The sequence below is a fragment of the Ischnura elegans genome, chromosome 10 (assembly GCF_921293095.1).
Source record: "Ischnura elegans chromosome 10, ioIscEleg1.1, whole genome shotgun sequence".
Classification (NCBI taxonomy): domain Eukaryota; kingdom Metazoa; phylum Arthropoda; class Insecta; order Odonata; family Coenagrionidae; genus Ischnura; species Ischnura elegans.
This window is the reverse complement of record NC_060255.1, coordinates 90199247-90775962: the sequence shown is the minus strand read 5'-3', so window position 1 is coordinate 90775962 and position 576716 is coordinate 90199247. Positions and strand designations below refer to the sequence as shown.

General features: G+C 39.6%; 9 protein-coding genes across 16 annotated transcripts; 5 read left to right on the top strand and 4 right to left on the bottom strand.

The window, feature by feature from the left end:
• Positions 1 to 451: 451 nt before the first annotated feature.
• LOC124166731 lies at positions 452 to 5361 on the bottom strand. Its single transcript, XM_046544395.1, has 2 exons — positions 4667 to 5361; positions 452 to 802 (listed from the first exon to the last, which is right to left on the bottom strand). The coding sequence occupies exons 1-2, from the start codon at positions 5111 to 5113 to the stop codon at positions 605 to 607; spliced, it is 645 nt and encodes a 214-aa protein (XP_046400351.1). The 5' UTR covers positions 5114 to 5361; the 3' UTR covers positions 452 to 604.
• Positions 5362 to 41218: 35857 nt separating this feature from the next.
• LOC124167221 (mucin-21-like) lies at positions 41219 to 54917 on the top strand. The gene is made up of 3 exons (XM_046545094.1): positions 41219 to 41944; positions 44424 to 44940; positions 54042 to 54917. The coding sequence occupies exons 1-3, from the start codon at positions 41498 to 41500 to the stop codon at positions 54284 to 54286; spliced, it is 1209 nt and encodes a 402-aa protein (XP_046401050.1). The 5' UTR covers positions 41219 to 41497; the 3' UTR covers positions 54287 to 54917.
• A 10934-nt stretch (positions 54918 to 65851) lies between these two features.
• LOC124166754 lies at positions 65852 to 70785 on the bottom strand. Its single transcript, XM_046544427.1, has 2 exons — positions 70158 to 70785; positions 65852 to 66202 (listed from the first exon to the last, which is right to left on the bottom strand). Exons 1-2 carry the CDS (start codon positions 70602 to 70604, stop codon positions 66005 to 66007), a joined length of 645 nt encoding a protein of 214 aa, XP_046400383.1. The 5' UTR covers positions 70605 to 70785; the 3' UTR covers positions 65852 to 66004.
• Positions 70786 to 96425: 25640 nt separating this feature from the next.
• LOC124167209 (mitochondrial inner membrane protease subunit 2) lies at positions 96426 to 115750 on the top strand. 2 transcript variants are annotated; one of them, XM_046545058.1, is made up of 4 exons: positions 96426 to 97129; positions 103436 to 103946; positions 111438 to 114769; positions 114864 to 115517. In XM_046545058.1, exons 1-3 carry the CDS (start codon positions 96683 to 96685, stop codon positions 111968 to 111970), a joined length of 1491 nt encoding a protein of 496 aa, XP_046401014.1. In that variant the 5' UTR covers positions 96426 to 96682; the 3' UTR covers positions 111971 to 114769; positions 114864 to 115517. The 2 variants fall into 2 exon arrangements, with proteins under 2 accessions (XP_046401014.1, XP_046401015.1); XM_046545059.1 differs by lacking the exons at positions 96426 to 97129; positions 103436 to 103946 and having other exon boundaries at positions 114600 to 114769; positions 114864 to 115750.
• Positions 115751 to 123130: 7380 nt separating this feature from the next.
• LOC124167203 (cilia- and flagella-associated protein 91-like) lies at positions 123131 to 159812 on the top strand. 3 transcript variants are annotated; one of them, XM_046545046.1, is made up of 18 exons: positions 123131 to 123584; positions 123664 to 123740; positions 124758 to 124942; positions 126834 to 127081; positions 130156 to 130319; positions 131911 to 132079; positions 134898 to 135111; positions 138892 to 139010; positions 141067 to 141251; positions 141431 to 141577; positions 144595 to 144816; positions 146193 to 146341; positions 146949 to 147168; positions 152468 to 152674; positions 154084 to 154347; positions 157228 to 157398; positions 158401 to 158571; positions 159668 to 159812. In XM_046545046.1, the coding sequence occupies exons 1-18, from the start codon at positions 123536 to 123538 to the stop codon at positions 159725 to 159727; spliced, it is 3021 nt and encodes a 1006-aa protein (XP_046401002.1). In that variant the 5' UTR covers positions 123131 to 123535; the 3' UTR covers positions 159728 to 159812. The 3 variants fall into 3 exon arrangements, with proteins under 3 accessions (XP_046401002.1, XP_046401003.1, XP_046401004.1); XM_046545048.1 differs by lacking the exons at positions 123131 to 123584; positions 123664 to 123740 and adding exons at positions 124286 to 124355; positions 124488 to 124642; XM_046545047.1 differs by lacking the exons at positions 123131 to 123584; positions 123664 to 123740 and adding an exon at positions 124284 to 124642.
• A 116-nt stretch (positions 159813 to 159928) lies between these two features.
• LOC124167208 (F-box only protein 28) lies at positions 159929 to 165069 on the bottom strand. 2 transcript variants are annotated; one of them, XM_046545056.1, is made up of 5 exons: positions 164926 to 165069; positions 164597 to 164845; positions 164315 to 164522; positions 162505 to 162662; positions 159929 to 160584 (listed from the first exon to the last, which is right to left on the bottom strand). In XM_046545056.1, exons 1-5 carry the CDS (start codon positions 165010 to 165012, stop codon positions 160156 to 160158), a joined length of 1131 nt encoding a protein of 376 aa, XP_046401012.1. In that variant the 5' UTR covers positions 165013 to 165069; the 3' UTR covers positions 159929 to 160155. The 2 variants fall into 2 exon arrangements, with proteins under 2 accessions (XP_046401012.1, XP_046401013.1); XM_046545057.1 differs by having other exon boundaries at positions 162505 to 162659.
• Positions 165070 to 165114: 45 nt separating this feature from the next.
• LOC124167206 (heterogeneous nuclear ribonucleoprotein L) lies at positions 165115 to 479054 on the top strand. 3 transcript variants are annotated; one of them, XM_046545051.1, is made up of 16 exons: positions 165115 to 165215; positions 188226 to 188275; positions 200863 to 200928; positions 368134 to 368203; positions 414158 to 414243; positions 416357 to 416453; positions 428464 to 428527; positions 468796 to 468873; positions 471518 to 471692; positions 473143 to 473172; positions 474571 to 474826; positions 475760 to 475881; positions 476004 to 476154; positions 476572 to 476683; positions 476857 to 476952; positions 477400 to 479054. In XM_046545051.1, exons 1-16 carry the CDS (start codon positions 165147 to 165149, stop codon positions 477531 to 477533), a joined length of 1656 nt encoding a protein of 551 aa, XP_046401007.1. In that variant the 5' UTR covers positions 165115 to 165146; the 3' UTR covers positions 477534 to 479054. The 3 variants fall into 3 exon arrangements, with proteins under 3 accessions (XP_046401007.1, XP_046401009.1, XP_046401010.1); XM_046545053.1 differs by lacking the exon at positions 200863 to 200928; XM_046545054.1 differs by lacking the exon at positions 468796 to 468873.
• Positions 373852 to 378800, top strand: LOC124167205. Of its 2 annotated transcripts, XM_046545050.1 has the most exons (3): positions 373852 to 376117; positions 376233 to 376544; positions 376616 to 378800. In XM_046545050.1, the coding sequence occupies exons 2-3, from the start codon at positions 376239 to 376241 to the stop codon at positions 378752 to 378754; spliced, it is 2445 nt and encodes an 814-aa protein (XP_046401006.1). In that variant the 5' UTR covers positions 373852 to 376117; positions 376233 to 376238; the 3' UTR covers positions 378755 to 378800. The 2 variants fall into 2 exon arrangements, with proteins under 2 accessions (XP_046401006.1, XP_046401005.1); XM_046545049.1 differs by having other exon boundaries at positions 373852 to 376544.
• Positions 478069 to 566608, bottom strand: LOC124167207. The gene is made up of 6 exons (XM_046545055.1): positions 566027 to 566608; positions 562392 to 562669; positions 551332 to 551650; positions 521866 to 521989; positions 510207 to 510401; positions 478069 to 483950 (listed from the first exon to the last, which is right to left on the bottom strand). Exons 1-6 carry the CDS (start codon positions 566261 to 566263, stop codon positions 483865 to 483867), a joined length of 1239 nt encoding a protein of 412 aa, XP_046401011.1. The 5' UTR covers positions 566264 to 566608; the 3' UTR covers positions 478069 to 483864.
• Positions 566609 to 576716: the final 10108 nt, after the last annotated feature.

The window sequence follows — 576716 nt, the reverse complement described above, 5'->3', positions numbered from 1 at the left end:
GAAATCCAAACTTTAATACCCAAATAGAATTTTCGGCGGTTTTCCTCTTTTTTTCTTAGCTATTTTTTAGGTTTATTATTCATTAAATGTTAAGTGTAAGCCATTTTTATCGAAATATTTCATGGCCGAAGTTCAAGTGTCAGATTTTTGATTTATTATTTTGTTCAATATACCTTATTAAATGTCATATTTACGTTTTCATGCTTCGATCAAATTCAACTTGATAACCGAAACTGAATTATGTTCTGTAATATGCTATTTATTTATGTTTATATGTAATTCACTTATAATGAACATGTTATCAACTATATTATGTATGTAATTTGCTCACCAGTTATGTACAATTTGTGCTCTTAGAGGTATTGTTCCCGGAGCAAATAAATATTATTATTATTATTACTTCGTCTGTAGCCATACAGTTGTAGGGGAACTAAGCATATCAACAATAAGATTCAGTCAAATAACATTTATTTCACATTTTCAAATTGAGAATTAGTTTTGTAATACACTACTACCGCTATGACATTGCTATTTTGAAGTTAAACGTATCCATGGATTTAATTATCAACTCTATAATTTTTTGGAACATTGAAAGAAAGTAAAATCAAAATAATTCTTCGTTGTAGTCGCCCCAGTATTCGCTGTCGTACTTCCAATCTTCGTTGCCTTCACTGCTTACATCGTCATTATCTTCGTAGGCGTCTCCGATGGTGCGGGACCATGCTTTAGTTCCGGCGTCACTGCTTATTTCTATTTCATCCAAAATCAGAATTTCATTGCCCGCGAGTCCCTGTATTTCTATCTGAAAAAGATTAAAAATTCAATATCAATTATTACTTTCCTCTCAGTTATAATTTTCAAATCGCAAATCTCGGGTGTAAGCCATTTTTATCGAAATATTTCATGGCCGAAGTTCGAGAAATGGTCTCAGATTTATCAGGCCGTCGAGAATCGAGGATACTACGGTAGTATGTGTCATCCAACGGTCAGATTTGACCTGGAAAGCCAACACTAGCAGCAAACCAAACTGATCCTTGTGAGTAAGGGGACTGCGTAGAAGAGTCCCAATTCCATCCGATGGTATTTTGATTTCAGTTGCCACTTCGTTCGTATTTTTATCGGCTCACTCTAATGTCAGCGGCGCGGTGATGAGTTCATTGCGATCCCTTATTTTTCCTACATGTCATGTTTGTAATTGCGAGGAATAGCATTGAAAAGCAATGACAGTGATAGATCTTATCATCATGTGTCCAAATTTTTGGTCAAAACCCCTAATGATGCCTCATTTCCCCCGCGAAACTCGGGTGAATTTGTCCGTCAGCGACGCGAGTGTCGACTTTTGTAAACCCATTTAAATCCGCGGTGGGTGAAAACGCATTTAAAAGCCAACTTGTGGATTCTCTTTTGTAATATTCGTGCTTGTGAGTCTCTGTATGGGCGGGACCCGCCCGGTATTGTGCCAGTCCTATTTCCGCATGCACATGTGGAAAGGACTATTGAAGTTCAAGGGAGTGCCGACATATGTGACAAGTTACATGCTCCCAATCCATTTGCTCTCCTAGCGTGAAGCTCGAGAAAACCCTCCAAAATCGTTTATAACCGTCTTAAGTTGATATGAGGTGGAAGAAGTGCAAAAAGAGTCCAATATCGTTATTCAGAATTTAAAATTGGTTATGGAGGTTAGTTTTAAAAAATGAACACCAAAACCCGATGGAGGCGATGCTATGATTTAAAGGGACGAGTATGATAGAGAGTCCATTGTTCACTGTAAAATTGATTGAACATAAATTATCCAGCAAACGAAGAAGAAGCTAAAACAAAAAGAGACAGATGAGGTATGAAATTTGCAATGTAATTTTTGTCAAAAGAAATTCTTAATGGCTTCTGAACAATTCCTCGAAGAGGAATTTGTGGTTGTAAACACTTTAAACTCGATATTTCCTTTTGTTTCGCAATTATTACTTACTGAAACTCTACTCGCGTATACATTTCGCTGACTTCTAACCAAATTAAGCAGCTTGATGGATATTTTATGTGTATTTCTCCAGATATTTACAATTCTAATGCGCTTCTAGCCCTACCGTAATTAGAAAAGCAAAATTCATTGCTTCCTCACTATGACTCATCTAGAAATTTCTGCTTTAATTATCATTAGGCTACTGCATTGTGCACAGTGGTTCCTAGTATAAAAAATGATCGTTTATAAGATTTTATCTAATTTTGTATTGTTATTTAATATTAGGGTAATAATTTTTATATTACGAAATTTTAACAACGAAAAAACTACTTTCTTACTTGGTATTTAACAGCATTCAGTTGAAAGTTTACAATATTGATCGTTTCATTTTCATTACCATAGTGAAGTATTTGATATTTTAATTGGCTTTTATTAAAAACACCATGGCTACACGTTGAATAATAACGATTGCCATATTAGTTTTACCGAATCGTTGAGTAAGGAGCAAATTGAATTTTTATTGAGCCAAAAATATTTTGAATAATTCAATGCCAGAAATCATTCATCTGTAAGTTTTAGCACGCCATCGACATGATATAAAGTAAAGACCCGAGTGATGAATCACGGTATGTGGGACTGGAAATGGCTCCATTAGTGGAATTGCTTCGATAGCCCTCTCCACATGTGCATGCGGGAATAGGGCTGACACAATACCGGGCGGGTCCCGCCCATGCAGAGACTCACAAGCACGAATATTAAAAAAGAGAATCCAAAAGTTGGCCTTTAAATGCGTTATCACCCACCGCGGATTCAAATGGGTTTACAAAAGTCGCCACTCGCGTCGCTGACGGACAAATTCATTCGAGTTTCGCGGGGGAAATGAGGCATAATTAGGGGTTTAAAAAAAAAATTTGTATAAGAACAGAAGGATCAACAACTTTGCTGTTTCCACATATATTCTGTTCATTTTATCTCTGCGGGTGAGCTGGTGTGGCTAAAGCAAGTGGGGTGAGACGGGTGGGGAAAGTTTCTCGACATGTGACTTTGCTTTTGCCAACCAGCAAACAGTAGGCGTTGCCTCAGTCAGTCGCCCTCATACCGCCGCCGAGTGAACATCGTGAATCTACTCGTGGAGCAGTGTTGCCAAGCCTCACGCGACCTCCTTGTATGTGAAGTATGCCTACCACCATCGGTGCCTCATTCAGCGTGGTAGCTGACAATGTCATGAGCCTCTCTGAAAGAATTATCCCCAATGACTTCCAAATGAGTAGGTATATTTTCTCGGCGACAGAGCCAAATACCTGGGGTCACCTATGACTTACACGCTTTTAGTGAAGAAGTAGGGCGGCTATGTACATTTGGCCACGTTTTGTTCGCACCTCCTACACCTCCCCTATCAGCGAAGCGATCCGAGTGAGTCCGGGCTCTCACGAAAGCTCACCCGCAGACATAAAGTGAACAGACTATAGTAATTTATTACTATGTGGAAACAGCAAAGTTGTTGATCCTTCTATTCCTGCGATTATGGATTTCCACCAAGTTACGCCCGCTACGATTAATTATAAAATTTGTATACATGATGATAAGATCTATCACTTGCGAGTTAAAACTGAATCTCATATACCGGAGAAGGAGTTTGAAATGGGTATCTGCTAAAGAGAATGGACTGCAGCACGGTTTTAAAGGTCTCCATTATCAATCAGATCTAGTTGGCGGTCCAGGAGGTAAGGCAACACCAATATCAGGTAAGTGTTCAAAGTGAACGTGAACTCAAATGACTCCGTGGGAACCTTACGATAAAGTATAGAAAATAGTGCATCCAGCTATACGGTAACACGCAGACAGTTTTCATTCACTATCCATTGTGATAGAATTTTAAAAAATGAATATGATTGGAACCGTTTTTTTTCGTTTTCCGATCCGTCGCATACTTCTCGACCTATTCGAGGCGAAGAATCGATGGCGATAACCCTTCCAAAGTTAAGTCGATGATGTCACTAGCTCATGCCTGATCTCTGTGCCTCTTACGCACAGGTTTCGCGTGGTTCATTGTTGTTTACCGTACAGTGAGCCATTTCTACCATAATTGAAAAATATTCCTTGAAAGAGTAAACGAACTAGAACTCAGATTATATAAACAACATATGGAAAAGCGGGGGCAAATTTCAATTTCGATAGTTTTTAATAAATAATTAGAAACGCTTTATCCGTTTTCCGATCTGAGTCCTACTTCACGAGCTATTCGCGGTGAAAAATGAGATGGCCTTAACCCTTTCGAAGACATATTGATGACGTCACGAGCACATGCAGATCGTTTCCTCGCTTCTGTACCACTAACGCATGGACCTCGCGTGATTCATGGTTGTTTACAATCTTGTGAGCTATTTCTTCCATCAATGAAAGATCGTCCTCGTACGATTCAACGAACTAGAACTCAGATGATATCACCAAAATATGGAAAATCGGGGGCAAGTTACAATTTCTCTTATTGAAGACATTGGATAGAATGGCTGAATGAGGAAGATTTTTTCGCCGTAACTGATCTTTCCTTTCCATCCAGAGAATTATTGGAATTTATTGCGATTCGGGATGGATAGAAATCCTATTTCAGGAACCCTTTCCCCCTTCAGGGTAGAGCCCCTATTTCAGGATCGTTCTTTCATTTTGTCCCCCACTCACAACATCTTATTTTTCTCTAAAATGACTCACCTGGTATTGTCCCTCAGGTACAGACTCAGTTGATTTGTTCACAGTACTCCATTCTCCATTTGTCAACTGAGTAAAATAAACTGGAACTGTGTTCACCTTTACAATTACGTAGACCGCTGCCGCACCTTTATAGCTTGCCCACAACCTTATCTTTACATTGACTATTCCAGCCAATGTAACCTTATCCGTTACTCCACACACGAAAATTACTGCTCCTTGCTGCGGCACTATATAGCCCGTCGAATTTTCAAATGGCTTCACTCCTTTGCTGACTAGGTAATCATTATCCACTCGAACCCATTCTCCAAAACCATTGTAACATTTTTGTAAACCATTAGACTCAAAATCTATGATCACGGAAGGAGAAACCATAGTAACCGAGCAAAATATCAGAATCAATCTACTGAGGGAAGCGTGGAAACGTAGAGTACTTGGAATGGAAACCATTTTCCCGCAATAACCAAATTTTCTCTTCCGTGACTTCCCAATTTAGTAGATTGACAGTTGGCACAACTCAAGGCAACAAGAAATCTTAACGTTTCTTTCTTCGCGGGGTACGTGCAGCGGTCTTAGTGAAAGCCACAAGAGTAAACGGAGAGAGGGTTTACCGGAGTCAGTGACAATTTAAAGCACGTTCTACTTGCGGCACGAAGCGAGGAATACTGACTCTTGGTGCATCATGTGACGCGGAGGTGTGGATGACAGTGAAATGCTGCATAAGGAAGTTGTTGAGGGTAGATAAGAAAACTCATCGTCATAATCACTGATCATCCTGATAGGTTTAATGCACCTCTCCATTCCATTTTCCTATCAGGTAACTTTTCACTCCTACGTATTTCTTCTCTTTAACGTCCTTCTTTTCCTGTTCCATACATGTATTTCATTCGAGGTCTTCCTTTTCCGTTCTTGCCTTCAATTTGTCCCTCCACGATTTTCTTCATCAGGCCATCATGTCTCAAAATATGACCGATTAGGTTGTACCGTCTTGGGTTTTCATGAGGATTCTCTTCTCTCCTACTCATCTCAGGACTCGGTCCATCCATTTTATCCTCATCATTCCTCTGTAGCTCCAGATTTCGAAAGCCTATACCCTAGATCAGTGTTTCCCAAACTTTTTCGAGCCACCGCCCCCTTGGATCCATAAACCTATACTCAACGCCACCCTAATCGCTATCTTTCAAATAATAATCAGAATCATATACTAACTAACCAAAGGAGGAACATCGTAATAAATAAATTAAAAACGATGGCTAATTAAATGACTAATAAATAATTAAGTTCTCTGTGTCGTGAAGTTGTACCAACGATAGACCAAATGAAACTAAACCCCTTCAAACGTTTCCCTCGTGCAAGATAGGCTTGGAAATATTTTTCAACAGTTCTTACTTTAAAATGTAAAGAAACACATGGTTTAAATTACTTCCATATGCGGGAAACAAAGTAAGCTTAAGAAGCGAAGCTTGAAAATGAAGAAAACAGGAAGGTTACGGAACCTTCGCATTGTCAGGACCCTTGGCACTTTTCGCCCCCATAGACTACAGCAGCGCCCCCCAGGGGGCGGTAGCGGCCACTTTGGGAACCACTGCCCTATATCTCTTCGTGGCTGTCATTGTAAGTTGTATGTACGAGTAAGTTCTGATAAACTGTTTCCTTATTTCTATGTTTAATTCTGGCACTGTATTTATATCTTTATTTTTGTGGAATGCTCTCTTCGCTTGGAGTATTCTGCTGATAAAATCTTTATTGCTTCTCCCATCGCTAGTTATCCTGCTCCCCAAATAACAAAACTAATTCACCTCTTCCCATTTTTGTTACCCTATTTTGAATTCAACAATACGCAATGATACCGAATTTGTAATTTTAAATTGACTTCCTTATGCACGAAACTGTAAACGAGGTCTCAGTTATGGGTTCTCTCGGTGAAGGTTAAGAATCACGCCGTGGATGAAATCACCTTCCTCTAGAATTGATAGTGTATCTCCCGAAAAATTGCAAATAAATAAGATACATGTCAAACGGTGTTGATGGATGTGTTAGGAACACCTGTATATAGTCATTGCTGGCGTCACCCACTACATCCACGTAGGATCATCATAAGTCACCTTGGGCAAGGAAAAGAACCTCATTGGTCTATTCTGCTGATAATAATTTCTTTCTTTCGTTTCCTATCGGTAGTTATCCTGCTTTCCATATAACAAGATTCATCCACCTTTCCTGGTACGTCCACAACAAATATATCCATGAAAACCTTCACATTAAAATAATACCACAATTCCTACACGACATCGCAAAAGCCTTTGAAGACTCCCAAAAAAACACAAAATACAGTATTAACACCAATCTGGAATTACCAAAAAAACCCACATTTCAAATATCACAGATTAAAAAGAGCAATTACTCACCCTACACAATAATACACAAATAGCCATTTAACTCATTATCGCCAAATTACACAATATACCAAAAGCCGATTACCAGCAACAGCTGAATATCAGGTACTACATAACTGCTAACCACAGTTACCACACATGCGATGCAATGCGTTCCAGTTTTTGTTTCCCTATTTTTGTGTTAGTCTTGACTTCTCGTCTGCATGATTATCTAATCCCACGTTTATGCGAGTGGATGATGAGTATTCGTGGTTGGTACTTGGGAGTGAAGGCCCAATAGCTCAGGTTATGCGTTTCAATTGTTGAATACTTATTGACTGCTCGGGGGTCATGTCATGTATTGAATTAATATCTATCGTAATTAGAGCTAGTGAAATGAAGGAAAATTTCAAGAGTCAAAGACATTAGCTTGAACGCTCAACAGATTTCGATGTAAGTTATCTCGCAAGCACAAAGCTTGCGATAATGCGTGGTGAAGTACTAAGTACCATTATTAAAATACCATGTAATCAATTAAAAAGTTAAGTAATAAAGCCAAAAACACGAGTTGTAAGTAATGAATCGGAAAGCAATAGACGGTAAATGTATATGAAATCCAGTTTTATTTTCCCGTTCTCTTCTCCACGTCTTCTCAATTTTTATCCTTTTCCCCTCATGATTTATTCTCTTTTAACTTCTTGATCTCTCCATTCATCCAGCTTACTTTTCTCGGTAAAAATTCCCTGAATTTCATTTTACTAAAGGAAGTTAAAAAGGGTGACATTCGTAGTTGAAACGAGTGAACGTGATATTTACGTAATTGTCGGGACGGAATAAGAACGGTTTCTATATTGTATACAGTCACTCATGCACTCTTTGAGTTTAATGATGAGTTCATAGAAATAAATGTATTGTAGAAACGGCATTTATTACATTACCCCTGAACCATCTGCCTTCTCATTTTTCTGGCTCTTCCTCTCTCCAAGTTCTCATCTTTTTAATTTTTTTCATCCATCGTCTACATTTTACTATGCATCCGCATAGAGGACACCAAAAGTACATTTTTAACCTCTACCATTCTCCGCCATGCAAATCTAACTTCCATAAGCGGCTCGTCTTTTCTTTATGCTATTTCACGAGTCCCCTGTTTTCAAAACTTTTCCCCCCTGGTTTTGGACCCCCCCACCGAACGAAATTCCTGGTTACGCCACTGGCACATACACTCCCTTTACTGCTTTACATAGACACACAAACTATTGAAATATAAATAAAAATTTGGGATAAAATTTTTCGGGGGTGTGCTATAACCCCTGGGATCCCCCCTTAAAATCCACCCCAGCGGTGAGTCAAACATGCGAGAAACCATTTCGATAATATAAGTGAAATTGGGTCGAAAGCTTCACTGGGGTATGAGTGAGAAGCAGTGGACAGGATGGAAGGGTGATATAGCGTGGACTTACTTGAGTGACAGAATATATCCTTTCCACGAAATGAGGGTAGGATCGGTATTAACTGTGAATATCAGAAAGTGCTACGCAGTAAGATGATTCCCGGTTCGAAAAAAATGGGAAAACCTTTGGTCAGTGGTGATAGGAAAGACCTTTTTATCAGAAAAAGATTTAAAGCATGGATGGTGTAGTGAAATAATTTATCTGAAGAGCTGGATGATCTCATTCCGTGAATTTGTGTGGAATTGATACTAAATCAGTTGAATGAGACTGATTCACAGTCAAGTTTATCTTAGTAAGGGTACTGTATATTTTCGTAACGCATTGGTGACTCATACATACGATTAGGTGGCCATAGATGCTATATAATAAAAAGTCATTTAAAAAAAAAAACAGAAAAATTTCATGCCTTAGTCGGTCGTTGAAAATAATCAATGTTTAAACTAATAACGAGTTGGCTCTAATCTTGAAGTCTGGAATTGTAATCAATGGCTTCAAATATTGAAAAAAAAACAATGTGTACGTATTTTAAAAGAAAGAATGCACGCGATTGCAAAGGCCTTGTAATTACTGGTATTTTCGCACCACATTATATTTAGGCAAAGAGATTCAGCATAGTTCATTATGCGTGACGAATTAATGAATTTTTACGAAACATCGATGAGAAATCCTGTTTTATGATGATAAAACACTATTCACAGTGGAATTGATTGAGCTGGTAATTAACTTTACTTTTCTGGCCCTTTTCTGGAATCAGATTTAACAACCCAACCAAGAAGTATTGATTTGTATCTACGCGATGAGGTTTTTTCCTTTCCTAGAGTGACTTATGATGGTTCTACGTGGATGTAGTGGCTGATGCCAATGATAACTATGTAAAGATGTTTTCAAACACTCACCAACACCTTATGATATGTACTCGTTTTAGGTTGTGAAATTTTCAATTTTCCGCGAAATGCACATCAATTCTAGAGGAAGGTGATATCATCCACTGCGTGATTCATAACCTTCACCGAGAACCGGTAACTGAGACCTCGCTTACGGTTTCGTGCATAAGGAAGTTGAGCTAAAATGACAAATTCGGTGTAATTGCGTATTGTTTGAAGTCAAGACTAACATTAAAATAGGGAAATAAAACTGGTAGAGGTGGATGAATTCCGTTATTTGAGAAGTAGGATAACTAGCGATGGGGGAAGCAAGAGAGAAATTATCAGCAGAATAGCCAAGTCGAAGAATTCCACCATAAGAAAGATGTACTTACTTAGGGATATTTAAACATATGAAGCAAGGAAAAAAATTATCAGAAGATAAATTTGGAGAATGCTCCTCTACGGAAGTGAGGCATGGAAAATCGCTAGGCGGATCGGAATAATCTATTTTTTCTAATCCATCTGGCCCAATGAAAAAAGTTGGACTGATCAAAAATAAGGACTAAAATATTTGACACTCCTTGATGAATTCTTGAATCACGCTCAAATTCCATTCAAGGGCGGTGTAACGTCGCGTCCATGATGTTCGGTGTGACTGATTGTGCCGTGGTCCTTGGATTATGCATTGATGTTTGAATTGTATTTTTATTTGCATGCATGTTTATGTTTATATTGCTGTTTTGGAGTTGAGGGCCCTATGGTGATGGGGGAGTAAACTACGGATTGTTAATAAGAGAGCCATTTTTGGATGCAGGAGAGAAAATAAAGCTCTAAACATTATAAATGATAATTATTGTTTAAGAAGAAAAAAAAGTTGCGACATCACAGGCGGGAGTGTAAAAAAAATAATATTTATTGATTGTCGTCATGGCCATTCCTTGCACATTTTGTCAAGTTACTGATCTCTATGGCCAAAATTTCGTGAATTTTGACGCATCTGCCACCGTTAAGCCACAAAATGCCAAATTTGAGTGTGCGTCCGCGATGAAATTATTCCAACGTCCACACTGCGTGGTGGATAGGAGAGCGGCAGGCCGCTCGCATCCCTTCCCCGCTCGCCTCTCCCCCTTCCGCCCCCGAACGCACCGAAATTCATCCTACGTGTGCTCCTAGGAGGACGCTCATCTGGGATAATATAAATCGGCAGAAGGTAAAAAAGAATGCGTGGAAAGGCGAATTGCCTTTTGTTTGGCGTCTCGTCGACGTGAAAAAATCGGCGTTGAAAATCGACCAACCAAATTTTAGAGGAGTGATAAAATATTTTTTTATTGTTCGCGATATTTTTAGATCCGAGAACGCAGGCAAGTGGCCAACGGCCCATGAAGTTGCCACTCGAGTGACTAGAAAGGTGTTCGAATATTGGAGATGCGCCTTTCTTCCTTAATGCCGGAGAGAGCTACGATTAAATGGATTTCACAGTCCCATAGGAAGAGCTACTACTTACGCAAACATGTGAATAGGCCAAAGAAATGGTTACATTGACGCACAAAACCGTGAAATTATTTTAGGAACTTTGGAAATAATGCGATATTTGTGTGTGTAAGTGCAAGAAGGAGCATATATTCTCCCTAATGAAGAAGTGAAGACATAGGCTAAATATTTGATTCAAGTCAAATAACAAAAAAATGGTTTCTCCTATGAATGATGAATAAATGATGAAATTTGTCATGAAATAAATCATTTGCCTAGGGTGGGATCCGTACACGGATATCTCGATTGGCTGTCAGGTATGCTACCCGTTACAACACCATCATTCTTGGCGAATATAACATTGCTCCTGTGCACATGACTGCATAGAAAATAACTTGCCCTATCCAGTGCTTTGGAAAACGCCCTTAGCGTTATAGGGCAGAGAGGGCTTTATCCTCCGAAAGTGGATTAGTAAACATAACCTCCGTCTCCTGTGCCACTGTGTATACTTCAGACGTCAATACCTTGTTCAGTTTACCCAGTCTGAGATTTACCTTGAGAAAAAATTGCTCAGTGGTGTAACTGGTAGCATACCTGACAGACAATCGGGAGATTCGGGTTCTTTTCCCGGCGAAGCCAAATGAATTTATCATGGCAAATTGCATCCTCGGTGCCTATTACTTTGCACCTGTGCGTGTTACTGAGACTAAGTAAGTCGCTTTTTCTGTGCAGCGCTTCGGTTTCTCCCATTAAAATTCGAAGTCCATTACATCCTTCCCAGAACAATTAGTAAAAAATTATGCGTTGTTAGTATTATCATAGAGTGGTATTATCATAATCAAACTACCGAAAAACTATTAATCGGGGAGTGAACGATGAACCACCGGTAATTTCAGTGTAATTCACTCTCCATGGTATCGAGAGCGACGGACACGATTATTTTGCGATGATGGACTGATGCGAAAGCAAAGGGCATTTATCAGGTGTAAATCGCGAACGTTCTGCTACTATATAGAGTGACTGAGTGACTTGCGATGGACGAACCAAGAAGGGAGTAGTCAGTTGAATAACTCAAGTGAAGACAGCAATTTTCTACAGAGGAGTCTCTTTAAAGTTTACAATATAAATGGCGTGTGTTCGCTAGGGAAGAATGATGAAGATTGAATGAACATATCGTGTGAGCTCTGTGGAATTTCGAAGATGAGTAGAAAATTTAGAAGATGAGTAGAAAACTTAGGGTATAGGACGAATAAATTTCATGGGTTCCACAGACGCGGTGGTCGGATGAACACCATCGTTGAAAGGCAGATGACAGGAAAGAAAGGCATAGAAGTATCTAACTTCCTCATTTTATTTCATCAAACTTTCCCTTCTCTTCCTTTTCCATCCTATATTTTGAAAGAAATGTCCGAATATCGGGCGGTAGAGGAGACATGGCAGACCTTTCCGTCAGGATGAGATACGTAGAAGAAGTGATATAAAGCAAAACTGTATTTAATCGTGAAGAGCTTTGCTGATAGGAGAACAGGTTGGAGAGTTGGGTCAAAACCAATCTGCGGATTAATGATGACATACTCACAAATACTGATGAATTATAACAGATAACGCAATGGAAATGTTTTATTGTGAGAAATACCTCGCGCACACTGTTGAAATCTCCATTGATAAGGGATTTTATTGCTGGGACGTTGCTCGACTATTATCAGGAGCAGGAGATAATCACGGGTAGTAGGTACATGCGTGAAATCCCATCGTCGTTAAAATGTTAGTGAGGAACATGAAAAATATGTATCCCCAATAACCGACCCTAATTGTGATGCATTCACAAGTGGTATTTAGGGGAGGGAAAGTTTTACGACACATGACTTTCCCTTTGCCAATCAGCAGACAGCAGGCGTGGCCTAGCGCTTCGGAAATCCAGTCGCTCTCAGACCTCCATTGTGTGAACATCGTTAATGTGCTCGTGGAGCAGTGTTGCCAAACCTCACGCGTTCTCCTTGTATGTCTCTGAGCAGCCCCCTCCAACTCCCGGCCGCTAGGTGGCCCCAAAAGCTCCGTGCGAGGGAATCGCCGATAGATGGTGCTAGTGGGTGTTTGCGCGTCCAGCATTACGAAATTGCATTGAACCAAATACAATACTTGATCGCTGGAACAACGAATTTAAAATGCCTTTAACTGTATTGAACACTAAGAAGCAATTTAATAGCCTTTTAATTTCATTGACAGCCAGTTAGAAAGTCCATGTACAAAAAACATTGCCTTTAGAAGAAATTGAAAATGAGATGTTGTCGTCTGCTAGCAGTCGTATTTTATTAGCTCTACTTCGTAAAAAAGAAGTTATTTGCGTCCTGATCATCATATCTTTATCCCTAACGGCATACTGCCTGACATATAATTATCAAGGTATCGGTCCCCAAAAATAAATTGGCGATACAGACAGTCGAGTCGGCGTTTCCTCCTCCAAGGAACTCCAGCGCAATTATGCTGAATGGGGAAATAAGTTTTGGCTGCAGAAATCTCCTTAAAACTCTCATTAGGTCACCTTAAACAGGCAATCCTAAACTGGTAGCTACGAGGATACGGTTATCTCCGATTCAGAAATTACAAGATCCGCAATGAGAAAAACTGGCCCAAAATTAATTACTGAAAGCTTCACATAACGACTCATATTAAGATTAGATTAAGACTTAATGGTTATTCTGAAATGGAAAATGTACGTTTGGGAACCCTAATTAAGACTTTAGGCACAACAAAAACACCTTGCTAAATTCTTAACCCAAGAAAGTCACAGAAATACACATCACAAGATCAACCGAAACAGCAACCAATGTAAAGGAAAAGGGGACGTCTGGGAACGGTAGTTGAAGGAAGTGATTGTAGTTAAATTTAAAATGCATTTATTCATGAAAGCACAAGCACTATCATTAACAATGTACAGGCGAGCTTAAAGGATAAGGGTAAAGGTTGGAAGTGTGAAAAATGTAAATAAATCTCGAAGTTAATGAAGATTTGAGGGTTTTCCACGGTTGTGGCAGTATCACTTCCACCAAAAGATCTGGAGATGAATGACCGCCTAGAAATAGAATTTTTTCAAAATTAGGCAAAATTTAAAAAAATATATTTAAAAAATGAGTTGCAATCCTAGGTCGTATCAGTTATAAATGTGGAATGACAGTACTTTTACCACGAAAAATCTCCACAGTTAGCTAATAATGGTGTTACAAGAGGTTATGTCACACAAAAAATGTGAGGCTTTGAGGCACGAGAAAAATATCATAATGAAAGGGTGGGGCCAAATTTTCGATTGCAAATATCAAGAGCTAAATTCATCCTTTCAATTCTTAATATTACCACCATTTACTCTATTCTCATGACTTCCTTTTTTATTACAGATAGTAATCCCTGCCCCTTTTCAGCAAAAAATATCCTGACCACATTACTGTTGTTGCACTTTGTTTACAACTACAACAATTTCTAAACTGCAATGGCAGCAAATCCACAGAAGTAAAAAAAATATGAAATTAATTATATTTCAACATCCGCAGGCGGATCACCGTTAGTCCGTGTATATTATTGTCCGCTAAACTACATCAATACCTACTTGCATAAAATGAGCATGGATGCAAGCATAACTATCGCTAGGGCGCCATAAATCTTATCCCACCAAATAACAGAAGCTACCATTATAATTTCACTGTCATTAAGTCCTAAAACTAGAGTACGATGCACATTAACACTTTCACCATGATCATAAAAACATAAATTCACTGCACAACTGTATCTAATAGAAATGAAATAATACAAGTTTTCAATTCGTGGTGGAGCGATATTTTTCCTCCTCTCTCTGTACTGACACAAAATTCTTCACTAAATATCTAAAGCCATCAATTAATTGCAAAGCGAGCTACGAAACCACCGAGGTTATACAATTGTAATTAAGTACAATAACACAATTAGTAAAAACTGATGGAACTATGCCTCCACGGCAACATGGCATGATATTATTTCGGTATTATGTGAAAAACATGAACCATTGATTTCCCGCGAAGATAAAAATAAAAATTTCCGTAAATAAATATCGGATGCTTTGCCATATCCTCTTTAAAAACAAGAGAAATGGCATGCATAGAAGAGTAAACAAAGCCGCCATTGCAGGTACTGCAGTATTTCCGCTATCTATTTGCACCGCTAATTTATTCTTAACGAATAACACATATTTTCAACTAAAAAACGAGGTCACTGAGATCTAAAACCACGAAAAAATTACCAAATTAACGATAACAGAGCCATAAAACTAACATCGGTAACCCACCGCATCTTGAGTACTTACCACTGCTTTGAAAAAACTTTTATTTTCAGCTCAGCATTCCTTCCTGGTTTTCCTGTATCTTGTAGAATTATTAGACACATATCAAATGCGCGATGCACGAACTATCTTCAAATTTAATAGCTTTTTAGCAATATAACACATCTTCCAAGTGATGAGCTTCGCTGGTTCACCATTGAAATGAATGTAACAGCAACGCGATACTGGGCGCGCGACAGGCTCGCAGCGCCACTCTGTAACGAACTAAAAAAATTGAATAACGTGGGAGGATTTTGGGGCCAGCCAACCAGCGGCGTAACAGCCGAGTTGGAGGGGGCTGTCTCTGAGTATGACTTTCACCAACGGTGCCGCATTCAGCATGGTAGCCGACAATATAACGGACATCTGTGAAGAGACCCTCGATACCTTTCAAATCAAGGAGGTTGAACATATCTGGAGGCGCTGTTTCCGAGTTTTTGGCGTTTTCAGAGTTCAGCCATCTTGGTTTCACAATTTTTGGACTTAGCCGTGTCCCTATAGGCCATTTGGTTATGCCAATCCCAGGATTTGGGCTTTGGATTTGGGCATGACGCCATCTGGGAAGGATGTCCCAACTGGTTAGCCAGCATAAGGGAGGGAATTTGGGCAGCTAACTTGGCCACCAGATTTGGCATCGACGGATGCATTCTTCTCTCCCTTCTCCCATGTTTCAAAGCGTGGAAAGCGTCTTCAGGAGGAAATCAGAGGGGCAACAAGGGGAAAAGCATGCGTTTGCAAGTAGTGTAGATCTTTAGAGACTTATTCGAGTACTTGGTAATTTAAGTCCTGTTTATAATAATTAAATAGCGTTAAAAGGAGCGTAGAAATTAGCGAAAACTAGAAAAGAGAAGGCGGCGTTGTTGGACAGAGGCCGAAATTGGAATCAGAAAAAGTCACAAAAATTAAAATCTATAGTGATAATAAGAATGTAACTACGAAATGCCGAAACCTGATTTGTGTAGGTAAAATATAATATGTTGAAATAAATTGGCTAAAAATCTAGGTGTACCTAAAACTTTATAGCGATTTAGAAAATAATTGAGAAGTTAAACGCTAATCCTTTGGATAGACTAAATAAACCTGGCCTTAAAAATACAAAACTAGAAAGTAAATTCTAAAATATTAGAAAATTAAAAAAGTACTTGGTTTGATTGAAATATTATAAACTAATGGGTATGGGTCAAACTTTCCAGCTTCAAGCACATTTCTGCAATTAATATTGCCGGCCTCGGTGGCGGCGGGGTAACGTTCTCGCCTGCCAAACAAGAGGTCGCGGGTTCGAGCCCCGCCTGGCTAGGTTTCCCCGGTCCAGGGCATGGTCGTTTGTGTACGTTTACTTCTTGCATTTGTTGAACACCCCGGTGTAAAATGGCCAACAAGAGCTGTATCCGGTGGTTTGAGAATAAAATAAAAATAAAAAATAAATAAAAACATGCCCCATTCCTTGGCATATTTCCGTGATTCACAGAGAATAAGGCAATGGTGGAGGGAAAATAACTTCCTAACTATAAAATTCCTGGGGCGAATGCATTTTCAGTGGAAACCAAGCAATGGACTTATTGTTGTCCAACCAACCCGCATATCAGTGAAATCCTTTATATCGGAGAGTAGCAGTGGAATGGAATACCTTGAAAATTCAGCTATTTTTCTATGTATCGACGACTTTCCGCATCCGTGAGACGAACTTTCGCACTCCCTCCTCGAACCAGCATCCCGTAGGTAGGCAAGGACCGCTTCTAGAACGTCGTCGTCGTTCGTGAATTGTCGCCCTCCCAAATCTTTTTTTAGGGCCGGAAAGAGATTATATTCACAGGTGAAATATCTGGACTCTAAGGTGGGTGATCAATCACCTTCCATCCAAATTACTCCGTGAATGACTTTGTTTTCTTGGGCTCCATCCTTGTCCTTGGTGGGCATCATGCCTTGTCGTGGTACAATCGATCAACCTGCCGCGTCTTTTGTTTTGTATAGCCCTTAGAAGATTTCTTAGGGTCTCATAGTTCCTCACGTGGTTGATTTTTGTATCTTTGGACATAAAATCGACCGTAAGAACATATTTTCTGCCCCAGAAGACGTTATCCATAATGTTGCCCGCAGATTTTGAGAATTCCACTGCTCGTTATGAACGAAGAGGCTGCAAGCAGTTTATGTTTTTGCACTACTTCCATTTCATTTCATGTATTTTCCAACGGCAGCAGCCAATTTACAATAGTAATACAATAATTTACGATAAACAATACAATAATTTACGATCAATAATACAATAATATACAGTAATAATATAAAGTGGTAAATGAAACAGAAGATGGTATAAAGTTTGTAAAATATCAGAGGGGAGTGTAACAACGAAGAAGGCTAAGAACATATCGACTGTTATATGGCCATGACCGTTTTGGCATTTTTACCAGTAAGATGAGATTTTTCACCGCCCTCTTAATGTTAACCTTGAGAAGGCAAAATCAATTGTAAAAGCATGTTGCCTTCTACATAATTTTGTTAGATAGAGAAATGGATTTTCTTTCGAAGAGACACTGTTTTTAAGATGACCAGAATCATGCAATGTCGGATAGATCAGCTAACGCATTGGAGATAAGTTTGTCAATTACTTTATAGACACTATCCTGGCAAGATTCTAAAATTTAATTTTAATCGTTCAAAAGAAGTAAAAACTATTAAATGTTGATAGTCAAGGCCTCCGCTTTTACTCTGAATTTGTCCTCAAGGCTACGGTGTTACCTCAGAGTTATAAACCAGCAGGTATAGGTAGCCAAGTCGGGCTGAAAATTTGGAGATGTACCGAGTCCATCCAAAATTTCCCTCCATTCTGTACTTCTCGCAACCAACCCAGAGCCGCACGATCATTTTTTTCCGTCTTATAGTAAGGGTGTCTTATTCCCTATCCCAACTGAGCATCAAAGACGGTTGCCTCGGCCGCCCTCTAGAGGCGTAAATCCTTCCCCTAGGACTCTTTTAACACTCCCACAGAACTGGGCCCCTCTTATTGTGAAAGCAAGTTATTTTATGGCAAATCCAGCTTAATCTGCTGAAAGCATCCTTTCACCATTCTGATCTGATGGAATCGTCCCATCATCTTTCATCCTTACCTGCGCCACCCCCATCCAACTCCGCCCTACCTCGCTGAAGGTCGCGTAAAGAGGAGACAGCAGTAGTCCATTCTCTCATTGGGTAATAGTGGGTTATCCCACTGAAACGTCTGGCAAAAAATCTTGTTATTTATTTATTTATAATTTCAATTACGTGTCATCATTAGAATCGTTTTCTTCATGTTTGCAACTCTCCGTAACGTGCCAAGGCAGGTTATATTTTTTAAAGATCGCTTAGTTTTCATACATTCATATGTATTTTTTATTTTAAAATGTATTTACAGCAATATTTTGTTATTAGTTTTTCAAATACCCAAGTCAAAGGTATTTTGTATTTTGATTTCAAATATATTTGGAACGGTATTTTGTACTTCAAATCCATTTGAAGCGGAATTTAATATATTCCTCGGCCTGTATTTTGCCCAGCCTTGATAATGAGAACAACAGAATATGACCCCAGCAAGTTGAATGATATTATGTAGGAAAAAATATGTAAAGTATTTTATATTTGAGGATGAAAAGTAAATCAGTGTGATAAAAATGCGAACAGCGATTATGTAACCAACTTCTATTAGTGATAATAAAACATACTCATCGGATTTCTTCTCATCATTTTGTTCCGTACCGTGATGGGGAGGGTGGAAGGTTTGGGTAACGCCCTCTCACGTCTTTACACATTTTTACTGTTCAAAGTTAAATTTAACTCTCATTTTCCACCCTATACCGCAGTAATTTCGTGACTTGGTGTATGCTTACACGTACTATTCTAATATTAAAAAGATAGTATCTTAATTACTCATAACATTTTTTACAATGGATGTTATACCTACATGGACGGCTATGAGTCCAATAGATCCATACTCGTCCTCCCCGGTTACCTCTTATTGAGACCCAGTTTCCTCTCTCTTTCCATCTACATACCCAGAGTTTTTCTTTACGAGTTATATTGCATGTTAAAATACATTTTTAAAAATATTTGGAACGCTAAAAAAATCACTAACTCATGATTAACTTTGTGGTATTCATCATAAGTTTTCTTGAATATTACACAATTTCTTATACCACTTCTTTTTTACAGAGCGCGACCCGGGTTTCGATGAATTATCATCATCTTAAGGCGCAAATTGTGATCGGTTTATCTCATTGTTGTTACCCAGTTACCTGAAGAATTTTAATTATTGAAATTCAGGACATTACTCTTATAAATGAATATCTTTACCCATCCTTTACCCTTTCATAGGGGGACCCTTTTAAATATTTCTCTGATATTTTTACTGATATTAATTGTGATTCGTGGGACACTTTTGTGATGAAGTGAAAAGGGCGCTAAATAATAGTACCGTAATTATCACTTACCTTAACCCATTTATGCCCAGTGGGTCGTTTTCGACCCACTTCGTAGAAAAATATTTTCTGGGTGTCATGAAAAAATATATTACTACAATGTTTTTGTCCGTGTTTTGTGAGCTTAGAGCAACATTGTTGAGGAGCTGTGGTGTTCCACACCCCCGTCTTCTCAATAAAATTGGCAGTTACATCCAAGATGGCGCAGAGGCACGCGGACGCTCCTGGACGAAGGCGAGTATTTTATACGTTCTAATGAAAATCAATTATTAGTTCGTACAACATAGTGTGCGAAGTATGCCTGCATATTTTTCTTAACTTTTTTCTACAATAATAGCATTATCATGTGAGTGGCATGCGACTCTATGTAAGGTGGGTCGAAAACGACCCACTGGGCACGGAGCTGCAAATGAGCATATGCCTGGCACACTTTTTTGCATCCATCGTTTTTTAATTTTATTTAATTTACCATCCGTATTATTTATAATTTAGATTATAAATTATAATTATGACCTATATTTAATCAATTTTATCAAATTTATACCTATATAGGTAAGCAAATTAAGCATTAGTCGATGATTTTCCTAATTTTTTTGTCAGTTGCAGGCGATTTACACTGTCCTTGGCTTAGATGCTCTTGAGTGTGATGACGGCCAGTATCTGGACTGCGGTCACGGTCTGGTATCTGGACTGCAGTCATATCACTCTACCAAGTGACGAAGGAGATGAAACCGATGGGGATTCTGGAAATTAATCGTGTGCGAATCCTGATCGGCTCTCGAGGCGCCAGCTGCAAGCTGAAGCAGAGCTGTTCATTCCAAATGGTAAAGATGAAGATTGTAAACGAGAGGCTACATCATTTGGAGAGGCTAATGACATCGTGGAGTAAGTCAAGGGTTCCATCGCAACAATTAATATGAGAGAGATACGCAGTATTCGTTCGAGAAAAACAGCAGCATGCCATGCGGGGAGTAGGAAATCCCTCCGCACATATTGGCACAGACAAGGACAGCATGAACCTCCGGATGATGAGAGCAGAGTAGTAAGCAACAGCCGAGATACCCCATTCGCGATCCCTACCATGACTGCTATCATAGAAGAGAGAAATGCATTAGAAAAGAGGTGTACTTGCGATGAATGAGGAGACATAGCTCCTCCCCCGGAGAGCCACTGTTATCTGAGGCATTCTTCCACAGCATCTGCAAGTGAAGACACGTATTCTCTAGATTTTTTCAATTCATTTCTAACGGCAGATATTGAAGACTGATAACTGAGCAAACTAATCTATACGCTATTCGTGCAAACAAGCCAAACATCAAAGTCAGTATTGATGAAATGTATACCATTATTGGTATCTTGTCTTTGAGCGGGTATATTCCCTTGCCTAGGTGACGGATGTTTTGGGAATTAAGTGATTATGTTCACAATAGTTTAGCCAGTAACTCGATACGTCGCAACAGAAAAGAAATTCTATCGATGCTCCATGTGATAACGATACGATAAACCCAGCCGACAGAATGGCAAAGGTTAGGCCTTTGATCGATTCCTTAAATTCCATATGCATTGCAAATATTATTCTCAACGGGAACAAAATTTCTATCGATGAGACAATGGTGGGGTACTTTGGGAAGCACGGTTGCAAATAGTTTTTAAAAGGAAAGTCGATTAGATTTGGGCACAAAGCTTGGGTGATTGCTCAAAGAAAAGGGTATGGTATGTATTTCGATCTGTATCAAGGTAAAAATGGTCTCAAATCCAGAGCACAAGATTTAGGTCTCGGTGAATCAGTAGTCATTGTTTTTTGCAATATATTGCTCACAAAATTCCCCAATGGCAAATTTTACGTGTTTTTGATAATTTCTGTACCTCAGCTGAGCTAATACTGGCTCAAACTCTCACCAACAAAGGAATACAGTAAAACTTTGATTTTACGCAGTTGGAGGGACCGAAATATGGGCACTGTGTAAAATCAAAGTGTGTAAAATCAAGAGTTGGTATTGAGGAGAAGTATAGTTTTCAGGATAACTCTTGCTCATTATTTTTAGAACCCCTTTTAGAAATGTTTAGAACACTTTTGTATAGTTCTGATTTGAGCCAGAACCGGATCCAGAAAAAGTCTCATTATGTGTGGCTTTATGGTAAAAGAGCATGAATTCCTTTTCAGTCGTATCAGATATATGTTTCCTGGATTAAATTATACTCATTTGGAGGCAAGAAAATGAAGCCTAATAATCTTATTTACTCACAAGCAACACCACAGATGACGTGTTACCTTGAGAAAAACAACGTTGCATTCCTGAACAATGTTTCCCATGGTTGAATAACATGGTAGAATTGCTAGAATTTCTGGCGCTAAGATTACATCTGTTACCCAGGAGAAATGTCGCAATGGTGATACTAAATGCTCGCAGAGAAGCTAATTTTCGAAAATATTCTCATTAAAAGCAGTTTTCAGGAAATCCATTTAACCACCTGCAGACAAACAAAGATTGGAGATTGAAGAAATGAGATATCTGAGGATAGTCATCCAAATTAACCCCAGTAACAGAGAGCAAAATTGTGCTAATACATCACAAAGGCTTTACACCCTGTGGGCCTGGGTTCAAGTCCTGGCAGTAGCAGAAACTTATCAGAGATGGCCCTATCCCTACTTGAGAGTAATGTGGAGGGCACTTCCAGTGCACCACTCTGTCCAGCAGATGAGACGTTAAGCCCTCGTCCCTTTAAGGCCTATCATTACAACCTGGCTAATGCCAATATAGGGTTCCTATCCCCACAGCCCTTACTTCATGGCTCTAATGACCCCAGCTATCAGTTACCTCCTTCCAAATAGCATACCAAAGATAATACGTAGCACATAGGACCCGGGATATTAGGAAAATCAGATTTTTCCGGTGTTTAGATCACTTTTTTTAAGTGAGCTATTTAAATAACCGCGCAACTACCGTCATGCCGCCAGTGATGAATAAAAAAATTATTAATAGTCCGGAACAATCTTCCTTCTTTATAGTGATGGGTCGATTCCAAAATTTTATCGATTCAGATCCCGATTCCGATTCTGACATTTCGATTCCGATTCTACCGATACCGATTCCATCGATTCTGATGCCATAGGCTCCAAGAAAAATATGACTTAATTCCAGGCAACAAGAAAACCACTTTTAGAAATATCACTCTATAAAAGAGTCAGTTGACAAAAGCATTTTCCATATCATCACTATGTAATTAAAATATAATAGCTAAATTTCAAAACAGAAAATACCTGAAAAGTGGTGTTACATGATAGGTATTACTTTAGAAAATTGGCACTCATAATATGTTGACCATATATATATGTATCCAAACTACAAGGAGAGCCCTGAGTACAGAAATTTTCATAGCTGTAATAAAGATTACATACTACATATATGAATCATGTAATATTTGGTCCTTTCAAATTCTCAAGCAGAAAAACTTATTATTCTACATACTCAGCCAGCAGGTTTTGACGTCTCCACGTTTCAGTATAACTGCCTGCAGAAAATTGCCTTTTGCTACACACTTGTGTGATTGGGCAAGTACTTTCCTGCCAAAATATCAAGACTTTGGAATTTTTATTAAAAATTATATCAACGATTTTTTTGGATCTTGAATCTTCTTGGAATTCAAGTGGACGAAGCGAACGAACTAAAGAACTAAACTTCAGTTTTGTAGATCTAAAAAAATTCTATACTTCTCACGTCATTTAATCAACCTTAAAATCTCTTGCTTTTTTTTAAGTTCAACAAAAAAACTAAACGCTACAAATTAATATCACATCGGACGGACGCAGTAATAAAAAAGGCTAAAAGAGCCTTGTGGTGTGAAAACTCCCCCTTCCGCGCGACTCACCTCGGCGAAGTTGGAAAGGGAAAAAGGGTATCGGTTGTTGCCTTTCACGGAAACAGTTCATTTTTCTCTCTCTTAAACATGCTGAAATAATCTCTTCACTTTACTTCAATACCCAGGGCATATTTCTTATGCGTGGGATAGCTCCGAAAAATATCCAATCTTTAGTATTTTCACTTGAGTAATGCGCTAATTGTTCAAGTCAATCTATACATAATCCTTTTTAACATCCTCAGTTTAGTGTTTTAAGTCAATGAAGACGATTATACATGCTTTAAATCACGATTTTCAAGACTAATGTTTTAAAAAACTTGAGAAATCGGCCTCAGTTACCGAGCCTAGGACTTCCGCGGCGTGTAGCTGAGCTTTGACGCGCGATTGAAAAATCGCTCTTGTTTCCTTCGTCGCAGACGTTTTTTTCCAAGATTTCTAATTAGTACTCTTTAGAAATCTCTACTTTATATTGTGGTTCAAATTTTCCGAGTTATGTTTTTCGTAAACGAAAGATAATGTCTACTTTATGTCAAATTTCATGCGAAAAACGGGTCGGCCATTTTGCGTCGTAAAACCAGACAGATGAGAGCCAAAATCTTCAAAAGCCATTGAAAGTATAGGCAAAGCACCAGATCAAAGGAATGTTTCGTTTTTTATTCCATAAAACTCATACCAACGCAAAACCACTTGGATAAATTCAAAGATTTTTTTAGGAAAAACGATATCTCGCGTGGCATTGAAAAATTGGTCATGTTTGGGCCGTTGTATCTCACTAAAGGTTCGTAATTATGTAAAATGGCATATAAATCTATATCTGGTTATGATTTATGATTATTTACGCTACGTTTCAAGCCTCTATCCCCAAAAAGGTCATTTTGGACTTTATTCCAGCTTTTTCCGATTTCGGACCAGTGTGCGCCGGGTAGGAAGACCGCGGAAGGCCGCCGCGGCTGGCGTAAAGATATTCGGCGCCCACGTCGACAACTATAGTGTATTCGGCAAGCTGAAACTACCAGGTCAAGGCATTAGAATGACTTATCGGCTTTAAAAACTGCATTATTACATGAGTTTCATGATAGCGCTTCCTTTCGGCAGATTGCTGGACCTACTAGCCTCGAAAGCTCTGTAACCTTAATTACTCGACTCGACATTCGTAATGCTACTCGAAACGCTCGAGTCGAGTACCAACTACTCGATCGACTTGAATTTTCGAGTACTCGAACATCCCTGGAAGATATGTATTTTGTCATTACGATTACGTGGCGCGAAAATTCAAATGACTGTTGTAAACGCGGTCGTATATTTTGTTGTTTGAAGTACTAATGGAATCGGAATCGATTTTTCACCTTGGCAAGTACTCGTTTTCGATTCCGGTTCTTGGTCGAGAATCGAGGAATCGAAGAATCGAGGAATCGAACCGACCCATCACTACTTCTTTATAATTTTTACGTATTAAAAAACCATTTTCCCATGAAAATTTAGTATAAGTAGATAGAATCTACCGGGTATAGCTCCTCTGTCGGCATTCTTCCGCGAATTCAGCGCCGGGACCTTCGGCTCACAAGCCGTGTGACTCATCTTAACGTAATATTTTGCTTCCCCATAGCTGATAATAACACCGGACACTTTTTGTATTTCGATTTAATGGTACTAAGCCATTCCTGAGTTTAAAGGGACTGCCTTATCACTCACGTCTTGATTTGACTTCAATGATTGCATGACGATTGTCGACGCGAGTTATTCTCCGAGGGCATAAACTCCCGTTCCGTTAAAAATAAACGCTTGCCACCTAGCGGAGTTAAGCTAATATCTATTGAAGTTCCAACAATGTTTCATTTAAACCCACTGAAAATGAGATACAAGTTGAATCAGCTCTAATAAGCACGCCGCGCAATCAACTTTCCCTCGCCTCCATTCGTCCCGCAGATGTGGGGTTAGCCCGCGGAATGAGACGTATGCTTTTACCATCGTGTTGAATCACCATCGACTTACGTCCATACTAGAAGTACGACTATCTTTTTTGGATCACCTTGGAAGCCAAAATGTTGGCACGGGAGGATTTTTAACGGCTAATTTCGCCGTTATATTTCGCTGGGGCGAAGGAAAACATCCCGGTCAAGGCAAATGATTTTTTCTCTGTGGAGTTATCGCACAATTTGTGCATTGCGGGTGACTCACGTAAAGTTATTACCGTGGCTAGTCCCGGTATACTTAAATTCGTTCTTGTATTCATTTTTGTAACTCATTTAGACGAATAAATAACCTAACTTCATATTGCTCTAGTCGGGTTTTTCAAAACAAGTCGAAAGACAACTGCGTAAAATCAAGATTAGCGGCCTCTTTGGGGCTGGGGTTATGCTGTGCAAAATCGAAAAAACTGCGTAAAATCAAGAAAAGATGTAAAATCGAAGTTTCGCCATTGGAATTCCCTATGCTTTCCGGCCGGACTTGAGTGTCGCTGCGTAAAAACGAGACTTGATGTAAAATCAAAGTGCGTAAAATCGAAGTTTTACTGTATGTACAACAGGAACAATCCGTACAGGGCAATGTCCTCTTCCAAATAAGAAATGTACGGGAGGCTAAACGTTACTCCGCTGCAGAGAAAAAAAATATCATGGTCCCACAGCCGTATGTTGTAGCACAATATAACAAAAGCGTAGGTGATGTAGATTTAATGGATAATAATATTTCAAACTATTCCATCAATATCCGCAGAAAAAGTGGTATACACCAATTATATTCTGGATTTTAGATATTGCGATGAATAATGCATGGATATTACGTAGGTACCACGGTCTTGCGTTGAAAAACCTCACCTTCCGTAGGCAGGTAGTCCAAGCCATGCTTCATAAATTGGGACAGCAGCAAAGCGAGCGGAATTCACCATGGATAATGCAAGTAAACCTCTAAGACAAGATCACGGTGGACACCTGCTAACGTCAACAGAGCACGACGCAGATGTGCTGTGTGCCGCAGTAAGATGGTAAAAGCCTGTCAAAGGTGCCATGTGAACTTGCACAATAAATGCTTTGAACTATTTCACCGAGCTTAGGAGCCACATCATATGATATTTTATGTGTTTAAGTTAAAATAGTACATTTGATGGTTCTAAGGTTCCTTCAGCTAATTCATTTCAAACTTTTATTTTCCATTGTAGGGCTCTCTTAGATCTTCCAATCATCAGGTATAGTTCAATAAATTGACTTTATTAAGTTTTATTGCATTTACTTTTGTTAATATCATATCCAATGTTTTATAATAATCTAAGCTTTCCAAATTAAATGCATTTATATTCAAGTGTATTAGCTTGATTCGTTGCGCGACACTAAAAGAACGATTATTGCTGAATGAAAAAAATGTACTTTGTAAAATACAATGTATTTTTTAATTGTTTAAACATTTACAATTGAGTATGTAGTCAAAGCAAAGTAAAAAAATTGTAAATAAATGTTTTTTGACGATTTAAATAAAATTATAAATAATCAAAATTTCTCTCTCAAATTTCACCTTATTTGCCACTTCGTGCCCAGTGGGTCGTTTTCGACCCAGGGTATTACTACGACTTAGAGTACTTAGGAATTTTTTAAGCATTTTTCTAGTGATCCTGAGACCATTTGCATCAACTCTAGTGAAAAATTCAATAGCATATGCGAAAAAAAATTTCTGGGCATAAATGGGTTAATGTGACACAATGCTGCTCATTCGGAGGAATGGAGGCTCTGACTGAGTCTTGTCTTTTTACATGTCATTCCAATGTTATTCGATAGGAGTTCGTCGAACGACCGCATGGATATGCGAAAATAATTTTTTAAATTCATGTTCTTCAGCATTTATTTCAGAAGGATTTGGTTCTTTCCCGGCGAATGCTGTTGATGAAATCTTCTCGGGAAATCAGCCGGGTGATGATGGCCATTGCTGCCAACGTTTCGATGGCCTTCTCTGCCATCGTCTTCAGGGCGAATGAAGCCCTGAAGACGATGGCAGAGAAGGCCATCGAAACGTTGGCAGCAATGGCCATCATCACCCGGCTGATTTCCCGAGAAGATTTCATCAACATTTATTTCAGTATATATGGTCACGAAATTGCCTTTTAATGTTCTTCGTGCCATAATAGAGTGCACCCAAAACCTCATTTGAATGGCATTTTCTTCCGTTTTTTCATATCCTGGTGTACAAGGATTGCTTGCACGTGGCACCATGACGTTCTTCCAGTTAGTCAAGCTGCACGCAACTGACATTGTGCCGGACACTGACGGTTTCCTATGAATTGCCGGAAAAAAAATTGCCACGTACAGACAAGGCTCTTTTCGTAGTCGATTCCATAATAGATATTCATATTTCTACGGCTATAATTAAAAAAAAACCTCGATTATCACGGGGAAAGTGAAGAATTGCACCAAAACTATTTTTTTTTCAATTTATATACATCTTTTTTCGTAATAAATGTTTTTCCGTGCAATTATGGCAAATGAAGCTCAGCAATGACCGGTGTCAACTTCGGCAAAATAAGGAAAACGAATTTAAATAGGATTTCAAGGCGTCATAATTCAGAAATTGTTGCTCAAATATGTAAAATAACTGAGTCTCATTGAAAAAAAACGTATTTATTGAGTGCCAACTTCGTGAAAATAAGAAAAAAAGAATTTGATAGAATTTCATGGTGTCATAATTCATAAGTTATGGCTAAAATATGGAAAATAACTGATTCGCGTTGTAAAAAAATGCTTGTTAAGTTTTTATAGTGATTGGGTACAATTTCATAGCTGAATTAAGTGAAGACAGACACGTATTCGGGGCCACCGTGCGCTGCCGGGCGTCCTTTTGAGGGTTTTCTGCTAAACGGTGCGTGTTAGTTGCTATGCCGGAGATATTGGGGTGTTCGTACAGTGACTGAAGGCGTGGAGGTTTTGGAAGGCGCGTGCGGTGGAGGTTGTAAACCGAGAGAGACTTCCCAATCGATTGTGCTATTTTCCGTGGGTAGCCCATACAACCCCACCGGTTCGCGGTGTGGCGTCCCAAATAGGTGGTTCCGTGTGATTGGGGAGTCCTGAGGGTGATTAGCTTTATCTTTCAAGGGCTTCCACAACGTTACCTCCACCCAAAAGATCCCGTCGAGACTAGGGTTAGGAAAATACGAAACTGAGTGAAAGCCCGACCCAAGCAGCAATCAAAGTCCCTACAACTTCCAGACAACATTACCGGCATTACATGTAACATGTTATGCACACGGATTAGTTACTTTTTCGTAAAAAAAATATATGTAACTTGTTTTATAACATGTTACGCAGTGTAAATGCACCTTTACGTTCGCCATAGAATATATTCCTCACAAAGTGTACAAAGGTCACGTATCTGTACTTGGTCAATCATATGCGGCCACATCGTCACCCGATGTGCGACCACATGTCCCGCGCTTTAGCCAGAACTAGCACGAGTACCCAGAGTGCAAAAAAATATTTCGGCAATTGCAAGGATGCCCACCCGGTGTACTCTAGTGATTGTCCCAAGATTAATGAGGAAATCAAGATAAAGATCAGAACAACATTTTTATGCTGTGGATGGTATTGACATAAAGGCAACAGACGAAGTGAAGTACCTGGGAGTTACGATAACCTCGAACCTCTCGTGGGGAACACATATAGGAATATTTGCGGTATAGTCTTGAAGAAATTAGGATTCGTCAAGCGTGTTGTGGGAAGATTTTCGGATGAGAAAGTAAAAGAGAGATGCTATTTCGCACTCGTCCGACCGCACCTTGAATATACAGCGAACGTATGGGAACCGATACAGAAAGGCTCAATTCGCGAACTGAATAAAATACAAGGTAATGCTACGCGTTTCGTCAAAAACTGCTACGGGCGTACAGACAGCGTTACGCATATGTTAAGCGAATTAGGCTGTGAGCCGCTGGAGACTCGGAGACTGCGCGCTAGGCTCTTTTTGATTGCCTGAACAATTGGGAATGGATATCTTTAAGAGCAACACGGAGATCATAATATTAGAGCCACACTACATGTCCAAGTCTGATAGATGCGATAAATTAAGATAGATTTTTTGCCGTACGGATAGATATGGGAATTCATGTAATAGAGGTTATGCTCTTATATGAGGATACTCCGGTCAGTCTCTTTCTTATTATTTCCGATGAAGCGTTCACGAGCATAAGAACCGAAACAACAATTATTCTCAGGCAATCCAACACATTTATATGCTCAGAATAACAGCACTCCCACGATAACACAATACTATTACAAGAAAAAAGCTTCGCGGTTCATTCAAATGCAAACTCACTTTTTATCCCATCTATTGAATTACGTAGAACGCCAAGACGAGTATAGCAACACTCAGGTTGTATGCCAAGCATTTGAATAACAATTAACTAATTGGGATAAAAATATAACATTTTAATGGTATATAGCTGTAATTAAATCACGAGTCGTTCTCTCATCAATTCTTTCACTGTCGTCGCTAGCGAAATCCGCTCTTGGCGATTGTTTACATTCGCTATATACCCTACTCGCTAAACAGAGCGAGAATAACTTTTTCGTCGCCAGAGGGACGAAGCGAAGCTTTTCTGACGAAATAGTTAGCGAATGAAAATGAGAATACAAATTCAGTCACCATTCGCCAATCTTTTCGACAAATCGCGTTGCCTAAAGCTAGAAAGAACCAGAATCAGGCCCCTGGACATGGTGAAATGATGGGAAATGAAAAGGCTGTATCAGCGGCGTAGTGTACTTTGAATTAGATTGACCTGTCATCCCCATTGGTTCCTGTTTACGCCTTAAGGATAGTGTTAAGAAACGAAAGAGAAAATTATAAGTCTCGCGCAGCATTATCGGAAACAAACTCCGGGTAACAAAACTTTCTTTCACAGTGTATCCCAAGAGAACCGCGCAGAAGAGGTTGCTATTACGCGGTTAAGCGAAGGGCATTGCCATCTTACACACTCATATCTCGAGCATCTCTCAGAGAATGAAATCCACCTCGTTGTGGGGATTGCGACTCTTACCACACTGTAAACACATGTTGATGGGATGCGATAAATTCAGAGAAGTACGATGAATGCTAAAGATTTCAGGGGACATCAAACAGGTATTAGGTCCGTTTGCTCTGTAAAATATTTCCTAAAAGATCTTGTATATAAGTTCTGTGACAAAGATCTTTGATGGTGTAATAGGGCATCGTTTATGATACATTTTTTAATAAAATGTTTTGAAAAAATTAATAGGTTGGCATAACCTTTTATAAAATCAGTGGATGAGGTACACCGAATTTGAGATTACTGTTGACGAAATTGCCACTCTGTACACTTAGACCGTAGAAACAACGTCGATAAAATCTCAGTGAGTACTTTTTGATCTCGAGTCTAGTTGAAAACTACTCGCGAGTCTCGAGTCGAATGGAGCATGGCAATTCCTGAACTAGGTAATACAGAAATGCAAGTTACAGCATATTCTCATTTTTTCAATCCCCTTGTGAATATTCTATTCTGAGTGCTTAGCTTGATCTAAAAAGGAAAAAAATAATGAGGAATGTTGATGGTTGTTTTGTCACGATTAGGAGATGAATGAAAGTGTCCTAACAGCTCCATTAGCACAATTGAAACGATTCTAACTCTAGAAATAGGAGGCGGTTTTTTTTCAACCTCCGATCGCTCAGCAAAAGCGTGTGCATACAGCTTGCGAAAAATCGACTGATTGACCAGCAAAATGTGCTCTTTGCGGTGGCTCTCATCCGGCAAATTACCGTGGGTGCGTTAAGCACAAGGAAGCCAAAGCATGCTGCAGCATTAATCGCTCGTCGAGCCGCAGTCCAATCGCCTTCAGCGAATCAACCCCCTCCTCCCCCTCCCCCTCTTTCTAAATCCTTTGCCACCGCTGCAAATCCTGCATATGAAACTTCATTTCCTTCCTTTTTCCGACAATCGTAATTCTCCCCCGAACCATTCCGCTCCGTCAGATGAAAACCAAGAACTTTTCTCCTGGTTCTCCGATATTTATTCCAAACAAGCATCTTTAAAGTCAATAAATGAAAAAAAATCGTTTTTACTCCAACAATTGCTATTGCTTCAATCCCCTTAATTGATTATTAGGTAGGAGTCCAGGCTGTTGGCATTTTTTTTAACACATTTAAATTCAACAAGTTACACTGACTATCAAATTTCTCGCCTATGAGTCTCTCGTATGTCTTTCATTCTTCAATTCAATTCAGTGTTTTCAATTCTTTTATGTTATTGAGGAAAATCAAAATTGAACTAATTTACTTCAATGCTTCAAAAAAGAGAATTTATCAAATGAAAAAATATATGTATGAAAAAAATATAATAAATAAACAAAACTCATGCCAAATTTGTCCAATGTGCATGGAAAAAAAATTAAATTCATCTTGAAGCATAAATAAAAAACAATAATTAACTTTAGGATTTCTAATTCCACGCAAACAACACTTTACTCTGACACCTTTGTACACATGCGCCAATTTCAAATGCATCTGTTATAAGGCTGGTTGAGGTGAGATTGACTCACCGGTACAGCCCTTGCAGTCGCGTCTTCGGCGCGGACATTTCATGTGACTGGCAAAGACAAGCCCTGATGACGATGGACGACACGACCATCGAAACGTCGGCAGAGATGGAGAACCTTATCCGGTGGGAAACCCGAAATAACTTCAACAACATCATACGCCGGGAAAACCTCAGATCTTTCTTCTTGTCTAGATGATTTCCCCATGCTTCTGGGTTTCACCGTGTGGATTTTCTTTGCGACGACAGTTTCTCCGGTATTCCAACCTTCGACCTGAAGACGCGGTTGGAATACCGGAGAAACTGTCGTCGCAAAGAAAATCCACACGTGAAACCCAGAAGCATGGAGACATCATATAGAACTTAGCTATAGTAATACCCATTTGAGGCTTAAATTTTGCTTTCATCGTCTACTTTCTCTCTTCATTTTCTCCTTTATCTCCACTTTTTCATCTCTACGCTCAAGTATCTTATCAGTAGCTAACGTTCAGGATCAATCCTAAACAGCTTATGTACGCATGCAGCGAAGGTAAGTCATACGAAATTGCATCCTCATTCCCTCCTTCCACGTAACCGGATAAATAGCGTTGAATTACATGGGAAGTGATCCACTATGATAATATTCTGGAGAATACGAGGTTACTTTAACAGCATTGCACACGTTTCTTTTTATCGTAGGAAAAAAACATTTGATGATAGACCACAACTATTACATTATCTGTTTAGGTGATTTCCGATGGACTTAGATGCTTGATTTGTTCGTCAATCCTCAACTTTCCCACGACAATGTTGCTCTTGGACTCAAACTTGGCAGGTCTAGAGATCTTGTTGAAGAATGGCGGTGATTATGCCAAGTATGTACTGATTTCCTTCCATAGATGTATTCAACGGTGTTCGGCGAGATGTTGTGGAACATAATGATACAATGATAAATGAAGAGCAAACTTAGTGCATGTCCACAGTAATTTTATTTGGTACGACGCGTTTCAGCGACCTTACTTCGCTATCATCAGGTACAAAATCATTTTGTACCTGATGATAGCGAAGTAAGGTCGCTGAAACGCGTCGTACCAAATAAAATTACTGTGAACATGCACTAAGTTTGCTCTTCATTTATCATTCCTTCCATAGCTTCATCGCATCTTCGGCAGTGAAGTTATTCGTTGGGTTATTATTTGCTATATTTCCCATTTCCTCCAATAGAAGTGGAGACTGGTGTTAGGCAGAATAAACCTGATCATTTTATATGGTATACCTACCTTCAATGAACTGCAGCGGCATACAGTATATTTCTGCTCGGGGGTGGCATTCATGTTTACGCCTTTGTCTGCATTAATTTATGACGTGCTACTGATGAAATCGTATATAAATTAAGGAAATGGCATCGTTTCCAAACCACCACGTCTTCCATCTCATCGCGATGGCTTCAATTCGTCTTCGAGATGTAAAGTTTCAAACTTACCCATTGCCCTTCGAGTTGGTGACCACTCGCGATGGACCGCTTGAGTTGGCGTTTGGCTGTGATTAGTACTAGCGTTTTAAACACAACCCCCTGGGTGTGTAATAAATGCCAAATTCTATTTATCTTGGGCGATTTGTTGAATCATAATTTTTAATTAAGATTGGTTTAGACTAATATTTAAGATTATTGAGATCGTAGTTTTACACTGTTTCTTGCAGAAAAAAATACGTGATACATTCCAGGATCTCTCCGCACCCCCTCGTGAGATTGGATGAGAATCGGCTTGAACTCCTCCCTAAACGCCTAACGTAAGTAACAGATATAAAGAAGAAAAGAAATAAAATTAAATTAAATTTTTTAAGACTAAGGAGGAGGTGTTAGTGATTTCGCCTCAGCATTCGCCTTAATTCGAAGAACTTCCATCGTAATGAAATCGTATATAAATTAAGGAAATGGCATCGTTTCCAAACCACCACTTCTTCCATCTCATCACGAAGGCTTCAAGTCGTCTTCGAGATGTAAAGATTCAAACTTACCAATTGCCCTTCGCGTTGGTGACCACTCGCGATGGACCGCTTGAGTTGGCATTTGGCTGTGATTAGTACGAGCGTTTTAAACACAACCCCATCTGGTCTGTAATAAATGCCAAAATCAAGTTCGGGTATCAGCGATGCATGTTTATCATATCCTTACCTTACACTTGAACGGAGAGGTAATGTTTCACACATGAGCTACCTGTGTTTATCTCCTGCTCCTGATAATAGTCGAGAAACGTCTCATCAATAAAATCCCTTTTCAAAGAGGATTTCAATGGTGAATGTGTGGTATTTGTCGTAATGAAATGTTTTTTGTTCCGTTATCTCTTATAATTCATCACTCTTAGTGATTTACAGCTGATAAATCATGCTCTTTACTTTCGTATCTGCTTATGATCGCAAAAAATCGTGTATGAAGCATTGCGTCGCTCTACTGTGCCCCACGGAGAATGAAATACTTGTGATTTCCGGTTGTTTAGTGTTTACTCCCAGGCGATGGGAATTGAATCGTTCAAATCCTCATCATTTTCCTTTTCTAGAATGAAAGTACAGTTTGATGTTTAACATAAGGCTTGGTGCTTTCCAGGCGCATCATGTGGATGAATACTTCACTGAATTCCCTTCAGGCGAGCTGTTCTATCAGAGCCGACGCAGAGTGGACTCATGTTGAAGAAGGATTTTACTCTAGATTCACGATGTAGAAGCTCCATAGAACGGAAATTGGAGTAAGCCACTTGGCGGATCTCGGTGGAAAATTTTACTTTTTCTCTACGTTTATGTAAAAAATTGACTGTAATAGACTTCACCATTTTGTTATATATCTATGATCAATAAGAAAAGAAAATCTTCGAAAACCCTCCAAATGGAAGAAGAAGTGGTGCTTATAAATATTATGTAACATTTTTTCAATAAATTAATCCATTAAAGACTATGAGATGATAAAGTTGTCAATTTTCAGAAATAAATTGAGATGATCGTTTTTCGCTAGCTTTGATCTCTTTTATAATGTTAACGTGAAGGCACAGCAAAGAAAAAATCGGGAATGTTATGCAGAATTTATTTGAAAATATTTATGCGAAGTTTCAACTTCCGAACTCCAAAAAAAAAATTCTGCAGGAACAAGACTTTGTACGCAGTCACGCGCACGGGTGCAAAGTTAAATACACCAAAGGAAGAAGTTCGCCATGAAAAAAATATTAAACTTAGCCGGGATTCGAACTCGGAACTCCCGATCAGGCATGATTTTGAACGAACATGATGATGGATTTCGGTAAAACCCATCCCGAAATTTGCTCGGATAAAATGGCTTGGCCGTGTAACTGGCTAACACACCTGACCAGCAATCGGGAATATCATTTCATATTATATCGGAAATATTTTTTCATGGCGAACTTCATCCTTAAGTGTATTTCTAAAAAAACAGTTTTTCATGTTTTGGCCAGCTTTTTTTATTCAGGTTTTCCCATCGGTCATTATCGATGGCCGCTGTAGCTTGACCGTAAACTTCGTAGAAGTAGCCGATTTTTAAGGAGTATGCTAATGCGGATTTCATGCGAATGTGGTAAAGTGTATATTGGAGAGACGGGGAGGACCATAGAGTGGAGACCGGGGTAAAGGAACATCGAACTCCGACTCGTTCAATTTGAAAAATCGGCCATTGCGGAACACTGTGCCCAGGAAAACCATAACATCCACTGGGAAGAAACTACCCAATTCGGTGGGACTAGAGGTTATCGGGACCAGGGGCGGAGCTAGGAATTACGGCTGGGGGGGATTTATCCCACAAAACCTCCCCCCCTCGCTGAGCCACTGATCAGGACCGCATTACTAAAGAAGCCGTAGAGATCCGTCTTCACCCAAATAACATCGATAGAGATTGAGGACTGTAACTTAAGCAGCGCTAGGAACCCAGCAATAAATAGGAAGAGAAAGGAGTAAAAATCACGAACCAATCAGAGACCACCCAAGTAAAGAAGGAGGCTTTAAATATCGGCCCACAGCGAAAAAGTAGCGATGCATCTTCTGCGTGAAGAAAAAGCAGCGATGTTCAACACATAACAGTGAACTTGTAATTCAAAGCATATAATTGTTGTTCTTGTTTACCAAATTTAAGTTTCTTATCCCACACAAACTATATATAATACTGACAACGGTACACATGCGCCATTTTTAAATTGCTTTCGTCAACTGGCTGGATGGGGTGAGATTTTGGCTCACCAGCACAGCCCAAATGTTCGCGCCTCCAGCGCGGTGAACATGTGACACATGGACATAGGTATACGTGGGGTTTTGCCGGTTTCCCTCACGTCTTGGACGAATGTTGGACCAATAGCCATCCCGGAGGAAACAAATCCAGCATTTTTTATTTTTACCATATCTACTACAAGCTCACAAACGATGTATACATAATAACAAATTATGACATGCCCCGAAGAGAAATTTTTCCTATAACGAGGACCTTACTGTAAATAGCTAAAACTCTACCTTACTGTGATAATATGTTCGTGTACACTATTAATCCCTTTCGGCCATTTTCTCGTGAGTTTTTAGTTCTAAAACACAGAAGTTGTCGCCATTTTTTTATTTGGTGACATCATGAGTTCTGTTTCTTTGATTCGGTAAGAGTGAACCTTTTATTGCGGGAAGGAATCGCTCATGTGAGTAAAAACAACAATGGGCTGTTATATGCCAATGCTGGAGATTGAGGAGTAGCTTAGAAGCGGTTACGCAGTCGGCATGAGTGCGTGACGTTATCGAATCACCTGCGAAAAGGTTAATTCCGTCAATTTTACGCCGCGAACAGCTCGAAATGTAAGCATCGTATCGCAAAACGGAAAATTGCTGGTCTCTTTCATTTTCATGCAGCACCACTAATAATAAAATATTAATGAAATCATCTCGGATTTGCCACCGCGTAAGGCTGTTTAAGGCTAATATTTCGATGAATAACTCCCTCATTCGGGCTAAGACTGACTATTATAAGTATTTTATTAACAAAATATTAATTTTTCCATTTCCATTTTTAAATGTGTTTTAGCCTCAGTAATCAGGATTTCCGAGAGGATGCTTTGTTTTAACTTGACAATTCATCATGTATCCCACACTATGCTGATTCAAAAGCTCCCTCCCGAATATGTAGCTCTAAAATACATTTAATGGCTTTGCTCGCTGTTCAGTGTTCATGGTTTGAGTTACTTAAATACATACGTTGGATTATTCCCCTTTTGAAGCTATTGATTCCAATTCTAGGGTTAAAATCCAAGAATTTAGTGTGTTATAATAGACTAATGGATGAAATATTTCTGTTTTTGAAATAAGTTAAATTTTCTGTTATCTATAGCCTCCTTTACGTCTCTGGCGAATGTTCTAGTCGTCATTACGTCACGCAGCTGTGCAGCTCCCTCATTTAGGTACGCTCGATCCATAGTCAGCCCCCACAAAGCGTTGTATCAATTCCATTCACTTCATTTCACGAATTTAAAATATCTATCCCTTCCGACGAATTCTATCATTGCATCAACCATGCTTTAACCATGATTGTTTCTTGCTGATAACGGGTCTTTCCTAACATCCGTGTCCATAGTTGATCCTTTTTTTCGAATCGAGAATTATCTGTCTTCATAGATAGAACTTTCTGATGTCCTCACTCATTACCTACCCTACCCTCATTTCGAAGAAACTATTTCTTCCGTTACTTACTAGAGAAATTCCACGCTTTTATAGCCTTCCGACTAGTCCCGGACCTTTTACTAATGCTCTTGTGACACTTGTATTTAACTTTTTCTCCATTATAGAAGTAATCTCAACTGATTCAGGCGTTGTATAGTGGAAGTTCAACAATAAATTGGAAGATAGTTGCACTTTTCCACCACAATTAAATTTGTACGACGCATTTTCTTGTACCAGATGATGGCTCTGTGAACCGAAACGCGTCGTACGAATTAAATTACGAGGGCCGTTTTTTTCAACCTCCGATGGGTCATAATCAGAGGGCAAAGTGATTGCTTAAAAATTATTTCAATGCTAAATTTTGAGCACACTTGTGGTGTCATTTCGACATAATCGCCTCGGCATTTGAGGAATTGGTCGTGCCTGTGGACATACTTTACTATACCTTCTCGATAGGATGATTCCGCCAATGACTTCTAATCAATTTTGCCTTTGTCCTGAAGCTTATCGCCCGTTTGAAAACGCTTTCCTCCTCGCCACATCTTCATTTCAGCGTAGAGATGGAAGTCACTTGGCTCTAGATCGGCATTGCACGGCGGGTGATCAAAAATGTCCCAATGATATTGTTCACAGAGCAGTTGGGCTGCATCAGCGCTGAGATGACGGGCGTTGTCATGGATCAGAACACTTCCAGAAGTAGGCACGTCTCTTCTTTTGTTTTAATAAGAATGGACGTAATGTTTCACACTGTTTCACACGTTAGCTACGGTGAATTAAAGAAAAATTCTCTTTTATCGGCACTAAGATCAAGACATGTCAATGCTGAAGCCATTCGACGAGTTTTCTGGCTGTCTCTCCGCAGGGCACACTTGGCGGGAGAACCAATTGAGGCAGTATACTTAGTTAATGTGATATCTTCTTAACTTAAACTAACAACTTACGGTCAGAAATGACTTGAGGGTATGGTGCGGAGGACGCGCAATAGGGTAGTTTCCTTCATCAAAGAAAACGAAAGCCATTGATTGCGATTCGCTACCCAACATTATAGTATTCAAAATATACAAATTATTTGGTTTTAGAAATCCCAGTCTAGACGAATGTTAATGCTCAATTTTAACCTCATTTGAAAAAGGCCAGATTGGCTGCCATGCGATGTCACTCCACGTGGACTGTAGAGTAGTCGAGAGTTTTACATCGTCTGAGATTACCAATGCATGCATGAGGCACAGAGCTAAGGGAAGCATCTCCTAATAATCACCTATTAAAATTGCCTACGGTCGGAAAGTTTCCTTCGTTTTATAGGGTATTAATAATAATCCTTATTTAAGCCAAGCGCTACCTGCTAGCAGGGTACTCTACGTTACCGCCATGCTCGGCATCAAGCAGCCTGCTTCGTAGCGGCGTTCATAGCCTCGCACCCACGCGCTCTCACACAGCAGGAGCCAGACGTCACACGGGCTTTTCCCAGCATCCATAGTTAGCCGTCGCGTTTTCGCGCGCTTGAAATTTTTTACTTCTCATTAAACCGCGAAAAATAGATATTGTCATTTAAAAATCTAAAAGCGTGAAATACATACTCCAGGAGTAATAATCTCTCGATTTAGGCAATTTAAAAAAATAGGAAACCACCCTATTGCTCTACCTGCGCAGTACCCGCCTATCGCTTGTATGGTGTTTTTGCTGAGCTATCGGAGGCTGAAAAAATATCCCTCGTATTTTGGAAAAGTGCAACTACCTTTCATTTCAATTAACGAAATAGTTTTCGAAACCGTCATGCTTCCATGAAGGGTGGGGAGAATTTAAAATACTCAATGGAAGGCCTTACCTTTAGGGGAATAAAATCCGAAGATCCAAGCGGGATGGAGTGGAATTTTTCCATATTGAAATAAAATGCACTACACACTATTTATACCTAGAAGATGATGTGGTAACGTCGAAATGTAGGTTGGAATAAATTGTATAATTGAGGAAAAATTGAGTATTTATTTCAATTTTTTAGAGGAATACTTTAATAAATATAGTGGGCGTTATGCTGATATGAAATATGATGGAAAAGGTGAGGTGGGCGAAGTGAGGTAAGTGATAATACGAGTATTAAGGATGAACTGAGCTTGCTGCGTTAAAAGGGAATCGCCATAAAAGCTATGACGGCATAGATGGTGTTGGTGCAATATCCATTAATACGATTTTACTAATTACATCCATCTTCTCCGTGAACCCTTGCATACGGCACGTAGGATCCTGGAAAGCGTGGAATTGTATTATTGACTAAACGCAAAAAAAGAACTTCTTCTCATATATTTGTTCTGTCTTTATGGCACACTGGAATTTCGAATATTTTTGACGGAGAAAAGTATTGTGCATATTGGGATGGGTCAAGACAGTGGAGTAGCGCGGGGGGAGGTCCGGGGGGTCCATACCCCCCGAAATATAAAAACACGATTACTTTCCTTCGTAAAAGAAAACAAAATATTGAAAAATCATGAATTTGCAAAAGATTTTGAAAAATGAAGTTTTTTCGATTATGAAAAGTGTTAAAATTAGTTAAAAACGCCATACTTACTACCCAGTTTTTAAAAAATGTTTCCCCTTGGTTTCGGAACCCCCTCCCCCCCAACGAAATTCCGGTCTACCTCACTGGGTTAAGAATGTAATAATAGTGAATTATAGGAATGAAATGATAAAAATCGAAAATCCCAAGGGTTACATTACTTTCCATTTTATAAATGTGTCCTAGTGTAAGTGACTCTATCAATTTTCTTCTCAAACAATTATATTAGGTACCTATGCGTTATGGCTATAACTTCACATTATACCTCACATACTTGCATTCTTCGAATTTGTATCGCATATTATTTTTTAGATTGATAAGCTTTATAGCTAGTTCTGTCGCCGTTGTTATGATACCATCCCTGTATTTGACAAGCTCTCATTACGATGCATATCGTCTATCTAAAATATAAAATTCTCGTGTCACAGTGTTTGTAAAATAACTCCCACGAAACGGCTGGCCGCTTCCTATGAAACTTTGTGGTTACATTCAGTAGGTCTGAGAATAGGGTGTGCACCATTTTTCATTATTCCGCAAGGCCCTGGAATGGGCCCTGAATCATTTCCATGAGAAATACATGTAAAGTTCGTTATTAATACCTGCAGACCTTTTTTCTTTTGCATATTTAAATTGGCGATAATGCCTACAAATAGCTGAAACTTACACCAACGGAAAGAAAAATAAATGAAAATTCTCATTATTTATTTGAATTACGATTTACGGTCATTTTTGGGAAAAAACATTGATAAATATGCTTAAATTTTAGCGTTTTTGGTAGAAGACATGATTCCTCAAATATTCTATTCAAATATTCAGTTATAGTAAAGCAGTAGTCACCTGAGCTAATCGCCATTTTCTCCAAATTACGAACCACGAATATTCACCAAGGACTCGCATTAACGTGGGATTAGATAAGCGTAATATTCTTATCTATGCCCCACCTCCTTATGGAGCCTTTTCACTGCCATCTACCCCTCCGCGACACCTGATGCACCAATAATCAGTCTTCTTCGCTTCGTGTCGCAAGTACAACGTGCTTTAAATTGTCACTAACTACGCTCATCCATTCTGCGTCTACTTTTGTGGCTTTCACTCAGACCGTTGCACGTATCCTGTAAAGAAATAAAAAGTGAAGATTTACTGTTGCCCTGAGCTGTGGCAACTGTGATATCCGTCCATAATCTCTTCAGTACAATTTCGTATTTGGCTCATCACGCCTTCGTGGAACCTCTTCCAAATTGGGAAGTCACCGTAGAGAAAATTTGGTTATTGCAAGAAAATGGTCTCCATTCCATACACTCTACGTTTCCACGCTTTCCTCAGCACATCGCTTCTGATCTCTTACTCAGTTGCAATGGTTTCTCCTTCCGTGATCATAGATTTTGAGTCTAATGGTTTACAAAAATGCCCCAATGGTATTGGAGAATGGGTTCGTGTGGATAATGATTACCTTGTCAGCAATGGAGTGAAGCCATTTGAAAATTCGACGAGCTATATAGTGCCGCCGCAAGGAGCAGTAAGTTTCGTGTGTGGAGTAACGGATAAGGTTACATTGGCAGGACTGGTCAATGTAAAGATAAGGTTGTGGGCAAGCTATAAAGGTGCGGCAGTTGTCTACGTAATTGTAAAAGTAAACACAGTTCCAGTTTATTTTACTCAGTTGACAAATGGAGAATGGAGTACTGTGAACAAATCAACTGAGTCTGTACCTGAGGGACAATACCAGGTGAGTCATTTAGGAGAAATAGAAGCTGTCGTGAGTGGGGGACAAAATAAAAGGGTTTCCTGAAATAGGGTTTCTATCAGTCCCGAATCGCAATAAATTCCGATAATTCTCTGGATGGAAAGGAATGATGAGTTACGGCGAAAACATATTCCTCGCTCAGCCATTTTATCCAATGCCTTCAATAAGAGAAATTGAAATTTGCCCCCGCTCATCCATATGTTGGTGATATCATCTGAGTTCTAGTTCGTTTAGGCCCAGCGCACACGGTGTGACTGTTTTACAACTACCGTTGCCAACCAGTTGCGCACGCAACTGTTTTGTGACCTCGACAATGTATTTGAGTGGGGAGGCGCACACGACGCGACTGGTTTTTGACGATGTCAAATCAGTCTGAAACCAGTCACATGCAACCGTGGGCCCGCGGTTGTAGTTGCGTTGCAGACTTCAGTTGCACGAGACCATGTGGTGTTTTGGTGGTATTTTGACGGCCGTATAGTGTCGATCTCAGAATGAATGATCAAGAAGTCAACATGAAGCTCGATGGAGCAGTAGAGAAGCATGAAGCCCTGAACAAATACAAAGTATCTAACGTCTTTGGTATTGGTAATAGTTCACAGCGTCTTCTTCGCCTGACTCAGTGATAGTAAGCAGGGGCGGATCCAGGATTTCTTTCTGGGGAGGGCACAAACAAGGCCGTATCCAGGATTTTGTTCTGGGGGGGGCACAAAGATACCTCGTAATACAAAACGAACGCAATGATAGCGGGACCGTATTGAAAATCTTGCATATTTTTAAGGGTCTGGGGTGGGGCACGTGCCCCCGTGCCCCCCCCCCCCCCTAGTCACACCTATCGGACAATACCGGAATTGAAGCGAATATCCAAAGTTTGCACGCCTTTATAGCCACTCAAAAGGTCTCTTCATAGACCGTAGGCTCCTTTCCTGCGTTCTCGGATCTAAAAATATTTCATCACTTCCTTAAAAGTTGGTAACATCGATTTAACGCCGACGAGCTCCAAATAAGGGACAAGTCGTCTCACTACGCATACTTTTTTTACCTTCTACCATCTTCCGATTTACATTATCAAAGATAAACGCCCTCCTAGCACCACCCGCGGGATGAATTTTGCTGTATTCGAGGCGTGGGAGGGGGAGAAGCGAGCGGGGAGGGGACGGGATCGGCCTGTCGCTCTTGTATCCGCGACGCTGCGTGGGCGTTGGAATATTTTTTTCGCAGACGCGGACTCAAATTACGAATTTTGTGGCTAAACGGTAGCAGATACGTCAAAATGCACGAAATTTTGGGCCTAATGGCCAGACCCTCGGCAAAATCTGTAGGGAATGACCATAAAGTATTACATTTTTCGAATTTTGACCCTCCCCCCCTAAATCTCATTTTAGCGAGGGTCAGGGGTTCACCTAGAGGTCTCAAAATTTTCAGGCCTTATTTTTGATCGGTCCCACAACTTTTTTTCACTGGGCTAGATGGATTTGAAAAAAATCGATTTTTCCGATCCGCCCTAGTCGACAGTCGGGAAGTGTTGAGGAAGTGTTCGGGAAGCTGCCGGGAAACGTCCACATACCGTTAAACGCTTCCTTAACACTCCCGCAACACTTCCCGGACACTTCCCCGAACGCTTCCGTTTCGGCTGGGCCACCCATAAAGAGACTCTCAAGTATCAGGATGGTTTGCTGCCATAGTTTGGTTTGCTTGATGTAATGTTCATGGAAATATATCGGGTTAACCCGTTGATAATTTTTTTTATAATACGACGTAATCACAAAATTTCGACGAAAAACAGGGTCCGCCATTTTTTAATGTATCGGCGATAATTTCACAAGACAGCAATCACAATCAACTGGCTTTGTTGTATATGTGGTATAAATATCTCGAGGTAACTCGGTGGTCCTTTTCTATAATCCTACAAAAAAAGAAAATTTTGACGAAAGACAGGGTTCGCCATTTTGTACTGTCTCAGCCACAAATACTAAAGATAAAGTCGTAACGTTAATGAGAGACAGCAATAATAAACCGCTTATTTTTTTTTAACTGCAAAAAGTGTGGCATTAGTTTTAACATGATGATTTTCGAAAAAAATTCAATCCGGGAAATTTTTGGAAATTTGTTAAACTTTGAGGCCATATAATTTGTTTGCGTGTGTATGTAACCTATGAAAAACGGTTTGAGTCAAAACATGAACTAATAAATTGTCAATAGCTATGCAAAGTTTCGAATTCCATACTCAAAGAAACCATTTAGATGTTTTGTCCAGATTTTTTCGATTTTAGCCCACTGTGCGTCGGGTGGGGTATAAGGCCGTGGTTTCCTTGGTTCTTGTTGGCCTGATAAATTTGAAACTAGTTTCCCGAACGTCGCCCAACAACTTTTGTAATAAAATGGCCTATACTTAAGATTTGCTATTCGGAAAATTATAACTAAGGGGATAAATTATTTATAATGAATTTTAAATATTTTTCAGGTAGAAATACAAGGACTCGCGGGAAATGAAATTTTGATTTTGGATGAAATAAAATTAAGCAGTGACGTCGATACTACTACTTCACCGGTGGATACTTCGTCAGAAACATCGTCTCCGTCGTTGGAAACAAGTACGTCATCGGTAGCAAGTGCGACATCGGAGTCAAGTACGGCATCAGAGTTAACTGCGTCACCGGAGACAAGTACGTCATCGGAGACAAGCACGTCATCGGAGACAAGGACGTCATCGGAGACAAGCACGTCATCAGAGACAAGTACGTCATCGGAAACAAGTACGTCATCGGAGACAAGTACACCATCGGAGACAATTACGGCATCAGAAACAAGTACGGTATCAGAGAAAAGTACGTCATTGGAAGCAAGTGCGACTATGGAGGCAAGTACGACATCGGAGAGCATAGCTTCACAAGATACGAATACAGCGAAGACAACCAAAGTGACAGTGCCAACAGGAGTGTCGAACTCAGCAGAATCTTCATCAACGGCTAAACCACCTTGTAAGTCATAATCCCTGATTAACCGTCGTAATATTGGTTAATGAAATCTCCACCCAGTTATTATCAAAGTTAAAATTCCATATTAACGTTTGTTCTCTATTACATCATCGTGATATCCCTAAAAGCTCTTTGCGTAACAGACTCACACCGATAAAATCTTAGCCGCTTTCAGCAGAGGTAGAGAGATAAAATGTTTGAAAAGCGCAAAATGGAAACTGGTCGAAGGAAGATATCGGAAAACAGCAATTTTTTCGCTTTTGCTCCCACGACTCCAATATATGTATAATTAAAAACGCCGGATATTTCCAATTCTGTCGTGAGCGCCGGAATCTACGGGCTATGTATATTTCATTTTTTCAATATTATTAATTATTCCTGTTATCAAAGGATGTGCAATAGGGTGGTTTCCTATTATTTTTTTATTGACTAAATCGAAAGATTATTACTCCTGGAGTACGTATTTCACGCTTTCAGAGTTTTAAATTACGATATCTATTTTTCGCGATTAAATGAAAAGTGAAAATTTTCAAGCGCGCGAAAACGCGACGCGTAAGTATGAATTCCGGGATATCTCTCCGTGTGACGTATTTCTGGTTCCCGCTGCCACCCTGTGAGGTGACCTTAAGGCGAGGCTTAGCGCTGATACGACGCAGGCTACTAGCGGGTAGCTGAGTACCCTGCTGGCTGGCAGCGCTTGGCTTAAATAAGGATTATTAATACTTTATCAAGTGAAGAAAACTTTCCGACCTTAGCCAGTTTTAATAAGTGATTATTGAGACATGTTTCCCTGAGCTCTGCGCCTCATGAATGCAATGGTAACCTCAGACGATGTATTACTCCTATCTTCTCGTATAGAAACTAGGTCCCTGTGACGTCACGTGGAGTGGCATCGCATGGGCGCCAATCTGGCCCTTTTCAAATAAGGATAAAAATGGACCATTGCCTTTCGTCTAAACCGGTATTTCTAAAACGAAATAATTTGTATATATTATGAATACACTAGTGGTGGGTAACGAATCGCAATCAATGCCTTTCGTTTTCTTTGATGAAGGAAACTACCCTATTGGCTCCCTCACCAATTTCTCAAATTGCCGATTTTGATCATTATCATTATTATAGTATTTTACCAATTAAGGTAGGTTTCCATGGATTACTTAAGAAGTGATGTGGGAGCCTCCCTTTCCTTCCAGCACTGCCTTCTTCAATTCACTGTAAGGCCTACTTTCTTTCAATCTATCTAAAAATCCTATTCTTTTCCTTCCCCTCCCTCGTTTCCCTAGCATTCTACCCTACCCTAACACCATTTTCAACATCCCCTCCCCTCTAAGTACTCCTCCCAACCATACCTTCTGTCTCCTCTGTATCTCATATAAAAGCTGCCTCTCCTCGCCAACCATATCCAGCACTTCGTCGTTCCTTTTTCTCTCCGTCCATTTCACCTTCTCCATTATTCTCCATACCCACATCTAGAATGCCTCCAATCTTCTCTCGTCTTTTTCCTCAGTGTCCACGTTTCCGCATCGTAGAGAGCTACACTCCAGATCAAACTCTTCACTAACCTTTTCTTTAAACTTTTACAAAGCGATCCTCTAAGACAGGGGTGCAGCTAGGAATTAAGGCCAGGGGGGGGTTTAGGCGCAACTAATATTTACAGGGTGGGTATTGCATACCCACCAGGGTAAGCAGGAGTTGTGGGGGCCGTCCTCCAGAAACATTTGAAGAATAATGGTTCAAAATGGCGAGTTTTACGGCTTTCTGAGGGATATTTGATAAATCCTGACACTATTCTACAAGTAATACTGATCCAAATAAGTAAAATGGATTAATCTTAAAAATTTCTCTCAGCTCTGGGGGGGGTTTTATCCCCCAAACCCCCCCTCGCTGCGCCACTGCTCTCAGAAGCTCCTTCCTGTTCATGAACGCCTCCTTCGCTAGTGCAATTCGCTTCCTGATTGGCCGATATTGATAAAGGTTGAAAAAATTACGTCTTTTTCCATTTTTTGACCGTCTTAAATTTTGCTAGAAATCCATTTTACTGGATCTGTGCCACTTTTATTCTAACAGCACCAATACCTTCATTTTTTCACGTAAAATTTTTACTGTATCATCCACAAATAAATTTCATTATTCAATTCATTCTACATTGCTCAAGTACTTAGTTCAGAGGAATGAAAAAATAGTAGCTTTCTTGGTTTCACTCTTTTGAAGTGCATATTAGAAGTTATATACAGGCTTTCTATTTTAAAGAATTTATAATATATGAAAAAAAAAAGCATATAGTATAAAAAATACGAAAAGAATGCAGCAGTACATACGATTACTTCTAGTCGGAATGTTGATAAGATTTTCAAAATGACTTAAGTGAATCAGCAAAAAGGGTATTTTCGTCATCGGCATAATTTAACAATCTTAAGATTGGTTTGACGCAGCCCTCCGTTCCGCTCAGTAACGGATATAGAAAAAACTCAAGGGGGAGGAGGCGCAAAAGATATTTTGAGGTACCTATACTTTTATCGTAATGAAATATAATCAAGTAACATGCAAAGTGTAGGATAGTTTTATTTAACCTGATAATACACATATGCAGACTTAATACGGGTAATAGGACAATACCATTGACTTGGTCACAGGGGCGCCGACTTATAAAAAATATTGGGGGGGCCCATATCGGAGGTCTTGCCTCGGGAAGAGGTTAAATTCCAAGTGTGTCGCAGCACCGAAACACTATCATGATTCACACCACTTGATTCAGTTAACCTGCTTAACCTTATAATTATTTGTTTTAACACATGGTTAAATTTATTTTAAAAGGTAACTATCGTCAAACATGTGAAATAAAAATTACCACTATATTTTTCGTGATTCCACAAAGCATAATATAACTAAATTATTTTCTTGAATCATTGAGGGGGCTCTGCCCCCCCAAACGAATCTTTGAGGTGGCTCGGGCCCCCTCAGGCCCCATGGAGTAGGCGCCACTGCTTGGTCACCCTTTAAAACCCATGGATCGACACCTTCATTGGTATGCTATTCTTTTCTGCCACCGTTATGACCTTGATTGTGACCTTGTTGGATCAACGGTTGAATTTCCGTAACTAAAAGTGTTGTTTTCGGGTTTCTCGTGCCTGAACACCTAAGAATTTACATCTTGGTCACTGAAATTCAGACTTTTTTCTATCTCGATTTTTTAAACATTACAACCCCAAGAGGCAAATTCAAATTTTTGGTTTGGACCCACGTTGTGAGGTCAAAATATCAAACTTGTAAAATTTTGCTTACACTCAAAAAAACTTTTCCCCACAGGTATGCCAATTTTCATAAATATTGCTCGATACAAAGTTAATAAAATTTGAATTCAGAGATGACACACGACTTGTGGGACATTCTGTACAAGACAATGCTATCTTATGATATAAAAAGTTACAATTGTGGTTCAGCAATGTTCGGCAATGCGATCAGCCCCGCAAAGGGGTGGAGGTTTTGATTAAGGTTCCAAAAACTATTTGCTTTATGTTATAAAATTTATTGATTTAAATTCATCTTCAATGAAAATCCCTAAGAAACTTCACTGTTATTTCTTGCATTAATTGCGTTGTAAATGAAAAGTGGTTCGGCCCCTTTCAGACGCAACGGCTTTACGCCGGCCGCCGTCCACGGCACCGCGCCGTGAAATTCAGGCAGCTTTCAGACGAGACGACTTTCCGCCGGTCGCCGTTCACGGCGCGGCGCGCCGTTAAATACAGATAACAGTACGGCAAGCAATCGGCACGGCCATCAGCGACATTTATTCATTAGTTCTTGAGTCGTTATCATGAATAGGAGCGAATTTTAAAATAATAATAATATAAATTATTATTTTAATTGTTTATCTATACTGCTGATATAAATTTTATCTATGCTGCTTATATATAAAATTTAGTTTAGGGAACCTCGATACAAATATGAAATCTGTAACTAGCAAATGAGTAACTCATTTGATAGGTTATTATTATTTAATTTCTTTTTAAAATTATTTATTTAAGCATTATTTTTCATAAAATTGTTTTTAGACAAAGGAAACATAAAATTTCATTACTAAAGAAAGATAATGTAATGGATCTTAACACTTTCATGTGAGCTGGGGAGTGCATCATAGTGATTTTTTCATTCAGTCCGATTTTAGAATTTTTATTGTTTACTTCTCAAAACATTATCTATCAGAAATTCTTTCCAGTACTTTCAAATAATTAAAAAAATCAAACAGGAAGAAAAAAAATACAAAGAATTTTTACAAAATACATAAAATATTGATAAAGTTGAAACCTTTCGCTGCATCCCAAATCCCAAAACACTATACCACTTCTCTCACAGAATAAGTTGACTGGTTTGACGGCGTAGAATTAAGTGATGTTGGAGAATGAATTGATCCTGCTAGAGGAGAAGAAACTGCTCGCAACTGCTGTATTATCTCCAGAATGTTCAATACCTCGATTTGGTAGTTAACTGTTTCCGCATCCTTGAGGTTATGCATACTTGGTAGAGTTCCTTTAAAAAAGTTTAAATTACTAGGCTCCTCTATTCCTCAGGCTCCACTTTTATGTCCATGTAGGAATATAAAAAAAGGATCACCGAGTTACCTCGAGATATTTACACCACATATGCAACAAAACCTATAGAGAGTGATACCAACAGGAGAAAGCGACCACCCGCGACGCCGAAATTAAGATCGATTTTTCGAACGTGCGGCACAGTTCGGAGCTTTCAGCTGTCCATGGGGAATACCGTGCTCGACGGACGTTGGAAAGTGAATTTTTTGCAAGTTAATTACGTATAAGATATAATTTATTTAGTGCCACCTTCAATTTACATTTCATATAACCTAATTTCTTCGTTATAATTATCGATATTTATCGTCGATACGATACAAATTGTAGGACTGTTTTTCGTCGAAATTTTGTGTTTATTTGGGATTATAAGAAAAGGATCACCGTGCTATCTCAAGATATTTACATTAAATTACATCGAACGTTTTAGAGTGTTCATCAAAAGAAATCAAATACGACCATTAGAATCAACGAAAAATAAAAATCGATGTTTTTGCCGCGCGCGCAGTCCGCGGCAGCTCCCCGATTGTATGGAATGTCTAGACTCGGTGTAATTTACAATTGATATGTACATACAGTCATATAGACTATTTTTGCGTACATCGTTAGTCTTATTATTTACCTAATAGAATACACATATTTTAGCCTTTTTTCTCTATTTCTCCATTTAAATAAATGATTAGCTCTAGATAGGATGATAGCTGTTGGACATATCGCACACGTAATTGCATGACTTGGATTTGGTAGAAAAGCGTAAACGTCCTCTATAAAATCTCCCATCTCGCTCAAAAACACAATTTAAAATATGGGAACGATGAAATATTATTCATGCCCACATTTCTTCGCCGATCACGCTACTCTGAATTCTATAGAACTACGCGGCGGACGGCATAAGTCGACGCGTCTGAACAGTCCAATACACCACAGTGTTTATTTCACGCCGTGGACGGCGTACGCCGGGCCGGATTGAAATGGGAGCCGTGGATACCACGGCGGCCGTCCACGGCGTCGTGTCGTCCACGGCGTGATTCGACTCGTCTGAAGACACCCATTGCTAACTATGGTTATTTAAAGGCATTGTGCCGTGCCGTGGACGGCGGCCGGCGAAAAGCCGTCACGTCTGAAAGGGGCCTAGGGAATAAAAAGGATATCAAAACGATTGAAATCCAAACTTTTGTGAGAGTAACACAACGCACTCTTGCTAATTCCAATATCTCTAATATTTCAGATAGTGAGGAACCCAATGAAAAGCAAGGAAAATCACCGACAGCATATCCCGCTGAATTTAATCTTATTTTGATTATTTTTATATAAAATAAATTCTCTAATGGGAAAGTATATTTATATCTAAAACAAAAGCCTTGTACTGACGATGCAAAAACCGGATGGTTCCATATTATTCGGTGATTAAAAGTGTTGACCCGGATATCTTTTACTCAACTTGAATTTTTTGCTCTGAAATGCCGAACAACTTAAACAACTCGTAGCGAAAAATTAATCACTAGAACTCAGGGCGGTACTTTGCATGTAATGACTTCATTCGTTCAAGTTCTTTATTAGTTATTTAATGCATTGATTCCCCGAGATATACAAGTTCGATACCATTGACAGTGGGAGTTGACTAGTGATTTTACAGACGTCATATCTCTCATTGAATGCAATGAACTCACAACAGTTATCAATATTTTATTTTTTTAATAATCCTCAGAAAAGTATTGTATCAATTTTCATTATTCAGGAATAAAATGAACATGAATAATTAAATAAAATTCCTTTCCGGGTAAAAATAAAATACAATAAAGGAAGAATGCGAAAATATCATTTTATGAAAAGAACTTGTTTTTTAACCTTTTGCGGCCATTGGGGGTGACGCGTTACCCCACGCTCAGAAAATGTGACATTAGAGGTCTAATATTTTTTGAATTGTTACAACTATCTACATCTGTCAGCAGTGGACAAGTGTGACTTGCGATCCCATTGCATAGGAATCCTAAAAAAAAAAAACGCGTTGGGTCGATTCGAGCATTCCTACAAAAACTGTATCCGCTTATAGTCTGTATAACATAGGGTGGCACGCGGGCCCGCCAGCTACCTGAGCTGCGAACGACGGAGGGAGGAAAGGACCGACTCAGGTAGCTGGCGGGCCCGTCCGCCACCCTACGGTGTACAGACTATAATGTCGCATCGGGGACATTTTGTTTAAAAACCGATTAAAATGCGCTCGAAGAGGCAAAATGAATCGAGCTTCAACTGGACGGACTGTGACCTTCTCGTTGTAATACCCCTTAAAGTTTTGAATTATATCGTAATTATAATTTATTTTGATAATTAAGAGATGGGAGATCATCATGATATGCTTATTATTTCCCATTTTGTACGATGTCTATTCAAATTATTGCCGAATTCGAATCTTTCCTCTTGCATTTCGCTAATTTTTCGGGTCAATTCCGGCACATGGCGGGCTGTAGCTCCTCGAGTATTTAAAAATACCCATATTTTTTTAATTATTTAATAGCCAATGAAAGTGATATGAAAGAAAACGTGTTTTTCGTGTCCGTACATGCAGGGGCGAATTCAGCATCAAATTTGGGGGGTGGAGTCATGACCTGGGTCCGGGGAGTACTGAATACCCCCCGGAAAAGAGGGGCGTTTTGACAGTAGGGAGTGGTACGATCTACAATAAATACAACTCAAGCGTATCTCACTTTTGGGACTTGTAGCCATACATTTGCATATAAATTCCCATTACTCCTTTACAAGGATAGAAAAACTGTTTAATTAGTAAAATTTAAAAAGTTTTCATAAAATTTGGTGGGGGTCATGACCTCCATGATCCTCTCCAATAAATCCGCTCCTACGTACAACCCATGATAACCAGTGATGTCATGGTAAAATTTGCAGTGCTGAAACGCACTTTCCTTAAATTTTCTTAGAAGTGAAATATGGCTTAGTGGTTACAAATCTGTGTATTAGAAATTTTGAGGCAGCAAAATTGATAAAAGTGTTATTTGACTCTTATGTCTTTTGTTCACCAGTGCCGGAACGCAGTGGCGCAGTGAGGGGGGTGGGATAAAACCCCCCCCAGAGCTCAGAGAAATTTTTAAGTTTAATCCATTTTACTTAATTGGATACCAGTATTACTTATAGCACAATGCTAGGATTAATCAAATATCCCTCAGAAAGCCGTAAAACTCGCAATTTTGAACCACTATTCTTAAAAATTTTCTCGCGGAGGGCCCCCGCAACTCCTGCTTACCCTGGCGGGTATGCAATACCCCCATACCCCGAAGTATTAGTTGCGCCTAAAACCCCCCTAGGCTTAATTCTTTGCTGCACCCCTGCTGGAACTGTGTTCCAGCACGTTCCGGCACTATGACACCTCTGATGATGACACTATAAAAATTTATCAAATCAGCAATTCGCTGCAGGACATTATGCTTAAGACTTCAATGAGCGATGCAGACTCACCCATGGGTATGCATTATGCAACCCAACGTACAAAAATGTTTTTGAGGTATTTAAAATATGCAAAATAACTTGCAGGCTTAAAATTGGTAGGATTTTGGGTGACCATTCCATTAGTTTTCCAAAACCAGAAGTTTCTCCAAATTTTCCTCCAAAAACAGTAAAACACTAACTTCAACACCAATGATCGAAGGACGTTAGGCATCATGGTGGCCTATTGCATTGAGTTGGCCCAAACTCAATAGCCTGGTGGGTAGAGTGCACAAAGGGTAAAAATCGGAAAAGTTTGACCAATACTCATACCTCTTTTAGTTAGATTTTTACCGCTTTAAATGTTTATCATTTCTTAAATTCGCAGTCATTTGGCCACTAACCTTCATCGGGCTGATGAGTGAAAATTACATTGAATATTTCTCTTTCAATATGTCCTGAAGAGTGTGTGAAGGATATTATTGAATATTATTGTCCATTTATTCCAAATATATGTGATATCATTAAATTTTAAGAAAAAAATATGGATATAACCTTGCACGATTTTAGTGGCGGCAGCAACTGCGTGAGTGAATTCCATCGCTATGACAACCACATGACTGCCTTTCTATAGCTAATACTAAATTTATATCCCATATTCAGTGGATGGAGGCAATGTGCACATACTACAGGTTAAGATGAATTATGCTTTCCAGGAAAGTGTGATAGTAAGTGAACTTGTGTTAAGAGAAGTGTATCATGGATGTGTGTAGGTAATTTTACTCATTCATGTTTTTATTTTTTTTACTCCCATAAATTCATGTTAGACTTTAGAGTATCTTTTCCTAAGAATTAATTACTCAAGTATATATTTCTAATTATTTTTTACCATACCTATATTTGTACCACAGTCCACTTCATATTTATTTGAAAATGAAATTATTATGACCTCATTAGACAATACATAGTCTATTACTGTTTTGGGGCTGCAATATACTTACGTAAAGTCCTGTACATTTTATGTTTAGAGTTTTGATTGGAATCCTATGAAAATTATTAATGGAAAGAATATTTCCCTTCCAGCCACCACTGCTACAACCAGCTCAGATTTTGAAGTAAGCTACTCAATGATTCATCCTCCACCTACAACTCCAAGTTCGCTTTCTGGTTTTGGCAGAACATCCCATGTCTGGGTCATAATATTGGCATGGAGCACTGGATCCATTCTTCTACTCTCCATGTTATTCTGTCTATACCAGAGATGCTGCGTGAAGTCTTCATTGATGGGCAAAACAAAAGTGGAAAATGATGACTGTGACTTACATTAGTCACAGAAACAACAGCAAGTTACCTCAGCCTTAGTTTACCCAAGGCAAGATTGAATACTTTAAATGATGGATCAAAATGGCTGGTTAGTTGGCTTAAAGGAGCTCCTCCACCTTATAATTATCATTGGAACAGTGCCGCTAGGGAATGGGTTTGTCACTGTCATGGTGATCAGAATTGTGTCCATCAGGACTCACTGGAAAATGGTTTGAGGAGCCGAAATCTCCCTCATGTCCATAGTCCAGAATTGGATTCTACGGTTGGAGTTAGATCCACCTGGGAGTACCATCCATGAAATGAGCCTCGTAGGCGAAAATAGTCTGTGATGTACAGTGGGAAAAAAGTGTGGACACATTCTGATAAAAATGGGCCTAGACTCTGGGCTAAAGAATGAATTGGGACTGTTGTAAGATTCTCATCGGTGCAACAGCAAGAGAAAATGCAGAGTATGCAACTTGTGATTACACTATGAACAAACACTTACCATGACTCTATTGTGTCCTCAGTGTGACTATATTCAATTGTTCTGCCAAAGTTACTACTCTGTTAGTACTTCCTTAATGAGCACAAACAGCTTGCTTGTCACAAGTGTAATTCCCAGTGGTTCCTGAAAGTTTAAATGCTAAAAATTTATTATGAATTGAGCCACTTATAATCGTTAGCCCTTATCTTGAAACAGACAGATCCACGTATGTCCCGAGCGAAAATATCCTGCATTTGTGATCGATTGATCCACCTGTAATTGCAAGTCCTTATCGTGGAACGTAAAAATCCACGGATTTCCCGCGGGATTATATACTGGATCTATTATGAATCGAGCCACTTCTAATAGCCCTTATCGCGAAACGGGCATATCCACGTATGTTCAGCGGCGGCAGAGTGGTTGAACATCTGTTCTTCCAACACTTAACGAACAAATGTCCTCAAAGTTCAGCTACAGGAAGATGCCCACCGCGTTAATGGCACTGCTCACGAATGCACGCCTTGCTATGTGCGTGTTTCTCCTTGTTACCTGCAGTCTGCGAAGTGTTTTTTCCCGTTCCCCCCCGTATCTGTTTGACTTCGAGAAAGGCAAGACTGGCTTGAATGATTGCGAGTGCGGTGCCTGGAAGTTGGTGGATGACAAGGTTCTTAGAGTAAAGGTTGCCTCATTCGCGACTCGGGCTCCCATTGGCTTGACGTCACTGTAGACCCAACTTCCAGCGCCATTTCAAATTCTAGCCTTTCCGCGGGCCTAACTGCTTACCGCAGCGAGTTCTTGAATTTACCCTCTATCGAACACTATAAGCCGAATTTGAAATTGTAGGCCGATTTATGAAAATAATGATGATAAGATTTAAAAAAAGATAAATTCGTGTATTCAGACGCGATAATTTCCTGATGAAGTGATGAAATGGGAAGGTGTGCGAGTTGATTCCGTGTCCATACTTCCTTCCTGTAACTCTCAAAACACTGTTTTCCTTGCTACTTCCGCAATATAATTTAAACTTAGATTAATATGGCTGGGAGGAAAATACGCAAAAACCAAATTAGTTGCTTCAAAAAATTACAGTTCTGCAACTTTTTAAATAGAAATTATGCTCGTTTTCATTCCTCGCCGGGCTTTGAAAATACAGACTGTCCCAAGGGTCGTGTGTCATTTTTGACCTGTAATTTTAGTAACTTTGCATCGAGCAATGTTCATGAAAATTGGCATATGTACTTATGGGAAAAGGTCCTAAGTTTTGTTGAGTGTAAGCAAAATTTTACAATTTTGACCTTTTGACCTCACAATGTGGGTCCAAACCAAAAATTTCAATTTGCCTTATGGGGTTTCAATGTTTAAAAAATCGAGATAGAAAAAAGTCTGAATTTCATTGACCAAGATGACTATTCTCAGGTTTTCGGACACGAGAAACCCGAAAATAATACTTTTATTCACGAAAATTCAACCGTTGACCCAGTAAGGTCACCGTCAAGGTCATAAAGGTGGCAAAAAGAATAGTATACCGACAAAGGTGTCGATCCATGGGTTTTATAGGGTACCCAAGTCATTGGTGAAGTCCAAAAACCCTTATTATTCACTAATTGACCTCCGAGGGCCATCGTCGGGCCATCATGACAACCAACGTGTCAAACCATGGGTTTTGAAGGGTACCAAAGTCGGTTAGGCAGTTCATAGATCCGTAGTGTTGATTTTTTGACCTCTGAGGGTCACAATGGGGGTCAAAGGTCATCGGGTTAAACGTCGGGAAATAATGATAACCAGCGTGTCAAACCATAGGTTTTGAAGGGTGCCAAAGTCGGTTAAGCAGTTCATAGATCCGTAGTGTTGATTTTTAGACCTCCGAGGGTCACAATGGGGGTCAAAGGTCATAGGGTTAAACCTCGGGCAATCATGACAACCAACGTGTCACACGATAGGTTTTGGAGGGTGCCAAAGTCGGTTAGGCAGTTCATAGATCCGCTCATAGACTTTTTCTGTTGAGGGTCACAATGGGGGTCAAAGGTCATAGATTTAAACCTCGGGCCAATATGACAGCAAAAGTGTGGAACCATGGGTTTTAAAGTGTGCCCAAGTCAGTTTTGCTGTTCGTAGATCCATATTGTCGATTTTTTTTTACCACCGAGGGTCATAATGGGGGTCAAAGGTCATACAGGTATGTTTTGAAGCAATAGGAAAACTAATGTCCCCAGCCAAAGGTTTAGAAGGGTGACCAAGTGAGTGGTGGTAGTACACATATCCACTGTCTTTTCCGACAAGCCTCCCCTGCCCTCTTAGTTTCGAGCCGTTGTTGATTATTTATTTCCCTAGACATCCTTTTTCCCGACTCTGTGTCCGCGCACTATTGTCCGCGCAGCGTGTACTGGAAAATTCCTGGTGTGCGTTATAACGAATTTAAAAATTCTAAACTGGAAGACCTAGAAAGTGTAATGGTGCAGGAGCTTCAAAAGAAGAAGAGCATGGCAATCGAAACCATATCTGCAATTGGATGGTTGACTAGCACAATGAAAACTCCATGTTCACATTTCAGTTTATTATCCTATTAATGTTGTCGTTTTATGATATTTCTCTTAAATCGTCAAATTTTTATCACATTGTTTGATACAATCAAAATAAAAGCTGGATTCATCCATTGCTTTTATTTTTTACCTTAAGGTATTGGACATAGCCAATATCTTTTTAAACGGAGTTTTGTCTCACACTTTGGGCGACAAATCAAAGGAATATTTAGAGAAATAAATAATCAACTGCGGCGTTAAAGTAAGAGAGCATGGGGGGCCTGTTGGAAAAGACTGCGAGGAAATGGAAAAATTTCGGAAGGAAGGAATGGTAAACTCGTTGCATACTTTCTCTATGACCTTAGACCCCATTATGACTTTCGGAGGTCAAAAAATCAACACTACGGATCTATGAACTGCCTAACCGACTTTGGCACCCTTCAAAACCTATCACTTGACACGTTGGTTGTCATGATTGCCCGAAGTTTAACCCTATGACCTTTGACCCCCATTGTGACCCTCGGAGGTCAAAAAATCAACACTACGGATCTATGAACTGCCTAACCGACTTTGGAACCCTTCAAAACCTATCGCTTGACACGTTGGTTGTCATGATTGCCCGAAGTTTAACCCGATGACCTTTGACCCCCATTGTGACCCTCGGAGGTCTAAAAATCAACACTACGGATCTATGAACTTCTTAACCGACTTTGGCACCCTTCAAAAGCCATGGTTTGACACGTTGGTTGTCATGATGGCCCGACGATGGCCCTCGGAGGTCAATTAGTGAATAATAAGGGTTTTTGGACTTCACCAATGACTTGGGTACCCTATAAAACCCATGGATCGACACCTTTGTCGGTATACTATTCTTTTTGCCACCTTTATGACCTTGACGGTGACCTTACTGGGCCAACAGTTGAATTTTCGTGAATAAAAGTATTATTTTCGGGTTTCTCGTGTCCGAAAACCTGAGAATAGTCATCTTGGTCAATGAAATTCAGACTTTTTTCTATCTCGATTTTTTAAACATTGAAACCCCATAAGGCAAATTGAAATTTTTGGTTTGGACCCACATTGTGAGGTCAAAAGGTCAAAATTGTAAAATTTTGCTTACACTCAACAAAACTTAGGACCTTTTCCCATAAGTACATATGCCAATTTAGAAAATTTCTCGATAGCTCTCAAAGGCATGCGAAAGGACTCAAATTTATAGACTTAGTACTAGAAATTTGTTTACCTGATATCTTTCCATTGGTACACGATGTTACTCATAGCATACGAGTTAAACAATGAATTTGCAAAATAGTCCCTGCATGAATGAGTGCGCAAAATATTAAGTTCAATTTGCCTTAAAAGGGAAGAATTCCAGATTTTCCAATGCAATAGGGGCATCTAAGTTCTTGATTACGAAATCTTTAGCATATCCACTTAGTTTGTCTGACCGATTCACTTTCACCACTTTCTTCACATGTGTGGGGGTCGAGACACGGTCAATGATTCGATTAGTTAATATATACAATAAAAAGATTTTTCAATTTAAGCATTCGCCTGTGATATGAGACATTCCGTCCAGCTTTCTTCGTTTTCGACAAGCTGTTGGAGCACGTTGCCACAGTACAACGGCAGCCTGGCATATCCGACGATTAATGGCGCTCTTCACCCACAAAAAGTTCGTCTTATGAGTAGTGGATTACAAAGACGATTTCCAGTGAAATTGCAGGAAATGTGTTCAGATTCGCGTTAAACACAAGGCGGCGCAAGGTCTCAGGAACTTATTCTCTCTCAATTTCTAGCGTGCAAACAATGAAATGGCTAGGATCAGCTGGGATGCAGGGTCTACAGTGACGTAACGGGACTTCTGCTGGCGCATGTGCAGTTACGAATGAGGCAACCTTACCGTCTAAGAACCTTGGGTGGATGATAGCTATCTGAAGGCGATTGGTGTCAAACCAAACGGAAATTCCAAAGGATACATCATACTGGATCCGAAACGTCATAGAGCCTGTGGTGTGGCCCATGGGGTCTTCTTAAGCGGTGATGCTGTGGTGAGGATGAAGATGTTTCTGAATGGGACACACACGGCTAACGATTCCGTTTCTGTTTCCTTTGGGGACATTTCTGCGGTGTTTAAGAAGACTTCCCTCGATTGGAGAGATCAAATAGTAAACACTGGGCAACAAGCTACATTAGGCTTGTATAATGTGAGTAAAGTGTCATTCTGGTATACATTTAGAAAAGGATTTTCGTAAAAATGCTGTGTTGGTAATTCGATTTATTGTGATCTTATACCCTCTGACCTTTTAGGTTCCTTCCATGGTTTCAACTCTCCGAATTTTGTACCTCAGAGGTAGTGAACCGCCCATGGGCATATACCATCCAAATTAGCGCGTGAAAATAAAAAATAATTCGGTTGGCCCAATTAATTTCTTAATACATATTTGTGGTGTTTTTGTATGCCAAGAAGTTTCTTTAAATAAGCATTGATTTTGTGATGAGTTTGACTTCCATCTTATCGTGCGGAATTTGATTAACCACACCGTGGTCGCAACAGGCAGGGAATCCGTGCAGGGTTGGAAAATATCTTGAGTGACAATCCTTATCGCGTAAATGGGACATTTTTATTTATAAAAAATAATTTGTTTTATAATAAAATGTAGTATTAGGAATATAAGATTATTATTTTTTCAATAATATAATGAAAATCTTCACCTCTAGGTAAATATCACCCAATATAAGGTGTGTGGTAATGTCCACGGTTCACGAAGCACTCAAAAGAAATATTACTGGAATAAGGATTGATGTCCACGTCCCTCTCGGGTTTTCGAAATTATCGACTGAATATCCTCGTGTATCGCATACCAACTCGGATAGGAATCACTATCAGACCGTAGATTGAAAACTAGGCTAAACCTTTAATGTAATTTCAAGACCAGTATATTTTGGACTAAGTTAGCCATATCTTACGAACGCCTGCATATCAGATAATAAAATAAAACAGTTATTCTGTAGAACAAATTGAGTTAGATAGTCATTTTATCGCTGCCATTGTACCATTATTTATTTTTTCTCTTTCTTTTTCTTCATGTTTAAGCCACACTCCAGCATACTTGTACGACTAACTATTCACCCCCCGCTATAGGGTTACTACCTTAGATTTCTGACCTCCAAATTCCTAAACCCCGTACCAATATATAATTCAAATCTTTTCAAGAACTTACCGAATCAAAATTCTAGAATAGGGTAGCTTCCTTCAACAAAGAATACAAAAGGCAATAATTGCGATTCGTTACCCACCATTATTGTATTCATAATATACAAATAATTTCGTTTTAGAAATGCCGGTTTAGACGAATGGCAATGGTCCATTTTTATCCTCATTTGAAAAGGGCCAGATTGGCGCCCATGCGATGCCACTCCACGTGACGTCACAGGGACCTAGTTTCTATAGGAGAAGATAGGAGTTATACATCGTCTGAGGTTACCAATGCATGCATCAGGCGCAGAGCTCAGGGAAACATGTCTTAATAATCACTTATTAAAACTGTCTAAGGTCGGAAAGTTTTCCTCGTTTGATAAGGTATTAATAATCCTTATTTAAGCCAAGCGCTACCAGCCAGCAGGGTACTCAGCTACCCGCTAGCAGCCTGCGACGTATCAGCGCTAAGCCTCGCCTCAAGGTCACCTCACCGGGCGGGAGGGGGAACCAGAAATACGACGTACGGAGAGATTTCCCGGCATTCATACTTACGCGTCGCGTTTTCGCGCGCTTGAAAATTTTCACTTTTCATTTAATCGCGAAAAATGGATATCGTCATTTAAAAATCTAAAAGCGTGAAATACGTACTCCAGGAGTTATAATCTTTCGATTTAGGCAATAAAAAAACAATAGGAAACCACCCTATTCCCTACCGCTAGGTATGTAAAAATAACTATCACTTCAATAATTTTAAGAAAAACTGTACTCATATTTGAATAAAAGGGTTTAAGTTTGTTTATCAATTCTATTTTTTGTTTTTATCAAAAACTTTCTATTTGTATATGTGCTCGTTACGATTTGTGTTAAAACTTATACATTTGTGTTATTGATATTGAATATCTTATTGTGTTTTAGTCCAAAGATTTGTGGTCATAGAAAACAGCATAAAGAATTTGTCATTTTACTTGTTAAGCCCTGTTATGTTTTCTTCAAATTCAAATATTTATTTTTTCTATCGCTGATATGGTATATTTTGTCAAAATGGCATTTTGCAGAACAGAACAAAGTATGTACTTTCTTTTTTCGCACTTACAAGCTTTTACTAGAGCATAATAAATATTCATTCATACATTAATAAACTTTCATAAATTTCTGGAAGAGCTGCTTGATATAATTAAGAGAAATTATCGTTAGATCCAAGAATTAGCTTTTGAGAAGATTCTTTTCTTAGTTTTTTTGTTGCACCAGCTTAGAGAATATTATTTCATTCATTTTAATTTAATATTTTCTTTGAAGAACTTAGTCAAAAAAAATCGTGGTGTTATCACTACGCACATAGTAAGCATTGTGTTTTCCTGAAGTTTTAATCATAAAGGTGGATGAAATTGAATGAACATGATAGTTTTATTACATTAACTTTAACTATCATATTTAAATGAAGTTTAATGGAGTGGATGAAATTAAATGATCCAAAATGGGATAACAGCTTAATTGGATATGATCGCAAATGGTCCTTAGCTTATAAGTAAAATATGCTTCCACTGCTATGTTTCGCGAGGGTATATCCAATTATCATTTTCAGCACACCTAAGGCATCAGTGAATTGTGGACGAAGTAATTTCTTGACATGAAATGTCCTCATTCAGCTTGTGGACTCCAACATTTCTCGAAATTTATATGATTAAGCTACACTCTACCATGCATACTCAAATATTTTTCATGATTTGACCGTTCAAGTTACCTCATCTTACTATCGGAATGTTTAAAATTAGTCTTCATTCCTCTGGCAATGTCTAAGCAGTCTCATAGAAAAGTGATTCTGAATATTATCGTACATTTTTATAGGTATTTAGCGTATCATCCCCAAATGGACATTTTAAAAAATTATTGCCAGAAGTACTGCGTTGTGTGACAAGACCATACGATCATGCAGCATTTTCTCTCGTCTTCCAGGTTCGGCTGCAGGGTGCCTCTGCTGATGGTAGTATTTTAATTATTGACGAGCTTGAAATAAATCCTGACATGGATTCAGAAACTTCTACCATATCGACGACATCTATCGGAACCACAGCACCATCGATAAATCAATATCAATGGAGTGAACGGCATCACTTGTGAAATCTGCGCTGCTTGAGCAGTGGCGGCTTGCCCTTATAAGGACTCTCGGACCCCTCCCAAAAATATGAAAAAGGAAAAAAAAATGAAACTCCCATTCAATTATAATTATACATCTAATTATCAGAAGTGTTTATTTTTTCAATCGCATGCATCGAAAATGCTGGAAAAACACGCAAAATTAGCGCGTGAAGTTCGTATTTGAAGCCGTGGGGCGCTGGCCAGAACGTCCCAATCCATCACCATGCAGTTATATGGAGAGTGGCAGTGCTGGGGCGAGCGACGTATCTAGTGAGTTGACGTCGCCGCGCCATCCGGCGGCCGTATAATCATGGTGTTGCAGTGTCGCAGAATACCTTGTTTTGGTGACCATTTGACATATTATGTGTAAATTGTTTTAATGGAAATAGGCCTAGTTGTAGTTGAGTTAATTGAGTTTGTGATTGTTAGTGCTTTAGTGTTAGTGATTGTTTTACATATTAGTGAGTCATAATGGTCTATATATTGTCTTAAAAACTCAATAAAATACATAAAATATTGATAAATTTTGATGCCCCGGTGGAGTGTGCCTCCTCCCCCCCCCCCAGAATTTGACTCACAAGCAGCCACTGTGCTTGAGACAACAACATTGCCAGAAACAGCGACAACGCACACTCAAACCACACTAACTGAAAACACAACCTCAAATGGTTTTAATATAATGAATAAAACATGCAATGATAAAAAATGTTGCGGTTTAAACCACAAAGTCTGCATATGCAGAATTTCTTTGAATTTTTCTATTAAACGAATTTAACTTAATATAATTTTGCTTAAACGATTAAATTTTTAACACGTTATTTTGTATCCATGAAAAAATACATGTGCCCACCTTATTTTATAAAATAGTATTAGTTCGATCTCTGTTGACACCCGAAAACTAGATATCTTCACAAATAACAGTTTGTTAGTAATGAAATCCATGGGCAGTTTCTGTTGGTTGAAAAGGAAAAATCATACATAATTTTTCATTAAAACATTAAAGAATATAAGTTCAAGTTTTTTTGTCATTACTTCAATATAAAATAGTTGTTTACTATGCAATCTAAATTTGTGCCCGACAAGGTCCGACACCCAAGGAAATATACTAAATCAGTTTTACGATTATTGACTCTTGATTTTTACATTGTTTTAAAACAACCACTGATTTGAACAGTTTCTAATTATAAATTTGGATGGGAGTAAACTTAAATTGGCGCTATTGCTGGGATAGGACAAGTTTGTGCGCTGGTCCGGAAGTATATATAACTGCTGCCTGTCAAAGAAGATAATGTGCAAATGGCGGGTAAAAATTTTAGATTTACTAGTAAATTAAACATCGACTCATATAAACTAAAAATATGAGTAGGAGTAGCAGTAATGAAAGGGAGTAGACCTTACTGTGAGTTGAAGAGGGAATTACATGACGGAAGAGAACGCTGCCAGGATGCTTCCTAAGTTCTTACCTTAATCGGTAGAATACTTTAATAATTATTGCAATAGCAGAAGTAGTTAATTTATAGTGGTGTTTATAAATAATAAATAAATGTATTCAAAGTTTAGAGCCCTGAAGATGTTTTTAAAATAAAACGAAACGTTGGCTGCTAACTTTTAATTTATTGACCTAAACTCCAGGAAACATCATTTTATATATTAAAATAAGGTCAAGAAAAAGGAGAAAAAATAATAATAGTGGTGTTTATATGTATTTATAATTCGCAATGTACATGCAGTAAATTTTATATAATTAGTGTGGGGTATGTCCTTACACCAATTATTGTAGTAGGTACTCTAAAATAAATTTGGTCCTTAGAAGAAAAAAAACACACGCCTCTGCAAGTCGAACAACATGTATATGGTGAATCATGGCTTCGCTAGTAGTGGCCAAAGTCGCCCTAATGATGAGGTGTGTACCTAGGGAGGGGAAGGACAGCGGAAGGAAAAAGTATAGGAGGTGTGAAAAAGGATAGCGCTTAGATTTCCCTAACCTTTCCCTTCCCACCCTGGAGGCGTCTTCTGGCTCTCATCGCGGCGGCACCTGCTATCCTTTTTCCTTCCACTGTCCTTCCCCTCCTGAGAAATGAAGACTTACAGACCCGGCCCTCGGGAGAGTAACCCGCGAGCCCACCCTGGGCCCTGCTTTCACTACTGAAGGCTCCAGATGAGGTATTTCAGTTTTCCCTCTTGCTTTTAATGTTTTTAAAATTTTCATCGGCAGCTCTTAATTTTGTAAAAGCGTGGGCTTTTACAAAAGTATCACAAAAGAAGTTCGTAACTTTTGAAAACAAAGTTTTAAGAAGAATATTCGGCCCAATGAAGGAAGGAGAAAAATGGGGAATTAGGAAGAACAAAGAGTTGAGAGACATTTATAAAGGACCAGAAATCGTGGGAATAATTAAAAGCTAGAGAATAAGATGGCTGGGCCACCCCCATAGAAGAAGTGAGGACACAATGCTGAAACAAGTTCTGGAAGGCAAAAAGACCGGTAGGAAGACTAAGAATGCGCTGGGGAGATGAAGTTAAGAAGGATGTGAGAAAGATGGGAGCTCAGCTGGATATGGCAGGCGACCGTAGAATGTGGAGGCGCCTAGCTGGTGAGGCCAAAAACCTTCTAGGTTTGGAATGGCCACAGGAGTAAGAGTAAGCTCTTAATTTGATTGCTCTACGATGTCTTATGGATGAGGGAAGAGAACTGGGTCACTCTACGATTTAGTTCCCTGTATTTCCCAACAACTTAAATAATATTTCAAATGTGCAGTCCTTCAAATCAAAACTATATTCCCACCTTTCCCGCAAAACATAATTCAATAATCTATGATTCACAGTCATGAAATCCAAACTTTAATGCCCAATAGAATTTTCGGCGGTTTTCCTCTTTTTTTCTTAGCTATTTTTTAGGTTTATTATTCATTAAATGTTATCAAGTGTCAGATTTTTGATTTATTATTTTGTTCAAAATAACTTATTAAATGTCATATTTACGTTTTCACGCTTCGATCAAATTCAACTTGATAACCGAAACTGAATTATGTTCTGTAATATGCTATTTATTTATGTTTATATGTAATTCACTTATAATGAACATGTTATCAACTATATTATGTATGTAATTTGCTCACCAGTTATGTACAATTTGTGCTCTTAGAGGTATTGTTCCCGGAGCAAATAAATATTATTATTATTATTATTATTATTATTATTACTTCGTCTGTAGCATACAGTTGTAGGGGAACTAAGCATATCAACAATAAGATTCAGTTAAATAACATTTATTTCACATTTTTAAATTGAGAATTAGTTTTGTAATACACTACTACCGCTATGACATTGCTATTTTGAAGTTAAACGTATCCATGGATTTAATTATCAACTCTATAATTTTTTGGAACATCGAAAGAAAGTAAAATCAAAATAATTCTTCGTTGTAGTCGCCCCAGTATTCGCTGTCGTACTTCCAATCTTCGTTGCCTTCACTGCTCACATCGTCATCATCTTCGTAGGCGTCTCCGATGGTGCGGGACCATGCTTTAGTTCCGGCGTCACTGCTTATTTCTATTTCATCCAAAATCAGAATTTCATTGCCCGCGAGTCCCTGTATTTCTATCTGAAAAAGATTAAAAATTCAATATTAATTATTACTTTCCTCTCAGTTATAATTTTCCGATCGCAAATCTCGAGTGTAAGCCATTTATATCGAAATATTTCGTGGCCGAAGCTAGAGAAAATGGTCTTGGATTTATCAGGCCATCGAGAATCAAGGATACCACGGTATTATGTGTCATCCAACGGTCAGTTTTGACCTGGAAAGCCAACACTAGCAGCAAACCAAACTGATCCTTGTGAGTAAGGGGACTGCGTAGAAGAGTCCCAATTCCATCCGATGGAATTTTGATTTCTGTTGCCACTTCGTTCGTATTTTTATCGGCTCACTCTAATGTCAGCGGCGCGGTGATGAGTTCATTGCGATCCCTTATTTTTCCTACATGTCATGTTTGTAATTGCGAGGAATAGCATTGAAAAGCAATGACAGTGATAGATCTTATCATCATGTATCCAAATTTTTGGTCAAAACCCCTAATGATGCCTCATTTCCCCCGCGAAACTCGGGTGAATTTGTCCGTCAGCGACGCGAGTGTCGACTTTTGTAAACCCATTTAAATCCGCGGTGGGTGAAAACGCATTTAAAAGCCAACTTGTGGATTCTCTTTTGTAATATTCGTGCTTGTGAGTCTCTGTATGGGCGGGACCCGCCCGGTATTGTGCCAGTCCTATTTCCGCATGCACATGTGGAAAGGACTATTGAAGTTCAAGGGAGTGCCGACATATGTGACAAGTTACATGCTCCCAATCCATTTGCTCTCCTAGCGTGAAGCTCGAGAAAACCCTCCAAAATCGTTTATAACCGTCTTAAGTTGATATGAGGTGGAAGAAGTGCAAAAAGAGTCCAATATCGTTATTCAGAATTTAAAATTGGTTATGGAGGTTAGTTTTAAAAAATGAACACCAAAACCCGATGGAGGCGATGCTATGATTTAAAGGGACGAGTATGATAGAGAGTCCATTGTTCACTGTAAAATTGATTGAAAATAAATTATCCAGCAAACGAAGAAGAAGCTAAAACAAAAAGAGACAGATGAGGTATGAAATTTGCAATGTAATTTTTGTCAAAAGAAATTCTTAATGGCTTGTGAACAATTCCTCGAAGAGGAATTTGTGGTTGTAAACACTTTAAACTCGATATTTCCTTTTGTTTCGCAATTATTACTTACTGAAACTCTACTCGCGTATACATTTCGCTGACTTCTAACCAAATTAAGCAGCTGGATGGATATTTCATGTGTATTTCTCCAGATATTTACAATTCTAATGCGCTTCTAGCCCTACCGTAATTAGAAAAGCAAAATTCATTGCTTCCTCACTATGACTCATCTAGAAATTTCTGCTTTAATTATCATTAGGCTACTGCTATGTGCACTGTGGTTCCAACTATAAAAAAGTGATCGTTTATAAGATTTTATCTAATTTTGTATTGTTATTTAATATTAGGGTAATAATTTTTATATTACGAAATTTAACAACGAAAAAACTACTTTCTTACTTGGTATTTAACAGCATTCAGTTGAAAGTTTACAATATTGATCGTTTCATTTTCATTACCATAGTGAAGTATTTGATATTTTAATTGGCTTTTCTTAAAAACACCATGGCTACACGTTGAATAATAACGATTGCCATATTATTTTTACCGCATCGTTGAGTAAGGAGCAAATTGAATTTTTATTGATCCAAAAATATTTTGAATAATTCAATGCCAGAAATCATTCATCTGTAAGTTTTAGCACGCCATCGACATGATATAAAGTAAAGACCCGAGTGATGAATCACGGTATGTGGGACTGGAAATGGCTCCATTAGTGGAATTGCTTCGATAGCCCTTTCCACATGTGCATGCGGGAATAGGACTGACACAATACTGGGCGGGTCCCGCCCAAACACACGAATCACAAGCACGAATATTACAAAAGAGAATCCAAAAGTTGGCCTTTAAATGCGTTATCACCCACCGCGGATTTAAATGGGTTTACAAAAGTCGCCACTCGCGTCGCTGACGGACAAATTCATTCGAGTTTCGCGGGGGAAATGAGGCATAATTAGGGGTTTAAAAAAAATTTGTATAAGAACAGAAGGATCAACAACTTTGCTGTTTCCACATATATTCTGCTCATTTTATCTCTGCGGGTGAGCTGGTGTGGCTAAAGCAAGTGGGGTGAGACGGGTGGGGAAAGTTTCTCGACATATGACTTTGCTTTTGCCAACCAGCAAACAGTAGGCGTTGCCTCAGTCAGTCGCCCTCATACCGCCGCCGAGTGAACATCGTGAATCTACTCGTGGAGCAGTGTTGCCAAGCCTCACGCGACCTCCTTGCATGTGAAGTATGCCTACCACCATCGGTGCCTCATTCAGCGTGGTAGCTGACAATGTCATGAGCCTCTCTGAAAGAATTATCCCCAATGACTTCCAAATGAGTAGGTATATTTTCTCGGCGACAGAGCCAAAATACCTGGGGTCACCTATGACTTACACGCTTTTAGTGAAGAAGTAGGGCGGCTATGTACATTTGGCAACGTTTTGTTCGCTCCTCCTACACCTCCCCTATCAGCGAAGCGATCCGAGTGAGTCCGGGCTCTCACGAAAGCTCACCCGCAGACATAAAGTGAACAGACTATAGTAATTTATTACCACCGAGCATGGTTTCGTTACAGAGTAACATTATCAAGGTGACACCTTGATAATGTTACTCTGTAACGAAACCATGGTCGGTGGTAATAAATTACTATGTGGAAACAGCAAAGTTGTTGATCCTTCTATTCCTGCGATTATGGATTTCCACCAAGTTACGCCCGCTACGATTAATTATAAAATTTGTATACATGATGATAAGATCTATCACTTGCGAGTTAAAACTGAATCTCATATACCGGAGAAGGAGTTTGAAATGGGTATCTGCTAAAGAGAATGGACTGCAGCACGGTTTTAAAGGTCTCCATTATCAATCAGATCTAATTGGCGGTCCAGGAGGTTAGGCAACACCAATATAAGGTAAGTGTTCAAAGTGAACGTGATCTCAAATGACTCCGAGGGAACCTTACGATAAAGTATAGAAAATAGTGCATCCAGCTATACGGTAACACGCAGACAGTTTTCTTTTACTATCGATTGTGATAGAGTTAAAAAAATGAATATGATTGGAACCGTTTTTTTTCGTTTTCCGATCCGTCGCATACTTCTCGACCTATTCGAGGCGAAGAGTCGATGGCGATAACCCTTCCAAAGTTAAGTCGATGATGTCACTAGCTCATGCCTGATCTCTGTGCCTCTTACGCACAGGTTTCGCGTGGTTCATTGTTGTTTACCGTACTGTGAGCCATTTCTACCATAATTGAAAAATATTCCTTGAACGAGTAAACGAACTAAAACTCAGATTATATAAACAACATATGGAAAAGCGGGGGCAAATTTCAATTTCGATAGTTTTTAATAAATAATTGGACATTATCCGTTTTCCGATCTGAGTCCTACTTCACGAGCTATTCGCGGTCAAAAATGAGATGGCCTTAACCCTTTCGAAGACATATTGATGACGTCACGATCTCATGCAGATCGTTTCCTCGCTTCTGTACCACTAACGCATGGACCTCGCGTGGTTCATAGTTGTTTACCGCCTTGTGAGCTATTTCTGCCATCAATGAAAGATCGTCCTCGTACGATTCAACGAACTAGAACTCAGATGATATCACCAAAATATGGAAAATCGGGGGCAAGTTACAATTTCTCTTATTGAAGACATTGGATAGAATGGCTGAATGAGGAAGATTTTTTCGCCGTAACTGATCTTTCCTTTCCATCCAGAGAATTATTGGAATTTATTGCGATTCGGGACGGATAGAAACCCTATTTCAGGAACCCTTTCCCCCTTCAGGGTAGAGCCCCTATTTCAGGATCGTTCTTTCATTTTGTCCCCCACTCACAACATCTTATTTTTCTCTAAAATGACTCACCTGGTATTGTCCCTCAGGTACAGACTCAGTTGATTTGTTCACAGTACTCCATTCTCCATTTGTCAACTGAGTAAAATAAACTGGAACTGTGTTCACCTTTACAATTACGTAGACCGCTGCCGCACCTTTATAGCTTGCCCACAACCTTATCTTTACATTGACTATTCCAGCCAATGTAACCTTATCCGTTACTCCACACACGAAACTTACTGCTCCTTGCTGCGGCACTATGTAGCCCGTCGAATTTTCAAATGGCTTTACTCCTTTGCTGACTAGGTAATCATTATCCACTCGAACCCATTCTCCAAAACCATTGTAACATTTTTGTAAACCATTAGACTCAAAATCTATGATCACGGAAGGAGAAACCATAGTAACCGAGCAAAATATCAGAATCAATGTACTGAGGGAAGCGTGGAAACGTAGAGTACTTGGAATGGAAACCATTTTCCCGCAATAACAAAATTTTCTCTTCCGTGACTTCCCAATTCAGTAGATTGACAGTTGGCACAACTCAGGGCAACAAGATATCTTAACGTTTCTTTCTTCGCGGGGTACGTGCAGCGGTCTTAGTGAAAGCCACAAGAGTAAACGGAGAGAGGGTTTACCGGAGTCAGTGACAATTTAAAGCACGAGACGAGAATTTCATTTCTCGGCATTGTCGGGGCGAGAGTCTCGTCCCGACAATGCCGAGAAATGAAATTCTCGTCTCGACCGTCGAGACTCTCGGGTGGTCGAGAGTCTCGCACAGCCCTAGACGAGACTCGCCGCGCCGAGAGTCTCGCCTGGGTCGAGTCTTGACGAGAGTCGAGAAGTCTAGCCCCTTCGAGATTTCTCGACACCCGTCGAGACTCCCGCTTCCTCGAAAAAATAACACTATTTCTATTTTAGACATTGAAAATAATTTAGGCGAGACTCTCGCCGCGCCGAGAGTCTCGTCCCGACAATGCCGAGAAATGAATTTCTCGTCTCAACCGTCGAGACGAGACTCTCGCACAGCTCTACACCCACTACATCCACGTAGGATCATCATAAGTCACCTTGGGCAAGGAAAAGAACATCATTGGTCTACTCTGCTGATAATAATTTCTTTCTTTCGTTTCCTATTGGTAGTTATTCTGCTTCCCATGTAACAAGATTGATCCACCTTTCCTGGTACGTCTGCAACAAATATATCTATGAAAACCTTCACATTAAAATAATACCACAATTCCTACACGACATTGCAAAAACCTTTGAAGACTCCCTACAAAAAACACAAAATACACTATTAACACCAATCTGGAATTACCAAAAAAACCCACATTTCAAATATCACAGATTAAAAAGAGCAATTACTCACCCTACACAATAATACACTAACAGCCATGTAACTCATTAGTTGTTATTACTTGTTATTAGAGACCTTTTGAGAATTTCGCCTCGCTTTACGGTTGCCGACTCACTTATTAACGAAAAATTCCAGATTTTAAATTATAATTTGGCCTGTGCTGCATACACGTTTTCCTATTTTATACACTGTCACTCAACTGCTGTAGTTCAAAAACAAAAAAATACAAAACAGATGCATAAAACATATAAAGGAAATATAGTGCCCAAACATGGAAATTAAGTGAATGTAAAAAGAAAAAAATGGACGTATCTATTATATCTTCATTTCAAGAGTGCATGCGTACGTGACAGGAAAACGTATTATCTATCCTGCGAATGCTTAATTACCCGTTTTTAAGTAGTGAAAATGAGTCGTAAGTGAAATAAATATTACTCTTATTATAAAAGAGGAATAATTACCCTCTATTCGAAATATGAGGAAAAGCGGAAGGAGAACATCTTGGATTTGATGAGCAGGCGGCGAATTCAGCATCAAATTTCGGGGGGGGGGGGGGTCCATGACCTGGGAGTATTAAATACTACTCGGGAAGGAGAAGTGTTTTCACAGTACCTAGGGAGTGCTACGCTCTACGATAAATATAACTCCAACTTTTCTCAAGTTTGGGGCTTGTAGCCATGCATGTGCATTGTGCATGTACCTGTGGCGTAGTCAGGGGGAATCGAGGGGGTCCGGACCCCCCCACCGAAATATAAAACTACTATTATTTTCCTTCATAAAAGAAAACAAAATATTGAAAAATCATGAATTTACAAATATTTCTTTAACAAATAAAGATTTTTCGATTATGAAAAGTGTTAAAATTAGTTTAAAAACCCATTACTTAGTACCCTGTTTTTTTTTTTAATTTCCCCCCTGGTTTTGGACCTTCCCCCCCGAACGAAAATCCTGGCTGCGCCATTGGCATATACACTCCCTTTACTGCTTTACATGATACAAAAACTATTGAAATATAAATTAAAAATTTTGGATAAAAATTTTCGGGGGTGTGCTATAACCCCTGGGATCCCCCCTTAAAATCCACCCCAGCGGTGAGTCAAACATGCGAGAAACCATTTCGATAATGAAAGTGAAATTGGGTCGAAAGCTTCACTGGGGTATGAGTGAGAAGCAGTGGACAGGATGGAAGGGTGACATAGCGTGGACTTACTTGAGTGACAGAATATATCCTTTCCACGAAATGAGTGTAGGATCGGTATTAACTGTGAATATCAGAAAGTGCTACGCAGTAAGATGATTCCCGGTTCGAAAAAAAATCGGAGAACCTTTGGTCAGTGGTGATAGGAAAGACCTTTTTATCAGAAAAAGATTTAAAGCATGGATGGTGTAGTGAAATAATTTATCTGAAGAGCTGGATGATTTCATTCCGTGAATTTGTGTGGAATTGATACTAAATCAGTTGAATGAGACTGATTCACAGTCAAGTTTATCTTAGTGAGGGTACTGTATATTTTCGTAACGCATTGGTGACTCATACATACGATTAGGTGGCCATAGATGCTATATAATAAAAAGTCATTAAAAAAACAGAAAAATTTCATGCCTTAGTCGGTCGTTGAAAATAATCAATGTTTAAACTAATAACGAGTTGGCTCTAATCTTGAAGTCTGTAATTGTAATCAATGGCTTCAAATATTGAAAAAAAAACAATGTGTACGTATTTTAAAAGAAAGAATGCACGCGATTGCAAAGGCCTTGTAATTACTGGTATTTTCGCACCACATTATATTTAGGCAAAGAGATTCAGCATAGTTCATTATGCGTGACGAATTAATGAATTTTTACGAAACATCGATGAGAAATCCTGTTTTATGATGATAAAACACTATTCACAGTGGAATTGATTGAGCTGGTAATTAACTTTACTTTTCTGGCCCTTATTGGAATCAGATTTAACCACCCAACCAAGAAGTATTGATTTGTATCTACGCGATGAGGTTTTTTCCTTTCCTAGAGTGACTTATGATGGTTCTACGTGGATGTAGTGGCTGATGCCAATGATAACTATGTAAAGATGTTTTCAAACACTCACCAACACCTTATGATATGTACTCGTTTTAGGTTGTGAAATTTTCAATTTTCCGCGAAATGCACATCAATTCTAGAGGAAGGTGATGTCATCCACTGCGTGATTCATAACCTTCACCGAGAACCGGTAACTGAGACCTCGCTTACGGTTTCGTGCATAAGGAAGTCGAGCTAAAATGACAAATTCGGTGTAATTGCGTATTGTTTGAAGTCAAGACTAACATTAAAATAGGGAAATAAAACTGGTAGAGGTGGATGAATTCCGTTATTCGAGAAGTAGGATAACTAGCGATGGGGGAAGCAAGAGAGAAATTATCAGCAGAATAGCCAAGGCGAAGAATTCCACCATAGAAAGATGTACTTACTTAGGGATATTTAAACATATGAAGCAAGGAAAAAAATTATCAGAAGATAAATTTGGAGAATGCTCCTCTACGGAAGTGAGGCATGGAAAATCGCTAGGCGGATCGGAATAATCTATTTTTTCTAATCCATCTGGCCCAATGAAAAAAGTTGGACTGATCAAAGATAAGGACTAAAATATTTGACACTCCTTGATGAATTCTTGAATCACGCTCAAATTCCATTCAAGGGCGGTGTAACGTCGCGTCCATGATGTTCGGTGTGATTGATTGTGCCGTGGTCCTTGGATTATGCATTGATGTTTGAATTGTATTTTTATTTGCATGCATGTTTATGTTTATATTGCTGTTTTGGAGTTGAGGGCCCTATGGTGATGGGGGAGTAAACTACGGATTGTTAATAAGAGAGCCATTTTTGGATGCAGGAGAGAAAATAAAGCTCTAAACATTATAAATGATAATTATTGTTTAAGAAGAAAAAAAGTTGCGACATCACAGGCGGGAGTGTAAAAAAAATAATATTTATTGATTGTCGTCATGGCCATTCCTCGCACATTTTGCCAAGTTACTGATCTCTATGGCCAAAATTTCGTGAATTTTGACGCATCTGCCACCGTTAAGCCACAAAATGCCAAATTTGAGTGCGCGTCCGCGATGAAAATATTCCAACGTCCACACTGCGTGGTGGATAGGAGAGCGGCAGGCCGCTCGCATCCCTTCCCCGCTCGCCTCTCCCCCTGGCACCCCCGAACGCACCGAAATTCATCCTACGTGTGCTCCTAGGAGGACGCTCATCTTGGATAATATAAATCGGCAGAAGGTAAAAAAGAATGCGTGGAAAGGCGACTTGCCTTTTGTTTGGCGTCTCGTCGACGTGAAAAAATCGGCGTTCAAAATCGACCAACCAAATTTTAGAGAAGTGATAAAATATTTTTTTATTGTTCGCGATATTTTTAGATCCGAGAACGCAGGCAAGTGGCCAACGGCCCATGAAGTTGCCACTCGAGTGACTAGAAAGGTGTTCGAATATTGGAGATGCGCCTTTCTTCCTTAATGCCGGAGAGAGCTACGATTAAATGGATTTCACAGTCCCATAGCTACAACTTACGCAAACATGTGAATAGGCCAAAGAAATGGTTACATTGACGCACAAAACCGTGAAATTATTTTAGGAACTTTGGAAATAATGCGATATTTGTGTGTGTAAGTGCAAGAAGGAGCATATATTCTCCCTAATGAAGAAGTGAAGACATAGGCTAAATATTTGATTCAAGTCAAATAACAAAAAAATGGTTTCTCCTATGAATGATGAATAAATGATGAAATTTGTCATGAAATAAATCATTTGCCTAGGGTGGGATCCGTACACGGATATCTCGATTGGCTGTCAGGTATGCTACCCGTTACAACACCATCATTCTTGGCGAATATAACATTGCTCCTGTGCACATGACTGCATAGAAAATAACTTGCCCTATCCAGTGCTTTGGAAAACGCCCTTCGCGTTATAGGGCAGAGAGGGCTTTATCCTCCGAAAGTGGATTAGTAAACATAACCTCCGTCTCCTGTGCCACTGTGTATACTTCAGACGTCAATACCTTGTTCAGTTTACCCAGTCTGAGATTTACCTTGAGAAAAAATTGCTCAGTGGTGTAACTGGTAGCATACCTGACAGACAATCGGGAGATTCGGGTTCTTTTCCCGGCGAAGCCAAATGAATTTATCATGGCAAATTGCATCCTCGGTGCCTATTACTTTGCACCTGTGCGTGTTACTGCGACTAAGTAAGTCGCTTTTTCTGTGCAGCGCTTCGGTTTCTCCCATTAAAATTCGAAGTCCATTACATCCTTCCCAGAACAATTAGTAAAAAATTATGCGTTGTTAGTATTATCATAGAGTGGTATTATCATAATCAAACTACCGAAAAACTATTAATCGGGGAGTGAACGATGAACCACCGGTAATTTCAGTGTAATTCACTCTCCATGGTGTCGAGAGCGACGGACACGATTATTTTGCGATGATGGACTGATGCGAAAGCAAAGGGCATTTATCAGGTGTAAATCACGAACGTTCTGCTACTATATAGAGTGACTGAGTGACTTGCGATGGACGAACCAAGAAGGGAGTAGTCAGTTGAATAACTCAAGTGAAGACAGCAATTTTCTACAGAGGAGTCTCTTTAAAGTTTACAATATAAATGGCGTGTGTTCGCTAGGGAAGAATGATGAAGATTGAATGAACATATCGTGTGAGCTCTGTGGAATTTCGACGATGAGTAGAAAAGAGGAGAAGTCTTTCGAAAACTTTGGGTATAGGACTAAAACTTTTTCACTTTTTTAATGTATTTCTAAATATGTGAGGAACATGAAATTCCCTTGAAGTAAACTAGATTTTTTGGTTGATTTTTTGGTGTGGTTGTCATTGCGATGATTTGATATTTACTATTTTTTATGATTTTTTGAAAGTGCCCCATGCTTTTCTTATGGCACTACGTAAAGAATTTTTTTGACCAACTTGCAATCATCGCAGGACAAATTCCTTGAAACGCCTGACACGAGATTTTTTGGTTGATTTTTTGGCTATCTTGGAATTATCGTGCGTCGAAACAATTCCGAGGAATAAACGATTTCGATTTTACATTGTCGAGATGGGCGAATTTTCAAACTCGGATTTCAGCCTTGAGACATGTGCCACATGAAAATTTGGAATCTTCTGGAAAAACCGTAGAGGGTACTTCGTACCCTCACGTTTGAGCTCACTTCCTCCGTATCCCTCTTGGTTAATTAATAATTAAATTCCGAAAAATGTCCTGCACGCGAAAAATCATTGTCGCCATTTTTTTGTGGAGCATACAATCTTGAATATCTTAGCAACCATTTCAGCTAGATGAATGAAAATTTCAGGGTAATAGCATCATTAAAATAGTCAACATTTGCAATAATTGCCATTCCGCTCGATCGATTCACGTGCGAGTTATATCGATACCAATCTCCTTGGATACGCTTTAATCGCTAATAACTTTTTTGTTAATCAAGTTTTGAACATGAAAGTCATACACTATACAACTGATAATGTCATTCATCCACCAAAAGTTAAATCAAACGGATCGAATGATTAGAGTCGAAGTTATGATCGATACAAGGTTGCATTCGATGGAGCCTTTTTTTGGGCTTATTTACATAGTTACGGGGATAAAAATTTTAACAATATGTAAGGATAAGAATGAATTATGCGCACACATAAATTATTTAGATGAATTATGTTTCCTAATGAAGATACATCGCTATGAATTTATACCTTTTTGTATTAGGCCCCCGTAAGAAATACACGCATCCCGTCTATCTACGTCACCAATATAAGAACATAGGCTAAATTTTGAAAGCGGGGATAGTAGAGAAGGAAGGGATAACGCAGTGACCATAGAATGGAAGGGATATCAATAGGATTGCGGATTTTATAGAACAGATGTCACTATTGTCTAAAGTACGATTCGATTAGTATAGCAAATACGCAAATTGGCATAACTTGATTAGTGTATACATTAGACGAATGAAACTTGGTGAACGGGTACATCTTGGTATTCCTCACAATGCTCAATGGTAATATGTTTTGTATAAAGTCTCACGTTGGATATATATCGAATCTACTTTTTCTTTAAATATATCGTATTGCTATAACATGTAGGATTATACATCCAAGGACATAGTTGACTATGGATTAAATAGTAGATACCCATAGACTGGATTTTAAACCAATATTATATGCGGATTTTACGCTACAGATGTCAGTATGATCGAAAAATCGATTCGATTATTATAGCAAATACACAAATTGGTATAACTTGAAAAGTATACCCGTTGGACCAATGAAATTTGGCAAAGGTGCACATCTTGGTATTCCTCACAATGTCCAATAGAAATATGTTTTGTATGTAGTCTAACGTGCGATATATATCGAATATGCTTTTTCATCAAATATATCGAACTTCTATAACAAATAGGATTTCACATCCAAGGGCATAGTTGACCAGGTATTATATAGTAGATACCCATTGACATTACGTTAAACCAATAGTATTTCGGATTTTACAGTACAGATGTCAGTATGATCGAATAATCGATTCGATTATTATAGCAAATACGTAAATTGGCATAACTTCAATACTATATCCGCTGGACCAATGAAATGTCGTGAATGGGTAAATCCTGGTATTCTTCACAATGCCCAATGGAAATATGTTTTGTCGTTGTAGTCTCACGTTCGATATATATCGAATCTACTTTTTCTTAAAAGATATCGAATTGCTATAACATATAGGATTTTACATCCAAGGACATAGTTGACAAGGATTCATATAGAAAATACCCGCAGACTGGAAGTAAAACCAATAGTATTGCGGATTTTAAAGTACAGATGTCAGTATAATCGAAAGATCGATACGATAATTATAGCAAATACGCAAATTGGCATAACTTGATTGCTATATAAGTTGGTCCAAAGAAATTTTGGGAATGGGTATATCATGATATTTCTCACAATGCCAAATAGAAATATGTTTTGTATATGGTCTCACATGCGATATATATCGAATCTTCATTTTCCAAATTATATCGATTTGCCTTAACATTTAGGATTTTACATCCACAGGCATTGTTGACCAGGAATTATAGAGTAGATGACTATTAACTGGAATTAAAATATACAGCATTGCGGATTTTACAGTGCAGATGGCAGTTTCATCGAAAGATCGAATCGATTATTGTAGCAAATACGCAAATTGGCATAACTTGAATTGTGTATGCGTTGGACCAATGAAATTTGGTGAATGGGTACACATTGGTATTCCTCACAATGCCCAATGGGAACATGTTTTGTATGTAGTCTCTCATTCGATATATATCGAATCTGCTTTTTCTTAAAATATAAGGATTTGTTATAACACATCGGAATTTACATCAATGGGCAAAGTTGACAAGGAATTATATGGTAAATGGCCATGGACCGGAATTAAAATCAAAAGCATTGCGAATTTTACATTACAGATGCAGTATAATCGAATGATCTAATCGATTATTATAGAAAATACGCAAATTGGCATAACTTGATTCGTATATCCTTTGGACCAATGAAATTTGGTAAATGTGTACATCCTGGTATTCTTCACAAAGCCCAACGGAAATATGTTTTGCATGTAGTGTCTCATTAGATATACTTATATCGATATAGCGTTTTCTTAAAATATATCGAACTGCTATAACATGCAGGATTTTACATCCGCGGGCGTATTTGACCATGAAGTATAGGGTAGATGACCTAACGGGAAGATAAATCAATAGGATTGCGAATTTATATTTTCACATGTGAGTATACTTGACAATTCGTTATGATTATGGTAGCAAATATGCTAATTTGCGTATCTTTATTACTATTGATGTTAGACCGAAGAAATTTTATGAATATGTTTATTAAAGCATTGTTCATGCTGCACCAATGAAATATATTCGCTTTTTATGCTCCCATTCGACACATATCGAATCTACGTTTTTGTAAAATATATCGAACTGCTATTACTTACCGAATATAACATCAACGGGGACAGTTGAACATTCTTCGGTTATTTCTCCAATTCAAGTTTCATAGCCGTATTAATATATTTATTGTAATCAATGCGTTTTGTTGTTATAAACCTTCTTTAGATATAAAAAAATGACAGCATTGAGAGACATACATCGTCAGAGAAATCCGAACATTACTTTATTATTCGAGACATATTTATTCGTATAATCATTTCATTAGTCTCTGTACGTTTATTTTCTAATAATGATGTATTTAATTTCATTAAGACTGCTGTATTCAAACGTTAAAAATCAAAAATGGAGGTGATACAATCCTAGGTTAAGGGCTAAAATAATAAAAATCGGCTACATTTCATAAGTCATCTATCGTACACTATATATTTTTCTACATTGCGTAAATCATTCATATCAAAACGGTTTCCTGAAGCATTGATCACCGTGGTTACTAAGAAGGTCTTAAGTATTGTTGACAGTGAATGAGCGTATTGCCCGCATATTTCAATCATTCAAAACGATATTTTGAGTATTTCTTTCGCTTTTTGAACCACTTATGGGCACATGACTCGGAAGCATGTGACACAACTATGTTCCCACCCCCCCTAATTACCCGCTTGATGAATTCAAGCGCCCAATCGACTCGTTACTCTTATAAATGAATATCTTTACCCATCCTTTACCCTTTCATAGGGGGACCCTTTTAAATATTTCTCTGATATTTTTACTGATATTAATTGTGATTCGTGGGACACTTTTGTGATGAAGTGAAAAGGGCGCTAAATAATAGTACCGTAATTATCACTTACCTTAATGTGACACAATGCTGCTCATTCGGAGGAATGGAGGCTCTGACTGAGTCTTGTCTTTTTACATGTCATTCCAATGTTATTCGATAGGAGTTCGTCGAACGACCGCATGGATATGCGAAAATAATTTTTTAAATTCATGTTCTTCAGCACGTATTTCAGTATATATGGTCACGAAATCGCCTTTTAATGTTCTTCGTGCCATAATAGAGTGCACCCAAAACCTCATTTGAATGGCATTTTCTTCCGTTTTTTCATATCCTGGTGTACAGGGATTGCTTGCACGTGGCACCATGACGTTCTTCCACTTAGTCAAGCTGCACGCAACTGACATTGTGCCGGACACTGACGGTTTCCTATGAATTGCCGGAAAAAAAATTGCCGGGTACAGACAAGGCTCTTTTCGTAGTCGATTCCATTATAGATATTCATATTTCCACGGCTATAATTAAAAAAAAACCTCGATTATCACGGGGAAAGTGAAGAATTGCACCAAAACTATTTTTTTTTCAATTTATATACATCTTTTTTCATAATAAATGTTTTTCCTGATACTTCCGTGCAATTATGGCAAATGAAGCTCAGCAATGACCGGTGTCAACTTCGGCAAAATAAGGAAAACGAATTTAAATAGGATGTCAAGGCGTCATAATTCAGAAATTGTTGCTCAAATATGTAAAATAACTGAGTCTCATTGAAAAAAACGTATTTATTGAGTGCCAACTTCGTGAAAATAAGAAAAAAAAATTTGATAGAATTTCATGGTGTCATAATTCATAAGTTATGGCTAAAATACGGAAAATAACTGATTCGCGTTGTAAAAAAATGCTTGTTAAGTTTTTATAGTGATTGGAAACAATTTCATAGCTGAATTAAGTGAAGACAGGCACGTATTCGGGGCCACCGGGCGCTGCCGGGCGTCCTTTTGAGGGTTTTCTGCTAAACGGTGCGTGTTAGTTGCTATGCCGGAGATATTGGGGTGTTCGTACAGTGACTGAAGGCGTGGAGGTTTTGGAAGGCCCGTGCGGTGGAGGTTGTAAACCGAAAGAGACTTCCAAATCGATTGTGCTATTTTCCGTGGGTAGCCCCAACAACCCCACCGGTTCGCGGTGTGGCGTCCCAAATAGGTGGTTCCGTGTGATTGGGGAGTCCTGGGGTGATTAGCTTTATCTTTCAAGGGCTTCCACAACGTTACCTCCACCCAAAAGATCCCGTCGAGACTAGGGTTAGGAAAATACGAAACTGAGTGAAAGCCCGACCCAAGCAGCAATCAAAGTCCCTACAACATCCAGACAACATTACCGGCATTACATGTAACATGTTATGTACACGGATTAGTAAATTTTTCGTAAAAAAATATATGTAACTTGTTTTTTAACATGTTACGCAGTGTAAATGCACCTTTACGTTCGCCATAGAATATATTCCTCACAAAGTGTACAAAGGTCACGTATCTGTACTTGGTCGAACATATGCGGCCACATCGTCACCCGATGTGCGACCACATGTCCCGCGCTTTAGCCAGAACTAGAACGAGTACCCTGAGTGCAAAAAAATATTTCGGCAATTGCAAGGATGCCCACCCGGTGTACTCTAGTGATTGTCCCAAGATTAATGAGGAAATCAAGATAAAGATCAGAACAACATTTTTATGCTGTGGATGGTATTGACATAAAGGCAACAGACGAAGTGAAGTACCTGGGAGTTACGATAACCTCGAACCTCTGGTGGGGAACACATATAGGAATATTTGCGGCATAGCCTTGAAGAAATTAGGATTCGTCAAGCGTGTTGTGGGAAGATTTTCGGATGAGAAAGTAAAAGAGAGATGCTATTTCGCACTCGTCCGACCGCACCTTGAATATGCAGCGAGCGTATGGGATCCGATACATAAAGGCTTAATTCGCGAACTGAATAAAATACAAGGTAATGCTACGCGTTTCGTCAAAAACTGCTACGGGCGTACAGACAGCGTTACGCAGATGTTAAGCGAATGAGGAACTTGCATGGGTCGTAGATTGCTCTAAAAACTATTTTGAATAAGTCAAATGGATACATTAGGTCGCAAAAATACCTTCAGTTTCTCCATTCAGCATCAAAAGAAATAAAAAAATTGCATTTAAAATCGAGAAAAATATCTCTGAGCCGACCACTGCGCGAAGACACCCGAGCGTTGCCGAGGCCAGGCGTGACGTCATAGGTGCCTAAACAACCGTAGGGAGTAGGGAAATACGCTGAGCGCATGGTGTAAAATTTGTTTTGAGGGAGTATTTAGCCGCTCATCGTCACTTTATTTTGTTCTGTTATTCTTGGGCAAGTTTTCCTATTGCTATTATGCCTAGATTATTACTTGGGATATTAATAATGCGGCATCGGGATGATGAAGGACAAGCGTTTCACTTCGTGTGTTTTGGTTATCAGAAAAATGGATGATAACGTTGCCACTCGTTCGAATAGTACACCTGAAATTCATCTACGTCAACATAATACCCCGCAAGCCGCCTAAAAGGCGTGTGGCATGGGGTGTTAGGACACCAGCCTTTTTTTAGGTCACCAAAAATTGATGCTACGACCCTCATGGAATTTGTTAAGACAAATTATTGCTATACGTCGGCGGCAAATCGAGTTGTAAAAGAAACTTGTAATACTGGAGGATAACGATCGTAAGCTGTGCTGTTGAATTTGGCAACGCCGGATTAACGGAGGAGGTAGTCCTATCCGTCCTACGGTACGAATTCACAGCAAAAAAGTCTGCACACAATCCACATGTGAGATCGCGAATCGGTTCCGCTGCCAACACACACACAAGCTACAACCTATTTCAATGATATAGGTAAATCCATAAAAAAATATACTAGCATATACCATAAAAATATAGTGGGAAATAGGCAACTTTGTGCATTACAACCACTGGCACTGTGATTATTAGCAGTAGCTTAACGGGAGATGTCACGTTAAAAATAACACTATTTTGGCACAAAAATGTTCCTAGATGTCTCCAATCAGCGAGCAAAAGTTGCATTGACTTGAATTCACCCCATAATACAAGCACAGACAGTCCTAAACGACGAATTCTCCGGTACCTACGAATAAACGGATCAAGTTATTGTATATAAAAGCTAAGCGGACATTAGTAAACATCAAAATCGTTCTAATTACATACTTAATTGAATGATATGCCGTCGATAACATCAACTTACAATTGACGTATCCCCCTTCCAATGGCCGTGGCTCAGACTCCTACAACGATGTTATTTAGGTATTATCAAATTTTTGGTTTAACTGCTCCAGTTTTATATTTTATGCCCTTACTCAGATATTAATATTATAAATAATGCAAAATACGAGGGCTTCCAAGCCTCTATCGTCGGATATTTACCTTTAAATATAAAATAATCAACACGACTAACAAACGAAGCTCTCACAACTGCTGGCAACTATTACAAACAATCACAACAATAGCTTCGCGTGATGTTTAGGCACCTTTGACGTCATCGAGGCTTCGTCGGCAGTGGCTTGGGGGGTGAGGGAGTTTTTCCCGCGCTTTAAAATTCGTTATATTTATCATTAAATAACTCGCGAAGGAAAACTCAGATTTACATGCGGTTTTCTTTGTTGTATTCAGAAAATAATTTTCTGTCCGCCTATGAAATTAAAAAAAATCATGCAAGTTCCCCATTAGGCTGTGAGCCGCTGGAGACTCGGAGGCTGCGCGCTAGGCTCTTTTTGATTGCCTGAACAATTGGGAATGGATATCTTTAAGAGCAACACGGAGAACATAATATTAGAGCCACACTACATGTCCAAGTCTGATAGATGCGATAAATTAAGATAGATTTTTTACCGTACGGATAGATATGGGAATTCATGTAATAGAGGTTATGCTCTTATATGAGGATACTCCGGTCAGTCTCTTTCTTATTATTTCCGATGAAGCGTTCACGAGCATAAGAACCGAAACAACAATTATTCTCAGGTAATCCAACACATTTATATGCTCAGAATAACAGCACTCCCACGATAACACAATACTATTACAAGAAAAAAGCTTCGCGGTTCATTCAAATGCAAACTCACTTTTTATCCCATCTATTGAATTACGTAGAACGAAAAGACAGGTAAAGCAACACTCAGGGTGTATGCCAAGCATTTTAATAACAATTAACTAATTGGGATAAAAAATATAACATTTTAATGGTATATAGCTGTAGTTAAATCACGAGTCGTTCTCTCATCGATTCTTTCACTGTCGTCGCTAGCGAAATCCGCTCTTGGCGATTGTTTACATTCGCTATATACTCGCTAAACAGAACGAGAATAACTTTTTCGTCGCCAGAGGGACGAAGCGAAGCTTTTCTGACGAAATAGTTAGCGAATGAAAATGAGAATACGAATTCAGTCACCATTCGCCTATCTTTTCGACAAATCGCGTTGCCTAAAGCTAGAAAGAATCAGAATCAGGCCCCTGGACATGGTGAAATGATGGGAAATGAAAAGGCTGTATCAGCGGCATAGTGTACTTTGAATGAGATTGACCTGTCATCCCCATTGGTTCCTGTTTACGCCTTAAGGATAGTGTTAAGAAACGAAAGAGAAAATTATAAGTCTCGCGCAGCATTATCGGAAACAAACTCCGGGTAGCAAAACTTTCTTTCACAGTGTATCCCAGTTATATCAGAGAGAACCGCGCAGACGAGGTTGCTATTACGCGGTTAAGCGAAGGGCATTGCCATCTTACACACTCATATCTCGAGCATCTCTCAGAGAATGAAATCCACCTCGTTGTGGGGATTGCGACTCTTACCACACTGTAAACACATGTTGATGGGATGCGATAAATTCAGAGCAGTACGATGAATGCTAAAGATTTCAGGGGACATCAAACAGGTATTAGGTCCGTTTGCTCTGTAAAATATTTCCTAAAAGATCTTGTATATAAGTTCTGTGACAAAGATCTTTGATGGTGTAATAGGGCATCGTTTATGATACATTTTTTAATGAAATGTTTTGAAAAAATTAATAGGTTGGCATAACCTTTTATAAAATCAGTGGATGAGGTGCACCGAATTTGAGATTACTGTTGACGAAATTGCCACTCTGTACACTTAGACCGTAGAAACAACGTCGATAAAAACTCAGTGAGTACTTTTTGATATCGAGTCTAGTTGAAAACTACTCGCGAGTCTCAAGTCGAATGGAGCATGGCAATTCCTGAACTAGGCAATACAGAAATGCAAGTTCCAGCATATTCTCATTTTTTAAATCCCCTTGTGAATATTCTATTCTGAGTGCTTAGCTTGATCTAAAAAGGAAAAAAAATAATGAGGAATGTTGATGGTTGTTTTGTCACGATTACGAGATGAATGAAAGTGTCCTAACAGCTCCATTAGCACAATTGAAACGAATTTAACTCTAGAAATAGGAGGCGGTTTTTTTTTCAACCTCCGATCGCTCAGCAAAAGCGTGCATACAGCTTGCGAAAAATCGACTGATTGACCAGCAAAATGTGCTCTTTGCGGTGGCTCTCATCCGGCAAATTACCGTGGGTGCGTTAAGCACAAGGAAGCCAAAGCAGCATTAATCGCTCGTCGAGCCGCAGTTCAATCGCCTTCAGCGAATCAACCCCCTCCTCCCCCTTTTTCTAAATCCTTTGCCACCGCTGCAAATCCTGCATATGAAACTTCATTTCCTTCCATTTCCGACAATCGTAATTCTCCCCCGAACCATTCCGCACCGTCAGATGAAAACCAAGAACTTTTCTCCTGGTTCTCCGATATTTATTCCAAACAAGCATCTTTAAAGTCAATAAATGAAAAAAAATCGTTTTTACTCCAACAATTGCTATTGCTTCAATCCCCTTAATTGATTATTAGGTAGGAGTCCAGGCTGTTGGCATTTTTTTAACACATTTAAATTCAACAAGTTACACTGACTATCAAATTTCTCGCCTATGAGTCTCTCGTATGTCTTTCATTCTTCAATTCAATTCAGTGTTTTCAATTCTTTTATGTTATTGAGGAAAATCAAAATTGAACTAATTTACTTCAATGCTTCAAAAAAGAGAATTTATCAAATGAAAAAATATATGTATGAAAAAAATATAATAAATAAACAAAACTCATGCCAAATTTGTCCAATGTGCATGGAAAAAAAATTAAATTCATCTTGAAGCATAAATAAAACACAATAATTAACTTTAGGATTTCTAATTCCACGCAAACAACACTTTACTCTGACACCTTTGTACACATGCGCCAATTTCAAATGCATCTGTTATAAGGCTGGTTGAGGTGAGATTGACTCACCGGTACAGCCCTTGCAGTCGCGTCTTCGGCGCGGACATTTCATGTGACTGGCAAAGACAAGCCCTGATGACGATGGACGACACGACCATCGAAACGTCGGCAGAGATGGAGAACCTTATCCGGTGGGAAACCCGAAATAACTTCAACAACATCATACGCCGGGAAAACCTCAGATCTTTCTTCTTGTCTAGATGATGTCTCCATGCTTCTGGGTTTCACCTTCGACCTGAAGACGCGGTTGGAATACCGGAGAAACTGTCGTCGCAAAGAAAATCCACACGTGAAACCCAGAAGCATGGAGACATCATATAGAACTTAGCTATAGTAATACCCATTTGAGGCTTAAATTTTGCTTTCATCGTCTACTTTCTCTCTTCATTTTCTCCTTTATCTCCACTTTTTCATCTCTACGCTCAAGTATCTTATCAGTAGCTAACGTTCAGGATCAATCCTAAACAGCTTATGTACGCATGCAGCGAAGGTAAGTCATACGAAATTGCATCCTCATTCCCTCCTTCCACGTAACCGGATAAATAGCGTTGAATTACATGGGAAGTGATCCACTATGATAATATTCTGGAGAATACGAGGTTACTTTAACAGCATTGCACACGTTTCTTTTTATCGTAGGAAAAAAACATTTGATGATAGACCACAACTATTACATTATCTGTTTAGGTGATTTCCGATGGACTTAGATGCTTGATTTGTTCGTCAATCCTCAACTTTCCCACGACAATGTTGCTCTTGGACTCAAACTTGGCAGGTCTAGAGATCTTGTTGAAGAATGGCGGTGATTATGCCATGTATGTACTGATTTCCTTCCATAGATGTATTCAACGGTGTTCGGCGAGATGTTGTGGAACATAATGATACAATGATAAATGAAGAGCAAACTTAGTGCATGTCAACAGTAATTTTATTTGGTACGACGCGTTTCAGCGACCTTACTTCGCTATCATCAGGTACAAAATGATTTTGTACCTGATGATAGCGAAGTAAGGTCGCTGAAACGCGTCTTACCAAATAAAATTACTGTGGACATGCACTAAGTTTGCTCTTCATTTATCATTCCTTCCATAGCTTCATCGCATCTTCGGCAGTGAAGTTATTCGTTGGGTTATTATTTGCTATATTTCCATTTCCTCCAATAGAAGTGGAGACTGGTGTTAGGCAGAATAAACCTGATCATTTTATATGGTATACCTACCTTCAATGAACTGCAGCGGCATACAGTATATTTCTGCTCGGGGGTGGCATTCATGTTTACGCCTTTGTCTGCATTAATTTATGACGTGCTACTGATGAAATCGTATATAAATTAAGGAAATGGCATCGTTTCCAAACCACCACGTCTTCCATCTCATCGCGATGGCTTCAATTCGTCTTCGAGGTGTAAAGTTTCAAACTTACCAATTGCCCTTCGAGTTGGTGACCACACGCGATGGACCGCTTGAGTTGGCGTTTGGCTGTGATTAGTACTAGTAAGATTGGTTTAGACAAATATTTAAGATTATTGAGAATGTAGTTTTACACTGTTTCTTGCAGAAAAAAATACGTGATACATTCCAGGATCTCTCCGCACCCCCTCGTGAGATTGGATGAGAATCGGCTTGAACTCCTCCCTAAACGCCTAAAGTAAGTAACAGATATAAAGAAGAAAAGAAATTTAATTAAAATTAAATTAAATTTTTAAGACTAAGGAGGAGGTGTTAGTGATTTCGCCTCAGCATTCGCCTTAATTCGAAGAACTTCCATCGTAATGAAATCGTATATAAATTAAGGAAATGGCATCGTTTCCAAACCACCACTTCTTCTATCTCATCACGAAGGATTCAAGTCGTCTTCGAGATGTAAAGATTCAAACTTACCAATTGCCCTTCGCGTTGGTGACCACTCGCGATGGGCCGCTTGAGTTGGCATTTGGCTGTGATTATAACGAGCGTTTTAAACACAACCCCATCTGGTCTGTAATAAATGCCAAAATCAAGTTTGGGTATCAGCGATGCATGTTTATCATATCCTTACCTTACACTTGAACGAACAGGTAATGTTTCACACATGAGCTACCTGTGTTTATCTCCTGCTCCTGATAATAGTCGAGAGACGTTTCATCAATAAAATCCCTTTTCAAGGAGGATTTCAATGGGGAATATGTGGTATTTGTCGCCATGAAATGTTTTTTGCTCCGTTATCTCTTATAATTCATCACTCTTAGTGATTTACAGCTGATCAATCATGCTCTTTACTTTCGTATCTGCTCATGATCGCAAAAAATCGTGTATGAAGCATTGCGTCGCTCTACTGTGCCACACGGAGAATGAAATACTTGTGATTACCGGTTGTTTAGTGTTTACTCCCAGTCGATAGAAATTGAATCGTTCAAATCCTCATCATTTTCCTTTTCTAGAATGAAAGTACTGTTTGATGTTTAACATAAGGCTTGGTGCTTTCCAGGCGCACCATGTGGATGAATACTTCACTGAATTCCCTTCAGGCGAGCTGTTCTATCAGAGCCGACGCAGAGTCGACTCATGTTGAAGAAGGATTTTACTCTAGATTCACGATGTAGAAGCTTCATAGAACGGAAATTGGAGTAAGCCACTTGGCGGATCTCGGTGGAAAATTTTACTTTTTCTCTACGTTTATGTAAAAAATTGACTGTAATAGACTTCACCATTTTGTTATATATCTATGATCAATAAGAAAAGAAAATCTTCGAAAACCCTCCAAATGGAAGAATAAGTGGTGCTTATAAATATTATGTAACATTTTTTCAATAAATTAATCCATTAAAGACTATGAGATGATAAAGTTGTCAATTTTCAGAAATAAATTGAGATGATCGTTTTTCGCTAGCTTTGATCTCTTTTATAATGTTAACGTGAAGGCACAGCAAAGAAAAAATCGGGAATGTTATGCAGAATTTATTTGAAAATATTTATGCGAAGTTTCAACTTCCGAACTCCAAAAAAAAAATTCTGCAGGAACAAGACTTTGTACGCAGTCACGCGCACGGGTGCAAAGTTAAATACACCAAAGGAAGAAGTTCGCCATGAAAAAAATATTAAACTTAGCCGGGATTCGAACTCGGAACTCCCGATCAGGCATGATTTTGAACGAAGATGATGATGGATTTCGGTAAAACCCATCCCGAAATTTGCTCGGATAAAATGGCTTGGTGGTGTAACTGGCTAACACAGCTGACCAGCAATCGGGAATATCATTTCATATTATATCGGAAATATTTTTTCATGGCGAACTTCATCCTTAAGTGTATTTAAAAAAAAATAGTTTTTCATGTTTTGACCAGCTTTTTTTATGCAGGTTTTCCCATCGGTCATTATCGATGGCCGCTGTAGCTTGACCGTAAACTTCGTAGAAGTAGCCGATTTTTAAGGAGTATGCTAATGCGGATTTCATGCGAATGTGGTAAAGTGTATATTGGAGAGACGGGGAGGACCATAGAGTGGAGACCGGGGTAAAGGAACATCGAACTCCGACTCGTTCAATTTGAAAAATCGGCCATTGCGGAACACTGTGCCCAGGAAAACCATAACATCCACTGGGAAGAAACTACCCAATTCGGTGGGACTAGAGGTTATCGGGACCAGGGGCGGAGCTAGGAATTACGGCTGGGGGGGATTTATCCCACAAAACCTCCCCCCCTCGCTGAGCCACTGATCGGGACCGCATTACTAAAGAAGCCGTAGAGATCCGTCTTCACCCAAATAACATCGATAGAGATTGAGGACTGTAACTTAAGCAGCGCTTGGAACCCAGCAATAAATAGGAAGAGATAGGAGTAAAAATCACGAACCAATCAGAGACCACCCAAGTGAAAAAGGAGGCTTTAAATATCGGCCCACAGCGAAAAAGTAGCGATGCATCTTCTGCGTGAAGAAAAAGCAGCGATGTTCAACACATAACGGTGAACTTGTAATTCAAAGCATATAATTGTTGTTCTTGTTTACTAAATTTAAGTTTCTTATCCCACACAAACTATATATAATACTGACAACGGTACACATGCGCCAATATTAAATTGCTTTCTTCAACTGGCTGGATGGGGTGAGATTTTGGCTCACCAGCACAGCCCAAATGTTCGTGCCTCCAGCGCGGTGAATATGTGACAAATGAACATAGGTATACGTTGTGTTTTGCCGGTTTCCCTCACGTCTTGGACGAATGTCGGACCAATAGCCATCCCGGAGGAAAAAAATTCCAGCATTTTTTATTTTTACCATATCTGCTACAAGCTCACAAACGATGTATACATAATAACAAATTATGACATGCCCCGAAGAGGAATTGTTTTCCTATAACGGGGACCTTACTGTAAATAGATATAACTCTACCTTACTGTGATAATATGTTCGTGTACACTATTAATCCCCTTCGGCCATTTTCTCGTAAGTTTTAAGTTCTAAAACACAGAAGTTGTCGCCATTTTTTTATTTATCATGAGTTCTGTTTCTTTGATTCGGTAAGAGTGAAACTTTTATTGCGGGAAGGAATCGCTCATGTGAGTATAAACAACAATGGGCTGTCATAGACTCATAGACCAATGCTGGAGATTGAGGAGTAGCTTAGAAGCGGTTACGCAGTCGGCATGAGTGCGTGACGTCATCGAATCACCTGCGAAAGGGTTAATTCCGTCAATTTTGTGCCGCGAACACCTCTAAATGTAAGCATCGTATCGCAAAACGGAAAATTTGCAGGGCTCTCTCATTTTCATGCAGCACCATGATCAACAATAATAAAATATTAATGAAATCATCTCGGGTCTTCCACCGCGTATGGCTGTTTAAGGCTAACGTTTCGATGACAAACTCCCTCATTCGGACTAAGACAGACTATTTTAAGTATTTTATTAACAAAATATTAATTTCTCCATTTCCATTTTTAAATGTGTTTTAGCCTCAGTAATCAGGATTTCCGAGAGGATGCTTTGTTGTAACTTGACAATTCATCATGTATCCCATACTATGCTGATTCAAAAGCTCTCTCCCGAATATGTAGCTCTAAAATACATTTAATGGATTTGCTCGCTGTTCAGTGTTCATGGTTTGAGTTACTTAAATACATAGGTTTGATTATTCCCCTTTTGAAGTTATTGATTCCAATTCTAGGGTTAAAATCCAAGAATCTAGTGTGCTGTAATAGACTAATGCATGAAATATTTCTGTTTTTGAAATAAGTTTAATTTTCTGTTATCTATAGCCTCCTTTACGTCTCTGGCGAATGTTCTAGTCGTCAATACGCACACAGCTATACACTCCCTCATTTAGGTACGCTCATGGGTACGCTTGTTCTTCCAGAGTCAGCCTCCACAAAGCATTGTATCAATTCCATTCACTTCATTTCACGAATTTAAAATATCTATCCCTTCCGACGAATTCTGTCATTGCATCAACCATGCTTTAACCATGATTGTCTCTTGCTGATAACGGGTCTTTCCTAACATCCGTGTCCATAGTTGATCCTTTTTTTTCGAATCGAGAATTATCTGTCTTCATGGAACTTTCTGATGTCCTCAGTCATTACCTACCCTACCCTCATTTCGAAGAAACTATTTCTTCCGTTACTTACTAGAGAAATCCCACGCTTTTACAGCTTTCCGACTTGTCACGCACCTATGCTCTTGTGACACTTGTATGTCATTTTTTCTCCATTATAGAAGTAACAAGTAAGCTTAACTGATTCAGGCGTAATATAGTGGAAGTTCAACGTATTAAAATGGAAGATAGTTGCACTTTTCCACCACGATTAAATTTGTACGACGCATTTTCTTGTACCAGATGATGGCTCTGTGAACCGAAACGCGTCGTACGAATTAAATTACGAGGGCCGTTTTTTTCAACCTCCGATGGGTCATAATCAGAGGACAGAGTGATTGATTAAAAATTATTTCATTGCTAAATGTGGATCACACCTGTGGTTTCCTTTAGACATAATCACCTCGTCAATTGAGGTGTTGGTCGTGTCTGTGGACAAGCATTACTATACCTTCTTCATAGGATGTTGCCGCGAATGACTTCCAATGAATTTTGCCTTTGTCCTGAAGCCCATCGCCCACTTCAAAACGCTTTCCTCCTCGCCACATCTTCATTTCAGCGTAAAGATGGAAGTCACTTGGCACTAGATAGACATTGCACGGCGGGTGATCAAAAATGTCCCAATGATATTGTTCACAGAGCAGTTGGGCTGCATCAGCGCTGAGATGACGGGCGTTGTCGTGGATCAGAACACTTCCAGAAGTAGGCACGTCTCTTCTTTTGTTTGAATAAGAATGGACGTAATGTTTCACACTGTTTCACACCTTAGCTACTGTGCATTAAAGAAAAATTCTCTTTTATCGGCACTAAGATCAAGACATGTCAATGCTGAAGCCATTCGACGAGTTTTCTGGCTGTCTCTCCGCAGTGCACACTTGGCGGGAGAATCAATTGAGGCAGTATACTTAGTTAATGTGATATCTTCTTAACTTAAACTAACAACATACGGTCAGAAATGACTTGAGGGTGTGGTGCGGAGGACGCGCAATAGGGTAGTTTCCTTCATCAAAGAAAACGAAAGCCATTGATTGCGATTCGCTACCCAACATTATAGTATTCAAAATATACAAATTATTTGGTTTTAGAAATCCCAGTCTAGACGAATGTTAATGGTCAATTTTAACCTCATTTGAAAAAGGCCAGATTGGCTGCCATGCGATGTCACTCCACGTGGACTGTAGAGTAGTCGAGAGTTTTACATCGTCTGAGATTACCAATGCATGCATGAGGCACAGAGCTAAGGGAAGCATCTCCTAATAATCACCTATTAAAATTGCCTACGGTCGGAAAGTTTCCTTCGTTTTATAGGGTATTAATAATAATCCTTATTTAAGCCAAGCGCTACCTGCTAGCAGGGCACTCTACGCTACCGCTATGCTCGGCATCAAGCAGAGCCTATATCGCAGCGGCGTTCATAGCCTCGCACCCAGGTGCCCTCACACAGCAGGAGCCAGACGTCACACGGGCTTTTCCCAGCATTCATACTTAGCCGTCGCGTTTTCGCGCGCTTGTAATTTTTCACTTCCCATTAAACCGCGAAAAATAAATATTGTCATTTAAAAATCTTAAAGCGTGAAATGCATACTCCAGGAGTAATAATCTTTCGATTTAGGCAATTTAAAAAAATTGGAAACCACCCTATTGCTCTACCTGCGCAGTACCCGCCTATCGCTTGTATGGTGTTTTTGCTGAGCTATCGGAGGCTGAAAAAATATCCCTCGTATTTTGGAAAAGTGCAACTACCTTTCATTTCAATTAACGAAATAGTTTTCGAAACCGTCATGCTTCCATGAAGGGTGGGGAGAATTTAAAATACTCAATGGAAGGCCTTACCTTTAGGGGAATAAAATCCGAAGATCCAAGCGGGATGGAGTGGAATTTTTCCATATTGAAATAAAATGCACTACACACTATTTATACCTAGAAGATGATGTGGTAACGTCGAAATGTAGGTTGGAATAAATTTTATAATTGAGGAAAAATTGAGTATTTATTTCAATTTTTTAGAGGAATACTTTAATAAATATAGTGGGCGTTATGCTGATATGAAATATGATGGAAAAGGTGAGGTGGACGAAGTGAGGTAAGTAATAATACGAGTATTAAGGATGAACTGAGCTTGCTGCGTTAACACGGAATCGCCATTAAAGCTATGACGTCATAGATGGTGTTGGTGCAATAGCCATTAATACGATTTTACTAATTACATCCATTTCGTCCGTGAACCCTTGTATACGGCACGTAGGATCCTGTAAAGCGTGGAATTGCATGATTGACTGAATGCTAAAAAAGAACTTCTTCTCATATATTTGTTCTGTCTTTATGGCACACTGGAATTTCGAAGATTTTGACTGAGAAAAGTATTGTGTGTATTGGGATGGGTCGAGACAGTGGAGTAGCGAGGGGGGAGGTCCGGGGGATCCATACCCCCCGAAATATAAAAACACGATTACTTTGCTTCATAAAAGAAAACAAAATATTGAAAAATCATGAATTTACAAAATATTTCTTTGAAAAATGAAGTTTTTTCGATTATGAAAAGTGTTAAATTAGTTAAAAACGCCATACTTACTACCCAGTCTTTCAAAAATGTTTCCCTTTAGTTTCGGAACCCCCTCCCCCCAACGAAATTCCGGTCTACCCCTCTGGGTTTAGAATATAATAATAGTGAATTATAGGAATGAGAGGATAAAAATCGAAAATCCCAAAAATTACATAATTTTCCATTTTATAAATGTGTCCTTGTGTAGGTGACTTTATCAATTTTCTTCTCAAACAATAGGGTAGTTTCCCTCATCAAATAAAACAAAAGGCAATAATTGCGATTCGTTACCCACCATTAGTGTATTCATAATATACAAATTATTTCGTTTTAGAAATGCCGGTTTAGACGAATGGCAATGGTCCATTTTTATCCTCATTTGAAAAGGGCCAGATTGGCGCCCATGCGATGCCACTCCACGTGACGTCACAAGGACCTAGTTTCTATAGGAGAAGATAGGAGTTATACATCGTCTGAGGTTACCAATGCATGCATGAGGCGCAGAGCTCAGGGAAACATGTCTTAATAATCACTTATTAAAACTACCTAAGGTCGGAAAGTTTTCCTCGTTTGATAAGGTATTAATAATCCTTATTTAAGCCAAGCGCTACCAGCCAGCAGGGTACTCAGCTACCCGCTAGCAGCCTGCGACGTATCAGCGCTAAGCCTCGCCTCAAGGTCACCTCACCGGGCGGGAGGGGGAACCAGAAATACGACGTACGGAGAGATTTCCCGGCATTCATACTTACGCGTCGCGTTTTCGCGCGCTTGAAAATTTTCACTTTTCATTTAATCGCGAAAAATAGATATTGTCATTTAAAAATCTAAAAGCGTGAAATTCGTACTCCAGGAGTAATAATCTTTCGATTTAGGCAATAAAAAAATAATAGGAAACCACCCTATTACATTAGGTACCTATACGTTATGGCTATTACTTCACATTATACCTCACATACTTGCATGCTTCGAATTTGCATCGCATACTATTTTTTAGATTGATGAGAGTTATAGTTATTTTTGTCGCCGTTGTTATGATACCATCCCTGTATTTGACAAGCTCTCATTACGATGCATATCGTGTATCTAAAATATTAAATTCTCGTGTCACAGTGTTTGTAAAATAACTCCCACGAAACGGCTGGCCGCTTCCTATGAAACTTTGTGGTTACATTCAGTAGGTCTGAGAATAGGGTGTACACAATTTTTCATTATTCCGCAAGGCCCTGGAATGGGCCCTGAACATTTCCATGAGAAATACATGTAAAGTTCGTTATTAATACCTGCAGACCATTTTTTCTTTTGCATATTTAAATTGGCGATAATGATTACAAATAGCTGAAACGTACACCAATGGAAAGAAAAATAAATGAAAAATCTCATTATTGATTTGAATTACAATTTACGGTCATTTTTGGGAAAAAAAATTTAATAAATATGCTTAAATTTTAGCGTTTTTGGTAGAAGATATGATTCCTCAAATATTCTATTCAAATATTCATTTATAGTAAAGAGTCGCATGTGTTATTGGCCATTTGCTCCAAATTACGAACCACGAATATTCACCATGCACTCGCATTAACGTGGGATTAGATAAGCGTAATATTCTTATCTATGCCCCACCTCCTTATGGAGCCTTTTCACTGCCATCTACCCCTCCGCGACACCTGATGCACCAATAATCAGTCTTCTTCGCTTCGTGTCGCAAGTACAACGTGCTTTAAATTGCCGCTAACTACGCTCATCCATTCTGCGTCTACTTTTGTGGCTTTCACTCAGACCGTTGCACGTATCCTGTAAAGAAATAAAAAGTGAAGATTTACTGTTGCCCTGAGCTGTGGCAACTGTGATATCCGTCCATAATCTCTTCAGTACAATTTCGTATTTGGCTCATCACGCCTTCGTGGAACCTCTTCCAAATTGGGAAGTCACTGTAGAGAAAATTTGGTTATTGCGAGAAAATGGTCTCCATTCCATACACACTACGTTTCCACGCTTTCCTCAGCACATTGCTTCTGATCTCTTCCTCAGTTGCAATGGTTTCTCCTTCCGTGATCATAGATTTTGAGTCTAATGGTTTACAAAAATGTTCCAATGGTTTAGGAGAATGGGTTCGAGTGGATAATGATTACCTAGTCAGCAAAGGAGTGAAGCCATTTGAAAATTCGACGGGCTATATAGTGCCGCAGCAAGGAGCGGCAAGTTTTGTGTGTGGAGTAACGGATAAGGTTACATTGGCTGGAATGGTCAATGTAAAGGTAAGGTCGTGGGCAAGCTATAAAGGTGCGGGAGCTGTCTACGTAGTCGTAAAGGTTACCCCAACGCCAGTTTATTTTACTAATTTGGCAAATGGAGAATGGAGTACTGTGAACAAATCAACTGAGTCCGTACCTGAGGGACAATACCAGGTGAGTCACTTTTGGGAAAATGAGCTGTTGTAAGTGGGGGACAAAATTAAAGAACGATCCTGAAATAGGAGCACGCTCTATCAGTCCCGAAATCGCAATCAATTCCAACGAGCGTGCTGCGCCCGCTCCCAGCGGGCTTCCCCCGCTCTTTTCAATGCAGGTCCACATAGGTATAGGCGCGTTTCTAATTTTAAAATGTAGAAAAAACGGCAGGGTTTTATGTACAAATTTAGTTAGAATGTTCTTGTACAAATTGAGGTCAGAGGACCTCTTTAAACACAACATTGGAAGTAATTACACTATCCTCTGTTAAACGCACATGATGACTCATACTTACGTATCAACAGGAGACTTGAATGTGGAATCAGCCGCATTTTGATAAAAGTTATTTAAAGAATGCGAGATATTGTTGCAAATGAACGAACATATCAGTTTGTGTACCGTTAATGTCAGGAATATTTACCGGTTTTTGCTTTTTTTATTATTTTAAAACCAGTTTTAGGAAACAATAGCAATATAAAGGAAGTAAGATATGCCGTCGCATGTTCTCTGATAACTTCTGTGCATTTTGGTACCTTATTTGTAGAGTTTGGTTGCGTATAAGTTGAGAAAAAGGCATCTATACAGTAGAAATAATATAGAAGATAATTCTCTGGATGGAAGGGAAAGATCAGTTACGGCGAAAACATCTTCCTCATTCAGCCATTCTATCCAATGTCTTCAATAAGAGAAATTGTAACTTGCCCCCGATTTTCCATATGTTGGTGATATCATCTGACAATGAGCTCTAGTTCGTATACTCGTTCAAGGACGATCTTTCATTGATGGGAGAAATAGCTCACAAGGCGGTAAACAACTATGAACCACGCGAGGTCCATGCGTTAATGGTACATAAGGGAGGAAACGATCTGCATGAGCTCGTGACGTCATCAATATGTCTTCGAAAGGGTTAAGGCCATCTCATTTTTGACCGCGAATAGCTCGTGAAGTATGCGACGGATCGGAAAACGGATAAAACGTGTCCAATTTTTTTAAAACACTATCGCAACCGATATTAAAAGAAAATTGGCTTCTGGCGACCGTATTTCATTTCCGTATAATTTCCTTTCCTGTATCGTAAGTTTCCCACGGAGTCATTTGAATTAACGTTCACTCTGAACACTTACCTCATATGGGTAACGCCAGGTCTCCTAGACCGCCAATTCGATCTCATTCATGATGCAGTCGAATCTCTTCAGCAGATTTCTATTTCAAACTACCTCTCTGGTATGTGAGATTACATTTCACCTCGCGGAAGCATTTTCATTAAAGGAGCCACTTCCGGTAACACAGGCCTTGCGTCACCACTCGTGTCTTTCTTTATACCATGTGCGATGACGTGCTAAAATTTACAAATGAAATATTTATGGCATTGAAAGTTAAAAATGTTTCTTTCTCTCTATAACGTCAATCTGTTAGTTATTCGACGATTCCTTAAAACTCAATATCACAATCGTTACTTTTCACCGCGAGTCAATAAGGTTTTGAAGTTAAGTCAATTAAAATAACAGTTACTTTACCGTCCTTATGAAAATACGCTGATATATATTTGAAACTTTTAACTGAACATCTGTTTGAGAATAGTGTACTTAAGACCAAGTCAGGGAATTGTTATTGAAGTGGAAAATATCTTATACTCCATATTGTTCCAGGTGACTGAAGTCGTCACTTTACAATGCAGTCGTTTTTGTCACTACTGTAGGTTTAAGAAGGTAGGACGTGATATTTTTAAAAAATCTTACCCTTATGTTTTCAAAAAGAAGTTTTAACGTCATCGGTAACATCCATTGAGGTTTCCATCTTTTCGGTTACACTTTTCCAAGCCATTTGAGGCGACCGTAGCGCTATTGCCATGTAATTAGCTTTAATTGATTTTATATAGGTACTACATCCATTAGTTAAAACTATAAAAATATCCCTGAGACGATATCTACAACTTGTTTATCGTGACACTTAAGGTTTAATGAAAAATGCATTAATTTTGCGATTATACAACATTAACATAATCTAGGGTCACTGAGTTACTCGCACAGTCACGAAAGACTTTAGACGGTTTGAAACGATTTTTGGAGTGTTTTCCTCGAGCTTCTTTCTAGCAGGGCAAATATAACGGGAATATTTCACTTAAATCGGCAATTCCTTGAACTTCGATCGTCCTTTTCACTTGTGCTCCCCATTAAACGGGGGTAGGGCTACCACAATACTGAGCCGGTCCCACCCATACAGAGACTCTCAAGTATCAGGATGGTTTGCTGCCATAGTTTGGTTTGCTTGATGTAATGTTCATGGAAATATATCGGGTTAACCTGTTGATAATTTTTGTGTGTTTGTGGGAGTGTTCAGGAAGCGTCCGGGAAGTGTTTCTACCACGAAGTGGCGAGGAAGCGTTCGGCAAGCGAAGGGTCGACAGTAGGGCGGATCGGAAAAATCGATTTTTTTCAACTCCATCTGGCCCAATGAAAAAAAGTTGTGGGACCGATCAAAAATAAGGCCTGAAAATTTTGAGACCTCTAGGTGAACCCCTGACCCTCGCTAAAATGAGATTTAGGGGGGGAGGGTCAAAATTCGAAAAATGTAATATTTTATGGTCATTCCCTATAAATTTTGCCGAGTTACTGGCCTTTAGACCCAAAATTTCGTGCATTTTGACGTATCTGCTACTGTTTAGCCACAAAATGCGTAATTTGAGTCCGCGTCCGCGAAACAAATATTCCAACGCCCACGCAGCGTCGCGGATACAAGAGCGACAGGCCGATCCCGTCCCCTCCCCGCTCGCTTCTCCCCCTCCCACGCCTCGAATACAGCAAAATTCTTCCCGCGTGTGCTGCTAGGAGGGCGTTTATCTTTGATAATGTAAATCGGAAGATGGTAGAAGGTAAAAAAGTATGCGTAGTGAGACGACTTGTCCCTTATTTGAAGCTCGTCGGCGTTAAATCGATGTACCAACTTTTAAAGAAGTGATGAAATATTTTTAGATCCGAGAACGCAGGAAAGGAGCCTACGGTCTGTGAAGAGGCCTCTCGAGTGGTTATAAATGCGTGCGAACTATGATGACGCGCTTCTCTTCCATTATGGTTGACTAAATGGATTTAGCGGTACCACAGGTAGTACTAAAACTTACGGAAAATGCGAATCGGTCAAAAGTAGGGCTTTATTGAAGTGCAAGATTCAAACACTTTTAAAGGAACATTTGAAATTATGCGATATTTTTGCGTGTAAGTGCAAGGAGCAGAAAGTTTCCCCTAACGAAGAAGTATTTCAATAGACCAGCGGACGAAACGAAAGATGATGGCTGCTGGATTGAATCCTTAAGAAACTCGACAACTGAGGAAAAAAAGGGAATCGTCGGAGAGCGCTGAGTCGACATCGTCAATTCTTGTATGGGACAATAGCATCAAAAATTTTCTTCATGAATTCATCCGAAGAAAATTAAACAGACGAGAAATCAGCCGATTTTTATCTCTACGTTCCTCATGAAATAAACATTAAGGACTACACTCAAACTGGAACTTCTGCGGTGAAAATGCGTCTGCCGTCTGTGATAGGTATATGTAAGAACCAAGCAACAGCAATGATCGTCCCCGCAACTTTAGCTGACGCAAAAATCATAACTTCGTAAGATACATCCAAGGTAGTGTACCAGAATTATTTACGTAGACAGAAAAAGATGCTAATTACTGTGAATACGAAAAGAGAGGTATAAAAGGGTGTCATCAAATGGCTCTATTTTGATGGAATGAAAGACTGTACTTCTATCTTATGAAAAAGGCAAGAGGACTTATCAAATCCAAGTTTAGAGGGGAATGTGTGGTGTTAGTTAAAGAAACAGGGTCCCTTTTTTGGGGGTTTGCCTCCCCCGTCGGAGGATTAGCAAAAGTTATAAAATCTGCGATTCTCGATTCCTTTCCGAGTGAAAAGTAGATATACAAAATTAAAAAAGATTTGAATATGATGGTACCGAGTGAATACCGCCCAACAATAATTCCAACATCCGTTGCAGTGTGGGTAAATTCTTCTTGGGATTCCCATGGGGTTAATTTTTCCGTAATGGCCATCGTTTCAATCTCCGACTCGGGGGTCGGGGCTTATCCTCAGGGATAAATTTTGTTGAATTCCGAGAAGAGTTTACACACATCATTCGCCGGGAAAGCATCAAATCATAGGTCATCCCTTACAGTGATCTATTTGATAATTGCACTAAGTTGACTTAGATTTGCGACATAAACATTGGGAGGGCAATCTAGTAACCAAATTTACGTTGTGGCAAGGATGCGTTTGGCGACCAATCCGAGATGTTTTTAATTGATGGATTTTAATATCGACGTAAAGGACTAACCGCTGATGATGTATTGGAGAGAGACCACTGTACCTCCGATTATATCTGACCTTAGCGCTGTGAAAATTCAAAAATCTATTGACGAAAGTTCATATTTGAAGTTAAATATTCCTTTTATTATGCATACGGATGAGAGATTGCTGAAGGAATTCACCAAAACTTTATTGACAGCAGCGAAAGACGAGAAATGACACTGATGTAAGAAATACAGATTGGAAATCAGAAAATTGGGTAACTCTTTCGTGACTGTTCCTCCACAGACGATGCTGAAATATTAAATATTAGTTAGACTAACGAAGAAAGACGCACTTGGTGTAAATTTTGGTGCATTTGGGGCGTGGGAGAGGCGAGCGGGGAGGGGACGCGAGCGGCCTTAACCCAAAATCCATTTAGTCACACCTATCGGACAATACCGGAATTGAAGCCAATATCCAAAGTTTGCACGCCTTTATAGCTACTCAAAAGGCCTCTTCATAGACCGTAGGCTCCTTTCCTGCGTTCACGGATCTAAAAACATTTTATCACTTCTTTAAAAGTTGGTAACATCGATTTAACGCCGACGAGCTCCAAATAAGAGACAAGTCGTCTCACTACGCATACTTTTTTACCTTCTACCATCTTCCGATTTACATTATCAAAGATAAACGCCCTCCTAGCAGCACACGCGGGAAGAATTTTGCTGTATTCGAGGCGTGGGAGGGGGAGAAGCGAGCGGGGAGGGGACGGGATCGGCCTGTCGCTCTTGTATCCGCGACGCTGCGTGGGCGTTGGAATATTTGTTTCGCGGACGCGGACTCAAATTACGCATTTTGTGGCTAAACAGTAGCAGATACGTCAAAATGCACGAAATTTTGGGTCTAAAGGCCAGTAACTCGACAAAATTTATAGGGAATGACCATAAAATATTACATTTTTCGAATTTTGACCCTCCCCCCCTAAATCTCATTTTAGCGAGGGTCAGGGGTTCACCTAGAGGTCTCAAAATTTTCAGGCCTTATTTTTGATCGGTCCCACAACTTTTTTTCATTGGGCCTGATGGAGTTGAAAAAAAATCGATTTTTCCGATCCGCCCTAGTCGACAGACGGGTAGTGTTGAGGAAGAGTTCGGGAAGCTGCCGGGAAGCGTCCACATACCGTTAAACGCTTCCTGAACACTCCCGCAACACTTCCCGGACACTTCCCCGAACGCTTCCGTTTCGACTGGGCCACCCACACAGAGACTCTCAAGTATCAGGATGGTTTGCTGCCATAGTTTGGTTTGTTTGATGTAATGTTCATGGAAATATATCGGGTTAACCTGTTGATAATTTTTTTATAATACGACGCAATCACAAAATTTCGACGAAAAACAGGGTCCGCCATTTTTTAATGTATCGGCGTTAATTTCACAATACAGCAATCACAATCGACTGGCTTTGTTGTATATGTGGTGTAAATATCTCGAGGTAACTCGGTGGTCCTTTTCTATAATCCTACAAAAACAGAAAATTTTGACGAAAGACAGGGTTCGCCATTTTGTATTGTCTCAGCCACAAATACTAAAGCTAAAGTCGTAACGTTAATGAGAAACAACAATAATAAACCGCTTAATTTTTTTAAACTGCAAAAAGTGTGGCATTAGTTTTAACATGATGATTTTCGAAAAAAATTCAGTCCGGGAAATTTTTCGAAATTTGTTAAACTTTGAGGCCATATAATTTGTTTGTATGTGTATGTAATCTATGAAAAACGGTTTGAGTCATGGGTTTGAGTCGGATGGGGCATAAGGCCGTGGTTTTCTTGGTTCTAGTCGGCCTGATACATTTGAAACTAGTTTCCCGAACGTCGGCTAACAACTTTTGTAATAAAATGGCTTATTCATAAGATTTGCTATTCGGAAAATTGTAAATAAGGGGATAAATTATTTATAATGAATTTTAAATATTTTTCAGGTAGAAATACAAGGGCTCGCGGGAAATGAAATTTTGATTTTGGATGAAATAGAATTAAGCAGTGACGTCAATACTAATACTTCACCGGTGGATACTTCAACAGAAACATCGTCTCCGTCGTTGGAAACAAGTACGTCATCGGTAGCAAGTGCGACATCGGAGTCAAGTACGGCATCAGAGTTAACTGCGGAGACAAGTACGTCATCGGAGACAAGCACGTCATCGGAGACAAGTACGTCATCGGAGACAGGTACGTCATCAGAGACAAGTACGTCATCGGAAACAAGTACGTCATCGGAGACAAGTACACCATCGGAGACAATTACGGCATCAGAAACAAGTACGGTATCAGAGAAAAGTACGTCATTGGAAGCAAGTGCGACTATGGAGGCAAGTACGACATCGGAGAGCATAGCTTCACAAGATACGAATACAGCGAAGACAACCAAAGTGACTGTGCCAACAGGAGTGTCGAACTCAGCAGAATCTTCATCAACGGCTAAACCACCTTGTAAGTCATAATCCCTGATTAACCGTCATAATATTGGTTTATGAAATCTCCACTCAGTTATTCTCAAAGTTAAAATTCCATATTAACGTTTGTTCTCAATTAAATCATCGTGCTCTCCCTAAAAGCTCTTTGCGTAACAGACTCCCACCGATAAAATCTTAGCCGCTTTCAGTAGAGGTAGAGAGATAAAATGTTTGAAAAACGCAAAATGGAAACTGGTCGAAGGAAAATATCGGAAAACAGCAATTTTTTCGTTTTTGCTCCCACGCCCCCAATATATAATAAAAAACGCCGGATATTTCCAATTCTGTCGTGAGCGCCGGAATCTGACGGGCTATGTATATTTCATTTTTTCAATATTATTAATTATTCCTGTTATCAAAGGATGTGCAATTGGCTCCCTCACCAATTTCTCAAATTGCCGATTTTGATTATTATCATTACTATAGTATTTTACCGATTAAGGTAGGTTTCCATGGAGTACTAATGAAGTGATCTAGGAGCCTCCCTTTCTTTCCAGCACTGCCTTCTTCAATTCACTGTAAGGCCTACTCCCTTTCAATCTATCTAAAAATCCTATTCCCTTTCTTCCCCTCCCTCGTTTCCCTAGTATTCTACCCTACCCTAACACCATTGTCAACATCCCCTGCCCTCTAAGTACTACTCCCAACCATACCTTCTGTCTCCTCTGTATCTCATATAAAAGCTGCCTCTCCTCGCCAACCATATCCAGCACTTCGTCGTTCCTTTTTCTCTCCGTCCATTTCACCTTCTCCATTCTTCTCCATACCCACATCTCGAATGCCTCCAATCTTCTCTCGTCTTTTTTCCTCAGTGTCCACGTTTCCGCATCGTAGAGAGCTACACTCCAGATCAAACTCTTCACTAACCTTTTCTTTAAACTTTTACAAAGCGATCCTCTCAGACAGGGGTGCAGCTAGGAATTAAGGCCAGGGGGGGGTTTAGGCGCAACTAATATTTACAGGTGTGGGGGTATTGCATACCCACCAGGGTAAGCAGGAGTTGTGGGGGCCGTCCTCCAGAGACATTTGAAGAATAATGGTTCAAAATGGCGAGTTTTACGGCTTTCTGAGGGATATTTGATAAATCCTAACACTATTTTATAAGTAATACTGATCCAAATAAGTAAAATGGATTAATCTTAAAAATTTCTCTCAGCTCTGGGGGGGGTTTTATCCCCCAAACCCCCCCTCGCTGCGCCACTGCTCTCAGAAGCTCCTTCCTGTTCATGAACGCCTCCTTCGCTAGTGCAATTCGCTTCCTGATTGGCCGATATTGATAAAGGTTGAAAAAATTATGTCTTTTTCCATTTTTGATCGTCTTAAATTTTGCTAGAAATCCATTTTACTAGATCTGTGCCTCTTTTATTCTAACAGCACCAATACCTTCATTTTTTCACGTAAAATTTTTACTGTATCATCCACAAATAAATTTCATTATTCAATTTATTCTACATTGCTCAAGTACTTAGTTCAGAGGAATGAAAAAATGGTAGCTTCCTTGGTTTCACTCTTTTGAAGTGCATATTAGAAGTTATATACAGGCTTTCCATTTTAAAGAATTTATAATATATGAAAAAAGAGCATATAGTATAAAAAATACGAAAAGAATGCAGCAGTACATACGATTACTTCTAGTCGGAATGTTGATAAGATTTTCAAAATGACTTAAGTGAATCAGCAAAAAGGGTATTTTCGTCATCGGCATAATTTAACAATCTTAAGATTGGTTTGACGCAGCCCTCCGTTCCGCTCAGTAACGGATATAGAAAAAACTCAAGGGGGAGGAGGCGCAAAAGATATTTTGAGGTACCCATACTTTTATCTTAATGAAAAATAATCAAGTAACATGCAAAGTGTAGGATAGTTTTATTTAACCTGATAATACACATATGCAGACTTAATACGGGTAATAGGACAATACCATTGACTTGGTCACAGGGGCGCCGACTTATAAAAAATATTGGGGGGGCCCATATCGGAGGTCTTGCCTCGGGAAGAGGTTAAATTCCAAGTGTGTCGCAGCACCGAAACACTATCATGATTCACACCACTTGATTCAGTTAACCTGCTTAACCTTATAATTATTTGTTTTAACACATGGTTAAATTTATTTTAAAAGGTAACTATCGTCAAACATGTGAAATAAAAATTACCACTATATTTTTCGTGATTCCACAAAGCATAATATAACTAAATTATTTTCTTGAATCATTGAGGGGGCTCTGCCCCCCCAAACGAATCTTTGAGGGGGCTCGGGCCCCCTGAGGCCCCATGGAGTCGGCGCCACTGCTTGGTCACCCTTTAAAACCCATGGATCGACACCTTCATTGGTATGCTATTCTTTTCTGCCACCGTTATGACCTTGATTGTGACCTTGTTGGATCAACGGTTGAATTTCCGTAACTAAAAGTGTTGTTTTCGGGTTTCTCGTGCCTGAACACCTAAGAATTTACATCTTGGTCACTGAAATTCAGACTTTTTTCTATCTCGATTTTTTAAACATTAAAACCCCAAGAGGCAAATTCAAATTTTTGGTTTGGACCCACGTTGTGAGGTCAAAATATCAAACTTGTAAAATTTTGCTTACACTCAACAAAACTTTTCCCCATTGGTATGCCAATTTTCATGAGTATTGCTCGATACAAAGTTAATAAAATTTGAATTCAGAGATGACACACGACCTGTGGGACATTCTGTACAAGACAATGCTATCTTATGATATAAAAAGTTACAATTGTGGTTCAGCAATGTTCGGCAATGCGATCAGCCCCGCAAAGGGGTGGAGGTTTTGATTAAGGTTCAAAAACTATGTGCTTTATGTTATAAAATTCATTGATTTAAATTCATCTTCGTTGAAAACCCCTAAGAAACTTCGCTGTTATTTCTTGCATTAATAGCGTTGTAAATGAACAGTGTAAGGGAATAAAAAGGATATCAAAACGATTGAAATCCAAACTTATGTGGGAGTAACACAACGCACTCTTGCTAATTCCAATATCTCTAATAATTCACATAGTGAGGAACCCAATGAAAAGCAAGGAAAATCACCGACAGCATATCCCGCTGAATTTAATCTTATTTTGATTAATTTTATATAAAATAAATTCTCTAATGGGAAAGTGTATTTATATCTAAAAAAAAAAGCCTTGTACTGACGATGCAAAAACCGGATGGTTCCATATTATTCGGTGATTAAAAGTGTTGACTCGGATATCTTTTACTCAACTTGAATTTTTTGCTCTGAAATGCCGAACAACTTAAACAACTCGTAGCGAAAAATTAATCACTAGAACTCAGGGCGGTACTTTGCATGTAATGACTTCATTCGTTCAAGTTCTTTATTAGTTATTTAATGCATTGATTCCCCGAGATATACAAGTTCGATACCATTGACAGTGGGAGTTGACTAGTGATTTTATAGACCTCATATCTCTCATTGAATGCAATGAACTCACAACAGTTATCAATATTTTATTTTTTTTAATAATCCTCAGAAAAGTATTGCATCAATTTTCATTATTCAGGAATAAAATGAACATGAATAATTAAATAAAATTCCTTTCCGGGTAAAAATAAAATACAATAAAGGAAGAATGCAAAAATATCATTTTATGAAAAGAACTTGTTTTTTTAACCTTTTGCGGCCATTGGGGGTGACGCGTTACCCCACGCTCAGAAAATGTGACATTAGAGGTCTAATATTTTTTGAATTGTTACAACTATCTGCATCTGTCAGCAGTGGACAAGTGTGACTTGCGATCCCATTGCATAGGAATCCTAAAAAAAAACGCGTTGGGTCGATTCGAGCATTCCTACAAAAACTGTATCCGCTTATAGTCTGTATAACATAGGGTGGCACGCGGGCCCGCCAGCTACCTGAGCTGCGAACGACGGAGGGAGGAAAGGACCGACTCAGGTAGCTGGCGGGCCCGTCCGCCACCCTACGGTGTACAGACTATAATGTCGCATCGGGGACATTTTTTTAAACCGATTAAAATGCGCTCGAAGAGGCAAAATGAATCGAGCTTCAACGGGACGGACTGTGGCCTTCTCGTTGTAATACCCCTTAAAGTTTTGAAGTACATATATCGTAATTAATTTATTTTGATAATTCAGAGATGGGAGATCATCATGATATGCTTATCATTTCCCATTTTATACGATGTCTATGCAAATTATTGCCAAATTCGAACCTTTCCTCTTGCATTTCGCTAATTTTTCGGGTCAATTCCGGCACATGGCGGGCTGTAGCTCCTCGAGTATTTAAAAATACCCATATTTTTTTAATTATTTAATAGCCAATGAAAGTGATATGAAAGACAACGTGTTTTTCGTGTCCGTACATGCAGGGGCGAATTCAGCATCAAATTTGGGGGGTGGAGTCATGACCTGGGTCCTGGGAGTACGGAATACCCCCTGGAAGAGAGGGACGTTTTTACAGTAGGGAGTGGTACGATCTACAATAAATACAACTCAAGCGTACCTATCTCACTTTTGGGATTTGTAGCCATACATTTGCATATAATTCCCATTACTTCTTTACAAGGACAGAAAAACTGTTTAACTAGTGACATTTAAAAAGTTTTGATAAAATTTGGTGGGGGGTCATGACCTCCATGATCCTCTCCAATAAATCCGCTCCTACGTACAATCCATGATAACCAGTGATGTCATGGTAAAATTTGCAGTGCCGAAACGCACTTTCCTTAACTTTTCTTAGAAGTGAAATATGGCTCAGTGGTTACGAATGTGTGTATTAGAAATTTTGAGGCAGCAAAATTGATAAAAGTGTTATTTGACTATTATGTCTTTTGTTAACCAGTGCCGGAACGCAGTGGCGTAGCGAGGGGGGGGGTGGGATAAACCCCCCCCAGAGCTCAGAGAAATTTTTAAGTTTAATCCATTTTACTTAATTGGATCAGTATTACTTATAGCATAGCCTTAGGATTAATCAAATATCCCTCAGAAAGCCGCAAAACTCGCCATTTTGAACCATTATTCTTAAAATTTTTCTCGAGGAGGGCCCCCGCAACTCCTGCTTACCCTGGCGGGTATGCAATACCCCCATACCCCGAAGTATTAGTGGCGCCTAAAACCCCCCTAGGCTTAATTCTTTACTGCACCCCTGCTGGAACGGTGTTCCAGCACGTTCCGGCACCATGACACCTCTGATGATGGCACTGTAAAAATTTATCAAATCAGCAATTCGCTGCAGGACATTATGCTTAAGATTTGAAAGAAAATTAATTTCCCAAGACCGTACTCTTTGATGGGCGGATGGGAGAGGTAATAATGTTAACACGGGGAGTGATGGACAAAATAAGACACTTACGGAAATACAAACTTGAAACTAACACACGCACAAGCACTCACTTACTCAGGTTTGTGAAAAACACGCTACCGACAGTGACCCACCCACAACAATAGAAAAGGACAAATAAAATAAATAAAACACGCTCTCATTCACGCACCTCGCGGGTTTGCTCCAAGGAACAAAAGGCCGCGTAGGACACACGCACTCACTCACTCAGGTTTGTGAAGCTCACGCTTACGACAGTGACCCACTCACACAATAGAAAAGGACAAATAATAAACAAATAAAACACGCTCTCATTCACGCACCTCGCGGGTTTGCTCCGAGGAACAACTGGCCGCGTAGGACACACGCACTCACTCACTCAGGTTTGTGAAGCTCTCGCTTACGACAGTGACCGCCACACACACGGGAAATGGGAAGGTAAAGGGTAAAAGTGCCCAAGAAGTATCTCCTAAGGAGGCGGCCAGTTGTTCCTCGGAGCAAACCCGCGAGGTGCGTGAGTGAGAGCGTGTTTTATTTATTTTTTCATTTGTCTTTTTCTTTTGTGTGAGTGGGTCACTGTCGTAAGCGAGAGCTTCACAAACCTGAGTGAGTGAGTGCGTGTGTCCTACGCGGCCAGTTGTTCCTCGGAGCAAACCCGCGAGGTGCGTGAATGAGAGCGTGTTTTATTTGTTTATTATTTGTCCTTTTCTATTGTGTGAGTGGGTCACTGTCGTAAGCGTGAGCTTCACAAACCTGAGTGAGTGAGTGCGTGTGTCCTACGCGGCCTTTTGTTCCTTGGAGCAAACCCGCGAGGTGCGTGAATGAGAGCGTGTTTTATTTATTTTATTATTTGTCCTTTTCTATTGTTGTGGGTGGGTCACTGTCGGTAGCGTGTTTTTCACAAACCTGAGTAAGTGAGTGCTTGTGCGTGTGTTAGTTTCAAGTTTGTATTTCCGTAAGTGTCTTATTTTGTCCATCACTCCCCGTGTTAACATTATTACCTCTCCCATCCGCCCATCAAAGAGTACGGTCTTGGGAAATTAATTTTCTTTCAACTGTTTAACGGCCGTAGTTTGTTCAATCCCTTATATTATATTATGCTTAAGACTTCAATGAGCGATGCAGACTCACCCATGGGTATGCATTATGCAACCCAGCGTACAAAAATGTTTTTGAGATATTTAAAAAATGCAAAGTAACTTGCAGGCTTAAAATTGGTAGGATTTGGGGTGACCATTCCATTAGTTTTTCAAAACCAGAAGTTTCTCCAAATTTTCCTCCAAAAACAGTAAAACACTAACTTCAACACCAATGATCGAAGGACGTTGGGCATCATGGTGGCCTATTGCATTGAGTTGGCCCAAACTCAATAGCCTGGTGGGTAGAGTGCACAAAGGGTAAAAATTGGAAAAGTTTGACCAATACTCATACCTCTTTTAGTTAGATTTTTAATGTTTATCATTTCTGAAATTCGCAGTCATTTGGCCACTAACCTTCATCGGGCTGATGAGTGAAAATTACATTGAATATTTCTCTTTCAATATGTCCTGAAGAGTGTGTGAAGGATATTATTGAATATTATTGTCCATTTATTCCAAATATATGTGATATCATTAAATTTAAAGAAAAAAATATGGATATAACCTTGCACGATTTTAGTGGCGGCAGCAACTGCGTGAGTGAATTTCATCGCTATGACAACCACATGACTGCCTTTCTATAGCTAATACTAAATTTATATCCCATATTCAGTGGATGGAGGCAATGTGCACATACTACAGGTTAAGATGAATTATGCTTTCCAGGAAAGTGTGATAGTAAGTGAATTTGTGTTAAGAGAAGTGTATCATGGATGTGTGTAGGTAATTTTACTCATTCATGTTTTTATTTTTTTTACTCCCATAAATTCATGTTAGACTTTAGAGTATCTTTTCCTAAGAATTAATTACTCAAGTATGTATTTCTAATTATTTTTTTACCATACCTATATTTGTACCACAGTCCACTTCATATTTATTTGAAAATGAAATTTTTATGACCTCATTAGACAATAGTCTATTACTGTTTTGGGACTGCAATATACTTACGTAAAGTCCTGTACATTTTATGTTTAGAGTTTTGATTGGAATCCTATGAAAATTATTAATGGAAAGAAATTTTTCCTTCCAGCCACTACTGCTACAACCAGCTCAGATTTTGAAGGAAGCTACTCAATGATTCCTCCTCCACCTACAACTCCAAGTACGCTTTCTGGTTTTGGCAGAACATCCCATGTCTGGGTCATAATATTGGCATCAAGCACCGGATCCATTCTTCTACTCTCCATGTTATTCTGTCTAATCCAGAGATGCTGCGTGAAGTCTTCATTGATGGGCAAAACAAAAGTGGAAAATGATGACTGTGACTTAGTCACAGAAACAACAGCAAGTTACCTCAGCCTTAGTTTACCCAAGGCAAGATTGAATACTTTAAATGATGGATCAAAATGGCTGGTTAGTTGGCTTAAAGGAGCTCCTCCACCTTATAATTATCATTGGAACAGTGCCGCTAGGGAATGGGTTTGTCACTGTCAAGGTGATCAGAATTGTGTCCATCAGGACTCACTGGAAAATGGTTTGAGGAGCCGAAATCTCCCTCATGTCCATAGTCTAGAATTGGATTCTACGGTTGGAGTTAGCTCCACCTGGGAGTACCATCCATGAAATGAGCCTCGTAGGCAAAAATAGTCTGTGATGTACAGTGGGAAAAAAGTGTGGACACATTCTGATAAAAATGGGCCTAGACTGGCTAAAGAATGAATTGGGACTGTTGTAAGATTCTCATCGGTGCAACAGCAAGGGATAATGCAGAGTATGCAACTTGTGATTACACTATGAACAAACACTTACCATGACTCTATTGTGTCCTCAGTGTGACTATATTCAATTGTTCTGCCAAAGTTACTACTTTGTTAGTACTTCCTTAATGAGCACAAACAGCTTGCTTGTCACAAGTGTAATTCCCAGTGGTTCCTGAAAGTTTAAATGCTATAGTGAGTAGTTGGACCCTGCCTGTGTGCGTTGGTATGGAGAAAAAAAGGAGGGTAGGAGAAATAATGCAGAGAATTCCCAGCAAGAGAGTGAAGTAGAGCATTTCAAAGACATTGAATATGGATTATCCATTGTGTCACCATTTGGATGACCTGCGAGAGTTATGGTAAGGGCAGGCAAGCTGTGAGTAATTTTCTTGGGCTTGTAGAAAGGGAAGAGGGACAACATATGATGTGGTAGCATTCCCCTTGTAATGAATTTGACCTGAGAATAACCTGCCGTCAGAAAGAAAACCAATTTTATAGCAGACTGATTGTTGTGGCCCAAATTTCGTTGGGTTACTTTCTCCCCCATGGTGCATAAAACCTTTAATAATCCTCTTTGTTCAGAAAGGCATACGCCCAAATTCAGGTCGACAGAAATTTTGCAGAAGATACAAAAAATAGTGACTGGTGTTTGTTTTGATAGCAGTTGATGTTCCTCTAGCTTTCATCAACTATGGATTTGAAGGAACACCTCAATTGTCATTGCATTACCTGGTTAGGAAAAATTATTAAATCTATTTACTCTATCTGTTCCTATTGCTTTTGTGTCCCTCAGTTGCATTTCTGACATGAATGTAGTCCTCATTAAGAAAGTATCTATAAATACTTATAAGAAAATCGTGGGAAACTTTGCCTTGAATATTTAGGAAAACATGCAAACTACTGATTCACTGAGTCCAACACCTTCAGGCTCCTCAGAAGACCCCTTGCATCAGCGACCCAGATATAAATCAGTTTGAAGACAGCAGCCTTGACGCTGTGGAAGCAGCCAAGCCTTGTATCCAAAATGAGCTTAATGCAGATGAACTGCTTGCACTCTATCTGCAAAAATAAGGAATGATTTATTCGCTGATGGAAACTTTTGTTTCATTTGGAGCATTCCGTATAAATTAATTTTTAATGCAATGGTCTGACTCTGGCCATTTTTTTGCCAAGCTGTAATAAGTCATTGTTGCAAACATATGGTAAAGACATAATCTTTTTAAATCTGTCCTTATGCATGGAATTCAAAACTTCACATTGAATTGTGAACATTATCCGCAGTCTCCCAAAACATTTGGAGACACAGGAGAGCCATATAACTACTATAGTATACCATTCTGATAAATGCATGCATTTCATTGAGTGAGAATATTAGGGACTCATTTGAACAAACCTCGCAATTTGCAGTAAATCGAGCAATTGCATCAATGACATATTTGGTGAGAAAAACTTGAAGAAAATCAAGTTGGTGATCAATCACTGTTTTTGAGAGGGGCAGCATTTTTGTGACTTATACAAGAATTTGTTCTTGTATAGTGGGTTAGGTCACCAGATTCCCATTTCCTCACAGCTGGTTGTTTTTTTGTGTATTTGGTTGTTGCCTGAAGCCTACCACTAATGGTCGGTATAATCTTTATTTTTAACGATTTCATTTCACCATCATCCAAAATAACCAGCTATGTTTGTGCCGGTAGCTGGCATAAGGGTTGTGTGATATGCATACTGGACTTATATACTCTACTGATGTGTATAAATATAAATAGTATAAATATTCACACAGTTAAGTCCGAGAATGGATAAATATGAGGATGTATTGAAAAAATACTATATAATTCTTTGAAACATGTTTGAATACAAATACTTTGTTTTGGGTAAACAGCAATGAAAACAGGATATACTACACTCATTTCGCGTATTTGTGTGGAGAGGGGTCGTGACTGACCCACAGTTAATGTCAACAACAATAACTTCACTTAAATAAAACTTTTGGAGATTAATTTCATGAGCTTATATATTCATATACAAGTAATTCTTAGAGATGAAAAATATGAATTCGCTATGATAATACTTATTGTTACTTACAATTTAACATATTAGGAACAGCACTCTTTTTCCATCCTGAAAACAAACGTTCACACCTAAGACTCTCCATGGACTGAATGCAATCTATGGGCAAAAATCCTTTAAAAAATCATTTTGGAACATTTTTAATGCACTAGGAGTGTTCCATTGTGATATTTTGTCAAAGAGCAATTTTTTATTCCATTGGGTCACAAAAGGACCCGTTCGGTATATGTACAACATAAATGGATTAAGCCATTATGTGTGTTCACTTGGTGGGAATTATTCTTATGCTAAACATTATCGTCATTATTTACTTTTGAATATTCCATTTTTCATGCAAGATATATTTTATTCAATTTCCTCCAACATTTCTAGAGGTGGTCCGCCACCCGTTTCATTTGGAAAGGCCGCCTCGTTTCCAAAGGAATACGAAAAAGCGCAATCAACAATACACGATCCACGGGCGTTTACGACTGTTAATTATCGGATAACATGTAGCACAGCAGACGACGATGAAAATTCATGTCTCTTTATCCTGCGAAATCTAATTTTCAGACATGATAACCTCAAGCTTGATTTTACTATTATCTATTCTTGAAAGGTAAATAAATTCGTGGCTGCATTCGGTACAATGCAGGCTGTAGCAATCGCTACGCTGTCCCTTGTAATTGAACTGACGATTGTTTTTGTTTCAGGAGCATAGTTTCGTGACGAGGAAGTGAAATTAAGTGCCATGGGACGCATTAGAATACCTATTTTCTTAAAATCCCTAATTGTTGGAGTTCCCATCGGAGTTACCTTTTTTGATACCGTCGGTTACGTAGCTCGAGTCGATGGAATATCAATGCAACCAGCTCTTAACCCGGATTCTATGGAGCAAGATTACGTGTTCTTAAATAGGTGGGCTGTAAGATTTTACCAATTGTCCCGCGGTGAAGTGATATCCTTGACGTCACCAAAGGATCCAGATCAAATGATCATTAAACGTCTTGTTGGTATGGAAGGGGATGTCATAAGAACATTAGGTTACAAAAAGAAGTACGTTAAAGTTCCCCAGGGACATTGTTGGGTGGAAGGCGACAATACGGGCCACACTTTGGACTCGAATTCGTTTGGACCCATCGCACTAGGGCTTGTTACAGCGAAAGCATCTTGTATTGTATGGCCTCCAAGTAGGTGGCAGAAACTGAGAAGTGAATTACCAGTTACGAGGAAACCGGTTAATGTGAAACCTACTACAGACATAAGAGCAGATGGTTGAATGTATTTTAGTACATTAGGTGGATATCAAGCTGTAATATTTTCAAACTCAAAAAATATATTTTGATAATGAGATTTCTATAGTACAAGTTTTGCGTTATAAATTGCCTAATATTGTGTTCTACTCTATCTCAAAGTTTCAGAAATTTTCCGCATTGTACATTTCACCGGAAGCTGAATAGCTTTAACTTTCATCAATGACCAGTTGTGATTATTTGTTGCCTCTGTCATATACTTGCCATATTTAGTGATGATCACTTTGTTAACTCTTCTCTAGCATTAAAGTATACAGTAATTACAAAAATAAATTATTTTTAGTAGAGCTTCTATTTTATGTCGTAATTTAGAGGAAATCTTAAGTTGATAATTTTAAGAGTCGCACAATGCACTCTTCAACCGTCATGATAATCATTACTTTGGTGTCTGTGTTATGCTTTCTATGCATATGCTATAACAGAATATTGTCACCAATTAGATATAACTGAGGGAAAAATAATCTAAAACAGTTTTTTTTTTGAGATATGCAATGTGACAGGATCCTGAATTGCTCTCAAGAAGCAAGTCACTGGGTCTCATACATTACTCTCAGTATTATTTTGCAGTGGTTGCAGAGTTACCTAATAATATATGTTATGAGACATGGAGAGCTATCAAAATCTAGTGCTTCACGATTTCTCTAAAAACAGTGTCAGAAAGGTTCAGCTTCATGCTGATCTGTTATGATGGGAAGAACTTTTAATACATCCTGTCCCATTGAATATTGCAGTTGCCTGTTGGCTGGATGTGAAATTAGAGTTTGGCGGTGTCAAAAAAAGTTATATATCATGCTGAAGAGTGATCGCAGAAGTACGTCCTGGTGGTTAAGCTCTTATATCACCTCTAGCATAAACTGGCTGAGCTTAAAGCCACCGAGTGCGTCCACCGGGTTGCGGATGGTGGGTCGACCTTTAGATATAGAGGTTAGCTGCGAGAGAAGCGAGTTCTCTCATCGAATAAGCAGTCGTGGACAAAAAGCGGCGGTATTCTGAGGGGGTATTGGGCTACCCTTGGGTAAGGTAGACCATTTAAAAGATACCAAAACCTGTGAAGATACCGTGACTTGGCGACTGGGGGCCGCCAACAATTATGCCTCTCATCACCCAGGGGAGAGGGCAGCAGCTCTTCTTCACATGTGCGAAGGTGGAGACCATACTGGTCGGTACAGCGACACACATTCCACTACAGGCGTGGTAACATTTACTTTAACGGCTCTAGTACTGCGATGTGGAAGGCAAGGGGAAACCACCACATTATCTTCCTGAGGAGTCACAGCTACTCCACTCAATTTATATAATGACATGATGGAATTCTCTCGGGTAAAATATTCAGGAGGTAAACTAGTCCCCCATTCGGATCTCCGGGCGGGGACTACTCGAGAGGGTACATCGGTCAAACGTGATAGAATGTTGCGGATAGGAACATGGAACGTCAGATCACTTCGTACCTGTGGTAAGCTAGAGAACTTGAAGGTGGAGATGCGAAGAATGAACCTCGATGTATTAGGCATCAGCGAAATGAAGTGGCCCCAGGAAGGAGACTTCTGGAGTGGAAGCTACAGAATGATACACACGGGATCGTCAAATGGTAATGCTGGAGTAGGTATAATGCTTAGAAAGAGTGCCGGGATGCGTGTTAAAAGCTACCTGCAGTTTAATGAAAGGATAGTAATGGTGAAGATAGATACTAAACCCGTAGCTACTGTAGTGGTACAGGTTTACATGCCTACGTCAGATTATGAAGACGAAGAAGTAGAAGATGTATACCAAGATATAGCGGAAGTTATCAAGTAGGTAAGAGGGGAAGAAAATCTTATTATTTTAGGTGACTGGAATGCCGTCATTGGCGAAGGTCAAGACGGAATAATAACTGGGAAATATGGGTTGGGTAACCAAAATGAAAGAGGAGAAAGGCTACTTGAATTCTGCACGGAGCACAGGCTAGTGGTTGCCAACACTTTATTCAAAAATCCCCTGCGAAGAAGATACATGTGGAAGATGCCAGGAGACCATAGAAGATTCCAAATCGACTACCTTCTAGTGAAACAAAGATTCAGGAACCAGGTGAAGGACTGCAAAAGTTATCCAGGGGCAGATATCGATAGTGACCATAACTTAGTTATTATGAAAAGCCACCTTAAATTTAAAAAGTTGAAGAAAGCCGTGAAAAACATATGGCAGATTGAAAAATTGAGGGAGGTTCAGCATCAACTGGCTTTTAAAGAGGCTGTAGAAAATAAAATAGGGGAGGATACGACCAACAAACCAATGGAAGAGAGTTGGAAAACCATTAGAAGCGGTCTGCAGGCGGCAGCTGAGGAAGTTCTTGGTAAAAGAAGAGTCGTTATGAAAACATCATGGATCACGCAGGAAGTATTAGATCTCATTGAAGAAAGAAGAAAATACTAGGCTGCGAAAACAGAGGAAGGACAGAATCGTTACAAGAGAATAAGGAACGAAATATGTCGTAAAGCGCGGAAGGCTGGAGAAATGTGGATGAAAAGCATTTGCAAAGACGTGCAAAACAATCTTAAACATGGAAAAGTAGAGGCCGCTTATAGGATAGTGAGGAACCACTTTAAGGAAAGGGGCGTAAGATGTAATACCCTTAGGGACAAAAACGGAGAACTATTGATTGAAAACGAAGAAAAAGGGAAGAGATGGAAGGAATATCTGGAAGATTTGTACAAAGGAAGTCGCCTCAGAACGAATGCTATCGAAAACGAGAGGGAAGTGGATGCTGATGACATGGGAGCCCCAATTTTAAGATCGGAATTTGATGCGGCTGTAAGAGACCTCAGGATAAATAAAGCGTCTGGCATTGATGACATTCCTACAGAACTAATTAAAAATTCAGGAGAGAAGAGGTTGAACCAGCTATACAAAATCATTAGTGAAATGTATACGACAGGTGAGATACCAAAGAATTTCGAGAGGAACATTATAATCCCAATTCCTAAGAAGAAAAGAGCGGAGAAGTGCGAAGATTTTAGGACCATAGGCCTTACTACACATGCGTCAAAGATACTGACAAGGATCATCTATAGAAGAATAGAACGAAAAGCAGAAGAGTACTTGGATGAGGACCAATTTGGATTCAGAAAAAAACAAGGGCACAAGGGAAGCAAAATTGGCCCTAAGACTGCTCATAGAGAAGAGAATGGAAAAGAACATGCCAACATTCGTTGCGTTTGTGGACTTAGAGAAAGCATTTGACTACGTGGATTGGAGCACAATGCTTGGAATCCTAAAGGAAATTGGGGTTCTTTATAATGACAGAAGAATCATCCACAGTTTATACAAAAACCAAGTAGCCGTGATAAAATCTGGGCCCAGCTGTGAAGAAGCAAGAATTAAGAAAGGAGTGTGACAAGGCTGTACATTGTCACCCGTAATTTTCAACGTTTACATTGAAAAAGCCATTAATGAAATCAAAGAAAAGGAATTGGGAGTGAACATCCATGGAGAAAAAATTCGCATGCTAAGATTTACCGATGACATAGCCGTTATAGCAGAAACAGAGAAGGATTTGAAAAATATTCTGGTTAATATGGGTAGGGTAATGAGTAGATATCAACTGAAAATAAGCACGAAGAAAACCAAGATCTTAGTATGCAGCAGAAGAGAAGAAGTCAAGACCAACATTAAAATAGGGAGGCAAAAACTGATAGAGGTGGATGAATTCTGTTATTTGGGAAGCAAGATAACTAGTGACGGGAGAAGCAAGAAAGAAATTATCAGCAGAATAGCCCAGGTGAAGAGAGCATTCCACCAAAAGAGAGACCTGCTTACAGCGGGAAACTTAAACATGGAAGTAAAGAAACAATTTATAAGAACCTACATCTGGAGTATGCTCCCATACGGAAGTTAGGCATGGACAATGACCGCAGCGGAGAAAGCAAGGATAGAGGCTTTTGAAATGTAGTGCTACAGAAGAATGATGAAAATCAAATGGATCGACCGAGTTAGTAACGAGTAAGTCCTAAGAAGGGTAGGAGAGAAGAGAAGCCTCATGAAAACCTTAATAAGAAGACGGAACAACCTTATAGGCCACATCTTGAGACATGATGGCCTGATGAAGATCGTCGTCGAAGGACAAGTGGAAGGCAAGAATGGAAAAGGAAGACCCCGAACAAAATATATGGAATAAGTAAAGAGAGATGTGAAAGAGAAGAAATACGTAGGTGTGAAAAGATTAGATGATAGGAGAACTGAGTGGAGAGCTGCGTCAAACCAATCCTAGGATTGTTGACCAGTGATGATGAGCATTAACTGACATGAAAAACTTCCATCTGATATATTCTTAACATTAGCACTTCACTATAATCTGAGGATTCCAAATATATTCCCTTTTTTTGCTAAATTTGGTGTTCCATCAGAAAATCATTCTTAAATATTGACATCACATTCAGTTTTCTCTGCTGTTTTTTTGTCTTAAAAACTTCACTGGTCAGTATAGTTTACTGTGTGAATCTATTCTGTGAGATGGTTTATAAGGTGCTGTCTCCTAGCTGTTGAATTATACATGCGTGGCGAATTATTTATTTCTTCAATGTAAAATGTTATCATTGAATTCTCTCATTTCATGAGCACCCCGAAATAACAATAAATCCTTTTCTGGCACTGGCCTTTGTTGAAGAATATTTTAATAGGCATATCAATTCGCTGCAAAGAAAGAAATTGACTGAAAACAAAGGAGATTAGACAGCAAGGGTGGATCCAGGATTTTTTCTTGGGGGTGTAAGGCACAAGGGTGAAGGGACTGACTGGCAAATTCTTGTCTCATATTTGAGATTAAAAACAATGTACAACAAATACTGTAAGAAATATTAATTTTATTTTAATATGAAACTAAATGATTGAGGCTCCGTAATGTACAAAACAAAACAGACTTAATGATAACCATATTAAAAATCTTGTCTATTTTTTAAGCGTCTGCGGGTGGGGAGACCCCCCAGACGCTTACCCCCGTGCCCCCCCCACCCTAAATCTGCCTATGTTAGATAGTATAAATTTGAAAAGATGTACTCAGCAAAGTAGAAGATAGAACAATCTGGCAAAAAAAGCCAGAAAAGAAAGCAGGATTTAAAATAAGAAATTATAAACTTCGGCGAAAAACTATTGATGCAACAGAAAATTAGAAGAAAGATCAGCACCTCAAAATGGAGAAAGATACAGGTGGATTGAGAAGAGGGAGCATACAATGAAAAGGTAAAACTGCTATCAATAAAAGAAGTAGGCAAACAGAATGGACATTTTGGGACAAGAATATGAAAGAGTGATCAAATGGGAACAGACTTGGTAGATACATACATGGTTGTGAAAAAAATAAATGGTTTCTATCTCAGAAGAAATAATGTAGATCACTGTGAATAGTATGTAACCATGAGCCTGAGATATTGGACAGTAAATTGGAATAAGCAATCAGGTGAAGGAAGTTAGTAAGAGTCATCATCTCCAAGGAATTGTTTTAGACAGGATGGGTAATTTTAAAGGCACAGAAGTGAGGCTAGAAGATTTGGAGATAATATTCCTGATACACATTTTGAGATAGAAGGAAAAATGATCAATCAAGGACTGCAGAACAATAAGTATGATTTCACTTGTCGCATAAAAGGCTTTAGTTGATAGGACATGAAATCCTGAAATAAGACCAATTTGGGCTCAGGTAAGAGAAGGGAATCAGAAATATTTCATCAGGTATAAGATCTCTGATGGAAATAACTTGGTATTTTTTATATTTCTTTTGTTCTTGTCCTATTATTCTTATAATATTAATAAATATGAAATATTGAGGTTTAGGTTTTTTACATAAAAAATAAATGTGCTAATATTTCAAAACATCATTTTCCATGTTCAAAGCTTTTTCTGCAAACTAGGCAACTACAAACAGGAAAGCCTTGAAAATGGAAAATAAATTTCCAAAACATCAGCACGTTTTTATATAAAAAACCTTAACCTCAACATTTCATATTTATAATTTAAAAAATAAATCCCGTATGAAAAAAAATATAAATGGCTTCTGAAAGGTGTATAATGAATTGAGATGAACTAATGTAAATACTAATTATGATAAAAGTGTATTGTAGGGACAGGCAACTCACCTATAGTTTGAAAATACCTTAACTAGCAGGGACAGCATAAACAAGAGAATAAGGGAGGATCATGACATCAAAGATGGGGCAAAGACTAGGGACCCATTACCAATCTTGCTTTTTTTGTTTAAATGATGAAGCAAGGCTGTAGCCAGAAAAAATGTTTAGGAAGGGGGGGGGGGGGAGTAAATGAGGATTCCCTTAGGAAAACAGCACATTTCGTAGGGCTTCATTTGGTGAGGGTATACTAATGACTATATCTGCCAGCCATATCAGCAGGGTTGAACTCCAAAATCTCCCTGAACCTTGTGATGAAGGCATGCAAGTCATGATGAAAGATAGTAGCAGGAGTCGCAGTATTTAACTCAAGGCATCAAGGGAAGCTGAGGAAGAAAGGAGAAAATGAAATAAATATGAAGATAGATGAAGATGATTGAGGTATAAAGATTGAGGATTTGCTCTAACAGAGGAGCGGGAAGTTATAGCTCCTATTTACATCTTATAACACCAAATTAAAATTTTTACAGTGAGACATTTTAATTAAACCACAATAGATTCTATTCAATGATTAGTTTGCTATAATTTGTAAAAGTAACAGGGGCGCAGCTAGGAATTAAGACTGGGGTGGGGGGGGGGGTTAAGGTGCAACTAATACCGGGGTGTGTGGGAGTATGGAATACCCACCAGGATAGGCGGTAGGTGCGAGATTAATAAATTGTAGAGTTTTAAGATATATGGTTCAAAATGGTGAGTTTTACGGTTTTCTGAGGGAGATTTTATTAATCCTTACACTTTTCGATTTGTAATATCAATCAAATTAAGTAAAATGGATTAAACTTAAAATTTTCTCTGAGCTCTGAGGGGGGGGGGGTTTATCCCCCAGAACCCCCCCTTGCTGCGCCACTGAAAAGTAATACCCAGAATTGAGAACTTAATAGGTCATAAGTTAACATAAATTGAATTCCTTAGGTTCTAAGTAAGAGAAACAGCATAAAGCGATGCCAAGACTGATTAAATAACTCTAACGAATATGATTTTGGAATGTAATCAAGACATCTTGTGGATACCTGAGTGCAAAACCATCCAAATAGTGTTCCTATATTTCTATGAAGGCAATCCCATACTCCATAGAAATCAGAAATAGTAGATGGAACAGTGGTAAAAGCAACGGCATAACTATGACGGGGATAAGGGTATAGATCCCCCCAAAGCCTAAGAGAAATTAAATAAGTATTTAAAACTATTGTCTGGTTTTGACATATAATATCTGCATATATGCTTCAAGTTAAAGCAGTGGGGTAGACAGGAATTTTGTTTGGGGGGGAGGGGGAATATTTTTAATTTGAGGGTACTAAGTGGAGGGTTTTTAAGTTATTTTAACACGTCTCATAATTGAAGAAAACTTCATGCCTCAACGAAATCTAATGTAAATTCATGATTTTTCATTATTTTGTTTTCTTTTATGAATCAGAGTAATTGTGTTTTTATATTTCGGGAGGGGTGGTCCGGACCCCCTGGACCTCCCCCCTCTTTACGCCTCTGAGCTAAAGATCATTCATTCATATCATGGCCTATACCGACCGATAGATTAGAATCCCCGGAAATCCGTTGCCTGGGGGAGGGGGTCGCCCCCTAGGCCACCACATCCCCCCAGAGCATATTCCTAGGTAAGCGTACGTGAATAAAATCCTTCGAAGAACATTTCTACAAAATAAGGGTACAGTTAGGATTACCGAGAGAACTTGGTCATTCAACGGTTCTGCAAAGAAAAGCGTCTGCTGGTATGGGGTTTCACGTTGGAACGCTTAAATCACTGTCAATGATCCATTCAATCCACTCTCATCGATTCGTTGCTTTCGTAACCATAGCAACACAACGAGCAAAGTTATGCGGTTGGCTTGAGTTAAATCGGTAAGTGAAAGAGTTCCCTGTTATTACGACAGGAACATCACTAACACCACAAGGACTACAAGCGGAATGCGGAAGAGTAAACATCATGTGTCAAGACCACTTGATTATCTATACGGTATGCAATAGAAAATCATGGAAAAGACGACAATTAAGTCAACCGCATCCGTATTTGTCATTGATACCTTTGGTTTCAGACCCCAACTTCTACGTTTCTGACGCTCGCGATCATCAGAAAGCGGCGATGGAATCATTCAGCCGAGTTGCTGAATTCGTGAGTCCTTAGTTATACTCTACTCTAACTCCACGCGAGAGAACAATTGGAGATCTTGGTCTTCTGCGAATTGTAAACAAATTTGATACAAAATCAAAAAAATTTCCAACTCCAATAGGAGTTTTTCAATCGTACGCTCGATAGGAGGGGGGGGGTCTGTTGAATTTACAGCACTACTACAGATTAAGAAACATAAACGCGCACCTTAATCTTTGAATAGGCATCCTCCGACATACTGGGGCCAATCGTATTAAGTATTTTACAAGAACGACGCTGACATTATTATACATAATTACGACTATAAATGTACTACAATATAAGCTAGAGACGAAAGCCACGGACCGTAGATCACATATTGAGATGTATTACATGTATATCTATTTTCTACCGTTTCTACGGTTCAACCGTATTAACCTACGCGACCCCAGTTTACGCGCGCACACACTCCGCTCCATAGAGGATACCTCTATCCCTCTATGCTCCGCTCCACTCCCCACTCCGCTCATTAGGATGCGCGTGACGGCCATGTTATGTTTCATGTGTAATTTACGTCTGTCTATTTTTTCTCAAATTCAAATTAAAGTTTGGGAAGATTGACAGTGGCTGTAGGCGAAAGTAAAGCATTATTTATGACTTATTCTCATTCACAAACTTTAAAATAATTTTTCCTAACTTTTTTTGCTTACATTCATCAATTAATATGCTGTCTTGCGCGTTTAATTAGTTATTTCGGTTATTTCCATCTAGTTGCCTTTATTTTCTTCAATCCCGTTGATCGTTTCATCAAGTCACTTCGATATAGGCACCCTGTGGAGAAATTCTGACGCCCGCAAAAATCCGAAGTTCCTATACACGCAAGTTAATGCATATAATTGGAATATGTCGCTTAAGAATTCAGTATCGTAAGTATTACCACCATGTAGTTAATTGTGTTTGCTTTTTTGTTTGTATCCTAGGGGCGAGGCAATTCACCCTTTTTTGTTAACAATTTTTATTTTATCTTATTTATATTTTCAGCAAATATGTCCGAATTTTTCTACGATGTTCAGCGACTCGAGTAAATATCCTCCAGCATGTATCAAGGTGAAAAGCTTAGATAGAGTACCACCCTGTGTTGATAGATCATGGAAATGTGTGGAAGAGAAGTCACGGGTACGAGCGGTGGATGTCACCGGATCCCATCGCCACCTCTTCTATTGCAGGTAGAGAATTTAATGATAAGGACCATGGATGTAGCAATTGAAATATTGTATTAATGGTATTTCCATGGGTTGTTGACTGGTTGAGGTCATGGCTGAAATTTCAAGGTATCAAGTGTCTCGTCACATTGTGTACATAGTATCATGTTCCTAATTGTGGGGAATATTATTGATAGCAATGTTCATTTCTTTGCTAGTAAGTCCTTTGGACTTCATTGTCCATTCATAAGTGACATACTTACCCTTGACAAAATTAGGACTCGAAACCCGCCCCTGATTTTTCAAATTTAGAGTCCATGCATCTATCATCTTGAGGATGTTATCATTTCATTTCATTTATTTTCCAACGGCAGCAGCCAATTTACAATAGTAATACAATAATTTATGATAAGTAATTCAATAATTTACAATAATATACAGTAATAATACACAGTGATAATATGCAGTAATAATATAAAGTCGTATATGAAACATAAGATGGTATAAAGTTTGTAAAATATCAGAGGGGAGTGTGACAACGAAGAAGGTTAGACAAAGTAAAGTGAACAAGAGAAACAAGAACAAGAGAACGACATGTCAAAGAACCAGGAGCCTCCAAATTTAGTTATTCCGTTATCATTCTGTTGAGCCTCAAAAATCAGTTTCATTGGACCACTTCACTCATTGTCAGTCAGCACTGGAGCGATTGCTGGAGCTGTCCCTCAGAAGGGATGGAAAAAATGATCGTGTGATTCCAGCTTTATTTTTCCTTTCTATCCACAGAATTATTTTAATGAATTCTAAATTAATGTGAATCTGAGTTAAGGGCCCTATTTCTGTCTCCTGTGACTTGACCAATGCACCAAACTCTTCATTGCCTTATAATGCTTTGCAGTGTCCCTTTCTTCTTGAGGCGTCTGTTCAGTTTTTCCATTGGTCCATGCTTCTGATGCATTCTGTACCTATATGTACTTGCATGAACGTTTTCCATACTGTCTTTGGCTCTTTGGGTAAAGTAGTGGAGATGTTGCCATTCCCTCTAGCTTGATTTTCTACATGAACTATAAGTTACTCAATGTGTGTGTTTATAGGAATTCACTGTGGTATAACTAATGTCATCCCATTTATCCAAGATGTACCAAATATATAATGATGAGATATGGGTATTTCAAAGAGGCCTGGTATCAGCTGGGGGTTTTTAATAATTATTGGGAAGAGTTTCGTTGTTGGTTGCTTCTGTAGATCACTTTAGAAATATTTTAGATTGTGTAATGCATCTGCATACAAGAGTTATATTTAGTGATCAATCAAAGTTTTAACTGCTTCAATAGAAAAATATTTCAGATGTTTGGTAAACTGTGAATTTTCAGGAACTGATTCCTGTATTGTCACCTAAACTTGACAAATTAGTACATATTCTTTAAAATTTAGGAAAAAAATAGTTACTCTTCATATATGTGGCACAATCAATTTTTATCCTGCTCTTAAGAGTAATTACTTTCAAAATTTAAATTCTTGGCTTTAATTTGCTTTAAATTAGCTGCAAAATTATGTACTTTATATTCAGTTACTTGTGTCAGTGTTCAATTTTCACACCCTTCTTTACATTATTCAATCCATTAAAATGTTTATTTTTCCCACAGTTGCACATTGAAAGGGATAAATTAGCTTACAGTATGAAAAAATGTTGGCAAATTACACCCTTGTAGTATTGAATTGGTGAATAAGAGTGGAGGAATTCATTCCCGAGAAGTTTTGAAGTCTGGTGCCAATTACAAAGCCAATTTATTCATGTGACATTATATTAGTTACTGTAGTAGAGCGTTTGAACTGATGAAGACCAGTGACTAATATACGTGTGCAGTAAAAATACAGTAACAAACTAAGAGACAAGGCAATATTGTGTTTTTAACAGGCCAAATGTTACATCCTTGACTGCTGTGGCCGTGCAGGATGATAGTGGAGAAGGGAAAGAGTGTGAAACAACAAGTGAAGTGAATTTGGATGAAACTGATGCAGGAGCCCCTAGGAGTCGCACATTTGGCATCCAAACTGATTATCGGGAATCAGAGACTCAGACAATACCGTATTCTCCTGATGTTGTACTTGCAAGTCATGCTGAGGATACTCCAGTTGTATTGACCTTGAAGAATCTCAAATGGGGTAAGATAGTATTGGCTGGATCATGTGTAGGAAACCTCCAAAATTACAATTAGAGAAGTAAAAGCTTCTTTTCTAAGGTACAACCTATATTTAATGATAAATTCATGCTCAACATTTTGGCTATCACTCCTCTGTATCATCTGCTTTTAGATATTTATGGCTCACAAACTTGCAATAGTTAGTGAATCTACTGATTAAGCAAAAGCCAGTGAGTCAAATGCTTTATCCTCTTCCCTACGCAGGGCGTGATTTCAAGGCCTGATTTTCCGATGCTAAAGGATGAAGGCCGGGTTTTCACGGCTTGAATTTTTCGAAGCAAAAGGCCAAAGGCCGTGTTTTCACGGTTTCGTGGTCAATCATGCCAAGTGGGTCCCAACCGCCATTATGGTCCCTCGGCGCGAGAGGTCCGACCCTTTCCTATTGTCCGCGTTGGGATTATCTCGGCCCATTCCGGCACTTAGTGACCCACTCAAGGAAGGTGCTCATGGTCACTTATTTGTTTATAAGGTGGAATAACTAAAAACGTAAATGTTGCGTTTTTTGAAAATCAATGCCAAGAATTACATTCTGGATGTTTTGCTGATCGGTTCCAAATTTTAAACGGAACTCTAGCGTTCATATTAACAGAGTTTATCATCACCTAGAACAAATTTTGGAGACGCTAAGACTAGATGTTTAGTTGTTATTTTTAAAACTTACCAGCAAATTTATAGGAGCGATATTGTAATGATTCACATCTAAAGATATACGTTACTCTGTTTGCCATATTTTAAGTGTACATTTGCGGTGAAATTCGATAGAATATCCGATTTAACTACTATGTAAAAAAGCCCTCGTAATGTAATAAAATATGATTCTCTTAGTTCTTTGTCATGAGCCGAAATTACAGCGACTATTTTTAATAACCTCTCATCAACCTTTGAATACAAACGTATTATAAATTAATTTCGCAATAAATACTAATTAATGCATATCCTAAAAATTCGTAAATTTAATGTACAAATAAGGAATGTTTTACGTAGACACATGTTGTGAGAAGCATTCCATACCATTGCAGGAAAGAGCACTGCTCTACCCAGGTAATTACTCTCATACCTTGGTTCTCTGGTCAGGTTACATTTAGGTGATCTGCCCTGTACACCTCACAGGCTTACTTCGGTACACATTAGTGCATTAATTTTTTCTTGGAAAAACGTATTACCCTCCAACTGGCACACCCAAGAGTATATTGGTGCAAGTACCCTCCCACTGAAATATGTATGTGGAAGATGATAACCTCACTCTTCTCGGTATAGCTCATTTTCTTTTCAAACTTTTCTTGGCATGTATTCAAATTTAACCGTAAATATTCTGTGCGCATTCCCTTTCCTACTCCTGCAAGGATTGTCTTTCAAATGATGTTTCGGTGGAATTAAATTTTTTCTTGGAATTATACAGCCAGGATTTTTTTCTTGAAGTGCCTTTTGATGGTTCCTTAGAGCTTTCGTTAGTTTTGCATGCGTTCTCGACGTGTTCAGAGTTACTTGGACGAGTGGAGCACCAGGCAAATTTGCAGGACGGGAATTTCCTTGCTCTGGGAAAATGTCGAGGCTAATTACGGATCAATCGATCCATACTTATCAGAAGTGATAATGAAGACGAGGATAGTGACTCTAGAAACAGTGTTTTGTATTTTTTCTTATTTCGTGTGTAATATGAATTTATATTTATCTAAGTGAAATTGCTTTATAAATATAATTTAGCCATTTCAAACAACAAATTTGTAAGATTCAAGTAGTTTTTTGAGAATTTTTCGGGGAAATATTCTTCTAAAAAAATTCGAAATGTTTCATTCCCATGTTTTCAGGGAACTCGTGGAGAGCAGACGCGAATGAGGAGTGTGGATTTGGGTGAAATACCTAGAAGTATGCTAGGAACATTGAAAGATTTCATTCCCTTTAAAGTATTTTTTGGTCTATGATCTAATGCCCTTTTGCTGAAAACCCTAAAAATAACCGTAGAACTTCGTTTAAAAGTTCTATAGGCATTGCAAAATGAAAGGTATACATTGATGAACTGACATTTTATGCAATAGTAACAATTTAAAAAAATTAAAATAGAACTACCTAGTAACAATAAACTGACCGCAAAAGTACGCCGTGGTGGGCTGCCTTCGGGAAAAGGGTCGAGGATTATATTTAACCAGTTGCCGAGGAAAGGGTCCGGCACCCCACTAGAAAAGGTCATTAAGTGGAGGGAACGACTACCTGGACGATTCCTTGCCGAGAAACAACTCCGTACAGGGCGAAAAAGAAATGCTCTAAGCCTTCGTACAGCCAAAAGCAACTTCCCGTGAAGGAGCCCGGCACGAAAGGGTTAATTAATTAATTATCTGCTCTCATTTATACTTTGTTTAACCCCTTAAGTGTTGAGCTATAATTTATGGTATTATCCACATGTTAACTGATAAAATATATTTAACTATAGTTTTCATGGGTTTTGACCGCATTTTAAGTTAAGAAAGGTAAATAATTATATAAGTTTAGTGGAAAAGTACCAATATATTGGTATGAATAATGCAATAATTGAAGAACTTCTTCTAAAAATAGTGATAACTTCTTCTATACTTTAATTTCTTATCATGACATGATTTCACGGCATTGGCAATCCCCTAAAACATTGTGTTTGTTGTGCTGGGAAGCCTCTCTGCCGTATGGATTTGTTTTATTTTATTGCCAGTAGTTTGTTTTCTTATTTATGGATACAAAAAAATGCACCATGAATGCCAACTTGTTGCTTTGATATCAATCCAGGCCATTTTGCAGTAGCCTACTTTATTTTACTTGACTGTCTCATGGGGGTGTTTTCAGCAAGGTATGATAATGATAAGGAGGAATCTTTACTATGTAATTTTCAATCTTAACATATTTTTACACCTCAATTATTATGAATCATTTTCATGATATTGTTACTTTCATGTTATTGTGGTATAAACATTGCTGAATTTTATGAATATTTTAGGAAAAAAATAGTTTTTGGCTTATTGAAGTTTGTACATAACATCAAAATAAAATTTAATAAAATTATTTCCTCAGGTGAAGGACTACCTCCTGGGCTACATGAAATAGAGAATATTGAGTGGGAGATAAATCATAGAGAATTGAAAGCATTCCTATTGGATCCTAATAATTTCCCTGAAAGTAAACGCCCAGCCATTCTGGAATACATCCATAGAGAAGAGTGGCTGCACCGTGAAAAGGTACTACTTAACTGGAAAAGTAATGATACATACCAATATTATGAAAATAACTTAAAGGTAGTGCTGTAGTTGGGCCGGTACAGCGTACCCCCTAAAATCTAAACTCGTTATAAGCTTACTGGTTAACCTTTTGGAGATGGCAGAGTTTTCGTCGTAGCATGACTGCTGTACTGAGCCCCAAGAGACTCTTCTTTCTCGTGGTATGGAGCATTTTTGGAGGACATAGGTTAAGAAGTGTCTTGCGGAGCCTTTTTCGACCCCTCCCCACTGGGTCTCCGCATTATCTCGGACTCCGAGAGTAGTTGTGCTCCCTCCTTTCCGGGTTTACGGCCATACCTGCGGCATTGGTTCACGGTCAACTTATGTATCGCTTATATGTATTTAGCACATGGATAATTGTCGCTTGCACGTAAATTGCAGACTTTGAATTGAATTCCTCATTTTTTTCTGAGCATTGTCAAATTTTAAACGAAGTTCTAATGTCAATATTAACGTATTTAATGCCAGCAACAATTTCTATGTTGATGTTTATACAAAACTTGAGATACAAGTTAATATTTATTGTAGAATTTCGTTTAAAAATTGTAAGCACAGCTCAATAGACAAAGAATTCAGTTCTTAGTTTATATTTCTTGAGGAAAGAACAAATATTTATTTCGAAAATTGACTGGATAAACAATTGGGGTCCCTTACCGCTAAGAGGGGTAATAAAAGACGAGGGGTCAGGGTACCTGCTCCCGAATTCCAAGGGTAAAGCCTAAACCCCGCTGTGTTGGGTCCCGAAATAAAGACATTGTACACCTGCGACCATCGTAAAGGGGGGGAGAGGTAGAAAATGTATATTTATGGCTTTCGTTGCCTTGGTCAGGAAAATCTCAGATGCAAATATACGGCTTTCGTCTCCCGGGTCAAGAAACGTCCACACATACATTTACGTCTTTAGTAGGGAAAAGGTTAAAATACCTTCGCGGCCAGATGTATAATACATGTTCAGCTGTTGGAATTTTTGGTGAGTACTGCCTACATTTTTTTCCAACTACAGCACTGCTTAAAGGGTATGGTGTTTGTAAGCCTTCAGACTTGAGTGTCTATACTTTTGGTACGTATAGTATGCAAGAGCCACAAATAATTCTCCCCATGGGCAAATGTGGGAACAAGGGTGGCATTGCTCAGTTCCTAGTTGATTGCTCATGAAAAATTTCTCCCTGGAGGTGAATATACATATATTCTGCTGTCTGTAAATTTTCAAAATTTTAATAATTTTGTTAATATCTACTCAAGATTTGATTCAAATCACTGAAAGATTTGATTTTGTGAAAATTGTAGAGTCGACCCATCCCTAATTTATAGTAATAATAAAATGTCCTAACTATCTTTGTCTAATTATCCGGCTCTTAGATAGTGAGAAAAGTAGAAAATGAGATAAATGGTGGGAAAGGTATGCAATAATGAATTAAAAATCTTCTAAAAACTGATACCTGAAGCTACAAATTTTATATGTGATATCTTTTTGATTATGAATTGACTGTATGATGAAGTTTTTTAAGTGATGTAAAACAGGAAATAAACCTTTTTTTCCCTGTTATTTTAGGAAATACAGGGAATTCATGATTTGCGAATGGGGTTAGCAGAAAAAAAGATGCATAAACGAGGTGAATATTTATCTGATCGCTTGCAAGAAGTAATTGCGAGGAGATATAAGAAAAAGCTTGAGGAAAACAGAAAGAAAATTATGAAAATAAGAGAAAATCACCAAAGAGGTTGGTGTAGTTTACCTTAATCTTGCTTCATGCTGCTTCAATCTGGAAAGGAAGGGATGAAAATTATTTTTATTTGCTTACTGACCCTTTTAGTGTGGTGGGCGGATCTATCGGCTCTTATGTAGTCCATTATTTAATTTGCTATAAATTATTACATTGCTATAACTTATTTCAGTAAACGTAAAAATATTTTGTCTATATTACCCAGTTTAACCTCAATATTTAAAAAAAAAACCACCTATGGATATGTAATAAAATAGCTTTGTTCTGTTTTTTTCCGAGTTGCTACATTTTATTAGAATACCCTCCGCATTTCTTGCCAGTACCCCAGGAAGAAAGATAGCACTAATAGGGTTGATATTGTAGTTTCTGAAATGCATATATAGTTTAATAGTAGGTTAAGGAAAAGGCATTGGTTGATTTAGTGGATTCTCAGCCTCAACTTAACTCGATCTTAATCAACTCAACTTGATTTGATAGACTTATCGTAATGCAGTGGGATGAATTTTCATTGAAATTTTCCTTTAAGGCACAAGGAATATTGAAAGGGTTGGGGCAGTGATTATATTCTTGTACATAAATGGAACACCTGTGTTGGAGGAAAGCATGTACTAACTATGCATTAATGCCCTATTGGAAATATTCCAGTGAAAAATATTAAATTGAACCGTTCAATTGAAAAGTGACAAATTTCAATTAATTTTTTTTCAATTGAAAAAAAAATCAATTGAAAAATATTCAATTGAAATTTGTTACTTTTCAATTGAACGGTTGATTGAAAAAATTACTAATACTTAAATACATCCAATATGGTAAACTTATTATTAGGTAGGATATACTTAGCATCTAAATTTCACGAATTCCGAATTCTGAATAAATAAAATATGTGAACAGAAATTAAAGTTGAAATATTTTTAGAAGCAGCGTCATAAAAACTTTAATTGGGCTTTTCCACATCTTCCATCACTTCTCACAATCATGAATAGTTATCGAAAAGCTGTATAGTTTTGCCATGATTATCAGAACAACAACTAAACCATGAGAGCCACATCTTTTTCCAGTTCAAACAACGTTGAATAGTTGTCAAAAAGCAAACGTTTTTCCACGATTAGCGATAACAACTTCACCAAAAAATATCTCACACGTCTTTATCTAAGAAAGGCTTATTTAAAATACTAATTAATATAATTCTGGTTTTGCATTAAGCCAACATAACTTGTTTTTCACAACAAAAACATGTCACTCATGTTTATACAAGAACACGGGAATTTCACTTCATACAAACAAACCTGCGTGATACACACTATTCCGACGATGCTAGTAGTTTTTTGTCGGCGACATAACGCACGTACGCATAATTAAGTTAAATAAATATGCCTACATTTTAAACACAAACGTTAGTATAATCAGTCAAAAAACTGAAGGCAAACGACTAAATGAACACACTAAAGCACATCAAGACTTCCACTATATCACTGAAGAGACACATGAATGACCTAACACAATGCTGTGGGGATCAAGCACAGGTTAAATAACACTGATATTAAATAATCTTTTCTCCACAAGCAAAAAATTAACCACAATTGACCACAACCCAGTCAACCATGTGCACGTAAACATATGAATAACAGTATTTTTTATTTCAATTGAATATTGGAGAATTCAATTGGATATTTTAGAATTCAATGGAGTATTTGAGATTTCAATAGGATATTTGGGAATTCCATTGAAAATTTGAGAATTCAATTGAATATTTGAAAATTCAATTGTATCTTTTATTCAAATTCAATTGAATTTCCTAATATTCAATTGAATATTCGTATTTACAATTGAAAATTTGAAAATTCAATTGAATTTTTGGATATTCAATTGTATACAAGGAAATTCAATTGGAATTTTCAATTGGATCAGCTGATTTTTTCCAATGGGGTGGCCTTTATGCAATACTGGTGGGATAAGTGGTGAGATATCCTCCTGATTTTGTAGCAATAGCCCTGCTCCAGCAAGGATTGATGCACCAAATAATTCCATATTTCATATGAATTACTGGAGCATATGCAAGATATTTTTTTTCGAAATTACTAAAAGTCTTATTTGAGTTTTATGAAAATAATTGTTCTTTATTGAATATGGTATCCGTGGATCCATTCCTTTTCTTTACAAAAATGCAGTTTGTTAACTCTGCATATTTATATAATTGTGAAAGAATATTAGAAAAAATTGGTTATCTGTGAAGGTACATATTGTCTGCAGACAACATGTTGAAGGAGTGGCTTCCTTTGATTTGGGTTAGTGTTGTATCATATCTCCTGCTCCTCAACTAAGTCTCAGAATTTCCTAAGTACATATGTAGACAAGAATATTCAGGAAATTCAAAGAATGGCAATTAAATTACCATTTGTCATTGATTAAGTGATGTGTTAATTTTCCAGCAAGGCAATATTTGTAAGAAGAAGACGACCCTCAATATATGCAACCCTTATTCTACACCCAGAACAAAGAACACTAGTTTGTACTTGTAGAGGACTCCATAAAGTTCAATTTTTGACAGCCCAAGATTTCTGGAGAAAATATTTTTGACCATTTCAATTCAAATGTTAGACTAAAGAATGGATCAATCAACATTCTGCTGTGTCCACCAATTTTTTCACCTCACCATTTAAGCTTTAATTTCCATGAAGATTCTATTTCGTGGTTGAATTTCTTCAGGAAAATATTAGGTGCAATGTTATTAATTGTTGCTTCATTAGTGCACATATTATCATTCGTTGTTAGTATAAAACTTGGTATGTAAGCTGTTACCTTAACCTTCCTTCAGAACTTCGTAAATTGATCACCAAGAGGAAAGGAATTTCAACGAAGTACAAGCGTCCTGACCCAATAACAGAACAGGCTGACTATTCCTCTGAATTATATGGACCATTGATGCGGCATGGAGTGGATCCAAGACGTCGTCATGAAGTGCCTCTTAATCTGCGTTCCAAGTTCCTTCATGATTACAGGGGCCTGAGGATTTTGGAACAAGCAACTGAGTGAGTTAACCATAGTGTTTGTCTCATGATTGTATGTTTTAAATGGCAATTACATATTTGTCACTAACTTCCCAGTTGTGTACAATTTTCCTGGTTCAGCTTTTCCTAACTGCTTCCTGTCAACTCACAATGCCATCCATTTATGCTTAGAATTAGGAGTTACATGTGGGGTACAGTATGCCTGTCTAGATCAGATTGACTCTACCACATGAGCTCTGGCGAATATCACCATTTGTCATGAGAAAAAATATCCCCTGGGTAGGAAATCGAACAGACCTTTAGCTTTCCAGGGCACTACAAATACCACTTTGATGCTCAGTGGTGTAATATGAAATGCATCAGTGGTGTAACATGAACAATCTGATAGTTAACAATCAGGAAACTGTCTTCCTTCAATTCCTCCATAAAAACTCGTACAAAAATGATCTCATCCCTCACATAGACAAAATCACTCACTTCTTTGATGTGTATACTACAAAGTTCCTTGGACTCAAATCTCAAACATCCTTGATTGGGCACCTCACATGCAGGATGTACTCAATAAAATCTCCGTGGGTATATACATGATCAGAAGGTTGCTTATGATAGTATCATTGGATACTTTAAAAATGGTATACTACGCTAAAATCCATTCTCATATTTCTTATTGCTTTCTGTTTTGGGGAAACTCATCTGTGGCTAAAAGAGCTTTTTCAGCCCAAAAACAAGCTATTAGAGGTATGTACCATGTCCCTATTCACACTCCAGGTAAAATTTTCTTTGCTAAATCCAAAATCCTCACCCTCCCTTCTTTGTATATCCTTACATGTGCCTGCTTTGTTAACCCAAGCAAACCCTTCCCAATTACTTCCAAATTCTACCTACCATGATCACCTCACTCGTTCAAGAAATAACGTCCACTCCAGCCAGTATTCCAGCTCTCTCTGTCTTAAAGGTCCCAACCACTCTGTCTCGATCCTTTACAATAAAATTCCCGAAGAAATAAAAAGTAGCAACTCACTTTCCGTTTTTAAAAGAAGCTAAAACTTCTCCTAGCTGAAAAATGCTACTACAGTGTACAGTAAAACTTCGATTTTACGCACTTCGATTTTACATCAAGTCTCGTTTTTACGCAGCGGCACTCAAGTCCGGCCGGAAAGCATAGGGAATTGCAATGGTGAAACTTCGATTTTACATCTTTTCTTGATTTTACGCAGTTTTTCGATTTTGCGCAGCATAACCCCAGCCCCTTAGAGGTCGCTAATCTTGATTTTACGCAGTTGTCTTTCGGCTTGTTTTGAAAATCCGACAGGAGCAATATGAAGTTAGGTTATTTTTCGTCTCAATGAGTTGCAAAAATGAATACAGGAACGGTTGAAATGACGTCGCGCTGTTGAGCGTGAAACTAAAAACATCGCGAATCTAATTATTGCTTCCCCGTGAGCCCTCTCAGTAATATTTCAGGCTCTATTACGAACGCGAATGTCGTTCTTAGTTCAAATTCGCCGTAGAAGGATATCGAAACCTAAAACACACGGCAATCGCCGGGTATGCGTAACTACTTTTGATTAAGACATGATCGCTGGAGATATTAACATTATCACCCTTCGTTTATTATTCGACTTATTGATCGACGCTGTTTATATCCAGAATTATGAGCTACGGAATATCTATCCCCAACGCAAGGCTTTCTAGAATTTTGCCAACGCTATGTTTTCCGTCGCCCCTGCGAAATATAACGGCGAAATGAGTCGTTAAAAATACTCCCGTGCCAAAATTTTGGCTTCCAAGGTGATCCAAAAAAGATAGTCGTACTTCTAGTATGGACGTAAGTCGATGGTGATTCAACCTCAGAGTAAGGATGGGGAGAGTGCGCTTTGGCTACTGCGCGTGTAGTCATGATCCCGCACTTACATCCCACACTTCCCGCAAGAAGAGTAAGGATTCCCGCACTTCTTCCCACGATCACGTGGTAACCATGTTGACCACAGAATCTGCTACTGCGCAGCCTGATAGCGTCCTCTACCCCAATCCTTACTCTGAGGATTCAACACGATGGTAAAAGCAGCATGCATTGTCTCATTCCCAGGCTAACCCCACATCTGCGGGACAAATGGACGCGAGGGAAAATTGCTTGCGCTGCGCGCTTATCAGATCCGACTCAACTTGTATCTCATTGTCAGAGGGTTTAAATTAAACATGGTTGGAACTTGAATAGCTATTGGCTTAACTTCGCTAGGTGGCAAGCGTTTTAACGGAACGGGAGTTAATGCCCTCGGAGAATAACTCGCGTCGTCAATCGTCATGTAATCATTGAAGTCAAATTCAAGACGTGAGTGATAAGGCAGTCCGTTTAAACTCAGGAATGGCTTAGTTCCATTAAATCGAAATACAAAAAGTGTCCGGTGTTGTTATCAGATATGGGGAAGCAAAATATTACGTGAAGCTGAGTCACACGGCTTGTGAGTCGAAGGTCCCGGCGCTGAATTCGCGGAAGAATGCCGACAGAGAAGCTATTCCCGGAAGAGTCAATCTACTAATGCTAAAATTTCATGGGGAAATACTTTTTTAATGTGTATAAATTATAAAGAAGGAAAATTTTTCAGACTATTAGTCATTTTTTATTCATCACGGGCGGCATGACGGCAGTTGCGCGGGCATTTAAATAGCTCACTTAAAAAAAGTGATCAAAGCACCGGAAAAATCTGAATTTCCGAATATCCCGGGTCCTGTGTGCTCCCTATTATCTATGGTATGCTATTTGAAGGTAACCAACAACTGGGGTCATTAGCGCCATGAAGTAAGGGCTGAGGGGATAGGAACCCTATGTTGGCATTAGCCAGGTTGTAATGATAAGCTTAAAAGGGACCAGGACTTAACTTCCCATCTGATGGACAGAGTGGTGCACTGGAAGTGCCCTTCACATTAGACTCAAGTAGGGATAGGGCCAACTCTGATAAGTCTCTGCTACTGCCAGGACTTGAACCCAGGCCCACAGGGTGTAAAGCCTTTGTGATGTGTTAGCAAAATTTTGCTCCCTGTTAATGGGGTTAATTTGGATGACTATCCTCAGGTATCTCATTTCTTCAATCTCCAGTCTTTGTTTGTCTGCTGGTGGTTAAACGGATATCCTGAGAACTGCTTTTAATGAGAATATTTTCGAAAATTAGCTTCTCTGCGACCATTTAGTATCACCATTCCGAAATTTCTCCTGGGTAACAGAAGTAATCTTAGTGCAGAAAGTGCCATTTCAACCATTTTGTTCAACCATGGGAAACACTGTTCAGGAATGCAACGTTGTTTCTCTTAAGGTAACACATCATCTGTGGTGTTGCTTTTGAGTAAATATGATTATTAGGCTTCATTTTCCGAGCAATAATGAGCAAGTGTTATCCTGAAAACTATACTCCTCCTCAATACCAACTCTTGATTTTACACACTTTGATTTTACACAGTGCCCATATTTCGGTCCCTCCAACTGCGTAAAATCAAAGTTTTACTGTAAATGAATACCTGGAGGATGCATTGTAAGAATATTTCCTAGAAGGCAACTGGAATGCCTATTTTTTCCATGCTTTCTGTTTGTATTTATTAACCCTCTGGACTGTTTTTAATGATGTACATATCATAGTTAAATGATTATCTTTGGAATTCCCAAGAACCTGGCAATTTCAATCTTTAATGTATGAATGTAATTGTATGTAAATTTTATATTGACTTTAGCCTTGCAGATGTCTGTACTGCCAATTGTGAAATAAATTTATTATTATTATTATCTTTATGAATGAATTCTTCTCACAGTTTGATGAAAACTCCTGAGGTGTTTCCTGTGAAAGAAAAACCAGTTCATGACAGGCTGTGTGATCGTAGCTCCAGATGGTCTACTGAACAGCTTCAATTGCTTCGGAAATATTTTGAAGGTAAACTTGAATGCTAAACTGTATGTAACCCAAGCAACAATCAATATCCCAACACCATCCAGACAACATTGTCGGCATTGGCACATGAATTCCATGCAATATCCATGTTAATCCAATTAATGTTGTATGGATATCTGTCAAATATCCAAACAGCCATTCAGATAACGTTGTAGGGATGTCCAACAGTGGGCATGGAGGTCCATATTACTGCATTTTTTAGCTATGTAAATATCTTCACAGCATCAAATAAGTAGATAATGGGGGTGCTTATTGTGGCTTTTGGTAATCCCAACACATACAGACAAAACATTTGTGGTTTTCAATTCTATACAGATCATATCCCACCAATGGATACGGTTTGGAATAACTATTTTTTTATATCACGGATATTACAACTTGGGTATCTATGTTACATTATTTTCACAACTTGTTGTGGATGTTACAATTAGGAAATCTGTGTAACATTGTCAAAATATCCATTGTGTAATAATATGTAGTGTGTTTTGGATGTATCAACCTTATTTAGATATGTGATGGATATCGGCTGTTGTTTGGGAACGTATGAGCCTGGCATTTTGGCTGGTCTATAGTGATACTTTTATGATTTATCACTTTAATGAATATTATAAGCCAAGGCTCAAAACTTAAAGAATAGATTCTACGGCAGCACTTGATAGAAACGATAATGACCACTCATCAGTGGAAATCTCTGTGGCTATAATTAATATTTTATTTTGGCTGGTCTATAGTGATACTTTTATGATTTATCATTTTAATGAATATTATAAGCCAAGGCTCAAAACTTAAAGAATAGATTCTATGGCAGCACTTGATAGAAACGATAATGACCACTTATCAGTGGAAATCTCTGTGGCTATAATTAATATTTTGCAGTGGAATCGTACTTAGTTTTATTTTACTCTGTGAAAGGGAGCTCAAAATTTTCCAATGCAAAATTTCATTCAGAAAAATATTAAAAACTACTACATTATAAAGGAACAATGACTTAAAAAGTTATAGTGAAAATATTGATAAACTTTGTTACTTCCGCAAAATATTTATAAAAATTTCTATGGCCAGTTTCGGCTATTACACCATTATCAAATGCAGAAAATATATATTTTCTGTACATTTTTGACAATGGTGTAATAGCTGAAAATATACCTTGAAAACATTGAACATAGCGAGTAGAAATTCTGAATAAATTCAGCTTAAGAAATAATGATGATGTATAATTCAAGGGTGGAAATGTTTCTAGAATAATATCATTTTCCATGACTGATTCACTTGCTAAAACATGAATGACTCTGGTGCAGTTTGAAGATGATTGGTTAAGTATAAAATCATGCTGCCCCACTTACAGGGGCGGTCTGGAGTGATTGGGTGCCCTTGGCAGGGGCTCTTGATGGGGGCCCTCCAAACCACAGGATTTGGGGGTCCTCCCCTGGAAAATTTAGAAATTGCATGGGTTAGATTTTGATGTTATTCTGGCTCTTAACAGCAAGATAAAAATTAGTAATTTCTTTAGAAAAGAGAATTTCACTGCTTATAAAATTAAACTGTTTATTATGGTTCTGTTATTCATTTAGTGAATTTCTTCCATGGAACTGCGCTGAAATCTAAAAAACTTCTTAAATAACCTCGTTGAATAACCTCTTCAAAACAGCATCAGGTTATCTTCATTCTTCTGACACCTTTATTTAATTTTTTACACGATCTTCTTACACTCTGTATGTTGTAAATAAAGCATCTAATGAAATTGTAGAATTTTATAATCGAAAAAAAAAAACTTCGGTTCAAGTAATCCAAGTCTTCTTTATTACACCTTCATGATAGACGCAAGCGTTATAGGGGCCCTTAAGCTTGGGGCCCTCGACGATCACCGACCAGCAGGGCCTGGCCAGACCGCCCCTGACTAACAAATTCAATTGAATTAGTGTGTCTGATTCACAATGATTCTATTCTAATTGGAAGCATGTACCCTAAACTTCAGGTTTAGTATATAGGTGAACCTGTATAAATTTATGTTTAATGGAAAGATCTTTTGTTCATGAAGGGTTGAAGTCTGAATTTGATGTACACGAGGAAAGACCTTTGCCAAAGCGGTTGATACCACTACCAAAACCATCTCCAAGACCAATTACTCCAGACCTGGAAGGAGTTCCTGAAAGTGAGGAGAAACTGTATCAAGCAGCGGTGTTTATGCAGAAGATTATTCGTGGAAGAGCCATCCAAATGCTGGTATGACCTGTACCTTCTTGGAAATCCTTATCAAGTCATCATAAATGGAGATAACTTTGCCACTTTTATTTTATTATATGTGTAGTACAATTTTAATAATCCAATTACTCATGGGTTGTGCAAACTAAGTGTAATGTATTTTTTTACTATTTTTCTCACTGTTACCATTTCTTTGTTAGATGTTCAAAGGAAAGGAGAAGTCTCAAGATTTGATTGAGGAACTCCAAACAACACAGTCTGTGATCAAAAAAGAAGAAATTAAAGTTAAAGAAGAGAGGATTAGAACATTGTTGGGATATCAAAATGAGCTGGAAGAGAAGAGAAATGTGAGTTCACTGCGTTATTGAAAAGTATGGTTTTTGATCTGGATATATATTTTGAAATTCTGTTATCCAGCTAATACTAGCTAACTAATATGAGTGAGCATCTAATTCTTAGATGGTATAGCCATGTGAATGTTATATTTTCATTGTAGTCTATATAAAAGAGAATCAAAGAAAAACATGGTGGCTAATCCTACCAAAACTTAAATTCCTGAATTTACTAATACCTAATAAGTTGAATTAGCTGTTCCACATAACTAATCGACTGTTTTAATACCCGTGGTGAAAAAATTAAAATATATTTTAGCATAAAACGCACCATAAAAAATAAATGAAATTCAGGGAAAATTAAGACGACAGAAAAAAGTTTTAGGCAATGTGGTTATGTACGAAGAGGTTACCTGTCAAAATGTTGGGTCTGGTCCCTCTAGTGTTATGATGCCAATTGTGGTAGAATTTGAAAGATAACTATACCCATATTTTTCCATTTCGTCATCCGTTAACTACTTCCTGAGTTCTTCATGACAAGAAATTGTGGGCCTTAATCCTTTTGAAGTTAATTTGATGATGTCACAAGCTCATGCCTACGAGTTCAATGCTGCTCAGCTACTCCTATGAGTCGGCAACTTTTTCTGAATATTAAGGCCATTGTACACAGGGCATGGAATTGCGCAGGTTAAAACTGTATTAATTTCTAAAATGGTGTGGAATTGCACGAATGCATGAAAGAAATTAGAACAGGGGCTATATCTCATGTCCATGCTTTCTCGCATGTGTTCTAGCAATTCACCACTTTACAGGATGCATTTTTGACTGCGCCTTCGTACACACGTCAGATTGTGCAAGTATGTGCCCCGTGTAAAACGGCCTTTACAGTGGAATCCTTCACTCTAACCCAAAATTAAATATCTAGTATAAATTGCCAGATGAATGGGAAGGATAAGTTATGACAATAAAAAAGTCATCTTCATTCAGCCATTTTCTCATAGCTTTGAAATGGAAAAAATGCTTAAGTTGCCATCTCCTTTTCACGAGTTAGTTACGTTAAAGTTCTGGTTCATTAACCCTTTCCTGCCTGTGCCGACAACAGGAAAACATATTCGGTGCTATGAGTAGCATAGTAATATTTTAAACCTCCGATTTGGAACCTAACTCAATGGGGAACCCGTCCCTTACCCAACCACTGGACTAGACCCTCTAACCCTATCTTAGCATGAGTCCATGGTTAAGTTATTGCATTACCAGTGTTTTTATAAACCTAATATTGCATTTGATTCTCAATAATTTACTCTTCTAAAAGAATTACTATCATAACGTTAAGCATTGTGGAATTTTATATGGATTTATAGCATTAACAGAGGCAAAGTTAGTGAACACAAGATACTAAGACTGTAAGTCCCGAAGTCCATTATTTTTAAGGCTAAAATTTTGTTTAAAATTTTTTACGCACAGAAAAAAAAAGAATGCATTTCAAAGTATTAAAAAATTGTTGTATGCTACAAAATATATCTTTGCAAAAACCATTGACGATATAACAACTTTGCAACTGATTCCTGCCATGAGGATGATCATAAATGAGTGGGAGGGTCACATTTAATTGTTGAAGAGTGGCCTAAAGGTCTCGCTAAGCTGGATCTCAGGCCAGGCCTGAATGCATGCAAAGGGTTAAGTTATTCAGAGAGACCCTATCCTTGATGGGGAGAATAACTCTTCAGAGTGTTAATGACAACGAACCATGTGAGAAGGACGCAGGAGGTCAAGAAGTTGTGGAGAAGTGGTGAGCTGCTTGGCTAGAGTCAGTGATGTCACGAAATTGGCGAAGAGTCAAGCATGTTGAATTTTCACCAGAGTAGGCAACAGATAAAAAATCAGAAAAATGCAGTTGTCTTTATTTTTCAATCTCTATCGTAATCCATGCTCAAAAAATTATTCTGAACGAGCGTATTGACTCATAGGAAAAAAAAGCGGTAAAATGAGTCACCCATGGGCAGATTTGTTTGGTGTGGTTATAATTGATGATTGCCTTAGACAATTGAAAAACTAGTTAAGTAGATAATTCGTTGTCTCGAGTGTGACTTCATGGAATTGACTTAACATAATGAAATGTAAAAAAACTTGGTAATTTCACATGAATTTACTACTGTATGACCTAGGTTTTGACATGGAACTTCATCTTCCAGTGGTCTATCAATATGATGTGCCATGTCAAAATCTTGGTCGTACAGTATTAAATTTAAATGGAATTACAAATTTTTTTTACATTTCCATATGGTTTAGGAGATATTTTACTTCTAACTTTAACCCTTAACCGGTGACGTGCGGTCTGAGAGACCGCTGTGTGTCTAAAATTATGAATACTTTCAAAATTAAGATTTCAAAATATCTATAATTCTCGTTAGCTTCATATTTTTGCATAACAAGGACATCCCACTCTTAAAATTTAACATTCCTTTTATTAATTTCTGTAAATTTGCAATTGAACTCGATTAGCGGTCTGTGAGACCGCACGTCACTTACTAAGATGGATCAAGAAAAGGAATAAGCGGGATAAATTTCATGGCTACTTACTACTTAGCCTTCCAACTTTAACATTTAAGGCCTTTTTTGATTCTGGCGAAATATTGATACATAAATATAATAATTATAACTCAAGTGTTTTTGGCATCAGTTTTTTGATCCTGCTTCAAATCACCATTTTTTATGACAAATTTGTTCGTATTGGGAGTGTAAAAATTTTAATATAAGTTTTAAAATAGTTAAGCGTTCAAAGAAAAATTAAACAAAACAATAAAAATGGCGTAGCATTATTTTATGAATTTTTGATTTATTGCGGTCTCCCAGACTGCACGTCACTGGTAGTGTAACAAGAATTGCACGTCACTGGCTAAGGGTTAATATGCATTTGGATTTCCTGTCTTTGTACATATTCGAGTAATGCAATTAGATTTGATTATTTCAATTAATTGAATGGAAGGTAATCAAGGCTGTATACTACATATTGAGTGATTTTTTGGATACAGGAAGAAGCATATGAGAATATGCTGTCCATGTTGGTTGGGGATACAGTTGGTAGCATGCTGGACTTCCTGGCCAAAGAACTGGTGCGCTTGAAAGACGAGCGGTGCATTCATGCATTGCTGCTGTTGGCACAGAGGGAGCGCAACAGGCGGGAGGCGGAGGAGGCTGGTCGGAGACAAGTTGAGGAGAGGAGGAGACGTGAACATGACGAGTTTTTCAAGCAGGTTGGCCTGAATTGAATTAAGTACTTCCCAGCTCATAAAATGCACTTTTTTAATAGGGTGGTTTCCTATTTTTTTAAATTGCCTAAATTGAAAGATTATTACTACTGGACTATGTATTTCACGCTTCTAGATTTTTTAATGACGATATCAATTTTTCGCGATTAAATGAAAAGTGAAAATTTTCAACTGCGCGAAAATGCTACTGCTAAGTATGACTGCTAGGAAAAGCCCATGTGAACCTTCTGGTTCCAGATGCCACTGTGTGAGGCCACCTTAGTGTGAGGCTATGAGCACCGATACGATGCAGGCTGCTAGCAGGTAGCGGGGTACCTTGCTAGCAGGTAGGGTTTGGCTTAAATAAGAATTATTAATACCCTATCAAATCAAGGCAATTTCTGACCATAGGAAATTTTAATAGGTAATTAATTATTAAGAAATGTTTTTCTGAGCTCTGCGCCACATGCATGCATTGGTAATATCAGATGATGTAAAACTCCTGACTACTCGTACAGAATATAGGTCCCTGTGACATCATGTGGAGTGGCATCATATGGGTGCCAATTTTTCAAATGAGGTTACAATTGACCTTAAACATTCGTCTAAACTGGGATTTCTAAAACAAAATAATTTTTATATTATGAATACACTAATGTTGCGTAACAAATCGCAATCAATGGGTTTCGTTTTCTTTAATGATGGAAACTACCCTGTTCTCAAATGTTCCCTAAAATCACCCAGTATCATACACGCTGAGGGTATAACTTCATCCTCAACAAACGCAAGATATTTCCCCGAGTATGTGGTATTAATAATGATAATGATAATAATTCATTTGTCCCAGGACCTAACAAAAAAGGAAGATATAAGGCAGGTCAAGTAATTATGCATGCTCAAATTTTAAAAAATCCTGAGTTCCAGCCTTGTAATTTATTGCAGTCATTCCATGTGCTGTGCATCTTAGGTTGGCTTTTTTCATTTGCGTTCACATCTATCTCAGAATGATATTAGCCAATGGCCACCTGCTGCAAGTTCTTTGGCAAATTGATTGTACTAAGTGAACTTATGCTATTATTTGAAAAAATTAAAAGCACATTTTTTCTGTTAATTTCCCAGAAAATTGAGAAAAATGTTACCCTGTTGCCCATTGCTGAGAAATATAGTTTATCAGCAATTAAAAAAATTACTTCTGCAGTTTCTGTTATCTCAGAGGGATGGTATAGTCACATGTATGACTTTTGGCCTTGTTTATAAGCAAATTTTGTTTTATTTCACAACTGAGTGCTTTTTTTAGTCCTGATTTTATTAAACTGGGGGGAATCTTTTTTGTATTGATTCCTGGTTATTTTCCTTTCATTACCTTGTGAATTTCATATCAGGTTGTCAAGGTTCACCAAGAAACTGTGGATATATACCTTGAAGATATTGTCTTGAATGCAATGGAATGGGTTGCTACTGCAGAATCCAGAAGCTACATAAAGGAGTTGGCAAAAAACATCGACCAAAAGACAAAAGACATGGAGGATAGGTAATTATTTTTATCATCATTTTAACTTGCATTCCTCATCTAATCAAGGATGGCTGTTTTATGCTATGGTAGCAAAAGATTCAAGATTCACAGCTGCCAGATTTTCTAATGAATCCATCAGTGTAGTTACTCATGGTTATCTGGCTTCTCATCACTGTACCCATGAATCCTACTCTCTTCCTACCCCTCCTCCATTTTTGGAACATTATCCTTCCATCTGTTATTTACTTCACTCACCTTGACCATTAGTACGTACCATAGCCACTAACTGCCTCTTTATGACTTCCTTCACTATCCACAACAAGCAAATCTGTGCTTATCTTCCTCTCTAGCTATCATACCTTCATCATTATCACACATATCATTCTGCACTAATATTTCCAAAGTGTTGGAATGCTTTCATAAGCATTGAACTATTGGAATTTTTTTCTATAAGCCAAGGTTTGGAATTTTTTGTATTGACAATTTGCCATAGGGTTTCTGCTGAACATTGTCCTATCAATCATCAGAATAAGATCACTGTGTCCTCCGACCCTTTTTATGGTGATTTTGGTCTCTTATAAATTTTATTTTTTGGACTTATCGCTCTTTTTATTCTCTTCTCCAGAAAAAACATTTGGGAATGCAAAGAGCTTGTCACGGAACTTGTGTATGACTATGTGATCCCTGAAGGTTATAAGGAGATGGTGGACCAAGAAAGAGAAAAAGAGCAGAGAGAGTATCTGAAAACTATACAGGATGAAGTGTATAAGACACTGTCTGATCCAGAGAGGAAAGACCTCCAGCCTCCTGAAGAGGAAGGAGAAGATGCCAGTGAGAATGTTCAGGTAAGTCTTTTATCCTTCATATGCTATGGACCATGACTGCTTTTATTCACTGGCTAACTGCAATACTGCCAAAGGGTCAATAATATAAAAAAGTATGTCTGTTTCAAAATTTTGTTGCTATGATCAAGTACATCAAAATTGTGATAGATGTGATTTGTATTAAAAACACTCTCTTCCACACATTTGTGAGGCTTAAAAGTTTAAATCGATGTAGAGTATTAATAGGAGGTTTGCATTATTTTCTGCACATAATTTATTATTAGTAGTCTTGTCAGTTAAATAATTTTATATTTTGTTTTGGCTTAAATCAGGTACCTCCTGCGATAAATATACACTTTAGTGTAGCCTTTAACTTCGAAACTTTGAATGAAAATATATTTCCTTGGTATTTGAATAAGTTTATTTTAGGACTTATGTTGAAGTTTTATTTTCTTTGTTGTTTTTAGAAAAACAAATTTTTGCATCATAATGATATTTTATGAAGTGATAATGAGGCTATATATATGTATTACTTGTGACGCAATGTATGCTGATTTATGGTAAATACATAACAAAATGAAAGGAATAATACCATGATTTAGCATACAGATGAGAAAATGCATTAAACAATTATTGTAAAATTCATAAAAAGTTTAAATACTTCTCTGTGTGTTCAGTGGCGCCGACTCCATGGGGCTTGAGGGGGCCCGAGCCCCCCCAAAAATTCGTTACAGATGTAGGGAAAAAATGTGTAAGGCTTGTCGATTTTCCCCGGAGTGTCCAGATATCGAGATTCAAGTGATCAGGGTTCTAATGTAGATCATATGACCCTTCTATAATGCTTACAAACTTAAAATTCACTACTTATAAAATATACCGGGGCAAGGCCCCCGGTTTGGGCCCCCCCAATATTTTTTGTAAGTCGGCACCCTTGTGTGTGTTATTAAAACGATGTATAAATATGAATGCTTCCTTAGGGCATCCAGATAAAAAAGTTGTTACTTATTTCACTTTTCTTCTTTCTTTACCCTCTCTCCCTTCTTTCACTACTTTCTTGTGTCAACCTTATCAATGTTTTCTTACCTCCACGGCTCTCCCTTATTTTTTTCTTTGCTCATAGTGGGATCTATGTCGCTTTTTCCTCTGCTAATGCCCTTCTTTCTCATTTGTGTGTTTCCCTCCATAGTTGATATAAAATGATGAATTATGTCTTTGCAGAACTCAACTATGCCCAGTCTATTTTATGTACATTCTTTGTTTAGTGTGTAGGCATTTACCATGGATGTTGATAATTATCAAAACCACAGCCAACTTTCTGTTCCATGTTATGGTTTTTCATAGGAACAAAGAATAAGCTACCATCTAATCCAAAGGGTCCATTAGTAGTCAAATAGTACTTTTGATGTGTAACCTTATCGCAATTTCTTTTAGTAATCCCAAAAGTTTTGTGAGAATGCATTGTGGAAAGCTCTATGATGTTTTGCTTGTCCTTCCAAGTGAGTACGGTTATTCCTCTGCCATCTCACCTCTTAATTGTTTACGTAGTTTAATCGACGACTAGTCTTTTGATTGAAATGTTTGAAGTAGACGACCTGAAAATTCAGAGAGTTGCTTTTAAGGCTGTGAAAGGCAATGAGTGGTGAAAACTTTGCATTCTGAAAAATTTTATGTCCATCTCATACTCAATAATTCTGTTCTTTTATTTCTCCTACCTTTTGTAATCAGCAGCCATCCTGTAATATTGATTTTGGGGATCCTTTGTCCATCTATCGATACCTCCACAGCAAAAACTCTCAACTATCGCTCACCAAATCAAATCCGTTCATCTAGCAGCCCAACAATATGAATCCGCTCAGCTGGCAGTGTCCGGAGCATAAACCCTCACCTCCAAGCTTGGAGGATAAGAGATAAGCATTTATGCTCCAGATACTGCCAGCTGAGTGAACTCGTATTGTTGGGCTACTAGATGAGCGGATTTGATTCGGTGAGCGATTGTTGAGCGCTTTTGCAGTGGAGGTATCGCTATGTTCCCGCCACGACTTGCTTTATGTCCTCCTTATCTGTTCTTAGTAGTCTTCTGTATTTCCTCATTCATTTTCCTGCTATTAACAGCACCTTTCCCACTCTCCTTCTAAATCTCTTCTTGAATGCCTGAAACCTATTCTCATCTCACCTTTCGACTCATACTGTTGGGATAATGACCAAATGCAGTCTGGAGTGAAATAACAGAATGCACATGGAATGATTTTCAAGACAAGAAAATAAATTTAACCTCATGTAATAATAATCAGCAGAATACCTAAAATACTGTGAAAATTAAAGATGGGTTGAATAGCAGATTTCTCGAACTTGAATATCGAATTTGAATATTAAATCTTAGCTCCGTTGCTAACGGCTTCCGGGTGCAGCTGCGTGTTGCGCTTTGTCGTGCAAGCTTTCTAAATCTTAGCTCGAATATTGGAATACCTCAATTACTAGAATTGAGCTAAGCATATTAAATATACATTTCTTCTTCTATTTCACTTGAGGAATGTGTATATAAAAAGGTAAGCAGTGGAACCTCGATCTATCGTTTTTCAAGGGGATTGACGAAAAAACGATGAATGCGCGAATGTTTGACTAGGTTGCCTATGCAGCAGGAAATACAAGATTTTGGCGAGTAAGTGTGATTTCCTTTAAAGGATTCAAGCAGGAATTTAGCTGATTAATGTAATATTTTAATTTTATGGAAACAATTTGGATAAATACCGTATAAGCTTGTGTAAGAGGCGCACCCCTATTTTGAGGATCGAAGCTATAAAGAAAAAAAATTTTGCGACATTTTTTTTATCCTATCGTGCGGTGTTACAGACGTATGCCTGGAATTTCGACAGTTATCGAAATGTCCTCTTTCAGTACTCTTTGAAAGAGGAAATTTTGATAACTGCGGCGGCATAAGAGGGAGTAGAAAGAGTTCCGATCCTCTCTTTGCCTACGCCATCGCTCTACATTGCTTGTCCTACTCACGAACAATTTTTTTTAAAAGCTCTCGCAGGAGTATTGCAATAGAATTGCAGCCGTGGAAAATTTTAAGGCAAAACACGACGGGCAAATGGAATGAGCTTTCCCAAGAGATTGAACAACAATCGGGGCAATCTCAGCGCCGTAGGATAATAACCACGTCGTAGATTTAAGGCCCCTTGCACACGCACCGATTTTGGACGGCCGGTAAAATATCGGCCGTCCACATTCCAATAGTGAACAATGGGAGAGCATTGGGGCTTGCACATGTACCGACCACACGCCGGCACCGGCAAAATGCCGGTTAGCTGCCGGCTATTGTCAATGTGGATCGCCGATGCCGGCTCAAAAACTCAGCAACATATCGTTTGACCAGTAAAAATCCGGCGTGTGTGCAAGCATCGCTTCGCCGGTAAAATATCGGCCAATATTTTACCGGCCGTCCAAAATCGGTGTGTGAGCAAGGGGCCTAACGGAACTACACTCGGCTCTCCATCAGCTAATGCCTCTGCCGTTTTTTTACTTTCCGAGACTCCACAGGAAAATATCAAGTTACAGGGGAACAATGGAAACGTGTTCCATCCCTACCCCATTCCACCAACTGACCTTTTTCGGTCTACCAGGTTCAATTCCCCGAGTTTCTGGAGGTCAAATGCTACGTGAGTCACCTTCTGAGCTCGAAGATATCTCGATATCTTTCAGCAATTGTATGACACGCACGAGGTTCTAAAAAGAATTAGACCTAACGCGACGTATATCTTACAGCATTTAAGTTTTTTGAGCTCTAATTGATTGACACAAAGATTCATAGCTAAAATAAGGCTACTAATATTCAACATAGTCCTAACAGCACAATTTCGGGAGAAACAAGCGTAGCATAAGCGCATTCAAACAAGACGAGACGGACTGGAAACTCAGGCAACGCAAACTGCGTATATCACATTGCTGCGCCTTCGCCCCTTCGCTTTAAAGGCAACGACGTCACATGTAAGATCGGACGTGTTCTTCCCTTGCTCCTTCGCTCGTAGCTTTAAATACGGAGGGGAGGGAGCCCTCTTCCCCACGATCTCTCCTTCAGCGCTCTTCACTTATAAGCATTTCCGATTTCTTCTATTCACCATGAAGTCCAACAATGAGCAGACTCGTTCGAATTTTTTCAACCGCAGGTTGTGACACCAATATTACTATATGCAGTATAAATGCCGCGGGATGCCCACTCGTGGCAATAAATTTAGCGCGCGCTCCGGAGCGAATCACCCCGCGCGATCTTTTCAATGTTCACCTCTGGGGTACCGAAGTGACGGCGCGATGCTTGCAAGAAATTCAAACAGGAGCATTTAAAAAATACGTCACTAAGGGAGAAACTCCCCTGCCTGCCGCTTGATTTTGACCCAGGGTTTCAGATGACTGACTCACGCTGAAAACCAAGGCCACTCAGTTCCCCCTTGCAACCGGTGAAGGGGAGGGGGGGAAGATAAGAAGTTTGTGTAAGAGGCGCACCCCCATTTTCGGCTGCAATATCTGGGGAAAAAGGTGCGCCTCTTACACGCGCTTATACGGTAGTTGATTCAACTAACATCTCTTTCAAATATCCTTTTTTTGAATATTTGAATTTTGGATATTGGATTTTGGGAATTGTGCTATGTCGTTACTATTTAGTTACTGCTAGGTTCTCCTGGTGGGGGAAACCGGGGATTTTCAGATTTTTTCACCCAATCATTTTCGGTTCCCCACGTCAAACTCTTTTCAATGCTCTAATCCGCGAATTTGATGTAGTTCGTCAACTTGCCTAAAACGGTGCTACATGCACTAAACGACTTGAGTTTTCTGCATTTTTCTGAGTCAACCACCAACGACGTGCGTGCGACAGTGTATGGCACGAAATTCAAAGTATTCAAGGTGTTCCAAATTGTACCTTTAGCATAATTATTCGAGATCTAGAATATCAAATACTTTCTAGTACATGAGGTATTAGAGTATTCGCAGACACTATTCGCACATCTCTAGTGAAAATATATGACTGTGTTTGTCGTGTGTAACAGTCGTCTTATTATGAAATGTTCCACATGCAGCAAAGTGGTTGAGGTAAAGGCAGGTGAAGAGCTCAGTGTTGGTAATGGTAGGAAAAAGGCCCATCACATCTCTTTTTTCATCTTTTATTTTGGTGCAAAATTTTGGAACTGCCTCTTCTGACTCTTTATGGATACTATCAATAATCTCATCTTCATGATGGGAAGGTGAGAGGCATGTTAGCTTCATGCTTTCATCTCTGGAGAAGCCTTGCTTTTGTTTTCTTCATATTTTTCATCAAATGTTACAGACAATAAAAGCCTGCACCATAAAAGAGGAGATGGAGGTACTCATCAAAGCCATGAACGAGAGACTGTTTAAACTTATTGAAGTGCCAGAAGGTGATGAGACATTTCCTGAATCAGTAACTGCCGACAGAGAAGAAAATGATGGGGAAGAGGAAGGCGAAGAGCTTGGAGATGGAGTGATTGAGAATGATGAAGAAGAGAGTGCTCAGGTAAGTGCTGTTAGTCTTAGATGTTTTATGCCCAGATATGTAAGTCAGTGGTGTAGCGAGGGGGGGGGATAAAAACCCCCCCAGAGCTCAGAGAAATTTTTAAGTTTAACTCATTTTACTTAATTGGATTGATATTATAATAGAATGGTATAAGGATGAATAAAATATCCCTCAGAAAGCCGTATTCACCATTTTGAACCATTGACATATCTTTAAAATTCCGCAATTTATTAATCTCACGCCTACCGATTATCCTGGTGGTATACCATACCCTCACTTACCCTGGTGTTAGTTGCACCTAAACCCCCCCAGCCTTAATTTCTAGCTGCACCCCTGATGTAAGTTATAGTGACGGACCAACTCGATTAATTTATATAGTCTCTGCCTATAAATTGGAATTGAATAACGTAGTAGGACTCTCTGGTATCCACATTTCAAATGCCTGTGTTATCAATCTTATCCTGCTGAAGGAAGGACTTCTTGAGCCATTAGCAGTGAAAAATTGATGACAATCGAAGTGCATCACAACTTTTAAGCTACTCCATGGCATAGCGAATATCTATGCTTTGCGTGGTTCGCCGTTATTTATGCTCTTGTGAGCAATTCTCTCCCTCAATGAAAGGTTTACCCTGAACGAGTAAGTGAACTAAAACTCTCAAACCATCATCAACTCATGAAAAGTGGGTGGCTACTTTCACGTTTTCTTATTTTAAACTTACTAGAAAATGGCTGAAAGGGGAAGAATTTTTTTCCGTGCTCACTTATCTTTCCCTTCCGTCTTCTGAATTCCCTTAATGAGTTGTGATTGCTGACCTGACTGAATGGTACCATAAGCCTCCATGGCCTGTGTCAGATGAAAATGCCTTAAATGCTTGTGCATTCCGATATCAGTCTCACCTCATGATATGAGTAGTGGCGTAGCCAGGAATTTTGTTCAGGGGGTTCCAAAACGAGGGGGAAAATTTTTAAATACAGGGTACTAAGTAATGGGTGTTAAACTAATTGTAACACTTTTCATAGTAGAAAAAATTCATTTGTTAAATACATATTTTGTAAATTCATGGTTTTTAATATTTTGTTTTCTTTTATAAGGAAAATAATTGTATTTTTATATTCCGGGGGGATCAGGACTCCCCGGATCCCCCTGGCTACGCCACTGGATTTGAGGGACTTCATGAATGCTTGAATATGGGTATATACTGGGTTATTTTAAGCTCAGTAATTTTGTCAGTACTGTCCTTTTTACTGTATGCTGCTTAATGAAGAAAGTGTTTTTTTAATTCTCTAAAATTTACAATGGAGAGTTTTGAGGGGCTTAACAAGTAAAATTACTTGTTTAAAAGCGGAGATATCTGATGTGAACCTCTATGCTTTTAATTTATTTCTTCATTATTGAAATGTTTTAATAGGAAGTATCAGACTCCAAAACAGGAGATGTACCAGGTGAAAATCTCGAAACCAGACTAGAGGGGTCAGAAGATGGTGACAAAACACCTGATGAGAAAGGCCTAGAAGTTGAACCTGATTCTGTAAAAGAATCAACTGTAGAGGAGTCAGTTGTGGAGGAGCCTGTTGTGGATGAGCCAGTTGTGGATGAGCCAATTGTGGAGGAGCCAGTTGTGGAGGAGCCTGTTGTAGAAGAGCCCACAGTAGAAGAAGAAGCTCATACTAATGTAAGTAGTGGATTTCCCCAAGTCTCTGCAAACGGTACTTGATCCAGCAATAGGTCTAGTATTATAGCTCTATAGTCATCTTTATCATTTTGTGGTGTTCTGCCCGTCGGCAGGTACCCAATGCTGTCTCCATTCCCTCCTTTCTCCGGCCATCTACTTGAAGTCTCCATATCTTCCAATTGTTGTCAATAAACTTCAGCCTTCTCCTTCCCCTTCTTCTGATCCCTTCCACCGTTCCCTCCAAAGCTACTTTCATAATTCCATTCCCTCTCATCAAATGTCCCTGCCAGTTACCCTTCGTTTGATTTATTTTATCCATCAGTGTTCTTTTCTCATCTATCCTATTTAACACTTGCTCATTCCTAACTCGATCCGTCCACCGTATTCCCTCCATCTTCCCCCAAACCCACATCTCAAACGCCCCAATCCCGTCCCTGTCTCTCTTCCCCATCGTCCAAGTCTCAGATCCATGCATAAATACGCTCCACACACAGCACTTCACCAATCTCTTCCTCAATTTTAATTCCAGTCCCTTTTTACACAACACTCTTTTCTTCTTCTTGAAAACTTCTTTCGCCATTCCTATCCTCCTTTTTATTTCTCCTATACTTTTCCAGTCTTCTGTTATCAAAGTTGCCAAGTAGCTGTAGGTTGTCACATACTGTATTTCACCTTCTTTTGTCTTCACCCTCATACCATCTACATTTCTCACTTCATAACATTTATTTTCATTCCATATGTTTCCATTCCCTCCTCCAACCCTGTTACCAATATCTGCAATGACTCTGTGTCCTCGGCTAAAACCACCATATCATCAGCAAATCTAATTCATCTTATTTTAACTTCACCAATACTTATTCCCTCTTCTCTTTCATCCAGTGTCATACTTATCATGTCTTCAACATACATATTGAACAGAGTTGGTGATAAACAACATCCTTGCCTAACCCCTCTACCTAGCTCCACCCATTCAGTCATGTTTTCATTCACTTTCACTGCTGCCTTTTGTCCCAGGTACAATTCACTTATTAGTCTTCTTTCCTTCCAGTCTACTTCCTTCAGATTCATAATTTCCATCAGTTTCTTCCAATTTACCCTATCAAAAGCCTTTTCCAAGTCTATAAAACACAGACTTATTCCTTTTCCTCTTTCCATATATCTCTCACCAACCGTCCTCAGTAGTCCTATGACATCTCTTGTTCCTCTTCCTTGCCTGAAACCAAACTGCTCCTCACCAGCACTTTCTTCCATTGTACTTTTTAACCTTCGATTTAGCATTCTTAACAGGATTTTTACAGCTCTGCAGTATCAGCTGGAATAGAACCAGCATGGTGGGGAGGAAGCATGGCAGTTATTTTGTTTTGGTCATTGAGACAGTTCTAGATTACAGCTTGCTCCCAGTTGAACCTCATAGCCGTCAATATTACTTAAGCTTTCTATCACTGCCGTGGAAGCTCCACTTTTCTATTAAAATTTTATATTTTTGTTACTATGGCTTGATAGGCCCTTAATTTGAGAATTGATCTCCTATGCATTCAGTCAGCTTTCTAATATAGTTCATTAATATATACAGTAAGTCCTAGACATCTGAACAAGATGCGTTCCAAGACCTTGTTTTTAAGTTGAGTTTGTTCTTAAGTTGAAAAACCTAGGCTAGGAATTGAAAAGTGTAATTATCATAAGTTGAGGACTTACTGTGCTAGTGTCCCTCATTTATGAAATTTGTCCTCTTATGCTGTATTATCTTCTCTTTCCTTGTCTAATCTGCAGAACCTCTGACGTAAAACGGACTTCAACTTTCTAGGCAATATTTTTAACTCGAATTCTGACTGCCCTGAACTCCTCTCTCCGTTGAATTTTCGAATATTAACTCGTTCCACCTGCTTGCTAGTCCATCTACCTATTCCCAGAATCTCCCTGACCCATGGGCATACCCAGCGAGGGGCAGGGGGGGGAAAGCTGACCCCCTAGAAGCAAAAATCGCAAATGTCTTCAAGCAAAATAATATTTTTTCAAGCAAATAATTTTAAAAACTAATAAAGAGCTGTTACAGTTTCCTTAAAATGTTGGTTTCATTCACCTTTTCCATGCTTAAATCTTACCTATAACTTGAACAACCTTGGCTTGCCCCACCCCCCCTAGTTTTGATCCTGGGTATGCCCTTGCCCTGACCAAGTGCTCACCTTTATATCACCTATCCTTCTTTCTAAATTTGTTCCCTCCTTCCATCAATCCTTTTTACCTATCATGCAAGAAATTCACTGCGCAAGCTCTGTTTTATCTGTCTGCAGTGGCGCCGACTCCATGGGGCTTGAGGGGGCCCGAGCCCCCTCAAAGATTCGTTTGGGGGGGCGGAGCCCCCTCAATAATTCAAGAAAATAATTAAGTTATATTATGCTTTGTGAAATCACAAAAATATATTGTTAATTTTTATTTCCCATGTTTGACGATAGTTACCTTTTAAATAAATTCAACAATGTGTGTTGAAACAAATAATTATAAGGTTAAGCAGGTTAACTGAATCAAGTAGTGTGAATCATGGTAGTGTTTCGGTGCTGCGACACACTTTGGATTTAACCTCTTCCCGGGGAAAGACCTCCGATATGGGCCCCCCAATATTTTTTATAAGTCGGCGCCCCTGTCTGTCTGCCAATTGATTGTTTTCCTTTCTATATATGTACTGGTAAATTCTTTGTTAGTTTTTATATTGTTATTGTAATGTGTCTAATTCATGTTATTGTAAAAAAAAATTCACAGTAACTTGGCATCACAGCTGTACGTGAAAAATTACTTAAATAAATAAATAGTGAATGTATTAAATTTGAATTGAATCAATTTATTTTTTTATTGGACTACACTTATAACCATCCATATTCATAGGCAACATTGGATCAAGATATTACTCTACAATCGGAAAGTATGGAGGATGCCACACTTGAAACTATAATGAATTCAATGGAAGATGAACTCCAAACCCCTGATGTAGAAATTGGGAAGGAAGAAGGAGTTGCTGAAAAGCAACATACTGAGGAAGGCCAGAGGAGTTCTAAGGTTAGTCCTTGGTGGAAGTTCTTGGATGAGTTAGGAATATATACTCAGCATCTCTAACTATTGAGGCTACTTCAAATTGGCTATTAAAACAAAGCTTTTATTGCTGTCTTAGAATGGTGAAGTGTAAACTTGAAAACCTCATTAATGGAAACAAGCAGCTGAAGTTCATCACACACTTTTATTCTAGGTATCCTTTTAACTTCTGTACCATTTTTCAGCTATCATGAGACACTTCTTTTAATGCCATTATGGTGAAATTCAGTTTTAAGGTAGGGAATGGCCATGCATTATTTAGTAAATAGGTTTGAAATATGAATTTTAGGTACTAAAACCATGAGGGTTGGTATGGAAAATATCAAATTTTACCATAATAATAGTTGAAAATTGAAAAATATTCAGACATTAGTAGCCAGAGTTTTGAACATATTTTAAAGGATTTTTGTGCACGAGGGATAGGAGGGAATCACTTTTCCATTAAAAAATCTACTATCAATCCTGAAACCTCTAGAATGGAAATACTTCTAGCAAGCAGTCATCTAATTAAAAGTATTAAGTACATATTCATAAAAAATGAAGGATTCTGCAGCTTTCTGACTTGATAATGTGGTGGTCAAGTTGATGGATACGTGAAGTTGCTAAAATGGCTGCCGTATCTTGTTACCTTTGAAAATGAAGTGAGTCATTCTATTTAACATTGAGAAAACTATAGTGGTCTCACCTGATGGCACTGAGATCATTGTTTGATTATTTTTTCAAAATTTTAGATAATTTTGAAGTACAAATTTTTGCCTAATGTGTTATTATAGCTAGAGGAGTATTGCTATAGGTGTTATTATAGTTTTATTCAACACAAATTCAGTTAAGGTATCAATAAGTAATGTTGCTTTCATAAACACGTGCATATACTTACATATATATGTATGTTCTAATCAGCCATATTTTATTTTAATGAAAATTTATTTTTCCAAAGATTTATCAGGTGTTATTTTGTTTTACTTTCAGATTGTCTCAGCGTGCAGTATAAAAGAGGATATTGAAGTAATCATACAGACTATTGATGAGAAAGTTTTCAAAGTTCTAGGAATTTCAGAAGTTGCAGATGCGCCGTCAGTTGAAAAAAGGTCTGAAGATGGTGTGAATGAAAATTATGAAGTTATAGGAGAAAGTGGTCAGGTACTGACTATGGGTTTAAGATATGTTTAGTTACTAGTTACGATAGTTTTAAATGGATTTCAAAGCATGCATTTTCTGAAATCCACTCACCTTTTCTCCAAGAGTATATCAAGGTCGTTCTTTTATGGTGGAGGTAGAGAAACACCTTGGTGATATACAATATCTTGTAGCAGGCAGGTAGTCAGAATGTTTTAAGTTTAATGGGACTAGTCATGGTGATACCTATAACGGAGTCACCTGCAATTCAAAATTGTGGGAACATTCCTCAGAGATCATTTGCCTTGAAAACCACTGCCCGGAAATCAGGGTTTGTCAAGGAGAATGATTTTTTTGAGGAATTTTCGTAAGTAGCCAGAAATTTGCTTTGGAGATATGCAGAGTATATATTTGTTGTCAATTTGCACACATCAAAAAGTCATGTATACATTTTGTGACTATAGTGCTGAAAGTTAAATTTATCATTCATTATTTGCAGAAATTATGAAATTAACTATGTACCTATGTTGATGATTGGAATGTGAGACGCAATATTGTCTTTCACCCTCTTAAGAGTTAATCTGATGAAATTTAAACTTTCATTCAAGAGCCATCTTAAAATTATCAGCTTTTCAATTTTCACGAAATTGCGGGATCTAGTAGCCACTCCCCCTTAACCTGTCTCTTCTCTCCTCATTTATACATTGAATTTCCTCCGCCACATATGGCATATTACTCTTCATTTTCTTTTCCTCCTCTTATGCAAGCTTCATCCTCCATTAAGTCTCCTCAGTATAACCCAAATGCAGGCCTCAAAGGTGGTGGGGTAGTCCCCACCTACCAACCCCAAAGGTCTCGGGCTTGAGTGCTGCCTGAGCGGACTTTCCACCATCCTGAGCATGGATGTATGTGTTTGTCAAATAAGTAAATTGTAAGAAATAAGACTTGAGTATGACCTCAGTAGTGATGTAGTTTGATGTTTGTAATGTTAGTGATAAAGTTATGCAACCAGGGAAGGAATAAGGGGACTTTTTTCTAGTAAATGTTGATGTTTATATTTCTTGCTCGAGTGAAATGGGCTTTATGAGCTTATTATTAAGTTATTATCATTCTGTTTCAGGAAAAACCACAATCTGAGGTATCTGATTTTGACAACTCTTCATTAGGTGAAGAGGGGTAGGTTTTGCCAACTGTTTTTCTTATAACTTTTGCTTGAAATAAATTATGTACTATGTTGTTATTAAAACCATTATTATGAAATGTGAGTGATCTTTGCATAAAAGACACCAAATGGAAGATTATTTAGCAATTAACTATGACAAGGCAAAGTTTTTCAAGTCTTGTCTCTGCATCATTCATTTTCATCAAAGATCAAGGAAAATCCTACAAACATAGGTATTTTATTTAAAACTGTCAAAAAAAGAAGTATCACAACAGAGAAATAAATAAAAATCTGCCAAGTCTTGAGGTGACTTCAATAATCTAGTAACAAAGCATGTATGTAAGTAATAATAAAATACAATATAAAAAAGTATTTCATAAGACTGTCAGTAATTTATGTTTATCACAAAATTCTTCAATTAAAGGAAGTATCACGAAGGTAAAATGTTAAAGCTTTAAATGCTTCCCAGAAGGACCAGGCATATCATCCAATGCTTTCCGCTTGGATGCAAAGTTTCTTGACGACTTACTATCTTCATCTTCCATCACTTCACTATCAACGGACTCTCCCAACTCAAGAGAGGCTGGCATACATGGTTCAACTAAGTTTTTTCCAATACTCTCCGATTCAGAATTGTCCAATTTCAATGAGACTGGCAAAGCTGGATGGTCATCAACAACAGGCAGAGTCAAGTCAGCAGCAACACTTATGCCTCTTGCCTGGGCAAGCTCAGCAGACAATGCTGCAAATTTTCGATCATACTCCTCAATATGTTTTCGTAAATCAGCCAACTGTGCTGTGTGATCGCTTAGCTTTGCCTCCTGCTCTCGAATTTTGGTAATCTGTCTTATAATCTGGACATTCTGCTTCTTTATCTGGAAAGAAATAAAACATAAGGTAAAGTCACATCAAATTACTTGGAGAGCTGCACATTAACACATTCAGTACGGAGCACATTAATTGACGTGCTCTGCCGATCGGGCCAGGAGTCCTTTCTCCGCCTCCGTACGTCACTAATATCCACTTCCGAGTCTTCCGATTTTGTGTATGGCCTTCAGCAAGCTGTCCTCTTTCCAACCGTGAGTGCCGTTTGTAAAAAGAAGTACTGGAGTGGAAGTTACGGCACAGAAATCTCCATCTTTTTTTTCTTATTTCTACGGCCGATTTTGGCAACTTCAGTGAAAATCAGGCCTGCATTGAATGTGTTAAACTTGAACATGAGTAAGGAATTCTTGGAAAATGGCGCATTAAGTAATTCAATGTATCATTGTGCATTTGAATTTTTAACCAAAAATGATGAAAGGAAAGGGAAGTGGATTCAAAGTTTTAAATGTAACAGTACTAATTCATAGGCAGCAAAAAATATGGAGTCTTCTCAGGCTTAATTTCGTGGAACTCTAACCAGAATCAAAGGTGACCTGAAGTTTTGATGGAAAATGGCCAGTAAATTTTATTTAATAGATTATCAAGGAAAAAATGCAAAACCACCTAACACTTTTTGACGAGAATTAATACTATGTCTGATTTGAGCAGGTAGTGGTAGATTACCTTCCGTATGAATTTAAGCATCTTTGATGGTGGATATATGTGATCTCAATCATTTAAGAAAATAATTTGATCAATGGTAAGAGTGGATAAATCAAGGGTCCACCATGAAGTAAAGTTACAATCCTACAGCAATTACTTCTGACAGTTGCAATCATGGAGGAGGATTGACTTGGCTTAAAAAAGAGGTTAAGCAGGTCTGGTACCACAAGATTTGGCAGCATCATTTAGCGATAATTGTAAGAATTTCCATAGTCTCCTTCACCTTCTGTAGGTGTTACATAACCACCTACACCTGATTTTTGAGTAGGAGACATAAAACTTTATCAAGTATCCATAGCATCCACTAAACTAATACTACGTTTAAAACACAGTTACATCAACTAAGCATCGAAAAGTTAAAAAATCATCCCTTAGAAAATGAGTGTTAAGAAAACTAAACAATAGTCAGTGATCTGCCTACACCAGTATATATGATTTGTAAATTCAAAGATGTACACATTTTTCATATTAAAAAACTGTAACCTTACTTTCTGAACAATCTTAATATCATAGTAATAATAAGTAACAGTAATTAGACACTGGATCAATTTATCTTTCTCACTCATATATGATATTGATATTAATCTATGGAGTGGTCTTCATATATTCTCAGTGTTGGGTATGCAAACAAATTAATGTCAAAACATACCCAAAAGCAAGCTTACTGTAAATACATTCCATCTGAAGTGGAACTGGTAAAAAAAATAAAACTAGCCTTTGATCATCTGTGGCCTAGACCAATTTGCTATGTTCACTCAATTTATTTCATCAATCATATTGAAACTTATCCAACATAACTCACAGAACCCGGTTGATTAGAATTAGTCCATCATGGGATTACATAATTGTAACTCACTTTCCAAAATACCATAGCATTATGATAGGTAATATTAACCAAGGGTGTAACCAGGATCATGACAGGGGGAGAGGGGGGCAAGCCATGGTCTAGGGGGGTGCCAACCAAGTTGTGACATTAGTTTATGAGATTATTTCCTTGAAAAAATAGTTTTATTTAGTTACATATCTTATACTAATATATATCATTTTTCATGGGTTTAAAGAAACTCTGTTGAATACTTTCATTTCATTTCAGTACTGATTTTGCTTAAAGACTTTTGCTTCTAGGGGGGTGCAGCTGCCCCCCTCTGCCCCTCGCTCGGTACGCCCATGATATGAACCACTACCAATGTGAGCAAATTCATATTTACCTTGGACTTAAGGTATGTGACAGAATTCTTTAGGTTCACCACAACCGCTTGATTTTTCTTGAAGGACATAAGCATACGCTGTTGGAGCACATGTAATTTTCTTGAAGCCAAAATGCGGTGAGATGCTGTCGACACCATAAAATCAGTATGGCCTCCTGCTGATAATAAAATAAAAAAAATTATCCACAACCAAATGGAAAAAATAAATAGTAACCAGGGCTAGACTACATATTAAATTGGGGATTCAAGTAAGTATTAACAACTTAAGAGATGTCGATGGAGTAGATGGCAATACTTTATGGAACCATGTAAAACAGCAATTCCCAAACTTTTACTTTCCGCAACGCATTTTAGCCCATACGTTTTAGCCGGGACCCTCTAAAAATGGTCACCTAAGTTAAGTACATAGTTCACCATATTATTAGTATACATCTCGCGACCCCCAATTTGGGAACCGCTGACGTAAAATAATGACAACATATAAGCTGTTCTGTAACACAACGAACTTTAATTCTTAGTATGTCAGTCAAAATGGACATTCAATTAAAACAAGGGTGGTGTTGAGTAAAAGGACCGATCCAACCTCAAATTTTCTAAAGAATTGCGATATAAATTTATTCACATCATACTTAGTTCCTCCTTGAAAATGTTGTACTAACCATTTTCTGTCATTAGATTTCCTCATTAAGCATTTGCCCAAAATCTATTACCAGCTAGCGATTAATTATTTCATACACATCGAGAACTAAAACTATTGCAATAATTTTGTGTTCATTAAACTAATTTGCACCTGAGAATAGGGCCTCAGGACCCTCCTAGAGGTGAATGACCATTTGTGATAGCAAATTTTATGTATAGGTACTGAACTGATCAGCAACTCATAATGAAAATTTTTCGATAAGCACCATTGGTGACAGGCCTGTGTAACCATAATTACTTCCAGAAATAAAGAATATTTTGAAAATTTTGCATATTAATAACACCTTAATTTTAAAGAATAGCAGTACCACATGAATGTATGCATTACAAAGTATTCATGCACCAAAATTTTATAATTGAGATACAAATAAATTAGAACAAAAAACTTGTGATTGCATACAAGCAGTGAAATGAAGACATAGTTAACCCTTTCAACTGACAGTCTTCGAGTAACTTAAAAACCAATTTTCACATTTTAAACGAAGGTCGTAGAATCAGCATGAACTTTTCCACACAAAAAAGCAATTGCCACTAATAAGTCTAGGAGAAACATTCAAGGTGCAACTAAGGATCATGACTGTTTTAAGGTAAGCATAACCACAAACCCTCTTCACAGTAATTGCTGTGCCCTAGGTGTTTATTGGTTTATCTAGTGCAACGACTAAAAAAAAAAAAATTATTTGAGACCTAAATTTTCATTCTAGAAGAATTTACTTTATGCATTGCAGCACAAATTGTTATCAGCAATTAAAAATTAAGGTCTTACTTTAAAATTAATATAAATAGGGTTAGGACATAACAGTTTTAACATTTATATTGTCTACATGTGTTCAGAAACTTAATACCGAGATTAAAATTGCATTTCAAATATGTAAATGACTATTAAGTCCAAGGAATTCACGTAATAACCTACTATTAGATTGTTCTATTAATAGGGAAAAGGCAGAACACTGCAAAGCCCAGCTTTGAGTGCTTTGCACAGAGAAAACATGGACAAAAAGTTCTTAGCTTTCAGTAAGATAATTAGAGTAGATAATTCGTAACGTTGAACTTATGAATAATCATGTATCTTAAAAGGAATAGAATGAAAACGAAGAAGAAGTTGTCACACCTGCAAAACTATAATTGGAGCTTCCAGTTGTTGTATTCCTCAGTGAATTAAGCCCGAGCGACTGTTTTAGACCAGGGACAATATTTTCATCAAAATGCTCGATGGCCATCGAAGATATATCTCGCAACTCCTGTAGAATATCATGGGCTCTTGGTAAATTTTTCGATTTCTGCACAAACCACAGGACTCTGTATATCTCATCGATTACCTGCAGTTAAATACAATGTCTTATTAATCTATTCATGATTAGGACGCAAAAAACCATGGCAAATTTCGGCATACCTTTCCCGGAATGAAACAGCATAAACCTATTTCTATATATTTCATGAATGTCATGGCTAGCATCGACAATCGTGTTTCAATTGCGGTTAAGATATCACAGTGCCTTGAAAGGGCATGATTTCTTCGCTCCGATTCTCTCCTCGGAAGTTGCGCTTTGACAGTTTTCAAGCATTGCGAATGGTAATTTTCAACCGCCAGGAAGCCTTTTGTCAATAGATTTCTGCATATAGCGTCAACCCTCTTACACACCTAAAAAAATCCAAGAGCAATGCGTTATTTTAAGTCAAGCAGTGAGATTTGGTTAAGACAAGCGGGTAGGTAATTCTTACGAGGCGACAACGTGCTATTTCATCGTAGCTTAAATATAAGAAAATCTTCTCCAACGTAATGAGGGGAAGATTAACAAAATCAACCATCGTAAATGTTTCTCGTACTACGCAGCCGTGCCGCCGTTTGCACTACGCGTTTCTTTTGTTTCTTCATATATCCTGGTCCAGTCTGCCATCTAGCGGCAGTTGATTTCTCACCGGCTTCTTCAGTTAGTCTCGTCATGGCGTACAACGGGGAAGGTCCGATGATGAAGCGTCCCAAGACAGATGTTGATTCTCCTCTTCATAAAGTAAGTCTTTCGCTAGTAGTATCTAAATCTTCAATTTCTTGTGTGTACCTTTGATTTCGGATGTGTTGATCAGTCGCAATGGTCCGTGCATAATTGATTGTCAGCTTTCCTTAGCAATGGCGTCGGTGTATTTTTCACGCGCTTTAGTGACGCCATTGCTTGGAGCACATTTTTGAGTGAAGATTCTGTGTCTCAGAATTTTGAAATTGTTCTTTGGTCACAGTCATAGCATCGAATCATTATTATTTTATGCTAAATAAGATCAAGGAGGGGGGATCTTGGTTTACTTGCAGTTAATTTGATATTACATGAGATGGCGGTATTTCCTCGTGCGTTGGTCACACATTACTATTTGTTGTTATTCGTGCTGGTCAGGGCCTTGGAAGTCATGTGAATGCGTCAAAATGATAGCTTAACATTTTTTGTTTATGTTTTTTGATTAATACGGATGGGAAGTGTTTCTATAAACAATAGTTCTTCATTTTCGTCGACGATGCTTCTTGTTGTTAGGTCGATCTTTGTTTTCATTTTATCATTGGACAGAATTTTGCCGTGCAGAACATCCTTTATTTAAAAATAAGACATGTCTTCTAATTTATTAGTGAAGAAAAGTCAGCTTTTAAGCCTCTACATAAAAGTTGAGTCGAAAATAGGCAAATGAAGCCCTCCGAAGATGTTAATTTTCTTAACTACTGACTCAGACGACGTCTTACCAAACTTGGGATGCGTGTGCCTACGCATGGATGGTTGGCTTGTCCTTGGCCTTTAGCGCGCAGGTGGTGATGGCGGTATCCTTTCCCGCCGGCTCTTTTTAGAAAACATAGTTATTTTTTGCCTCTAAAGTTTTATTATTTCATAGACAGGCGTTTCATATAGTGATTCGAATTCGTCCAAAGGTCCCTTATTGCTTGTTCACTTGTAGGTGTAAGTGTCAGACTGCGAGGAGTGGGCTGTTCAGAGTAACTCATACGAGCCTGTGGTCCTGAGCGAGAAGTGGTTTCGCGTCGTCGCTTGCTGCAGGCAGCTTGTTTCATGATTTGTAGATACTTAGGTTATTTAGACCGCTTCCGTCTTTCATAACAGTCAGGAAAATACTAGCATGAGGTCGAAACTTAGAAGACGTCGTGCAGTGTAGTGATATCTTGAGAATCTCCTTTTTTCGTACTATAATTATGTAATGCATAGTTTTGGGTGCAGTTGTACCGCGGAATGAAAAGCCGACGAACGGATCGAGCATGTCAGTTGTGGCGCGTTTTCTAGCGGGTTTGAAATTAGCGGGTGTTGGGATTGTATCTCGGTTGTGTGTCACAAGATAATCTTTACGTCTGCCTTACTCGCTTTTCTGCTCTGAGGTAATCGCTTCCTACGAAATATCCCATCTTAATTATTGCGGTGTCCCTCTCGCACCGTAATTTGAGTTTTTCTGTGTAGATGTTTTTTGGTGTAGTTGTCGAGCTCTTTTAATCTGATTTGGGTGGAAAGATTTGTGTGCGTCTAGCACTTTTAGGTGGGATAAATGAAAATTAACTGAAAGGTCCGTATCATCAGTTTCATCAATCATTAGTTGTGACAATGTATTTGATGGTCTGAAGTTTCATTGATGAAGGTAAAAATTACTCTCTGACTCGGTCGAAGCCGCTTGCTGAGGTTCCAGTTTTATTGTTGATCGTTTAATTAATACCCTTCGGTAGCTATCTTTTATTTTTAGTCCATGTCGCACCTCTACATTTGCGTATTCGGCAAGTTTCTGAAAGTGCTTTTGTAAAGGGAAGTAAAAACTTAATTTCGCGTAACGTGTCATATTGAATAAGTTTTTCCAAGGAGCTGTGATGTGGAAAATGGATTGGTTTCGTATATGTAAAATTTGGTGCTTAAAATTTAGTACTACGTAACGGCGATGCTCTCAATCAGCCCTCCTTATTCGCGATTAGTTCATGTTGTTAATAGTATGGTTATCTTAGCAAGGACATAAAAAATGTGTTTATTATTATGCTTGAAATGTTGTAACGAAATCTCAAAATGCCACACGCAGGCACGAAACGCGCTGGCGGACTTGGTACCTGTCCCTGCCGAGTAGTGAAGGGGTCGTTGAGAAATTTTCGCGCATTGTCCGGAAATCGGTTACCCGTTCGATGCATGTAGTAATTAAAAGTGTAAATATAGTTGATTTATTATTTTGAAGGGCTGTTTCGGAAGTTTCTCGTGTATCATTCGCGACCGTTGGCTTCGGCACAAGTCTCGTTTATGTCGAATCCGATGGTTTAGACAATGCTTCACTATTTGAGGAATAGATGATTTTGAGGTTGAAAGATGCTGCTTGTGTTTCGTCCAACTGTGGAATTGATGGACGCATTAACACCATGAGTGTGTTAGCTGTGGACCCGGTAGAACTGTTCTTAAGCATGTAGTCAGTTTGCGAACTATGTCGTTTCTAACCGTGAGAGCTGAGTAGTATGATTTCTGTTCTGGAGAATAATATGTTCATAACTATTTGGCTGAGTATTCTGACTGCGAATAAAATTTGTCACAGTTATGTTGTTTTGCAAGGACTTTTCTTGCGCTAACCAAGGGCAGGTTTGTTTGTGAAGGCGTCGTGTGGAATGTTGTCCTGTCTTCCCGCCGACGCTCTTTTGCTTATGGCCTCTTATTGGCAATTTCTATAGCATTGCTCGTTTTAAAGACCATTTGCTTCAATTTCTTTCGTTTTCTTTTTGGTATTTCTATTTGCTCATGATAAGTTGGTCATTGTCATCCTGCTCCGTCATCATTTAATAAGCTGACGGAGAAATGAGTTCCATTTATGTACAATCATGGAACTCACGTCATAATTATTTTGTACATGTGATTTTAGACGTTTTCTTGTACTACTGGCCTGTATTTAAATTATCAGCAGGCATGCTTCAAAGATTGTAGCAGTTAGTTAATTAGCAGTTACCAGTAAAGTTACTGTTTTTAGTTCGTGCTAGTTTTGTCATATATATATTCTTCATTGGTCGTAATTCTCACTGTGGGTTAGTGTGGTGGTTGTTGAACTCTTTAGATGGCTTTTGGATTGTGCGTAGGTTCGCTCCGGGGTGGACGTCAGTAGCGAGTGATGGGTGGATGTTGCCTTCTCGTCCGACGAAAAAGATTCAGCGCTCTCCGCGTATTTTACTTGCGAGTTCAGTCGTATTACGATCTCTGTCGCTTGCGTTGAGATGAGTTATTGTTTGCTCGGATTGATCGCATAAGTCATCGTTTGCTCGAGAATTAAAATCTTTCTGAATTTACGTCTTTCGTATTAGACGTCTTCCTTATCGAACGACTTATATCTTTTTGGAAATTAATTTAAGACGTTCCGTCTGCTCGCGTAGAATTATTTTTCTTACTATGTTCAGTTTCTATTTTTGTGATGATTTTATTGAAATCGATCTAGAAGGAATTATTCCTCTGTCGATGAAAAAATTATTTTGTGGAAAGCTTTTGTTTTCGTATTGAAATATTTGTAAGTCCCTAGAAAGACAATGGTTATTTATTCCCCAGTTTTTGATTGGAATTTTTTATAGTTTCTGAAGCTGATAGTTAAGTTTATTAGAAAGTATTTCAAATGAATTTGCTTGCAATATTAGGCTTCCATTGAAGGCTACGTTTTTAGTCTTCGTCACGATCTTAAGAATTTTATGGGTACCCGTCTTCATGAGAAAAATCAAGTTTCATAATAATGCGACCTAATTTTTGAGCTTCTTGTCTATGAACGAAATTCACCGTGTTTGGGGGATAATTCAGTTTGATAAGAATTTTCTATACGAACCCGACTTCATCTGAGATGGTGATACAGTATCAGTCCTTTTAGTATTGTGGCCATGCTATCGTTTCAAATCTTGTTCTGCTACTCCTTCCCTTTTTTTTGTATTCACTACCCATAAATGATTTGGTGTTGTTTTTGTTTGTATCAATCATGTGCCAAATTTTACACACCATGACAAAGTATCTAGAATTTGTATGGGGATTCGAGATACCGTGATGTAGAATTTCACGCACAAGCTGGTGGCGATTATGGTTTCATCATAATTATGAATTTACGCCAGTCGGTTCTATTTTTTTCCGGAATATTTGGTAGCGAATGGGATTGGGATAGTTTTTGTATTTAGAGTCTCCTTTCGATGACAGTGTAATATGCTACTTCGGGTTTACTTATATGCATCCAAATATTCCCATTCTATTCGTACTAATTAGTAATTATTTATTTCCTAAGGATTTTAACGCGGGTGGTTCCAATGAAGTAGCGCGACTCGCGCTTTTTCCGACACAATGTTTTTCTTAGAAGTTTTATCTCTCCTTTTAGTTTTGTGAGAAGCAATAGTATAACTGTATAGTTTGACTTTGAGAATTAGAGTTGACTTGTTTTAATTTACCTCTTCACTACATACGACCTGCATTCGCGAGCGCGCGATATTTATCGGACAAAGCGATGTATTTCATTGGAGCTGGGAAGGACACATCCAATGAAGTGCTTGCAATTTGATTAATTAATAAATCAAGTAAAATTGTAATTTTCTTGGGTAAAATGAGAGCAATTAGTTATCTCTTGAGCATGGGTCATTTTTGAGGACTTAAATTTGTTTTTTCCGTTGTCAAAAATTTTTAATTGGCTCTTAATTTATGAAGGGTTGACACTTGGATATCCATTTCGTCCAGGTTGGTGAGAAAATATTGACATTGCGAATCAAAAAATTTATTGTTTGCGTCGGAAAGTTATTCATTGTCTTTGATGGGACGGTTTTTGGATTCAGTCCTTTTTTATCGGATGCTGCCGTTAGGTTTGATGTGGTAATTAATCGCCTCGTCGAATGCCATTTCTTCGGTCTCCGTCTCATGCGCCCATTTGTTTTGACCCCAGCAATATAATTTTTTTCCCCTTTCATTGATTTTCACACCATTGCTGTCTTGGATTTATTTCTGCCACCAATTAAAAAATATTTGATACCTATAGTTTTGTGCGATTATTATAGGTACTTAGTTTCTCTAATTTCTGACTGTTGTTGTCGGCAAAATGTTGGTTTGCAAATACAATTGTTTGTATCTTACCGGTTTTGTCTACCTCATTTAATTATTTTAAGTTTTGCGAGCGAATTACGTATGCTGTATGACCTGCTTCCGTTCTGTCCAAGCAATTGTCGCAAATAGCTTAGTGAAAGGATAATCCTTTTTTCTCTCTCAAACTCAATGATGATGGGATTAGGGTGCAAGCGAAGTATAGATCTTTATAATGTAAATGTCATTGAAATCATTCATTAGGGTATATGTGTCGATATTGTCGCTTCTGTTATGTTGTTTATCAGCAATTTTACCGACGAAAATATTTTACTTCTGATTACGTTTTTTCCTTCATTCCCGCGAGCTTACCTCGTTACAAAAAATAAGCTATATACTATTTCTTCTTCATGTAATTTTTTTTGTTTATTTTAGTCAGCCGCTTAGATAAGTGTGTTGTTGCGTGTTGCAGTATCCAGAACCTTTACTAGCATTCTTGTCTGAAATATGATGTCTTCGTATCGGTCTCATTTCTATTACCAATCGGATCTTTCATATAATTTAATCATGGGTATTTGGGTTATATATGATTATTTACATATATACACTTCGAAATGTTCCTCGACGAGGTAAATAACAAAAAAATATCCCAGGTTGGGCAGAAGCACAGGACACAAAAAGATATAAAAAAAACACTTAAGTACTGAACTAAATTTTCGGTGGTATACATCCACCTTCCTCAGAGTTAGGTAGGAGGCTTATATAACCGATCTGCTCACTAGCTGTCGTTAAATTACATTCTATTTTTTGTAGTATAGTTCGTCAATCGAATTCCTATGATGATTGTGTAATACTGCGGACCTAGTTGTAGTTTTAATAATTACAGTGCGTCATAATATCCCAGTATCCATCGCTTTTTAAGATTTCCCTGATATTGCTATTGTGATACGAATGTGAACCCCATTCCTTCCCAATTTTCAGTCATATCGGTTCAGGAGTCTCGCGTGTCGTTTTCGTTAACCTCTGCGTCGAATGCTTTTTGGTTTGCAGTTTTCTAGGAATTACTACAACTCCTTGCTTCACTTTGGTGCCATTTCCATGTTGTGTTTTTTTCTTGAGCCCTTGCTCACTAATTGTGACGTTTTCTTGAAGTCTTCCTTACAAATTTTCTCAACTAAATTAGTTTAATTTCGAGAAATGGATTGATGACCTACAGGATCTGTTACTCAGTTACGGGTCAATTGCACAGGCTTATTTATATCGTTATTGACGATAGTAATAATAATGTCTTCTTTATTTCAAAACAGAATTTAGGACTAGATAATCCTCTTACAATTAACTCGTTTGACAATCACGTACATCCATGCCCTGGATGGTGGTCAAACCACCCAGGCGGGATTCAAACCCGCCACCTCTAGGTTAGCAGTAAAGGACTTTACCCCGGCGCCACCGAGGCCGGCATGAGGAATAAAATAAACCATGTTGTATTGGTATTCTTTTTATGAGCAGTAATTGCTTCCTTATGATATGGAACTACTGTGTTCCATATAATTTCTATCAGGAAGCTTTTACCATATTTGAATGGTCGTTGATTGAAGTAATTTTAAGTGGGAAACTTAACCCAGTCCCACAAATATTGGCTCCAATATTTCTTGCATTTGACTGTTTCCATTATTATTCGTTATTAGAGCGACATTATCGCATAATTTTTCCCATAAGTTTTTGATGAAAGTGTTCACATTTCTCGGATTTGAGTATGGGTACCCTTTATCTGGATCGCATCCAAATTTTAATCCGAGGGCATTCACAGGATCAGGACCTTTAACGCAGTTTTAGTCAGTGTGTTCGGTGCAAAATATTAAAGTATCCTAACAGGAGTTGTTATCTTATGTGGAGTATGTTATTTTTTTGTCAGAAATCATTTATCGCCGTCATAGGACTGGATCAAGGAATAATATTTGGATGCATTCCTCTCTGTGCTAAAGCAGGTGATCTTGGACTCTCGCGGTCACCACCACGGACTCAATTTTTCTTGTGTTTCATCCCCCTCTGTTCCCTTCAGTTTCAAATCGCCTGATTTATTCAGAAGAATGGCATAGTTGTACCTCGTTGTTATCTTTATTGATTGTACGTGGAAATCGTTGCTTACCCGCTTTAACCCGACTTGATGAGGCATTAGATTTCTGATTGCCATTTTGGTGATTTCGTTCGCGTTATTTACGATTTCTGACGATTTTTTGTGGAAGATTGTGAAATTTTTTGCAGTGTTGAATTGTAAATGTCACGGCTGAAAAAAATCTACCCCGGGTCCCTAGTTATTGATATTAAATCATCAGCAATAGCATTGGAACGTTTTTGTTGGTGGAAATGGGTATGGGTCGAGATGGAATAAAATAATATTGATGAGCATTTCGCTCCAATGCTTCTGGTTTCTCGGTCAATATTTTCGTTGTAATTACGAATTCTCTCCAGTTTGGTAAATATCTAAACGTATATCAGCAGGAATGTATATTTTCATTGAACCGTTTTTTTTGAGACATGAAACCGTTTCATTTCGTCATGGGGCTTCCATTGATTGTTTGTTGTGAAATCCCCTCGTTTGTGTATTTGCGTGCGAATACTTTGAATCCAGTATTGTTTACGCAGTATCGGAAATTATTTTTTACGGATATCGTGGCTTGCATAATGTATTGCCGTTGAATTTTCGAAGTGATCAAATTTACATTTTTTTTTAATGAACGATATCCTCTTCAGGTCATGTTGAATGCTTGCGGAGCGTCGGCTTGGTGAAATGACGTTTAGTTTTTCAATCTGAATACGTTTGGGAGCGGAAGGAAGATTGGCATGAGAAGGTCCTTGAAAGTCGTGGTTTTGTTGAGGATACGGGGATTCTGGGAGAGAGTAAAAAGGCAATCTGTATGGATGGGTTGGCGAGCAGAGGCGTTGGGAGTAACAGGAGTGGTTGGTAGTCTTAGGAGGAAGGGTCGGGTGTGAAGCAATTCATGAATGTGGAAGGTGCGACGACGGATACAAGGGTTTCGCTTTGTGGAGGAACTTGTGGGATTGGGTAGTTTCCTTGTTCCACAACCGTTTTGAAATGGGCAATTTTGACTTTGTTCAACGGTGTTATTGTTCTGTGTGGTGGTACAGAAGATGTTTGCCTAAGGATATATTTTTGTAAAAATGTGAGTCGCATGATCCGTAAATGATTTCAATAAGATACCCTTTTTGTTGCGTGCAGTTGAGCACCCCGGTAGCATCGGGACTTGGGAGGTTCAGTATTTGGAGTTATGCCGGATTTCGGATGCTATGGTAGTAACCATTGTAATTAATTTGCCGGCGATGTTTTTTTTATGAAGACTTTAATAAATTACAACAAAATGAGATAACATTGAAAAAAAATTTAATTTACTAAATTTTATGGCCATGATACCGAGAATTACCTCTTTTTTTCTAATTTTGCATCAGTCCTGTTCAACCATTAGTATCGAATACGAATAAGTGAAGAGACGGCTCGTATAATTTGTATGTGAATTTATCGCAGCAAATCAAAATTTGAGGGCCGCTTTTATAATATCCGATGTACGCTAGCCATTATTTGATACGACCTTTAAATTTTTCTCTAGTTTAAGAGCAGGCGTCTGTAGAGACATAAGGCTGTATCATCTTATGACAGCGCTAACCAGACGTATTAATACCGGCTCTTATTATTTGCCGAAAAGAAAATTGAATTAGTTATTTTTATGGCACTTAGTCCCTTACGATCCTTGAAAAAACCGATTTTATTATTTTTCAATGAGATGTACTCCATCAAACTCAATATACTTATACTTCATAAATATAATATTAAATACACCTTAACTACTCAATCAAAGCTCGCCGCCATGAAGGCGCTTCCATCCGTGCAAATATCCTTAGATAGGTATGGAGCGACTGATGGAGGGATATACCTGCCGGTGCAAATAAGGGTTTCTTCACACGGTCCACGACAAAGCAAACATACTTTCCCCATTTCTTCTGCCCATCTTCTTGATGTGACACTCACGTCTCACCTCCGAGGTATGGGCGCAATATCTACATAATACCCTGCACGCCACCTCCTGGGTGTTTGGCAGGGGCCTAATGTGCTACTCATGGATGTTTCCGGATTCGGGGAGCTATTTTATGGTTTCTTAACCATGTATTAGGCGTAGGCTTCTGTGGGCCTTTTACCTCCCTGATAGATAATAATAGAATGTGCAACATGCGAAGGTTTTTTTTAACGGGGAGATAATTTATAAGTTTTTATTGCTGCTGATTGTGAGTTGTTATGTATTGCCATGCTTTTCCTCAAAATCCTACATTCCTGTATACGGTTAATCAGAACTGTTGAAGATGAAGATTTACACACTTATTTATTTTAGCGGTATTTATGATAAATTAATGGTTTCAATTCTCCGTTAATTTGACGAAATACCTTCAATATAGTCGTAAGGTCAATCTCATAGGGTTTTAAAATAGTAGTCCGGTGTTTACCACCTTATTTACCAACATTATTTGAAATAGTTCCTTATTATTTCACTTCTTCAGGTGAGAGTGAAAGAATGGAAGCGGATACCGTCTGCTACCGTAGGCGGATTATTGTAGGTGACACTGGCTTTACTAGGAACATAAGGGGTATAGTAGAGGCCTGGGGGAAACCCCTCCTTCCCCCAAGGCAACGGGGTCCGGGGAATTTTTGAAGAATGGCATGTTTGGAAATAGATTTTATATCATTTTGGCACGTATAATTTGGGTTTCACTCGAAATGCCGCTGTAAAGTAACAAAATATAGAAAACTTTATTATACTAGGTATAAAATTCTTTGAGGCTTTTGGGGTGACCTATCCCCCTCTCCCACTGGCAGGTGTCCTCGGCTTTATCCTTGTAATATTAGACAAATGGAATGAGAAGTGAAAAACTGTCGTGTAAAAAGTACTAGAATAGGATCATTCCTCGTATCTTTCGGGATTCTGATTCCATTAAAATTTGGAGTATATAGTAACCCTTGTAGCTAATTGAAGAATTAGGATTCGTATTGTTCGTCACAAATTAGTATATCCAAGTACGGTTGTAGGAAGAGCCAAGCGTGCCTTATCGGGACGCACATCGCCGCAAGTTTTTATCGAGGAGCCCGAGTTGGCTTGGAGGGTTGGTGCAGGTCTCCTGACGTCCGCTTCCTAGGGTCGGAGCCCGTCTTTTGGAGGGTTCCCGGTGCTCGAAGACCCCCTGGGTTACCCTCCGCCGGGGACGGTCGGCCGGGTGGGCGGAGGAGGGTTTGCACTTTGCACGTGGATAGATGGCTGGAGCGCTTTTGAGAGACGTCCCCGGGCAGCTCCAGCTAACCCCCCCCCCCCTCCCTTCCTCGTCTCTGTCTTTGCTCTGCCCCCTTGCTCCCCCCGCCACCCACCTGCGCAGATCCGCCGGCTTGCGGACGGGCAGCTATCGATCGTAGCGCCGCCGCGGCGTGGGACTCTTCTCTCTCTTCGCCAACTCTTTCCTCCCTCCTCTGTACCGCGCCGGGCCCCGGCCTTCCGCCTCGTGACTTATTGGATTTGCCGCCTTTCGTCTTGGGCCATCCCCCGTCCTCTTCTCTCGGTCCGGCTCGGCTTAATCTTACCCCTTCCTTGTGGGCCTTGATGGTGGTGCGCGGGTGATGCTGGGTCCGCGGCCGTCCGGAGTTCGTGGGCCATTTAACCATAAACGATGCGTGTCTTCTCCCTAGTTAGGTTGTCCCCTGATCCCGCTCCTCTGTCGGTTGATAGGGGTAATGAGAGTCGTTGCTGCTTGAGGGTATGGGTGTAGGGCTTGATTTTGGAGTAAGCCCACCTTGTCGTGGCTGGCTAAGTTTCGGTTGTTCACGATGTATTTTTAGCAGCTGCAAGGGATTTTGTTCAGTTGGGATTGGGGAACATACACGAAACTAAACCGCTAAGTACTTGTATATTGAATGTTCTGTAATTAAGTATAACGAATGTATTGACATGTAACATTTACGTATTGCGTAAGTACTCAGGTAATCGTGCTATCTGTGGCACGCTGTATATTACGGCTGTTAATTATTAATTTATTATTAATTTGCTGTTTTTTTAGAATCGATTCACCAGGGAGATATGGTTTGGCTGAAGTACGGCGGAGAGGTTGAATTTGGCCTATGATAGCGTTGATAGCCAATATTTATGTAGGAGGCGCATTTAAGGTTAAATCAGATTTATATAGTTTCTTACTTCCTGTTTTTTTGGCTTTGGTGACGCACATCTTATCTACGTAATACCGTTGAGATTAATGGGTAATGAGGTTGAGTGACTATTTAATACATTTCTATTGCTTTAAGTACGTTCGTCTGTCTGATATGTCGTTGGTATAAATTATTTTCTGAAGCCATTGATCTTCGTTGTCCATGGAAGTTAGCTGCACCGTTGGATTTCAGATTAGTGCTGCCGTGGCCTGCTAAGCGGGAATGCTTATTAAATCTCTTAAAAATGTTAGGCAAAGGGAGGTAAACTGAGGGGACGAAATATGGAACTAGAGGCTTGATGTTTTGGATATTTTATCTTAGCGGTTGTTGAGTCCCGGCGGTTTAATTAATTTTCATTTATTACCCGCGTAAATAAAATCTTCTATAGCCATTACTTTTTATGGTATCTCAATATTTTACTTATTTCATATATATGTGATTCTATAGCGGCCGCTATCACAATCCGAAAAGGAAAACTTGCTCTTTAGAAATCCATGTACTTGCGAGTGACCGTGGTTTAATAGTAGTAGAGAAAAGGAAGAAGTGAGAAGCAGGGGTGCGCATTCTTCCCTGTCCCCGACATCTAAATACCTTTACAGGTGATCATATACACGACTTCACATGGGTAGCATTCTTCCTGGTGCTAACTCAACGGTGACCTTGCGAAGGGTTATAGCTTCCAATGTTGCTGATGTGGGTGTGAGCTCTGAGCGCTCTCAGGGACACTCGTTGGATGCCGTCGAAATCAAAAGGCGTGAGGCCGCTAATTGTTTTCCGGCCAAGTTAGACTCAGCGAACGTGTTCTAGGCGTCTAGACGGATGTGCTATGTTCGGGCTTCGCCGTTGCTGCTCCTCGCCGCTCTTAAATTTAAGGTCCCCTTCCTGTATGGCTCCTTGTTAGCGCTAGGAGAGGGAAAGAGATCCCTCTCTGGACAAGGGGTTAGCCTTCTCCGTTTCCGGGTCCTGCGGGGATGTGGTGAATAATTCACCATTCTTTCGTGATGCCTTTGTTACAAGATTGATGCCCATTGCCGGGGTTTTCTTGATGGCCTTTGTTCTTAGTTTTTCTGTGGTCGTTTATTCCGTCTACATTCGTACGAAGGATGTCTGGGTAGCGTTCTTTCCGGTTATTCCTTTCTTTTCTATTTTTGTATTAGTAAATTTTTGTCTGTGGCGGGTTTGGGTTCTTAGAGTCTACTATCAATTAACAATGGTGTTTGTTATTTTAAGGCCAACGACTCGTACCCCTTGTCCATAAACCCTTATAGTGTTGTTCCCTGAATCTTTTCCTTTACAGGCTTCCTTTTATGGCATGTAGAGGTTATATAGTCCGTTATTGAATACTGTCTCATATTTGTTTACACTTTGTGTTTGATCTTGAGTCTCCAAATAGCTAGACAACTTTAGCTCACTCTTGAAGGGTTTTATTAGTATATATTAGGTGAATTATTTGTAGAATTCAAAACCTCGTCGCCGAAGTTACTCCGAAGGATAAAAAAATAATATACTTCTGGTCGTAACCGAGGATTGTTCCTTGAATTCTCAGTAATAAATCTATTATTCAAATTCATGAAATAAAATTGTGTTGTTAGGAGATGCAAGGCTTTTAATTATGAGGAATTTGTGGGACTTTCACGAAACGCCAAGGCTTTCTTTCCATTAACGCTAGAACCTCCCAAGTAGCTCTCGGAGAAGAGACCGAGTTTTCTCTTATCCAAGTCTGAGACTTGAATGTCAAGAGAGATTATTACTTAGTTCGTCATTCTCTCCACGCTTTGGTAAATTTCTAATTTTTCGCGCCCATTTTTTTGTCCGCAGAGTTTACTCATTCCGTCCAATGGGCCTTTCAAATGAATATAATATCAGTTATTGTCCAGGGATGACAAAAGAATTTTAAAAATCTATAGCAAGTAAGTAAACTCGTAACACCGCCAGAAGTATCCGTTGTACTGTCAAAGTAGGATAGTCATTATTATTTCGCCTGTACGTTTCATCAAGGGATTGAATTTTTGAAGATCCCATGCTCAATATTTCATACGGTTTCGTATTTTTCGTATATCGTATTTGTTTACGGTTAATAATATTTTCATTGGTGATAAGTATTGATTGGGGAAAATATTCGGGAACGTCGGTTACTCTGTTTGACATTATGTATTCGGTTATGACGAATATTCTTTAGTTGAGAGGGTGTAGTTAATGTGATTTAAGTCGTTTTCCTTACGCCACACTTCTAAGATGACGTATTTCCAATTTCCGCTAAGAGTCGTCCCCGGACGAGCGACCCTTTCTCAGCGTACCTTCCAAGGGTCTCGATGGCTTTAGGCTGCTTTGGCGGGCGTAGTTCTGGGTTTCTAGCTTCTTTCCTCCCGTGCCTCCTGGCTCCGTTTAGCTTGTTGCGGAAGTGTTCCCTAGGACGCCTGCGCCACCTTCCCGTACCCCCACCTCCGGTCCAGATAAGTGAAAATTTGTACGCGCTGCTCTAGGAATTTAACCTCGTTTTCCGAGAACCCGTGTGATACGGGTCCCCTAGTCTCCCCGGCTCTCGTAATGTTTTGATGCGGGAATGGGGATTTTGTCTTTGGTCGCAGCGAGACTTTCGTATCGTTTCTTACGACTGTGCCATCGTCATCGCCTCTTTATCTTGCGTTTTCTATACTTATTGAGTGTCCATTAATGGATGGAAGCTTCTCTGGCATCGATCGTTTTCAGTTTCCTCACTCGGGAATGGAGTGTGTAGAGTTTTTTTTTAACGATCCCTCGTTGTTCATTTGGATGCATTTTCTCATTCGGATATGTTTACTTTTCGCTAATCGTCTGGCTTTTTAGTCCCAGTTAATTATCAATCGTTTCTAGGTCATGTCATGGAACACCGTGGATGTGTTCCACAACGAGATCAAAATCACTGTGGGTTCACGCTGTGGGTTGCTTTTGTATAAATCACGAGGAATGATGAGTGCATCTATTTAAATATTTTTATAGAAGTTCCTGAATTTGGGCAGTTCCCAGTTGGGCAGTTCCCAGTTGGGCAGTTGTTGCATGTTTTCAATCTTCCTTATTCATGCGATTGATAGCAACTCTATAGTACCTTGTGGTAGATCTACCATGGGTTTGCCGTCTTAAACCCCCTATTCACTGTCTTCCGTGGCGAACTTCATTATCTTCGAGAGGTTGCGCCTGGTGTCAAAATTTTATCTCTCACCCCTCTTTTGGCTGGCTCAAATTTAAATAGGCGTACCGGTACCTTCGTCAAATTTGAAATTGGAATTATTCTCAGTTATTTTTCGGTCGTCATTTTCCTTCTTTTATTTCATGTTATTCATATTCGTAGTTGCTTATACGGATGCCATATGTACGCGAAATTCTCGTAAACTTTCTGCATACTAGGGACATGACTTCTTGGCCCTAAGGTGAGTTGGGTTGCGCATAATGCCGCTTACGCGACCGTACACTTCTGAGTTTTTTCATATCTGATGGAAGTATTCTTTGGTGGCGATAAGAATAGTGATGAAGGTACTCCTCACGGGGATTTGTTTTCGTGGACGTAAAGCACTTTATGGTTTTACTTGGTAAGTAAAAATGTGTTCGTGTTGCGGTATTATTGCGACATTAACTATTAACCAAGACTTTAGGGCTTCCATGTGTGGCGAAATGCACTTCGTGATATTGTTTCCGTTATTCTTGTTTTAGTCTTTGAATACTGCTTCTTTGGTGTGGGATGTTTTCCACCTTGGGTTTTATTTCGCTTATAAATAAATTCGTATTCGTTACGTAGCGCGGCGCTAGCATCTCGATATGGGAATTTAAGTAAATATTTGGTATGTGGGGTTACGAATTATTGTGTACATTCAATCATGGCGCAGGAATGGCCGGTACTACACTCACATCGCAATACACCCAGTAATGTCGCGAAATGTGGGCGAAAATATTTTGGCATTTCCAAATGATTTCAATTTAAAACATAAAAGGACAACATCTATTATTATTCAATCACGAAGAGATTTCCTGGATCAATTTTATCCATTTAAGTCGCGGTATTAATTGCCGTACCATTTCTAGGAAGGTCATTTTCAAACCGGAATTGAGGGCATGTCCGTAAAACTAAGTGTGGCAACCCTAGAAAATAGTGACTTGATACCATGATCCGGCCTTTTCTTGCTCCGATCCCCTTGCTTTGATTCTCCGGCGTCTCCTTCCTTCCTCACCGCCCGAGAGAGGATCGATCCGCCGAATCCCCCTCTTACTACGGCTCCCCACTACATCCTCCTTTGTGTCTACTTCTTCCCTCCCGCCACTCGGGCCGGGATATGCGGCGGCCCCTCTCGACCCGACACCCTCCACCCACTCGCCCCGTGTTGCTCCATCAAATCGACGAATCGCTCCATTTTAGCTGCTCTTGAGTATTCACTTCTTCCGACGCGGGGTGCTTCCCCGAACTCCTTTCCTCCGCGCGACATTATTTTATGGCCTCAGGTCTATTGTTTTAGGAGAGTTGTCGCTTAGTGAGGCTATGATTTCTGTTCCTTTTCCAATTATATGTGCTGTAATCTTCTCAAACCCATAAATTGCTATCCTCTTAACCTTTTTTCCGTGGAATTTGATTCTGTTTGTAATTCTTATGCTTGCACGACGGGAATACGAAGCATCCTAATTGTCACGTTGTTTAATCTCATTTTTTTTTCATGGACACTCCACCCAGATAAACCCCTTCCTCTGTAATGACGAATCTAGTTCGCAATAAACTTACGTTGCGGAATCGCGCAATGGCGAGTCTTTCTCGGTATCAGATTTTCATAATCACTTTTTATGTCACTGTTCTATGTTGATTACAAACCACAAAATATTTTCCGTTTTGTGCAAGTAAGGAAAACTTTGTTAGAAAGTCTGCCCTCTTCGGCCGATGGATGGGGCCTTTGGTTCCACGTGCTTTTATCGCTTCGTCTAAGGTATGTTGGCAGAGGCTTATGGAGGGGTGATTCGTATTCCTCTCAGGGAATTGTTTATTTCCTTGTCTGTAATGAACCATTGCTGGTGCTACTTTTTCATACCCGTTCCTTACATATTCTGTGTTCTTGTCTTGAAAATGGTTCAGGTGGTCGGCGAATGGACCGGCTCAGAATTCTGGGTTGCCCTGAGCCTCTAGGCCCAAACTCGTTTTTCCTGTAGGTGGGTGTGACATGACCGTAAGCGGACTCGCCGGTCTTATTTTGGGACCCTGATTTCTTTTTTTCTCCCAACTTGATATCAATTGTCCTTTTCTGGTCCACCGTCTTCTTTTTGGTCGATGTGCATTTTTTTTACGGTTGGCAGCCCTGCATAAGGCGTCAGTTGTTTAGTACGCAGGGTGGCGCTTGGGAGTGGGAGGTCGTTTGCTCACACGAAGGACGTTGAACCTCTTTTGTGAAGTGCTAGGTGGCTTCACCGCCTCCTCGTGGAGGTGCGAATTTTGTCACATGCGGGCATCAATCTTCCATTTTCTGCCTCTGCGACATACTCTCTTTGGCTGGCTCTTTTGTTTTCCTTTTATTATTCTATATTACAGAGTTATTCTCATGCAAATGCGTGACACCAATTGTGCAAAAGGTTAAGTAATCTCATGATACCGTTGGATCTGTGTGGCGTTTCCTTACGTTTATTTTGTTACCCATGTCAGTGTCCTTACTGAAAGGTCTATTGAACCTCCCACGTTGTCCTGGTTAGGTTGTAGTGGAAAAATTAGGGTCTTCTCGGGAAGCAGTCATTCCCAGGTATATAATAATATCAAAGTTTTAGCATCAAATACGGATGATTGTATTTGCCTCGCAAAATTATTTATAACTCACGTGACTTTTTCTCTCAGTCGCGTCTTACTTTTTTACTTCGCCGGCCCTGGTTAGCATAACTTTCTGCCTTTTATGCTTTACAATTTCCGTATACTTTGTGTTTATACACGATGAATTATTTTCTATGCTAGAAAGACTAATCCCTCTGTGCGGGTTGGCGGTAACGCGTGGGCAACTCGCGCTTGCATCAAGGGCAATTAGTTTCCAACGATGCGCGGCACCTGATAAGGTGACTCATGGAAGGGGGGAGGCACATGGCACGTAAAATAGACGTCTGGTAGTTGTGCCGGAGACTGAATAGTCTCCATCCTGGGTTCAAATTTCAGATAGCGTATTGTTTCTGAATATTTTTATGGTTTTAGTGTCACTAACATGCGTGTTGCCAAGGATTTCTAATATTTTTATTTTTGAATGCCAATTTGAGGTTTGTTTGATACTGATAAGACGATTATCTCATGTCAATGTGGTTCAGTATTTGCTCACATCTTGAGGAACTATTCCCGTTTGCTTTGAGCATTGTGTGAACCTTCTATTGGCGCAAAAAAGGTAGAACACTGAGCTTAAGCGTTTGTATGAAACTTTGCCCACGCTAGGTCGTGTAGTATATTGTGTTACTAATTGTTAATTTGACTACGACAATGAATCATTTAACAGTGTTTCAACGTTATCTTTTTACTTATAGTGTCGAAAGAGTGACAAAGAATACGCGAAAACTACGAGAACGGCGAAACGTTCGTATTCTACCTCTCGTCACGGGAAATAATATTTGATTGGTGCACTAAATTATTTTTTATGGAGAGAGTGCGACATTTTCGCATTACAGATAGCGTTTTAAATTTCAATTTTACCCAGTCTTTGATTTTTTAATGGCCAAAACGTAGATTTCAATTTCCGAGGTGTGAAAAAAGTACAAGAATATCTAAGAAATGTATGCATTACGGAAAAAAATATTTCTCAACTTTTCATGTGAGGAAATGTTTAGATTGATCCTACTTAATATAAAACACGAAGACGAAAATCGTAATTTTGTCAGTCTGCAATGCCGTGAAGCGATTTTCGTCTTTTTAACCTAAGTGAAGGAAGAAGTGGAGGATTAGAAACTCCTCTCCGTATATATCTTAATTTTTTATTGCTTCCTTGAATTTTATTCTTAGGCCCTTCCGAACCAAATAAATCCTCTCGCTGCAATGCGGCCGAGGGTGAATAGGAGGCCATTCTACGCTTTGTGAGTGAAATTCACTCTTTTAGCTTTGAGGTGAGCTCTACCCTCATCAATCTAAGCCCACCTTGGGGGGAAGCCGTATTATAGGGTTCAGGGAGTTTTCGTTATGTAGTCATGCCTTCTTTCTTAGTTCCCGTCTTATGTTCTATTGATGTGAGTGGGATTTTTTTTACTTATAATTTATATTTAGTGGGATTTACGTGTAATGCTTAGATGATGCAGTTTACGGAATGGTGCGGTGGAAAGGTATACAAATTCATCAAAGAAAATAAGGAAGTTGGGATAACGGCAAAAGAAACGCCAACTGCACATAAGTCACCAGAATTCTCCTTTGAAAATTGCATCATGTGCAGAAACTTGTGTCGGTTGAAGTGTGGAACGAGGCAATTGCTATGTTCATTCTTATATTTAGGATTACCCTTCCGATTTTTCCCCGTACATTCAATGCTTCAGTTCCACTCACCTCCCCCCCCCCTCCAGCAGCCAATAGCGTGTGGGTTTGATTATCAGGGTATTGGTTCCACGTCCTTTCAATCGGGTCAAGTTGCCGTGTCGCCATGTTTGTTTATGTTGTTTGAGGGTCGATTGTGACACGACCTCAATATTTTCATCGTAATGTGTATTTATTCTTAAATTTTCCGCAGTGTAGCGTATCTCATTTTTCATTTACGATTGGTTCAGTGCCACACCGGTGAAATATTTTCTCTCTCCTTGTTTTGGCGCGCCGTAGGATAGTTAAATCGTCAATTTTTCAAGTTTGATTTAAAGTTTAACTTTTAAAATGGTACGGTGTCTATTTTTCGATCACTCGTCTTTCCCGCAACCTCATTTAAGAGTATCCAGGAATAACGGTAATTTCTGTATTGTTCAGTTGTTTTTTTGTGTTTACGTTCCTTCCTCATTTTATTTGATTTATTTTTCATCTTTTTTATAATTGTGAGTGTTGGTAGTGTTGTATGTTTCCCCATGATTTTTTTTTCTCAAAGGGTTCGGTTCTTGTTGTCGAGTACCTTGCCCTTAGCTTGCAGGTGTGGTGTTCGGTTTGCTATTCCCCATTCCCTCCTTGGCGCAAATTAAACATCTCGAATCTTGTCGCCTCGCTGGCGCTGTCGTCTTTATCTCATTCACATTTTCATACGAAAGGTCGCGTGAGGTACCCTTCTTTCCTGAATGAGGTTAACATCCTTCGCTCGATATGTCTTTCTATCATTGGTGTCTCACCTCTTGTCGAAATGCTTGACATTATGACAATTTTTATGCTTGTTGTAGGTTAAGTTACATTCGCCAGTTTTCAAGGTGTACTCATTTTTCTCGAAATGTTGGCTTACTTTGACCTTAGCTCCTTTTCCTTCGGTTAATTACGTTTCTTTTTGCCGCTTGAGTACGCTTCCTTATTTTATGCGCCCGGCTTTCAAGTATTCTCTTCCCATCTTCACTGTGTTAAAGTTTTTTGAGCGAAATTAATTATCGTTTGTTTAATATTAAGTTAACTATTTTTGTCACCAAATAGGTTTTTTAGTACAAAGATTGTAATCTAGCCATGGATTACTATCCTTCCAGGTTATTTATTTACCTTATTACTTTTTTCATGGATGACACCTTTCTGATACTAAAGGCAGTGACTTCTGTTTCGAATCTAGATATTTCAATGCATTTTTTCATTTAACACTTCTCCAATTTTTTAGGTTGTCCGTTGCGACATTTCCATTGAAATTCACATTTACTCGGATTTACACTGAACACTTAAGTTGCATTTTCGCCTTGTTTTTTAATGTTGTGTGTGGATCGCTCATGTAAGCACTTAAATAATTTCATCGTAATGTTCGTTTATTCTTAAATTTACCACAGTGCAGTATGTACCATTTATTCTTTTATGATTGGCTAAGTGCGCTAACAGTGATTTTTTAAAAGCAGTTTCTCCTAAATCACATTTAGTTAGTTTCTCGTTGGACTTCTTTACTTTGACGCATCGCTTGGTTGATGTGTTGTTATTTATTTTGTTTCCTGTAATATTATTATTTAAGTACTTGACCAATATAGGTATATTTTATGGAGTATTTAAGGAGTATTCTGTCATATTCCCTTTCCTTCATGGACTTCCATCCTCTCCCTCATATACCCTACATTCAACCTCCTTTAAACTTTTCCATCATCCCCTCCCCGCTTATTACTTGATTCATCTATCTTTTTCCTACATAGAGGCTGTGCCAGTCCTTAACCAGCAAGTCTAGCATTTCGTCTCGTCCTCCTCTAGGTCTACTTCACCTTCTCCACTCTTCCCTAGACCCACGTCTCGAAGGCCTCTAGCCTCCTCTCGTTCTCCTCCCTGAAATTCCACGTTTCCGCACCGTAAAGCGCTGCACTCCAAATATATTGTCTCCTGGCGTTTTACTAAAACTCACGATACATGGTTTTAATTCTTGTCACCTTTTATCAGTATCTTGATTATGAAAATGTAACCGTTGAGTAAATATCGAGAAGTGTTTATGTTCGAGATGGAGGCTGTTAAAGAGGGATTTAAAGATCTACTCTGTATATGCTGTAAATTTGTAGATGGTAATGTAATTTTTCAGAATGATCAGCTTACGTCTCGGAGTATTTCACTCTCATAAGCATGTGTAGGCTATGGCATAATAGCCTTGCGTCTCACCTGGGTGACTATGTGGAGTTTTCCCTGGGGAGAGTTCGTCTCGTGTGGGCTGTGAGTGGGCAAGGCCTTGAAGGCGAGCCTTGCCCCCTGCCCGTGATGTCCTTGGGCCGCTGTCCCTCACGCCTCCGCTGCTTCCCACCTGCGCCTCTTCCCGTGAACGCCGTGTGGCTGGCGTGAATGTCGGGCGCAATCTACATGCCCCGCGAGCTGCGTTGGCCCCTTCCCATGACCATTGCTCTGTAGTGGTGTCACACTGTTTCATATTCACGTTTCCAAGCGCAATACCGTCGTTACGGATGAAGCCCCGAGCTTTTAATTTCAATTTACTTCCCTGAAAGACACGTCAGGAGTCAATTTTGTGGGGGTTTTAGTGTTCCACCTGAGAATTGAGGCCATGTAGTTGACATTTTTTGTTTGCCTTATTTTTTATTGTGGGTGAATTTTTATAATAGTCTCTCACATTGTCAGTTGAGGGAGCGAATTCCCACGCATGTATTGGAAATGGATTGTGGTATCAATTTCGTTCCTTATTTTCACCCAGTTTTATTTTCTCATCTGCCCCCAAAGCAATACGCCCTGACCGGTTTTTTTTAACGAATCCCTTCGCTTTCCTTTGTTCATAATGTTTATTTCAAGCAATGTATTTATCTGATTTCCAAAACCTGACCACGTGTTTGCTATGCGGTCTTAACGCTCTTTAACCCAATGTTGCTTCTAAGCAACATCATAAGTGTTCAAACTTTCAGCTCTCTTTAGGAAATATCTTAACTGCCCATTATTTTGTTGAGTAAATTCTAATGACGAAATATTTAGCTGTCACTATAATTATAATTAAATGTAAAATTTTCAAGTTTTCAAAATGAAAAACATTAAAAAAAGATATCTTTCACAATAAGTTCTGGGTTAGAAAGGGTTAACGGAATTCATTTATATGATCAGTGAAATCTCTAGCACACGATATTGTCCGAGGTAATCCTTGGTGTGTACTTAGTAAATCGTATTCGTGCCGCATCCGTTATTATGACTTTAATTATTGTTTTTTACGAAAGCGTCCGTATTTATCGTTCCCCTTGGGTCGCGGCTTTTTTTTTCAACTCATAGTACATTAGTTGTCCTATGCACTAGGGACACATATCTATCTGTCCGTATGCACGTTGTTATTCATTTTATCCCTTCTTTGGACGACCGAGTGACTAGTGGACCGTATCTCACATTTTTTAATTTGCCGGCGCCCGCCAAGATTTTTCTTCCAAGAATTAATCTTTAATCAGTTGAAATCTCAGGCAGCCGGATAATCCGAGAAAGAGACCGGTCAAGTTAATCTGGCTTATCACTTAACCTCTTCTGTAGTGGTACGATTTTTTTATTTCTGTGATACAGGCGATACATCATGGAACATGACGTAAGTGCTTCATTCTGCAGTTCAGTTGAGATTTTAACGTTGTGGAGGTTGACACTGCTATACATCTACATAATACCCTGCGAGCCACCTCTAGGGTGTTTGGCAGGGGGTGATCAATCACCAGCATGCAGCATGCATTTGGACTCCCACATGAACACCACACCGTCCAAAAAACGTCCCGTATAATAACAAAATATACTACTATATGCTGTTAGAAATAGAATATAGAATAGAGATTCAGAAACATGCTTTAATTTTTACATAGGTTAATAGGCTACACTACAAGTCATGCAATCTATTTACGAGGTCTATTGCTGCCGTTATAATCTATTATTGATCGAGGAAAAAATGACATTCGGAATCGGTCTGTTCTTGACTACAAACTATAGGTGGACGTCGTTTGTGTTTATTTCGCATTCCCTTATTTTCCTCTCCAATAATTTCGTTAAGTATTTTCAATTTCTTTTTCTAATTTTTCTGTTATCATCACATAACACATTGTGTCAACGTCATTTTTGCTATGCTATTATGGTCGATCATTTTTTGCCACGACTGATTGACGGCTTTGTAGCAGTTAATGTTGGTTTGATGTTCATGAAAATTGTTTTGGCCTCCCAATAAAAGGGAAATTTCTTTTGCTCTTTCCAGAACCACTCCGACCAATATGGAGGCTACCAGGACGAGCCGAGGCGGAAAAGGTAAGTTGAGTCTGCTGCATTTGGTGAAGAGCAATCTTCGACGCGGAAGTCCTCTGGCTGCGCTGCCCTTTCGTTTTCCGCTCGGCTCCTTCCCGAGGTCATGATTCTTTCAGCGAATCGAGCTGGAGAATTTCGTATTTTAATGAGCCACGGATTACTCTTACTGAATCGATTTATTAGTGTATCAGTGCGTCATGTTCGGCTAGCAATCAGTCGATAATTGCGTTTAAGGCAGCGTTATTTTTCCCGCGGACGGTGCATTTATCTATTCTTGGAATCATCGTTTTGAATATTATTTTATGATGAAACTATTTGGTCGATGATTATACCATTAATATTAATTTAATTTATCCGGCAGCTTCTGTTGTATTAGAAAACCACTGTTGGTATCCGCTATTGAGGGTAAGAGAAATTTAGTCCTTGATCCTAAATTAATTATACTTCCGTGAGTGTAGTGGTTTTTGAATTCAGTATGTAATGCCATTGTTTTTATATTATTCATTTATTTAGTATAGGTTTTATGTTTAGTATAGATACTATGTGCAGTGGTAATGTTTATGATGTGAGGAGTTTTATGTCAATTTAAAAAATACTATACTTACGATTCTTTTTTTAATGACTGAGCATGTAAGGATATTTGTTGTTATTTTGATGATTATGATTATGCTCAATTGTTAGAAGATTTCGATTGCAGTTTCATTTGGTACTCGTACGTAAAGGTTGAATCGCTTGTTCAATGTAACCGTGGGGGGTGGCGTGTGTTACGGAAATGATGTGCATCTCTTTCTACCTTTTGTTGGCTCGCGTTTTCGTAGAATGTGCTTCCACATGAACTCCATGCTGTATACGTTTTCAACTATGTATAATTTTCCGTATTAAATGATAGATATAAACTTGTTCGCAAGCTGGTTGGGACGTCATGAAGTTGAAAAGTTAAGCGCATACAAATCCGAACAGATTCTTGGTTCAGGTTCAAGGTTTACGTTGGTTATTTCCCGTAGAATTTAATAGAGTATATAATTTCCGATTTTCCTTATAACATTCGGATAGGGTAGGCATTATAAAGGTGATGAAATGCCGCGTTAGTCGCCAGTATATGAATACTGTGTTTTTTCGCATATCGACTTATAAATTTGTTAGATTTGATGTCACCGTTATTAGTTCTCTTTTTTGTGTTGAAGTAAACGAAATTAGTATGTTGGGTATTATTTCAAGTTTACTTTATTTTCTATGGAGGCTTATGGTGATTTCGGCCTCATGCCAATGGCATTGTTCTTTATGCACGTTGAGGGCCCTCTTCGATGATTCATTTTTGCAGCATAGTTTTACTTTTGGTCTCCATGAAATAGTGTTTGCTGACCTGTTCTGCAACCGGTCTAAAATTTTGTTTGGTCGTGGCGGTGTTTCCTGAAGCCTGTCCGTAATTGCTACCTTACCTGACGCTCTTATTTCTTTAGTTTTCTGCGACAGTTCCATTAATTCTACTCCGTTAAATTGCTATTCTCGACGATTTTTATCACCTTTTCGGATGCTGGCATGCGTTCTTGTTTGCGATAGCGACCCTCGGGCAGTTTGCAAGCCTTTCAGCCGAATTGTGTGCAATTCCCTGGCTATTTGGCGAAGTGCTGCAAGGATAAACAAATGACCGTGTTGCCTTTATTTGAGGTCTTCGTGTGCGTCCACAAGGACTCGCATGTCGTGCGGGTTGTTTTCCTCCGCCTCGACTTGTTTTCGTCCTCTTCAGGGGTGAGTGGCGAAATAGCGTTTTCAACAAAGCCGCGTCCGCGGACCTCATCGCTAGCATATAGAGTGAGGCAACGGCTGCGTGTTCTCTCCCTTTTGGTCCATTGTTGTCTTCGGCCTGTTCCCCATCACCACTCGCTTAGCGCCCCTCTGAGAAAATGGGAGCTAGCATGAGTCACGTCCCTCCAGGGAATCCCATCTTTCATTATTAATGGCTTAAAAATAGGCCTACTTCCGGTGATGTAAAGAGCCTGCTGTCTCATTGCTAGGGCATACTGGCTGGTCACCTTACTTGAAATAGGCGTTTTTTGTATTATTTTTTGTATTATTTCAAATGTGACCAGGCTGCGGTTCGTAGACGGTATCACCCAAATGTACACGCGTAGAGCTGGTATATCGCTTCTGAAAAAATTGAATCGGTCTCCTTAGTTCTGTGGCGAGTATTAACAGTTGTGAGATGTGTCCAATCATTTTCTTTTTGCATTAGAGCGAGAAAATAGGAGTAACTTGTGCTTTGATATTGTCCAATCACTAATGTAGAGGACATTACCTGGCTCAAATTAAAAGGATTACAATAAATTGAAGTACTGGTTGTATGTTCATACATGATATTGTGTTCCCATATTATCTACCATGTTTTTGGTGTGTATCACATCCCCGCTAGGTACATTGTGGTGTTTAATACTATAATATCCTCTCACGTTGTGTCGTACAAAGTTCCCATTAGTTTCGCGTGCACACTTTGATATTTAGAAAGATGGTATTCACTATGCGGTGAGGGTGATGGTGTGAATACTTCAGAAGATTTACGAGGTATTGGTTTTGGGGATTTTGAGAGGTCGATAGTCCTTCAAGTCGTGGTGGGGAATGCTGGGCAGGCGAGGGCGATAAGGAAGGGTCTTGGCTGTAGGGATTAGTGGATTAATGCTGGGCTAGGATTATGATTCGGTTTGGTCACTGGGAGCTGTGGTCACTCGATAATTCTATTTAGCTAGCAGATAGAATGTCCAATTTGTATAGTTTGAGCTCGGGTTTCGTGGTCGTTCGCTCTGTCCTGCAGTTGCTATTAATTTCGCAAGATTAATTTCATACGTGAACATAGGTTTTGGGAAGAATAAACATTTTTATGCATTCAGTGTAGTTTTAACCATTCGAGCACTTAAATCTCAATTGTCCTCGCCCTCTCGACAACTTTAGGACGTCATCAGGGATCCATAGAAATCGATAATAATTAATAATCGCGAGAAATTGATGCTCTCTATTGCCGATATTGTTTGGACGGAACGCACGTACAAATGTCCTGCATTTCCTTGACACAATTCTTACATGTTACTCTGCGGATAACTTTAAAATGATGATAATTTCAGCCCCGATTGGAATTGGCAATTCGTAAGAAATATTTAATTGTGTGTTGGAGAGAGAAATGAAACTTAGGTCAGTGCTAAAAAGGTCGTTCGAACTTATGTCATTTTCATTTTTTAAGTCCAACTGGATCGGCAACTTGTGTGGTAGAATGGTTGGTGATGAATCCTGATGTGCCAGCTTTTTAGCGCGAGCGACGTTTGTAGTTGTTTTCGTATAAAATCTCCGTTTTTGTTTGAGCTTTGAAGTGTGATGTGTTGAGTAGTGTTGATGGCTATCATCTAGCTTGTCTGGTATCTAGGGACGTGGTTGCGCTGTCGCTAGTATAGCGCTCTGGACCAATGGTCGCCCCACTGTCATTTCCATTGGCCCTATTCTCCGCTGGCTACTCCTCTTGTCATCGTACTCCGTAGTCTTCTCATCACTTCACGCTTTCTTGTGTTCGGCGCGCTAACAATTGACGAGCACTAATTTCGTACCCTTTGGTGACGCGGCCTCCGAGACTGGGCCAAACGTAAGAATGTGGAGCCCACCCACGAGTTCCCTTGCGGTGTTCTTTCAACAATCCAGTCTTCCTGTTTCCCTTTGGCAGTATAACGCGTTTGAATTTCATTTAGGTTTAATTTCCTTGTTACCTGCCAGTTATTGCTCTTTAAGGACCATGCCGTGGAAGTTACAATTTCATGAAAGAATTATTTATTGACTTTTGTATGTTATTATATTTTGTACCACTTTTTTAAATGAAAAAAAATCACCGGCATAAAGTGAATTTTAAAATCATATTAAAGTGACGGGTGTTGATAGATTTTTTTGGCTCGCCTTGAAGGATCCATCGCCGTCACTATCCGCTAGTTCTTGTTTTAAGTAAAATTTTCTAATACTTGTAAATGTAATTGCTTTAATTAGTGGTCTGCCCGTTGAATTTTTCTCTCATCTACCTTGTCCTTATTCGCTAATAAAATGTAGAAAAATTTAACTTTCATATCAGGCGTCGCTTTTTTGAGGGATTAATATTTTGTAAAGGTGTTTTCTTTACTGAATTCATTTGTTACTGACTTGTTATTGGCTGGGAATTTTCATTAATTTGTTTTCATCATTTTCATTTTTACGTCAAAGATGATTCTTTTTACAGCTGCTTTTGTGGCTTCCTTTTTCGCTCACATTGTTCCCGCCATTTGTTTCTTTTTTCATTTTCGGTATTCAGTGACCTAATTCAAATTGGAAATTGTTTTCTGTGTTTAGAGCGGTGGAATGTCTTTCTGCGTTTTCGCAAACCGCTGCGCTATTAAGCATCGACGTATCTGGTATTTACCTTAAATTATTTAAGAAACACCTTATTTTGTGTGTGTAACTCAGTGTGTCACGGATTACATGTTTTTAATCCGTGACGCACATTTTAAATTTATTTTGGGCTCTTTGACTAGTGCGTTTTGTGGCGTAATTAATGAAATTCTGTTATGAATTAGGAAATTTCTAATTTATGAGAGTTTTTGATGTAATTGGTGCGCGAGTCGTATATCTTCCTGCGTAGCTATTTTCGTTTCTCTTGATGAGCCCCGTTGATTACTGCTCTATTAGCCTTGTTCGATGCTGTCATAGCTTGACGCTGAGTGACTGGTATACACTATTCAATGTCAATTAGCCACTCTTCTGCCCCAACTTAAATATGCTTTCCAACCTTCACTGATTGGCTGGTGTTGACGCCTTTTGACATCTCTCAAGCTGGAACCATTCATGAGATAAATTCTTTCCTCGAATCCTCGAGATCCTCTCGATGCTTGATTGGCATTTCTTTTGCATTGGTTCGAACTGTTGTAGCGTATATAATTAAGTTAATTAATTTCTTGTTTGATTTATTTTTGTGAGTGGGAGATACAAGCAGTTATTTCAATACAGGCTGTTTTTGGTTTTTATGCGAGTATGAAGTTGGACCTAATGTCTAGCCTAGGCAAAGTATATATAATTATGAATGAACGCTGATTTTCAGGAACAAGTTACACAAGGAAAGTATCATTAGGATATGTCCATCTTCACGATTTTTTAAAAGCTTACTACAAGCAGTTATCGCTTTAGCCACGGCATATGAATGAATGACAAATACGCTGTTATAAAAATTCTTAAATTCCTCTGAAAAGTTAGCAGTCCTATACGTTATTAGTTATTAGTACAGTAAACGTATCCGCGATAGCCAAACTGAGTGAGGTGTGAAAAGAAAGACTATAAAAATCCCGAACGAGGAAAACATACCAGCTGTGGTGGTGATTCAATGTAACCATTTCTCAAATCATAGAAGAAACCTACGGAGTACGATATTTATGGTATCGCCGCTGTAGTTTTTGCGACTCTGCTTCATGACTCAAGTGAAATGACAATTTGTGATGCCATTTCTTCAATAACTTGTACGAAGATGATACGTGAGGGCATTTATTTGAATTTTGAATCTATTTTGGATCATGGAGGGCTTTTTGTCGGGGAAGTTTTGTGGCTTATGTGCCTTGTAACGATCCTACACTTCTTGAATACGCTCCGGACTGAATGATGTTCTTCGTGCTGTGTTTCGCGAAAGATCCGAGTAGCCACGTTCCTGCATTGTGGTGTTTCGTCCTCCGGCGCTTGTCTCCTTGTTTCTCACTTTTCTTCCCTTCTCCTCTCTCTCGAGTCGAGACAGGTACACTCCAAATGTTGTTTTGGTGTTCCTTTGAGGACGAGAGGGGCGCCTCGGTTGACGGGACGGGCGAGAGTGTCGTGGCGGCTGAAGAGGCCGCCTCGGCCGCGATGAGCGGAGTGGGGCGATGCGAGATCTTCCGTAAATGCTCCCGAAATAGAGGCGAAGTGTCCGGGCGGTAGATTCATCAACGTCGGCCCCGGCTAAATTAGATGTTTACGGGCTTTGATCGAAGAGGGCCTTGGGATGCTCATTCTCTCTGGGGTCATGAGGCATTTATTCGTATATCGCGGGTGTTTCTCCGATTTAAGTGACCCCAGTAACTTGTTGTCAGGTTCAATGATCGTTGTCCATGGATCTTCTTTCATTCTCGACCGTGGCTGACCAGTCTAGTTATCGCTATTATCTATTGCTAGTACAGCCCAAGTAGCCGTCGATCACTATCGGTACATCTTTGTCGTTATCCGTCAGCCGGTTGTACTTGGTGTCTTATTAAAGACCCTGAAAACGTTTACAAATACTTAATATTATTTAGTTGTTGACGTATTGCTTCTAAAGAGTTATAATTTCAATTTTGTGTTTTCGTTTTTTTTCGTAAATTTATCTATAAATTATATGTAAGCTTATCTGTCCCCGAGGAATTAAAAAAAAAACCTTTATATTTCGCTTCCATTTTAAGTTATCTATGCTCTGGCATTTCATTTATATATGTATACTTTAAATTGCGACTTCGTGGCTGGTGATGTAATTAGTAAGAAATATTTTTTTGTACCGGACTGAAGTTCATAAAAAATTTTCCTTCATTGTATGCACACCCTCGCGCATGGTTTTGTGTTATAAGTTAATTACGGAAAATATATCTTTATTTTGCGGGCGAGATTGAAATGTTATGCATGGCTGTGCTTATCTAGGCAAAGGGGTTTTCTGTGTCGTGTATGGCTTTTGTAAGTTCTATCCCTTGGTAAAGCAGTGGAATACATCCTATTTTTTCTCCCCGCTATTGCCTGTTTCAACTTATAATTTTGTGGATTTGACAGAGATTTTAGTAAAACTCATCGGGTATCTTAGTATATTTCTATCGTGATAGCCTGTTATGTTTGTGCAGTAGTTCTGAAATCGTCTTTTCATCGTCCTATCAGCCTTTCACTAAATCCTTTCCTGGAAAAACTCTTCGATGGCATTGTGTGGAGAAATTAAATTCAGCTCGCGGCCTTTTCCAAGAAGTTTGTTTTAATATTCTTATCTCGTGATGTCCTTTTCACTTGGTTTCGGTGGTTCCTCAGAAACTTTGGCTGTGTTTACGCTTCCAATTTTTCATGCGTTTCCCTCGGGTCTGCAGACGGGGTAGAAGTTAGTGCCTCCACCTGGATTAGCGCCTTATCTCTTATAGCTATCAGCGGTAGTAGCTTCTGTGGTGGTAAATGCCTATTTTTTCGCGTCATTATCTTCGGAGTCTATGGATAAGAGTACTGTGGACCTTTTACTTAAAAATAAAGTTTAATTCTCTTTCTGTATGGTTACTTGCGCAGTAAAATTTTTGTCAATTTTTTGTTTAATTGATCCTGGTTGTGGTGCGTATTGCTTTTACTTTCATTCTCGCCGTTACTTTACGATCTACTGTCTCTCTGACTCCATCAAATTCTTGGAGCTCATCGCAGGATGCATGTTATTCGAAATCCTTTAAATTTTGTGGAGATTGAGAGCTATAGGTGAAAATCTCCTTCGTTTCCTGATACTTTTGTCATCGCTGAATTTAGCTTTGTCGTTGAAAGAATCAAACCTCAATAAACAAATGATATTGCTTCCTAATTAGATTTATCACACTAAATTTACCCAAAAGAAGAATTTAAACCCATTCTGGTTACGAAGGAGGAAAGCCGAGATAGTCACCTTATTTTTGACATAGTTATGTAAGAATTTCAATTTAAGAAAGAGACGTTTAACATCCGTTTTAAAACCTGCGTCTTAGACATTCGAGTCGATTTCGGAGATACTTTTCTTACCAACTTAAATGGTCATTAGGATTTCATCTTTCGGATTGTTCTGTGCTGGAATGAATGTTGTAGTCAATGAAGATAGAGCGTGTCTATCCCTTCATTCCTGCCTCCTGTTTTCTTTCTTTCGCCCCCTTCCCCAGCCGCGGGGGCGCATTCTTTCAGACTGCAGTCTCCGCCGCTTCGCCCTCTTTGTCGCTTTCCATCGTTCCCAATCGAATCCCCAGCCAGCATTTCCTTTCGTGTCGCTATTCGACGTTTGGCATTTCGACCCCCGAGTGCCCGGACTCAAAATAACCGTGAACCTGGGCGTGTGGTCTGTGTCTTTTGTTTTTATTTCCAATCCGATCGCTATTGTGGTCGGAAGTTATGCGGGACTCGCCAACCGAGCCCCCCCCACTAACGGCGCTCTTTACCAAAGCTATTTATGGTGAGAGTGATTTTTAATTATAAATACAACCGCGAGTGGGCAAATGAATAGCCATCAAAGCCGTCATCAATACGGTTTGATTTTTTTAACACTGATTAACACTCTTGGGAATTTAAGTACCAATATCATGTTATGCCATAGGTGGTGTTGCGCATTTGAGGTTTACTACACGTAGAACTGTCTTGTCTAGTGAATATGAAAGTGAGTTTTTTTTAGTACTCCGGCCATAATAACCACATTGGTTGTTATCCATGCCAAAAATGGAAAGTGATTCCTCTCACGCCCAAAATTGAAGTAGAGAATCCACTGGGATTTTGCCGCTCCGTGGCCAGTCACTATGACGGCATGGCGTGGCGGAAACTTTTATTGCCGAAGCGTGGCGGTTTGAGCTTTAATTATATCTGAACCGAGTGGATATACCTAATTTTTAACTTTTTCGTATTTAAATATGTGGACAATGGTTAAGTATTATACCAGAATATGGTTATCGCGCACTAAGAGTTGTGACGGAATCGCTTTTTATCGGATCGACAATTATTTATCGGTGGCTAATTAAAGAATGATTTATCTTGAAACCGATGTTCAAAAGTGTAGTGATTTTGTTTGTTGTATTTTAAAAAATACTGAACGCTGCTTGTGGCCCGATGTTGATTGTGTCGGGAATAATGTTTCCGCATCATCTACGGTTTGTGTTGCTATTGGTGTGAATTTTTTACTCGCGGCTCCGCATGATTTTCTCGGAGATCGTTGTTAGGTTATATTTGTTTAGCGAATACATTTTTGGGCAGAGGCATTATTTAAGAATTGTTGTCTTCGGTGTCCCTTGAGAAAGTGGACTGAGGAATGACAAGACGTCTGGGAATTATTTGGGGTGGTCGGTGAGGAAATCTGGACGCGGGAGGAAGGGGGTGAACAAAGGGTGTATTCAGAGGCCGTGTGCTATTGAAGTATCTGAGACCGGTGGATGTTGGCAAAGCGCGAAAGGGAGGCGATGAGAGGATCTCTTGGCGAGTGGTCGGAATTCGGAGGGTTTGAAGCGTGAGGCAGCGGTGCGGGGTGCTTTTTTATGCTGGCGATCCGTTTCAGACACGGTCGAGGAAGCGCCCGTATAAGGATTTTCAATTGAATATAAATTGCCGATTGCACATTCTTACTCTGTAAAGTGGAGACGTGCCGCATGCTTTAATTTTAAAACTAAGTTTCTCTCTAATTATTTCGGTGACGTAATGCACTTTATCGCTTGAGTTCTCGATTAGTGTCGAATGCGCCATTATTTGTGTTAGTTTTTTGTTTAGTTTATTTATATAGAATGGTTAAATGCAATTTTTTCACTTGATTTTTGGCGTCGTATTTTGTTTCTCGGGGTTAAACTAATGATTTTGTAAACCCTCGAAAGTACTTGACATTTCGAAGCTTCCACTGCCAGTATTGGAGCATAGATTTGTGTTTTTGAAATATTTTCAACGACGGTTGAAGGATTCTATGTTTTAATTCAGTTCTAAGAACGAAACCTATGTAAATATTTAAATTAGGAGTCAGATTTTGCCTTCAGATCACCTTTGCTATGCAAGGAAGCTATAAAAATTGTGTAGGAAGTTAGTAAGAATGGCCTGTGGTACTTAAATCTTCTCTATAGATTGGGTTAAAAACGTTTTCTATGTAAAAGAATCACTACATGGTCATAAACCTTTGTACCATTGTTGACGGAAATGGTCTCTTATATTGGCCTTCAGTTTAAAATGTCCAACACTTGTTTTGCAAAGCATCCCATTTTCATCGCTTATTGTTTTGAATACTCTGTACAAATTTGGCGCTGCGGGAGCCAGCGGGGTCATCATACGTTAGTCTGGCTGTAAATACAGTTGTCGCCTTCATTCTCAAGTTGCTTTCTCCGCCTGTGTATTTTGTCGGGGGATAAGTCGACCGTGGTATCAGCTCACGGCTACTCGAGCGTTTCCGCAGCATCTGTGACCCGAAATATGTGATCTAATAGCTCTTCATGCCCGTCTCCCGTCGGTACATATCTTACCGCCTCCGCGCGTGCAAGTGCATTTCTCACTTCTCCGAAGGATGTCTCACGAAGTTGGATATATTGCTCGAGTCTGCGACGTCGGGGTGGTTATTTTAGGGCATATTCAAGTTCGGTTTCGCCTGCGAGACTAACCGTAGCCGTGTTCTATCGATGCCATGCTGTTCATTTAATCTTACCCACACGGTATCCGCTGATTGCCAGTTCTGTGTGTCGATAGATTTGAAATCCTGAAATGGCTCCCGAATTATAATCCAGGTTAGATAATTCAAAACTTAATGGGTATTTATATTATGGATTGAAATTTGGGTTTGACCTCTTATATTTTCTATTTATATTATGACTTGTTGTTTATAATCTTGGTATGATTGCGTCTAAATATCTTTCTCTTGGTCAAATACTTTTTTTTTTTGTTTCTAATTCTATTTTTAATTCGTCCATATAAATGAGTGAACTCATGCGACAGATGTGTAACAAGTAGTGACTTTTAATTGTAGAAAAAGAAAAAGTTCCATAATTATTTTAATTGTATTTGACTAGGTCACTTGATGGTATGATAGAAACTTGGAGAAATTAAGTAAATAATTAAACTGAATATATATGAATATTTGGTGAAGTAAACCATTTCTTTCGGAAAACAAATTAGGTTACCTAAACGCATTGCCTTTTTATGAAAGCAGATGTTACCAATAAAATGTTCTGCCCAGTGTACATCGTGTAACAACGCTACTTTCGCTCTCACATCTCTCAAGGTTGATGCGCGATTACACTCTGCGTTGTTTCTCGCCTCACTTTACCAGCGCAATGCTCGACTGTGGCGAGGTTAAGTCCGTCGTTCACTTCCTCGGGCGCTGGAAGTGTCTCTCTGGATGCGGGATGATTTATTAGCACTTCATCTCACCACTCGACCCTTCGCGGTTTCCGGCCGATTGTTCAAGCATTGGCGGTCCACTCGTGCTCGTTGGCCGCTAGAATATTTTTGTGAGCACACGTCACCATGCTGGAACCGCCCACGGGGATTCCGATGAGAGGTCCATCGGCGACTGTTCGACGCCTTGTGCCCTCCATTCCACGTCCGAGGCGATAGTGTGCTTGATGGACTATTGGAAGCACTTACATGACCTCCGCTCACGGATTACACTCCAGTCGATTTTGATATTTCCCGAGAGGTGGTTAACAGCTATGAACGCGTTTACGGTTTAATGTATTGTGTTTTTTGTTGAGTTGATTACTTTAGCTACGTTTTTACAATGCAATTTGAAAAATCCATATTTCGCCAGGGATTTCCCATTATTACGAATGAAGAAATTAATTTAAGAAACTTTGGACCAGATTGTCGTTTTTCCCAAAGGAATTGAGACATTCCGTCACGTTTGATGAACGATGTAACGAATTTATTTTGTGTTTTTCGATGTATTTAGAGTTAAGCTGTGCCGATGTTTAGCAGCAGCTAGGCTTTGGTTATGCGTGAGTGAAAATGTTAAACCATTGTAAGTAGTTATTTTGTCGGCGTGGTTACTCAACTGCCCATTTTATAATCTTGAAATTTTCAGTAATTGAGTCTTAGATGCTGAAATAAGATTTTTTTACCTGTGATATTTCGTACTTACTCGCAGGTTTTGATTCAATTACTACGACTTACCGCAATAGTTTACTAACGTAAACGTAATTTCGCACACTGCCCCCATTACTTCTCTGGAGCAAGAATGCGATACCTGGTTAAATTTTACATGCTTGATTAAGTATTCAGTAAATATTTCCTTCCTGCCTCGCGGCATCGGTTTAGGACTCCCCATGTGTGTCCACACGTTTGCCCTCTCATAGATTTCTTCGTTTTCCCGTGGTTTCGTTGCTATTAATACTGTATTACTTGTTGATGTATCTAACAATGAAGCCGATATAAGTGCTCTTTCTCACTGTCTCAGATTGATTTATTTTCTTAATAATTGCTTCGATGGCACTTCATCATCACCGGTTACAGATCATTATTCGATGTATTCGATGATGACGGCGTGCCATCGGAAATTGTAGAAGATAAATCACTCTATTGTTGGAAATTTAATATGCTCTGTTTTACCAAGGTCTACATGGTCTCCGCAAATATCAGTTACAATTTAAATTTTGTGTATTCATTCTTGACCTAACTTTGAGTTTATTACTTTCCATCTTTATGGATGTATGTTTGACCCCGATCGCCTTCTTATTCATGACGGAAAATCTTCGTCGTTATGAAATTTATGTTTTTTTTGTATAAAATTACCGTTGTCTACTTGATATTCTTTTTTTGTATGTCCCGAGCTATCTTTATTTCGCAGTGATGGTGGTTGATGACACTGTTAATTTTTTTTTCAACTCTTTCTTCAGTGTGCGTCCGTATCCAGATTTTTCACAGAGCATGAGAGCAAGGGACGATGCCGAGTTAGATTCCTGGTAGGTACAAGGGCAAAGTGTTCTCTTGGCCCCCTCATTCATTTTAGGCTTATTTTTGGCTGCAAAAATATTTTTTTCGACGGTGCGCAAAAACTTTAAGACATGGTTTCTGGGATGTGTTTATTTTCAATTTGGGGGTTGATTAATTAAGACCTGAGTGTTAAATGTCTGTTTGCTATCTCCTTCGATCTTCTGTGTTATCCTGGATTTTAACGACTTATTTTTAAATTGGTCTCCTCCAATGGGCGCGTCGGACTCATTCCCATTTGATTCACACGTTGCCATCTCTCATCTAGCTGTCACGCACGCGTGTCTTACGCTTTTCTGACGTGGAGACCCGTGCCTTTGATCCCGTCTCTTAATTTACACGGACAAAAGTCACGGGCTTGCAGTTTACATTCCGAAGACAGGTTTCTTTGCATCGCAGTACAAATGTGCGCTTACCTTTGGTGGCGTCATTGTTTTCTGTCTCTCTCTCTCAGTCCGGGAGGGTCATTGTACTCGGCCTTCATCTAGAAGTGCGCGAACATTTTCAGGTAGATTTGGCGGCATGATCGGCGGTTGCTAGGTCTATGGCGGTTGTTTTGATTCGTATGAAGGGATCATTCCTTTGTGGAAAGTCAACAATAGCCACTATTCAATGCGCGGCCCTTGTCTTGAGTAGCGTATTCGCTAATAAATTTCGCCGGACTTAGATTTTCTTCTCACGGTGGTTTCTATCAACTTGTTATTCTTAAGGATGCCAGTATTTGTTTGTGAAATAACGCCATTAAATATCGATTGAATGTTTGTTTTGCTGCTATAATTGACATTTTTCTTTTTATTCATTAAGATTCTTGTAAAAATTCTCACCAACTTACCGTATAACTTCATTTCTATTGGATCTTCATAGCAATTAAAATTAAATCGCCTAGTCTTAAATTTATTCCAATAGATGCGTTCGAGTTGTTCATTTATTGTCTTTCCCTGTTCAGGTTCACAGTACTTAAACCTGATGGTTGGTTTGAATATTAGGGTTTCAACTGCTTCGCCAGGATGTGTCCCGTAGAACCTTCGATGAGAATGAAAATGTTTGCACTGGAATACACCGCATTCTCCATTTGGCGTTTTGTCTTAAATATCCTGTGTCCTTATGCGGTATGAGAATCTGGTTATTATACGAATGTCTGACCATGAATATATTGAGATTCTCACTAAATTGGATAACTATTGAGGTATTTATCCCGGAATAGGATCGCATGCGGGGTATTCGAGACGCGGGTAGTTAATTTTTATCAATCCCGTGCCAACGTCTATCTCCGTTTTGCACGTGGGCACTTCTTGTCGCCGAAGTCGGGACAATGGGGGAGTTTGTGGACGAGGAAGTTTTATAGGCGACGTTGGCGTTGTGCGTATTTATATCCACCTGGGCTCCCCTCCTAACTGCCCCCGTCCACGCCTCCCGCCCCCGAATTGTCACTTCGGGAGGTTTCTAAATCGAACGTCGCCAATGACCATTTGTTGGTTCTTCCCGCAGTGCGTGTCCAGCTCGTCCCTTCGCTTAGCGTAAACATTGGCGTTGTTCTAGCCTCGTTCGTGTTTTTAAATTTACATCTCGGCCTCGCTATCTGCCCTCGCTGTGTGGGGTTCGGTGTTCTAGACCGTGGCTTTGGAAAGGATGAGTTCACGACGGAAGAATTCGGGACAGTTGGTGATGATTAGTTCCGACCTCCTTCCTATTTCGTAGTAGTTGTGATTGGTGAGCGAAATGGAAAGATTCTTGAGTCCTTGCATGTGCTTGATTCTTTACTTTAAAAGTAGTATAAACGGTCATGAAACTATTCTACTCGGCGATATTATTTGTTCAGACACTTCCATAAAAACTCGAGGAACGTGGTTTCGTTCGAAGCTGCTGACTCGTGCGCTAATCGGGATTTGTGCTCGGAAACCTACTTAGCTGATTTAAAAAATCTACATTGTAGAATTTATTCCCTTTTCCAAAAGGCTTTCGTCGCGTAAAACAGCCTCAACAGTTGCAGCATAAGGTGTCTAAATAATCTCTCTGACGCTTACGAGGTACATAAATATTTTTATAGTGACTCTCGGCGCGTCTCCTTAAGATGTCTATGGGGACGCAATCTAGTTCATCCCACTAGTTCCGTCTCGTTCCGCTGTATTTACCGTCGCACTCACGTCTTTCCCTTTACCAACCCCGATATTCTCTCTTTTTTCCCGCACCTCTCCGCGGCGCTTTTCAAGTGTTTCGGGGTGTTTTTAAGTCCTGCCCCCGCCCCCGTTAACGTTTCCCGTGACTCCTCGGTGAATATTCCCCCCCATCCAAGCGCGACATTCGTTCTCACTCCCAGTCTTTCGCTCTCTCCCCGACGTGATGGACTGGGCATCGTCTTCCCCTCCCCCTTTCGCAACCCCCACCCCTTCCTCCCCTCCGCCCCCTTCCTCCATCCCTTGCCAGTCACCCTGGCGTTATTTCGATCCCACTCCCCAGGTCCCCGGGCAGATACGTCCCCCCTCCGTCCAAGTCCATCCGCCGGACTTCCAACCCCCTCTTCGTTCTCTCTCTGCGGTCCATTCCGTGTGCGTGGGGTTGTGTGTGCCGTGTTTTGGTGTGTATCGCGCCTGGCTCACTCTGCGCTGCTGTCGCCTTTTGGTGCTATGCCGCAGGGGTGGTGCGGTATTCCATACGCTTTGATTTTTTTATTCCCCCTCCCCTCCTCACTTTTACGGATTTTATTTTGTCCCTCTTCAGCATTGTTTTTTTCTTAGTCTCACGAGTGTCTAAGGCAGGGGTTTTGAACCTTTTCTAATGCAAGGGCCTAAAATTGATTTCACGTTGTCCGGAGGGCCACGTTGCTGCATGTTACTTTATCACCACATCAGTAAAATAAACATTATTACAATGTTCAACGATCTTTATTGGTTAAATTGTTCAATCGATACGATTTTTGATAGTTTATTTTTTATGAGTGTATCGATATTTGGTTTCTTTTTTGTTGCTGCGTAAAATATTTTCTTAATCCTTTGGGGGCCGCAAGGAGTTAACCGGCGGGCAGCGGGTCGACGACCCGTGGTCTAAGCGTTGAGCAATTTCACCTCGTTAAGGGCGAAGTTTTACTTGATACCTACTGTTTTGAAATTAAGTTCGTCAGTAGAAGTTGAGGGAAAACTGTCCATATATTATTTATTGGCCACTGCTCTTGAGTTTATATCGCTTTATCTTCCGGTGACATCTCTGAAAGAGTTGTCATAATTTTTCATTAATTCAATTAATCCAATTTAAGCGATGATTTTTCGCTACTTCCTGATTTTTGGTTTTCGTATTATATGTGAAAGCTTGTTCGTTTGTGCTAATTATTCTGTCGAGTATTTAGCAAATTATTCCCTACGTATGAGGTGTTTTGGAGGCAGTTGGTTGGCATCTCTTAGATTTCCTGTCTTCCATTGCGGTGATGCCCTTAGTTTGACATGAAATCGTTCAAACTAAGGAATATCGCCTGTGTAAGATATGGATGACTACGTCTCATTAGTTGTTTGCCTGTTGACGTATTTCCCTGAAATCGATTGACGGTTCGAGTGAATTAAATATGTTACACGATTCTCACATTGAGAAATGTTTTCAGGCCGTGAAGATGTTGCATTTTAAGTAATCTTAGCATAGAAAATATATCTACTTCGGTATTCCTATGATAATGCATTCTTTAGTTCACATACGCTATTTTTTGGCGATACGAATTGTCTTACCGAGACAGTGATTTTAAATCGTTCTCTTTTTTCTGTTTCACTGTTTCTGGAAGAACGGATGTGGATTTATTACAACTCTTCCGAATCCTCATCGTTTTGCTTGGCCCATTGTAGCTCATTAGTCTTCCCTATTTAGTATCGTTTTGACCCGTCGTCGTATTGGTACAGGCTCGCCACCCCTCTGCCATCAGTCATGTTTTTTTCGTGTGCATGTCAACCCCATATGCTCGCCGTCTGCAAGCAGGCTGTTTGACATTACCGAGTGTCTTGTCATCAAGGGCTTTCTTTAAGGCCGTAAAAGTGTGAGGAATCTGCCTTCCTTTCATGGGGACTGAAACTATGGTGACGGGAACCTCTCCATAATAAGGCTCTAAACCTAAGATTAGTTTATGTCCGATATCTCAGACCGGCAATTCGATCTTTGTGATATTATTGTCGAATATTACAGTACTATTGAATACTAACATAAAGTACAAATGACTGTTATGACGTTTAAGTGAAATGCGAACAATTTTTATTACACCAGAACTTCAATCTAATGCTTTTTTCTGATTCAGTGAAAGTAATTGCTTAATCAGTAAATTTAGCCACGTTCTCTTTTGGTTTTGTCCTTAAATCACTAAAAATGAACTATCTTACTTTCGCTAGGCAAATAGGCCGCATACATTTGGAAATTTTTCAATGAGAACTCTTTTAGACCATTTTATTTTAGACTTATTAATGGTATTTGTTTTTCCTTTGTAAATGTAACGCATACATAAGTATTAGTCGAAGAGACTGAAATCGCCACTTATGCGTATGGAGGTTGCTTGTTATTGGCTCAGTCTAAGGATGATTGTCTTTTTCTCGTGGCAAAGATTTAAAACCTGCTAATCCCAATAGTTTTAAAATCGTTTTAGAGTTACTAAGCTTGTATTTCAAGTAAAATATCTTATCCCGAGGTATCGGCGCCCCCCTCAAATTCTCATATTGCTCGTCGTAAGTTTCCCTGTCGTTAAACTGTCTTTTGTATTTTCCTTCGCAGTTGAATGCACATTATGTTCTTATCTCCGGTTTATTGCTTCCCTGAAATAGCCTGAATAGGAAAGTGCAAGGGGGGCATAACGTACAGTTCTTGGATCGTAATTTTTTTCACAGTCGATGGCACGATCATCCGCGTTATTTTGTGTAAATTCTTGGAACGTGTAATTGGCCTCAATAGAAATTTGCGGAGATGGCATAACGTGCAGTAGTTGGAGCAGTATTTTATGAGGTCGATGGTTGTCCAACTGTCCGGCAGTTATGCGAGATGTTCCCGTCGCAGCTCTCGGATTCGACCGCGGATGCCGCCGGCACGGCGCCGCCGTCTTCCCCACGCTCCCCGGGAGAGTCGGTGGGTGGGGTCTGGCGCCCCTCATTCCCATCCCCCTTTGCGTACCTACCCCCTCCAGCGTCCCATTGGAACGGTGGTGGAAGCCCCTCTCAATAGTAACCCCCGTTCATAATACCGTCGCTTGACATAATAGGACACAGCACTCCCGCTCTATTGATTGCCTTTTCACTATTTTCCTTGGCTTATTATTCGTTACAAGCCAAGTTCATCTTGAAATACCTCATAATTAAATGTTGAACCTTTTCAACGTTTACCATGCGTATATAATTTTACCCCGAAATAAGCGGGTTTAAAATAGTCAAATTTGTGATAATGGTAAATTTTGAAAAGAGTCCGTCCAATTTTTCCTCAAATTTCAAGATGGTAGCGTTAGTTTTAAACAAGTAATTAGCTAGGAAAGAATACCGGCCTAGCGCGATAAATGTGTTCACTTTTCTGTAGTGATGTGTTGATTGCCTTAGAAGAGCGTCTTCTAGTCTGTAATTACTTAACGCAACTCAGCTTAAGAGTTGTCAGTAGCTGAGTATTTAGTCAGTAACTGATTCAGATGTCGATATCACGATTAATTCACGGTTGAGATGCGTTCCTTGAATATTTCCTCTTATAATTTTGGATGAACGGAAAGATAGTTGTGTCAGTTTATTGGCAAGGTTTCCGCGGCGTCTTGTTAATTTAAGAAGTTGCTACTTTTCTGGGTTCTCCTCACGGATGTCAACTTTGGTGCTTCATTCATATAGACGACAAGTCGAAGTCGCTCTTCTTTGTTCTGAAAACTGTTTTGGAATAGAGTTGTCGCTTTAGTCCGACGAAGTCAAGCCAGGGGACGGTAACCCGGAAGAACTGATCATTCTACCTGCTAGAAACCGAGGAAACCTTCGCAATTAAATGTTATTACTTGGAATCCTGGAATACCTCAATACTTAATTATAATAATTTTAATTCCTCATATTGAAAGTAATACATTTATTATGCATATAGGAAGATTTGTCGTTGTAACTTTGAAACTTCCGCCGCGATTTAGCGTTGCCAACTCACTCATTACAAATAATCTCAACTTTCAAATTTTAATTTGTTCTGTGTTTCTTACATTTTCACGCTTTCAACCAACTGCTGGAGTGCAAATATAAAAACAAATTAAACATAACAGACACATAAAATACCAGAGAAAATGTAGTACCCAAAAATGGAAATTAGGTGTATAAAGAGGAGAGAGAAAAATATATTATGGAGATACTCCTTGAAGTTATTATATTAAGCTGCTGTAAGCATGGATGTAGTGTCTCGACTGTGTGCGGCGGCGGCCGGATGAATCCTCGTAATTTTTTTTCTGGTGTGTCGCGCTCAGCGACTGCATCACATCTCCCGAAAGGGGCGTGATCGATCGGAGAGTGCTTGCTTGGTGTGCCCGCGGAGGGCGCCTCCCTCCTCCCTTCGCCGGAACGTCTTTGTCGATCTCTATCTCGGCGGGTTGACTCGCGCTCTCTCTATCTGCCTTGGGCCCCCTTCGCGATATTCACTCCCCGGCAGTGCGACCCCGGGTATTTTTGGGGGGGACAGGCGGTGGTGGCGCAGACGCCCCAGATGCCGTGACCTCATCCGGCCGTGCCCCGCGCGAATTCCGACCCCGATGGGACGAAGGTCCTTCCCTCCCTCCTCGTTCCTCCGTGCTGGAAGTGGGTTTACGGACGTGAATCGCCAACGCAAATGACGTGTATTACAGCCTGAATCACACTTCATTTTTTTCCAAACAATGTTTTTGTTTTAAACTATTTTGTAATGTATCGCCGAGCACAAACTCATTGGGTGCCTACCATTCATCGATACACGTCGATAAAAGTCGACTTGCGTCGTGGTTTTCGTATTCCGTTCTTTGTGTGTCGCCGACTGTTGTGACACAAGGCAACAAACGGTTACGCGCAGGAATTTGAGAGTTATAACCAGTTTCCGTGAGTCGACACTAGTCAACGCTTGAGTTGCATGAATGGAAAGCACCCATTTTCGTTGAATTGCAAACCCTACAAAAGATTGAGTCTTCTTGGGTTCCCGGTTGCGTTGCACTATTTTCTCTATGTATCTATGTATAATTTTTGGGAAGTGATAGATATCGTTATTATTCCTATTATTAACCTTTGAAAGGACAGCTCCGGCTACCGCACGAGCGACGGCGGACAAAATGACTGTTTATCGCGATCATTTGGCGCGATGGCTCTAGGGATTGAAATCCCAACCCCTTTTCCGTCACTCGCCATGTTCGTAGCTGAAAACATAGCTGGCACCGTCCTTTGGCCAATCAGAACGTAAGGCCGTTAACAGCTATTTCAATTCTATGCGGCACGGGACGTTGGGAATGCCCATGTGATTTTAAAATGATGGCTCGAGCGATCACTCTTTTGGTAGCTGAAAACCTATCGCTGTAGCTATCACTCTTCAGGGACGGAAAAAATGATCGTGTGATTCAGCCTTATGTATGGCATACCATTGATTTGCGATATTAATCATTTCCGTAGGACCGATGTAAAGCATAGTCTATGTATAAATCGACATTGTCTGGGCAATCAATCTGTGAAAAGAGCATCAGCGCGTGCGAATTTTGCTGTTAACATTGATTCATTAACAAATAAGGCGTAAAATTACTGTAGGCACTTACTATGTGTAGGTGGAAGAAATATCAACCTCCATATCCTTGCCATTGAATTATCAAATTTGTGCTAATAAATTACGCAAAATTCCTTACTTTCCTTGGGATGGTAGTCGTAGAATTATTTTATCATTCATAGAAAGTGTGATTTTTAATATGTTAAATGTATGACTTATTTTTTAAAAATGTAACGACCTTGATAAATTGAATTTAATGCTAAATTTCACCGAATGGTAGTGTATTCTACCTTATGAATTAACATTGAACAAGGACAAGGAATAGTCGGGAAGACCATCAGCACATGTGAATTTTGGTGTTAGAAATTAATTCGTTACACAAAAAAGACGTAAAATTAATGAAGACTCGTTGTGTTGGGGGATAAAAAATCGGCTCAATTTATGTAGCATAGTGATGTCGCATTTTTGTTTACTTTGCTTTAGGAGTAGACTAGGTATCGGAAAAAAGGGCACAGTTGTCAAGATTTTTTGCCCACTTGAGCCCGAACGAACGAAGTGGAAGCTTCCCTGAACCGATTCTCTTGCCAGTTGACGAATTCCCGAGGGTTCGATGGATGGGGTTCAGGGGACCGGAAAGAGCGTCGTGATAGGTGGATTCGAGGCTCGGACTTGGCGCCGGAAGAGGGTGCTTTGTTCCCCGGCGACCCCTGATCGTGCTGCGACGGGCCGGAATCCCGGGGCTATCTCTTCAGGTTTTGTGGGCCGAACGCAGTGACAGAGCTGGGACTCCCTTTACCTCTCCCCTGAGTCTGTCATCCTCGCCCTGTCACCAGCCAGTGGAATTGGTTTTTGTGGATCTTGCTATAGAAATGTTGTAATCTCGTGGGAGGCGCGGATCTCCCCGTTGGCATTTTCCCTCGTGCCTCTGCGTCGTTCTTGAAAGTCTCCGATAATAGTGTACGCTGCCGATTGAATCGGCGTCTCCGTTTGGATTTCTGTGCCGGCGCCATGGAAGAGTGAAAAAAAATTGGAGAAATGTTCCAAATCCATGTATATCTGCCATAGCCGGCCTCGGTGGCGGTGGGGTAACGTCCTCGCCTGCCAAACAAGAGGTCGCGGGTTCGAGTCCCGCCTGGGTAGGTTTCCCCGGTCCAGGGCATGGTTGTTCGTGTACGTTTACATGTTACATTTGTTGAATACCCTGATATAAAATTGCCTATAAGAGTTGTATCCAGTGGTTTGAGAATGAAATGAAATAACTAAAAATTGCTGTTTATGGAATGTATTCTCACGCAGGTCCCATGGATAAAACCTGAAGTTATTGGATTTCAGTATCCAGTATCATCTTTATCGACCTATTCAATTTATTTCCGGCTTTGTGGGCAGGTTTTACTGTCATGTTATTGGTTGTTATGTCAGGGAAACAGTGGAGATCCGACAATTAAGTTATAATTCCTGCTCCTCCTCCTCGACCGTCTAAATTTATTCTTTCTCCCCTTTCGCCTACATCTAGTGAGTTTTTTATTTTTAAGTCTCATGATTTTGGTTTTCAGTCATTCCGTCCGCAAATCTTGGCGGATTGGGCAGGGATTAGTTCAATATTTATTTTGTGGATGCTAGTACCTAACATTCATCCGCTATATTGTAACGAAATTGGCACGAGTTGCTCTAAATTGGGAAAGTTCGTGTCGCCATTAGAGATTTTGTGCGGTAGTAGTAGAGATATTCTTCGCACCCTGAATTATTTGGGTTTGTCCTCTTTGTAATTTAATAGTTTCGATGCAATGTCATTTTTCCCCTCAGTTTCCGTGAGTTGTCGAGGGAGTTAATGAATTCGCAGCCCATTACTCGGCTTTGCGATTTACTTATGCACAGGAGAAATAAACGCGACGTACAGCTTTGGAAATGTCTGGAAATTGTTACTTTAAAAAATATTCAGTTTTTTGTGTTTTATCTTTGAATAGATTATGTTACTTTCTCCCAAAAAGATGAAAAAATTACGCAAATGATTTCTTAGAAGCCTAAATGTGGAGTATAATGCGGATGAATAAATATTGGTCTGGGTATTCTTGAATCCTTTAGAACGATGGTTCATCGAAGCGTCAGCAGCGAGGTGTCCAGCTCATTACGCTGCGTTCCCGCTGTTCTGCCGATTTCGAGCTCTTAATTTTAGGCGATTTTTTGACGAAAGATTCTTAAATCCGTCGCGCGTAAAAATTTTTGGTGAACATTTTCGTTAAAAGCATTTCTTTACCTAGTAGTTTTCATAGAATTGTATTGCTAACAGGTGAATTGGATTCATCTTTTTGTCCATACATTGCTGCTCAAATCTTAACTTCCGTAACTTTGCGGTGTTTTTTTTACTTAAGGGAAAACTTCTTTGGCAACGATGGGACAGCCTCCCCCTCTTTTTTGATTCTCGTGGCTGGCTAATGATGATAAATTGACGGTATATTAAGCGTACCAGACCCCGCGGTGTATCTTCTAGTTCATTTGTATCATTATAATTCTCTTTTCTACTTCTAAATCCTCTAATCGGTCTCTGCATTTCTCCCCCTGGCAGTTGCATTTTATCTTTTTGATTCCGTTTCTTATTCTTATGTGGCCTTATGTACTGTTTCAGTTTCGTTATTTTTTCGCAAGTTACGTATGCCAAATTTAATTCTCAAGTTGTGCTTCCGTTCATGCTTTAACCAGTGTATTTTCTTTGTTATTCACCACTGCCTCAGCATTCAAGAGTCCATAGTTCATATTCAATTTCATTTTCAAATTCACAGTCAAATATATCGCCAGTCACAATAAACCTTCGCGGTGGGAGTAGTACTCGGAACTAAGTGGCCCTCCCTCCCAGAAGGTGTGGAATGCGAACGTCTGTGGCATATTTCAGAGAGGTGCTATCCAAATCAGCCTTTGGTTTTATTTGCTTTTATTTGAATGCACCATGTACCAGCTACCAAGATTTACATAAATTTACATTCAATTATATTTTTTACTTCTGTGCAGTTTTCTTCAATCAATCAATGGTGACCCTGAATTGAATGTTTTCACTATGGACTCTACTAAGAGGTGTATAGAAAATCAAAATATATTTTTGAGGTGGATATGAAAAGATTCCTCAAAATTTAGCCTCAAACTGTGGATTTTGTGTGCATGCATTGGAGTTTTGAAAGGTACTTGGATGGTGCTGGTTTAAAATGCATGGCTGGTGCCTAACTTAATGGCTTTCAATTCAAATCTGACAAAGATTACTGCATTTTCGGTCGCCAAGAATCCTTTTGGCAACTTTTCTAATCCCACTGTGACGCCTATAATATTCCGTGACAATATAATGATGATAAATTTGGGAGTGTGGTGAATGGCTGACTGTATGGTTATAACTGTGACGCTTGGTGTGTTTATGGCACGAGCCGTGTGGGAGAAAATGTCAAGTATCTACTAATTTCCGCATCCTAGAGTCGTTGAGTTCATGTTGGTGGCAACGGGACCAACCACAAAGGATTGGTCCAATTTATAGCGGCCAGCCGTGCTATAAGTATAGCAACGCCTCTTTAAGGCAAAGGGTGACAGTTGTCTCCCTCTCGAGGTTGTGCTATTTTTAGAGGGACTGGTGTCGTAAAAGTGCGGGCGCTGTTGCGGCTTTTTTAAATGGCGTAGTAGAATCAATTTAATGGAGCGTTCTTTATAAAGGGAATGCTAGGAATGTGTTATCCAGCGTGTGTGGGTGGATGAGGATGCGACCTTAAGACGTCCCTGGTGGACTTCTAATTCAGTTTCTTATGTTCTTCGTGATTGAGCTTCGCCTCGCTGACTTTTCAAAACGGTCCTTTTTTGCGCACAAATCTCATGGCTCCGCGTATAAGTCGAGCTAACGAAAGTGCTTAATGATAGAGCGTAGCTTTTGGAAGTTGTAGTATTTTTGTGATGTACAAATCCTTAATTTTTCTCCTGTAGATATCATTGATTTAACAAGGATCTCGTAATGATGCTTCAAAGGCTGGAATGCCTAATTTGTTGATAACGTGTCTGTGTCTTTGGTATTGGTGGACCCATCTTTAGCTTTCATTTGAAGCATGGTCCCGTAATTTATTATTTGCCGCAAACTTATTTTCAGTATGTATGCTCTTTGTCCGGAGCAAAAGGAATCTACATAATACCCTACGAGCCACCTCTAGGGTGTTTGTCATGCAATTACGACGCTCGAAAAGTTTCGCAATTTTAGTAGCCTTGGTGATATATTTATATGTAGGAATATTACCAATGTGTGTGCACCTTGTGTGTGTAATCGCTTAATGAGAAATTTACTTCTAAGGAATTGGTTTAGTTTGGATATATATTATGGCCGGTTAATTCAAAATACAGAAAAAGCCTGAGTTATGCATCGCCTTACCTCTAATGTTTTACGTCCTCCCGAAAGAAAGTGAGCATGGCAAACTGCATGTAAGTTGAGGTTTGGCATTGAGTGACGCATCTGTGCTTCGTACTCCGTGATTACGGAAAGGCATATCCGATAATGGGGAAGCGAGAGGAATATCCCAAAGGAAAATGTACGTAGAAGGTCAAGTTTTCTTAGTTCTTCCTTAGGTTGTTACTCCAATGTTGGCTCGCAAGGATTAGCAAGGGACAGTGGCCATTTTAGTATTTTGTACAAAGGGGTGACGAGTCATTACGAACGACCAACTATTTACGTATCATCCCCTGTCGCCTAGTCATCCCGCAGCCATTACCAAGGAAAACCCAAAATAATCTTCAACTCAACCATAGCCCGCCCTCACCCTCTGTCACGCAATGGCTTAGTCAGCCCCAAGTCTTCCGCACCCGTGTCTTCTCTTTCGAGTCACCTATATTTGGTGGCATATGACTTGTATTCTTGAAGTACGATGATTCTGGTTTGGACTCGTCGGTTCAACTGACGCACATTCCGTTATTTTTTTATGTCTGTAAAATATTTTTTTTCCACGGGAAAACAGAGATAACTACTACTTGTGGTTGTTGATTTAAATTTACTATGGATATTACGAATTGTATGCTATAGCGCGTGGATGTAGTCGACCTGTTAAGGTGGGTTCATTGGGAAACCGTTTTAAGTTTAAAACTTATGAGATCATCGTTCTCCAATTTTGTCGTTTTTTTTTGCTGGATGCAAGATCTTTCATCTTCGTTTTTATTATGCATGCATTTTACCTGGCTTCCCTCTATCTTTCCAATTTTTTCCTTCCCTTAATAACGTCAATCCAAACCCCCCGTCATTATTCCATCAGTATGATTAATGATTGTTTAGTGTGTTTGTAATTTTAGTAATATTTTACTGATGGAACTAGTGAAAGATTGTCATACTCAGTGACGTAGCCAGGGGGCACAAAGGATACGTGCCCCCCCAACCAATTTATCTTAGCAAAAAATATTAACCTATAAAAAAATTCATTCTACTCCACCAGTATGTTTTGGCGAAACACCTTCCCTACGACCCATGAATTGTGTAATTTTTAGTGCCATTATAGCATAAAAAGTGATTTCTAGAGATAATAATGTTGACATTTTCCCAGAAGGGGGTTCTACCCCATTGACCGTCCGGGTCGTGCCTCCTCCCGACACGTCCTGATCACCCCGCTGTTCTTGGTCTCTCTGAGGTTTTACTTGGCTTATTGTTCTCAATTCCTTTCACATAAAATATCCTAGCAACCCATGTTTCGTGGAACAACCATCACGTTATGATTCTTTAAACGGCGTTTATATTACATCGCTACTATTTTAAATGTTAGCCGCAAAATGAAAGCAAAGTCACATTGTGATACTGGAATCCGTGGCTTATCGTCGCCGATGTGCGCACTCCCCTCTCTATTTCTCCTGCCATTCGAAAGGTGTGCGAGTTATCTTTCGCATCGTGTGTTTCTCTTCCCTACAGCTCCGTGTCGGTGTTCCGCTTTGTCCCAACTCCCTGACACCGTATCTTTGCTTCGGAGATCTTCTCGGATGAGCGGTCCAGCTTTATTCAGGGAATGGTTCCTGGCAATTATCTTCTCTCACACCTTTACCTCCTACCGTCACCTATTTTTGCCTCCCCATTCCACACGAGTTGCCCGCTTTCCGATAGTGAAGTGAGATCATCCATATTTAATGGGCTTTAGTGGACCTTAAATTCTTTTGAGAATGGTCCTCTGTCGGGATTTCCGCTCCCAGTGCTCGTTATTCAAGCCATCGAGTCGCATTTTGGGTTAGAACATTTTTTTTTTCTCTTTGTGTCCGGCGGCGTAATTTCGACTGTGGTGAATATCGAAGGTTGGTATCTCGGGCTCGTGGGAGCATTAGTTACAGCTTTATCGCTTCACGATAGGCATTATTTATCCGTGATTCAATAACGAAATCGGTTTGAAGTAAACGTCTACTACTTTTATCTATCATTTTTCTAGCGCTGCTTCTTTTTTTATTCTAATAAATCTTCCTTTTTTAAATCGTCGTCCTTTTAGGCCTCTCTTAATTATTTCCCATCATCAGCTTGGGATTAGGACGTTTTAATCCCTCTTCTCGTTAGTGTGATTTAACGTTTTTCATAGGAAATCAGGCTTTAGTATATAGCTACCGGGGTGAGGATTACTTGAATTTGCTTCGTGGAATTCTTCCATCATTATTTAATATAATGATAACTTAGCAATTTCGCTCAAAAATGATCATTTTTTTGTGGAATTTCGAGGTTCGTGCGCAGTAAATGTAGAATTTTGCTATTATACTTTTTACTACTGGTTAAAAATGTTAATTTTTTTTGTTTAAGCTCTGGTAAAGGTGGCTCTACAGTTGTTTACTAGCATCCGAAAATAAATTTGTTTTATCGCCTTCAGGCATTGCAATAAGCAAGGTGGATCTTTCCTGTGTACCTTTCGCTCTAATTTTACCGTGTAACCCTTAACCCTTCCGTGTTCATTTTGACGCAAATGTGAACATTTTCCGAATAATACGCCGTAATTATTTATATGCGATAGAGTTTGCGGTGTTAAGTTGATTGGGTCCTGTCAGCGAAGTGCGCCTTTTTTTTCAAATACCGAGTTGGGGAAAACATTCCCTGTGACATGGTACATCGACAAGCATATCGCTCCCCCTCGTTCTTTAGAGTGTGAAGATCACACCGTGAAAACAAATGCCACTCATTTTTTAAACTCTTTTCGTATTTTTTCTTTCCACCCCGACAAGTCTGGAATGTCATAATAAATATTTTTGGTGGGGACACCACGTTCACTGCCTTTCGGATGGACCAGTAGCAGGTGCCAGCCTCCCTCTTGAGTTGGTGGTCGACGCTAGCGCCTCTGCCGGTGGCGTCTCGACCTACGGGCTACCATGCCCGACCATTCATGCGTTGTCTGTGTGAACCAGTTCAAGCGTCGAGTTCTTTCCCCCTCGAGTTTACTCTTCAGTGCGTAATTCCGGGAACTTAGTTTCTTGGTATGGGGGTAAAAACTCATTCTTTCCTACAGAAATGCTGGATGAATGGGTTTTCCCGTACTAGAAGCCATTGTTTTTGTGTTCGATTCGTCAAGGGTCGTTAGTAAGGTTATTTTCTCTTAAAAATACGTTACGTAAACTTACATTTATTTTACGAATATTTGGTTTAATGTATGTGTTACATGTGCTAATTGAGATGAACTTCAAAGCGATTATTAAGAATATTTCGTTTTCTCGGTTCAAATTTCTTGTGGTAACTAACGTTTCGGGCATAAAACTTCGTGGCATCTTGTGTACCTTTGTAGAGCTCACTAATTCTTGAAATCCTCCATATTACCTCGGTAGTATATGATAGTCATTGAAAGAATGAATAGCCCCGTTGTAGTTCTAGTATTCGATCTTATTGTCAAATCGCCTGAAGTCAATCTTACAGTACTAAATACTTAAAAATAGAGAATCCCTAGGATTTAAAATTTTGAGTGATCGAATTTGTTAATGGAAAATCATTTTATATCTTAGGAAAATGTGTGTAGTAGTCTTGTGTGGAAAAAACTCATTATAAAATTACGTTTTCATCATGTCCTTCGATTCGCTGTAGTAATTACACTGACTTTTTTTTCATTTCTTTGATACTAATTTTGTGATTGAAATGAAAGTCCTTCGTTTGAGTGGTTGTAGATGGTCAATTTTCTACTTGGTCTTTCTTCTTGGTCAATTTTGGGTGTCCTGCTGTTTCCGTCTTACGGCTGGTTTGCGTATGACGGCAGAGGGCCGGTATCTTCTCTTCGCTCTGTGAGGGATTAACCCGTCCTACGGCGGGCAAAGGCATGCGACGGCTTCCTTGCCATATGCCACCTGCGGTTTCCCATGGCGTGCTGTTCCTTGCTACAAAACAGACTCTGCAGTTGATAGTCCAAGTTTATGTGGGGTTAAGTTCACTGGATCAGGGGAGTCGGTTCTATTATTAACCATCAAGTTTTCCCTGTCAGTGCTTGGCACTCTGGGAATCTTGTTGTTTGGAAATGGATTGCCTTGGAATTTAATTGAAAAGCGGCTTCACAGTTGAACCGCTGCACAGTGGGGCCAAACCCCACTTTAAGTGGACAAAAGTCCAAAAATGAAAGTTTGAAATGGGGTTTTTAAAATATTAAGTTGGGTAATAGGATGTTTGAACTGCATAACAGTGTATTTCTCGGGTTGGTATGTGTGCACCTTCGCGTAGAAATAAGTGTCAAAGTGAGAGAAAAGCGAAGCACTGGTCCCGGAGTCGCAGACGCCTAAATGGACGATCGATTTTAAACTATGATTACAGTACACTGGTCCCTTTGATTTTATTTTTTTACCTTTCAATCAATTGTAATAAGTATTGAAAATATAAATTTGCTTTTAATATTTACATTTTGGAGAAAGTAGCCCTGGAGAAATTAATTATCATGAATGGAACGTCGTTGATTTTTCACGATGAAAAGTTTTATTTAATTAGAGAAAAGTTATATAATCGGACGGAATCGTAACGTGATTTTTAGATATATTATTAATTGAATAATGAGCTAAATAATGTAAAAGAAATCAACTGCCATCGAGTTGCAGAAAGAGTTTTATAATAAAAGATTAGCTATGCATGACAAGCCGAAGGGGAATCCATCCGGCCGTAATGGCCGCATCGCAACGGGTAAACTATAATATAAACAGTGTCCATTAAGATATTATTATTTTGTAATAAATGAAATTTGCATAATTTATATATTTTGTCTATTCATAGATACTAGCGGTGAAGTTTTCTATTCAAGGGCTAAGATTTTTGAAATGTAGAGAGGCCATTCCCGAGGCTCCCTCCCTGTCTTGAATGAAGTGCTCGAAAAGGTTATTTCCGTTCAATTGAGGTGTACTTATTCGATTCCGGAATGCCACTTTAGTACTTTTTCACTCTCTACGCGCAATAAACCATATTCTATTGTATTTTATTTTTGAAAGTAAAAACTACCTCTTCAATGCAATATTTTATTTCTTTGTGTATTGGAAAATGGTACATGCAAACTTAAAAGCAAATCTTTATTTTTCTATTAAACATGAAGGTTTTTTGAAAGATATTGCTAAAATAATTTTGCAAATTTTATATAAGATTTTTCTGACCACTAGGATTATTAACGTGAGCGTTTTTATTTTTGTTATTTCAAAGTTTTATATATAATCTATTTTTACAATTAATGAAGTCACTTTTCAAATTCTAAAAGTAATAAAATTGAAAAAAAAAATCCAAAAATCGAAAATATTGAAAACCTAATATTGGATTTCATTAAAGCGGTCTCTAAAACATATATATGAATATTTTAGGGTTGTTAGTAAAAGTTTTTGACTTTTGTCCGTCTAAAGTGGGGTTTGGCCCCACTGTGCGCTGGGAGATGTTGAAGCAGACTCCAACCATTGTTGAAAGTGCCAAGGCTATATGTTTCCGCCCTTGTGTACATGCGCCTTATTGGCCCGCTTATGTGGCATGCCGGATAGTTTCTTATCGAGAGGTACTCTGATTCTGTAATGCTGATTTCAGGTTTTTCCAACCCTTTGGTGGAATCATCAGCGGCTGAGGATCGTTAGCCCATGCGTTCTCCGCTTGAAAGAATTTATTCTCGAAATCGTTATATATCGAGATAACCATTTCATTCTAGTTTTCCATTCTTTTTACTGCTTCTCCGACCACTGCTGTTATATTTACGCCTTCCATTACGATAGAGTTTGCCTCGGTTGTTTATTTCTTAGTTAACCATGTTGCCACGATTTTCTTGTGGAGTAACTGACACCTAATTTCATCATAAATTGTTTTGCACGCCCTTAAATCCATGTGATATATTTACGTTCTGGTGTGCGGTTTTTAAGTCTTATCGCAATTAGCATTTGAGGTTTTAACGCGGAAATGACGGACATTGTTAGCGGACGAAGAGGTTAAGGAACGACGAAGTGCAATCTACCTTGGGCGATGAGAAATTATCTACTGATATGGGTTTGTACGGAGCTAGTGCTTAGGGTGAAGGGAATTCTAGAAGCCGTGTTATAGTGACGGTTGGTATGCGAGGAAGGGGGTTGAACATAATATTTTTCTTGGGTTGAATAAAATATTGGTGTTACTGCGAATTAAAATGGGGAAGTCCTATTTGGGAGGGAGATGGGCTGGAGTGATAGTCAATATGTTTCATTTAAATTAGGTACCTAAATCGATAGAATACTTAAATAGTGTGAGGTATCGCTCGGCGTGCTAATTCCATCTCAGTAGGATGGCAGCTAGCGAACCGATACCCTAATGAACTTATGTTGGCGAAAACTCTGGAATTTGAATATTGAGGTTTTGTATTACTTTGCCATATTATGGACTTGCGCGTAGAAAATTTTTCATAGTGGTGTATATAGGAGTATGCCAAGATATCATTTCATACGTGAAAATTTTAAATTAATACCTTTCAAATAATGTGCACCACATGGTAATAGCGCGTGAATATATTAATTTCTAAATATTCTTCAGAGTGATGTAACTTTTTGTTGCCACGTGTAAGTACTGGCAGACATGAAGCCCCTGTAGTCTGCGTCTCTTTGTGCCCACGCTGTGCTCTTTCATTCAAAGCTGCTTCGGTGCTGCCATTAGGGACGCCCATCCGGCTGCAAATGATTTCGGGTCGCTTTTGCTATTCAGAGTTGTCGTCGGCTCCTCCATTGTCTTCGGCGCGTGACCATGAATGGCGCACGCCCATTATGCCTTCGATTTTCTACGAGGGAATCTCGACGGTTATCGAGCGTATGCATCAGTATGCGAAATACCACCCCATTGGTGTTTAGCAATAAGCGACTTTTATACGTAAACCTAAATGTGTATTACTTCGCTTTTGAATCTACAGCGTCAGTCATAGCTAGGGTCGGTCCTTGCCGAAAATAATTCTTATGTATTTTTTTTAACCGAATATTCGAAATTTCGTTACATTAGCGATTAAATCGCATTGAGCGTTTCGCTGTCTGAAGTATTATATAAGGGTTTAAAATAAAGTAGTTGCTTGAATACTGTCTGGAATTTTTATATGATATCGAAAAGCCATTTGTAAGGAACTTTATTTTGGGCTATACATTGTAATATTAATGGCGTGTCTGCATATATGCCTGCAAGGCTCCTTTGGTTTCAATTGTCTATCCAAGGTATCGATTTGCATTCTGTGACTTTACGTTTCAATAATTTGACACTTCTTGTTCTAAAACACTTCGTGAAACAGGTGATTTTGTACGCAGTCACGCTTTGGGGTGCAATTATACACACTGAAGTTCGCCATGAAAAAAATATTTGGCTCAGCCGTGACCCTAATATATTTTCATGGCAAATTTCACCCATTTTGCTTCGTCAACACTATGCGAAATGTTTTTTATGGGTTACCTTTTCGTATGTGTTCCAATCAGCACAGTCAAATCGCTTAAGTAAAATTTCAAAATACTTCCACTTAATCCATATCAAAGTCCGAAGTTGTGTGATGCGCTATAGAGGGTAGTTTTGGGTGATTTTTAATAGACGCTTACCCACTGATCGATCCGCGTGCGACAGTCATTTAGCCGGCGAATTCGATTTCACCCCCCGAATTAATGTATTAATAATTAAGAACTTTTGTAATGTGGTGCATACGTGTTTATAGTAACCTTGCTAGGCCTTGTATAGATTTCATGGTAAATAACATTTTACTTCGATGGCTGTAAACATTTATCTTGTCTGCAATGGCTTATGGACTCGACTAAGCAATTTCTGTAGATCGTCTTGGTTATCCCTGAGAGTACTTATGCCTTAAGAGCTTGTAAACATTGACTGATTCACAACAGCTTTCTTCTGGAAATGTTTCTCATTGAGCTCAATATTTTTGAGTGGCAGGCGTTAATGTGCACAGTTCAGTGAAAGGGTGCATTTTGGAATGGTTAGGGATGTGACATGTGTTCGTTCCTATTCGTAACTCCCTTAAAAATAAATCCAGTTTCGCGTCATTGGTAGTGGAGTGCAGGCGACTGCCGTTGGCGTGTCTTGGGCCTCATTTTCCCTAGCTCCTTTGAAGGTTCCAGATGCATTTCTCAACTTCGGTCCCGCAAACGCTTCGCCCATTCCCCCTCTGACCATTCGAGTAATTTCCGCCCGTCATTCGCCGGCTGCGCTTCTGACTTCTCTATTTACTGTTTCGTTTGGCAAATTGATTGGGTGCGCCGGCACGACCTTTGCGTGTATGCCTAGCTGTCTAATGGTAGCCCGTGAAATAGCTCGCTGTAATACTTCGCAAAACATTGCCGGGGCCTGCAGGTTCATTGATCTCCGACTGCATTTGAACTGCATTGTCGCCTAATTGGCGAGTTTAGTTTTGTACTATGTTGTTCGTTTACGATCTTCAACATGATGTATTTTAGATTTCATTGTTTTGTCTCACTATAACTTGCATACTGTTCATGACTGTTTCTTATTATGGTTCTGTCGGTTTGTTGTAGTTGATCGTGGTCTATTTTGATTTTTTTTAACATTCTAGATGTAAAAAAGTGAAGATTTTTTTTGCGATAAACGTGATTCGATGGCTTTTTTAATATATTTTTTCTCTCCGTTTGTTTTACTGTTGAATTTCGCCTTACTGGTTATCACTCGGATGTATTTCTTATTCTGAACTGTCCCATATGGTTCTGAAAATGTTTTTTTTTTGTGCACGAGGTAGACATAATGAGGCACGGCTTTCATTTATATCGTAGTACTCATGTGCCATCTACTCTTGTGCCTCTCGTAACTTAAAAACGTTATTAAAATTAAATTTATTTGATGATAATTTCCATGGTCGGGTTTTTTGTTTTTGTATCTAAGAATTCGTTTTAAAAAATGGCAAATTAAAAAAAATAATGCGAAGATTGCATTGTCTGATAGATTTGCGAAGATTTTTTCATTTGAAATTAAAAATTAGCTCTGGGGAAGTGTTCTCCATTTCATCTGTTTTTTATGGTTGGTGAGAAATCAAAATTTCTTTTTTCTGAGGCCAGAGCTGCGCACTTGGTAACTTGGGGTATTAAATCGGAATAGAAAACTTCATAGATTCTAAAAACTACTTATTCCGAATTACAACGCGCATTCGTAGCCTTACGGTGGGGTCGTCGTATTTTCATTGGGAAAAAGGGAAAGATGATATGACATGAATACGTGTGTTTACTCGATTAGGGGGGTCGCTAATCGTTGGGCCCGCTGTCAAAACCGTGAAATATTTTCGTGCCGCGTTGGGATCGAACGCAGCTGTCTTGCCGGTCTCGTTTGCGGCAATCTTTCCGCGCGCGCTAATTTTATTTCCGCGGCACCCGGCCGCGTTGTGACGGGCGCTATAGATTATTCGGTGCCCTACTCGTCCCCCCACCTCTTCACCGCATAACTCCCATTCAATCCCCTCTTGCGCCTCTGCAGACTGCCGTCATAAGGCCTCTGCCTTCACTTCACTTCCATTTCCTTCCTGGAGAAGGCAACGTAGCATCTGTGACCTTCGGGTTGTGTTGGGATGGGTGAGGGAGGGCCCTATTCCACCAGCTGTTTTTGTCAAGTGCTCCCCCAAATTTCCATTTCGCGGAGCTCCACCCTTTCCCGCAGTACTTTCGGTGGTTTTCAAGGAAGTTTGGGCGGTAGGATGACGTGTGAATGGGTTATGATCGTGGAAGGAATTGGAAGCTCGGGAAGGGTGTAATTCAATTTTACTTTGAGTTGAATATTACGACGTACTCAATTGGCTGCAAAAGAAAAGGTTATAGATTAATAAAAATATGAGTAAATGATTTTTTAATTCGCTTGAGTAATTTTAATGTTTATTCAGTGCCTTGCAGTATAGGCCTATAAGTACCTGTAGTTGAAGTATAGGAAGACACCAAATCAACGATATAAGTAAATGTAATAGATAAAGATTCGATAGAAAAGCGCGCCCGGGGCGTTATCTGAGGGTCTTCAAGGCTAATTCTAAATTTACGTAAAGCAGCAGCAGCAGTAATGTTGCAGTGGTAATGCGGACAGTCGGGTGAGGCACGAACTTTATTGGGTTTCCGTCGGAAGAGGGCTATGCAAGGTAGAGGTCGATTTCTTATCTTTCAGCCCTCGATGAATATTCATGGTTCTTTAGCTCTCACGCGCTTCAACCAACTTGTGAGTGCAATAAGTATTTTTTGGAAGGAAAAATATACTCATCAGTGAGAATAATAAGTAGGTTTGTCGTTTTTAAATTAACTTACAACTTTATTTAGCAGAGAAGTCACGTTTTTTTAAACCTGTACCACCAAAAACAGCATCATTAGCCTTTGACATCGGGGTTTTAAACTTAACAAATCTAACGCACACTAACATCCATGCCCTGGATCGTAGCAAGCAACCCAGGCGGAACTCGAACCCACGACCTCTTGTTTGGCAGTTAAGGGCTTTACACCGTCGCCTCCGAGGCCGGCAATTTCGGCGGCATAGAGATTACAATAGTATTCCTTTGCGTCATAGTACATAGTGAGAACGGGGCCGTCCATGTTTCGTCGCGGCGTCCAGAATAGTGTGTCAATATTCTTCGGGTGGGCGCAGGAATTCCGAACCTGGATGTCGGGCTGAAGGCCGTGTGAGAAAACCTTCAATAGCGCCTCTCGATTATTTCCTCCTCCTTTGGGGTTTGTAAGCTTGTGTCGTTTTCCGCAATCTAGAAATTCAAGCCCTGGATATCCCCTCTCGGGTGTCCCTCGGCCCCCAGTGGGCGGAGCGGGCCATCTGCTCTGCGATTTCCGCGCCACTCCATATCTCACGCAGCCCTCCCCTCCCTCGCTTCGGCCTTAGCAGATCCTTCACTCAGTCCATGTTCTAATCCGCCCGCTTTTGTCTGTTTGCCTTCCCTATCGCTCCACCGCACGTATACGTACTGTCCCTCTTCATGCCATTCCGTCTCATTTCAACCCCGTCCGCTATCGCCCTCTAGATTGGAAAAAGATTCTCTACGCTCTTCTTAGATATTCTCGTGATTTCCCCCGAGCCGAGTGCCGGGTTCATACATTTTCAACGCGTTCAGCGGGAGATTTTTTTCCATTCGTCTCATCCTGCTACCTGTTTCCCGTTTATGCGGCAGACAGTTTTTCTCCTCCGTAGTTCCCGTAATTGTTTCTGTGCCAGGCTCTGTGCGCACCTGCCGGCCCCTAAGAGTTGCAAATTGTTCGACGCACTGGATATTGCTTTACTTCACGTGTAGCTTACCTGCTCTTCCTAGTTCTGCTCTGCATCGCGCTTAATGGAGTAAACGTGATAGCCAACTGTTGGTTTTCGTGAAATTGATCGTATGAAACTAAGGAAGAATGTGCCGTGATGTTCAATTCTATTTTAACGAACAGTTACAGGTTTACATTTCCAATTCCGTTGAAAATTGCTGTGTTGATCAGGTTCGCTTCTCAACTGGTTATTTATATTAGCTTTCTGTTATCAATCACTCTGTAGTTACACTGGATCTCTGCCTCATTACTGGCGTTCCTGTAAGATATCGGTTTTCCAAATTTCCCTCTATTCTAAGTTAGTGATTACATGTGTACGATGTCCATTTTTACTCTTATTTCATTAGATGCAGCATTTTATCGCCGGTAACCGGTATGAATGCAGGACTTACTCATTCAGCTCTTGGTGTATAGTTTTTGTATTGTTTTTTACCCATTATAGCCCGTTTTATAGCCAGTCGTCAGGTTTTTCTTGAAAATTTACCTTTCTTGTTACCTTGTTTCTTGCGGAAGTTGGTCTGTGGTTGAGTGGATGTTACAGGCAGTAAAACCACTAGGTTGGTTAATGGCTGCGGGGTGTATTGCTTTTTTCTCGCTTCCTTTGATCGTCTTGCGGTGAAGTTGTAATGACTACTTAAGTCTTATGACGCGTGAAGGCTTTGGAGTTGGAGTTCAGAGGATGTCAGTGTTTCTGGTTTTCGGTGTCTTTTACTGTTATGGTTGAAGGAGTTGGCAATCGAAAATGACGGGAATAAGTTCTTCTAAGGGTTCAGCAGTGGTGTCTTTCCTTTTAATTATCCGTTCTTGGGGTGGCATTTGCTTAAATACATATTTGTTTGAGTAGGAGAGGTAGTTTGAGTAGTATTTTGCTTAGCTTTAATTGTCTTGAGAGAATCGGTGTCCTTGATGTTGTGACAGGGAGGTTCTTCGAAAATTGCCGGTCGTAAAAATTGGCTTTATGAACTATTTATTTTGGAAACTGAATTTCAATACCTGATAATTTCTATAAGAAATCATTGGTATACCTATCAATGTGCAGACGATGCGTCGTTGAAAATTTTGTCGTCCTTACGTTTTTGACGTCTGGTATTTTAAGGCGAAGATTCTTCATGAAAGGTAAACCGAAATATCTATGCCCATCTTTTTAATGGCAAATTTACCTGCAAATTAGAAATTCATGTTGTTGACGATGAGGAAATGGTCGGATGAATGAAATTGTGACTGCCATGGTATGTCTTAGGCGAATAATATTTTTATAATCGAGGTTTAATAATAATAAAATAATAATAGTTTATCATCGAGGATGACATATCTGAAATAAGCATGTTTCAGTAATGCGTTTTCTATAAGTGGGGATTTAGTGTTTGTTTTGAATCGCGTGGTTCGGACTTAAAGCAGGCACTAATTATTTCCACTGCTGCGTCGCTATTTGTATTAGTCAATAAATGACCGTAGGCCTCAACATCCAGGACGTTCGGACTCGGTCGAGTCTGCGTGGCGCTTACAACCATCGCTCGTACGCGTTGTAGGAAGAGTGAGTCGTTCTCTCTTCCGTCTGTTGTAGTCAAATTCCCTATCTTATCTGTTTGATAACACTTGAGTGGTGACAGGTAGCCTGTTTGCCTTCTTATTGAGTTATCACGTTGAAATCCAAATTAATCAAGTCTTCGCGTGTCGCGTAATCTCTGGCCCACATTGCTTAGTTGTGGGGAGTTCATTCCTAAGTTTCCATTTGTTGCTGCTAATTTGTTATCATAGTTTATATGGCGAGTTATTTAGCGCAAATGTTACTACTGCAACTCATGTGATTTTCCTCATTAATAGAAAAATTTCCGGTAGTAAACTTGTTTCCACGAACTCCTGTGCTTTCGTGTGCCAACCGTTACGCATCTAGTAATGAATTTCTCTGTACCTGTAGTAGAAGATATATGGCGGCAACTGTAATTCGCTAATTATCATCATCTTTGGTATTTCGGGAATTGACCTTGAGAGCGAGAGATTCGGAAGAAGTGGAATTTCCCATTTATGCTTATCAGGCTCGAGTGCTGTTATCTGAGATAACAAAGGAGCTAGAAATTCTTGTATTTCATGCTTATTTGATTGGTTTTTCTTCCTGGGTCGCTGAAATCTATCTTGGGATTTTAATTGCCGCATTTCTGTAATTATTTACGTAAATTAGTCATTAATATTAGTGTGTGTATTAATTACATTGATAGATTTCAAAATGTAAATGCTGTTAAAAATTTAGTTGTAATGTCAAGTTTACTCTCGTTCTCGTACTTGAATCTTTGCACGCTATGATTGGGATAGATGCTGTAGTCTTTAGTTGACTTTCTGGTTGTAAATACATACTTTCGAGCATAGATTCAGGATGCAGACATGGTTTTGGATTTAGTAAATTTCGTTTTCCCTAATTCATTAAGTGACAAGTTCATCGTTGTTATCTATACTTACTAACGCCTTTTCGAGTCACGAGTGTTCGGACGTTTGGAATCCGAAAACAATAGTTAATAATTTATTTACATGTTATAGGAATGTTATGCGATTTTCATGAGTTGGGTTGTAATGGTCTTCATTGCCCTACGAATGACTTATGGCCATATTTTTGGGATATCGTTTCAAACACAAACCACAACATAATCAAAGCCCAATTGGAGACAGTGCGGAACAATTCGAAAACATTTGCGAAGGAATTCCAATGAGAGACAATTTCGAAGTAAACGTGATTAATAATTTCGGTGCACTGAGTATGTAGTATTACTGTTCAGCATTGTAATACTTCAGTATAAATACGTATGGTGCCATGATTTCTCCCTGTTTTCGAGGGTCCCTTATCCCCCGACTACCCCTTTCCGTACCAGTCCCTTGTCTTCCCTGGGAGAAGTGCATCCCTTTGCGGGGTCTCAGGGTAAACTTGAAGGAGATAAGCCCTTCCAAGGGTCAACAGCGCGTGAGGCTCATTCGTTAATACCTAGGGTCGTAAGGCTCCCGACTCGTATGAGGCGTTTTAGCTTTCCTCCCACCTCACTGGGCCCTATCCGTTCAATATCCCCGCGTAATCTAAACCTTCGGAGCCCCCGCTCCTCCTCCTTTCCTTCCCTTTCAATTTCCTCCGCTAATCTCGCCCAGCCATCGCTCACGCCGGTCCTCCTCTCCGCCACTTTCGCCCCGGGCCAGCGCCTCCTGTGCATGGCCAGGCCTTCTCGCTATCTGACGTTCCCTGTCTCCCGCGGCGGTCTACTCATACTTGCCTCGCTCCCGGCGTAAACATTTTTATGCGATCCGTGTGAAGATGGGTGCAGATAGGGGCCAAGTCGTGATGCGTGTTTTCCCTCCACGGGTTGGGTGTCGCTCCAAAGGGTTCCACACTCCAAGGGTTTTGTCGCCGAGATGCCCTCGGGTGTGCTCTGCCGTCGGTGTCACGCTTTGAAAGATGTGGGGGCCGTTCTCTTCTTGATGTGGGGTGTCTTGACGGCGTATCTCGCCTCGAAGTTCAGGCATTGTCCCTTAATTTCCGGTGTAGTCCTTATTACTTTTGTGCGCAGGTCGTAGTGCCTGCTCCTAGGTTCGTAAATATTGTGCTTTCTTGAGTGAGTACCTCTTTTATCTTTAGATGTGAGCTTTTTCGTCGTAGTACATATAACCATTGGGGGTAATGACTGCGTGGGTAGGGGATTGTGTTGATTAGTAGAAGTTGATCTTAGTGTGCTCCGTAATGTTTTAATCTGTTTCTAAGATAGAGTTAACTATCATGAATGAGCACGAGTGAAATTCACTGCAACACAAGTCATATTCATCATCACTCTTTTGCCGTGTATGTCTTATTATTGAATTTTCGGAAAACCTAAGACTAATATTAATGCAAAGAATGATGAGTCCGTTTCAGACTTGTATTTGGCAACATTTCACGTAAAATGGGCGTATTAATTTAGTTTTGATCACGGCCATGACAATCAAGGGACGCAAAGCTTCACGATTTGAAAGAAAATTTAGTAGATCCTCTCTCCATACTGTGAATTTACATATTTATCGTTGTATTTCTGGGGTATAGCCTCAAAGTCACATGGTATTTTTCAAGCTCTAAACTCCAATTAATTCGTTTTCCCGGAGCTCGCGCGTTTGATCTGCCGCTCCTTCCAACGCCATTGATGTGTGGAAGTGGGAAGGAATAATATTGGGGTCGAATTGACGCGTGGAAGTTGAAAGGTGTAATTACAGTGAGAGGGATTTGCAAAAAAGGCGACAGTAGGAGGCGCCGGGATTTCATTTATCAGTTTAATTGGATATTCTTCAATACTTCGATATCGCTTTTTGGGTGATTAGGTCATCGTTTGCGTATCCTGTGTTAGCCTTTTGCTCATACGTTTTTACTCTTGTTCAGCGAATCATGAAATTAAAAAAAAATTTCGGATCTATTTTTATTCCCGGATCCATCTGATGTAAAAGTGCTTGTAGACTAAAAATTGGTTTGGAAATCGTTTTTGGAAGTTAAGGATATTTTTCTGAATGTTGGCATGCTACGATGTAGGATTGCGTCGCGTGATTAAAAAGGGAGAAAAACGAACGTTTTCGAAGGCATCAAAATGATCAGGCGATAGCATCGCAATCCGCAGGTGTTCGTCGATATCCATAGCCGCCGCAGTTCGTGTCGGGGTCGGAACTTGTAAGCGTTATGTCCGTCGAAAATTGGGGCATTTGTGCTGGGGGCGCATTTTTGCTGTCGAACACGTTTATATGCTTTTTATCGTCTCACTGTGGTAGGTTTCCTCTGGTTTGATTGAATCTGTCTTTCTCTCTCGCTTGGGCCGCATTTCAAGTTAACATGATATCGGAGCAGTCGACTTCCACGGTTTTCTCACGTTTTTATGATCTTCGACTTCCTTTGTGGCATGAAGTCCGTGAAATGTTTCGAGTTGATCTACTTGCTTTCTTATTTTTGTATAAATCCCAAAAATTGATAGGTTACTTTAACCAAGATTTGCGAGATAAATGGACGTGTTTGAAAAACTACTATTAAACTATTTTACCCGCCATTGTGAGAGGACTCTTAGAAAATGTCACTTTGGCAGGAATTAATTCACTTTTATCTATGAACATTAAATATTGTCGTCGCTTAGGGAAATAATGTTATTCGTAAACATTTTTTTCACGCGTAATAATGCCAAATTGTTTAATTTATTTTCTGATTTTTTTCTCACTCTTTCTGGCGACTAACTCATTGAAGATGTATATTGGCATATGTATCCGGACAATATCCAATTAAACCTTCATTTACTGGTTGTATACTGAAAAAATAATTGCGAAATCTGATGTAAGGAGTATAACTCTCATTAACTTTGCAACATTTAATTGATACGTAGGCTCTACTGATTGTTGTATAACTAGCAAGATGTTTATTTTAACATCCGTTGTTGTAATTGCTCGAAATTGTTTATTTCAATGGAAACCGAACTGGAAGACGTAAGTTGTCGGGGAAGGAGTCATAGTAAGGTCTGAATTTGGTGCTCATCATTTCTGTCGTGTTTTTTAAGTTCGTTTTTAAGCTTGTTCGTAAGGCGGTTTTTTTAAAAGAGAAATATGCGATTAATTTTGTACGGGCAGTGGTTTGTGTGGAATCGTAAGAATAAGAAAGGATGGCGTTCAAAAAAGCTAAGTAGCATTATGGCTTTCATTTTTACATGATGGAAACTTAATTTATTTCCGTCTTGTCTCGTTTCGTGGATATTTGCAAGAGTGGATGCTTATGTGTTTGGATTGTTCTTCGGACTGCAAAGGTTTTGTTCGTAAGTTACCGTGTTATGAATGCCCCCGGACATATTAATGGCTCTCGAAAATATATTCTTTCTGGAGCGGTGTTCTTGGTTGGGGACAAAACGTTTATTTATTCCCATTCAATTGCTCTCGTTGCGCAATAGGACAATCTCTGTGAAGCCACTTGCAAGCCATAGCAGTCTCTGCTGTTTTTATTCACGTGTAGAGCGTTTATTTTCGGTTTCCCTCTCTGGCGCAAGAGCACAAATAACTCTGTGTTCAGCCCACTTATTCATGCCGCGCTATTGTGTATATTTGTTCCCTGCTCGGTTCCCTTATGTAAAGCATGCCTCAGTTTTATACGTTCTTTTTAGGGCTCACGTTTTAATGAATGGTCCAGCGTAGTCTCATTCAGTTATAAGTGTTCGTATTAAACCTGAAGTAGTCCGTTCCTGTTGCGGTTTTATTGGGCTTCAAAATTCCAGCTATGTATTACCCATAATGCGTTATCATTATTTTCCAAGAATGTTTTACTGTTAAGTATCCAAATGAGTTTTCATCAATATTTACCTTTCGATCGTAGTTGATCGTTGCTCTCTTGAGTTGATTCCTAGTAGGCATGGTTTGGAAACTTAAGTGTATTTTTCTAAATCGGCAATAAATTCGGAACAGTTTATTCAATGGATCACCATACTTCTTGTTATTCATGTATACCATTGGACATCACCCTCCCCTTAACAAAGAGCAGTCGCAATTTAAACCCTTGAAAATGTATTAAAACCTAGAATTCTTTGGGAAAATTTTATGACGATGATGTTATAATGTTGTTTTAAATAGATCCTTGCCTCAATTAACTTTTACAGATCGATTCTGAGGAATGTGAAGCTGTCTCGAGAGTATCTGAATCCGCGACTGCCGGGTTCTTAATGTGCTGCAGGGCGAGTGTAATTTGTTTTAGTATCGATTATAGTTTAGGCTTTTCGTTAAAATTTTCCATAGCATACGGGTCACAACCTTACTGCTGAAGGACACTGCCTCAACCAAAACCACTTGTTCTATCTGATCCATCATGATGGTGGAGGAGGAATACGAAACGGTTTACCAGCGTCCATTGCCATAGTTCCGTTTGCGATACAGCATGAGACTCTATATTTCGGGCTAAGTAAATATATTTCCACCGTCGCGTCATGCTCCCCATCCACACGCCATTCAGTCGAGTCATTCCCTTGGCACAACCTCTCTAGTCGTTTGTCCACGCCCGCCTCTCCTCCCCCCACCTCCAACTTCCCCTTCATTTACATACTCCGTACTTCTTCTCTCTTTGAGCGCCGAGATCGGCTGTACGATACCAGGTTTTCCGCAGACTGGAAAAATCGGTCAAGTCTAGAGTTATTCTGGAAATTTTAGTTCCTAATACATTTCGTGGATTTTTTGTGAGTTTGAGGTGATAATTATAAAAGCTTTATTTCAAGACAGAAGTTCCGTGTATCATAAATAACATTTCCTTTCCATGACTCAAAGATACATTCTTTTGAAATATCGTAAGCTTTCCCCGGCGAATTTTATTGATGAAATCTTCTAGGGTTTCGCACCGGATGAGTCAGTCTTAGCCCTGATGACGATGAGGGAGATTCTCATAGAAACGTTGGCCTTACACAGCCTTGCCAAATTAGATTTCACCAATGCATTCTTTTGTTGGCGTCCAATGTGTGTTTCATTTTTAGCCCATGCGTTCACATATAACGCAAATGTAATGGTTCGAGGCGTTACTTGATGGAACTTCTTCATAACTGTCAGGAAAGAATAAAATAGCTAACTCCACATAGCTAGTTCCACAATAAGTTATTAACTTGCGACCGGTTTCTTTTCGATGATATACTGTTTCGAAACCGGTTGCAAGTTAATAAGTTATTGTGAATCAAGCGAAGTTTTAATTTTTCCTTGCATTCACACAAAACATTAGCCGTGCAGAATTAGGTGAGAAGATGGTTAAATTCTGTAAGTTCTTAGAATACCAGCGGTGAAAATTTTAAATTATACAATTTCCTGCAAGGGCAGTTTCACAATTGATCTCGGTACTTCCGATCGTTTCTAGTATCACAAAATTTACGAATGAACATACTTCAGCTCATTTCCAGCGGTACCTTGTTTTTCACCATGTCCGTTGGTAATGTTGCTACCCATTTGTCTACAACGTGATGCGTGTTCGGACGAATTTTTTCGACGCTAGCTTTTCACTGCCGGTCCCCTGCGCCAAGGTGGTAAATAATATTTCTCTGTGTCCCGCCCTTTTCACTCCCACGTCTTTTCCTCGTCCTCCCACCTCACTCCGTTACGACGAAGGATCTGCAGTCTGCCGCCGTTAATTCCTTTGATAACCAGGTGCGCTTGTATCTGACGAAGTGAGGCATTGCGTTAGGTCAGTTAATGGTTACAAGCGATTTTGCCCGGAAGCGACAGTTGTAATTTTTTTGTCGCCGAGTGAGGTAGGAGCGATGAGCGTGGCTGGAATGAATCCCCCCAGCATTTGGAAGGCTTTTTTTCGGTGGGAGGAGGATAATCCAAGGCATCAATTCCCAACGGGGATTTTTTTCTCTGTCGTCCGGAATGGAATAAAAAGTAAACTCCTCCCAAGTTCACGTCTGCCGAGTTTCGGGAGTATTTCGAGCCTGGGTGTGTTTTTTTTTGTCTCGCGTAAATACGGGCATTATTTCTTTTATTTGTGATCGCCTGTTGTCTCCTGGTGATTGTTCTCTCTGCTAAGGATTAGGCTTTTCGTCCTGTTGAATTAGGACGCGGTATTGTAGACGTAATACCCGGCGTTATCTTTACTCCGCAAGCGTTGTTTATTAGTTTTTCCGTTCGAACGAAAATTTGGATTTGAGGAGACGTATTGGAGTTAGCTGTGGAATTACTTTTGTCCCATCTACCCCATTTTCTTTTTTTCATCTGCAAAGAACTGTTTTGATCTTCACTAACTGAACTCGTGGGGTAGATGACTATATTCTCGCAGAAAGCGCCTATGTCATTGTTTTCTGAGTTCGCTCGACTGAATGTAGCATAAGTATTCCAGATGTGAAGTGGGCATGCCTTTTTTGAGTAGTTTCATATTATGAAGTTTGAGGTTATATATGATGTTAAACTGTCGATCAATTTCTTTCCATATTGTTCTTAGGGATTGAACTTCTCATTTATTCATAACAGTTAATCTTCAGATGCTCTCTTTGGGCTAGAGATCATTGCCAAGCACAGTTAAAATTCGTAGCAGATGATAGTATCATTCTTGTGCTGGTATGCGTAGGAAAAGCCCTGAATGATTGTTAAAAAATGCAGTTTTATGTTTTATAAGTAAGCTGGATACATTTAATGCTGTGATCACAGCTTAAAATTTTTTTGAACTCCTATTGTCTGCGTAGTAAATTTGTATTTTTTTTAAAGAATATGCTAAAAAAAGGTTTGTCCCGGCTACAGAGTTATGATTTTTGCCGCGGTATGAGTAGCTTTCTGGCATAACGATGAATTAAGTTTTTATGACTTGCCGCTTGCTTGGCATGGTTTGACAATCTTTAACTTGAGTTTACAGTTATTATAATGTCTACAGTTACCAGTAAGGTTTTCTCATGTTTGCCATGACTAAGTAAGGTAATCCTGTTGCATTCACTGCTGTAATAAATACAATTGTTTGCTGTTCGTTCGCAAGGTCGTTGTGCTTAAATATTTATCCTTTGATTGCTTATTTCTTTATCTAAGAAGATTGTGAAAATGAAGTTCTAAGATTTAAATGATAAACGCTTGCATTCAATTCTGATGACTTTAGAAGCTATTCAATAAACTAAAATATAATATGATGTTCACTTAGTATTTATGGATATCTAGTCATTTAAAATTATGTATGCTTTCTCGATTTTTGTCTCGTCTCGCATTCTCGTTTTTACAAATGGTCTTAGCCGCGTTAACTTGATTTTTCCACCTTTTGTGGTGCTTTTCGGACAGTGTGCATAAGTTGTATAGATATGAGTTTCCTTCCTCTTTTTCTGCGATGCGTGGAAGATGCTTTAGTGCTATGAGGTGTGAAGCGAATGAAATGGATGCGATGTTTTCGCGAATTAGGAGTGAGTGTTTTCAAATGACTTTCTGGCCATTCCTGTTTTGAGTTGTTACAGGAATAAATCATGCCTTATTGTGCGATATTAATGGCCGAGAGAGGCAGCCACTCGTGGAAAGGATTTTTTTTGCCGGCCACGTGCTTCTGTGAGGACTTTTTAACGCACCGTGGTTGTTACCCGCGGAGTGTTCTGTGCACACACGTGCGCGTGTAAATTTGTGGTGACGCCGATTCGAGGCGAATTATGTTCCCCGCGGGGATGGAAGCAGCTGTCTTTCCTCCACGAGTAGCTACTCTTCTCTCTCGTCGCCTCATGGATTTTTTTTCTATTTCATTCGTTTCGTGGGATTGACGGCCGCGGGCCTGGAAATTTTTATTCGCCCACTCGTTGGTGAGTGACCGAGTTGTGACTAAGGATTGAGTGATGGGGGCTGGGCCACTCGCTTCTCATCCCAAGTTTGTTTACTATTCGCAAATATTGGCCAATATTTTCCTCAGTATGATTTTTCTTCTCTTTTCATCGTAATGCCAAGCATGCTCGCTTCCGGAATGTGAGGAATTTCAAAATAAAGCTCGTGACCCCAGCTACTGGGTGTGCTTTTCACTGAGACGTGGTTGATTTTAGTCAATTCTTCGCCATTCCCTTTACGATTTCAATCGTGGCCTTTGCAGCACATATTTGGACAACATTTTTCTATGCTATTTCCAAATAATTACTTTCGTACATGTGAGACCTCTATGATTGTTATCTGGACCCATGCCATATTATCAGCTCCTGCGTAGAGATTTAGTTAAATGATTATTTTGCTTATCCGCTGATAACAGTTGCTAATTACGTGATAAATTTAGTTGGTATCACAATCAGATTTCTTCTCTGCCGATCAGCACTTCCTATATTTACATATTCATGATTATCGTCAAATGCTGTATTTAAGATAAAAGTATTAATGTCTAGTAAGCCATCTTGGGTTAATCTATGTTTTGCAATTTCCTCACGCCCTCGGCTTCATCTACATTAGAGGTGGATGGAAAAAGTTGAAATTACAGAATGTGATGATGATGTGCATAGTTCGTAGAGTATGGAGTATATGATTATGGAATTGTATTGTCGAAAATATTGTAATGAGGCTATTTGAACTAGGCCAATTCCACTGCTTAACGCGAACAATTCTCTCCTTTCATTTTCCTTAGTTTCTTTAATGTTCTTTACGTCCTTTCCTTCTATTGTCCTCGTTCGTATTTGCCTGTGGGCTTTACGCATACCTCGCTCCGGTTCCAGCTTATGTTTTATTGTTCAGGAGCCAAAGTTTTTGCACAAAGGTAGCGTTATTATTAATTTGGATTGTTTGTTTCCTCAGTTCATTATTGTTGCCTCCTGCCGGTTGGTCTTTCGAAAATTAGCCTCCTTCCTTCTCGTGCTGCATAAGTGGTCAGAGAAATATTTTTTCGCACGCGTAGCACTTGGTGGTTCTTCGAAGACTCTAAGGGCATTTTTGAGTAGAGATTAATTTGTATTTTTTATTCCCCCGGTGTCGGTGAAAAACTATGGATGCATTGGAAGTGGATGGTCCTTATCGTTCTATCTATGGTTGGATTCCTAAATTCATGCTTGTTTTGATGTACCTACTTAGTTTGAGTAGCCATGCGTTTTTGTAGATAAGGGATCAATTAGAATTTGGTAGGTTAAAAATGATTAATATGCAGAAAAAACTGATAGGATTTGTTTTCCGCTTCTTACTCCTGTGATTCGGGTGTATTTCACCTGTTGTATCAATCTCTCTTGTGCAACTCATAGTTTTCTTTATAAGGATGTCACGAATGCTTATTGTTGAGGTTGCTCTTCAGTGATCTTGTGCGTAAAGGCGATCCTTTGATTATCGAAAAAATCCGTTGGCAGTGGTGGTGTTCTTAGGTAGTCAAATGGACTAGGTTACATAATTACGTAAAAAGCCGTAATGCTATTAAGGACCTGCGTCCTAAACGCGGTATATCTGGTCGCGTATTTAAAAAGCCGTTCTTTCTATTTTTCATCCAAATATATTTTAAAGGAATAGGTGATTGCTAAAATTTAATCGATTGTTTCAGATTTTATTAGTCAATTCATTGATTTTTTACTGACGAGAATTTTCATCCACGAAAAGTCGTCGCAGTCTGACGAATATTCCGGTTGTCGACGGATTAAATCTTCTCGTCTGCGGCTTTTAGATTCTATGTGAAAATTGGCCGAATTTCAAATGGAAGAATATCATAGATTTTTTGTCGACGACGTTTGAATTTATTTCCTCAATCTCTTTTCCTTCGTACGTTAGCGAATCAGGAGTAACTCGCTCTCTGTCCTCCTAGTTGAGAAAATTTATCGCAGGAAGGGGCGCCTCCGCTTTAATAGGGCAATGTAAGGTTTACGTCCCTGTTTTTGAGCTCGGTGAATCTTCGTGCACCAGTTATCGCTACTGAGTACTCCCCGTTTTATTTTCTTGGTTTTACGACGGACTCGTCCTGTCCTTGTATGCATCGGTCCAAGTGCCATTGATTGCAAAGCACCAATTCCCTTTTCCTAAAAACTTGGCATCTCAATTTGTTTTCTGCGGATGGCGTATTTTGTATGTCTCAAGGTAACTTGTCAAGGGAAAATTTTTGCACGAATTACAGTGCTGGCCAAAATGTTTGGCCGAGCTGAAATTTTTAAAGCTACTCTTACTGGAAATCAATTGGTATCGTGCTTATTTTTGCGTTAGTTGTTTTTAGACACCATAGTGTGTACTGACTCGGTTTTACCTTCAATTTGATTGTCAAATGTTAGTTTTTTCATAAATTGTGACGTTTTTCTTCCGTTGACTTTCTATAGTTATTTATATCCCAATTTTTACTAATTTTCTTCTCATGAAATATTCTAATATTTCAAACGTGTGTTGCAAATTCTATCTATATCTGTCAATTTATAATTTAACAGGGTATCTGTTCTTCGTAAATAGACTTATTGTTAGTACCCATGTATTTTGTGGTGTTTTACCTACGTGTATAAAGTACAAATTCTTGTATACTCCTGAGTGAGATATCTGTCAACTCGGAAAATTTATTGGAATGATTCTAGTGACGCGAAGCCGGAGGGTATTAAAGTTGCCCGAGTAAAGGGTAGTAAGCACAAAGTCACGGTTCTCCTCGGTAAGCTTCACCATTTTCTTCTGTCCTTAAAGTCTGCAAGGCTTTATAGAAATGATTTTTTCCATCCTTGAGCGTTAAACATCTGTTGTAATCATTATATCCATGATACCTACTGTAATATTCTTGGCCTATTTATTATTTTGTGCTGTCGCACGGCGCAACTAGGTATTTATTTCGTTATTTTCTTCACTGCCGTGACCTGGTTTCTGGGAACGATTTACTTCAATGGGGTGCATCTTCTTCCCTCTTTCTCCTTAGGGTTGTGGTACTTCATCCGTGATGGTTTCGGTGTCATCCCCAAGCATCCGGGGAGTAGGATACATGCACGAGAGCATGAGTGCACAGTATAACAGCTGGATGAGGTGCTTCCGAGTCATACTTTTGTTTTCAGGTCAAGGGTTCTTTATACCAGCCAGGTATAGTCGCAATATGTTTCTCAACATCATAGATGCTAGGGAATTGCTACACATCCTCGATGTCTTTTATTCATGGTAGAAAAGTCCATTCGGTGATAACTACGTTTGCAATAATTAATAATGAAGTATACGAGTAGTTTTTCACACCATTTTTTTTCGCAAGGAAAATAGTTTTACGTAACCTTTATATTGCTCTAGTAATATCGTTTTGTGATGCTGTCGTAATTTTTTATGATGCGTTATTTTCGGATCGTTGTAGCTTGTTGACAATAGTGTAAGTGCCATGCTATAAGCCCAAGAAATAAGAAGAGTAGGCAATTATATTAATTTTGGAGACATAGGGTTCAGGATGTTACCTCCTAAAATACATGTCGCTGTCATATTTGGAGCTTAGTTATTATTTCTTTCCACTTCTTTGCGTTTGTCATTTGGAATTTTGCGTTGAGAATAACGCTACCACGTCCATTCGGCGGTTTCGACTACTGCTTGTAGCACCATCAATTCTGTTATTGTCATCTTTTGCTCATATTTTTCGAAATTCTCGACGTTTTCTTTTCTATCACAATTTTCTCTTCATACCTTATACATATGTATTACTTGTGTAATTCACATATTATCCTTCAATTTCTGGTTTTATTTATCGAATGATTTTTTTGTCCTTAAATTTTACAATAAACTAATTGCATCCTTCTTTCTTTTTTAGGTAAGTTGAACTCGAGCGGAGTACTGGTTCTAGCGATTAAGGATATTGGCGGTGAGTTTATTACCGTTTACAAAAGGGTAGGAGTTAAGTATTGTTCCTTCTAGTTTTTAGTTGAATTTCATTTATTTTTAGACAATTCTGACCAAAGTTTTATTTGAAACCATGGAGTAATAAATTATGTTGTCTTTCTCAGTAAAACAGACGAATAATAAGTTTTAATCTCAATTTCCATTTCAATGTTAGAAGGGGAATGTAGCATACCTGTGTTGTTTGAACTTCCGGCTAACGAATGAAAGCAGGGAATTTCTATAGTTCATGACAAGCTAATTCCAAAGCGAGTGGTGAGGCCTTTCCGTTAAGGAAAAGAGGTGATATTTGAGAATGCCCGCTAGTGTTCTTTGAAAAGCGTTCACATTATAAATTCTACGTATTTCACACGCCGTTTATTAGCCTTAAAAATTTCACAGAACTCCTCTTTTTACAGTTATGTAGAATTTTATTTTAGAGCTTGGATTAAGTTGGTGATTTTTCCCTGTATGAGGAGAATGGAATGTGAGTTTTCTCACTTAGCTTTTATTTCGCGTGAAGACGTGTTTAAAAGCTTTCGTACAACACTAGTTGATCTTGCAAATGAGTAAACTCCAGTGCATTACATCGCATTACCCCTGCAGCCTGTTAATTAATGCAGCCTTTAATTATATGCTGGGAAAATTCACTAATGTTAGATCGAGAAAGCATTTCAAGTGAGACGAAGGAAACTTTTATTGTTGCCCCTGAAACAGTCCTATCCGGAAGAGATAATTTCAGTTCAAGTTGTTTGCCCTGGAAAATTTTCTCCTCATCAGAGGCTACTTACGTGCCTTATTTTATCACTCTTGCTGAATCTTCCCCAAGCTCTTTAACGGACGAGGATAACGTAATTGCTTTGTAGCAGTTAGAAAGAACTTTCGGGAAGATAATGATTACATGAAAAGCTTGTCTTGGAGTGAGACTTGAAAGCAGGGATGGCAATAGAAACTAAACGAAAGTCAAAACCAGAAAAATTTCAATAGTTTAGTTCTCGGGAGGGAAATGTAGAAACGAAACGAAATGGATTTCAACCAACGGATCTAAACTCAGGCTCGAAACGAAATCGCAGTCAAAACCAGAGTTCAAGCAACTCGTATGTAATGCATACCTCCGGTTTTGAATAAACTAATGAATTAAATCAAGGAAATTGTGTAATACATTTTAGACATGATCCAAAGCAGTTGGTCAGCCCTTTCCTTTGAGAAAAATAGCTAAACCTAATTTTCACGCCTTTGGAAACTTTGAGAATTCACTTAATTCGGAAACTTAACCCTGTGAAAGGATCAAGTTTTGAAATTTTATGGGAGACAACCATGTCACGGCGTATGATTTTTCCTTCGTTGAATTTTCACTTTTTAGAGGTACTCCTTGAAGGTTTCTTGCTGCTTTCCAGGCTGTTATTTCGAATAAATCCACAGGGAAATTATGTTATTATTATTATTATTATTGACGTGCAGCTAGTTAATATTTTGGATACTTAAAGTTTTATTTCCCGAGATTATCATGTTAATGTTTTAAGGAAAGAATCCTTCCAGTATTAGTAGATATACGTGAAAATCGCACTTTCATTGTTATTTTATCGCACTTTCAATAACAGTTTATTGAACTTAGTAGCGTCTATTTTTATTTTCATAATGAGGTAGATGACGATGAAATGTAGTGAAACACAGTTATATGAATATTTTAAATAACTATGTTGTAGAAAAATAACAAATTAAGGAATTAGACATATAGTGGCGGAGGTGTAGCTTGCCCGCGCCCACTTGTAGTTCGCGGCCACATAGAGTCCCAGCCAACTAATAGCTGGCCAGTCGCTCATATGCTTTAAGCGGTGAGTGTCGGCGGAGCATTTAAACTGCGCTCGGCACAAAATGTACGAATTTTGCCGTCGAAAAGGCAAATTTGCGTAAAAATGTCATAAAAGTCCAGTAAAAATCTATGTTGCATTTATCGCATTTGCGATTTTCACGCATCTCTAACTGCATTAGCTGTGAACAAGTTCACTGTGAGCGTCGATTTGCGAGCACTGCCGTCTGAATGTAAAATGCGAGCTTATTCTCAATGGCTTGGTGACGTAGATTGTAGGCTCGGCTGTCTGAAGAACGGCATCCCCTCACCCCTCTCCCCCTAATATGCCTCCAGCATTTCCCCCTCCCACCGCGCTCTCCGTGTGCCCCGCCCCCTCCCTCTATTTCCGTCCCTTCCTGTGCTCAGGGCGGGCAGCGGGTACGTGAGGGGTCTGTCCATTCATCCGGAACCTACGCGATGCCCGGCTGCGAGGGAAATCCGAATCGAATCGTTTATTTTTTTTCATTCGGCTGACCGCATCGATTCGGTATCGGTACCGATTGGGATGCAGTGTTGCAATGCGTGTCTGCCCTTGGCGGGAAGGATCGGGTGCAGACGAGCCTACGTACCCGTTGCTGCTTACCTTTTTCTTCAATTACATACGCTTGTTCTTCCGGGGAGAGTTTAATATTCCCAATGGAAGGTGCCGCAAAAAGATAAATATTGATTTCGGGAGATGTAGCGTCTGCAGGTATCGTTCTTCTCATGATAAGGGATTGAAGTGTGCAAGAGTAAAAATATAATGAGAATGAGCCGCATAATCTGCAAGTAAACTTATTCCATAGCTGTTCCCATCAATGTTGCAATTTGTCCGCTTACAGTCGGCGTTCCATCGTCATCCATGGACGTGGACATCCACAATTCAGTAGTTTCGTGATGAATGGATTTTAGGTGTGTTTGTGTGATCCCTTTTCAATCTTAGACGAAGGCACTTCTTGTGGCGCAATGTGCGTCGAGTGAAAACGTCTTTAGTCGTTCTTCTCGTTTAATTTTAAGTTTTGAATTATTCTGTCTATACTAGAAACCTTTTATTCGTCGAGAATTTGTAGCCGAAAAAGCTCTGTAGCTCTGGTATATTCTTATGTCAGATATTAGTTGATTTATTCAACCCAGTCTGATAATTTAGTCTAAGAAGGAAGAGTTTTACCTTGATTTATTTCATATGATTTGTACTTTAAAGTATCTTGCCTGGTTATTAGGTTTTTAAGAGAATTTTACGCCAATGAAATTTATTACTGCGTATACTTAGGAGGACACTCGTTTTAATGTATATTCTATTTATTCCGCTCTCCCCTCTTTCTGTATTACTAGTCAATTCCATAACATGGTGGAGATTTGTATGATCCATTTACGGCTACGAAAGGAAGTAAAATGGTGTTTCGTGAAGCTAATGGAGTCATGTTGGAGTTGTAGTGGCTGACTTCTTATGCAATTCATTCGCATGAAACCGTCTCGTTTTAGATGCACTTAAAATAGTTTTTGTGTTACACGAAGTTGCTATGTTGGTAAGATGACTGGTTAGCTTAGGGGAAAAGGGACGGAAGCGATTTAATTCCAAGGGAATGGAAGAGAAAGTTACTACTCGAGTATTTTTGTATGCTTACTAAACCGTGTAGTGAATTGTATTCTTGAGATTCAGTGTGGTAGTGTGTAAAATTGTGACAAAAAACAGAGCTTCCTTGGGATTCGTCTGCTTCCTCCGTATTAAGATCCGATTAGTCGAGTGGTTTCTTAAAATTTCACGTGAGCCTTTATAGGCCACCACCGCTTCGTTCGAGAGATTCGTCTCCGCCCCGGAAACTGCTTATCCCTCCGAGTGTGATTCATAGCGTGGGAAGGGCTGCTTGTTATCGTTAAGTAGTTAGAGACTTAATAGTAAATTTGTAGTAGCTGTTAAAGGTTGCAGGTTGCTCGGAAGGCAGTGTATTGGTTTCAAACCTTGGTGGCAAGCCAGTTTCACCCATTCTATCATTCTAACTTCAGGATCCATGGCTTAATTGATCCCGGCCGAAAAGTTGTTCCGTTGTAATTTTATCCTGTATAGTTTTAATATACCCCTTTTTACTAACAATATGTTACATTCTGAGTTCGCCATACAAAAAGAAAATCGGCACTTACGTATCCTATTGCTGCACAATAATAAAATTTGGTTTCGCGGAGTTACTGTTGCCGTTTCAACGATATTGCTATTCTTTTAAACTCACCAGAGTCAAGTTCCTTTTGCATTTTGTACAGATTAATTTTTATGCGGTGTTACTGTCTCTCTTCAGTTCACAGGGCATTTATTTGCATTTTTTTCTAGCACTGTCATTAAACTGTCGAAGTGTGTAATCTCTTCGATGGATTGGAGTCGGCAATACTTGTCCGCTTTCACAATGCATTCCTCTACTAGCGTTTTCCGTCGTGCTTCAACTCGCTAGATTCATCGAAGTGTCCCTCTTTTCAGCCGAGCAGGAAATCCGAATGTGGATTTGAAGGATGCTGAGTGTATTGTATGGCCACGCGTAATCCGGGCATTCTTCCCCGGGTTTGAGTGGCGGAAATACGCGGCCGTCCGATGCATCTGGTATTCGCTAATAATTGCCTCGGATTTAATTCCCTCATCCACTTTTTCACTGGGCACTAGCGGGTTGATAGGTTCTTGTCATCGATTTTGTTTCGAACTGGCGTTCAGTGGGACCATATCACACCTTTCGTGGTCACAAATATTTTAATTTGAACTGGGAAAGAAACTTGCGTATGCTTTGCATGGCGCTGAATTTTTAAAATGTTAAATTGAAAACGTCTATTATTTGTCATACCTGCGTGATCCCAAAGCCAATTAATGGTGTAAGTTGTTTTTTTTAATGAATTTCAAATCAGAAATTGTTTGGCTTTAAAAGAATTATCTCAACGAAATGGCCGTTTTTTTAAACAAGTCGCTCATTCATTCTAAAATTTATTTTTTATCTCTTAATTTCGATATTTTTACGTTACATTTTTTAAAATATTAGTTTAATTAAGTAATTTAAAGCGAAAGTGAAAAAAAACTATGCTAAGATTACGTTTAATAATCATTAAATTGCGCAGTGGGAACACAGAAAACCAGATCCAGCTTTTCTTTGCAACAACGAATTATCAAGACATTTACTAGTGGTATTACAGTACTATTTGATGTTACATCCTAGAACAATGTATGTTGCGTTAATAACCGATTACCTTTTACTTCCAGAAACGTCCTTATTTAGAATTCCTTGCTTGTACTACTATCTTTGGACCTAGGTCCTCCCGGTAGGTGTTTTGGCCCCAGGGTCTCCGCAAGCTGTTACTTGCCCCCTTATCACACCACCGCGTGCCCGCTTTGGCTGGCCCAGTCCGGACCTAGAAACCATCTGGGGAATTTCTATGAGCTCCTCTCCGCTGAACCAGTCTTTTTCCTCCCGCCTCTCCTGCTGAACCAGTCTTTTTCCTCCCGCCTCTCCTGCTGAAGCAGCCCACCATCCCTTCCTTCCCCACCTTCCAACGCCCCGGGCTTTATAATTGGAAATGTGGCCGCTCCGATCAGGGGGCGAGGCGTGTGAGAGATGATGCTTTTGAAGGCCCCAGTCGATCGGCCGATCCGACGAGATATTTCAATGAAAGTATCCTACCCTTCTCTCTCTACTGCGGCTCTGTGAGTTACCTCGCTCTAGATTTCGGTTCCTTGCTTTTTACGACGATCTTGCTCTAAGGAATAAGTAGTGAGAATGACTTAACATTGTCGAATTCAGGGGCGGTTAGTAAAGTGTCAGTTTGGAACGTAGAAATTGTGTATTATTTTCCTATGTATTGGTTCTGCAAAGTGTAGCTGCAAGCGTTACTATCTTCTTCCCTTCTGAAGGTTATCTTTTTTGTTACAGAAACGACTCAAAAATATCTCTATTTTTCGCCTTCTCTTTATTTAATTGTACTAGATGTATCCAATTTCAATCGCTATCATATTTCGGTACAGTTTGTGTCGTCCTCTCTTTTACCTAAAATTTTTCGTTCCACAATATTTTAGATTAAGTGCCTGAGTGCCTGAGTTAGTGTCCTATTATCATAGGTTTTCATATTTTGTTTCCAATAGTTCTCTTTTCGTATGGACTTCATATGCTACTTACTCAGTAGTATTGTAGTCAGTGCTATCGGATTAGTCTACCGGTCTAATTCTAAGGTAGGATGTCCTCGGCATCATATGTTTCCTTTTTTCTGTATTATGCGCCGGAATGAGGCATGATACGAACGTACATGGTACACGTTTAGCGATTTAAAGACTTTTTCCCAGGGTTCAGAGTTATTTTTGCAATCAGTTTGTTTTTTGCATATTCTATTTCCCATGTAAAAATCGTAAAGACAACTCCACACGAAGTCTTCCTCTGAATTTACTAATTGGAAGTAGTGTCAGTGTGGAAGGAGTTCGTTGAGGGGGGCAAGTATTGAAATATCTCTTTAAAAAATTTTCGAGTGGCTCTTTTTTCAATCGTTCTCTTTTATAAATTTATTGGCTGTATCTTAAGGCCGTATTCAAATCCTGCTTCTTGCAGAGTGATTGTTTGAAAGAGAATGAGGCATTTGAAATATTTATAGCATTTTATTGCCGACCTTTATGATACAACTCTTTCGGAACTGTCTTGAGTTTCTCTTATATTATGTGATCGAATTATATACACTGCTCCCGTTGAAGTTGAATGATTCACAAAAAGCTGTCCAGAATGGCGCCAACTTGTATCATCGTTTATATCAGCTTACATTTTGTATCTCCACTTCTCAGGCGCAGCTCTGGAATGTGGGGGTGCTCTTGAATCACCGCCCAAACGCATCTGCAGAGTTGCCCTATTGAGATTTTTCCGAACTCCAACCCTTGATATCAATGCTTTCGTCATTTTCGTCTCGATTTAGATTCCAGGCCTATTCCACACCATTGAGCAGCCACGTCGTTTCTCTCAACCGTCCCCGTCCATTTTTTTCATCCCTCTTTTTTTTAAGTGTGGGACTCGACGAGTGTATCCGCTGACCCATCGTTGCTCTCGAGCGGGTTCTGAAAGGTTGTAAAAAATTCTCGCCCGCCGTTCTAATTAGCCTTTTTTCTCTCTCTCCCCCCTGAGGGTTTGCCGTGATTGACGGCACTCGAGGCGGGGCCCCTGGGAATGATCTTTGCCGGATTGTTCTGGCAGTGATGGAACGTTCGCGTGGGTGGAGTTGGTGCCGCCGTGGCGTCTTCCTCCGTCTAACTATCGCTTTTCACCTCTTCGTTTGGACCAGGCTTTGCATTTAATCGAAGACGCGGAAGGAGTGCATTATCTTAAAAATGCTTAGATATCCGTGATATTTTCAAAATACTTGGTCGATGTTAATTAACGTCTTGGAGTATAGGTCTAAAAATGATATGCATTATTATTATTAGCCAACCGTTCGATATATTTTTTTAAATAGTAAACAAACATTTGCATAAAGTCCCGAAGAAGATATAAAAATATATCAACACTTTAATTTATAATTTTTCACTACCTTAGAAATTGCTTAGATATCCGTGATATTTTCAAAAATTTAGTTGATGTTGAATAACGTCTTGGAGTATAGGTCTAATAATGATATGTATTATTATTATTTGCCAACTTTTCGACATATTTTATATCAGTGAACAAATCTTTGCAAAAAAGCCCTGAAGATGATGTAAAAGTATTTGGTAACATTGGCAAATAAGTTTTCGTATCATTCTTAGGCTTCTACTGCGAGACGTTAATCAGCATTTAAATATCGAGGTCAAGAAAAAGAAAGAAGAAACTCAGTTGAGATTGGTCTCTTTTTTCCGTGGACTTTTCTTGAAGAACTCTTGGAAGAGAACTGCTTTTATCGCTTTTTGACGAGTCCATACGTATTCAATAGTTACAGGAAGCAGTGAAGAGTTTGATCTCTGTCTTAATCTCTTCTAGAGAGCTAGAGCGAAGTTATGATAACCGTATTGAAGCTGTGCGTCATGGGATAGTATCGGGTATAATATTTAGGCAGATATAGTAGTGTTTCAAGTGTGTTACTTAAGATTGACTGTAATTGTTTATTGATATCCACTCAGCTTACAAGCGCTAGGTAATATTTAGCTCTATCGCCTGTATATTAGGCCAAAGGGGGACCACTATTATTGTTCTTGATGTTTAATGTAATTTTTTTCTTCGTCTCTGGTCAGCTCTTCTCGATGGAAATATTGGTCACCTTGGTTAAACTGATTACTTTTTTAAAGTGTTTTTCATAAACATGCGGGCAATTTATTTAGTGATAATCAGACGCCGTATTATGATTTTTGTGTATGCTGTCGTAAACGTTTCATATCAGTTTGCACGAAGTTTTTTTAATGGCTAATGGAAGTCTTCCACCGTATTGCCGTTTGAGTAATAACTGGGTCCGAGATGTAATCTAGGAGCCTAAAATGGGTCCAAGGCGTGTGCTTCGTTTCGGTTAAGTGGGAGTCACACCTTCATCAGTGCCGGCTTGGCATGGGTCCATTGAGGTGATAATTTATCATGATGGTTTAAGACTCGCTTTGAAGTATGCTCGCCATCCGTACCTATAAAGAGCATGGAGTCATAACTAATCAGGATGCGGATAAGGTACAGCACGCAGCAGAAGGAAGTGCGCGTATTCATAAAGGCCGACGCCAGCGCTTCCGGTCGTGGCGAATCTTTTTGTCCCACGCGCTTGAGGTCACAGGAGCTGCTGATAGCGGCTGGCCATTAATATTCCATCTTACTTTCACATTCGCGTATCCCTTTCGTTCTGGGAAAGGGGGCTGTAAACGGAATTAAATGACTAAAGAAAGTGTGCCCTAAGCTCTTTTTAGGCACTGGCTTTGTGGAAATAACTGGGGGTTTTTCTTGTGAAGGAAGAGAAGGTCGCCAGCTGGTGGTCAAACGGTCGTCGCGGTGGCCTTTATGAACCTCTTTTAGGTATTCGTCATTGTCTCCGTCAGAGTGTTACGAGCTATCAGTTTGCAAAGGAAATGAAACCCACATTGAAGTGGAATGGAAGCAGTTTTCATGAACGTGGCACTTTTTCTGAAATAGTCTTACTTTTGCACGCAAAGAGGCACCGATATTACTCTGCTCCTTGATAAAGGTTATTAGTAATAGTTTTAAGTTTTACATTTTATTTTTATTTCCCGTCTACCTTTTTTTAACATCATCGATTATTGTTTAAAATATTTAGAATTTGATCAATATTACACAGTATGATTCTTTTTTAGCGTAATTACTTACCTTTTTGCTTTAAAATTTTAGAATTTGATCAATATTATACGGTTTCTTCTTTTCAAGGACCATAGTTCAAAACGTAGTGTAATACCTGTCTCATTTTTCTGACTGTATAATGTCAGGATGGGTCGAAATTTGAATTTTTTATGTGATCACTTTTATTCCGTGTCTTGATTTGTTCGTATCAATCACTAGGCTGAGACTTTTTGAAATCGCATACTGTGTGGTTGGCAGTTCATAATTTCTAATCCGAATCACAATTGTAGCTTTTTATTTTCAATTTGCGTTTAATGTTTTTCGGAAATTAGGTTGAAATAAGTACATGAAGACGTGAAAACGGTAAAAAAACTATTTTTTAATTTTCCGTCGATGTCTAGGTTATTATTTTTCTAGCTCGGAATAGTTTTTTTTTCGCTATTCTTGGCGACTAGGTCTACTAGACAATCAGTACGTGCATATTATGGTTTCACGGCAATCATGTTTGAAGGCAAGGATGCTGTCGCTGCATTATTCAGCATGCCCATCACGTCCCCGACTACATCGTTTCTCGACGGTGATTCATACGGCGGGAGAAAAAAATCTTTTTGATATACGGGCGGAACGACGTTACATGGAAGTGCAAAAATTGAATAAATCACAGTCTTTCCCCCCACTGGTCTCTCCATGTCCATCGTTAATTATTCATCGTTCGTACGTTGAGTTCTGGATTCCGCGGTATTGATTTCGCGGCGATGGTCGGGAAGGAAGACTTGGGCTTCCCGTTCTCCTCCTCGAGCGTTCTCAATCCACTGTCCGAAGCAATTGGAGGCGGCGACCCAATTCCTAGCAGCGGGTAGGCTTATTGGTTACATTTCCTCGAGTGACCTCCCGCTTACCTTTTGGTCGGGCCTTGGGGTGGGTCAGGGGTCGCGCTGCAAATCAGATTGTCTGACGACTGCCCGCGGCGGAGATTGCTTGCGGATTCGAGATTGCGTTGTCGGGCCATGCCTTGCGTTTCCGCTGGGCGGTACCCCGCTACTGTCCCTTCCTCCTCCTTACTTGCCCTTAGGTTTCGAAGGTCGCACATTTGTGGTTATCGTCGTTTTGAATACGTCTTACTGTTAGATTTGTTATGGAAGTTGAAGACGTAGTCGTGTTGACTATAATCCTCATGACTTTTATTGATGCATGAATTTATCGTTTTGCAGTGCTTGTAAATTATGTATTTTGGTGAATCTGCATATCTTTGGTGTTTATGTCATATCTACGTATAATAATACTTTTTTCTGGTAACTGAATTATTTTATATTTCAATTAGACTCCGTAAGACTTGAGGGTTGATTGTAGTATGTGTAGTGAAATGTCACTGCAATCCATCAGTTGTCAAGTGATCTTCCTTCTTAATGAAAGTATTTTGGTTTCGATAAGGGACTTAATTCCGTACTAAAGGCATAATATGTAAAGTTCTTGAAATTAATAGGATCCCTGGATGCTGTTTTTTATATTCTTCATTGAAAATTTTAAGTCTTTTGCGTTATTTCGAGGATTTAATTTAAAATGTGGCTTAGTTACTACAAAGAGCCCGGTTTAGCCGTACGTGGTAGGTAGTGATTTCAACTTCATTTTGCGGTGGAATGTGGCGTTTGTTTTTTGTTTGTTGCGAGATTTTATCGTCGCAGTGGCTTTCGAATGATTAAATTAGGTATGCAGTTGCGTTTCTTTGTGGTTGAATCTCTTTCAAAATAACTGATCTATTTTCTTTCGCTGGAAGCGGTAAAAAGCCAATCGCATTTGGCTAAAACCGAGCAAAATAATGTCAACGACAGCGGAATATGCAGGAAATAAATTTAGAATACGGACGGTAACATGGCCACTTGAGGGGATGGAATTAATAAAGAGGATAGAGGCGACAACGTGTGAATGGAGTGGATGAAATCCAGCAATTCTTATCGTGGCGGCGTTGCATGCAGATGGAATTCTCGCGATAAAAGAACTCTCGGGTAGGGTCAGGCGATGAAGCGAAATGGCTCTCTCGGCCGTGTAGCCATTGGAGGATCTCTCTGGGGAGCCGAGGAATTGAGGTGATCTGTGGTTTTCATCGGGTGCATTTCACGCGAAAGAATTGTTGCGCTGATTGGTCATTCAGGTTGGAAAATTGCGTCACCTAGTTCTTGGAGAGGAAATATTGTGGTCAATTGATCGGCAATTGTTTTTGACCCTCCACGATCCGGTCGTGTCTTTCGATGTCCTCGTCTAGCATCTCATTCTCTGTAGAAGATAGTCTATGGGAAACTGATCTACAGTGGTAACTCGACTATAATTCTACGAGTTCAGCTGTCTGTGATTTTCTTCAATTATATAAGTTAGTCTATTATCGAGGATTGCCTAAAGCCGCTGTAGGCGGTCCGAAACCATCGATATTCGGGGAACTCTCGATACATGTCACGAATGGGACAAAGCTTCACCATTCTTTATGCCATTATCAATTTCAGTTGAGGAGCGGCTTTAAGGTTCGCATTATTCATGGATTAACAATTCTTAATTATTGTTTTCGATTATTTGATTATCGAAACTTTATGCCTAGGTGCAAGAAATGAATTAACGCTACATTTGAAACTGGTTCGTGAATAGCCGCAGGCACTCGTCTTGAAGACATGGTAAGTTCGGTAATTCCATCGTGTCTAGAAAGTCATGGAACGTCACAGAAAAGTAAATCAAGATTAAAAATAAATCATATTTTCTCTGTGTTATTCAATAGATGAGTTTTTCCTCGTCCTCTTTATTTATTAGCATATCTTCGGTGCTTGAACATCCTGATCCCAACATGCTATTAGAAGGTTCTCTACAAGTGCTATAAATTCATTTTATTACTATCATCATCATTATCATTTTACTTAAATTTTACATGGTTAACATTTAACTGCTCTTACCACATTTTTATCACTTAAAAAGGGGATTATTGGTCAATTAACCGTATTTTGAAATTGCCTGGAAACTACGAATTTAGTTCAGAAAGTCGAGGAAAATCATTTCTGTATTTGAGTGGCCTCCCTGATTTTTTATGTTAACAGGATTTCATTTCCTCGAGTGCCCAACTGGTGGACTGATCTGTGGCCCAAAACGGTAACCCATCCTATGCCCTTATTCCGAGGGAAGAAAAAGAATCACGCCGGTCGTGCAGTTGGGTTACCGTCGTCTTATGTTCGCCGTTGGTGCGCGCTTAATAGGCCGTAGTGGTGGGCGCTAGTGAGGCGCGCTTTGGGACAAGGTCATTACGGAATTATGGCTGCAGCACATTCCATGAGCTTCCTTGTCACGCCTGTTCCGAATCCCTTCACTCAGCACATTCCGTATTCGGATAGCGTTGACTTCGCGTGTTTCAATTTTCTAGGCTACTTCAATGCCTCCTCTTTCTGTAAAAATGGTGAGCTTATTGGGGACTCTCTCGACTTGTATTTTTACCTTTTTGTAGGCATTCATCTAGTTGCACGGTTTTCGTGGTTGGGTAAATTTAATTACCCACTATCCAGAAAGTTGGGCTTATCTCCCTGCTGGGGGAGAAATCTGTTGCATTTTTTTCGCGCGCGAAAGAGGCCTCTTTCTGATTCTTAATCGAATTCTTCTCCTTCTAGATTATGACTACTATCTTTATACGAAATAACTATGCGTAAATAATGGTCCGTGGGTACTGCGATGATCTAATTTCTCGACGAATTCTTTATTGAAGGATGTGGACGTGTTTGCTTACGAGATGATAATTTCCGTTTAGGTTTTCCTCTGCAGCGGTTTTTATGGTCACATTCGTTGAGTTCCAAAGAAAATCACGGCTTGCGTACTCCTACTTTTCTACTAAAAATGGAGGATTTAACCATAATCTGGAAATGGGGGTTTTGGTACAATAATTTTATCTTTTTACTATTTTGATTATTTTAAGTCAATTTAACTCATTTGAATTAGCTTTATTTTTCCACTTATCCTTATCCACATCATTTTTGCTGAGACCGACCCCTAATTACTCGGTTGAATATCTCGTATTAAGTGCTCATATTATCTCTAAATTAATGTTTCTTCTCAATTCTGTCGTTAACCTATAAAATGAGCTTTGAGTCGATTTTTCTCCCTAGTGTATTTTACTGCTTCAACAGTCCATCGGATCCTTCTTTCATTTGCCATTCACAGTACTTTCCCGTTGAAGCATTTATTTTGAATATTTAATGTATTTTAGAAACGGCTCGTGGCGCATCTCGTATGTTTTTCTCTTTTTTTATCCGGTTTCTTGGCAACATTTAATCAATGGAACCCAGGTGAGTCCCTATCCATCGAACTACTAGTATTGATGTCTCACTTTAAGGATGAAAAATCTGGTGGAATTTAGCGTAGCAAGAACTAGCCGTTTGTGGAATAGAAACAAAAAATAATTGAATTTCAGGACAAAGCTCTCGTATCCACTTGGGTGGTTAATTCTCTTTGCGCGTTTCTTCGTCCATAAATAAAACTCATCTTAGAAAGTTGATGGCGTGTGATATGGACCTCCGAATCGTATCTGAATTTTTTTTCATGAAACACGACGAAGGTTACAGCGAAAGCAGGCGTTCAACCAACGAGACTACGGAAAATTTCTCGTGGAAACAGGCTGGGGAATGGGGAATCTCGGAAATTGAAGTCCCTCGACTTAAAACCGAATTTTAGTTTCCAGTTTCCTCTCGTGAAGTTTTTGAAGGTTTTCCCACCCCAGAAACTTGCGCGAAATTCCGTGGAGATAAATGCGGAACACCGGCTACGTGCTCGCGAGGGTGTGAAGGAAAGGGCGGGCCCCCTCTGTGGGTGGCATTTGGTTCGGTAGGTGCCACCCCCGATCCCCATAACCCCCCGTTTCCCCCGGCGCCAGTCCTCGCCGCCTCCGATTGAAATGACAGACCATCCGTCCATCCATCGCTTGCGTAGCATTTGTCTTCTTCAGAGAGAGACTCACTTCCCCTCTGAGCTTTCATCTTCGTCCCCCTTCCGCCGTAAGCGCCTTCCCTTGACCCACTTGTTCCGGCGGCATTCCCCCAAACGTGAATCTCCCGACATGTGCTTCCTGTCCGATGGAGTGGCTAGCTCACCACGCGAGTGCTCTTCATCCCTCTGCCCAGCATCAAGTTTAACCCTTGGTTACACACGTCGTGTTCCATTTAGCCACTCATTTCTTTTATCACATGAATTTCCATGAGTACTGATGTCTAGCTCTCTCTCACGAAGTCACTCCGTCTAATTGTCTTACTGTGTCTGGTTCTAATTTGGTATGCGTTTTAATGGAAAAATACAGGTGTAAACAATAAGAATATAATTTTGGTGGTTTCCCATTTGTTGATATTGTTTATTATCGATAGATGTAATCATGATTAAGTTGTTTTCAGTTCTTGATATCCTGGTTAATCTCCTTTCTCCACCTACATAAAGATGGCTTGTGTCGAAGGAGAATATAGAAATACTATTGAAGGGAATTGTATTGGTTGTTTTATTTTTTAGTTCAACAACTTCCATATCGTATGCACAGTGTTGGTATAGTTCGGACACTATGGGTATTCTCTTCATCACTTATCAAAATATCAAGTTGAACATTGGCGTACCCACGTTTTATTATGATGTATAATTGATTATTTTCTTGAGAAAGGAATTCCCTATGGGAAAATCGTCATAAATTTCTAGTTCGCTTTGGGGAAGTCACGCAACATTTTGGCGACTATAAACCGGGAGAAGTTTCTGTAAACTTATTGGAAAAGTGATGATACGTAAGGAACTTAATGAAAAGTAGGAAAAAAGAGGGTCACGGAGTGTGGCTAAGGTAGCTCTTTAGTAAAATATTTCTCTTAGAAAGATTTCATGACGCTATTAACTCTTCTTTTAGATATTGTACGTACGTAACTCGTGACGCGAAGCCGAAAAGTTCTTCTCATCCGTGCCACAATATTTTATAGAAGGGGTTGGAGGGTGAGGCGGTGGATGGTTTGAAATTTGGATGGATACAGACGCGAACAAACAGTTCAGGAGAGCTATTGAAAGCGCGCGGGAGTTCTATAAATAATTCATTCCATCTTCCGCAGCGGCGGCCTCTTGCGTCACTTTTCTCCCTTGTTCTCTTCCCCCCACTCCTTCACGCATTTTCTCGCATTAAAAATTCTTTTTCTTGCATTTTCTCAGGATAGGCAGGGTTTGAATGTTTCTCTGGACGTGTTACTTCTGACGTTGTGTCTCTACCCTTGGTCCATCACTTCCTCATGGGGCATATTCATGGTCAGATTCTTTAGAATGAGATATTACTTTATTTTCTTCGGTTTAAGTGTATGGGTACTATATTTGAAGCTTCTTGGGTTCTTTCCCCGTTGTTACGAAGGGCGGCATGTTTAGACAATGGTCTAGTTTTCTTCTTCAGGTTGATACCGCTTTGACCCGAAGAGTCATATTGAACGGAGGAACAAAATTGACTACGACATCAGCTATTGAAATTACTTAATTAACTGTTTTAGTTAATCTATCAGTCTATTTTAGTATATCGGTCTTTCCCCCTGAATTATTGGTTTAAATAACGAGGGAAAAATTAATAATCTGGTTGTGAATGAAAAATGGTATTTATGTGTACAAGGTGCCTTACTTGGTGGTTGAATTGATTTTTGATGTATATATCTTTGTGCATTGTGTTAAGTGTGTAGCTTGTCGTTTCCCTGCCGCTCGTGAAGTGTGTTGCTTGTCGTTAGGGTCCAGATATTACTGGCTAGGGCCAATGCACTCAAAATGAATATTCATCGTTGTACTTGAAATGAATTAGGTGCGAAGGTTTTTATGTTCGTACTCAAGCGTACATTTCCTGGTATCGGCTCAAATCAGAATTAAAAGCGCCTTGTGAACGTGTTGTTTGGAATTAATTTGCTTCAACAGAAGGAAAGACTTCTATCAAAATAAAAAATAGACAATTTGTCCGGTATTTTAAGGACTAACATTTTTACTTCAGGAGCGCCTTATTGGATAATTCAAAAGCAAATCAAGTTAGAGCATGTTTTCGACTTTCTCGTTTATGAATTCATTTTGCATAATGATGTAGGAATTTATCAGTTACTGAAGTTGTTGAATTTAACTCAAATAAAAATGAGGCCTCATTTCTGTTGAACTATAGTGATTTGCCATTATGTACACAACAGGAAATTTCCAAAGCGCGTCTCGAGGATAGCGACTTGTGATGGGACCACTCCTCCCCCATCGGGGAGGAAAAATCCCGCCAGCTCTGCTTTGGATGCCGTCCAGGTTTCCTCGCGGTGAGACGCACCGCGGCGCGGTGTTGCTCTGGGCGGAAAGGCGGAGGCGCCCATCGTGACGCCGCTGCCGCCGGCCGTAGCCGCGTCACTCCGTGCCGTGTTGCTCTCTTGACCCCCAGATACATAAGGTGTTGCGTCTCGGTTTGTAGGTTTGTCCTCATTGGTTTCGTACCTCTCCAGCGGCTTCGTACTCCTCCCATTCTGCTAAGCGAGGTTTTGCATTATTTTCTCTATCTGTATCTCTGCTGATACCCCTCATGCTACGCCACATTCTTAAATTTGCATTTGCATTCAAGTTCTTAATCCCTCATTTAAATGTACGCCTTTTTCCCTCATCGGCCCATGTATTTTCTGAGCAGCTCATAATGGCTTTAAACTTTCGTTACGTTTGTCGCAATTGTTACTTTATTGTGTCAAATGAAATGTTCCATCTTAAAGGCCCAACTTTCAAAATTTTAATCTTAATTTCACCTTTTTATTTTGTGAATGTATCCGTTTACTTTGTCACTGGAAGTAATCATTCTTTTAAATCCCCTCATGACCGAGACAACAATACTTTATGATATCGAATGACTAATAATTCTATGAAATTCCTTCACGTTCCTCCTTGAGGAATTTTTCCCCTTCGGTGTAAGTAAAATATTTCCTATTTTCTCTTCAAGTTGTGGAGTTCTTGTCGTTCTACCAACTTGGAATTTTTCTTTAATAGGTGCTCCCACCTTTCACCCTAATAACCTATCTGCTTCCTTTTTGTTTCGACCGTCTTTTACATCATAATTCATTTGTTTTTTGGATTCTATTAAATTTATTTGTATGTACTTCCACGAGCTTTTCATGATTTTTAAATTGTGTGTTATTATACCATTTAATGGAGCCGCCTTAGGTTGTAATTTCTTTTAACGCTTCAATATTTTTGGGATAATTTGCCTTCTAAGGGTGTTCTTCTCGGAAGCGGACGAGAGAATCTTACCTTCCGAAGCCGAAGGCCACCATTATGTTTGCATATCTGTCTTCAGAAAGAATTTAAGGCATTATAAAGTAAGGCCTGAAGAGGAAATGCAATCATACATCCACTAGAGACACTCGTACTTCTTCGGGTGATGTCGGTCAGGCAAGGTTCTCAGGTTAACTTTACTGTTATTCTTTATGGATCAGCTATTCCCACTTAACATACAATTTCTCTGCTGCAGCGTATTAAAGATATGACTGTAAAACGGAAAATTTCCAGAATTCAAATCTATGAGGTGAAAACAGTTTTTTTTTACCCCGAAGAAATCATTTATAACTTTTTTCGATACTCTGTTACCCTAGCCCTTTTTTAACTGCTTATAATATATCCATCCAAGTGTGGTGGAATGTAAACTGAAGTTTCATTTTAGGCATGAGAGTGTTGGACATATTGGCCAAGAATTCCCAAATATTTGTCTTCAGAGGTCTACTCGAGGTTCTGTTCCACAAATTCTATAGTTTGCCACATCATGGTAACAAAGCGCCTTCGAGTTTCAAGCCAGCTTTCATCGTGGGCGATGGTCAGTAAATCGGGAATGTTATTATGTTAGGCTTGGTGATGGCCGGTGCATGCGTTCCTCCCCTTGAGAGCACTACCCTAACATGCTGGACCTTAGGCCCTCCCACTGCGGCCGACGACCGCCTTGCGAAATGCCTCGCAAAATAGTCATGACCCGCATGTGCTGTCTAGCGTGCGCGCGTAATGGATTGCCGCAATCGTATTGCCTGGTTAGCATTAGGGCCTCCTATACCCTTCGTCCATGTTCCTCTCCAGTCCCTCCTTTTCTTCTTGTGCCTCTTGTGATCTCCCTCCCCGATTCCCCTTCATCTCCCCGGCTAATATAGGCCTCAACGCTTGCTCAAAGCAACCCTTCTCCCCGACTAAAACCCATCTCATTCCGAGCCGGTCTTAAAAAAATCTCCTGCGCCCCCATCTAGGAATTCCTAGCCTTCCCCCCCCTCTCTCTCTCTCCCTCCTTAGAGTGTCATTCCCTTTCTCTCCCGAATCGACCATATCTTATCGATTTAATGGGATCCTTTCTCTTTCTTCACGGCTATGCCGGTCCCATTAGTCCGCTTTTTTTATCCTTCCCCTTTTTAAATTCCCTCCGAACGTGTGTGGAAACCCTTAGCATAGATCCCGTCCGTCGTTTGCGGGGAAGGTCTCTCTCTCTCTTTCGTGGGCTTGTGAGGGTATTCGGGTCTATTCGTGAGTGACACCTGAAGAGCGAAAATACGGACTCCATCACTCACTTGTCTCCCCCTCTCCCAGTTCGCTCTACGTGGCTTAAGGGCCGAAAAGGTGGGCAAGAAGAGGTTCCTCTAATTATAATACTATTCTCTGTTTCTCTCTTACTCCACCCGCGACTATTCCTGTTCTCTTTTTCACTCGCTCCAAACTTTTCCCCTTGCGCGAGCGGTATTTGTCGGTTGGATCCCACGCGGTGGGTCGGGACTACTGCGGGCAGGCCCCTTCACTCCTCAAGTGCCCTCGTGCTCCGCTATCCAGCCGTCCAGTATTTAGGTTAAAACTCGACGGAATGGCGCGGCAAGTGAGTGTTCGCCCGAGTTGTAGTCATGTTCATAATTTCGTGTTTCTTCTCAGGAACCAGCGCGGTCGCTTCAATGAATGTTCGTCCTGCAAGTATTCTGCCTTGATTCCTCTTAAGTCTTCGGGATTTTAATGCTGAATAATGGAATAAGAAAGGACCTTAGTTATGGCGTTTGCTAGATTCTCTACAACTCATATCTTTGAAATGAGGAGAAGTTACTGCCGTGATAGTTACTGTGAAATTCACTCGATTAAGTTTTCACTGTCACAAAATTGCCACTTTTTCAATGTGACACCTCTTATTTTAACTGTTATATTTGTCCTTTGAGAACGTGGTGAGGGAAAGCCGATTTCCTGCGAACAGGTTTTTGTAATGACGTTTTGACTTCTGAAGCGTATGCCAGAACTATATGAAATGAGTTTTAATTCCGATTGATTCTTCAGCACAGGGAATTAATCCATTTTATATTAGGTTTTTCCCCTTTTACCCGTTTGACCACATTATTTTAGATAATAATTAAGACTTATGCCTAACGTACGTAACGTTTTCTTATTCGTATTGAATTGATGTTAAGGGTGCGTAATCCCGAGTACGAATCAGTTTTTTTTATCGCTTTGATGTTAGTTATGGCGTTTGCTAGATTCTCTACAACTCATATCTTTGAAATGAGGAGAAGTTACTCAGGTAGAATGTAATTTGCGAGCTGTCTTTCTAAGCAATTTAGATGCGTGCTTCGTTATCATACTCATCGGCTCTGTTTAAGATAACTGAGAAATAATATTTCACTCCATGTATTCGGTGGATGTGGTGGAAATGTTGCTGTCGTCACGGTGGAAGTTGTTATCCTTGCCCTAATGTACGATACTCCCCAAAGTCACCTGGATACCTTAATACCTACATTCTTGAGTTTTCTATCATTCGGGTAATTGTGTGTTTAGGGATTGCGCGCCTATTGGATATGATTGATTCCATTCGCATGTTTTAAGGGAATTAAAATTCCTATTCCTTTTTTCGCACCATCTGCCATAATTAATTATTATCTGCATACCTGGACGGCGTAACGATTTTATTTGGATCCATAATAATAATAGCTTGAAATGAAATTTTGAAATAGTTTTTTATAATGTAGCATTGCTTCAAATATGTACAGAAATTTTTATGATATGTATTTAACTTGCCTTTGTAGGTTACAAGATTAGAGTGATGGTAAATGAGTGGATGCAAGTCGACGTTTTAAGTTCGCATCCATAAGATACTAAATTAATAAAAATGAAGTGTTTAAAACGTTTTTCATAATGCTCTATAGTGGCTTCAGATACGAGCAGGAATCTGTACGGTATAATTTTTTTACTTGCCTTTGAAGGATATCAAATTTTCCGCATGTCTTAAGTGATGGTAAATGGGGACTCGATGCAAGCCATTTTAAGTATCGTACCTTTTTAGAATGAATGATGTTGGAGGTGTAGCTGGTCGTGCTAACATTCCGCGTTGAGCAGTTACCGAGACGTGCTCCTGCGGTTCGTGGTGGTTAATTCAGTGGGGTCCGGGGCTGCCTCGTATTGGTTTTGGGTAATGAAGGGCCTTGGAGGGTGATACCTCTAGGGTGGGTGGCTGAGCCTCAGAATCGATTTTGCGAGTGTGAGACCGCAAAATGTTTCATTTTCCTTCTGGTCCTTCCGGCGATAAATCTCTCGCGAGTAGGTACTCCTTGAAGGCTAAAAGTTTTCCTAAATTTATTGCCCAGCCGACTTGATGGTTTTTTGCTGGTTTTTCCCGCGATCTCTCTCTCTCTCTGTGCAAACTCTCTTCCTGTGATACTAAGGATGATATAGTGTGACTAAGTATACTGTCGTTTGGAATTTGACCTTTTTTACGGCGTGGGCAATAATTTTGCGTCGTTTTTATGGAGGTATTAAAAGTGTTGGACTGCCTCTTGAGTTCCGCCCGGATCCTTACCGCCAGCGAGCCTTTTACCCCCCTCACCCACGTTTCCCTTTACGATCTTTTGAGTCGGTTTGTCGGTAAACCATCTCTCGCCGTACTCCCGAGATTTATCGGCAGCCACGGGTCACCTCTCCATTGAAAAATGAAGTGGCGAGTTCGCCGGATTATCCGGGCGATCATCGCGTTTCTTTTCCACCTGCGGCGAGTTTTGAGCCCTTGGCAAAAATTATCGGATTTCCTCGAGTTTCCCTCTGTCTTGCCACTCTTTAATGGTGGCCTTTAGGGAAAGCGATACATAACTCGGGGCTCTTTCGGCTGTCAAGCGGGCGCTATAGAGGGAGGGTGAAAGCAATTAAAAGTTAACGGGCGTTGCAGTTATCCCGCCATTTTTGCCTGACGTTAATTAACTGCCAGTCTTCTTTCGTCTGCGCGATGTCCGCGCTCGTCCAGCGGATCTTCCTCGGACCAGCCGTGACACATCCTCTCTCGCCGCGACTATATCCCGGGCCCGCGTTCCATACGCTAATTTTCCGATCCCATACAACGGCCTGGGCTCTCGAAGATCGACTAAAAATAATTCCCGGGAGCTGAGCCAGAGGGAGGCATCGGCTCGCTTTTTCTCCCCCGCTTCCCTGCACGCCGCCTCCCTTGTGTTCTTCCACCCTCCTCGCCTGCTATAATCCCCCACCCCTGCCCCCATACAGCGTGCTCATTAATGGGATTCGACCGGTTGTAAATTTGATCCGTAGTCGTCTCCGCTCCTCCTCTCATGGCTATGAGGTAGTTAGTTTATTTTTCCGAGGTCGAAACAATGCCTTCAAACAAAAGGTCCGGTCAGTTTTCAGTATTGGGGGTTGACCATCTTTCGGGTCCATACCGCGTAAGTTCATGCTGGTATGATGATGCTAGCATTTTCACCCGGCATCCTTCTGGTATAAGTTTCTGGGCCACAATTGTCGGATGCTTTATGTGAGTGTAATCTCCATCAGCCAGCCTTGATTGGTCCAATGTTTGCCTTTCCGCCTGTACAATCATGTTAAGCGGTGTCCGCCTTCCCTGTTGAAGTTGTTCTTTTTGATTCCATAGATTCCCCATGGACAGTTCCTTTTCTATGGTACAAATACCTTGGAATTAATATAAAATTGTAATGCTTTTCAACTTAATGTCACCTAAATAGTGCGGTTGGCAGAGAATATATTTCTGTTTTCTTTTACTGGGGTAACCTATTCTGTGGTGAACTTAACGTAGTGTGTAGGATTTGCTAGCCATTGGTAACCCTTAAATTAAGAATCAACAGGAAATCTTCAGAGATACCCTCGGAAGAATATTCCCAAGAAGAAAAATGATCGCCATGTGATGGCAAATAATTTTTCCCCTTTGGATTTTTCGATATATTTTTGCGGTTATTTACGTCCACATATCTAGTGGACCAGGCTCTCTCGTGTTCCCGTGGTCGGGGCTTCGCAGGTCTTGTCACAGCGTCGCGATTCGACGTGTCCTTCGGTCGGAGGGAAACCCTTGTCATCCCCGCGGTCCTAATCCCCATAAACCTCTTAGCGTTGATCCCGTCGCCTGGCGAGCCGTCAGAGTATTCCTCTCTATGAAGTGCTCCGTGTTCTGGATGCGAGAAGCTCGCGAATTCCTAGAAAGCACCGGACGGCTGTGTACGGTTGATAATGCCGTTTGGTGCTTGTGTTAAGGTTTCGGGCGACAGTCCAGGCGATGTTGCTGGGTGTATTAACTTGAAAAATGATCATTTTGTCTTTCCAAAGTTTGTTTTGGCTATAGCTTTGCCTAGTTCCATACTAGGGCATTAAGGTGAAGCCTGACGTTACATAGAGTTTTTGTGTTTTTTCTTTTGAAAATAATTAACCCCATTAGTGGTCTAAAATATGTATAATTTATGAGATATTTCATAATGACCAAGTCGTTAGTCAAATTCACCTTGACTACGCTGAAGTATAGAGCACGACTATACTCATGGCACCGGGATTTCTGGTTTTTGTTGGTTTTTTTTTACTGAGTTACCTCAGTGAACCTTCACTAAAGACTATATTTAGCCTGTGTAGTTCTTTTTCGGGGATTGATTGATCTATATAGCTAGCTCATAAATGTGATCATAATTAGCTGTACATTTAATTAACAATTATCAAACATGTTGAGTTATAGTATGAATATCTGGTGATTATGAATACGAGTGAAAACCGAGGTGGTATCTCTCCCTTTTCTTTGTGATGTTCCCGGCTGGAATGCTGTAGGGGTATTCTTGAATATCCTGTTTTCGGGAGGAAAATATTTGAATTCCTCAGAATTTTTAAAGCTGCTATTTCGCTGTTCCACGGAGGGCTCTTTTCCAGGTTGTGTTTCTTACATTTCGGGATTATCTTATTTTCGCGAAAGCTTCTTTTGAAGTCATCTTAATTTCTTGGGCCTTGTTTCGGAATCTGTTGTATTTTGCGTTCGCATTTTTGCTTGAGAACTTTGTCATCGGTTACAAATACAGAATGGTTGGCCAAAGAAATTGAGCCGCGTTCATTACGTAAATTGCGAATCAGTTGTCATCTTCGAAGTTTAAAAAAGCATGAATTGGAGATTATATACTCTTTGCACCCGTTATATTAATATGCTTTTCTTTGAAGCATTCTGTGGTGTCCTTACTCCGAAGTGTTTTGTATTGACGTTTTCTTAAGAACTCCTCCATCTGGGATGGCATTTCTTCGTAGGTCGTTCATAACAAATGGGAAACGAATGGTAGATTGGCATTTGATCTACCTGGCTGTAAATCTCAGTAGCCGTTGGTGATCCCTATTCCCATTGACTTTGCTATTCATTCAGCCTGCTATACGACAGTTAGGCCACAGTTGCTACATTAAAGTCGTGCAGGTTGCGGTACCCCAGGGATATTTTTCGCCAGTTGCATACTCGCCGGGCGTGGATGAGACCGAGGTTTGTGTTGAGATATAGATTTTTTTCATAATCTGGTTGTTAATTTTCTAAAGTAGATGTTTATGCCATTGTTAGGAACTTTAGGAGTGTAATTCATGGAAAGAAATGTTAAACCAAAAGCCTTATTGAATCCTGTCAATCGATCCCTGCTATGGTCGGAGAATTGTTGCTCAAAAAAGGTTTTTTAAAAACTGCCAAAGCTTTTTGACCCCGAGGAATACGACTCGAGTTAATTATGACGGTTATTTTTTGACGGTGAAAATAATACATCTTTGTTAAACAAATTTATATTAAAATTTGATGTGAGGATTATTATTGTTTAAACTTTTATTAAGCTAGTTTAAGTTCTAACTTGCTCATGATATTAATTTATATTGTCTACACTTATCTTAAGGAAGTTCTAATAGATATTGATAATATTTGGGATTGTTTTTTTATCGCGCGTGTACCAATCATTGCATTCGGCATCGTAAAGAAAAATGTGAGCACAGTAGTTTCCTAGATAACTCCTAACTGATTAACTGTATTATAAGTAAGTAATATACTTCAATATTTCTGAAATAGGAAATTCAGGGAAATCTGTAGATGTTAGTAACTTCATCAGTCGTCGGTGAATCGCAGTAGGAAATGCCCGGGATCGAGTCAGTCCTGGTTGTTGACGTGTTTCAGTATATATTGGCTATTTTGGGGATATTGGATGAGGATGGAAAGTCGTTTATGAAGTATTTTGCATACTTGATTGTGCTCTATTATGTATTTAATGTACGAGAGGGGGTGATCCTATTTCTTTACAGAGGATCTTCAAGCTGGATTCAGAATTTTCGAATATTTTTTTAGTAAAATGTATCTTTTCTTTAGGTCCTTGAATATGGTCGCCACCTCACGAAGGTGGAAATAATTCTTCCTCTTCGAAGGAAGCGAATCGCAGCATTTATTCCAAATGTTATGGATGAGTTGCTCATCCCGCGACTTTTCCGATGTGAACTAAATTTAGCGGCATGATTCACGTTCGGCCGCTGTCCGTTTGTCACCGTGGCGATTACCTACGCCCGGTAATGACTGCTTTTTCTTCCCTGTCGGAGACAGCGTAACTTAACTGGTGCAGTCCATCTCCGTCGCGGATGCTGTATTTCAGGAATATTCTCGAGGGAGTTGAGCCCCGCCGTTGACCCCTATATTTCGTTTGCCAAGCTAATTTTTCAGTGTCTTTCCTTTTCGTGAAGCCTTGCGTATGTTTTTATTTTTTTGCATTTTTTTCCATGAATTGAGAATGGCCAAGGCTCGCGTGTTTTTGCAACCTACGCGAGTGCATTTACTTTATTTTCGGGCCATTATTTACAAGGCTTGAATCTCGAATACCGCAGCGTTCCTCGAAGAGAGACTGTTTACATTGGCATGCAGCTCCTTGGTCTCTCCGGTAGAGGGAGTACACAAACACGTTTGCGACATGCAGGCAGGGTAGGAATGGATTTTTAGTTCATAAATATATGCTTTTTAGTTGGCTAGTGCGGCATTTTTAAGTGACCATTTTGTTGTTTAATGTCGTGCTACTTCATCTAATTTTTGCCTGAACACTTGTTGCTATCTGACTCACCCACCGCGTCGGCAAGCAGTTGGTCCAAGGTCTTTTACACCGAATAGCTTGGCATAAGTACCGTATTCGATACGTCTATCGAAGCGTGCGTTGTTTTGTATACTCTCCTCCTATGAATTGAAGTTGTAAATATTTGGACATAGTTTCATTCGTTTTAGCTTATTAAATTTCATCTTTTATTTAGTTGCTATAAAGTGACTTGGTACGGTCGTTAAACCTCGTTTTTAGTTGTATAATGTGAAATAAATATTGCGATAAGGAGCTCGCGTGTCAAAGGTGATAGGCGCTAACTCCATATGCGTGTGTATGTGGCTTGGTAGAGTAAAATACTTAGGTGGGCTAATTAAAAAAAAATACTCCGCAATACATTGTGCTTGCAAATCACCTTGTAAGAACTTCATATTTTCTTACTATTTTTTTAATAGTGACGCAGTTATTGAATGAATTAATAATCTGTGCCCATTGAACTAAACTTTCTCGGCTTCTGTTTTGTGTACTTTTATTTGTAATGTATCCTGTGTCCGGCCACATGCAGTGATGGCAAAATAATTTATTCATTTCGATCAAATGGGTATTTTGATTACTTTCTCTGCAAGTTTATTCGGCAAATTCTGATTTTGCCTCTTTGGTGCGAACATTGAAAATTTTTGATAAGGTATTCATAGTGTTGCTATTCTATTTTTTTCTCATTTGTCCCTTTAAGAGCCTCCATGTTACCCTCAGTGGAGTGGTACTCTTTCATCTCGTCCTCAGTTACTTCCGCCCTCCCTGCTCTATTCTTCCAACTTGATCTTCTGCATTCTTCTATAATCCAGAAATCTTGATTTTATCGCATGTTGGTGTCTTAGTTTGATCACTTTCGATTTGAAGTCGAACCCGTGTTCAGGTTTTTATTCTCCTCCCACGCATTTCATCCTTTTGACTCGGTCACGGGGTTTATGTCGATAAGGAATAAAAAAGTAAAGCGTTGCCACGCTTGGTTGAAACTCTTTTTCCCTAATGAAAGTGTTCTTTTTTGGCGAGTGATTTCCAATCTGCCTTTTTTGTCAGCCTACGCCTTCACGTTCTCTCTATTTGTGTTCCCTTTATCTTCAGCATATTCCTTTAAATACTGTATTTATTATAGGCTACATACGCCTCTATGCGGCTTTCGTGTGTCTATACCTTCTTCAAATTATAGTTTTGTCTCCGTTTAAAATTTTGTAATTACAACAACTTAAATGTAAAAAAGAGTGAAAAAGTAATTTTTACACTATTATTCTAATGTGAATTTAAAAAAATACGAATAATTTGAGAAAATGAAACTGAGAAAACTGGTCACAATTTAAAAAAATCATTTTTGCAATATAGCCTCTACCATTAGTTTTAAGTTTCCTTTTTCACGCAAACAACATTAACTCTGCCAACGATAAACATGCGCCTTTGTTTTAATTGTCAATTTGTAAACTCGCTGGTTGGGGTGAGTTTCGACACACCGGTACAGCTTCTGTATACGCGCCTTCGGCGCTGACATTTAGTGGTTTGCTGTAAAGAGCATGAAACCCGTGGTTAACAAAGAACTCCCAAGTCACCAGTTGAAAGAAACGTTATTCTGAAATATTCTAAATATTCTTTTGCTTAGGGCAATATTGAATTATTATCCCGGCTACTCTCACCAGACAGAAAGACGGTCCTAAGGCATAAGTCGTGTTTTTTCGCCTTTTCTTGTGGTAGTTGCATTATTTTGGTTTAATAGCCGATTCCTTAAAATCAGGGTTTGTTTCTCTTGCCCAGTATTTCGTACTTACGACTTTGTCACAAGGTCGCTAAGGGATAAAGAAAGAGTTTAGGGAATGTATGGGGAGGAGGCTAAATGAATGTGATACCAGGTGTTTGAAGACTCGTTGCTATTTCAGAGCTTGTGTTGTGCTCTTAAAGAGTCTGGCGACACCTCGGGGTAAAATTCTGAGGAAATAAATGAGCGCAGTCGGTTAGTTATTGCAGTCAATGAAGCTTGGCCATCACGCCATAATCCCTTGCTTTTGCCATTAGTCGGGGGGTTTCCTTTGGAATGATTAAATTGGTGATGCCTGGGATTGCTCATTAACCGCGTGGGTACTCACCAGATATCTCGGTGCTCAGCTCTTCCGTTTGCTGTGTCGTAGTGTCTTCTCTCGCGGCGTATGCTAATTTTCAACTCTGCGGAGGAACTTTGCAGGCAGGCTTGATTAGGGATTTCGTCGTTTTTGGCATGGGAATCAGTCCGTTCATAGTGGGCGATATGACCCAAAAGGGATCGTGGAGTAAGTTCCCTGGTTTAACGTAGCTAACGCGATTACAGCTGGCTCAAATGTTCAGGATACGATAATCCGCCCGGCATAATACGAGGTGATAGTTTGACGTTCGTATTCCCGAAGTCAGTTCACCTTAGGGGTTAGTAGAAGTCGTCGGAGTTACATATTTATCTTTGTGGTCGCTGAGGGATATTGGACAGAATCTGGTTGTTATATTGGTTAATATAATCTGCGTATTATTTTTTGTACTTTGTACACTGATATTTCCTAATTGAATTTTTCTTCGGATATAAGTTCTGATTTCGTCTTTGTACTACTGAAATCTCTGCTACAAGTAGTAACAATTATTTTTTTCCTATTTTTTATGCTCTGAAGATTCCTCTCGGAATTTTCTGGCTAAACGCCAGTTAAAAAAACTCTTCTCATTACCTTTTTGTACACCGAAGTAGAATGAGTGAAAAGCTCCAGTTCCTGTTTATTAAAGAACATTACTGTTCAAGATTACCTTAAAGTTAATGCTTACTCGATCTCAAGTTTAATTTTAAAAAATCAATTGATTTTCTTGTGTGACGATATCGTCGAATGAAATATCTCACATTATTTGAACCGTCACAGTCGCGTTTCAGCCGTCTCATATTGTGCTGCATTTATTTGGGTACTAAGTATCAGTTATTAAAGATAAGTATCTTTTTTCCTTGGTTTTTGAAGTTTTCCACCTAAGTTCCTCGAGAAGGGGGGTGGTAGCATCGCTGAGGAGCGGATGCTGGGAGCATTGAATCTATCGCTCCTGTCCTGTCATCTCCTTTCAATGACTTTTCATCTTCTAATCCTCCCCTTTCGGGAATGCCTGATTTGATTGGTTTCTTCAACGCGACCAATGTAGACCCCACTTCATTTTCAATTTCTGAGACTTAATTCGAGTCGCAGGAGAAGATATTTACCCCCCTTTCTATTTCTGGCGAGTTTTGATTGACTTGGTTGACTCTTCCCGCTGTCCCCCTAATGAATTGGTTTTCCTGGCGCCCGTCCGCGGTTGGTAAGTGATGGGCCGGCCTCCCCTTTCTTTGCATTTACTCCAGTGAAGATGCCATTTTTTTTTAATTCGCGGCGAATTTTTACGTTGAAAAACTATCCCCGTCGCTTTAAGTGTCCAATTCTGATGGAATCCGGCATAAATTTCTCTCATTGCGTCATCTTTTTTCTTGTCGGGGTTTTTATGTCCTGCATGTAACCTGTTATATAAATATTTGAGCCATGTTTATGATGTTCTCTCGTTATAAACTCAAGCGAAATATGAATTCCAAATGGCCATATTTTTAGATCCCAATGCTACTTCTTGGAGAAAGTTAAAAAGTTTGGCCCGCCAAATTTGTGGCCAATTAGATTTTCGTTTAACGTCTTATCCAGCTATTCTCTGATTTATTTTTTGGGGGGTTTTTGCTATTGGGGATAATAAAAGTTAAAATGGCCCATAAGTGCGTCAATTATCTTGAGAAAAAAAGCAATATACCAGTAGTCGTATTAAGGGGTGCCTTAAGGAAAGGCTTGAAGGGCTGAATGCTCTTTGAAATAAGTTTCGAAGGATAGAAACCGTTATGAATTGATGTGAGTTTTTCTGTTTTGGTTCAGTGTGAAAGTTTTGGTAGTGAATTTTTCTGCCGTAATGACTAAGTTAGTTCAGTATTTAATTTTCTTTCTTCACAGTTCTTTCGAATTGGGAATGTGAGAGAAAAGTTCGCATCTTTTTCGGAAGGGAATGCGAATTTAGTCTGAGTACAAGAGTTGAAGAACACATTTTGTGCAAATACGCATGTCAATAAAGAATACGATGCGAGGGAAACTTAAGGGTCGAATGGGTGATTTCCGATAGTGAGATTTTCGAGGCTAGGAATCACTGATTTAGATGAATAAGTGATGACATCTTATAATTGATCAACGAGATTAACTAAACAGTTTTTATTCTTACCCTGAAAGTATTTTTGTGACGTACTGCGTGGAGAAACGACTCGATGCAGTCATTTGCACCGTTACGGAGGTATGTATTATGCCAACGAGTATGTACTGCTTTGGATAAAGTCGGCCGTTGAGTTAAGGCTAAGGCGAGTTTATACCGACTGTTGATTCAGAAGTAGAAACTCGTCTCCTGTGCGATGTAGTGGGCTTGGAAGGCCCGCACATTACTTGAAATTCCCATTTGAGGTTGTTCCTTGGTGGAGTAATTGGTGGGGTACCAGATCGCAGTTAAGAGCTCGGGCTTTGAATCGGGTTAAATGAAATGATTTTTCACTTCAAATTTCTAACTTAGGGGAACCTTTGAGCAAACCCTACTTTGCAGGTGCATCATGTACCATTTAAACTTCCCGATAGTTCGTAATGAATGATGAACATTTCACTTCCGGATTACACGTGATGAGGCATTCATTTGCGCACCCTCTGATTTTATGTGCGATTTCTCGAGTGCGGCCAAGATTTGTCAAGCGCTTCCCCTGGAAATTGAACAAAGGCGAGCGAGTGCTTTCTTTAGAAGAGGCATTGCATTGGAATTCCACCGTAATGGTCTCTTGGCCATCCTCCTTATCTCTTCCGCCCAGTCGACTTTGTCGCGGAGATGCATCTTAAATCTCTCGGGGCGCACAAAGGGGTTACGTTCGGCGGAGGACATTAATTCCGCGCGATTCAAAGGCTTTTTTGAAGGGTGCGATCCCGTATCTTCTCCCTCCAGCTCCCCCTTCGAGGGGACTTCTATCATGGCCTTTTTGGAGGCGGGCGTTAATTTGGCGCCCGAGTCGGCGTGCGCCGCTCAGATCTCCACCGGCTTTCCCGATCTTCGTGTACGCGTGTGGAAATGGTCCGTGGGAGTATTACGGGGGTGTGGAGTTTTGGCCTTGAAGTTGTGTCCGTTGGTTAAATTTAAGGAATTACGAACTCGGAGCCATTAAATTCATGATAGCAGAAGTACAATTTGTTACGTTTCACTTTTATTTATGAAGCTTATTCCGGGTTTCAAAGTTTATGGTAATTTGTCTGTTAAGGCAACCTTATAAGAGATTATCAGAAATCTACTGAGGAATATATGACACTTTTAAGTCAACTCGTAGACTATGAATTTACTATATGTAAGATCAATGTAACTTAGACGTGAAGAAGCGCCGTTTTTTTCTCTTCGTAAATTCGTGGTGCTCGTTATTGGTGAGCTCATTTGTGAAAACAATTTATTTGTCTATGAAAGGTGATGCATTTATAAATTCTCAAGTATCTCAAGTGCATCATTGCGACATAATAATCTAGCTTTACCAGGAAATTCGTGATTTATCTGTATTATTATTGTTGTGTTTGTTATTATTATAAAATGAAGCTTAAAATTTTAAGCTTCGGTGGTGGAAGAACCAGAAAATTTAATAACTTTCTAAGCAGTCGTTATACTTTTGGGGTTATATACCCTTTGTTAGTAGAAGCATAAGTTTGGAAATATTATTTTCATTGCTTTTAATAAGGAACATAATATGTGGAACATCTACGATGTGAAAGAGAAGATTTACGTTTGCGTGAAAACATTAGGTGAGCTGAGTCAGATATCATACATAAGTGGAGAGCTGCGATAAATCGATCTCAGGATTGGTGATTGATGATGGGATACTTGACATCTTTCGCGATTTTCTCAGGTGTGCGTTTGTTGCGTATTCGAAAATCGCGCGTGCTAGCGAAAAAATTGCGTGCATCAATGTAGTCTGAGACAATTTTCTCTCCGCTGTGCAACTTTCTCCCTTCCTCACTAATGGCCCCCTGCCTCTCTCCGTGGTCGTCCCGTCGCCCACGCGGCGTCACGGCCGCTTGGCCCGTGACTCAGCCGGTCAGGTGCGAGGCGTGGGCACGCTTTGGCGTGCACCGCGCTGGAATGGGAGCATCATCATCATCATCATCATCTAGCCGTGTTGCCGAGGCACGTTGAGGAGGGCGACCCCGCCAGGCGACGGCGGCGGGCCTTTGGGTGGCCCCGGGCCAAGTCCCGCCGGACGGAAATAGAGCCCGCGCTACGAACGCTTGTCACTCTGGCCGGCGTGCTCCGGTGGGGGCGGGCGGGAAATGTTCGCCCGCCACCCCCTTGGTCGCGCCAATGGCCACGTGCGACGCACGCCCATATGTCAACCCTCGCATTGATATCGAATTCTGAATGTCCCGATCGAGCGTGAGGCTCCTGAGAACTAGTTTCCCGTCCCTTTGATGAATCCCCTAATCAGTGGTGCTGTCCCCAGAGGAAGGATTTTATGTCAGTTATCCTGCCTGAGGGAATTCCGGGTGATTCATTTTTTCATCGCGAGTTTTCCTGTTGCCATTTATCGCTTCACTTCACCACAATTTTTGTCATACCAGTCACTGTTTTGCCATTTAGAGCTTAAATAATCAACGCAAATATTGAGAAAAAATTTTTGACTGCAATTTTCATGCAAAAATTTATTGCTTTCATTTAAGTCATATAATTTAGTAAGTTATGAGTTAGTATTAGTTAAGTAAGTATGAGTCATGTTCTTGAAATTGATAGTGGAGGCGGGCATTTATGGTCACGACTCTACGACGTGAATAACAGCGTTCCTTACAACTTACATGGAATGAATTTTCATTAGCTGGTCCAGTGTTGTCTTTTGTTTTGTGTAATTACTTAAAATTTTTATTAAAGGCAGGTTTTCACTGTATATGCACCTCGTTTTATCATGTTTACTATCGGAGGCGTCTAACGTCTTATCCATCGTTTTTTAATGGCTCTGGTTTTCTATGGGCGATTGAATTTGGCTGATAGTGTGTAAATGTGTTAATGGGAACGGCATTTGTCTCTGCTCATCCAATGGAATATTATGAGGTACACTTAGGAATAATTTAATTTCGTGAGTCACATGATAACCCTCGCGTAACATTATAGTCGTTATGCTCGCTGAAACTTGGACTTTGTCTTATGTTGGGGTTACATATTTTTAAACTATAGAAGTATTTGATATCGGGCATACATAATACCAGTCATAATCAGTATAATGCTAAATCTTCCCCTCGTTTCTCAACATGTAGGCCTTTGATCCATTATGTTTTCCATGGAATTGGGCACAATATTGTTGGAGAGTGGACACTAAGTATATACGTAACCACCGAGGTTTAATGTCGTGCATTGTGTCGCTCTGCCTGTGGCCGATACAGTGTCGCCACAGGTGATGTTTTAACGAGTCGGCGAGGCGTCGAGGCGAATTATTTCCCGCTTTTGGCAGAGGTTATCGTTATGCGGAGGGGTGGGGTGAGGGAAGCGGTCGCAGCTTCCGGCGTCTCCGCGCCCGAAGCCCCGGACGATAAACATCGCGCTTTTCCAGATCTCCCTCTCTTTCTCTCCCTCGGATTCATCCGCACTTCCGTCACTGACCTTCCCCTTCGGATTTTCGGTTTCCGTATTTGTGGCGGAGTATGCGTATCGTCCCATGCGTGGGTTTATCTGAGTCATTCGGTGGGATGACCCGATGGAACAATTTCCTCTTCTCGTGTTCTTTATGGCGATGTTATCTCGGATGAATTGGAGTGGACGACGTTATTGTCGTGTGGGGAGCGATTTGTGGAACTTCAATTGTTGTTTTTTTCAAATCTCTGAGTAGAAAAAGTATATTTTTATGAGCAATGAAAGATCGTAGGCTTTCTCTGCAAATGCAATTGATGAAATCTTCTCGGGTTTTGTACCGGGTAAGGGTGTTTAAGGCCAAGATTTCTATGAGAAATTCCCTCATCGTCATCAAACTGCCTTACTCGGTGCCAAACCAGAGAAGGTTTCATCAATATTTTGATGGGCGTGTGGCAGGCTATCTTTGAGTGATCACTTCAATTGCTTTTGTGTCAATGTTTTAATTCTCGTATTATTTTAATTGAATTTCGAGATACCTGCGGAAATAGCACCATTCAGGCTGGTCGGGGGATAGGTCCTTTAATACTTCTTTTTTGAGATTACTGATATTAATGTGGTTGAGTTCCATTTAAATAACATCGCTATCTCGACCGTTATTTAAATTAATTTTATACATATTTACAGTTGTCGGAATGGTGCTATCGAAGTTTTATTTTAGTATTACATTCACGTCCTAATATGGTTAATCTTAAATTTATTATATCTTCCCGAGTTGATTGTCTCCTTATTGTCGTATCAGCCACTGTACCTAAACGAGAGTAGCTCGATAAGGCACATTTTTATAAACTATGTAACAATTACATCGTTTACGGTGAGATATACTGAATACGTTCCGTCATGAATGTAAGATCTTTTGCACATTCCTCTTAAAACGGCGAAAACAATATTCTGAGTGGAATTTATGTTGGATGTTTCATTGTGACAATGTGGTATTTGTTTTTCTCCTGCGGGAAGTTCCAGTGATGATGCTTTCTAATGAACGCATGCTTAGCGTTACGTGAAGCCATTGCATTATGACAATATTTATGGACGGTTTTACTAGTTTCGATTGAAACGTCGAACGACTTCAGTTCATTGACATTGCACTGTCAGCTTGTTTTCTTTATGTCGGTGCGCATCAAAGAATATCTTGGGAAAGGCTTTTAAAATATTTCGTAATATTTTCGCCTGGGCACAGCCTGGGTATCCTCTGCCTCCATTGAGCGGCTCCATTGATGATACATCGGGGCTTACTCACTCTCTTCATACTTGGCAGCCCTCACCGTGCTTTTCGCTTTATGCACGCGGTTCCGGAGTTTGGGCCGTCACATGCGGGGAGCAGGTCTCTTTCCCCCTGTGATCGCCCGCTTCTTTGTGGATCTCCGGGGGCGTGCACTTCGCGTGCTGTTGGATCCTATAGCCGGATTCCCGTCGCGTGTGTGGGATTTGTTGGCTTAGAGATGTTTGACGTGCGCATCTTGAGTAAGCGCTGTCGCGTTGGGCTGTCGACTCCCGCCCAAATTCTGGAGCGGGGAAGGTCCCTGGTGTGCATTTTGGGCTGGCAGGAGATGGATGCAACCGGATTGTGTGGCGGTCTTGAACATAGAAGGGATAAGGGCGATGTTTTGAAAGTATCTCAAACTTGATCCAGAACAAATGGAACTCTTTACTCCTTCACTGATGTAACTCCATTATGTACGTAAGGTGACAGTTTCCCTGGTGAACCTGGAAATTTATTGCATTGGAAGTGAAAAGAATCTGTGAAAATTATAAATCTGAATAAATCATCTCTGTTGTGAAAATCAACTGGTAATTCCATTTTATCTTACGCAAAGGCTTATCTACGTTATTGAAACACACTTTTTCTTGCATCTAATGCAGATAGTGGAAGTTTGAAATTAATTTCAGATTGTAATTATGCATACTTATTTAGGTGAAATAGGAAAGATTCCAAATTATATTTAACACTTTGAGGTCTCCGTTTAATCCGTGCCACTGAGTTGATTATCTATGTAAAAAAATACATAAAAAATTTCGGTTATTGAAATAAAACTTTTTGTTCCGCAATTATAACTGTGGAAAAAAATACGAAACAATGAGGAATTCCCACAATAATTGTGGAAGGTGCAGATAACTTTATTTCAAAATGTCGAACTTCCACTACACCGCGCCTGAATCAGTTGATTTTTTTCTGTTATTTAAGGAGTTATGCCGTTTGGCAAACTGTATCGAGTATTAGCAAACTATGCTCATTATTTATTGATTTTAATAGTTCTAAGTACCTACGGTAGCCTTACCTTTCCTATGATACGGTTACAACAGCGTTTTATACGATGCATTGTAATGCTAGCATCATTATTTCCACTTCACGTTGCAGTATAGGAGTCGCTGGTTGCTGCCTCGCCACGGAAGGTTTGGGCTCGCTTTCCAGTGGTTCAATGATCGTCCTATTTCTGTGTTCAGGGTATGGGGGACTGCTCTAAACTCATCCATTGTAAATGGCTGCCTTTCCTTCCGCTAAGCTGGTCGCGTTAAGTGAAATCCTTCCGGTGATTTATTCGGTCGTCGGAGAGTGTTAAGGGTGATGGGATGGTTAATCGACGAATAAAAGAGTTTCGACGGTCATTCCGTACTTTTTTGGACCACTAGTCCATTCGTGCGACCAATGACGAGGGAGTAAATTTTCCACGCTATCCTGCGACATTTCCTCTGTGGGAGTTGGGCTCTAAATCCTCCGCTGTCGAATGAGGCAAGGGCGTTACGAATTTCGGGGAAATTCTAGTTTATCTTGCTGTTCGGAAAAGTAATTGGCCTTTATTTTAACCGTTTATATTCCGTGGAGCAAGAGGTGGAAGATGCTAGGGGAAGTTGGGTGAGATAAATTGAATCATAAAAAGGTCAGTCAGTAAGTACGTAGCGTCATTGATATTGTTAATGGGTAAATTGCTAGGAATGATCATCCTTTGCCGGCTGCTGAAACCATATTTTCCAAATTCGCGCTTTCGTTACCCTCGAAGCTAGCTTTGTTCAAAACCCATGTTATTGAAGCCAATTTGCCATTGCTGTGACGCTGTATCGACAGAGCTTTGACGGGCTTTATTTTGATGTCCGACTTATTAGTCGGTAAAGCGTGATTCCTTAATCTTGAATCCTCTTTATGCTATTTTCCAGTGTTTATGCCCTGGTAGCTAGTTAGTGATGACCTCGAAGGAGGATGTTTCAAACTTAAAATCTTCACACTTGCTTTCCTGTCAATAAATCATCTCCCTAACTGTCGCAGCCTTCCGCAAGCGATGCCCCAAGGACCGGCGGGGAATATTTTATGGGACATTTAGCAAATATCTTACCTTCGCTTGCTGCTCTAGGCTTACGAGATATTGCCGTGCAGTAACCTTTATGGGAAAGAATATATTGTCAGCTTAAAATTTGGACGATTTTTTTAATACGCAGCCTGAAGTTAGGTGAGGTATGAATTCCCTCTTCAGTTGCCGCATTATCGTCGCGTACTACAGTTGCCGCTCGTGATGACGTAGATATGTAGGCCCTTTTGCCTTGATTTTCGCTGTAACTTATTTTAGAATAAATCATCGAAGGAATCGATTTCTTGCTGACGCACATCGTGCATTTCTTTGTTAGTGACGCAACTCATCAGCGATTGTATCAGGGTAGATATCTGGTAGGTATATACTTGGTCGTATCAGGAGTTTAGCACACAAGTATTTAACGCTATTGATGTAATATACTCGGGCTTTTAAATCGTGAGGTAAATATTCTCAATGACATGGAAATTTTTTAATTGTCATTATATCGTGTTCTATTTCATAGTATTTGTAAACCGTCGTAACTATAACGGGAAGGGGTTAAACATGCTAGATTTAGTGGGAATTATTCCAATGGCTGGTGTTTCTCAAGAAATCGGACTTCTATTGAAAGAAAGTAATGAAATAGTTCTTTTATAGGCTTAATTTGTTCATTGTGAGTACCTTTTTTAAACAAAGTAATCACTTCATCCTTAAAAAAATACTTTAAAATGTTAAACATCCATGTCATAAATTCCCTCACTTCAACTTTCCATTTACTAGGCGAAGTACCTTTGATATATGCCTCACTCACTGTCTTTATCACTATGCCCTATCTATCTATTTATCCTGCCCACGTTATTAGTTAATTGTGCATGTAAATACATATTAATATGTTTTTCTCTTTCTCTTACAGGTGAGTTGTATCCCATTATATGGAGTGTCTTCTTGTGTGGTGAGTGATGAAAATCATCTAATCCTTGTAGAGCGAACATAACGAGTGCCTCAATTTTTCTGAGAGCTTTCGTTTTATAATTTGTTTTGCGAAATCTGGTAATTGAATGGCTCTTCAAGAATAATACATCTCGTAATTATACGGTACTCGAAAAACCGCTAGAAAAGACTGAAATTTTTTTAAAAACTCGTCGCTGTTTCTTATTTATGTTTGAGGGTACGTAATTGTTCTTTGGTTTCCGAGGTTAGTTTCTTTGGTATAATTAATGATCTGGTGAGAGGCCTACGGAATGTGGCTGGTGGCTTTTTCCGAAACGAATTCTGAACGAGGAAATTTTTGTTTTGAACGAGGAGGTATTTTGAAAACGCGTTGTGGGTATATCAAGAGAGTCTTTAAAAAATGTTTTCTATTTCTTTGATTTTTATTATTGATTTTTCTGTTCCCCGCGCACAAAGGCGATCGTAGGAATGAGCCGTATCTCTTTCCTGCGACGTTAACGCTTTGTAGTCCATCGATGCAGAAGGATGTAATTGCTTGTTTTTATCCACACTCTCGAATATAGACTGTTATTAAAACACTCACTCTTTTTTATGCCATTTAGCTGTCTTGACTTCGTCGCTAATGGATTCGCAGGTGGATCGATGGATTCCCTGGTGGCCGTTATATAGGTATAAAATTTTAAGAATATTCTTTATCTCATGATTTACATCTTTAAGTTCTTACATCAAGGGAGTTCACCCCAGAATTGATGCCTTTTTTTTTAATTTCTAAAACACCGTCTATGTATTATTATTTTTCTTATTTGGGCAGATTACCTGCAGCTGAACTAGTATGCCTGTTTCAACTCTTATTTGATATAATTTGCGTCATAGCGTGTGAGTGATAATTTAAGTAAAATACAGGTATCTCGCTACGTTACTTACCGAGATATTAGCTAATGAATGCGTTTAAAAGGATCAAAATAAGTCATAAATATTGAAATGGCCCTTAAGTCGACTCAAACAGCTGAGCGGGCTTTTGTGTATTAGTGTAGTCAATCGAATTATCTGTATTCCTTGAAACTCAACTCCGCTTTTAACGTCGAAGAATGTCACCTTTCAGGGGGGTGTTTTAAAACTATCTGGGAAGGGTTGGAATTGAGTGTTCCTTTGAATCCCGCAGTCGCTTTGGGACCAACTTTAATGGGTCGTTCTGGGCACTCCGACTCCAGGGCGGTAATTTCCATTAAGCGCGCGAATTAATAGCCGAGGAAATGGTGGACTTGCTTGCCGGGTTCTCGCTTGGTCACTTGGACGGCAAGCGTATTCACGGTCGCTCCCAGGTCTTAGGGTCCTCGTCTTGTTGTCCTCCTCCTGTGTATGGCCATTGGCGTGCTACCTGGACACGTACAGGTCCTGTTTCCGAGTCACTCGCAGTGCGGCGTACCCACCGTTGAGTGCACACGTCACCGCTGCGGGCGGAACGGAGGTAAACCCCTAATGCCCCGGCTCTATTGTTCTTCCGCTGTTATGTGGATCTCCCCTGTGATGCTGCCTTGCTGGCATTGTTTCCTAAACGATATAATTCGCGATTGAATGTAGTTCCCATGCTTTCGAACTTTGTTTTCTTCTGTTTGGCGTGGATGTAGGGAAGTTAGTTCTCTGTAATTAAATTTGCTTTCCATTCAAAAACTTCGATTTTTAGGCCTTTTTCTTCGTTAGTCCTTTAGTCATTGCCTTCTTTTCGAGAGCAAGTTGATACCCAGTGAATGCCATGCATTCCGATGAGTATCTGCACGCCATTAAAGAGCGTGTTATGAGGAGAATGTTAATATAGTTACTCACCAGTGCCAATGCCTTGCATTTATAAATCACTAGTTTCCTCAACGTTGGCATGTTAATTCGAAATCGATTTTAGTTTCTTTTCTATTTGTTTGTTCTCCTTTTTGAGAATTGACGAGAATGGAGGAAAGTTTTTTTCCCTAATTGATTTTTTCTGTTTCAAACTTTAATTTTACCAAACTCCTTGATTTCTTGCCCACATTTCGAAAACCAATTAAAAGCTGCCAGAATACCGTTAGTTCCGATGAAGCTATGCCTGAAATTAAAGCTTGTGTTGAATGAGTGGACTCTTTAAAAAAAGTTACTACCAATTCCCAACTCTTGATTATGTAAACGGTTGCTTTCCGAAACATTGGCATGGTAATTCAGAGTCGAATGTAATTCCCCTGCAGTAGAATTTTATTTTCTCCTGATTGAGAATTAGCTAGCATTGAGGAAAGTTATTTTCCGTTATTGAAGTTGTTTTTTTTTTTTAAGAAGAAAATCTTGGGGGTAGGCTTGTCTTTTTGCATAACTCCTTTATTCTTAGCCTACGTCTAAAGCTGGAAGAATACCAGTTATTCCGATGAGATTCTGCATGGCGTTACAGTACCGTTGTCACGTGTTATCGTTCAAATGTTCATACCAATTCCATGATTATCTTAAAATTTCAGAATGAAATGAAATAATTTCATCATCAGAATTCTACGTTCCAAATTTGCATTTGGAAAATATTATTAAATTAGTACCTGATTAAATTTTCTCTCAGTTTCTATTCATCGTATTCGAGCTTACTCATCTTAATTTATTTGAAATATTTTTTCTTTCCAATCTCGTTGCGCTCTAGTTTTTGTGTGTTGCTACTCTAATCGTCTTAATTAGGCTGAGACCACGAAAATGTATTCAGTTGATCGAGCAAGGCTTTACACTTCGATGCATCCGTATTAGTTCGATAAAATGGACACGTTTTTGGCTAGTGAATAATTTTAATACTCCTTTTTAGGATGGTGGTAATTCAAGTGTGAATTCCTATGGCAGTATTGTGCTGGAATCAGTGAAGCCTCGGATTAGATTGACGTCAGTGTGGCACTTACGCAGTCCCTCTTGGAATGTTAATTCCTTTTTACGTAGCGATTTTTTCTTAAAACGTAAGAAATGGAACGATTCGGTTGCGGTTTTTATATTTCTATCACATCATTGGAAAGGGCTCTTAAGTTAATTATGAGTCACTTCTCTTTTCTTAACACTATTGAGGTGGCCTCTATTTATCTCTAACCCGTTCATTTCTGCCGCTAATAATTATTTGGTCGATTAACTCATCAATACGGGCTCTTATGTGTGACAGACCTTTCATTTCTACTCCATGATTCCATTCTTATACCTAAGAAAAACGTATTTATGGTGCCTATTAGTTTTAAAATAATTCTTTATCATAAATCACTATTATTCATACGTTTTCCGCTCCTGGCAGTAATTTTTGAGAATGCATGGTTTAGATCTGGTTGAGTCAGCGTCATTAATGCGGGGAAGATAATTTTCATAGTTAGTTAGCCCACTTTTTGCTACTTTACGGCCTTAAACGTTTCATTCGATACCTTTCACCCTGAGCTCATTGTACTTCCATTATGGTAAGTTAAGTGCTGGGGTCGGATTGAGTAATTGTAAACGGATTTGTGTTAGAGTGAGAAATTTTTTGGATGAAATAAATGCGTCAAATTTTGGTTAATTTGCCTAACAGGTGAACATTGAATTAGCGTGGGATTCCAGGTGTAGTAAAGGGCCATTGTGAAGTTACAGCTACAATTCGAACATGCCAAACCCTTAAGTAATTCCTCTGAGTAAGTTGGCGGGGGAAAGCCCGATTTGTACCTTAGAAAATAGTGGTAATAATCTTGTACAAGAGAGGAGGTACCAGAATGACACGGCCGGGCAGGAAGAAGTATGGCTTACAAAGAAGGCTTAACCCGGGTTAGGAAGGAGATCGCTGGGCGGCGTGGTGTATTTGGAAGCATTGTTACTCAGAGGACTTAAAACAACGTTCTGTATGTAAAGAGAAGAAGAGTATCTTGTATGAGTTAAATTAAGTGGAATAATGCTATGTCTAATTTTACTAATAAGAAGAAGAAAAGCCTAATTCAAGTTGCTCGCCGTGAATAGCTATCATTATTGTACCCTTTCTCAGAGACCCCATGCAAAGATTAAATGCACATGATAGGTTCACTTGCCCGCAACCTCACCGGTGTCGTTCAGTGAAGGGAACGGCTCAACCCACGCAAAAAAATATGATAGTTCTCTTTATTTGACCAAGAGCTGATTTTCTAGCATCTCATACCTCTTGCCCATTAAGTCGGCTTGCGATGCGAGCATTACACGCCTCCCGCTTCCAATGCAATATCTGACTGCTATCGTGTCGGCCTAGCTGGATTGCTATTGGCCTTGTCTTTTGTCCGCCCGCGAGTTAACTCCCTTTTGTCGGGCCCGTATTCATTGCAGTAGCTCGCTGTTTCACCGCTTTTCACCGTTTTCCTCGATTCGTCCCCCGCGAACCCTCTATGTACTCGATCCTTTCACCCCGCTCATCCGCTTCCGCAGACCGCCCGTCGACAGCCGTTTCCGACGGTTCGTTTGAGAGCGCGCGCGCGCCTTGTTTCATCGTCGAAAAACGTGATACCCTTTACTCCGGGCTTGGGATCTTGGGTTACGAACAGCATTTGAAATCTCCTGGAGCAATTTTGATGGTTAGTGAAGTGTAGGTTGTTGGGGCAGGGGGTGGTTTTTTGTTCATGGCCTTAGTGGTTGGCGTCTCTTCCCGTGGGATGTGACACGCCAACGCTTGTTGGGTTACGAGTGTGCCACTAGGAGGTTTACGTTTCTCACAGAAGTGCGTACGGGGATATTGTGTGGGGGCATCAAACGTGCCTATTCCGACTTCTGAAAGGTTTCATTCTACTGTGTCGTTGCGGAAGTGTACAAGTATCTTATTTCTCGGAAGATTTGAAACAAAGTTTGGGTATTAGTCTTGGCTCTTTCAGCCATTTTTTTGAATCTTAAAGATTTTTTAGGAAGTTAATTTTATGCCGACCAATAGGAATTACGTTCACGTAGTGGTTTCTCTATTAATGAGTGAAATTCAGAAATATCTCGAATCACATTTTCTCTACTTTTCAACCGATTTTGGTTGTCCGATATTGAGAACAGACTCATCGAGGTTCCATTCATTCCTCGTCGTCGTGGTATAATTTTATATGTGAAGGAAATTAATTATTGTGCGTGAGAATTTATAGAAATCTAATTCTAGTGGCTCGTCGTTGAAAAGCAATCACGACGGCTCTGAGAAGAAGCTGTAAAAATCATGTTTTGGTGTGTAAGTATCATTTGGAGGAAAGGCGAATTAGATTATTATTATGCTATTTAGATATTCCAGTTACGTTATTAAAGTACTGTGAAGTCAGGTTAACATGAATCAAAGCGATGCCTTAACCGTGTCTCATTTTTTGCCCCTTAGTTACATTTCTCCGAAGGTAATTTCTTTCTTGATGATTTAAACATGGGAATAAATTGGTCCTGAATAGAGATTTCCGTCGTCGGATATGAGGTATTCCCTGTCACGCGCCTGCTTCTGAAATAAATTTGTGGAGAACAATGGATGACGGTGTGGGAGGGGAGAGGTGTGCCCATCCATAAGCGCGCGTTGAAAAGCGGTTTGGGTTTGGCGGTCGGATTTATGGAAGGAAAAGGGGACCCGGGCGGTATCGCTCCGGAAAGCGGTGATGTTCGTAAGGTCGGAAGGAATTGGGCTGCCGTGAAAAGGTCGCCTCTGTGAACTTGATTTTTTTTGGAACCCTGAAAACACCCGTGCTTTTTATTATTCCTTTCAATAAATCTGAACAAGTTGTCGGCAGTGTTTTTACTGCCAATGGAAGCTTCGACTTCTTCAACTTCGCTCCAAAATTTCCCCAGCGGCGTCAGTAGGTGGACGGAATTTCCCCATAAAAATTATTTTTCTAGATCGTCGTGGGTAAGGCGGTTTGCGTTTGGCAGGCGGATATTATAAAATTTTATGTTTAGTCTGCGTTGCCCGAGCTATAGGATGATCAACGAACTGATAGTATTTGGGGGTCTGTAATTTGACATAATCGGGTTAATGGAACTGTATCTATTGTTGAAAGAGATGTCGTTAATGTTTTATGTTCAGTTTCAACGGAGATATGCCGTGTCTTGGGCCATTTTGATTAGTTTTCAAACTGCAGCGATATGTTTTACGATTTCTCGGTGCCTTTCTTTAATAAAATGATATTTAAGTTGGTAGTGAAAGATTTTTTTCTACGCTCCTTGTTACTGGAAAATATTTTATCCTCTTCCGTTCAAGTAAACTTGTCGTGCGATGTTTTCAAAACCTCGCATGGATATTATTTTCATTACTGATGTGTCGGCATGGATACCGTACGAGAAGTCAAAAGCAAAATTGTTTTCATTAGGAGGAAAATCCGAAGGATTACGCGGAATCCCTCTTTATTTCGTTTCGCAAGCTGATTGGATATATCCTCCCTTAGTCTTCAATTTTCCTGGAAATGGAACTATTGGGTTAGCTTACGCTCGGTGAAAACTAAATCCCTTAAAAAAAACATTAAAAATTAAAACAGGTCAAATGTAATCACGTCACACAATTTGGATAAGCTTTCATCTCACATTTGTCGAACGGGAACAACTTTGAAGGGCATTCGATAAACACATTTGGAGTTCTTTTTTTTTCCAATTCCGGGTCCTCGCTCCGTAGTCATCCCGTCAATCCACTTACCTTCACGTGCAACCGGTCCTAAAACCCGCAGTCCTTGTTTGCTCCCTGGCGCATGATAATGTCCTCTTCGTCCGTGAATGCCCAGCCACTGGGCTACGAGTCCCTGCGAACGCAGTATTGGCGTTTTGGCTGTGAAGAAGATCGCATTACTGGCTACTAGGTCCCTTTGCGAGTATTTGCGAGTGCCCTTATTCGTTTACGGGATCTGGTTTAGTGTCGTCTCGCATTATCGGAATTCGTATCCCGTGAAGCTTCTTAAGCTTGATGCCAAATAGTACTCAGAGAACGCGTCACTCTCGCTCGATTGGGCTTTTTGTGACGTATTCCTTATTATTTTTTTAAAATTTAAAGCGACGAACATTTCAAGATGCTTTGAGCAAAGCCAAATTACATTTGCCGGTCTCAAATTTTGAAAATTTACGTCAGTATTATTCCAAATGTAAGACTTATTTGAGACGAGTCAAAGTTAGGCATGGCACTACTCTGTACTTCCTAAAACTTTCAAGATCGGAGCCTTAAAATTATGTAAGTAATTCATCACGAAATAACGAAATACGATGGGTTGCTTGGGTGATGCGTCCTCTTAAGACATTTGATCAAGCACGTACGTTATTCTTATGATTTCAGAAGTTTTTCGCGGTTCAATCGTGCATCCAAATTACTTACTGAAATGGTGGCCTTTAGGAAATTCCGTGTTGGGTTGATCATAGCCTAGAACTTAAGATTAATTGTGGAATTCGTGGTGGTGAATTATCAATTAAATAAAGTCATTTAGTTGGACTGTCCACTCCATGCTTTTAATGTTGAAATTCATTCTTCTGCGTCTTCTTCAATCATAAACGGAAATAATCGAAGTATATACGTATTTATGGTTGGAAGGAAATTGCTTTGCTTTTCTACAAAACACACACTTTATTGCCGACTAGTTTCGGTTACACTGTACCATTTTCAAGACTAGAGATACACATAAGAATTTGCCGGGATATATACTCTGTGGTCGGGTGATTGGATTTATTTTTACCCAGAATAAATTAATTTATTTTTAACATTATTATTGAGCACGTAGCTGGGGCAGAGTTACATGCTGTATTAAAATGAGCCAGTAGATAAGTTCTGTATTTTCATTTAAGGGCTATTGTTAGTTCAGTTGAGTCTCAATATTTTAACTATTGCCCGCGTAAATTTGTTGTGTAGTAATTTTCTCACAAGTTCTATTTGACTGCGTGACACATGGCGTAATACCTTTGTTTATCCAAGGTTTGCCCACTCATGCGTCAGTTATTTAGATATAGCTTTCACCCTTAGAGTGCCGGGGAGCGCCATCGCGCTCCTTCTATCTCTCTCTAAAAGTGCCAGGAGCGCGATGGCGCTCCTTTTGCAACTATTTTTTTTATTATAAAAATAAACTCACATTACCAAAATTCGTCAAATACTACATAAAAAAGGTGAAACCACATATAATAAATATTTCCTATTTTTTAATATATACCTTTAGTCGTTTTTGAGACCTCATTTTTTCCTAATCAACTGCAAAATCAGCTACAATGCCTCGGCACTTTTAGCGTAGTACCTAGGAAATAGGTTGACACTCAAACGGTTAAAGATTTCCGTTTGGTTTTCCCGATCCGCTTCGGGAATAGCGTTTACGCTCTCCGTGTGTGATGTAGATTTCCTTAAGCTGACATCCGCAGGCGGCGCACTCAAGAAGGAAATATTTCCTTGAGTTTCGGTGGATCCCTCCGCTAACACCATCGAATTCTTTGCAGTCATCTTATGGGCACTGCTGTCCCGCTCTAGTATCGTAACCAGCCGAGTAGAAGACGTTGACGGATACCCCCACGCGGACCTTGCGCCAATTTTTGTTGTCCCCGCTACTCGTGCGTGTTTTTTTTTTGGGATGGCCGCCGCAGAACTTTCTCTCCATTTTTATTCTGCTCGAATTGTGAGATACGCGTGGGTCGTCGAGAGATTCAGGACATGCCCGCGTGGGAGTTAGGCGAAAAGGAATAGAGACGATTCGTATGAAGTTGGCTCCTCTGCATACACATTCCACTGTTCCATTTTGAGGTGAGACTGGGACTATTTTTTAGAATCAGTTCATGTCTGGCTGGCGTTAACTGTGACATGATCCAGCCATTTTCTTAGCTTTCGAGTATCCAATAGGTATAGAAATGTGAAGTACATATTTCAGAAATAACTGTTAGTTAAACTAGTGGCATTATATGTAAAAATAAAAATTAGTTGGCCTCGTTTTTCACACCTTACGAATTTACTAAAAATATAAAGTATTAATAAAAACCTGCCGTTTTTACTTTTCCACGTAATGTATTGCCGCTTTTTCGTATATTCAACCTCACTCAGACGGATAGGGAGTTCCTCACGAATGAATCGTAGCCATAATCGTTTTATTATTTAAAAAAATGGGCTATTACTCGTATTTAGCATTAGCCTCCTTAAACCCTAGTTAGAAATTAACTTTCACATGAAATCGTCTAGTGACCTCCACAGCTCAAAATATTTTGGTTTTGATGTTCATTTAATTTCATAGACTTTTTATTAAATATGATTTAATGCTTTCCCGGCGAATAATGTGGGTAAACTTTTCTCGGGATTCCCACCGGGTTAATGTTTTAATATCGGCCAACGTTTCAAGTACCGTCTCGGCACTCATCTTCAGCCCTGAAGATGAATGCCGAGACGGTACTTGAAACATTGGCCGATATTAAAACATTAACCCGGTGGGAATCCCGAGAAAAGTTTACCAGCTTTTTATTAAGTTCATCATTATTTAGATTGTTTTATGGTGGCAGTCTTTCTATAAGTAACGATCGCATTTATAATTCCTGTAAACTATTTTTTTCGTCTGATTTACCTGTTATAGAGTTTCTTTAGTCAAACGCTGTGGTGGACCCAATGGGCGATTGTTACGTGAAAAAAATCAATCAATGTGCCGATAATTGTTTCCGTTGAGGGTCGTGGAAATCATCCGTCGTAATTGGATGGAAGCTTAAAGTGCTGACTTTTCTATTCCAACTGGGGCGGGAACCAATAGACAGCCTTGGCTTGAGTCCAAAACGTTGATGAACGTAATCGTTAAAATATTCATCCACCGGAATGCAATGCTCAAGTGCTGGTTTCCCGTATATTTTGTTTTCACTATCGCATACCGGTCACACGTGAAGAGGCAGTTATTTTATTCCTAATTTATTCGTGCATTTTCTATTTAATTTCTGCGTCAACCGTTAGACGAGAGAGAATATGGCGATTTAAAATGGTTAATATGATCTGACGTTCCTTTATGGCAATGAGTATTGTGTTATGATATTCATACCATCAACAATCCTTCCTTTGCCACAATCTGATAGAATGAAGAACGTGTGACAAAGACACTTAACTTTTTTATTAATTTAATTTTTATCATAACTCCTGCCTCTCCAGACATTCCGTTGATTTTTCCCACTCCAACTCTCCGTATTCACATTTACATAACCTTTTCGTAAAATCCGGTGTAAATTTTCCTGACTTTTACAATATTTTTTCATTTTTGTATGGTGACGAGTATTGGGTTATTATATTCATACAATCACCAATCCATTATTGGTCAGTATATGATAGGGTGATTGAAGAACGTGTGACAAAGAAGCTCGATTTTTTGTACACTTAATTTTGATCATAGCTACTGCCTCTCAAGATATTCTGTTGCCTTTATCCCACTCCAACTCATCCTATTTACATTTCCCCGTAGGCATAACATTGACATAATCTTTTCGTAAATCCAGTGGGATGTTTATTTTATGTTATCAATCTTTCTTCAAGTATAGCCTTTTCCTCGATGGAAGAGCAATATCACTTAGAAATGAGGTATTTCGTGTCTAGCATAGTAGGAATCGATCACTGAATGCGGCACGTCTGTCTCCACGGTGATGGATGCGCTGGAAATTTCTTCGCATTCGGAGGAGGAATTTCACTTCGGACCAATGCGGCGCGATATGTGCATGGGTCTCCCAGTCCTTCTTGGCAGTTCGATATTTTAGCCTGCGGGTGTGTAGGATAAGGGGGATCACGCGCCCCGCCTCCATTTGCCACCTCCACGCACTGCGTATCCCATCTTCGGGCCTTTCTTTTTTTCGGCCTATGGAGCCTTGCGAGAAAGGAAAGTTTCTTTCCCGGCGCTATTGGGCGAGTTTTCTTCCCGTCTTGCTATTGTGTCCCCTTTCGATTTCATCCCAGAGTCATCCAGCATCCCTGCGTGTCACACGCCCAGCTCACAATGCTCTCTCATACTTGTATCTTCTTTTCCCTTCCAAGTTCCTCTCGCCTCCGCTCACACTTACTTCTCAGCCCTGTGCCTCGAGGGAGTAGCCATATTCTGTCCTGAGATATCTACCCCTGCATATCTCCCAGCCATCTCGTGTGTCATATGAATTTTCCCATTATGAACTACCCCAGTAAGTTTTTTAAGTGAATTTCGTGAGTTTTTTGCACGTAGGACGTCTGCATTCTACGTTCTCTGTAGCGTAATGCAGAGTAAGCTGACATGTTATTCCTGACGTGACTCGAAAAAGAAAATATTTGGTTTCAAGATAATTTTATTCATGCGTGCATGCTGAATAATTATCATTCCTTGTTCTCATTGGTTTTATTTGAGCTTTGATGGGGATCGTAGTTTCCTAATTCTATAATTAATAATTGGAAACACGAACGAGATGAAATTAACGAGGCAATTGAAATACAACTTAAATTCAGATGTAATCAGGAAAAGATCGTTAAAAGTCTTCATTGTTTTAGGGAAATTGCATCCATTATTCGTGCTTAATTCCGCTATTCGCTGCCATTTTCATCAAAATGTTAAAATTAATTTGATCTAAATGATTGTATGCAGTTGCTAAGAAAAACAATTGGCTTGATACCATAAATAACCTTACGTGACACTGAGGGTGAAGTTTGAACCGGCTTATGTAAATCTTATTTTATGATCGTTTAAATTTTTCTTTTGTATTCTAAGCGGTCACGTATAGGCGCTTTATAATATTTCATCAATTTGTAATCCTTTTTCGCAAAGCCATTATGCTGTTCAAAATCTTGGATAAAACATGAGAACCACGAAGCACTGTTACCGAAAGCATAGGATGCTGAGGTTTTACGTGTGTTCATATTTTCGTGAATATCTTGGATACATTTCAATGCTAGATAAGTGAATTTCGGCCTTGAAAAGTGGTGGAATTCGGTGTACGCCATGGGTACGTCAAGGGGTTGCTTCCATCCAGGGATAGTCGCACTCTCAAACTCCCCGTTTCTTCCTCTGGGGAAGGGATTACTCCCGGCTCGATATTCGCATCCCCCCTCTCAGGGAAACGACTGTGGAGACGCTTTTTGTGAACGGCGAGGGAGAGGAAAGTTGGTAGGGTTCGGACCCTCTCTTGCAAATGCCTTCCTTTTTCGGAGGAGCCTCACCGCCCGAGAATAAGGATAGGGACGTCATTTCTTTTCCCCTCTTCCTGTCCTCACGCCGGCGGTCCCCTCTGCCAATGTGAAGGATATCTCCGCGGGAGATGCCAAAGATGAGTCGAATTTATCGGCCCTCGGGGCATTGTTAAAGTAAACAAGGGACTCTTGGGTGACGCGCATTCTTTCAGCGTGGGACGGGCCTGATTTATCGCACTAGCGTTCCTCGGTTCTATTTCGTTTTTTTTTCCTATCATGGAAGTTCGCCTCTTGGACGATTCTGGTCCACTTCCCTTTTACAGTTCGGGAAAAAATACGTGTGGTATTCTGTTTTTCGATGTCATCGCTGGGAATAGCATATTTCCGATGGGACTGCATTCCAGTTCAAATATATAGATCTTCCCTGCCGCGTTCCTTGGATTTTATTCCGGGCTTAAAGAATTATATGTCGGCTAGGCGTAGAGTTTGTCGTGTCTCTCTCCCTCGGATCGCCTTTCTATTCGCGGAATCCGGCCCTTTTGGTGCCCTCTGTTCCGAGGATTTTTATCAGACCGTGAGAATCCAGGGCGAAAATTGAACCACGCGCAGAGTCGCTTCTTTTTCTCGTATTTCTCGGGTATCGCGGACCCTACCTTTTTAACCCTAAGCGTATTATTTTGCCCCAGGGAATTCTGCCGGGTGCTCTCGCTGCAGTCATTTCCACGAGTCACGTTTTGCATGGGCGCAGTATCAAATGTGAGAAGTTGGTGGCTGGCTTATTCCGGCTCGCGGGCCACCGTGAACGGGTGGAAGGTCTCCCGGCCGCACTTAGTGACATGACAAATTGCCGCTGGGTGGGATGCGGTGGGTCCGCAGGCTTTGAAGGGCGTTGTAGGCTATTTAATTTCCTTACTTTGCCCATTTATCGAATTAACTCTTGTGTTTTGAAAGCGCTGGGTAAAGAGTCGGGAACGTGTCCCTATAAATATTTCCCTTTTAACGGTCTTACCTCCGCTGAAAGTGGGGCGCGAGCAAAAAAAGTGTCCTTCTTTTATACGTAGGGCGGTTTAAATGTCAGTGATTTTAACTGGAGTGCGATCAAATTGACGTTGTTGTCAGCTGGAAATTGATGGACTTAATTATGGTAATGGATTCTTCTCTCTTTTTTTGATGCAATAAATTGTGTATGCTAATAAAGGTATTTTAAATATTTTTGGTATCAATTGTTCGCATTGCCATGTCGTTAACTGGTTGCAATGGAATAATGTGCTTATGAGGTAGGAGTAAAAGCGACGTGATTTTTTTAAATTTGTTAAGTATTCCCACTCAATGTAGTTTTTATGTACGTATTATGATATAGCTACTAGTGTTGCAGGCTATGAATCATAGGCATTATTTGGTGGCCTAATGAGATGATAAATTATTCAATTCGGATCAGGATTATTTGGTCGTTTACATCCTTGCTTGATAATCCGTGATTGACGGCGTCTCTATCAATTTATATCTGACCGAAACTATTTTGAAAGTATTATTTGTGCGTTAGGTAGCAGCTTCTAGGTGAGATGCGGAGGAGACAGAAGGTTTGGGTGGAGCGAATACTTAGGGGGGAAGGGATGTTGGACAGTGTCAGAGGATATATCGTAAGGTAAACGAGGGATTAGAAGGAATAGAATAGGATTTTTAGATAGTGGAAGGGAAGTGCAAGAAGGAAGTGGGGCTCTATGGAAATCTACCTTAATGGGTAGAATACTTAAATAATAATATACCTCGTCACTTATTCGCAAAAACATGTAAGTCTTACTGCACAAGACATCGGTGTGTTTTTAAAATCGATTATCCCAGAGAGGGATTTAGCGTAAATACTAGACGAGTGTTACATTGATGAATCTAAAACATCGTAGCCCTGTTCATCGGAAGCCCATGCAAAAGTATTAACTTATGACGAAATCCTTGGTGATCGTGCGGGGGTCACCGGGCAGCTTGGCATGGCTCATAGTTCTGTCGAGGTCATGTGGTTTTGGGGGCTCAATTCGTACCCTCCAGTAACGTGGGCATCCTATCTGACCTGGGCCTCTTTGATAGGGGTGTAATATCTTTGGTCGGATGCGTTCTGCTTTTATTTCCTCTCATTTTTACGACTTGCCCTTGGCGATGTTACTCAGCTTTCCACCGGATGAGGGGGGCGCTTCTTTACATAGAATAGACCCCCTTAGGGCTAGTCTGCCGCCCAGAGGCTATTCCTTTGCAGCTTTTCCTAAATTCTCGAGTGAGGTTGATCACTAGTTTTGATCGGGAATGTGAAGGGCATGTACATACATTATGCAACCTGTAAAGGTCATCTTGTTTGGTTTTTTATTTCCCGTGGCGGTTCTTTTATGACGGCTTAATTTGGATTAAAAGCATGCGGCCAATCATTGTTCACCATGAAGTGAAAAAGTGAAATTTATTTTCGTTCTTGGGGGAAGTTCAGAAATCTGTTAAGCATTCTTTTATATTTAAAGAAATTGCAAGAGTGAAAATGATGTGTTAGTCGGAAGATTGGCATCGGAATACAAGTCATGACCCGGAATATTTTTGTAATTTCTTAGTAGCTCTCTCAGTACTTCTTAGGACCTGAAGATGGGAATATTTTGTAGTAGCTATCATATAGTGGTAATATTCTGGTGTTTTAACCACTTTCCAACAATTTTTACTTGGGTATAGCCTCCCGTGGTCATATGCAAATATAAGCGCGGCGTTATTCACTCCGGGCTTAAAGTTAGTATAGTCGAGGTTCTTAAAAATAATTTTTGATAACTCGTGGTAGAAATGCAAAAGTTGAATCAAATAGTTGTTTTAAAAACAGTATGCAAATGTTTCAATTTATTTTATTGATAAAAAATAATCGATAAAATTCGTTCTCTTTAGCATTGTTTTGGAGGAATATGTTGCGGGTTTTGTGAAAAAAGTTCGATTTTTCAAGTTAACAGTGTATTTATTTTTTGAGTAATACGGGAATTTGTCATTTGGATAATACAAAAGTTAGCTTCTTCCTAGTACTGAAATAACAACTGCAGCAAGCTAGTGCGTCATTCGTGTAAAATAGTTGATTTTGCGCGGTGGGTTACTGTCTCGACGAGAAAGGGGTTGAGTTTGTTGTGGTCATTCGGGTTGTGTGTGGGGGGGGGGTTTGTTTGTCCTCTCGTATGTGCGTCCCACCCGCAATGGCTTCATTTCCCCCCGTCCGGTGAGATATTGTGACTGAGCTGGCGACTCTAGTTGGCCGTCCTCTCTCTCCCCTCTTTCCGAGGGTAATTTGCACACGCCGGGCGGGAGGGATAAAAGGGTCTCGTAATGCATTGCCGGCCTCGGAAATTGAGCCGCTGGGAAATGGAGTGAAATTTGAAGGCAATTTGGGCCCTGGTCCCCGCTCGGTCGCATCCTCTTTCGCTCTGTGGGTCGATTTCCGATAAGATGGCGAAGCAAATTAATAGGTGGGATAAATAGTTCGGGGACGGAGTGCAGCGGGCGGGCCCTGGTTCTCGGAACGTGGGATAATTTGCAGGCGCCAACTCCGGCGCTATTTACACATGTTCGCTAACCAGGACCTGGTGCGGCGATGTAACAACCTCTTGCCCCATCTCCGGTTCCGACCGCGTGTGGCGAGTCTGTAGGTTCTGAAGGCTAGGTGCCCTAAGGTTACTCCCTTGATCTTCGTCCTCCGTGGAACAAGTTGACCTTTGACCGTTTAATTATCTCCGCAGCATCTATTAACGGTATCCATGGGGTCGGCAACTCGCGGCACCCGAAATATTTAAATGCTGTTTATAGGTATTAGTTGCTTGTTATTTTTACGTTTCAATTGACTCAATGCGAACAGAGGATATTCATTGGTTATAAATTAAGTACATCACTATCAGTCAACAATCTGAAATTGGTTTAATGCAGCTCTTCGCTTCGTTTTCTAATCAGCTTATCTCTCTCATACTTACGCATTATTACTCTTTTCGCGAACAATTTTTACTCTTTTCTTCTAATTCGGGGCCTTCCCGTGCCCCTCTTCCCTTCAATATGTCCTACTATTGATTGAATACTCGCCAGCGCTTAGTTGGGGATATTCCTGTCTTAACCAACCAATCACCGGCCTGCATGCCAACTCTAATCAGGAGATGCCACCTTTCGATGTCATTAACTCGTCCTCAGGAAATGTGCCTTCGTTGTCCGGGTTAAAATTCCATTCCATGTCTTCGTTCGTAAGATTCTCTCCGTAATTGGTTCTAAACTCTTGTCATAATACTGTAGCAAACAGGCAGGAAACTAGATGCAAAATTGCTAAAAAGTAAACGTTTTCAATACATTGCGGATGTAAAATGTGGAAGCCTTTATTATTCGTTACTAACTTTCCTGCTAGGCTTGGAAAGGGTTGCAATTGGAAATTAATTTTAAGTTGCCATTTTCCCTTTGTATCTCTATGAACATGCTATTTGTATCCGTTACTCATTTTATTTCTGTATCGTATCCCAGGCGTGGTAACTGCTCACTTCTCCATCCCTCTCGTTTTCTTTTCGTTCGTGTTTGGCGTCGCTTGTGACACTGGTGGTCGATATTTTAAAAGCTTGTCTCTCCTCCCCGCCTCAAGTACCCAACGTTCTTAACAACCGCTTGAATATCCCAGCTTCCAACACATGGTGTTAATTCGTGCGTCAGTGTTTTTTGCAGCGCCGAAAGCCAATATTGGTTCTCACATGCGTAAAAAATCTCGATGCCTTTGAAGGAGAGTATTTTTTTATTTTTTTTCAGGGGCAAGCATTTTAGAAGTAGTAAATCCGCGTAAATAAACGGGACGATTTCACGTTCTTGGGCTATGAATGCTGTAAATCCACGACGCAAGGATCATTTCTCATTTTTCCTCGCGGCGTCTTTGCAGTGGATCAGTGGTAGGGGAGCAGCATTATTTCAGAGACTAATTAGGGGAAGGTTGCCTAAATCGCACCAATTTGGGAAAAAAACGAATTAACTTAAGAATAAGTGACTCAATATAAGTTTTTAATGCTGTATAATATGAGGAGGAATGTCTACTTCTCTCACAATTTTTGGGGACTATCAATTCCAAGTTGAACGCATGTATAAAAATTCAATTTCAAACCTCTGCAAACGGTGCGATTGATACAACCGATTTCCCAAATCGCACCTCTGGAAGCCAAAATAAGGAAATGATGTTTCAACGGCAATGAGAAGGAGAGAGGCAAATTATTTAAGGTTATTTTTTAGATCCCTTAACAAAGCAAACATGTGCATTAAAATACCCTTAACATAAGGAACGAAAAAAGTTAAATAGGTCATATCTTTGACATTGATAATATATTTTTTATATTTAATAGATAGACATAAGGGAGTTTTTTTGCTTGATAAAAATTGCAATAGTTGAATCAATATTTGCTAGTCTTTTGTATAAGTATTTATGCTTTGGAATAGTCTTTTCACGGCAAATGTTTTGAGACTTCTTATATCGCTCAGTTATAGAGAAACGTGGTGCGATTGGAGAGCGACAGTCATTTTATATTAAATCATTTCCACTGCCTAAACACGTGATCATACCGCGCTGTTAACAGCATTAAATGAAACACAATAGACTTCAAAAATATGAAATGCAGCTCAAAATATGTGAATTCTACTTACTTGTTTTCAATATTCTTGTTAAAAGACGAAAGAAATAGCAGAAGAGATCCTTCTTTTTTTAATACCTGCGCACCTGACTTGTCACTGCATTGGTGGCCACAATTGAAGTGCGATATGCTTGGTGATGCAGGAAGTTCCAAATGCAGCCATTGGATTGCAAATATATCTAATACATTGGTTTTTAGGATGGTGGTGCGATTTGGGATGCGGTGCGATTTAGGCAACTCTCCCCTGTGGATTCATAAGTCTTAACCTTCACGTTCTCGCGTCTTTTATCACTCTATATAGGCCTTGTACATCAATTATGTTTGCAGTACAACGTCAGGTTTTTTATGGTCATATCATCTGCCTATATTATATTTCCCTAATTAATTAAATTTCGTCCTTAAGACATATCGTAGTTTATTGTGATATCGTTCTGTTGGTGCCTTAATTAATTATTTAAACATACTTTCTAATTATTTTTTCCTTACTAACCCGACCCTTACTGGTATTGCATTCGGTAGCGTATTTCTGATATCGGCGTAAAAAATTATCTTCTTCTAACTTAATGGTTGCTTTATTTTGTTAACTAGCCTTTCTTAGAAGTTTTGTGAATTACAACCCGCAGTCCACTCCTGTTCAGAGCTAATCGACTATTTCTTTCCATTCAATTCGTGGCGCTTTCATCACCGGAGAAGTTCTACTTTAGGTCTTTAAAGACGGGAAAAACACGGCCGGGAAACAAAATACACACCGCTTACTCAGCTGCGTGTACTTGTCAGCCGATAAAAACTCATCTTTTCCTCCTGCCGCGACTCACTCGGCAGGGGTACCAAATTTCCAGAGAGGAGTAAAAGGAATCACCTCCGGGGCGAAAAAATGTTGGGACGCGGATGACGGGAGCTCTCTGTTGGCTGTTGTAGGGGCGGTGGAAAGCACTCTTTCATTTTCCCCTTTCGCGGGTGGAAGGGGAAGGTGTGGTGCGGCGGTGTTGGGGAGAGGTGGCTTTCTCGGATAAGTTTTCGAAACGTACACTCAGCTGCTTTTGAAGTGCTTTTGTCGGCGGGGGAGGAGGGAGGGACGGGGTCGATGGGCAAACGGAAAGGGAAATGCTCTCTTTCTCTCTCTTGGCTGTGAGTGGCGTTTGGGCTGGCCCGCCAGCTAGTCATGTTCCACGGTTGGATGTATCAAAACCATTTTCGTCGGTTTGATCATTCGTAACAGTCAATGTAATTTTGATTCTATCGGTTAATTTTAAATGTATTTGACGTTTGGGTTAATCGAAGTAGTCATCATCTACGGTTGAATCTATTAATTAATAGATTAATGAATTCATCGAAGTGGCTGTCGTCAACGGTACAATTAATGGGAACCACAGTCGTTTCAATTTTGGCGGGCTTGCCAGCTAGTCATATTCCACGGTTTCAACACCAATATATCAACACCATTTTCGTCGATTCGATCATTCGAATCCGTCATTGCAATTTTGGTTATATCTCTTAATTTTAAATGTCTTTGACGTTTGGGTTTATCGAAGTAGTCATCATCTACGGTTGAATCTATCAAAACCACAGTCGACACAATTTTCCGATGCTGTCATGGTCTTCAAATCGAGATTTAAACCAGTATTTTGTGCATTGAATTGTTTAGGCCTCAACCTTGTAGAATTCAATTTTGAGTTAGAAAAAAATTATAAACTTTGCTTTCTACAATTGATGTGTTCATTGTAGGAATCAAAGTCTGTTATTTTTCCTTATTCACTGACTATTTTTGTGACATTTTACTTTCTGATTGACTGAAACTACGTTTTCTTTTTAATTGTTCGAAATTGTTGAGATTTCTCCGTTGGACGAAGCCATGGCTGGCTTGGCTTCCATGATGTAAATTTTCGATGGCAGAAGTCTATTTATTCTATTTCGATCATCCTGTTATTCTTGGTATAAGGAGTGACCCTTATCGGCCGTTTGCTTACAGTCTTTTCAGGTAATATGCTCAATTCTTTATTGTTTTTTTTTATGGACAACCGAAGCGATAGTCCGTGATCAATTCAGTGGTCCAGTTTTTAGAGAGGGACGTGAAACGTGCTCCTTCCTCTCGGCCTGTAGAGCATAAGGCACTTGTGATGGAGAATATCAGGCAACAACAATCGAAAATCGATTCGCCTTCAGTAATTTGATTACCGTTATCGATATCCGAGTGAATGATTCCTTTAAACCTTTAATAGATGGTGGAAAAACATTACCCATAAAGCGGGCAAATAGCCAACTATTGGCCGATATTTAGTTCATTTGTTTCCGTTATTTTTTTCCCGCGCCAAACGGGTGGAGCTTCCGCACGGTTTTTTTTATGACCACCGCATTCCTTTTCATGTAGGTAGTGTTTTATTTTTCGCTCGCTCATGCCACTAGTGCGAATTGCTGCAGGCCACCGGTCTTGGAACGGAGGAGTGGAGAAATATGAGGGGGGCACTGCCATATTTTCTTTAGAGTCGGCTGTATTACGAGACTGCTTTCTTCGCACTAATTTGTCCCTGTGCTTCACAGAAGCCCATCACTTCATTGAATTTATGCCTTCATGGAATTAGGTTGGAATTTTCTTTTCTCCTGCGTTGTTCAGTCGGTCTTTTCAAAGAAAGTGGCCTAATTCATTATATGGGGGAATAGTTTCACGTTCTATTCATGTAGGATCTACTTAGAACCTTTAATTTCTGATTGTAGTGCTATTGCTGGGTTTGGATTTATGTTCCATATTAAATTTATTTAATTTATAGTGCAATCATTGCCCATCATAATTATCCGATGATTTCAGTAGTACTGTTTCGTTGAGTTCACGGTAATTTACTAAAGACATCATTGTAATTCATCACAATATTTCCATAAATTTTCCGACGGGACAAAAGTAAAATTCATATTCTGCTGAGCAGATACGCTTTACGTTTACCCTCTAGCACCATAAAACTTGAATAAATGCTAAGGAGAACTCGGCACTCTTATAATTCTTGCGCACAACTATTTTTGTGAACTACTTGTGTTGTGCTATATCTTTTTTATTTTGATACAAGATAGCAATCCTCTAAACATCATGATACTAAAGAAGAAGAGAAGAAGAAGTCCAGTGGAAACCTGTCTAAGGACAGTAATCACTGATGATGATGATGATGAAACATCATGATACTAAGTTGCTTATCATATTATTTTTATATCTTTCTTGGAGTCCAAGGGAAGTTTCACTTCAAAGTTTTTATGGCACATATCTACATGCTTGAAAAATTTCTTAAGTTTTCTGATAGCTGTTGTATATTTTGAGGGAACTTTCCGCCGTAACCATGACGACTCATGTTTACAGTGGTGCAAAAGTTGATTGCGTTTACGGTTTTGTTCCGAAAAAAAAAATCGTCGAGCATAGTTTTTTACACAATTTTTCGTGACTTAATTTGTCTCTTTGTCTGTTTCATCGTTGGAATATTGTAGTTTATTTTTAACGCACTTCCCGCTGTAAATTAGTCGACTACAATATTCAATAATCTGACGTTTGAAATTTTGTTTCATTGTGCTCTAATTGATTTACTAAATTCCCACTTGGAAAGGTAATTCTAAATTTTCTCAATACGTGGCGCTAATTATATTTTTTGCAGAAATTTATACAAAAACTCTGGTTTTATAGGTAACATGATTCACCGCTAAAAAAGGAGAAATAAAATTTAAAAATAAAAGATATCGCTATTTAAAAGGCAGTATAAAGTCTCCTTGATAAATACGCTTTCCATCACTCGGAGGCTAAAGCATGATTGTTGGATAGGCTTAGATAGTAATATTATGTGCGTATCCTTACTCAACCGAATAGGCTCTTCTAATCTGATTTCTAATAAACATAATCAGAACCCGCGATTTATAGAGTGAGGAAATGTTTTTTATTCCTTTCGGTGCACTTTATACGTTTTTGGAAAAAGCGCGTTTTTTATGTTATTTTTATTTCTTTGTGATGCTTTAAGAGTGCCGGTGGTTGGCAGCGCCGCTGCCGTAGAGTCGTGGGGTGGGGAGCGTTGTGTGAGATGGCTTTGAGTTGAGTGACATCGCTCTTAAAATCTTCCCCTATCCTTCCCGGCGTTCTCTTCTTTTTCTTCTCATTTTCTCCTCATCTCCTTCCGTCCACAGCTTCCTCCGTTCGACCCAAGATTTCGAAATTGCCGACAAATGTGCGCGGGTGCATGGAGCTTCTCCCACTTTTTATGCTCGTCCGCTGCTGGAGTAAACGCGAGTACGTTATCGGGTGTCGACAGTTCCGCAACACGAAAAGACCAACGACGGGCGAACGTTAATGAACGTGTTGCATTCTGCCTCTTCTCCCAGAAGATGAGAAGTACTCGGAAAACTGGCTTTTGCTATTTTGTTTTTCTCGTCCTTATTTCGGGCGAGTGGTGGCTGGGTGACGGCTTAGTTGAGCGATTAGGGGACACGATTGAAGGTGAAGGGTTGATTGATGGGGAGAATGGAATACTTATGGTAAACCTGGGGTTGTCTCGGTAGGCTGCTCTTAACGTTGGGTTACGATGCAATCCGCGTTTAGGGGAAAGAAAAAAAAAGTGGTGCGTGAGATTTGGTACCACGCCGTTCAGCATGGTATAGTGCAAACGTACGTATCAGACAAAATGAAAACGTACTCTAGGATAAGTTCTTCATAATCTAATCTTCTTAATAATAATTTCTTCTCCACGTTGAAATGCCAACTCGTAATCACCCACGTCGAATCGAATGAGCTCAGTGGCCTCTGTGACGCGTTTCCTGCATATTTTTCTACGCAATGCTTCCTCGGGCGTACAGGTTGTATCAGTTAATATTAATACTTCAATAATTAAAACGAGCAAACTTTGTATTAATCCACCAATTTATTTTCGTGGTACGACTAGTTTTAATAATTGCCATGAAATTCCACAAAGTTGAGCCTGAGACTATAGGGATTATTAATTCTTCACTTTTGACGCAATGGCACATCGTGTTTTCACATGGCTTTTTATTTGATATTTCCTCTAGGATATCGGAGTGGGACTTATTCTTTGACTATATGATCATCTCCCAAAATCTTATTTTTAACAATAAAATCTCTTGGAGCCATCAAGATTTCAAATTTTATTTTCATCAAGTGTTTTTTAGTATATCGATGGCTAAGTTCTTGCAACACGTACCTCAAAAATAGAAACTTTTCAGGAGAGCAAAAACACGATTTATTTTTTTACTTGTACACTGAAATTAAAAACCAAAAGTTCATAAAACTGAAAAAGAAGCATTCATTTTGAAATAAAGAGTTGTTTTTCGCTTGTATTTAATTTTTTAAATGTTATCACGCTATGTTTAAGATACCTGTCCCAAACCGGCCGAATTTGAGGTACGTGTTGTTAGAACTTAGCGATCGATATAGTGCTATGCTCAGAGCTTCATGTCTTATGGCTAAGTAGTCCATAGTTGGCTAAGTAGTCCATAGTTCTACTCTCTAAAATTTCCTCCAGTAGGGATGCTAACCGGACTACTTACTCCACATGGATAGCCCACTCTGTAGTCACCACCGATCCGCTGGGGGAGAGAGTTGCGCCCTAGGGCCTTGAAGGGCGCATGTGGCTCGAGGGTACATAAACCAGAGGCGGGGCGTGGAATTAGGCTCGCTCTTATGAAACCAGTGGCACTTGTAATGGATTCCTTCCTAGCCCGCGGCTTGCGATATGCAGTAAGTGGCAAGGTCTCCTCGCTGCTGTTATCAACCCCCTTCCCCAACGCAAATATAGCTGCACTCCCCCCTCCCTACGTGAGCCAGTTGCGCCCGGAAGCCATGCGCGCTTGACTGTTTTCCGAAAATAATCGCGTGCGGGGCATGAAGGAAGCCATTCTAATTACTCGCCCCCCCCCCCCCCTCTATCCCACGAAGGATGGGTCAATATGGCGACGAAATGTTTTCCTAGCTACTGTCGCGGGAAGGTCGCTTTATATAGTGTGAAACACGTATTCAGGTGTCGCTTTTAAAGTGGATACAATCTGTGGTGATGTGAAGCACCACGCGGTGGCCATGTGTTTCGTCTCGAGAGTTCTTGACTGTGGCAGGGAGTCAACCTAGCTGTCGAGTTGTAAGGCGTTCGGCAAGGTTCGTAGTAGAGTTTAAAATGCTTGCACGCCAAGTGAAAAAATGATTTTAATGGGAGGTATAATGGTAGCTTGATATACATCTGAGAAAAAGTATTTTTTAACGTACGAGAGTAGCACACTAACGGTTAAATATGGTAATGAAACACTGACTTGCAATTTTCCACAAAAATAAAATTTAATTCGACTCAAGTTTCGATGTTACTACATCATTTTCAAGGTACAACTGAGTTGTACCTTGTCAGTTGTACCTTGAAAATGATGTAGTAACATCGAAACTCGAGTCGAATTAAATTTTATTTTTGTGGAAAATTGCAAGTCAGTGTTTCATTATGAATCAATTCCACTCCATCTCGCTTGATTCTTCGAATTTTATATGGTTAAATATGGGTTACGTGGAACATTATACCCCCATTTTAACTGCGCTTGAAAAATAGGAAACTTACCGCGATCAAAATGTTTAAAACGGTTTCGCTTTTTATGGTATTTCTGGTGCTATGGTTCACCTGGCAATGCTGAAGAAATCGGTAGTAGACTCAATCAATATATTTTTGTAAAGTTGAAGTTTCCTTTTTGTGCAGTTTAAGTCCCGTCAGTCCTTTCCCACTTCGAATTTCCTCATTTAATTCGGCGTAAGAATTATTGTTACTCGTTATTCTGTACTGAAGCTCCCACCTCTATCCTTTCTCCCCTAATAGCTTTAATGCATCATTCCCTCCTATCATCTGCGTCCTCTCCTCCTCCAGGTCACACTCCTTCTGCCTTTTCTTCATCTGCTCTCGCAGTTCATATTTTTCCCTCGGCATATCTTGAACCTCATACTTTTTCTCCGCAATTTCCACCATTGCCGCTTCTTTCTCTATGCCCATATATCGCTCTTGGTAATTTATTTGATTTGTTTCTTTTACCTGAGCCAAATGAAACCACAATCAGGCCCCCTCTTCCTCAGGGCCAATGCTTATTTTACAAGGTTATCAATTGGGAAGTAAAGGAATACAAGCATCATTAAAAAGTTAATTTACTTTGTAATGTAGTTAGGCTACGTTGTATTTTTTTCCAGCTGTCGGATCATCTTCGTCCTTGACCAGTCGCGTCTTTGGTCATCCGACACGGCGTTAAATGAGTGGGCAAAGGTACATATAATGCATAGGTGATCAAAACCGATTACAAACCAATCAAACTATTTAATTCATTTTCGAGACATTCGTCGGCTCGAGAGACATTTCCCTTGATTGTCTTGCAGGCCTTCCGTAATGCTTGCTTAAGCTTTCTCGGGTCGCTTATTTGTGACATACTTCCTTAAGCCTAGGTCGTCATTATGATTTCGTTTAAAGGTCAGAGGCTGAACGGTTGGGGAAAAATAAGCGTTCAGCCTCCAACCTCAAATCCTTCACCAAATGAGCTTACTATGACCTTACTACCTCAAATGGAAGGTCATAGTAAGTTCATTTGGTGAAGGAATGATCACTGCAAATGCCATTTTTGGATCCAAATTGATATCATTTTTCCGAATGATTTACCTCGCAACCACGAAGTTAGGCCAAGGTCCTACCGTTAGGAAACGGTCAAAGAAGGTATGTTGGAATGATTCCATTCCCGCAATACCCGACCCGAATGGGACTGTGTAAAACTACATTGACGTAAGTAACGTGAGTGGAATAGTAGGCATTTCTATGAGGACACGAAAACGGAAGTTGGCCTGTGGTGTTCCTTGAAAGGAGGACAAGTTCTCCAGAAACCAATATTTTGTGTGGCAAAAGTGCAATACCGTCAGTACGAAGAGAGATTTTTCTTGAGAATGTATGGGAGTGGGATGGGGAAACCCCTCTGGGAGAAGGGTCTGAGATGAGGCATTTTTTGAGGGAAGAAAGTTATCAAGATGATGGATGAGGAATAGCGCCTCGCTCGCGCTACGACTCCTTCCCCCTTCCTAACCCTATGCAAAGTCTCCATCGCACACGAATGTACGAGAAAGAAATCCTTTTCCTCGATGACACTCGCGCTCAATTCCCCCTATCGGAAAACGGCCCTAGTCCACACGGGCCTTTATCGATGATTATCGAGTTCAGTGACGATTAAATGCTTCAATTAGTGTACAGAAGGTTAATGTACTAAATTGGTATTGTATTCAAAGCCTCATAATGTGTTTGTTCGTCTTGTGAATGGAAAGGTGGTTCAATTATCACCCGAATTCTCGAACGATAAACGAAGATATCGTACTGCCAATGTAATTTTATTTCACAACTCCACTGCACATGTTTCGATTGGCTTGAAATCAACATCATGTACCTTGCAATCAAATGGAAACACGTGTAGTAGAGTTGTGAAACAAAATTAAGTGGGCTGTACGAAATCCTTGTGTTCTATTTTATATACAGTTCCGCGACATCTCTTCGGGAAAAGTCGAGCGAATTCCTGAAAACTGGCAAGCTTCGATCTTCGCGTCATGACGCCTGTAGTACCTAATAGAATGTATGAATGGCTACATTTTTCCATAAATTCTAGCCGACCCCAGTCAGCGTAACTTAAATAAACTCAAAATAGCGCTTTCTATTAGCGGTTGTAATTTTCCGTTCTTCTATTGTCAGTGGTGTTCTATTTTGTGTCACCGTTGGAGGAATTTTTAAGATAATTCCTCTCCGGTACGTGTAGGCGCTGGAAGGTACTCTGTGAAGGAATGTGGTTAGATATACTTCTAACCTATTGAAATACTAAGTCGTGAAGGCTTCAAAGCGTATGAAATGATCCTTCCATGATGTTAAATCTCATCAAAAGAGATAACTCTCCTGTGTTTCTCTATCAGCCTGCTTAGCGTATCCTCATCTGTATGCTTGGCGAGTGTCATCTCGGTGTCAAATCGTTGGAGGCAGGTGTGAATCGGCTCTCCGTGACTGCGCGATAAGCCGCGAGGAGGGGTTTATTATTTTTTTCAAAACCGTGGTGCCGTCTGTGGGAATTGAAAAAGGGCGAAAAAAATCCGTGTGTGAGGTTTGCCAGCGTTATTGCTTTTAGTTTTCGGAGAAAGCGTCATGTGGGGGGGCCTATCAATATTCCCTCTATTTTTATTTTCTTCGCTTTCCACAGTAGTGCCGGAAGGTTGCCAAATCGCGGGATTGATTGCCTTGTGCAGGGTTAATCGTTATTCTATCTGCCCAAGGACCTCCGAATGATATCACTCCGTTAAACTCGTTTTTGTTTTTAAACTCCATCCTCCCACTTGCGTTCTCTATGCGAAGTATTGGGTTGAGAGCTCGCATCGAGGCTGAAAAGCGACGGCTAAGCGCCCGTCTTTCAGGCGGGGCTCAATCGGAAAGTTGGGTTATTCCGTCGCGGAAAACTTCCGCAGCGTATTTTCTGGGAACTATTCGAGTGCAAAGGACTTCCTGAATTTTGAATGGGCTCCCGTTTTATTTTTTTTCCTCCAATTCTGAGTTCGCCACGCTTCAATCGCCCCCGGGATGAAATTTTCATCGTTTTATTCACGTTTAATTTGCGCCCGCGTGTGTGGATTCAGGAATGCGAGTAAATGGCGTGCGAAGATTCTTTTTTTTTGTGATGGCAGTTCTGGTTGTTTCGCCGACCGCACCCTGTGGGTATTTGCGTTCTCGGGTTGGATTAAAATAAACCATTTCGTTGGGAAATGAGATCCATTCTTCCGTCTGTGGGGGCGGGGGATGTTTTCGGACGTTGATCACCTCCGCACGTGTGTTCTCGTATCCAACCAAAGGAATTCTCACCCCTATCACTCCCTCTCGAATTAATAATGTCGCCCCTTACCGTACGGTCCATTTTATCCTCGTTTCGCCGATGGCTTTCCCCCAGTCACGGCAGATATTCTCTCTGTTGTTCTCATTGTGGTGCCGTTCTGACGAATAATGTGTCCGGACCGTATAATCGGTTTGTCGGTAGATGCATATTTTCCTTTGCCAATAGGGTAGTTTCCTTCATCAAAGAAAACGAAAGGCATTGATTGCGATTCCTTACCCACCATTAGTGTATTTATAATATACAAATTATTTGCTTTAGAAATCACAGTTCAGACGAATGTTAATGGTCAATTTAACTTCATTTAAAAAAGGCCAGATTGGCGCCCCTTGACGTCACAGAGGCCAAGATGCAATACGAGTAGTCATGAGTTTTACATCGTCTGAGATTATCAATGCATGTATGAGGCACAGAGCTCAAGGAAATATCTCTTAATAATCACCTATTAAAATTGCCTACGGTCGGAAAGTTTCCTTCGCTTGATAGGGTATTAATAATCGTTATTTAAGCCAAGCGCTACCTGCTAGCAGGGTACTCTGCAACCTGCTAGCATCCTGCGTCGTATCAGCGCTGAAAGCCTCGCCCCAAGGTCACCTCACTTGGCGGCAGCTGGAACCAGAACGACGTCACACGGGGTTTTCCCAGCATTCACACTTAGCCGTCGCGTTTTCGCGCGCTTGAACTTTTTCACTTTTCATTTAATCGCGATAAATAGATATCGTCATTTAAAAATATATGTAATAATGTGTATAAGTGTAATAGTGTAATAAATATGTGTATAAATGTAATAAAATGTATAAGTGTGAAATACGTAGTCCAGGAGTGATAATCTTTCAATTTAGGCAATAAAAAAATAATAGGAAACTACCCTATTGAGTCAATTTCTCGTGAATTTGAGGCATTTTGCTGTTTACGAGATGGTAATTTTTGTACTTCTCGCAATTCCTTATGGTAAACGTATCCTCTACCGTTCTTCGGTCAGCGACCGATGTATCCCAGTTGTAATACTTCATATTAGTAGCAGAGGCCTGAAATGCCGTAAGAATTGTGTGTATATGTTGTGTGAATTGGAGCGTGGTGGCCTAGTGGGTAGAGTATTTTGGCTATTGACTGAGGGGTCCCGGGTTCAATTCCTGAGTGAAGCCTTCGTACATCTCCAAATTATAATCCTCCAAGTGCGAGATGTCTCAGAGGGAGGAACTGGCGTCCCTACCCTGAATGCATGACATTCACGTGCCTGTGGCCTAGTACGGGTTGAGCGCTATCTTCACTTGACCAATCCAATATTCGGGTCGAATCACCGAGTGAGATTAATGAATGAATATAAATTTGTAGTTTTTACTAAGGATTTTTTTCATCTCACTCTTTTAGATCTTACAGTTAGCCGTTGGAGCAGAATCAGAGGTTGATGTATTGAAATTAGATCGAAAATGACGTTAACCTTTTTTTCTCAGTCAAGTCTCCGTAATGAAAGACTTGGCAACGAGGCATGCGGCCATGTTCCGGCAGTGAAGGAAATGGGTCTCCATTTGTGCGTTGAATGTACTCCCGGGGTGATGGACACCCTGCTGTGTCGCTCGCATGTAACGGCACTCCAGCCTCCCGAATGTAGCCGGGCCAGTTTGGTCGGTGGGTCCACTCCGGTTTCCAATCTGCGGAGGCGTCTCTTTTGTCGTCCACCCTCGCAGGCCTTCGGGGACAGGTCGCTCATGCGGGTGGCCTTAAAAGTGGGGATGGGGCGCTGCAATGATAGGGGCGAAAGGAGGTCTGATACATTTCTAATTTGTTCTCTAGTTGATTCGTTCTCTGGAAAGCGAGGTTCTGACAATCCTGGAAATGCCAGAAAATATCTTCGAGAAAAATCGAGTGTAATTGTATAGTGTAATAGTGAAGTGTAATTTATGATTGCGCCCTGAATGTTTTTCTCGTCTCGGAAAATTCAGGGAAAATTGTTTTATTGTATCCTATTGTATCATAAAGCCGCCAAACACGATGGATGGTCATGCGAATGAAATCATTCGCACTGCCATCTTTCACGGGGTCATGCGAGCAAAAATAGAACATGTTCTAATTTTCAATGAATTATCTTGTGTATGACGGTTCATCAGGGAATTTTTCCGAGATACACGGCAAATGATTTCATTCGCATGATCATTCAGCATGATCATTCACCGTGCATAGCGGCCTCTAGAGAACAAGTGACCGCGTTGTGGAAATAAATTACATTCTATGGACCTTAATTTTTTCCATGCAATTGTAGCAATGAGAAAGTAATTATAAACTCTCGAAGCTCCTCTAAAGGCAAGGGTTGCTATCGCCGATATTCATTGATTGGCAACTTGTTAATTGCGCTACGTTGAAAAGTTTCTCGGGTTTTCCACCGGTTGATGTCCTCCATGTCTCCCAAAACCTTCTGCACCTGATACGCTGGGAAAATCTAGGATCATACATTACGCTACGTTGAGTATGCTTCCCGTAGAAATCAGATATGGGCGTCTCCGTGCTATCCGTGACGAACAATTCGTTGTCAAGTTCTCAGATTTGACACTGGTTCAGAACCGTTATAATGTATGACCCGATAAATACGAATCGCAGTGTAACCATAAAGTTCTCCATCATGTTAAACTTAACGGAAATAATTTTTTTTCTGAAGCTGCAATTCTGCCGGCCGGCCTCGTTGGCGGCGCGGTTAAGTCCTCGCGTGCCAAACCGGAGGTCGCTGGTTCGAGTGGCACCTGAGTTGGTTGCTGGGCATGGATGTTCGTGTACGTTTAATTGTTAAACGTAATGAAAACCCCGGTCTTAAGGCCAAATAGGTTTTCGGTGGTGTGGCAATAAAGAAGTGAATAGTAATAAGTTATGATGAATAATCGCCTGACTAGGTGACGACGGGCTACCCTAATCGCCTGCCAAACAAGAGGTCGTGGGTTCGAGTCTCGCCTGGGTAGGTTGCAAGTATGCAAGGCAAGATTGTTCGTGCACGGGTAAATATTAAATTGTTGAAAAACCCCAATGAGTTCAATACGAGCTGTTTACGGTGGCATAGGAATAAATTAAATATAAGAAGCCCATTTGCCTTGGGTTTGCTACTCCCGTCCTATTTCCACGAATGCAGCGGAGTCGATTTTTCGGAATTTGTTTCCCATCAAAGCGAGCCGGATAGTGGGGGACGTGCTGTCATTACCTGCTGTTCAGTTAACCCCGTCGCTATCGCTTTCTCGCGTCATTGTGCGCGCTCCTCGACAAATGGGAGGCATGAGTTTCGGGAGGGCGCGAGCGGCGGTGTCCCGGTTGGGTCGGCGTCGCCCGGGCGGCGGAAAATATGAGCGTCCCCGCCGATGCCCTGAGCGCCATTAATCCTGTTTCCCCCCCTTCCCTCCTCTCCCACCCTCATGCCCCCCCCCTCCGAACGCAATCTCGCCGCCTGATTAACCATTCAGGCAAATGCTCTCGTTTCAGCGCTTCCGATAAGCCGATTTGCGGGCCTCGGGATGTGTTCCCCGCCGGGAGGGATGATGTTTTTGCCTCTCCTTTGAATTCTCTCTGTCAGAGAGAGTGTAAAGGTGGTGCAGGGAGAGTGATAGTATGAAGGTGTTTCTGTGGAGGCTGTGTTTTTCTCTTCAACCTCGTTTTCATTGTTAATGAGAGGAGGCATAGGCGTTTGGAGAGAGTGTGATTAATTATGTTAATCAGTGTGGTCGGAGGTAACCGGATTTATTTACTGTGAATTAAATTTTGATTATGGTGGTCGATAACCTTCCTCCTTGTAAATTTTTGAATTATAATCAGAGGTAATCGTCGCAGTTCATGCAATATTTACCTTCGGATTTGCTTTTAGTTATAAGAAGGTTAGATGTTTCGGCATTATATTCATGAGTATTGAATGAAATTGAGGATAAGGTTGCGATTTGTATTAAAATCGTGTTTGAAATTGCTATTATTAATAATTCTATGGAATTTTCCGTATTCTTGGAGATAATCCTTGGACATTATCGCATTATGTGTGTCCAATTCCTCCCAGATTTTATGAAATTTATTTGAAACTGTAAGTAGTACAAGAATGAGGTAAAAGTGCCTACCAATGTTGAGTATAGGATTATGTAATTTGAACCCATTTTCGAAGCAATGCGTAGGGGTTAGAGGAAACCTTGTGGATGAGGAGAGCGATAAACGAAGATGTGCTGGGCATGATGGGTGAGAAGAGGAAATTAGTTGGGGAGATGAAGTGTCACATGTACGGAAATGATGCTGGAGATTTAATTGGCAGAACGATGTTATGTAAACAGGACGATGTTTGCCGAGAGCGGGATTATTGGATGAAATGAAGTGAAATGCAGCTATGATTTCCGGAAAGACGAAAGTCCACTTTGTGTGTGCAATTTCACTCTTCATTTTTCTGAGCTATCATATGCATTGTTGGTTGTTGATTTTTATTATCAAAGTTAGTTTGTGAATCTTTAAAACTGAGAGTACATGTATTTTAAGGCTGAAATAACTAATTAATTTCCATGGAAAATCATCCCACCACAACAAATAGTCTTTTTTTTTGTTGGGGGATGTTATAGTTGTTGCTTGGATAATTTCTTTGGTGTGATACATGTTTTATGCGTTTAATGTCTTTACATGGGGAAAATTGAAGTGATTGTTTCATTAGTCTTGAAGATGGAGGGAGAATGTTTTTTTTTCAAAACTTAGCTGAATTATCTAACTTTTGCGATTGTGAAGATCGCGGCTTTAAGTTCTTCACATGCATCAGTGAAGGAAGAGAGAATCCGGAAAAAGGGCCACTAGTGTAGACATAAATTTGATTACTTGCTTTTTAGTATTTTTAGCTGAATTTCTACCAGTTAAATAATTAAATGACGGCAGGGTTGATGGATCTCTTTCACGGTGGCTGGAGGAAGTATTTCAGGAATGATATCCGTTGGGCTATTTCACGACTATTTCATCTAGTGTTTTCACTGATAAAAAAACTATTTCTAAGTAAAGAGAACTATTTCTGAGCTATTCATCGAAACGCGATATTTTCTCGCGGTTGTAAGCATATAAACGCTTAGTTCTGTAATCGGTTAATATACTTGGAAAGCTTTAATTACAAGGCAAGACAGTGTTGGTCTGCATTTTTTTTAGGGGTTTGTCGCAACTATGCTGCGATCCTATTTGGTCGCCGCGAACGAGAATTGTTGCTCCGGATACGGGGGCTGTCGTCTCTCGAGGGTTGGCCGCCCTTTTCCATTTGCCCCGGGTACATACGCAGATGTAATGAGATTTCTGGGGGTCGGTTTTGTACGAGCGACCCAGAGCGGCTGGGCTCTGGGGCATCTGCGTGATCCGTCCCGTCCCCCCAACCACCCCTCGCTTCCGCAGGCCGTGCGGGTCCCGGTCCGGAGCGTCCCTAGGCCGTGTCTTCATCTACATGTTACCCCGAGACCCGTCTCTACAGGCGCGTGGCGGGGGGTTGTTTGGACACCAGCCGTTTACAGGAAAAAGTGAAGAGAAGGAAATGCGCGTTGGTCATATCTGGCTATTGAGTTCGCCTAGAATTTAAGTCCTTCATTGTGCGGGGGAAAGCGAAATCCTATTGACTCTTGACTGATTAAGTTGACCGCCGATTGACATCCGGCATAAAATTTCTTCACTGTATCATGGGTACTTCAGATGCATTGATCACCTGACATTATTTTCACTCCGCATTCCAGCTCGCAAAACTCGCAATACTGAAACTCTGCACCAGCCCAAATTTCGACTTTAATAGATCTCTTTTTTAACCGCTTATCATCTCTTTTCAATTCCATCGCAAATACTACTTCTCTTGACCTCTATGCCTCCCGCACCAATTTCAATTGCCAATTTCAAAGACTTTCTTTTTGATACCCACCTTTTGTATGTATTGTATATGTTTAAAATGGTTGTTATTTATGAGATTATTTTTATACTTGTTTTTATTTTTTTTACATTATTTATTTTGTTTATAAAATCCAATGTAAAGACCTTAGTGCTGTTTTTGGTGTTAAATAAATAAATATACCCATTCGTTCGCCAAACTCTCTCTTATTTTTCGTTTCTGTTGGACCTGGAAACATAATGAGGTTTTCAGATAATTTTCTCTTCGTTACTCCGAAATATAAGTTTATAATAGCCCACCAAGCCTAGCGCTTGGCCTCCGAGTCTCTTGCCGATCCCAGCCGAATTAGTCTAAAAGCTGCGTTGGAAAAAGGCATCCGTGCTTCAAAAAATGAATAGAAAATTTTAAATTTCAATAAAAATCTTGTCAATGCAATATATTATTTATATTTAAGCGAAGAACTAGCCTATAATTATCAAATTTATTGGCATTATTTTTATGTTACCCACCTTTCTATTCGTTTTGGTATCAATTTAAATATGCTATGATGCTATGATATTTGATGATATATGCTTTGTTAGTATCCGATCCCGGTCAAGGAATGATTTTTTCTCTGTTGATTTTTCGCACAATGTGTGCATTGCGGGTGACTCCATAAATTTATTACCGTGGCTAGTCCCGTTATACTTTAATTTTGTTAGTCTCTTTATTTTTATGTAAAAATGATGCTTTAGAGCCACTTGTATCTGTTGTTCATTTAATGTTAGTCGTACCAAGGGATTTTTTTTGAAAATGGAAAATACTTATAAATAAATTGCCGATTGATAATTTCAGTGAAGCCTCATCTCCCTCGTATAGCAACTAAATAATGGTCATTGCCATCTTTCGGTTTTTGGCGTCAAAACGAGGCTCGGAAGTTTAGGTATGCTTACCTTATGTACTTCACGATGAATGAAAACGTTAAATAGGGAAGGGGTCGTGGTTATCGTACTGGCAAAACCGAGATGTCCATGGCTTTAGAGTGTGGAAATCTTGGGGTGGCCGTGTGGAAAGTTATTCTTTTTACATTTACAAAATGTGCTCTCGAATGGGATATTTTTCTACTCTCCCGCTCCTTGCGGTAATCTTGGAGTCGGGTGGATTTCTGTTTCTGCCTCCGATCTCGGTGATGTAGTAAACGAGTTTCTCCTGCTGGCACAACGTCTTTACCAGTTGCTTTAGAACGTGGGGCTCCTAGTTTGGAAGGATTAGTGTATTTATTTTTCTCCCGTTTTTTCTGTGCTAGGAGTGGATGTTATCGTGGATCTTGTCCAGTAAATATCGTACTTTGCCATCGTATCGGTTTATTTGTAAACCTTCAACAGGGCATAAGCGTTGCGTTCATTCCACTTGATTGATACAGAACTACGTGTATCCATCTTGCTTGCTTGGTGAATTTCATCGCTGCGGTTTCGTTCAGGAAAGAGCATATCAAAATATTTACTTGTGTCTTACTTTTTTTGCGTTTGGTCGACGTTTTAGCCTCCACGTATCTGTTGTTATCAGTTGAGTGGGATGAAGGAACTGCCTTTGTGGCTATGTAAGTCAACAAATGTTCGAAAAGTTGGCCAGGCAAGCGATTCATTTAGCCGGTCTCCCTCCAAATTGAACGAAGTACTGTTTATTTGTGGCCACTCCAATATCATGCTGGAAATCATATGCTTTCAAGGGTAAACAATGTTCCACATTGTTTCACCGTATCCATTTCTCAAAACATTCAATGGAGTTGATTAACATGATGTAGAGTGAATGTTACTATTAATCCGGAAACAAGCTAAATAAAGTAATGATAAATATCAATTGTGACACCTGTGGACCACATTCTGGATGTCATATTGGTAAAAAGGTGTAAATAAATCGACCAGAGGATGAGGAAAAAACAATTGGACTGTTAAAACAAAAGCGAGTTTTCCGGAATTAATTGAAATTTACCCCGCCATTTCCTTAAATATTTTCCCCCATAGATAAATATATATATATCAATTATCAGAAAATATATATCAACTTTGACACCCATGGACCTTAGTTTGAATGGCATATAGGTAAATAGGTGTTCATAAATAGATGCCGGCCTCGGTGGCGGTGGGGTGAAGTCCTCGCCTGCCAAGTCGAAGGTCGTGGGTTCGAATCCCGCCTGGGTAGGTGGTCACTATCCAGGGCATGGATGCTTGTGACGTCCTTTGTCACTCCTCCGTTGTAATAGACCTCTATGTGCTGTTTACGGGGAAGTTTGAGATAAATAGAGCGACCTGCTCGTAAGGGGATGAGGAAAAAATACAATGTGGTTATTACAACGGAGGCGACTTTTCCAGAATTAATTGAAATTTAGCCTGGCATTTCCTTAACAAAAATTCCCCCAAAATTCCACTTTTAAAAGAGGGATGCGCCTCTTACAAGTTTTTATGCCATACTCCTCGGAGGAAATTTCTTTTTGGCCCGGGTGCAAGCTTGGGGATGGGGTGGGTCGCGTCCCCCCCCCCCACTGAGTCATCCCGGGTTCCCGGGGCGACCTCCTGGATGCTGCAGCACGGGACCCCATGCGTCTGTTTGGCCATCACCCGATTCCCTCTGCCATCGACCCGCGCTCCCTGCACCCTCATCCCCCGCTCCGCGCTCTGCTCCCGGGCCATCGTGTGTCGTGTCCCCCCTTTCCGCGGGACGTGGCGCCTAGGGCTTAAGTGTGGGTCGGAAGGCGGCGCGACCGTTTCCCGGATCCTGTGTGTATGTCGGGGGAGGGTCGCCCTTTACTCTTGCGGGGAAGAAAAAGGCCGCTCTTTCGGGGGAAGATATCGTGTCGGCACGGAGTGGTCGGACTCCTCCCCTTTCTGATCCCACCTCGTTTCTCTTTTTGTCCTCTCCCTCGTCCCCTCTGGGTGGGTTCGAACCCGCGAGCTATCTGATGGCCTTATCCTCTCCTTCTGGAGAGGCCACTTATTTTTGTTCCCTCATGCTGAGAGACCGGGGTTGTCTCGAAATTTATGGGTATTTCGTGGGATAGTCTCTAGTGCTACGTTTGATGAGTATGAATGCCGAAAGTTTGTTCGTGGTTATTTCTCAGTTAGCTTCCCTAATCTTATGTGGTGTCATTTACTGAAGTTCTTTAGTAGATGTTCAAATCCTTTTTTCCTTAATTTGTAATGAAGTTCAGAGTTTTTTTCATCTACATCGACATAATACACCGCAAGCCGCCTAAAAGGCGTGTGGCAGGGGGTGTTAGGACCCCCAGCCGTTTACGCATAAAAACAGCCGTTTGTGGGCTCTGTGGGGAGAAAGGTAGCAGATTTTGGTCTCTTAGGAACTTAGGATCGTTTGGGTTATGATGGGGAATCTCGTTAATTAAAATTGATCGAAGTTTTTAACGTGAACAATAAATTCCTGAATGGTATTTTGAGATTTTATAAATATTTTTGGAATTCTGAAACAATGTTTTCTTTAAATTTCTTCAAATTAGCTTAGGTTTTCAATTTAAATTGCGTATTTGCATCGGTTTGGTAGTATGCAATTATTGCAATTTGGGTTTCTTAGCTCTAGTGATATGTATTTGATTCTTTAATTTGAACAACACGAAGAATATTTATTGTAGTAATAGGGAGAAGATAATTCTTGTGTTTTCCCTGGAGAAACTTCTTGTTATGCAATAGCAGTTAGATAGCTCATTAGATATCGAATCCGGGCGTGAATTGTGTGTATACGCTTTAGTATTTATTCCTTACTTCACTGTTGGAGCTTTCTTTGATGCATTTGGGATCCGGAAATGTATGTTGCACATGGCGATGAGATACTGATTATCAGGGATTGTACCAGAATATCATTTGCATCGTAAGGATCGTTATCTATATCCGTAAATGGTGTCAGGGCTTTTGAAAGCGTGAGCTTCAGATAGGCTAGTTCCAATGAGGAAAATGCAGCTGTTAGAAGTGCTTGTGTATGCAACGTCAGTCGGAGCTCTTGGAGGTCCTCTTTTTCTCACATCCTCGTGATAATGCCTCCGATTGTGTCCGAACATCCTACCCTAAACTAATTAATACGCTCTTTCCTATGTTCTTGGTCGCATCGGACACTCTTTGACCTCTCCTGCAGAATGCAAAAAGGTTGAGCGTGAGATTCCCTCTTCAGGCCTGTGAGCCACATGATTCATTCAGAAATGCCGGGGGAGTCTGCGAATTTTTGCACTGGAGTGTTTGGGGACGGGGCCTCGGGGTGAGCGTGGATCGGCGCTGGCCACTGGCCCTGCTTGAGAGTTCGCCGCTCGGGGAGGAGAGAATGGCCCTTGCGAATGTGAAATATGCATCCGGCTGTTCTTTCGGAAACGCTTTGTAGCCCATACATTGTTCTCTTGAGCAGTCGTTTTATCCAGCCCTGCTCTCTCCGGAAGCAGAGGCCTCCTATATATATTAGGGTTTGAGGACGCCTCTGCGTCCAATTCGAGTGAGAGAACTACCCTCGCCTCTCTCCTCCTCGGAGCTATTACATCTCGGGGTGATCTTCAAGCCTCGGTTACATCAACTTAGCATAACTCAGCTCATGATTTTCCTGACATACCCATGTACGAATTATTCCGCCGATCACAGTTCAGGTCATGCATGATTCATCAAATCATTTTAATATGGAATCAGACGGTTTTTACGACTTTAGATTGGAATTTTTGTCGTCCGTGCGATGGATAGAATTTCGAAAACTGAACGGTCTAATCAAGGGAATTAAGTCGCTATAAGTTATTGTGAACTATCAAATCTTCCCTAGTTCTTCGAACCCTAAATGTGTCTACCCTAGTAATTTTCTCCACAGTTACAATATAGCACGACTAGATTCGCTTACTTAAAATTGGGGTTCAGTTTATGCTGAATCCCATTTTGAATTACAGGCTTCATATGAATGTATGTGTTTCAGTTGGTTGCTTTGTGAATTTAGTTATACTTATGTATTTTCAACGCTCAATTCGAAAAATTTGGGACGACATTTAGGCAGCCAGCGTTTATAGTAATTCATAAGGGTTCTATTTCTCTTTAAAAATTTTAGCATTCTCAGTTAAAGACGCTTAGTCGTATTTGATATCCATTATTGATTGAGGAGTGGGTATTATCTGTGAATGTCTTGACTGGTATTTTGTTTTCTTTAGAATACATGTGAAAGGTTGGAGTCATTTGCTTCATATCATCTGCTTTTAATTAGTACGTTTACTGTAATGTTGATTAATATTTTAATTGTAAATTTCGATGACTATTTCTAATTAATTTTTTCTTTCTCTTTTTAGGTAAGTGTTTTCCATGAGCCTGAGCCAAATGACTGAGAAAATCCACTGATGGAGAGTTAGTAAAATCGGTGGGTAGCATACTTTAGCCGATACAAATAAAGGTTTCGATGATAGTGTATTCATGATCTCCACCCCAAGTTTCAATTGTGTGTGAAGGAGTCGTGTTAGCACTAGTTACTAGATACTTTTTACCCGTGTGACATTGTGTTCCTTATAACTACTATTTTTCGTAGGCCATGAAACATGTCGAATGCAGATGATGCCATGTGAAACGTACGCTGAATTTAATTTCCTCCGCTTTCATACTCTCTGATCTGTGTACGGTATACAGGTGCTGCAGCACCTAGTGAAACGCAATTGCTACCAGTCCTATGACTGCATGCTAAGGGATCAGATGTAAATATTTTGAACAGTTCTTAGTATGCTGATATTTCGACTGTTAGGACTTGGTATCATTCTCCATTTCAATTCTTGGCTATTCTATTCTTCACGAAGAAAACTTCGAATTGGAAATTTTTCTCGAAAAATCCTCTTTTTTTATACTTTTTGGCGTTAAAATTGACCATTTATGACAATTTCGAATTGTTACTGGTCTATAACAAATGTGGGTCAGTAATGAGTGTTGATGGCGTTTTATGGACAGTATATGCTGGAGGTTATCGAGATTACAGAGTAGAAGGAAATATGGGGAGGATAATGGAAGAATTAATGCTAGACATGGTTGCCGAAGAGAGGAAACTTTCAGATTAGATACGGAAGTGACAGGGTGTGGATGGAGAATGTGCTGTGGGGAGTCTGGGTGCTTGAAGTGTTTGTTTGAAGGAAGTATATTGTGTAGTGTTTGAAGGAAGTATATTGGTTAAGCGGGAAGGCGGTGGTGGAGATGCTTTGTTCAAAGAAATGTATTACCTAATCTGAAGTCACATTGTCGCAACTGGAGCAAGAACTTGCGCTGACCCTGCCAAACACAATAGAGGTGACTCGTAACGTATCATGGTGTGTCATACAGGTGCTTATTTCTTTTCACTTAAATTTGGGTACGACTCCAAAATCCAACTTTGCCATGACATGATGCCTAATGTAATTATTTTTTAAATAGTTACATATTTCTGAAACCATAAGAAGAACCGTGTGTTAGCTGGCTGGATTCACTTTTAATGCCAGAGCGAACCTTGGATCGAAGCCGGTGGGGTCGCTGTTTGGATGTAAGGGCGAATGCTGGCGTGGTAGGGCATGAGGAAAGGCTGGGGTGGGAAGAGAGAGTGTGGGGGAGTGAGCGAATGAGTAGGGACTCCGCTTCGCCTCTCTCCGTGCCGGATCGACTGGCTGGAGGCGGAGGAGGAGGGACGGCCTCGTTTCTATGACTTCATTTGCCGCAATTGAAATGCGCCGCATTCTTCGAACGGCTTTAGGGGGCGGGAGAGTGGTGGTGGTGTACAGCGCACTCTAGGTGTCTTCCGAATAGATTTGCTCCGGCCTGTGCCAGCGATGAAAGGGAAGCGAGTCTGGGAAATTAGGGTGCATGTAGTCACCGCCCAACTCGGGATTAGTGGGCAGCTTCGAGTGCCATTCAAGTCCGGCGATGACGATGTAATTATAGGTTGCGAGTCTGGTGTAAGAGGTCCTAGTGAGTCCCCGGTTCAAGGGGCTCAATCATGAGTATAGGAGCTTAGCTTGCTTACATTTTTTCCGTAGGGTTTCTCTGAAAGAGTGACCCGATTTCACATATTTTTATTGCGAAAAATATAAATTATAAGAATTTAGTATTTTGTTACTATGTAGATTATGGGTATACGACGCGGAAAAATGAGAAAAGATTGGAGGCCTTCGAGATGTGGGTGTGGAAGAGAATGTCCCATTGTTTTCCTACACTTGTGGAAACAATAAAGCTGTATATTATCAGTGCAACGTTACTTGACCACCCCACCATTGCCTTTATTTTCGTTTCAAATTCGTATTTGCCTTTTTTTAATTTGCGGAATTCCTTAAATGTTCATGGTGATTAAATGTGGTCATTCAGTCATCAAAGATTTAGCCGATTCCGGTCGAAATGTTACCTTAAGCAAGCCATTCAGTTTTGCGTTATAATATGGTTAAGTTTCCTCTTGTTTCGTCATATTGCTTCACCCTTAATTATCATTGATAAATCCTGAAATTTCTCTTGTCTCTCCAAATGCCCTTTTTGGGCGATTGCTCATTGTTTTGTTTTAATTCGAACTATGCAATTTTTTATATAAGGTCATTTCGTATGACCCTGTCTTATAGTTTCACCATTGTATCGTAGCTCTTGCTATAGCGCTATAAATTATGCATTCTCTTTGGGTCAATTGAGTTGGATCAACGTTGCAATCGAACGTCATTTCCTCTTGTTTGATCGCAAGTTGATTAGGTCAAGTGTCCGACCTTTCTCCCCGTTGCCCTCGGTATGGTGAGAGGAGGTGTGTTCGATACACAATGCCTTCGCCCGTACTGATGCCAAACATGATCAAATCCATTTCTCGCGTGGGAGCAGTTCCGCTCCCCGCCGCACCCTCTTCCGCGACGTCTGAGTCAGCTTCGAGCGAGTGGCTGCGAAGAGCAGTGACGCTGTGCTACGCTCTCTAGGACGGGTGGGATTTACTTTTTTTCGAGGCGTGCTACGGACTCCAAACAGCTGAATTCCATCCGGGTTGAAAGCAGTCGGCCACAACGGCTCTTAAATTGTCTATTTTATCTCGTGGGATGGATGGGGTGAAAGCGTTTGCGAAGTTCTGTGCGTGGAAGCCGTAGTAAACGTAGATGGCCCACTATAGTTCTATTGGAATTGGAAACTTAAAATTAATTCTCATTTAACTCTTGTTTTTTTATTTTGCAATTATACTCACATGTGTTAGTTGTATTATCCTTATGCACGGCATTTGTTTGTAGGTTGTGTGTGTTATTACTATTATTATTAATGCTTTTATTTTATTTTTTTTGACCTTAAAGACGTGTGTCATTGCAAATTATCCATGTCGTCGATGCATCCGAAAGATATGGCAATAAATGTATCTCGCTCCGCCTCATTTATAATTGTTTTACTGGTATTTTATCACTTGAGTGTGTGCGAATCATTTGTTGAAAGGATATTACTTCTTAAAGGAAATTGGAGTCTTTATTTCTGGCATGTGAGAAAAAGTAGTATTCCTTAAATTAAATCGCACTAATGCTAACTTTTTTGACTACAGCACAGCCAGTGGACCCGAAGCATTATATTTATTATTTTACGAAGCCTGTTTAACGTGGCACGAAGAATCTTGTCTTCAAGCACCATCTTTTTCTCAACCGGGCATTCAGTCATTTTTTAATTAGAGCTGGGGTTATTTTACCGCCTTGAGTTCATGCATTTGCGCATCCATTCGTGCAATTCACGTCCTTACAATTAAATTTGAAATGCATGTTTGTACGAGCATTTGGTTTGCAAAAACATTGTGGGTTTACTCTACTGTTAATTTACCGATGTTTGGTATCTTGGCTTGGAACTATTTCCCATTTCGCGTCTGATGTCCTGAATCTTGCCGATAGTGTTGCTTTTTCGTTCCCTACACCCTGGCATGCTCTCCGTGCACCTCGACGTTTAATAAGATTTCGTCGTAGCTTAAACATCTTGAGCCGGAGCATGCATTTTGCTAATCGGATATCGTTCATGGAAGGTGAATGGCCGGAATTGAGTGCATTCTTCGTCGCTTTTTAGGACGAAGTTTGCTTCTTTGCATACGACGGGGTTCCGCATTCAATTTACACTCAATTCCGGGATTGAATTGGTTTTTCAGAATTGGAAGGGTTTGTCACCCAGCCAAGTTAAATTCTTAATGTTGTCCAAGGAATGACAGAAGAAGTGATACAGTTACCCGAGATCCATTCATGACCTTACATTTGTTCTCTCGTCTAAGTTAAAAATGAAGTGCATAGAACAGTTTTTGCAGTGTTGGTTTATAATAACCGAATACTTAATTCCCTAATGGTTTTCATTTCGCGTTGTGAAGTACAATGACTTCGTTGGCCAAATGGAAAAGGAACTATGGAGGGAAAGTTTTAGCCGAATCCTTTAATTCAAAAATATGTGGCAACCAGGGTCCCAGAATGCCAGTTTACTTTTGTATCGGTTCCTTGAGAGAATGCTATTCTTAATTTATCTGACATTTCCCCCCCGTCTTGCAAGAAGATAGTAATTCTGGTTGACTAGGAACTTCGTTAGAACTTCAAAATTGCCGGCTCCCGTTTTTCTTTCGTACTTTTTGCTTTGCTTGGTCATCCTTACTGCGCTAGTCTCACGCCACTCCTTCGATCATGATTGTGTTGTATTTTTATAGGTTTATTGGTAGGTTATCCTTGAGTTAACGCTCTGGAACTCTCCCCATCTGTATTCTTTAGCTGAGTTCTGCAACCCTGCAATCTTTTTTGTTCTGAAGAAACAAGTTTTGAAAGAGGCGATTTCAGGAAAGATTTTTTATTAGTTAAAGACAACTTAAGAATATTTCCACTAAATTTATTTTCGTATGACGCGTTTCGTTGGTACAACATTTTCAAGTGCATCATGTGCAGCCATGCTATTTCTTAAATATTTCCCTCTGCTATAAAAGAGGGGGTTAGAGGAAGAACTTGACTGCATACGATACATTTGAAAATGCTGTTGTAATAACGAAACGCGTCTCGCGAAAAAAATGAGTGAAAAAAGTGCAATATCTTATTTAAGTAGTAATAATAAATTCCACCTCAGCTTGCCGCATATCTTAAAATTTTATTTTTGCCCCCTCGAGTACACACTTTCTAAGGTCGGTACGACAATATCAACTATCTCGTGACAAAGAGTTCTGCCGCGAATGTGATTTCGCATGTACCATCGATATTGTTTACGTAAATTTTGAAAAGACGAGGCCGGCATCGTCCTTTGTTCGGGGGACCGTGCGTTGTAAAAATAAAGAAGTTCCTCTCAAAGCCGAAGCTCTCCGGAGTATGTGGGCCCGCTGGAGTATGAACGGCTCTATTGTGGCGACCCTTTGTTCCGACTCCCTCTCTCGTTGTTCGTAATGCGATTTGGGAGTTGCAGGCCGCAATGCTGTTTGCGCGGGTGTCTCACGGCCTCTCTCGGCCGGGAGGCGTCTGCGGTGGACTATTGAATGAATCGTATCTGCGGGAATTCGAATCAAGGTCGGGCACGTAGGGATTCTGTCGCCGGGCTTAGCATGGCTCTGCCCGTCGGTGAATCTGCGATTTTCAATGCTCAGCCATACGGTAATGAGAGTGGTATCGATTTCAGGTCAAATTTTGCGGCATTAATTTCGCCAGAATGAATGTTAGTGTTGGGGAAGGGGTAGTTTGTGAAATGCTGCATGTAATTCTACCTTTAATTTTGTGCCTTTTTCAATTTTTGGCGTATTGTGTTATAATCTTGTTTTCATGTCTATGTTGAAAATGGGGGAAGGGCAAGAGTTTACAGCTGGACTAAAAGATGGAGATCGGACTATATATTAGAGAAACGCTTGTTAAAATCCATTTGAATCCTCTGCACACACTCCGGTCCTCTCTGAGTGAATGTAAAATTTCAGAAATTTGTTGAAGATCGCAAGCGGCCCTATACCCTGAGACTGGGTTTTGATCATCATCGGCTTCTTTCGGGATAAGAATTGTCTCCATCTAAAAATAATGGTTCGGGCTTTGATGCAAGGGTATCAGGAAAAGTATTTCTGATTCTGCGGTGAATCTTCAGCGATTTTCTCTCCGAATGTGTGAATTGTGAGGAATTGCTCAGAACCATAGTGAAAATTACCCCTTTTCAAAACTTGAAAATAATGAATAGCACGGTGTCTGCTATCTATGATAATTTATAGGTATTTGTACCTCAATCGTCATCAATTTTCTGTCTCAAATTGCTATGTCCGGTGTAACGAATAGCCAACCTAATGACTATGACCTGAAATGAATAACGAGCCTACGAACTGTTTTCAATTCCGCGAATGTTGGAGGTGATTTGTGAATTGGGTCGCTAGCTTTCATCTAGCCGTTCATCACAACGTCACTCATGCCTGAATATTAAATCCTATGCCCGTAATTTTCCTGTATCGATTTACTACCCGCGCACAGCTCGATGATTTCGTGTGGACTGCGTTCGAGGCAATCGCGATCAGTCAGGATTCACTCACGAGTATTCGGTACATTCCTTGGGAAGTTTTCAATTTTTTACAACCCTTTTTATCAAGGGATATGAGATTCCCACTTTCCCGTGTCATGATTAAGCTCAATGCACGTGCGATCCTTGTGTTAAAGAGCGGAATAATGTGGACAAAGTTCTCTCGCCGTGATCTTCCCCTCGTAGTATTACGCTCACGAATATTCATCACTCGGTTTCGGTATAATAAGGGTAAGGGAACGCTACATAGGCACGCATTTTATTACGGTTAGTTTTTTTCAGAACGTAAAGGCTGGCTTCACAGAAAGTCAGTTGGTGTGAGGTTACAGTACCCATGGGTCAAATTATTGCGGAGCATTGTTAAAGTAACGCGAGAATCAGTGTGGCATTCGGTCGATTGTGAATTAACGTGGAATTTATGAGCGGGCTGTGTTGTAGTGATTCGTTTCATTCGCTTTATTTCCGTGTTTTGTTAAAGAAAGCCGTGAATCATAGAGGAAGACGTCGCGGGGTAAAAATAACAGTGATATAAAAATGGAATTAAGAGGTAAGCTCCGGGAAAGACGTCAAGGTAGCTTAGGAATATTCAATTTTAATAAATTGTGTTCGACTGTTTCCTGCCAGTTCCTCAGCATAATTTTATGTGGCGTCCTGTGCTCGTTAATTTTGTTTTAATCGTTCCGAGGCCATTGTGTTTATTTTTTATTTTTATTTTCGCTCATTATTTCCATAAACCCCCCTTAATACACTCACATCGGATGCCTTGAATTCAAGGCATAGGTCTCTTTGTTCTTAGCCCGCCATCTGTCTCCGCGTTCTCCCCTATACCCTGCATTTGTGCCCTGAGTCTCAGTGTGTCTTTCGCTGTTATCTGAAACGCGTCTTTTTCTTATAGCAGAATTTTTGCGTCCACACTGCATATGACATTTATCTGCTTTAGTCTTTGCTCATCATCTCGCACCGTAGGGTTTTCAAAGATAAAAATTGTGAGCAATCAGCAGTGACAGAACATTTGTTACCTAATCCCGGGCATCAAATTGTAATTGAAAAAGCAAAAGTCCTTGCCAAGGAGAGACACTATTTCTTTCGTATCATTCAGGAGGCTATTGAAATTGAAAAATAACAGAATTTCAATAGAGATGATGGGCATAGGTTAAATGCAACCTTGAAAAGACTAATTTGCAAATGCACGCCAAAATCGAGGTCCTGGACGCATATTGGTTTCGTCACTAGGAGGCCAACCTGCATTTCCATTTATCAGTACTCGGATCTGATCTGAAGATGTGGCCAGTATAGGCTACGAAACGTCATCTGAAATTAGCTTCAACGCAGCTAACCCGGAAACTATTTAGATAACTTCATATGATATTATTTAAAAAAAATTAGTTCCGCGTGGCGGTTGTTTTGATGATTATTTACGGCATTGAGTGTGTTTACGACGTGGGAACATGATGAAGGCTTGGGTGTGTGTGTTTGTACGAGATAGAGCTTGCCTGAAATGGAGTCACGTCTGTCCGGTGGTCGTCATTTCCCGGGAATCGTTGCGGAGGGTCGTAAGGTATGTTTACACCCCACCCTCGCATGTGCTCTCTCGATTTGTCCCCAGTGACGGTCTGGCTGATGCGGAACTGAGCGACCGGCTCACGCGAGCCTCAGCGTTAAGGGTCTGCGGGGAAGTGACTTCGATCGAAGGCCGTAATTGTAGGTCATGTGAGGACCTTCTAATTACACCGTGCCGCATCGTAATGCTGGTTCGCGGGCGGTGATATGTTATTCGAAGTCGCGAGGTTGTATATCTTGTGCCGCACTCCAATCTCCGCTGTGTGGTGTATTTTTTGAATGAATAACGAGAAGGAAACGTGCTGTGACCGGTTTTAATCGTCTTTCTTCTCATTTTTTTTCTTTCCATTTCAACTTCGTTGCCCCGAGAGATGGCTGTTGCCCCGAGAGATGGCTGTAGTTACTGCCTCGCCGTTGTGTTCATGGTTTTCATCCGGGATGCATACCGGTTAATGACGTGGCCATGTATTGATGTGAAATGCTGTGGCGAAATCGTGATAATGTGACCTTTTTATCTTGCGCTTATGCGTCAATGTGGGTTAAGTTATTAAGCGTGGAAGTTCTGGTGTGAGCGTGTATTAGTGAATGTGTAAGGCAGTGAAAAGGGTTGGTAACGGTTATTCCCCAGCTTTTTATTTTTGGTTTAATTCGAAGCAGTATGGGGAATTTATCATTTAAAAAAATGCTTTTTTTGGATTTGATTCATTATGCTGCGTACCCGGTTATTATCATGAGAGTTTCGTGGAAAAGGAAGGTAAGTTATGACTTTTGAGTTTTGCTTCTAAAACAGGCTTTTAGATACTTTGGGTCTCGCTTGGAATGCGCGTGAAAATCATTTTCATATATTACGCAATACATGTGACGCGTAGTTTAGAACTGAGAGGTGCACTGAAAGAATTTGAGAAAGTATGCGTTAGTGGCCTCAAATATCGATTGGCCGATCGATTATGAGCTGTCTGGGATGTAATATTTGCTTATTGGTTGGAATTCTGTATTTATATGTCCTCTGACTGCGTCAAATTATTTGATATGATCTGTTTTTGCTCCTCCGATATACCCTTTATCTCATCGATACCTATGCCTATCGTTATGACAGCAGTCATCACTATTTAGTTTACGATCAGTAGAATTAATCTACTGACGTTTTGTTGCGGTGGAGAAGAAAATGGAATATGGATAGCAGGCTTCATTTTCAAATGAAATGTTTTTTTATATATCTGTATGAATAACCACCCATTTTTATCTTCCTTTCTATTCCTATCTGTTGAATTTATTTAAACCCTTTCCCGGTTTGGGTAAAGTTATATGTTATAGCTAATTTTTTTACTGCTATTGTTGGTTTTCCTTTACTTACTTTGTGGAAGTTTTCTCTCTGTTGCTTTTCAGTGGACGAGGAGTGAAAAAATATAAGTATGAGGGGTGTAGTCGTAAAACAGAATTGGAAGATCATTTTGTTGTATTTTCGTGGCTATCTCACCTCTCGGGTTAATTTACCGGGAAAGTTTAATTAGGTTAACTTGTAAATTCGTTTTTGTATTAGCTGGCAAGGATCCTTATCTTTTTACGATGTTATTTGTTTCGACCCCCTTCGTACGGTTTAGTGGTCTGTCATTTTTGTGTGCGTGACTCGACTTCTTTTTGACTTGCGTTCCGCTCCCATGTCAGTACTTGTCTTGGATCTTATCTGCGTGGCCCGGAATTCGTTGGAGATCATTCACTCTCCCCGCCACAGTACCAAGGTGTACGGGAGTTCTCGGTGCTTGTTTTACCTACTACTCATCTCACGCCAAAGTTAGTCGTTTACATTGTGTGAGGAGCAGTGAGGGGTTCGGCCCCACTTAGGCGTTGACGCGGGAAATTCCTTCTCCCGTAGCCAGCCCCCGGCTTCTCCCTACCTCTCCCCTGCCGGCTCATGCGACCCTTACTGTCCGATTAGTTCGTCATTTTCGCCGCTGGCGCTACTTGTGCACTCGTCCGACGTCAGCCTTGCGATTGCATGGGAAGTAATGCGGGTAATGCGTCTTGGTGATTCATTGCGATAAACCACGTTTTTTTTACAGTCTTTTCCTGCAGCGGAGGCCAGTTTTACTTATGGTATATCGTTGATCGAGTGTTTAGGAGTTGGAAAAACTCTCTATTTCGGTTTAAAAGGAAAATGGTGGGCAAAAGATGTATCGTGCCAGGTTGTACCTCTGGGTATGACTCTAACTTAGAAAAGGTGCATATCTTTTTGGTGTCAAGGGAAGAAAGACTACGAGCTGAGTGGCAGAGGTGCATTCCTCGTGATAATTTTATCGTCAAGTATCCGCAAGTTGTTTGTGAAAAACACTTTATTGAATCCGATATTCTTCATGAGAAGATTATCACGGACAACGAGGGAAACGTCGCACAGTGGTCCGGATCGCGAAAACGTCAGACAAAAATCAGATTTTCGTTGGATGTCTTGAAAAATTGCTCCCTACAAGTTATTTGGCGAGCTATTTTCATTTCTGCAGTTATTTTTACGAAAAAACTATTATTTCATGCGATATCGTGGAACTTTAACTTATTAACTGGCTAATTGTAACGCTGACTGCATAGATAAACGGTAATCATGATAAAATATGAAAATAAATGATAATTAGTTGTATAGAATGAGTTAATATTCTTTCAAATTAGTCAATAAACAAAAAAAACGGCTAAAAGTAGGGTTTTTGGTGCATTGACTTACGTTAAAGAGGTACGATTTCCAGATTTCGAGAGATTCTTCTGTATGGACTAAAAAGTAATTACTAAATTAGTGTCAAAATAGTATTTAAGTGACTCTTTTATTCTCATAGAAGCATGGTTAATTCCTCATAAATTTACAATTATGTATTATAATTGTTCAGCATCAGATTCTTCTGAATCCCACCCATCCTCCTCTTCTCATTCACTCGAAGAATTTTGAGACTCTTGCAAGACCAAGAGATCACGAACCTCCTGCGGAAGATATTTAAGGCCCCGGCATTTGTTTAGTTCAGTTCCTAATGTGCTAATAAAAGGATCCGATATTAGGATCAGTCTCCGAAAAATATCCTCATTAGTTTGAAGTCGAGATATTTTTATCGCGTGATGCTCGCGATATATTCTAATGTCTTTATTGCGAGATTCCTGGGCCTCCTCCGACAGTTCTCCAATACGAAGAAGAGCCGACTCGATGTCATCTGCACCACTTTGTGCACAGTGGGTGGCATGAAAAACCAACCATAATGTCTCACAAAATTTTCCGCTGTATCCATACAGAACTTTTTTAATTTTACTGAATCAATCAAAAATCCGCAAGACAAAGACCTTAAAATTGTTGAGAAGTGAAAGATTAACTCTTCCTCTACTCCTGAAAATTAGTTAACCATGTTATATCATGTGAAAAATACTGCATAAAGCAATAATAAAAAGATGTTATATTGCAACAATGAAAAGAAAGCATTCAAAAATATTGACCCTCGCCAGTAATTTCAGCCGATAGGCGAGAATTTTTGAAAAAGCCCCTAGCTGAGTTTTCATCACTGGATGTACCATATTTTGGCTTCGGCACATCTACTAAAAGGCCCATTCTCTTTTTAAATTCGTAGGTACCAATTAAAAAATAAGACTACTAGGACAATATCCCAGGGGACCCCATATCACCATTAGAATACAAGGAAAATACGAACCTGAGGTGCTTTGAAGGTTGCGAAATGCAATATCAGGAAAATCAACAATTTTGTCCAACCAAGTGCAATTCCGCTTCAAGTGCGATTTAAAAAATATGGCAAATGCTGGAATGCCAGCGAACTTATTCTTAGTGATATCCTCGAAAGGAACGACCTTTCCTTCCCGTGCAGTGAGCATCGAGAAATGATGCTTGCTGCCATCATTGTCCAGTTTTTTAATTTAAGGATGAGGCAAGCTGCACGGGTGGAGAATGCCGAGGTTGGCCGAGAGTATGCCTCCAGAAGGAGAAACTTAAGTTTTTGAAAAAATAAATGCTATTCATTTTAGCCTTGTAGAAATATCTTTTTTGATCGTTCACACCATTATATATTGTTTAACCATTCCTTTGCTTGTAGTGCCTGTAAGTATAAGTATGCCGTGTGTTGCTTTCCAGATGCTGAATCTACAATTACAGTTATCATAAGGATTAATATTTTCAGTTTATAGGAATTCATATTGGTATCTATCCAAGGAATGGAGCAGCTAATACAGCAGTGGCGAAACAATGGGGGAGGCGTGAGGAGATAGATAGGAAAAAAATTAATGAAAAGTAGAAAAAAAGATGATTTTCGGTGGGTATTGGAAAAGAAAATTAATTGGCCTGAGCTATGGAACTCGAGAGGTAAATATTCGGTCTTAAGTTTTACTGTTGAGAGGACTTACTTAGCAGTTGCGCTTGTTACAAATAATCAATGTGAAAGCTGTAGCGGCAAAGTTACGCGAAAGCTTTTTGGCTAGGTCGGCACTCGTTTCTCCTCAACTATCTAGGAATAGTAAAGGGAGATTACCATTGCTTCTTTATTGCCGCTTCATTTACTAAGTTTTCAGCCTAATACTTCTGTCCATGCTATTGAGTACCTTACCGATATTCTCCGTTAACACTTCGCAGTTTTGCTTCCATTGCAAGGTAATTTCGACCGATGTCCTTTTCAGGTGGGTATATTATCTTCACACCATCGGCCTATTGGTCTTAAATGGCTCGCGGAAATGGGATCTACAAAAAACACACCTATATTATTTATCCCCGTGGGATTAAGCATTCAAACACCCGATTTCGTAGGCTATTTTATGACCGTTTACGGAAGCTACTGCACCAGTTTTCACGAATAAAGCTATTTTATATTCTTTAAAACTGAAGCGCGTAAGAGTGAGTACATGCGCGAAGCACGGCTTACAAAATTTTATAAATATAGTCCATCAAGTTACCTCACAGCCATATCAACCCATGTAATACGCCCGGAACGACCGGACGAGTGTACTGCTAGCGCTTGACGGCCGGTATGGGAACTAATCGGACAGTAAGGGAACGTACGTGGAGCCGCGGACGCCGGGGGCTGCCCGTAGCATACCCCACGCAAACTTCCTGCATCAGAGTGGACTTAAATTTTATTCGAAATGCCCGTATTTTGAAACTCTCGCGTATCGAGTTCGGGTGTGAGCCCGTACGAATTGCTGTTATTTTTCATTTTTTACTGCCATACTCTTAGGTGTTGTCAAGTTTACGCCGCATCAGTAGGAGAAAATTTAATTCATTCCACTTCGGTAATGTTTATCGTAGAACTTATCTTCAAGCGAAATTGGTAACATGGCGAGGTCTTCATCGGCGTTCGGCGAACATTTCCCGTGGAAATTTTTTCTGAATATCTGACCTTTGAAACTATTGAAAATGGAGTTACGGGTACCCCTTCTATTTTATACTCAAAGCCACTACTTTTTAGCCGCATTTGCTTGTGATGCTGACCTTGAAAGCATGGGCGGTAATTACCAATGAATTGGTAATTGACTGGAAAAAGTACGATACTTGTATACTCAAGTACAAAGAAAACAAAAATCTCAAAAAGTTTTAAATTAAATTTTAGTCGTATATAGTACCTATAATGTTGTTTTCAGAGGCTGATTTAAACAAATTTTCCAGATGCACTTAAGGACTATGGAATACCCCCCGGTACAGTGTTGTTGCATATCCCCCAAAGACCCGGGAGGATTGCTGACCTCCTTAACATAAAATTTTTAACTTCACTAATGCCTTAAAAGATCCAATTTTTTTTACATTTTTTGATAGGTACTTACCTTCGTGATAAAAATCGCGCAAAAAAAGTGCTGTAGAGTATGGCAATGTAAGAGGAATTGGGCTCTTGCCCCGGGTACACGTAAGCGAAGGTGGTTTGGGGGGTTTTGTGAAATGATAAGAGAATTCTCGCTCTCTGGGATATTTCTCTCTCGGAAGAGAAGCGAAATTCTATTTTACTCCCGTGTTCCACGCCAATGTCGGACGTTTTCTCCGATGATAAGGCCATGTGTTTTGCTCGTAAAAGGGTTGTCCGTTGTAAATTGACGTCCCAGGCGGAATACTCGAACGTTGGCGGTGTGGTGAATGTCTCCCACCTCAACGTCAATTGTTCGACTCATCTTCGGAATGAGTATCATATGACAGCTTGACGTAAAATGGAGGTTCTCCTTAGAGTTGGGTCGGAATTTCCTAATGTTTGTTGTTATTGTCTTTGATGCTATCTTGGGCCATGCCATTACTGTAGCTATGGCCTGGTCTCTACTATTTTCAATTAAATGAGAATTGTTCGTCCTTTTTTTCATACGTTGCGTGCTAAGTTGCTTTGGGTTGGATTTTATAAAGGCGCTCGAGTAATTGATCAACGTAAATGGAATGTCGTTTAATCGGAAGCGGTAAATATCGAAATGTAGAAGATATATCATGTTGAAAATACATTTGAAAAATTATCACACCATTTATATAAACAGTTGTGATTACCCAAAAGACCACGTGTCAATACAATTTATCTAGAGATTTTTATACCGTTTTCTTGCATGCTTATGCAATTAGAATCCGTAACTATGACCCTGAAATCATTCAAGACGAAATTTCATAAAACTGTATGCGCCCTTAATCGAGAAAGCTATGTACGCTCTTTAACTTCGTTGTTATTTAAAAGGTAAGGAATTGAGGCATCATTTCGTGGTATCTGTATTTTTTTCATTCCATGGCGAGCCTTTATTCTGATTGAGGGATCAAGGAATCATGATATTCTCCGAACAATGGCGGGTAACCCTCGGGATACTCTGTCCATTGGCCGTGGGCGACTGAAGCGTCCTTGTAGGCAGCAAGTGAACCCAGTTTGGGTGAAGGTGCACGATAGGGGCGGAGCGTGCCATGAAATGAGCGTCATCCCATTCAGAATCCATCTCCATGAATTATAAAGCTTTCTGCGTGGGACAAGAGTTTTCGGGGCCTAAAATTAGCTCGCTCATTCCCCTCGGGTGCTCGGAAGAAAGTGGAATGGTTCGTGCGGGTGGGAAGGTGCTCGGTGCCGAGGCTTTCGTGCCAGTCGGAAAGTTGTTCCGTCGCAATGTCCCTCCCTTTCGCCCTCGGCTACTCTTCGATGCGACTATATTCCACCCTCTCAGAAGTGTCCCTACCGTCCCTTCGCAGCGACACCTGCAATCATGAGGCGCAAGAATTACCCGTGGCGAAGTCTGGCCACGGGCTTAGAAGGTCGAAGGGGTGGGATGAGTTTTTATGCGAACACTCGTATCGGATAGTGCTTGGTACGGAAAGGGAGAATGGCGCACAAAGGGCTGTTAGGAAGTTGTGGAGTGACCTTCGAGTGAACTTAGTTTTTTTTAAACTAGTTTGAATTTTGCCATTGAGTTTGCCACCGCAGGGGAAATTATGCTTAGAATGCGTTTAAAATGGAGGATAGTTTTCTCGTAATAATTGGTGCATTCCCGCAGTGTGATGTGAAGAAACTTTTCACTGGTCTCAAAGTGAGCTAATGAGTCTATTTACTTGTTTGCAGACTCTAGAAATTTCACTTTTATATTGATTTTCCTGTGCGAGGTATAAATTCCCTAAATGACGCCAAAAACGACTATTTTTTCGCTGTATTTGATATCAGGTTGAATTAAAGCCAACTGATAGTATGTATTCAATATTTATGTGTATCTTTAGTTTGTTGTGTATTTTGGTTTGACCATCGCCCATCGCTTGTATCTTTTAAAAATCGTTTTCAAGTGCAAGAAGAGCTATTATAACAATAGGGAATGTCACATTGGTGTCTAGAATTGAGAGTAGTTGTTAATGCCGTTGAATTGGTAGTTAGCATCAGAAATGAAATCGTCGGAACGTGTTCAGATAGTGTATTCTATTCTGAGGATATTCACCCTGCACTAATGAAACCAGGTTATTTCTTGAAAAAATATTTACTGGCACGTTACGGAGCATTACTTTTCGCGGCGCCTAGTTCCACTTCTATGTTAGGTCCTCTTCCATGACATTTGGCATTTCTCCTTGCCTGTTGCGGGTGGTTATCACGTGGTATGTCGTGATACTATCGAATTATTAATCACCCCTCTACTGTTTCTTTTCAACAATTTCGACGAATGTTTGCGAATTTTTCGTCATTAAATCCTGTCAGAGTTTCCTCTCATGGAGTGAGGAATTCCAGTTTTATTTTACGCGTTATGGGAAAATTTTCGCCCCCTAGTCGTTAGTTGACGCATAGAAGATAGTGAATAAAGCGAAATGTCTCAAAATTCCAATCAATCTAGCGTCTTTTAAATCCTTTTTTTATGTCACTAACGTTTACGCTACAGGAGCGCGATTTCCTCGAAGCATTTCAGGTATTGCATTATATCGGAATCATTATTTTTTACCTGTAAGTAAATGATCTTTTAAGAACACTTTCTTAGCGACATGTTGTTGATATTTTAAAAGATGACATTTTTCTTTTTTTGGTGGCGGTCGGACTTTTTTTTGGATTCTATTACTGTTTTTCTCTCAGCGAGATGTAAAATTTTGCTGCGGTGTTTGCTATCTGACCGTCGCGGTTCGCGTAAGCAGCATATTGAAATAATCTCTTATGAGTTATATATGTTAATTATAACGATTTCCAATCATTTCGGCCTCGGGATGAATTTTATTTAGGTATTGGGGGGCCACAAATCCGCATTCACATGAGGCGGCGGTCTTTATTATTTACCCGTTCCCTTCCGGAATATTAAATCACACCTGTCACGTACGCTGCCGTGGATTGTCAAACGGACTGTCAACCTGATAAGCTCGTTGGATTCTTCGACTTGTCTCTCCCATGGGCTCTCCTTTCATGCTGGGATTGGCAAGCGGATGTGCGTGGTGCCCTCCCTTGCCGTCATGGTAGCAAGTCCCGCACTGTCGCCCTCTCCGTCAACGAAATCTATTTTTCTGACTTGTCCCTCACCGCTGCCATTCATGTGGTGCGCCTGACTCCAAAATTCGCCCTGGAACAATTTCCGAGAAGGGTTCGCGTCCTCCTCCTCTTCCACCAAGGTATTCCTGATATTATTTCTTTTGACTCGATTTTTGTGTAGTTATACTTAAGCAAATGCGATGCAATTGAAGATTTTTTCCGAATTAATTGTTACACGTGGTCGCTGGCATTCAAAGCGTATGGAAGTAAAACAAACAGTAATAGCTTCCAACAAAATCTAACCGACAGCTATAAAAGAAAAACATAGTCTTAAAAAATATTTTAAAAAATCATTAAAGACGTAACGGGAAATAAAAATTGTCAAAAAATCAATTCTAAGTAATTCTGATGTGACTAAATCTATTTATCTGACCCTTCCCTCTCCGAAGTCATTCATGTGGTGCTCACAACTCCAAAATTCGTACTAGAACAATTTTCGACAAGGGTTCGCATCCTCCCTCTCTTCCACTAAGGCATTCCTGATTTTCTTTTCTTTCCATTCGATATTTGTCTTGTGATACTTTTTCAAATGCGATATACTGCTGAAGATTATTTTTGATTGTTACAATTCGTCGCTACTCATTCTGCTCTGAATGTTATGTCTATGAAGCTTCCACGCACGCCATTTTTTTTGCTTTCCAGGTTTGTCAAAGGCCTTTGCCTAACTTAAAATTAGTTACAGAATGACAACCTTCACGGTAATTCCTGATATTGTTTCATATTTGATTGAATAAGTTAGAAATTATTTGAAAGTCTACGAATATACTTGGCACCAATTCTTTCCTTGATTGTATTGAGTTAATTTTTCTTGTATCTTCAACTATTTATATAAAATACGTGGTGGATAAATTACGATCTCAAAATCAATTTTCTACATGGTCACCTTTCTAATGGTCACCGATTCTTCTTCACGATGGTTAAATATTTCGTTTCTGTATTTTTTGTCAATTCTATTTATTAAAAAAATGCGTTTCATGGATAACACAGGCCAACAACGAAAAAACTTTTTTACTGAAAACACCTTATTCTTATGTTTTTAAAATTGCTGAATCCAAATATGATGGTGTTAAAGTTGTATCACCCACCATTTATTCACATTTTACCGTTAAATTTATGAAATCAAGCAATATTTGTATTTAACAGCTTTTTATAGTTATAATAAAATTGAAAAGTAGGTATAATGAACGAAGATAATGGGGGATTACTGTTGGTACTTAACCGAGAAGTTCAGCAAGCGATTCATCGTAGAAAAAGCTACACAAGAAGCTTCAAGGAAAAAAGCGAAAGAAAATATAGAACAATTCCAGTTGACAAGTGAACCCTGTATTATCACGCTGTAGTTAATACAAACAATTTTGTGATGTAACACAGTGTTTCATTGATTTCCCAATATATGTATAGGTGTATTAGACTAAATATTAAATACATATTGCTTGGAAACTATTGGTGATACAAAAAAACAAAGGCCAGGTTTGGATTCGGTAAATAAAAATCTATAAAGACCAGCTATTAAAATAAAAAAACTAAAAAAATTTTTTTTGGCCTTGGTAATTTTTGAATTTCGTGGAAAGGTGGCCGGGTAAACGTCCTTCTCCGACCACCGCAGAACTTGCGTTGCGGAAACAAGACAAGCATTCGGCATGCTCTTGAAGTGCCGTGCCATGTTTCAAACTTGTACAGGTGTGGCGACTTTCGGACTCCAGACGTGGCTGTGGGAGCGGGGGGCGGCTCGGCTTTCGTTTGTTTTCTTCCCGGTTACCTCCGGTGTGTGTCGCCGTGGAGAGCCAGGAAGTAGCGCCCCGCTGCTTCATGGGAAAACGCCTCCAACTTCTCCGCTTTCAGTGCTGCCCTGCGTAAGCACCTACCCCTCCCCCGCTCCAGCCCTCAACTTGCTAACTTGCTTCTTCATTCTCTGCAGCTAGGTGTTCCGGGGAGGCGGCGTCTTCTCATTACCGCCTTGTTAGAAGGCATGCATCCTCCTCTCTGAGTATTTTTTTCTCCTCTCCTACTTGCCCTTGCCTCGGTTTGTTCAGAGGACGTGCTTGCTCCCGCCTTCGGCCTCGTGGGATTACGGGACACCGCTCGAGGCGTCGCCGAACTAGAGATTCTTAATCCTTACGTTCTTGTGGCTCTCTCTCATTACGGTAAAAAGTGTCTCGGGTGTTTTGTTCAGGAGTTACCTCCGTCATGTGACAAATGAGCGTCGTGGTGTGCGTAGCGAGGTGTACTTCTTGTCAGAGCGCGTTAGGATTCAGGTCATGCTTAAGCTATGCGGTTAAGCTAGGGTAGATTTCATCTCGAACTAACCTACACTCGTTTGAATTCACCTATTAATAAAATCACTCCCAGTTCCTTGTGCAGGGCCACTTCGCCGCACAGGGGCATTTATTTGAGGCCGACGGCTTTACCCGGGTTCGAACTGGGTCTCTGCGATAATTTGCGTGATTTCAACCTATCGGCCACCACGAAATAATTTTATTTTTCAGTTACTCATTGTATATATATTTTTTTTTAGATCACGAGATGTGGGTCAATTATTACAATTGTGGGTCAATTAATTGGTTTGAGTTACTCATTGTTTTAATTATGTACCATTAACGGTAGTAAATTTTGCCTTTTTCTCTAATTATTCTATAATCTTCCATAAATTTCACTTTCGCTTGCTTTATCTATCTCTCAATCTCCTACTTACCTCTGACCTTTCCGTTCCATAGTTACAGCGTCATTAGTTCTGATGGTTCTCTCTTATTTTTCCTCTCCACATTTACGCTCGTACCATACGCGGTGTGGGACTTGAGCCAGTATTCCTTCACCCCATTGCCCAACGACTCTTATTTTACGCCATCTTCCCTTTTCATCGCCCTATTATTCCTCTCCACTTCACCTCTTCTTGCTACATTTTCGTCTCCCAAGATGATATGTCCTTCATTTTGGGTTCGTCTTGGCCATAACGCATATAATGCATAATTTTGGAATATTTTTTTCAGTTTTATGCATATAATTTACGTCCCAATGACTTTTATCGTTAGTTAAAATGAAATAGACGAATATTTGTTCTTGGTGACGTTGCGTTATATCTGGTGGAGAGGGTTTTTACACCTTACTCATTTAAGTACGTCAAGGTGTTACTTAGAAGGTTTCCCTCAGTTCTCAATTCTCATGGCTGGTGGGAAATATATGAGAATATTCACTCGTATAATTCTCTGGGTAAACGTAAAATCATCGCGGTTTCTCGTTTGAGCTAGGTAAGAATCAATAAGTAGTCTTCCTTATTGCGTCAGTTACTGGGATAGTTTTCTCAGCCATTTTCTGGAGAACTTATTTTCAATTATTTCTGCATTGTCCGTGTTTCTCAAATCATGTATTTATCCAGGCTATTTTTCCCGTGATCAAGTTCTTCCGTGAAGCTTAAGGGAGTATGACGGACGCGTCATTGCTAACCACCGATGGGAAATGCCGGGTCCTGGTAATGAATTCCCCGGGTGGAGAGGCGCGGAAAACGAGCCCTGCGACTCTGTCGTCTTGAAGCGTTGTCATCAACAGTGTCCTTCCCCGTTGAAACTGTGCCAAGCATTCGCGAGGCGCACAAGAAACGCTCCGTGTTTATGGGTTCATTGTGCATTAGATCGTTTTCATAAAGTCAAAAGGTGCTTGGAGCGGACGGAAACTAATTAGCTCCTTTCCGCTCCAGTTGCGGAGGCTACTCAGTTATGCCCCGACTAGGAGAGAGGCCTCCAGTTCGATTGGCGTCTTGAGCCGGTGATATTCCGTGGAATACAGATTCGTTCATTAATTCGGGATGTGATTGACGTATATTCTTCAGCGTTGTCACCGGCGGTGTTGCTGAAGGGACGCCCTTAAAAATTGATTGCTTCATTAAAAGGAACGGTAGACGTAGCTCAGTTATCCGCCTCCCCCACGTAATGGCATTCTATCTTTTTCCGGAGGACAGTTATCACGCTGATTTATTAACTTCCCAATCCCCCAATCCGAGTAAATAATTCGGTCCGGGAGCCAGGGGTTCGACGGCACCCGTAAGGGCTTTTCGTTAGATTGATAAATATTTTCAGGGATAGAGGCATTTCTCCAGTGATCAAGTTTTTTGGAGGCTTTTTCTTTGCTAACTTTGTCTATACCCTATCGTTCATGAACCGTATCGTTGAGGTGCCCAGTTATACCTGCTTCCGAATTTCGTGCACCATAGTTGCTTTTTGATTAGAGTACAGCTGGTGGTTGTCATCATCTGGATCGGCTTTCAATCGTTTTCTGTAGAAGCGAAACCATAACGCTTGGGAGTGCAATCAGTGCAGTCATGGGGAGGTTGGCACGTGATTCGAGGCGCTTGTCGAATGTTTTAGCGTAATCTTTAAGTATTGGATCATGTCTTTAGTGTCCGAGTTATTACCAATTTCTGCTGTAGGTGAATATAAGTACCAACTAGGCGAGCTTCAATTCCTAAACAGGGCGCATACCTCCTCTTGGGTCGGTCTTTTCTATTGACGGATTGCTTACTTGAAGCTTCTTCCTACCTTGAAAGATTCATGGCATACGAACATTAGCCTGTATTTCAAAGTTGAAAATTGTTAATCTCTAGATTTTCTTGTCTTTGAGAAACAATAAAGTATCGATTAAGATCCACTGAATGTACTCTGAAAATTTTGAGGTAAAAGTAAAATTTTTAAAAGAGTAATGCGTAGCAAAAAAAGAATAAATACGAATGGTTGAGAGGGATAGATGCATCCTCTTAAGAGAGCTTTTTTTATTATAAAAATGTCAGTTACAAAATTATTTAATTTTGATTCGTTTTTGCTTTTTATGTTTTTCTGTTACATTCTGAATAATAATTAATTTGTAATGCATATAATACCATTGTGTTAATCCTTTGATTAGAAAATAGAGTAATTGGGTGGTAGTATTAGCCTATAGAGTTACATTTATGAAAAGTGGTAGGCGAGCGATAGATTTTGACGTGTCGCGGCTGATATAATCGTCGTCAAGGATGGATGACGGGTGCGTCAAGTTGGCTTCTGCTCTTCGCCATCGACCGCACGCGAGGCTCCGTGCTTTTGTTTTTGGCAGGGAAGCCGTGGGGTGGCGGGAGTTGGCGGGATTCGTCTGGACTGCATGCAGTTGACCCTCGCTCGTTTTGTTTTGTGATGTCCGTCACTCTAACCTCGAGAAGCCCAGAAAGGTCATGGAACTCTTTGCGGGGCATGGAATGATTGTGTGAGGCGTAAATTTTGGATACTATCTTGAATAGGTTAGTTAACTGGATTATGAGGGATGAAAACGAAGTATTAAAATGAAAAACGCCCCTTTTATTTTGTTTTGTTATAATTAAGCCTTCAAGTGAGAGGTAGAGCTACCCTTGTCCGAACCAATTTGATTTAGTGGAAGAATTTTGTTTAACCCAAATGTTATGGCTGCTACAGTAAAAATATGGGGGTTGAAAAGTTTTTTTTACAAAAGCAGCAGTGGACGGCCAAATATTTTTCTATCATGTACATATTGAAACTTAGTGCCACATATTGAAAGCAATTCATTTTCATAATACAAAAGGAAAACGAACCACCATTAGATGTAATGCGGGATTCGATTTCGATTTTCTTCCTTCTGTGGTGGAGAATTTTCACTGTTGCTTACAAAAGTCAGTTGTTTGTTATAAATTTCATTTTTGGAAAACTACTGTGCAGATAATACCTTGAAAGACCAACTTCTGTGAAACAAGAGATTTTCGTGAATGGAGAGGTTGTCTAACTTAAAATTAATAATTAACCAGGGAACCGCTAATGATCATGCGATTTTCAGAAATATCAATAGATACTGAAATAATTTTTTCATACTGTTGAAAAACTGCTGTGAGTGGAGCTCTGATGGGCAAGGGTAACCCGACTCTAATGCCTTGCTCCTGGTCATCCGTTGGGCATATGCGCTAATGAAGGAAGTACGTTGAATTCATGGCCGGATCATGTGTCCTGCAATCTCTAAACTGGTTATTTCCCGCCCGATCTTTTATTCATCATGCCGCCGGTCTACCTGGTTCGTTCCTTGGCGCGAAATTAATTAAGGGAAAGGGGAAGTTTCATAATTCGTCCCGTGGGAGCGGCTGAAAGTTTTCGGAGCGGAAAAAATAATAATTTATGGGGAGACATGGCATAGCGATGGCCCGAAAAGGGTCTGGAGGTGTTGGCTGGAGAGGGAGGCTTGTCACATTCGCCTCGGAGCGGATAGTTTACGCGGGTCGGTGGGGTTTCGGGATGGCACTCAAGGCCAAAAGAACGCTCTTTTTGTCGAATAGCGTAAGAATGGAGACAGTGAGAATATGTGGGCAGTGGTAATTCACGTATCAGACGCACCGGCCAATGAAATAACGTATCAGGAAAGGGTATAAGCATCCCTAGGAACGCGGAGTGGTAGGAAGATGGTGTAGATAATACGGATTCAGGGCGAATAAAGATCAATAAGGGAAGAAAAGGCTCTACTGTGCACCGTACAGCAAATGAGATCGCGTTGGAATACCCTTTTCATCACATCTAGTAATTACGCGGGAAGTATAAGGGTGGCATCGCATGCAGCAATTATACGGGAAGCATAATGGTTGGGATTATTGAAGGTGAAATTCTCCACGGAAGACCAAGATAGAAGTATGTAGCTGTGGTAATATGAGGAGAATGCTAACGGGGATCTAGGACCACAGGTTGTGAAAGAGAAAAAGAATTAATGAGATGCGAAAAATTATAGGGCTACAGTATAACTGCATAAGCCAGGGTTGTGGGTTTTAATGGGTTGGAAGGAAGGAAGAAAGTTCATCCCTTCTTTTGCGTCCACCTAGGGCGGTAAGATAATAAACGTGTAAAGAATGGGGCAGGACTCATGGAATGCCATCGAGCCATAAATGATATTTGAGGAAATCTCTTCAGGTGACGTTTAAAAAATCTAAATGATGCAAAATTTTATCTAAAATATTTTGTGATTTTTTATGAGCTTATGGTATATAATCGTTTATATTTTTGTGGAAGGTGAGTATTATTGATGCTATACTGTCGTTTTTTTTTGAGCGATGCAGGTTTTTTATATCATTTTCTGTTTTGTAACTAGCTGTTACACAATGTTGGCTTTATACTCCCGTTATTTTCTTCCTGATAGATGCATATTTTCTGTATCTTTTCGGTTTTTTGCAAATAGCTGTTACATATAATTTCTCAATACATTACAGTATAAAAATTTGGTTACCTCGCTGCCTCATTTGATGTATCTGTTGCTCCAGATAACTGTTGTTAGTGTTTAACATAATAGTCTTCGAATCTCCTCGGAGCCGGTAGTTTACGTGTTTTCGTGGGGTTTAGCGGGCTCTCTTATGGGATGGAAGGGAAGGATACGTCTCCTGTGCGTGTTCCGGGTGGTGGGATAGTGGAGCCCTCGGGGGCTGGCGTCGGGGGGGGGGGCAGGTGAGCGAATGGTGTGCCTCTCGGAACACCCCGCGTCTGCTAACGACCTCTATCGATCCCCACTTTGCACCAGCCGCCGCCACCCTCGGACACTATTTTCCATAGAGCTCTCTCTTTCTCCACTTCCTCTTGGGGCTTTTATGCACGGTATATACGTATGGTTCTGGGGACGGCTAAATATAAACGTCGACTGCTGCCGCAGGGGTTCGATGGCATGCATAAATCTCGTCGTGCGCTTTTATTTATTTTTGCCCATTTTTCATATTATTTATGACGAAGTATTTTTTTGCCCGCGATGACGACGCGCCCCGGGAAACGTCGGTCACGGTCGGGGATAAGAGCAGCACGACGTATTTAATGAATGTGTAATGGGGGATCTCACGGTGAGTTCACGGTAGATTTAATGTTTAATGCGAAAGCATCTGGGAAAATAATGAATTATTTCAGTGACCAGTGCCATTTCATGCGTCCATTCTCAGTGAGCACTTAGCCGGGATTAGAATGAATCTAGTGCTCAACAGCTAATGCTGATAGTTAATTTTTAACGAATTCAGTTTGTATAGTTTACAAAATTTTTATATTGGACTTCTAGGTTTCAACTTGTTTATATCATGGAGAACTTAGCGCTTTGATTGAATGTAATTTTCTTGGATTTCCAGTTAGGTAAAAGGGAATGATGGATTATCTGACCCAGTTTGAGACCATTTTCAGTGATTTTTTGGATTATTTATTTTCTAAATGAAGTGGTTAAGTACGAGAGGATAGAGTTTCCTTTACGGGGAATGCTTTAGGAGATACCTTTTATTTGGATACATTATGCTTTTCGAATTCTAGTCCACTGGTCATCTATTTCGATTTGTATCGGTATTTTGAATGTTAGTGTAAGCAGCCCTAGCAATGGTCTTCGTAGTTGTAGTTATGGCGCCATATTGAAAGGAAACTGATAGGAACGCAGTGAATTTGCGAGTGAATGTCCTCGATTTCAGTCGACCTATAGATTTCCGGACCGTTTGAAAAGCACGCTCCGAACCACGGGTCCATCATTTTCATATCGCATTCTCTTGCCTTCCTCGTTATTCGTTTCCTGCGTTTGTTAAAAAGCGGGGAAATGCAATTTCGCTTGCGGGGTGCTGCGATCCTGTTTTGCCGAAGCTTTCGCTCCGCTGAATCGTCGCTCTTGTATCGAACTTGCTGCGGGGCACGTTTCTGTTGCTGTTTGGTCTCGTGGACCGATAGGCTTTCCATCGTCCCCTTGCTAGTAAATGGATGGGCTGGACTGGAAATATTGGACATTTGATTTTGAACCCTTTCGGCTTGGCTGTGAATAAACAGTTAAGTCTCTTTAAGTAAGTTAAGTCAGTGAAAACAAACTTCATGGATTTCATAGTTGTGGGGACATTTCAGTTTTAAGTTCATCCCTCAAATCCGTATTGATCCGCAGAATAATTGAAGTATCACACTATTACATCATATAAATTATCTATTAGTTGTTTCAGGTGTGAATTTATGGAATTAACTTTACATTATGAAAAGTAAAGAAAACTTTGTAATTCTACATAACCATTTATGTGGAATTTGCTTCACTTTTCATTGTATAAATAATCCTTCTTGCTCAAAGCAGATCACTGTGAGTCCTTGAGGAGGTCTTGTTATGCTGTTAAACTTTCTTTAATATTCATTAAAATCGTATGAAAAATTGATTGAAGCAAAATTTTAATCAGTTAATCCACTCAAGAGAAATAATTTGCGTTTACCGGGGTTAGTGTATCCCGAATTATCGCCAGGTTCTTTACATATTGTACTACCAAGGCATCAGATGCCTAAATGCGGAAACCTGATGCGAATTCAGGAGATGAGGGTTTCGACTCACGGTCAAGGCGTATAGGTTGGAAATTCTCTTAGAAATTTGTACTCTTGCGGGTGACTCCTTCCGCCGGTGTTTCCTTGATTTATGAATATATGGTTCGTACCTCTCTTTTGCTTGGAGGTTGGGACCCTTGAGAAAGATGCTGCTGCTTTTATGTTGCTCTGAATTTCCCATGATGCTGCGCTTCTTAGTTCTTAGGAATCCCGCCATATGGCAGGTGCTAGCCCTAGCGTCGGTGTATGTTGCTTCGTTGGTGATCCAATTCGTTTGAGGAAGCGGGTAGATTTTTTTATTGTTCCATTGGGCGTAACTCCTCTTCCTTTTTTTATTACTTTTGTTATTCCTGTGGTCGCCTGGTCGTATTCTTTTTCATAGCGGTTCTTCTTCCTCTGGCCTCAATTCTCGTGAGTGTCGCCGTGTTTTGTCTCCGAGACACGTTGCGTGCGCCTCTTTCTCTCTCTGCTCACGCCAACGCGCAATGTCTTCACTCTCGGCCCATTTCGCGCCGCCAGCCAGCCACTCGACCCGAAAGTGACTTAGTGCCCCAGTGGATGGGACTGCGTGTCTGCTGCGAAACAGTACCGTCGGAGTGCGTGATTTTTTTTCCCTGGAGCTCCCTCATACGCATGAACATACGAGTGATTCGTAGAGTATGTGTAAAGTGACCACTCAAGGTGGCTGTGAATGTGGCAAAATATTAGGCCAACAATGAAACGCCCATCTTCAATATTAGTTTCAAATTCGGATAAAGTTAATTTAATACCATCAAATTGATAGTATTGTACTTGCGATACCTTTCCTTCCTGGTAAGGGCGAAATGCAAATTCAAATAGGAGAAAAAATTTGGAAAGTCGAAGAAATGCATAGGAAATTTTATAAACTTATTTATGCGAATTAGACTTATTTTGTATTGATATATGTTTTGAAAAGGTTGTGTCAACCTAATTAACAGAAAAGTCAATTTTTTTACCAAATATATCATTTTTTGCAAATTGACTTCTCGATATATTGCCAGATAACTTGGATTCGAATTCGGCGCCCCGGAGAACGAGGAGATGAAATCAAAACATCCCCAGTAAGGTCCTGGTTGAGCGCGTGCTATCTGGACTATTTAACTAGTAATATTTTAAAGGGGGCGTGGTGGCATAGTGGTTTGAGGGTTGACTATGAATTGGGGGATCCTAGGTTCGAATCCGGTCGAGGCCTTTGTAATACCTAACAGAAACATCCTAGTAGTGCGAAGATACTTAAGGATGGGGTATTGGCCTACCCACCCTTAGGTAGATTCACTCGCCTTAACCGTAATATTGAGGTGAGGTTTTACCTTACCTATCCATCTGAACGCAATTATTATGGGGGTTGAATCACTTCTGTGAGTGGTAGTATGGTGGATTTTATTTCGAAGTGGCGTGACTCAACGTCTCACCTCGCGAGCCACCTCTGCCGTATTTGGCAGGGAGTGACGGATCACCATCTTGCAGCGTGCAATATATGCCCAACGTATGCACTGCATAGTTTTAAAAATATCAAATAATTAAGACTTAGTGTACGCGTTATCGGAGGTGGTTTGCGCTCCCACGATGCATGCATCATTCCATGCCACGCAAAACTATTACACAACTGTGCACTAATTTGCAAACCTGAAATTGTTAACGGCTAGCTATTAAGTTTATTCCTAAACAATATGTTATGTTGCTAGCCTGTGCCTGGCATTCCTCAGCTGCGCCTCTTGCCACAGTCCGTCTTGTACTCCACGCGTTCGGAAGGCAACCGTGGGTCGAAATTGATTTGGATGAAGTCGAGTGCATTGCCAGTGTGTATCGGGATCGGATTTTCGACTTCGCAGATGTTTCGGAGCAAGCAGATGTGCGCTCCCAAGTATCAAGGAATTGATTATTGATGCGGTGCCCTTGGGGAGTATTTTAGCCGCGACGGTGGGAGAGTATCTTACTTGCCTGTGCTCGCTATCAAGTAATTGAATCGCATTGGCGGGTCAGGTAGATAGAGTGGATAAGGCAAAGATTTTGATGAGGAGATGAACGATTTTATTGTCTTTCAATAGATAGTCTTTCGTGCGATTTTTTTCAGAAATGTGAGGATATTTTTGTTAAGTTGTCCTAGTCCTATTGATACGGATAAAAATTTAATTTCCTAATTTTAGTTTACTCCAAACCCTTCCTCTTCGGCCGTAATTATATTTTATTTTTGCATTTCCCTTTGAAGTAAACCAGTGAGACAGAAAAAGGTCGCAGTATTTGTTTTACGATCGTATTTTACTAAATTGTTTGTTATTTCCCGAACGTAATCACGTTTTTTTAAACGACCTATATCAGCGATTATCAATCAAGAAGTTAAACCGATATTTTATAGCTATCCCGTAGATAGAATATTTCATTTTTTTAGAATTTTTTTACAAAAGAATAAAATTTAATTCCCTTAAAATTTTATGCGCAGATTTACATGCTGTGTCGTTTGAATTTTTTAGCTCTCGTTTACCTGTGCGGCGTTTGGACAATACCTTTGAAATGTTGGTAACAGTTACCTTACCTTTCACTCATATGTTTCATAGTTGCGACTTATTTTGCTCGTCCACTTCGTGCAACTCTGTCCATAAATGTGTAACTATGTTACTAATCAAGCTTGGAAATTCGTCATTTTTGAAGGGAGAAGCGAATTGGGGCCGTCATGTTATAAAAAAAGTGCGAGTGAAATTCGTTGCTCATTCGAAGATCCTGTGGACTATGTGAGTGTGAGTGCTAGGGGTAATACTTGGCTCATGTTGTGGTGCCGTCGTAATACTGGTAATGTACCGCGGTATCAATGCGTATGGTGAATTATTGATGGACTTAACCCCTTCCCCGGCCGGCCGGTGGCTGTCTCTTGTAACCATCTGGAGTGCATTCGCGGCCGCAAATGTACCTCGTCTACTTGCATTCGGTGGCGAGTAGTGAGCGACCGAGAAGCTAGGATTATGCGGCTGGCTGTATCTGCCTACTCTGGGAAAGGTAGCGGAGTTGATGACTAGAGTGGGTGTGCTGTATCACCCGGCGATCTGAAAGGACTCATCCGCGAAAGAATGATGAGGTTCCTCCAGTTCCTGAATGGAACTTTCACCTTTGCTAAATGCTACGAGAAAGAACTTGATTCGTGTGGTATTTTTTCATAATACTATCGATTTTTGCCTATTGAATTCCATCACCGTGCTGTTTCTGATTCGGTTTCGTTATTTTTTGTAATATTTTTATTATAGTTGGGGAAAAGCTAAATACCTCCTTGATAATTCAATCGCCATAACTTTTAATGAAAACCCACTTTAACTCCCAGAATGATAGTCTATGCCCAGCGATTTGAATATTTGCTTCTGAGTTGGCAAATTGTTTGGAAATTTCCCCGATAAGTTACGCATGATAAAATAGTCAGCAAGCATTAGTGAAAATTATTCCTTGTACCTAACATCTTTTATAGCACCTGAAATATTTCTAATGATCCATGCTATATCTTTCGTTGTATTATCTCGCGGGATTTTCTGATACTGACGATTTGTATTTATGAACGGTCATTCTTGTAGCCTTGAAATTACCTCTGAAAAAGGATCATCAAAGATTTCACGAGTGATGAATTTTGCTAATATTCGAGAGTACTGGTGAATGAAGTGCTTAATTTTGAAATCTTTTTGAGGAAATTTTGCAGCCACAATTCCATGGTGGCGTTATAGTTTGCCGGGGTAGAAAACTAAGATTATAATTAGGAACTCGTGCATCGATCAAACTCAATGGAAACAAGAGTATTGGTTGTAAAGATTAATTTTTCGCTGAATTGTGTTGGTTTTGTCTGTAATTGTTCCTGGAAAGAAGGAATTTTCATATCACCTCGGGAATCTCATCTCTTATATATCTACGTTGGTTCATCAATCAGTTTCTGTTTTAGCTTTCCTCGCAGGATTCTTGAAAATTGTGATAAGCATTATCTCGAAGCAGCGAATTTTGATGTAACCAATTTTGAATATCAATCCTGTAAGGTATTCTAGTGTAATGAGGTGTAACGTGAGACGTCTTTACTTCCTGAAGCTACTGGTCTTTTCCCTGAGACAACTTTAGTCTTCAATGTCTCACATATCGCATGTAATAAACGTACGTATTCAGATAATTCCGTTAATCTTGAGAGCTTTTCGGCTTTCTGTGTCTGTTTGAGCTATCATCCGCGTAAGTAATTTTATGAACCCTGAAGTATACCCTCTATCTCGTGTAAGTATTTCCTCTCGATTTTATAGATTGTCATCGTAATTAATGTGAAACTTGTAAGCATATTTTTATTAGTTCCACGCGTTACGTATTAAAGCCGTGCGACCGTTATTAGGCACACATTTTTCCATCAAAGAAGCCACTTGTGAGAATAATTAGTGAACTATCCTATTTCGAAGCAGGTGCCGTTTTATTTTTTATGTAACTGTAGTAGTGCTACGTACTTTATGATAATGCTACTACTGAGCGCATTATATCCAAGTGATGGTTATTTCAATACCAATTTACCTCTGGGTTACTTACAAGCACTAATATTTTGGGATTAAAATTTGTGTGTACATAAATAATAATGTAAGTGAAATGATAAATTTATTAAAAATAGACCTATTAGTTATCGTAATTTAATGCTAACCGTTTGTAAACTTAGTTTCATCATTTTCCCTGTAGCAGGGGCTTTAAGCGATAATATCCCTTCCCATTGTCGTTTACGTCATAATGCATAGCAATGCTTGACATTCTGATCCCCCCTTTTGAATATATTTCATTTGTTAAACATCATTGTTATTAGTGAGATTATTTGTGCTTTTGTATAATACGTATACCATTTTTTATTTATTTGCTTATATGATACCCAATGTAAAGGCTTTAGTGCTTTTTTTGTGTTTAATAAATAAATGTACGTTTGTATCAACAATACTATTCTCTTGTAAATTGACCTATCAGTCATTGGACTTTAAATGCTAACCTTTTCGTGATAGATGCTGGAACTTCGTTCCAGCATCTTCCATTGAGAACGTGGGATTTTTTGGCGGGAGCATCACTTTCCACGGACACTTTTATTCATGGAAAGTCTCAAAACGAGATAAGAGAATGTCACCGGAGCGCCATCAAGAAATCAAACAAACCCACGCCGTCGTGACTCAATGAATCGGCGATTTGAGAGCCCCGCTGCCGCGCTTTCCTCAACTTTTCTCGTTTGAGCGTCTCGGCTTCCTTCATCCCCCGAGATAATGCCGCGAAACGAGTGGCGCCGCGATAACTGGCTTCGATTTGCTCCCTTCATCTTCTTCTCCCCACCCTCCTGCCTTATCCCCACCGTGGAGGCGTTACGCTGAGTAGTTTTCCCTCTGCCAGGACTGGCGACACGAGTGTAAGATTTCAGCTGGATCAATAATCTCTCAAGGATTGGATTACCCGGTGGAGGGGGCTTAGCGAGTGCCTGAGGGCAATGTAGGTGACTGCCGGGGACCTCAGCGGAGAAATATAACACACTCGCCTCCCACCATTCTTATCGCCTCCATCCTCAGTCTCCTCGGGCGTATCCCTTCGTAATCGAATCCCCAACTAAGGTTTCTCGCGATAGCGATTTCTCTCCCTTGGTCGCGCAGGGAGGCTGTTTTAGGTTTAATATGTGAGCATGACCCCGAGAAAGTACCTCGTGTTTCCATATTGGGTAATGAGAATTCTTTTCTGCTCCCGGCGATACCGCCAAAAATGGTGCTTACTTTGTGGCCCCGTGGATGGAATTGGCGTTTAGATAACTTGGCGCTGTACTATCAACAGTATACAAAATTTTTGGAACTCATCCTTTCGGTTGTACAGCCCGTAAGGATTATACGTGTTTTCATATTAAGGAAAAAATCAAACTATTCAAAATATTCGAAAATTGGGGGAATATGGTGAAAGAATGTTGTTTTTTGTTGATGCGTGAAGAGTAGTAAGGATTTATCTCAATTTGTCTTAAGAACAAATAATTACGTGGTGTTGCTCTCGGTGAAGCCTTGGCATATTGCAAGGACCTTAATTGTTGCTCTCCTAGGCGTTATTATTTTTGATAAGTGGTATACTGTGATATCGAATAGTTTCACATGTTTGAAAATTCACATATTTTTTCCAGAGGGTCCATACTTATACGATATCCATGAATTTCTGTGTGCGCGAGGTTTTTTGCTCTTATTAAACAGACGTAGAATTCGCTCTCCCTTTCGTTGTCAAATCATGGCCTTCGTTGAGTCGTGCACAAAAGAACTAGTAACACTAAAAGTGTTTGTGGGCATACTGTCTTAATATTGTTGGTCTAAATTCAATAACTCATTATTTACTTTAGTGGTATTCCATTATAAGTTTTCTTAGATGCTACACAATTACTTATGCCTCTGATTTTAAAAGCAGTGGTATAAGTAATATCAGAGAGGAGAAGTAAACCTCCTCGGTAATATCCAAGTAAACTTGAAATTAAGTACCGGAAGTGAGGCACCAGATGTAGTAATTTCAGCATCAAACTTGTCCGTAAACAATGAAGCAACTAAATTTTTTTCACACTAAAGAAATTCTTAACTAGTTACGGTCGAAAACACCCTAACTGGTGCGTCTAGGTCTATGGGGGCCTTCGGGCGATTTGGAAACTTCAGTTGGGCCACCTCTTTAAGTTATGCTGGTGACTAATCTTTTTGCGTTTAGTACGATCCGACCTTAATCGTCCGGTCTTCCATCCCAAGGCGTTTTCCGTCCTAATCGAAACCCCATCTCAAAGTAAGGTTTCTGGCAATCGAGCAATTCTCTCCCGGCTTTAGGGGTTCTTTAAGGGCGTCATCTGTAGGGAAAGTTTCCAGTTGCCTTCAGAGCCGAACGTTCCCGCAAATGTTCTCTCCAATGTATGTATGCGAGCAGTGCTTTCGGGTTTGTGCGAAGATTTGGGATGTTCCCGCCCTAAACGAGACTTTTCCGCGGCTCGCTTCCAGGGCGATTTTATCGCGGTCGGTTTGAATTCGTTGGAAGTTGCTATCCGGGACTCTCTCCGACTTCAGCGCGCGTTTTATCTTAATTGCAGTCTTTCTTAATCCGCTCTCTCTCTCGCTTGGACTGTGGAGGGGACCTGCGTTCATTTGCCCGATCCCCTTAAACCGCGCGAGAGCATATTCCTTCTCTTGATTTGATACCCGGGGCTAGGATATCTACATCATCGCATCTTACTCCTCAAGGCGGGAGCTTTTTCCTTGATTTTCGCTTTTTCAGAAGTCGTGAACGTTAATTCCTCCCTCCCGACCGTGTTGGATCGCCGAGTAATCTGGCCGAGGAATATATTTTTCGTGGACGCATCACTTACGCTCGACCTCTCTCTTTTCTTGGTGCGTCACTTGTTTAAAACCTGTGCTACCGTCTTGAATTTTTTTTAGGTAGACAGTGTGTCTTGTGACCGGGAAAAGCGATAGAATCGTGAATTATCCATGAATGTTTAGTGCCAGGAATTATGCCCGAATTAACGCATATTTATCTACACAGCGCTTCAAATTACGACGAATGTCTGGAGGTGTCAAATGAGGCATTCATATATTAAGTGTAAAATTTCTGTTACTATGTGCGAGTCTTTAAATTAGGAATGTAAAATAATATATAAATATAATATTATTCAAATGTATTGAAGTAATTTTGGGTGGTCTATAATTCTTATCTATCGCAGTGATCACGCGGGATTAACCTTGAGTTTTATAAAAAATTTCCCTGGAAAATCTAAAAGTATGCATGAATTTTTCTACCTTGATTGGCTGAGCACCATGGTAGTGTATATGTACAGGGCGGACCCTCTTCTATATTTGGCTGTCTCAAATTTGAAAAAAAAAATTGTGTTTAGTGTCATAGAATTTTTTAAGAAATGTATTTACGGATAGACAATGGTTCAGAAATCCTGAAAATTTTTAGGTTGTAGAGTGCCTTATAAAGAATTATTTGTAAACCGAAAAAGACTAAGTACGACATGTCGAGCGGAAGTTTTGCCTTCTCTAAAGGAGGTTCTTCTAGCAAATGAATTCGACACATTTTCGTGTTTGTATCCCGTAATGTCCTTCACATAATAATTTATAGGATGCCATCAAAATTGCCGGCCTTGTTTCGTTGGTTTGAGTGCAAGTAGCATTAAAAAAACTGAAATATATTCAGTGTTTATAAGTCAGCGCTTGCCTTAATGCTGACCAAATATACTGATTAAATTTAGACTGAACATTTGATCTCACGAAAAATTTCTCCCGTTGAATAAGAAATGAGGCACAGCCGCACTTTCTCACTAATTAAATGTATAAAAAATTAGTCATTCATGAAATAATGCAATCAGCAACTCGGTCCCTTTGCTGCCTGGTTACACAGTGCATTTATGCATCTACGCAAATAGATAGATACCTGCACGCAATAACTTTCGAAATTTTATCTTTTAAATGGTGGGAATACTTGGCCAAAAAAGGACCAGTGTAGTTCTACGCCTTATTTAAAGCATTCTCTCATCCGTATCAGAGGGTATGTATCGTGAAAAGGACGATAAAATAAGTTAGAAAATGAAAGAACTCAGTTCTAACTCAATCGAAATGTTCCAGAGCGCTGATAGAAATTTTAACCTGGTTATTTCATTACCAAATCTTATCATTGCGTTTTTGTATCCATTACGCATTAATTTACTTTTGTTACTAAGTGTGCCTGCATAGTGTCATGTCTTGTATGATACGACCATTCGCGAAATAGCTTGGTGATATGCCGAGATTTACCAAAGGGTGTGGCTCTTTGAAGTAGGACTTCGGCTAATGCGTTTTAGTGCTCTGTAATTCAATGTGGACTTATGCGGAAATCGCAAATGGCTTATGTGATGACGCCGTCGTCTATAATGCCAGTAGTCCCTTGCAGGAGATGAATCGGGTAAGGCTGGCGTTCTCTAAGGGTGGCCTCTCAACTAATGGGTCAGGAGGGCGTAGTTATGGAAATCAGGTTAAGGGTCTTGTAAACAAGGCGAGAGGTGTTCTATTCTTGGTCGACAAGTTTTCTTCTAAGGGTTGGTGCGTGTTAAAACGCTGAGATTCTACCCCTTCCTGATTTTGAATCCGATGGACTATCATGTCTACAGAGGGGGTTTGTATGTTTTCTCTGCTACTGTGTACTATCTTCCGAGTTCTGGTCTTGCTATTCAAGCTACACTACGACATGTTAGACATGTTTATGTTGGCCGCACATCAGTCGACAGGGAAGACAGAATTCCTCCATTAGATCACTCCCGCTATCATATTTTCTTTCTTTTTATCGGACTGCCATTATCGTTAGAATAACAGAAGCGGGAGTCCAGTGTGGGAATATTCAGTATTTTAAGGGCTCATTTAATCTTTATCGATATTGATGGAGAAAAATTCGCGGTAAAAGAATGAATGCGTAGTACCGTGTCCTTCTGCGGGTATTGTTCTTTGGTATTTGTCATTACCTAAATTGTGGTCTTATAAGCGTGACATAAAAATAGATAACATTTTATCAAGATATGTACACAAGTATTATATAAATAAGATTTGCCGGCCTCGGTGGCGGCGGGATAAAGTCCTCCTGCCTGCCAAACCGAAGGTCGCGGGTTCGAGTCCCGCCTGGGTAAGTTACCCCTATCCAGGGCATGGATGTTTGTGATTGTTAAATGTTATCAACCCCGATGTAAAGGCCGAACAGTGCTGTTTTCGGTGGTGTGTGAAATAAATAAATAAATAAGATAGAATACATTTTTTCCGCAGGTATGTTTTTTCTGCTTTTAAGTCGGCTTAAACATCGAAACTTTTAGTTGTGGCCTTTTTAATTTCAGAGTAAATTTCCTCAAGATTTGTTTACATATTTCTCCAATGTTTCAATTGGCGATGGCGAGTTGTGGAATTGGTACGTGCGCTAAAGATACGGTGGTTGCATTTAGTTCGTTGCTGAAATGCCTCGATATCTTACTTTTTCGTTTACGTCGAGCTGGGAATCATTTATCGCCATAATTTGCTTCGTTTCTTGCGTACGACATCGAGCGACCCATTGTGTTTTATGGATACGTGTTACTTCGCGTTGAACCGAGTTGGAACATGCGGCTGTTGCTGATGTTGCTGGCTTAAGGTGAACGTAAAAAAAGAAAAACGGTGCCGTTTATAATCCGAAAAAAATGTTAACTTTAACAGTATATTTTTAACTCTGGTATCGGCGCTTTCGAAGTCATCTTAGTTAAATTGGAGACCATTAAAAACGAAGCTCCAACTCTGGGTCCAATTTTTTCCTCTCATCGGTATTGATTCTTTTCATCGCCGTGCTGGTATTATTTTTGGCTCGGAGTAGGACGTAGGATTTATGCCTTTTATTCGTACTTCAAAGGGGTGAGTCACTGCAGGAAGAGTGAAAAAAGTAGTCTTTCATAAATTAACCGGCGACCTTTAAAGAGGGCGTGCTGTGACAATCGAGACTTGGCTTCTCCGCAGTCGACTATGGACAGCGGACGACGAATGGTGGTCATTAAAGTCTTTTTTAATTGCTCCCCCCGCCCCGAAAAAAGAAATGTGGCCGTTTGCGAGGCTGAAGCTCACGAAATATCATTAATGGCGAGCTGCATGTCGAAGGCGTAATTGCTAAATGTGTCTTGATGGACCTCTTTTTGGCATCTTGGACCCGTAGGCCCATTTTACGTCGTTAAATTTTGATGCAAATTTTCATAAAATGATTAAGCGTGGCAGTTACAAGCTATGGGGGGCGGTGTATGCTACATCCTGAGCTGACCAGGCTCTAGGTGATAAATCGCTTTTGTGGCTGCTATGGCATTGTACGTAAGAAGTTATTCTAGATTTTCAGCATTGACGGAAATTCTTGATATATACCAGCATTTAACAATGACTGAAATGACCCGTGTATAATCTGTAAGGAAGTTGCAATGTCGTGGGGGCTTGAAGTTTTGAGTACTGTTACGAACTGATAAAATTGAAATGTATTTTTAATAATGCTTTTTAATTGATGGGTTAAAAAAAACTTAAGTTTCCTTTCGAATCACAAGGTTTATATTATCCAAGTTTGACGAGGCACAGATATTCAGACTTCTTCGCTGAAATACGCAGGTTTAAATTTTTTTGGATTTCAACTGTTTTTCAAACTCTATTTGCGTCATCTGTCACCATTAATGTTTTACTACATTAGCATAAATTCATTTAAAGAAAGCAGTGTAGCTATGCCCTAATATGCATGTTTGGCGCCGTAAATTTTCTGTTCCTGCTTTCATTGGTATTGAATATTCCACAAGAACTCACATTTTTATCGGTGGCTATCGGTATTTTATTTTATTAGGTATTATTTTTAATCATGTATTCGTTATTTTTACTTTTATTCGTTTCTTTTTCCGTTACGCTTTGCTACATAGGGCAGAATGCTCGAAGGCATCCTTAACTTCTTGTATAGCTACAATCTTTCTATAAGGAGAGAGAGTATTCGTGTATTGAATCTGTATTTGTCCCTTAGCGCTTGGTTGTAATGGGGTTTTTACCATGTTTCAATGCAAAATCCTTTTTCGGGACTTGCAGTGTCTCCTTTCGGTCAGAAAATATATGCCTCATTTTAAAGTTTACTTTTAAGTTCTGTGATTTTTACGCTAATACCTCCCCTACCGGCATTCAGTAATAATAGTAGTACGACGAAGTTTTTTGTCATATTTTTGGACATCATTTATCGGAGTTCATTCTATCCGTACACGTGATATTGATTTGGGTAAGAAATTCAGTCCCTCACTCCTTTGACTTCATCCCGCGTCCATTCGCGTATTCAAGGGTTCGCTTCTTATTACGAGCTTCTTGTTCTGTCTTTTCGATTTTGAGTCGGCTGTAATTTAATTCGAATTGTGTGGAGGGCGGTGAAAGGCGGCTGTCTTGAAAGCTTAAGTGAAGAAGAATAGCGTGCATTGTCCGTCACAATCCCGTAATGCGACGGAGTGGGTCTCAGGAAATAATGCCGGGGAAGCCGTCGCTTGAAGGCATTACGAGTTGAAAGCGTCGTGGTCGTAAACTTTTTAAGACGCGCCTAAAATTCTAGTCCTAAAAATGCATTGCAATCTCCTTGCTCACCGAGGTCTTTTCTGTAGTTGGGCCATTATGGCTTAACCTTTCCTTATTCTTTGTGTTGCTCTTTACTGAAAAATTTGGGTGGGCAGTAGGTGGTTTATCCAGTTAAAAATCCCAAATTTCTTCTTCTGCGTTCTTTCGGGGTCTTAGAGTTCTTATTTATTCATTTTTTACTGTAATTGTTTGAGTTGTGTCAGTTGCTGGGATTGATCAGCGATCACATCATATTCTTCCTATTCCCATTTCTTTTATGTGCTCCTTTAGTGACGTATGCATTGGTTGCTTTAGTGGAGGTGAAAATTTCTACAAACATAGTGGGATTAGCATCAAAGGGGTCAAATGTTAAAGAAAACGTAACGAATACGTGTCCTTCCTTTTTCGCACATCTAATATGGTCGTTCTGTCATCCTAGCCTCGAAGGTAACGATTGTACTCTCAATTTACCGGACTGAGAAACTCCCATTCGCTGCCACCGCGTTCCTGGACCATAACCCTCACTCTTACCCTGTTCGATTAAAAAATCACTGAAATTATCGTGCTCAATGAGCATGTTCATTGCTAATCGTATCGTTTGGGAGCTTTGTTATCCTTACGGCAATAGCGGATAAAGAGCCCAAGACTATCTGAGAGTTCTAGGTGCATTGCGGTCAATGGGTAAATTCCGTTACTTACCAACTGGTTTAATGGAGTTATTGAACATGGGGTTAGTGCAATGAGTATGCTATCTAGGAACTCATCTTGGGCACTTAATTATTCAAATAATTTTGATGGCGCCGTGTTGTATAATGTTTTATGCTCTCGTCATTTGCGGAGCGGGGAATGTGCTGTTTACTCCACGCGTTCGCTTAGGGAGTTCTCTCATTGTCTACAGTGTTTGCGGCTTCCCTTTTCCCCCTCGTTTGTCTCTCTGCTGTTGGTTCGCAGGTTGCCTTTCTCCTCCCATCCGCCCCGTTCGCCTGACCCATCTCATCTGCGAGGCATGGGATGTTGTCCATTCCTTTGGCTACCTTTTCTTGTCCAGGACTCTCACTTTCTCTGTAGGCAGTTTTCGCTGTCTTCCCCCCCCCCCCCCCCCCCCCCCCAGGTACCATTACCGTGCCCCGCGTTCCAATGCCTGGCCAGCCTCCCACGGTTGTGGGCGTGTGGTCTTTCCATCCCATTGCTGAATGGCGTGGTTCATTTTCCCGGAGCGTGGAAATATTCATCTTTCGGTCGGACCCTACTTCTCCCCGAATTAAGGCTACACAGTATATTCACGAGCCCTGCGTCCGGTTGTTGGGGTTTCATCGCCCGCTGTTTTGTTTTGCGGTGATCCCTCTCAGAGTGTCTTTTTTGTCTATTCCTCGCTGTCCCTCAACGTTTTCCGAAACTGTAGTTCCGCGTTTCGTTTGTCACATTCATGTCGAGCTCAAAAAGCCTTTTTCCGTGCCTGAATTTGTGCTTAATCTCGTTTTGCATGAAGGGCAGTTGATCACCTCTGTCTCTAGTGCGGAGGGAGTTAATCAAATTGATTTTGTGATGAAGAAATTCTTCATCAAGCTTTTAATTAATCAATTTTTAATCATCTTCTGCGAGGTTTCCGATTGCTTTTAATTTTCGGCGTATTTTCGTGAGAAATTTATATGGTTTTATGAAATCACCACTTACTAATTATAAAAAAACATGATGATAACTATTTTGCTCATACCTGTTTAGATTTCAGGGTACGGTGAACCATCACGAAGACACCAGCAAATGCACATGAAAAGCAGAGATAGGCTAAGGGAAATAATTTGTGTTGCTTCAATTGTTTCAGGGGACGCATCGCCCTCTTTTAAAGGTTTAAATGGAAGGATGGAATTCACAGCTTAAATATCGTCTAAATTAAGGCATTATTATTAATATTGTCATCACTCCCGCTGATCGGTCGTATTTTGTGTTTTTACCATGGCGTATTGATTGTTTAATGCTATGTATTATATCTGTCATCATGAAATTGTCTGGGTATGTAGAGTCAGAAGTTAGCTATACCTCAAATTAGGTAAAATATAAAAAAGTTTACCTATAGAAAAATGTTAAGGTAACAAATTTCGGGTAATAAATGAGTTTGCTCTTGGTCTTCCTCAAACTATGTTGTGAAAATTGCAAATTGATGAGTTTTATACAAGCAATGCGTCACGTAAGAAGTCCGATCGAGCATGATTGATGCGTCCTCAACACTGTGCAAAGTCCGAGTATTATGGTTCGTGCGATCTGTGCGAATGGTTTTTCCACGTCGGCATATATGTTAGCTCTATGTCAATTTCCTTGTGATGTCGAAATTTGACATTTTATCGCATTCCGCAGTGATTTCTTTGATGGCTCAGCTGACCAACCAGGGCAATGTGTGGGTCGTTTGAGTTTAGTTTGCAGTACGAATGCGTGGAGGCAAGTATTGCGCTGCTCTATTTCCCTGGTATCTGCGAAATTACGTCTCTGAAGGTCGCTGTTATTTTTTCAATCATTTTCTCTGCCTTCCGCTGGCGCCTCAATTTCCTTTCTCCCCAGTTGTCTGTGCTTATTTATTTTGAACAAGTTTCCTTGGGCGGTGGGGAGTCGTACGTACCCGCGAGGCGTGGATGAATCACTTCAGTCCTTCCCTGACCTTGCTTTCTTTCGCCGCCGGCGTTATCTCGACCGGTTACGCGCGGACCTCAATGCTCCTTCCACGTGCTTCTGAGCCCGCGAAGTCCCCATTTGTACGTCGACTTACATTTGTAGTGTGAGGCTATTTTTCCCTCGCACCAGCGTAGAGCTCCGTTCAAAACAGCGTAACCTGGCGTAACGTCTTATTCTGAATCAAAGCAATTAATGACTTATTTTTTTAATTGAGGCACTTAAGTGGAACCTATTTTTGAGGACTTCATTAGTCCCATTATAAATAAAACTATCTTCCTTTCAAATGGTTTTTCAAAGTTAAATTTGAGCTTTTCGTATCAAATGGCTATCTTTGACTAAAGTGCGTCATCTTTAATTGATGTGAAACAACTATCGCTCGAAATGAGTTTTCAAATCCATAGTTGCGTTACGTTTAGATAGTCTATCGATGAAAAAATCTGCAAATGGTTTATTTCAGGATAAATATGAGCTTTTCTTGTCTAATTACTATACTTAGGCAAGGTACGCCTTTTTCGTGATATGAACCAACAACCGTTCAATTCAACCGTTCGAGTTTTCAAATCCATAGTTAAGTTTTTGTGAACAAGGATTTAGGCTTTCATCATCGATGGGTAATCCTTTCCCTATCGTCCGGGAGAGCGCTTCCTCTGTAAGTTTTCCTCCTGGATCGTTTATTATTAGTCTATGAATTATATCGCCTCCTGCTCTCTCCCGGCAGGTATTTAATTTAGTCATGTCTCCCTTCAAGGCGGGGCATTGTTCAATGTAATTTATACGGATCACTTTTCGGGAGGTAGTATAGTTGTTGTTGCAGTTTGCTAATAGGTCCCCTCGCGTCGAAAAACATCTGGCCCGAATTCAGTGAAATAATTGCTTAGCCTCCCGAAATATCCGCCCTCCAAAGAGAATGGTTGAGATAAATAAGGCTATGGCGGGTGCGGTATTTGGAGCGGGGAAAAGCTACTGCCGCTCCCAATGGCCAATCAAGAATCTTCATTGTTCGGATCCTGTTCTCGTCTTTGGACCGCGTCCAAGTTAACGTAAACACATCGGCGATGATAATATTTCCCTTCTTATTATGTCGTAAAGTCGTGGGGTGTGGGGTCGGCCCGTTGTGGTGCGGCATGCCGATGGGATGCTGGGACGGCGGATGCCGCTCACAGCATATTTTTGTTTTTTTGTCACCCCCCCGCCCCCTCCGCCTCAAATCTCATCTTTCCCGCTACATTCCACATGCGGGGTCGTACCGTGCTGCCATCTACTGTGTCCTCGTGGATGTAACATTAATTCTTGCTCGAAGTTCCTCTCAGCATTTTGAGAGGATGATAATCTAATTCTTTTTTTTTACACTTTTCTTTTTCTTAGAAACGCACTCATTAATTACCATACATTGAATGGCTGCGAATTAAGATCCCAAGAGTAGTCTAATTCCAATGTTATGCTTCGCGCAAAAACTAAATTCTCAGCTTCCTAATATCCGAGTCGGTAAATAAATGGTGGAATTCTATTTTGCTTGATTAATTCAACTATTTCTAGTGCAATTTCATAGAATTTACCATAATGAAGTTGGGAAGAAGATGATACGTGCTCAATCAAGCTGCTGAATATGCCGCACTGTTAAGGAACTAGGTCGCGTTTCTGAAGCTTTTTTCAACCTTCGTTATTTTCAGTTATATAATTTCGCCGTAGAGGTATTTGAAAATGAATTAGTGTCTAAAAATAATTTAATTTTGATGACGGCGTTTCGTGCGATTTAACTGTTAATTCAGCTTGAAGGAAAGGTTGATGAAATTCCAATGCCTCAGTGGACGAGTTCTATTTTTAGTATTCTTAAGCGTATAGCGTGTAAGTTTACTTAATTAGTCCATTTGTCTGTCGTTTTTTGTGCGCCTTGAGCGGCCGTTTTCCTTAAATGTATCAAAGTCTGCGATTTAAGCAGACAAACTTGGTGTATTCGTATTAACAATTGTGCGTAATTGGGATTGTGCGTGGTGGGTTGTATGTTAACTTATGAGTTATTTCTTTCTGTAATTCTGTAAACTATTGCCTGGCTCATGTTCGTCTGCTTGTAAGTCTTCCATTTGAACTGTAACTCATGATTCAGGTTCTATTGAATTCTCCACGCGGAAATTTCGTTTCCTAGGTCCGGATCGCGAAGTTAGCCCGTAGTAGGCTTGTAACCTGACGTCACGTTTTCACTGAAAATGCCCCTACGGTTCAATTCAATCAATACTAACCTTTTTGGTGTTATTCTTATTCTGGTCAGGCTCTGCATGCATAATGTTGTCGGGTTATTTTATTCATGAACTTACGGATATATGAATTCCTTTCCGAGAGTTCGTCGTGCCGAACTTCCCGAATATTTTGACTCTTGTTTACATAAATTCGAGGACGGTAGTGGCTCTGAAAAGTCCCGTTTGGTCTTCTGGATGTTTTTTCGTTAATTCGGATGAAAACTAATTACAAAGTTAATATTTTTCAGTTTGGCCTTGGGGATATTTTAAGATGGTAGGGGATGATTGCATTTAACCGTCAAAATAAAAGTACATGAAAGTTTAAAACATTCTCGTATCATAAGTTTTTTGGCCATGTTTGTGAATCATGAGTCTATGTTGTAACTGGGGTGCAAATTTTTTGGTGAAGCTATCAGCATGGCTTGGCTCTTGGGATTACCTTTAAATTTTCGCATTCTGCCATGTCGTTTAATTTCTGGATTATCATTCGCCATGGCTTCTTCTGGTCGACTTGATGTCCGCCGCCAGTCAGATTGCGAATGAATGACGTAGCGGAAAGTCCGAAAACAGGAAGGCCTTTCAGGTTTCCGCGCTTGATGGAAAGATGGAGGGACTTTGATCTTTTTGTGTATTTGTTTTTATCGTATCACTTCTTATTTATTCAGGCTTTTGTTGTGTACGAATTAATTTTTATATGAGGTAAATATTTGGCCATACTATTTTTTCTACTAGTTATTCCTTATTTATCTTAAAAGAAGTCCTCGCTATTTCTTTTTTAATCCTGATGAAGGATTAGCATGAAGAAATTGAGATGATTCCCAAAAATGGCGTGGCGCTACTGATGCTCTTTAGGTTAAAAGTATTCGTCGAATGCTCCCATAGTTGTTTATTGTTGAAGTTAAGTGACGTCATAGGGAGGTTTGAAATGGATTTAACTAATTTTTTCTTAGGATTTAATGAACCACACCGTATTTACGACCATTTCCATGCTCAAATAAAATTTTCATTTTCATTGCATTTTCATCATTTCAGTTCACTCTATCGAATCTAGGCTTTAGAATCCTCTAATGCGGAAGGTCCCGATACTCAGACCCTCTCAACAGCCACCACGGTCCACCATTATGATTGTTTGTCAAGTTTATTGCATTAATTGTGCGTCGTGTCGTGATATTTTTGGGCGCATTTTGAGACTGTTGTCGGGGGTTTTAGTCTTTTTTTTATTTCCACGAGCCGTTGAAAAATGGGCGGGAGACCTACCGCATGTGTTCAGGCGATGTTTGGGGGATGGACGTTGAAAGGCGCCCTTCGCAGTGGCGGTCTCTCCAGATTCTCTCGTCATCCATTTGTGTCTTGTCCGCTCAGACTTCGTGCTGCTCCGTCCCGCGCGAGTGTGTGGTGAGCCATCTTCGGACGTCGTCAATCCACTTAGCGCGCTCGCGAACCCGGAAGCCTCGGTTCATGATTCACAACATAATTCTTTCATCATTTTCCCTTCCCTTGACGGTGCTTTACTCAGTTGCGTTGAAAATATACCGTGGGGTCATCGCCTTCCGATGTTTTCACATATCCACACTTAGTGTATAAATATATACACATATTCCCAGTCGAATTCAATTTTAAACGGGTGTTTTGAGTAATATTAATAGTTCTATCTAGTTATTTATTATTGTGAAATATCATTTCTCAAGAGAGGTGCATAATTTCCTAGAGAAACAAGCCTAGTTTGTACTCCGTGTTATTTTTATTTTATTCTCAAACCACCGTATACAGCTCTCATTGGCCATTTTACACCAGGGTGTTCAACAAAAGTAACAAGTAAACGTACGCAAACGACCATGCCCTGGACCGGGGAAACCTACCCAGGCGGGACTCGAACCCGCGACCTCTTGTTTGGCAGGCGAGAACGTTGCCCCGCCGCCACCGAGGCCGGCAATTATTTTAGTATATCTAGTGTTTGGTTTTAAAGTTGAATGAAAAACTTAAGGGAATTGTGTGGAGAATTTTTGGGGATTTGTGAAAGACATTTTGAGTGTAATACATGCGCAGGAAGGCAGTTTTCAGGGCTCTGCAATACATTTATCTGGTGTTGCTATTCTTGAATATAATATTGATTTGTCTTCATTTAATGGAACTCCCATGGAATTATTTTAATCCCTGAAATAAAATTAATTTGGTGGCCGTTTGAATATTCCTATTTCTAATGATGATAAATCGCCTTGAAGAATGCACTTATCCGCCTACCGGTTTATCATTTGAATCCAAGGATTGCGTGTTTGGAATTGAGGATGAAGTGTGAAATATCTGGAAATATGTCTAATTCGAGTAGGGGACATTTTATGATTCCGTAGCTTCCCATGTTTAGTGCTTGGTATTGTGAATCCTGGAATGGTTTGCGATTGTTAGGTCGTTCCCTAGATTTTTCTGTCAGCCCAGGAATTATAAATACATAATTGGATATTTCCGTTTTCTATTTGTCGGGATGCTTTCAACAATTTGAAGACAATTCGGTAATTGTTTGGAACAGCTTATACGTGTATGTGTATGGCCAATGCCGGATTCGATGACCCCGCTAGGGTAACATCATGGCCTTACCCGCTATATTCCTGGGTGGCGTGTCAATATGACAGTGATTTCCTGAGTTCGGTGGATTGACCGCATGACCTACTTACGTATTAGTCGAGCCCTGAATTACAGCAGTGATGACTATCGAAGAATGATATTAGGGAAATGCTAATGGAATTAAGGTTATCTTGATAGTCATGTCCCTTTTGAAATTTATTGATCCTGACGCGAATTTTCTCGGAAATATAATGGCTTTAGCTGTGCTGTCTGTTTTAGTATAAGCTAATGCTATGTCGATAACCAATCGAATTTGTCGTCGATTCCTTGTTAAATGTTTTCCTTGATTCATTGAAATTTATCCCTCGTAAAATCCGATTTTTGTTACGAATGAAACAGCAGTAATGATGTGGTAGATATGCCTAGTATATTCTTGCATTGGCTTTCGCAATTAGTGGTTGTTTTCTGATTAGTAGTTATTTTTTCCGCGTTTTTGTCGCATTTCCTGATTTTCACCGCGTTTTTAATGCGAAGGAAGACTGGAAACTATTTGCATGTATTTTGTTCTAACCTCCACGGAGAAGTGGTTTTAGTTAACTGGGATACGGACTTGGATCTTCTAATTTACTGTCAGATGAGTCTTTGATGACGAATACCATCCTTGGTGTGTAGTAATTTAGCGCGTGACTGAATTCGTAGTCATTAGCTGTAGAGATGCTTTTTTGTGAGCTTGATGCATGAAAATGAGCTTAGAGGGCGATGTTTTGGGTGTGTAAATTGTGAAATCGGCGCATGGGTTACCAGCAAGTTTGGCCGATGTTGCGATACGGTTTTAGCTCCGACATGTCGCTTCGGTTGGAGCAAAATTGCTCGATCTTGAGTTACAGTTCATTCCGAATCAGCTTCCCTCCGCTCATCACTCTCGTCTCTTTGGCGCACGCCTGTACTTTTTACACGGCGGAGGCGGAAATAAGAGAAGCGACCGTGAGCTGCCTTCGTCACGGCTGATTTTGTCTGCCTGTTTGGCCCGTCATGTGGTTCGCCTTGGTGGGATGGAACCGGTCGTATATAATAAACCTAAGTACACGAATTCATGTACGAAGTACATTAATAACATCAGGATACACCTTGGAAATTGCTTGAGTATTGAAAACCAATGTTTTCAGAGTGACGCGGAGATCATCATCTATAATTCCAGTTTCGTGAGAAAGGATGAAATAATAGAAATATTGCCGGACGGATGCGTGCCGCGTTTTTCTCGAATAGTGAAGAACTGAAATAAATGATAAGTGGAACTCTAGTGGATAACTCGCTCCAAACCTACCATTTTTTCTCATTTTTTATTTTGTAAACGGGAAGTGTATTATCACCACAGCCACCGAGGCAGTTTTGTGGGGTGGTACGTAGATGGAGGCTGGGATTCGGATCTGATTTCTATCAGATTTCTTAACTTCTCATTTTTTATCTCGATGAGTAATATCCTTTGTGCGCACAAATTAGCACCGATGAATATGACTATGCTTGCGACGTTATTTGTTTCCAATGTTTCTCTAAAGAGCTTGATGCATGAAAGAACACACAGGGCTTTGTTTTGGGTGTTTCAATTGGAAAATCGGCCCATGGGGTATATATGGCAGACGTCACGATGCGGTTTAATCCTGGCATGTCCCGCCCGAGGATTATGATTGTTGTAGCTTATGTTACAGTTCATTCCGAATCACGCTCATATCTCTCGCGTGTCTGTGGTGCACGCTCCTTCATTTTTTCCGCGTCGGGGGCGGGTCGCGTTTCCGGTATTGCAATCTCCTCCTCGACTGTTGTCTTATGTCTCCTCGTTCCTCCATCTAGCCCCTCTTTGACCGCCCCCGGCTTTAAATTTGGATTGGCCGCGCAACCGCCTCGGGGACTCGGGAGTCCTTCTCTCTTCCTTGTCTGGTGGCGATGTTTGTTCGGTGGTGTGGGGAGAGGATTAGTGTTACTCGCAGGAGCGTGTCCACTTCAACCACTGGACCGACTCTCTCACTTTTTTTCCTCGTGCACGCTTCTATTCCGGTAGCATAGCACGCGCGCTGTCCCTCCAGCCTTTGCCTCCAATTTCCAACACCCACCAGATCCGTCTTATCCCTTCATGGTCGCGAGTCGATGGTGACTCGGTGGCATACTTGCTATGCTTGAGGTACAGATAACGGAGTTGTTGATTGATAGAGAAAACCACTCCGAGGCTGCGCGCTAGGCTTAGATTGCTTGAACAATTGAGAATGGATATCTTTAAGAGCGACACAGAGAACATAATATTAGAGCCACACTATATTTCCAGGTCCGATAGAAGCGATAAATTAAGAGAGATGTTTTGCCGAACGGATAGATATGGTAATTCGTTTTTCCCCCGTACCGTAAAGGACTTAAATAAACTCTAGTCCCAACCTCGTTAGAGCACTTTTTAGTTGTAAACGGCTGGTGTCCTAACACCCCCTGCCACACGCCTTTTAGGCGGCTTGCGGGGTATGATGTAGATGTTGATTCGTCGAACTACTTTCTTTGGTTAGCAGAAACTAAAAGATAAATAGATGCGCGATATTACTGTCATGGGATTGCCTTTTATAGGGTACTGGTGAGCTCCCCTGAGTTTTTTGCTTTTATGAGTTATCTTCACATATCCTTTTTCTTATAGTCTGGCCAATTCTTATAATCTGGCGGATTGATGGTGTGGATGAAAGGATAAGATGTTGGATTAAATTGCTGATGGGGTTGGTGTTGTATCAATCTTATTTTGGGAATTCGGCAAGCTGGAATGCATTTTTATGGTGCATCAGCATATATATGTGCAAGAAAGGATAAAATTAGAAATGAAATTGCCGGAACGGGTGCATACCTTGCACGGCAATATACAGTGTGTCCCATTTATCTTGACCACTCGAAATAACCTTTTTGTCCAGATGTAAATTCAAAATTGTGTCCAGCAAATGTCCATTAGCCGTCAGGGGGACATTTATTAGCATGATTGCCTTCCTTGTAGCTTTGCTATTTACAAAGATATGAACAGCGGTATGTCTTTTTAAAATGCACCCTATTTTTTTTATTCGGCAATTCATTTCCTCTCCTTAAGACTTATTCAAAAAAATAGCACAGTGGACCATTAACATAAACACAGTGTTATGAAAAATGACTGACTCAACATCACTTAGAGCAGGTACGCAGGTATTGGAACTATATCACCTGTCATTCATAAAAAATATAGGTCGCCTAGTTAAGATCAGAAGGTATAGCGATACTTTTTTTTAGAGTCAGCGGCTTACGGACATAGTTTGCCGTTCTTCGCAGATAGTTATCACAAATCTCTTCTTTTGTCCTTGTTAGGTTTCTCTTTTTCGTTTCGTATAAACGATGTGCTCCCTCTGTCCGTCACTCCGTTAAGGGTCGCCCACCCCGTTTCGGGGCATAGAACTCATCGTAAGGGAGACATGAAACTGATAGCTCTTGGCGCAGTTAATTATGAGGACCGCGGGGCCGTGGGAAGCCCTTGTCACTCCGTAATCCCACTTCTTAATGACACCCTTTTAAAAGTATTCCCGTCTTCCGAGGGTTTTCACCATTAACTGCAGCGTTCGAGGCGGTCGTATTTTCTGACGCGTACTCAGTGAAAGTTAATTTTCATTAGTAAAAAGTCTTCTTTAATGAGCGTAAATTTTTGGACAATATGCAGAAAGATTTAATTGATATTAATAACATGTGTCACCTGACATAATAAATTGGTATAAATTTGGTAATCTTATTGCCGTATCTACTTATTTTCTGATCAGTTTTCGGAGTCCTCTGCTGTTTAATACTACTTGCACGTCATGGGGCGTTCTGAAGAATCTTTTTGTGAATTGGCTGGTTTTCACTTGGTTAATTTTAATGAAAGGTGAAAGTTTTTTTATCGGACAGCCAAAAAATAACGCTAAAATGTAATTTAGAAGGGCCACTGGGAAAAAGAAAGTAGGAGAAGATATCTTCCCAAACCTCCTTTGATCGAATCAGTGAATATGAAATATGGTTTTCATCATATGTTCTCGAAGTTTTTGTCCTAATTTTTATGGAAGTTTTTTAATGTTAACGTGGTGTGACGAGAGATTTTCAGGGGATACTAGCGTTTTATAACATTACTTATTTTATGTAGAATCTTTCTGGAGCACTTATTTTATCATGCGTAAACAGATAGGCAGAATATCAAGCGACGCCGCGCAAGCGTGGCCTGGCAATTTTGTATTAGCATATTTAATTCGTGATCCTATCGCTCTACTTACTTATTTTCTGCGTATATTTGGGATCTGTTCAAAGTTAATGAACCTTATATTTCTGTGTTATTTCACCACGCGCCGTCGCTTTATATTCTACTTACAATATAGTAAGCAATTTTGCTCTTGCGTTAGCGCCTGGGTGAACGCCTTCCTTCTTTGTCCTGGCCTTTTGATCGAATTAATGGCGCCCTAGCGGTGCAGAAGTACCTAGAACCCGGCGGATAGAGTCGGTTCTTGAATTAGGAGCCGTAATGGAGTAATCCTTGGGTCGTCAGTTCGACGACGCGCCTGAAGATCGCTGGCGTTGGCGTTCTGAGAACTCCCGTTGTTCGCGCTATGTACGGAGTAGGCGGATTGGATTTCGTTGCCCCTGCACGGGGCCATGTCCCCGCGCCGTAAATGCGATGTTGAAACCGATGTTGACATGTGTCTCCGCTTTGAGAAGTGCCCAGGGAACCGGCAGAAATAGTTGTACGTGAGAAGAAGGGAGGCTTTTTTTGTGTTCACGACCGCTGAGTAGTTCGTTAAATTAAATTGACCATTCCGGGCGTCTAGAAATACCTGTGGAGGCCAGTTGGTTGGTTTTCGGTGGCATTCCAAGCCTGTGTGTCATGCGGATTTTGGCTATTTTATACTGTTAATTCCGTCTCTGTTTTGTCTCCCTATATTCTCTAGGTCTAGGCGACTTCGGTTATAATTTATACCTGAGGGGTCTTACCCCCTTGGCAAATATGAAGGATATTTCGGTTCCACGCGGTGTTAGTCTTAGCGAATGTAGTTCCTTGTAGTGATTTACGATTTTGGTTGAGGTCTGCTTTATAAGACGAGACGGCTGCAGTCGCTAGTGTCTTCAATCTTCCCTCCGCCAAGAAATTTGCTGCTTACTCCTCGTCGGGTATCTACGACGCATGACTTGTTTTTTATTCATTCCACTGAGGCAATTGATGCTTCGCGCTCTCCAGCTATCTTTTCTTTCGACGATTTAAATTTCATAACGGATTGTGTTGTTGGGGTCTTAGTCTTCAGGGGACGATCGAAGGATTTATATCTTTGGCATCCGGGGGTGTCTGTGAGTTAAAACGTCGGTCCTGCGTGGGGTAGCTCTCAGTCAATTCTGACCGGAGAAATAATTCGTGTCCTATTTTCGGCGCGCATGCAATCGTGAGTAATATGGGGTTGCGGAGCGCGCCTCGCGACTTCGCCGCGTTTCTGTTATCGGTCTCGCATTCATCGTGGCCGCTGTCTTTGGGAGCGGACCGATGGAGGTTCTCATATAATTATAGGCATCACCTGGCGGGGACGTGTCCCGCTGCCTTGTCATCGGCCCTGCCCCCCTCGCTGGGCTCGTCAAAACTGGCAAGCATCCTTCCTTGCCGCTTCGGCCTCCTCAAGCCCCACTTGGCACCTTTTCGGGGATAATTTTTGACGCGGCGAGGCGTTCCCGTGGCCCATTCCATTAATCTAATTGCTCCTAAACGAACCGCAAATGGTCGCCATAAATTTCCGATCCGGATCATAAATCCGATGCGTGATTTTCCCCCGTTTCCGCCCTCTTGCTCCGCGGTATGCGTCAGCCGCGTCTCTCTCTCTCTCCGCGTGAGCTTTTCGCGTGCGCGTGGGCTTTGTTTACGTGCCAATGTGCTGAGGGAGTCCCGGTGGTATTCGCGAGGTGGACTTGGTGGAGTGGAAGGCTTTTGCAGGTATTATGGGCGGTTAATCCATTACTGGGACGGATCGTTGTTCGGGCTTAAAGGAAGCCCTCCATTTTCTTTCGTCAGTGCCCGATCCGGGGACCCAAAATATAGTCTGCTATCGTCTCGCAAGTGCTATTGCCTAGGTTTTGGGTTGGCCGCCGCTTATTTCTTTGTCGTTTACGCGATATATTTCTGCCGAACCTATAGATATTTCCTCTTGTGAGCGGAGGACATCGAATTATGTATTAAATGTACTGTGCGTTTATGGTAAAGATTATTTGGTGAATCACAGTCCATAAGAATCAATAGAATCATCATCGAATTCGATCCATGCGATGATGTGAACTGTGGTAGTAGCCACTAATAAGCCTATATTCATAAGATTTATTCTCAATTAGATAAACATCCCTTAAAATATGTCTACCTCTCAATAGTATTATAACCTGTGCACGTGTAGAGGGTACCTTGCTGGAACAGTATTCGTCCAGGAATTCCAGTCATTCCTACAACTCAAAGATATGCTGTCATAGCAGTTAGTATCGTATTCAATCATAAAACGTATCGCTGTCTTGTTTTAGCTTGTTGATTTCACATAGGACTATTGATAAGTAAATTCATGTATAGATAAGTTATATTAGTTACCATGCCTCTGTGTGACTGCATTCTAGCAGTTTAAGTGTACTAGGCAAATATTTCTCGACGCCCATGGCTCGAGGGGACAATTTTCTTTGATTTATGCTCAATGTTGACCTATTTCGACGGAATTCAACACAAGGGTGTGTCTCAGCTTAGCTTAAATCGTAGTTGTATACCAAACGAGGTTGATCAGTTGTGCACATGTCCGAATACTTTTGATGGAAGGTGATCGTATTTTAGTACATAGAGTTATTTTGGCTGGCTTGACGTGATGCTAAATCATGGGGTCGGTAAATCTTTTGCCTTTTGGCCGCTTTATCGTCCGATCATTCGGTATTGCATCGTAAAAATTGTTCCATTCTGCTGTGTGTCCTGGTCCTGATCGTAACTCTTCTCGGGGGACGGAATGAGCCACGGCGCAATAATTTGCATTTGTAAATTTTATTCTTTTCAGATTTTACGACCACGCTGTGGAAATTATTTCCCAGCTTTTCAATCTGTGAAGCGTGCCTCGAGATATGTATCAAAAGCGCTTGTCTTGTCGCCCTATCCATCCCGATTTCGGGTTTGGTTAGAGCGCTGAATGATTACTATTGCTCGTACATAACGGCTAAATTGAATCTGGTACTAGACGGGATTCGTGGTTTTAAGGGGTATTTTGTAATTCCCGCGATTTTCATAATTTTCTACCGAGATACTTACGTCACGCACTCATTCTCGTACTCTCGGGCATGTAAGCTACTTGTACCTTAGGAGTTTTTGTACATTTTCGTGGTTTATTTATCAATGGGAAAAAGATTTGCTTTCCTTCAGGTTGCATGCTGAATAAAAGCAGTTACGTTCTTTTGATGCCACAGGGATTTACAGTCATTTGTCCTGCGAGCTGAACCTTTCAAGGGAAAATCGTAAGTGAAAGATGACGAATAAGGTTTTTGATACGTCAAGAACCACAGGATACAGGAAGGGATTGTGTTGCCACACACCTCCACCGCGCGAATACATCGACGGAGCGCGATTCCAGAACAATGAGAGCTTGTCTCCCTTTTTTTTACTGTACGGGCGAAAGCGATTGTTTAGCCGGTGCGCTGTTCCATCCACCAGATATCCATCGCCGTTTTCCCTTTGCCGGCCCTCGCGTTCGACCCACTGGGGCCGTCCCTTATTGTCGTAAATATTACGCAGCGTTGCGACGTCCGCGAGAGTTATCGCTTCGTGAGTTTGGTTTCATTTTTATGCCCTTTCTGTCCGAGGGACGGCCAGTGGTGGAGCAACCCCGTCACCCTCTGCCAATTCCCCAAAGGGTTCCTCCTCCTCCCCCGCCACTCCTTTTCTCACTCAACCCTAGGCAATTTATCACCGGCTCCTACTCCACGGCCCTCCCACGCGCAGTCCTCTGTTCCTCCTCCTCCCGGCGCTTATGTTTCCGTTATTGAGCCAAATCTTTTCTGCTTTGTTTCAGGACAGACAATGACAAAGTGAACCACGTCCTCCTCTTCACAATCATTAATCCGGTCTACCCAATCACGGTGGTGAGTACTCTGCCTTCTTTTTGTCCAATGAGTAAGCTGCGCTGGCCTCGGGCGGTTTCGTCTGGCTGGCCCAGTTTCTCATTCCTCTTTTGTGTCCTTATGTCTTCATGTGTGTATGATTTCACGTGCCTGCATGTTTAGGGCAATTTTATGTCGAGGGCTTATTTTTTTGGTTTAACATTTTCACAATTTATATTGTTATAGGCTACAGTGGGCAGGTCAACTTTGTGAACTCTCGAAAAATTTAACTGTAGAAGTATATAATCATAGTTTTAAAAAGGTCCCTCTTGGCATGTGAAATCACAAGCCCGCGTATATCCTTACTTCCTTTACTATCTGGATTTGTTAATTCGATTTAAAATACCGTAGTTATATATAATGAAAATCATATAGGTATGTAGAAGTTTTTTGAAACGGGGGCTGGTACGCACTAGCAAAAAACTTGATTTACTTATAGAAGATTTTTAAGTATGGAGGTTGAAAGTATATTATAAAAGTAAGTTCCACTGTATGTATGCTCCATTGTATGCTATAGGGTTTTAGGGGAAATTTTGTTTGAACGTATGAAAACGTAGATGAACCTATTGTTCGAGTATATCTTAAAGCTTTTAAGATCTATTTCATAAATTTGTTTCCATGACATTGATTTCGAGGTTTTATGGTAACCCATTTCTTGATCATGATTCTTGGAAAAGAGAAGGCTTATTGCTAGTACGTACTTAATATGCTAATTCAATAACACGTCTTCTTTGTGAACGCGTCATAGAAGTGTTTATTCTTACTTCTGCGTTCAAAATTTAACTACGGCTTATGTCATCAGATCATATTTTTATATTTAATTGACTGATATTTATTTGATAATTTATTTAAAGTTAATTATAACTGATATTTGATGGTAAAACCCCCCTGGACGAAATAAGTATATGTATGTTGAGATTCATTCTCACACCAATAAGCATTAGCTTATTGCTATAAAACACTCTCATAGTGTCATAAATCTAATCGGCCCTCGCAATGAAATAATTGGTGTCGTGAAATTCGTTTGTTTAAAAATACCTTATCGTTGCTCTCCCATGATTAAATTTTATGACGCCGTTAGAATGCTCTCCCGGGACCGCAGTTAAGCGCCCAGTTTATTTTTCCGCGGCGGAAAGACGTCGTGGAAAACGCGGTTAATTGAGAATTGTTGCCGGAATTTTAGTCATCCCGCGTATCAGATTATGAAGGGGAGTGTCAGGTCTTATTTAATGTTCGAACCTCCCGTAAATTCTGAGTGTGTCGGGGAAATCATGGCTCTCCCAAATGATAACGTATTATAATGTCTCCATTTTCCTTCCCCGCGAAGAACTCCTCTAAACTCTGTGCCGGCGATGCTCATCTTGCCGCGTTCGTGTGCATGGGTTCGAGTGAATTCCGGGAGGTGTGTGTATTTTTTTTTTTTGCGGAAGCGATAATATTTCACGGCGCAGGAGCGTATTTGTTGCTCTTAATGGCGCCGCCCCCTTTTTTTGTGCCGGGGAAGGAAACTGATAGCATCTTTAGGAAGTCCTATTACGCTACCTCCCACCCCTCGCGCTTCCCGGCTCTATTTTCCCGCCCCTTTCCAACAGCCCCATTCATTTCGGGTGATAAACGCACGGGGGAGACTTTCCGTCGACCTTCCTCTCGCTGCAATGGGTAAACAGTTTCCCGTGGAAGAGCATCATCGCTGAAATTACGGCCGCGCAACCCTTGCAGTTTCCTCCACGGATCGCGGTTGTCGAGGTGAATCCACTCCTCTTATCCACGTGTCAGCCGGTTATCGGACGCTCTATGTGTAGCTTGGTTTTAAGTTCGACTATTCCATGGAGCTTTCGAGTGATTCAATGAAAAGTAAACTTAGTTCTATCGTGCAATCATGGGGAAATAACACAGGGCGTTTCAACACAAGTAAATGAGGAGGTTTTAACGCTGTCTAATATTTATTACACTAAAGTTACAGATATAAATCATGCATCAAGTGAAAGATAACTCAAAGTTTTACATTGAAGCAGTGACGTAACTAGGGATAGGCTTTGGTAGGGGGCTGGGGGGACGAATCCGCCACCTCCCAGGCAACGGGGAGAACGGGAAATTTTTTGAAAAATGACATGCCTAGAAATACATTCTCGTCGCACTGCCATGATATTAAAGTATGATGTTTAACTTAAAGCAAATGCAAGTATTATACGTGAAAACTAGACAATTGTTTTAAATTATTGTTTTGTTTCTCTGAGGCACATTGTTCCGCCACTGAATTGTAGTATTAGGTTTATTTATATTGATGATGAGGTAATGTTAGTTCCTTCTGACGTGGTTGCTATCACACAATTTAAAATTATGTTTACGGGAGTATTGCGTGTCTATTCCGAGGAGAAGCTTGGGTATAGATTTCTGGGAGCTGGCTTGGTTAGTTTATTTGGGATGATCTCCCAGTCTTTGGAAATGAGAATTCGGGAACTTGGCATTCAATGAGACAGAAGTTAGGATGTTGCAATCGTGGTGTGAATAAACTTAATACAAAGTGAGATCTGGGTAGAAATTGGACTTTGGTGGAATTCCAGTTGACAGAATTATCACTTTAATACTCCAAAGCATGTAAATTTCGGATGCACACGCTATGCACATGAATAGGTAAAATGTGGCATGGAAGCTATTTCTTATCCACTGCGATGCATTAAATTTTCTTGGTCGAGTGATTTACTTAGGTAATATTGATTTTTTGCTGTGGCCAAACGAAGAGGCGTAGAATTTGTTACTGTGTAGCATTAACTCATTTCGAGGACTACGTTAGCGTGATTTTATAATTGGAAGTTTTGCAATAGCTGAGAGCTTGATTGTTTGGAACAAAATCGCTTCGTTTTTGGTACCTTCTATTCGCTTCTGATACGTCTAAACGTTTGAATAAAATTCCTTGAGCTCAAATTCCTTTCTTCATCTCACAGTCGATGAACTTATTCACCTAAAATTGTCACTCGTTCAGTGAACGTCACAGTTTTAAACCTGAGTGGAATTAATTCGTATCATAATATGTGTGGAACTGCATTGTTCTTATTTCTGCATCCAAGACTCATTCAGTGATTAACCCTAATGTTGTGTAGGTGAGGATAGAGATCTCCCTAGACGAGGACGAAGTTGTGATATCAGTTCTTCAGAGTAGGAGTGTCAGTTCTTCCCCAGGGCTATCCTCAAGTTAAAACATTACTAAAGAGGTGTCCGAATTTCACTGGTATTTGAACCCAGAACCCTGCGATCAGTAATCCAACGTTCCACCGTATGTGACACTAAGCTCTCCTTAAAATTATTTGTAGTAACTTTTAAAACATTTTTCTTGTTAATCCGTTCCACGATTTCTTTTTATCTCGTTTCAAGTTGAAATTGCCAACGCATTCACTCGTGAGAGATGAGAATTCTGAAGTGGGATCGAAAAGTTTCGCAGCGCCGCCTCCAGCCCGCTGCTCTTGAAATGAGTTCCGCTCGCCCGTTATCTCTGCAAGTGCATTCTCGAACGGAATGCTCTCATTATTTGAAGCGAAGCGATCGGAAGCGCTGTTCAGTAAGGGCGGGATGATTTCGCCCCTCGACTATTGCAGCTCGGCCTGACCCGTTTTTAATTGGACCTTAATTAAACTTGCCAGACGCTTGAGAGTAGGTTCGGTCCGCCCTCCGCTTTCCTCCCCTGGCTTAAAATTCGCGAAACGTTTCGTGGCAGGTTTTCCGCGAATGTTGACGTGGGCGGCTGAAATTTCTTGCCAGGGTTTGCCGGGTCTCCATCTCTCGCCGGGAGGATTCGTCGTTCCTTAAGAGGTGTCAGCTGAGTCATTGTGAGACGTGATAACTGACCCTCTGTTAATTAAGTTTGCCTCAGTGACCTCCCGCAGTTTTGAAACAAGTTTCGTCTGTTCTCTCCCTTTCGTGGCACACTAAGCTAATTCGTTGTGAAACCTTTTGTTAATCTCCCTCAATGATCTGCCCCCTTTCGGGAAACTCCTCTAATAAAGGTCCTCCAGTATCCTGCGACGTTCTCAACACGGCTGTAATTAAGTTTCTCTCGACTTTGGTTTGCCGCAGGAAGAGTAGATCTGTTTTGCGTTTTGGAATGGTTTGTGTTTTATGGGTGTTCCCTGTTCCTTTCAACCAGGCCATCCGTTTCCTAAGTTTTGGCTGGCATTTCTCTGCGAGTAATTAAATCTTCAGATTACTTGAATCCGTTATACGTAGTTATTGCTAAATGATGACCTCTATGATGTTCGGAAATAATTGTGAAGTTTTGTCAACCCGGAAAAAAATGTGTGTGTAAGAAAGTTCCCTACGTTAAATTTTCTTAATTGATGTATGAATGTGCATTTTACGTCACGCTGGGTAGACCGATGACTCATTTAGTTTCCTAATTATAGTTCTTGTTATGTTGTCTGCATTATGCGTGCGAATCCAGAGTTAAACTCTCGCGTAGGAAGTATGTAACTGAGCGTGAATCATTGTACTAGTTACACTTTGGAAAGGTTTACGCAAATTTTGCATTTCCATGTATCTCCTGTGACATGACTGCGGAAATTGCTGTGAAATTGATGATGTGATTTACGTTGTGTAATTCCGTAGTGCACGGAACGGTGGTCTCCGATGCATACATTATTTATTGGCCGTAAGTAATCCTCTTGCGATCAGTAATGATCTAGAAGCAATATTCACTTCATCTCAGTTTACGTGTATCTGAGCGGTTAGAAAATTGTCGATATTCCGCTGAATCTGTTGTGTTCACAATTAACTTTTTGGTGCACATCTTGGAAAGGGCCATGACTTCATTTCTCCATCTGCTGCGCATTTTCGCGTATATCTCTCCGTCCTGTTCCTACCACTCCATCCGCTGGCTGTCATCGCCGGTTTACCTGGCCCAATTCGCATATCTGTGGGCCGAGCACCCGTCCATGCATGTCGGTCCTGTGGAAAATGCTGTCATCAATCACATGTCTCTAGATGTCTCCATTCCAAATCCTTGCAGTTACCCGCAACCTGCCCTAACTATTGCGATGGCCTCATTCGTGGTTGTGCTGGCCGAAGGAAACGAGGTTTGTAGCATTGCGATATTCGTGCCGAATTGAAAGGTGCGGTGTAGTTGACCTGCGTAAATCCCTATGAAATTGGCATGAGTGACCTTATGATAGTGGTTAAATTTTTTTCAATTGTTTAATGAGAAGTCGATGATTTCGATTGCCTCTTTCCTATTCTGCTTCGGAATTTTATGATAATTTCTAAAAGGTCTATCTGCCCAAAGTACATTATTCCATTTTATTTTATTTCTAATCTATTTTCGTAATCCTAAAGTGTTAGCGTTATGCAATAAATTAGTTTAACTTGATTGTGAAAGCATTTTTTTCAGCTATTCTTTGCTCAGCTATTTACTTCGTCCATCGATAAGAAATTGCTGTGCGTAATACTCGGTCCGGTTATCACGCTCGTAAGTTCTTGGAATTACTTTTTACATAAGATTTGTTTAATCAGAGAAAAGCATGTAAAGTCCGTTATACACGGTGAGTGATCATGCTGAATGGTCATGCGAATAAAATCATTCGCGCTGCCACCATTCACGGGATCATGCGAGCGAAAATAAAACACGCAGAACATTGAATGACTAGGTTGGGACAAGTCAGGAAAGTCAGGAAAGTCAGGAAATAGTCAGGAAAAAAAGTTTTGGTCAGGAAAATCAGGAAATCGTCAGGATGAGCGCCCGAAGAGTCAGGATGGATCGGATTGTGTGCCTTTTGCTGTGCCGCCGGCCACCGCACGCCGCACTGGCGGCAAGCGACAGCCGCAAGATGAGCCGAGAACGCCCGCGCCGCGCTGTCTCACCGCCTCCCTTCCCCTCGTGCTAACCCGTGCCGAACTGGGCTGCCGCCTTCACCGCCGAAGCAAGGAGTGCTGGCGTCGCTCTGCCTGCCGCTGCATGGCAAGGTTCTCGCATGTGTTCTAGCAATTCACCGCTTTACACGACGCAATTTTGATTGCGCCTTCGCACGTACGTCAGACTGCGCAATTCCGTGTACCGTGTAAAACGGCCTTTAGACACTCTTAACCCTCTCATGCATGCATGCATGCATGAAATCCTTTGGAGTAATCAAAAAATAAAATAAACATGTGACGAGTGCAAAAAGTGAAAAGGGTTGAAATTTTACATCGCTTGCTGCAGCGGTTCCAATTAGGCAAACGTTTAGCAAATAATTTAGACTATTGAAAAGGAACCAACTTCAATATTGAGCTCAGAGAGAATTCAGAAGAGTCAAAGCATTTTTAGAAAATTTCTAGAAAACATTCAGCAATGTGAGTCACTTAAAAATAACGATCATTGATTATAAAATAAATTTTGAAATTACCGATTGCTAATTCAGATGCACTATAATTGAATTCATATGCCTACTTTTAAAGCTCCTCTCGATCACCCGTCAGGTATGCTATCAGCTAAATAAAACTAAAACACATATATGCATATGCTTTTCACTAAGGATGACCATGTCATTGCAAAACGCTATTTTCTCACCATGCGTCTTGTCGTTCATTATCATGCTCTGGAAAAATTAGTTGATAATTGAGAATAGAGAAAAGTATAAAGTCTGAACGCAATGAAGATTACCAATAAATCTGGAGCAAAGTATCAATACCTGAATTAATGACTTTTGATCGGATAACCAGGCTAAAATCTCAAAAGTAAAAAGAATCCTTCACTTGGAAGAGGTTCTGATTCAATACAGTTGCAAGTACATATGACGTGAAAAGAAAAAAAATTGAAACGGTTTATCCTAATTTACCTTAGAAGTTTAGCAAGACTACCAATTTATAGCTTGTTCGAGTGAAGGAATAATTACCATAAAAAATATAGGTTTCTATCATGCGATTTACGATCTTTCCCGTGATGCCTGAGAAATATTTTTAATGCGCTAAAATATTTTTGAACTTCAATTATCACATGTTATGGGTTATTCTGCTCAGCCATTGCCTGGAAAATTGCTCTGTATTATTTAATGGCGTACAAAATAATAAAATTACAACTAGTTTTTAGTCTCACGTCTAGAAATGAGGTTGAATGATTTCTTACAATGGGGATACAGTGGAGGTCATGCCTTTCGGGTTGATGATGTAAAAACATAATTGTCTTTGCACGAATAAGTATGTTAGGTAATTTATCTCAAAAGTGGAAAAAAATCTAGCTTATCACATGTGATAGGAGCATCGCAAATCTTGTACATCACTTCTTTGGTATATATACATATTAATTTTGACCGATTCACTTTCAGCGATATTTTTTTAACGTGTGAGGGGTATTAAGAGGTTGTTGGTGCCGATTTGTATATCCATGAAATAAAAGGATTCCTAAATTCAAGTGCCCACGTGTAGTATGAGACGTTTCGTCCAGCTTTCTTCGTTTCTGACAGTTTGAGCACGTCGCCACTGTATAGCGGGAGGCCGGCATACACGGCAGTGTAACGCGCTCTTCTTCCACAAAAAGTCATTTTATCATTTGTGGACTACTGAGACCATTAACGGAGAAAGCGCAGGAAATATTGACTACATTGTGTTGAACGCATGGCGACGCAGCGTCTCAGGAACCTTAAATGAATTCTGTACTACCATACGACAATGCAATAGCAAAGTTGCATTGGGTCGTCTGTGACATAGTAGCGGCTTGGTAGGCTCATGCGCAGAAGCGAGTGAGGCAACCTTAGGCTCTAAACCTTGGCTCCACGGTCGCTCCTTTTCCGCGCCTTTCCCCCCACACCCCCCGCCATCCCACGCGCTCCCCGGGTCTACGCCCGCGGCGGGTCAACAATAACAGTGCGACGGTGACGAGTCCGGACGAGTCGGTGTGCCTGGAGAGCAGCGGAGGTTGCGTTTTCTTCATTGAAGGTAGGCTGTCACGAATATTAGCAAACTCACTGTCGTGTTATTTTATCCACTCCATTCGACTATTCATTGAAACTTAATGGTGCTGTAGTTCAAAATGAGATTGTATTATTTTCAGACCCGAATGCTGAGGCCCATTTCGTCTCTAGTCATGGTCGGGGGAAAGCAGACGTATTGGAACGAGGATTGGTCAAAGGAGCTTCATTTCAGCTGCTTCTCACCAAAGACTTCGACTGCATTAAAGCATGGATTGCCAGAAGGAAAACCAACATCTTTCTACTGCTCGGTGTGCTGCAAGACGAATCAACTCGGCAACATGGGTCGCGGTGCCCTGACTAAACACCTGTCATCAACCCACCACAATACTGCCGTCGAGAACAAGAAGAGCTGTTACGGGATCAAGATATTTTGTTTGCCTTCCGCTAAGAAGGTAAGTGATGGTGAGTTATTTGTAAAATCTTCGGGGTTTTCTGGTTCTCTACCCCAGCCTGATTTTTGTAGGTGACTACAGCAACTCCCTCTACCTCTACATCCGCGTCGGTGAACCCCACGGCGGCGGCACCTGGTTCCTCAGCATCGGGTGGGACTGCAGAAGACCCTCGGGACGATCCCGATGACCCCACACCAGCTTCACCTGCCTGCACATGTTCATGCCCATGTGCGCGATGTACCAACGAAGTTATCGCCGTCCCGAAGACTGCTGGTTTGCAAGGTCTTAACACCTGGTTAATGAAGCAAGATACTACCAAAGCTGAGATTTTGTGGTGTATCTATTGTGTAACGAGCCATACTTCTTTGTCTTCTGGGGGCAAGGCAGTGCAGTTATTTCCCACAATGTTCCCAGATAGTATGATTGCTGCAAAAATGGAATTGGGTCGGAACAAAATCGCCTATTCACTTGTACATGGTTTAGCCCCACATTTCCATGATGTTATCACATCTAAGTTAACCAAACTGGATTTTGTGGTAGTTTTATTTGACGAGAGTCTCAATAAGTGTAGCCAGAAGACTCAAATGGATCTTGCCATTAAATTTTGGTGTGATGATCAAAATGAAACGGTGACGAAATATTATGATTCAGTGTTCCTGGGTCGCTCAAGGGCGACTGATCTCATATCGGCATACTGCACAGCAATTCCTAGAAGTGTGCAGTCTCATGTGCTTATGGTTGGCATGGATGGCCCGAATGTTAATGTCAAGTTCCTGAAAGATCTCCAGATTTATATGAAAACAGAGTTTGGTGAGGATGAGCCACTGCTGCTGCTCATGGGGTCCTGTGGTTTGCACGTAGTTCATAATTCCTTCAAAGAGGGGGTTAGTAAGTGTGGCTGGAATATTGTCATGTTTCTCAGGGCCTTATACAATATATTTAAGAATGTGCCTGCCCGTCGCAGTAAGTATACAGAGTGGACAGGCTCTACTACTTTCCCAAATAAGTATTGTGCAGTGAGGTGGTTGAATAATGCACCTGGTGCCGATAATTGCATCAAAATATTGCCAAACGTAAAAACTTTTATTGAAAAAGTGAGAACTGGACCTGAAGAGGATAAAATAAAATCTGCCGGCTTCTTGTATGTTGCAAAAGCTGTTGAAGATAAGATGTTGGGGCCTAAGTTAGCCTTCTTCTCATATGTTGCAAGACTTGTTGAGCCATTCTTGACTACTTATCAAACCAATGACCCAATGGCGCCGTTCTTGCACACGGACCTGTCGAACTTAGTGTCGAACCTGCTTAGACATTTTGTCAAGAATGATTATGTAAATCGAAAGTCAGATGTATGTAAAGTTGACATTACCAATGAAGACAATCTGATTCCTGTGAAGAACTTCAATTTTAGTTTTTCTGTAAAGGACGCTCTCAAAAAAGTACAAGTATCTACTCCAGAAATGCTGAAGTTCAAGGAGGAGTGTGTGCTCCTGCTGAAGGCTATGGTTAGTAAAATTCTTGAAAAGGCTCCCTTGAATTACAAACTCTGCAGAGCCATAACTTTTTGTGACCCAGAACTGATTTCACATTCCAAAACTGCCGTTTCTACTCGACTGAACGGCTTCTTGGAACAACTGCACAGCCGCAATTGGCTTCCTGCAAGTGAGTGCGACACTATTTTGTCTGACTTTAAGGTGCTCTGTGACAAACAAGTATTTGCTAACGCCTGTCAAGAATATGATCGTCAGAGGCAGAGACTAGATCATTTCTGGAGAGGTATCTGGGATCGTTATAAGTGCTCAGATGGTTTAGTGAAAGTGATTAAAATGGCTCTGATCATAAGCCATGGCCAAGCTTTCATCGAGCGTGGCTTCTCCATCAATAAGGAGATAATAGTAGAGAACCAATTAGATATGTCTTTGGTGGCTCAGCGCCAAGTGTACGACTCAGTCAACGCTGCTGGTGGCGTAGAAAACATAAAAATATCTGCTGAAATGATCAACAGATTTCGGCACGCGCGCTCCGAGTATGAAGAAGCAAAGAAGCAGCGCCGATCTGAGGACGCTGAGGTCGAAAAAAAAAGGACCCATGAGAAGATGATTGGAACTGAAGTTAAGGAGCTTCAAGCCAAAAAGATGAAAGTGTTAGCATCAAGCCAGAAGGAGGCTGATGCCATTGATGAAGAAATAAAAAAGTTGACTGGTACTTTCTAACTTAACAATGGAGTTTCTAACTTAGACAATTTGTGAAGTGCACTTTAAATTAATAGTGATTTTTTTGTTCACCAAGTTTTTTTTACTGTTTTGACTAATGATTAAGTCACAGTGATTGCTAGTCCAAAGTGGCCATATTTTGTTTGGAAAGTCAATATGAAAGAACTATGATAATTTGTGAAGTGTACTTAAAATGAGGAAATAGTGATTTTTTTGTTCACCTTGTTTTTTTTACTGTTTTGACTAATGATTAAGTCACAGTGATTGCTAGTCCACAGTGGCCATTTTTTGTTTGGAAAGTCACTATGAAAGAACTATTATTATGTGTGAAGTGTACTTAAAATAAGTAAATTGTGATTGTTTTGTTCACCTTGTTTTTTACGGTTTTGACTAATGATTAAGTCACAATGATTGCTAGTCCACGGTGGCCATATTTTGTTTGGAAAGTCACTATGAAAGAACTATGATAATTTGTGAAGTGTACTTAAAATAAGGAAATAGTGATTTTTTTGTTCACCTTGTTTTTTTTTTACTGTTTTGACTAATGATTAAGTCACAGTGATTGCTAGTCCACAGTGGCCATTTTTTGTTTGGAAAGTCACTATGAAAGAACTATTATTATGTGTGAAGTGTACTTAAAATAAGTAAATTGTGATTGTTTTGTTCACCTTGTTTTTTTTACTGTTTTGACTAATGATTAAGTCACAATGATTGCTAGTCCACAGTGGCCATATTTTGTTTGGAAAGTACCAAAGTACCTAACGTGTAGTACTGTACAGTAGTAACATTTCTTGTAAGTTTTTCTGATATTACAATTAAAAAATACTGAAGTGTTGCATATTTTGAGCTATTTCCTTGTATATGACCTCTTATGACATCTTTCTTCATGCGTTAAAACTTATGGCGAACGCTAGAAAAAGTCAGGATATATCAAGATTTTGGTCAGGAAAAAGTCAGGAAAAGTCAGGATGGGAGGAAATTGAGATCTTGTCCCAACCTAGAATGATCATGCGCATGACGGTTCATTCGCGAATTTTTCCGTTATACACGACTAATAATTTCATTCGCGTGATGGTTCACCGCGTATAGTGGTCTTAATAAATTCCTCTTTTTTCGCAATAATTTTCTGAGAAGTAGTCGTAGTAATGATAAGTGGAAGTTATCGTGATTTCCTGTCTAGTTTAGTCCTTTTCTTTCCTGTAATTTTTCATTTTTTTGTGGAAAAGCTTATTTATATGGTATACATAGCGTATTTCTGTGTGTTGATACCTTATTTGACGTTGAGAATGCAAGTATTCTGGCCATTAATATTCATGGCTGTGGAATGGATGCGCTGGGATTCCATTTGGCGAAACGATCGCGTTCGGAACTTCAGTTTCGTAATGCGCAAGAATGCGCCCCCGGAAAGGCCAGCAAAATATAAATCCCTGGCCACGGGGGTGTAATTGGAATAATTTTCCCGTAGTCGCAGGTCGCTGAGTTCGCTATGCGACTTCTACGTGGATGTAATTCAATCGTGTTCTCGTCCCGCGATTCTCTGAAGGATCTTGACGGTGAAGTAATTCGCTTAAGAGGACGGCGGGCAATCGGCATAACGTGTTTCAATTTCGCCGCGGGATCGTTCGTTCAACTCAGTTCTCGGTTTCGGAGAATCCTATTATTGCTCCGACTCACCTTTGCCCTGATCCCACCGGGATTACCCCCGAGAGAGCACGCTTCCCCTTGTATTTGTAAGAGAGACTTCTTTTTTCTTGACAGAGAAGAGGGATATATTCTCGTTTTCCACTTAAAATGCAATCTCTTACCGATCTCCGTCGAGCATTCAAATATTTTGGTCCCGTTTTTCATTCTTAGCGTGTCCAGGGTGGTTAGTGACGTAGCTTTCAGATTTATGGGAATGCCAATGTGATCGGGGATAAAATTGTAAACGGCAATTTTTTAAATTTCTTTTCGTTTGATTTTTTTAAATCCGTCCGTGGTTTCGTCATGCCATAACATTGTATGGCGCAACATGAAACCAGTTTCGCTTTCCATTTTTGGATCGCTCTAAATATCCTATTTTGGTATGTCGTGCCTCCCGTATTTTATCAATATATCTAGCTCTGATAAGCCACTGCAAGATGTGAATGCATGCAAATTAACATATAATTGTACATTGCTTGTAATTCTAGTTCGTCGATCCATTTTTAATTTTTTATTTTGGACGATTAATGAATTTATTTTTATTCTTGAGTTTGCGTTTTGTTATTCATTAAGTTAAATATCATAAGGCTTTCGAAGCTTACTTTTGTCATGCGAGATACTCCTTAAATCCCGAGGTAGGCATTTCCCAGACCCTCAATGGGGAGGTGGGAAAAATTGTGGGGAAGTGAAGATCTTTGTCAGTCAGGGAATTCGAATTTGGGAATCTTTTAACAACCTTGATGTACCTCCCTCCTGCATCTCCGCAGAAATATTCCTTATTTTGCTAAGTCGCTGAGAGGGGTTTCTCCGTAGCTGATCTGCGGTCCTGAAGTCAGACCATCCGCCCCCATTGTCTCGCTCCACTCCGAAATCCCTCTGAATTCGTCCTTGACTGCCCCCCCTTGCTCTCTCTCTCTCTCTCTCTCGAGGGGGCTTGCGGCTCTCCCCCGCCGACCACTTGAGGCCCTGCCTAAGGCTCTTTGACTTCACCCCTCCCCGCCGTGGTCTTTTGTGTCCGGGGGAAGATGGAGATGTTTGAAGCAGCGGACAAGTCGCGTTTTCCCATCATCGTCCCCATCCCACCTCCCCTTCAAGTTGGTCTTTTTTATTCTTTTACTTTTGTGTGGGGGAATTCTTGGCGAAATTGAGGTGGACTGTGTTCTGTAGGTGAAGGGGTCGATTCCCTTTCTTCAAGTCTTGAGGCTTGTCTAGGTTTTCTGCCTAGGCTGGGTTTGAGGTAAGGGCTTCTATGCCAACCCATGTCTATATATTTCCGTAGGGAGGCTTGTTTATCCACTTCGTAGTTCTAAATTTTTCAGTGTGGGTACAAACATTTTTGTGATATTTTTTTGGGAGTTGAGTTTCATTGTTCTGGTTTCCTGCATTAATCTGTTGTCTCCAGTATTGCAGTTAAGTAAACTGCTCCTCGATAAATCTTTTAATTCGTTTGCTATTTTACCTCGTATGGGGGGAATTCTTGGTGAAATCAAGGTGGACTATGTTACTATTTTCGTCGATATTCTATATAGTTTTTTTTAATCATTAAGACGCCGTCAAAGTGTTTGTATTTTAATAGATAAGTGATCCTGAGTTGCTAGAAAGTGTATTGAAAGGGCGGGGGATACTTGAGTTTTCAATCGACAGATTTTCGGTTAGCCCGAAAAACTTCGTTTTCACAAATGCTTCCTTTCTACATTTCGTGCCCGTACTTTGAGAAGGCCTACTTCGGTGTCAAGCGAAGGAATTGAAGAAGGGTATCACGGCATCAATAGGCTCTGGTGTCGATGAAAGGAATTCGAGGTCTTGTGCGTGTCTTTTGTCTCTTTCAATGGTCGACCATTTTTCTCCAAATCCGTATCGCTCATCTGTGGGAGCGGCATCGGCATGCGTTGACGTCATCGACCTGGGATCGAGAGGAACACAATTAGTGGTCTCATCACGTGCCATTCCCACAACGACGGAATGCATGTATGCTTGTCACGCGTGATTCATGCGAATTATCACGGCGGAAATCCATACGGCTCCCACGTTATTACGTTCCCCTTCCTAGGTCACATTGCCTCCTCTGTCATTCTAGGCGTGTTCAAATATGCAAAATAGAAGCAAGCATGCGCTCCAGGGACTGAAATCCCAAGGCGTTCTAACCCTCACTGCCAGCTATTTCGGTCTTTATGTCTGGTGGCTTGAGGATGACATATTCCTTGACAGCAAAGCCCTCCTAGTGGTTGCTTGCATTCTTGTCGAGCATGTTATAAGGTAATGTTGATCGTTCATACATTCTTTTCTCCTAAGGAAGGAATTTTATGTAGAAATCCATGATACACTTGTCACAAAAAATACTGCTTGCGTTAACGTATTTATTTAGGACATAAAATAAACCACTTTTCCATTGCTTTGAATTGGAAATTCTCGGATTGATCTTCTTTTTCTAGGTCACCAGGTAAGCGAGTAACAGTATGTGGCTGTGATCATGTAAAATGACTCGCTTGAAAACTAATAATATACGCTTGTTTGGCCAAATTACGGTCATTTATTTATTAGGTCTAGAAAGGAACGAAAATCCTCTATGAATTGAACCGCAAATTTCCACGTTAATAAGTACGTAAATTTAAGGAACATAACCTGATATCTATACTTCTCGCTTGAAAAAGCTTTATTACGACCGGTTCGGCAAATTCATCATAAGGTTTTCGTGAATAAACATTTTGATAATGGTGCTCGTGGCCTATTTGTGCGCTCAAATTTATTCTGTTGCAATTAACGTTGAGTAGCTCTTAGAGTGGAAAAGAATCTGTGTAATGGAAGGTAGGTTTGCTTCAAGCTGGGGCATTTAAGTTCCCCATGCCGCGGGTATTACGTCTACAGTGCCGTTGGAGCATAATGCTTGCTGCGGTGGGTCATTTTGAGGAGCGGCTCTGGAAGGATCTTCTTGAAAGGGAATTGGAGCGAGCGCGCGGGTTGAATCCAAGCCGTGGTTTTATCGCTCGTTCCATCCCTCTGTAGTTTGGATAGGACCCCTGGGTTTCTTGTCTCGCGGATTTAATTTTTTCTCATCCCCGCCGTCTGCTCGTTGTTTCATGTCACTGTGTCGCCTCCTGTCGAGCAGGGAAGGAATGAGCGTCTTGTTTTCTCATTCGAGCGCAGTCGGTAAGCCGGTGGCGGGAATGGGCCGTGGAAGGCTTTTTACGTCGCGGCGGTGCGAGTTCTGTGCGTCTCTTTAGCTTCTCGTGCCTGCATCTTCGAGTGCATCCAATGCGGCTTTTATTGTTTGAGATAAGAATTGGCAGGAGCTGCAGGGTTTGTAGCTAATAGGTGCCGGGATTAAGTAGGATCCGAACTTATTGCGTCATTTTTTAATTTATGACAAAGGTTTTTTTGGAAGCTTTCCCCTAATTAGAATCCATCCATGGAATCCATGGAATGCAACCAATACTTTTCCTGTTTGAAAATCAACTTGCAAATTGTTGAATCTGAAACTTGGGGCCTCATTATGAATGAATGACTAAATGAATTATTTTTCACTTAATGAGTATTTAGCCCTTGATTCAGAAATTTCGATACTTAATTTCAGTTTTAGTTCTCAAAAAGCTCCCATAGTGACGAATTTTATCTCAGCCATTTTTCCAATGGGTTCTACGTGTAAGCTTCATTTTGTCTTCATTTGATGTTCACGGGCAAGCATCGTCATAGCTGTGTTTGAACCCGCTGGATTTATAATTGCTGTTTCCAAGAAGTAAAACTTTCAAAGCCAGCGGGAGGCACTTTCACGGGTGACAAGAGGGGCATGATAAGTAATTTTCGCGAAAGTGACATACACTTCGTTTCTTATGGAACCTTGTGAAAAGCAATCCCTGCTTAATGCCTTTTATGCCTCTAAATTAGGAAACGTACTTATCCTCCGAACACTACCGCGCCTGGGTATTTTTGAAACTATTTTCATCCGAATCTCGGGGTACGAATTGTTATGCGACAATTATGAGCGAGTCTCTTTCCCTTCGTCATTGAGTATTCATATATTTTATATACGCGTTAAACCTTTGTTTGTGTATATTATGTGGCGTTAATCATTGTCGCTGCTCTCAGTTTGAACTACATTTGTTTTGCATCGTATTCTCATGTACTTAATGCATTCCAATTCCAATGCTTACTCAGTAGAATAAAGTTCTAGGCGTTCTTGATGCTTAGATTTAGAATAATTTGGTAATAAGGTTTGGTTGTAATGTACTGGTACATCCAGATGCTTGTAATCCCGTATCCTCACTTCTCCGTCATTACTGGCACTTACATTCAATCACTAAATCATATTTTATATACTAATAATTTTCATCATTTGCACAGATATGAGATCTGTACGAATTCGTAATATTTCGAGTACACAAAAAACATTCTATTTGAAGATAACGGCTAATTTTGTAGCCAGGTTGTTCGGCCAATAGGAAATAATTAGTTTGTTGCTACAATTTTTGCCAGAGCATTAAGTGGAGATGTTAATGTCTAAATTAATTCATGACGTTACTTAGGGTCTAATTTGTTAGAACCCTCGCTCTGTGCGAATTTCAGTCACCACTTCCCAATATGATACCATAATATAGCGCGTTACGGTGGTAGATATGCGGGGAAAAGAGAAGTATAATTTACTGGTGGCTTTGCCTGTGATGTATGGAACCAGAGCTGAAGCCGGGAAAGTATAATCTGTATTGCGAGGAACGGGTTTGGATTAGCTTGCCAAACAATAAATTATGTAAACGATGCATTAAAAATTTTGAGCATTTTTTTCATCGCTGAAGGGAAAGCACAATATTTCTACGTCTGCTCAGTATGTGCAAAGGAAGGCGTGTCAATTTCAGTAACACTTTCTGCTAATCTATTTTTTCACGGTGAGCGTCATCACGTCATTGTTTTTTATTTATGCGTTCCGCTTGGGTCGCACACCTGTCAGCAGCAGTTTTAAGGAGTCTGTGTGGCCGTTTCATCTTTTGTTGAGAAAATGTGGGGAATAAATTATTTCCGTGATATTCAGCACCGCTGGCCGCGAAAATGACCGCGTGGCCTTGTTGCATTTTGTTAAGGCTTTACTGGGAATCGTGAAATTATAGCCACGAAGACGTGATTCACGAAAGAAATGCCGCGGGTTTTCGTGAAGGACATGCTCGAAAATATTGTAGCTGTGTCCGTTTTGCAGTGGCGAAATGTAGAGGACTATTAGATGTGTTAAGTTTCGAGAAGTGAATATTTTGTTGACTATAGGTATAACCGACTTCCTTTATATGGGATAGATGCTCTGATACCAAGTGCCGAATTTTACCTCTATTTCTATCGTTTTGTAAAGCTAGTTTCAGTGGATATGAGCAATTACGATGCACACAGGTCGCTTTTATGACTTTTCGGGTTTCGTTTCGCCGAAATTCTTGGATATTCCTTTTACATTGGCAGAAACATCTCCGTAGCGAGCAGTGCCTGGCCTCCTCTATCACGCCTCCGTCCCTAATTAACTTTATTTCTACCCATTTCTTCATGCCCTTGGCCTTCGTCTTAGGAAATACTGCCCTTTTCCAAAGTATAAGTTATGAATTTTTTCAAATTTCTTGAAATTTTATGAGAAGGTTTTTCAAAGTATATGTTTGGAATTGATGAAATATTTTTGACGGCCTCTGGTTACAGTCTATTCTTTTATTTTTGCAGCTACAATTGGCTTTTTGGCCTCGAAATGGTTGTCAACAATGTTTCCTTGCCTATTTTTTAAGTCCAGTTTAGTTACCGTGAACAAATTTTGGTTTAAAGATGATTTGCTATTTTAGGTTCCTAACCAATTTTTCTATTTTTGGCTTGTTATTTCTGTTATCCTTCCGATGATTGCATTCTTGCTATAATGTGTGCATGCTGTGCACAAATCATGTGATGTTTTGTCTTTCACATTACTTAACCCTCTTTTTACCAGAATTACCTCAATATGAGGAGGTAAGTCGGTACACTCTTACCTGTAATTTGTGTAGACCTTAGATACGTTTTTGCCAAATGTTTTCACGACTAAAAACTTGCAAGTACGAACGACATCAAAGAAGTACTCGCTGTCTGAAATGATTTATGTTATTAAGCGTGTCTGCTTTATTTAGGGCTCCGTGATGCAGCGCGCCGGATTGCTACAGGGTCTGGCCCGAAATGTCAATCTTCGTTAACATTCCTCTGCACTCAAATGATGCCTTTGTCTCTAAATGTGTTCGAGGTTCCACTGCGTTAAAGCCGCGTACGTAATGCCAAAGTCGAGCCAAATAGCTCACGCCGAAAAAAAAACTAGGAAAGGAATTAGAATGGCTGTTGATGCTAAGATAGATATTCCCTCTAATTATCCTCCTCCCCATCTCCTAATAGTCACCCGCGCAGAAAATCGGCTATAATACCCCAAAACGTGGTGCAAATAGCAATTTCTGGTTTCCATTCGTATAAATGTTGCTTATGCATTAAAATTCAAAATTTTCAGCCCGAATTTTTACGCTTTCTTCATTAAGTTTTTAAGAAGTACGTAATACAGCAAGTATTAATTCACTAATTTTTTCAAAGAACAGGAATTCCTGCACATTACCCGAATGATGAAATTGTGGAAGCAACCAGCCTTACGCGACAGATCTCTTGATTTAATTATTAAATGCCTAATTTCACATGCAGATTTTTTCTGTTTGTAGGAATAGATTCATACGTTTATGGTTTATTTTTCAAGTTAATATTTTTTAGAATTTGCATGTTATTGAACGTTTCTGTATTTTACTGTATTTATCTTTGCTTCGGTGGCAAAGACTGATGTTGAAGACCTAACCAGGCAATTATCAATTTTTTGTCTCTTGCAACTTGTCATCATCATGCCACATCCTTCATGTTATTTGATGCTGATAGTTATGTAGTGTGTGTGCAGACTTCGCTTACGAGGAGTGATTACTGTGGTTACGTATCCTCGCTTTGTTTTCCAATTGTAATGACACGGAGTATGAATTTGATATTTTCTGGCGGAGATGATGTTATCTCGTACACGTGTGAGATTCATTGCGCCCAATTTGTACCGTTGAGTACTCGGGTGAAGTTTACGAGCGTCGAAAAACGGAAGTGTTGTAAGGAAAATTAATTCTTCGGGTGATGCATGTGTATGACGCTGCTATTACGCGCAGGAAATAACCCCTTTTAAAAGGGCGCGTTGCCTCGAAAGTAGGATAAGTAGCAGTGCGCGCTATGGTCACGGGAGCCTTGCCGCCTTACGTGGTTATTGCGACATAAATATATATCTGAGCTCATAGACATTTTCGTCTTTATTTCCTTTTCCTCTTCATGTTTCCAGGGAACTCGCTGCTTAAACCTTTATTTTTCCATTGTTTGAAATACAGCCCAACGTATTAGAGAGTATTTAGTGCAATTTTGCGAAGTGGGGTTTGATATATAAGAGAGGAAAGCATGATTCATGCTTCAAAATTCTAATGAATAATTGTCAAGTTTGAGTGAAAAGGCTTTTTGCTATCTTTTTGGGCTGTCAAATATTTCCATCTATTTTCAGTGAGCTTGCCAAGTGCTGATGATGCATTGCGAAGTAGTAAGCGTGGTAGTGTAGCATCTTTTGAGGCACCGCGTTGCAGCTGTCAAAAGCTCCCACGTCTCAAGTTTTAGCTTCCAAGTGCTCATGGAAGTTGGTTTGAGGCTTATAAATTATCCTCTTGCATTACCCCTCGCGGTTGCCGGTGGTCGTTGCTATTCGATGTAATTAGGGCACAAGACCAGAATACCTGTTGGCGGTGGGAAATGGCTTGGTAAATACCTTTGAAGCATTTAAGCAGTAGTAATTACCGAGAGGTAATCCTCCGTACGTTTTTGCCTACCTTTATCCTTGAAGTTTGTTATTCGCTGTGAACTCAAGGGACAGGCAGTTCTTGGAAAGCGCATGGTTATCCTAAAAGCGAGGCTCCTTATCGGTTGGGGGTTGTATCTCTACCTTTGTGGCCCAGATTGGGTGAAAGAGGCAATTTTCCACTCATGCCTACATGTCTGGTATTATTTGGTTAGACAAATCGTTTACTTAATCAGAAGATTCGCCTTTTCCTGCCGAGTATTCCTAGAATGCACTTCTTTCTGACTATTTAAGCAAATGGGAGGCCTTCTCTTAATAGTTTATTTTGAATCCATTCGGCCTCCGTAAGACAAGCGGACGCTATAGTCTAGTAAATTTAATGTGATCGTATTAGAAAATAATGATCGTGTAGTGAACAAATATAGATGTTTAAATTTTCGTTGTGTAGTTTAATTGCTCAGGATGATTTTTATTTTTTGTTGTTGTAGCTAATATAAGTGGCGGAGGGATGGGGTCGTGGCAAGTATCACGTAGTTTCTTGTCCGCAAGAAAAATTGAAATTGAAATTGCGAGAAAATGATTGAATTGACTAGTCTTAAATAAAAATAGTTGAACAAATTTTTAATGAATCCTACGTAAAGAAGCGTATATTAAAGTATTTACGCCGAAAATACTCATCTTAAACAGTGTCACGTGAGATTAGAGGGGCGAGGGAGTCGAGCCAAATCTCTCGGTATCTCACTAATTGTAAGTAGGGAGCGGGGGGTCAAAAAATCGCCAAAATAACCTCACGTAATAAATGGACGCCCCCCTTATTTGCTAGCTTTTACCATCTTCCTTAATAATGCTGAAGTTGTGGTTTCAATGTTTGCCACAACTCTAGTTACCGCGTCGCCGACTTGATCATTCTTGTTTAAATTTGCGCTGAGGTTCCAGCGAACACTACCTCATTTCGACTTGAAGAGGTTAGTAAACCTGTAGCCGAGCAATGAGTAATGTAGAGCAGCTATCCATAGGGCGGGCGTAATCAGGGTCGGGGCGGAAAGTGGTGTCCCTTCTCCTCCACCATCGGATGCGTTCCCACCTCCTGTTGTGGCTGGAGAGGACAAGGCCTAATTGCTCCCACCGGACCTACTGCTCTGCGGTGCGCACGCCGAAGCCCTCGACACGACACACAGGGTGCTGCCGGAGCGGTGCTTGCCCCCACCCTTTTCCACTTGATGCTGTCTCCCCTGGGGTTCCTCTTTGTGCGCGAGCCGCAGTCACCTCATAGAGTGGAAGGACTATCCTTCCATGGGATGAAGAAAATTGCTCATCCGTTCGTTTTACTGTGGGCCTCACAGTACGTTTTCACTTGTTAAGGCATGATAAATTAGTGAATATTTTTGATTGTTTGCATAATCGTTGTTTGACTTCTAATTTTGTTGCCAAAACTACACTCCTTGACTAACATTTCTGAAATAAAATTGCTTGAGGCGTAACTTGGTGAAAGCATTCATAATTAACATTAAAAAGAAGAACTTTGTGAAAGCACAAAGTTCTTCTTTTTAATGTTAACATTTCTGACTCAAAATGAAATTGCTTAGAATTTGAAATTCTCGATGCATTTATTTATTTGCCTGTTTGGGCACGTAGCCTGATTGGGCAGGTAGCCCTTCACGTTACCTCAGTATGCCTTTGGCGGGCAATGTTTGGGCACGAGCCGATTATTTAGAATAACTTGTCTTGTAGTGATTTGACCTCCGAGTTCGACCTAGCGTTTGTTAAAGTCGTTAATTGCACCGAGGAAGAAACAGATTCATATACCTATCAGCTGGACAAAATATGGCTCTTATTTTGTTATCCCTGTCAGACTCGGAAATACAAAGAGCTTATAGGATGATGATGTCAATGTCGCTCTAAATATCATCTTTCCGTCATTGCTCCAGAAATTTAATCCTAGGACTTAGTCTCCTATCGGAGTCTCTAGTGGCTCCATATCTAATTATTGTAAAAGATTACTGACGCTCTCTGATAGCTCGGTTTGTTCCATGTGTTTTTAATGTTTTCTTTAATTGGTGAAATCTGTCGTACTTAATAAATGATAGTGTGATAACGAATTTGTCACGAAGCAATGGGCGAATGATAGGATGAAGATCACAATCCATTGTTAATGCATCCTTTGAGTCCTTGAATCCTCGTAACAATATGATAGACACTAATGTCTGTAAACATTGTTATGGCCATTAGAGTTTATATTTCATATTTTTTCAATAAGAGGTCGCAGAGCCCAAATTTTCGCTTGAATTCTGGAAGCCTCCTTTGTATATGCAATGGTCGAGGTCCTCGCCAATCTTGCCTCCCATGCGTCTCTGAATCCCGTGCAGCGATCGTCATTCCATTGTATACGGTTCAGTGGCCGCAATCGGGACTGCGATTGTTTTGTCGGGAGATGCTGGGTTGGTATGGGGAGGTAAAGAAGGGAAATGTGGGGAAGTGTAGAGTGTGTGAAGGACGTCGCTCTATGGTGAGTGCTCGTGGGCCTCGTTGCCCTGCGGTTTGATTCAGCGGCTGTGGTTTGGGGGTGGGCGGGTCCCGCCGCCCGCGGGGCGTGTAAATCGCCAGCCACGCCGTGTTCCCGGACCCGTCATCCCGAGCCATTCGACCCTGCGCTTGCCTTTGAGGTGCCTGCAGGCTACCGATCTCCTTGTCTCTCTCTACTGCATGCTGGACATCTCTCGTTCCTACCCTCTATCCAGTTTCGCCAACATTTACTCCGCTGTTTCGAGGTGGTAGTTCCACGTCAATGAGGAGGGTGCATTGTAGCTGGGACGTGGGAGATGATAGGGAACGTTCCGTGCCATTTGTACACAGTCGGAGCTCAGCGTTCCTATCGGTTTCCAGCGAAATTGTTGACACAATAATTGGCGCGAAGCATGCTGACTGGAAACAGATAATAGAAATATCTTACGTCCTTTAACGTTCATTCACCATCACCAGGAGGTGTTCAGCCTATACTTCATCAATTGTTACGATCCTAGTAGTGCAGGTAGCTGGAGTGTGGATACTAGCTGCACCGATGTATTCACGCAAATTAGTGATCTTTTTAAACATAACTCCATGTGTTATGTATAATTGGGTGAATTGCAACTTTTGTCTTGGAAATATTTGGGTATTATTAGTATTTTTTAAGTGGCGTGTAATTTGTTTACATATTTTTAATAGTTAAACTAATCTTCTGATCTGTCCAGTCTGGAAGTGATGCGTGTTATTTTTTCCTGATTTACATGGTCCTGTCCACGTTTTCTTCTCGAAAATTACAAGGGGTAGAGAGTTAACCCATTAACAAATTGTGTTTTAAATACTGAAAGTTTTAACATCCTAGAAAAAGCTGTGGTAAAATTTCTAGCTTAAGATACCAAAAATAGGTTTTATTTCTTAAGGAAATGTTGATTTACGTCTTCCTGATATACCATCAAACATATGAGATGATAGAAACAATTTTAAGAAATTAATACTTCGCGGACAAAGACATGTCGAGCGGGAAAGATTCATCTTATTAAGACTTAATTGTAATGGCCATGACCACATTTTTTCCTACTGCAGTTGAAAGTGAAGCGTGGGCAATATAGCCTCGGCTCTTCTCAACCCTCGGCTACTTCTCCCCAGGATCACCCACGCTCCACTCTCTTCCGGACCAACTCTTTCTTCCCCTTGGGGCCTCGCTTCCTCTGTTTTATGATTTCCAAACATTTATTTGATTTTTACGATCCCTTTCCCTCCTCGCCCGGGCGTGTTTCAAATGATCTTTACCCTTGCGGCGATAATGAAGCCGCTTCCAGTCTTGGGAGGGATTGTTTTCTTTGTGCCCTTTTTAATTTTGTCGAAGGGTTAATTCCGCTCGTTATGCATACGAGTGTATTTTTGTGTTCGGGGGCGTGATATTTTCTTCCATCCCTGACGTGAAAGGAGTCCTCGACCAGCCTCTGCCGATGGGAATGCGGTCGTTTACTTTGAAAATGGATAGGTTGAATGAAAAGGAAAGAGATTATGGTTGGGGATAGTAGGCCATGCGTCGTCGGCTAACAGGCACTGTAGGGGTCTATAAATATCTCATATTTAGTATTTAAACAGCACGTGCTGGGACGTCTCGCACTTTTTTTGTACCCTCCGTGGGGATCGTTGGTAATATTGTGGAGGAAGGCTTGGAGACACATTTAGGCTAAGGCCTTCACAGTCCATGGTATCTTCCGCGTTGTCATTTTTATTTCTTTTTCTTCCCGACAATTATAAGAGGGTGGAGTGGTTGTCGGCTTTTGAAAAATTTGGTATGCTCGTAAATAGAAGGGGGATTCGCGTAAATTAAAATCGAAACGGGAGCAATACTCGAAACGGCGCATCCAATATCATATGAGTTACGGTCTGTAGGCAAAAGATTCACTACCCAACGGCCCCCAATACCGAGGAATAATAATAATATTAATCGAAATATTTTGAAATGGAATTTGCGGGACGTTTTGCTATCGACTCGATCAGCTGAAGTGTTCGCAAAATGTTTGTTCGAAAGGGAATTAATCATTAAAATGCTTGAATTTCGTTCAACGTCGTATGGTTTTTAGTCGTAAGTTTTTTATTGTTTGCGATACCACGACCAGCAACATTTTTGTTCATCCCTTGTTAAAATTTTAGGAGATAATTTATTACATAGAATCATCTCTTCTTGAATTTAAGAGAAAAATATGATATTATTTCAGTGTTCTTAAGTAAAGTTCTTGCTGTTTCACATTACATGCCCCAGTTATATGTATTTAGCCACTGTTGCTAAAGTTGAATGCGTCGGTAACTCTCTGAACCTCTAAATTTTTAGCAATCAAAGTCCCATCATATTTATTTATCTCCGGCAAATGCATTATCTATACGCAAATTATTTCCCTCGCTAATGAAATTAAACGTTCATGCATATTTTACCGGTTCTGTGGTCGGCGTTTTGTCGGTATCAGTCGTAGACGGCCTTTATCTCTCTCAAAATCGATCCGATATCCATCCATTGCGAGTGAACGAACTTCGTGGAAATCACGCCGTGCGCCGGCGGAGATTTCGGATGTCAAATATCTCCCTCCTCTTGCCTTGCCTGCGCCAGCCGTCTAGTCTTTGCGTTTCCACCTCACGACTCGTGCATGTCTCTCTCCTATCTATTTCCGCTGAGTACGTATGTGCTAACCTAGTTCTCTCCTACTTGTTCTTACTCTTGTGGTATCCATGCCCGAGCTGGGATTTTGAGTTTATTCACAAAAGCGCTCTATGTTTTTATGCCTACTTCTTATACTTTTCTTACTCACCGATTGATGTCTGCATTAACCACATGGAACCGCCTTTTCTTTGGTACAGGTGCTCGCCTTTTTTTCTGGTCTTCCCGTGGTTGCTTCTTTCAGTGCATTTACCTTCTCTGTTGTTATCGTGTGTTGGAACCATCTGATTAGTTGTGTCCTGTAACATGCTATTACGATATTGTCTTCGAAAAGATCTCGTCTCTTCTTGTTCTTTTTATTCTTCATTTCCCATTTTTATTTTTAAGGCCTGCTATTTCTCCGCGGGGCGAAGAAGTGCTTGGTTGTACGTAATATGAAGTACTACTTTGACTTCGGTATTCTTTGAATTTAATATTTTATTTCAGGCTATCCACATTACTTGCTAACCATTACCGTTGCTTCACTGCTTTGGTATGACATAATAGAAATGCCCTACTCCTTCAAGGTGATCACAATTTGTCTTGTATGAGTTAGTCCTCTACGCGCTGTATCTTCTTCTTCTGGTTCTGGAATCTCTTTTTCCCGCGCATAATATTTGCATCCGCGTCTGCCATATGCATGTGATTCCGTTCCTTTCCGTCGGAGTTGTATGTTCTTTGTTTGGCGCGCCCGCTCTCAGCCCGCTCCAATAATCGTAAGATGTCAATTCCGATGATTGGTCGCGTTCCAATTTTTCTTTCTTTTCATTTCCTCCGCGAGGGATCGAACGCTCTCCAGATGGCTCTGCCGGCGGGCGCGGCGCTCTTCGCCTGTGTCGATCCAAAAGTGCAGGCGGCTCATTCATTTCTTTCGAGAGTATCGCCGCGTGCAACGGCGGCTTGCGCTTGGCTGCAGTCTGCGTCTCGATGGCCCTGCAGGATTTGGCAACGTCTTTCGAGATTTCTAGTGCGCCATTAGTGGCTTTTTTTATTCGAAACGAGCGGATGATCGTATTGAGGACTCTTTGAAGCGAGTTTTGGAATGGTTATTTTGTGTTTTTAATGGACGCAGTTTGCTAGATTGGATCATTACTGATCTTGTTGTGGTCGTACGGGTTATTCGCATGGGTTATTTCCTTGTGTGGCGAAATATCTCCTTCATTGGGTCCAAAATTATTGTCGTTGAGAGTTCCGCCCTCTACGATCCTTGAGACTGGGACAATGGCTGTTGTAAATTTGACATTTCGTATTGGTTTTTTTTGCGTATTGAACAAAGTTTTACTCTCCTTGCAATGGAATGCGCGAAATAATGACGCAAAAATCCTATCCTTAACCTGTCGTTTCTATCTCTCTCTGAAACTTGCTCCGCCCGCAGGTCACTACTATTATTCTACATTTCATTTTTCCGTTAAAGATGAATTCCTTTCGATTTTGACGATTTTGTCTTTTCTGTGTTCCTCCTATTTGACGTCTGTGTATCCATTTCAATATTTAAAATATTTCCTTTTTCATTCGTCTCGTGGTGTAGGAATGAAATCACTCAGTTGTAAAGGTATATCGCAATTTAGTCCTTTAAGATTTTTATTTTTCGTCTTTAATTAATTAAATGTCTTAAAGTGTCGTCATTTAATAATCTTAGATACAAACGAGATTTTTGTGAAAGGTTTTGAGATCAAGATTAAGTAGATCTTTTAGATTTCGTAGTTTGAGGAAGGGAGACTTTCTAGTGAGAGCATATCATGGCAGTGGGCATCACCAGTAAATGGTAAAGTGAAGAATCTAAGTAGCTATTTTAAGGAAAAAGTGTTTGTTCAAAATTCTGTGCAAGGTGGTAAGGAAGATGTGTGAACATACTGTCGACTTCGGTGAAGCCAGTGGATGAGAGCATTGTTCTCTTACCCTTATTTTCCACCTCAGACAATGCGGAACGTCGATTTTGCCTTGGGCGTTTCTTTTCTGTTGGCAGGCGGTAAATCTTTTCGCCAACCCAAGAGCTACGGCTGTCGCGCTCAGTCCGCTATCCGTACGTTTGGGTGATTTTTTTTTATTTTCCCATTTGCTTGCGAAGAATTTAGTGGTATGCCGCAGTTGTGGGAAAGGAAATCGGTGGAATAATACCGTAGATATTCCTGAGAATTCTTTGGAAATTCTGTGTGTTATCGCTTCTGCTTGTTTTGGTATTCCCCGTTTTTTATGGTAATATTTTCTGTAGATATTAGTCGCACGGAAAACGTGAAAAACAAATTGGAGTAAGCCTAGAACGTATTCCAATACTAGCACTATTTCTGTTTGTTTATCATGGTTTCAAATGGAAATATATGAACATTTCAAAGGATTTATAATTTTGAGTCCTATTTCTCATTAGTAGCCAGGTCCATGACGGAATGAATGTTATGGAATATTTGCAATTATAGAAGTGAAATCATTCAAATTCAACGAAACAATACCGTCCAATTAATTTTTGTAGACTTAAATGATAAATTCATTGCCTCTTCTTAGTGAGGGTGAGGGGGTATTTTTATATCCATGATAAAATATAAACACCAATAGTAGTAATTTCCACACTAGTACATTTAATAAGATGCGACGAAAATGCCATAGTATCGAAAGCATGGTTGGTTGTAAAGACATGTATTTCAGTGTGGAAAATAATATGTGTGTTTATATTTTATGATACCTATATATATATCGCATTTCCACCACGTCTAGCCCAAAATTATTTAATACCTATTGTTATAGGTTTTACGTCGTCATCATCTAACTCATTTTTCTAATTGTTTCAACTAAATGCTCGTTTGGTGTCATAATTTTAGCTTTAGCTATTATTTTATTTCAATCTTGTTCAGTTGCGAATCTTTCTCCGGTCGAATGATGGTGAACATCTGGCCTAGATAGCGAGAACTGTTCCCTTGCCAATCACGGGCGCCGTAGCGGAAGCACAAATGCTGGTGTAAATTCCTCTGCAGGAGTGCATTGAAGCTCCCGAGGAGTTTGAAAAGCCATGCATAATGTATCGTCGATAAGAGCCAGTTAAAATGATCCAAAGTTAGTGAGGAGAGGGGCTCCATACATAAAGGTAGTACAAGTGCGCGTTTACCAACACCCTTGAGGGATCAATAGCGCGCGTCCGGAGGTGAGAACTTCACTGCATCGACCCGCGGAACTCCGAAGCGAAACTTGATGGCTCGTCTCCCCCGATAGTTCGCCCCTTCGCTGCGGGAAATTTATCGAGTTAATTTATGTTTGGAGCTGTACGCTCCGGCATTTTTTTTAGTTGGGACTAGGAGGGTGCTAAGTGGTCGATTAATGTGCTCATCCCTTTTTTGACTCAAGGCAGCTGTACGTCTTAGTGAAAGTGCATTTAGTGCAAAAAAGTGCATTTAGTTTGTATTGCTAATTTAATGCAGTCAGGGTGATTTATGGGTTCTAGTCGTTCCGAAGTATTCGTCTGTGTCGAGGTTGTTATTAATTAAGCAATTGTTTTTTTCTCATTAAAGTAACTTTTTGATTTACTACATTTTCAATGGCAATAATGATGTATTTTACGTGTGGCGACGGGGTCGCTTTCAAGTTTAAGCATGAATTTAATCGATTAATTAATCGTTGAATATGTGATTTCTCTATCATGAGATAAAATGCATACTTAAAGCTTACCGGAAGGTGGTGCTTTTTTATATTCGGGAGTTTGATGAAGATCGTTTGCTAATTTGGTTAGAATAATGCTATTTCCTGGGGTGTCTGTGCTGATGAGTTAAGGTATGGTATGCATTAAGGGAAATATCGGTTGGCAAAACAGCTTTTGTCTTAATTTCGAATTGGCGCTGTAGTTGTGGCCTATCGCCGTTAGTTATATTCATCACCGTTACCTGTTCGGGTGTTTAGCGTCTATGTTGTATTTTATTTGTCTTTCCTCCCAGTGATATCCTTTTTGAGTAACTTTTGAACGTTCGAGCCTGCCTTACGAAATATGAGTTCCAATTGGGAAGCTAAGAAAAATCGTGGCAATGTGCTCTTGACGTCACGCTCCTTTACCTACTTTTTGTCCTTCTCGACCACTTTCAGTGTGGAGTGGCAGCCGTGGGCACGAATAATCCCATGCGAGAGAGCAATTAATGACTGCAGTGTTCGGTCGAGTGTCGCCTTTCATTCCGCGCTCAAGTCGCTCCCCGTTCAGGTGGTGTGCGCGGAGGAATTATGTCCTCTAAGAGGCGAGAGAGAGAAGAATGCTCGGAGCTGAGACGTCTTGTGGATTCGGTAATTCTTCACGGCTCCGCTGCACGATTTGGGAGTCTCTAAATTATGCAAAGTGCTCTAGGTACACGCCCGAGTTTGGAAGTCCGAAATGGAAGCGACCGGGCTCCGCGGATTAAGAGCGTTCAGGAAGGATCTCTGAGCGAACTTGCTGCAGCGTGTCGTGGCTTCGTCTTTTTAGTGTTTTCGCGCACCCCCTTGTGGATGGGGACGTAGGCTTGGTAGTGTGAGAGAGAGGGTGTCGGGTGATGGGAAGAAGGGGAGTTTCCCTTCTGGATCATTGGATTTCCTAACTTTTTCTGTGTCACTTATCCGCCACAGTCGTCTCCGGAAAACTTATCCGTACTTAAAAATCCTGGGAAGCGGCTTCCCGCGGACATTATTGCTTTTTTTTTATTTTCGTATGCATATTAAAGTTTGGAATGGTCGCTCTTGTGGTAATATATTTTGGTTTACACGCGATTTACGGGATTCTTAGCTTTCGGCGTAGGATTTATTTCGCCGCGATAGCGCATTAAGGGAGGGAGAGAGTTGGGCCGGGAAAGAGGAGTTATATACGTTCTCATTTGATCGCTCGTAGTTTCTGAACAGATTTGGGCTTTTTTTAATTCCGTTCATGCTACCCGAAAGATTCTCCGTAATGGCTCCCTTTTATATTCTTCAACGAAGTTCCGTGATGACATGTTTTCTTAAGTTTTTTATGTTCTTAATCTTCGTCAGTGCCCCATGATTTTGGCCTTTCATGTTCTCAAAAATATTTTTAAGCGTTCTTGGATTCATTTATCGACTGTGAATTTTGGACGAAGGAAGTATTTTCCGTGTTGTTCACTTGATTTACGGGGGAAGTGGTCAGAGATTTCCAATTCTTCTTTTTTTCGCGATTTTATCCTCCAAGGTTTCTTGAGCGGCAATTGAATGCCTATTTTGCGCATTATTACCCTTCGAACTGTTTGCTCTATTTGTCTTTGTTCAAACCTAGGCGTTATGAAAAATTCATCACCGTGGGAATCAGTTCAGAACATTGCGATAGAGTTATAAGTTATTGACTACTGGCGATGATTGCATTCAATATTGGATTTTGGATCTTGTTTGACCGGTTGTGGAGCGACTGTGTTGGAGGTGTATGTGTACGATGAATAAAGGTGAGGTTTGGAAATTTTTCAGCTTGATCTCGGTGCTTTTGTGTGCCCTTTCGAATAAGGTGATATTCCAGTGTGAAAAGTGATTTTCATCGTGCCTAGCATCAGTGCCCTTAGTTCGTAAGTCACTGTCAAAGAATTTGACGGGTCTTGAAAGGCGTCGCTTTATTACTCAATTATTTGGCCGGAAAGCATTTGGCATCATGACGCTAGTCTGATCTGGATATCGATATCGTATGGACGGAGACTTTCCCTATCACGGGGTGATAAGAATTTCAATTTTGACCGGATTCTTAATGTAGCCGCAGTATTTTTATGATTTGAATTGCACCGATAGTGAATTCATTTTTGTTTTTGCCATCTTTCATGAATATGTGACAGTTGATAACGCCAACTTTAGTGTGTGTAATATTAGGGCAGTTTATTGAAGTCTTACCTACAATATTCTGGGTATAATGTGCTTCTTGTATGAAGTGCTTCCATTTTTCACTCTTCTATTCTCCACACTGTGGAGCTATTGCCGCGAGCTGTTTATTTGTCTGATCGTGTGGCCATTTTAAATTATCCATGGCGGCAGGTTGGTAATGTCTCCATATTACTTGCTGTCAGCAGACAAAAATTACTACAGGTTACCTCCTTTAAGGTTTCCCGTCGTATTTGTTGGATTTATTTTCCATTATCCGATGTTTTATTTTTTATGGCCATTAACGATCCCGGTCCATAAGGATTATAATTCATCCCGTGCATGACTTCTCCCAAGATCGCATCGGTTTCTCTTTTGGTTGTTGGTGCCACGATCGTTTTCCTTTGCAGCTATGACCTCATCAGTCACAGCTTCCTCTCCGCAGCCGATATCGCCTCAGCTGCGCTCCCACACTTTTCCCAATGTCGGCTTCCAAGATACAGTCCCCATTATTCGTTTTTTATTTCGGCCTCTCTAATTTTATTATCGGGAAGGAAGGGTATTTCCTCAATTTTTCATGGATAAATTTATTTCGTGATCTTAGGCTCGCTGAGGCAGGAGGCTTGAGTCATTCTTTGTTCACCGGCATTAATGCTAACTTGCTCGTGAGTGTAGCTATTCTTATTCTTCGGTTGTCCTGACTTGAATACATCGCAAATAGGTGTATCTTAATTGTTCGATAGCTAATAGATGTGATAGCAAATTTTGTCTGACAAACATTTGTTCATGTGATTGGAAATTGATTTATTGCAATGCAGAAGGTATAGGAAATCGATTGATAATTTTTTGTGATAGCATTGGTTTTTGGGGTGGGAATATGATTTTATATTCAGGCAATGATGTATTTTTTGTAATTTTGATTTTATTGCTGGAAATGCCGTTGTATCCGTTTCGCCGCTGCAGTTTTTACATCTCTTCCCCGAAATATTCTGGAGACACTGTCTTAGGCAACGGTTTGGGATTACGGCTTTGTTCTGTATATCATCGTAGGTATAATTAATTTGTGGCATTTAACCGGTCCTTATAATCCTACGGTGTAACTCAAGTACTCTATGGTATATTTCGATGTACATTTTTCATAAAAAACTTATGTATTTTGTGGCCAGCTGAGGCTTTTATATTACCAACTGTTTTATTAATCGCTGAACTTGCCTTAAGTAATGCTTCAACTGGCGAACTAATCAACACGAGCCCTGTTTATTTGGAGATTTCAAATAGACTGCCAAAAGCACGTCCTCTAGAGAAATATACTCAAGAATTCAATATAAATGAGCAATAACAAAAAACTCAGGTCAACATTGAAACCCTAAACGTCGAACGTGGAAAAATTACGTGTGTAATGTACTAATAAATGGATTTATGTAAAAATCCTGATGTAGTCATATTATATCGCGAGTATTAAAAATTTCATCGAAATTAAATTTTTTGTCGAAATAAACAACTGGTATGCAAATGCTATCTATGAGGGATCAGGCGCATGATCTGGGATTATGCCATTTCATTAATTTTTTGTCTTATGAGAAGAAGTCGAAAATGGGTCTTGTTTTTATTTACTTTGGGAATAGGAGGTGACCCGATTGATGGTCAAACGGTCCGTGAGGCGATTGGGAAACTCGTCGGAAACCCATTTATTCCTAGCGATGCGCCGACGGGGGTAGCGACCGGCTATCGGCAAGGTCGAGGCCGCCTGGCGCTACCTCCGAATCCTACTCCGCCGCCCTATGATTTTCCCCGCAGCAGCCATGGTGCATGCATATTTAAGCGCGTTTGCTGCCGGCGTGGAGGCGAGAGCTCCTTATCAATTAATCAGCGGCCGCGGTCTCCGTCCGACGGCAGGCCGGAACATCTCCTTTCTCCCGCCGTGCCGTGTGTGTTACGGCTCCGCGGTTTGCTCTGTGGTTTCTTGCGCGCCCTTCTCGCTCTTTTGCTAGGTGGCGGGGTTCGTTTGGGGGGTCTTGTTGGGGGAGTCTGGTATTCCACCATCCCTCTGTGGGTTTGGGAATCCTACGGGGGCGCAGGAGCTTTCGGGTAGGCTCCGCCACTTAGGCTGGATCGATTCCGATGCGCCGATAAACACGGGGCCCACTGGGCTGGAAGTTGGGGTGCGGGGGATCTAATTCCATGTCGCCCCATCCTGGGTGATAGTTCATGACTTCGTTTCCCCCCAACGCTACTGATGCATCGACCAGTGCGTATCCTTCCAAGGCTCGTTCCTCGCATTCTTTGCACTGTACACTGCTATTATTATCATGGCATGCCTAACAGTCTTTTTTTAGCCTCCTCACGCCGCTCAGTGGGTTGAAATCGAAAAAAGCTTGCCAAAACCTCTTGAATGCTAGTTTTTTAGTACAGAAGCTGCAACTTCGCATAGATGCGCTTTGCAAAGTTTGGAAACGGGAAGTTCAAACCGAGCCCTATCCACTTTGATAGTAAAGTTTGTGATTTTTATGTTTTTTACTGATTGTGAGCTTTTTTTACTGATTTTGAAATGAAAGTCCGAAGAAGTATGTTTTGGAATGCTCTTATTTATCTCGATGAATAGAGGGCGGGCATGAAATCGTTTCTGGCTTGACTTGATGGAAATGCGATATATCCATGATAAAATATAAACTACAAATGGTAATTAACATACCTAAACATAAAAATCCTCTACCGACCATGGCTTCAACATTCAATGCCAGACCTTGAAAATTGCGTAGATTGCCGAAACCATGGTCGGCTGTGGAGTCATATCTGTAATTGTGGATATTACCAATTGCTGTTTATATTTTATCATGGATATTTCTGTGGAGCCCTCACCTTAATTGGTTCGGTGGCTCTGTTTTTTTGCCACGCTTCTCCACAGTGGTCAGCCGTGTGTTAGTAAGGCGTCGCGTCACAGGCGTTGATCGGTTACCCGCTCCGACCCTCGAGGTATTCGAACTCGTACATCTCTGTCGGGTGTTGTTTTTTTGTTTCGTCCCACTATCATTCCCTGTCTCATTCGTCCTCCCATCCCCTCCCCCTGCTCCCGTCTCTCTCATCTCGGCTTTCGTTGCCTCCGAAGCGGAGGGCGCGGAATGAAACGAAAGTGACAGAAGCGATCCTCAGGAGGCTTTGGATCGCAGGGAAGGGCTTTCGATTTAACGGAACCGAAATGGATCCTAAACATTGCGTCCCAAGCTTAAGCTGGGGTGAACAAATGGAGGGATTTTTGGACCAAATTCTTGTTTAGACAGGAAGAAATGTTCCATTTCTGGTTTCCACGTCTTAGAAGTGAGCTCACTTCATCCACGAATGTGGGCGTGTTCATTCCGGATATCTTAATTGTCTGATCGGTCTGGCCAATCTTCTACGTATCTGGTTAGCCAGGGTCTTGCATTGCGTTTCTAAAGTCACCGGATGTCTGGGGTAATGACCAACAATCTTAATCAATCTTAGTTGCTGTCTTCAATTTTGCCGTGGTTTTTCCTTAGCGGTATTTTCCTGTGCTCAATTGCTATTGATATTCATTTTCATATCGTGATCTCATTTAATTTGTTCTGTGGTCAGTATTGAACTTCAGTTATGCACATTTTATCAACCTGTATAGATGGCTATTGTATAAAAATACATATTTTCGTAGTGTGTGGAAAATTGTGGAAATACTTAGTTAAAGTAGGGAAATTCGGGCCAGAGGTATTTCAATTAGGATGCAGCATGCAGCGTAGAAGTTGTTTAATGGCTTATTTTTACGGTAAAGTCACTTCCTGAAACACTCCTTTGTGGTTACGACCGTGCAAATTGTGATTTCGAGGCCTTAGGGGTCATTTAGTAACTTATATGCGACTGTTTTTGGGAGTTTTTAGGGGTCATTTAGTAACTTATATGCGACTGTTTTTGGGAGTTTTTTTTCCCCGTTGATGGAGCATTTTCTAGTTGTCCGGGAAGGAAAAGACAATTTCCACAATTGATGCGACATGGTTAGATTCAAAGTACAGTCAGCAGGAATTATTATTTTATCGACATTGGCCACTTCAATAAATAATTGTTGAACTTACCACTGCTTTTACTTTCTGAATTATCATGAAGGAGTTTGAACCATATATTTCACTATTTAATTTTTTGGTTGCTCGTTATGGAATTTTCAAGGCGTAATTTTGCTTTATCCATGATGAAGAACCCAATGTGAATTCCACACTTTGTAATGCAACACACAAAAACCGACCATGGAGTCGACGCATTGTGTAATTTTCAAGGTATTTACGAGTTTATACGTAATTTTGCTTGTCTGTACGTGTAGTGTACTGTGAAGCCAACTTGGGCGTTTTCTAAAGTGGTGCTTAAAACTTAGCAAGAATGAGTTGAGCGAACTAGCATTCGTTCGGCCTTGAAGAATACTGCTGTCATCAAATCAAAATCGTTCCATCCAAAGGCCGAGCGTTTAGCTCCATTCAGGGTCAAGCTCTCCTGTTCGGCAACTTCCCTCGGCCGCTCGCAGGGAACTCCTCGCTAATGGCAACCGTGAGCGAGGAGACGCACCAACCCCGTGGTAATCACCAATCGATAAAATCTCGCCCGTTTTCCCACAGATTTTTTTTAGAAATATTTTTTCCCCGGACGCTGCAAAATCCGGGAAGCCTTGAGCTGGCGAGGCGTGAAAGTGACACGCGTATGCCGGGGAAGGAGAAAAAGCCGAGAGTGAAATTTGCTCCCTCTATAGCCGTTCTGCGTGCGCACTATGCGAAATTGCTTCTATTATGTATTTATTTTTTGAATTGCCGGAGAAGGCGGAGGAAGAGGAAATGGCTCTGGTATAGAATGAAGGGTAAAAGGCGGCTTGGAAAGTTAAAGAAGGAATTCTATTTGGGAAGGCTACACGCCGGGGTGATGTTTCGAATACCGTAGATAGCTGACTTAACCGTCATAGTGAACGTTATCATTTAACATTATCCACCTTCTCGTCACAAAATAAATGTAAAGAAAAACGTATAAAATTATTTTCCATGAAATTAAAAATCGTCAGATGTGTCACGTAGTTCCTGAATGGAAGTGCCTACAAGCACATCATGTATAAGACTTGGATTGTTTGTTTTCACAGTAGGCTTCAAAGGCTGGTGTATTCTAAGGGCTTGGTTACACGATATATTAACACGTACAATTTCATGTGTAAATATGCTAACGCGAAATGAGAGCGCGTAACCACTCAGCTCGTTGGATTGCATGAATAGACGACAGTATATATTCTAATCCGGTTCATGAATTCGTGCATGTTCCGTCACGGTGTACCAGAATCGTTTATACATTCCGAAAACACCTCGTTCTGGGTAATTTATTGGTTAAGCATACCCAAATTTATGCAAATATTCTATGTTTTTCTTCGAGCACAGAGGAGTATTGCTAATTTACTTAATACTTACACGAAAGAATAGCCCTCACTCCCGTGCGTTGACTATGAAATGTTATTCAGGAATTTATTCATGAAAGAGTTTTAACAGTTATTCGATTGGAGTATGTTCTACGTAAATGTTAATTTTAACATTTCGTGGCTATTTGGCTATGAATAATGAAATTTTACTCCTCATCGAAGGTTTCAACTGAGTTAGATACATATTGCACACACATTTGTATCGATTATCCATGACCCAACATGTTTTTCGTTATTTTGTAGGCCTCCCAGGTTTGTGCATTATGAACTTTCTGTTTTCGGACACGGAATCAATGTCCACGTTTTATTGCCTCAGTTCATTGCAGTTGTCATTCTCCGTGTACCTTGTCATTTCGTTGTTGGTTTTACGATAGGCTGTTGTTTTTATACTGGCCCTCTGGGTTTTATCGCTGAAATTTTGCGGGAGCTCGGATTCCGAAAGGCACACTCGTTGTAGCGTTGTTAATTCAGTGAAAAAATATTTGTTTTGCTTTACCAGATTGTGAGCTTGTAGTGATATTGCTTCCTTGTCATCGACGGGCCTCTTTTATGTTTAGTAATATTTATGGATAGTTTTTGCATTTTAGCTTTACGCCGTGAGTTTGTTTTATGGCCTCTCTTACTGGAATCATGCTGACTTTCAAAATAGACCTTATCTTTTTCTCCCTACTAATTCAATAAATAAAAGATTGAAGTTTAGTTAATGAAGGGATTTAAAAATGTTTGATAAGGATTAGCTTGGACCATAGTCGAGTAAGTTGTCAAAAATTTAATTGAGTTGTGTGGAAGTTACTACGTGAATAAAATTAAGATGACTTAAAGGAGATAACTTATGAATAAAATAATAATTTAAGCGTTAACAGTTATTATTTCCAGTTTCCAGTAAGTTTTTCTCGTACAAACCCCTATGAGCATACCTATTGAATTCTCATTATTTACGGGTCTTATTCACCATGGCAATGTTGGATGTGAAAAAGTGTCCGAATTATTATTAATGCTAATCAGTGGCGTGACTAGGAATATGCTTTGGGGGAGGGATGTGGGGGATGAGGGGTGTTAGTGGGGGCTACCCCTCAGAAAACGGGGCGTAAAGAAAAATATTTGAAAAGAACATGCCTGAAATGCATTTTACATCATTTGGGCACTTAAAATTTAACTTTAAGCAGATGCAGTTATTATAAAGCGAATCCAGAAAAGATTTTAAAATATTTTTTTTTTCGATTTCTCTGATGCTTGTGGGGATACAGCCTCTTATCCACCCCGTAGTTACGCCAATAATACTAATAAACTAATGAAATGTCTTCATGTTCTCTTGTGCGAGTTGTGTGCCCAAATTCGGCGAAATTGTCCTTAGCATTGAAGCTAGCAAATAAAACAGGTTGATTTTGATCAGTAGTATAGTGATCCGATGTGGAACTTCATTTCCTCTGCCTATTGGGTAATATTGTATCAAATTGTATGTAGTTATCCTATTTTTGACGATCAATTTCATTTGTGTAATAAATCGTAAATATTACAATAAATAATAATAATAGTAAATAAATCGTACAATCGGTCCACAACTGCGCTTACTAATGGAGGGGTAAGCCCAATCGGATTATAAAAATAGGGATAATCCATTTATGATTATTTTATCAGCAAAATTTACTTAAATTCACTGCAAAATTCACTTCAATTCTCTGCAAAAATTTTCAAACGATCTTATACTAATCTACCTATTAATGTTTTTATGTCTGAAGCTGTTGGATGTATAGAGGTGGGGAAGCGTAGCAAAAGAAAAAAGAGGAGTCAATGAGAGTAGGGAAGATATTTGTAGCAACTGGATAGAGAAGTGATTTGTGGGTAATCCAATGAACAGTAATTAGAAGGACGGGTAGCAGAGGCACTATAGTGTCGTTCCCATCGGCTCCGTGCGGCGATGACCGTCGGCTTGTCGAGAGCTGAGGTGTCGCGCCGGGTTCCCCCCCTCCTATTTCCCCCCTGCCCCTTCGCTATTCCCTTTGTCCCTCCCCTCCCCTCTCCCGTTCCGCGTGCCTCGCTGCGCAGTAGGATTTTCGCGCAGCGCGCTTCAATTTTTTCTCCCCCTCCTTTTATTTCGTTCTTCCTCTTTTCGTGGCGGTCGCTGGCCCTATCCGGGACTCGCGCGGTCTTTCTCGCCTCTTCCTCTCGCTTTTTTCCACCCATTCCCCGCAGCCCTCGGCGTATTATTTTTGCCGCTCCCATGTCTCATCCAGATCGTAAAAAAGTCTTGGTGCGGTGGCCTCCCCGCCCCGCTTCGGAAGTAAATAAATTCCAGCGCCGCGTCCTCGTCTCTGCGGGGCTATTGGCGACGGCCGTCCTAGCGTTTGCTACCGCGTTAGGGTCCTGGAAAAGGGAATGGGGCGAGGGGTTCCCCCCCCCCCCTGTACGGACTAATTAAAGGGCTAGCGAAGAGTTCTGCTTCTGCATATTCATACCGCAGCCGCTAGATACCTTCGTTTGTGGCGGTGCACGATCGCCGAGATGAACGTAACCGAGGAATTTGGGGTGATGTGGTTATTTGCAACATATTTTGGCTACCGACGGTTTTCGTTATGTCTCTTTTGCTGCTCACTGTTGGCCCTTTAATGCATGGGTGGTCTGTCGTATTTCTAAGAAATCTTTCAATGGAATTTACCCTTTGGAGCAATTTATTTATTGTAGACACTAGCGAAGGATGATCTTGGTATCGACAATGCATAGAACGCCCTGCAGTTTGCATAGAAAATAACCTTCCATTCTTGGGGGCAGGGGCAGTTAAGTTAAATTGGTTTATCATGTTCCATCTAACAGTGCCGTTGTACGAATCAGCCTTGTTTCGTTTGTTTTTTTATTTGTTATGAAATCGCCGTTGCATTTTCATTTCTCGGTATCTTTTAATAAGGACCTTCCTCCTACCTAATATTGTAGCGGACTTACCCTTTTTCTTCAATACAGTAACTGTGGCGAGGATTTTACGCTCCTCTGCATCAATCTACGACCCCATGCACCGCCTCAGTATTCGTTTGCGAAGGTGTATGGACGCAATACACGACGCTGCTATGTTCCCAAAGGTTGTGGAATTTTGGTAGAGGTCAGAGATTTGAGGGAAAACTACCATTTGAGCTATTATCTTAATGGCAAACTAATCCCTGGATTTTAGTAGGAAACTAAGGAATTGGAAAAGTAATAACCCCGCATTTGTCATAGTTTATTTGAAAATAAAGCCGCGGAAAGTGGTCTAAATGATCTTTCTCGAAAGCAACATAGATGATTTCTAGCCTTGTCAAATCGGTGCTGCGAGTTAGAGGACGTATGATTTTGACTCCACCGGTGAAATATTCTTGTCTTCGCTACATTCTATTCGTTTAAACGTATTTTATTTAAATTTTCAGGGCAATTAAAGCTAACCCTCGTTATCACTTGATGGAACCTCGAATTCAAAAATAAATACTTAAGGACTAAGGTTAAATCTTCGAAATTTAGATACTCGCAAATTGAAATACCGTCTACTCCATGGGCAGTTAGCATAGAGGTGAAGGGGTTGGTAATTAGCAAGATATACCTCACGAAATCCTCATTAACACATGCTTGAACCTCATATTCATAAATTAACATTACATAACTAAGGTTAAATCTTTTTATGCCCAGGCATATTTTAAATTCAGTTTTTTATGCACTATTATTATTTCACCGTGATGGGGTAGCTTTTTGGTAAGTAATATGTAACGAAATGGGGATGGATGAGTGGGAGTAACCTGTAATGGGGTGAATTTGGAATGGCAATCTCTTTGGACCTGGCGATTTCATGATGGGCATTTGGGGAGTAATCGTGCGAGGGTGGGGGCGAGGTTCAGGGGCGACCGGCCGGTGGTTGATGATTTGCCCGTCGGACGGCCTCGACCGAAAGTAGGTCTTATTAGGGAAGGTGACGTGCCGAGGGGGATTTGTCATGCCGTCGTCTCTCTCTCCATCGCCAAATGGCCCCCGTCTCGTTAAGCCGGCCAACGAGTAATCCGCGCGGTCGTCCCCGGAATAAAAACGTCGCCAACGGGAAACAATTCCGCGGAAAAACTGGAAGCATTCATTTTCCCCCCGCCTTGATGATACACGCCTGGCTGGAGGTCCCTGCACACGCGAATGGAGTATGAAGATACAAAAGACTCCTCTAATTTTCTGTCGGTGGCATCTGCCACGAGTCTTCATGCATATTTTTCCTTCCACTCACAGCCTTGATTAATGGTGGTGCGTATGGTGGCTCTGATGTCGGAGGCTCGAAGCTTCATTCCGAAGAAAATTTAAGGAAAAGATATTTTGTATCTGTGGTGCTGTTGTTTGGTGGAAAACATCAGCATGTGTTCACCGAATGTTTTCTGGGGTTCTCAAGTGTTCGATGCTGGTTTACTGTCTTTGACCATTATCTTAGGCTTAATCGTGACTACTTTCTTTTGTGTATGTATTACGTCATTGTTTATCACGTATTTGTAACAGCCAGCACGATATGTACAGAAGTTTACTCCAGTTCTTTCCACACTCACAGTGTCTTTACTGGGGTGTCGAAAGTTGGCGCCGTATTATTCGTTATTTCAGTCCGGACTTTGAATGATATAAGATTTTAATTGGGAAAAGCATCATCATCGAATAAAAGCCCATGGTAGAACTTGGAATTTATTTTTTCTATGTGTGATATTGATTTTACCGAAATGAACATGTTGTTTTCTCATTAAGACATATATTTTATTGATAAAAGTCAATGTCTTAGATTTCCGACCGAATGAGGAGTATCTCTCTGCCGATGGTTATGTTGCCCTGAAATGTAGATAGGAATAATTTGGTACCGGAAGTGCATCGCGTATGATCCTGGGATCTATTTGGCTATTTTTTGCTGCGGTGACTTCGTTGTAGTTCATCCGTTGAATTAATTTATTTGCTTGCTGATATTTTTTCTCAGTCTCTGGTAATTTGTTTTTGATAGAAAAAATACTAAGTGCTACAATTTTACCCTGCGCTAAAGTTGATCAGACTGACACTGTGCAATATTAGTACTTCTGTATTTCTGTCGCTATGTCTTCCGCGGGAGTATTTTTTTGGAAGTAGGTTGTGAATAAATCATGTCTTACCCCACCTTCTAATGACATCCTTTTCAGTATGATTTAGCTTTTCCGAACTTATATTTGCTTACGTCCTAGTTTTGGAGTTTCTGGGAAGGTTTCAGATGGTCTTTTAATTGGTATTCGTGTGAAAATTGAGTTAAGGAGCCTAGGAAAACTCTCTAAATGATGAGTCTCATGGTATGTCAATTTCCTGCTTGTAATTATTTACCCTGAAAGACTCCGAACCGAACTTCATTTTGCGTGGGATATTCGTCTTGCCTTCAAGGCATCCATTTAGTACGTTCTATTGCGTGAATAAATTTAACGGTATAATCTAAATGGGAAAATGTGTCACCCTGTCAGTTGATTTGTGGGTCTAAGAAACACAATTTCTTAGTCATCTTCAACTCTGGAAGCGTTACCTCGGGAAACCTAACCATGTGTAACCATATTTTTGTGACTTCTTTCCTCGATGACTCGCGGACGAAATATCTTAGTTCTGATAAAATTTCGTACTCAGTTCAGTGATTTTTATGATCGCGTTTGCGTCAAGTAGCCGTGGTTGAAGTGAGGCTTAAGATGTCATTTGGGTTGTAGATTTTGGATTTATGGAAAATATTTTCATCATTGTTATATGTGTATCATACTTTTTTGTGAACTAGCGAAAACTAATTTTCAAACTAATAATCCATTTTTTGTATCATGTGTTCATTATATTTAAAAATTGTAGAATTGGCAGTGGTGCAGACCAAAAGGATTTTTGCGGATTTTAAAAGTCTTGTCGCTTTTCACCACTGTTGCGTTATCGGGATCAAGATAAATTTTATCGGAAGACTTTCTTCTTCGCGTTTTTGTCATTGTCTCACTATTTCATTCTCATCGTCTCACCATTAAATATTGCTCAATTTGTATCATGATGTGCGTTGGCAATGGGCAGTGGGCGTATGCGAGAAAATTTAGATCGCCGTCCATCCTGGTCTCTGAGGAATCGGTGGGTGGAGCTTGCCCTGAAGGGGGAGACTGTGTCGCGTGCTCGTGAATAAATGTACGCATCATTCGCCGCTGCCTATTTCCCGTCCTCGCGAGTGAAGAATGGCCTCCGCGTATTTATTTCGCCGAAACAAATGGTTGCGCCAAATAGGTTTGTGCCGGGGCGAGATGGATGATGTTTGGGGCAGTCGGGAATGGTGCTTGCCGCCCGCTCTGACCTATCCGCTCGCAGATAAAGCGGCTCTTTTCCCCCCTCCCTTCTTTTTCCCGCAGCCGTTGTGTTACCGTGGCGGCGATATTGTATTTTTGAGTCGGAGAAAATAGTCTTTTTCTCTCTCTCTTTCTCGGTGGCGCCGGACCGCCAGGAATCCATGAGGGGCACTCTCGAAGACGCTCTCTTCACTCGGATGCTCGTGAAAATTTTAAATCGCCCCTCATCCTCCGTCGATCGAATGGCACGTTTGGCATTTGACGGCCGAACGTGCCGACGCGGTCAATAAACGTTCTTGCCTCGAAGGTGGCGCACAGTCCACGACACGCAGCCACCCTCTTTGCCCGGACTGAAGCCAAAGAATTTAGGGTTGTCTCCGAAACATACTTACGCACTTTACGCGTGCTTTATAATTTTAAAATAGTTTATCCAATATCATTGATTTTTCGATAGTTGTTAATGTTAATAAACTTTGAGATTGGGATATTCAAATGGTGTAGTTACTGTTAGTGTAATGTATGACAATGTTTCAGTTTAAAAATCTGTATGAAATGGGCGAATTGAGTTTCCACTGTCACTCGTATATCAGAAAAAAAATGCGGGGTACTTCATTCCCCTTTTAAATCACCAAGGTATTTTGGGTTTATGGTAGTGAAATAAAACATTTTAACGTTAATAAAGAAATATTTAAAATACAGGAAGTTAGAAACATGTGTTGAAAAGAAATGTATTCTATGAAATCAGCTATTATTTTTTAACGTTTTCGAGAGCCCTACTTCATCACGGGATGGTTAACTACTCCTGCTAATCGAAATTAAAGGCCGAATGCATACCCACTAGCACTTCAAACAAATAATTACTTGATTGCCACACTTCGTTTGCAACAGGCTGGCAGTTAATTATTTTACTAAACGCTTATTCATACTTAAGCTTAATATATGCTTATAATTATGATAAGCTTCTATCCGTTTATGTAACTTATTATTGATTTAAAACAATTTTCGGAGAAAATCAATTACTTATCTTTCGAAATAATGAATTTACGAATGAATACTATATGAATATAATATAATACAATATAATATAATTATAATGAATACTGGGCTAAATTGTATTTTAAAATAAAAAATACTCAATTTATGCTTGCTTGCTCGATTGCAAGTTATGAAAATGAAATCAAACCAGCAGTCTATTCTTCTTGAGTTAAGTCCTCAGTAAATTCGACAAGATCGTTCTTGGCTCGAGTGATCATTTGCCTATTTGACTCTGATTTATTTACCGTGCATTGTAAAGTTATGCCTTTCAAGTATCGGACTATTCAATCAATCATTTTGGAGATCAGAATTCGAACTTAATTTTTGGCCTTCCGCCTGAATAGGGATTTGTGGCATTACGCGGTTGCTGGTAACGACGGGGACACGGATCGTGAAAAATTCATCCCCCGTCCACGCGATTTCTCATCCGGATGCAGTGAGGACTGGGGGAGGTAGCAGATTTGTTTTCCCCACTGTGTGTTGTGATCCCTTAAGGCTTCAGATCCAATGTAGTGCATTCAGGCGGAAGGTATACCATAAAAAGGATGGTTCATCGTCAGTGCAAACATAAATTAGGGAAACATTTAGCTTTCGTGGGCGTTGTTGCTCCTTATTCAGCTCTTGCTGCCGCCATCTTTTTTGTGTGTTGTTAATATTTACGCACTTATTTTAGCCGTATTTTTCCCTCGCTTATTTTCTGTAGTTTCGTATGAAAAAAATAGGGGCTCCTAGGCCAGATGTCATTAACATCTATGTTTCCCACATTTGCAAGAAACGTAATCTAAATAAGCTAATTAAGTATTGTATTTCCGCATTCTTTCGCAGAAAACCCGGAAGCCGTATGAGATTGATGGGACGGAATATTTATGTCCATTGTTCACTTATCGACCGTGGTTGATATAGGAAAGAAGGCTTATACGGAGACACTTGGAGGTTGTTTGCGATTCTCTCCCGCGAATATTCAAGCGTGAAACAACGCCAAACAATTGAATTTTTTGCCATAATTTCTCACATATTTACTTCATAGTATTTCATCCTACATTAAATTGGAAGGAAACGTCATGCTGCTAACTGTCATCGAAATGCGAGTTGTTTTAGTAAAATTTGTGACATTGGTTACAGTTTTGCTCTTACTCTAATCATTAAAGTTTAGAAATCATTATTCCAATGGATTAGGCGGTGTCAATTTGTGGCGACAAAATTCATACTGAATGGTTTAATTTACTAAAATTTATATGCTCAGAACTGAATGGCTATAATTATTTATTGGGTTGCGACGTAGTTAGGACTAAGTGCAGCCTTCTATTTAATGTTTTTCATGCTCTTGTAATTTAACGTCATGAATACGTGAAATACGTATTCTTTCATGTTTCGGAAATGAAGTTCTCTGTTGGATAGTTGAACTGAGTTTTTCTTCGCCGTCGGGGGATAGTTGTTTCGCGGCTGTGGGCTGGTGGTATCGGTGTCGCGTGACCCGCTGTAATTTCTTAGCTTAAAGTTAGTTTCCCCTGGGAAGCATAATGTTTCTTTTTGTGCTGCTTTTTACTCATTAAACTTGTCGCTGCGCCTTAAATTAACTTTAAGGAAGTTTCACTTCATTTCTCTCCTCAAGTTATTTTTGTGGATAACGATCGCCTTTTTTTTCTTGAATCTTTTGTCATTTTTCTATATAATTTCGAAACGGTGCATTTACTACGTCTAATTAGATTTTCCTTATTAAAGTCTCCATATTTTCTTTTGAGTCCATTTTAGGGAGACTGTTTTAGAGATTTAGAGTTGGTTTGCTCCGAAGTCTTGATATTTATGGGGTTTTACACTTGTTAAGCGGATATTCACAGTGGTCAATCCATGGGTTTTAATACAATATCAACATTTTTTCCCGTCAGACCATGATGAAGCTAATACGTTATCATGGAATAGTTAAAAAATCACTGTCAGCATATTTTATCATTGAAGAAATAGCCGCTTGATACTTAGTTTTTATGGAAGTAATGCAATGGAGTTAGCTATATATTTTAATACTTGTTTCCCTCGTAAAGATAAGTGTATGAATAGATGTTTTTAAAGTAGAAACATGTGCTTTTTCTAAAATTTATTTTTAATCCTTGTTGTCTTTTCTTTGCAGGAGGTTCTACACACAATTTGTTCTCCAAACGGCCAAGTTCTTCGAATTGTCATCTTCAAGAAGAATGGAGTACAAGCAATGGTTGAATATCCTTTACCGCAGCTGTGTTTAATGAGTTTATTTGCCTTGACTTAACTTAGACTTTATGAGTAATTTTGTGGACGAAATAGGCTTTCGTTTTTCCATACCTATGGACTTTTTATCTCCCAATCTCGGTGGGTAAGTCTCAAGGGAACGTGGGCGAAACACTTTAGCTGGGATCTCCATTTGTCACTAGTAGGTTTTCGCTGATAATGAATGCAAATGGTACTTTTTGATGTGGAAATTCCCTCGATTGGTGCCCGATTCCTATCACGGGTAAACTTCTTTTCGCCGTTGACCTAAATGAGCGGAGAGTCACTGGACAATTTATTTCTTTAACTGCTCCCAGAGGGTTTATTCCGTCTTGGGCTAAACTGCAGGTTTATTATCCTTCTTATCTCGGACGTAATGGAAAGTGGTGTCATTCTTGTTATTTATTACGTTTCATGAATCATTTTATTGTTTTCCTGAGATTTTATCTTCGACTATGTGAATTAATTATTTTTATTTCGTATTAATATTTCCTTTCGAGTTAATATCTTTTCGCGGTCAAATAATTTACTTTGTAATGTTTGACCAATGGTAATTTTTGCACATAATAATTATTTTGGCCCATGATGAACGCTTATTTTGTTGGAACAAAGATTTCATATTTTGACTTTCCATTGATGCATATAATACGTTATGGACGTTACAGTAACTTAGTAGTTCAGATTTAATCTAAGCTTTAAAGTCACTGCTATATTTAACCTTAAATTGTGATAGCGGTGATTATATAGATCTTTGTCCTTCTTTCCACCATTTTTCAACTTCGCTTTTTTCGCTCCTTCACCCTTGCGTGATGCCTATTTGTGTTCGACAGTAAATATGTAATGTTTTGTCACCTTTTATTATTAATACAAATACTTAGTCCTCACCGATTTGTCTAATTGTCTTTTAAATGGCAGTGTTTAAGGACAAACTTGTGTTTTCCAAATAATGTAACTGAAATGATCCCTTTGCCTTTGTAACTGAAATGATCCCTGGAATTCACGAAAAATAATACGGAGGTTATGGCTTGAAAGGAATTCAGTGCACCATTTATTTAAATATGTCTAACTTCCACCAACTGTAGCCTGAATCTGTTGAACTTACACTCTCTAATGCTAATGTCGTCAAAGGACAAACTTGTGTTTTCCAAATAATATAACTGAAATGATCCCTTTGCCTTTGTAACTGAAATGATCCCTAGAATTCACGAAAAATAATACAAGGGTTATGGCTTGCAAGGAATGCAGTGCACCATTTATTTAAATATGTCTAACTTCCACCAACTGTAGCCTGAATCTGTTGAACTTACACTCTCTAATGCTAATGTCGTCAAAGGACAAACTTGTGTTTTCCAAATAATATAACTGAAATGATCCCTTTGCCTTTGTAACTGAAATGATCCCTAGAATTCACGAAAAATAATACAGGGGTTATGGCTTGAAAGGAATGCATTGCACCATTTATTTAAATATGTCTAACTTCCACCAACTGTAGCCTGAATCTGTTGAACTTACACTCTCTAATGCTAATGTCGTCAAAGGACAAACTTGTGTTTTCCAAATAATATAACTGAAATGATCCCTTTGCCTTTGTAACTGAAATGATCCCTAGAATTCACGAAAAATAATACAGGGGTTATGGCTTGAAAGGAATGCATTGCACCATTTATTTAAATATGTCTAACTTCCACCAACTGTAGCCTGAATCTGTTGAACTTACACTCTCTAATGCTAATGTCGTCAAAGGACAAACTTGTGTTTTCCAAATAATATAACTGAAATGATCCCTTTGCCTTTGTAACTGAAATGATCCCTAGAATTCACGAAAAATAATACAAGGGTTATGGCTTGCAAGGAATGCAGTGCACCATTTATTTAAATATGTCTAACTTCCACCAACTGTAGCCTGAATCTGTTGAACTTACTCTCTCTAATGCTAATGTCGTCTACCTTTCGTGACGATAAATTGTACATTTTCTGATCAAGCTATTTAAAAAATCTATTTTACGTACGGTTTGCTCAATGAATGTGTGTAGATGACTTGTGTCACGTGGGTGTAGTCCCTGTGTTTCCCTTGACTCATTCCCACGTTCGACAGCGTAGAGTCTGCGAAGAGAGCCAAGGATGCCCTCAACGGAGCAGACATCTACTCTGGCTGCTGCACACTCAAGATTGAATACGCAAAGGTAAGAATGTTTCCCTTACTCATAGCCACGAATGCTAATTTTAGAATCCTAACTGAGCGCAGTGGATGATTAATTTTCAGGAAAGGGGAGGGTAGGTAATTGATTTAAAGTAGCCCATTTGCTGGTTACGATCATTTTTGTGGTTCTTTTTAATTCCAATAGCAAACATAAAAATGTAAGTTTTACGTGCCTACTAGTTATTTTCGTAAGTGAAAAGATTTCTTTGTTTTGCATCTCTCTTATTGTATTCACGCTCGGTTTTGGTCGATATTTATCCGCGTCCTTTTCTCCTGACAGGTAGCCTAGTCACCGGCACTATTAAATTGAAGCGATACTTCGGCTAAAGCCGGCATTCGTTTTTAAAAATAGGTTTAGCTATTGTGAGTATAGTGGGTTAGAATTGTACCGTTCAGAGAAAACAGGCCTCTTAGAGCACAATGCTTTTATGCATTTTATGATAAGTAATGTCGTATAATTTATTTCTTGTTTTTTTTTCCTGGAACTAGAACTTTTGTAAATGCAACTGGAGACTTTAAATAATTGTAATTGATTTCTTTGGCGTATTTTTAATTAAAAAAAAAGATGCGGCAGCGGAGTGGGTAACTACTTTGGGAATTTTACTGTTTGGTGTTTTGCTCTTTGTTCTCAAAATTCTCACTTATGTCGTCATTCAGTTCTACACACGTTTGCCTTATTCTCTAATTTTCCTAAAGGAATTGCACTCCGTTTTCATTTAAAGTGCAGATATAAGCGTTGTATGAGACATTAAATGATTTAAACTTTTACCTTTGAATGGGGATAATGAAATGTTCTTCGTGAACATACATTTTATTTAATTTTGATTACGTTGGATTTTGACTATTCAAAATCTATCTGAAAGCTTTTTCTTTAAAAATCATTTCTTCATCCTGGACGTAGATGACTTGGTTGTTGATTGTCTGATCGATCTTCAGTAAATTTGTTTACCAAATGTACACTTTGAATTTCCTTAGTGGCCTGGTTTCGAGGCTATGTAAATTTGAGTGTATATTTCCTTTGAGCTTGAATGGTCCTACTAGAGATAAGACGTCTTGTTGGTTTTTTCAGCAGTGAAACCAATTTTCATTTATGAGGGGCGCTTAAGCGCTCTGTAGTTTGTTTGCAGGCGTGGCCGATAGTTTTTGAGTTTTCCGCTCAGCCTTGGTCTCTCCCGCCTCTGCGTCTGCAGATAAGGTGTGCTTATTCGCGAGTTTGCTCGAATACCATTTGTGTTAGCACTTTTTTTTCTGCCGGGCCAGCGCCTTCCAGGAATTTCCTTGTGAGCTTAAGTTACAACTCCCCTCTTTCCACATTCTCCTCTCCGCAGTTGCCTTTGTACCTTTTGAGTTCTCGCAAATAACTTCTTTCTGCTCACAATCAGTCGAACTGCGGTAACATCCAGGGTTCCCACTCAACCGTGAAAACCTTAAAACCGTGAATAAGCCATGAATTTTGTCTGCCGTGAAAAAACCTGGAAAAAGCCGTGAATTTCGTCATAAAACCTTAAAAATCTCTCAAATTTGATTTCGTAACTACGATTGACGGATCAAAAGAAAAATGGATAAGTCGATCATATTTCAAGGCCACACGCAGACAATGTCCACGCATTTACTTGCACACGTATATTTGAAGAGCAATGATTGGTCCGTGTGCCATGACGACACATTGCCCTTGAGCCTGTATTAAAGCCGGAAGTCTGGTAATCAAAGTGTCCATTAACTCCAGCGAAAATTCAGACACTTCTTAACTTCCCTGGCACCCTGGTCCCTCCATTTTCCCGCTCACAACCTTTAGCTGGAGCTGAATTTTGCAAACGATATGTGACGTTAGGAGAGATAGCACTTTCATTCCTGCATTTGCATTCACAGCGTCTGTTGCGTTTGTTAAGGTTATAGTTAATGTGTGATTGTTACATGTTCAATATTTCTGCCTAAAATGGCTTATCAACAAACCGTGAATTTGACGACATTTAGACCGTGAAAACCTGGAAAAAATCGTGAATTTTATAATTTACTTTTGAGTGGGAACCTTGATTACATCGAATCCATATTTCTGGGCGGACACTCCTCTTTAAAATCTAGAAAATCAAGGGAAGTTATGGAATTTAATGTTTTCTGGAATTTCGTGGAATCTGTGAAAAATAAAAAACGTGTGGAAAAACCTTTTTTCCTTAGAATTATTAGGAGATTTTTCCTAATCCTAAAATGAATCGTTTACGGCGTAAAATCGTGTAATTGCTTCATGTTGGCATGAAAAACTGTTAACTTCTCATACTTACCTTCATTCATTTGCGTGAAGCAACTTACTACTAATTGTAAGTTACATGGGTGAATTTTTTTAAGTTTTTTTTTTCAAAATCTCATCTGCTTCCGCATAGGTAAATATTCGATGTTTGAGAATCCTATTTTCAGTGTGCCATTCAGGAATTGTAACATAACTGTAAACATTCATTTATATCTGGCGAATTTACATAATTTGTTCCGAAATAATTTATTTCAATGAATGACATTTTTATCTCTCGTTAAATGAATATTCTTTAAAATAAATATTACTTATTCCTGAAAATTTAAAAAAATGGTCTCTTATGCTGACAAAAGCTAGGAGTTATCTTAGTATTTGCGTGGCCACCCTGATATTTGCACCTTTCCACGAAATTCCCACGTCCTCGACGTGGCGGAGTTTAGTAGGGTAGCGTCACCTTCCACCCCCATCTGCGTTCATGTGTTCCCGTACAATGAGTTACCCGAGGTACTCATGCGAGATGTAGGGTCCTCCAGGAGGCCGTTTGAATTAATGCCAAGTCTAATGCTCTTTCAAGTAATACGTGTACGAGTTGTAAAGCTACTTAATTCTCTATAGAAGGGCATTTTCCGGTGCCATAATTATTCCAATTCGATGAACGTGCCACTTAATGTCAGGATATTGTGCGTAATTAATTTCGCCCAAATGCTTAATAAGGGAGCACAATACTTTTTCTACTCTCAGTGCATGTCGAGGGAGAGAATTATGACGTGATTTCACGTGCGCACATTTTTTATGTCCTTCTGTGTTAAAAAAACGCGTTGCAGTTATTGTGCGTTTGCCCCCAGGATAAAAAATTGGGATTTTTTTGGCGTGGTGGTTAGAGGTCTGGCTTCCTTCATCTAGGTCCTTTTTTTTTGGCATTCCCGGCGTTGCAACGCGTTCGTATAACTTTTGGAGTGACATCCTCGCGTGTGTATATGTGGGTAGGATGTCGACATCTGCATGCAGGTGCGGTGTAGTTCTCGAACATGAAGGGAAATGTCATGCTGCGGCTCCTAGCATGTTCCTTTATTAGATTAGCCTCGTAGAGTTATTCTCATACCATTACTATTTCGTGCTCTAAACCATAGACCTTTCTTAGTGGAATTTAGGGAAAGAAGTCAAAGAATGTGGGAAAAATGAAAGATTTTTAGAAAACTTTTGTTGTTTTAGGGTAATAGTGGTATTTCTTTATCCAATTGCTTATTGTAATTCATTCGATGTTTGAGTATCTCGTGATTTTATGGCCGGCCTTTCTATGTCCTTGACACAAGCTGACACAAGCATTCGAACGGTGCTCTTCTCTCACTTTAGGTGTTTTACAAAAAGGTAGGACTTTCGTAACTCCATCGTTGATGCTGCCCGGTAACAGTTAACATTCATTTTACATCATAATTTTTTTAATAATATGACGAATAATCAGCTCTTTTTTATGTTCTCATCAGGTTTTCTTGCGCTAATTTTTCAATGAAGACTTGCAATGAACGTGTCAAGACTAGTACATTATGTTAAAGTCGGGGGATTCCAGCTTGGTATTTGTGTTGACCACCGTTACTTTCGTTTATGGGTGTCGTTTGTGTGACTTTTTCATTCCCTAATTAATCCTGGTCTCCGTGTTGTAGAATATGCCCACGGCTGAAATGTCGCAAAGTTTTATTTTCATTAAAGGTGCTCGGAGAAGTTCACTCAAGTATTTTACGTCGGTTAAGCCTGGCGTGGCGTAGAGAGCTGGAGTTTTGGTGGCCTCGCGTACGTTGCTCGTTGAGGGCATTTAAAATTCGTTCGCGGTTGAATTTATTTCTTGCTATTAATTAACATTCTAAATTGTTAACAGGTTTTTGAGCCCGTGACTGAAGGTAAATTGGCAGCGACACGGCGTGACTCAGCCACAGGACACTGTGTAGGACTTCCGTGTGTCTGTCCTTCCGTAAACATTTTCTTCCCGAATTCCCTTTGTTCTTTGCCACCACAAGTCTATTTTTATCTCCGCTTTTCCGATGCCCTGTTTGCTCTATTTGATCTCGTTTGGTAGATTCTCATCCGTGGCCTTCCCATCATCCTCCTTCGCACGGTCTGTGGGAATAAATTTTGTTGTCCCCAATTCATATTTTTAGACAAAATAAAACTTAGCTCCGGCTTTTTTTTTTTAATCGATTAAGCATTTTCGAACGAAGCTTAAGTGTATTTCAGAATTTGGCTATTGATACAGCTTGTGTTGTCGAATATTATAGCTGCGATGGTGGGTGGCGTAACATGGTGGAACTCCTTCATGATGCACATAGGGTAAGAAAAAAAAACTTTGCTGTTCCACAAAATAAATTATTATTTTATAATAATTAAATTATTACTAAAATGAATGATTTTTTATTTTATAGCTATGTTAAAGTTTTTATGTTATAGTTAATGACTTTTACACAAATTAAAATAATTATTGTAGTTTATTTTGTGGAACAGCGAATTCTTTTTTTTCTTACACTTTGTGCATCAAATATTATAGCATTGCCTTTGGAATCTGCTCTGGGAGTATTTTTGAATGTAGTCTGTGGGCCTTCCGGCGTTCTATTTAGGTGATATTTTATTTTGAATGTAAATTTGCTACTTTTTGCTTTTCTTACGCTCAATATGTGAAGTATTATAATATTGTAGTATTATTGTTTAATTGTCATCGACAGTCCTTAATGATGAAATGACTTTCGGAAAGGTGGAGATCGTTTTGATTTCCATAATGAAACTTTTATATAAAATTAATTTAAATATATTTTTCGTCATAATTATTGAAATTAGCACTTCTAGAGCAAAGGTAATATCCATTTATCACGTGGGTTTTATTACGGCCGTTCCGGAGAAGTCATTATGGTGGCTCAGGATCCGCGACTATAAATTGTTACCATTAAACTGTATAATATAATCCTCGTATTAACTGGAACTATAGCCATAAATGCGAGTAGTTTCATTGTTCTTGGAGAAGACTCGGATTGACTTTGTGACTCGTGTGCGTAGAATCTGACATAAAATGGCCTGGATATCAGTGAATACCCTGGGAATACGATGGGGAATGGGGGTTTTTAATGGTTGGTGTTCGAAACCATGACTCGAAACATTAAGGGAGATATGCAGCACATTCGGACCCCTGAAACAAACTTTGCGTTGACTGCGTAGTATTTCCGAAGAGTTCCAATTTGGAATTGTGGCAGAATTATGTTTTGGGGTAATTTTTTCAGTCGATTAAATTACATATTGTCATTGTATAGTGACATGATTATTAATTTTCGATCAAATATGGAGGATGTTTGTGTGTAATTATTTGTGTGTGTAGCGTGAAAGTTAAAAATCAACCTTAAGTAGAATTCAGTTTTCACATTATTTTCACATGCAATTTATATCGTACAGTTATTTTTTTATCTAATTATTTTTAGTGATTTACGATGAATAGAAGCTGTTCTTAGATAAAAGATTTAGTAAGAAAAAAAAATTTAGTAAGTAGAAAAAACATTTAGTAAGTATATTTTATTTTTATCAATCTGACGACTGCGTCCCAGATCCGTTTTGCCCCTGGAACCCTAGAAGGCGTACCGTGTAACCTGTGGAAGTTCTTCTAGGGACCGAACAAGCTGAATTTTTATGTAAAAAGTATATGTGGGTGGTTTCCATTGTGTTAATAATTGTCTTTTTTGTTCACCCTGAGCGCCAAGTGTAGTGAGTGCCAAGCAATAATATATATATCGTTATTGTGGTTAGGCAGTCAGGCAGTCTCCTTAGTAGAAGAACTCTTTTCCTCTCTTAAGCCCCTATTCTCTTTACCAGTTATATTTATAGGTTGAGTCATGTACTCGTGCAACTCTTGCGTGTAAAAGAAATAACTCGAACTTGCACTGGCGTTAGCGGCCGAAGGTTAGCTCTCGCGTTAAGCAAGAGCAGTCGTTATTCTGGGGATTTTGGGGTCCAAAGCTTTTTATTTTTCACCCTATGGTGACTGGCAATTGGCGGACTAGACGCCTTCCGAGCCTTTGTTCTCGCACCCGCTTATATTTTGAATAGCGCCCGAGCGGCGGACGGGCTTATTTTGGTCCGAATGAATCGTTTTCTTCGTAGTGGAAGTGAATGAAATGATGTGTAGCACATAGGGTGATGTTCTCGGCAACTATTAAGCGACGTGGAATCTCCGGGGATGTGTCAGCCGTCGGGAAGAGCGACTCCCGCGGGGATTTTTAGTTTTCGCGAGTGTTTTAATGAGATTCATTTGGCGTGCCAGAAAAGTTGGCGAAATAGGGTATGGGTGCGCGCCTCAGAGGTTGGTGGCTGTGTTGAAGTTCATCTATTAAGTCTTGCGAGAGTTTGGGGCAATGCGGCTTACTCTCTCACGTGGAGTTACATCTTTCCGTCAGTGTTTGGAAGGTCCTCTCTATATCCATCGGCCGGAATCTTTCATTAGATTACTGGAGTGGATTCATATTTCCGTGAGAATCAACCCCTTGCGTTGAAATGACGAGTCAAGCTCTTTGTGAACTTCCGGTGCCAAAGCGCGCAATGGCGAGTCTAGCTCGTCATCATATTTCCATAATTTAGCCCTATTTACGGGAATAATGTAAATATTTAGAAAGTTTGTCAATGTTTAATCATCCATAATGTACATGAAGAACTTATATTTAATAAATATGATGCAATAGAAGTAATAAAATGACTCTACGAGTGGCGATAGCTGTGTTCTCGATCTATTTAACTGGGTTATTTACAATATGAAATTATAATCACTTTTATTTTCACTGTTCTACGTTGATTACAAAAATATCATTTCATTACCATCCATTCCATTTAAAAAGAACCTCAGAAATAAATATGGGACAGGAGTACGGTATTCAGGAAATAAAGTGAAGTGCAGGGGATTAACCCCTCAACGCCGTCATGCGTACCCAGTACGCGCCCTTTAAATTTCGTACGCCGCCGTCATGCGTACCAAGTACGCTTCCTGACCTACTGTTTATAATATTTTGTCTCCGCCAGATACTGTATGTTAAATTAAAACTAATTGCTCTATCTTTTGAAGAAATGTTTTGCCTTTCCAATAAAATATTCATAGCGGTTTTATGCCTTCAAGATTTTAAAAATATGCTTTGATAAAATTCCGTTTTAAACTAGCGCCTTGACGACTTCGGTCCAAAAACTCATCGCCTTCTTTCAGCTGTTCTATCATGAAAACTTCTGCCTATTCTGCTTGAGAGACGTCTAGAAGGGTCAGCTACTTTAGCTTGAGATACGGTATCATCTAAGCTCAATGCCATCTCTCTGTCTTCCCCTTGTTTGTCGTCACCTCGAGCCCCAAGTGTGTTTGGTCCGCCTCGTTAGTCCTAAGCGTCCTAAGCGAAGGGGCCATGTGCTTCTCTCTGCATTTATTTATTTTTTTTTTCTGGACAGTAATCAACGAAGATAAGATTCCATCTAAACAGTCAGCGTATACCAGGGCCCCTTCGAGATATTTTCTCGTCTCTTGAGGGAGCTTCTAAACCACGAGCTTCAGTCCACCCAGTCCACCAGAGTCATTCATGCTGTGTGGTGTTCGTTCAGGCAGTGTGCTGAAATTCTCATCGGGTGTACTTCCTGTGTGGTATTTTTTTATAATTGGGGATCCTACGAAATGGGAATAGTATTGAAAGGCAAGAAAGAGACTCGGAAGTCTGTTTGTGTGTTAGGCTATAGTAAAATCATTGGTGGGGTGAATTTCAAGGACCTATTATTGCATTCGTACGTAATGGAAAGATAACGCCATTACAAGTGATGTATGAAGTTATTTAGGAGACTATTGAATGAGGCAGTCCTAAATTCATATGTTGTTCACAGGAAAAACACGTATAAAAATTTGACTTATCATTTCGCGTGCCATTGGGCGAGATAATATTTTTTAAATATCCAACGTCATACGAACTGTTTGGACTTAGCCGTCACTCATTACACAATTTAGTACCAAGACTCACAAAAATTGATTTCCTAAAGACAATTCCTGCAGCTGGGAAGAAATCAAAGTCTCAAAGGAGGTGTGCAGTTTGTGCGTAACATGGGAAATGAAGAGTTTGCGTGTACTGTTGTGAAAAATGTGCAGTGGGATTATGTTTGGATTGCTTCAAATCATGTCAGAGCAGATTTTCAAAGGTAAATCATTTGAATATTTGGATATTGACGTTTGAAACATTAGCATGTGATCACCTATATGAAATGATACGGTAATAATGGAACAAAGTCAGAGAAGTGGGCGGAGTGGTAAATTTTCAAGTAGGCGAAACGGGTAATCCTATCGAGAGTATCCAATCTGTTATGAAATTTTCAACCCCAAATAACTAAATTACATCATGTAATTGTATTTTTTAAATGCATAGAATGTTAGAGATCTCGTAGCTTATTCGAAACCAAATAAAAATCCTTCAAAATTGAAAATTTATTCATTAGTTCATAAAAAGAGATACATAAAACAACAAATATTTTTTCCAATCGCTCGAAAAATTATTATATAGTAGCGCATTATAATACGCAAGTTTAAAAAAATTTTCAACGATACTGATCGTATATTATGAAAGATATAAATTATTGAATGACAGTATACCAAAAAGGCGAAGATTTTTAAATCTCATCCGGCCGCTGAGATGGGATTTAATTAAATGCCTGCCGCGCTTGAGGGGTTAATGACCTTCTGTCCCCGCCGCTGAAGGTAATGTTTCAGTCCTTATTAGCGTATTCTAGAAAATAGTTCTCTTGCTGTCAGTATGAGAGTTGTCTTCTCCCAACTTCACATCTACCTCAAACTTTACAATAATATCTCAAATTCGGGTCACTCGATAAATTAATTGTTCCTATTTTTCTCTAAAAATGATAATTATCATAATTGGATTAACTCAAGAGAAGTTGGAATAGAAAAGCGTCGTTGCTGGATGACTAACTTCCTTATTTAGAAACTTCATAATAACAAAATGATCATAAACAATTGTTTAATTATTGCTTACGGAGGTTCTAGTTTTTCTTGCTATTAAAATGATTTAAAATGCGACTTAAACACTTCCATCATTCCATGTGTTCCATCATTCTCAAGAAATTTTTTTTGTGGGAAGTGGAAAGCATATTTCTAGCTAGATGACCTATTTTAGTGAATGGTGTTGATGCAATTCGAGAATAATATTAATTGGGAAAACTCAATTTTGAAAGAGGAAATGATGTTATCGTATTGGCAGAAGATCGCTACCTATGCTCAGTAATAATCGTTGTGATATTCTTCCGACTAATCGGTTTCACCGCCCAAGGTGTATTTACTCCCTTCGTTTGCTTTTCTGAATCGATTTTGAATTGGCCCGAAGACCCGTCCCTCTTATTCTCAGTTCTCAGAATCCGATGACTGCCTTGACTTCGTCGTGGAGATTGTAATTCAATCCGTCAACTCTACAGCTGTCATCTCCAGCGAGGCGTAATTTTATTGTTTTGACTCCGTTAACGGCGTGAACTTTTCGTTTCAATCTGTGCTCATCAGTCCCTGGATTGGATCGAGTTAAATTAAAGCATGTTATGAATCAGCGCGTCAGATCGAGGACCGTGGGCGTGTCTAGAGGCGCCGCAGTGTACTGGAAAAGGTTGAGTTTTCCGTTAATGGGAGTGAGCGCTATTGACTTTTCACGCAGTGAGATAATTCCATCAGTTGTAATCGGTCGTTGCGATTGAGAATTTTCTTGGATCAAATTTACGTGAAGGTCTTCGAAGTGGCTACGACCCCAAACCGCCTTTAAGGTGGCTCGTTTCCCCTGTAATACACGTTTTGGTGGTGTAATTGTTAATGGAAACTGTAGTGGTTGACGTGTTTCGAATGTTTATGCTTCTACTTCGATTTGTATGCTTAATATCTTTATGCCAATATTGTCTCTGCGACGCGTCTTGGTTGCGTAAGCTGATAAGCGACGTGAGTGTCGACTGAGAAATTAGGATATTGGGTATCTATTAACTGATGTCATATTGCATCGTAAATGGGTGTTGGTATTGTCTGTATTTCTTTGGATACCGATGGAAGGAGCAACAGTGTCGTAGAAAGATCACAGTCGTTGAGGGATCATCGGCAGTGTTATTCCGCCGATTTGTTATGCCACATCTATCGGTAATTCTGTGAAATTTCTGGCGTTCTCATTTTGATATCATCCATGTTTAATTCTTAATTTACGCTTCTATTTCCACTTACGCTCTATATTACAATGGGAAATATTATACTTTGAGTAGGCAAGTGTCTTTATACGCCACTTATCCCATAAATAGTCTTTATGTGTTTGTATCTGTGTACTATAATTTTGATTTTATCCAGTTGAGTGCGATCGCTTCCTCATACGCTTCAATGACTTCACACCGAAGGTACTCTCATCCATGAGTCTAGATAGGATGCGCTAGCTGTCTTCATGCATTTTGGAAAAGCAAGAGTGATTGTGAATTTTATTTCGAAAAATTAGATTTGGAAGTGGAAAATTGATATCTAGCAAAACTTACTTTTGTATTGCGCTCGCCGCAGTGAAATTACTTAGTGGGAAAGGTGCATTCAAACTCTTATTTTTGATTATTTTTAGGCACTTCAAGGTATAATAAATCTTTAAATATGTGTAATACTAATAGCGTTGTACTATAAGTTGATGTTGAATATTTTTGCATGGGGTATTTTCTTTTTGTATCATTGGAATTGTAATGTCTTGGGTCATTAGCAAACAATAAATATTGGTTTTCCATAGCAGATCTAAACTGACTAATCTGTCTACTCTTTGTGAATGAAGGATTGCAACTTATTGTTGAAATAAAATGGTTAATATTTGAGTTTCCTATAGGCAGTTCGTGTATTGCCGTCGGACTATACAATATTGGAAGTTGTAACCGAAAAGTTATGTGGTATACATCACAATGGCCATGAAAATGCCTTTTGAATGCAGTTGAAGCACCCCTTGCAGTTTGAGGTCATGAATAGTTTTTATTTAGCCCCGAAATCGTAATTAGGTCAAGTTACTGATGCGCTTCCTTAGTATGTTTTCCAAAACTTGTGATTCCAATTTTTCCCGTGTTGTTTGTTCACCCCCGAGCTCTATGGAGGAATCAGGGTGCACTATGGTATCGATGTTTTTTTTTTATTTTAAAACTTATTCCTAGACCATGCATGAACCAAAGGGAAAGAGTTCAGAAAAAGGCCCTGCATATCTTAAAAGGCATTTTTATTTTGCGTTTGTCATTAGCTCCCTAAAATGCACCTACTCCATTGCACACAATCTATGAGTGACTATTTGATTAGGTTTCACTTCCATATATTAATAAGGATAACAGCAGAATATGTGTGAAAACTGTTGGTGATGATAAGTTATTCTATTTGTTATGACCAGTGTTGATGCTTGCATTTAGTAGGCAATGGGTGTTTTGTTCAGATGTATCAGACGTAATTGTGCGTGAACAAACATCACCGATGGATCAAAAAATTCCTTCCAATTCCACAAAAAAATTCCCTATCCCCGCCGTCATTTTACGATACCAGCCGGGCACACCATTGATGTACTTAACTTGCAATGCTGTTACACGCGAAACCTTGATCGCTGAGTAAAGTTTTATTTTAAATATTTTTGGTGGACTTGTCAAATTTTCTTGATTTAGTAATGATATAAGTATTCAATTTATGAAATGCGTTCTCTCTATATCGTCTCTGTCTTTCTCTTCCAAACAGCCATCGAAGCTGAACGTGTACAAGAACGACGCGGAAAGCTGGGACTACAGCAATCCCAACCTCGGTGAGTACCACGCGATCCTTGTTCCGTTCAATGTCTCTCTCTATGTGTTTGGGAATTGTGAAAATAAATACAATTAATGAAGAAAATATGATAAAATTTTAAATAAATGTGATCATACCACTGATGATTTCAGCCTTAACTTTGTTTAACCTTTCCATTATGGAAAATAAAAGAATATGGTTTGTTAGGTTCATTAATATGTTTGAAAAAGCACGATTATTTGAAAGGGTTTCATAACATAGTTATATTGTCAGGAGCATCGATCATGCATGCATTATCCTTTTACATCAAGTCCGGTGGGAAAGTAAGGACATCTGCGACTCCTTCCCGGCAGATAATATCTTTACTTTTGCACCAGACTTCATATTAAAGGAGGTACATACGTGTTCGATGCATCGTGACGATGTAGCTAATTTGTGAAACCCGGGTCGTGCTTTTTCAAATATATTAGTGAACCTTATAGAGTTCATTCTTTCATTTTTCAAAATGTGAACATGATCATGTTAATTTGTTTTGGGAAGGGGAAAATTTAATTTAAAAACAATGGTGATAATGAGTGTGTAATTTTGTGGACGGATGCAAGGCGCCTGAGACCAGACTAAGCTCTCTTTAGTCTGCTGCTGCCTTGACAATGTCGCGAGCCGTTCCTTTGTGCGTTGGCACTTGAGGTACACTCGCCGCCACCCGAGAAATTACTGAAAAACTCACACCCGAAATGGGACTACCCACTGCCACCCACGGCTATACCGGTAGCACACGCACCTCTTTAAATCTTCTTGGAAATATCATGCAAAATATGACTTGTTAAAAAAAATATATTTGCATACAGTCAACTTCCGATTATCTGCGCGAATCAGAGCTCTCATGTTCGAGAAACATGGATACCTAAAAGAGAAGTAAATGCTGTCGTAATTTCGTTGTTTCAGGCGTGACTTCATTTTATCGATTTTACATGATGAAATGAAAAATACCTAATGATTCCACATAAACGTAATGCTGTACGACCTAGGTTTCGACGTGGTAGAACGTCATCTGGTACATCTGCATGGAATTAAGTACTAGATGCCAGTGGCTTAACTAGGAATATGCTTTGGGGGGAGATGGGATGGATGGCCTGGGGTGGCGAACCTCTCACCCCCAGGCCACTTTTTCGGGAAATATTTTGAAAAAGGACATGCCTGGATATACATTTTACATCATTTTGGCACTAATAATTTAACTTTAAGCAGATGCAGTTATTAAAGTTCAAAACTAGACAATAGGTTTAAAAAAGTTTTATTTCTCAGGGGCTTCTCCCCTCATAGTTACACCTCTGCTAGATGATGACTTACTACGTCAAAAACTTGGTCGTGCAGCATTAAACTTTTGTGGAATTATAAAGTTTTTTTGCTGTCGTAATTTTTTAGTGGATTTCAAACGATAGGGAATATTTCTGAAAGCCGCAGCAGGCATTCATTGTCAATAAATTTCACTTCATTTTTTATTCCTACTTAGAATGTTTTCAGAATTAATGGAATTATCCACTTTCACCTTTCCTATTTTGTTAAACTTCTAATACGGGGGTCAAAATAGACTACGTTTCACCTGCTATGTGTACTTGACCTCCCTTAGAAATAGCAAGTGGATAGGCAAGCCTTTCGATTTATTTATATACTGTTTTCTATTTGTCAAGCTTATATTTGTTTGCCATTGGCAGTGGTATCTACTATTTCAGTGATAAAATCTCGGAAATCATAATAATTTTGTAATCAGTGAAAGTGAATGGAAAGTGCGATTTAATTGTAAGTTTTAAAATGAACGGGAAATGGGGAGTAAAAAATATGTAGCCACTGATTACAACAAAGGAATATTATCGCGGATAATCCGCCAGCGGGCTAATCGGAAGCCAGATAATCGACAGTTGACTGTATAAATAAAAATATACCAATGCTGTGAACCCTCATTAGTAAGAAATGAAGTCGACGGCGAGGACTTTCCCCAAATTTTTTTCTCCTCCCAGTGTTTCATCACACCTCCATGGCCCTGAGGAGGTTTTGTTTCGCATTGTAAGTTTCTGCTCCCCCTCCCGATTCGTGCTAACGAGGGTTTACGGCATACGGAACCAAAATGTCTCTCCACTCCACTGATACCTCCTCGTCCCTTTCCATTCCAGTCCCACTCTCACCTTATATCCTCGTCGCAGCCACGAGTATGTACAGAAAGTCCGTGACCAGGGAAACTTGCTAAAAGATAACTCTCGGCCAGATTGAGTTCATGGTTTTGTTTCGGTAAAATCTGTCGTTTCAGAACTTAGTACAATAATTTTTGTCGTGATTTTAAGTAAAGAGTTAATTGTTTGCTCGTTGTGTTTATTTTATTTTTTGCTCATCAGCCCTTGACTTAAGAGCTTTTTAACATATTTATAAAATCCAAAGATTCAAGCGTGATGGAGAGAAATTTTTTTCCATATTGAAATAAATTAGTGTCATTTTCCACAATAATAGGAGTAGGATAAATGTGAAAATTTTCAAGCAGTTATTTCAATATTTTAATATTTGCTCGGTGTCACAATTATATTTCCTGATTACTCTTCAGGCCCTGACTGTAACTATTTTTAAAATTTGTCGTCATTTTTAAATGATTGTTTTATTTTTCCATCCCATTTTTCATTGCGATAAATCCATTGTGCGTCGGCCGTAGCCGTGATCAGTAAAAATATGTGGCCGAGTTGCGGACTACTTTTACATCTCGTTCTCGTTCATTGATGGTCGAAGGAAATTTGCCTCGATGAAATATGACCTGGAAGTGGAAGAATTACGTCCTTCGGTAGATTTTTTCTAGAATGTTTTCTCGCTTCCAGAAAACCACCGGTATTATTCTTTCAGTTCTTTGATTAGTGTGTGAATTTCACTGTTGTAAATCCAAGAACCATGACCATCACTGAAAACATAACTTTTCTCCCACTTGTCCCTGCTCTCAAAATAACCAGAACAACCGCCAAAACCATCCTGTCTTCTTTTCTTTCATATGACCCTTGAACTCATGATTTTAGAGGACTACACCAATTTTCCTCTTGGCAATTAACGATATTGGGACATTTCGGGGCATACTTTGGCCACCGGCTCAACACTAATCTTCTCTTCGTTGGCTAATGCAATTAAAACCCGTAACGCATAAGAAACCCGTTACCGTGGTACACTAGTAAATGACTCAACACATTGGATGTCTTCTCACATTTAGACATTACTACTGCCCGTGAAAAATAATCTATATCCTGCTTCTGCTATCAGACGTTTCCTTAATCCTTACCCTTCCAGAATTTACGAACGCAGCATGGATGTGCATTAATCTTGATAAATATCGACGTGAAAAATCTTGCTCGATTTCCTAATGTGTAATGATAAACGGCATTCTTGTGCAATGTTGTCTGTCCGTTAGGAACTGTTGTGATGTATTACTTACTAGCGTATGGGTATTAGTAATAGCTTTTTGGGTTAGTTTTTGGATATTTTGCTCCTTCATGCTAGGTTTTAGGGCCTCTGTTCTCGTTTGTAAGAGAGATGTTCCAATTCAGTGTCCAGTATTTATTGTGTCAAGTGTTTGAGTCAATTTTCGTTAGAATAAATTTCGGATTTTATTTGCTGCGCAGTGTATCCGCAGTATTTTGCGTAATGCGTCAACGTGTTATGAAATAACGTAATTGTACCACTTAGCAAAAGCTGTATCTTTCGCGAATTAATTTTTTCAGGCAAGCGGGAGGGGTATTTAACGTTGAGAGGCAAGCGAACGAGTAGTTCCGGAACTCCTCGCCAGTGGGCGCTCGTGTAAGGCTGAGAAACGAGTGCTTAGGGCGCCGTCAGTTAGTGAATGTTTTCCAGGCGTTGGGGACGCTAAGGATAAGGATTTCCTCAATTAAGAGAAATTTAACGCGCTCTCATGTCGTTCTGTAGAGGGAGATTAATTTCCTGAGAATTAATATTTGGTCACGGTTGCCCGCTCATTTCTAATTGCCGTTGGCAGCTTCGAGTTCTGTCAGCTAATTTTTCCTTTTTTTTAACTTCTTCCCAGCCTCCCCTGATCTATCTGTAGCTCTAATCCTTTTAACTCCCCCATCTAAGATTCTATTTCTGTTCCTATCCCTCGACTTCTGCTCAACCCACCCCTCTTAACCCACCTGCAGTCCCGCTGAACCCTTCAGCGTTCCACGATAACCCTGGTTCAAGGCCCTACCCCTCCGCGCCTCAATTTAGCGTGGCTGTTAACGAGCCTTTTTTCATTTCTGTGGCTCCGGCTATCCATGGGTGGAGTCTCATATATCAATTATTTTGTATGATCATAAATCTCCCTCCTTGTCAGGGTGTTGTGAGCCCTGGTGACCCCCAAGTTTTGACCGCGATAGAGAGTCTCCTCAGTTGTATTCGCTGGAAAAGAGGTATATGTCGAAACCTTTAGCCTCATCTTGTCGGGAAGCGATGACGCGGGTCAATGGAAGGGAGAACCAAAGAAATTTAGTATTGGCTACCGTTTCAATTTTCGACACATACTTCTTTTCCCATTTTTTCCATTTCCATGTTCTCTTATGATTTTTTTCTATCGAAGAAGTTGTGTGTAGTGACCTTTTGCAACATTGTAATTGCATCTTTACGTTTAGTATAAGCTTGCCTTAAATTCTGTGTTATTTATTGGATAATTGCCGATGTTTATAGTGCTATTGATGGGATCTGGCGGTTATGTTTGCATGTTGAGCGAAAGCCGGGATCCGAGTTAATAATTACTGCAAGTAGTGCGTGCTTCTTGATCACTGGCGCTCTCCTCAAGCTGCCGTGTCGGTGTGATTTCGATTAGATATGGCTGGGATGTCATCTCTCTATCGATGTATTTCCCGTAGCAGTCCATTGGCTATGCAGATTCTCTTTCGTCTCCAAATCATCTAGAGCACGTATCAATGAATGCTGTTCCGATTCTTTTTGGCTAAGCGGTATCGAGGAATTCAGAGCATGCTTCAATACTTCGGATCGCTTCCGTTAGTTGAAATAGCTAAGGGTTCGTTTTCACCGTAGGCATCGCGGGGCTAATTAGTGTAAACTTTTTGTGGCACGGCGTGGGTTATATGAAGTTACTTTTGTGTGATCTCGTTAGACAAGCTATGGTTCATTTAGGTTCAAAATCAAAATATCTTTTTGAACTCTCTTTTGGAAGTGAAAAGGTTGTTCTTCTGTGGTTGTATTTTCGGAGGAGCTGTTATGCCGAGTTGGGTGTCATGGGCATGTTAGGTTTGATTATTAACTGTTACCAAGCAGTTATTTCAGTTCCACAACCAAATGTTAAGGGGTCGTCGGATTAATTAATTTCCTTGCGTCATCTTGCAGTAGTGTCAAAATTATTTATGCTTAATCATTCTGGTGCCATTCTCATTGGACTATTTGAATACTCGAGTGAATATAGTGATTACTCGGTCGAATGCCACTCATTCAATCAATCAGTTGCCACTGTGAATACCATTAAATAAGATTTATTTCAGTGGCAATTCAACTTGAGGTTTCTGTGGTATTCTCCTCCGTTCCAATTGCATTCTTTCGAGTGCTTGCATATCAGCGCGGTAGACCTGACCCTGATAAATTCTCTCTTCTTACGTATTCATCCGCATTCGCGTGTATTCGTCCAGGTGCTCGAATCACGGTGAATCAATACGCCACACGACAATTAGTCGTCTCTCATGGTGTAGGAGTCGCGATGTTCTGTTTGCGGTTGGATGCCGCTATTGTGCGTAACCTCGGGAGAGGCTAGCGTTTTGAGATTGTGTCCCAAGAGGAGTAATGAAGGATTAGTGGTCGTCACTTTGAAGGGGTTCGTCAAGGGGCTCATCCTTGAAGTCGGCAGGACTCCTCAAGTAGATCAATCCAGTGGCGTAAGCCTGGTCGAAGAAAGCCTCTGTCCTCGTCCGCACGATTCAGTCTTTCTTTCTGTCTCTTCTCTAATAAGCTGCTTCTCTCTTTCTTCCATTCGGGGTTTAAGAACCCACTCCTCATCCGTAGCTATGATTTGAAGAGTTTTTTAAAATAAGCTCGTATTTTACGCAGGAAGTAAGAACTCTGGCCTATTTTAAGCTTTTGGGGATTTTTATTTATAGTCGAAACTGAAAAAAAGTTTTTTAAGCTTCAGGGGATTTTTATTTGTAGTCGAAACTGAAAAAAGTAAAGCTAATAATTTGAGTCAATTATTCATAGTCGTGCTGCTTCATTAGTGTTGCGACTTATCCTTTGAAACAAAAATATTTTTGATGAAGGTTTAAATGGTAGAGCTCATCCGTGTCTGGCAGTATTTGTTCAAGTATCATATTAGTTAATGGAAATGATAGTTTTTAGTCTTTGTTTTATCCAATTTTTTTTTCATACGTGACGATAACAATAGCTGAATCACGTGTTATCGTCACTTCGATAAAGAAATGGATAGTTAAGCAACTAAGAAATTTTAAGTCATTATTCATCGGTTCTTACTTGGCCGATTATCGTTTGGGTTAGCGTATTGTGAAATAAAACTGTTATCTACCAGGGGGAAGGAATAGGGTAAAACATTAAAAGTATCTTAAGTGGTATCGTAGCTCATGCACGACCCCTAACAGCGTTTAACATTGCCCATTTGACTAGATGTACCTCCACTTTCGCATATCCCAAACCTCTATTCCCGTCCCATCTTCTTTCCTCTGTCCTCAACAACAACCACAGAAGCTGCGAAGCACACACAAGATACAAGACATCATCCCGTGAGAGGGACGCACATCATCAGAAAACTGAAAAAAAGCCAACAGATAATGATAGAAATAATGACAGAAACGGGAGTCACACTACAACATCAACAACAACAGCAGAAACCAAGACATTGGATGTGAAAGAACGGAGTGTGGCACATGAAGTCGACGTGGATGTATACCTGCTGGCCCAGAGAACACTGTACCTAGGAAAAAATGACAGATATGACAATGTCACTAGTGTGGGACAGAGAAACCTCCCAAGCAATGCTGGGGAGACTGGCTGCCGGCTTGGTCCATTTCAGCCCCACTGTCACCAGTGCCATAATAATATGTCGCTTGCTTCCTCGCTGCTGTCATTAACTCTCTCCTCTCATCCCTCTGTGTGTTCCCACCCTCTCTACCCCTATTTCGTAACTTCAGGCCTTTTCATTTTTTTCAACAAGTTACATAGTATACTTACATTAGGTGACGTCCTTTAAACAATCATCCCTAGTGACAAACACTGTTCTCAAATGCGAGGAAACCAACGGTCTGTTAAATTATTCTCGTACTCAAAATAATAAAATTCATTCCTTTTTAAAGAATATTATTCCATGATTATTAAATTGTATTGACATTTTGATGTTTATGCTTAGGGTATAAAAATCGATATGTTCCAGTATAATTGATGCGTAGTTAATTAGTATAACTATTTTTTTGCTTAACTGTGCGTACCTAAGATTATTGCATCTCAAGTCAACAACCATTGATATTATTATCTAACTTACCTGTCAATCAAATAACCTTGTAAATGTTTTAGATTTTCCTGTGAAACTTGCGTGTCACATTATGTTGCAGTCATAGCAGTTATTTAACCCCAACGCGGCATCCACCTGACTTGAAACCACTGTGGTAACTCATCACTCGTTCCCTCAATTACCCATTAAACATGTGATTCTGAATCCCTTTATTACCTTAATAAATACCCGCACCTGGCATAGTTATATCCTCCACTTACCCCTTACCCGGCACCCTTCACTCAAGCGCAGACAGTCATGGACATGGGTTGAAGCCTCACTACCAGCCACAGTTTAAAAAATGAGAAAATATTATAGAAAAATGATTTAAAAACTCCACATCATCACCACCATCACCAACCAACCAAGCACTCTGGTACGCACAAAGGAACGAACGGTGATGTGAGAAGCGAATAGCGGTGGATGAACTGTCGACGTCTCTGTTCCAGTGGGGCCAGTATTCGGCGACTGCCAAACGGCGGCCCGGTGGTCGGAGCGGCGGGCCGGGCCAAAGCGCCCCCTCGGAAGATGAGAGAAGAGGCCCTCGCAATGGCCCCGCTCCTAATGCCCCAACCTCCCTCGTCGCTAGCGCGCCTACGGCTGCGACCTGCGCCAACGGCGTCAACGACGCCCCAGAAGGTGATTACCGAAATCTCTCTCTGCCTCCTCTCTCTCTATCTATCTTCTTCTCCAACACCCCATTCTGTCCACCATAAAATAAGCCAACCTTTCTCCGACCCCTTGCAAGGTAATATTCTCTCCAGCCCCATATCTATCTTAGAGCGTATGTTTATCTAGACTGTTCCCTTGCCGTCGCGGTTCGGTGGTATTTTCTTTTTTAAGAAGCGGACCACTTCTGTTGCGTGCCCGTACTAAGGTGATGCCCGGTGTCCTAGGGGTATCGTATTTTTAGGTTTGATTATTTGTAGGTTTTTACGTTTTCCCGGGTAGTGGAATGGATCAATTCTTTACGGGATGACAGAAAGGTGAGAATTTTGAAAGCCTACGTTCTGGTTTGCCGTAACTGCGGTATCAAAGTTACTTAGTATCATTCTATTCCAGTGTGGTATTTTCCACCATTGTCCTAATTTTGTCGGTGTGTATGGTACCCGTGCACTTGATAAAGATGGTCAAGCAAGCCATAGAAATTTTCGCAAAAATCTCGCCGTTTCAATTCGAGGCGGAATGCCTGTGGAAGGGGTTTTCTGGCGTTGGTGGCAATATGTGACGTCTTCGACGATTCGATTCGACAGCTATCGATGCCTCGCGGGAGTGATTGGTGTTTGGGAGTGGCCTTTTTTCCTCTAGCATCGCCGCTATCGAGCGGGATGTCGGAGAATGGCGTTTGGCTATCATGGTTATCGTGTGGCGGGCTGTTGCGTGCAGGTCGTTTCAAAGGTAGGTGCTATTTTTTCCATTATATATCTTCCCCATGACGAGATGATCTCGTATGCGAGAATTAGCTGCTGAGAAGGCGTGTTTTCCTCGTATATGTGATTTTCAGGGTGAATGACTTAACTCAAGCACGTAAACTAATGTAGTAATGAAGTTCTTAGAAAAACCCTGGATTCATTTGTATTGAGGTTAAGAAGTTGTAGTAAACATTTCAAGCCAAAGTAATCACTTGATTCGTACGTCTGGGCCTTATTTCTCGAGAAATACAGTGTCTTTTTAGATTTTTTGAACTTGGATCTAATCCGGGAACCTTTGATGTCATGATAAACCCATGTACATAGTCCTAACTGGATAGAGAGCCCCTGTTGTTGCAGATGATGTCAGGTGATGTGGCTAGGTAAGAAAATGTAGTCCATGGGTGCATCATTTGCACCCTTAGTTTGCTTTGGTGCCCTTCCATTTGATTTTGTGATGGTTTACACAATGTTGTGATTGTCTGATTGTGCAAGTTCGTACACATGTCATCAATTGCTTCACCCCCATCAGACCTTCTATTATAGATATATTCGTGTCAGCAGCTATCGGCTAGCAAGTAATTTTATTCGATTCTCTTGGTTCTCTTCCCTTATCAGTTTTCTCGTTAGAATACTTAATTGACCAATGTTTGGCAATTCATCTCTCGATATCCTTCAGTTATGTAAGGATTCGAATTAAAGGTCAATTTTGTTATCGGAGGAGAATATTAGAAACATAGTTTCACTTTTTGGGATGAAGCGATTTTATTACCTTCCAGTGACGTGCAGACTATAGTTTTTTGTGGTAATTCATTAATATTCTTGAAGTTGTTCTTTGTGGGTTAATGCTTTTTTTTGCGCGTACCTCCGTAAAAACTCCAGTTTGATTGTTCTACTTATTGGATTCATGGAGAAATGTAAATGAAAATAAGTCGCAGGATCTATGATGAAATTCGTTAACGTTGAATCAGCAGGATGCGATTGTAAATGTAGTCATGTCGTTGGTCTTTTTCTCCAGGACCTGTCTGGCATGTACACAGTGATTGGGTTAGAAGCTACACTCTGTCATATGGTGCTTTTTAATGTCTGGTTCTAGTGGCAAGAGCTTCCCAGTAGATAAAGGCTAGAGAGGTGATTTATTTTCCGTCGTGAATTTAAGCAATATAGATGCCCAATAGATGACATTAGACCTCATATATACTCTACTACCCCGTAAGGGTTAGTATTAGTTTTTTCATGAGTGGTTTATTTTGCGCAACGCTATATTTTTATTGATTTATCGACTTGTGTGATGTTATCTTCATTGCATATTTATTGAATGACGTGGCGGATATCGTACGAAGTGAATAATTTCTTTTTCTCTCCATTTTCTCCATTCGACATCATGAAAATTTCGGTGACAGAAATGATTATTTTTGATGGTATTAATAAAAAACTATATAATTAAATATGGCTCTCGTTTAGGATCGATATGCCATTTTTTACATTCTCGAAATAAAAAAAAGTTTCTGACTTACGTAAACGGGGTAATGTTCATTGACCTTTCTGGGATCTCTCGTTCGATCTTGTTTTTTTCCTCGCTTCTTGCGAATGATTGGCTTCACGATTATTGATTTTTCTTGCCTTTATGAACCAGTTTCCGTTTCTCTAGTAGCGTGAAAGGCTAATTGCCATATAAGGTACCAAAAATTATACCTTTGAAATTTCGAAATACCTCTTAATTGGTAGTTGGCGTTTCGAACCAAATCGAAAGACAAAGAAGAACACGATCGCTGCCGAAAATGAGTCTCTGATAACGAGTTCCATCGAGTAAATTTTATAAATATAACTCGACGATGGCTCTTTATGATCATGATCGATTTTAAAATTATCGTAGATGTCAAGGGTGGAAGAGGGGAAGAATATAGTCTGCGGAGGTTCTATTAACAACCCGGCGCCGCGGGCCTAATAGACAATAGTTGGCCTCCGTCATTTCTCAGTTGAAGGTGTGGGATAGGAAGGTTAAACAGGTACGCAGAAGGTCCTGCTGTCGTGAGTGTGGCAATGACCCTACCGATGTACATTCCTGTGTGTACTGACATAACGCTCCGTGATTCGGATCTATTGAGAAGGTTCCTGGGAATGAAATAAATTAGTCATGCCTTAATAGGAACGATTTCGTCACGGCGGTGGAAGTTCATGGCGAAATTCTTTCAGCTAATTTAGCTGAAGTCGTGCGTGAATGTGCAAACGCCGATTCATTGATAGAGCGGAAAGTGCGTAAATTTGAAAGGAACTCCGTCTGATATAAAATTATTTGAAATTTTCATTCTCAAACCCATTATTATCTGTTTTTTTTCGTTTACATTCTACTGGGGCCTAAGCTGGAATTTTAGAGGTGTACATACGTAGCACAGGATTTTTAGTACAGGTAGCACACACTTTCAGATTCCGTTTTTTTGACCTCGATCTATCGTTATTATCGAAACCTAGTGTTCTTCATCAGGGGTTTGATTACAGAAATGGAAGGAAAGGAAAAATAAATACGTTCGCCGTATGTTTAGGGCATGGAAAATTCTTACGATCTGGTATAAAAATGTAGCAATGCGAAGGATTTGAGAAATCTTTTATAAATCGATTCACATTTGGATGATTATATTACTGAGGATGTACTGACTGAATCTACATGTCCTCCTAATGGACTGTTTCGCCATTAAAGTAGTTGTCTCTGGCATTCCTGAGTGGGATTAGCGACTCATTATGAATGAAAAGCAAGGATTTCGTAGTTTCACGTAATTTATGTAACCCACCGCGGTTTCGACTTAGAACATCGCTTTGGTGACTATTTACGTCGAGCACATGGTCGGTTAAGTAACTTATATGGAATTACGAAGACCTTGCCTTTTATTCTCAATGTTTTCGTTATTTTTTCTTTTCCAATTTATTATTCTTAAATTAAGAAGAAATATGAAGTTCCAATGAGTTGGTGTAGCAAAAATTACTCCATGTAAATCTAAATATCTACTTTGTAATAGGGTAGTTTCCTTAATCAAAGAAAACGAAAGGCATTGATGGCGATTCATTACCCACCATTAGTGTATTCATAATACACAAATTATTTGGTTTTTGAAATACCGGTTTAGACGAATGGCAAGGGTCAAATTTTATCCTCATTTGAAAAAGGCCAGATTGGCGCCCATGCGATTCCACTCCGCATGACGTCACAGGGACCTAGTTTCTACACGAGAGGATAGGAGTTATACATCGTCTGAGGTTACCAATGCATGCATGAGGCACAGAGCTCAGGGAAACGTGTCTTAATAATCACCTATTAAAACTGGCTAAGTTCGGAAAGTTTTCTTCGTTTGTTAAGGTATTAATAAACCTTTTTTAAGCCAAGCGCTACCTTTCAGCAAGGTACTCAGCTATCCGCTAGCATCCTGCGACGTATCAGCGCTAAGCCTCGCCTCAAGGTCACCTCACCGGGCGGGAGGGGGAACCAGAAATACGACGTACGGGGATATTTCCCGACATTCATACTTAAGCGTCGCGTTTTCGCGCGCTTGAAAATTTTCACTTTTCATTTAATCGCGAAAAATAGATGTTGTCGTTTAAAAATCTAAAACCGTGAAATACGTACTCCAGGAGTAATAATCTTTCGATTAAAGCAATAAAAAAATAATAGGAAACCACCCTATTCACATATATATCATTATTGCAAATCTCAAGTAATCGATTGCTAATAGTTCAGCTTACCGCATGGAATTATGTTGGGAACTGCACGCGGCCCGCGTGCCGCAGAATGCCGACCCCTAGCCTAGAAGAACTGCGAGGCGTTTGTGGGGATCAGGTGGGAAGGAATCGTATTCATAACGCGCGGCGTGTCTACTTCGCACGACATTCTGACCTTCGGTTCCCTCGTCTCCCCCCTCCTCCCCACGTTACTCCCTTTGGGCGATTTCCTCCATTGTTCCACTTTCCCTCCAATATCAATTTCCTCCCCCTCCCACCTCAGGACCAAGTCGCTCTCTCTCCAGATCCCTTGCCTTCATCCCCTCGTCGACTCTCGTTCCCTTTTTTATATCCCCTGAAGCCCCTGGCGCTTTGTGCTCGCTCCTCTTCCTCCCCGGAACCCCATTTAAGCCCCTCCATCATCTTCCTTCCTCTCTCAGTCAGCCCTCTTAGTTGCCTACTCCCTTCGCCACTCTAAATATATTTACACCCTCGCCATTTCCATCTCTCAAGTTTACCTCCCCCGTTCTCTCCCTCTCCAGATTACATTTTCGTAATTTATGCGGATTACAGCCATTTTTTCGGCCACTTTCGGAATTTTTCTATGCATATGAAATGTTTCGGGGCGGCCGTGGTCTTGCTCGGCACCAAAAGTGTGGGTGCCGAGGCGTTTTAAGGTTGCTGTCGAATGTCTTAGTGTTCCATAAAGGCCTGCTCCACGGAGAGTTGAGATAAAAGTTTGGTCGTGCGCGGAGTTTTATATTTGTTGGTTGAACGTAAAAGGCTGGCGTCAAAATATCGTCTTAATGGGTCGGTAATTTCACTTGTCGCTGTCTTTACGTGAGCACTCAATTTTTATGCGCTTTCTTTCTCCGGCTTGGGTCTCTCAGCGTTCACGTTTTGAGTCTCCAGCAAGGTTGTAAATGCGTGCGAAAACGGAAATGAGGAACTGAATCAAGCGGAGTATTTAAGTTATGCATTTTGTGTGGTGCTGAATACTTTCTGTTGTGGCCTCCCATGCGTATTCTTTTTGAGTTGCCAGATGGAAGTTGGGCTGCGTGGGGGAGGCTAAGTCCGTAGGCAGTCTCTTTTTGTGGCACTCCCTGAACATGCTAACTCCCTGATGCACCTAGGAGAGCGTATATTTTGTGTCCTTGCTTGTAATGATGGGGCTTTATTCATCTCGTTTTGAAGTACGCACGAAGATTTTTGGGTCAGCTATGACACATTGAAATTACGCGGGGTTTATGTCACTGTTTTCTAGAATGCGACCGAATGCCCGACTCGGACATTAATGACGGCATCTGTCACGCAGCCTTACGGATTTCGCAGCCTGAAAAAATCTGCGCAACTCCAGGGCGATGACCCTATTGGCAGAAACACTGGATATGTTCCGATTCGATTTTTTTTGCGGCATAAAGCGTATTCAAACCGTGGTGGCAATGGATGGAATGGAAAGCTATGTGATAGCGTCTGGCGGATCATATCCTTCTGAAGTATGTGTTTGGCTTGTAATCTATTCTACCAGCAAGCTCCATTCGGAGAGCATTGTATGATTCTGAATTTGTGAAATAGCCCTCCATGATAAATCACCCTGTGGTCAGTCTTATGGTTCGTGTAATAGCTCCTTCACTTTTGGAACCATTATTTTGTGCTGTAATACTTAAGCGTCCGTGAAGTTTATTTTCTATGTTTTAGGATCCCCAAAACCCGACCCATTGTCGGGTTTCTGATAAAGATTCATTTTTTCTCTGGTTGCTGCACACATAATGGTTATTTATAAGGTATTTATCAGGACCTCCCACGATATTTTTTGAATGGTCGACTTAAATTCTTTCTCCTTTTTAGCCACAGAGGAAATAAGCCGATACCAATCTTTTGGCATTCGGAATAACTTGAGACGATCATAGCAGCTTTAGTTCAGGTTTTTGCGAAAATCGAATTATAGGAATTAGATAAGAGGATATGACCAAATGAGGGTGATGCGAGGTAACAAGTTTTCAATAAAATAATTAGCTTAAGGTACATAGTTAATTAAATCAATTTCTCTGTTTAAAAGATAAGCAACCTACTAGTAACTCATGAAATAAATAGATAAGATAAATATATAGATATAATTTAGAATGGCTCGTTAGCACCCTTGAAACGTAATTTGGGGCGAACGGATATTTTGAGTGTAGTAATTGTCACATTTGTGTTATAGCGACTGATGTCAGTCTTGATGGCTCGTAATTGTTGTAGTTGCCTCATGTAATGTAAAGAGACGGTTAAGTAATTGATGAGTTAGTGTTCCAAAATCGCCTTGAAGGCTCATCAAGTACTATCACTTGAAAGTTGTTCAATAACGAAATAGCAATGGTGAAGGGACGTACATGCAGCCATTTGAAGCACATGTTGCTTTTGGAATGTATGATTTGAAATAATTAGCCCACCCCCTTTGTTGGCAATTGAAAGGATTTGATGTCGTGTATCTTGTAATAAGATTCATATGGTGCACTATCTGTTCGGCTCCTTGGTACATTGGCATTGCAGAACATGTTTTTAACCTGTTATTTGTATCATATTTGTTTTTTCTAGTACTGAAGTCTTTTCAACTTCCCCGTGAATAAATACATATATTATTTATGAACTTGAGTTCGCTTTTTATATAGACATAATATCGCTTTTTATAGATGGTTGGTGACTTTTGGCTTAATAAATTTTATTATTTTCTGCTCTGTTGACTCTCGGAAAAGTGAGGTAGTTTTTAGTCCCCGTGTACGTTCATACAAATAGCTACAATCACTTTTTAGCTGCACCAGAGGCCACGTTTTTTTTGTAATTTCATGGACTTATTTCTGCGAGATTGCCCTCATAGTAAATGCGTATACCATGCTGCTATCATATTTTTTTACGTCTCTTAGTAATTTAATTGAATCTATATCAGTTTTGTCTTATCATTGACGCTATTTCAGGTGAAGTAAAAATCAGCGTGTTAGCGTCCATATTGCTCACGTAATTCATTGATTTAATGGCAATTTTCGATGGAATGAGGTGGAGGGGAGAAAGTTGAAGATTAAGTATTGACGCGCATTTCATGAAGTGGATCGATACAGAAGTTTTTTTTACATTAATACCTTGATGGAAAATGAAAATTGGCCGCGTTATATTAAATGAAAGCATAATTGTGGTTTCAGTTTATATATTGGAAGTTCTGGAAAGTCTCTACCCGTAAGTTCTTCTTCTATCTGATAACTTACATTTTGAATGCAATCTGTTTCTGTCCTAAGTATATACATTTTATGCATTCATGTGCTTATTTCAAGTCTCTCAGTTAGAAATTTTATTGGTTGAGGCAAAGAAATAGATTGCTTTAATCAGTGCTGTGGAATAATAGTAATTTTTGACGAGTGTTTTCCTCTGATTCAATAAAATTTGAAGGATATTCCGTGTTCATTTTATTTCATATGTGAATGATGTTTTGGAGCGCTTGCTGGATAAAGTCTATCCTCGTAAACGATGGCGAGAATGTATCCATACCTAATATCCATAGAAGGATGCAATATTCACATTAACAAAACATTTCGCGAAGCCGCCATTTTATTTGATGAGAGCGCAGAAACATGACTCTATGTCATTTAATTACTTCCGTTTTAATTCGTTCCTCGATGCTCCGAATGTATATTTTTCATACGAAGCAATCGCTGATGGTGGGGTGGTGGTTCGGATTTATTATTTTTTTGCGGAAAACTTTCGTTCAATATCGCTTCGTGAGCGTCTTTTGTTCGATTGAGCGAGCGGCTGACTGGCGAGGCAGTCCTTGCCCTTGTTTTTCCCGAGATTCGTGGCGCCCGCGTTAATGCTCCTATATCACGGTGCATCCGATGGCGTGTAATCTTCTTAGAGCAGTCTGCCACGTCGTGCACGGACCGGGTTCCTGCCGCCTTATCGTTCCAACCACCAGGGTCGTGTGGTTCGTGCATTCACGCCTTTCGCCAGCACGGAATGGTGGCGCCTACAACCACGTTCACGGTTTTTATTTTAGAGACGCCATCGCGCGGGGGCACCGTACCGCGGTAACTGCACTCAGCACGAAATTTTCTCAGTGACTCGACGGTGTGGAAATTCCTGGAGTCGTGGTTGGAAATTATTGCGGCGTCATATCAACAGAGAATGGTTATTTCTGTTTGCCGCGTTTCTTTAGTGCACCTATTCCATTGCACCCGCTCAACTGGGGATATTATGGAGATTCCTCTGAGAAACCTAGTGGATATCCTTACCGTGAAAATGTACGATGGCGTTATTATCATACTTACTCTCTCGGCTAGGATCGAATAAAGTCGGTCTTTTTAAACTTCCTCCAAATTTAATTTTTCATCTGCATACACCTGTAGCCTTAGATGGCTCTGTCCGAGGTTTTTTTCTGAAGGGGGTTTGTGGTGCAGAAGGATCTGACAAGAAAACAGGCTTCTTAAATTTGAGTTTAAAAACCAAATACAACAATTATTGTGCGTAATATTCTCGTTTTTTGCTCTATAATATATTAATGTGAGAATATTAATAGGTTGCTTTTATAATAACGACAGTTTTCGAGTCCATTTTCCACTTGGGCGATGATTTTTTCGAGCGCTGACCAGCGAATGAGCAATGACCGGCAAATATATCTTCTTGATTTGGGCTCAAGGCTTAAATGATTGAGGCTTCGTAGCATAAAAAAGACGAATGCAATAATAACATAATCAAAAATCTTGTCTATTTTAAGCACCTGGAGGTGGGGCCCCCCACCTAAATTCGCCCATGGCTTTGTCTGTGTGTGTCAAATACGTACTTATATCGCCACCAGAATAAAGTTCTTTATAACGAAAACGCTGGTGTTTGGCTGCGTTGTAACGCTTAACTTGCGATAAAAGTGGAAGTATCTCTTCATGTTTACTCGGGAGAGCTACTGGCCAATTGATGCTGTAACTGAAAGCGCAATCCATTAGGCACCTCTGTGATCCATACTTCAGGTTGAAATGCCTTTTATGCATAAAAAATATGCATTCCATTGATCGAATGATAATTATGCATTTTATTTATCACTACTTTGCTCTTAATGATCGAAGAGTAAAGCGCATAACAGGTTTGTTTTTTTAAGTAAGAATAAGGAATTTATTGATCTCATAGTCATGGTGAAAAGTTTTTAAAGAAGCACGAAGCTCTTGCTCGTTCTCAATGCATGGCTTCCTTATAGGCAAGTGCTTAAGAGGAACTTTATCGTATGTATAATAGTATACCTTTAAGACTCATTCCATCCTTCATCAAGGTTGAGAAAAATACGTATGTTAGCGGAAGGTGCTTTAGCTGAGGTAGTCATCTTATGGCGATCTTTGTTTTTCGCAATATGCGGAGATGTTGGGAGCACGTAACCTCGCTTCGGAAGTAAAAATAGGGTTCCTGTGCCCTTATTGTGCGGGGGAGTAGTTTGCGGTGTGCCAGAAGCATTAATGCGGGTTGAATGGTGTGCGAGGGTATGGGAAGAAGTGTTTGCGGTAAAAATAGCGGAGGCATGAGTGGGGAATGAATGGGTCATGAGTGTTTGTGGGTTTGATGTTCGGGCAGTGATTAAGGGCGCTCTGCGTTGCATTGTTAGTATTGGTAGAATGATTAGGGACGTGTCTGCCGGCGAAAACATTTAATAGAAGAGAGGATACTGTGATGCGGAATGAATGATGTTTGGTCGTGGCGCAAGAATTATTCCGGGGTCGAATATCTCAAGATAAATATGCTTGTTTCAGGATCATAAGCACGCTGCTAAGTCTCGCAAGATTTAGTGCTCGGTGAGTTGCCTCACGAGGACTAAATTTCGGTGCTTAGGGTTTTTAATCTGTGAGATAAATTGTGTATTTGTAGCGCTAAAGATATGTTAGATAAGTTGAAACTCGCTTCGGGAAATCTTCGGTTTTTGCAGTCTGACTTTGCTTTGCCATTATAAATAATTGTGGTGTTCTGATCAATGCTAGCGTAATCGTGTCTTGTGCTGTAAAGAGAGGCGTTTTTGCTTGTGATTCGATTGAAAAGAAATGGTATTTAAGGTGTAAGCCACCTTTCCTATTAGAGAAACAGAAAAATCTACCAGGAAAAAATCATCTCTGCCACGAAAGCAAAAATTTGATTTTTCTTCTTCATTTTGCAAATGCCGAGGCATATCTTCCATACTCGATTAAACCGCACTTCGCATTTGATGCGTCTTGTGGTCACTCACTTAGAGTCAGTGTTTTCTTACCGTTTATAGGCTCTTTATTATGGTAATCGTGTATGGTGATTATGCTTAAGTTCTGTAATTCAGGTGATTCTGCATATTTTTCGAAATTCATTTGGTACTATAATGTTACCTGACTTTGAATTATGAATAATTTTTGAGTGCACAGCGTAATTTTATTTTCTTGGAGATTGATACCATTCTGTTTATTAAATACATATTTTGAAATAGAGTATAAAATAGGGAAAGAGTTCTATGAATTTGGAGGATTAATACGTCGTTATATTTGGTGTAGTTTATTTCTTGGAGGTACTAGATAATTAGTGAAACTTGGTAAGTCTTTCTTTTCAGTTTTTTTTCCTTTTTAGGCTAATAGTTTGTGTAAGTTTGTAATTTTTTGGACGGATCCTATCGTTAATATCCTTATGATCGAAAAAGGTGTCCAGTGGAAAAGGATATCTAGTTTTCAGGCTCTAAGAAAGAAGCGCCCGCCATGCAACGCCGAAGTCCTTTGACTGCAATTCTGGCGACTCAAACCGGGGAATTTTGAATTGATACTGGAGTGGCCACCTCGTTACGCCCCTTCCTGCCTAATCCTTTCCCGGGGCACTGACGGGGAAACAGCCGGGATGCTGGCGAATTCGCGGCGTCTCTGCCGCCCGGGCCATCTCGCTCCGCCTGACGCTGCGCGGTCTCCGCGGCGCCCGCCGTGCGGCCACGGGAGCAGAAATGCTTCCGCCGCGCCCCGGAGCTCAATGGCCTCGCGTCGTCTCCGCATACCCCTTCGCCATGTTGCCGAGAGCGTCTCTCGCGTTTGCCCACACCCCCGCGCCAAACGTCTACGCTCGCGACCCCTCGCTACAGCTGCCTCCAAGGGGGGAAGGGCTCAAATCTCCCATAATCCCCCACCGCACTCGTATCAAGCGACGTTTCGACCACCCAACCACTCGACTTCTTTCCCATTTCGTCGCCCCTCCCCCTCTGCTGCTTGCTCCCTCGTTGTCGCATTGTTTCTGCCGAGTCTTCCACGTCTGAGGCGATGAATTTTTTTAGCGCGAGGCTGCACGGGGAGAAAGCCAAGCTGTGCCGTGCCATTGCTCTGCGACAGTGCGGGGTTCAAGTCTTTTTCGCCTGTGTCCCGTAGAGAAATGCTTCTCTTTTCCTTATAGGGTTTGTTCTTTAATGAGATGATGAAATTAAATTCTTTCAGTGACATTTTTGTATGATTTGCTAATCATAACATACCATGTCTAGCTGGAACTTTCTTGACACGATAACCGAGGTGCATCCTTTCATAATAGCATACGGAATATAAGTTAAATCTAATTTGCTGATGTAAAAAATTCAGTTAATTTATGGGACTTTCAATTTTTAGATTAAAGCTATTATCCTTGTAAAAAACTCACCGTTGTGGTGGTTATAATATCTATTTTCCCTAATCATTTAACCGCTCATTTTTTTAATTTCTTGGACTAAGTAATGATTTTTTTAATGCTAGAAAACATCTTTAAAGACAATTTTTTGCTGAAGTCATTCAAACGCTTGTGAATGCGATTCATTCTTGGACGACACTATGTCAGCTACTTCTTGCAAACGAGTTTCACTTGTTTTGCTCCTGGATGATGACTGAATTTGATAATTTTTCGGGCCGAGTAAGTCTGAATGATAGTCGTGTGATTCAGGTCCGCGCGACCGATTTCAGTAATGACTGCTGCGATAGGGCTTCTCATAGCCTTTTCCACGATCCTCCTCTCTTCATTCATCCTCATCATTTGCCTTTGTTATCGTCATTTAACCACTAAGGACCAAGAACGAATATAGCTTCCTGTTCGGCGTTAAATGAGATGGGAATTGTAAGCTTCGCGTGAACCGTTAATGTTAACAAGGACGCAAAGATAAACATGTTGTTTACAGATGACATTTCGAAGCTATCGTCCTCAAGGCCCCTGAAAAGTTACCGCTGTAGTAGTTAATCGGCCCCCTCTGATTCAAGCTTTTATGATCGAAGTGCAGGTCGATTAAAAGTTGCTGACCCTTAAGTGCTAACTAACTTTTAACTCTGAGGTAAATTTCATCGCTAGAAATGTGCCTGAAATTCTCTTCGGTGACGAGACTACTTGAAGTACCAATTATGATCGTTCAAAAATGATTATCCTTGAAAGCACAGTTCGTCGAAGGTCCACGAACTTATAGCCCAGCGAAAGCGGGTGACCATTCTGGAAGAGTGTAATCTCAAGAGTAGATCGAAATGGCTTTTCGAAGAATCTACATTTGAGGTATCATTCTATCTCGAGCATTGGCATGTGTATAACATGTGTATACCATTTGCAGTAAGTAGTTCTTTTTTCAATGCCCGCTCCGAAAACTGAAAGTTTTTATCCGGGTCTGCGCACTCATGCGCTCCGGCATATCGAGCGCTGTCATGTGGGCTGAGCTGCACGTTCCGTTTGAATGGAACGCTGATCGCCCGCCCAAGAGCCCTGGACGTCTCATCTCCCCGCATCTCGCCATTCACGGCCCCGAAAGGAATCGCTCTCCGTAGACCCGTTTTCATTATGGATAGTAGTGCATGCTGGGGAAAGCAGTTCCTCTCTGTGTGCGTGTTACAGCGTTAACATTTTTTATTTTTCATCTTATTCTTCGCCCGCTTCCTCCGCCCGACTTGCAAGTACTCGGAAAAATGGATTCTCTCTCTCTCTCGCCAGAATCCATTCCCGTGGTGGGCTGGCCTGGCATCCTCTGGCGGGAGTCAGGAAGCGGAAAAGCGCTCCCTGCCTACCGGCTCGCTATCCGTGAGGAGGCTGTCTTTTCAGTGAGGCTACCCGACTGTTATCTTTTATTATCGCTTCTCGGCCTTCCGTGAGGGCGTTGATTTGGCATAACGCGCTTCTTCGTTCTTTTTGTTCAGTGTCACGCCTTGAGCTCCTGGGTGTCGGAGCGTTCGAAGGTTGGTTGTTATGAGGCAGCGAAGGCTCCCTCCAAGGCCATGTTAGTCATTGCCGTGGCACTCTTCGGGTTTATGAAAGTGAAAATGAGTTCATTTGAGGCATGTGACGGGTTATGTCGTTGTTCGTGGAGAAGAAGCCCTTACTCCAGTTTTGTTGATAATTGCGTTTATTTCGGACCTAACGATTCACGTGTCTCGGAAGAGTATGCATCTTAAGACAACTTTAATCTTCCTTGGAAAAGTCCTCTTTTGAGCTGGAAAAACACCCAATGCGACTTAAAATCTCCCGCTGCCGGAGAGAATCCCGGAGAAATAATTTTATTCTAATTTTTTACCAACGCCCTCAAGTTATTTTTCAGCCCACGTAGCTGTGCGTAAAAAATCGAATATAGTGGATAGTGTGCTCGTTATCGTTATATTCCTAGGTATGTAATTAACTTTATTACAATTCTAGAGTTTTACGACTATTTTAGATAATATTCATCGCAATAATTAGCATCCGAAGGTTTCTATCTACGCAGTAACATGTATGTTTATGTATCATTCATCTCGTAATAGGAGAAAGAAATATCTTTCATTAACTGTTAGATCTCTTTATTCCTGATCAAAAACTTAGAATGTACCTATACCTATATGCTGATGAAACTTATGCTGTTCGTTTCCTTGAACATATTTAAAAAACTAAATTACTATATTGCAGATACGTATGTGAATTGCCGTCGTTATTTAATGCCATTCGTGAAGCGTGTACTTCGTGCAGCGAGAAAATGAAATGGAGCTGCATTTACCTTGATTGCTCCCGTGTTCCCAGTACCCTTTAAAAATATTTCAGACGTGACGGAAATCTCTTCTCGACGGAACGAATGCTTATTCTTCCCGTTCCAAAGGCACGTGCGTCCACCGCTTTTAGAATCCATATCCTTTAGTGATTGATGCGCTTCGGTGTTTGAATGATCACGGTGAGATGTTTTCCATGAATTGGGTGTGAGGGGAATCCGTGTCTCAATAGTGTGGTATTCGGCGAGCACAAGGTGGTAGGGGGGAGTCCTTGTTGTTTGTCGGCGCCCAGATAGCAGACGTGAGCACTTATATCGGTATTGTTGTGTGGGGGTAGCGTTGGGGTTGGCGGCTACATTTTTTCTCTCTTCTTTTATGTGTTTCCTGGCGCCATTTGGGTTGTGATCGGCTCCCCTCATAACTCTCCCCTCTCCATTCCCCCACCACGATCGCCGTCCATGGGCGGGGAGGCGCAGTATTTTTTTTGTTCCCCTGGGCTCGTTAAATTGCACCGAGAGTATTTCTTCTGTGGGAAACATTGGGAATTGTGTTTCAAATACCTTTTATGATGCCTGCCGAGTTCTACTTCGGGGCGGGAATTTCTAAATTTGACGATTCAAGGCAAAATGCGTTTCCGAGGGAAGGTATTGGTCCCGAAAAATATTCGGTTATACTCGCCACTCATTCTCATATAAACGCATCAAACCAACGTAGGCAGGCATCACATTAATATAGTCGATTTGATTTTTATGTTTGAATGTTGATGGAATTTCAGGAATTGTCTCCGATAAAAAAAAGTCGAATTTGAGTATCATAGCATGCAGTTCATTCAAAACAATTTTTTTTTTACAATTTACATTCTCTTAGGGTGGCAGTTGTCCTTCAACTAACGTTTTTGGCTTCCATTACGGTATAAGATAGCTATTATTTCTTAAAATAGTGTGCTGAGGTACCTGGAGTAACATGTTTATCATGATAATGTCTCAATGACTACACCCCTTCTTAGTTTTGAACGATGGACGATGTATTGCCTAATTTTAAATGGAACATTTCGAAATCATCACGTAAATATTTCATACTCTGTGGAAACCATTAGAAGAAATTTTCATAATTTTCGTGTTAGTATTGATTATTTCGATATTTGTTTGAATTTTTCATTTACTTTGACCAAAAAGTTTTTTTTTGATAAATATGAGAAAAGCTAAGGTCAGCGAGAAGGATACAGTTTCATTATATTCGTACCAAATTTCATATTAGTAGTTGTATCTGCTGTCACCGATTCGCTAAGAAATTTACATGTCCAGCCTTCTCTTGAGGGCTTACGCGTGAAGCCCAAGTTACCTTAGCTCCCCGCTATAAACTCCCTATTTCATGATGACGGCGTTGGTCAGCCGACGTGGGGGAAATTTCAGGCCGGACTGTCCGTAGGCCTTCCATTTATTTGGCGCAGAACTTCCCACCGTTGGTTGCTCTACGACCGACCTCGGGGCAAAGGGGAGCTGCGTCGCCCGATGGCTGACCCCCGAGTCCCTCGGAAGTGTAAGCGTCGCGGCAAGTTTCTCCCCGCCGCCGGCACACGCCACGGGGTGTCTTGAATGTTAGGGGGGTTGTTGTCCCCCGCGCTCCCCCCCCCCTCGTGCTGCTTGTTAAGGGAGCTGCATTTCCCCTCTCGCATCGATCTCAACTCCAGCCATGGGCCGCCATCGTGCAAAACCACCCCATCCGCAGTACAAGCCTCTTACCGCGGTAATCCAGTCCAAGGGCAAGAGTAAACATTAACCACGCTCCCGTAGCCGTGGCTGATTCTTCTTCTTCCTCTTGCGAAAGTTTAAAGAAATTTCAACTTTGCTGTTTCCGCCTTATTTATTTTCTCCCTCCATGGTTTCGTTGCGGTGTTTCATTTTCAAGAGGAAATGGGGTTAAAGTTTCCTCTAACTTTCTTGTTGAAAAGGCTTTATTTTGAGCTTAGCTCGCTATCGTGGCATTAATTCTTTCTGGTTCAATTTATGTGTCAACGTGCTACGCCCGTTATGGCATAAGGAATCAGAATTATTATACAGGAATGAAAGTGATGAACTTGGAGTGCCTATTTGGATTGCGGAAAAATTCTTTGCGGTACAAAGCTTACCGCTGTAATTCGAGGGCAGGAGCAAACATTATCCACGCTCCCATAGCCGAGGCTGATTATTTTTCCTGCGAAAGTTCGAGTGAATTACAACTCGCTTTTTCCACGTTATTTATTTGCTCAACCCCCAAGTTTTCGCTGCGGTGTTTCATCTTCAAGAGGTAACAGGGTTAAAGTTTCATCTAACGTTCATCTTGAAAAGGCTGGTTGAGCTCGCCATCGTGTCGTTGATTCTTTCCGATCCATTTTATATAAGTGTGTTACGTCCTTAATAGCGAAAGGAATCAAAAGTTCTCTACTGTAACGTGGGTGATGACATTGAGATATCAGTGTAGATTTGCTCCGAAAATCTCTCTCCTAGTTTTCCATCCACTCACGCCATCCGCAGTACTAGGTTCTTACGGCAGTAGTCCGAGGGCGGAAGTAAATATTGCCCTCACTTCGGCTGGGGTTGATTTTTCCTCTTTATTCCCGCTACGATTTTACCCCGTTGAATTACCCATAAGGAAGTTTCAATTTTGCTAATTTCACATTATGTTCATTTGCTCTCACCGAAGATTTTGTTCGGTGTTACATTTTCTAGAATGCATGAGGCTAAATTTCCTTCGGACCCACTAGCTTTGTATAGGTTACGCTCGCTATCGTTGCGTAAGTTATTGCTTTTCTAGCCCCGGGGTGACAGCATATATACCGGTAATTGCGATTAGAGTTATTGATGTTGGATAGTTGCTAATGCGGGTAAAATAACTTACTGTGATGCAAAACTAATTTTATTTATTTAGTTTTTCTTTGTTTAAAACATAATCACTTCATTACCGTCATTGGTTTTAAGAAGTACTTGAAGATGTAAGTGAAAGTTATCACTTGAACTTCGTGGAGTACTTCATCGCACTCAGTCAAGTTGCCTGTAATTACTAACAATGAAGTACTTCTTTTATCCGACCGACATAGGAAAAAATGCTTGCGTTTGATTCCACGAGTTATGCCTTAATAATGTTTTATTTTTTAAAATGTTATTTTACGTGAAGAAGTGCATGCATAAGGTGACTGCATCGCATAAGTCTTCGCTCCATTCAGCTTCGCGTGGAGCTCTATCCCAGCGGACTATTCGCTCTAGGAGATTACGGCGAGGGGCAAGAAACTAGCAATGTTGGCTGGGGTAACATTCCATTTCCTCCACTCGGCTACTTCTCTCCATCCCTCCCGCATCCTCCATTACGTCCCACTCTTGCGCTCTCCGCCATGTTACCGCCCCTTTTTCCCCCCATTCGCACCCACCATCGTCCTGTTGCCTCCCACATTTCACATCTTCTCTCCAGGGCCTCCTCGTATCCTCCTTTCTCCCCAGGACGATGCGCCAGTATCGATACCTTAAATCCATCCCCTCTGCGAAGTGGAGAATGTTACTGTTGTGCCTTGCCGAACGGCAAGAATTGCCTTGAGATTTGCTTGCCACCGCCATTGGTATGAAAATTCTTAATCTCATTTATGTGCCGAACTTAAGTACATTTTCAGTAAATTTTGTCGTCGATTTTGTTTTATATTTTTTTTGTTGTGGGTGGATTTTGTATAAAAATGGCTCAAACGAAATCGGTTTCGCTCTTTGCTTAAAATCCAGGGGTGTAAATAATCGTTTCACTTAGATTTATCTGATTTTTAATCATTTAAATCATAAATTACTATGCGTATTTAAAGCGGTTTCATTGGACCATTTTTTGCTGATAATGTAGGAATTGAGCCCCCTGAAAGTTGTACAGGGAGGCTAATAATTTGTTGTGAACTATTTAAAAAATTGTAAACAACTCCTGCAATGAAGGGGACGATACTCTTTGATGTTACTCTTTGATGTCTTCGACTGTACAGAATCTCAAAAGTGAAAAATTAACTTCAACAGTTCATTTAAGAGCGACTCCGTAACGATTCACAACTGACTTATTAACCTTTGTTTAAAAAAACGCTTCAAAATGTCTTCCAGAAGTATGCATGAAGTGTGGAGGAAAGAATGGCGAAGATCTTAGCGCGGAGTTAGCAGTGCGTGGTGGAGGAACATGGGTTTTGCGGTAGTAGGACTTGATGCGGGATGTGGATGCAGGGGGGCTAGTTGGATGTGGGGGAGAGCGAACGAGGAAATAACACGCCTTGGTTTGCGAAGAGAAGGGACTTGTGGATGAGATAGGGGGACTGGGGAGTTGGTTGGCTGGAGAAGATAGTGAGTTATGCTGAAGTCAGCGGTGGGAGCATCAAGGAGAATAGGTAGTAATTTGGTCCGACGCGGCGTGGAGTGTTAGGGGAGGGAAGAATAAAGCTTCTTGGGTGGTATGATGAAAGACTTGACGCCATTCTTGGAAGCAACATAATGTAAGATATTGCCAATTTTTTCTCCGTTTATTCACTGTGCATGACGCGTTTCGTTTTGTCATCGTGCGAAGTGTACTTGAAGATGTTGTTTTTAGAGAAGTCGACAATTTTGTGAATTACATTTTGCATAGTGAATGCATTCTTTGAAAATACTTGCTATCCTGAAATAAGTACTTGCAATTTTCCACGTTTATAATTGCAAGTATTTATTTCAATATTGAAAAATTCCACTCCGTCACTCTTGGATCTTAAGATTTTATTCTTTTGCTCTGCCCGCTAAATCGTATCGGAAATGATACTTGGTGGCCAGAACAAAAGTTTGTGAGAGGAAGATAATTGGTTTCAGTTAAATTAATTTGTTAGTACGGATTCTACGACTTTCTTTGGCACTTTCACCTTTGGATTACCTTGGAGGGAGGAATGAATGAGTTGGTAAATGAATAATTTATTTTCCTAAGCGATGGGTATTCACGAAAAAGTTGTCCTTGAAAGCTTTTAGATGTTGCTTTTATCCCTGGGAGCCTAGTGGTCTGTTGGCCTATAGGTATGCTAGGTTGGGTAATAGCGCGCGCTTAGGCCTGTGAAACTCACGGCACGTAGTTCGATCGAATGCTCAGAGACCCGTTTTCCCTCTAACTACTTCCGAATCCCGGAGCTTTGGTTTTATGCGATCGAGGGAAAACGGCGCCTTCGAGGTCTTATCGGCGCAAGGTTTCGAGGGTGCTCTCATGAACGAGTGTCTTTGTTGTAAGAGACCTCCGTGACGCCCACAGTCATCGACTTTGTGTGCCGTTATCATCGTCCGCTCCTTGTGTCGACGCTCGGCGAAAGTGGCCCGATTGACCTTGCCAGTCAGCTCAATACCGTGGTGTCAAGGTCCGCATCGGGAATGTTACGGCTGGATGCAGCGAGGGAAGTTTACTCATCTGTCGGATGGTCTCGTGTGAGTCATAGGGAGCATTATTGGGTTTAGCGTTCTTGACCACTGAAGGAAATATTCCGCTAGTCAGAGCTCTAGCTGGGCATTATTCATGAAATTGATTTTAGGGGACTTTCGATAGGCATAGCTTTCTTCCTTGCTACTGGCAAAAATTAAGAGAAAGTGAAGCTTTATTCAACTTCTTACAGCCACTAGTCAAGGGATGCCGATTGAAGATGTTGTGAACTAGGACACACACTTCTCAATTTCTCAGGTCATTAGAGAAGCTTAGTTACGTGGAAGTAAGTCACCACGAAAGGACCGTAAACCAGCGTGTAAAAGGTTGTGTAAATTTACAGGAAGATAGCTCTCAAGTTTTGGTTTTATTAAATTGTTTATAACTTTCTATTGACCATGAACGACTCACTTCTTTCGCGTCACTCTCTACGAAAAGTAGGTAAAGAATTTGTCAACTCTCTATCAATTTTTTCTGTTCCATTTTTCTCATTTGGGAAATATTTTAAGAGTCCATAATGCTGTATTTTTTCCGCAAGAATTAAAAAAAATAGTGAGAATCGTTTTCCTCATGAATTTCCTTTTTTGTGGAAAGATTTTGTTCTCCTGGGATATCTACAGATTAAATAGCTCGGAAATGGACGTTTTTTTCTACTTTCGATATAGCACAATCGCTGTAATTCTATTGCGATTACATTATCATGGGCGATATCGATGTCGATATCTAAATGGAAGGCGATGTGAGAAAGCACATGTGTATTATCTTCATGAATGTTTGTGCAAATCTGGCGAATTTCGTAGTTAACCTGGTATTTATAATGAAATATTTAGGGGCTCTCCTGGGTCCAAGGGGTAAACAGTTTTATCCAACTTAAAGAGACGCGCTTTATCATAACAAAGATCAAGCATATATATTAGTGAAATGTTTTAAATATATTCGTGAAAATACAACTTTTTTTATTCCACGCCGAGATGGTTTAGAGGCTTAAAGGAATCCAAACCTTGTACCTAATAATCCTTTTGAAACATGTTTCCGAGTCAGCTAGGAAAATAATTTCCTGGTCTTCGCGAATAGTATTTCCTCCTGGAACACAAATAACTTCTCAGTTTGAATGAGGTAAAAACTTGAAGACTCAAAATGCTTAAAATGTTTGCAAAATCATATCCAAGGGGACTGCCTTGAGGAGACCCAATTCCATCCCACGAAAGGCTGATTTCTGTTGCCACTTCGATCGCATTTTAATCGGTTTTCAAAAATGTCCGTGGCGCGATAAAGAGTTCCATGCGATCCAGTACGTATTTGTATCCAATATTTTCCAGTAAAATATTTGTTTTTGCGAGGAATAGCATTGAAAAGCTGTGAATTGGATGGATAACATCTTCATGCAAATAAATTTCGGTCAACAGCTCTAAATATACCTTATTTCCCTATGAAACACGGATCAATTTGTCCGTCAGCGACACGAGTGGCGACTTTTGTAAACCCATTTAAATGCGTGGTAAGTGACAGCAACATTATAGGCCGACTTGAGGATCCTGTATTGTGTTATTTGCGATCATATATCGTATCTCATTTGCCCTTACACCTTATATGCCATGCGATGACTGTTTTCACTGATATTACAGAAGAGGGTCATCAAGTCGGCCTCTAAACGAGTTGTCACCCACCGTGAATGGGTTTGCATAAGTCGCCACTCGCGTCGCTGGCGGACAAAGTGATCCGAGTTTCACGGGGAAATAAGGTATAATTAGGGGTATTGACCGAAATTTATTCACACGATGATGTGATCTATCAAATTCATTGCTTTTCAACGCTATTCGTCACAATTAAAAACATTACACTGCAAAATATTGGAAAAAAAGTGGATCGCATTGCAATCGTTACCGCGCCGCGGACATTTTTTAAACCGATAAAAATTCGACCGAAGTGGCAGTAGAAATCAGCCTTATATGGGATGGAATTGAACCTCCTCTATGCAATCCCTATGACTGCAGTAGGTACAGATAGGTATCCCTACGCACGATATCTTTGTGCGAGGTAGAGTCGATGCTCGCATGTTTTTGGGCGGGCGATGTTGAGCATCGTGGCCCTGGGTGCCTCGATCCTCCCTTCCCTCAATTCGACTTATCGCCTCCGCGTTCGAGCCCTTTCGCCCGTCTCCTCACGCGCTCCGCAACCCACCCACCCACCTCTCCAGCCCACCCCCTCACCAACACACTGATAATAAAGTCCTTTATCCATCCACCTTATCCCCTTCTCCTCTGCCTCCTTTTCTCTCTTCCCCCCCGTTCGCGCAGCAGCTACCTCTCAATTCTTTCGCCTCTTCAATCCCCGGGTCTCAAGAGCCCGTTCCCCCCGGGTGAAGACGAACAATGCCAGCCTATTTCGGCTACTTTTCGGGAGGAAAAAATATTTTTTTCTTTCATTTCGCCCTCTCGTTTATGTTTTAATTTGAAACCCTGGTCCCCTGCTCAAATGGGTTATTTTTTTGATTGCCCGACATCCAAAGTGGCATGTTGAACTCGTAGAGTTAATGGCTTCATTTCGTCTTGTCGTAGTTTTCTTTTACTTTGCTTGTAACTGTGGGGGATATCAGCGTAGTGGAGACTAACAAGATTGCTTTTGGTAGTAGTAGTAGGTTGGTGTGCGAGCAAATTGTCTGCGATAATCTAAAACATGCCCTCAGGTTGGTCCCTCCTTACCTCTTTTCTTAGTTTGACCGAAAGGAATAATAATTGCGGTTAGGTCTGTCTGTTTTTGAGTATTATCTATTGCTTCATTTTGCTGAATTTTATATTAGCCAATTATATTAACTATCCAATGTTTGTGTATGTCATGGTCGATCAATTTCACTTAAAAATTTCCTTTAAGAAAATTCAGGCCTTTCTGTTAAGGCCTTCAGAAAATATACATTTGACATTTTTTGTGTGAAATAGGGATAGCTGGAAAGTTTTAGCGGATTTTGGAACAGATATGCCGATTCGTGAAATATTAATTAATTTCACATAAGGTTAGCATATATCTTTTTTTAAATGCCTTGCTATGGACGTCGATTGAAGATACCGAAGAGTTTTTACGTTGGAGCTATAAGTAGCGCTTTCAAATTGTTCTTCCAGGGTACTAGCCTCCTTTGTCGCCAATAACCTTGCCTATGAAGTAGATGTTTCTGATACCAAGTGAAGACTACATGTAGATGTAATCGGAACTGTTCGCGAAAAATTTCATTAGAAGTTGTTTAACGGTTTTGCGTGGGCGGGGCGCAACACCTCATTTCTCTCGAGGAATACTCGATGGACTCTTGCTTCGGTGTTCTTTCTTAGTACTCGAGCACTACAATTGAGGTCTAAAGATGAGCTGCTATCTTCCAGCAAATATTTACGAAGAATGTAATCCGGAAGGAAACAGGTAGGAAATAAAATCTCCGTGAACGATTTCGCAGCTGACTTGGGCAGCTTTTCACAAGGAGGGGAATTAGGAGTTAATGTAACAAGAGTCAGGCTCCTAATCAGAACCTGATGGGGTCGTTCACTCCGGCCCGTAATCGCAATTTAATAAGATAAGTCGGTGGGAGGATGGGAATGATGGCTTATGAAGGGAAAAAGTCGTCCTCTTTCTGCCATTTTCTCATAACTTGAAAAGGAAAAAAAGGAAAAGTTTCCACCCATATTTCATGAGTTAGTGACGTCACCAAAGTTTTGGTTCATTAAGTCCTTTAAAAAGATCCGAACCTTGACAGAAAGAATCGCTCATCATTGTTAATGACAACGAACCATATGAAATGGGTCGTGAGGCCAAGAATCGGTGAGCCGCTCAGCACGAGTGAGTGGCGTCATCAACTTAACATCAAGTGAGGTGATCCCGTCGGTGAGGAAACGAAAAACTCAAAAATTCGCTTCTTTTTATATTTCAAACTCTTCCGCTATCGACAATGATAAAAAAATGTTGAAACAACCCATCCTTCTCCCCGTAGCTGAAAAATAGGTCGCCGAGATATTATTTTCTGTTTTAATTGGCATTTGAATTTTTCTTCTGGGCTTTTCAATTTAATCTAAAGTAGTCGTATTTGTTGGTAGGCATCTTAGTCATTTAGTCCTCAAATTTTTCGCTTGCAGTTTTTTTGTGTGTCGTAGAGCTTTCGACAATAATCCTGGCTCTGCGGCCGCGAGCGAGAAGAATGGGCGATCCGCCTGGAACTCGGAGATAGCGTCGAAAATTGCTCGCTCTTCTTTTCCTTCCGTCATTATTTGTGGCATAAATCGATTTGACAGAAGCGGAGAGGAAAAAGAAGCAATTTTCCCTCGAGACGCGCCCTCAAAGTCAATTGCAGAGGCGTGTTGAGAAAAGAATTGCGTGAATTGGGATCACGTGGGCTCTCGACTTGGACAGGATTACCCGGGAGAAATTCATTCTCCGATGGAATGTCCTAGCCATGGAGACCGTTGATGAGGGTTAGACAGGCGGGGTGGTGAAAAAAAACCTACAAATAAATGGTATTCGATGCGACGTTGACTTGATACTGGTGGGAGTCGGTTTGCCTTCTAAATAACCCTTTGCTAAATTTTAGAATACCTTGTAGAATTCATTTTCTCTTGGTTCAGAATGTGGTAGATGTCCCATAATAAACCGGGTATTAAGGTTATTCATTTTAGCGTGTTGTCAATAACCTCAAATAATATTTTTTCTGTTGAAATAACTTTGCTTCCTCATTTTATGGGACGTTGAAGCTTTTTTTCTTCTTCGAAATCGTTAATAGTTACGAACGACGTTCTCCTAACTCCTAAGGGGGCCTACTTCGAAATGCCATATTAGTAGTCTTGCAATGGTAAATAATATTTTTCAGTTTCAGTAACCGGCTTTCTCCCGAATCGCGTTATGAATTAGATGTAGCCGTGACTATGCTAATCAAAGGAAATTCACACTACAATTAAAGTATACTACTTCCATACGTATGTTCCGCGGGAGAAAAATCGTTCGACCTGACCGGCAGAAATGTCAATGTCAATGGGAGAGGATAATGCGTGAATTTTGGACGTGAATAATCTGAGCGTCGGGTCTCCAAGAACCTTTTTCGTCAAAATGACGCAAAAACTCGTTTTAATTTACGAGACTCTTGTGTCCACATTGGGGTCATTGTATTATTTGGACTGTTAAATGCAGTTTTCAGGAAAATGTCTTGGTATGTCGCTGGCTGGAGCAAGGTCTTTTTCCCACAAATGCGCTAAGGTATGATCCCCGCAATCCTTCAATTCTTGGCTAGAAATGCGTCTGTGAGAGAAGGTTTGCCGAATTCCTTGCGAGGACGTTTCATGATGGGTGTGGAAGTGCGGAAAATCTGCGCGCCCATCCTCGAGGTCTTGCATTCAATCGCAGATGCCAGCCCTCTGCTTGGAGATCTTGCCTTGAATGGAGTGAGGCCCCTTCACCGACCTTCTTCGTAGTACGCGCTCCTCTGCTGATCGCCGGCTCGGACACGTATATCGGGAAATGGGAATGCCTTTCCCCAGGACTCCTCCTCCCACTGCCCCTTTATATCCTTCCCGCCTCTTCCCGGTCCCATTTGACTGGCGCCCGCCCCCCTCCTACCCGTACTGCGCCAAGCGGTGCCCCGCGCGCCTTCCCCGTCCACCTCCCCGACTGTCGCTATCGACGCCGCCTCCCGTTTGACTGGCGGGGATCCCAGGGTCCATCCTTCCCAACCTCCACCCTTCTCCACCGTACTCGGTCGGGATGCCTCGGCAACCCGGGAGAGATAACCCGCCACTCGCCAAGCTTCCCCCGTTGCATTTTTTGATCTCACTGGTTATTGACACCAGTGGTAGGACTCCTACCTCGTGGTGATAAGGGTGCAATTGTTGTGGCTCCTGTGGCGCCAGAAGTTTAAGCGTATCTCTTGGAATGTTGGTACCCTGTCAAACCCTCGAGATCACTTAGTCGTCAGTGAAAGATTTTTTCGAAATTATTCGAAGGAAATTGTTGTACATTCTAGGACTTTAAATTATGGTCATCGTAATTATTTATGGTGAAAATCTTTTTGGGGCATTCGTTTCAGTATTTTCAAATTTCGTCCCTGCAGGTCTTAAAAGAAACACTATTTGAAACGTGCTTCGTAAAAGATACTCGTTGATAAAGTTATTTGGATATGAAAATGCTTGTGAAATCAGCGATCTCAGCTCCGGTTCTAATTTCTTGCTTTGCTTTTAATTTTTTTCCTGTTGTTACACTTATTACTTCTTATCTCTTATTCATGGTATACGAATGAGAATATGAGTTGAAGGACTCGTCTTCACCTGTAGTGACACGGAGGAAGAGCATCTTAGATAGTTAAAAAGTACGAGTTTGTGCTGCCTCTTCTTTTTTATTCTTATGATTTTTATAAGAGAAAAATTTGTCTAAGAAATATGCGTACTATTCTCCTTATTTCTCTCGTCGAATTTAGGTAAAAGAAGTGATTTTGTTTGGGCACACTGATGATCGAAGTTCGTGGGAGTTAGGTGAGGAATTGAAGAGTTTTATCTTGATAGGAGCGACCCCGTAATTAATTTTTTGATCGAATCTCATCACTCCGCTTGAGTGACTACTCGCATCCGCTTTTTCTTTACATAATCCACGATGTCTGCTCTGCGGTGATATCTCGGCCACGAGATCTAATGAACGGTACGAATCTATCCAATCGGAAACCCAATCGACTGGGCCACATTCGTGGCTGTGGCGTGATCCCCGGCAGTTATATTAGCCGTCCCAGCGTCTGATGCGATGTGGTGGAACTCGGCGTCGATTCCTCTTTGATCTCCCTCGCTCTCCGCCTGGTCGAGGATGCGGTCGGCGATTCGTCAAACTTAGACCTCGATTTCATTTCCATTAGCGCAGAGGGCATTTCGGAATTCCGCATCGGAGAGTCGATCTTTTTCGCAACTAGGCCATATTTCACTTTCCTAGTGCAGCAAATAGTCCTGTGGTGTCTTTTTTTTTAATTTCCGAAATGCTCTTTTCGCCCGCCGATCGTGTATCTCTTCAGTGACAGTATTTTAGATCAATAATCATGCCCGGAAAGCCCCTTCATTTCGAGTCCACCAAAATTGATTAGCCAAATTATTTTTGGGTCAATCGATTTATGTCCCTCTCAATGAGTGAAATTGCTTGTTTATGGGCCTGAACCCTGGAAGTTATTTTATATCATTTGGCCGTTTTGGATTCTTATAATTTGGAATTTTCCGACGTCAATTCTTTAAAAATTTTCCATTAAATTTTTAATTTGAGATATCTTGTACACATATATTTCATTGTCTTTTTGAGATTTTTTCCTGATATTTTCAACCTTTAACTGCTATCGTGGTTTTTATTAATTTTTATTTTCCTTGTCAAAGCCTTATTTTTGTGAGCTCCTCACTGACCTGTTTTATCTAGTATAAAGGATTAAATTCAGTGATATATAATTGCCCTTAAAAAGTTTTAAGTATTGTTTTGTTTACGCCTAACGTGAGAACAAGAATTTCTGTGTAGGTATTCGGTAAGTCTTTGGTAGATGCAAAAATTTCTACTCTGTGCAATGAGCACCCGAAAGAGCTAGATGCCAAATGCTTGGGCAAATATTATTTTGTGCCCTCAAAAAGCTTAAATACTTCTTAGCACTTGTCTTCTGGTTATTATTAAGGGGTAAAATTTCACCATATTCAGCCTATTGAGGTCTTGTGCTCGATAGAATCTCCTTAATAAAACGGCTTTTTTTTCGTCCGTACGTTTTCCACTCGTATATCATTGAAGACGCTCGTAATTAACCACAGAGCGTGTATTTTTGTGGACATAATTATTTGTAGACCTTGGTTTGGACTGCTTTGGCTATTAATTTAATACGAGCGTGATGCGCCCGCTCCCAGCGGGCTTCCCCCGCTCTTTTCAATGCAGGTCCACAGAGGGATAGGCGCGTTTTTAATTTTAAAATGTAGAAAAATAGGCAGGGTCTTATGTACAAATTTAATTGGAATGTTCATGTACAAATTGAGGTCAGAGAACCTCTTTAAACACAACATTGGAAGTAATTACACTACCTCTGTTAAACGCACATGATGACTCATACTTACGTATCAACAGGAGACTTGAATGTGGAATCAGTCGCATTTTGATAAAAGTTATTTAAAGAATGCGAGATATTGTTGCAAATGACTAATGTATCAGTTTGTGCGCCGTTAACGTCAGGAATATTTACCGGTTTTTGATTTTTTAAAAATTATTTAAAAACCAATTTTAGGAAATAATAGCAATATTTAGGAAGTAAGATATGCTTTCGCATCTTCTTTAATAAATTCTGTGCATTTTGGTACCTCATTTGAAGAGTTTGGTTGCGTATAAGTTGAGAAAAAGGTATCTATACAGTAGAAATAATGTAGAAGATAGTTAAATGCAATTCTCACTTCGCTGATTTCATCCGCGGCCTAAGTGTTTGCCACTATTTTTTCGTCATAGAGTAATATTATCAAAGAATAGGAAGCAAAGTTGAAATTCAGTCTTACAGATACTCAGATGCCTGCATTTCGGAGGGTCTTCCGCAATTACCTGTCATTATAATTTATCGTAATGCAGTTATAGTATATATATGGAAGTTTTTAAAAATCACAACCGAAATTCGTTCGCCCGAAATGCGGATTGGTGGTGCAGCGACGCATTTTTCGTCGAAGCTCGCAGACTCCCGGATCGATTCGAAATTAGCGTATTACGACGCCGACTCCCGACAGCGTGTCCGCGAACTCTCGACTACTCCCGTATTTTTTTTTACCTTCGGAGTTCTCTATTACTTACACGCTTTCGTATTGTTTAATTTTCTCGCCGTTAGCTGGAAGCGGTGTAGTTTATTTGGCTGCATCCTCGGAAAAATCGTGGAAAATACGCAAGTGCCTGCGTAAAGCAGAAATATTTTTTGTGCTGAATAATTCTAGAATTGAATGTTCCTGTGTACTATGGTCGCGACCGCCTAGTTTTTATGCGTAATAATTAGAATAATATACTTACGTTATGTCGTTTTTTTCCTGTATTTTCTCGCATTCACAATTGTGTTAAAAAGTTCATGGATGGGCATGTAGTTTAAGTTTTTATTATTTTCCATCGATCCTTGTAAATGTTACGTCTGCCACAACAATTGTCATTCTTATTGCTGGTTGTTTATCTATCGTCAATGAATCATAATGTCGATGATTATGGGAACCTATTTAAGGAAATGTGATTTCCAACATCTGTGGTCTTTAAAAAACTAGTCGAATTTATTATAAGAGTGAGTGACATCTTTGTTTGCCTGAAAATTTATTAAACTGCTGACTTGGTATTTATTTTGATATCTATATTTTGGTATTTCGATTAAATTACGTATGTGAAATTGAAGTATCTTTTTCTGTGAAAACTGTGTTTGTTTATTGTGTCATTCGGAATTTTTGTAAAGTTATATTTGATGCATCATATAAAATCTGGAGGCTATATTTTTCCATGCCTGTTAAGATGAAACTTTGTAGTAAAGTGTGGTATTTATATTTTTATCTACGGAATGTCCCTTTCATGCTTTTCTATCCCTTGCACGTGCAGGATTCTCAGTCAAGTGTGTAGTATGAGTGAAATATTTTATTTGCTTTGAATTTGTGCTTTTTGTGATGAGTTTTTGCCAACAAAAACGTTTGGTAATTTGGATGCATGCACAACTTCTAGGTAGCACGTTAAATGTTATGTTACTTGATTTTTAAGGGTAATATAACGTTGTTGTATTTAACCTTTGTGCTACTATGTTGTAGTTTAGTTTTTATGAAGCAATTTTAGTGGTGTGCCAGGAAACTAATTTTTAAACCTATTGTGCTTGTTATTCATTTTGAGCATTTTGTACATTAATCATCTTTTTGTGAGCATTGAATTTCATTTTTGTCAAGTTAAGCTTTTTAATCCGGGAACACAAACTATATAGCATGTTTGGGATAAGTTTTTGGATACTGTTTTACTTCAATTTGACCTTATATGCCTGGATTCTGGGTTTGGTGGAAATTGCCGGTGCCATTATTCGATACGACTCCTCGAAAGAAGTTCATCTAAAGTCGATAGAATATTGGTTTGACTATAATGAAACTTGCCAAGTAATGTTTTGGTTCAACTATTTTTCTATGAAATGATGGATAGCTAGGGAACGATAACTGCTGATCGCATAGAAGAGATGTATTCGTGAAAACATCTTAATCCAGTTATTAAGTCATTGAGTATGGGATGCAATTGTAGCTTTAAACATACAAATAAATTTCTGTGAGGTAATAATTATGTTGGCTTACTGAAAGTTTTTGGATGGTGTGGTAGCCATATGGGCTGCTGATCGAGGAGTTCTGGGTTCAAATCCAGAGGAAAGGAACTGGACCCCGTGACCCTGAATGTGTGAAAATTACGTACTTGTGGCTTAGTCTGGGTTGAAATCTGCCCTCACCTATCATAACTTATTACGTTTAGGTTAAATCAGTGAGTGTGTGAATGACTGATCGTATATTATTACATAGTTGTTTCAGTTTAGGTTACATTTATTTGGAAGCTTATACTCACCAAATGAAATGAGGAATAAAATTCAAGTCTCACCACTTCTGTTTGGTCTATTTGTCCATATTCGCTTCACTGGTGTATGAAGACATCAAATTTTTGATAGTGTGCCTGTGAACCGAAACTCTCCCTATGTCATGTTTATATCAGGTTTGATTCGTCTACATCAGGGGTCTCCAAAATACGGCCCGCGGAGGGCTTTCATCCGGCCCGCGCACTCCTTTCAAGAAGTATGCGATTCTTGCTCGTTTAACTCTGTGAGACGCCGCTAGAAGTATTGCAGTGCTGTACTGCACGTCAAAGTCTCCTTCAACTGTTCGTAAATAAGAAATACGCCACTGGATACTTCAGTAGACGTTGGTATCGAATACTTCAGTCATCGGCAAATTTGCTATCTGGCCCACGGGAACTTGGAATGTGGCCCTCGTGGCCTAGTAAATCGGAGCCCCTGGTCTACATCAATCTTATCAATAAGTCCTTGGGTGGGATAATATTTTTGCCCACATTCATTACAATTAAACTTTTCACCATTTCATTTCATTACATAGGTTTTTATTTTCTATGTTCAAGTAAATCATTTACATGAAAACATGAGTAGCAAACTTAATGATGGATGTGTTCCTTTATTTCAATAAATTCCACATTTATTTGTGCAAAAATATGGCTAATCATAATTCAGTAGACGACTTGGGTTTTCTCAATGAATCCCATAATCCCTCTTGCATAAATTTGGTATTTGACACATCTTTTTATTCAATTTTTGCTGTCTCTAGCCTGATATAAGGGTAGGCAATTCTTTGTGAATTACATGAATTGCTCGTTATTGAACAGAATGGAATTCATTACACCCAGTTGGTACTCTACATTGGCAAAACAGTCCTTGGAAAACTGTTATATACACTGCAATTCCATCCTCTTGAACTTGTGTTAACTACTGCCAAGAACTTCTTGTGTGTTTTGTTTGAAATAATTCATGCATACTTGTTACATTTAATTACCATTGACTCCATGGAAAAGTATTTTCTCATGAATTTGCCCTAAGCTACTTTCAATGATTTAAAATCCTTCAGTTTGGCACAGATTTATTGGTTTTAGTGACTTAACTTAGGATGAATGCTCAAAGAAATCGTCATGGCTTTATAATCACTGCATTCTGGACATGTGGTGGTATATTTATGATTATTTAGGAGTTCAATAATTTTCTCATTGCATGGTATTTCATCTACTAAAGACTATGATTAGTTTTTTACTATTTTTGTTTTTTTCTTCGACTTATGTCTTTTTGTCTTCTGCTTGATGTGACGTGAAAGACTGATGGTTTAATCACTGGTGCCAGGGCTCAGGCTCCTTTACAACTTTCTTGCATAGAAAATTTTATTATAATTTACTATTACTTCATTAGGCCTTTAAGAGTAGCTATTTATATTACTATCGCTGATGATAGTGTAGTTGTGGATATATAGGCAGAGGAGGCATACAATTGACGTTGGTTTCCCAATTTCTTCAGCTACTGTGGAAAGAGTTCCCCAGGGATTCAATAGCCTTCAAGATTATAGAAGATCTGAACTTGGTATTCGAGAACAGTGCTTAGTTTGAATAGCTATAGTGGATTTTAGATAGATCCTTTTTTAAGTGAGGACTCTACTGAAGCTGACATGTTTAGTGACCTTCCACTCAGCATTCGACATTCACCGTGCCCTTCCTTACGAATGATATGTTCTCCGTGTTGCAGGAAAGCCAGAGTCCATGAGTGGTCGCCCAGCTCCATTGTTGCAAGAGCCACGTTATGGTGCAGGCCCACAGCCCTACAGTAAGTAGTGGACTTCTTCGGCTATCATAATAATGGCATCTGATATCCCTGCAGTGATACTGCTCCTAGCTGTGTTTCTAATTTGCTTCGTGAGAGATTTATCTGTAGTGCAATGCACGTTCGTCCTGTGGACCAGATAGTGATTGGGTGTTTTTGGAGACATTCCTGTAGTGAGACATCGTTAAATTCATTCCTGCATGTGGTAACTGCCTTTAATTTGCCCATGGAATATCCTGGGCTAAAGTCCTTCAAAACTGTTGCGTGCATAGGTAAATTAAAAATGATCCATTTTATGCATGTCATAATTGTTTGCATTAACGATGGTACTTTTGAGGTATTTGGCACAGTGAAAAAAATATCAGACAGCGGTATCTCATGCGAGTCATCAATGAACAGGGTGTTTGAATGACCCTATAGGTTTAATTTTTAATGATATGCCATCTTAATAATTGCTCTGCATCATTTTGAGGTAATCAATCAATCAATCAATTCTGCTAGGAGGCTAAAGCATAAGATCCTTTTCAAAGCTCAATTTTGCAAATATATCTTTAGGAAATGTAAGAATATTCAAGATAGTTTCCAAGCTGGTGGCATTTATTCTGTTTGTACATCTAAACAGTTTCTGTGCTCATAAACCTTTTAAAGTATTCTGTGCAAATGAGAACTGTAGAGATAGGAGTAACAATTGAATGTGAATATTCTACCTTCGAGTATCAGCTGTAATTAGTATCATGGCGGGATCCTGATCTTTGTGTTATGCTACATTTTGAGAATGAAGTACCTAGCCAAGTCACTCTTTGGTCCCCGGAAAGCCTGAAGTTTTTTTCAATCTGGGTCTTAGATTTTATCAATTTTTTTATGTAGATACGTTCTTCCCCATTCTCATTCTATCTAATTCTTAGCTGAAAAGAATTATAATTACTTAGGTAGGTTGATGTTAGCACTGTATACACAGGAAAAAAATACAGCATCTATTTAGTAATGGCTTGTGGCTATTTTATTTATGATGGTCATAGGTGTTAAATTTACTCTGTTAAATGAGTATTGAAAGCAATCAGTCTTTATCTTGTTAATGGATGTCTGTATTTCCTATCCTTATAACCCGTTTATGATATTGTTTTAAAACCTTGTATAACTTGATTAGTGGGGAATAAGTATGCCTCTGTAGAAATTTTATGTATTCAATAGCTTTCTATAATATGCAATAGATTTGTCAAAATAAAGGCATTTTTAAAATTCTGTTTGCTCGCAATTTCGTGAAATTTCTCGTTATAAAAGGTAACATTTACATGGAATTGCTCACTTACATTTTGTTAACTAATTTCTTTTATATGGTTCAATTGGAACTGTTAGTATGTTTTAATTTTGTTGTGTGTACAATTTGGTTATAAAAAGTATCCTGACTGCATGATTGCTTATAATGTGTGAAGATGCTTCAGTAGAAATTGTCCTTAATATTTCTTTCACCTTGTATATGGCATTTATTCTTAGTTGCATGATGTATGGTTTTGCTAAAAGTGTATGTTTTAGGCTATTAACATTAAGCCTGGAGTCATTTCACGGTTGATTTATCCTGCTTACCTAAGTTTTTCCTCAGTAGTTGATTGGACTGGATCATATTTACTCTGATGTGTCAGTGTTTTATCTAACGTCTTACTAAGTGAGCATTGATAAATAAAAAAAGAAACCACAGTATGATGTTATATTTCCATAGGGTCTTAAAGTTGAATATTCAGCTTATGGTACTCTTATATTTCATCAACAGAGTGTAATAAAACTAAACAGCCTGAGACCACTAATCCTGTTATGAGTATCCTGGTAGTATGAAGTAGGGAAAATTGACTTCCTCATTTACTCTATGTTAGGAGTTTTTTTGCATGTTACATGAGAAAAGTCGGTCTTTTAAAACTGTAGAATTTTGTGGCTAACCTATGCGCTGTAATCATTCGTTCATGCTTCCTTAATTTAATATTTGTTTTGTCGCATTAGTTTGTATATTTTCCGTCTAAGGTAGTATTTTATTGCAATATTAGTTTTATTACTTTCTAAACCTGTACACAGTGATGGGGAAAAGTTTCCAGATCTTCCTGTGAAATTCTACTTGAAAGTAAATAAACAATTGTTTGAACATCTGTGAGAGTTTCTTATATTGTTCCTTTTGTTAGGGATAAAATCCCATGGTATTAGTAGTAAGGTATTTCTGTAAAACCCTTCCGAAAAAATTTTATATCAGTTTATATTTCCTATTTTAACCTGCATCAACATATTATGAGAGCATATTTTGCTGTCTATTCAAGGGAAGAGTTGGGTTATCTTTTGAAGAATTGATTTCACAGACAATTATGCACAAATTTAGCTAATTTATATTTCTAGTACTGCATACTATGTCCTTAGTTTTTTTTATTGCTAATTGCAAAAGCTGAGAATTTTTTGTTGGGTTCTTTAGGAAGTTGGTGTTTTTTTCTGTGAATCTTTAATAAATAGAATCCCGGATGATTATTTTTTATTTTTATTACTGTGACTATCTTTTCATTTTTTTTAAATAATTATTTTGGTATTGTAATATAATTGCTTTTGTGGTAGTTCGAATGGAAATTGAGGAAAGTCTGTCTGAAAATCACGTTTTTTTTTTAATGTTGCGCAGGAAGCGAGGGTGGTTTGCGAGGTGGGGGTGGTGGTCAGGCCCTCCCGCCACAACTGGCCTATGCCCCTGGCCCTGATCGGTACGAGGACGGAGGTGGTTATGGGCACCAGGGTCGACCAGGGGGTGGTGCCCCAGCGTATGCTGACCACTACCCATCAGATCGATATGTTGACAGGTAAGGCCAAGTAGCATAGACATTTCATCTCATTCTTTCCTAGCAATATTTGAAGCATCATTGCTGCAGCATAAAATTTAGCTCGTATAATGTGGTGGCTGATTTTTATCTGGCTTGCTTTTCCAGTTAATATTCTGTTTCCAGGTGTTTTTTTAGGTTAGATTCTGAGTCTCAGTCACTGCAGTCAACTCTCTGTAATCTAATGCAATTGATTGCGAGTTAGAGGAGAGAGAATTGGTAGAAGCATCTGAAAAGCATTGAAGTTGTAGTAGTATGTAATACTTGTCTCTTTGCTGGTTACCAAATATTTTACATAATGGCGTAGAAGTTAAGTGTTTGTTTTGGACAATTCAAAATTCTTTTTTGATGCATTTTTACTTTCAAATTATAAATTTGTAGGAGAAAATACAATTGATCGAAACTGAGCATATTAGCTGAGAGCTTATATGAGAATTGACTGCAGTTATAGGTTTTTCTTTGAATTATGGTACTTACCTCACCTCCGGAGCTTGGTTAATTTTGCATTATTGCTTGGAAGCATTTTCTGCTTGTATTTACTGCTCAAGCCATTCATGCAGTAGCATTTTTTCCACAAAATTAGTGTATTTCATCTTTGAAGTTTGTGGTACATGAATGATGTGTTTGAATCTCGTGCATTCCTAATAATAATGCTCTTGAGGTTCAGTGGTAGATATATAACGTAATAATATTGACAGCCATGACATTACATTGACCAACTGCAATTCTTTATGACATGAAGGCTAAGGAAATTGTTGGGAACTGGAAATTGAGAATTTATATAAATTATTGTTGCAGAAAAATTATTGTTGTAAATCGTTTTAGTTTTATACTAAAGTTTTGGTAAATGTTAAGCTCATTCTATTTGCCTGATTAGTTGTGCATCTATTTAGGTATATATTTTTTACTCTTTGATAATCAATATTGCTGTATTATAAGGTATTAGAATAAAAAAAATCTTATCAGCTTACTATTTGAAACTTTTTGAATCCATCTATTTATTGCTAATTATGGATCTCATAGGTGCTTCATCTAAATTATTAATTTTGCTCCTTGCTTATGGGGTGCATTCTGCTTGTACTACGTATATTGGGTAAAATCGTTTTTTAAATTAATTAGTTGGGCATTTTTGTATGAGCACTTGTTCATCTTGATCCCAGTCAGAGTTTTTGTTTTAATTGTTGTATATTGAGACTATTAGTGAAATATTCTGTGGTTTTCTGACTCTTTTTATCGCTGAAGCCTATGGATGCCCAGTTGTTTGCCTTGCTTTATCCTTTTGCGATTACAGGAAATAAAAATCAATTGCTCTCATTATTATAGTGTAATTATTAAGCTTTTTATAGTAAAAAACTTTTATTTTGTGTATGCTATTGTTTTGTAAACTTTGTTTCACTTAGTCTTACAAGCTTTTAATCTCTACCTTCTGCAGGTGTGATTTAGACATCGGTTCTGGCATGAGGTAAGTGTGCTTTTTGAATCATATTTTCTTCTCGTAGCCATTTACCCATTTCACCCATTTACCTACATTATTGCCTTTGTATGAAATTTTCATTTAGCTTTTGGGTGCGTTATTAGCATCAGCTTGTAATGGACTTCATTTCACTGTGACCGCTTTTGAAAAGAGTAGTGTTCGAAGTTATTGCTAAAAAAGTGATGCTGTTGTTTTAAATTCTGGTATTTGATAGATTAATTGATTTTCCTCCATTAACATATGTTCTGTGAGGGTAAACTTCAGTTATAAAAGGGCGTCATTGAATAAAATTTTAGTTCTCTTTTTATAACATTACTTTGTCCTCCACTTTTTCCTTCAAGTTGTGGACTGATAGAATAATTTTGCTAAGTAGGATGAAAAGAAAGTAAAATAAATCTTGTTCATCACTGCTTGTAACTGGGGATATTCAGAAGAAATTTGCAAATCAGCCTTGCTTGGTTGTCTCCTAGTATGTTTACAGAGGCTGAAATCTGTCTATATTGTAATTAGAATGGAAGTGTAAAAAAATGGTTTTAAGTCATGTGAAACTGCTGACTTCCCTACGATAAACATTAGATTCAGAACAAGAGGTAATGGGATGTGGGATGGAACTTAAACTGCAATTTTTTTCATGCATGCTAATTGCTCATTACGTTATTAACTTCCTCAGCATAAGACAAAAAACTTCAAAAGTTATAGCGACCAGGATTGCTACTTCGAATGACTATGGTATGATAAATTTCTTTCATAAATATAAAGCTGACTCATGGAATGTACCAACCATTACATTGAATGTTTTCCACCTACACTTCAGGTGCACTTGTGTAAAAAAATCTTTTCACATATTTTCATCAATTCCATACGGAAACTTTAAAGTCATTAGTGTAGCTTTGCATATGACTTAAATGCAAAGATAACTAATGGGTTCCTAGTAAGTGATATATTTCTGTTTGGGATGGGCTTTGTTTTTTCTTAATTTCAATCTTGGAGTTCATATTGGCTTGTAATGTTTGGACTAATCCATCCTTTCATAGGAATACATTCAATGCTAGAAATGCCCAAGTGCCTACATTAATAAAAGTTACTGAAGTTAGGAGGATATAGTGGAATGACTTCCTAATTAATGAATAAGGGAGATGGCAATTTTCCACAAATTTATTATAAATTTGAACTTGAGAATGACCTGGCATTCGAAATGCATTGTGCGATGTTAAATAAATTTGTGGAAAATTTTCATCTTTCTTATTCATTAATCTGGCTGTATTAATGTTTGGAAAAGGATAACGTGATGATTAGTGGCATTGCTAACTGCTGAGGCAGTGAATCTCCTTTGTAATTTATTTTGCAGTGTTTTTTATTGATGCATGTTAACATGATTTTTTGCAGATACGGTGGTGTGAAGGGCGAGTACGTGAGGCAGCCCCTGCGCCCGTCTCCACCCCGCCCTGGCTACGCCCCTGGAGGTGGGGGTGGTGGGGGCCTGTCTGGTGGTGGCGGAGTGGTTGGCGTAGTAGGTGGGGGTGGTCCTTCAAACAATCTGCCCCAGCAAGGCTCAGTCATGATGGTGTATGGCCTCAACCTGGATAAAGTCAACCCAGACAAGCTGTTCAATGTATTCTGCTTATATGGAAATGTTGTCAGGGTAGGTTTGAATTTGCAAAGTTTTTCACCTGATGTAACCAATAGAATGCGTTCAGATTTCCGCGGAAGTGTTTTAGTGGAGGATTCCCTTGAAGAAAAAAGGTACACAATTTCATAAGTAATAAGGATTGATATCCAAGATTAATATTGCATTGTTGAATTGCTACTTGATAATCAATTTCATGAGTAAGTTAATTTTTTCATGTAAAAACACTAGTGAGGAATGCTATCCATCAGATATCGGAGTGCCCAGGGTTCATGAGTTTCCATTTCCACAATAAGGCTTAAATATCTCTGTCAGTCTTAAGAATTTAAATAATTTTTTTAAAACATGACTGTTTAAAAGGCCCTTTAAACAATGGAGTGATTCTAAAAAAATCCTGAAATTCCCCAATATTGATTAAACAGTAGTTAAGGAAGAAAATTGTGAATAGCAAATGGTGAAATTAAATATACAAAAACACTGCATATACTGGAATCATGGTGTCTCCACCATTAGGGGAAGGTATACTTACAATCAATCAAATTTTATTATCAATCTTTATTCTGATTGCTATGATTAATAATGTAATATTGATATGATCAATTATTTAATACCTATTACATAGTCCTAATTCTTTGGTTTATATTCACTATGGAGTTATTGTTACCTCATTTTGATTTTGTCTTTGTCTCCTCACTATTGATAGAAACAACCAGCAAACCAAGTCTCTTTAATTTGAATGATTTAACAATTTAAGTAATTAAAAAATATAGGAGTATCATATTCCTTTGCTGGACATATCTTTTTATTAATTTTGAAATTTTTAGTACAAGCATAATGATTTAACTCTTGTTATTATCATGAGCTATGGTAATGATTTCTTTCTTTAAATTTCATGAATTTAGTCTTTCTCAGCTAATCTTAAATTTATCCATTATTTTTCTCTTGCAGATCAAGTTTCTCAAGACAAAGGAGGGCTGCGCCATGATTCAGATGGGGGACAGTCTTGCTGTTGAGAGGGCCGTCCAGAATCTGAATAACGTCTCATTTTTTGACTGCAAGTTGCAGCTTGGGTAATTATATCTTGATATTCATGTGAGAACTTTGCATTGCAGTAAATGTGATTGCATTGGCTAATTACTTAAAACTAGTAATGGAGTGTTCAGTGTATGTAATGTGTGGAATATATTTTCAGTTATTCCAAACAAGCATTCCTGAGTGACGTACAGCACCCATACCCACTTCCCGATGGAGCTCCGTCATTCAAGGACTTCATGGGTAACAAAAACAATCGCTTCATCAACCCAGCCATGGCTAGCAAGAATAGGATACAGCCTCCATCCAAAGTAAGTCAAACATTTGGAATTTCACTTTCATTACATCTCCGATTAAACCTTACAGTCGTTGATAAAATTCATCTCTTATTCACCCCACATATTTCTTTATATTATTCTTGCTGTATTCTTCAATAAAGAACAAATTTATATGGTACATCAGTTATGCGTTGTGTCTTAGTATACTGACTCAGCTTGTTGATGATGGATGCCATAGTTTTGTTAAAGAAATTTTTTAAGTTATGCTGTATCTATGATTTTCTGTGTAAATTGGTTGAAAATGCAAATCCTCGATTTTCTGGCGAGTAAGTTTTCATAAAATAAATGTGGAAGGGAGTTGTTCAGTTTTATAGATGAAGCCAATCACCTGGTCAAAACTTTTTTTTACACTAATATGGTAATAGTAATGTTTCTTCTCTGCCTTTTCAGATTCTTCACTTTTTCAACACTCCTCCAAATCTAACGGAAGAAAGACTAAAGGAAGTGTTTGATGATCTTGGTGTATCTCCTCCTAAAACAATTAAGCTGTTTCCATCCAAAAGTAAGTGTGAACTTGCTTATTTTTATCCAAATGAAAATTAACTTGTAGTTGTATCATTGCATCCCATCTTACATTTTGTAAGTAATTAGTGTTATACCACTTGATGCCGCATGATCTACATAGGCACATATCACTTACAATCAATCAGTTACAGACAATTTATTTTGTTTCAGCTGAAAGGAGTTCTTCTGGTTTGATGGAGTTCGATAACATAAGTCAATCATTGGAAGCACTAATGATTTGCAACCATGCACCAATTCAAAACCCCAGTAAGTATACTGTTTGGCCTGAGATATTTTGTGGTTTAAGTTTTATATTCATAGAACCCTAACGATGATCTCATTAGTCATTATGCCAAGAGCATTTACTGAAGTCTACAAATCAGTTATTTTGTTGCAATTTTTTAAAAGCAATTTCCAGGTAAAGATGTTTATATGCATGTCTAAGTTTTTTAAATAGGTGTGTGAATAGGGTATATAGGGTATAATGTAAATATTTTATGTAAATGTAGTCGGGTGTAGTTGGGGAATGGGGTAACCATAGAGATATAAAGAATTTGGAGCAATGTGTGTTTACTTTTTGGGTATGATAAATGTTTTCTCTATGTTTAAAAATTTAAGTGATAGTAATTTATAAGATATAAAATGAAAACTAATCAAAGGATGTTCCTTTATCCAGAATTAATCCTTCCTTTCTCTTCTCTCTCAACCTTTTAGACGGAAAGTTCCCGTACATAATGAAGTTGTGCTTTTCCTCATCCCGGCAAATCCCCAACTCAATGCAGATGCAGAAGATGCACCACCACAAGGACGACGGAGAGGACAATGGGAATGATGAAGCGCACGATTAGGGTGTGCACGCAGTGTCCCCCCAAGAGCTGTGGGTGGGAGGGGGCAGGGGCCGATTAGGGAGTGGGGTGCCATCGACAACAGCACAGGGACTGTGGCAGGGGCGTCGGTGGGCTCCGTCGAGTGGTGGGAGCGACACAGCGTGCGGTGGGGGCAGTCCGGCGTCTCTGTTGCGTTATGTGATTCAGTCTTGTCTTCATCTGTTGGAGAGGTGCCGGTTGGGCAGTGTGTTGCGCAGGGTCCGTTTCCCGAGACGGCCCCGTCGACGGCCCCCCTCCTCCCCCCGTGCCCCGACTTCCCCCTCTCTCTTTCAGTTGTCTTGCTCTCTCTCACTCTCTGCTCGCTCCGCAAGCGGCGGGACTTCGCCCCGTCGTTGGGGTTGGACAGGGGTCTCTTTGCGGCACAAAAGGTGGACCACGGCCCTCAACGAATGGAGAGAGCTGCCTTTTGCGTGTGCCGTCGTCTCAGTTTGGTCCAGAGTCTTTGTAGAATTCCAAATTTTGTTTGCAGTTGTCTAAATGGATTTTTTGTCAATAGTAATTATTAATTATGATTAAGTGTAATGACAAGGGAGGAGGATGTGTTTTAAGTCACCTGGGAGGATTCTCCTTTGAACTCAGGTAAACTAAACGAAACAAAAAATTATACCATGTCAATATCTTGGAGGGAGTTTGGCTTGCTGGGAGCGGGTGAGTCTGTAATGTAGGGAAAGAATGTGTGTGTTAAGATTGAGAGCGAGAGATAGCAAGAGAGAGGGAAGTCTTAGGGCGTTAAAAAGGGGTTTGTTGGGAAGGGTTCCTGGAGTCAGTCCAGGGCTTTCTCGGGTCGGGCTATTGAGTAGCTAAAGCAGATTATGATTACTTGTAGTAAGTACATGAGATGACCTGAACATATCAAATAGTGCTTAAATGAATGAAAAAAGAAACATAATATGGAAAAATTACTACTTTCAAGTATCATTCCCAGTGTCTTGTGTGGGTATGTATTTCCCCAGTTTTCAAATCTCAAGGTTAGTTGAATTTGTTTTATGAATAAGGGAATATCATATTTAAACTCATTTGACTCTTTGAGTTGTGAAAACTATGCAGTGTTGACTCATGTCCACCGAAGCTGGTGTAATCTTCGTTGTGATATGATGAGTTTTTGTGAACAATTGTACATTCTCTCTCAGGGGAGAGTTGAAACATTTTGAAAGACAAAGTAAATAATAAGGTATTCTTTTCTGATAATCTATTTTAAGTTCTCTTTCTTTGCCTTCACTTTTTTTTGTTATTTCCTTAACAACAGTGAAGTTATTGTACTTGATGTCATTAGCAAGTAGGTTGGCCATTACTTTTCCATTGAATAGGTTAGTGAAATAATGAGTACACACTAGTTTTAATGTGTCTTTTTAGTGTGTTAACAGCTATTATTAAATATTTTTGCTTTTAATTTTAAAAACGCATGCTGCCCATTTTTTTAACAATTGTAGGGCCCTAAGTGACTGAAGTATCATTTGAATAAAATTTTATTTGTCCAGAGGACTTTTTTTTCCTTATTGTGCATGTGTTCTACATGCGTTTGTTTTTTTAGTTGACCCGAGTTATCTCTCTCGTAACCAAGAAGTGGATAAAAATTTGCATTCATTGCATGTAGTTGGGCTATGTAATTTTTGGCCCACTTCATTTAATTTTGCGAGTTCTATAAAGAGGAGTTTGGAGTGTGTGTTGCTCTTGGTCATGCTGCAAATTCGATGGGTAGTTGAAGGGCGATTAGAATGATACCAATGGTTCTTTGCTTCCATGCATAATGCTTGTTCATGTTCGCTGAGTGATCCTTCTGTAAAATCTTCTATTTTTCCCCTCTCTGTGGTGTTTGAATGAAATTGCAGTTGGCCTGAGCATGGGGCATGTAAATGGCCCATGTGCTGAAAAAATTATGGTTCAAAAGACTTTTGAAAAGTGTGAATTTTGAATATGTTGATCATATTTTGATAAGCTTTATCATAAAATTATTACATTTAAGAAAACTTTAAGGTTATCATTCATATGGCCAGCATTTTAGAGTTAACATATTATGAAAACGAAGTGCAAGTCGTTTCACGTCTTTTTTATAGATCACTGTGGTTGCTATGCAGTGTTAACGATGATGCTTGAAGATGTCTTAATTGGCTAATCCTCCCATTTCTCTCACATAATTCACTCAAATGTGATATTTTGGCAATCATACAAGTGTTTTTCTAATTAACTTCTCTTTGCTGTAATTTAGTGGTTTACTTGTCCGGTATCTTTAAGTAGGCTTAAGACTTAAAATGAAACATGCTTACAGATTCCAGTCTACATAAACACAATGTCAAAGATTGGAACAAGTATCGTGTCATGTTACTGCATAGAAGCAGAAACTTACTTTACAGTAGTATACATGTACAACTTAAAACATTAAAGATTTAGTTAACATTTGACAACCTGTCTACATTCATTCGCTACACTTTCACCAAAATCACTTCCAACTACTCCTGAAAACCAAAACCATCCAGTCTAATCATTTGGGACATTTTATACAGGAACCCATATGCAGTGCTATCAACATTCTCATAAGGTGGCTTGCATCATGTGACACTCATGAAAAATCTTTCTCCCTCCTTCCTTTTGTTTTCTAGCCGTTATTTGCTTAGTGTTGATTTATGATTGAGTCATAATTTTCGATTGGTGTACATGAAGGTGACCATGAAGGTAAAAAAATACTTCTCGTGATATTAATGCCAAAATATGTATGTAAATATAGTTGTGAGCAAATGTAGATTTTGGGAATTTTTTCCATTATTTAGCGATTGAGACATATTTTCATTTTGGAGTTTTCTTGCGAGAATGGCATTTTCATCACTGCTAGAGGAAATAGCAAGGGTGTAATATTTCATTGAATGTGATAGTGGGGCTTAAGATTGCATTATCAGCAGTAGTTACCTCTCCAGTTTCCTGTTTTACAACATAAACACAACATAACATCATATGCCATGCCATTAAAGACTCCTATTGTTATGTAATAGGCGAACTGGGATTGCTGCTAGAATTTGCATCTAGTGCATTTCACACTTCTGATATTTATTCTGCATGCCTATTTTTGAAACTCTCTATGTGGTATCCTGTCTCAAGTTTCGTAATATTGAATTTTCAATCATCAGCTGATGCATCATAATATTATCAGATAAAACGAGTTCAGCGGAGAAATGTTTTGCATGGGAATGTTTCTTATTATGTGTGAATCAGCAGTGCAAATTAGGAGAGAGTACATGTTACAAGAAAATTTAGACGTAAGGCTCTTAATTCTCTGTTTGAATGGGTTGTCTTTTGAATTGTTTTCCCGAATGGGAGTTAATTTGATACAGTATGTATGGAAATTTTTGTATCATATGTATTGAGTGGATGAGAAACATTGGTATCAGGTATGTAAGGCACGTGGCCAGTGTTGATTCTCCAGGCACTAAATAATTTATATTAACGATTTTATGAGACGGGTTGCAAATCAGTGTACAATTTTGTACATACTTTACTCAGTAGGGACATATTGGATTGAATTAATAAAGGAAACCCTTCTATGTGGGATTGATTTGCCAATTGTACATGACTTGTGTAGCGGAAGAAAGAAGTTCCGTTGGCATGCCTTTGCTGTAAATTTGCTTTTCTAATTTTGTCTTGCAGCAAGAATTGTTCTCACAAAAATCCACATGATGTGGAGAGCACAAATAGAAATGGATGCATGTAAATCCTTCTTCAAGTCCAGGTTGGCTGCGTGCCTGAATAAGTGATTCCTGTAAAAGTTGCAGTTGATGTGCTAAAGATGCTTAGGTTTAATCCCATAGAAATGTCATGCCCCTGAATAGGGTTTTGCCTTTTTGAATCTGGAGAGAGATAGATTCCGTTAGCATTGAATTTGGAAAATTTTCAGCACCATTATATACCCTAGTTATTTTTGTAATCCAGATCAATGTGATAACTTAATCATTTCATTAGGCCAAGATCTGTTTCCTTTATCTGTAACAAAAATTGATCCACTCATTTTTCCTTTGAGCTTTATTAACATTTGATAGTAGCTATTGGAGAGACCTAATTTTTATCTAGAAGAAATAAATTCTTTTTTTGCACGAATTACATACTTTTATAAGCATTTCGTGGGAATTCCGTATGAATTAATTCAAATGGATTGTATGTCTAACTGGAGAAGCACTTGCCCGCTTGCCTTTGCTTGAACCATGAAAGTCAAACCCAAGTGTATTATTCTGAACAAAATGGTTGAATTCCTAATGTTTGGGAGCTACCGGAAGTAAAACACCAAAAAATGACCTTAAATTTTGAGCATATTTATTATGCGATACAAGATCTTGAAATCTCTTGAGAATTTTATTTGTAAATAAGATTGGATATGCTTTTCTTCTAGTCAATATGAAGTGAATTTGCTCATGACGGTAGATTAGGTTGGAGAAACTAAAATGTAGCCTGGGGAAACTTCATTCCACTTATTTACCGTTAATATTTTAATCTTGTTTTTGCGGTTAAGATTATTTTTTGGGAGATATATTTTCCTTGAGGGTTGGGCTTCACCGGTTTGTTTTTCTTGCAGTTTTCGTACCTTGCGAAAATGGAGGCTTCGTTAGTTTTGGCTGTTTGTTTATGTTGTATCACTTGTGTTGTGTCCAATCCTGCAAGAAATACTGCATTGCTGTTGTCTTTTGTTAATTTTTTGTAGTATATTTGTTATTTCTGACTCAAAATTGTCTTAATCGATGAGTGCTTACTAACCTTCCTGCAAGTCCTCTCATTTCCCTTGTTTATGCGGCTTCCATAATTCCTTAAATATGTACTCATCCTGCACTAATGTAATGAATGCAGCCTTGTGAACGTGGCTTTGCACACTGACTAGTTGTACTTAATTCTGTTTCTTTGATTTTTTTGTTAATTGTTATTTGACTCTTGCTTTTCAAGTACTTAACTTAGTGAAGAACTCAAAATTGTTGTTAACGTGTAGCAAAATGAAAGGAATTTGGCAAAACCTTCAACTTTTGCTCATTGTGTCTTCGTAGTGTGGTGTCCTGCGCAAATCAAGCCACCAGCTTTAAATCCTGCCAACAAATCCACTTCACAAATTCACACAGCATTTTAAAGATATTTTGTATAAAAGATAAAAGTAGAAATTTTTTCACTGCTGTAGGAAATGGAGCACTGCTACAAATAAAAATTTTATGGTTTGCTGCTTTCCTAACAGCATTTAAATCTAGTATTTCATCTAATAGAAAATAATAAAAAAAATAACTCAGACCATAGTATGTAGTGTATTGGTAGGAAAAGTGATTATATAGGTAGTTTTTAAAATGAAGGCCATGGGGAAAAAAGTCAATTACTAGTTCAAGCCATAATTACATTGGCCCATTAAGGAGGCTGTGTGTCTCGTAAATGATGTTTTTATCGCAAATGTTGGAGATGAGCATGTGAATTGAATCTCTGCATTATACTGTTGTGTATTCCATGTTGTACTCATGGTGAATTTTGACAGCTGTCCAGCATTCAATATATTTTTAGGATTCCCTTCCAGTGAATTTAAGGATACTTTTTATGTGTAGCCATTTTGGTGTGCTAAAAAAATTCTTGAAATTAGTGCACGGTGAATGTTGAAAAAAAATAACTGCAGTTCATCCTATAGATTACATCTTCCATGTGTGTCTCTTTGAGCGTGTGCAGTCCTTAAATTGCTGCACATGTTGAGTTTACATTTTGACACAGTTTTGAGCATTGCAATATACATAAATTGAATGATGCTGTAAATGCTCTTGTCAGCTGGTGTGCTTGGCAAAGAGTTATTTTGGCATTGATAAAAAAAAAGGAAGAAAGAGTCAATTTCTCTTAAAGAGGAACCTAATTATTTCTCTGACAGACATTGTTTCGTCATTCTCATTATCACCTTATTTATGTCCATAATATGAATGATATTGCTTGAGTTGCAAGGGATGCACCCCTAAGGCAATTGGGGTTGTGCTCGTATTACTTAAAAGACAAATTGTAAATCATGTTATTTTAAAAGTATGCTCTATTATTCCAAAGTGTTGATTATCAGTAACAATTGTGAAAAATGATAGAATTGTTTATCATACAATTTTTTGCCTTTATTTTTTTGATGTGGAAGTCTTGGGAATAAAATTATAAACATCTCAGTGCTTTCCTGTCCTTTCTCTCGGCACTGCACTTTGTCCACTGATAACAAACACCAAGTGTTCCTGAATGGCACAATTTTGGTGGTCTTGGAGGTGAAGCTCACTCGAAGCTACTAGGACCTTTCTGTCATTGTCCTAGTAGCGGCTTGCTGTCATGAGTTTTCGTCCTTGGTCGATGTTGCAGTCTGGGAGCCAGATGTTTCTTCAAGCGCTCGGAGACGTAGCTTTTTGTGTTTTCCTGCAGAAAAATGTAAAAAAACAGCATTAATGGCAATTGAAGAGCTCGGAACACAAGTCTTATATTTCCTTGCAGGAAAAAATTATAAAAGAATATTTATTCCAATGAATTCCTTCACATTAACACTCGACTGAAATGGCAGTATGCTCTTATCTTTGCATTTTGAGAGTTAATTCCAAGTGATCAAACAATTAGTAGGAGCCAATTTTGGCCGTATTTGAGATTATATTAGTGTAGTGTAATAAATCGAACGCTCCTAGCCGTGTAGTAGTAAGCTAAAAAAAACCACTCCATACAAGCGTATATAGAATTTTTAGTCCATAAAATCGTATGTCGTAATCACGGTCACTGCATAGACGCCCAATTCCATCCCACAAAAGTCTGATTTCTGTTACCACTTTGGTCTCATTTTAATCGGTTTTTAAAACTCCGCGGCGCGGTGACGAGTGCAATGCGATACACTTTCTCTTCCATTATTTTACAATATACTATTTGTTATTGCGAGGAATAGCATTGAAAAGGGAAATTTTGATATATCACATAATCATGTGCATACATTTCGGTTAATACCCCTAAATACACCGTATTTCCCCGTGAAACTCAGATCCATGTGTCCGTCAGCGACGTTAGTGGCGACTTTTGTAAACCCATTTAAATGCGCGGTGGGTGACAACACATGTAGAGACCTACTAGAGGATCCTCTTTTTTGTAATAACCTTGGTCGTAGAACCAGTCAACAATGGGTGACATTTCACTTACGATTATATGGCTCAAATTTGACAGAAACGATTTTCTGAAGTAGAAATTCAAGATACGCCCGTATGAAATTGTTTTTGAGCTTCTACGTTACGGCAAGGAGCGGTCGAAATGTTCAATTCAGGCTACCTTACGAATCAGTGACATTTTGGATGTATTGTTTGGCCCATGTGGGTACCTTGGGAAATAGCCAACATGAAGCATTCATAGGTTCACGTATAATTGCCAGCGCTCGTGCACTATAAATGGAATACGTAAGAACCGCCAATCCCGGCTCATGTCATGCGGGCCGATTATGTCAGACCCTGGGCCGATTGGTGCGTCAGCTCCTGGTATTATATATTCGGAATTTGCGAAGAATAAGTACTTTTCTGGTGATTTAAGGTTTCTAAAGGCAGTCTTCTACTTATCTTTGGAATGATGTGTGTGTACCAGATGAGCACTCCAACCTGATGTTAAATAAGGAATGGGAAGTTTTATAGTGAGAGAACGATTTCTTGTTGCCAAAGGCGGCAAAGGTTGATTGAAAATTCACAATCTTTAACCCATATTATCAGGGGTTATCTTAATGACTCTATTGTTGTGTATTTGGGTTGCTTACCTCTTCGAAAGAAAGGGATAGCAGGGACCCGACAATTCCCTTGAAGACAATTTTTCCTGTTTTGGACCAAGTATTTTTCATTGTTTATCCAATTAATATTCAAAAAGTCTGTGAGTGTCTAAAAAGCTTAAAGTGATATGTACGGAACATTCTTTAATTTTTATCACCCGTGATAAGTGTTAATTACATAGGTGCACCAAAAAAATTCGTTTGGGAATATGGGAGCTCCCGGAAAATACGGTAGTATAGGCAACCCTAGCTCAATGTGTGTTCGCTGGTGAAATCTGGTCAGAATTATGCAGTTTACTGAAACATGATCTCGGCGGACGGACAAGAATTATCGCCTCAATCATTTAAATGTCCAGGAAATGTGGAAAAGAATGGCGAGGGTGCTGGTTTGCGCGTTGGCGAATTTCGTAATATCCCGCGGGGTATCCATGGAGACCAGCGAATGTCGGCTGTAACAGTTGACAGCGTAACGATAGTAACGAGGGCCACAATTTCGACACTGCGCATTCAGGCGCTCAGAGGGCTACTACAACAGACGTGGAATTTCCCCCTGAATGCGAGCGATCAAGCTCACCGCGGGAGTGGATTACTACTCACAATTCATAAGTAATTATATACGTCCTCTAATTCGCGTGATAAGGCACAATACGGAGTCGTTTAAAATCCATAAATTGACATTTAATTTAAAAAAGCGCGAAGTAGCTAAATAAAAGGAATGTGGATAAAATGTAACAATGATGTCAAAAATTAGAAGAGAGAAAAGATATTGCCGACACTGGGAATCGTAGCCGGGACACCTACTACAGGGTTAAAGGACTAGCGCCGTAGGCCACGGCCATAGTTGGAAGTCGGTGATTACTCAGGGGATGTAATGCTGCGCGAAATCTTTACATGCGAATATCTCTCGAACCCGGGCCTATGTGGAAGAAAGCCGTGACACTTTTTCTACCTTACCTATATAGTTTTAGAAAATAACATCCGCATCCAGATCGTGAACATCACTTTGGCGACGTCTCCTGTCAGCGAATTCTCAGCCTTCCTGAATGGAAGAAGTGCGTGGGCGCCACGTTGGGGATTTTGAATCGTATAGCAACACACCATAGGCTACCTAGAGGTAATATTTGAACTTTCGCCAATCAGCGACTAGTGCTCAGGCAAGTAGCGACCGAAAAGGCCGATCCGAGAAATGACTGAGCCGTCTCACTGAGCTGCTATGCAGCGGTCATTTCAGGGGGAAATTCCACTCTGTTGTGGTAGTCCTCAGAGCTCCCTCCCACTCCCCCTGAATTCACCCATGTTGAGATGCATCAGAATAAAAAGAGAGGAAGCAACTTTTGTGAGAATGAAGTCCATCAATAGGGTGGTTTGCTATTATTTTTTTATTGCTTAATCGAAAGATTATTACTCTTGGAGTACGTATTTCACGCTTTTAGATGTTTAAATGACCATATCTATTTTTCGCGACTAAACGAAAAGTGAAAATTTTCAAGCACGCGAAAACGCGACGGCTAAGTGGGAATGATGGGAAAAGTCCGTGTGACGTCGTTCTGGTTCCCGCTGCCGCCCTGTGAGATGACCTTGAGGCGAGGAATGAGCGCTGATACGACGCAGGATGCTAGCAGGTAGCAGAGTATCCTGCTAGCAGGTAGCGCTTGGCTTAAATAAGGATTATTAATACCCTATCAAACGAAGGAAACTTTCCGACCTTAGCCAGTGTTAATAGGTGATTATTAAGACATGTTTCCCTGAGCTCTGTGTCTCATGCATGCATTGGTAATCTCAGACGATGTAAAACTACTACTTACTCGTATAGAAACTAGGTCCCTGTGACGTCACGTGGAGTGGCATCGCATGGGCGCCAATCTGGCCTTTTTCAAATGCGGTTAAAATTGACCATTGCCATTCTTTTAAACCGGTATTTCGAAAACCAAATAATTTGTATATTATGAATACACTAATCGTGGGTAACGAATCGCAATCAGTGCAATTCGTGCCTTCAGTGCCTTGATGAAGGAAACTACCCTATTTATGACATAGAAAACTGTCGAGGTCAACGGGAAGAACTGTTTACACTTTTTCAGTTGTTCAGCGTGTCTCTAATTGGAAATCTAAAGATAACTAAACCGTTTACCTAGTCACACTCCACGATGGAAGTTCCGAAACATACTGAAACTAAGGTAAAGAAATGTTGAGAACCCTATGAGCATCATTATGTATTGACAATTTTGTTAGGAGAGATGAGATAGGGTTTGACATTTAAAGGGCCATCTGTGAGGAAAATTTAAAATCTAATGTGATTTCTGGATCGTTTTCTAATTGCTCCACTTGGGAATCTTCAGCCGAAAGAGGGCAACGAATGATAACCCAAAGGAAAGTAATTTTATTCACTGTAACCATTTATTGCATCATGAGCAGCATTACCTCTCGTCCTACGGTTACTGGTGGATGTCTTTTTTATTTAATAACTATGTTCGTGATTTGCTCTATGGTTTTTGGTAAAAAATAAAATAAGTTGTTGATTACAATTTTTCTGGGCCATTAAAATGTAACAGAAAAGGGGAATTGTTACATCTTCTAATAAGCATGAATCTGCCTGTTAAAACTCTCAAAATTTTGAGACCATTCATCATTGTCTACACTCTGAAAGTTACGGCCATTATTATTGTGGAGCAGATATCGGATGCAAAAGCCTAATTCTAAAATACATGGGATTTTAAAGTCATCGTTTAAAACGAAAGATCGCTCTACAAATCATCAATACTCATTACAACGGATAAAAGCTGATAAATCTCTTTGTTTAGCTTGTGGTTCCATTTTCATTGTACAATCACTCAAGGCACCCGCTAGCCTTCGCTAATTTCATGTAGTGATGGTGGTTGCTATGCGACCGCGGGACAGAGGAAGAGCTGCAGCACAAGCAGAGGGCAATGCACATATATGAACAGTGGCTGGCGGCGCGTGCATGTACGCATGTTAGCAAGTGCACACCCAAATATGAATGAATTATGAAAGATAACTATTCCTTTACTACGAGAAGGATAAAAATCGTGTCTACTTATGGGTGTGATATGAAGCTCCGAACGCTACAGCTATCTCCTTGGCGAATTCACAGCTCTGTAAGTGTGCGATCCCGTGGCATCGCACCGGGCGCAAATAGGATGGTTTCTTATTATTTTTTTATTGCCTAAATTGAAAAATTATTACTCCTGGAGTACGTATTTCACGCTTATTGATTTTTAAATGACGATATGTATTTTTCGCGATTAAATGAAAAGTGAAAGTTTTCAAGCGTACGAAAACGCGACGGCTAAGTAGGTTCCAATAACTTGGAATTTTGATATATGAAAGCCAGATCTATTATTAACAGTTTTTAGAAAACAAATTGTTTATACCACAAAAAATGGCGGATTTGTTTTGAACGACCCAAATCTCTGCTAACTTCGAAACCAATGGATCAATTGAAAATTGAGCTTTAAAACTGAGCTTTACATAATTTACATGCACGAGGACTTCCGGAAAGTCTCCAGTGTCGTTGCCCTACTAGGATTCATCGTTGATAATAACATTCAAAACACATTCAGTGAAACATCTAAACCACTCAAAATTCTTGCGACAATTCCGATGACAACTAGTGAAGCATTTTTTCAACCCTTAAACGTGTTAAAACATTCTTACGTAGCCAGATGGACGAGGACAGGCTCACTGCTTTGGAGATGTTGTAAATTGGAAAAAAGCTCCAGGATGGTATCAAAGGTTTCAATGACAAGGTGATAAATGAGTTCGCTCGGAAGAAGGAAAGGAGAATGAATTTCACCAACCCTCACTTGTAAAGGTGTGGTTAGAATAATTGTTTTCATTAACATGCTTATATTACTTCTGTTCATGCAGGGTAAAGGGTAAAATGTACCAGTTGTATGTCTTGCATGCGCTATGTATTATATTGCGACAAAATATTATGCTCATGGATTATAATTAGCATAATATAAATTAATCATCCTGCATCTGCTTTAATGCACACTATGGATAAATTACCACCAGCCGCCACTGCATATAAAGAAAATCTTCGCTGGATGAGCGGTTGATTCCTCCCAACCTACGACCCCCTCATCTCGTGTCAACGAGGTTCTCCTCACCTTTACATTCTGCACCATTATAAAAATCAAGTTTTATGAAACTATCGTTGGGAAGCCAATGGTAAAATTATTCAATGCCACCAGATAGTGACTCACAGCGATTCTAACCCAAGGTTGGTTAGGTGAGGGTAGAATACACCTCAGTCATTTATTCTCGTGTACCAACGATTGAAGTTACTATTTGCCGTATTGACTAGGTAGTGATCAAAGCTGTAGTGTGTAAAGATTCGGGGAGGCTTTATGGAGAGGTATCCATTTGAGAGGGAACAATTAAAACAATATATCCCTGACATTTCTAGCTGAGGGGTTGAACCTTCAGCTATATAGTGGGGGATTGCTACCGGCACCAGTCCTGAAAACCTTCGGGTTGCTCTGAGTCATTTGGATGGTGAGGTGCAGGCATTGCACGTGGATCGGCGTTGAGAGACTAGCGTCTAAAGCCGTTGCGATGCGGCTGGAGAGCAATTTTTTGAGGGGTTGTCGAATGGACAGAGTTCTGGATACGTTGGAATCGAATGGGGTACAGTCGCTGGTGAGCGCTTCTCATGGCATACCTTGGAAATCCCGAATACCACGCCGGTTGGCCAGTTTGCTTGGGTTCACAGGCGGAGTAAGACGGCCTATTGTGGTCGCTCGTGTTGGTGCTATTGTTTAAAATAGGGTGCTTCACTACCGCTCGACTGGTTTGGCTTTCTTTATTATTAGCTGTTTAAAACGTACGTTAAGTGAATTTTTCATGGTGTGTAAATCAGGCGCTGAGAAATGATCTTCCCATATCTCAATAATGAAAATTTGGTTTCGGTATTTCAATCTGTTTGAATTTTCGTGTTTGAGATACCGGCGAAAAAGGTCAGTTCAATGCACTGTGAAATTTGCAAAATGATAGCATTAGTTTTAAGCAGATTATAATTCAGTAAAGCCAAGCGGGAATGATGCGTTCTGCTAAGGTTTTATGAAAGAGTAACTGCTTTGAGGATAAATATATGTACATCGTTCTGGGGTGAATATTGAACAACTTTGAAGTGAAACAGTGGCGGGGATCGCTGTAAAGGAGCTCAGATGGCGGATGTGCTGAAATAGTAAGGTGGGTGTATAACTATAGTCTATTTTTACGTCATACATATAAGATGGAGAGAAATTTTCTCGGCCTTTCCAGTAGGTGAGGTCTTCCGTGTAAGCGAACGTTTCGATTCTCGACGCAGTCCATTTTTCGATTCCGGCATGATTGAAGAAATCGTAATTCTTCAGGTCTGGAAGATGGACGAGTCGAGCGCCGAAATGTTATCCGCTTGAGGAAGTGACCATATGGAATGTTAATTATTTTGTTCAGGAAAGCGGCTTCGAGTAAACATAATCGGGCGATTTTTGTCTTCTGCGAATGTAACATTGATTGAAATGGCAAAATAGGGGCTTCATATCCAAGTAGATTTGATGTGTTAAAGTTTTCTGAAATTTCAAGTTGTGTTTCTTCTCATGAACGTTATTTTCGGGTTCAAAAAATGGCTGATAAGTTATAATCTGTTCACCTTAAGCTATGATTGGTATCATCACACCTCCCGTTACACACCTACTGAGGTAGTGAAGTAGGTATTTCATTACTTTTCAATTAGCCATTTAGATTTAAATTTATACGATTATGACGCAATTTTTTAAAAGTACATTCTGCAAAATTTCAATTACCTATGTCTCACAAACTTTTCCTACGGCATAATAATGACAAACACCGATTTTGTTGTAATTCTTCCGTTGTTTTATTTTTCATTCGAAATTTGTTAGCGCGTAGTTGTCGGTTATGAGTGGTTCAAGGAGAACGTGAAGGTGAAAATTAGTAGCGCTCCCAGCTCCCCACCACCGGGCGTTCAGGTTTTTAGTGTTCCTGACATATGGCTTTGTATCTATGCATGGATTTCCTATTAATAATGATGCCATAAAACTCTGAACTCTAATATTTATTGGCCTGCGCACGGAATGGCATAGTTCATTCCCGCAGAGTGATTTTTATTCTTTGCAGTTTTTATTAATAAAGAGGAAGAATATAAAAATGTCCGTAAATGAAAGGTTTGGAAAATGTTTCCGAGAACGCTTACGGAATTTTTGTATGTATGTAACCCTCGGAAATTTCAATTCACTTTTTAAAGGACATTTCAAATATAAAATAATCGATATCATTAATTCGGAAATAATATTTACAGTGCAAAAATTTCGTTCTCCCTGTAAAAAATGGTGTAGAATAACAGTAGCGTATTTTATCGGCGACGAAATGAGGATTGTTTCGCCGTCCTCTAATTTTTGTGAGTTTATCTTCACTGTTTAGAACGTAGAAAATATTTATATTTTATTCTCAACGCTTTTCGACGAATAATTTTTTGTGCAAATAGGCTAGAAGCTAACCTAAACGACACGTTTATCGACTCAGTAGAGCTCCGCCGTAATTTCATAGGTACCTATAGCTCAATGTTCCGCTACTTTTTCACCGATGTTAAGTGTTTTTTTCCTTTATTTGACAGTCGTTAACTGATTTAAGAATATCACAGTATGGAGCAAACAGTTGCCGAAATATGGTTCGAAGTAGGAGCAAGGTAGATCCTCGTCGATAGATATTGGTCGAGAGATGCTCGTAATTACAGGGTCGTGACAGCCTGGTGGGATATTAAATGAAGGATACTTTGGAAATCCAAAGTTTTGAGCAATTAGTGTCTCTAGGTAAGGGAAAGGCACTCAAATAGCAATGTTATGTTTGTCTGGGAATTACGTTGTTGACGTACAATTTACTTTAAGGCATGGAGCGGATCTTTTTATTTATTTATTTATTTCCACACCACCGGAAGCAGCTTTATAAGGCCGTTCGGGGTTATTAACATGTTAACAATTTAACGTACATAAACAACCATGCCGTGGGTAGGGGTAACATTTTGCATCTGAGAAAAAGCATGTAAAATATTTAACCTTGCCGAACAGATATTGAAAAGAGTAACTATACTAAAAAAATCTACTTCCGTGCACTGACAGATTCATACAAATGTTTGAAGTGAACGAGACGAGATACGACAAAAAGTCACAGAATTTACCCCCTCAAAAAATCGTCTAAAACTCTCAGGAAAATTGTCGAAACACTAAATTTTCTATCTATTACAGTGTTACCAACTGCCTCAATCCTTCATTTGTCTGAGTATTTGGGGGTCATAAAATCGATTTGAACATTGTTACGCAGATTATTAATTTTTTACATATTTATTTCCAATTTCCCCGCAAACTGCACATAGAGACCTTCACAACGGAGGATTAATAAAGCAAGTCTCACACATCCATGGCCTGGATAGGGACCACCTACCCAAGCGGGATTCGTACCCGCGACCTTCTGTCGGGCAGGCGAGGACTTTACCCTGCCACCACCGATGCCGGCGGGGTAACGGGGTTTTATGACCTCGCACTAATGAAAAAAATAGAGACATATAGGAAGGCTTTCAGATCATCGGGTCACATGTGCCCCTAAATGCTTTTTTTGCCGTACTGGTGTGTTGGCAATTATGGGTGCTGTTAGGAGCGAGCAAATTTTAAAGCCTTACACGACTTAATCCATTTTGCCGCGCCTTTCCTGAGAGGCAACTGCGTAATGGGCATTCATGAACAGATGCAAATCGTTGAATATTTATCATTTTTTGAGTGAGTACGCGTTATGAGTAGTTATAATATTGGTCGATAGATGCTCGCAATTACAGGGTTGTGACAGTCTGGGGGGATATTAAATGAAGGATACCTTGGAAATCCAAAGTTTTGAGCAATTAGTGTCTCTAGCCGTTTTTAAACGTTGTGTCAATACCTGTAATAATCAAAGGAAGGGTAACTGGCTGGGGCATTTGATGAGCGGGAATGGAATATTGAAAGTGGCTTTGGAGGGATCGGTGGAAGGGGTCAGAAGAAGGGGAAGGAGAAGGCTGAAGTTCATTGACAACGTAAAAATTGGAAGATATGGAGACAGGAGGGAATGGAGACAGCATTGGCGCGCGGGACCTGCCGACGGGCAGAACAACTCAAGATGATGTCCTGTAAAACGTGTGAGGATTATTAAAATTTATGAGTTCCAGTTAATTAGAGTGATGTGAAAGGGTAAGGTTTTTACCCGCGTAAATTAGGTGTGAGTTTTTTCGTGTTTTTCTCCGGGTGATGTCCTCCGTTTATTTGTTGTTCATCTTGTCTCTCATCCTCAAAGGTTCTGAATGCTAATTAATCAGCTTAACCCAGATTTAGCCCGTCATAATGCTGATAAATTAGCATTCAGTATCCTTGAGAATGGTATAAAATTCTTCTCCTAATTTTTCAAGTAACTTTTTATCGGTAGAAAAACCGAAATAAAAACATCCATCAAATATAATGCTTTCTCTTTTGTTTAAAATCTAAGAGTATATGGTTAACTGAAACAGAAGGGTGTGTAAGAAAGTTCAGTTAGTATTCCGAAATCAGGGATTTCATTAGTAGTTACGTGTAGGTATATGGATATACATTTTTACTATCAACACATTTAGGCTTCAATTGGTGGAAGTTAGACGTATTTATTTAAATTTTTTTACTATCATATTTGTTGGCGTAAAAATGACATTTTCTCGATTAATAATTACATTTATTCAAGTTACGTCGCTTAATTTTGTTACCAATCAGCGGTAGCTCTTCTAGCTCTTCTAGCTAGGAAGTTCTTAATTCCTATGTCACGCCAAGTTACGCCAAGTTAAGCTGTTGTGAACGAGGTTTAATTGCAATCAATCAACGTGCGTGGGCAGTGCTTTGATCGCGGCGTCATTCGAGTCGTATGAATACACTCCTTCAGAGTCCATTTTGTAGGATGTGTGATCATATTCGACACGGCAAACATTGGGAATAAGGAAAAGGGAAGCTTGGCGTCGAATGACCAGTCCCCCGTATTGGAAGGGAGCCAGCGGGTCAACGCACCTTAACGATCTATTCAACGCAGCGCTCTGGTTACGTTTTCTGAACACCGCCCAGCAAAAGGATCTGAAAACGATGAAGAAAAGTTTAATGGCTGAGGTCGTGAACCGAGGAATTTTTCGAGTATCGGAGCCGTGCTCAATCCGTATACCTGCTTTTATTCCGCGGAGTGAGCGTTATATTTTACGCGGAGGGAAGTTCACTGACACCGTAGCTGTGCAATAGCATACCGCAAGGGTTATTTTTTGTCATGAGATGCTTGCGGATTTGCTGCTGAAAACTTGGTGTAAGGAAATAGTTGTGGAAGATAATTATCGAGTCTTAGGGAACAATAATTTGCCCTCCCTGTTGAAGATGTAACTACGTTACGAAACCCTTTTCGTGCCTATTTAAATACACAGGTGAACCTAACAAAGTTTTATTTTTTTATTTCCAATATGGAGGGGTTTCATAAAGTGAAGCCTGAAGTTATCAGTTATATGTTTCGTATTTATTTGCGAATTAGGTAGCTTCGATAAATTTTTCGTGACAGATTTCTTATAGGTATGCCTTCATTTAAATATGTTAGTCTTCTTTGCGTTATAATAGCAGGAAAATTGAAACATTTTTCTCTCTGGAAATTTAAAAACGGCGAGAGTGAACAACTGCAGTAAGTAAGGACGCCCTCCAGCAAACAGGACGATTAATTATTTGAGTACAGGAGTGGCAGCAAAGTTAGGAGGAGTGACCGGTGCTGTGGTCAGCCCTTGCAGTCAGAACTCTGAATATTTTTACTGTTGTAAAATGTAAGCTTGAAGAAAGTGATCACTTCATCCACCTGAAGAAGTCAGACGCAATAGGGTGGTTTCCTATAATATTTTTATTGCCTAAATCGAAATGTTATTACTCCCGGAGTACGTATTTCACGCTTTTAGGATTTTAAATGATGATATCTATCTTTCGCGATTAAATGAAAAGTGAAAAATTTCAAGCGCGCGAAAACACGATGGCTTAGTGTGAATGTTGGGAAAACCCTGTGTTACGTCATACTGGTGCCGGCTGCCGCCATATGAGGCGACCTTGGTGCGAGGCTATGAGCGCCGCTGCGATGCACACTGCTAGCAGGTAGCGCTTGGCTTAAATAAGGATTATTAATACCCTATTAAACGAAGGAAACTTTCCGACGATAGTCGATTGAAATAAGTGATTATTGAGAGATGTTTCCCTTAGCTCTGTGCCACATGTATGCATTGGTAATATCAGACGATGTAAAACTCCTGACTACTTGTATAGAATCTAGGTCCCTGTGACGTCACGTGGAGAGGCATCGCATAGACACCTTTTTCAAATGAGGTTTGAATTGACTAATGACATTCGTCTAAACTGGGATTTCTTAAACCAAATAATTTGTATATTATGAATACGCTAATGGTGGGTAACGAATCGCAATCAATGCCTTTCGTTTTCTTTGATGAAGGAAACTACCCTATTCCGGCGAAACTGTTATTTACGAAGATGGACACACGCGGTGTCCCGTAAACCACTTCGGTGTTTCTTAGAAGGCCCCTTCTTGATGGCTGTTTAAGAGGGCAATGGATGCAGAAGTAAAAATAATTAGTGTTGTTAAAGAAAGGAGTCATTCTAAAGAGAAAGTGGGTTTGATAAGATTGTGCCTGGCAAAAGTACAGAAAAATGCTCCCTAAGAGCTTTACACTATTGTGAGCCTATGTAGGGTGAGAAAAAGTCGTCGCCAACCGAAACTCTGGTATGGCGAAGAATGAGGATGGTGTGATGGATGGAGAGAAAGTACAAGGAGGGAATTTTTGGTAAGATTAGTGAATAGTGGATACGTTTGGGAGAGATAAGAGGAAGGTGTGGTTGTATTGGATTGTGAGGGAGTGTCCAAGTCCAGGAATGAGGGAAGATCGTTAGACACAACAGCGGCTCTAGCATTTTTCAATTGGGTGGGTCAAGGGTAGGCCAGATTATGATGAACATTCGTCTTAACTGGGTGGGTGGACAGTAGTTTAATAAATTTTATGCGGAAAGTGCAAAGTGTTTTCCTCTATATCTCATAATGGATCTCCACTAAGTATCTGCCTCATCCATCCAATTCATCAAATCAGCCAGCATAGCTGTACAGGCAAAGTTATACAAGAAGTTAACCGTAAAATAGAGAATCGCAATGATAAACATCCATTTTAATAGTGAATGTCTATCAAGGAACCTCATCCCAAAATATATCAACGTCCTCCGAGCACCTGAAAATAGTCACCATCCCTACCTCACCCCAGACTAACGGTCAGTTTAAAATTCCCAACCCTCCATCCTTCCACCCCACCTTCCACCCCCACTTTCTCAAACGTTTGCGAGAGTGTATACTGGTATGATTAATTTCTTGGTTTAGTCTTGATAATTCTGCAGTGCAGCGAAACATGTCGACTGTAGTTTAATAAATTTTATGTGGAAAGTGCAAAGTGTTTCACTTCATATCTCATAATAGATCTCCACAAAGTATCTGCTTCATCCATCCAATTCATTTATTTATTGACCTCTGTTGCCTCGGTGGCGGCAAGTTAAAGTCCTCCCCTGTCAACAGAAGGTCGCGGTTTCGAGGCCCGCAGGGGAGTAATTGGGATTTTTTTCTGGGGGTTCTGATAAGCAAACAACCTTCTCATACATTAACATTAAGGTACAGAAATACTTTACAAAATATTCTCTTTATTTTAGAATGAAAGTTATAAAAATGATATTAAATTATTGAGGCTCCGTTATATACAAAAAAATGTAATGTTAACAGAATAAAATAATTGTGTATTTATTAAGCGTCTGGGGTACGTGCCCCCGGGTCCCCCCAAAATCCACCTAGGCAGGTAGGTTTCCCCTATCCTTGATCGTGTAGGTTTAATTGTTAAATTTTTTAAATATCCCGATATAAAGTGGCTGTATTCGTTGGTTTGGGAATAAAATAAAAAATGGCTCCCCTTTCATGACCCGCCGCGCTACAAAAACAAATTATGCCTCAGGCCTTGATGTGTTTTCGAGTTTGCATTCACTTTTTATTCACGTGAAAAATAGAAAAATTGATTCCACAGGGAAGGAAGCGAATAACTCTGAAATATAAATGAATGAATACGGACAATAAAAAACTGTTTATAAAATTAACAGAGTGGTTTCCATGTGATTTTAACAACACAATTTATTGTAATTTTATAAATTAATGTTTAACTTTTGACTTTCTGAAAGTTGTCCATCTTATTTGGGTGGGCCGGGAAAAATTGGGCTGGCCCGGACCCATCCTGGAATCAGTGGCGAGGGGGTGGGTCCGAGGGGTCCGAACTCCCCCCCCCGAAATATAAAAACGAAATTATTTTACTTCATAAAAGAAAAGAAAAGTTTGAAAAATCATACATTTTCCAAAAGATTTCGTTGAAAAATGAAGTTTTTTCGGTTATGAAAAGTGTTAAAATTAGCTTCTAACCCTTTGCTCAGTACCCTGTTTTTTGAAAATATTTTCACCCTGGTTTTGGACCCCCTTACCAAATTCCTAGCTACCCCACTGCCCGGAATGGGCACCCGATTCTCTGAATTTTCCCCAAATCTTCTCCCAATTCGCACTCCCAATGAAATGAACTCCTCCAAAAGTTTTCTTGTCTCGTCCTCGAACCCTTTCAAGATATGCCGCGCAACAATAACAAATTATGAAAGAGCCTTTGACTTGCCCTGTCAATTATTTAGCTCATATAGCGCCACATGAAATAATCACCGAAGTTAGAACTACTAATTACAATTTTAATTTATGGGCATGTGACACCCCAAAAGTTAGCTAATCATTCTTCCCGTGGAGATACAAAATTTAGTTTGCTACCAATATACCCTACATTATGTTTTGGCTGAATGCGACCTTATAGTTAGTGGAGGATATTGAGGGCACAGAAAATGTGATATCCGTATGATAAGTAGCATGGTCTAATTTTATTCATAGAAATGCACATATATGCCTCATTGCATTTATCCCAGTAGTAGGACTGATTTTTTCCCACACACTCGGACGGTCGGATGGGAGTTTTCTGGGTTGCAGGTGGTGGAAGGGACTTTAACAAAGCGCTGTGAACGCGCGGCAGTCGGCTCTGAGATCTTGCGGAGTGTGAATCGTATTTCTTCCAGACCTCTGTCAAGTGACCTCGTCACGGTGCGTCATGGAACGTTTAGTGGAGCAGCGTTACGCAGTGAAACTCTGCGTTAAACTCGAGAAAAGCGGCAAGGAGACCCATGAACTCATCAAGGCAGCTTACGGGGATAGTGCCATGAGCAGATCAACCGCTCAACGTTTGAATACGACCCAGAAACGAAGCGGCAAAGTGCAGAATGGCACACAGCGACATCGCCAAAACCCAAAAAAGCTCGCCAGTCCAAATCGAAGCAAAAATCCATGCTCATGTGCTCCTACGATTCGAAAGGTGTCACCCACAGTGAGTTTGTGCCACCAGGGCAAACCGTTAATGCAGCTTTTTACGTGCAAGTACTGGAAAGACTGCGAAAACGCATCTTCCGCGTCCGACCAGCCATCGCCGCTTCGTGGATCCTTCATCATGAAAATGCGCCGGCCCACACCGCGTTCATTGTCGTTGACTACCTGGCGAAACACGGCGTGGAAACCCACCCTACAGCCCGGATATCGCCCCCCCGGACTTCTTTCTCTTCCCCAAGCTCAAGACCCCTCTGAAAGGGCGTCACTAAGGGTCGGTGGAAGCTCTCCAAAAGGCCGTGACGCGTGCTGTAAAGGACATCCCGGAGTCAGCCTTCCAGGAAGCGTATGCTGCGTGGAAAACTCGCTGGCAGCGTTGTGTCGATGCCTAAGGGGGCAGCTTTTGAAGATTTTTGAAGCGATGTACCTATATGAGAAATACATTTTTTGTTCTCGACTCAGTCCTACTACTTTCAGGACACACCCTGTATGTTCGTTTTCTGATATTTTCCTTCTGTTACCCTTTTAAATGGAGAGCGAAAGAAAAATAACTGTGGAGTCGGTATTCCCATCGAGGCACTCGGCACTCCTAATCAAGCAATTCGAAGCAGGAATTCCTCTCAATTTGGTATTCGTCCAGAGGCACATCGCAGGCATGTTGTGCGTGACTATCGTCACGCCTTCGTTCCCCACCGACCACCCCTCTCCACTATGACAATGCCTCAACGCCTGAACGTATTCGGAATTTTTTCATACATTTTGTTTCCCACGTTACTACTTAGTCCCATTGCATGGCCTATAGACCGTGTTCTTCTTTGAGCACAGTGATTCATAATTTCCTATATTTTCCTATTCTTCTATTTACCTTTTCGTTTCTCACTTTATCAATCGATTTTCTCATCAGTTTCCTCCTCTAATGCCAGTTCTTGATGGCCTCTATTTTTTTCTGGTCGCTTTTTCCAGTGGTCCTAGTTTCTGAGCCGTTGAGTGCCACTACTCCCATGAATTTTTTCTCGCAATGTTTCCTGATGCCAGTCAAATTAGCGTCTAAATATCACTATCAACAGATCCGTTCTTCTTACTCTAATAAAATTACTATTACCTTTCTTATGTGTTTCATTTTCCTCTCAAAAAAATTACAGAAGTATTTTATTACTCCAGAGCATATTTTTCCGTTATCCATGGAAGTATTCTAGTAGTAAGTAATTGTTATGTATGTTACTGATTGGGTTAGGACGATTTTTTTGTGCTACAAAAATAACGGGATTTGGTTGCAAAATATCTTTTTGCAGTCGCTTATTGGTGATGAATCACAATAATTCAAACGTATTGAAATTCTTTAGCTCAATTTCGAACCTTGAGAGGATATTTTTGTCACCTTCGGTATCAAAATCGAAAAATAGATTATTTCCTGAATGCGGATAGCAATCTGAAACTTCGAATCGGAAAAAATAGTAAATTTATAGGGAAAAAGGTAGAGGAAATACTTCGGTCTGTAAATCACACTCACATTTGATGGACGCTTGAAGTTTTGCCTAAAAAAATGTCGGTCTGGAAGTTACACCGTGCTAGGAAATGTACCGAATGCGATTTTTTCCCTTAATTTTTTTCTCACACGTACGATTGATTGCAGAGTTATGTTGTCTGTCCAATTCGTTGTCGGCTGAGCTACATTTTTGACTGGCCTCCGGTATCTCTTCGGGATAAAATATTTGAACGCGTCTTTCTCGAAGCCTGCACCTGTGATTTGAATGTGCTGCAGAAAAAAATGAAGTCGCGATCGAGGAATTTGTTGTCACACTGCCTGCAAAAAAGGAAGGAACGAAGGATCTCTCGCGGGACTTCTCCATGTAATGGATGAGTGATTTTTTCGGAATCCCACAATAGGGAATGTTAGTCCTGGGAGGTAAGGGAGGATGTAAGGTTAGTAACCGGATATTTACTGTGGAGTGGGGGGAAGGACAAAGTTGATGTCGCAATATTTAATCAAAGGGTTATTATTAATTTAAATTCCGATTTGTATGTATGCGCTCAATTCTATAGGCTACGTGAACATACGCGACTCTATTCATAAACTCGCTTCTCACCTCCGAGAAATGAAGAAATAAAACTATTGCGTAAAATTTAAGAACATTGACATGAAATTATAAGCACTGTTCCAGTCGGACGAGGGTCGCCGTACTGGATATACAATCCCCTTTCATCTGGAGATACGATTAAACCCCGCGACGAACCAATAGGGTGGTTTCCTATTATTTTTTTATTGCCTAAATCGAAAGATTATTACTCCTGGAGTACGTATTTCAAGCTATTAGATTTTTTTATGGCGATATCTATTTTTAGCGATTGAATGAAAAGTGAAAATTTTCAAGCGCGCGAAAACGCGACGGCTAAGTATGAATGCCGGGAAATCTCCGTATGACGTCGTTCTGGTTCCCGCTGCCGCAAGTGAGGTGACCTTGGGGCGAGGCTTTGAGCGCTGATGCGACGCAGGATGCTAGCAGGTAGATTAGTGCCCTTCTAGCTAGTAGCGCTTGGCTTAAATAAGGATTAAGGACTAAAACCAAATAATTTGTATATTATGAACACACTAATGGTGGGTAACGAATCGCAATCAATGCCTTTCGTTTTCTTTGATGAAGGAAACTACCCTTTTGTTTAATTACTTTAATTCATTTGATGAAGATTTATTCAATTTGATACTCCTATCTAAAATTTTCTGTGTGGTAACTTGGCAGTCTAGTGGGTAGAGTGCTTTGATGCTAATCCAAAGGTCTCGGGTTTTAAACGCAGATAGAGCCTTCCAAATCCCTTCAATCAAAAATCCTCATAACGCGAGGGAGGCACTCATAAATTTGCTTCGGAAAGGGGTCGCATGGTATGCGTGTTGCCCGTAATGGTTATTTTTTTGTCATCTCCCACGTATCGGAAAGCCATGAAGTTCATTAAATAGGATCACCCTATCCATCGATATTCTCATCGGTATTCTACTCAAATGTCAGGTCTCGATGACTTCTATTATTTCTGGTCGCTTTTCCCGGTGGTCCTAGTTTCTTAGCCATAGAGTGCCAATACTCACACGAGTGAAATTTTCACGTAAGTACTGTTTCCTGATGGCTGTCTAATTAGCGTCTAAATATCACTATAAACAGATCCGTTCTTCTTACCCTAATAAAATTACTGTTACCTGTCTTATGTATTACATTTTCCTCTCAAAAATTTTCCAGAAGTAATATTTTATTACTCCAGAGCAGAGATTTTTTTTGGAAATTATGCTAAAATACGTAGTCATCGTTGTTATTTTCCGAAACGGCTGTAGTTATTATGACTCTGTCTCCGTTGACATTGGTCTCCGAAATCCACCTGATTTTTCGAAAAATTTTGAACTTTAGGCCCCTGAATGCGGTAATTGATCCGATTTTGAGCGAATTTCGGACGTGAGACCCTGACCTCAATTCTCAACTTTTGATAATAATAGAAAGTATAGGAAAAATGACTCTGGACCAAGTGTCTGATAAAAGTTGTATTGTGGACAGTCGCCTACCCTTATTGCGTGAAAATTACCCACTTCTGACTTAGTCCTCGGTAGCTCTACCCTCCCCTATCCTTACCTATCATCGGCTTTCACCCTTTAGTAGTCGCGCGAGGTTAAGTTACTTAACTAATTGCGTCAGGTCATGTTGACCCAAAACTTAAACCTTTCAAAGTAGTAATGATCACATGATTGGAAATTAATCTGGATTTTAATGATAAGAAACTGAAACTATTAAAAGCATTTTATGTTATTTTTGTAATAGATTCAGACTAATGCATAGATTTAAATATAATTTTCAAATACTGTCATCGTACATCAAACGTACATGTACACCGCTCGCGAGTGTAGAGTGATATTTTTCAAGACGAAAGCACTCGCGTCGGGTCAAAACGCTGAATTATTATGCATAATGCATTCATTAGGTCATAAAAATGGCATGGAATGGAAAATACAATTGCGTCATGAGAATCCGTGGGACGCAAATCGATAAAATTATTTAAATAAATCTTCTATATTATTTCTACTGTATAGATACCTTTTTCTAAACTTATACGCAACCAAACTCTACAAATGAGACTCCAAAATGCACAGAATTTATCAGAGAACATGCAACGGCATATATTACTTCCTAAATATTGCTATTGTTTCCTAAAATTGGTTTTTAAATAAAAAAAAAAAACAAAAACCGGTAAATATTCCTGAAGTTAACGGCGCACAAACTGATACATTTGTTCATTTGCAACAATATCTCGCATTCTTTAAATAACTTTAATCAAAATGCGGCTGATTCCACATTCAAGTCTCCTGTTGATACGTAAGTACGAGTCATCATGTGCGTTTAACAGAGGATAGTGTAATTACTTCCAATGGTGTGTTTAAAGAGATCCTCTGACCTCAATTTGTACATGAAGATTCCAATTAAATTTGTACATAAGACCCTGTCTTTTTTTCTCCATTTTAAAATTAGAAACGCGCCTATCCCCCTGTGGACCTGCATTGAAAAGAGCGGGGGAAGCCCGCTGGGAGCGTAGCTTCATTCGTTAAAAAAAAATTCTCGGATAATTTTGACCCGACTCTACTAAAGGCTTAAAGACTAATTGAGTAAAATTTTTAGCGCAAGGTATATACATTGTGCTTACTCATATCATATCTCACTAGCATACTTCACCGCTCATTTTCCCAACTACTGGACGAGTTGAGCGCATGTAAACAAATCGGATTGAGAAGAATAATAGTTTTAATGATTATAATTTCCATGCTGTACAAGGGAGCAGAGGATGCTATATAAATAAACTCGCGACTTTATTCATAAAAACTTCCTACTGTTGAGAAATGGAAAAATAAAACTTATGAAAAACTCAGGAAAATCAATATGACGTTTTTAACCGCTGTTTTTGTCGGACGAGGGTCGCCGTGCTAGAGATAAAAATTCTCTCTTCAGTCGCGATTCAACCCCGCGATGAACTGATATTGAACGCGGGAATATTCCTGAGAATAGATGGAAGGGAGGGAGGCTGGGGCAACACGTGCGTGAAGGATAAATAGCTGCGGCAGTAGACCCTGGACGTTCGACACCACTTCTCAAATACTGCCTCGGCAGCATATACTATGTGAAGTAAATTTATCCGAGGGCGATCGCTACACCAGTGGCGCAGCGAGGGGGGTTTTGGGGGGATAAACCCCCCCCCCCAGACATTAGAGAAAATTTTAAGTTTAATCCATTACTTAATTTGATTAATATTACCAATAGAAAAGTGTAAGGATAAATAAAATTTCCCTCATAAAGCCGTAAAACTCACCATTTTCAAACCATTTATCTTAAAATTCCGCAATTTAATATTCTCGCTCCTACCGATTATCCTGGTGGGTATACCATACCCCACACACCACGGTATTAGTTGCACCTAAACCCCCCAAGCCTTAATTCCTGGCTGCGCCCCTGCGCTACATCACCTAACTGATACTCTAGCTAAGTTAAAAGTTCTTGGCCCTTGGATGGGTTATTATTTTTGGACGGGATTGCGAGTTTTGGAGGATTGGAGGATACATTTTGAGTATGCCTAGTGATGGATAATAAAGATAATGGAGGTTTGTCGGCCTCGGTAGCGGTGGGGTAAAGTCCTCACCCGCCAAACCGTAGGGGAAATTGAAAATAAATATGTAAAAAATTAATAATTTGCGTAACGATGTTCAAATCGATTTTATGACCCCCAAATACTCTGAAAAATGAAGGATTGAGGCAGTTGGCAACACTGTAAATGATATAAAATTTAGTGTTTCGACAATTTTCCTGAGAATTTTAGACGATTTTAGAGGTCAATTCTGTGACTTTTTGTCGTATCTCGTCTCGTTCATTCCAAACATTTGTATGAATCTGTCAGTGCTCGGAAGTAGGTTTTTTTAGTGTAGTTACTCTTTTCAGTATCTGTTCGGCAAGGTTAAATATTTTACATGCATTTTCTCATATGCAAAATGTTTATGATTGAGATACAGGTAAACGATGACATGGTAAAAGTTCTAAAAATCCGGAGAGTTTCACGTTGAAAAACTTGAATAATTCGTTCAAAAAAAAGGCAAAAAACGAATTTAACCACCCCTTAAAATGACTATCTTCCGAAAGAAAAGTCCAGGCTTTTCGGAAAAAAATATCAACCACTTGCATTTAGCTGCTTCCTCCAAAAAATCCAGTATCTCTCTGTTCATGGACAAGGCTATCCGTGTTAACGCGATGCGCTTCCCTCGAGTGAGAAACGAAACAAACACTCATGAAGACCTCAGGCATGTCGAGCTGGCATTTACAAGCATTCGTCTCCTCTCTTCAGCCGCCGTTTTAACATTGCGGCGGACCGATATTGAATGCAGGAACATCTCTGGTTCCGGATTTAATAAATAACATTCGTGCTTTAGACCTCCACGAAAGACAGTTCTCGGTTATAAAGCATAGGACAAGGATTTCGCCCTAACATCTATGAAATGGAAATTTTCCGAGATAGTGCGGCAAGCATTGAACAATGGATCTTAACCATTTTGAGATTAAAACGATTTCACGTAATAGAAAAAAATTATTTCAACCGATTCAGACGTGATATAAAGGAAGTTCGACTTATGGAAATGAGAGGTAGTTGCACATTTCCACAGTAATTTAATGCGTACGACACGTTTCGGTTCACAGAGCCATCATCCGGTTACATAACATTAGCTACAGTATATACGCTAAGGATGATGTCGGAAATATAATTGGCTGGTAGGCGAGACAAAGAATCATATCAGTCATGGAAAACTGCCATAGTAGATCAAATGCACTGACGTATAACCGATCGAGGAAGGTTATGAGGAAATATCTGGGCTATTCAAATAGCGATGAATAATAGGGTTTTTACGTAAAAGTAATAACTTAAAATTCATGAAGGTTCGAGAATATACGGCTAATATGATGATCAAACTTGCAATGGGGTAATTCCTGAAACGCAGCATTTAAAGGTTGATGGCATGTAGCATTCTAGCTTAGTCGGATATTTTCATGGATGCGCTTCATTGATGGACTCAATTGTTATTGTGTTAGTGCTTCTGTGGTGAATAGGGTAGTTTCCTTCATCAAAGAAAACGAAAGGCATCGATTGCAATTCGTTACCCACCATTAATCTATTCATACTATACAATTTATTTGGTTTTAGAAATCCCAGTTCGGACGGATGGCAATGGTCAATTTTAACCGTATTTGAAAAAGGCCAGATTGGCGCCCATGCGATGCCACTCCACGTGACCTCACAGGGACCGACTTTCTACACGAGTAGATATGATTTTTTACATCGTCTGAGATTACCAATGCATGCATGAGGCACATAGCTTAATAATCACCTATTAAAACTGCCTAAGGTCGGAAAGTTTTCTTCGTTTGATAAGGTATTAATAATCCTTGTTTAAGCCAAGCGCTACTTGCTAGCAGGGTACTCTGCTACCTGCTAGCAGCCTGCATCGTATCAGCGCTCAAAGCCTCGCCCCAAGGTCACCTCACACGCCGACAGCGGGAACCAGAATGACGTCACACGGCGTTTTCCCAGCATTCATAATTAGCCGTCGCGTTTTCGTGCGCTTGAAAATTTTCATTTTTCATTTAATCGCGAAAAATAGATATCGTCATTTAAAAATCCAAAAGCGTGAAATACGTACTCCAGGAGTAATAATCTTTCGATTCAGGCAATAAAAAAATAAAAGGAAACCACCCTATTTCAAGTGGTGCCATGAAATGGAGGGAGGTGGATCGGGGTTACACGCGCTTGAAGGACTCTTGTCTCGAACATCTTTTCCCTGGCGCCCTTTGCCGCCGAATTACATCTCCCCTGGCTTTTGGGCTGTTGTCGCCGTCCTTGAGGCGAGAGGTCGTTTACACTCGGAGGCCGTGGAGGACACTCGAGTGTCCCTTATGAGAGCGAAGGGCGGCCGAGGGCTGCGTGGACATCACTTTTGCGTGATGGGAGGAATACTGACGGGTCTGGATTAGAGTGCCGCTGTGCAGTGGCGCAGCGAGGGGGGGTTTGGTGGATAGAACCCCCCCAGAGCTCAGAGAAATTTTTAAGTTTAAGCCATTTTACTTATTTGGATCAGTATTACTTATAGAATAGTGTTAGGATTAACCAAATATTTCTCAGAAAGCCGTAAAACTCGCCATTTTGAACCATTATTCTTCAAATTATTCTGGAGGACCCCCGCAACTCCTGCTTACCCTGGTAGGTATGCATTACACCCACACCCGTAAGTATTATTTGCGCCTAAGACCCTCCCTTGCCTTAATTCCGAGCTGCGCCCCTGCCGCTGTGTGATATTCAGATGGATTGATCATTTCCTCATATTTGCTAAAAAAAATTGAAGCGTGCTGTGCATATTTATTGCTTGTTATAAAAAATAATTACATCACCTAAAGTTTATTTGATATTCAAAGTCGAGTCTACTGTATGATCTAAATAGGCTATTCTCCTTGAGATAGAAGGCTGAACAATATTCCGCGTACATTAGGCCGGACCTTATTTTTCATAATCGAGAAAAGTTATGTTTTTCTAGTCTCAAAATGATCCAAATGAGGTTTATATTCATGCGTTAAAATTAAGTTACTTTAAAATAACCTCAACCCGTGCCCAGTGGCGCCGCGGTGCGGGGTAGCGCCCTGGGGGTGGATTGCATTACGACGGACGATATCTCGTAAACGCTTAGAGATAGGTCAAAACAAACAGAAAATCGGCCCTTAAGGAATTTATTTTTACGTTTTACATAGAAATGACACTTTTTCGGCAAAAATCTCAATTGAGGGTCCTCATTACTTAGGGCCCTTGGGGCACGGGTTGCCGTTATTTTAAAGTAACTTAATTTTAACACATGAATATAAACCTCATTTGGATCATTTTGAGACTAGGAAAACATAACTTTTCTCAATTCTGAAAAACAAGGGCCGGCCTAGTGTACATTCATTCGTTATTATTATCTCTTCATAATAAAAATTACCTCCATTCACTCAGTGCGTCGACTTGAAGATTGGAATGACATGAGAGGGTGGAGCTTATCACCATTCACTGGCGTGTGAACTCACAAATTTAAGGAAGGGCGGCCAGTCCTATCCCTGGGCTACCGCTTCAGACGAGGAATAATGATGCGCGTGTCCAAAGGTTTTACTAGGGCACCCAATAGCGCTTGGCTTCTAACCCCTTCCTGTTAGCCCCTCCCAATCGGCCTACTTTATAAATATTTGGGTTACTACCCGTATTGGTAATATTATTTTCATGCTTCGTTTATAGAAATTTCAAGGATCAAGTTCAAGGATCTTCCCATTCCCATTTTGTGGACTTGAGGTTTAAGAGGAGGATACACGGGCGATTAATTTGGTTCCGAATGCAACTTTTGGGATCGAACTGAAATTCGTGTCCTCCGTCACTGTACGTCAATATTAAGGAGAAGGTTCCCGCACTCGAAACAGAAAAAAGGAAATAAAGTACGCAAGCACAAATATATATTTTATAATAATAATATTATGTAACATTAATATCATTTTTGTACAGTACCACATTTCGCTACTGTGTGCTATCATCACCATTGAGTAAAATTATGATGCCATTAGTCGCTGTCTTGCAATAGGAAATGGAAGGTCGCCGGAATTGAAAAAATAGAAGATATGTAATGAAGTACCGCGATTATACTCTCGAACATATTAATTATAATTATATTATGTGAAATTGATAAAATTGTTACGTAGTACCGCGTTTCTCAGTAGTGCGGTATCATTATTAACAAGTAAAATTATTTGTTAAATGAAAAATTGCAAATTTTCCACAGGATTTATTCGAACGCGACACATTTCGTTGTTACAACCACATTATCGAGTGCGTTGTTGTGATAGCGATATGCTTCGTGTTCAAAAAATCCAGTAGAAGTATTGGTTGGAAAGAACTACCCCATCCACCCTTCAGCCTTGATCTGGCTCCCTCGGACTTCCACTTGTTTGGGGCATTGCAGGATGCCATACACGGAAGACAGTTTGAAGACGATTAGGGCGTGATTCACTAAGTGAAGAAATGGTTCCATGACCATAACAAGGATTGGTACCAACAGGGCGTACACGCCCTTGTTTTTCACTCGGGTAAGGCCATACGGACGGAGGCCAACTGGACGGAGATAACGTGAAAAATAGGGTGCGTAGTAGAAACATCATTCTTTCGTGTGTGTAATTTTCGTAATGTGCGATAAATAGATGTCGAAGAAAACAAATATAATGCATTACTTTCTGGGGATCCCTCGTAATATTAGAAACTTCCTCCACATCATGCGGCATATGATGCGGCTAAGAAAAAGCAAAATTATGATGTACTTAGTTTTTATTTAGCTTTTTTTTGTAGTTCAGTTAGTCATATCCTACCTAAAATAAACAAGAATTTGTAGGCGATGGTAAAATGTGCGGCCTTTTCTCCTCGAACGCTGATAATGTCCATTACGATCGACATTGTAAGCATGCACTTCAAATCCAAAATACCTTCTCATATATCAATTATGGCGAACCTTAAGATAAGCTTGTCAGAGGTGTCACGCATCGACGGAGGAAAAAGTTGAATGGCTCAAATCTTCCAGATAAAAAAAATATGCATATTTTGCGGCCAGAGTTTCACCACAGTGCAGCATTATCAGGTTAAAAAGTTAATAAAGTGGTCTCTATGGGTGCATAACATTTAGGGAATGTATAGATTCAGTGGCTGCTTATTGATTCGTGAAACTGATGGTGATGCATGGAGGCGAAACCTTAGTCGTACTACATATTTTTTTCCGGATGCCAAACAATTTGCTTTAAAATATGCTTTTTATGCATAACTCTTTCTTTTTGTACATTCTTGGTGGGAAAATTCCTTGAAATGATACCGGTAATCGTTCCCTGGACCTCATGAGCTTTTACTAGGGCAATCATGTTTTACCACATTTTTCCGGATCAAATAATTATACTTGGCAATTTTTTTCGATTCCATATTAAGATTGCAGATGTAAATTATCTTCCTTATCTATTAGTATCTTCTTTTGGATGTCTTAAACTGAATCAAAATTTTAAGAGTAAAAAGGAATCAAAATTCGGAACAAATTTGACAGAACTAAGCATTCCAGAGTTATTCTCGTACGTAATAAATGTGGAAATCACGATTAATTTGACCACCGAAAAAAATTGACGAAAGATAAGGCTTTGCTTCAGAGAGAATTTTTACTCTGGAAATTTAAAGTTCACGAAATCAATTCGGTAGATTCAGAACGAACAGAATTGCCAATGATGATTGCAAATGGGAAACAAGTAATAAAAATGTTTACTTACTTGCTACTCGAACCATGATGACTCCCCACCATAAACTCCATCCCCAGCCAACGAGACAAAATATGACGGTGAAGACTTGGAATATTGCTACTATTATGTTGAGACAAAAAGAACCGAGTCGACCCTCCGGACGGTCGTAGATGGAGAAGCGCGATTTCCCCAGGCACAGGCAGAAAATCCCGCTGCTCAAGGTACCTGCAAGGAAAGAGGTAGAAACGTCGTCATTAGGCTCATTGAGGGGCAGTGAGCGCTCGGAAATCTTTGCTTACCAGGGCAGCGGATGTTACGGGAAGCTGCCGAACAGACCGCTACGAGAAATGACTGACTGTGAGCACTTATTCAGAGCAGGTATGTAGTGGTCGAACTCAGAGTGAAATTCCACAGCTGTTGTGTTATTGTAACCCTGAATGTGAATCTGAACCTTGAATGCGCCCATTGACAGTTGCTCTTTTACTGCCAGCCCATTTCAGGTGGGATGTACGAAGACTGCTATTTTCCGGAATTAGCAACATTTCAGATTTTTATAATTTTCAGCTACTTAATTTTATTTAATACATCTAGATTTTTTCCCAGTTCTTAAGATATATTTACATCTTATAACCATAGATAGATTATGGGGGTTTAAATAAATTACCGCCGTTGAAAAGGCCACAATCACAAAAAAGTGAAATAATTTGGGCCGATAAATCGGGCCCTGGCAGTTTTCGCTCAACCAGCGAAGGCCGAAGGTGCACCGTGGTGGCAGTGAAAGGGTTAAGGTTGGACTAATAAATTCATTCATTCATTAGCTTTTGCGGAACCAACACACGCGCACCACTATGAAGGGGCTCATTGTCTCTTGTTTGAATATGCGTGTGTTTAAGCTCTTGATTTTAATGCATTTTTGACTTAAATTGTAAGCAGAATAGTCGAAACCCGGCTAGTTATCTTTAAATTTGTGTAGGCTTAGCAAGCTATTGTTATCCCAGTCAGATATTTACACACAGTTCTTCCGCATTCGGAATCTTGACCCGAGGTCAAGGGATTTTTATTTTAGAAACGGAGGGCCTCAAAGAATTAGCTATTCAATCGTCCCGTAAGGGTTTTGCGGAAGCGTAGGCTATCACTGTTTGGCTTTCCGTGACGGTGCACCGCCCACTTGGGCCTCCTTGCTGCTTCCATTGTACCCTTTGCCTGGTTGGGATGTCTTCGAGCGAGCTATACGGCTCGAAATATTCGTGGGTCGGCCTGAAATGTATATTAGCAAGAGAAAGGTATCGTTCCTACATTCTTCGATGAATTTTACCCTGCTCCACTATTTTTCTCGAGAGAAAACTTTAATCGGAAACCTGATCAATTTTCGCATGTTATCATTTTAATCTCTTTGTACCGAACATTTACTTGATAAAGTTGGTGATTTCTGGAGATGCTTTGTGAAAATTGCTGAACAATTTGGATGAAAAAAATATACTTTGTGTATCCACAGAATTTTTATTAAAACATTACCATGGTTTTGAGACTTAACATCATCTTTTGGTCATCACCAGAAGATGACGTTAAGCTTCGAAACCATGGTTGGTCTCTCGGCTTACTTTCTCGGGCTTGCTATCGGGCCATACACTATGCTCCCCATTCCTGTCAAATTCGCATGGGAATACTTTTTCGTCGTCCTCACGACTAATTCAATCAGATCTCTGGACAACGGAGAAGTATTCCATTGTAACTTCGGCAGAAATGGAGAGAATGCTCGCAAGACCGTGAAAAATTCAATCATATTGATATCCAAATAAGTTTTTTCATCGAAATGCCATTATTTTTCATCAGATAAATTTAATTAAAAATCAGAAAGTCACATTCCACTGAAAATAATTTCAACATCTCCGTTTTTCATGCAAATATCATTACGTTTCATGAGATAAATTCAACACAAACTCTGATTGTATATCCCTTTCCGATAAAAACAATTTTTTGTTTTCTTCCCTCTGTCGCTATAGGATAAAAGGACATTTAGATCCATCCACATGAACGTGGTAATTCAAGACATCGTTTGAAGTATCTGAGAATAATAAATGGATGGGAGCAAATGATTCTGAATGCTTATCATGAGCCGTGCCTCACTCTATCGGTCGAACAGCTCGGCTGGTGGTGTAATCCTCCGCCGAAAGGAAATGGCCTCCGGTCAGTGAGGGAATACCCCCCAAACCTATATAAAGGAATGCCTGCCCGCGAGCGGCGAGCATTATTTTGGAAAAACTCTCGTCGAATGTTTGGCTGTGAGGAGAGCTGCTCCCGGGAGGCGACCAACGGCGCCGTTTCTTTAGGCCCTTTTACATGGTACACGGAATTGCGCAATCTGACGTACGTGCGAAGGAGCAGTCAAAATTGCGTCGTGTAAAGCGGTGAATTGCTAGAACACATGCGAGAATGCGTGGATGCGAGACGGCTAAATAGCCCCTGTTCTAATTTCGCTCATGCATTCGCGCAATTCTGCGCCATTTTAGAAATAAATGCAGCTCTAACCATAGCAATTCCGTGCCCCGTGTAAAGCGACCTTTTTGACCACCGCTACCTCTTGCTGGCAAGGTAACATCCTTACCCTACCTTACCTACCTACCCCGAGTCATTAATTTGTATCTTTAGCGCCACAGTTCAGTAAGGTCTTTTTTTTTGTTATTAAATTTTTTTATTCTCCTTTCAATCGTGCCTTTTTTTTAGCTTTCACTCCTACGCATCTCCCCCGGGCCTCCAACTGCGTTCCAATCAGAGCTCAGAAAAATGTCGACGCTGGTGAATTACCCACATGCCATGCTAAGGCTCTTCATCCCAGTGCGAACCAGTCTTTATGTTGTTAGCGGATTGGAGCCGCGTCCCCGACCAAATTTCCCACGCTTGCTCTTTCAATCCAGAATACATATATCTCACGCACGTGGAGTGGTCGTAACGACGCAGTTCTCCCTCGGGGGGAAAAAACAACACCGGCGATTAACAGAGTAATTTTCCAAGCAAATGATCCCGAAAATTGTCCCGCGCTTGCAATCTTATTTTCTGTGAGACATGCCTCGTCAACCAAAAGCCCTTAACTCTATCCCCTGATTTTGCTCTATAAGCCCCTCTCCCCTTCTCTGTCACCGCATAAATTACGACTTTGTACCGAAAGTGAGGAGCGTCAAGCATCAAGAAAATACTAGGTACTGATGAACGAAGGTGTCGTATTCATATTTAAAAAAAACACACATTCTAAATGTTCCTCGACGAGGTAAATAACATTCAATATCCCAGGTTGGGCAGAAACACAGGACAAAAAAAAGATAAAAAAACAATCACTGAACTAAATTTTCGGTGGTATACATCCACCTTCCTCAGAGTTAGAGTCAGAGTTCCTTAGTCTCTCCTACCCAACTCTGAAGAAGGTGTTTTTTTAAAAATATGTGATGGTCCGAGGCCATCACACATTTAAATCTTCTATATTATTTGTACTGTATAAATACCTTTTTCTCAACTTATACGCAACCAAACTCTACAAATGAGGTACCAAAATGCACAGAATTTATCAGAGAACATGCGACGGCATATCTTACTTCCTAAAAATTGCTATTGTTTTCTAAAATTGGTTTTTAAATGATTTAAAAAAACAAAAAAAAACAAAAACCGGTAAATATTCCTGACGTTTACGGCGCATAAACTGATACATTTGTTCATTTGCAACAATATCTCGCATTCTTTAAATAACTTTTATCAAAATGCGACTGATTCCACATTCAAGTCTCCTGTTGATACGTAAGTATGAGTCATCATGTGCGTTTAACAGAGGATAGTGTAATTACTTCCAATGTTGTGTTTAAAGAGATTCTCTGACCTCAATTTGTACATGAACATTCCAATGAAATTTGTACATAAGACCCTGCCTTTTTTTCTACATTTTAAAATTAGAAACACGCCTATCCCTCTGTGGACCTGCATTGAAAAGAGCGGGCTCAGCACGCTCGTAAAATATAATTCCAATCCAGGAGAGCCGATCGTTGGAGGTTTTTGCGATTTTGGCAAGAAGGGTTTAATTCTCTTTTGTTCTTTGTTCAGATTTTTAAGTCGATGTTTCCATGTTAAATCACAGGGTGTATTTTTATTTTATTATGTGTCGTAAGTTGTGGTACCAATGTATTGAAGTTCGTCGTCTGCGGTTGAAATAACCGGTGAAAATACAAGAGAATGTCGAAAATACAGACGAAAAAGAAAGTGATGTATTCTGGGAGGCCCTCATACCCATTTAAGGTTCTTCCCGAGGCTAAGTAAGATTTTCAGATGAGAAAGGTGCTATTTCGCTCTCGTCTGACCGCACCTTGAATATGCAGCGAGCGTATGGGATCCGGCGCAGAGAGACTTAATCCGCGACTGAATAAAATACCAAGGAAGGCTGTGCGTTTCGTCAAAAACTGCTACGGGCGTGCAGACAGTGTTACCCAGATGTTAAGCGAATTAGGCTGGGAGCCGCTGGAGACTCGGAGGCTGCGCGTTAGGCTTAGATTGGTTGAACAATTGAGAATGGATATCTTTAAGAGCGACACAGAGAACATGATATTAGACCCACACTATATTTCCAGGTCCGAAAGAAGCGATAAATTAAGAGAGATGTTTTGCCGAACGGATAGATATGGGAATTCGTTTTCCCCCGAACCATAAAGGACTTTAATAAACGCTAGTCCCAACTTCGTTAGAGCACTTAATTTTTTTAGATGTAAACGGCTGGTGTCTTAACACCCCCTGCCACACGCTTTTTAGGTGGCTTGCGGGATATTATGTAGATGTAGAAGTAAGAGGAGATTGAGGCGGATTGAGAGAGAGACATAGTGCCCACAGTTGCGGCCGAGTGGTCCACAGCAGGGAGTCCACTGTCATAATGGAACCAAGAACATGTGGCTAAGGCTGTAGTAGAACGCGGCCGAATGAAGAGCATGCAGAACTCTGCAAACAGTGGTGTACCGGGCCATATTCGAGAGCTGATATCATCGCCTCATTGACCCGCTTTTCAACACCCAGCAGAATCCATCCTCGCTCAACAAAAAAAAACGTCATAAGAATTCTTGTCGCCACATGTTCCGATGGTTCGCACATTTTCATTTATCATTGACTCCTTAGATATTTTTTTTTGGGTTCGAACTCTCGAAACTTATCTCAGTGTCTTGTCCTCCCTTGGTCATTAAATACTCAGAAATAGAAGAACAGAGACAGTGAACTTAAAGTGAAATTCTCTATTTCCGAAAGAGTGTCAATCAAGGGCATAATTTGAGGCGATGTTCTGCGCCTTGCTCCCAATCTGGTATCCCATTTCAATTATTTTGTATTTAAAGGAGACGCCGTGTGTTTTGAAGGGTTCATTATTCTTTTTATTTATTGAAGGAGACGCCGTGTATGTTGAAAATGGTCATTTCTTTTCTTTCTCTTTATCTTTTTTTCATTAAATGTGTTGTGAAAAGGACATATTTTATTTATCTTGCCAAAACCGTCGAAATATCCTTCATTAGATCGCTTCTCAGAGTAGTAACGCGTTGTACGCGGAACCAGGGGAACCAAATCTGTGCCCTTATTTCATTTACGCGACAAAAGTTTGGTTTTGGAGGGGCATGAATCGCTCTTCGACCGTACGGATTCATCGTCCGTCGCGGTCGAACAGCACCACCTTTATTTAGCGGAAGCCCGACTCATCATCCCCGGTCAAATCTCGTGGGGAAGACTAAAAGGTCCGTTCCCGAAAAGGGAGGGGAGTGATCTAAGATAATAGCGTTAGTTATGAATTAGTTTTCCCCAAATAATAATCAAAATATGACCGGTTGAGCGGAAACTATACGTCTTTTAAATATTTTGCTTCACACCAACCCCTCTCCGTCTCGTTGCTGCACAAATTGCACACAAATTTTATTAACAACGTACTTCACTTGTTTCGATTGTTGTTATTGTTTGATTGATTGAAGGACTGTGGAGGGAGAATCAATCGTGATTGAAAAGCGCTGCTATTGATCAGGCAAAACCAGATTCAATGCATTGCAGCAGCAACTCGGAGGAAGGAACTGCGATCAGAATTGCGGCTGGTTGCTAGATGGGGCAAAAGGATCATGCACTAATACCGGATATTACGTCGCTTAGGGTTGGAATGCAGCGACCATTAACTAGCGCTGAGAAGATAGGGTGACAATCGTAGCGGAAGTCGCTGATTTCTTTGAGTTTGCGACCAATTAGTAATTGTTAATAACAATTAGAATAAACGACAAGTAATTTGATGGTTTCCGGCGATAATTTGTTGATTTTGCTGAACATTTTGAATGAATAAATTAAGCTTTGTTTTTCCACAGAATATTTTATTAAAACACGACCATAGTTTCTACTAGAAGATGACTTAAACCGTCGAAACCATGGTTGTGTTTAAAAAAAAAACATTCTGTGGAAAAACGCAAATTTAATTTATTTATTCAAAGCGCCAAGGACTACTAGTGTATGAAGAAATGACTGCCATTCTCAAGGGGACACATCTATGCTGCTCAACTGGTCTGTTTTCCTGCGTATTACCGAGGAAATTTTCATACCGTATGACGTATTCACTTGTTAACATTTTTTTGTAAAATAAGCAAGAAAATCTTACGGAAGATATTTTTCTGGGGTAAAATTTTCAAATTTTATGCACCCTGAGAAATCTTAGATAACAGCGTAAATTATGAGTTAGTAATCCCCAAAAAGTAATCAAAATATAATTGATAGTAGCGGGGGTAAATTGGTGGAAATCCATAATCTCAGGAATAGAATGATCAACAATTTTGCTATTTCCACGGGGTAATTTATTGAAATCGACCATAGTTTCGTTACATAGTAACATTATCAAGATGATATCAAGTTGATAATGTTACTCTGTTGATAATGTTACCTTGATAATGTTACTCTATAACGAAATCATGGTCGGTCTCAATAAATTACCATGTGGAAATAGCAAAGTTGTTGATCCTTCTTTCTCCTGAAATCAAAATATGACCGGTTGAGCGAAGAAACGAAGCATCTTTTAAATGCTTTACTACCACACCAGCCCTTATCTAAAGTGACCATACGTCCCAGTTTACCCGGGACAGTCCCGTTTTCAGAACGCTTGTCCCGGTGTCCCCGCGATGTTCCCTGAAACAGGCAAATGTCCTGTTTTTTGACTTGCATCTGTGTGAAATACTGAAACTTTTATTTTACGTCCTTTTAGAAATTTGTTGCCCTGACAAAAAAACAACAATGCATAATAAATAATTATGCCACTAATGTTGCTAGTGAGCTATCTTACTGTCCCTATCCTGATACTGAATCGAAAGAATATGGAGGGGGAAAAACTGGTATCCGACATTTACGACGTTAGTGTCCTTTTTGTAATTTCTACATGTAGTTAACCGTAAACAACACAATTAAGTGAATGTTTGAAAGTCTCCCATAGTTAAATCACCTGACCATTTTAAAGGGCAACGTTTAAAATTTAAATACCCTCCCCCAAAAATTTCGCGCGTGAAAATGCTTAGGTACGCTATGTGTCCCGCTTTGTCTCTTCCAAGATTTGGTCACTTCACCTTATCCGTATCGTTGATGCACAAATTGCGTATCTGTTCGTTCAAAAGTGTTATGCGAATGCGTATCGATTTGACCCCTTTAAACTCCGATTCGAGCGCTTCCTTTGGGGCTGATGGGGATCGCTAACTGCGCTAACTAGGATGCCGTCCCCTTACCCCTGGCGCCCGCCTCCCTACACCAACGTCTCACTCTATCTCAAGCCGATCAATCACTGCTGAGAACTTCCCACACCCTCTCCAGCAGCGCAAATTAGTAGCAGCTCCAAACTTCCGCCGCCTGCCCACGCGGAACTGAGTTCTCGTTCGCCGCAGAGACGCGCATAGTTCTGCCTCTTGAGTACGAGCAAGTTAGAACGCCGGGTCAATGGTATATCGGCCCACTTACCCTCTCACTAAAGCGAACCTCTCAGGCAGGTATCATAGCCGTGCGAAGAGAGGTCTTTCCGCGGACAAAAAGAGCGATGAATACTCCAACGAAATTCTACGTGGATTGATTCATAGCCTTGAGTGCAAATTTCGTGGAAGTAGTTTTGGAGTATCCTTAAAATGAGTTGGACTTGTCGCGACAACAAGCAGTCTTTTCTGAGGCTCATGGTATAGTGAATTTCTTTCTTCATGTTGACGTCAGTTGAATGGTTCGACTTTATCGTAGGATTTGTGAGAGCGATAGGAAAGTTTGTTGCCTCCTACGTTACACGTAGAGGCGATGATGCTCTGGCGGCAATTTTCCGCCTCATATAGCGCCGCTCAAGTTTGTTGCATTTCTTAAGTGCTGTGAAACGTGAGCCCATTCCTCTAAATTACTTCATCTTTATTTTTTGCATCGGATCTGTGTTATTAACAATTTGAAAAACTGTTTGCAATTTATTATTTTGGGGAAATTTAATTTTTTGGACTTTTTACATTTAGTAAGAATGATAAAATGCGCATATCATTTTTCATTGCAAAACCGTTGTTTATAACCTAATAATATCAAGAATTTGCGTTTAAAATTTTGCAAAACCGATTGTAATCTATTAAAATTGGGAATTTGATTTTTTGGGCCTTTTATCTATATCTAAAATTTAAAAATACCTGCGTCACCTTTTTTGCAAATTCAATTTTTATAAGCTATAGAGATTTTACGTTTAAAAATTTGCAAAGCCGTCTCTTGACTCTTCATATCTCATATTTGGTAAAAATCAGAAATTATGCTCTTCAACTTTTACTGCAATATTTAGAGTACTGTAGATAAACTCATACTTTAGAGTTGGTAGTTTTTCAGTTTTAAAATTTTCAAACCGATCTTTTTGGACCATTTATCTTCAATAAGGATGAGAAAACATGCTCTTTATCTTTTATTGCTAGCGTCAATTTAGGATTAAAGTGGTAGGTATTAGGACTGTCATATGTTTTGATGGCAGATTTCTTTCACGTACGTGAGTGCCTAATGAACTTTACTTCTCCTCTGACTCAAATTTTAGCGCGAGCGCGTTTTCCCCATCTCTTAGAGGAATTGCATTTAACCCATCAGAATCTTAGCAAGCGCTCAAAGCTCCAGAATTTAATGGAGTTATTTCTTCTCTTATACTTCTAGGGCTCACATGTCACATCTTTGTTGCATATTTTATACGATTTAGGAGATTCTATCTTGTTTAATGACGATTACATCAGGATATCAAGAAATTAAATTTTTCCTTTTTTTGTACTGCTCACTTAGTCTCTAATTTGCCCATCTCTTTTTTATTTTACACCCGGAGGGCACAAAACATTACTAAAGTGAAGAGAAAGCTTACTGTCCGTACCAAAAGTATACCACTAGTTTGAACTCTTGTGAAAACCATACCCAATTAGCTATTTTCATGACATTGGCTCCATTTTTTCCTTGTTAAATTTCGCTTTGATTAATAAGGTTGAAAAATTTTACCTTTCTGGGTAAATGTATAAATTAGTCCAGGAACTAAAAAGTACCGGCTTTTTACAGTCTTTCTAAGTGAAACTCAACTTTAAACATTGGCCAAAATTAAACGCGCATAATTAGCCTCACCAAATTTACATATTCATGGAATAAGGCTCTTTGAGCATTGATTTTAAGTTGCATTCGTCTCCCCCAATTACAACAATTATTATTGTCTTTTTTAGGAAACTATATTTTCTAAGCAACGTATAACTGATAACTTCAGGCTTTACTTCGTGAAACCTCTCGTGCGAGTTAGTAAGAACTTAATTTTTCTCTTCCTAAAAGCTTAAATTCCTCATTTTTATCGCAAATAGTTTTTTATCTAGCTCCCATGAAATTTAAAGATTGTGATTAGACTGCTGCGTAGGCACTTTGTGGGTTAAAAAAAATCTTTATGCTCGTTCCCCTCCGGATTTTCCTCACTCAATGCAATCCCCATGTCGCGGTTTCTGTTAATTAGGTTTTAAGAAGGTTTTGACAGCCTGTTAATTAACTGAGAGGAGAGGATGAAGTGGAAAAAGTTTGAATTAAAGTCTAAGTTGCGTAATTTGGAGGAGTCACCGACCCATGTTGAAAGTTTGAGGGCTTGTACCAACTCCAATTTTTTAAGCTTAGAACTCTGGAAGTAATGCTTGGGATTTTAATTTGAAATATTTTCAGCCATGAAATTAGGTACAGGAAATTAGGTAAAAACATAAATCGAGATATTGCATGGGAAATTCGTATTTTATACGGGAACTAGTTGGCTAAACTGAGTAGCTTTTCTAAGACTGGAATTGAAGTATCATAAGTATTCATAAATCTGCTAGGGCCTTAATTTTGTACGGAGATGGTATTCATCTGTACCAGTCTTGGTGTGCTCCAATCAAATGGCATGAACTGAATGTGTCATTGAAACTCCAGAGATATGAAAGGTGTAAATGGGATTATACACTTAGACCCGAAAAAACGATTCATTTAAAAATGTTACTGAGCTATGGCAAGACAAACATTTATTTGTATACACTTTACAGTTGCCACGAACACGGTTTTTCTTGCGGGTATCCGGTCTTTCCGGCATTATTTCGATACTCTGCATTTTTAAGGACATTAAATAATTAATGTTGGATGAAACTTTGTGATTATAATTCCCCAAAACAACCTAAAAATGGGTGAGATTACACCGTCGTATTGTTGATACTCGCTCAAAGCTCTTGTTTAATTAAGCTCAAACATGAATTATTTCACACAATTATAATCGCACGTTTTCGTATAACCCTAAATACTTAACGTCCTTTGAATGTCAAATAAAATGTCGAAAATGGATACCAAAGAAAAAAAGTTTTCATGGAAACTGGAAAATGCATCCATAAAAACGTTTGCGTTGCCATAAGTGAGTAATTAAAGGGTTGCGGCCAGTGGCGTTGCGAGGGGGGAGGTCCAGGGGTTCCAGACCCCCCCCCCGAAGTATAAAATCTCAATAATTTGTGCTCATAAAATGAAATAATCATTGAAAAATCATGAATTTACAAAATATTTCTTTTACAAATGAAGCTTTTTCGATAATGAAAAGTGTTAAAATTGGTTTAAAAGCCAATACATAGTACCCCGTTTTTTTTATTTCCCCCCATGGTTTTGCCCCCCCCCGAACGTAATTCCTGGCTACGCCCCTGGTTGCGACCCCATGTTTATGTACCAAAAATGTTGAAATTGTCTCCCCAACCCCCTCCTGAATTAGAACAGGTTCCTCCTGAAACACCCTATATAGAAAATTGAAAAGAAGAATTTTTTGCTTTCACATTAATATTTATTCACAAATTTACGACCATGGTTTCAACGTTAGACGTCATCATCAGGTGAACTCTACAGAGGTCCATCACATCCTTTTATCCCCTCCTATCCTGGTATAAAAGGATGTGATGGACCTCTGTAGAGTTCACCTGATGATGAAGTCTAACGTTGAAACCATGGTCGTAAATTTGTGAATAAATAGTAATGTGAAAGCACAAAGTTCTTCTTTTTAATTTAATAATGAATCTCTTTCACCAAGTTACGCCTCAAACAATCAACCCTGTATAAGGAATTTAGCAAACTAACATATTATATTCTCCATTTTTATACCGATATTGACTGTCAATTATAGGTCCTTTTTTCGATCAGTCACCGTTACAAGACTTACCACTTCCCGGCATGACAGTGTTGGCGAGGAGGCAGAGCCAGGCAAGCGGAATCGGCAGAATTGGAATGGCGGCTCGGATTAGCGAATTGTGCTCCACCAGGCTCGGGTCCAGCTTCGGCTTTTCCTGTGAAAATAGAAGGTGAAGATATTATTGTGCTGGTTTGGTGAATGCTTTATTTTTTCATCTTGTCATCGTTTCTTTCCGCGTTTTCCACTCCGATTTTTTCCGATAAGGGAATGATAACTCTGTTCCAGCGAAAATATGCTTGTCAATGCGATCAAAATCACTACATTCACAGCTTAAGAGCTTATATAGGGATCAAAAGAGATACTACAAGAGGGGCTACAATGGTGCATTAACAGTTGGCAAAGATGGAATGATTTCATATTCGAGATTTTTTTCTAAAATTTATTTGAAAAAGTTAGGCCTGGTAAATACAGAAATATACCACATTTTATTGATATAATTTTGAAATAAATCTTTACTCAACGTCGATTTGAAGTATTTTCTCATATTATTTTCGCCATGAGCTTAAGTTTTCACGCATGCGTGACATCGGTTTTCGTTACCTCAGTGATAGGCCGAAGAACTGAATTTATTGACAGTAAATATAATTGCACTAGAAATGTATTTTGTTTAAAGACGCTGACATAAGTTTTATGAATCAGTTTATTTTGAATCGATAAGAAGGTTAACTTTTTGGAGAGCATTGATATTTATTTTGACGTTTTCAATGTCTACCATCATCAGCGTGATCAGACGGAAGCATTTTTAATTTAATTATACACACGATCAATTCGGAATCTGAAAATGATCTATCTTAAAGTAGACCGTCTACTCTCAGCCATAATTTTCCAACATAGAGGGATGGTCTGAGACTAAGGCGATATGATCGGCTTGACCGTTTGGGCAGGACATTAATAGTATAACTTCTCCCAGCAAAGTTTTATTCTGTGGCTACCAGTTTGCTCTTAAAGGTTCACGGGAGCGCTTAGATGGGTACTAGGCTAAGGTTAATGTAGTATGGGGTCGTTGACACCAGTAAAAAAATACGTTATAGTAGGTAATCAACGTAACCACTCCTGTGAAAGCGAATTTGTTTCTTTTGCCTAAGTGATGAATCATCGTATTGAAAAAAATTCGAATCATATAGCTGTTTGGGCAGCATATAAGGGAAATGATGATTCTGATTGTAAATATCTCCGGAAGACAGTTGTATTTGTAAAGGTGTCCATGCCTAGGAAGCAACTGATGATTGATATGATTTCCGTGTTAAAAGAAAATACTAAAGAAAAGCCCGATGGAGAGTGAACAACATGTCTGGAAGAGTAATCACTAGAACACCGAAGCGGTTTCGTAAAGCATCGCGAGACATGAATGCAATGCTCAAAATAAAGGTAGGTTGTCACAAACTTGAGAAGTAAAGTGGGGGAAAACGGACTCATTAGTAAGGCCATAAAGAATGGAATTGGCTGGGAAAGGATATTTTCATGAATAGGAAATAGCTAATGAGCGGATCTTTGTTTAAGAGTTAGCTGGAAAAGCTAGTGAAAAGTCAGATTGCGCTTCACGCTGCAGAGAGGTGGGCGTTTAGCTTCTTCCACATTTACATTGTGTTTCGGTCCGCTCCATGTGTGTTCGGCGATGGCTGAGGTACGAAACTGCCTGTTTTTAATGGCTCTCCGGTGCTCTTGAAGGCGGCATCTAAGAGCTCTACACGTTTGGCCGATGAATACCTGGCCGCAGTCACACTTCACCTCGTATACTCCTTCGTGGATGCTTTCGGGCAGTTTGTATTTGTTATTGATGAGTAAATCCGCTGTCTTGGTGACGGAGGCGTATCTGATCACCACATCGTGTCTCCCGAGTATTCTCGTGATTTTTTCCGTATTTTCAGCCACGTAAGGGAAGAAGCAAGATTGATCAAAAAAGAAAGACGCTATTATCCGATATTCATCAGAGAAGCCATTGAAATGAAGAAAAACCCAAATGATTTCAATGGAGAAGATGGCCACACACTGCCCAGCTCTTGGAAACGAGTTTTCAGCGAAAACAAGAAAGCGAACCGAAACGAACCGGCCCACAGTGGGCTGAAATCGAAAAAAGCTGGACAAAACCTCAACATCGATTTTTTTGAGTGCGAAAAACTTTGCTCAGTTGTTGTCAGTAAATCAGTGCAGTTTTTGACGCAAAACATTTTTCATAGGTAAATTTTTTAACAAGATCTGGCTAACAGATGCTTCTACGCCTGCAACAAACTCATGTCCTCAAAATTACTATCACACACTACTAAAATCAGAATATATAAAACAATCATAAGACCCGTACTGTTATATGGAAGTGAAACTTGGAAACTGGATAAAAAGGAAGAAAGAAAATTAATTGTTTTTGAAAATAAGATCCTTAGGAAAATATATGGACCAATCTCTGAAGGAGGAGAGTGGAGGAGAAAACACAATAGAGAATTAAGAGAGCTATACAAGGATCCAGATGTAGTGTGCGAGTTTAAATGTAGAAGAATTAGATGGGCTGGGCACATTTTGAGAAGAGAGGACACTAATCATTTAAAACAAGTTATAATGAGGAATCCTGAAGGAAGAAGGCCAAGAGGAAGACCAAGGCGAAGGTGGTGGGACCAAGTGAAGGTAGACCTGGAACGATTAGGAGCGACCGAGGAGGACGCAGGAAATAGAGATAGATGGAAGAGGATTGTTGGTGCGGCCAAATATCTACTTAGATATGTATGGCCCTGGGAGTAAGTAAGTAAATTTTTTAACAAATTACTAGGCCTCAAAGTTGAACAAATTTCCCAAAAATTGCCCCAATTGAATTTTTTTTCGCAATTCATCATATTAAAACTAATGCCACACCTTCTGTAGTGATTCAATGGAAACAAAAATTTACAATATTATTATGCGGTAAATTATTGCTAATTCTTGGCAACTTTCACGACTCAGTGGTATTATTTGTGGCCGATACGATACAAAATGGCGGACCCTGTTTTTCGTCGAAATTTTATGTTCGTGTAGGATTATAAAAAAAGCATCACCGAGTTACCTCGATATATTTACAACAAAACCTATATAGTATGATACCAAAAGGAGAATTGCGACCACCTGCGACGCCGAAATTAAGATCGATTTTTCGAACGAGCGGCACAGTTCGGAGCTTGCTGCAGGCTACGGGGATTACCGTGCATCCTACACTACGGTGTCGAGTTCGATCGGAAACTTAACATGAGCCACCAACCGGACAGAATGATTGCCAAACATATTGGAGAAAGGGTGTTTTTAAGCCCCATTCTAAAAATTAACGCCACGCCGGTAGCAACAAACTGACTAATATATAAATCTTTCATACAGTCAACTTTACGGTACGCGGAACCAGCGTGGTGGGGCCTACTATCAAAAGATAAGATCGATACAATTGAAAGACGACACCTAAGGTCAATCTTTAAAATTAGACAACGATTGAGCAACCAGGCGGTTTAGTCAATCAGCAAAGTGACAGCAGCCAGAGCTGTTGTGAAGAAAACGACAAGGAAATATTTTGACGAACTTGCAGTCAACGACAACGAAGCAATAAAAGAAATCATATCTTTTAAAGACTTTCAAAGACACATTCCGTAGACCGTAGGATGTCCTAAACTTGTAACGAAATTATAATTAAAAATATGACGAGCGCAAGGGCGTAATACGTAAAGATAGGGATGAAAAGAAGCCAGAAGACCTCAATATCCAATCAAATCAAGAACTCACGTCCTACACTTCGGACCTGAAGAAGCAAACTGCAACGTTTGCAAAACACGTCGTCGCCTGAGATGAACAGACGCGGGAGTGAAGCTGAAAGCAGCCAATCAAGTACGAGATGGGACTGGATGAGTTGCCGTAATAGAAGACAATGGAGGAGGTAGATAGAGAGAATAGATAGAGAGAAATAGGCGCGATAAAGTGCTAGGTATGGTGGGTGAGGAGAGAGTCTGTTGGAGGGGAAGGGAACGCTGCGTTTGTTAATGAAAGCAGAGACGGATCATCAAGGGGATTCTGAAAACCTTATTGGAAGGAAAGATGCTGTGTAAGCGGGAAATGGGGAGGAAGAGAAGTAAGTAAGTGGATAGATGTAATGAAGAGTAATTGATCTGGATAAGGAGGTGCGGCCCTTCAGACCTGACGTCGCAATTTATTAAAAGAACTCGGTAATGATGAAGGAGAATAATAAGGAACGACGAAAAAATCTTTCTGATTCAGCCATTTTGTCGGTAGTTTGAAATGTGTAATATTTTGAAGCATGCAGGGTGAACGGTGGTGCTATATACATAAATTTCCATTAGAAAAGTTTCCCCTGGACCGGGATTTGAACCGCGGACCTGTGTCTTTACGGTCCATTGCGCAGACCACTACGCTATCCAAGTTCCTGAATTCCTATGGAAATTTTAATTCCCGGAAAGCAGAGATGTAAAAAAATGTTCAGGTTCATAGGGGTGGTTCCAGTCCAGAGTGACTAATAAGATGTCCCATATAATCCTTAACCCGTTGTTCGATTTCCAATCCATTGCAATTGCATTGCAATTTATGTATAGTAATTTAAAATAAAAAAAACCGCGATAGTTTACACCCTCTTTCTATGCGTTGGTGACGTCATGAGAGTTTTGGTTCATAACTTGATCAGGAAGATTCGTCCATTGATGGAGGTAATCGCTTACGAGAGTGTAATCAATACCGCATTGGTGAGTCCGGCAAAATGTAGGGAAGAAGCGGTAATGCGATCGTCAGAGGAACAGACTTCAACAGCTAATAGGACAGGGTTAAGTCCGCCCATTTTTCACCGAAAATAACTCAATAGGAAGGCGACGGAAGAAGGTGTATCACGGGTTTATTTATTTTCAAACTCTATCTCAAATGGCTGTAAAAATATTCAAGTTCATACGGGTTGGTATCAGAGAAAGTCCAGAGTGATTAATAAAATGTCCCATGTAGGTAATCCTTAACCCTTAGAGTGCTACGCGCTCCTCCAGCAATTCAGTTATCCTTTTATTTTAGCATAATATATTTTGTTTAAAATATCGCTTAACTTATGTTTTGTGATAAAATCGTCAAATAATATGTTAAAAAGGTGAAATCACGCATGATAAAGTTTTCCTAGAGTGTTTGAATATTTTCCTTCGCTTGTACCTGAGACATAATTTTTTCCTAAACTGTTGACAAATGAGCAAAAATGCCTGGGGAATTTCAACATGGTGATTAGAAAATCGGTTGGCACTCACGGGGAAAAATGAATTGTCTGTGATAATATTAAGGGGAAGAAGAAACCCCTGGGAAATTTTTATGCGCGCTTAAAGTGAGCCAAAATAAATGACTAACTTGAGCAGATAATATAATAATATTAAAAGACCTAGCGTTTGCCCAGATGGGCGGGCATGAATGCTGAAAATGTACACATCCATGAAAGAGAAACATTAAAAAAATTTTCATCAAGCATCTTCATTGATTCTTCTATGGAATAAAAAAAATTATTACATTAAATCCCACATTTGAATGGTAGCTCTAACAAGAAAAAATTATTTTAAATAATATAATTATCGGCTCTTCCCAATAGCCGTTAATATTACAAAAGGAATCTATCTCCACGGAAAAAATTTAAACCCTAGTTTTCATTCAAGTTATCTATCTTATCCAGCACATAGAAGAGATCTTCAACCATCTGTTTTCTGTTCTATTCACAATGGCTTTGAGACATATACAACAGGCAGGGCCGGTGAAAGCATGGCAAACGTTGTATTTGATGGATCGGCACGTGATCTGAAGTGGTTGATCGATTACCGCATCCTGCCCTCGAAGCTCGTATCGGAATCAAATACGTTCATTGATCTGCGAAATTAGCTCCACGCTTTTTCCACGGTTCCAAAGAAAAAAGATAACGCTTCAGAACGATACGTTATCTCCTATAAATAATGATTTTAATAAAGTAAAATAAAGTTTTTGCAGATTAAAAAAGGTCTCTCTTTATTTTTCAAACTCTATCGAAATTGGCAATAAAAATTTCCAAGCTTCTATGGGTTTGTATCAGAGAAATTCCAGAATGATTAGCAAAATGTTCCTTACAAACCTTATATTTTTAGAACTGGGTATCCAGCAAAATAACAATGCAATTCCTTACATGCCAAAAAAATCTTATTAAATGTAAATCCAAAGTTAATCTAAAACCCTAAATAATCATAAAAAAGTTAATTGTTATTTTTTAATTTTTAGGAGAATTTTTTACGTTTCAATTAAATTATTGGAATGAGACTTTTATTAAGAAACTTCTTTATATTTTTGAGTATTTTTACGGAGTATTGATTCCGTAATTTAGGAAGAGAAGTGTTGATATTCAGCAGAAGTAGGTTTTATGATCGGGAAACTTTTATTTTCCATCTATCATGTTTTTCATCGAATGGAAATACTAATTACTCTCCGAGTACTTATAATTTCAAACTCTATCAAAATTGACCGCTAAAATGTTCAAACTCGAACAGGTTTGTATCAGAGAAATTCCACATTGATAAGTAAAATGTTCCGTAAAAACCTTAATAATGGAAACCATACGCATGTAGGAAAGGCTAGCAAAAGGTCAACAAAAAAAACCATGCAGCCATTAAAAATGCACTTCCTGACTAATATTTCGTAGTGATAGAATGCAGATTTGCGTCCAAAAGTAGCATGTGCCCCACATTATATTCACCAAAGAAACGCATCTCTTTTTCTCTACTAATATTATTATCCTAGACGCGTAAATTTAAAATTCATTTCCATAAGCTACAAAGCATGCATTCGTACCACGTGTGAAGTAATTCATACTTTCATTCCGTGTATAAAATGTCCACGGAAAATTCCGGCTAATGTTTTTTTTTAAATTTCATCGCTAATTTAGCTTTGCCTTGACAGAATCAATACGAGAGCGTCATTTCAATGTCATTTCGTCTCATTCCAACAAAAACACTCGTAAGTGATGGCACTCCGGCAAAAACAATCGGAATAAGTAATTGATACCTTTGAGTCGCTTTACAAATGGGTATCTGCCTCGTGGCGACGACATTTTGACGGCCGTTCAATATTTTTTGCCCTTTCAGCGGCAAAATAAAACCTTTTCCGGAGACGTCCTTTGTTTTTATTAAACTCGCCACCCTTAATTGTGTCCATTCAATCGAGGAAATTTTTGGGTAAAGTTTTGTAATTTACCGACCAACGAATAAAAAACGGCGGTGGCGTACATTTTTTAAAATCCGGGTTCATTGGTTATAATGATCCAGACATTATCGTTTGACAAAAAGACTCAGCATGAGAATATAATTTGCACTTACATGGTACATAGAACAATAATCAAATTGGTCAGGTGGTAATTTTAACTGAAGTTACAAATTGTGCTATATTGAATAAGAATAGAGGGCGTATTGTGTACTCTTCACTTTAATTACTAATTAAAAACCTTATATTCTAATGTCTTCGTAGTGACATTTACCCGTGAAAATCTTCTACAATAGACATAATTCTATACATATATTCGGAATAAATCTGAGTCTCATGAAAGAATTTCTAATGAAACATTAGAACATCTTAATACCCCTTAAAGTGCAATAAATTGATTTGTTGGTATTTTTTTAGATTAATGAGGAATAGGACATTTATCCGCTTTATTAGTTAATTTTTGCATTAGCTGTATTGGAAAACTTTCCTAATTAATCTGGTAGAAGTTCATATCTTCCACTTCAGTTACTACTGCTGGTATTCACCAATTTTTTACCCCTGTGTCTTTGCAGAAAATTATAATCCGTTGTTAAACTTCTTTTTGGTGTATAAAATTGAACAACTTATGTGAGAGATTCTGATCAATATGTATTAAATTCATCGAGTCCTTTTTACTGTAACATGATGCCCAAGTTTTTAATATGAAAGAGTTATAAAAAATTCTTTTTTCTGACTGAAATCAGTCCTGCGACGTTCTTCTACTTATGATTCCTCAAGAAAACTTCTAAATCTCTCAGAAGGAACAGCATTCATGCCTTATTTGAGATAGATTACAGTTTTATGGGCCGTAATTCTGGGAGTCTCTTTCTTTGACTTTCAATATCGCACTGCCTTTCCAGACGCGTCGGTTTGAAAATTCCCTCTTTTTAACGGCCGGCATCTTTCTTTCGGAAACCAAAGTGAATCGGACCGAAAACAAAGAAAAAAAATGAAGAAAAAAAACTCCTGCCCTCCGTTCGGGGAGTGGGGGCTGCTGAAAAGGTGTCGCTCCGCGCTATGCTGATGGCGCCATCTGCGCCTTCATTTTTTTCCACTCATTTCCTCCCCTTTCTAAGTAAAGCGACGGAAGGGAGGCTTCCATCCATTCGGGAGATGGGCTCTGAGATTCCGGTCGTCACGTGGCCCATCGGCCAATATTGGCGAGTGGCTGGCAGCCGAGTGCGATTTTATTTGTCGACCTCTTTTCGGTTCCCGTCGCCAACTGGACGAGGACATCCATCTTCGAGGGAGAGAAAATATAGAAGGGGAAAATAAAACGGAAGATAACAGTGCTGGGTCAATCCAACGAATGTATCGATACCGATTTTTATCACTTCGATTCCAACGTTTAAGGAGTTTTCGAATGTGCCAATAATCGACTTGATTTCAAGTTCATTTGATGGCGGACTAAAATGCTGCGTTAGGGATTTTTCGGCACAGTTCTTCCCTCAAACGATCTATGGGTATCCTTGATCAAAATTAAAAAAATCCCGCTTGGGGTAAATGCCGCCATCTTGGAAAATCGGCCGCCATCTTGGATTTCATAAAACGCGTGCTTTTAAACGTAACTCGATATTAAGCGGTACTTGAGACACTGGGTTTTCTTGGTCCTGTTCGTTAGCGTATAGCCAACAATTAAAAATTCATCAGAATGCAGTTAATATGGTATTCTTACTTTTAGGATACCATTGCGCCTCTGCATTAGGGAAGATTCTGAGGTCACCAAAGCACTTAAAACCAGCTTTTGACCATTTCCTTTAATCGGATAAGAAAAAGTTTATGGGTGACAAATGCACGTTCGTCATGTCATCGGGAGGATATGCCGAAAGTGAATGTGTAACCCGGTATTCGGTGCGCTGAATAGCGCTGACGCTCGCTGGCAAGGTTTTTGAGCATGATTTAAAAAAATATGTTCTTGTATTATCAAGCCATAACTATTGTGTATTACCTTTTTCCTCATTAACAGTTTGAAATATGAAAAAGTATTGTTTTCAATATCCTGAGTTGAGCCAATGCCACTGGTTAATATTCTTGAGGAACTATGTTACTATAAATATTTCTTAAAATTCAGTTTGACAGTGTTGGCCCCTCGGGTTTTCCACTAAAGCTTGCGAATACTGGAGATAATTATGCTTAGAAATAAGTTATATGCTTTTTATATGCGCTATAATTTTATTCGTACACTTATTTCAATTCGATTTACGGAAAAGGCTGAAAGGTGAAACCTCTAAATACTTCAGTGACTTCAGAAGCCTCCCAAATTTAGCACAGTGACTGTATTATGACGTATTTTAATTTTTACTGTATTTTAGCATACAGGGCTAAGAAAAACTGGTCTATTCAGCAGTTCTATATACGACGTTATATCGTTTAAAAGGATGCCTTATAGGAAATGCAAGTTGGCGGCATGTTCCCCAACTGGGATTTTTTTTGGACTTTTGATATAGGATACCTAAAGACCATTTACACCAATGATTCCATTTTTATCCGCAGTTAAGGGAAAATTTGGTCTTTATATTATTTTGCTCTTTTTTGCTTAATTTTACTCGTGTTAAACCTACGTTATCAACTTAAAACTTTCAGGAAACAAAGAGTAGGCATTAGTTGACATATTTCTATATCGTAAATATATACATTTTACATATGAGAAAGTACTGAAGTAAGAGTTTCATACTTACATTACTGTCAGATATCAAATAGGCTCTACAGTGTATGCCTGGAAAATTACTATACGATTGAATGATTTTTGAACAAGTGATACGTCACAAAAAGAGACTAGTCACTATAAGGTGATGACTCCTTTTAAACATCGCAGTTGATTCCTCATTTTTTTAGTTTGTGGGACTATTATTGAGGGGTTAAAAAATTTTCTTTCATACTTAAATTCCAAAAATTTAGATATTGAAGAGTTAAATCGACCCATCACTAGAGTGAGCCATCATTGAATACGAAAATAATAGCAGAGGAAAGTTCCCTATTTCTTTTTTCTGACTCTCTCACTAGCGAAGTTGAATGGTGATTCAAAGTAATTTAATTTAATCACGATTTGTTCTAGACTCTATCTCTTTCTTCTCGCTCGACAAGAATTCACTTACGGAGGAGTAGTTTTTTTTATTCGGTTCTCAATCTAGAAGAGTGTTCAAGTTCGGAGAGTGTGAAACGTGCGTCTAACTTTGGCGAGGAACTCGTGGAAACCTATGTGCACATACTTTCCAGCAACTTTAGCTATTTACGTAAGAGGAGACAGCACGTTGAAATATTGGCTTGGGTTGAAATGCGAGCACTTGAGGATTTAAAGGGAATAAAAAGATCTTCTTCGAGGATGAAACCACCCTGCATGAGGGACAATATAATTTGAGTTTAGGTATTCATCACTTACTCTATATGCTTAGATGCTAAGAGATTGCTGCCATTTAGAATATTCAACCTAAAATTTCCACTAAAATATGTAGGATGGTTTTGCGGTAAAATTATACGTTTCGACTTCCCTTTAATAAAATTGTGATTCTTATATGATGTTTGGGAGTTGGATTCATCATAGAAATACCAGTTTTTCCATTTCTCGGGGAAAAATTCTTCGTCTCTTTAATAGGGTGGTTTCCTTTATGGTTTTTCACTGCCTAAGTCGAAAGATTATTACTCCTGGAGTACGCACTTCACGCTTTTAGATTTTCCAATGACGATATCTATTTTTCGCGATTAAATGAAAAGTGAAAATTTCCAAGTGCGCGAAAACGCGACGGCAAGTATGAATGCTGGGCAAAGCCCGTGTGACGTATTTATGATTCCCGCTGTCGCCATGTGAGGTGACCTTGGGGCGAGGATATGTACGCCGCTGCGATGCAGACTGCTAGCAGGTAGCGCTTGGCTTAAATAAGGATTATTAATACCCTATAAAACGAAGGAAACTTTCCGACCATAGGCTGTTTTAATAGGTGATTATTAAGACATGTTTCCCTGAGCTCTTTGCCTCATGCATGCATTGGTAACCTCAGGCGATGTAAAACTCCTATCTACTCGTATAGAAACTAGGTGCCTGTGACGTCAAGTGTAATGGGATCGCAAGGGTGCCAATCTGGCCTTTTTCAAATGAGAATAAAATTGACCCTTGCCATTCGCCTAAACTGAGATTTCTAAAACCAAATAATTTGTATATTCTGAACACACTAATGGAGGGTAAGGAATCGCAATCAATGCATTTCGTTTTCTTTGATGAAGGAAACTACCCTATTGACTCTATTAATACCGCATAATACCAAAACGATATTTATCATTTCTTTTTCCAATGCTTTAGTACCTCCTAATATTTTCTTTCCTTTCGTTTTGTTTCATATATTGCAATCAAATATGAGGAAAATAATGTACTAAATGTTTTTACAGAATTCCATCTTGGCTGTATGAATGCAAAAAAAATATGCATTTCTCCTTCCTTCCAATTATTTTGTTTTGGTCAACCTTTATTTTTACAAAGGTAGTTTTTATACTCATCTTGACCTTTTACTCCCACAATTCAAATTCGTTATACCTTAGGATATAATAAATTTGATATGTCACTGGTAATAAATTGCTTTTTTATTAATATCTGCGTTAACGGGTCTTATGATTTGTTTTCATTAGTCTGCTGTTGGATGACACATGGCATCAAAAAAAGCTTCGACTATTTTTTGGTGCAGTAAATATTCAGAGTAATTCTGCTGTCTTTTAAATTTATTTAAAAAAATTTTATCCTTAGATTTTTTAGGGAGAGCATTCGTTCCAGTTGGCGTGTTATTTTAATCTCACTTAATTCACGATTGTATTTTGTTTCAATGAATAATTTTAATTGCTAAATGGGAATAAGAAAGATCTAATATGAATCTTTAGCATAATTTTTGAGAAACATAAGAATGTAATAAAGGATTAAATAAAGTTAATTTAGTGTATATTTTATGTTTAAAAATTATTAAGTATTTGTTTCACTTGGTTGCTAACGGTTTTCTTCATTGAAATTTTTAAAATATTTGAAATAAATCATCATCATCTTTGATAGGGAGAGCATCAATGATATAAATGATAAGAATTCCTATTCCACCTCCATACTTTATTACCATCTCCTTTGCCATCGCTGAACGCGTGTGTAGAGTAATTATAGCTAATCAGTGTACGGCCTCAAATAAACATTGTATTTGGCCTGCCAATATAGGCAGTGCACAAATTAAATCGTGGTTGCGGAAAGTAACATGGAAGGTCGTTTGAAATGGTGAATCGGTATTAGCCGAGGGATGGTTAAACGATTCAGAAGGCCAGGCATCTCTCAAATTATTGCGTAAGTAATACTGTGTTTAAGGGTAATATCATTTCGTATAAAATTGTGTTAGGCTACAAAGCCCGTAAATTAGTGTTATTTAAGCATCTCTCTTTTCATAGCAGTTAGTTCTAGCACCATCTGGATCCTAAGTTCATACTAACGTATTTTCACTTCAGTTGCTGCATTAATTTAGTAATTAATAAAAAAAAATCAGTTGGATTAGGGACTTGTGCTCAATGATAAATGAAGAGCAAACTTAGTGCATGTCCACAGTAATTTTATTTGGTACGACGCGTTTCAGCGACCTTACTACGCTATCATCAGGTACAAAATGCCATTTTTGGGGCATTTTGTACCTGATGATAGCGTAGTAAGGTCGCTGAAACGCGTCGTACCAAATAAAATTACTGTGGACATGCACTAAGTTTGCTCTTCATTTATCATTGTATCATAATGTTCCACAACATCTCGCCGAACACCGTTGAATACACTTGTGCTCAATATTTTCCATTACTCTCATAATTTAGAGCTTATGTTGTCTACTTATCGCTTAAAAGAAATAAGTTTTGGAGTTCTGGTCTACATATATGTTAAGCAAGGGCAAGAATCGTCGCTTAAGCATACAGAAATTTTGAGATTAAGAAATTCATTTTCCAATATTTAATGCATGGAAGGGTAAGTTTGTTAGCTGCAGCTGGTAGAGCGTAACATGAAGGTAATATTTTAACTCTCTGAAAATTTCATTAACTTCGTTTTGCGTTGGAAACCATTTTACATTTGTTTAACGAAAGGCATTGTTCAACTGGTCCCTGGGATTGGGAACTTGAAAAGTGTACTGTGGCTCAGACTGAAGAATTCATAAGCATTCAGACACGCACGTGATCCAGCGCTCGAACGCGCAAGCCAAAGAATTCTCCGCGTCGTACATGTATCGTACCTTTTCCATCTTATTCCGAACGTCACCCTCGTTTGCTATATAACTCCACTCGACACAGCCCTCATTCACAATTCGTCTTTGCCCTCCCATTTCTGCTCTTTTCAGCATTCAGGGCACAGCCCTCGCGCTCTGCGTTGCCGAGCGCACTCATATAACCTTAGAGATAAAAAAGAAAGGGGAGAAGGAAGTCGAAGTAATAAAATGATGCGGGAGTGGAGGCTAACGAAAAAAAATATGGCTGAATAAAAAAAGACGAGAAATAATGACGGAAAAAAATGGAGAATTGTGCGTGAATATCTCTCACAATGTGGTTGCTCAGAGAGAGGGAGAGGAAAAGAAATACGCGGATGTGCCCGTAAATATATTTATACGCGGATGCAACTCGCGCCATTTATATTTATGCGCGCCCCGTCGCTCTTCATTTGTCTTTTTTTTCCCATCTCGTCCCACGGCGTTTTCGCGCGCCCGCGGAAGTGTAGCGCGCCACCTAGCGGTCGTCGCCATGGAGACGACACGTACAGCGGCGGAGAGCGTTGGTGTACTGTTTTGTCGAGGACTTTTGGGAGCGGTAGAGAAAAGAAAGACGCTTTGTTGCTTGAGGTGAGGGCTCAAGACGGAGGTTTGAAAAAACATGGGTGCCACGGTGGGGTTGGGAATATTTTGGTTTCACGTGTGTATGTGTGTGTGTTTGGAAGCGAATGCATGGTTCCGGAGGAAGTTGAGAATACTCGAGGTGGATCGGCGGGAAAAAGTGTATCTAGATTTTTATTTTCGTGAAAGGTTGAAAATGTCAAATGTCGCCAGAGGTTTGGAAGGGTCTTCTTCATTTTCCACAAGTTTGAGGATATTTTTTGTCGACCTCGTCTCGTTCTTACTACGGTGCTTTTCTCGACCACCTGAAAGTAAGGGATGCATACTCGAGGAATCGTTATTCTCCTGTTCATTGAGATTAAACGGAGCGTTAATAATGAGCGAGGTAAGGCATAGTTCGCCACGCTGAGTCACGTGTATTTTAAATCGGGACTTGAGATGAATATGCCTGGAAAAAAGCACTCTGAACAAGAACCTAAAATCTAAACAATTGTCACATATTTATGCTCTATATATTCAGGTCGTTATTTAAAATAGAGGATTGAAATCAATATTTAGTTTAAGTTTCTGACTTCTCTATAAAATTTGAAGAAACCCTATACTTATCTGCATTGTTGATTGCCGTTAAAAATTGGACTTAATTAGAAAATTTTCTATTTTTTGAACTCTGCATGATCGTATCTAGAGATTCGAATTGCACTCAAAACTATTTTACTAATTTTCGGCTTGAATTTCAATGAATATTTTCCCGATGTTGACTGAAAATTTGGCAAAATACTATAATGAAACTTAGGCACCTGACCTAGTTCCTTTCTAAGTTTTCAGAACATTGACGGTGAACGTTACTTGAATGAAAATGGCGCCATATTCATGTCAAAGTGACAGAAAAAGAATTAACTATAAAGTTAATTCACTGAGTATCTACTGATATATAGGCAATAATAATAATATTGACATTAAATGATGTCAAATGTAAGAGTAATATTTCCAAACATTTTTTTAGGAAGCTTGACTTTAAGTACTTTATTTTTGTATCGTACTGCTACGGTGGAAGGTTCTGAAAGGTATAGTGCTCTTTCAGTCATATTATTCTTCTAATCAATTAGGTGCTCTGTAATCAATTGCATCTCAAGAAAAATGCCATATCCTTACGGTGAGACCGAGGGGGTCCCTTGTGAATGTGGAATATACACTCTGAGATTATTTTTGTGTCATGCATTCTATGTAGATTAGAATATTCTGTCAAACGAACATGCAAATTTGATATATTACACATTTTCAATAATTGCCTCCTCTTCCATATTCAAATGTAATGGGTTGAAAATACTGGTATGTACAGTGTGTTATATTTGGGGAGTTATGAGGAGGAAATGGGTGACTCACTTGGAAGTGGTACTCTTGAAATGGGTTCACTTGTAGAGGGTACACCTGAGACTGTTACCTTCCCAAAAATTTTCAGGGATTAAGCTTTTAAAAAATCTAAAAGATCTTTGAGCTTAATTAATCGAGAGATTTGATCGAGGATCAACAATACGATTGCACGATCTCACCGATTTTGAGATTAATTGTTTCAAAAAATGATAATCGCACATTTTCATCTAGCATTAATCATATAGTGTCCTTAAAAATCCAGAGTATGAAGTTAATTGTCGAAAAGGCTGAGAAAAGAAAGAAAAAAGAAAAACCGTTACCATGACGACTGCTAAGTGCGTACATTGAATGTTTGCGTTGTCACACCTCAGCAACTAAGGAATTGCAACTCCATTTTTATCGAAAAAATGTTTAAAATTGTCTCCGAATGGTATATCGCTCTTTCAGTACTTTTTTTCTATTCAATTCGGTTCTCTGGAATGAATTAAATCTCAAGAAAAAAATCATATCCTTACTGTGCATTTTTATTGACCTCTCCCCTACCATCTACTCAAGTATTGCAGATTTTACCTGAAACTCCCCCTATTTGACTCATATATGGAATTCTCCGGGAAAAATCAGGCCTTATTTTCAGCTCATTTCACATATTAACGCAAATAGCCCATGCGTCATGCCCAATAAGCATTTCATTTTATGCTTTGTAACCCGAAACCTTCTGTTGGTGGGAAAGGTTCATAGAGATCGCTGTGCTGTTAGAAACGTCATTACCCAACTTCCACTCACGATGGTACGTATTCAAATGCCCCAGGCTTCAATGCTACCCTCCTCCAAGCAGATCATTGATACAGTATCGATTGGATAGAAGTTTTTCACTCACCCATCTGCCGTATCCAATTAAAAAAAGGAAAAAAAAACATTCGCCGAGGGACCTATTCGAGGAAAATTACAAGCGTGCGATATTTTTCAAGGGCGCTGATGAGTTCTATTATGCCATCTGGCGAGAGAAAGCCCATTTTAATTGACATTCAGTGAAAACCAGTGTGTCCACAAAAACGTTTCCGCGTCATGATAAATATTTTACGCCAATATGAATGCATATTTTCATTGGCGTGTCAAACGCACGCTGGGACATGACGGGGAAAAGGCGTGCAAAAATTGAATTGATCCATTGGACCGTGATTTAGTAAACCTATTTATTTCGGTTGTTTTAATTTTGGTGTCTTTTATTCTGTGAGTGAAATGATGGCTTCAAAGCTTTTGTTAAAGGAGAGAAGCTCGGAAATTCCAATTTGTCCTCGTTCAGTTTTACTGGGATCCTCATCAAAATTCCCATTAAGTTCTCCATTTATCAAGTACGACCAAATGTATTAATCAGATTTTTAAAACATGAGCAGTTCTGCTTGTGAAAAATCCAAATCGTACATGAAGATCAACATACCTTCAGGACTTCTTAAGTGATCGGGTTTAAAACTTGACATTGATTGAGGTATTTCATGTACAAATCCAACTGTAGAAAAAGAAGCCATTCCACTTCAAATGCCAGGAATAAACATTATGAGTATATATTTATTGTTAAATCGCCAATGTACAGAAATTAAGACTCGAAAAACCTAGCATCACCTAAATATTTGCAATATTTATCTTGAACTCTTTTCTGCGATATAAAGCCATTTAACGTTGCTAATCTAAGCCAGCTGAAATACAAAATTACGAGTAGAATTCTGGAAAAATGTGGAAGTCCTCGGTACGGGTCAAATTAAGCAGGTTTAGTCATAAATATCAAGCATATTTTAGCTGTGAACGAGGCTTAAATGTTTATATTTTTAATAGAGAACTATTAGAAAATTTATGTAAAAATATAGGCACGTTTTTTAGCTTCAGAAATTAGGAAGTTTCATTATAATAAAAAATATCATTATATATCGATTACTGATAAATTACAAGGCCTTACAAATGCTATCAAAACTATCAAAGGTTCTTTTAAATCGGTTTCAAGAATGATGCTGAGTTGTCATCGTTGGGATATATTAGTTAACGGCATGGGGTCACATTAGGCAGGTTTTTAATCATAATAAGTCTAGCAAATATTAACAGTGATTGATGCTTAAAGGTTTCGTTTTTTACCGGAGAACTATTGGAAAAGCTAAATAAAAAGATACGCCCGTTAATTCCCTTTGGCAATTAGGAATTTTGTGAGGACATTAAACCGAACTACATATTTTTCAATGGTGAATGGACGAATGGAAAGTAAATATCATTGACTATCTTTATAAATATTAACTCGCAACTATCGATCAACTTTTGGGTTGGTTTTATCTCGAAAATAGCCTCTTTAATATAACATATCCAATTTTTACCATCAGCGCCTTCAAAATCTTAATACGTGCCCGTCCCATACTGATCCCTTTCTCAGCTGTCCTTTTTTCTCTCCTGACAGATTCATCGACGTTCTATTCTTCTCCCGGACGGTTCAAATCGCTTGGGTGATTGCGGTGCCTATTCATGGCGCTGGTATCGTTTGCTCCCTTCCCAAACTATCCTATCACCCGCTTTCCCTTCCCTGACGTATTCCTTGGGATCGTGCAAAGAGCAGATGCGCCCTTTAGGCAAAATATTGGTCCTAAAATCAGACCCTTTCATGAAGAGTTATGAAGAGCTTGACCTTGATCATTAGCGTCACGTGCTTGACGTCTGCCTGGCGTATCTTTGTGGTAGTACTGCGAATGTGCGTTAATGGCGTGACTTTAAACAGCTGTTTTAAAATCACTGTTTCACTGAGAATATAATGATTTGGCTAGAATTCAGATTAGCTATTAAATTGCGAATTTCTTGACACTATTTACTATTGGGTGAACCTAAATATTCCCATGAAATTTCTCTCACTTCGTCCGTAATCGTATATCGTGCGTCATTTATTTTCAATACGGTGCAGATTAATTTCCTTTTGGCCACACGCCTGAAATTCAAAGTATTTAAGCGTATTTATGTTTTATTAGGTCACATGTTTCCATTATTAAACGAAAAACTTGCTCGCCTTAAAAGCGAATAAATGCTTACCTTAAAATTGAAAAGTCTACATAAAGCTACACCTCCTACTCCGCCTCATCAGAAAGGACTCGTGAACTAGCGCTTCTCATTGGTCGAATTTTTAAATGCCAAGATTATCGAATCCGATATAACGGCTGTGCCACGTCGAATTACACCGCTTCATGTTGTTGCAAACTGGCAGTCGCTTCTCATTACTCTTCAAATCCGTAGTTATCTAAGTTGAGGTACTAAGTTTGATGTGGTTTACCTGTTCCGTCAATGTTATATTGAACGAAATTCAATTTTTCCTCTGTTTTGTTCCCGTAGTTATGCCAAGCTAAGTCAATTTGCGGTCACCTTGGCTTCAGGGGATGCAATCTGCTCCAACTGTCTGATTTCCTGACATATCTCCTGTTAATATCGTCTTTATAGTTTCAGGATGCATCGAGTAGGTCGTAATTAATATTTATTTCAATATTGAATTTTAATATCACACCTCAGTATTATCTTGGAGGTGATATTTTAATTTGAGTTATAAATTACTTATTTCCGACTTACCCGTAAATAACACAAAACAGCCTTTATAACGGGGGCTGCAACATAAACAGTGTAAAACACAATCAGCCATGCCATCGACAGTAACCGCATTCCCAGGAGGAACTCTAACCCACGACCTTCAGTTTGGTAGGCGAGGGCTATGCCCCACCGCTACCGAGGATAACATTTGATGTGGGATTCAATTAGGTATCATTAAAATTCCAATAAAAATCGTACTTTTTATGCAATCATTGCATCAGCAACCAAGACAAAATACGACCGGCCATTAGGGTTTGATACGTTCTTCCAAATCTGGTAGTTACGGGGAAAACCAGTTTTGGAGTCATATATCCCTGTTATCTTTGTGTCATCTAACTATTTCCCGTTATTCCGTCAGTTGAAGCTTCCTCATGTGCCATGATGCCAGCTCTGTAAATCTGACTTTGCGAAAGAAATAGCGGCGTCTTTAAATTATGCCGTGGTTGATTCTCCCTTCTCAACTTAGGAGGGGGAATGAAGTGGTATATAAATAAAGCCTCTTCATCATCCACGGAATAAGCAATTATTTTTAGCATATTTATTAAGCAATTTCATAATCTTCACCGTTAGGCTTACTATTTATCTGACCTCATCGTTACCATTCAGCCTTTAAATATCGTGTTGTCCGTGGGCCTTTGTTTCATTATTAAAGATGTCTGTTTTCAAACTTTACAGATATATAAACACAGCGCGTAGCCAAGGTGTCTCCAGCGGGTCCCCGTCTAAACCGCATAACAGCTGCTCAGCTTTTTAAATGATTCAATGCCCGTTTTTTTCACTTTTAAGGATTCGGTTGGAGTATCTTAGACACAAATAGTTTGCGTGAAATGATTTCTTCTAAAAACAAAACGAACGCAAGTGTGTAAAGCAAGTCAACGGCATAGCTAGTGACAAGTGCTGGAATACGCCGTTTTGTATAATTGCGGAATGACTATGTTTGAGAGTAAAGACAGAATTAAAATGCATGTATAGTATTCATTGTATACTATTCGTGTTAATGGCTAATTTCTGCGAAGTCGATATCTAAATGAACAATTAACTTTCTTTCATTTCTCTTTTTCTTTACCATCGAATTATAAGCTTTCTACAATATGTTTCAACATCTTTGTATAATAATCATGAGCATTGTCGCCATCTACTACTACGAGTCGAAAGATGGAGTTGGAATCAGCAGAACCATGACACTTTTTCCTTTACTAACATTCTGGGGTATTTTCTGTAGCTGAAGAATATCTTTTTTTACCCATTCAAAAAATAGCTGCGTCCCTTTATGGAGTTACAGAAGCAGAATTTGTGGGATCTGATATCGATAATGTTGGGATTCAATACTTGGCAAATCTAATAGAGGGAGAAATAGCGAGAGAAAAATCTAATAATTTTTTTTTTACAATCTACTATATCATTGATTTGGAAAGGTAGCTGACGGGTGAGGTGATTTGTTGGAATGAGGATTGTATAGGAGAGGTTAAGGATAGGCTTAGGGAAGCAATAGAATCAATAATCCTGTTATAATTGGAGCTATAGGAGATTTAAACTTATATTCACTAGGAAATTCTTGGATGCAGATTCCAATTTGTCCGTTTTTTTCTTCGTGCGGCTCTTTTTTTTGAGGCGTTGCAGTTTTAGCGGCTGAAGAATAATTTTCCTCCCCTAAACCCCCTCGTATTGAATACAATATATCCTTTTATGGAAGAAATTTTATTCTTAGTCTTCATCCTTTAATCAGTTACCGAGAACAACATTTACTCTTGCTAGCTACTCAAAGGTAAATGAAATAATTTGCAATAACTTAGCTTCTGCCAATTCTAGGTGTAATAATATTGTTAAAAAAGATATTCTCGTAAATTATGTACTACCCAGAGGACTTCAATTCATTGGTATGTAGAAAAATATGCCATTTAAAACTATTTTACTGTGAGTGCTCTCTGCTCTTGCCAAAAATGTAAATTGAAATATTTAACCATCTTCCTATTTCAGCCCTAATTTATTTTCGTCGGATATCTGTACCAGTTGATTTATAAAATTTATGCCAGGAAATGAAACCACACTATACTGGCCTTCTAAAACACTAAACTGTAATTGTTTGTTAATGACAGCATAACATATTTATCTGATCTCGAGGTTTTTTCCTGTGTAGCGTCAAATTACCTGAATTCATATTCTATAAATGATTAAATCTTCTCCTTTTTAACACATTTTTCAAATGCAGTCGATCAAGTATATTGTCAAATTTTAAATCAAGTTCATTGGATCTCGTTTTTATAGTCAAGAAAAGCTTAAAACGTCTTGATTTAATAGAGTAAGGCAGTTTTGCTATTGCGAATGTGGTAAAGGCAGTGAAAAAATTAATCGAACCATGTAAACTTTACATTCTCTGAAAAATACGTTATATTATCTCGAGTGAACTACAATAAATCCAAAGAATGCTCTTTTCAATCTGAATACATCTCAAGGTCTTTTTCTCCAATTAAAACTTGGGCGCTTTATAGCAGATTTAATCCAATTTCTTAGTCCTGCCAACCAAAGCGTTCTGAAAGACTAAAGAGAGCAATTGAAATTACAAAGTACCTTCTTTTTCTCATTTTAAAACTTCTTTAAAGGCCCATGTGAGCGCAGTTCCATCAAATAACTACAACACCCTCTATCAAAGTTCTCGTTACTTACGAAGGTGCCTCCCGTCTTCACGTGATGGGAAATGAGCTCAAGATACCTTCCTTTGACACTTTGTCGGTGAAAAGGCACCCTTTCAAAAGTTGTATCTCCACCTGGGGTGAAAAATTAAAGGACGACCTACAGCGTGGTGGAAATGATGAGCCGGAAGGGAAAGATATTTCAATTTTTTTCTCATGAGGTTTTTTTTATCCATCCCGAAAGGATTAAGAGGGATCCAAATGAGCGTTTGAATCGCCACCACCACCGGCAACAAATTTTATTAAAAGAAGTGGACCCTGAATCATTCCCTGGAACACCCATGAGAAGGGTATAAAAGAGGTGGAAACAAGAGAAAAAGACACGGTCGTGAGGTTGTGAGAACGTTGGGGGAACGTTGTGAGAACGTCAGGGGAAGGTCCGGAGAAGGGATGGGTTGGATAGAGCGTAGAGGTTTTGGACTCCTCTTTTTTGCCGTAGTAACCACCTCCTCCCTTTGCCTTGCCTGCCCTTTTGAAATCCCGATGATGAGAATTGGGCCGAGATTGTTCCTTTGACGGCCGTCGCCGCCGTAATCCCCGGGGGATTTTCCTCAGCTCCGGGTCGGTCCGGGGAGAGAGAGAGAGAGAGAAAGGGAGGGAGCAATCTTTCTCCACATCCACCCGGGGAGAGAAATAAAAAAAATAAAAGACGTGAAAAAGTTTCGAATCCACGAAAACGTTTCGAGCGAATATTATTTCCACCTCGCATTTTGCGTTTCACGTCAACGGTGCCTAAGCCTTTCGCCTCTCTCAACCCTTTTCTCAAAACCTTTTTTCTTTTTTTATGCATATTATTGAAGCTTTTTGAAATGGAAAATTTTCCTCCCTTTTTGAGGAATGAAAAGAAAGAGCTGTACATCCGCCCCCCCCCCTCTCCCGTCTCGAAATATAAAAACTGCGCTTCGGACATGCGGAGCGAGACATGAAACATTTTGGTTTCCTCTCCTCAAAAGTGTTTTCTAATGCTTCGCTCATACCCATCTGCCCGAGCTTCACGCTCAATGCATAGTTCTCCTCTCCAGTACTCGAGCGGTTATGTTCTTCGCAAAGATACTTCGTCGGGTCTTAAAAGCGTTGACCATGTCTCTGCTCTTTGAAACGTACTAAAATCTGTGTACGAAATGCAGCTTTGTTCGCTGTCCGCGCCTTTTGTCGGCGGTTGCGTCTTTTAGGCTATCCTCTTCAGACCTCATTTAAGCGCCGGCTACTTGTTTTCATAAAATTACATCTTTACGTACTGCTTTCTGAAATAAGTTTACAAATGGTGCCTCAACCCAACGGTATTAATTGATTTTCAAGAATGAATGTTATCTGAAGAGAAGTAACTCTTCCACGTTAAGCTGTAAGTAAGCTTCTATGTCCATTTTCTGGCTCTTCTTTTACCTTTATGATGACGTTATTGAAACTATTCAGAGCATGCAATGTTTGTGAAGAACTAAACATTGTAATTGAGGCAGTGAGAAGCAAAGGGGTGTAAGTGACAACAATTAAAATTTAGAGTTAACCGATATCACATAATAAGGGAAAGCCTACTCTGTTTGATGGCATCGAGATGTTAGTGGTAGTTTTGATGGGTACTGCTATCTGGCAGGATTTAAAGCAACTACGTAGTAAAAAGCTCCATTTTGTTTGAACATTAAACCAGTTCCATTTACATCTTGCACTCACATCCCTTTACTTTTCGCTTCCTCAATTTGGATTGTTATATGGTATGAAAATATTCCTTACACCATTTAGAATGCCTTAAAAATGAAACGGTGATGAACTTATGCCCAAATGGAAATTTGCAATTTTATTCATCCATTGCATAATGTAAAAGTTGCATCTATCTATCATATACTGTAATTAATAAAACATAATGGTGTCCCATATATCGTATGGAAGAAAATATCACTATTTCAGAAGTAGGTGACATTTTCTACACGCTTGTATCCATAAATTCATCATGTCGCTTTGCAGGCAGCTTAAGGAACTTTTAAAGAACATTTTCTTTGCCGGAGAATGACGAGGCAGTTTTCACCAAAGGACTACTCAAGTAGAGTACTTGATGATATTGCCCCTTTAATATTTCCCCTCACCCAATTTGCTAGCTTCTTTATATGCATAATGCCATACTGTCACAAAGCCTTTACACCAAGGGTCGCTATTTCAGAGCCCCGCACGTGGGACCGTCTCAGAATCAATCATTAGCAAGTTGAAGTACCGATGACATCCGGTGTCATCCTTAGAATTCATGTGTGCATTTGAATCATCTTTCAATGAAAGCTGGTGACTAAATCAGTTTTCGATATGGAATAGGTGGAGTTATTGATTATAATTAGAGATGCGTGAAAATCGCAAATGCGATATAGATGCGGTGTGGGCAAATAAATGCGACATAGATGCGATGACTGGACTTTAGTGATATTTTACACAAATTTGCCTTTTCGACGGCAAAATTCGTACATTCTGTGCCGAGCGCAGTTTAAATGCTCCCTCGACACTCACCGCTTAAAGCATGTGAGCGACTAGCCAGCTGCTAGTTGGCTGGGACTCTACGTGAACGCGAACTACAAGTGGGCGCGGGCAAGCTACACCTCCGCCACTATGTGTCTTAGTTCTCAATTTATTATTGTTCTACAACATGATTATTTTAAATATTCTGTACTTTGCCATTGAACTGTTTTTCACATCATGTTATAATCATCTACCTCATTATGAAAACAAAAAAATAGACGCTAAAAAATGCGATAAACTGTTATCGAAAGTGCGATAAAATTAAAATGAAAGTGCGATTTTCACGTATCTCTAATTATAATAGATTTCTTGACCTCGCTGAGCTTGAATAAGTCCTCTATTCTGTGAAACAGGGGGAAATTCGCAAGCATCTTCGTCGTGGGTACCTACTGAAAACCCTGCTTGGCGGGATTCTAAGCCGTGATCTCTGGGTGAGCCAGTTCTGTTATTTATGAAAAAATCCAGTAGTTCATTCATTATTTACCGAATAAATAGTTTTCATTTACATATTTTTTCTCATGCTTCAAATGGCAAAACAAATAATTATACCAAAAGTCATACCATCACATGCTTTTCAAAATAGTTTTGATTGACGACGGCTCTGAGTTGGCCATTTTGAACTTGCTAGGTTGTATGGATGTATGGTGTAGTGCCAATAATAAATAAAGTCATTTAAATATATGTGCATTGACAATGACGATTTATTTTTGGGTAAAAGGAGATGTATTGGTGGTAGGTGAAAGTTATTCGAACCAATATTCAGGTTTAGGAGACATCTTGGCCTCTAGTATACCCCATTATTGAGTTATTAGTGAATGATTAAGAAGTATATATAGTCCCAGTTTCTTTCTTTGACTTGAACTGCGCCTCTGGAATTGCATCATAGTGTGACAAAGGGTATGAGAGTAAGAGAGTGGTTTCATGAGTTTTTCATCTTATTACGTTCTTTTTCTTAATTGATTCGAAAAAATGAAATAAAGGGATACCAATTGTAGCTTTAGTAATTTCAAAGGAGCAGTATACGTTGTGTTATTATAAAATGTTATAAATCTCTGTGAAGCTGAGAATAATTAATTTAAAAGTGAAAATTTTCCATATTGAATGTATTTTTTATACTTCTGGTCCAATGAAATGTTTGCAATATGCTGTATTTATGTTGTTTATTATGATTTACCTACACTTCAGCTAATAGTTATATAATATAGATAGTATACCTTTCAAGAAAATCATGATCGAATTGTTATCAACTTTACATTTATGTTACGGTATTCTTCCTAGCATTTTAGTATTACCAAAAGATGTTGTGTAAAAAGAGGGCCTGTTTTGGGAATCAAATTTGGATGAAATAATTCAAATGATTAAATATGTTGGTGGAGTTACGGGCTACTCATTAATTAATTTACGCATGAAAGAGCGGGAATATCGGCCCAATGCTGTTATCACGCTGACCCAGATTTGGAATGCATCTCTGGGGTGATTTCCATTTTCTCGGAATACTTATTTCACCGTCTTATTTTTCGCACGCAAAAAAGGTTACTGGGATCAGAAATGGATATCGTAATGTTAGCTTTTCGGAGAATCTATTGCAATATTTAATGAGAATTCCTGAGAACGTTTTCGTTTCTGGGTACATTTACTAAGAGCTTTTAGCTCGTTAGGTATTGAAAAGTAGGGCTTGCGTGGGAGCCATTCTCGGCTTATTACACATTTGAATAGTAGAAGTAGTGAGTACAAGCAATGGAGAAAATTCTCCCTGATTTTGATGCAGAAAAATCAAACACATGGTTATTATTGAGTGATAGTAAGTAAAGGCGTATAAATTTAGGGACAGGTATGAAGGCATATGCAGATATTACATATACCTATATGTAGCTATAATTGGCGCATATATTATCTTATTTAATGATCTATGTATGATATGTAAATTATTTTCGCCGCATATACGTAGAAATCGATAGAATTAATAAAAATCAACGTATTATTTTCCTAAAGGAAAAGTACATTCTTGATTGTTAAGCCATTTATTGAAGAAAGTACGTTTATAGTGGACGATGAACAAAGGTTTTGTTATTGCAGTGGGTAAAAATATTTTATAAATGTTTTAAGACCATTACTGAGCAGGAATAGTATAATATGTACTTAAAGTTTTAGTAACATTGATTTCATCTAAAAGAAACACTCATGGAACCATTGAGTCCTTTTGGTAGCTAATTTATTCCGAATATATTTTATTGCATGCATTCAGGGATGGATCCAGGATTTATTTCTTGGGGGGGGGGGGCACAAGGATACCTCGTAATACAAAACGAACGCAATGATAATAGAACGTCATTAAAATATTCCATATGCTTAAGGGTCTGGGAGGGGGGGGGGGCCCGTGCCCTCGTGCCCCCCCTAGATCCACCTATACATGCATTCGAAATCATGCTATCTCCATTCCAAATGAATTCCATGTCCAAATGAATAAGTCTGCTTCATTCGTTTTTAAATATGATTTTTCTGCTAATTTATTCTAGGGTAAATATATTTCATTCTAAATATTTAAAGTGTAGTTAAAATTTATGAGTAAACCTCCAGGCAATCCTACTATAATATTATAAATACCACCCTAAAATAGCCGTGGGAGCTTATTACGTATTGAATTCAATTTGAATCAATCAATCAAAAATCAAAACGATTTGCAATACTTTTGATTTTTTCCGAATCTTTCTAGGAACTCAGTCCATTACTTTCAAAATCCGCTGTTAGTGCGGGAATGGGGTTTTTATTTCACGATATTGCATGATGATTGGTACCTCCATGGATGAAATCTTATTACTTCACATCATTTATTACATCATTCATATTGCTATAACGCTCATCACGTATATGTTAAATTTTCAAATTACATCGACCGTAATTGCCTTAAAGCCTTAATAACGATGGCCGATTCAAAAGAGGTATTTAAATTCAAAATTTGAAATTTTAAGGCTGGTTGCATCTCCACGAAAAAACTCTTACACCTCCAGAATTTAATATTTTGAGATTATTTATTTTCTGGTCCACATTTCCAAGCAGCAAGCCTACACGCAGCACAAGTTACGGAAATGTAAGTAAATACTGTTTTATAGCGCTGGCCAACATGTACTGAATAGTATAAGAAGTTTTTTAATGCCATCATCAAAGTGAGTTCGGCACATACAAAATCGCGAACACATCATATGCAAGACGCAGTCTTCTTGAGGTTAATCCCTAAACCCATTGTCAGTGCCTAAATGCGCGATTCAAGTACAGTATAGCCACATAACCAATTAGTATCGAACGTGGCTGCAAACCCAACCAAACGCCCTTGTTTCACGATCATTTTAAGGTCAATGCGAACGGAAAACCCGGAGGGAAATTCTACAGATGTGCCGATAAAGGAAGATATCGATGGCTAAGGTCCAATAACATGTACCTCAAAATTTGGCCGGTTTGAGTTAATACTGCCGTTTGGATGTGAAGACAATTTTGTCCCTAATTATAACAACACTTATGTCGAACAAGTAATGGAAATATGCTTAATCTCTACAGTCTTCGGCTCAAATTTGTGGAAGTTCATTTCAACAATTAAAAAGAAGAAAACTTTGTATATATCCATCAATTTAAATAAATCCCCAACCCTTCTTGGAGTTCCCTCTTCAATTCGTAATAAGGCTTACTTTTTTCATTTTATCCGTAAGTCCTATTCTCTTCCATCCTCTCCCAATCATATTCCTTTCTAACACTCCAATATTCCTCATTCTAAAACCCGTATGACACTTCCCAATTTATTGGCGAATCTATTGAATATTGGATTGTGGTCCGACTGGCACACACCTATTTCTTGTCCAATATCCTAATCGCAACATCGGACAAAATTTCTCGCCTAATTTGGAATTTAGAACAGGTTATATTTTCTCGCAGCCAATCCTCAATCATAAGTCGGTTTTGTTGACCTCTAGCGGCCAAAACAAGAAGCTCTTTGGAAAAAAATCCTGTTTGGCTGTAAAATATTGGTTTTGTTCCGAAAATTGACATTTCTGAAATGTGGACGAAAGAAGTTGTTTCACTATTGATTGAAGCGTACGAATCACACGAATGCTTAGACAACGTAAAACCATCTAAACGCGATGGCGTTCTCTAGCGGGACAATTGAACACCCCTTTTGGGTATCCACTCTGGATCCGCCACTGACCGCAGATAAAAATCTTCAAGAGCATATAATTTGGAAAGAAAATACAGCTAGAATATTGAACTCCACTCATTTCATACGCGTAGCGATTCAACCCGATGGTTGGTTTGGATAGGTGAGGCAAGAGCGCAAACCGGACTAAGCCAGCGGGGCATTTTGAAAGAAAAATCTGCTATAATATTGGACTATAGCCCCCTTTTGGGTATCCGATCCTTTGGGTATCCCAGTCTTATGCACAGGTGATTTAATGTCTTAAATTCATAATAGTGGGGGTAGTTCCTTTCCCTAGACTACCTCGCACTTCTAGTATTTTATATTGGGAGTGTTCGAAGGCTTCACCTACAGAATCTTTGATTAACTGCAAAGTGCTCCAACTACTAGGCTACCACGTTCCCCTTCTGATTTAAAAATACATAAATACAATAATATATAAACTCTTAGGGCTATAAAAATCATTACTTCAATGCTATCCCCAATTACACTATCCACTTTGGGACTATAGCCCCCTTTTGGGTATCCGCTTTACGCTTGGTAAAATGGTACATAGTGTCGTCCGGATCCCCACTACTGCTGGGAGGTTACCCCTCAGGCTCACCATGCAATTGAACCACTCCTGGTCCCTATCCTGGATCCGCCACTGTCTGCGGTCACACATGCATATCCTAACATTCTTTTCACTACGCATTCCTGCTCGCAAAACCCGCAATACTGAAGCTCTACACCAGCCCAATTTCCGTCTGGCAATATCTCATAGATCCCTCTTTTTCCGCCTACCTTCTATTTTCAATTCAATCTCCAACACTTCTTCCTCTCTTGACATCATACCCTCCCGCACCAATTTTAATAACCAAGTGAAAAGTCTATCTTTTTGACACCGACCTTTTGTATGTATTGTATACGTTGAAAATGGTTGCTATTTATGATATTATTTTTGTACATGTTTATTAATTATATTTACATAATTTATTTTGTTTACAAACCCAATGTAAAGGCCATAGCGCTGTTTTTGGTGTGATATAAATAAATATCCGCTTACCGTGACGGGGTCCATGCTGCCCCTCTTCTTGGGGTCCCCTTTGGCCTCGGCCACGGCGCCCCACTTGCTGACGGCGTCGAGGGCCGCGGCGGCCGCGTTCGTTTCGGCTGCCTTGTCCGCCGCCTTCTTGCAGCACATGCACAGGTACTTGTCGCAGCACCCGCAGTAGCACGGGCCGAACAGCTTCTTGAACCACGTGTAGCAGCAACTGCCGCACCGGCCGCAGCACCCCTGCTTCTTGATGCCGTCCTCTGGGTCCTGCGGCTTCGCGCAACACCTGCAGCACACGCGCTTGAAGAAGCGAGTGAGGAAGGATGGCCTAGATGGACGTGCGATTTTCAAAGTGGAAGAAGCAGACACAAAAAATATGTTAGTAACTTATGGCATGGAGGCAAGGAAGCAGTAAGTGACAGCATTCGTGTTGGCAAGGATGAGAAACATGGAAATTACGTCTGCATACTATTTCTCAAGCCGCGTAAATAGTCTTGTGGCATTATGTGTCTTTTTAATTGTCTAATGCAGGGTTCTAGCGATTTGATCGATGGATTTTTCTTCCTCATAGGAAAACCCACTAAAATCGCTGACACATTAATGGCTTTGCCTGGTTTCGCTAATAGTAGGGCCCTCTTCGCTTCTATAGCGTTGAGGTGTCTTTCCCTCGTCCCATTCCTTCCGTCCCTTTCCTTTCCCAGAGGCGTCGACGGGCTCCTATCGCGGCGGCGCCTCTTTCCCTTTCTCCTACCTCTCCAGCCCCTCCCCGGGTGATCCGGCCTATAAGCCACGGGCTTGGTTCCCGGCCCCGGTGTGTTGTATCCTTCGAAGGGTTCGTCCAGAACCCTCATACTCTCTGTCTAATGCAGGGGTCTCCAATTTACTAGGCCACGAGGGCCACATTCCAAGTTCCGAATCGCCCCGCGGGCCGGATAGCAAATTTGCCGATGACTGAAGTATTCGATACCAACGTCTACTGAAGTATCCGGTGGCGTATTTATTATTTACGAACAGTTGAAGGCGACTTTGACGTGCACTACAGAGCTGCAATGCTCCTAGCGGCGTCTCACAGAGCTAAACGAGCGAGAATTGCGCGCTACTTGAAACGAGTGCGTGGGCCGGATGAAAGCACTCCGCGGGCCATATTTTGGAGACCCCTGGTCTAATGAAATTGTACATAGTGTTTTTTAATGTGCCTAACTTTTCGGGGGGGAAAATGGCGCTCAATAGGTGTGATTTCCACCAACCATTTATTTAAGCCCCCCATTGGGGAAAAACGAATTCCAATGTCTATTAAAATTGAACGGTAACTTGAACGTTACTGCAGAACACTGTTTTTGAAATATACAAACATCTGGAAAATATTTACGGATATCTCTCGGGGTGAGAAACATGTCAAAAATACTTATTGTTACTCGATGTGATTAGAATTTATTTACTGGGAAACTATTTACTCTATTTGATCATACTATTGTGATGGGGTGGTTCTTCCCCAAATTTTTTTTTTTTTTTTAAGGAAATGAAGGAATTTTTATTCACTCTTGTAATTTAAGGATTTAAACACATTACAATACATCAAAAATACATATCTCAAATATTAAAATATATGTTATACATTAAAAACATTCCCTTTGCAAATTCTTAACACGCTTTTCACTATATAACCAACACATATTCTGACTTATTGGGCAAGAAAAGATAAAAGAGAAAAACCCTGATATTACAATATTTTAGAACAAAAAAATATTTTTACAATTAGGAGACCTTCTGAGCCAAAACAGGCTCATCAGCAGGTTCTCCATAATTCATTTACAAGAAGTTAAAAACATCTAAAACAATGAAATAAACGATAAAAAACTTATGCCTTAAAATTAAAAATTAAAGTCCTCAAGTAGATAATTTAAAAGTTTACTTTTGACATCCGAATATGTGGTTAAACCATGCATTTCTTTAGGTAATTTGTTAAACAATTTAGGAAAACTAACCACCATTTTGTTTTCACCGTATTGATTGAAGCATTTGGGGATTTTATATTGGTATAGATTCCTCTTTTCCATTTTATGAAAATTGTCTTTCAGTGTTTTGTATTTATTGGAAAAATAATTATCTATTACTAAAATATAGGTTAGAAGTTTTTCGAGTGGTAGTATTCTTAGTGTTTTATAGAAATTATTTGTATCGTGAGAGTCTGAGTTAGCTGACAAATTATTATCATTTTTTTTGTGGTATGCAATCGCTTTGATGATCCGGTTTTGTGTACTGTATAGTTTTAATTTATGTACCCTACAGGTTTTACCCCAAATAGTAACGCCATATCTTAATATTGATTCAGCAGTTGCGAAATACAACATCTTTTTAACTTTAATATGCAAAAAATCTCTAATATGATACATTTGATAACTAACCTTTCGTAATTTACTACATATCTTCTCACAGTGTTCCCTAAATTTGAATGTCTGATCTATTATGATACCGAGATACGTATATTGTGTTACTTGTTCTAATTTGTTGCATTTACACACAGACTTGGTTATTTCAGTATGCAGGCATTTATAATAATGTATTGTTATGTGAATCTGTTGAACGTTAGCTGCATTAATGGCTATGGACATAACTTTGGACTTCTTCATGTTGATGGAGAGGTCATGGTCATGTGACCATTTTGTTAAGTTATTTACATCATTTTGCATGTAGGCAATGGCAGTATTTAAATCTCTATGAGCAGATATCAATACAACATCATCAGCATAAAGTAAAATATTACAATTTAAAATACATTTAAATATACTATTAATATACACAGTAAAAAGGATTGGTCCTAAAATAGAACCTTGAGGTACACCATATTCTACATTTCCTTGGTTTCCAATACAGTTTTTAAATTTCACCCTGATACTCCTCTGCAGGAGATAGCTTCTAAACCATTTCAGGATATACCCTCTAATTCCAATATCCTGCAGTATATGCAGCAATGTGGGCAAATTGACAGAGTCAAAAGCTTTTTTATAATCCACATATGTGACTACTACTTTATTATTCTTATCAAGGTTGGTATTTATTATGTCGGCAAAATTTTCAAGTGCATCTTTAGCTCCTCTACCTTCCACAAATCCATATTGGTAGTCTGAGATTATTTTATGTTTTTTCAAGAAATTTGTTAGATACTGTGCCACGTATTTCTCCATAATCTTATTGATAGTTGGTAGCAGGGAGATAGGTCTGTAATTCGTAAAATCTTTGTAGGATCCACCTTTATAAATAGGTCTAACCAATGCAATTTTTAGCCCATCAGGCACTATACCTTGGGTAATGCTTCTTTTTACAAGAGTAGTTATAATAGGAAGAAGTATAGGGTTTGCCTTGATATCTCTGATTCTTATTCTATCTTGACCAGGTCCCTTATTTTTAAGCTCTTTTATAATTTTTTTAATGATATCTTCTGTGGGTTCCGGTAAATAAATACTACATAAGTTATGGAAATGAATGTCATCATAAAATTTCTGTCCACAAGTACATTTAGTCTCTTCACTTCTTATTAAAAATTGTTTCAAAAACTTATTACATATTTCTTGCTCATTAAAATCATTAACTAAGTGGCTAAATATTGTATCATCATTACATCTGCTAATATTCCTACCTGTCATTCTATTAATTTCATTCCAAAGTGTCCTATTATCTTGTATATTTGATACCTTTGTATTCAAGTGATCAATTTTTGCTTTCCTAATATGTTTCACAGTTTTATTTCTTATGGTTTTATAATTTTCTTTGAGAAAATTATTTCTGGGGCTATTTTTCCATTTTTTAAAGGCCTTATCTCTTTCTAATATTAATTTGTAGATAGTTTCATTCATCTATTTATTTTCTTTCCTTCGCCCTATAGGCTTGAAGGTTACCTTTGATTTTTCATAAATGTCATTGAATATCAGACTATGTTTTGCAAACATAATATTTGGGTTGTTCTCCTCCACTACAGTGCTCCATTTATAATCATTTATTTGTAGGTCCACCCTACTATTGTCAATATATTCTATTTCCCTATGTCTATAATTTTTACAATCAGCTGACTGACCCAGACTTGTTTTTTTCTTTTGGTCTATGAAGGACACACCGATTAAGTAGTGATCTGAAAGTCGATGTCTTATCATAAAACTGTTAACTAAGTTAGAATGTCCATTAAAATGTATATGATCTATACATGATTGAACCAGATGACCGTCTTTGATCTCTTCCCTTGTATATGCATTAATTAATGACAGGTACCCATGTGACAAAAGAAGTTCTTTATATTTTACAGTATTTGCACAGTGCTTATTTTTAAGATTTATGTTTATGTCACCTATGATGATGGACTTCTTGTTTTTGGACATATTGACAATGTTTTCTAGCTCCTGTAGGAAATGCAAAACATTTTGATCAGGAGGCCTATATATAGCCATTATTTTTATAGTTTTACCTTTTATATTTAGGGTCCCTATAATTGATTCCGAATTTATCATCTTAAAGTTTTCATCAGTGAACTTAAAATCTTGTTTTATGTACAGTAGAATACCTCCACCTCTTCTACCTTCCCTTAGTGAGGAGTAGACATTAAAACCATTTATTTTGTATAAGAAAGTTTCATCAGTTGTGATGTTCACTTCTGTTAAAATGACCCCAGCAACTTCTTTTTTTATACATAGCTTTTCAAGTAAAACAAGGAAAGAATCCCAATTTTTTTTAATCGACCTTATGTTCAAATGAACTATGGTGAATTCCTCATCAGTAGTTTTCTTACATGGGACATCCAATACATTTTCATACGCTTCAAATTCAATACAAGGACTCTTGATATAGGAATAATCCATTACAGCTTTTGAATTTGTAATTACCCTTCAAAACAAAATAACCAGATAAGTTAAAGATTTAAAAATATTTTTTCATTTGTTATTCTGACAGCCTCTGAGAAGGATAAATCAGTATTATTTATAATCTAGGTATTTATATTAGAAATTTTTTTCAATTCCCTCTATTGTTGAGATTTTAAGAATCGTTGAATTTTCATCTTTTTTAACCAGTACCTTCCCATCTTTATACCATACATATTTATATCCATATTCTTTTGCTTTAACTTTCACATTCCATAACAAATTTTGATTGTACCATGTAAGCCTATCGTTTATGTATAACTGATGTCCATATTTTTCTTTGATAGTGTTTTCTCTTGTTAATTTTCTTTTGCCAATTACATTCTGTTTACATTTTCTAGAATTAAATTTCACTATGACTTTGTTAGGCTTTAGTGCATTCTTTCTGATAATAAATACTTCCTCTAAGTCACTTTCATTAATATTTTCTACCTGTAAGTCTCTGCATAATCCAATCACTTTGTCCCGGACTTCATTGTTTGTATTCTCAGTAGAGCATAAACCTACTATTTCCACATCACAGTCATACTGTTTCTGCTCTAGCGCATTTACCTTTTGCGAGAGAACTTCAATTATCTTGTTTTTATCTGTAATTTCCCTTCTTAATTCTACAATAACACCTTTTAATTCTTGTATAGTTTCGTTATTACTATTTACTGTATCTGTAATTGACTACGGAATCATTAATATTCCGCTTTTTTATTAAATTAGGAATGTCATCCGATTAGTTTTCTCTACAAGTCCCTTGTGGTGTGTTATCCGTTAGAGAGTAATTATGAGTACGTGAGTTATGGAGTTAAAACACAATGAACAACTGCTCACAACAATATGGATCGTATTAATGTTCAACACAATTAAGCTGATTTTCAACCTAATATGAAGGCTTAGAGTAGTTGAAATTCTCCATTGGCCAATTGAGATTTTTTAAAATATCTACGAAAGGATATTTTTATGGAATCAAGTAGTTACTTTGAATGCCTTTGTCGCGAAGATACCACCTTCATGAGAATTACCTAAGAAAAAAATAACGATTGGAGCAGAAGCCTTAATTTGGTAAAAAACTACTGTCTTTGATAAAAACTGATAATAGTGATTGTTTTGTTCCCAAGGGTTAACTCTAATTGCTTTGCGGCAGTTTTGAGTCCAAAGAATTGTAGTGGCTTTCATGTCCTGTTGTTTGAAAGTGGTCTCCGTCCAGCCGTACATCCGCAGACCCTCGGATAGTCTGTTCTGGAATTGCGCCATTGTGTGTGAGAAAGGGCTTCTTTCGTTATTAAACGAGTGATACCAATTTGGGCCTATTTTTTACGCTTATTAATGGAAACATGCTGGAATACAGTAAAAAAATTGCCCTTTCCATTCGTCGAAAAGGGCCAAAGGCAACATTTCCTGGTTGAAGCAATTTTTCCGTTGCAGATTTTTGCTCGTATTTGGCTGAAAATTACTAGCCTAAACTAAAGCTCACAACATTGGCGAAAAAGCAAGTAGTAACGCTCATTCTTATAGGATTTGTTAATCAGTGATACTAAGAGTGTCTTGAAACAACTGTCACGTCTTAGTCAGGGACTCATTTTGCTACTTTTTTCATTGCAAATTTGAATGTGCGTAAAAGGTTGCGTATCTACATGGATGTTGTGTTAAGAATTTCTAAATCGAGTGACCAGCTAACCAATAGTCATGAAGAGAAGAGTTGGACAGAGCTACATTAACTATCAATTGTGGTCAATGGTGAAGTTTATGACCTTCACCATGTAGTCTTTAAGAGTTAATCTGATTGTTAGTGGCCAAGTCAATACGAATTTTTTTGGTGGTATTTCTTGAAGTTTTAATGGTGAAATATTGTGAATCGGAACACCATTGTTAGAGAAATATTTATTTAGTATTCAAAACGGCTGGAATAGAATTCAAAACGCCAACTTATTTAACACCTAGACATCTGTTCTTCAAAGCTTTTGAAAACTGTTGGTATACCCATATTTGATTTCACACCTTTTAATTTTATTTATGAGTGGGACCACATTTAATTTCACTCAGCATAAATTGAAATCAGCATAATTTTTCATGCTTCAACCAAGTGGACTATAATTTATAAAATAAGGTATAAATTAATTCAAAATTGGATTATTGTGAAAAAAACTTTAATTCATAGTTAGTTGAAAGCTAAGTATTGAATCAAGATAATATCAATAATTTTTTAAATACGGGCGTTTGTAACAAATGCTGCCCATGTTTATTTTACTGACCTAAAACTGACGAAATATGTTCGCCCGCTTCCCATTAAGTAAACCATAATTGCTCCAATCATAACAACGCCAAGGAATTCAAAGCTAACTCTGTCCATATGCGACAACAAAAATAGTAGCATGCTATTTTATTGCTGGAAATGTTGCTTTTGTCGAGTACGTAATACATCACGTATTTAAAATTGCGCTTATCCGGGGACTAAACCAAATAAATATTAAAAAGCCTCCCACACGATAATTAGTAGCGTATAGCTCTGTTGACCTAAAAAGATGAGGCACTATCAGAGGATAATATCCTGTGAATTGAAATTATAGAGTATAAACTTAGTCTATTATTTATTTTTATTCTAATTTTGGCCGTGAATGGACCTGAATTGGGACCCGCAGTCTAAAGGAGGAAGTGGGAAATCATTGAAATGCTGAATATACACAATTTAGCAAATTACTTTATTCATTCCAAATATTAAATTATATATCCCTTTCATTATTTGGGGGAAACTCGGAAAATAATTGGTCAATTATATGTATCGTAAATGAGGTAGGTTTTTTTTGTCACATGCTTTGACTGGGTCGCACTGTTTTCCATCCCTTTTGGAAAATGTTATTTTTTCACTCAATGATGATATTTATGCATGATTATAATCGGTAATATGCTTTATAATTTATGATCATTTGGTTGTATTTCATTCTGAACATTTTCCATGATTGCTTTGGAATTAATTTGGTCGTCGAAATATGAGAAAGTCAATTTTTATCTTTTAAATTGAAATTCATAAATCAGCATAAAGAATGGGAATGGTGTAATTTTATGATCGTTCTACTTTAAATCTTCAGCCTCTGATAAATGTTTTTACGATATTGAATATGGGTTTCTTCGTCGATTTTTTTAAAGTGTTGCATACTCCTTTTTTTGTATGTTAAAGTTTTGCATATTTTTTCCCAATATTCAGCCTAAACTTCATCCTTTGTTTGTAATTTGCCGAATAATACAGGGTTTTTGGGCTGAGACCTCTTCTATTATAAGATCGATTTCATCGTTATCGTTCATCTCACAACACAATATACTAAAAATAAAAACAACAATAAATAGAATACATGAAAAATAAAAAACTTAAAATATAATAAAACATACAATTTTACGAATTTTTAAGACGCTATTATCTGATTATGAATTCCGCTATGAACCTATGATTTGGAAATGTAGACATATTATAATAACGTTCCTTTTGGTCCACTTATGACTAGGTTAGTGTTTCATTATCATTAAGACATTAAAATATCGTGACGATAACGTGTTTTCATGTGGATTGGTTAGCAATATGTGGTTGCCAGTGGCCATCGATATCACAATATTATCCGGAGTAGTCGGAACTACATTCCTAATTTATTACAAAGGTTTATCATGGAAGAAAGTTGCGGTTTTGAACATACTTTAAATAAAAACAGAATTAATTACAGTTTGGTTTTTCGAATTTGTCGTCGCAAACAGTTTTTGTACATAATTAATAAATTTCTAGATGTGCCCCGTTGTGTATGTCACTCAACAAGAAAGAAATGCGTCGTCGACATTTCCTACTTCTAGCGAAAGGCGCCAAGGGGACCGCGGCTTAACGTCCCATCCGACGGGCGGAGTGCTGCACTTAAAGTACCCTCCTCAAGGCACTCAAGTAGGGATCGGGCAGCCTCTGAAAAATCTCTGCCACCCTATCTTATTAGGTTTTCTTGCTATGATTGATGGAGTAACTTCAAGATTTCATTTTTATGTCCTGATGTGTTAGTTGTGCCTTATTCCATTTGGGAATATTTGATATATTTTGTAAAAGTTTATTTTGTGAGCTCTTTTGTATGCTGTAGCCATCGTATTTTCTTAATGGGCAATTGTCCAAGCACACTAGAAATATTATTATTATTATCTTCCTATGGAACTTTGAAGCCGCACCATTCTTTTATGATAACCCTGTACTATGACATTGCGTCAAAATAATCTATATACTGTTGGCCAGTGATGATAACAAACGGGTCGTGTGGTTTAATAAGGGCTTTCGCTCTTCACCCTTGTTCCCTATATTTGTCAAACTGAAGATACATACTACCTATGATGCACTTATACGTTTATCTTCAAAGTGCTAAGGTTATTCTACCTTCGTAGTGATAGTAGCACATAAGTCTTGGATTGGCCCCATTCATACTATCTACGAATAAATATTTCACGTGTATTTCCCAAACTATATGTTAATTTTTATAAACGAAGCGTTCTTTACTTAGGGCCAAAATTTTACAACTGCTTGAACGATACAATCAAAGAGAGTAACAGCATATATACGCTGCTCAAATATGTGAAACTTTTGCTATTTACAAACAAAAATATCAGTCAAGTATAAGGGGAATTTTACTTAGAAGTATTTACTAACCATGTTCATTGTTTTCATTTTGTTTAATTTAATTACGATTCCATTGTTTTCATATACTCTATCGCTTATTATAAATCACTGTTTTATGTTATTAATGTATCAAATTACTAGTTATGTATCTAAAAGACTTTTTGTTATTCTAATATACAGTGTTGCGATTTTTTTTAAGATGATCCCACCAACCTGGAAAAGCCTCAGGGGTCACCTATAGGTCTAACTTGGTTTTGTATCCATGTGATATTTTAAAATGTTCAAGGATCAATAAAATATATATTATTAATTGGAAATAAAGGAGTAAAACTTTGTCAGTTCACTATTATATTAATATGGGGGCGGCCCGGGTTTCGTTACGTAGTTAGGTCTTCAGGTTAACTACGTTAACTACGTCTTAACCACGTTACGAAACCCGGGTCGTGCCCATATTAATACAATAGTGAACCTGACAAAGTTTTACTCCTATATTTCCAGTATGGAGAGGTTTCACGAAGTCAAGCCTGAAATTATTGTTGGTATATATATGAGTGGGTTGGAAGCCACGGGGTACAAGTGATTTCTCTTTTCTATACAGCGTTAGGTACAGAAATTAGATATAGAAAACAAACAACATCAATAAGATACTTTGTAGTGCATTTAATTTTCCACTCGATGGCAGCACAGAACAGAGACTCACTACTTTCCTTTTGCAACCAGGTTTTTGTGTATTTATTCTAACAATTAACTTTACCTAACTTTTTTGAGAAAAAAATCACTTGTACCCCTTGGCTTACTACCCACTCATATATATATATATATGTGAATGCAATTTCAATGTTAATTTCTATGTGTTACCATGTGCATTGTTGTTTTGCTGATTTTTTAAAATGTTACTTTCAGCGTAAAATATTAGTGTGAATCTTTACAACGGAGAATTCATGTTCTTTTAAGATTGAAGTAACAAATTAATTTCCGTCCGGCCTGAAAATCAACCCAGTACAACAGTTATCAGTTATATATTATTAATATTTGATATCTGGTGATTTTTCCGGGTATTGTTCCGCGTTTATCCATTTTGTCGGACAATATTTCGCCAACGTTCCAGTTGGCTCAGCGGTGGCGGTACACCAATGGAGTGGACCGACACACAATATTGAATTTGACAACGCCTCTCTTTTGAACAAAGAAGGCCGCTATTACCCGAGAATAATCAGGGGGGCAATTGAAATCGCCAAAACGACAAAGAACTTCAACCGTGAAGACGGCTACAATCTCGCCAGCGCGTGGAAAAGGGTCTTCAAAGATCCTGACCAATCAGGGCACACCTCCACAAAAAAGGCGGCAAACGGGGTGTATATAAGATGAACAACTTTCTGCATCGACACTTCAGTGGACCTGAGGAAGCCAGCTGGAACGTTGGCGAAGTATTGTCCGACAAAATGGATAAACGCGGAAGAATACCCGGAAAAATCACCAGATATCATCATAATCTCCGCGGAAGCCTATTTGGAAACATTATTAATATTTGTCCTTACCTGGGCGGCCCTTCCTCCTGCGCCTTGACCCACGAGGGTTTGTTGGCGATGTTCATTGGTCCCCCGATGACCGACACGGGCGCCACTCCCTTCTTGCGCTTCTTCTTGAAGCACACGTTCCACCACCATCGGTCTCGCTTCTCGTCTCGGCACCCGATGGCCGTGAGACACGTGACGAGCTTGGCGTGCACCCCACCCGGCTTCTTCTCCTCCTTGTAGGGCGGGGACTGCGGGATGCCGAACTTGCCGATCATCGCGTTGCTAGGATGTTGACCAACCTTAAATCACAGAAATAGTTATTATTAGAGATACGTGAAAATCGCACTTTCATTTTTATTTTATCGCACTTTCGATAACAGTTTATCGCATTTTGTAGCGTCAATTTTTTATTTTCATAATGAGGTAGATGACGATAAAATGTAGTGAAACACAGTTATATGTCAAAATACAGAATATTTTAAATAATTATGTTGTGGAACAATAATAAATTGAGGACTAAGACACATAGTGGAGGAGGTGTAGCTTGCACGCGCCCACTTGTAGTTCGCGGCCACGTAGAGGCCCAACCAGCTAGCAGCTGGCCAGTCGCTCACATGCTTTAAGCGGTGAGTGTCGGCGGAGCATTTAAACTGCGCTCGGCACAAAATGTACGAATTTTGCCGTCGAAAAGGAAAATTTGCGTAAAAATATCATAAAAGTCCAGACATCGCATCTATGTCGCGTTTATTTGCGCTCGTCGCATCTATATCGCATTTGCGATTTTCACGCATCTCTAGTTATTATTGTTATTTCAAAATGAGTGCTAGCGGTTTACAACCTGAAGGCCTGAGCGTACAATTTTAAAGATTGAAAGCTTGGAGGGAGAATGTATGGTAGAGGACGTTAAAATATTCTTCCTTAAAATGAAATTTCTTATCTGGTAAGTTTTGTTCGATTTGGCATAGTTAAAACAACATTCCAGCAGCGAAATAATATATTGATCCATATAGACACTTCCTTGACGCTCAGAATAAAAGTGGTGCATTGCTGCGTAATCCACGTTTTAATGTATGATGTGGCAACTTGGACGATAAACAAAACATCAATGAAAATACTGGAATATACTGAAATGTACGATAGTTCTTAAGACGGCTTCTCAAAATTACGTGGATCATGAGAGTTTCACTTACTGAGGTTCTGCGAAGAACCGCTCTCTGAGAAGTTAATTATGCAGTCATTATGTCCATATAAATGTCTACTAGCAGTTAATTGAGACTTTCAACTAGCTATGGAGTAGATTTGCTCATAATGGTGGACATTGACAATACATTAATGGTTAGAAAATTAACTCGTCAAGGCCCTTTGCCATATTCGACTACCATTGCAAATTTAAGCGATTTGAGTAGAAAAATGGATAACTTCATTTCTATTCGAGTACTGGTATGTAGTAAACTGCAATTTACTAGCTTTTAAAGTGGACCATTTTTTCTTGATAGAATTTTCTGTATGGAGAAACTTCTTTTTTTCCAGCCATGATCATAATGCCAAACACATTGGTTAATTTTCTTGCCTACAATATTTTGCAAATGCCCATAATTATGTGCACATTTACTCTACAGCTATTTGAAAACCCCTGATTACTGCGTGTAGCCATTTAATTGGGCGTAATGACTGAAGAGTCTAGGTTGGTAATGTTATTGATAAAAATATAGGAATTTGGTCGTCAGCAAAAATTATTCTTGCTCAGGAAAAATCTTAATGCTTTCTCTTAACTATCCTTAAATCACAAAATTCTAAAATGCTAAATAAAAAGATCCCTTACTACTTTTTACTAAAAAAATTCGTCCCTAATTATTTCAACGGTAATTTATTTGAAAATATGTTAATGATGTTTATACCGAGATAAAGATTATTGAATTTTAAATTTTAATTCTCATATGTTTAGTATTTAAAAAGTTTTTTTTAAAGCTAGTTGTAAATAATGATGGCCAATTGAAGTGTTTGAGGCTTTTCCCGTGGATTCTACATCTACATATACATCTACGCAATACCCCGCAAGCCGCCTAAAAGGCGTGTGGCTGAGGGTGTTAGGGCACCAGCCGTTTACAGCTAAAAAAAATGAAGTGCTCTAACGAAGTTGGGACTAGCGTTTATTAAAGTCCTTTATGGTCCGGGGGAAAAACGAATTCCCATATCTATTCGTTCGGCAAAACATCTCTCTTAATTTATCGCTTCTATCGGACCTGGAAATATAGTGTGGCTCAAATATTATGTTCTCTGTGTCGCTCCTAAAGATACCCATTCTCAATTGTTCAAGCAATCTAATTGTAAGCCTAGCGCACAGCCTCCGAGTCGCCAGCGGCTCCCAGCCTAATTCGCTTAACATCTGGGTTACACACGCCCGTAGCAGTTTTTGACGAAACGCGCTGCCTAATGCTCTTGAAGATCTCTCGAGTAACTTACCGGGACAGTTGATCCATCTCCTCCTGCTTTTCGACAACTAAATGTGTCGTCATTCTCAGGGGCAGGGGCGCAGCTTGGAATTAAGGCTGGGGGGGATTAGGTGCAACTAATACCGGGGTGTATGGGGGTATGGAATACCCACCAGGATAAGCGGTATGAGCGAGATTAATAAATTGCGGAATTTTAAGATGAATGGTTCAAAGTGGTGAGTTTTACGACTTTCTGAGGGATATTTTATTGATCTTTATACAATTCAATAAGTAATATCAATCCAAAAAGTAAAATGGATTAAACCTAAAAATTTCTCTGAGCTCTGGGGGGAGGGTTTATCCCCCAAAACCCTCCCCCCTCGCTGCGCCACTGCTCAGGGGTGTCGTCACGACAGCACAGATAGTTGCCCAAACGTCAGAGAAGATCGATCAACTCATCCGTAAAGTTACCCGAGAGACCTTCATGAGCATGAAGTTTAATATGGGGTAGTTTCCGTCACCAAAGAAAACGAAAGGCATTGATTGCGATTCCTTACCCACCATTAGTGTATTCAAAATATACAAATTATTTGGTTTTAGTAATCCCAGTTCAGACGAATGTCAATATTAATCTCATTTGAAAAAGGCCTGATTGGCGCCCATACGATGCCACTCCACGTGACGTCACAAGGACCGAGTTGCTATATGAGTAGTCAGGAATTTTACATCGTCTGAGATTACCAATGCATACATGAGGCACAGAGCTCAGGGAAACATCTCTTAATAATCACTTATTACAATTGCCTATGGTCGGAAAGTTTCCTTCGTTTGATTGGGTATTAATAATCCTTATTTAAACCAAGTGCCACTTGCTAGCAGGGTACTCGGCTAACTGCTTGCAGCCTGGATCGTTGTGACGCTCATAGCCTCGCACCAAGGTGGCCTCACACGGCGGAAACCGGAACGAGAATGACGGCACACGAGCTTTTCCCAGCCTTCATGCCCAGCTATCGCCTTTTCGCGAGCTTGAAAATTTTCACTTTTCGTACATACGCACTCCAGGAGTAATAATCTATTGATTTAGGCAACAAAAAAATAGGAAAACCACCCTATTGTTGTTTTGGGAATGTGGCAGAGATCAGCTTCCAGCAGATTTTGATCTGAGGTACCTATGTGAGAATGAAACAGCGCTATACAAGAAATAAAAGGGTCGTGACGTCAAACCTTGTAGTTTTGCGGGCAGCACAGTCTGACGGTCGAGTGCATGAAGGGTGGCAGCGTGACCATGGGGCAGCAGGGTAGGCGGGGGGAGGGGTCCGGCTTGGGGGCGCTCAGATCCTGCGCCCCGTACTCCACCGACTTGATGGACTTGATCGACTTGGACGACTTGGCTGAGCCTTGATTCCTCGACGCCGGTGCGGCCAACGTAGACATGCTGCGGAGAGAAGCCGTAGAGATCATTAAAACTGTTAACCTCTTATCCGAACGCGAAATTTTGGAGATTACGGAGATCAAAGAAAGAGATGAAGTGAGAAAGTATAGATATCACTCCCGCGGTCATAAAGGACCAGCTGGGAATGATCGTGCATATACAGTACGTAGTTGATGAAAATTCTACCGCATAAGGCTGCTTTCAACCATTAAATTTCCACAAACGAAACTGTAAATTGGTTATTGTTTCAAAATTTTCAGTTTCTATTCCATTATTTTTTAACGTCCGCATATTTTAGCCTGTTAATATTGAAGGTATTTCATCGGCGAGACTTTTATTGAATGTATTTCAATGAGGAAAGCCTTTCTACTTCTATGAATGTGTTTTTAGAGCGACGCGTTCCTCAAAATTGCGGTAACTCTGGTTGGCCAGACTTTATTAACTTTTTGATTGGCGTTTGATCAAATATTAAATATAAGCGGATTTATAATTGAAGTTTTAATTATTATTTTTGGGTTATAAGTTTCTTTGTTAATATAGCTCATATTTTTATCATTAGATAATCACTGCAATACTAAACATGAGGTGCACTTCGCTGAAAAAGTTAAAATTATAGATGTAGTTTTCTTTTTTAAGTTTTTATTGATGTATTGAAAGACAAGGCGTTAGTTAAATTGATATTTGCATGAGTTAGTTCTCATCACAATTGAAAATAAGTAGAGGTTCAAGAAAATATAAAAATTGATGATTGACTGTCGAAAACCCAAGTTAGTCCTGCCTACTTAAACTATTGCAAGTCAATAACATTCTCCTTTTTCGGAATGAATTGAGGTTTTAATGTGCAAAAGCAGCCCTATTTTCTACAATTTATCCTAGAGTATTAGAGTAGGTTAAATAAAAAAATTGAAATTTGAGTCATTCCATAGTAGTGTTTAACGAATTAAAATACGATAGATATGGAGTCAATTCTAAGATTTTTTAAGCATTTAATATACATATATTTATGGAATAGATTACTCAAGAGGAAGCATCTAGGTAAATAGCCATGCTCATTACATAAAAATTTGGTTTTAAACATCTAAAACAGCCCAGAAATTATGAGACAATCTCCTTTACATAATGAAAAAAATCAGCCACAACGATCCCGTGCATAAAATAGATCGTTCATTGGAGTTGAATCAATCGCAAACATTACATATTCGATCAGCAATACTACCAATATTATGATAAATTGAGTATTAGTTTCCAGAGCAATGCTACAAGTACATACATCAACATCAGTACACTAGTCAAATACCAATTCAGCACAAAAGAATACCAATGATACCAAGATTACCAATTCTAAAAGTATTAATACAGGCATTGAAGACATAAATACCAGTGCCAGTTGTAATATGTCAACTTTATCAAGTAATACACCATTTCTACAAATGAGATAAGTCTACCAGCATTAATACCAATCTACTAGAATAAATACCGATGCTATCATTATCACTACCAATCCAAATAGCATGATTACCCACACTACGAATTGGAATGAATCATATCTACCATTCATCAAAATTCTACGAATTTCACGTGAGGTAACAAGGTTTAGGAGGAGAAGTCAAGGAGTTAAGAGTAATAGATATGTAGAATTTTTTCTCGAACCATGTAAATGTCTTCATGCTGGCCTGGCTGCAGTTGAGGTCAGATCATCCTTGGCCGCTGTTGAGCGAAATTGAGCGATCATAAAAAACATTACTCGTCACATCGGTCGTGTTAAGTAATTGCTTTCAATTTTATCGTCTTATGGAAGAGTACTATTCAGAAAAATTAAATTTTATCCATATGTCATCCCGTAATCGCATTTTTATTCAAATGGCGATGTGAATAAATATTCAGTTTCAATTCTAATATTTGGTAATCGTGGGTCTTTACCATTCTGGCTCCCCATGGGGCTTGAATGATCGATGGAGATTGGATATTACAATCACGGATTGTCAGCATTTTTTTCCGAAGTAACCTGGGAGATAATGGGCGAAACATCTCCTTGAAGATTTGTGGAGCCTATAAATTATCCATCCTCTACTGTAATCTTTCTTCTTAGGTAAATACATTACATAATATTTAAAATTCAATTTGGCCAATATTAAAATATAGGTACAATTCTTAGAAATGTATGTAGTATCCAAAAGTATTTTATAAACAGAAGATCGCTGAATAGCAATTTAAAAACCGTTGAGCTATAAACTCCTGTATTAGCAAAATATTTGCTTTTAGGGAAATACTGATAATTTTAAGTATTTGACCACCTACAGTGGTCCAGCTATTACCTCCTACTGTTTGTTATCATTTAGTTTACTTTATAGCACCCAATTCTCATAATTCCAAATTAATTGAAAATGTTTACCTTCCCTAGGGGGATTCCAATACTGCTCTACTGCAATTTCCTCAGAGCAGGGCAGGTTATAGTTTTCTTTTAAATTCTCCAAATTTTCTTAATCTAATTTTGAATTCAAATGGGCAAGTTTTTAAGATGACATCGGTTTTCACCACAATAGTGATTAATGGAAGAATATTTGAAAAATAATTTTTAGAGGAGAATTTTGAAGAAATAGCATCTTATCACTATAATACAGAAGATGAAACGTATTTTGACAGACTTACATAAATATTAAGACTCCTCGAATCATCTTATAAAACCAGCCAACTCATCAGCTTAAACTCTATGAAGCATATTTCTGCTATTTGGTTTCATTTTACGTTAAAACAGTATTTTGTTTGACTTTGGGTCAAGGTTATGAATGGAATTCTATGAAACCTGAAGTCAAATCGTCTTGAAGCAGTTCTGATAGAAAACGTACCTTCTTTGCCCTTCATTGCAACGGAAGATATTCTTAAAATATGTGTGTTACATAAGAAAGGATATTTTTTTACAATGCATAACGTCTTAGATGGTGTACATTAAAGATGAAGTGCACTGAAATATGGGGTAAATTGAAAATGGAACAAAATACACGCCATTAAAGATTTGGCTCCGCGGCTCCACAATGAGGCACCTATTTCTTTTGGGGCTCAAAAAAGTTCCATATATGCTGAAAATGTCAATAAATGATCTTTGGAATTACGCATATTTTTATTGAGAATAAGTTTCTGGCCTTTCAAAATTTTCGAATTGCCCACAACATGGAATGATCATCAGAATTAGAGCTTTAAGATTTTCTCCGCGAGCTTTATGAAGACGAAATATGTGGAGAAATGATTTCAGCGCGTATACGAACCTTCCCACTGTGTCTTCATTCTTAACTTGCGGTCGGAGGAGTGATATTTCTCCGAGTTATTTTTCTTCCCCAATCGTAATTGATTGAACGAAACTAGATTCCTCGGTTGGGTAGTGAAAAGTGACTACGTCTTTCATTCAGAGCTCCATCGTGTTTCTCGGTGTCTTATTAAAATGGAGATACTTTCGGGAGCATTTGTGAAAAATATTTTTGTTATCCTCTGGCGGTCTTTGGATGGTATAGATCTTCTATTACAAAAGAACTGGAGCAACAGGTAGCGCACCGTCAGTGATGTAATTTGATGGAGGTTCATCCTCCTTTTCATCTGCATCTGCTCTTATTGGATGCTCTCTCCAAATCAGGATTTCTTTTTAAGATTCCCTCGCCTCATTGCACAAGAACAGAAGAGTCCGTAGTGGATTGGATTGAAGCACGTGCGGCTCTGGCGATCCATTGAAAAGTTTCTAGAGTACTTGATACTACGTGCCTACGAGCTAATTAACAAATATTCGTTTTTATTCCATCCCCTACAGAGTCAATGGCGGACCTCTTTTTACCTCCAATTTGGTTTATTTTTTGAACGCAAGATCAGGCATTTGATGGCGTCAATCCTATCTAAGAACTCGTTTCACGAAATGCATCACTTTATTCAGCCTAACCGTATGAAGCCAAGGTTTGTAAGTTTCAGGAATATTTTCTGTTTCACAGTTACGATTCACTTCTTTCAAATGCGCTGATATGGTGATAACACACTCGTTGGTTCAAAAGGCGAAGTAACCCCTATTACTCGTCTCGAAGGGCCGAGACTAAAGTCTACGGAAACAAGAACCACTTCACGATTCGAATTCGAAGCTGATGGTGATGTAGAGAATCGCTGCTTAGAATTGTCATATGTTGCCGCTGGTATTTCTATACACTGGAGAATGAGATATTTTCGGAAATCAGGCCAGATTTTCGTCTCTTGAGCATTTTTTGATCGCATTTGTTAACCGATTGCAGAATTCAGCCAATGTAGCATACCTATATCACTTCTTAGATCCATGTATGACAGTGGTATTGATTTATATTGATAGTCTTTAAACCTGAGAGAAAAAATAAACTCTTCCCTCAGAATAATTTGGAGGTAAATTCCAGTACTCCCTTAACGCTCTATCAGTCCGAAGAATTGCAGTACCATCTTTAATTATCTCCATACTTTTTTCCGTTCCAGCTTCGTTAATTTAGATGCAAAATTTGGTTTATGAGAAGTCGTTGCAAGTGCATTAGTACGGGAGCTGCAATTTTTTTTTTCGCTATCTTAAAGAAGATAACTCGATCTATTCGCCAATTACAAAAGTTCTATTTAGTATGACTTTTACAATAACTGAGTATATGTTCGTATTCTACGACACAAAAAAGTAAGAAAATCGGCGAATTATTCCATCACACTTATGCTCATTGACATCCCGGAAATCCCTTGCTATCACTCAAACTAGAGTAAATAGTAAAATTCAGCCAAATGTTGTTTTTAATCTATAGCATTTAGCTCTTAATAGTTTAAATACGAAAGAATATGTAGAAGAGCCATGACCTGATCTCTTATGATATAACACAGCTTTTTCTGATCTTGGAATAGTCATTTGAGTTACGACTAGGATCAGATAGAGTTAAAGATGAAACAGAATTACATTTACGCGAGTAAACATAAATACCTATTTCCTTTAATGTCGCCGAGAGTCGCGAATATATTGATAAAATGTTCGGTGCCTATACCTTCAGCCTTTGCGTATGTGAATTACTTTGAAGATATTTGAATATTTCCAATAGCTAGCATTTAATCTAGTCCGTAAATTATGGTGAGGTTTCTGTTTTAGGAAAAGCGATTTTGATATAAGTCACTAGAAGCCTTGCCCTTCAAATTTTGTTAAACATCCTGAGATCTTGGACCTAAGCAGGTTTAATTGAAAGAAGAACATTGATGAATTGAAAAAAAAAAAAATTGAAAAATGAAATATATTTTCTGTAGTTAATGTTCATGCTCATGTTACACTCATTTATGACAAACAAAGCCAGCAGTTACGTATTGGCTTCTTAGTTGTAAGTTAGATCTAGCTGCATACTTAAGAATATGAAATCCAATATGCAATATGGCATACGCGAGCTCATATTTTGAGTTGTTTTCCTGAGTGTTTCCGGCGTTTGTGAGAAAAGAAGAACTCAAAACTGTAGTTATGTGTTCTAAATCGTGGCTTTGTACTCATTAATTCGTATTACATTCTATTTTCAGACCAAGATAAAATACCAATAGCAGTCAATGATTTCCACCGAGGCATTTAGCTCCATCAATATTCATTTTTTCAGATCTTTCTTTTACGTATCATCATGTAACCCTCGATTTGTGATGACAAATGGTATGATGATATTGAGCCTGTATTTTGAAAATCAAGTCAAGCCACTATTTTATCACTTACGGTACGCTGGTTCTTTCTTTAGGATAGAGTCGGGAAAATGAAGTACAGGTGCGCTGTAGCCTGTTGGTTAGCCTTGATTATTCAATGTTGTAGGCTCACTGCCAACAAGCTCACTTGTTTTAATAATTTCGCGTGGGAATACATCGAAAGCGGGGAAGCAGTGGAATAAATAGAGGTTAGTAAGGTTCACTACCTCTTTGTATCGTTCTTGACCCAGGTTTAAATCCATAAGGTCATTAGAAAGCCATAATAATAACCTTATTAGATGAAAACTGGAATTTTAACGTCAAATATATTATAGAATAGAATGATTCGTACTCATTTCGTTGAAACGGAATTACATTACCTCATTCATAATAATAATGATTGTGAATATTAAACAGGGAGTTTACTGTAAGGAAACTGTTTGAAAAAATTGTAGAATACAATGATTGGTACACATTTCGTTGAAATGGAATTCAATTACATCGCTGTATTTGTAAAGTTTTAAACAAGGAATTTGCTGTGAGAAATCCGTAGCGCGCTTCACCGTGTTGCCAAATATCTTGGCCCCTTCCGCAATGCTCTGCTGCGGGTTGGCTGACAGAATACCATTTGTTTCGCCGAAGGAGGAAGTGGACGTTTGTCTTCGTTCTCCTTATCACCCACGCTCTGCTTTCCTCAGGGTAGGAAAGGAGTGTTACCGCAAGGCATCCTTAAAAGTCCTCCCTTTCCCAAACGTTGACCTAACCCAGCTCTTCGGAACCTTTTTCCCTTTCATGATCTCCCTCTTTATGGCTTGGGCTTTTAGGGCCGGCGGCTTTCGCGTTTTGACGAGGCCTTTCGCTTTTCCTGCACTTCGACCGATCCCGTCTTCGCCACAACACGACTTCTTCCTTTTCCTTCTCTCCCACGAACTCAGGGTTCTTGGCGCGTGGGATACCTTGCCTACAACACCCTTTAATTCTGTGCTACTCCCTCCAGGGAGCCCTCTTTGCGAAGGTATAATAAGAGCCAATTTTTAGGCTCAAAAGGCGTTTATCATCGTAGGCCCGATATTGGATTTAGGTTTTAGTTTAGTTTTATTTAATCGGTTGTTATTTAATTAATATTTCTTCTGTTGTAGTAATTCGTTCGCTTGAAGTTAAACGCGCTGTTCCGGTTAAATTAAGACACGCTGTTCCTGTTTAATTTATCAGCGTTCTAATTTCAGCAAAATTTAGAATAGAATCGGTATCTTTTGCAGCCGTTTATCATCTGCTGTTATTATGGTGTGCAGGATGACTTGCTGCATACTTTTAATGATTACGAAGCATGCCATCGTTTAGTATTGTTAGACTAGGTCGCAGGACGAATTTTTTTGTTCCGGTACGCTGCTTTTCGCGGTCGTTTTCCAGGGTATTAATTAGATAACAGATTCCAAAATATATTGATCGTGATTGTGAATATGGTATTGGATTTATTTTTTACGTCCTTATTTTACAGAAATAATCACTTTGTTAGACTGTAGGTATGCCGTTATTCCTTGAACAACTTACCTTCGAAATATTTTTTTATGCTCGTTTTTAAGTGAGAAATTTTTTTAAAATTTACTGTGCGTATAACTAGAATACTTGTGAGTTATATTTAGACTAAAAATATTTAAAAATGCGGAATTAAGGTTTAGTGTTTAAAAGGTTTGGGGTTTTATGCTGCTGATATTATGTGCTTTTAGACATTTTATGAGAAATGGGGTTCGTGTGAGGTGTAAAATGTGGTGCTTTAAGTGAAATTACTGCAAAATATTTCTGGTAGTTATACGTGTGGTATAGATTGGTTAAAGAGTCGAAGGTTTTAAGAGTTTACGTGCTTTAGTTCCTCGCGCATTAAAATTTGCGCTGTTGAGGAGAGGCACAACCCATTTAAGAGTGGGTTCCATGATAATAAAATACCCATAAGGAAGAATATTTTTCAACGTGAAAACCACTGCTCTTGAGGTAGAGTCATCACTTTTTACCGAAAACGGAGTCACAAAACTATTTCTTCGGGCAAATCTTAATAAAGTAAAACTCTTGGATGATACTTCTCATTTGACAATAACACCTAGCATTTGGGTTCTGCAAAAAGACAGCGATTATCAACTGATTATTTTCCGTCCAGTAGAAAGAAACTAAAGTGATATCATAGAGATGAAAAGGAAAATGTTTGTAGCATCTTTTTTAAAATCATTAACCAGTTACACTTAATGAGTAAATATTTCGGTATACCTTTGGAATCTGATCTACGGTATACCTATGATTTTCTTTATTTGAGAAGTTTTGATGATGGGATTCATAAAAATTGTATGAAGTGTTATAGAAAAATATGCCACCGAAAGAATCCCTTCTAGACATGCATCACCTTAGGACCTCAATTATGGCATGTCAATACCGTATTTGGTATGAATATAGGCTGTGTGCGAAATGAGAAAACCGAAGGTCCCTTTCAAAATGAAAGCGATCCTCAAAATTTTACCGCAAATATTTAATCATCTACCTGTAGCATTCTTTCTGGTCACGAGTGACTGTGAATCATCCAGAATCACTTTAAACTTTAGTGATTTAAAAAAATTTCACTTTGTCGATTAAAGTATGTAATACAGTGATTTTTTTGACGTTTAATTGTATTTTAGTAAATGATAAAATGTGAATATTGGCTCAATAAATTTTTTGTAATTCCGCAAACTATGAAACTGTGACTCCGTTGTCAGTCGCATAAGCGATGAAGGGCTTTTAGAATGTCTCGGTGAACATTTTGGAAATTTATTATCAAAGTAGGAGAGAAAGTTTATTTATTGGCGAAGGGTTGTTTATGTTATATTACTCGAGGGGGCCCGGTGCTGGTTCCGTCAGCACGAAGCCCACACCCTCTTGCTCGCCGTCTGGATCCGCCGCGGTGGGCGATTCTTTTGTCGTAGCCGCGCTCTTTTTCATGGCCGCCTTTTGGGCAATCCGCGAGGCGAACAACAGGTTAGCCGCTGCTTCGGGCGTCTTGGATTCACTGCAAAAACAACACACGGGGTAAGACGGTGGCACCCCAAACTGTGGCTCACGCTGTCTCTTGTCCCATCAATCACATCCCTCCTTGCCGTTGAATCATTTTAAAACAAAATAAATTGAAAAAAAAAATCGTGCCGATTACCTCATCCGAGCAAGAAAGTTTGAATCAAAGGTTTGATTTTAAAACTTTTTTTTTCCGATTTTCCAACTTTGGCGCGTTTCTGTTAGGATTCCTATTGAGCCCTCGTTCGAGCGGGTGTGATTGTGGTTGGATTTACCAGGGGGCTGGATATATGATCCCCAGGTATCAGATAAATAATCCGAATAATCTAATAGTTCGAGTGAATGAAATAAACAAAAATGTTAAACCGATGAAACATTTTCAATTAGAGGTTTTCTCAAGAATGGTCGAATAAATTCACACATGCAACGCGCTGTAAAAAGTTAATATATTTTACAATATTAGGTGCGTACACATCTGGTTTAGGTTATATCAGCTTTTATCGCAAGAATAAAAAAAAACTTATATTGTAAAAATATTGTTATTATTAACGTTGCGCGGGTAAATGTTGCTATAGACCGAGTATTACGTCGATATTGAAGAGATTTTTGAATTCTTCAAGTCTAATTAACCAATTTAATCGGTATATTCTGTTAGAATGGCTGAATTGGTTATATTCGGTAATTTTGTATTACAAAACCAATTTTATTCCAAAGATAACGTAAAATATCTGGCAAGTTAACTCATGCTTTTAAAGGTAGTACCAATCAATACAACAAATGATTGTTGATTTATCACCATCCATTGGAATTTTAAGCAGCCATTTGACTGATCTCATGCAATCTGTTTAGATACAGGGAACGTATTTTCTTATATATATTTCTTGAAAATTTTGTTTCAGTTAAATATTTTTATTGAATAATTTACTTGGAAATCAAAATTTAAGATGATAACTATTTTTAAAAATTTCGTGGACAAATGTTAAGTAGTTTAAGTGCAAGCCATTTGAAAACTTTTTATGATTCATAGAGCAGTGATTTTTTTAAATAATTCTTATTGTAAGTTCAGTTATTTATTACTTGAATTGGTGCGAGTAAACCATTATATAACATAATTAAGTGCTCTCAAATACGTTTACTAAAATATTTTGATCGCATTATGGTTAATAAATATTAATTTTATGCTAAAATTAGTGGTGGTACGATTAATCAAGTAATTTTGATTTACGTTTTCGAGTGAAGTGCACATATTCAAAAATATAAGAAGCTCTTTTAAAAGTTACATATCTGTTCATATTTTTAATTCAAAATGATAAAACCATAAGTGCGTTAATCAATTGTTGGTGATTTTCTTTATTATACTCAGCCAATTTGGTTATGTAATACAGTGATGATTTAATATATGATTGCATTTTAGTAGAAACTAATATTTAAATATTTGCTCAATACACTTATACAACCGCTTTTGGCTGATGGTTTACTGCTAATATTTGCAGTGCATCACTGTCCACAATACGTGAAATAAACTGAGAGCGTCCTTCAAATTAACCAGTGGCACCACAGCTCATGTAAGTATTTTATTATGTTATAGTGCGTGAAAAATGATTTTGAATGTTGAATTGATGATTTTCGGAAAGACTGAAATGGTACAGGTTTATTGGATGTCTTCCATTTCTGCTGATATAGCTGACGTAGTACCTCAGCGCTATGTAGCACTCATGAATTACGATTGCTTTAAAATTAGCACTCATCATCAGAATTATGAGCGCATAA

Coding starts and splice junctions, on each gene's coding strand:
- LOC124167209 (XM_046545058.1), top strand. CDS start 96,683: ATGGTCTCCATTCCATACACACTACGTTTCCACGCTTTCCTCAGCACA. Junction 97,130..103,435: donor TACCTGAGGGACAATACCAG/GTGAGTCACTTT, acceptor AATATTTTTCAG/GTAGAAATACAAGGGCTCGC. Junction 103,947..111,437: donor ATCAACGGCTAAACCACCTT/GTAAGTCATAAT, acceptor TTTTCCTTCCAG/CCACTACTGCTACAACCAGC.
- LOC124166731 (XM_046544395.1), bottom strand. CDS start 5,113: ATGGTTTCCATTCCAAGTACTCTACGTTTCCACGCTTCCCTCAGTAGA. Junction 803..4,666: donor TACCTGAGGGACAATACCAG/GTGAGTCATTTT, acceptor AATCTTTTTCAG/ATAGAAATACAGGGACTCGC.
- LOC124167221 (XM_046545094.1), top strand. CDS start 41,498: ATGGTCTCCATTCCATACACTCTACGTTTCCACGCTTTCCTCAGCACA. Junction 41,945..44,423: donor TACCTGAGGGACAATACCAG/GTGAGTCATTTA, acceptor AATATTTTTCAG/GTAGAAATACAAGGACTCGC. Junction 44,941..54,041: donor ATCAACGGCTAAACCACCTT/GTAAGTCATAAT, acceptor TTTCCCTTCCAG/CCACCACTGCTACAACCAGC.
- LOC124167203 (XM_046545046.1), top strand. CDS start 123,536: ATGCGGAAGAGTAAACATCATGTGTCAAGACCACTTGATTATCTATAC. Junction 127,082..130,155: donor CTTGAAGAATCTCAAATGGG/GTAAGATAGTAT, acceptor TTATTTCCTCAG/GTGAAGGACTACCTCCTGGG. Junction 157,399..158,400: donor AAGGCCAGAGGAGTTCTAAG/GTTAGTCCTTGG, acceptor TTTTACTTTCAG/ATTGTCTCAGCGTGCAGTAT.
- LOC124166754 (XM_046544427.1), bottom strand. CDS start 70,604: ATGGTTTCCATTCCAAGTACTCTACGTTTCCACGCTTCCCTCAGTACA. Junction 66,203..70,157: donor TACCTGAGGGACAATACCAG/GTGAGTCATTTT, acceptor AATCTTTTTCAG/ATAGAAATACAGGGACTCGC.
- LOC124167208 (XM_046545056.1), bottom strand. CDS start 165,012: ATGGTTGATTTTGTTAATCTTCCCCTCATTACGTTGGAGAAGATTTTC. Junction 164,846..164,925: donor AAATAGCACGTTGTCGCCTC/GTAAGAATTACC, acceptor GGATTTTTTTAG/GTGTGTAAGAGGGTTGACGC. Junction 162,663..164,314: donor CTCCAATTATAGTTTTGCAG/GTGTGACAACTT, acceptor TTTTATTATCAG/CAGGAGGCCATACTGATTTT.
- LOC124167206 (XM_046545051.1), top strand. CDS start 165,147: ATGGCGTACAACGGGGAAGGTCCGATGATGAAGCGTCCCAAGACAGAT. Junction 200,929..368,133: donor GATGCCGAGTTAGATTCCTG/GTAGGTACAAGG, acceptor GCTTTGTTTCAG/GACAGACAATGACAAAGTGA. Junction 476,155..476,571: donor GGATACAGCCTCCATCCAAA/GTAAGTCAAACA, acceptor CTGCCTTTTCAG/ATTCTTCACTTTTTCAACAC.
- LOC124167207 (XM_046545055.1), bottom strand. CDS start 566,263: ATGATCTCTACGGCTTCTCTCCGCAGCATGTCTACGTTGGCCGCACCG. Junction 562,670..566,026: donor GCTGCCCGCAAAACTACAAG/GTTTGACGTCAC, acceptor CTGTGATTTAAG/GTTGGTCAACATCCTAGCAA. Junction 521,990..551,331: donor GCAGCATGGACCCCGTCACG/GTAAGCGGATAT, acceptor CTATTTTCACAG/GAAAAGCCGAAGCTGGACCC.
- LOC124167205 (XM_046545049.1), top strand. CDS start 376,212: ATGAGATTGTATTATTTTCAGACCCGAATGCTGAGGCCCATTTCGTCT. Junction 376,545..376,615: donor GTTTGCCTTCCGCTAAGAAG/GTAAGTGATGGT, acceptor TGATTTTTGTAG/GTGACTACAGCAACTCCCTC.